The sequence below is a fragment of the Anopheles arabiensis genome, chromosome 3 (assembly GCF_016920715.1).
Source record: "Anopheles arabiensis isolate DONGOLA chromosome 3, AaraD3, whole genome shotgun sequence".
Taxonomy (NCBI): Eukaryota; Metazoa; Arthropoda; class Insecta; order Diptera; family Culicidae; genus Anopheles; species Anopheles arabiensis.
The window spans coordinates 77,666,660-78,233,356 of NC_053518.1; the positions used below are offsets into that span (position 1 = coordinate 77,666,660).

Consider the following 566,697-nt stretch of genomic DNA (forward strand, 5'->3'; position numbering starts at 1 on the left):
ATCATCATCGGTCGTTGAGAAAGCTAGCGATTTCGAGTAAGTAAATAAGTTTTATTTGAAGCTTTTGTAAAATAACATAAACCATTTGGCTGTAGTAGTGTAAATAAAAACAGTTTTAAATTTTGTGAAACATTTCAAGGCTTTCTGCTAATATTGATGGTCATAACTTCCCAAGGACTCGCTGCAAATTGATCATTTTTTCCGAAATTCTTCCCTGCTGCGTGAAAGATAAAAACCTTCCCGTGTCTGGCTAGAACCACTGTACTTTGGAGTCCAGACATCAGTAGCAAAAAAGAAAACAACCTTGTGGTAATAATGGAACTGGATACAGTGGATCGTCATGCAAAAGGAACGAAACCCGGGAGCCATTGGGAAGGGAGGGATCGACCGCCACAGCGGCGGGGATGATTGTTATTTATATCAATTAATTTGCGCTTGCTGAAGCCATCGTGCAGTCAAAGAGCCGCAATTAATTTGTCTATCATCAATCATTCGCCCAAAGGACGAGGGGGAAAGGGCCAGTCGCCCAAGAGGGATGGGAAGAAAATGCAGATTGAAAGCTTTTATGCTATTTTGGAGCTATTATAAAGTGCTGTGTAAAAATGGTGTGTGTGTGTTTTTTTAGAAGATTAAGATAGGAAAAGCAGACGATGAGAGGGGGAAAACCAATTCTGCATAAAATCTGCGCCACTGCTGGATGCCTCTCTGATGTGTGGTAGGAGCCATGCTGTTGAGTATAATGATGCTATGCGAATAATAATTAACTGATCAGAAATATGTTAAAGCTTTTCGTGGATATTGCTGCTCCAGAATCATGAAAATGATTTTTGATTCACAAATTATAATCAAACAAGTTTGTAGGACGACACTTGTAACCTGTTTGATATTTTCATTGTATAGTACTTTAGGATTATGCTTTGTTTTTTTTTACTACAGATTTTTTGCACAGTGTTTAAGGTTTTTTTGTAATCTGATTTGATATGTGAATAGATTTTAATATTACGAGGTAATTAAACATATATTGTTTTTTTTTTCATTTTTATGAACTCGTCTCATACATGAGTGACAAAATTTAACATTTATTATTTGAAGATAGTGTTGCTATTATTGTTGTTAATCTTATTCTTAGTATTGCTGTTATTATTATAAGTATTATTATTATTGTTATTATTATTATTAATATTATTGTTAATATTATTATTATTTTTATTATTTTTGTTATTATTATTATTATTATTACTATTATTATTATTATTATTATTATTATTATTATTATTATTATTATTATTATTATTATTATTATTATTATTATTATTATTATTATTATTATTATTATTATTATTATTATTATTATTATTATTATTATTATCATTATTATTATTATTATTATTATTTTTATTATTATTATTATTATTATTAGTACTATTTTTATTATTATTATCATTATTATTATTATTATTATTATTATATTTTTATTATTACCATTATTATTATTAATGTTTTATTATTTTTATGATTATCGTTTTTCATTATTATTATCAATCATTTGACATAGAGGAAGGTACTAAATAATTCGAGAAAGTGTGCCAACCGTTTCATTTAAACTGCCTCGCATGTATCAACTTATTAAGGACATGTGAAAATTCTTTATTTTATAAAGTATTTTTCACTAATTTGAGATGTTTTGCATTTTATTTTCAGCAAAATTATCATTATTACAAACTTATATTACAGGGTTTACCTAGCCAATCGGGCGTCGTCAAAGCGTTATCGGTCGCCGTAAATACTTTTTCGGGCGACGTCAACCCTCCATTGGGCACTGTCATTTCTATTCGGACCTTGTGAAGTATGAATCGGGCAAAGTACAGAATGAAAGCGTCCTACTTTGTATTTTGTTGCTTTCTAGTTGTAAAACAATACTTTTTTGCGAGTAGTTTAACTGATATGTAAGAAAGTTCACTATTTAAAAGTTAAATTACATAAAAAATGATTCAAATTCCTTATTTAAATTTTTTAATTCAAACCTGTACAATGCAATTTGGTTTTATATTTTTTAAAACATAAAATATGTTTGGTGATTAAATTAGATTAACTGTTTAAAATAATACATACTAAGTTAAACAACATGCAAAATACGTATTTTTAAACAACTTAATGGATCAAATACACCGGAGCTACCGATTTGACACCTTCAAGAGTAGGACGCTTTCATTCTGTACTTTGCCCGATTCATACTTCACAAGGCTCGAATAGAAATGACAGTGCCCAATTGAGGGTTGACGTCGCCCGAAAAAGTATTTACGGCGACCGATAACGCTTTGACGACGCCCGATTGGCTAGGTAAACCCTGTATTAACTACTTATTTTTTAAAATAATTTGTATATAATTGACTATTCACTTTTACTAATTATGACTATTTCACAGTTAGCATTATTTTTGATACTATGCGTAATGGGGTTCACATTATGCACCTTTCATCTGTGTACAAACGGTTGAGAATTGTATTCCAAACGCATTTTTTTGTTTTGTTTGCGTCTCTTTCAATGCTTTTTGATTACAAATTGTATGCTGATTTTTCAAATGTTTTTTTTTCTTTTTCAATTGAGAAAAATACTTTAAGGATTCAGCAAATCTATATAAAACTTTTAATTTTACTAACCTAATCTTCATGAACAAAAATTGTCTAAAAGGTTCAAGTTCGACGTTTTGTGCGAACCCACCCACATACGTGCGTGATATGGCGTGATATAAAACCTACATAAATTTACTTTTATTTGCATCAGAAACACAAACCTTTAAATCCTCAAAACTCAAATAAATCCTCGAGCTCATGCTAAGGAAGCATGAGCCATAAAATTGACTCATTTTGAAGGCCACATTTCGTGAGCGAAACAAGGGATTTTTGTTTTTCCGTACCAGCAAAAAGGAAAAAAGGATTCCACACACTCCAGGATACGCGATGATAGTGGCCGTTTAAATAAATTTGCACCCCTTAAAACGTATGCGCTGTGGGATCGGCGGTGCCGTTTGCTTCGAGAAGTTTTCTCTCAGAAACCCCCATTTCCACCACCACCACCACCCAATTCCTCCAACAATGTTGTCCTTGAGCACGTTTTGGATGAACGTGCGTTAGATAAGGTCGTGCCCGTAAGAGATTCAAGATTACCCTGCTGGTGCGTGTGGGCATATATGTATATTTATGTTGCCAGCACGGCAACCCCAAAAGGAGACGCACGGCACCCCGGCATCATCGAACGCCGGAGACCACACACGTCGAGGAAGTTTAATGGTGATGTAAAGCCGGTCTCGCAAGCAAAAAGTGGGGGGAAAAATACAGTCGAACAGCAACGAACAAGAGTCGAAATCGTTCAGGGTTGACGGGAGGGAAAAATGAGGGGGGGTTTTTTCGAAACAATCCGGACTGAATTGTGCACTCCAAGGCAACGGGAGAGCCCGGACAGGCCAGTGCGGATGGATTTAGTGCGACGGGAAGATAAAACACAAACAGACAAGGGCCAACCGGGAAGAAAGGATGCAGCGAGTGAGTGCGTGGCGTGATTTTAGCATCAAAATAATATTACCGTACCAAGAATGCACGAGAAATCGGAGCAATGGCGACGTACGGGCCCGTCCGTTTGTGTCGATACGGCACGAACGTTCGTATTGGGCAATTGAAAATTTCCACACGTCATCAAAATTGCAACCCTGTGACAGGCAATGGGGGCGGGGGAGGGGGCGTAAGTGCATATATGCAACGCTCATCCTGTCTCACTCTCATTCTCTCTCTTTGAACCTCTCAAAACAGGGCATCGAACAAGAGTGGCGGTGGGACCAGTGGGGGGAGGAGGGGGGGGGGTGGTAAACGATCAATGAAAAGTTCACCGGAATAAACACACCGGCAACGCGAAGACCCCGGGCAGGAAGGCGCAAGGCATTTTGGGGCTGTGGAATGAGAGCGGGGAATATCCGGCGTTAGGAGAAAGGGAGGATGTGGGGTGGCGCTGGGTGGTGCAGCGGCGAGTGGAAAGGAAAGGAGCACGCGACAAGGCAAGCTTCGTTCCGTCCGCCGCGGCATATACACGTTAAACAATCGCGCAGCACTCCGTTTGTGCTTCCGTTTGCCGCGCGCGCGCGCTCGTCTCTTTTGCGCACGGAAGCCGAGCTACAGTGCGGTGCGGAATTTTGGCAACGCTGCGCCGAGATCGTTCGCAGTTGGGTGAAAAATTAAATTTGATGTTGCGATGTGGCTCAAAATTTAGTTTTGAGTTTTCTCTTAAAATAATTTCTCTTGATTTCTTACAATTGTTTATGATACTGAAACATATTTACAATTTTTTATATAATGATATAAATTAATATATTTTCATTGTATTTAATAATTTTAGATAAAAAAACTATAATAATAAAATTAATAAAAAAAAAAGTTTGCTTCAATGGTTTATTTATTGTTCAAAAATCCTTGCATTTTATTTCACATTAGAATTAAATGATTTTTAGATCATAATAAGCAACTTCTAATAGGATAAAAATAAAACAAAATAAAAAAATGTAAAAAAATGCTTAAATTAAATCATAGTGAAACAAATTTTTGATAAATCAAATGATTTCCATAATATTACCCTTAAAGCATGTTAAAATCAACAACAATTACAAGCAACATTTGTGGCAGTTGCAGGCAGACTGAAGCTGTCGCAGCTCACGAACCGTCTGCGTCCCGCCAGCTCAAATGCCCGAAGCTCGTTTCACTGCCTACATGTGCCTGTGTTAGTGTGCGTGCTTGTGTCTGTATGTGTGCGGGTATACACGTTCATCATCATCGATCAATGACAGTGATCTTGGCGGAAGCATGCGGGTGGTCCCATATAATGTAGAAGCGTACGGTCTCTCCTTTCCATTCCGGCCATTCCTGCTTCTCCTTCTCGCTTGCGTGCGTCTTTTATTCACCCCTCCCTCCCTTCCGCCCTGCCCCTCTCCATCTTTCCTTCCCACCCTTCTTCTTCCCTTCCCTGCCATCGGCCACCGGCCATGCCTATATACACAGCCCTTATGTTGTGCTGTATTTTTTTCTTCTTTCCTTGCCTTCGTTCGGCTGCCTTCTGCCTCATGCATCTTAATTTCGTCTCCCGGTGTCCTCCTCCTCGGGGCCGGGCGCAGCACCCTTCACCCGAGCCGTCCTTTCCTTCCCCGCCCACAAGCAAACACATCCACATACACACACACACCCTCTGCTGGTGGTGGGATCGCACACGACGTGCTGCGCTCCAATCGACGGGGCAAAGAAATGGAAACATCAACGATCCCTCCCCTGTCCGCCGGCGACCGCTGTCCTTGCCGTCCTCTCTCCGGTAGCGGACGCAGTGAGCGTTGATCATCGCACCAACACGAGCGCACGGATGTTGCCGATGGTGGATGCTGCGCCGTGCCAGTGTGGGTAAGCGCTCCCATTGAGCTTGATCGGTCAGTTTTTGTCGTGCAAGAAGGTTTGTTTTACAGATATGTGTTTAACATTTATTTTATTTATTATTTTATAAAGTTCAGATTTTTTTTAAATTAGTTGATTATCATAATGATGACGATAATAAGATAACAAAAATCTTATTTTTTGAAGTTTTCCCAATATTTTTATTCGAAGCTGAATAATCTTTGATGCGAATAACGCGAAGAAAGAACGTAAAATTTATTAAAATTATCAAAATAAGTTAAAATAAAATAAACAAAGACAAATAAATGTTCAAATAATTTATTTTATTTTCATAAAAGTCATATTTCTAATATAAAATATTTATGTTTTCTAGTAATACTTTTGTATTCATAAGAGATTAAAAAATAAAATTTCTGATGAATCATAAAATAAATTGAAAATAAATTTGAAAAAATATTGAACTGAAACTTTAAAAAACATAAAAATATCACCAAACTTACGGCAACACCTACTCGGCCCATGCTTTGGCAATGAACACGCACAAGCAACAAGTCCTACGGTGGAACGTTTTCAACGCACACCACCATTGCCGCACGCATTCGCACACACACCAACACCACCGCGCACCGGTTGGGGTGGTTTGTCCGGATTTTGCTAAGGCGCCGCCCTAGCACCAATGTTTGCCGGATCGCTTCAATCGGGAAAAAAAGGTAAAATAAATAAAAAACCTTTTTTGCACCTCAAATTAAGAGTAAAAGTTTTGAAAAAAGTAAATATGAAAATTATGGAAAATAATGCTAAATCAACGCTACTGTAAACTCAATCCAATATCTTTTCCTGCACGGTGTTCACCCATCAACGGGGCAACGCGTACCAGAGCGCGGCCTGCGCACCGCATGCAGGGCGAGCAACACACACAGGCGGCAGCCAGTCCGCCGTTCGGCCGGTGCGCAACGGTGTAGGTAAGATGGCCGACTTTTATTTGATCGAAAACAATCGCGCAGTGCGGACGCAAAGCCCGATCGCTCCGCTGCTGCTCCCCGGGTGCGATCAGTGAGGTGTGTGATGTTCCTTTTCGGAAACACTTCTTGTACGCAACGAGACACGACGAGGCAGAGCACCGTTTCGGAGTGTGCACTTCTGCTCGCTGTTAAAGGATCCTGCATTTCTGTGGAGTGTGTTTGTGACAGATAGAAAAGAAAAAACAAGCGAAGGATTTTAATCGTGCAAACTTCATTCAAAATTCCTCCCGCGTGCGTGCTTTAGATCAAACAACGTGTGTGTGTGTGCGTGTTTTGTACGATCGTGTGTGCGGTGGTGACGAAACGACAGTGTGTGACGCCAAAACCAAAACACACCAGCGTCGATCGATCTTTGCGTGCGTGCGTGCGCGCAGAAAAGGAACAGCGAGGGCGTTTAACTTGTGCCCTGTTCTTGCTTGTACGTGTGTGTGTGTGTTTGGGTGAACTCGCGCCGTAATTAAGTCGTACGATAAGACAGCGCGCCGGTTTCTCCAGGAGGAAGCAGGAGGAAGGCGCGCCAATGTCAAACACAGTGTGCGGTGGGCGCTAGATCGCAAACTGGCCTGCAATCGCAAACAGTCGTCGGCGCGCTTCAAAGATCGGCAGCGGATCGTGCAGGAGATAAACAAATCCACTCCCCTCCCCCCCCCATTGGCGGCGTGCGTGCGTGAAACACAAGCGAACGGCAACGTTTTTTTTTTGTTTTACCGACGGCAAAAACGCGCTCAAACTTTTCTTCTTCTGCCAACTTCACGATCCCTTGGTTCGCGCGTTAAGCTGGGAAAGTTCGGGCAAAGCTCCTAAATTAATCGTCACGACGATTTTGTAACCGTGCTGTGGAGCTCTGCTGCGCCACGATCCTTCCACGATCGTTTATGTTTGTGTGTTTATGCTGCCGGGCGAGCGCGCTCTCTCTCTCTCCACCCCTGTATACGCTGGGTACAGCGACCCACCAGCCAAAGCGAGACAAGTGAGACATAAATAACAGGAAAAACTGCAGGGCGCAAGGGCAGAGCCCACTCAACTTCGACCTTAAAGGCAGAGGGCTGCACCGGGAAGAGGCTAAGCGAAGGGGAGGAAAGTCGAACAGCCGAAAACAACAAAAAAAAAGCATCTTTCCCTCTCGGCGGCTGCTGCTGCTAGCAAACAGAGCAAGAACGACCGGGAGAAAACAAGTGGAAAGGAGGACGTGAGAAAGGAAAGAAACACCCGAGAAAGGCGGAAGGGCGGAAACACACACACGCACCAGCTCGCAAGAAAGAGCGAAGGAGATCGAGGGCCCAATTTTGGGAAGAAAACAAAGTACGAAAGGTTTTTTTTGTTGTCTCTCTCTCTCTCTCTCTCCCGGTGTTGTGTTGTGCTGTGTGCGGGAAAAAAGGTCTTCAGTGCGTACACCAACACACGCGTGTGTCTGTGTTTGTGTGTGTGTGTGTGTGCATCGCTGTGTCTGTGTGTGCGAGTTTTCCTCGATCTTTTTTTCAGTTTTTCGGGTGTGCGTGGATGATCGGCACCACCGCCAAAGAAGACACACAACAGTGCGCGACAGTGTCGGTCGATCGTCGAGTTCTCGAGTCCGTTTGTTCCGCAGTGGCTGGTGGAAGCTCCGGTGCTTCCGGCAAAACGCAGCAAAAAGAATATCGAGTGCGTGGTTGGGGTGGCTCCCTTGCCGAGTTGTTTGACGGCTGAAGTATCGTGTGCTCGTGGAGTAGAAAAGCCGCATTCCGAGCAAGAAAAAGAAAAGTGTCCTGTGAGAAAGTGGTTTCCTTCCTGTGTTTGTGTGTGTTGGTGTCTTGTGGCCCTCAGCAAAAGGGCTGGTCCTTTTACGAATAAGGCAGGTGGTTGCGCAGCTCGTGTCGCACACTAATCAACCTCTCCAACGACGGAATAACTCCGCGAGATTCGGGTGTGCAGTAGTAGGCCGCGCCACATTCCGTGAAGCTTTGTGTGCAGTGTGCAGTGTGCGGTGGATTTCTGTGGCAGAAGATGTGTCACTCAGCCAACATCGGCCGTGTCGTGATCTATGGTTTCGATCTAAATTTCTCCCTCCGGTCTTGCAAGCGTGCATAGTGTGTGTGTGGGGGGGTTCGGTGAAGAAGTTGTGGGAATCAAACCCAGGCCGCTGTCTGTCCGCTCGGCAGAGCAGGTGGTGGAATGTGAAGAAGAAAGTGAACGAAATTCCTCGAAAGCAACAAAAAAAAAAAAAAATTCCTCCCAAGAGGAACACTGCCCTCAAGTTTCGAAAATAGTGCTTATAGTAGGTGAACCGCACCAGCTTCCTACTCGGACGCGCGGTGCAAACTAGCTGGATAGCAGGCAAACACGCTCAAACTCAGAAACAATGGTGGTACCGACGATGGATACCCTGCCGAGGGTACCGGACACCCACGGCGACACCGTGGACGAGAAAGTATTTTCCGACCTGTACATCCGAACCAGCTGGTACGATGCGACGATAGCACTCGATCAAATAGAAAAGGTGAGTTTGAAGTTGGTTGTTTTGGAATTCTGGGAGTTGTGTCAACTTAGGACCTACTTGTATGAAAATTCAATTTCTCCAAGACATCTTTTGGGCGATCGTCTCAATAACTCGCAGCAACAGACATCTTAGGCACCTAGACATTTGGGAATTGGACTTGCTGAAGTAGTACTGTTAAAATCCCCAAAGAATATCACTAGTAGACGAAGATGTCTGGAGATGTCCTAGGATCACACTCGGAAGACATCTAGAATAACATTTGTTATGAAGAACATTCTTCAAGTTCTCCAATAGATCCAAACTAAGATATCTTGAGCTCTGTAGAATGCCTAGTCTCCAGAGAGACGGTGCTCTTTATGTGTCCTCTGAGCGTACATTTGTCACCCAAAAAAAAAGTCACATCAACGCACCCTGAGGCGCTCAAAGCCTCAACAGTCCAGCTCAATAGGGTACGGGTAAAGATCGAATACGGCAAACGAAATAGGCCCTAGCCCTCGGAAACGAAACTATTCCATTAACCATTACAACTCAATCCGACGACCCGCCACGGCATGAACCAGGGCAAAGAGAAAGACCGAGAGAGATAGGGATGAAGGCAGGGACAGAGAGAGAGAGCAAGGGATGAATGCCACAGTGTAGGGTCTTGTTTCGACAACGTAGCAATACCCAACACAACACACCTCCACCCTCGGTCTGTTGGCTGTTTCGTCGTGTACGGGCAGGGTTGGGTTCTCCTCCCTTACTCTACCACACACACACAGACACTGTTTCGTGCCAACTGATCGTATGCGCGGCTTGCTGTGTTGCTGCCGCCTGCTGGCCGGTTGTGCTCGGTTTGTCGAAACTTTGTCCGCACGGGTCGGAAGGTGGTGGTTCTCGCCCTCGATCGTCGAGGCACCCCGAGATGAAGGACAGCCGTGTCGAAGGGAAAAAAATAAAAACCGGCGCAAAAGCGAACGACAGACAAACACACACACACACAGCATCATCGCCAGCAGAGGGAATGCACGATGCTCGGGATGAAGTGTGGGGAACAAAAAGTAAGACATTAAAAGAAATAATCTATCCCGGCCTGTCGGGGCGCGGGTTCCAGCCTCCGAACCGAAACCCTCGGATTCGAAACTCCGTAATATTTCTCCCTCAGCGTGTGTGTGTCTGTGTGTGCCTGCGTGCGTGATCCGGACCCCGCGGGACACGGGTAAAAAGGGCCCGTGTGTGTGGGTTCGGTTTTGGGCTTTTTTTTCCCCTTCTTCGTTCGGGATCTTGAAACGGTTGATTGTACAAGCCGACCCCGGGACCGGCAGCGCACGGGTGACGCCTCTGAACTTTGAACAGTGTGTATGTGTGCACATCACGAGCTGCCGGGCAGAGGAAGTACGCGAGCGGGCGGTGTCTCAATCATGATCGACTGCGGATCGACAATTCCCCAAGGGGGAAAACGGGTCAGTTTCCAAAATTCTTACCTACCCCGACGGGGGGAAGCGCGGAGCGGAAGATGCGACCGGAGCGACACCCTATCTCTGGGGGATTTAGAGAATTTATGACCCCGGGGGACACGTCCCAGTGCGCGTCCCTGGTAGGATGCCATCTTTATTTTCCGTTGTTTGTTTTTGTCACGAGCCGAAGTCGGTGCGGTATTTCTGTGTGGCACACCACCACTCCCAAGGGGAAATTCCAAAGTTCCGAAATAGGAGGACGTGCATAGGGCTTTGCGGACGTTACGTGTCCGAGGTACAAACAGTTCTCTTGCTCAGAAGATGGAGAGCGGTGGAGACGAGGGCAGCATATAGTGCAACGAGGAAATCAAACGGTGAATGAACACCACAATTGAATGAAAACCGCGACCCTCGGTACACTTTGAAATCGTAATCGGCTCCTTGACTGTGACTAGTGGTGGTCCGTGTCGCGCCACTCCCGCCGCACGTTTGATGATAAGCTCCGGAGTCACGCAAAAACAACGCATTGAATTTACAAACAATTTCGATTTAGTAGCAGCACGAGCGGGGGGGTAGATGGGGGAGAGACGTTATAAGTGCTGTCCAGCAGTTGGTACGTGTCCGGAGTTGGTTATGAGTCGGGGATTGCCCATCTGTTTGACATCGTAGATCATCGGCTAGACGGCGCTGGCATACTGGAACGTGTCGTCAAAAAATGAACCAAATGTCTACGAAACCCAGGCTTTGGGATTTAGTCTTTGTCAGACACTGTCTTTAGGAGGTTGTTGCACATGCGATAGCGACAAGATGCCCTGGTTATAAATCATTGGCTTTGGAGCAGAATCCGCTGTTCGTATGGCTAGTTTATATGAGTATCAACAAAGGATTAATCGTCTTCAGTATTCTGAAGAGTACCTCATATACTTGAGAGTACTTGAGGTATCAATTTCTAGTAAAACATCAGTATGTACTGATAAATTCTAACGCCAAGTTCATTGGTTAATGTGTACTGTTTTGGATGTTGAACTCCATTAGATCGTAGAGGTCAGACCTCCAACACCATAACGAGACACTCGGCGGTACGGTTAGCGAGGGACACAAGATTTGCATTAGAGATGAATTTTTCACGTCACCGGGTCGGGTGATTTGTGACCAAGCTTAGGCTCTATTTATTGCCAGTTCGCTTGTTCTTTCGCTTTCTAAGGCACCAGAACAGTTGATTAAGTCTCGTCGTCGTCGTCGTCCCGTGTGCGGCAGTTTCGGTGTGGTTTCGCGTCACGCTCAACAGCACAGGACACACGCGGCAGGATTATTAATCGTTTTTGTTACGTGTACTGTCAGGCTTTCCGATGGCATAGACGAGCGGGTGGAAGAACAGCACGTCTAGCATGTCTAGCAAACGAGGCACGATCGTCTTGATTAACCATTTTGGGTAAAGCAAAAGAACTAAAATGAGTTCATGTTTAGGTCTCTTGCAAAGAAATTGAGGCTCTATTGGAGTTCAGACGGGAATATTAGAGCACGAGCTCGTTTTTCTTTCCATTACGCACGTATTGAAACTTATCTCCATGCCCTCACACAACCTCTGTATCTCTCTCATTCTGCCTCTATTAGCGTGCTGTGAGTATGACTCATACCACCGGCTTGTACTTCTGTCAAAAGATATTGGGCACGACCTTAACGTGTAACGTTCTTCTTGTCCCTCTGATTGCTCCAAGCATCGTTTCTCCACTTGGAAACTAGTTTGTTGGAAGTTCGTTGTCACGCCAGATAAATCAGAAACTTTGATGATCGTGCTTCTGCTTATTTTCTTCCACCGAACAATTAAAAGGTTCAATACAGCATTATTCAACACTTCAAAAATAAATGCTCCTCCACCAAGGCTCGGTCTCAGCAGAATAGCCGTTAAAACAATTATAAGAATGTGAAACTGAGCTCCCGCTTTGTCGGTTTCGCTGGCATCTCGCGGCAAAGCCTGGCAAAAATGTAAACATTTGGCCGATTTGAGACGGATATTTATGTTTACTTTAGCGCGCGCAATGGATGTGTTTTGATTGTGTGTCGTCGTCAATGGCCTCCATATCTTTCTTCCTCGCCACTGGTCGCTAGGTTGATTTGCTGTTGGTAATTATTATATTTTAAATATTTTGTATACCCCTCATCCTTCGGCGTGTGTGGAATGTGCTACCGTGCGGGTTTTTCCTTCCTTCGCTTTCTCGCGCAAATCAAGAAGAGCGCTCTCGAAACCATTATCGTTGTTGGGGGTTGTGATTTGTTAGTTTTTGGCTTTCCTTCTCTTTGATTTCACAATTTTAAGCCAGCGACATTACATGTTGAGAGTAAAGATTGAAAGCCTAAACTGTTCTTTCTCTGGTTTTCTGTGCCTGTGTGTTGTGGCAATCTGTGGGGCTTGTCAAATCTCATCCGACACACACACCAAATTTACCGTGTTGCGATTACGATGCAAGCGAAAGAAAAGATGAACCCCAAAAAAAAAAACGGATTGCAAGAAGAACGCAAAAGTAAATGAGCGAAATAATTAATCGTCAGCATATTGTGCTCGCCAAATTAAATCTCAAGTGCAGCGCGCGTTACGTCCGCAGCGCAAAAAAGGCCACAGCGCCGCCGAAGCCGCCGCCGCGTGCAATAAAACACGCTCGAGTAAAATAAGAGGCAAGAGAGGGTGGTTTATAAGCGCGTGCTCTCGCGAAGTTGCAGTTTAGCGTGGTTCCTGCCCCACAATTCCCTCCGGTCCCTCTGGCATAAGCGGCCCACGGCGATGTGATCACATCAAGCAATTAGACGCTCGTGGAAAGGAAGGAATTGATGGTGGTGGTGGAGAAGTGTTTGTGTCGGTCACAAATTAGTCGTGGTTTGGGATGCAGCAGCAGCAGCAGCTTTGATTTTTACCGAATGACTTTCTCTTCCATCCAGATTCGAGCACTGCTAGTGTCTGGTGTATGTACAGTGGAGTGCTCAGCCTCATTTAGTCTTTTGGATGCAAAATATGCGCACTGTTTGATAAACGTTTATTGCGGTTGAATATGTTGATGGTAATTAATTTTAATTACACAAAACTCCCGCGCTCGCTATGCTCGAAGGGAACGCATTCAAACTCATTTGTATCTCGAAAAGGTTTGTGCTTATTGCCAGTCAGTGTGTGACAACGCACATAACTTAACGATCAAATGTGTCTATTAAACGGCCAATCAAAGTAGGTAAAGCTCCGTTCCCAATGACAGCGTGTGCGGTAAGGGATTTTTCATAGCATTTTATGAGCTAATTCAGCGTCTAAAGAAGAGACCCAGGGACCTGGTCTACAGGACCCTAGCGAAGTACTGTGATGTGATGGCGCCTTGATTGGATGCACGCAGCTTTGTGCTAGAGCGCGGGCCAAGTGAGAAGCAAATTGCTATTTTGCCACAGATAATTTGCCCTGTTTAATGGGGCTTGGAATTGCAAGAGTTGTGGCAAGGTGATGTAATTTAGCTCCTACCAAACCGACCGTAGATCCGTAGACTTTATTTGTTGTAGGGGGTAAGTGAGCTTTTTGAGTAGGGTTGGCTTATTTTTTGCACAATTCTTTTTAATATTTAAGGGATTATCAATGTTTTGATTCAATTCCAAGATCCGTCTATATGTCAATAATGCTCAAATAACAATCCTGTGAATGAATGCTTGGACAGAGAATTTCCACATACGAATGCAAGAATAATCAAACCTAATGGTGATGATGTTTCGCGGTTCACACCCGGGTGGTTTTGCTTTCTTTTGCACCGCAAGAAAGAGATGCGCGCTGTCGGCTCGATGATCTCGTGAATCCTTAATATCCCCGCGTCTTGTAGTCTTGTAGACCCGCGCCAAACAAGAACAACTGCGCTGGCGGTGTTTATACATACCACGTCATGTATCTTTCATGTGAGATGCAGTTTGCATCCTCCCGACATCGACAGGGGGGAAGCTGTGCATGTTTTCCGGTGACAGAAAGATACCAACAAGAGATATTTCGATGACGATCGTCAAAAAACATGCGTGACGGGGTTGTTTCTTGCGCAAAAGGGAGCGCGCTGCCACACGAAGGGAAGTGACAACCGTTCGGGAACCATATTTGGTGCATACCAGCACACACACACACACACATGAGGGTACCCTATATCGGGTGTTGGATGATGCTATTAGTATTATTATTGCGTGTGTGTGTGTGTGTTTGTGTGGTTGTTGGCGGGCGTGCGAGACCACCCGGTACGATGCCACCTTGAGCTGGAGGGACGCAGCTGGGGGAAAGTGGGAGCAGCTGAAGCGAGATCTCCGTGGACCGGGGGGGCGCATAGTGGAACGGTTGTTGTTTCTCTTTCGCAGTAGAAGCAGCGGAACCAGGATGGGTGGGCAAATTCGATCACACTGCTGTGAAATGTGCTCTTTGGGGGCAATCCAACTTTTTGTTTCTTTTACTCTCTTTGTGGGGTGTTGTGTTTTGATTGTCAATTTTCTTTTGCTCTTTTCTAGCGCTGTCGGTTGGCGTTTTGAGAGCGCACGCGGTATGGACGCATACGGTAGTTAAGTGTGATTTTATTGCTGGTGCTAGTATGACAGCTACGGGCAGCAGTAAAAAGAGCCGAGAGAAAACTGAAGAATATGTGATGAGAGTGGCAGATAACTCGATCTTCTTCCTTTTGTTTTTTAACATCAACACCATTATGCAGAAGATATACCACCACCAGCAATATTACTGTTCGATTTTTTGAATGGGGATTCATCTAAAGCATGAATAAGTGTAATTTGCCATTGCTACTACAAGTATCGATCGCAGGTCGGTGAGGGTGTGTATTGTTGCGGTGATCGATCATCTCGCACGGCTAAACACGCAATCTTTGTGTGTTGCGTTAAAACGCGATCATGTTTCTTCGGTAACAATTTGATTTTATTGAATAAAATGCAAATTTTAGATGAGTATTGTTTATTTTAATTTTATTACGGCAATTTTGCCATTAAAAGCGTTTACTTATTTACACCTTTGGTCTCAAATGCAAGATTGATAATATTTTACCGATATTTGTAACGCACCACGCACCATACTACAGCATTCATCTTCGTTCATCCATGCATGTGTGTGCTGGTCTTCGCCGCCCGCCTGTACGATCAATTACGGGCGTGTTGCCTTGTACCGGGGGGACAATCAGACATTGGAAAACAGCATTGAAGAAGCTGAGCGAGAAAGAGAGAGGGAACTACCCCTTACGAGAGCACGACTGCGACGAGACGACTGCGACGTTTTGTGTGTAGTATGTTGCGTATGTTTTCATTTCAGTTTCTCTCGACCCTGCCGCTTTCGTCCCTCCTTTGCTCGATCTCTCTCGCTCCCTCTCGCTCTCTCCACCCAGAGTGCGACCTTTTTCTCGGGTGCGTGCGTCGTACGGATGATTGTGTGTGTGTGTGTATCGTAAATATAGTGTGTGACTAGTGGAAGACAGGACGAGCGGGCCGACGACGGGCGGACCGGCAAAGAAAGGGAAACGACGCTGCGGGACCACCCGATGCGGTAGGTCCAAATATCAGATTAAACAATTCCTTCATCTCTCCCTTTCCGTCTGTGCGTCTCCTCCGTCTCCGCTCGTTTACACTTACTGTCACTGTCTCTCCGCTTCCCGTCCCCCCGTCCCACCAGCACGACCTCGCGGCCAACGGCGCTCGTCCCGTTTGGAGGATGGGTGCGTGTGTGGCTGGCGCGCGGTGCTTTCCTGAGAGCGTGGACCGCATTTTTCGAATCGCGCGCGCTCGCCGTCGCCGTGTTTTTGTCGTCATCCGACGTCATCCGACGTCGTGTGTACGGTACACGGGCAGTACAGACTCTCTTTCTTCTTCTCACACACGCTTCCGCCCCAAGGCTCCAAGTTTCGTCACGCGCGCGGCACCTCCTCTGTGATCATCCTCGAGGGCAGATTTCATTCAGCGTTTAATTCGTGTTTCTCCATTTCTCGCTCCCCCCACCCAATCTTTCCGTTCGTCCCCGCCTCCTGACTTGTTGATTACGGCCGTGTGGAAGTCGAGCGGAATAAAAAGCCGACATACGATGTTGTTCCGAAGTTGCTGCTTTTTTGTGGGTCTCCCTGTGCCCTGTTTGTCGGTTCCGGTCCCGGAAATGATACCGTTTAGCTTTGAAGGCTTGAAAGTGTGGAATGTTGAATCACCAGGGCAGTTTCTTGTGTGATTTTTTTTTTCGTCACGCTCTCCTACTACACTCGTCCGATCGCAACCGGTGTGTGAGCTAGATGTTTTGGGCTGCTCAAATAAAGCGCATTCAAAGTTCTAAATATTAACACATATTGGGAAGAAGACTGAGGTTGCAAGGTTCCCGGGGCCACGACGTCCTTTCGTGTCTGTGTGATACGTTCCAAGAACGCAGCTAGAAACAGCTCTGAAGGAATGTTGTTGACTGTTGGTGATTTGGTGGTGGTGGACCCCGGTGGTCATAATATTCCACCACACACAGCGAGATACCACCGGGAGGACCCGGAAAGCTGTCGGCTAGCCTGTATCCTAATGTTGGCCGCTTCCCCGTGCTCACCCGGACCATTCTTCAATTAACGACCAATTTACAGTTCTGCTCAATTTATCGCCACCGGGAAAGTGTGAAAAGTAAATAGCGCAACAGCGACACACGGAGTTTTATGTGTTTCTTGGCGTGGATGGTAGAACTGTTGAAGGATTGAACAAAAACAACAACGGAAGGGTAGCGAAGAATAACAATTTGGTTTTGGGAATTTTGAGGCATTTTGGAGAATTTGGATATCAGATTTTAGAACCAATCTTAGGTCCTCACAGATATTTCTATGGATAACTATGAATTTTGATATCTTATTTCTTTTTTTTTTAATGTATATTTTTAGTGTGAAATACTTTACTAATTTTTCTTTATTTTGTGTATTTAATTTGAAAATGATATTAACTTAAACCTTTTAAAACATCGAATTCCCCAATAAAATCATCAAAACAGCCCCTGAAAGTATGCAATCAATGCAAACTATGAAGTAAAAAAAAACAACCTGTCAAAATGCCTCAATTAGCCAACCCGCCGGCACCCAGAGCAGGCAGTAGATGGAGGAAAAGTTTACTACGGTCACGAATTGATGGGAAATATAGCGACGTATTAAAAAAAAAATAACACACAGCAAACGGGCAGCAACAACAACACTTATCTCGGAACCAACCCCTTACGCGCGCGGTTGGGGGGGTTTGCGGTAAATAGCGAGCAATTCCGTCCGCGGACTATTACTATGTGATGGCTTCATCTTGCCAGCGTGCGACCACCCGCTCGCTCTCTCGCTCCGTTGGTTGTTCTACTAAATAAGTCATTACCGATTCACCGTTCCGCGTGAAAAGGAGAAGGGAGTGGAGAAGAAAGAGAGAGAAAAAATACACACACCGAGCTCTGCCCCATTGCGACGATGGGGTGGCCAACCCGAACGCCAACGTTGTGATTTTATACATCGAGCACGGCGAATGAAACGGGAACGAAGGAAGCGACGAACCTACAGCAAAAAAAGCACACTTCAAAATAAAGAGATACCACCCCGAAACGACCCCGAAAACTCTGTAGAGACAGAGCGAGAAAGAGAGACTAAGAAAGAGTAGTAGTAGCGTGAGTGCTTGCGTGATGAAGTCTTTCGCAGTGCGCGGGGGTCGGCCTCGCCTCTGCGCATCGGTGGAATGAAGGACGCACGAAGAATAACTATTTCCTTGGGATGGATTCCGGAGCGTCGAGCGCTACTTCCCCTTCGACGTGTGCAACGCCGGTCGGAGCGAGAATGCCAGAGCAGCGGATGAGCCGCATTGGGGGATTGGGGTGTCCAAGGGCCCAGGAAAAATGAGCTTTCATTCGCCACGCTCCCGGTCGCCAGCGCGTGTCGGCTGCGGCGTGGATCAACAACGATCATGCCGATGATGATGATGATGATGATGTTTTCTCCACATCCATTCAGACATGGCCCAACCGAAGGATTGCCGTGGGATCGGTCTCGTCTCTCGCTTTCCTTCTCTTTCGCGGCGGCGTCCGTTTGGCGCGGGGGAGATGCCGCCAAGTTTCGCTCAACCACCCTGGGCGGTCGAGCGCCGGTCGAGAGACTCAGTAACACAGCAGATTTATTGTTATTCATTCTTTTAAGAGCAAAGGTGTGTGTGTATGCTGTTTTTTTTTGCATTCTTCGCCTACGGGTTTCATCTCTCTCTCTCTGTCTTTCGCTGTGGCATTACTACTATTCACCACTACCGTAATTATCCCTCAGTTACGGTGGTTGTAATGAGTTCCTGCCGACAGTCCGAAGTCGTCCTCCAGTCCAGATGCCACCAATGAGTCCTGCCTACCTGCAGGGGCAGAAGGCGTGATGGAAGGAGCACTCTCGGCGCAAGGAGTGGAGCCAGAATAAACGTCTTAATTATATTTTATTTCTTCATCGACCGGAACCGTTCGATCGCAGGCAGTCGAGAGGGGAGAAAGGCTGGAAGGCGCGTGGTTTTACGTTGGTGTCCCACCGCATCCTCGCAGGTTCTCTCCGTCGTCGGCGCGGCTGCACGCCTAGCAGCACTGAGTCTCGACCATTATGTGCATCTCGAGTTAACAAAAAGGGGGAAACAACAGAAGAAACAAAAAATATTGGAGCCTGAAACAAACGGCACGAAAAGCACGGGAAAGAGAATGAGCGTAAAGCTTTTTTTTTTCTTTCTTTCGTTTGCTTAACTCACTACCGGTAGTGTGTGCGTTTGTGGCGGCGCTTCGTGCGGACGAAAACGTGAACGGAAGAGATCAAGCTCAATTTCTGATCAATTGGCCGCCATCTCCTCGTGCTCGTTCGTCGGCCGGCACCACACAGTGCCGCCATTCGTGTCGCCATCGATGCTGGTTGTTGCTTTTTTGTGTCTTCGTGTGTTGTTTGTGTTTGTTTTACTCCATTTTTCTTCCCCAGTTTCTTGAGGTGGGATTTTTTTGCTGTTTTTTTTTCGGGGGTAAATTCGTCATCGATTCCGGTGCCCCACGCAGCTGCATGGCGGAATGGCGTGATCGGCTGGAGCTTGGTAGGGGAATGCGCACACGAATGCCACTGTAGGTAAAGTTGTACCGATGTGGAATTGACGAAATCAAAAATCGATTAATGTTTACGATCGATTTGAGGCCGTGTTCTGATTTTGGTTCGTTTTTTTTTCTTCTTTTAATTCATGTTGACAACTTTATAGTGGTTTGTTTTATTGAATGGCGTGTTTGTATTGCTGAAACATTCATTTCTACGGATTAAATGGCATTATTTTAATGTTTTGGAAGAGAGTTTGAGCTCTTAATAGTTTGCTAAAAGTAACTTATACATTTTTTTTTTGAAAATATTTCAAATCGATTGCTCAACACAAAAGTAAGATGCACTGTTGTGTCTCATCAATCTCCTTAAAAGGTTACCGGTTGGTTTTGCTTCTTGCAACCGTTGACTGCAGGCGGCAGATACTGTGCTGCAATATCCCAATTTACGACCCACGGTCCCGCCGGCTGTCGACGGCGCAGGTCTGAACAATCGATCGCGCAAAATTCCACCGAACGCGTCGTTACGATCGTTACGGCTCGAAGCGCACTGGCAGCAGCAGCAGAGATTGTTGTGGTCGGTAATGGTTTCATTTAGCGTTTGAAAGGCCGCTGGGTGGCCGCGCAAGGATGCTAGCGTGTCTGACGGATAGTTTATGCCCCCTCCGCTTTTTTTTAGATTGAGACATAAGCGCGCGAGCGCGGCTTTGTTGGTCAGCTGAGACAGCTGTACTTTTAGAGACGGGGTGAAGGGGTGAGGAGATCAAGGGAAGGGGCGCTAGCTGCACGATCTCACGATACCGCAACGAGCTGGAAGCAAGAAGGCAAAAGAAAGAGAAATAACCCTTGAGTGTGTGAGTCACTGTGGAGGTTTGGAGATGAATTTTTGGAGATATTTTGTTGTTCGAATTTCGCAACTCCCCAAAAAGTTTGATGAACAGTAGATGATTGGGACATAACTTGATATTGTTCAAAGCTATAGGAATTCCTTATACATTCTTCAACAATGTAAGGCCATCCAATGGGTTTAAAATTTAACGTTCTGGAAAACCCTCTCCCAGAAGGCGCACAACGTCTTCTCCAATAAATAAGACCCACGGCCGAAGGGATCAGTCGGTCAGAGGACCAATAATCATTTCGAGCTCCTCGTAGCTTCTCTCCATTGCTTCTCCTCGTGCGTCCCGCGGTTTTGTTTCCGCATATCTTTACCGCCTTGTTTTTGCTGGGCAGTGGACCACCATTGCGCTTCCCCGGGTGGATCGTATTCCTTCACTCGATCGCGCACAGAACGGAAAGGGCAATTGCTGTGTGAGTGCGCGCTCGCGATTTGCAGAAATAACCCGACTGCACCGAAGTTGGGCTTGGAAAACCCGCCAAACCGTCAGACGACGGTGTCGCATTCTCTTATCGCGGCACACCACCAAGGCATCAGACATCTCCTCCATTTCGGTGGAATGCCACACGGCGGGCCCGAAACGAAACGTGGCTGACTTTCGTTATTTACGCCATTTCCCGTTGTCTGCAGAGGGTGTCTGGGGTGTGGGTAGGCTCGCGAAGGGTTTGGCCCCAGCCAGCGTTTTACGGGGTAATAGGACCGTACCGTCGAAGTGAAGTCGTGAAGTGGTGAAGGCTTTAGGACGAGAATCGCATTAGGGGGAGATTGCAAGATTGGAAACTTTATGGGACGGTGGTGGGGCTTTTGTTTATTGTTATTCTCTGTCTGTCAGAGTAGGGAGCTCTCCTAACGTAACTGTTCGGGCAAGTTACTCAAGATGTCTTCAAGGATTTATTCCAGATATTGGATTTCAAGTTTTATTTTTATTTTTAGTATATAGTAGTACATTGATCTTCTTTGAAGTCCTCTAAATGCTCTCCAAAATTGACAGCTGTCATTACTATTGCAAAATAAAGAGATCTCCAACTCCAAAGATCCAGTTTTGGGCATTATTGTTACATCAAAAGGAAGTCTCCAAGTCCAATAAGATCATCATGAACCTCTATCAGGCAAACAGACCTTGAAAGATTGCTATTCTTTTGAAAAAAATATTACTCCAAAACTGACAGCTGTCATTAAGGTCTAAAAGATCTCTAACGACCTAATCTGGGAAATGAAAATAGAGTTCAGAATAAAGACGTCCTAGAGATCATTTACATCTCTCTATTGAATTTCGGAAGCAGATCTTCAATACCTTGATGATGACTTTGATGACATTCAATCCCATCCCTAGACGAAAAATGATGGAACGCTTCTATCTCTCTCTCCGTGTGTACCCATTGTACACGGGCCATTGTGCATCTTTTCTCTTTCACTTCGCCTTGAAGCGATCGGGACATTTCCCTTTAGAGAGAGGTTCGTCTCAGCTCGAACTGCCCCGTGTGTCCCTCAAACAGGCAATCATCTGCCGCCCGTTCTCCTGCGCAAAGGCACTCCGAGGGGTGTGTACAACAGCAGCTCGGGGCTTGGCATTTATGCAAATACAACCCCGGAGTAGGGCAAAGGGGGAGCTTTTGTGTTTGCGGCGGCAACGAAAGGCGTACATACAGGGAAAGGGCGATCGATGGATGGATGGAGGACGCCCGCTTGCATCTTCGCCCGTAGTTGCCTTCCAAGCCTCACCATTCGAGCAGCATTATCTACGGGGTGGGAAAAAAGCTCAAAATTTAAAGGGCCAGAAGAGGTAGCAGCAACAAACCCGCGCACCCTTGCGCTTGTAGTTACCGCTCTGCCCAGTGTGTCCCTCCTCTCGGTGGTGTCTTTCGCTTTCCCGGTTACCCCACAAACACCAGGGACCAGTACCCAATGCACTGATGTTGGGGGTCGCTTTGGACCACCGACCGCTTGGCGTGTTTTTGCTGTGATTGCCTTCCTCAATCTCGCGCTCGCTCTCTCTCTCTCTCTCGGGGTCGTTTTTCCATTCGCTACTACTCCATGCCGTGATTTTAATGTCTCAATTCAATCCGTGCGGCCCCCAGTGCTGTGTGTTTGTGTATTACCATGCAACGCGCTGCTCGAGTTGATGAAGTTGTTTTTATTTTCCCGCCAGTCACAGCTGCCAGCCACAGCCCGGGTTGGGGTCGGGTTGGGACGGGTTCTCGCTACGTCCACCACCCCTTTCCTTCTGCATTTCTCCCCTCAAAAGGGTGGAGGGTGGACGATTTTTCATCGTCGCACTACTCTCCCCCCCGCGTCACATCGCGCTTGGGGCAGGAGAGCTACGGGTAGCTGTCGTTAAGAAAGTAAATGCAAGAAAAACCGTGCAACATCATTACCGCGCCGGTTCGAGGTGTACTATTTTTTGTTTTCGTTCCTTTTGCTCGTCTCTGCCAACGCGAGCTGTTTGCCGTCTTCGTCGGGCTGCCGTTTTGTTTGAAGTTAGTAGCTACCGTGAAGCCAAAGCAAATCAAATAGTTTTCGTTTTTTGCCCCGTCCGTCCGTTGGTTCGTTTGTTCGTTGGTTTGTTTTTTTTTTCTTTCTTGCTGTTAGTGGACGCCCGGATGCTGGGCTGGCGTCAGCTGGGACCGCCCGACACGGAATCCGGCACAAATTGTGTACGCAAGCTTCAATCAATCGATCGAATGGTCAAAAGCCATCTGTGCCTCTCGGACTGGAATGGCGCCGGTACTGTGGGGCACAACCGTGAGACTCGACTCCGCAAACACACACACACACAAGCGCTGGTGTGGTCAAGCTCTAGCCCGGCCCGGAGAGGGATTTTTTGATTGCTTTTCTTTTTCTTCTGCTGTTGCTGCTCCAAGGGTGGTGGCCTAGGATGCCGAAGAAAAGCTGGGAAAAAGAAAATAAGACTGTTTTGCGCGTGGTTTTTTGTGCTTGGCTGCTTGCTCAAACGCTGCCCGCTCGAATCGAATCGTCGCCGAGATGAGGGAGCCGATGATGATGTTCGCGTGAGGTTCGTCACACTCACAAGGGTCGTCTCAGATAGACAGACACACCACGTACACACACGGGGGTGAATGTGACAGCTCAATCAGCAGTTGTGAAAGACTTCCACACACACACGGGGTTGCCTCTGTCATTTGGAACCCGTTGGGAGGGCACGTTCACGTTCATTAAGGTCGCGTCTTGGCGTCACTGGCTTTTGTTTAATTGGAATATTTCGAATGCTTTGTATCGTGCTCGCTGCTGTTTCTTGCTGTTCGATCACGTATAAGTCCATTGCAACAAAACCCTGGCAGGTGGGGGAGCGCAGTTTGGTAGCATAATTTCCCCTTCCCCGAAATGTCATCTTCATTAATGTTTCCACTCCAAGCTTCATCGCGTGGCGTGTGGCTCTTGGTTCGTGACATGAAATTTTCGCTTCCCACACACATAACCTCCAATTCATTCCCTTATTCTTTTTTTTCGGGCTTTTCGATCATCAAGTCGGCGCATGTCGCGCATCCGCCGTGTCAAAAAGCGCACTCATTAGCGATTCATAAATTATAAACTGTGACAGAGAGCGCGCGCGCGCCCGAGCCTGTTTGCCATTCCCACCAGAGTTTGCGAAAGTTGCGCGTGGTGTGACATCGTGTGTGAATTGGCATGAGTCTTTGAAGGGGAAAAAAGAGAAGGAAAAAAAGGTTAAGCAACGAATGTTAACCAAAAAAAAATGGAAGAAATAAAAGCAATATGTAATGACATTCCCGAATGATCGGTTACACGGTGGGAATTGTGGAGAGGGGGGGAAATAAAATCGAGAAACGGTCGAGCGGGGTGAGAGGTTCAGGTTGGCGCTTAAGATTTGCATATATTTGCGCATGCGTTAATGCTACCAAACAAACCAAAATGAAGAAGAAAACAAAATCTCTTCGGTTTTGGCATGAAGATGTCCGAGAGCGGGACGACAGACAGAGTTTACACTTGCACGGCGAACGGTTTTGTGTCTACCGCCTGGAAGTGTCTTTAATAAGCGACCATCATCATCATCATCATCATCGTCTTCATCCTCCTTCAACCAGGCTCGTCTTCAACGTCCAGCCGACCGACAGACGTGTTGACAGACCACAATCTCAATCGATTGGCATTTATTTGCACTCCCGCCGAGCGGTTCGGTCTCGATCGTTTTCTTGGTAGTTCTTTGCAGCGCTCCATCTCATCAAGAACTGTCACACAAACTGCCCCGAAATGGGGTACCGGTAGTGTAGGGTATGACAGTTTTCACGGAGGCGACGGAGGTAGAGAGTATGTCACAAAGCAAGAACAACAGAGCAACGTTGAGCCAGCTCGGTGAGAGACGGTCACGTCGGGGTGGGCAAAATAAATACTGCCTGGAGCCGGCGATGGATGGGTCTTTGGGAGCGCTTGGTTGGTTTATTACGAATTTATTGCACTATTTGCGATCGGGGGGAGTTAGACTTTTGCGTGTGCGAGAGTGGTTTACCGTCTGTCTGGCGCCTAGAGGAAGAGAAGTAGGAACAACACTGTTAGGCAACTGAGGGAAGAGTTCAATTAGAGCCAAGATTTCTTTATCGAATAAGGAGGAGTTTATATTCGGCATTGAAGTTCATTTAATTTTTATGGAGAATTCAGCTTCAAAACAATTATTACAAGCTGCATTGCATGCTACTTAGTAACTACAATAAAACTGCAATAACTTTGCTCGAATTTTATCGTAACTGCAATAATTTATCTCGATTTTTATGATAACTGCAGTAATTGTACTCGAATGGTATAATAACTGCAGTAATTGTGCTCGAATTTTGATTAGAAGCAAGCAAACGGGCTTAATTTGGCATATTACATAAAAAATAGCTTTAAACTAATATAATTAATAATATAATATATATTCTTAACAACTCCAGGAGCAATCGGGTACACCCTCGACGACTTTTCCCTCGATTACAGAGCGGCTCGCATTAATCTGTGCATCTGGGCCATAAATTATCTCTTCCAACGCTAGGTCGCCGATAGGGAAAATGTGTCTCACCGCCCAAAAAGCGCGCCCGGGGATGCAATCAAGCTTCAAGAAAATAAGAAAATTCCTCCCTCCAACCTTCCTCGCTAGCTGTGTGTGCAGGCTTATCTGGTGGTGCACACACTCTGCTGTGTGGCCAGCTAAGAGACTCCAACATGGCAGTGTGTGTATGTGTTTGTAGCTCCAATAAATAACTGGCTCCACTGATGGGTAACAGATTAAATGTGTCATAATTTATGGGCTAGCGCGAGCAGTGGCTCGCACAGGATGAGGAAGAAGGGTTTTGCGTGTGGTCGTCACCCCAACTCTGCTGTGGTCTGCGTTCCCTCACAGCTACATTCTACCGGAAATTGGAATTGGAAAATCCTCTTCCCCCTGTGCTGCTAATCCGGCGAAATGGGCGCATTCAATTGGGTCCCCAGCCGGGTTGTGTAAAAAGGTGTGGGCCGAAATGGGTGAGCATCGATGTTCGGGAAACCTTATACCCCCTTACAGCCTAGCCGCCCGTTGGTTGTTCGTTCGTTTGTTCATGTTTCGGTGCTGCTCCCTTTCCTCCCCTTCCCTTTTTCTGTATCCAATTTATAGCCACACACATACAAGCACAGACAGAGACAGATTTGGCCGCTGTCATCCGATCGCGCAAAGATCGATGGCAGCAAGCGGCGCGTGTTTCATGGGTGGCTTGGCCGTAAAGTATGGTTTTGGCTAGCCGAGGCGGCCAACCGTGTTTATGTCTTACTTTGGTGTGTCCTTTGCCTCCCTCCTCCCTTTGTTGTGTGCGATCGACAATACATTGTAGTTTTTTGGTGACCGTGTCGCTTGTTGGACTGTCGATATATTCCGGTTCTCCTTCCCTCCCCCCGCGGGTTGCTGTGTTGATCTAATAAAATGTTTGTGATTCCAAACGCTTTAATCCCACGACCGATTTGACTTAGGGGCGAAACAAAAAAAAAGCTGAGAGAGAGGGAACACTTCGTTCAAACGTCCAAATGAAAATAAATGGAAGTAAGTCATCGGTTGATCTTCCTCCCTTCCCTAGCTGCTGTTGGGTGGGGGAAGAGACATCTAAACTGCGCAAACGGGGGGATGCTGGTTTGGCTCTGAACAATAAATCTTTCTCCCCAAAAAAAACCTCCCCGCGAGAGAAAGAGGTAAAAAAGAAAAATGATCCCAAAACAGAAAAGAGCATAATCCCACTCACCCAATGGTCGTGGGTGTGGGTTGACGATCGCATGCGGCGGCGGTGGTGGTGGTGGTATGTGGAAAGCTATGCTCTAACATTGTCGTGTGGCGGCGCGCATGTTGTTTGGCAGCCCACACACACACACACGCCAAGACGCACGCACGCGATCCTCCGACGAAGAGAGGGACAAACACCGCTTTATCATACGCGCTGGATACGTTTATATTTATTTCTTGTTCGTTCTCGCTTCAGTCTTGGGGCGACAAGACAGTTGAGCGAAAAAAAACTATTCTAAATGCCCACCACACACACAAATCAGACAAGGACCGTAGATAAGCGTCTCGCGTTTCGCGTAAACCCTTTTTAACGGTGTTTTTTTTTTCGTTGTGTTTATGATTCTCGATCCCTAGAAAGAAAGGGCCAACAAGCAGCCCAAGAAGCAAATGGTTTGACTGACGTGGAGATGAGCGGGTTTTTCCCTGCTCTGTGTGGCTCTGCTTCCTTTCCGCAGCTCGCACAGGGGGAGCAACATCTTGTTGGACGACTGTGCCTGCCTGCCTGCCAGCGTTACTTTGTAACAAATCGCATGCTCATCGCTTAATGATGAAACTCACTACCATCTCCAGAGCCTCCCAAAAAAAAAAATTGGATTGGATTCGATGGCATGAAGCCCGGAAGGGCAGAAGAATAAGATTGCATCCCTTTATTCCTCTGTCACGGGGCTACTGCGAAGCATAATTACTAACGCGCAGAGTTGTTCTCCTCCCGTGAAGAGGAAGAGTTGAGGCAAACACAGTGTGCCCGCATGCAATCCACACTGTTACCACGTGTGCTTGCTATGCCAAGTGTACTTTCTTCACGTTCCCGGGTGCGGTTTAGAACACAGGAAGGAAGAGCAACTATTCAACCGTGGATCTCGAGATGCTATTGCAGTTGCTATCGATTTCACTCCACTACCAGGAGAAATGTGAGAATCTTCAATCAATCTCGACATGACACATTCATTAGTCTCTCTCGCATCCCCTTCTTCTGCGGTGTCGGAAAAATCCTCTCGCTGTCATGGTGAACCTTCTCAAATCTCCCCCCATGCAAGCTCTATTTATATACATCCGACGTTGATGGAAACGAAATCAGGAAACGATCGGTGCGCTGTTTTCGGTTTTGCTTGGTTTTGTACAAAAAATAATTGTAAAGCCCCTGCTGCTTGTTTATTGTTTGGTGTAAAAACACGAGCGATCTGTTGTGCTATTCCTCCGCCGTTTTTTTTTTTTTTTTTGACAATTGGATGTTGTCGTCCTCATCACGGCTGTAATGAGCTCGTTTGCTCACGATCATCATATTGTATGCCCACATCCGGTGTGCAGGCAAAGGTGAAGTGTGTAGGTGATGAATTTTAATAAACCATCAGGAGGAGACACTTCCCTTATTGGAAGTCTTTCAATCTGGGCCATAGACAGTTGACAGTTAGTTTTTTTTTATGACAGCAAACATACACGCTTGCTTGAACCAGGGAACAGTCGGTGAAATGAATTTGTGTATTTTACAACCTCCATTTCCTTAACAAGAATGCATCGCCGTAATGCCCTTCCGCTTGAAATTTCGGGGGCATCATACGGTGTGTTGTCCCGTCCCCGTGAATGTTCGCCCACAACACCAGCGGCAGTAGCAACATCAGTACAGCTGGTCATCATCAAAAACAACAAGTGCGTGGCGTTCATCAGCTGGTAGGAAATAAACAAGCGCGCTAACACCTCAATAAACTTCCGCCTGATGTTGGTTTATTAGCTTGAACAGGGGTTTCTATGGTCAGTTTAACGGCGGAATTCTTCATCTGTGATTTCTAAATTTCCGTTTCAAGAGAGTCAAACTGTTGAATATTGTTATTTGAATTAATATTGTTGAAATGTTTTTTAGGGGTTCTAACAAGATACTGATATGAAGAACATTTTGCTGAAAATCACAACAATTTTCAATTTCTTCTACATGATTTTCAACACACTTAAGACCACATTTCATTGCTTTTTTTGTAGAATGTGATCATATAGGACTTGATCATGTTATTTCAACTGCTGGAACCCGCATCCTGTGAGTGATCGTCAGAGCATAGAATCGTGTGTGTGGATAATTGGAATTGGAATTGAAAACCAAAGCATTGAGAGACTTTCCAATTAGTACCTAAATATTTGTGTAACATTACATAAAAAACCTCCAGCTCAGCTATCCTTAATTTCCTCTCTAAACGTCTTCATTACTCCAAACCTGAGTCGTCTGCGCAATAATGATAATTGAAACCATTTTGAGGCACTTCTGAAGTTCCAGTTTCAAGCAACCTTTTTTGTTTGTTTGTTCCTTAAGCTCCAGTAATTCCCTCAGTAATGCCTACCCGACATGCAACCGGAATCGCTGCCCTGTAATATCCCCAAGCGAAGGGAGCGCAACAAAAAAAAACAACCAAACCTAATATAGACATTTATTTCTCAACCGCAAACGCACGCTCTCGTTCACTTTCTGTGGTTGGCTGGCGGCGGGGTTTTTGTTCCATTTGCTGCAGACTAAAACTCCAGCCACAAAACCCAAATTTTGGACCGAGTGCATAATTATGCCCGTGGTCCGAAAATTATGAGACGCCAGGATGAATGATGTCCGTCTGCCGGCTGCCGGGTGGTGGGTCGTGCCGGGCACGCACGCACACAAACACATGCGAAAAACAACCCACCACCGATGGCCACGCACGTAAAATCCCGCCAAAGTTATGATCTCCAGAGCGACCAACCGCAAAGCCAGGGTGTACTGCACACGCCCTGGATGGGACCGCAAAGCGCGCGGTGCAGGAGGAATGAGAAAATTATATTAAGAAATTATCGGAACATAATTTAAAGGCGGCCGACACCGGCACCAACCGGACACCAAAGAGGGCGGAAAGGCGCCAAAGGAGAAAGAAGAACACGACTTCTTTCCCATCAAAGGCGCACATTAGTTATGGCGATCTTTTCGGCCGTGGCGCGAGAATGCGGGATGGAAGAACATCGTCAGAGACAGAGAGATCGAGCAACCCGAATAGGCAAGATCAGAGGCATGATGCGGCCCTGCCGTGGTTAAGACATCTGAGTTTAGGAATCGAGCGAGTCGAAAGAAAAAACAAAACCCCCGTGGTCGACCAACATCTTGCGGCACGCGGGGACGGGCGGGAAGATGAGAGTAACCCGGATCGATTAGGGGCGTCGTCGGGGCGTACGCGAGTCGCCCAACCCTACGCCGCTAATGTCTATGTTTTGAGGCTTTCGGTACTGCTTACGGGTGGTTCGATCGAGCTCTCTCTGCGGTGGATTACATCATCAAACCACATCATCATCATCACCATCAACAACATCGTTTTCATCTCGATCGGCCGGGTGATGCTAGGCCTAAATGTGTAGACATCATCATCCGAGCAAAAAACCGATTAACTTGCGAGACATCCGAGGCATGGATGTGTTGGGTCGCTTTTTTGTGTTCTACCAAATTTCGGGAATGGTTGCTTCCGACTTTCCGTAACAGCTGTACCCGTCGGCGGCGACGGCGGCGGCACAGCTCTGTCGGCTTGACCTGGGAGTATTTGGAGCAAGCGCTTCTTAAACGTTTTGTTCCAGGATGTTTTCTGATCGTTGTCCCTCTGCCGAGATCGGTTTTCTTAGAAGGTGAACCTGACGAGTGCTGCAACATGTGTGTCGGGTTGGGACGGACTTACTCACAGCACGAAAGTAATGGTGTGTTTGTGTGTGGGATGCATCCCGAGAAGGTCTCCCAATCAATTCTCTGTCAAATGGTTGCATTCCTACCCTTCTGAACTTGTTGCTGTATCTGTAAGAATTTCTCTAGAAAAAGGCAAGAAGGATCTCTAGAAGGGCGTACATTTTAGCAAGGTTAGGTCAGGTTAGGGGTTTCGCCAGAATTCTGATCGTGATGTTTCTATCCCCGGGGGAGGTCCTTTTCCTGTTGCAGCCTTGGGTGTATTTAGGGATCTTTCCACAGTGTGACAGGTCAACTTCATTAACTTTGTGAAGGTCTTCATCGGAGCTGTTGACGATACTGGACACATTGCTGAAGGTTCTATTGAACGGTCCTATTTTGTTGCCTGCTTGACTTTCATAGCCTTCAAGGGTAAGGTCCCATTAGGAATTAGGGTCGAGGAGATTCTTATTGATGGGTTTCATTTCCAGGGAACTTTGAAACACGCATATGTTGGAAGGATTTGAAGATGCAAGGATGTACAACGAAACAATGTTTTCAACGAACAAAAGTGTCCCTCTCTGTCTCTCTTTGCTGGTTAGGTCTGTGAACATTTGAATATTACATATGATGAACTTGATATACACGCATGATGCATAAGCGATAAGATCGCCTACTACGTGCCCGTGCAAGATAAAATGTGTGAGCTGAAACTGATCTCCTGTTTGTTGTCTTTCGCTCGCGCTTGCCCCCACGTTGATGATCACGTCGACGTCGCCCTGTTCGCGCGTGTGTGTGGTGGGAACCTCCACATGGAAAAAAGGGTGTAGAATACACGACGGTGGAGGAGTCGAAGTCGAAGGGGTTGGGATGGCTAATTGCTAGGTAAGAAGCATAAATTTCCTTAATTTCCTAGAATTTGACACAATTTCCAGGAACTCGTCCAGAAGGGAGTCCACTCGGGCGGGGAGAAGAGACGGCAGCGCTATGTTGCGCTCTGTGCGTAGCTCGCCTTCTAAAGGGAAGAGCAATTGATTCCGCAGAGAAGATCGGGGTGGAAAAAAACACAAAATACAAGACCACAACCCCACACAGAGCCACACGCCGGGCACGCACATGTACAAAAGGAAGGGAGACACGAAAGAAAGACATCAAAGATAAGGGTGGATGCTCAACGCACTGCCGAGATCGGTGCGGCTCCTCCGGGGGGTGGTGTACATGTGATGGCCGACGACCGACCGGGGCACACCTGACGACGTCTTATTTATCTCGCTCTCGTGGATACCACCGTGCCTTTTGGAACGCTTGGGGGCATAATAAGAGGAGAGAGAGAAAGAGAGATCACACACACACGCACACAGGAACAAAGCAGCAGGAAGGGAACGGGAAGTCGGTACAGACAAGGGGATCCTGGGAAGGCATAACAACCGGTTCACTATAATTTTCCCAAACCAAATCAACTTTCCTTCACAAAACCTCGCGACCGCCACCGGCGAAGATGACGACGGAGAGGGCAGGCCACACGAGAGAGAGAGAAGAAAAAAAACGGCCACCGAAGATATAGTGAAGCAAGCAAGGGGTCGGCTCGATGAGAGTTGATGGTTTGATGAAGTTGTCCAGACTCGTCCTCCGAAGCGGCCGCCGCCAACGGTGGGATGATGATGATGTGTTGTTGTTGTGTAGCGGCACAGAAGAAAAGGGTGGAAAAGAAACACACTCCTCCTCCCGGGGCGCAGTCCTTCTTCAACTGTGCTGGCGCACGGTTTTGGAGCGAGAGGTTTTGAAGCATCAAAGGCACACGAGATATCGTGCGTTTAGTAGTAGTCGCTGCTGTAGGTTTTGGGGGAACGTGCGAGAGTGAAATATATCCGTTACGCATCTCGCATAACGCTTGGAATGGAATTTGCATGTGCCTTCTGGGATGATATGGAGGTTGCGCGAGACCCCGCGCGAAGATCATGCCTTCGATCTTGAGTGGAGCGATCCAAGTTAGGCTCTCGCGTCATTCTCACCCGTTTAAACTCATACCATTCCTCTGGGGTGGTCAGCAAGGTCTTCCTTTCTCCTATTACGTGTGCGTAAGCGGAGCTAAAATCCTAGTCTAGAATGGCTTTACCTTTCTTAATTTAGCATAAAACAAAATGGGAAGATCATTACGCGGAAGAGTCCGGAGTCGCCGAGGAATGTGTCCCACGGAGGAGCGGGATATTGATTTCCCTTAGCGACAACGATGAAATCGAGAGCTCTCTGTGGAGAAGCGGGATGATGCCGGGGGTTGATCGTAAATATTAACATGCTTAATCAATTAACATAAAAATGTCCACTCCTCGTACAGCCAGGGGTGTTTGCGGGAGTGTGGACTCCGAGAGCATAATTTAATGTCACTGAGCCTTTTGTTGGGTGATGGAATGTGAGATGGTTTTGAGGTTTTAAGCTTTGAAATTCCCAAAAAGCACATTTAATGAAGATATGCGTTGAAGGAAAGAGGATCGTTGAAATGTTTCAGCCCAGGGGAACACAGGCGTAGAGTTCATTAGTGCCGTGTGGTGGTGGTCTTAGAATTGGGTTCGTTTCGAGGGATTGAGATTTCAATCATTATGATTCCACGTAATTGACCAAACCGGGCTGATAGAGGAATGGTTGGAATGTGTCGATTTTATGCAACTAACAACAACCACCGTCCATCGCAGGTATCTCGGGTCCACAACTCCATTAGAAGAAGGGAAGAAAACCCGCTCCCGGACATACGGACCAGACGGACACACATCTGCTCCTAATTTTGTGCAAAAGTTTCGTGGAAAAAAGAGCCGAAAAAAAACGTACAACGAAAACAAATCATAAGAACCTGGACCGTTCTCATTCTCCCTCTTACTCCGGGAGCTAATTCTAAGCCACAGAACCGTGCCCCTGGTGCGGTGCCTTCTGCACGAGGATCGTCCTCATTTGTGGGATACACCTTTTCATTATTTACCTACCGAAACCTTGTCCGACCTTTTGCGCGAGCCCGTGCGCGTTCCATGGCTACGAAGATTGGATTTCCTTTCGGGGTTTTTTTTTTGGGTTTCCAATAATTTTGCAATAAATCATCCAAACGTGCGGGGGAACTCCGTTGCTCTTCTTCCCTATCCACTCTCCCCAAACGAGGGTTCGGTTTTACGGTTTTGTACATTTTCCGTTTCACGTTTTCACGAAGCACAAATTATTAGCGGTCCCCGTCGGATGATTTGTGTAGCGGCGGCGGGCTGGCGGGCAAAAGCATTTCGGCCGATTGGATTTCGATTTTAGTTGAGAACGTGTACGCGCGGGTTTTTGGGTTTTGCCTTAAAGGGACGAACACCAAATAAAAGGTGGACTGCATTACGACTATTGCATTAATTAGCAGTAAAAGTTTGGTAAAACGTTTTCCCCCCGGGTCTTGAGGAAGTCGGCCTTGGGCAAATCGAAAATGGTTTTTAAAAGCTTTTAATAACGGTAGCTAAGCGTGTTTGGCTCGAAAGTTTCAAGGTCCAATCCGGGGGATGTTTTAGCTTGTGAAAACATGTTGGTTGACTGAAAATATTTATTCCGTTGTTGTGTATTTCTTAACGACACCAACGATCGTTCCCTGTACCCTTGATCCTGTTTTCTCCTCTGGGTCACTCTGTTGAGCCTTCCAATAAAAGCATTTTAGGTTCAGCTTTCGTTGTGTCCTTGTTGCAGATGTGCAACTTTGCAACCTGCAAAGGATAAGCTTCTAAGGTATAATCGGATTTATGATGGGATTTCGTACGCTCAATCGCTCAATTTCAAGGACGAGGACCACTCCTTTTGTTGTAGACGACCCATGTCACATGGAGGCAACGCGTTGCGGATCAGCCAACCACCCGGTGGTTTTGTTTGCCGTAACGTCAGCTTCGGTATGTTGTGGGATCGTCGCACATTCCATTCGACCTTCTGGAAACCGTTCCTTTTCTGCACTCATAAAACGGCTCTGCGTTTTGCGTGTCCCACCTTTTCTACCAAGGCTACCAGCCCCTCGGTGTGTGTGTATATGTGTCTTTGCTTCCAATAGGGTGCAATCAAAACATGCCAACGATTTTATAAGTGGTTATCCCCTTCGGGGCTAGTGCACCCGGGGCCCGGCGAAAGTGTGTCAATAAACTTGGCGATCGTGTTGATTGTAAGAGCTCTGTGCTTTTGCGTGACCTCGCCCAAATGGTCCTTGGAATACGTGTACCACTTGTACCGGATATATAAAAGGACCACAAGTAACGCATTCCGAAAAAGGGCAAAAAGGGACAACTTTACAACACGCACCTCCCATCTCGGATGTAATGGAATGTTTTCATCCAAGCCCGTGGAGACTGCAATTGACGGGGTTTTGGATTGTGCTCTACTGCAACGCTCTCTGGGTGGTATGGCACCGTTTCCTGGAAGGGTAACTTCAAGCAAAGCCCACGGACTGGAAGAATGCAGCAATAACCATAAAGTAATGCCCATCTCCAATCCAATCTTGGGCAGCATTACCCAACCGTACGACTACGGGCTGTAACGGGGACGACCGGGACTTTAGAACCGTACCGGTATGGAGCATCTTCCGCCAGAATTGGACGATGTTTATTGCTGGAAGAAAAGCTTGTTTGATGAGCCCAGCCCAATCTCATCGGGCACATACAAGCGCGCTCATTACCATTTGGCTTTGTGGTGATAGCTTAAGCTAACCCAACCCAAAGATATTCAAATCACCGGATGTACGTCTCCATGTAAAATTGGAAAGCGTTCTTGGCCCTGGTGTTGGTGATGGTGGTGGTCGAGAAGACCCCACGGAAAGCTGTAATGGCTTAACATGCGTACCCAATGGGTTTTTCGGTTCATGTCTTATCGCTCACGTGTGTCGGCTTGCTGTGTGTGTGTCTCGCCATCATCATAGAGAACCTAGAGTCTGTGTGAATGTCTTTCACTCAACTATGGTGGTCGTCGGCACGATATCCTTCACTTCAGCCGCTGAAGGTCGTCTCAAAAGTGTATGTTTAAAAGCATAAGACTGAGAGGGAGAGAGTAAGAGAGATCTTGGCCGCTTTCGGACTAGTTCACTCACCGGGCGACAGGTATCGGACCTCCCGCTGGTGCTCATAAAAGAGTTGTAAGCGCTTATACGATAGGACTCTCCACCGTTGGTGGCCAACAGTGAGTTGTGGAATAGGGAAGTGGAGGACATTAAAAAAACATTGAAGACCAGCGAGCATTATTATAGACCTAAGACACACACACACACAGCTTTCCGGCGTCTCATCTCGGGACAGAGGGGGGGAGTGTGATGGGTTTTATTTCGCTTTATCGCACAGCACTGATAGATAGAGCAAAAGGGTACAGTGATACAGCGTGAGCGAGAAGGCAAAGGATAGCTGGAAGGGTAAATCTCGTTTCCTTGGGATAAAGTTTAGAGGCCGCGCATAAAGATCAGCCGCTGGGTAGCAAGCGGACAAAAGACACAACCCTCTATTCCCCGTGGTGGTCTGTGAGGTACAGAGGGAGCAAGAGAGAGAGAGCTTTTGAAACGCTTTCAAAAAGCCTGATCTCATCGGTGGATCAGTTTCAGATGTCTCTATTTAGAGTGGAGCCTCCCTTCTCGACTACTACCCTCGGATCTACCAACCGAGAGAAGCGTGATCTTTACGGATAAGGTTAGCAAACGAACTAAACCAAAAAAAGAGAGGAATTTGCAAAGATCATTTATTATCACAGCAGGTAGATATATCGCCTGAATACTTCGTTTCACATTCAGAAGCTAGAGGCTCACCAGCAGCATCATCCAACAGTGGAATGCCCTGGCTGGGATTAGAGCGAAGCGCGCAGAAGATCGAGGTTTTCGCAATTCGACAAGCTGTTTTGAGCGGAAAATTAGAGAATCCATCACACGCTGGGAAGCGAAGACGACGGATGGAGAGATAACGGAAAAGATCGCAAACTCTGCAAGAGGTGGTGGTGGCAGCGCTTCGCAAACGGAGTTAAGGGCAGGGATCACGGCAGTAGCTTCCTGGAAGGAAGGAAGTCATTAGATGCGCGAGAGGAAACGAAGGAAACGGAAAAAACTTCTCGAGATCTCGGATTACGAGCTCTCGCGCTCTCTCTCTTTCGCTCGTCGTCGCTTTTGTCGACGATCGATAGAATGTTTCGGCACGAAGCGGGACAACAAACGCGTCGAACGTGCAGAGTCAACATCAAAAGAAATCGTCACACTACAAGAGTCGAGGGCTTTGCTTTGCAGAAAGTAAATGCAACATATGCCTCTTGCGTTTGCCGAGAGTCAGAGAGAAGATGCCTGTCTTCTACGCAGACAGATTCGAAACACGCAGCTCAGGGAGTGGAGGGAAGAGAGATGGTATGCCATTTTATGCTTTATGTCTGTGAAGTGGCCGCAATCAAACGTGGGTCGGATCCCGGAAAACCCGGCGAAGGGCCCGAAGATGCATGCCTGCGCTGCTCCTCATCGTCACATCCAATCATCCGGAACGTCGTTGAAAGCGTAAAACATCGTGTAACGATTGCACGATTTATGGCCCTATATTGCCGATGCCGCATGCAGACCGTCGCTGGCAATGAAAACACGGTATAAGGGTAGGAATGTTGTGGAGGCGAGGCGGTCTTTTTCTTTGCCGCACTACCGCTGGGACGTATGGAAATAGAAGCGGATGTTAGTTTTACACAATTCTTTGAATATTCACACAATCCCGTGATGATGATCATGAGGATGATGAGGATGGATGTGTAAGCAAAGTCTGCCTTATTAGGGCTGTTGGGCAGATGTTTCCTTGGTCTTATGCGTTCTGTACTACACGGACAGCGTCATGGCCTTGCCCTCTGGGCGAAAAGTGAAATTAGATGTACTTGGCGTGTGGGAAGAATAAGTGATCTTGCAGAGCAATTAATGGTCACATGATCAATTGAAGAGACCTGTTGGAAGATTACTGCTAACCGAATGTCGCAGTTGAAGGCAATAACCTCGCTTGAATCGAATCAAAGGAAATGGAGATCGAGAAGAAATTTAATGTCACAAGATCAATGAGAAGATCAGTGCGAGTCAGACTTGTGGCTGTTTGTATAGCTTATGTTTTGACTCCTGTAGAGTTCTTTCATCTCTCGCTAGACGTTTTAAGCAATGTCACTTTAGAATGCAAACTATAACCTTGTCCAAACCGTATCAATGATACCGGAAATGCAAGAGAAAGTGGTAAGATCAATGAGAAGATCAGAGGGTACTTAGACATCTGGAGCAATTTCACATTAGAATACAATTACTTTTAAACATCAATCGAATCAAAGATACAGGAATTACAAGAGAAAGTTGAAGTCACAAGATCGTAGTGAGACTTCCTCAAAACTCAAATTACAAAACAAGTTCAGACATTACACCAATGAAATCAATGGCATCGGATATGCTAGAGTGAATCTAACTACTACTTACAATTTACATCTTAATTTGTGTCTCAGCTCATTAAAAACTGTGTCCCATACATTGCAAGATTCCTGGAAGTACTGACCAGCCCACGGGGCCTGTTGTCGTATGCCGTGAATATCCCAAAGTTCATGGTGGCAAGATGGTTAGGACTACCCGGCGTTGCCACACACAAAAGCGCATAAACAGACAATGTTAATGAGCCGTTTGCGTCGAACATGCACTCACACACATACATTGTTGGTAATTAATGTCCATTACTACTCCCGAGCGTGTGTACCCCGGGACCGCCCGAACGCTCTCTTCTGTCTCCTTCCCAAACTCGTCTATCTTCGGTTGGCGTGTCTCCGTTCCCTTCATTTCAACTCAAGCTCCCTCAGAAACCCGGCCCGTACAGCAATTATGTGTTTGCATACACAAATAAACAGCATTTTACACATTCATCACTTAGAGGGGAACTGTGTTGAATGTGCAGGCCCCCCTTTCCCAATGGTTGCTGTTTGTCATTGGTCGGTACACTTGGGATGCTCCTCTGCCCTTATGCGCCTAGCAATGCACCATGGGAACGGAAACGAAGGAACCATTCATAGCTTATTTGTGATCTCCAGAGAAATAGTTGGGTACCCCACTCGGCGCTCCGGTTTCCTGTGTGGCGGATGGAGTCGATATATATGTTTAGCTACACGCACTGGTGGAACCGGTGAGCGCTAATCTTTGATTTATATCGATAGCTTAACGGAAATGCGTAAGCGGTGACATCCGATCGGAAAAGGAGGGAGTGTGGATAGCGGAGAATAGGACCACGAACAAGAAGGGCTCGGGCTCTTCATTCATCTCACGTACCGATCAGGGATGGGACACAACAATGGCCGAGTTTTCTGTGAGTCTATCGGAATCATCATCTAATGCCAGTGTGCTACAAATCTCTACTCCTTCGTGTGCGGTATCGGTTCCCGGAGATCGGCGCTTACCCAGGGGAAACTACAAAATCCACCCAAGAGAGTAGGCACTACACCTTCTCTGTGCACCCTTTCCCCCCTGCCTAATGCTCGAGCACACAGTTAGATCATAGTCCGCGGTGTTCCATTCCCTTTATCATGGAGCGGACGACGCTTTCCTTTCGCCTATTTCGCCGTCACTCTCGCATTACACAGCCTTGGTTGCGATGTGTAAAGAGGCTGTCTTCTCTTCCTACAAACGAATGTCTTACTTACCCTGTGGTTGTAGCCCCTTATCTATTCCATTCACTTGCTTTCTCCTGCTAGTCGGCCGATTGAATGCGACATCTCATCTGAGGCGCTCGTTCGATTAATCTTCCTTCTCTCGCTGGTCCACTAGGAGCTTTAGGAGTACTCGCCGGTCTGCAATCCTCAACCGCCCTTCCCCAAGAGTGCCGTGAAATTCCAGCACACACCGCGAAACTCCGAAAAGGGTGATTCATTTCATTCCCCCCTTTCGATGCGCAAAACGAGCAACCAATCCCATTCCCAAGGGTTCAATTTGTGGAGACTGGTGGGGTGGTTTGTGCCTAGTAAGGTACTGGAGCTTCGGCCTTTTGATTGATCGTTCGGCCGTGGTCGTGTTTTAGGGGGAGAAATCACATTTCCGCGGCACCTCGCTGGCGGAAGATTAAGACGTAAACATTTGTTTTAATTAAGATGTTCCCAGACGTTGTTGGCGGTTTTTCTTCTGCTTCTCTTTCACTCTCTCTCTCTGTGTCTGGCTTTTCACCTTTCATCTCAGAAATGGTGGAACCACACCAGAGGAATGTGTCCGTTCGCGGATGGAGCTTTTAATGATGAAGATTCCCCCTTCTTTGGAAGGCGATGGCGCAACATTGATGCGAATACGCTCGATTTGGAGCTCCAATGCTTACAATCCCAAAGAAAGAGCGAAAGATAGGGAAAGAATTGACCGTGTGAAACTCTGCTATATGCTATGCTTGGTATGTAGGACTGCTCCGTATTGATCGAAAGATCAGGTGATCTTCATAACGTCCCAAATCCTGTGCTGCTGTCCCACCGAAATATGATCTTTTCGTAGCTCTTCAAATTGGGATCCATCAGATCTCACTCTGACTCGTCCACAATATGGCGTGCCCAAAAAACGAAGGCCCCATATTCCTGTTGTCAACCGAATTACGCGCCTCCTGTGATGTGTGGTGCTTGCGAATCGTACAGAAGCATTTGCTCAAAAAATTACGGAAGCTGTTTGCAAAACAACGCAACACGATCGATTTGATCGGTCGGAGCTGCCAGCGGCAAATCAAGATCACCACGCCTTCCAGATGTTACCCGTTCAGAGTGGAGCATATGATTGTCGCGCAAACCCACAAACAATATCGGGCAAGGCTTCATGTGCTTTTAGAGAAGGTTTTATAGGTTTGCTTCACTAACGAGAGAGAAAGAGAGAAAAAAGGTGATTCGTTGGGTGGTCACAAACAAAATCGTAACACAATACGCTTCCCCACAATTCTACCTGCTGGAGGTGAGCCTACCGAGGGACTTGTGGTTCGACTTTATGAAAGCGGTTAAGGGGGAATCGAAAGAAGATGATCCTCATGATCTTCCATCACTTTTAAGCCTCTACCAATGGACAGGACCAGGACAGGACAGAAGGTGTTTTTGTGGTAACCCTGGTCCTGGTCGTTGTTGAGTCTTGGTGGGTCGTTTGTTGGGAAACTTGATACCCGTTACCCTTTCAGGAAGACGTAAGAAGACGGTGGACGGTCAGCAGTTGTGCTGTTGGACGGCATGATTTTCCAGTCGAGTAACCAAAATCACGGTACGGCGGCAGTTGCAACATGAAACCGTCCCAGGAGTTTACCTCTTCGCAAGACGGTTTAACCTTTACATTGGGAAGCCTCTCCAGGGCTACTCTGCGGTGGCATATGATCATCGTGATCATCATCAGCGTAGTAGTAGTAAGCGTCATGTGCGGTAGTTCAGTTTTAACGCTCAATTACACTTCTCGCTTGAGTGTGTGCCTGGTGAAGAAGTCAATTAACCTGCACGACCGAGGCGCCCTTCAATCGGGTGTCCCCATGGGAAGGTGTTGAGTTGTGGGGCTTCTGGTTAAGTGGAATTAACTTCTTGTTTAGTTCTGTGAGAAGATACCATAGGACCTTAGGGCCTCTTCACCAATTCTAAGCGAGTCTTTGAGAAGATCTTTTAATTTCAACATTATAAAACTTTATTCTAAAACTTCTGGTTAAGTGGAATTAACTTCTTGTTTAGTTCTGTGAGAAGATACCATAGGTCCTCTTCACCAATTCTAAGCGAGTCTTTGAGAAGATCTTTTAATTTCAACATTATAAAACTTTATTCTAAAACTTCTGGTTAAGTGGAATTAACTTCTTGTTTAGTTCTGTGAGAAGATACCATAGGTCCTCTTCACCAATTCTAAGCGAGTCTTTGAGAAGATCTTTGAGTTTCAGCATTCTAAAACATTATACTAATTCCGGCACTTTCTGCTTCCGATTCCAACAGGGTAAAGCACGGGGGAGAAGGTCCTCAGTGTACATGCGCTCCCTCTTCCAGTCCTATCTCTACAACCTCGGCTGTTCGATACAGAAGCACGCCGGCAAGGTCCTATTCGTGGCGATACTGGTACTCAGCACGTTCTGCGTCGGGCTGAAATCGGCCACGGTCCACTCGAAAGTGCATCAGCTCTGGATACAGGAAGGTGGTTCGCTCGAGCATGAGCTAGCCTACACGCAGAAATCGCTCGGCGAGATGGACTCCTCCACGCACCAGCTGCTAATCCAAACGCCCAAAGATATGGACGCCTCGATACTGCACCCGAACGCGCTACTGACGCACCTGGACGTGGTGAAGAAAGCGATCTCGGTGACGGTGCACATGTACGACATCACGTGGAGCCTCAAGGACATGTGCTACTCGCCCAGCATACCGAGCTTCGATACGCACTTTATCGAGCAGATCTTCGAGAACATCATACCGTGCGCGATCATCACGCCGCTGGACTGTTTCTGGGAGGGCAGCAAGCTGCTGGGGCCAAAGTATCCCGTCCATATACCGTAAGTTTTGAACTCAATCTAGCTGTGTTTTCACATTTTAATTTGCTGTTTTTCCTTTTTCGCTTGCTTTCTAGTGGCCAAACGAACAAAGTGCAGTGGACCTCGCTCAACCCCCAGACGCTGCTGAAGGACATCAAGGCGCAGAACTACCAGTTCCCGTTCGAAACGCTCGAGCAGTACATGAAGCGGGCCGGCATCAGCACCGGCTACACGGAGAAACCCTGCCTCAACCCGAAAGACAAGCAGTGTCCCGATACGGCACCGAACAAAAAGTCGGGCCAGGTACCGGACATTGGCGCGAGCCTTACCGGCGGTTGCTATGGCTTTGCCGCCAAGTATATGCACTGGCCGGAAGAGCTCGTCGTTGGTGGTGCGGTACGCAACCGCACGCACCATCTCCGGTCGGCGAAAGCGCTGCAGACGGTCATTCAGCTGATGGGCGAACGGGAACTGTACGACTACTGGAACAATCACTACAAGGTGCACCACATTGGGTGGAACCCGGACAAGGCGGCCGAGGTGCTGAACGCTTGGCAGAAGAAGTTTTCCGCCGAGGTGAACAAAATCATGCAGACGGAGGTGAAACCGCTGTCGTACTATGGGGTGTACGCGTTTTCGTCGGCGACGTTGGACGATATACTTGGGAAACACTCTAACCCGAACCCGATCAGCCTTGGGATTGGTATTGCGATTATTTTGCTGTACACGGCTTGTACGTTGCTGCGCTGGAAGGATGGCATCAATGGACAGAGTGGAGTCGGTGTGGCTGGTGTGTTGTTAATCACTGTAACGACAGCCGCCGGGCTGGGCTTCTGTGCGCTGCTTGGGATCGCTTTCAATGCCGCCACGACGCAGGTCATTCCGTTTCTCGCGCTCGGGCTCGGCGTTGATCATATCTTTGTGCTGACGCATGCGTACGCGGAGCGCGATACGAGCGAACAGACGGGCCAGGTGCTGAAGAAGGCAGGGCTGAGCGTACTGTTTGCCGGGGCGTCGACGGCAGGGTCGTTCTTTGCGGCCACCCTCATCCCGGTGCCGGCACTGCGCGTCTTCTGCTTCCAGGGTGCGATCCTGACGGTGTTCAACCTGGCCGCCGTGCTGCTCGTGTTCCCGGCAATGATTTCGCTCGATCTGCGCCGCCGACGGTCCGGGCGGGCGGATGTGCTTTGCTGCTGCCTGCCAGCGCTCCCGAGCACCACGCACGACCTCAACACGCAGCGCAGCTACCATTACCATCAGCAACCGCAACAGCCACAGCAGCAGCAGCAGCAGCCGCAAAACAACATCGAAGCGCAACGCCACGAGGAAGAGACACTGATCGAGTGTCAGTCGAAATCGTGCCTCAGCTTCTCGCTGTCCCGATTTGCGATCAAATACTACGCTCCGTTCATTACGCGCAGCTCGGTGAAGGTGTTCGGGATGCTGCTACTATCAGGCATCGTTGGCGTCTCCCTATTCGCGTCCATGAAGCTCCCGGACGGACTCGAACTCACGGACCTCGTTCCGCAAAACACGAACGAGCACCGTTTCCTGAGCGTGCAGGGCAAGCTTTTCGGCTTCTACAGCATGTTTGCCGTCACGCAGGGCGATTTTGAGTATCCGAACAATCAGAAGCTGCTGCACGAGTACCACGAAGCGTTCGTGCGCGTTTCGCACGTGATCAAGAACGATAACGGAGGCCTGCCGGACTTTTGGTTGAGCTTGTTCCGCGATTGGTTGGTGAATTTGCAGCGTGCGTTTGATCGGGACTATCGGGAGGGACGGATCACGCAGGAACGGTGGTACTCGAACGCGAGCAATGATGCGATCCTGGCGTACAAGCTGCTGGTCCAGACGGGGCACGTGGACAACCCGATCGACAAGAGTTTGGTGACGCAGGTGCGGCTGGTCGACTCGGAGGGTGTGATCAATCCGGAAGCGTTCTACAACTACCTGTCCGCTTGGGCCTGGAACGATGTGCTCGCTTACGGTGCTTCGCAGGTGAGTGTGTGAGAGAGAGAGAGGAGCATTAGTTGTAGTGATGGGAGAAATGAAGATTTCGTCGGAATCGATTCCGTACAGCTCCGAAGATTTCTGAAATCGATTCCGGATAGTAGGTTTGGAATCGAATGGGGAATCGGAATCGGTCCCAGAATTGGTTCCGGAATCGAAATAGGTTCCGGAATCGAGATCGGGTACAGAATCGAAATCGGCTTCGGAAATGGTTTCGGAATCGGAATCGGGTTCGGAATCAGAAGCGGAATCGGAATCAGATCCGGATCCGGAATCAGAATCGGAATTAGATCCCGAATCGGAATCGTTTCCGGAATCAGAATCCGGTTCGTAATTGGAATCGAATCCGGAATCGGAATCGGGTTCGTATTCGGAATTTGGTTCGGAAACGGAATCGGGTCCGGAATTGGCTTTTGAATTGAGTTCGGGTCCGGAATCGGATTCGGCTTCGGAAATGGTTCCGGATTCGGAAGCGGATTCGGAGTCGGATCCGGAATCAGAATCGGAATCTGATCCCTAATCGGAATCGTTTCCGATCCGTAATTGGAATCGAGTCCGGAATCGGAATCGGGTTTGGAATCGAATCCAGAATCCAGCATCGGAATCGGCACTGGGATTGAATCCAAACACGAAATCAGAATCGGGTTGGTCCGATTCCGAGCTCCCACAACTAATTAGTTGAAATGTTGGAGACGTTATTAATTTTACTTTATTTTTTCCTTCTCCCCCAGGGTAACTTACGACCGGAGCCACGGGAATGGTTTCACACACCGTCCGACTTTGAGCTGAAAATCCCGAAAAGTGCACCACTGACCTACACCCAGCTGCCGTTTTATCTGCATGGGCTGAGCGATACGGCCGACATTAAGACGATGATCAGCCAGATACGCGAACTGTGCTCCCGGTTTGAGTCGCGCGGACTGCCCAACTATCCCTCAGGTGAGCTCTCCCTCAAAGTAGTACATCTTGTGAACGCATTTTAACCTCCTTTCTGTGTTTCTCCTACGCAGGCATTCCATTCATTTTCTGGGAACAGTACATGAACCTACGGCCGGGGCTGCTGAAAGCGATCGGCTGCGCCCTGCTGGCGGTGTTTGTGTTCGTCTCGCTGCTGCTCCTGTCCGGCTGGGCCGCGCTGCTGATCGTGCTGAACGTGCTGATGATGCAAATTCAGCTGCTCGGTGTGATGATCCTGCTCGGCATCAAGCTGTCGGCCATACCGGCGGTCATACTGATCGCCAGCATTGGGCTGGGCGTCGGCATCACCGTACATGTGGCGCTGGTGAGTAACTAAAATTGTTTTTTTATTTTCAATTTCACATTCTAACATTCCTATTTTTGTCCCCAACAGGGCTTTATCACCTCGATCGGCAATCGGGACCGGCGGGTAAAGCTCGCCCTCGAGCACTGCTTCGCCCCGATCGTGCACGGCGTCATCACGTCCGCGCTGGCCATCTTTATGCTGTCGACCTCCTCGTTCGAGTTCGTCGTGCGCCACTTCTTTTGGCTGCTGCTGTCTGCCGTCCTGATCGGTGCCGTCAACGGGCTGTTCTTCTTCCCCATCCTGCTCAGCCTGGTGGGCCCGGGCGCGGAAATCATCCCGCTGCAGTACGCGAACCGCATTTCCACACCGTCGCCACCGCCGAAGCGCATCAACAAGCTGTCGAGCGGTAAACCGATCGTGCTGAACAACAAACGATCGTCCTGCTCGCGCAGCTGCACCAAGCCGCATCACCACCACAAGCACAACAATGTAAATCTGAGCAACGAGCCGTCGCTGACGACGATTACCGAGGAGCCACAGTCGTGGAAGAGTTCCGCCTCGTCCATACCGTCGATACACGAGAAAACGACCGGCGGATCATCGATGGGCCATCATAGATCACTGTCCGGGATGGTGGGCGGTGGTGGTGGCGGTATCAGTGGTGTTACCGTTGGTCCACCTCCTTCCTCGGGCACTTCGCTCGGTGGGGCCGGTGGTGGTGTGGGCATGATGGGCGATGGTAATCTGAACGGCGTCGGGGGTGTTTATAGCCATCCCCATGCGCACCACTACCACCATCACCATCATCAGCAGGCGCCGGAGCTGCAGAGCATTGTGCTGCAGCCGGAGGTGACCGTCGAGACGCACCACCACGGGGGGGACCACCAGAACACGAAGGTGACGGCGACGGCCAACATCAAGGTGGAGCTGGTGACGCCGGGCCGGGCAGCAAGGATGATGCACACGACGGCGAGCAGCAGTAGCGGCAGCACGGGCAGCAGTAGCTCCACGAGCAGTAGCACGGGCAGTGCCAGCAGCTAACCACTCGCTCTCGCTCTTTGATAGACTGTGAAGCGAAGGAGGAGGAGGAGGAGGAGGAGTAAGACGACGATGAAGCGGGTCCTGCAGGTTATTAACACCAACGAATACTAATCCTTAGGTTTTGTAAGTTTTGGAGCGTGTAGAAAATAGTAATAATGTTAATGCTTAAAATAGTTATGGCAGCACGAAGTAAGAAAACTAGACCAATCTCTACCAATCGAACGAACCAATTCAAACATTAAATTAACGAAACAAAACAAAAACGAACCACTAATCAACTTTAGTGCGTTTCTGTTGTACGTGTAGGCATCATATACTGTAACACCGATAAGGAAATTACTGTTTACTGCTTTTCATCTATTATTATTCGCCATCCCATCCTAGCCTTGTCTTTCCCACAATCATCATGCCAAACCGCCCTTCCCAATGTGTATGTGTAAATAACGCGTTAAGAGGTGTGTTCTTTTTGTTGTTTTAAAAGTTTTAAAACAAGCAAAAAAATCATTATTTATTGTGCCCTTTTCCCCAATCCTGCTTTCCCAGCCGATCCCGATTCCCGATTTTTATCTTTTCCGACCGATATTATTGTAACCTCTGAGAGCTAGAAAGTATTATTTTGCATAATGAAGGGGATGGGTGCAGTTAAGAAACATTGCTGTTTTGTTGAAGATAATGTTTCTTATTGGGTGTACTCTTTTTTTAAGAAGGTATTTTTGTTTGTTAAGAAAAGCATATGCACCGTAACTACTAGAAAGAGAAAGAGAAAGAGAAAGAGAAAGAGAAAGAGAAAGAGAAAGAGAAAGAGAAAGAGAAAGAGAAAGAGAAAGAGAAAGAGAAAGAGAAAGAGAAAGAGAAAGAGAAAGAGAAAGAGAAAGAGAAAGAGAAAGAGAAAGAGAAAGAGAAAGAGAAAGAGAAAGAGAAAGAGAAAGAGAAAGAGAAAGAGAAAGAGAAAGAGAAAGAGAAAGAGAAAGAGAAAGAGAAAGAGAAAGAGAAAGAGAAAGAGAAAGAGAAAGAGAAAGAGAAAGAGAAAGAGAAAGAGAAAGAGAAAGAGAAAGAGAAAGAGAAAGAGAAAGAGAAAGAGAAAGAGAAAGAGGAATATATATAATGAAGGAAAAAAACACACTTAAGAGATTGTAGATCAAACCTGTTTAATAGCTGTTTAAGATCCTTTTATGCAGTTTTGGGGGAAATGGGTCATTTGCCCCCCGACCCAGCTCTGCCTAATGGAGCTGAATCATAGTAGGTTATGAAAACGTTCTTTTCTTTCCCTCGCGCATCTGCTCATAGCTCACTCTGATGTACATTTTGTTCTATTTCACTCCTCTCCAAACACTTTTTCTCTTTTTATTTTTATCTCTCTCTTTCTCTTTATTTCTCTCTCGTTCTGTTCCGTGTTCACTATCGCTCACTTACAGGCTCATTTACTCACTCACTATCGTAAGGATGCTGTGTAAATAGTATTCTTGGAGCATTTTTTTTGTTTAGAAGATAGTGAAACAGAAATTTGTGGTGAACAGAAGCTTTGCTTTTTTTGTTCTAAACAAAACACACACACAAAAAAGGGGCTATTAAAAGTGTAATAATTGTAAATTGTGCGAAACGCAGGGCAGAGAAGAGCAAAGAATGGAGAAGAAAAGCGCCAAGTCAGCATGAAACCAATCAGTACTTAAATGTTTAAAGTAATTCAGCTAAAAGATGTGTTGCGAGGAAGGGGAGCGAGAGAGTAGAAGCTAGAAGCGGTAATGCGATTCCTGAACTGACAAACAAAAAATCATTTGTAGATCATTCTATTAAGTGAAGTTTGTGCGCGGGAGGAAAACGATCAAACGAAAACACAGAACAAAGTTTCATACACAACAACAAAAAGCGTCCTTTTCACACTCACACACACATACCACCCTTACATTCATGTATACCGCAAAAGTATCAAAGACACAAGCCAAACTGTTAAAAGAAAGAGAGAACAAATCGACGAACGCGTGGAGAGAACGATGGAAAAGTAGAAAATGTCGAGCAAAATATACTCCCAGCGATGGTTTTTAATGTGAAAATGAAAGTGTAGAAGAAGAAGAAGAAGTAAAAACAGTAACAAAATGAAAGGAAGAAACAAAAAAAACACACGCACTGTAAGTAAACACTAACAAGAGAAAACAAAACCCACCTAATTAGAGAGGGAAAAGGGAATTTTGAGATAAGCAAAATGTAAATTAGAGAGAAATTAGAGAGAGAAAGAAAAAAATCTAAAATATTTTATTCTAAAAGATGAAAAGAAGGTAAACAAAACATAAAATTACTAAATTAGAAAGGAAATACATACTAAATTTAACGCACGGTTACCAGGGCAGAGGTATGCCTAGTGGGCAAAATGGAACAAAAAAATAAACAACGAAAATCAAGTGTACCGAACAACAGAATTAATAATTTCATTGAAACGAACGTGCGTCGTGTGTGCTTTAGGATTTGGATTTTTTTTTTATTTTTTCGGACTAAAAATTTGGATTGTGTACTGTTTTAATAGATGTAAAAGAAATGGGTTGAAAAAAGGTTAAAACTAAGTAATATGAAAACAGTCAGGAACGCAGAGGTGGTAATAGAAAACCCAACAAAACAAACTAATGAGTTTTAACTAGTAAGGAAAAACAAAGGTAATGGAAGAAACTTATTTATTTCGTTATGCAGACTGCTAAAATAGAAACACTACGCGTAACCATATGTTTCTATTTTAATTAAACGATTAGGAACCGCAAACCCGGAGCTATAATAGGACAGGGATGTAGGGTAAATGTATAAAACAAAACTGAGTAATGAGAAACGAGAAGAAGAAGAAAAAACAAACGAGAGAGTCTAGTAGCGTGTACACAACAGAACGAACAAAAAACACACACTGTATTGTATGAAACTACGAGCAAGTAAAATATACAAGACAAAAAGCGGGTATGCATTTAAGTAAAGAAGAGAGAAGAGAAAAATGAAAACAAAATCATTGCGAGTGGAAGCAAGAATTAGAAAGATTAGAAACAAACACAATTGTATCATAAATGCGAAAAAGCAAAGCGTGTGTAAGCGAACCGTTTTCTTAAATTATATCCTGAGTTGCGTAAGTATGAAGATGAAAAAGAAATAATGAAAAGTAATAAATACACACACAAACGAAATAATCAATCAAACACATTTGTCTCAATTTTTAATGCCAACTGATTATTTGGATTTGAAAGAAATTCGATGCGTGGTGGGCGCTCTCAATTTTGCTGTTTTCGCCCCCTGGGTCGTCGTCGTCGTCGATCGCCGTGCGCCGAGAGCGAATTTCGATTTTAGTACCAGGCGAGCATGCAACGCAGGAGGTGTACCAGCTGCAGCTGCGCCTGTTCCGGTATCGATTTTGCAGCTCGAAATGTGGCTTGAACTTTCGACTTTTGTAACAGGCGAGCAGGATTCGCAGGAGGTGCGCACCAGTCGCTCACTGGCGGTACATATAGTCGTCTCTTTCTTTTCGGATTCTAATTGGGATGCTGCGCCCAAATCTAGTAGCTCAGAAATCTGATCGGAAAAAACAGGGTGTAGCAACCGCTGGCAGCTGGTGCACATAGAGCCGTCTCTTTCTCGCCTTTCAAATGCACAGTGCAGCTAGTCGCCAACAGATGGCGCGCAACAAATGAAATAACGATTGCAACGGTTGCTTTTCTTGCGCAGGGTGATTCAAAATTTCTTTCACAAATTAAAATTAAAAATTAAAACAATCTTTGTTGATTAATAACTGTTGTTTCGTCTTTATTAATTTTTTAGAACAGTTTGTCTTCCTTCTTCCTTCGGTTCACACTCCTTCTTCTTCGGTTTCATCGGTTGCGCCTTTACTTGCAGATATTCTTGTTGCTTTTTTGCTAGTTTCTGCTGCATTTGCCTTTGTAAATTAACAAATAGCTTTCTTTTTGTATTAAGCGTTGCTTTCTCTACCACGAAGGGTAGCATTTTCGATTACATTGCTTGTTATGCGGCAAACACATGGTTTCTAATTGTGGTTTTAAAGCAAAATCGATTTAAAATTGCATTTGTTTGTTTGTTTTTTGTTTATCTGCAAATAGAAGCCAAATCACCGAGAATGTAAATTACTCGTCCTATGCTCTATCTACTCCACACGTGCATTCGCACACGCATCTCTCGTTCTCGCATCACTCGCACGCTCTCTCTCTCTCTCGCTATCTATATCGCAATTCCTTAAATTCTGTTATTAATTTGTTACAAATTACAAATAAGCTAGAGTTAATCGTTAATTATTATTTTTTGCCCCACCCAATATTGCGGGGGAAAAGTTGTGTTTCTCGCACGTTGTTTTTTTTTGTATAACTTTTTCTGACTTTTTATTAAAAAAGAAACCCCTACTCATCTATAACTGAACAATTGCGCCGTACAGCAAGCAAACAAACAAAAAAAACCCTAAGAGATTATCTACGACTCCTTCTGCTTCATGCGCTTTTTTTGTTGTTTTATTCTTTAATAAATTGTTTTGCTTGTTTTACGTGGTAGTTGTGTTTATATGTATAATAATTACAAATGGGCAAAAGATACGAGCGAGACCCGCCGGGTAGCGTCGGATCGCACCGAGTCTCGCCGTGGTTTTCTCTTGTTTAGTGTCTAGCAGGAATTATTATTGTATTAGCGCAAGAGCTGTGGTCAAAACAACAACACGGAGGGATGTTTAGCAATTAAAAGAAATAATGAAAAAAAAAAACACATTAACACATACAAAACTATTAGTTTCAATAAAGCGAATAATAGTGGGCGCGGGTGGCCGGCATGTGTGTGTGTGTTTCCCTATTTTACGTTCACTTTGCGTTGCTCACTTGCTCTCTCCTATTCACACCTTCACACTATCACACTATCGTTGTTCATCCTATATTAAAAAAAAAAAACAAACAAACACAATATTCGAACACGATCAATGGGGGGAGCTTATTAAATGGGACTTTTTTTTCGTAATAATAAATTCCTGCACTATTATCATCAGAAAAACCACCAACACACCACACTACCGCACACACCGCGCCACTTCTTCCGTTGCTTTCTCTTAGTAACTAAATGACTTTTTTTTCCTCTTTTTGCTCCCTTTTTGCGCTGTTTGTTAACTAAAAAAGGGGGGACAATAATAGTTCATGTTTTGCAAAGAATATGCATTTTAACAAATAAAAAACCATCCGTCCTACAACTTCTCAAAAAACCATAAAAAACACAAAAATGAACCATTGTTACGCTTTGTAATATGTTTTCCCTCCCAAGCCGCTCTGTGCTGCACTTGCACTTTTGCGTGAAAAGTTGGTAACCACTACACAGAGAGTGTGTGTGTACAGCGCTGCAGTGAGCTTCTGTCCCGCACGGTAGCGTTTCCCACGAGGATAACACGTTTGGGACAGGAAAAACTGGCGATTTTTTCCAACGTTCCCAAAATGTGCTGTGGTCGTAACGCTACCGGCGAAAGAAAATCTCACACACAAAAGTCTTTCATTTTTATCGCACGAAATACTTTTTTTTCCGATTTTCGATGCTATCGTTAATCGGGCAAAGCAAACAAAAAAAAAAGGAGTAAAGGGTAAAAGCTGGCGATCTTTTACACTTTCCCTTTTTTTCTTTTTTTTTAACAAAAAAATCCCACAAGACAGGGATGGGATGTGTTTAGAGAATTAAAAAAATAAACAAGAAAAACAAAAGCAGTCGTTATTATAAACACAAAAGAATGGCAATAAATAAATCCTTTAAAAGTATACTAAACAAAGAGATAAAAGAAAGTTGTTGAAGAATGAAGAAAGAAACATGTGAGTGAGAGTAGAAAAATAAACTACAACAAAAAGAAGATAATAATTATAATAAACAACAAAATGGAAAACATAGAAAGCAAACCTTTGCAAAGGTTGTGCCCTTTTCCTCCTTCAAGTTCCAAGAATTGTAAGCTTAACCACGACAGAAAAAAGGGCAAAACTGGCGATTTTTACCTTTTTTTTCTGCGCAACTAAACTATTTTTCAATTCTTTTGCTTAATCGTTCTTGTTCGTTGCTGTTGAACACTTTCTGCATATTCGAGCGTTTTGTTTTTGCAATCTCCTTTTACTCGTGATGTTTCTTTTCGTTTGCGAATACGTTTTTACATCTGTTTCCCTCTCTTTATCATCCTTTGTTACAAAACACATCCTTTGTGTTTGATAGAAAATATATTCACAAATTTGCTGTTTCCTTGTTACATACACTCTGCTGTAAAATAAAAGGACGCCTACATGCATGTTCACTGGAATTATGGCGCCTAGAAAATGCACTTCATTCTACTTTTTTCCTTCACTTTTTTCCTACCCTTTCGGGGTTTGTAAAACTTTTTTCTTCACATTTTTCACTGAACAATTCTGTTGTTCCTTCTCCTTGGTTTTTAACGTTTCAAAGCTACAGTTTTTTTTTGTCTCCACTGTAGTTTGGTAATCCTAAATCCACTACTACCTGCTACTACTATCCCCGTTTACTATAGCCCGTTCGGTTTCTTCGTTTCTTAATTCTTTTCGATCAGATGTTGTTTCTCGTTGGTCGTGTTTCGTGTGTTTGTTTTTTTTATCTGGGGATAGCGAAACCGTTGGTGGGGGGCTGATGTTGATGATTGTTTTCTTCTTACTTTCCTTTTCTGGCACATACACTAACAGTACGTTCGCTCCTTACAGCCGGAACGGTGCACGCTTTTCGCTCGGCGTCGTGCCCCGGGAGTTGCGACTTTCCGGTCGCGGCGGTGCCGTGCCGGGCTCTACCGAGGTGCGGCGCGGTGTCTGCATGCCGGACGGTGTTGATGCACCGCTCGTTTTTCTATTTTTGGAAATAAAAATATCATATTAGAAAACAATAGAAAAAAAAACGAGAAAAAACAGCGAAAACCAAACAGAAAACAACACAGCACACAGGAGAGAACAGAAGTACTGGAGAGGAAATAAACGCAAGCAAACGATTGTTAAGTGCAAATAGAGAAGAGATTTGAGGGAATTTAGTAAAAATCCAATAAGAAAAAAGAACAATGGTAAAAATAGACTTAATAAATGAAGTGCATGGGACAAACAAACTGTTGAAGGAGTTAAATAAAACTGAAAAATGAAACCTATTTTAACTCAATTATGTTAAAAGCATCTTTAGGGTGTCGAATCACACAAAAAAAGGACAAAAAACAGTCGTTTCCACCAAATTGTGGCTCTAATTTTGACTTAAGCGCACCTATTTTTGCCTTTAAATCAACTAATTTGGTCGATTGCAGGAATCATGATAAATTTCACAAAGCATTTGAGCAGTGTTATGACAACTGTTATTTGACATTACAAAAACACTACAAAAAATATGTTATTTGATTGTTTTTTTGTGTGCAAAATATAATGAAATTTAAATATATAAATTCATTTTTTGCACCTGAAAACACATGCCAAATTCTTCAAAATCTATTGTATTATACTAGGATCCAACATCGCAAAATTGGCATAACAATTGTAATTATTTGTTACTTAACTTAATTTCAATAATTTTGGATCAAAAATACAACAAATTTTGCAAATAAAATGATTGACTCAGTCAACAATAAATGCCTTAGAAGCAAAAATTTTGACACGCTTTCAAAAAAGATGCCTAAGACAAAAATAGATGAAATAGAGCCGATATTTAGTGGCAACGACTGTAAATGAGAAACAACTGCACAGAAAAACAATTTTTAGGGAAAAACAACAACATTATGTTGAATTTCAGCACAAAATTAAGTAAAAGAACACTGGTTTTAAACACATGATAGCTGATTCTAAAAGATAGCGACATAACAACAGCAACATAAATTCAGTGCATTATTTTGCTGGTTCTATGGCATTTTCTAAAAAAAAGCAAGCAAACTAAAGCCAACTAAATCGCACAAATATTGTTATCGGTTTCTTCTTCAAAATTTACCCCGTCGCTGACGAAGAGTTCGATACATTGGAAGTTTGACGGACGGGAATCCGTGAGCGAGGTTGACTACAGTGGTTGTTGCAGTAGAGGTAGCAGTAGTAGTAATAGTAGTAGCGGTAGTGGTAGTAGTAGTAGTAGTAGCAGTTGTTGAGTGTATCATATTGCAAGTGCGTTTATTTTGCATTTAGAGTATAGAGGCGCGCACAGTTACGAGACGTTAGAGGATTGTTTGTTTGAGAAGTGTTTTTTTTGGTAAGAGAGAAGAGAATTAAATAAAATTAATTATTAGCTAGAAAGAAGAATTATCCCCCCGCTCCCTTTGTGCACCCCAGTTATCCTCCATTTGCTCCCATTTTTCCGCCATTGTGGAGGTAAATAGAGAAAGCAATAGATATGCTCCACACACCAAACCCCGTGCAAAACCCCGTCGATATATTTACCTGCTATTTGGTAGTCCTATTAGTGTTGGTATACTGGATGATCGACTCATGCCACCGTTTCTGTTTTATTCATCCACCCACAAGCCGTATAAGTATGTTTTAAGTTGAGGTTAGGTTGGTTGTTGTGTTTTGGTTTGGTGTTGAGGTTTTAAAAAAGGCGATGCAATTATTAATGGTTGCAATAGTAATAATAATAATAATAATAATAATAATAATAATAATATCGAGCACCAATCCGAGCAGATGCATTGATTTTCGTTTTTTTAGAGCAGAAGTGATTATTGTATTTTGTTTCGCGCAGAGCGCATTTTAATGTAAGAAAGAGAAAGAGAATAAAAAAAATGGTGTTAACAATATTTATCTCATCCATTACGCAGCTTTTACGTTTGATATTTTTATACTTCTGCAAGCTATTAAATGAATGGTTACATTACAGGGTTATCCAGGAGTTCGTATAGCAGTGAGACACTTTATTCACTTTTTCATACGTGAAATGAACTTAATGTAATGGGAATTGGACTCTATTAGCACCCTTGTTAGACAAATCCAATTGGAATTTCCAATTGGACTGTCTAAGTAAGATGCCACATGGTCTAATTTACATCATATAAAGTTAGCTTCCAATAGGATCAAGGATTCACTTCTAATAGGACAGAGTCAAGTAAGTGTCCCAGAACTATGAGAACCGCTGGTAAGACGCTGTACTTCAATTACTACAATTCGCTTACCTCGTCGGAGCAGGTGAGGCAGCACCGGAAGCCGTTCGCGATGAGACACCGTTCGTGGTTGTGGTGGTGGTTGTGCCCGTGCGACCCGAAACGGATCCGACCGACAGGCGCGATGGCCGCGGTGTCGATGTTTGCGTTAGCCGGCGGGTAGGAATGCGCGATGGCGTTGCATCGTCCGTGCTGTCCAGCGACAGGGTGGACCCGTGCCGGGACGGTGGTTTCGAACCGGCCCGGCTAGCTGGTCGTGAACTAGGGCGTGAGTTGGCCCTCGAACCACCCGGTGTCATCTGAGATCGACTGTAAAAGAGATGGACGAGACAGCATATTAGGAGAAGAATTCGTACCATTTTGAGCATGAACATAGGAAAACCGTGTGGAATAGCTACCTGGCTGGCACTGAAGATTTGCGGCTGGGCGTCTGGAAGCGTCCGGGCGTTCCAATTCCACTTTCGTTATCGCTGAGCGAGTCCGGCGTCGACGCGGACAGTGACGAGCGCGACGGTCGCGACATGGAAATCGACTTTGCCGAACGTTCGCGTACCTAGATTTTAATCATTGGTGTTTTTGTTTTTTTTAATTACATTTTGAAGTTGTAAATAAAGAGAGAAAAAACATGTGAGTAAACGCTTTTCAAAATATTATTTCAAGAGGGGAGTTTATTGAATGGGGATTGATGGCAAAACAGAAAATGGGATTTTTCCGTTCAGGCTGGAGGAAGAGTGTTCTGGGGGGAAACCCAGGAAATCAAACGCACACACACAAAAATGCAGTGGCGCCATCTAGCCGTCAGATGTTCTAACTTTATCCAATACACAAACCACAACTAGAACCACTAGATCACTTGTAGCGTGGCTTTTTCTCACACATAGATGGCGCTAGTAAACCAGCGAACGAAACAAAACCCCTGTTTCGAAAGGCCACACACATATTTGAGGACGTGAATATAGGCAGTTTTAAAAGAAAACAATTAAGAGAATGTAAACACACACACACAAACACGATGCAGCAGCGAACGGGAAGAGACCGCTGGGGACCGCTGGAGAGCAAACGCTTTTTTTTTTAACTTACCCAGTGCGTCGACGGATGACAGTGTGGGGCGTGCGGACTGAGCGGAGTGGAACGCGACCCGCCCCGTATAAAGGCGGTACCGCTGGAGGTGACGTGCAGCGGGTAGGTGCAGGGCAGATTGCCCTGCGCCCGCAGCTGCTCAAAGATTGGCATCAGTTCGGCCAAATGTTCATCGGCTGGAAGTGGCGACGTCGGGGGGGAAGAATTGATAATGGTGGGAAAAGGACAAGAAGGCAATTTTACGTGAAAATGCGCGTTACTTCGAAAAATAATACATCCTTTCTACCCTATTACTTATTTTCCCTTCATATATGCACGCTTCTTCGGCACAGTTTCCTACAGAGACGGTCTTCGAGATGTTGATGCGACTTGTTCTATTCGATATAGGCTCATTCAGTGGGCGAAATTTTAAGTAGAGACGTCAATACTGCCACAACATACACTGTGTACAATGCACTATACTTCTTCTTCTTCGCAACTAGTTGAACTAGTTGACTAGGTTTCACGTGGAAGTGTGTTTCTGTTTATTAACAACCCAACAGTGGCTGGATGAATTAGAGAAGGACTTGCGTGCCCCACGCGGGCAGCAAAAGGTGGTTTGCGCGTGCATCGTATAGCAAAACAGGCAGACGGAGAATGGTTTTTGAATGTAAGAAAACTGTAAGAATTTTAAAACAAACAGTGAAAGCGCCACAAGGACACGGAGGAAAGTTGTTGGCCCACCAGCCGATCCAACGACTTGTTTGAGCAAAGGATGCATATACACGAGCGATGCATTACAATGTATGTATGTATGTGTTTGTGTGTGGTTAGAAGTGTGTAGCAGCCAAACAGGCGAGCTTTCCCCCCCCCATTTGGTTATCGTCGAATGTACGCGCCCCCCGAAACCAAGATGGGTTAAACCCAGATGACAAAAAAGAAGAAGAAAAAACATAAAAACAGGTGCAACATGTTTTCATACGCGCATATATGAACGATGCATTGACAAACACTGACAAAAGAATAATAAGATGAAAAAAAACATGCAAAAACAAAAACAGAAGAGATGAAAAAATCACACGCATAACAAAAAAATAAAAAAAAAATGGAAGAAGTAAGTAAACCATTCATTATCGCAACAACTTCAAATGCTAAAAGACACATTCAGTAAAACAAAAAGAGAGAAACAACAGTACACACGAACAGTACAAAACGACAACAGGCAAAGTCGAACCGGAAAACAAAATTGTGCAAAATGTAATATAGCACGTCAAGGATACGCGAGCTAAAAACATAGGAGATAACGACATGAACCAAAAAAAAAAAAAAAGAAATTGATAACACAACACAGCTCAAATAAACTATCGATTTTTGTACACACATATCAAAACATATCTCATACTCAACTACAAACATTCAAAAAGGGATGGTTGTGTAACACCAGCCAGTGGTCACATACGTACCTTTATCAAACCGGAAACAATGGGTTCGAAACGGGCTTGATAATACCGGAAATATGTGGAGGAGTTTTAGGGATATTTTAGGGGGGAAACTTTATGTTCTAATAACATGGGAAAACAGGGTTTTCATGGAGGAAATGGAGAGAAACGAGGATTCCTATACATCACAACGGGGTCCTAATAAACCAGCAAGGGGACAATTTGTTGCAACATTCAACAACAATCGATTATACATTTGACAATTCATTGAGATGGAGTATAACCTTTAAGAAGGCACTCAAACATTGACACACCAATTGAAACATTTAAACACATTGATGAAGACTCAAAAAAATAAAAAAAAGTAAAGAAAACATCTAAATGTTTCAAACCAAGAGATGATTATGCCACATCATCATAAAAATAACACAAGATAAGTAAAACAAAACATAAAATAAAACAAATCGAATGCCTTTTGCCAGTTAGAGATATAGAAACATTAGAAAACATAATCATATTTACACTATCCGTCCAAAAAGAAAAACGAAAGACAGTCAGCTACCAAAATAGATGCTGTCCTTCGGAAGAGAAAACAAAATATATGATACAAAACAATAAGGGAGAATAAAGAACAGAACCAAAAACAATAGAAATACATAAACCCACACCAAAATTGAGAGCCCGTGTGTGTGTGCTTATGCCCCCCAAGTCAAAACGGTGCAGATACATGGCTAACACCCTTATCGTACTTGACATTACAAACTATTGCACACATACACAAGTGATCGTGATCTAGTTGTTCTATTGCGGACTATTCTTAAATTAATGTTTTAAAAACTTTTACATTTCAACTACTTCACACGTAATTTACATGTCGATAAAAGGGAAAGAATGTTTTAAAAAAGATAAAAGAACAAGTTTTGAAAGAGTGAGAGAGCAATTCTTTCAAAATGATAAAAAAACACTAAAATATTGAAAATAGAAAAGAAACAACAGAAATTGTAAAAGAGCAAGTATTGAGAATTGAAAAAATAAAAGAAATAAGTAGCACAATTCAAGTAGAGTATAGAGAAATCCGTTTAAGACAACAACAGCAGTGTTGTCTCTCTTCATTAGCTTTCAAGAGTAGCTAATAAAACAGAAAAAAAACATTAAGAAATAGTACCGGTAACAACAAGGAAACGCAGCCTGAACAGGGGAAACAAACATGTTGACTAAATAATAAATAGGAATAGGAAACAGTACACAGAACGGGGTTGGTTTTGTGATAGAGAGAGAGAGAGAGTGTGAGAGAGAGACAGAGAGAGTGGGAAATATTTACCTTCACAATAGGACCTTGTGTTGGTATCGGCGAGCTGGTTTGATTCGATCCGGAACCGGCCGAGCCAGACATACGCGGCTTAAAGGCGGCCATCGACTGCGACACACCGTCGGCCAGTATGAACTGCTCACGTAGTTCGATGTTTGTACGTCCCTTGGCTATTGTGGTTTGACATTTACGATTTTGGAGGGGTATTTTTTTTCGTTGTTGTTCGAGTTTTAAGTTTTTTTTACCATGTTTTGGGCAGTGGTGGTAATAGTAGTAGTTGTTGTTGTTGTTCATAATGGTTACGAAAGGCAGGTGAATTAATGCGTAATAATGCGTGAATGGTGAAAAAGGCAGTACGGGGAAGGGATAAGAGGGGTTTGGTTTCATGGTTGAGTGTGTATGTGTGTGTGATGGTTGATTTTGATTGTAAAACGAAATGAATTATCATTTTAGATAATGAACACAGCATCACAAATAAAAAAAAAACACACAACACACGCAGATAAATTTGTTCGTGTTCGATAGAGATAATAACGTCGTATAAGGAAGTCGAATAAAATAATAAGTCGAAATCAGTCGATGTAACCGGTCGCAGTGAGAGGGTCAGAGAAGTGTAAAGGGAATGGATGTAAATGGCGGGAAAATGAATTAAATAAGGGTTTACGTTTTGGTGGCAGTAAAGGTGACGGTTTGGCAGAAAAAAAAGAAAACAAAGGAAAAAGATAAAGAAGTAGAAGAAGAAAAGAAATTTCGATTGTGAAAGATTTTGAAAAAAAAAAAACATATAAAAAGGTTGGATGATTTTAACAAAATTATTATCCAATTGTAAAATAAAAAGAAAGGCCAAAATATTCCCGGTGTGCAAATATAAACCAGCACCAAAACATACGGAATTAACAGTAAAAGGTAATATGGATGATTTTGGAAATTGAAATGGGAAAAACGGACAAATGGTGTAGATAATAAAAGCAATGAACAAGGGGATTGTTAAATTGTTGAGTAAGGAAGTGTGTTGAATATAAAACAATTGAAAGAAAAAAATAAACAAACAAACAAACAAATATAAAATGTAGTATGTAAACTAAATGCGAAAAAAACATACGAAATAAAACTAACAAACAACACTAAAACTAATAATACTTATAGTAAATAAACGCTCGAGAAAATACATTTTCAACTTTATGAGTATTTCTCGAAAAAATACATATTTTCTTGAGCGTTACAATCTTATAAAATACCAAACAAACTTAAATTAAACAAACTAATCAAAACCAAATCTTCACACACGATCTAAATAAAATTAAAAACTATGTGCTTTCCCACTGTGTGTTGGGTCCCGTAACAGAAGATCCCTAGAAAAGGGATATAAATCGTCATAACTTATATTAATCAATGGCAACCAAAAAAGTGCTGTATTATTGTTTATACACACGCTTCTGTTTCACTTACGATTATCGAATACGAACGAAATCATATAAAGTGTAGTTCTTGTGTGTGTGTTTTTATAAAATGCTGCTTTGGGGAAGCTTAACTTCCCGGTGGAAGAATGGATGAAATTTCATGTTCCTTATGCCTTTTTACGGGTGGAGAGGTTTCGCGTTATTTATATTACGTTTCATTTTCCAATTTTGTGTACGAGCCGAAGCAAAACTTAAAAGTAAAAGACTAAAACAGTAAAAGGCTTACAAAGATAAAATACTATTCAGCATTTTCGAAATCATACGAACGCAACACATAAGTAAACTAAAGCACATAATTTCTAACTTAAAATGGAAAAAGTACAAAAAAAACACAACCTTAACGTAAAACTGTGCTGTACAACATTCAAGTTTTGCGTGAAATGAATAAAAAAAAGCTAATGGATGGAAAGAATAAACTTAAACACTAATACCCGAACTTAGAATCTAAATAATATATAAAACAGCGCTACATAATGTACAACTAAAATGAACATAGTAAAATATCACACAAGAACACAATAAAAAAAACAAGAAAACAGATGCCAACAACGTAGAACAAAAAGGAAGCAAACGTGTTATATTAGTCAAGAAAAAAAAAACTTAAAATTCTTCTTACGACACCACAGATAAAGAAAGAGGGACACACACGACACAATACATAGATTAATCGGCAATTTTGGACGGACGCTTGTGTGGAGAACGCGGTGTCATATGTTAGTAGTAGAATTAGTAGTAGCTGTTGTTAGGCGAGCTGATAGACTGCTGAAAGGTGCTCGATTGGATGGTATATGGGGCTCGTAGCACGTATGATGCGTGTGGGTGTATATGCGAGTGATTTGTGTGTGTGTGAGATTTCAATGTAACGAATGTACGATGGATGAACAAATTGAAACTGTTGTGAAAGACAGTAGTGCACTAGTAGTAGTGCGCGCACGCATATGTGTATGGAAATGTGTGCGAATTGAGTAGAAGAGGAGAAGGACAGTGCGAATTAAACAGTATTTCTAAAGCATACACACATTCAACGTACACAACCAGGAGGTTTGCTTGTAAATTTACTTTTGTTGAGTATTGATTTGTAATTGCAATATTGAGAATCCAGAAATATTTAATACATGAAGCAACTTGAAAAATGCACAAAATACGTACACAATTAAATTAACAAAGAATACGAACAAGATTTTACTAAGCAAAATGGGCACATTATCGCCGCGTAATCAACTTTATTGTTGTAGTAGAGAGCTCTACACACAGCAGGTGTTTATCATCGTATATTCATTTACATTAAAAACGGAACAATCTCATCAATGGAACATTCGCGCAGTACAACATTCATTAACAAACTCGAAAGGAAATATTCAAACTAATTTACAAACAATCTAGTAACACTTTTGAAACCAACATAACAAAGAATAGAAAAAGATAAAACATCATTTTCTAAACAAAAAAACAAACAAACATAACAATTCAAATGAAACCAAAAGAAAACATCAATTCTTGGTAAGCCAAAAAGTGAAATAAAACACGCCGAAGAGGGCGCTTATAGAATAGAGAACACGATTTAAACGGTAGTAGAAAAAACAAACGCACACAATAAAATGGGCAGGCACATATTTATCATTGTAGTAATGCAAGTTCTTCGGCCCGACCACAAGATTGGATTTGAAGACAAACGTGTTCGTGCACAACGCTGAGATGGGATCCCAGGCTTTCCCTTCCCATGCTACTCAGTGTCCCTTTTCGTTGAGGAAAATGTAACGCGGCCCACCACCGTGGTCGGCGAACTGAAATTTCTTCCTCTGCCACAGCAGCAGCTGCCGAAGGCTAAGTAATTCTGGCTGCTTACACAACGGACAGCAGGCTTCGTGCTGGCGCGGATCGTTCGGGTTCGGTAGTGGTAGAACTAAGGCCACTGTGTAGTTTAGTGAAATTTCAACCCCGCGTCCGCAAACAGTGTTTTACGAAGTACAGTTGAAAAGTTTGAACGTAAAAACATCCCCGAAAAATTATCCCAAACGAAATGACACGGCCAAGTGGATATATGGGAGTGTGTATGATGAAGATGTTCGATTTGTAGTGATGATCATGTTGATGAAGGGTGTTGTTGATGTATCGATCCATGTTTGCATGTACCGATATATGGCGTGTGCGTGTGTAACGAGATGAAGGTTGATGTTATGTTGGTTGATATATGTGGCACCGGGCGGTTCGTCAAGCAAACACGGCCACACAAATGCGACAGAGAGCAGGAGTAATGAACGCAGGGAGGAGTGGTTAACGATTATCGTATATGTGTTAGCGTTAAAAGAAAGAAAGAAGAAGGAAGAAATTGGTTGATTAGTTTGTTAGAATTACCAGCATTGCAGCGCGAGGCATTAGGCGGACAAGTTAACAGCAGCATCACGGCACGCAACGTCACAATGAAGACACACACAAACAACACACAACAAATGGACGGAGCAACACATACACAGGGAGAGAAAGAGAGAGAGCTGCATATGAAAAGCGAGCGATGATCGCATTTTTCCCGCCCATGTGGTGCAATTGCAATCGGAACAAGAGTAGCAAAGCGCAATGAAACGTTTGACAAAACACGCACACACACATGTAGTTTGTGCAAATATCCATTTCGATTTGCAAGATGCGGCGAAACCCCCCGCAAAGCAGAGAGTGAAAAGCGCAATGCTTGAGATTTGAATCAATTCAGCAACTTCCTTCCGTTTCCAAAAAACACCAAGCGATAACTCGTCAATAAAGAAAAAGCAACTCGTTAGGGACTCTCGGTTAGTGTGTAGCATATATAGGCGGCGGGTATAAACCGAAACATAAGCTTTCCTCCATCCCGGTAGAGACCGGTAGAAAGTAACGATGAAACAAGAATGGTTAGTGCGTAGGATACTCGCAACGGTTCTGCGCATTAGGTTCGGGTAAGGTTAAGGCATTTCAAGAAATGCTCTTAGCAAATGACACTTTACGTCTATTAAACGGTATTAAACTTCATATAGGCATGCAGAGATTGTGAAATAAACCCGGACTCTTGCTCTCACATCATCAGGAACGGTGGTATTTGTTAATAAACAGAAATTAGCTTGAGTTTGTGGATAGAGTGGCAATATTAAGGTGTGGGTAGTAGCCCCTCTGCATTAAAACTTCGCCCCATTAACCATAATTAATATTGATAGCAACGTTTCTTGTTGTTGTTGTTGTAAACACTTTTTCAACTTCCGATAATTAAGAGGGTTATGTATGGTAACTTTGGATTCATTAAAAAAAAAAAAACAAAAACGAGGTAAGGGCTGCGGCCGCTTGCCCCGGAGTTATAACAATTCACCATTATTTTTCAGCAATTATAAAACTGTTCACCTAGCAGTTGGGCAGTAGTAACGTTAAGCTGTGGGAGCATTAAACATGGGGCGGAGGTGGTGGTAAGAGGGGAACATCATGGTGAGTTTGAACCTATTATTGGCATCTTGTTGGTTTGGTTTGAAGACAACCGTTGCTATACCTAAAGAGTTTGTTCATTTCTAACATTATCCTATGCTTGCAACCGAAATGGAAAGATTCGTTGAATGTTTCGTTTTACTAAGCTTACTATTTTCTACACCTAACGCTATCCTAAACGTAACGGTAACAGTAACGTATAGTAGATAAAAATAAATAAATAAATAGAAAGCAGAACGCATGGTACATACCTCGGCAAGGATCGTTCTTCACCAGGAACTCGTCCAGCGCCACCCATCCACCGCCGACGCGGACCATCACTGTGCTTCTCAGGATGCGCACCAAGCGAAGCTTCTGGGAGTCACCGAACTAAAGAGGAGAAGGAAACCATAGTGAGCTTTGTTTTTGATTCAACGGTTCATCACGATTGCACATGATGATCACAACGGCTACTTACTCGATATTTGCCTTCGCCGACCTGGAACACGCGGAACTTCTGCCGACACGTACACAGCATGACCAACCGCTTGACCTCGTCGTGGATCTTGTCCGCCTCAGTCTTCGGTTTGCGGTCCTGCCAGTCCGGTCGCAGCGCCGCAATGAACTCCTGCCAATCGATCAGTCCTTCGCCGTTGCGATCGAACAGATCGGCCACGGCGCCCATCTCCAGCTTGGACGTGTCGAACTCTACGCAGAGTAACAAAAAAAAAAAAACATAATAATTAGAGGAAAAGTTCACATGCTTCACAGTATCCCGAAGAAAAGATAGGTACTTGTGCCAATAATTCCATCGATGAACACCTCGCGCGGTATCAGACCGTTGTTATCCTTGTCCATCTTGCGGAACAGATCCGTCAGGCGTGACTTCTTGTGGTTCATGAACTTGAGGAAGCGCTTGCGCCACTCCTCCCAGCTGAACTGCCGGACGCGCTCCACATCCTGGAGGTAGAGCATGTGGTCGTGCAGGCGCCGCTGGCGTTCCCATGCCAGCATCCACACGTAGCGCCACTTCTCCCACAGCAGCTTCGCACGCGGCGAACGGAGCTCCGTGTCCGCTTGGTTGCTACAAGAAGTGGAAGAGGAAGAAAACAGTGTTAGGCTTGCTGCTGCCCGTCTGCGGGAACGGTTGATTCGGTGCAAATGTATGATACATAATGGTGGGCGCGGCAATCAATGCCAGCGGAACTCGCTACATATTGTTGAGTTGTCTACTTTTGGATGCAGTCTATTAATATATGGGTACATGGGTATGATGATTCATAATGATTCGTGTTCTCCACAATGAAGTTGCTGGTTTTGAATGGGATGAAGTATGTGTGCGCACGGTAACCGGATCCAACGCCGGCGTGTTTCGCAGCTAAGTATCTGATGTGTACGGGGACCAAACTACAATACCTTGTCGAGAACCGTGGACCGTAATGTGGCAACCGATCCCGTTCCGGTGTTTGCGTTTCGCGTCCAGGACTCTGGGTTGCGCGGCTGCTCGGTTGTTGGTGCGGAGTAATCGGGGTATCGGAGTATGTGCGCAATGAAGCAATGAAGAGGGGAATAGTTCACGGAATGGAGTTTTGATGCAAATTTGCAAATTTTCATATGTTTTTTGTTCATGTAATTCCAATTTGTTGGCAATAATGGTACGGGATACGTTCGATGACATGGTTTGTCAAATAATGAGGCAGGAACACACAACACAATGTACAGAACAATACATATACACATAGGGCACACAACAGGCACGACGAACAGGCAGCATCGTGATGGTAATGGGGGAGGCAGAAGACGATAATACAGATGAGAGAGCATATGGCAACATAAATACAACACAACACAGCAACAGAAACACGCGTGTAGCACAGCGGCCGGAATATGTGAGAAAAGAAGAGAAAAAAAAACAACCAAAAACAATGATATATATAACAAACATGCACAAAACCGGTAACAATGTATGTAAAGCTAATTGTAAAAAAAACAAACACCCAAACAAATGTATATAAAATGGTGCAAAATAAAGATACAGTTGATGCTACCATTCCCCATAAATTAAATCATGTACAGGACCGTTTTGAAAATGAAAGAGTTCTTCGTTTCTTTTAACCGAATCTGATGTTTTTTTTTACTTAAATTTTAATCAGTAATAAATATTCTTTTCATAATGAGTTATTATCACAAAATGAACAAAACGATGTAATAGAGAATGTGAAATAATAAGAACCAATAACCAATACACACCTTGTGCGACGTGAATTCAGGCCTTGATCACGCGATCCCTTAAAGCTGCACGGGAATATGCAAACACAACACACGCGTGACACGATAGAGAGTAAAGCAAGAAAGAAAGTTAAATAAACAGACACACAAACACATGTGATGAAAGCATGAAACAAAAAGTGTAAATTCAATGAAATGATGAAATAGAACAAACATGTGTACAAAACAGATAAATTGGATGGAATCAGAGATGAGCTATGAGAACATTCCATTGTATTAGTATCAAATCAAACACAGGAAAGAGTAAATTTGTTTCGGGAAAATGAAAACAATAAATGACATACGACGAGAGTCGACCAATAACATTTATCTGTTGAGTGTAATTATACGTAAATGGTATAATGATGATGCACACATGTTAATTGTACGTGTAACAAACAAACACTCACGATAAAGAATGAAAAATGAAATAAAAAACAAGTGAAATAAAAAAAAACCATAAATAAAAACAAACCTCTGCTTGCGTCCTAGGGTGCCGTAGTCGGGTGAATGCTCACGAAGATCGGCCTGAGATCCTTTACTGTTATTTTGAGCAATGAGATCGCGTTGGTGGCGTTGGATGTAGACGATAGGAGTTAGGTTGACATAAATGCGAAACAACAAAATGTTTGTGTGGGTGTATGGGCAACAAAAATATTGAACAGAAGAGTTAGAAATGCAATTGATATGATAATTAAACAAAAAAGAAACGCTTGACTGCATGTGCGTGGCGCTTGCGATGCTCTTAATGTGGTGTGAAAATTCACAAATGAAATTAAGTTTGCGGCAAAACGGTGTTTTTTGAAACGTTAACGACCAGAACAGAACAAAATTAATAAAACACAACAAAACAGCAACTCTTTTAACGAATAGCGGCTATTCTAATGTGCAACACAATTGCGATAACGGCTAAATTATTAATAACAGAACATTTTACTGTGATCTAACAAACACACGCACACAGGCTATGATGGCCTCCGGGAAGGCTGAGGCCACTAACACGGGGGGCTCCTTTCAGTGTTTTACTGTACTTACATGGGTGTCTTCAGTACACCACGGGACGGTTTACGCGTTTCCTTCAGACCCGGTGGCGGTTGGCGTGGTTTGCACGCACGGTCGACCTCACCCTGACGGCGCGCCGTATTTTCCATGAACTCCTTGTGGTCCGCAATCAGCACCTCTAGCGGTGGAATTTCATCCGGCAGTGGTTCCGTTTCCAGATCTACAAAAAAGGAAGCAAAATTGTGATTTAGCAAAAGTTTGAAACAGGCTCCACCCACTACGTCGTAGAAGAGATTCTTACTTAGCAGCGTTGCTTCCAATCCGGCCAACCAAGCGAGCAGCTCCTCGATCGATTCGTCCAGATCCTGCAGATCCTTCAGATGTTGCTCCAGCTTGGTCTGGCGACTGATCGCCCATTGCGAGATCTCGTCCCAGCGCGACTGTATGATGGAAATCCAGTTCTTGATGATCGGTATCGCGTCCGGGTGCGCCTTGCCGAGGATGCTGTTTGCCAGCCCGATCGTGTCCTCCTTGTCGTACTCCTTCTCGCGCAGCTCCTTCATGAACTTGGCGTGCGTGTCGAGCAGATCCTTCGCCTGCGACTCATCGTCCGGTGCGGCCGCCGCGAAGCGCAGCTTCTGCTCCGCCTCCGACAGCCACTCGAGCAGCATGTGCACCGACTTGTGCAGCCGCTCCGCTTCCTTCAGCGCCACGTCCAGGCGGCTCTTGCGCCGGCCGCTCAGGTCCTGCACATCGTCCCACAGGCGCTGCATCTCCTTCAGATGCTTGCTGGTTTCGCGCGTCTCATCCGAGCGCTCCAGCTCGAGCCCCGTCTTCATGACGCTCTGCATCTGGGCCGACCGCTTGTCCAGATCCGACTCCAGCTGCCGGTGATGCTCGACCAGCGTCGTTACCGTGTCGAGATCGCCGTGCACCGGGCCGTCCTCCGCCAGGCGCGCCTTCGTCTTGCGCAGCCAATCGAGCAGGGCCTGCAGCGCGTCGGCAAACTGGCCGGACAGCAGCAGTGCCTCCTCGAACTTGCGCTGCCGCTCGACGCTCTTGTGACAGACCCGCTTCCACGCGTCCTTCAGCTCGCCCATCATCTTCGACAGCACCGGTTCGTCCGACTTCGGCGCCCGGTCCATCAGTCCCTTGCCGTTGCGCATCGTGCTATCGTAGAAGCTTTCCTTCGACTGCAGATTGCGCTGGATTTCGCGCAGCTTCTCGAGATGCTTCTTGATCTTGACCGCATCGTTGCTCGTTTCCTCCGCGAGCGTGTCGAGCGTTTTCTCCGTCTCCTTCAACCAGCCGGTCAGCTGCACCCAAGCGTCGTGGAACTCGCGCGCCTCTTTGTAGCCGTGGTCCAGCGCGCGGGTACGCTCGGCGGCCTTCGCCACCACCCGCTCCCACCGGTGCTGCACCGAGACGAGCAGATTCTTGATCAGAATCACGTCCTGCTTCTGGCTGAAGTACTTTAGGTGCGTGCCCTTCTTGTCCAGCAGCAGCATCGACTCGCGATGGATCGACACGTCCTTCTGCAGCACCTTGTGCTCCTCCATCTGCTGCTGGATCGTCTCCAGCACGCGCGACACGGCCGACGCGCTCGACAGCTGCTTCTCGGCCTGCGTCAACCATTCGACGAACGCTTGCAGCGCGTCGTGGAACTCGGTCGCTTCCTTCAGCGCGATCTCCAGCTTGATCTTCTTGTCGGAGGCGCGCGACACCACCGCGTCCCAGCGCTGCTTCAGCGTGCGCAGCGTGTGCTGCAGGTTGCTAGCCGACACCTGCAGCTGCGTCTGCTTGCGCACGTACTCCTGGCCCTGCGCGATCAGCGTTTCCACCTTGGCGCGGTTTTCCTCCAGCTCGTTGTACACCTCCATGAAGCGCTCGAGCTGCTCGGACGCCGTCTCGGGCAGACCGCCGACCGGTTTGCTCGCACTGATCACCGCATCGACATCGCCCAGCCAGCCAAGCAGGTCCTGAATTTCGGCCGTGAACGCTTGCGCCTCGCGCAACGACTCCTCCAGCTCGTGCTGGCGGTCGGCCGCCTTCTGCAGCAGATCGCGCCACTGCTTGTTCAGCTGCTGCAGCTTGTCCTGCGTGGTGGACGCTTCCAGCGAGCCGCGATCGTTCTCGATCAGCTTGCGGCCCGCATCGTTCAGCGTGTCGACCGAGCTCTGGTGGGCGTGGATGTCGTTTGCCAGCACCTTCAGCTTGGCCAGCTCCACCTCCAGCAGCTGCGGATCGCCTGGGATCGGTTTCAGCTCGTCCAGGTTGGCGTCGGTCTTGTTGATCCACACGAGCAGCTCGTTCAGCGCGTGCTGGAACTGGCCGAGATGCAGGAGCGCATGCTCCAGCTGCTTCTGCCGCTCGACCATACCGCGCAGCAGGTTCTCCCACCGGCGGTTGACCGCATTCAGTGGCTCACGAATGGCGCCAGCCTGTTCGGCTGAGGTACGTTCCGTCAGTTCCACCGCTTGTCTGCAAAGGGGGATGAAAAGGTGTTAGAAACGCTCGTACAGAAACGTTGCATTGTTGACACAAAAAGCGATAATATCATGCGATCAGGCTAGCTACTTTTTTGCACGGAGCTTAAAATCATTGGTTCGAGATGAAAATTGTTGGACATTTTTTTGAAACAAAACAAAGAATCTAATGCATTACACATTGCTTAACAAAATCAGGACGACAACACATTTTCATCTCTGTATGCGAAACAAATTTGCCAATTTTATCCCATTCGGTCTCCCATTCCCAACAATCCCGAGCGGGAAGTAAAGCTTGCAAGCTACACAGACATGGCTTCTATCGGAGTTCAGTAAAATTAGCAACTGTTAATTGCTTATTCATTTCTTGCCTGTTTAGAGCTCTATAAAACCCATCCAATATGACCAGCATGAAAAAATGAGAGAAAAATAATGTTACTTCATTCGGTTCGGCGATGTTCGCGGTTCCTTTCCACGAAAGGGGATGCTCGTTAGCGAACGGCCAGCACTTACCGGTTCAATGCCTCCACTTCCACCATGTGCGGGTCGACGTCGTCCTTGAAGTGCTTCAGCTGCTCGATCTGCTTCTTCACCGCCTCGATGTCCGAGCCGAGCGGTCCAAGGTTCTGGAACCGCTCCTCGGCCCGCTTCAGGAAGCTCAGCAGGTTCTGCAGCGTCTCGTGGAACTCCATCGCCTTCTCCATGGCGTCGATCAGGTTCTCCTCGCGCTTCGCGTACAGTGCCGTAATGTTGTCCCACGCGTTGTCCAAGTCTTCGATGTGCTTCTTCACCTCCGGTTTGTCCGGCTCGCCGCACAGCGACATCAGATTGCTGCCGGTGCGGCGCACTTGCTCGACCTCGGGCTTCGTTTGATCGATCTCCTGGCGAATCTCCTGCAGCGCGACCTGCTGCTTCTGGATCGCCTGCGGCTGGGCGGCGGGCGGTTCTTGCGTCTGCAGCGCCTCCTGCAGCTCCTTCAGCGTCTCCATCACCGCCTGCATCTCCTTCCAGAACTTCTCCGCCACGCCGAGCGTATCGTTCAGCGCCGTGCCCCGCTTCGCCGTCGTCTTCTGCAGATCGCCCCACAGTGCGTTCAGCTTGTCCAGCTTCTTCTTGATGTCGCGCACGGCCGGATCCGACTGGTTCGTAGCCTTCGAGATGACATCGCTCGCCGCACGCTGTACCGCGGCGAACGCTTCCCCGCGCTTGTCGATGTCCTGCACCAGCGCCACGTTTTCGTCGATTTGGTCGCGAATCTTGGGCGGATGGGCCGAGATCGGGTCGGCCTGGTTGGCCTGCTCGGCGGTGTTTTGCAGCGCGCGCAGCATACCCTCCAGCTTGTCCGAGAACTGGGCCGACTCCTGCAGCGCCTGGTCGAGCGCATTTTGGCGATCGCGCAGCTCCGTGCGCAGCGCGGCATACCGCGCATTATCCGAGTCCAGTATCTCGCCAATCTTGGCCGCATCGTCGTCCGCGACCAGTGCCATCAGCGCTTCGCCCGTTTTGTTCAGCTTGTCCAGCAGCGGCTTGTGCTCGGCGATCGACTGCGTCAGCCGCTCGTTCTTGTCCTGCTGGATGGCGATCTGGTCGGGGCGCAGGGCCGGCATCGACAGCATCGAGATCTGATGCTCCATGTCGTTCAGCCAGGTCGCGAGCCCGGTGTGCGAGTCGGCAAAGTGCTCCGACAGTGGCAGCGCCTGCTCGAGCACCGACAGACGGTTCGAGCACAGTGCGGCCACCGTCTCGACGACCTCCTTCAGGTCCTCGAGCTTCTCGCGCAGCGCAATCGTGTTGTCGTTCGGTTGCGATTCGCGCAGCACCTTCTTCGCCGCGGCCGTTACATCGCGCACGCGTCCCTTCTGGCTCGAGATGTCGTCGTTGATCGACCGATGCTCCTGCAGCTGCGTCCGTACAAGCTTCGGCGTCATTGCCGGCGGATCGGCATCGCGCAGCGTAGCGTCCATGTCGCGGAACCACTCCAGCAGCTCGTCGATATCGGCCGTAACCTCGTTCGAGCGCTGTTTGCTCAAGTGCAGACGCTCGGCCTTGCGCTGGATCTGCTCGACGATCGCTTCGAAGCGACGGTTGTCGCGCGTCACAATGCCCTCGATCGTCGACGCACCCTCGCCGGGCGAAATCTGGCACAGCTGCGGACCGATCGAGTTCACCTGCTCCAGCAGTGGACGGATTTCGCTCAGCTCCGCCTCGAGGCGAGCGATATCGTTCTCGTTCGCATCGCCCGTTGCAAGCGAAGCTTCGGCCGCCTGCATCCAGTTCACCAGCCGCAGATGGCTATCGTGGAACTGCTGCACAAGCGGGAGGGCATCCTGCGCGTGCTTCAGCAGATCGCCACCCTTCGTCGTCAGCTCTCCGTAGCGACGCTGCAGCGAGTCCAGCTTGTCCTTCAGCTGCAACGCCTCGTCGGAGGAGATGTGCTTCATCAGCTCCGAGCCGGCCTCCACCGTCGACTCCACGTTCGGCGAGCGGCTGGCAATCTCCTCGTTCAGCATTACCAGCGCGTTCATCTGCTCGAGCAGCTTCTCGGTGTGCACCGGGATGATTTTGAACCGCTGCAGTCTACCCTCCGTCTTCTCCATCCACGAAACCAGATCCTGGTAGGTGAGCACCAGATGGCGCAGTCCCTGCCGCGATTCGTTCAGCACGTGGCCAATGTTTTCGCTAGCCACCACCAGATCCGTGTACCGGTCGGTCGTGTTCTTGACCTTCTCGCTCAGCGTCACCGCCTCATCATCGCCGACCAGCTCCATCAGCTGAGCGGCAATGTCGGCCAGCTCGGTAAAGTCGGGCTTCTTGGACAGAATTTCGTCGTGCAGCTGCTCGTGCTCGCGAATGCGCGCCTGAATCTTCTCCTCGTCCGTCGGCACCAGCTCCATCGCCTTCACGGCGCGCTCCGCACCGTCCAGCCACTTGGTCAGGGGGATCAGCTGATCCTGGAACTGCTTCGCCACGTGCATCGCCTGCTCCAGGTCGTGCGTACGGCGCTGGGCCGCATCGGTTAGATCGTCCAGCCGCCGCATCAGCTCCTTCAGCTGCCGTTCGATGGCGGCCTTCTCGGACGCGTCGCATCCAGCGGCCACTTCCTGGCCCAGCTCGAACATCGATGCCATCGTTTCCTGCCGATCGGACAGCATCTTCATCAGGAACGGCTGGTCGGCCAGCTGCGCCTTCACGACCTTGTAGTCCGCCGACGGGGGCTTCTGGTTGGCAACCATTTCCTCCGTCACCTTCAACCATTCGGACAGCCCGTCCAGCGCTTCCTGGAACTTGCCCGACTGCAGCAGACCCACGTCGAGCCGGCGCTCGCGCTCGTTCATCTTCTCCTTCAGGTCGTTCCAGCGATCGTTGATCTTCTCCAGGTCCTTCTCGAGCAGTGCGGTCGGTACGCCGCCCTGCGCCGAGCGGATCAGATCCTGTCCCAGCCGGTTCAGCTCATCGATCTTGCCGGTGAGCGGTTCCACCACGCGCTGGCGGAATCGGCGGAAGTCCTCCTGCTGGTGGCGAATCTGCTCCAGCTCCGAGCTGACCGGCTTCATCTTCTTCAGCTGATCGCTCACGTCGACCAAATCTTCCTGCGTGTGCTGGTGCAAGTCGTAGAACTTCTCCAGCGCCTTCAGTGCGCGCTGCAGCGCATCATCGTGATCGCGGGCCCGATTCTCCAGCCGACCGAGCTGCTTGCGCAGCGTTCCGATCTGGTCCCGCGTTTGGGCAGTGTCGGGCGCGAAGCCACAGTCGACCAGCTGCTCGCCGGCACGCTCCACCTCGCTCACGTTCGACGCGGCCCGGTCGATCTTGCCGAGTATGCCGGCCACCTCGTCCAGCTGGTTCAGCACGACCTTAATCTCGCGCGCTGGTGGATGCAGCGAATCAACCTGTTGCTCCAGATCGTTCAAATCCACACCGAGCAGCTTCACCTGATCGTTGAACTGCGACACCGCGGTAGCGGCCGACTGCAGCTCACCACACCGGTCATCCAAGCGAGCGTGCAGATCTTCAATGCGATCGGAAATACCGTCCACTTCCGACTTCAGATGATCACCGTCGCCGCCGGCAGCCCGAGCTTCAGCCGCGATTTCACCCGCCAGCTTACGCACCGACTGCAGCGGTTTGCGCAGTGCCGCGGCATCATCCTTGATGGCACGGACGCGCTCCAGCAGCTTCGGATCCTTCGCTGCACCGCCCAGCGCGTCGTGCGCCGCAAGACGGTCCTCGCAGCGCCCGACGGCGTGGTCGAGATCGCGCAGCTCCTCGTTGAAGTCGCCCAACCGCTTGGCACACGTTTCGAGCGTTTGCGCACGTGCCAGCAGCTCGTTGTTCAGCCGCTCCCAGCGATCCTTCATGTCCTGCAGCTCCGCCTTGATCGCCTCCTTGTCCACATCGCACGCGCCGATGAACGTTTCGCCCAGGCTGCGGCACGTCTCGTACTCGCCGGAACGCTTCCACACGTCGCTGCGGAAGGTTTGCAGGTCGCGCAGCTGCTGGTCGAGCTGCTGCTTCTTCAGCAGGCCCGGCTTCAGCAGGGACAGCTTGTCCTCGGCGCCGCGCAGCCACGACAGGAACGCTTCCGACGCGGCCGCATGCTTCTTGCAGTGCTCCATGCACGTCTGCAGCCGCGAGTGGCGGTCGACGGCGGCGGACCGAAGCCGGTCCCACTGCTGCGCAATCTTCTCCAGATCGCGCTGCATCCCGCGGTCCGTCGTTTGGCCCGGCCGGTCCTGCAAATCGCGCCCCTTGTTCAGCAGCATGATCACCTCGTGCTCCCGGCCCATCACCTCCCGGTACACCGGCTCGTGCGTATCGATCTGGTGCTGCAGCGTCGGCCGGTGGGCCGACACGAGCAGGCGATCGGTCAGGTTGCCCAGCTCGCCCGACAGCCAGCCCAGCGTCTTGGCGCACGTTTCCGCAAACTGGCGACCGTCGCGCAGTGCCGCATCCGTTTCGGCCTTGCGCATGTCGAGCTTCTTCTGAAGCGTCTGGTACTGCTTGCCGACGGCAGCAACGCGCGCATTCACGTCGGCACGCGACACCGGATCGCTCAGCACGCGGCAGAGCGTTTCGGCGGCCGCTTCCGAGTCGGCCAACAGCGGCCGCTGGCCCTCCAGCTGGCGCTCGAGGTTCTCGATCTTGCGCAGCGTCTCCTGATGGTCCCGGTCCGTTGGCAGCGAGTCGAGATTATCGCTAATCGTCTGCAGTGCCTCGCGCAAGCGGTTCAGCCCCGCATCGAACTCCTTCGAGCTGTCGGCAGCGGCACCGAGGCTTTGGGCACGCTCGTCCAATCGGGCCACCAGCTCGTCCCATTTCTTCTGCACGTTGCGCAGCTTCGTCGAGACGGCCTGCCCTTCGGGCGATGATTCGCGCAGATGCTCCAGCACGGCATTGCCAACCTCCTGCAGGTGGTTCAGCTGCGGCTGCTGGCCACGGAACTCTTCCCGCAGCACCTGCACCTGCTGCACCTGGCTCTGCACCATACGCGGGTCCGACGAGATCGGTCCCAGCACGGTCAGCATGCGCTCCTTCGCCGCCAGCCACGTGTTCAGATTGTCGTGCGTGTCGAGGAAGTCGCGCAGATGCTCCGAGAACGTGATGCGATCCTTGCACAGATCGTTCAGGTTCTTCCAGCGATCGGCAACGGTGTCCAGCTCGGCCCGCAGCCGCTCCGCGCCCTGCACGTCCGGCTTGCGCTTCAGCAGATCCTTCACCTGCGCCTTGGTCGAGTCGAGCAGGCTTTGCCGTTCGTACATCTCCTCGAGAATCTTGCGCGCCTGCTTGTTGCACCGGTCCGCCTCCTCCTTGTTGCCGATGACGTCACGCGGCACCTGGCGGTGAATTTTGTCCAGGAAGCTGGCGAGCGTCTTCAGATTCTCCTGGTGCTTGCGCACCTCGTCGCGCACCGAATCCAGCTCCTTCTGGCGATCGTTCAGCCGGGCCCCGACCAGACTGTACCGGTTGTTGATTTCCGTCAGCTGCTGCTGGATCGGAGTCAGATCGGTTAGCTGGAAACCGTCCTGCGACGATCGCCGGCTACCGAATCCGCTCGATCCGCTCGCGGGCGACAGCGGCGACGGGCCACCCTTGGTCGGGCTGGGCGATCGTGCATCGCCCGACATGCGCCGCATCGGGCTCACGTTCGACCGCTTGATCGGGCTGTACACCGAGCGCTTGCGCGTCGGACTGTCCGGGCGAATCAGCGCATCGTACTGGGCGCCGAGATCGTTGACGCGATCGATCGTCACACCGTACTCGCGATGCTCCTTGACGAGCGGGCGAACCTCCTCGATCTGGAACTTGATCGCGTCCACATCGACCGCCACCGGTGCCAGGTTGTTCGTGCGCGTCTCAATGCTCGAAAGCCACACCAGCACCTGATCCTTCAGGTTCTCGTACGCGTGCAGCTGTTCCGCCTTCTGCTTGGACAGCTTCAGCTTCTCCTCCAGCGTGGTGACCGTCGTCTTCCACAGGTTCTCCAGCACCTTCACCAGATCGCGCACCACGCCCGTATCGGTCACGTCGCGCTTGGCGACCAGATCCTTGCCCAGCCGAACCGTGGCTTCGTACTGCGGGCGCAAATCTTCCTTCAGCCGGGACAGCTCCACCATGCGCTGGGCAAACACTTCCGCCGGCAGCGAGGCCAGCTCACGTCCCTCGAGCGCTTCGTTCAGTGCCGTCAGCTCGTGTTCCAGATTGGATGAATCGTTCAGGAACTTCGTAAGCTGGGACATGGTGTCCTCCAGGAATTCGCCCCGCTTCAGCGCCTTGTCCAGCAGCTTCTCGAAGCGTCCCGTCACGTCGCTCAGGTTGCTCTCGATGCGCTTGGCGAGACGCGTGTTGGAAGGCGTAGCCATCAGCTCCTGCGCCGAGAGCGTTACACTTTCGAGGCTCGTGCGGTGCGACTCGAGATCGTTCAGCAGGCCACGGTGTTCGCGCACCTGCTCGTTGAGACGATCCTTTATCAGCGAGGCCGGGCGGTTCTGCAGCTTGAACTTCTCCTCCGACTGGTTGATCCACACGGCGAGTCCGTCCAGTGCATCCTGTACACCCTGCGACTGTACCAGGGCCGTGTCGAGCAGCTTCGAACGATCGCCAAGCGCTTCCAGCAGCTGGCTGTACTTGTCCTTTACCTCCTCTACCGGTATCTCCAGCGCGGACACTTCCGACGGGCTCAACCGGCCAGCCAGCGATTTCAGCAGCGCATCGAGACTGTGCTGCACATTGTCGAGCAGACGGCCCTGCGACAGGAATTCGCTCTGCAGCGCCTTCGTCTGATTCATCTGGTCCTGCACCGATTGCGGATCGGCAGCGATCGGGTCCGAAAGGACGCTGCTGACGCGCGGCTGCACGTCACGCAACCAGCTGCGCACCTTTTCCAGCGATTCCTGATAGTCTCGCTGACGATTGCCGAGCCCGGCCAAACGATCCAACAGCGCGTTGGCACGGTTCAGCAGATCGCGGTACTGGGCCGTCACTAGCGACACCTCCTGACGAATCGGACTGTCCGAGCTGGATATTTGCTCAATGTGCGGCAAACGATCCGGCAGCGTGGTGCGGAAATCGTTCAGCACGCCCAGATAATCCTTGCACTCGTCGACAAACTTCTGGGCCGACATCGTGATGAAGCGCAAATCCGCCTGATGGGCAATCACGTCGCTGTGGAACTCCTTCACCGTGTCGGACTGCGAGGGCAGATTGTGCAGATCGGACAGCGTGCTTTCCTTGTCCTCTAGTGTGCGGCGCGACGACTGCAGCCAGCTGGAGAACGTATCGAGCTCGGTGCGCAGCTTGCCCAGCTCGTCGCGGGCAGCTCCCAGGCGACGCAGCAGTTTGCCGGTGCGATCCTGCGCCTTGTCGACACGGGCGCGCAGTTCACGGCCCGACGTCTCGAGGGCGGCTACCTCGGGTGCGCTCAGCACATCTCCACCGGTCAGCACGAGCTGACGCACTTGATCCAAGCAGGAAGCAACGGGACGGCTCTGTCCATCGATGTCTTCCTTGATTTGCTGTAAGTAGAAGTGGAAAATAATAAATTAAACAATCATCTCAGAAGCAACAGGTTCATTCAGTTTCGTCTATACAAACCTTCAGCGAGTTGATCTGGTTGCGCAGATCGTCGACGCGTTCCTTGGGTCCTCCCACGGCGGCAATGTCTTGTTCGACACGAGTTATCCATTCCAGGAGCTTGGCCAGGTGGTCCTCACAGAGAGCGAATTTCTCAATCACTGCTTGCTGTGGGTTGCGTAGATTCGTACGATAAGACGCAAGGATAGGAGGGAAGAAATAGCAAAACTTACAGTTAATACACATCACACGAAATGTACATGTAAGCACATATACTGTTGGATGTTTACAAATCATCGTTCACAAACGAGATTACATATGGAAGGAATGTACACAAATGATTTTATCAATAATTTTGGAAAATAATGTATATGATACACAACGAACAGTACAAATTATCAATAACGCAAGCCAATAAAACAATAAATCAGGTTGAGGTAAAATAAAACAATGGCTGGAATATTAATGATGATGATAATTCACACACTGGTTCTAGAAAGTAAAGAAACATACAGCGAAAGAAGATGAAAGAGAGTATTTAAAAAGTAGTACATACAAACAAACCAACAAAAAAAGAAACAGAAAACAAAACAAAACCAAAGACATAATAAAAAAACACAGGTAGCATAAATCAATGAAGAAGAAACGTAGAAGATATATAAAACAAAACAAACAGACAAACACACCAATGAAGATAAAAACGTATATGCTGGAAAAAAGTGTACATTAGAGATAAATAAAAAAGAGATACAATAAAAAAACAGTATGGAATGCACAAGAGGAAACACCGGAATGTGGAGTACACACAAAAGTGGATAGACAAATAAGAGGGAAGAACAAATCACACAATCACACGCAAGAACATAAAAAAAGGAAACAATCAAACAACAAAAACCAGGCAAAAAACACACAGCAGAGAAAATAATTAAGCAAACCAGTAGAGAGTAAATAGAAACAACAGTCTCAAAACATATTCAGCGGCAAAGGGGTTTGTTGTTAACCAAGCAGCGTGGTCAAGAGAGTGTTTGTCAGCAAATCCTTTAGTGCCGGCTTTTAGTGAGGCATTGTAGGATCTATCTTGTACCACTCGAAACACACTAGATACTAAGTGATTACTATAACAAACAAAAACAACCCAACACCCCTAATGTTTGTTTGCATGTTAGATTCTAGCTACTGGTGGTGCATACATCTAGACATTTAGTGATCAGAGTGGTGTTAGTTGTTAATTGTGGATTCAATGTTCAGCTCTTCGTGCCATAAAGGGGTGCGAGAATACGGTGTGTGTTAGTAGTACGCATCGCTATTAATGTTTTGGTTTCTTGCTCCGCAAGGACAGTAATCTAAATTGCTCGCTCTAGGTAAAAGTTTACTATTTACAAATCCTGAAAAAAGGAAAACATAAGTTTGGTTTTGGGTAAGTCTTATACTAAGAAGGTATAACTACTGTAAAACCAGTACGGTGAGTACAACATAGTCGTTGCAGCTAGAGTGTAGGAGAGACTATAAACACTATCTTAAAGAACTATACAAAATTGGAAGAAAAAAGTATTGAAGATTTTTGACGCACATCTTGAAGCAGCGTATTCTGATTGTGCCCTGCTTTAGAAATTAAAATGACTGGATCCTATTGCTTGTTTGAAAAGATCCTCTACTGCTGTCCTACCACTATTCTTTCATCTTCTTCCTATTCTGTTACAAACATCTCCTGTACTTCCCTGTAGTTCTTCCCTAAATCATCAAACTACCTATCTGAAGCTTATGTGCTCTAGTGCACCTTAATTATGTTTTACACACAGAAGCACGCGCACACACACACACACAGTTGGTATTGATTTTGCAGTTTTGGCAGCCAATATTCCCCCGCGCAAGGCACACAATAGCGCATTCGCGTGTTTTCATTCCGCTTGTTTTGTTGTTGTTGTTGTAACTTTCATTGCACACCGCATGCAAATGTTTTTGATTGTTTTGTAAATTGTTTAGGTGTTGGTGTCATCACTCGGCGAAAACATTGCATGTGTAGCGTAGATTTGGAACGACTGTTATGTTATGCACCATGATAGGATGAAGTGAAGGAACAATCGAATGATAAAAGAGAACAGAAAAGATTTTGTTTCCCCAAGATGAGCATGGGAGGATGAGCCCCACCATAGGCGCTTGTGGAGCGCGTATTTTTCGCCAAGCGTCTCATGATCGGATGATTCGTGAACTCTCTGCTAAAGTGATAGGGTTTGATACGTGATCGCTACACGATTATTATACTGTTGGGAGCAATTACTCTAGATCAAATTTCCACTAGGAGCAAATACACTAACATGATCATTACCACAACATCCCACGTCTCTTGGAGGGTGTGTGCTTGGTACTTTAGTTGATAAAAAAAAAAAAAAAAACTATCGGTAGGGGAAAGTTTACCCTCTCCAATCAACAAGAGCCACCAGTTTTGAGACAGTTAAGCAAACAAATAATGACATATACGTAAAGAACATACTAAACGAAGAGAAGCCAACGAAAATTGGGGGCAGAAGTAATTAGTAAATAAAATTGAAAACAATATCCTTAGTTTGCGTTTTAAATGACAACATGCAGTAACAGAAGTAGTAATTGTTAAACATCTTAAAAGAAGAAAAAGCGAAACATTCTATAATATATTTAAGGAAAAAGCGACAAATACAATATTTCATAGATTAATTCGACGAAAAAAAGACAATAGAACGTGTTAGTGAAAGGACGTGGAAAATTGTCAGAAGAAGTCATAAGAAAAGATTCCTAATTTAATTTACCAGAGTTCAGTAAGTTCTTGAATGAATTGTAGTTTCAATAATTTGTTATGATTAAGTTTTTTGTTTCTTCTAAATGTTATTCATAGAATCAAGAAGAACAATATAATGAAGAAGATTAAATAAATCTCATTTAGAAAAGGAAGTGTTCAGGTTTTTTAGGTAAGTATTATATTAGGTGTAAGTATTTGTGTATTGATTATTCAATAATTATTTGTTGCTTAACTTGCTGAAAACTGGTCGTTTACGATTGAACTTTTGAATGAAAATTATCCAACCAACATATAAAGAGACAAAGATAGGGGAAAAATGAAGAGAACAATGAAATAGATAAAACGAAAAAACACCCAAACGCATTCAGTTTAGCATTTTGTGAGTGGTTGACATTTTTTAAACATTTTACAGTCCTGCTCTTCAGCATAGTACCAATATATTGTAATACGGCCCATAAGAAGAAAACAAAGTGCCAAAAACAGAACTCGAGGAAATTTTGGTTGCATTAAAACAGATTTACAGAAGAAGAAAAATCATTCAAGCAATGAATGGCTGGTTAGAGATTGCGATTTTGAACGGTAAAATTCAAAATGAAAGTATGAAATTCAAGGCCAAAAGATGAAAGGTATTATGCGAAGAACACAAAACATGAACTGAAACGACGACCTGTCATAGGTTGGTGTTTTCATTCGTATGGTAGGGGTAAACAAAAAGGAAAACAAATCAGCTATAACAGAAAAGAACACGAAACGCCCCACATGAAAGAGGAGAGCCTAAAACATAGGAGGGAACACCACCAGCAAGGGGGCACACACCGCGCTGTAGGTTTAGGATGAGCATGGGGGCAGGCGGGGGAAGAAAACAGCGCAAAGGAGGAGAGGGGTTTGGGGGTTGTTCTCGTGCAGCAGCACCCACGGCGTGGTGGCGACTTACCCGTTGCTCCGCTAGCAATAGATATCCTTTCTCGCGCGCCTGCACGAGATCGATCGGTTCGCGATCGTCGCCGTGGTAGTGGCCGCGCGCGGCATCGACCAGCCCGCTCGCGATGGCGGACGCGAGCGGCACAATGGCGCTACCTTTACCGACACTGTCGCGCACCACCGTCGTGGACGGATCGATCAGGCCGGCCTCGATCGTGGCCGTGAGCGTCCGGGCCGGGGCCGCATGGTGGAACGGATCGCGGAAGTTGCCCTCGGCCGGCGCGTACAGCTGATAGTCGAGCGCCTCGAGCAGCCCGAACGCACGCCGGGGCGTCGTCAGCAGCCCGGTCTCGACGGCCGCCTGCAGCGGGACCAGCTTCGAGCTGGCCGTATCCAGCACGTTCGATTTTTCCGGCTCGATTAAACCCTTGCGGAAAGCTTCCGGCAGGTGCAGCAGCTTGCGCTTGGCACCGTCCTTCAGCAGGACCGACTCGGGATCGATTAGCCCCTGCACGATGGCGTCCCGGAGGGTGATGGTGGTGGCCGATGGCTCGGAGCTCGGGGCTGGACCGGGTTGGGCGGTGGAGGATGCAGACGGTACGGACAAAAAGCGGCCAGTCGTTAGATCGAGCAGCTGGCACTCGACGGCCCGATCGAAGCTGAGCGGTTCGCGCACGTACACTACGCAGTCGTTGTCGAAGGTGAAGAAGAGCAGCTTGGGATCGACGGTTGCACGGGCACCTTCCTGCAGGACACCGTCCTGCAGCGCTTGCCGGAGCGGCACAAACAACCCGGTGCGTGGATCGCGCACCACAGACACCTCGAGCGAGAGCAGATCGTGGCGCAGAGCGTCCTGCAGGCTCATTTCCTTCGGCCCCCTGCCGATGGGCGACTCCTGCAGCAGGTTATCGATCGATTCCTTGCGCTCCAGGATTTTGCCCGTGATTGGACGGTTAACCGTTACCAGCAGACCCTTGCCAAACGCGACGTCAAAGTTGTACGCACGATCGTTCTTGCGATCGAGCACCTTGCCCTTGTCGACGTCAATGTCGGCCTGATGCATGGCGGCACGCAACGGCTTATCCTGACCGGTGATTGCGTCCTTGTACACGGTCGTTTCGAAATCGAGCAGACCGGCATCGAGCGCTTCCTGCAGGTTGAGCAAGTCACCCGAGCTGGGTTCAACAAAGCCACCCTCGTCGCCTCGGTACAGCCCCATCTTGATGGCTTTCTCTAGCGAGAGTAGCTTCTGGTTCGTCACGATCAGACCCCTGCGACGTGCTTCCTGCAGGTTAATCTTTCCCTCCGGCAGGTTGTACATCCCCGCCTGCGCATCTACCACACCCTGTTCGATAGCCTCGTCCAATCGGACGTACCGACCCGTGGAAGCAATCTTTAAAATAGATGCCGCCGGACTTACAATGTCCTCATCGCAGGCCTCCTCCAGCGTTATCTGTCTGCCCGTGATCGGGTGCAGAATCTGCCCCGTCTGGGGACGATAGAAACCCATCGCTAGCGTTTCGTACAGCCCAAAGCCTGCACTTTCAATGTCCACGATGAGACCGAGAGCGAGCGCTTCACTCAGCGGGATGAATACCTCACTGCCCGGCTCGCGGAATACGCCCTCCCGCCGGTCGATCAGCTTCGCCCGGCACGCTTCGAAAAGATTGAGCATGGTCTCGTCCCGCTCGTTAAAGTAGCACGGAAGCTGCGGATTGATGATAAACTTGCGCGTCGCTTCCTGCAGCGTGATCTTGCGACCGGTAGCGGGCTCAACGAATTTGCCCGTCTTGTCGTCGTAGATGCCCTGGTGGATGGCTCGCTGCAGGCTTACCGGTGCCTTCCGGTCGTACAGCAGCCCGATGTCGAACGCGTGCTTCAGCGTTATCCACCCATCACCGTGCCGCACCTTGGAGCTATCTCCATCGATAAACTGTGTCGCTATCGCTTCGTTCAGATCCAGATCCTTGTAGTATCCTGTGGTCGCGTCACGCACCTGCACAGAGTATGGATCGATCAGTTTGCCCGCAATCGCCTGTTCAAGCGTTAATTTTTTGCCCGTCTTAGGCTCCACGAACTTTCCATTGCCCTCCCGGTAGATTCCCTTCAGTACGGCCTCACTTAACCCAATCGGTTTGCGAACTTCCACCAGCAAACCGCGATCGAACGCCTCTCGGAAATCGATGCGCACCCCTTCATCGTCGCGAACCGTTCCCCGGCGCACATCCACCGTACCGTTCTCGATCGCAAGCTCGAACGGAACGATCTTGCCACCGACGGTGACGATCGTCGATTCCGGATCCAACAACCCGCGCCGTATCGCCCGCTCGGTAGACATCCGTTCGGGCGTGGTGGTGCTGCTGAACTGGCCCGACTTGGGATCGTACAGCCCTCGGTACACGGCGTCCGGCAGGCTGCAGCGCCGCTTCGACGCCACAATCAGCCCCCGATCCATCGCCTCCCCGAGGCCCATGCTCAACCCAGACGCGGAGTCTACCACCAAACCGGCGGCAGGATCTACCAGCTCGCTGCGAATGGCCTCAGCGAGACTGATCACCGTACCGCTCTTGGGATCGCGCACGATCAGATCGTTGGTGGAAATTTCACCCTGACTGATCGCTTGCTCGAGCGTAACGGCGGCTGGTGCATCCTCCAGCAACAGCTTCCCGGTCGTTGGGTCGTAAAAACCGCGCAGCAGTGCATCTGCCAACGAGATCGGTTTCTTGTTGCTGAGCACGTACCCCTTCTGATAGGCCCGGTCGAGCGTAAGCTCTGGCCGTGTCAAAACGCCCCTCACATCATCGACCAGCCCACTCGCAATGGCGTCCCGGCACTTGACAACGCTTTCGCGTGCCTCGTCCCGAATCAGCACACTGTCGATCTCTACCAGCTGCGTGTTGATTGCATCCTTCAGGTTGCTTTCATCGCCATTGGCCGGGTCGAGAATCTTGCCGGTAGCCGGGTTGTAGAACTCACGGCTCAGCACATCGATCAAGCTGTGCGTCACGTGCTTCGTGTCCATGAGGTTCTTTTCAACCGCCACGTCCAGTGCCATAAGCTGATCGCTGGCGGTATCTTTCAGCTTGCCCGATTCGGCATCGATCAGCTTCATGTCGAGCGCATCCTGCAGCGGGACCAGCGTGTTCTCCTTCGTATCCTTCACGTTGGAGATCTTCGGATCGACGATACCCTTATCGACGGACTGCTGCACGTCCACCATCTCCTCCGTGATCGTGTCGAGAATGAGACCCGATTCCGGATTGTACAAACCCTTCAGTACGGCCGCTTCCAGCGAGATTGGCTTCCGTTTGCCCTCCAGCATGTACCCCTTAACGTACGCTTCGTTCAGATCGATCTCCTCCTGGGTGTCCTTGTTGAACAGCACACCCAGCTTCAGGTCGATGATGCCCTTCTCGATCGCGACCGCTAGCGGTACGATCTGCCCATCGGTAGGATCCCTCACCGACAGCGAATCATTGTCAATGAACCCTGCACGCAACGCTTCGGCAATTGGGATGCTTTCATTGTTCTGAATGAACTCTCCCGTCTGCGGGTTGATCTGCCCAGCGTCAATGACTTCGGCCAGGGTCGGGGATAGATCTTCATCGCCCGCCGGCTCCCGCTGTACGATCCAGCCCCTGCGGCAACATTCCACGAACTTGATCTTCTTGCCCGTTTTATTATCCAGCATATGGCCAGTGTGCTTATCGATCAGATGCTTCTTCAAAGCCACATCTAACCGCTCAAACCGATTCCTGCCAAGATCCTTCACAAAGATCGTGGTCGGATCGATCAGTGCACCGGCATTGTAGATAAAGTCCCGGAACGATACACGCTCGCCGGTCGTTGGATCGAGGAAGTATCCCTTCTCCACATCATACACTCCCAGCTCGCCCAGCCGCTGTTCGGTAAGCGATGCGTCCAGCACAAGTGCATCATCGCCTTCCTCGCCCTCGACGAACGAAATTCGTTCCTTCGACAGCACGTCAACCACATCGTAGATGCGCACGTTGCCCTGGTTAAGACCCTCCTCTACCGTGTAAGGCATCTGCTTATCGTCTACCAGGATGCGGCAGTGCTTGGGATCAATTTTGCCCTGCGATATTGCCTCTCCCAGTGTCATCCGTTCGGGACGCTCCGAAGGACGTTCCACGAACGTGACGTGTCGCTCGGTAGGTTCTACCCCGGTGGCTACAACTTCTCCTACCGCTGCAGGTTGCTTGTCAGACTTTAGTGCATCTACCACTGCCTTGCCGGCCAGCAGAGGCGCTCCCACGACAGCCATGAGACCTAACTTGGCTGCATCCATTAGCTTACTTCCAGCACCACCGTCGGTAGTGCTTGGCACCTCTGCCTTCTGGAAGTTGGACGATACATCTCCTGAGAGTTTAGGAGCGATCTCTTCCTCTGGGATGGCTGTTGGCACATTGGAGGGTTTAGATACGTGAGCATCCTCAATACCTGAGCTGTGCGTTGTTGGTTCAGGGATAGTTTCTGTTTTTTGCACTTCTTCTGAAGAACTCACGCTTGGAGCTTCCTGAGACACCATCTGGTCCTGCTTTTCTGAAGCATCGGATGCCTTAACATCAGCAATTGCACTACCAGTTGTTGCGGCAACTTCAGGGACAGATGCAAGCTTATTATTTTCATTGTTGGCATCTGTGGAATCACTAATGGAATCAGTTCCCTTCTTCGTCTGCGGAACCACAACCTGCTCTACAGATTTTGTTTCAAGTGGAGTTGTGTCTTCCTCCACTTTCAGTGATTGTTCGACTACCTCGGGCATCTGTTCGGTTGTTTGTTTTGATTTCGAAATTGAATCATTTTGTGGTGCATCTTGAGCAGCTGTGTTTGGATCTGCCGCAGGAAGTTTGTCCGAAGCTCCACTCTCAACATCCGTGGAAGCTTCGGCAAGTTTGGATGAGCCTGCCTGTTCTTGCGGTAATTGAGCAGCTGCTGATGCAGACTTTTCCGTATCTAAAAATTGGCTCAACGAGTCTTTTTCTGATTTTACTGGCTTCTTCTGAGCAAGGAGCTGATCTTCGCTATCTGTTCCTACTGGGGTTGGAGTTACCAGTTCTTCTTTTACGGTGGAATTTTCTTCCGGTTTGACTGGTTCTACCATAGCCTTTGCAAGTTGTTCGACATTTTCCAGCGCTTCTATTGCTTCTGGTGCCTTTTCAGTGTCTTGTTCAGCTGGCATCTTTTGAGCACTGGAGTCAACCATCGGTTGCGATTGAGCAAATTGATTAGCAGTTGGATCCAGAATCTCGTCCGTTGCCAGATTTACGAACGGTACCGTTGGTTCCTCAATGTTTCCAACGACTTCAAAACCTGCCGCACTAGCTGTGTCACCTTTGTCTTTCTTCTCGAAAGCTTTCTTTACTGCCCCAGCAATGGCCATGCCGCCCAGTACCGGTGCACCTACCACAGCCATAAGGCCAAGCTTGGCAGCATCCTTGATGTTGTTGCCAATGTTGCTTCCACTCGATGGAGCGGTTGAGCTGTTTGAAGCCACAGCAGAAGGTGCCGACTGTGCGACTTGACTGCGATCTAAAACACTTCCAACAGGCGTACCCGAAGGCTGTTGGGACATAGGTCCCAACTGTCCACTAGCTTCAAGTGGTACCGTCTTCTTCGGCGAATCGGAAGGCGTGCTCTCGGCCACATCCACTTTTCCGATAGCTTTGTGAGACATTTCCGGTGACCGGTTGAGCGTTTCCTCGCTCGACGAGTGGGATCCAATGAAGCCACGATCGACGGCAACGGAAATCGACATCACTTCCCCAGTGCTCGGATGGATAAACGTACCCTTCGTCACATCCAGCAGCCCTCGCTGTAGTGCTTCATTCAAACCAATTTTCACCTCCTGCTGGGTCAGTTCTTCCCGCGTTTCTTCGGGTTGTGTCATAATACCCTGCCTTACTGCCTCGTCAACTGACATGATTGCGCCGGTTTGCAAGTCCTGAACCTCGTTTGCCGAGATCAGCGCATAGCCGGACTGAATTTCCACCGTCTTGGTGGTGATGGTATGGAATGCGGCCACCGTTTCCTGTACCGACGTGACGGCATGATTCGCCTGCAAGTTTTGTATCAATTTCGGCAGCGGCTTCACAATAAGCTTGCCCGTATCGATTGCTTCCCGCAGCGGTATGGCTACTATCTCAGCCGTACCCTTGAGCGGGGTCTTGTACGTACCCTTGGTCGTATCAATGCGACCCCGATCGATGGCGTCCAGCAGTTGCACACCATCCACGTCGGGAGTGTACGGAGTAGCCATGATAAAGTCATTCCTCAACGCTGACTCCAAAGGCATCGGGACGCGTGAGATTGGATGCGTTACTTCCTTTCGCGCGACGTCCAGCAAACCACGTTCCACCACCACCGGCAGAGACATTCCGATTGGCGGTATCTTTGACTCGTAGTTGGATGGTTGGCACAGTCCCCGATCGATTGCATCGGCAATCTTCAATTCCCCACCAATCGTGCAACGATCCTCGTCCACCAAACCGGCACTGATCGCTTGCTCCAGCGGCATGGATTGCTCGTTCACTGTGATCTCCGCTAGGGGATCGACTATTTCGCACAACAGCGCTTCCCGCAGCGTCAGCAGCTGCCCAGACTCGGGATGGTATATTCGAGAGTCGGACGGGTTCAGCAAGCCCTGCGTCTCAAGCGCCGGCAGACTTAGGCAGCGTGCAATCGGCACAAAGATCATGTTCGTACCGTGCAGATCTAGTATACCTCGCTGGGCTGCTTGCTTCAAATTGAGCACATGACCCCGCTGAGGATCAACGATCCTTCCACTCTCACCCTTCAGCTGTCCACTCTTCAACACATCCGCTAGCGTCGTGGATGGGTTCGAAAAGAGGGTCGGATCTTCCAATTTCTGTGCCGTCTCGGCATCGATTATACCCTGTTCGGCCGCATCCTTCGGACGCAGAACACACTTACGCATCTTCTGCAGTTTTTTCGGCTCCTGGCCGTACTCCAGCGAGCCAGCCTTTGTAACCACCGTCGTGATGCCCTCCGACGATCGTCTACTTTCTACGCTGAGCTTTTTCCTCAACAAAGCAGCTCGCTCGGGACTAGGCAGCTGGCTGCGGGTAATAAGACCCCTTTCGTATGCCAGCTCGATTGGAATTTCCTCACCCGTAACGGGATCGGTAAACAGCTTGAGGGAGTCAATCGCTCCGGCGGCAGCAACCAGTGGAGCGCCTGCCACTAATAGGAGTCCCTTCTGGATGGCTTCGATCATACTGATCGGACCGCTGGCAGTGTGTATCTCACCCGTCTGCTCATCAATAAGGCCACGCTTGATTGCTTCCGCTATCGACAGTTTCTCCCCGGCCGGGTTCGCCGGATCGACCAGCTGCACCAGGCTCGGGTCGATCTTGCCACCCGCTACCGCACCCAGTATACTATCCGATCGTCCCGTTTCAGCGAAAATGACAAGCGCCGTGCTGGGATCGTAAATAACGCCCGGCGCTAGCTGCAGCGGCTCGGGGCTCATGAGCTCCGGTGTGGCCACAACCTTCACCTCCACCAAGGTGGAGTTCTTTGCCGAGGTGCTTGAAATTTCCACCCGATCCGGCTGTCCGGTGCGTTTCGTCACCTGTATCGTGCGATTCTCCGACCCGTCCGCAACCGTCACCGACGGTAGGCACTGTTCGAAGATGATATACTCCTGCTCGATGGCTTGCCGCATCGTGAGCGGCTCGGCGCCCTTGCGCGCACTGTACCGCCCGACCGGATCGAGTATCTTCTTCTCCAGCGCCCGGTCGATCGTCACGCGCCGTTCCGGCGTTTTCGGATCGGACACGAACGCCGACTGGCGGTTAATGATTTGCAGCTTAATGCACTCCTCGAAGCTAACCAACCTATCCGTGCCCGGAATCACTAGCAGGCCCGTGTCGGGGTTTAGCAGCTGCCGCTCGATCGCTTCGTTCAGTGGCCATCCGTTCGCCGGCAGCTCGAACGTTTGCAACTCGCTGTCGGCCCGCTCGAGGTACTCGGTCGTAATGTTTAGCGTGCGACTGTTCGCTCCCTTTACTACGCGCGTTTCAAACTGGATCGGTGCGGTAGCACCGCTACCACTTGGTGCCCCTCCCGCAGCCTGCTCAGGCAGCGCTTCCGTGTCCGGCAGCAGCAGCCCATGGTTGAGGGCCTGCTGGATGGAGTACAGATTGCCGGTGGCCGGATCGCGATACGTACGCGTCTTCTCGTCAATCAAACCTTGCCGTACGGCTTCGGTAAACGATAGCAGCACCTGGGGCTGCCCTTCCGGCGCTTCGCCCGTGTGCGTAATGGTGACGTAGCGCTTGATCGTTTTCGTGACCGTCTCCGTCGTGAGCGTAATGTTGAGCAGGCTGATCAACAGCAGTGCTCCCTCGGGCGTGATAAACTTCCGCTCGATTGCCGGCTCGAGTGGTAGCACTCGGCGGGCGGCATCGAGCAGGAAGCCCGTCTTCGGATCGATATGGTCGCGATACACCAGCTCGATCAGCGACAGCTCCCGGTCCGCCCGGTCATCCTGCACACCTATCGCCCGGTTAAACATCTCATAAACCTCCGGTCGCACCAGCCCCAGCCCGACCGCTTCGCCCAGCGGCAGCAAAACACCCTTCCCACTGTCTAGCATAAACTGTCCGTCCCGCTTGCGCAGCACGTTCTTCGCGAGCGCCATATTGAACGACACAAACTCGCCGCTGTGCGGATCCTTAAACCCGTGTATGTTAAATATCGACCGTATCGACACGGACGAGATCAGCCCGCGATCGACCGCCTCCGGAATCGTCATCAGCTCGCCCGTCTCGTGATGCCGGTAGCGATTCTCGAACGGCAGCACAATGCCCTGATCCATCGCTTCCGCCAGCGTCAACAGTTCCGCCCCGCCCGTCTTAAAGATCGACCGCACATTCTCCCCATCCAGCACGCCCAAACTGATCGCGCCGGGAATGTTGACCCGCTCGCGCCTCGTCGGCGACGCAATGCGCTCGCTCTGATCGTACAGCTGCAGATCGCACACGTCCTTCAGCGTGAGCGGCTTGCCGATCAGCTGCCGGTGCCGCGCCTCCGCAAACGTCAGCTTCTCCTTCGTCTGCGGGTTCATGTACCGTCCGGTGCGCGCGTTGATGATGCCCTGCTCGAGCGCCTGCGCAACCGTCACCTTCGTGTCGTGCTTGGTGTCCACCACCTCGCGCACGTGCGGATCGATCAGCTGCCGCTCGATGGCCGAGTCCAGCCGGAACGTATCGCCAGTGTTACGGTCCGTCACCCAGCCGCCGGTATCGACCAGCCCCTGCGCCAGCGCATCGGCCAGACAGAGTGTGTGCGGTGCTATCTTGATCGCCTCGCTCCTAACCAAATAGCCGCACTCGTACGCGTCGGCCAGCGAAAGCTCCCGGCCGGACGGCGTGCGGTAGAGGCCGCCGCCACCGCCGGCCGTCACATCCACCAGGCCCTGCTTGATCGCATCGACAATACTTTTTGCTTCCTTAGTGCTATACTTTACAGCGCGCTGCTGCTGCTGCTGCGAGGAGGAGGACGCCGTCGTCGTCGCCGCCACCGTCGCCGCCGCAGCACCACCACTACCACCACCGTCAGCGATGGCCGCCCTACTACTGCCGCTATGCTGCCGCTCGTTGATGCCCTCGGTCGTTACCTTGATGCGCTTCTCTGTACTCTCGTACGATCCACCGTTCTCCGCCTCCAGTATCTCCTTCTGGATCACCTCCAGCAGGCTCAGAGGGCGGCCGTCCCGGTCGATGGCGGCCCCGGGCCGCAACAGTTTGCCCACCAGCGCCGGATCGATTAGCTGACGCAGGGCCGCCTCTTCCAGGCTGATGCGCTCACCGGTCGTGCTCACGTTTAGCAGCCCGCTGCGCACGTCCAGCACACGCAACCGGATCGCCTCACCGACGGTCAGCGTCCGACCGGTGGTCGGATCGATAATGCCCGGTGTGTTCAGTATGTTATCACCGTCGCCAAGCAGGACAGGGGCACCGTCCTCTTCACCGTTCGTGCCGACCGCTTCGCTCGTGCGCTGAATTCGCTTCAGGCTGCGAATCTCCGTGAACTGCACCGAGGAAGCACCGTTGGTCGGGTAGCCGCCGCCATCCTTGGGCTTTGCTTTCGTGGGCGATCCGTTCTCGCGCAGCTGGGACGCGGCAGTCGTCGGCATGCCATTCTTATCGATCGTATCGTAGATCAGTTTGTTGTTCGTGATCTTGGTAATTCTGGAATAAGGGGAAAAGCGAAAGCAGTCGTCAGTGTAAGGGCGGGGATCATTGTACCGATGTGTAATACTTACTGCGATGTGCTGTACGTCGAGGTGTAGATGTCCTCCTCGACCTCCTGGTGGCCCTCAGTGCCATTGTTTGCCGGTCGACCAAGATTGAACTCGACCCGATAGGTCCGGAGCGGCTTGTGAAGACTTTCTGCGTAGCGCTGCATTTCATTGATGGGACAAAAAAGGCAAAAAAGAAAGGTTAGATATAAAAATACAAACATCAGGAAACAAAGGCATTGTAAAACTAGCAAGTAACGCTTATTTTCTAAACATCTTTTTTTTTTCAACTGATTTACCCGAAATTCGTACGAAAAGTCATACTCGTACACATATTCGTCGATCTCTCGCAAGCGCTTCGTCATGGTTGACGTCGACGAGGCGGACGATGTGCTGGTGGTGGTAGTGGCAGTGGTGGCGGATGCATTGCTCAGTATGCTGCTGCTACTGTTACTGCTACCGGTTGCAATCGTGCTGCTTATACCGGAGTCTTTCCGCTTGTTTCGGGATCTAGATTTTTTGCCCGTTTTATGTTCCGGCTGGCTCATTTTCTTTTCATCGACACCTTTCCCACGGTGGGAAAGCTGTATTCCTTTTGCAACTTTATACACTCTCTGTGACCGTGTAGTAATATTCTTCTTCTTCTTCTTCTTCGTCTTAATCAATTAGCAAATGCACTGGGATAGAGAATAAGGTAATGAATTCGGTTTAAAAATCGATTCAATCTTGAAGCAATCTTGCCTGCCCTCTCTCTCTCTCTCTCTCGTTCTACAGAACAGTACGTTTGGAATGTGTTTCCGTTCAGAAGTTGCCACAAATCTACCCAGCAAGTGGCCACAAATTCCACCGCCGCGCACGTGAATAACAACGCCCCACACACACGAACACAAATATCGTGCAATCAAACACGCTACGGCATCTAAATGGCATTTTAACACGCCAGAGACGCCCCGTCGTGCTTATTTTTTCCCTACCCTGTCTTGAAACTGTTAGCACACGGTTGCAAATTGAAAATGGCATATCTAATTTTGTGTGCAGATGTCGGCAAACAACCGTACCGAAAATAACCCAGTTGTTTAAAGTGCACTTTACACGTAATTAATTAATTCCTTTTGCGGAAAGGGGATTTCACAAAGGGGCGCTAAGCTAAGGTGCGAAATTTAACTTTTAATTTATAATGAGCATCAAACAGAAGTAAAAGAAAGGAAGCCTTTTTCAACCCCGTGCCACCAATTAGACAGCCTGAATCATATGACACAGAGAAAGATGAATTTGACCTAAAACTGTCTCCCTAGTTCATCGTTATACGCAAAAGAAACACACAGAAAACGGAAAAAAGAACAGCAAAACCTAGCGCGCGTGTCGGCAAGCAACAAAACAAGATGCAAATAAAAATACGACAACTGCCCGTTCAATCCGTTCGCAGTCGCTACGTTGGTCGCGTTTATTTTAGGGAAGCCACGTTGCAAACGAAAGTGAAAAAATTGCTAAACGCAAACGCACGCACCACACTGGGGGGAAGGGGGAGCTGACTTATTCATCGCCCCAGTTGCGCCATGGGTTTTGATGCAGTGCACCACCCCCGCACACACCCGGGTGGTGTCAGAGAGCAAACACAACGCGACACGGCGAAACCAGATGAAGTAATGAAACACCATTTTCGCCAACCATTACATAATGCTGACGAAAATATTAACACTTTAAGCGCCGTGTCATATAAATTCGCATGACGGCTTTGTTCACCGCTCAGCTCTGTATCTGACGCTCACCAATTCTCTTGATAACGAATGAGGTAGGAAAGAGAGAACGAGAACGACATGTGCTACGACGCTTACCGCAATGAAACAAAAGAGTGATAACAATTGCACGAGAAACTGTCGCTCTCATCGCTCTCTTGCCATGCGCTACGTGCTCACTCAAAAACTGTGACGTCAGGCTGGCGGTCAAAGTGTTAAACCGTGCGAAAGCACGCAAATAAATAAATCCCCCTCCCAATGGGCCGCCCAACATTTCATGCACGCGGGGTGTGTTGTGTGCGTCAATGACTGGGCGCATCCATGCTTTGTGACTTTATATTAGGCCCATATGGTATGGTCGTTTCCAGCACACATTTTGATACACAACAGACACCACACGCAGGGACCAGCTTCAAAGTACTTCCCTACTTGCAGGCGCTGGAATGTGGGATCGATAAAGCACACCACTTACAGCGATACACTTCCTATCTGTGCGAAGCCGTCGTGTATATGTATAAATTGAAAATGAAAAATAATCGATCCATTTTCCATCCATCCAGTCGCCGCAGCACTTTAAACAATCCAGCGGGGCCTTATGGAGAGAGTTCATAAATCAAACAGCACAGGCACGATTTTCCCGGATGTTGTTTCCCACCCATCGGTTTGCACTGTACGAAAAACACACCATCGACTTCTGCGATGTCCAGTCAATGCACTTATTAGGTTGAACCTCGCCGCCGTTCGATGGACAACTTCCGCACGCGAAGGACGCTCCACTTAAAATATCGAACGGACGGTGGCGCATCTATCGGTCCATGCCCCCCGTTTGATGATGACTTGCTCGATTTCGGCTTCGGTGTTCCGGCATGTGACGTTGCGGACACAACCCCAGTACGGATGTGTCACATTCCGCCGGCAAAAACAGTGAGAGCAAGAGAGCAGCTTTGACAGTTCGACACACGAACACCAAGACGCACAGAATTGCTGTGAGATGTGAAAGGATACGCGTAGTGGAGAGATTTTTCGTCCACAGTTTTGCTCTCTTGGAGAGGGATTTTCCGAGAACGGAGATTTCTGCTCCCGAACTCCGGAAAAGAGAACAGATGATTTCGGTGTGACCTAGATTCGCCCCGTATTTCTCGATAACACTTGAGTGAAATCAGCTGTTTTCGTACAGTAGAGTCCAGGGAGTTCAGGATACAAGCGAATACTCTCCAGATTTGTTTTTCAAAATTAATATTTGTGCTATTTTATGGAAAAACTAATACTAAAGGCTTTTTTTATTTAAAATTTCATATTTAACTGCATCTTTTCTCCAATGACATCTTCCATTTCCAACAGATTTACAATGAACATGGCAACTGGCTCAGATGTTTGTACCTAAACCAAACTCTGATGTATCTTCCAAAAACCATAATATTTATTTTTACTTCCCTCTGGCGGTCGTAGAAACAAACACCAGCAGCAGGGGGACCAATTTTTTTTTCCAAGCAAATGCGAACGAAAATTTCACCATTCGGAAAATGTATCGATCATCGTTCGATTTATCACACACACGCCAAGGACATCAGCGGGTAACGTAACGTGTTACACTTTCTCCCAGTGCGACGTGGACTTTAATCGCGCAACGTTTACTTTCTCTCCGTGCCAGGTGACGACCTGGCGCGCAGCAGGGTGTTGGTTGATGGCAAACTATTTTTAAAGTGGACTCACAATTCGATCATCACCGGACAGGGTGTGTGTGTGATATGTCCGGCGACGACTTGTTCAATCGATGTAGACAAACTTCTTTAGTGGCCACCTTTGAAACAACCGTTGGCATCAACTGATCCGTTTTCTCTCAGTGCCAAAGGTTAGGCCCCCGACTGGTAGTTGCCTCATGTACATGGCGCCCGCGTTGTTATGCTATATTTACATGAATTCTACCGTCTTTCTCTTTGTGGTCTACTACTTACTAGTAGCAATGTGCCAATGTGAGTCTTACGACAAATTACACTTCTATGAAGTCATAAACATTTTGCAGCTCTCAGACAAAAAACGACGACCTGTAACAATCACCTGCCGCTCAATGACACTGTCTCTTCCCCGCTGTGCAAGGCGATACATCTCGTGAGAATTGTGTGTGAGAAAAGCATTTTACGGTTAGGCGCGTTTGCTGACCTCGCCGAAGGGCATCCATAAACAACCATGACCAACAACGGGGGAAGTGTTGAGTGGGGGGCGCAGACACATATTACATGGCCACATATGAAAGAGGGGGACACCACACTACACCATCAAGACGCCGCAAACGAATGCGTCATCAGCGGCGCATGTGGTGTGAGCAGGGGACCTTCCCCAAAGCAAGGCTAACGTACAGTACACTCGATCTTAACGGACGTGAAATTTACACAACCGAAACCACTTCACCCGGACGCTCGAAATGTGATACGTGGTCGGGACAAAAATGAAAGAAGAGTAACTTCTTCCACCAGGCAGGCACAGGTTGAGTCGCTGCCGCAACACGCAGCGCAGCAAAGTCAAGTAAAAGCAGTACCATAACAACAAGACCAGACGGAACAAACGAAACGAAATACATCCGCGAGGTCCGAGGTCCATGATAATGGAAATAGCACACACACCGGAGTTGGTTGGACCCCATTGTGTGTGTGTGTGGATGAGAACAAACCACAAGGCGAAACAAAATGGTAACAGAAATGGAGAAGCGCGCCAAGCACGTTACGGTGCGCCAGCGGCGGCATCAAGTGTACATATGCTGCTGTTAATCCAATTTGTTCTTACGCTTCGCTGATAGTTTTCGACGAACCCGATGCCATCGACGGCTAGAGCACCGGTGTAAACAAGCCGATGAGAGGAGCTTGTCTGTGTTAATGTGGTGTTAGCAGCGCCTTACGGCCACAGGAATGGGAATGAGTTTTTTACTCCCCCCCTTCTTAAGGCGCGACATAATTCGCAAACCGGAACTTCATGTATCGTTAGGCAGCTCTCTTCCTCCGGTGTGTCCATAACCCTTCATGCTTCAAGGTGTACACCTTGTACGACATCAGCAAGACAAACAATCGAACAATTGTGAATAGCGACAATGGCGTACAAAGGGTGAAAGAGTTAAGCCTCATGGTTAATGGCTAGTACGTGCGCGGTTGTTGCGTTTATGACAACTTCAATGGGTGGAATAATAAAGCGCAGTGTTCCTGACATCAATAAAGCACACTCTGAGCTGCGTTTATCACTCCCCATGACCTTTCATCACTCTGGAAAGATCATCAGATAAAACGGGAACGAGGTAACAACATTCATCATTCTGGAAGAAAATGAGAATTCCACGTGTCTCTCCACAATTGACAGTGAGATCAGCGCAATCGCGGCGTTGGTGTCTTCGCACGGGTGCTAGTAGCCAGACGCTGAAGGGACGTGCTAAATAGGACTCATTTTCCAATCGTTATCATCGTCAGTATTTAGTTCATTGATGCAAAAATAAACGCTTACTTGCCCCAGAGCATTAGTCAGTGTTCGTACAACACCATGTCATGCTTTGGCTGTGTACAACACGTCCATGTCTAATCATTTGCTCGCATTAAATCTGGACGCTCAGGGCCCTATCATTGCAGGCTTTATCAGCACCCCACATTTTGTCTAGATGAGCTCATCTTTCTGAAGCGTATATAAACAACCACCCCAAGCAGACACGCACACACACAGATTGAGAACTCGCTAATGCAAGCGTGTGGCGCAATAATTGGCATAAATGGACAACTTGCGTTGCTCTCCCCCACTTTACACGGTTTGTTTACATTCCGTCGATTGCACGCCCTGCGGTGGAAGGAGGAGGAGAAGATGATTGTCGCTTCGTCCAGCCAAACCAAGCAGTCACACAGCCAAGCGACATCTTATCAGTGAGCCAGGCGAGAATGTTCCTCCAAAGTGGAAACGATTTATTGGTTCCGCTTAAAAAAAGAGCTCTCCGTTTATTGCCAGACAATCTGATAACCAAGATACAGTTTTGCTTGGAAAAGGGACATGAAGTACTCGATGTCAAATCCTCAAATCTGATTCTCGGTTTTTTAATGCTTAAAATGTTGTTACATAGGTTTCCACTAAAGATTACGAAATCATGTGCACACCACACCACAACTGTCGCTCTCTCTCCGTGTAAATGTATGAAACCTAATGTACAGAAGGCTAATCATACCGTGAAACTCAGGTTGTGTGTTTGCTGAGGCATCATGAGTTATTGCTATATGGTAAGTAAAACTCACAGACATCACAGACAGCGATAAAGCGATAATGGCAGCCGGTCAAGTCATCAAGAATTATCGTAAAAATATTGCATTCTACAAACAGCCGACGCCAAACACGTAATAGGTTATTTTAAGGCTCTGAAACATCACTTCAAGGCGTACGCTGAATATGTGCAATGAGACGACTCTCTTGCAAAAGTTACATGATAGGTTTCATCACAATTTCTGCTCTTCTTTGAATATGAAATTCAAACCAACAAGATCAGAATTGAGTTTGGTCGTCAGAAGTGCTTCTTAGCACTCATGCATAACCAAGCTAGTGTGAAATGTTGCCTTTTGTACATCAAATTATGTCTCCTGCCAAGATTTCTCATAAAGCTAGAATTTCGTTTTCGACACACGACGCTTTATCACACACACACACCCACAGAAATATGCCCGTGCTCAAGTCGCATAACGCCGAAAAGAACCAACATATGAAATGAGAATGGTTGATTCGCTCTGCTCAGTTTTCTCGCCTTTCGGTATCCTTGAATTTAATTTTGTCGTCTTCAAAATTTGTCCACCATACACGAGCGCAAGATTCTTTCTCGACTCCTCATTGTGCTTCCTTTGCTTCTTTCTTCAACAACATTATAGCGACGACTCGTGTGTCTCTAACAATGCTCGGCGGCACAGAACGCCGGCCCCGCCATTTATGCAGATGTTTGATTAATTTATGATCATGTTGTTGACCATCGGCTTCCCAATACCACACAACACCCCGGACCGCATGGCAAGCGCGCGAAAGGTCACACCAAAGAAAGAAGGAAAAAGACTGATTGGATCGCATAAAACAGCCGGGAGAGGAGTTGCTCGTAAAAATGTGAGGGTGCAAAAATGGAAATGAAAGTGAAAAAACACAAATTTCAAACGAGCGTTTTCAAACTCAGCATGGCTTAGCAGCCGAAACGTGTTTCGTCGTTGCCGTTCCCTAATTCTTTACTTCCGTTTATTAGGGAGAAGATAAAGCTTGCAGAAAGATCGAAATAAGATTTTTGCAAAACGTCTTACCCCATATCAAGTGGGATTGAAGCTCATAATGAATAATTTCATCCAAGGTAAAGCAACACGGTGCGCCGAGCTGACGCAAATCAAATCCCAATGTCTAAAATAACATTCTCATCTCGATCTCAAAGCAGAGAGAGGTTGGGAAAAAAATCTTGACACTGACATCAAAAAAGTGGCGAAGCATTAAACGAGCTGCTGAAGATGGATTCAAAGCGTCCACAACCGTGTGGAAACAACTTCCTCTACGCCACAACCCGACCAAGTACCGATCTTGAAGATGATCATCTTGTCAGCAGGAAGAGATCGGTGTGTGTATGTGTTTAATGAATCGTGGGGCGTATGACACCTACTCTGAAATGTTAAGCATACCTGATGTGTGGGTTGAGTAATCTGGCCGTAGAAGCAAAACGGAACGGACGCTCCTACGTGACCTTGCGTAAGTGTCAGACCTCAAAACCTTACCTCACATCGCAACACGATTTACTTTCGTGAGATTTTGGAGCAGATCCAAAATAAGAACCAAGAAACGGAGACGTCTTCCAAAAATAACCCAACATTTAGAGCACGACGGACATGACCATCGTGACACAATCGTACATCCGTTCAAAGGTCGCAGCCACTTTGTGATAATGAATGAAATATGTACATATATTCACTTCACCCTATCACCGGGTCCTCACCACCATCCTCCACCGCGCCAAACATCCGTTCGGAAGTTTCAAGCGAAATTGAAAATACAGTACACTAAGACCCCCCACAACAATCAGCTGATAGGGGAGGAGGCACAATGTTGTTTGGATTTAGCATTGTGGTATGTGGCGGCAGGTTATCGGGAATTCACAGTGCGTGGTGCTTAGGGGAACTAGCCGCCGAGCGGTTATAATCCATGCGACCTTGGGTTGGGGCTTGTGTGATGTTATAATAAGCACGATTGTTTTCGATTTCCTTTTCGAATCGGATTTAGTTACACAGTTTGTTGCGATAAGTTCATGTGTAGGGTGTTTGCTGTTCTTAAAACAAAACAAAGAGAACGAGCACGTACGAGAGAGTCTCGTATTCGTATAGTTTACAAGCCAACTTTCAAAAAGACAAATCATGCATGAAGTATGGACGTAAACTTGTTAGGACCAACAATAAGTAACAAACAACCAACTGTGAACATAATCCCAAAATCAAGACTCCTGTTCTAATTCGCCTGAGTCTACATGAGAATCGATCGCACAGCATCTCCTATAGCAGCGTACACGCTTCGCATTGCTCTATTCGTCCGCCGCGTTACATGCACATAAAACACGTACTAAAACATGTTTTTCAAAAGGTACCAAAACACTAAACCAAAAGTGTGCACTTGAAATGCTGTAATGCGTTGACGCCAAACACTTTTAAATGCAACTGTTCGACTCGATTACATTTTACACGTAACAACACGCGGTTTTTCACCATCTCCGCCTTCGTGGCAGGCACACCACCGAATAGGGCGGGGTTGCATTTGCACAAAACTTTGTTTACTTATTTGCCAGGCCGCTAAGCTTGCCCACAACCGTTTGGCGGCGATGATGTGTGTACCGCCTCTCCCGAACGGCTAATACGCTTAATACACCAGAGCGCGCCAGTACACCGTGGTGCAGTTGCAGTGCCGCTTGCACTTCCCCACTGCACCCGGGGGTAAGCTGGTTGAAGATGCCGAATGGAATGGCGGAAAAAGCAGCAAAACCGAGAAAACAACGGAAAATGAAACTATTTTTGCCCCAATTACTACCAACCGCTACCCGCTAGTGATGGAAAGTAGAGGAAGGAATCGTTTCTGCACCTCCCCCTACTCGATTTTATTAGAGAGGTAGTGTGCACGATGCAATGCCGGCATGAAAATATTGATTAGATGAACAAACGGCACACACCAGCAGCAGCAGTGCCGATACTGCTGTACTTGATAGAGTAGTTCCCACTTTGTAGGTTTGCTGTTTTTGAATTTTCGATTGTTATTTTTTGCCTCTTGTGTTGTTTCAACTGTCTGCTTGATAGGGCTATAGGTACAAAACGGGATTAAAATAAAAGGAAATTCTAAAACGAAACCTAAACGACTTGTCAAGGGCGATTGGAATCGATTTTGTGGCATCGCTGGCTGGAGGGATTTGTTACGCTGGCTTCTGACGGTGAAAATTCCCGACCCGATTATGCTTCGAAATTGACGATCGATTTTCTGTTCCCCTCATTTTAGACACACTGAACCCCGGGCCCAATTTCCTTCGTTGTTTGTGCTGCAAATGTTGGCTTTAAACTCAAGAGTGAAAATAAACACGTTTGCTGAACTACTCATCATTTAGAACTGTGCAAGTAGACAGTGATAAGCAGCCGCCACACACACTAACACCGGGACGGATTGCACTCAAGCGAACAAACACTGCTGGTGGGTTTCGCATCACGAACCCTCTCATCGTGCGCTATGCACACGTTTTCGGAAATTCTAGCCTCACGTTAGAACGCTGGTGCCGTGTCTAACGTCTCACTTTTCGGTAGCCAGCCACACTATACCACTACTACAGCCTAGTAGGTATTATTTAAATTTTCTTTTTGTGTGCACAATATCACAAAAGAAGCAAGCCGCCGCCACTTCTCGCCAGGCTGGGGCTTCTCGCGCTTCATGACCTTCACCGAAAATATATTCCATTTGGACGATCACAACACACACTCTGGGCACTCAAAGAGAAGGGGCAAGGCTACCGCCGGGTATCATCATCATCATCAACGCCGACAAACGCATACACCAGAGGGGTTTGTGTTATGTGGCCTGCTTTTTTTCTGTGACTTCTAGACACATTTGAATAATTTTCTTCGCGACGTTACACACACTATTCTTGTGCCGTGAAAAGCAACTTAACGACGAAACGACGTGTACACATTTTTCACATATTCCCCTCTATCGCTAGTAAGACACAACACTCACCACCAGCGGTAATACTACCTTTCTCTTTAGCTTTTTATTTGTGACTTCACGATCACGTTTTGTTGAATACTTTTGTACTGATTTTTTTTTACCGACGCAGTAAAAAAATCACAAAATAACACGCAATGAAATCCACATCTAATCACCGATCTTCTTCTGCAAGTGAAACTGTTACTATCCTCAATGTGCGCAACAAAAAAGTAAAATAGAATTCCGCGAGCGAATATACGCGCGCGCACGCTCGCGACCAATCAGTTTCACTATCCCGTCAAAAACTGAATGAACGAGCGGACAAACACTTTGGTCGAACCTCTGGTCTATGGCCGCAGTCCACTATAGTGGTCAGTGTTTTCTGAGCGGAAATGCCGGCCACACGAAAGAGAGGGCGAGCGATTGAGAGCATCGGTATTCCTCTCGCGAGTATACCGCACAAAGTGAAAGAGCGCCACGAAATGCTGTACTACTTCTCTCACACTAAGACGACTTCGTCGTCACGGTTCGAGTGAACTAATTGAATGACGTCACGCCTTCGCACCAGACCGGTTACAGTGCTGGCCATAAACTTAAACCTTGAAGCACAAACAAAGGTTTAAAAAGCCTGTTTTTGGTGCTCTCTTTGCGATTTCTTCATCTGCAAGAAATCTCCATTAGCGCGCTGTGACACCACGAACGAAGCAAAGCAAAAAAGAGGGAGATAAAATTTTATGAATCGCAAAACCACTCCACCAACAGCCAGCACAAGAATGTGGCTGGTAAACAAATGATCGCCGCTTGGGCGATTTTTTAACTGACTTTTTTTTTCGCCGATTTCTGAAAGATCGCGTCGTCGATTTCCGCCTCTTTGAGGTGTGCTGCTTGTTGGCCTTCGCGGCGCTATATGATGTCATATACTAAAAATAAGCGTTTATGCTTCGGTGCGCTTTTCGGCAGCCGGGTGGGAAGATATAGCGACAGACACGGTGGTGAGAGCTTTTGGTGCAATTACAGAAGGCTGCAGTCCCGCTGGGTGGCTTTTTAGCCTTTCGCATTTAATGGTGAGGAGGCGTTTCTTCGCTTTTTACTCGATCGCGTGTGCCTAGCACTGCGGATTTTTTTTCAATTAATTCATGTTCTGGAGCATTAATTTTATGGATTTACCAGTGCATCCGATAAGTCTGGATAGAAGATGTTTTATGAAATAAAAACTGAACCGTTCTACCGCCTTGTTTTTACTCTTAAACGAATAATTTATACCATATTCATCCTCTGATTCTGATCCATATTCAAACCATATTCAATTCGATAGACTGCAGTCCAACAATTGGCCAGGTTACTGGTTCCTGGTAAGAGGATTATGTCATAAAACACCTCGCCCAAACAGTGGAAGGTAAGATCAGCATTATATTGAACTTGTTGGACACTGTTTTGAGGGTTGTTGCAAGGACTGGCGAATAGCGTCATATTTTATTATAACTCGCACAACCAACCTGTCCACCACCGCCGACGTTCACGAGCATCGAGTGATGACGCAAAGTGCAATAAAATACGCAACGAACCCCTCCTCCGCAATTGACTCCGGGGGACGCTTGATCGTACATTGGCTCTTTGGCAATGAATAAATTCACATTGGGGGTCAATTGAAGCACATGCGAGAGGAACCTGCCTTCTCGAAGTGAGTTAGCGCCTTAAAACATTAGCTCACTTTTACAGATAAAGTAAATCTGTACACGGAATAGAGAATTATTCGATTCCCAGAAGAAGAATAAAACATCAACAATAAATAAACGTGAAATTAGGCGCTCACTTAAGTACCCTCAACAAACACGTAAGTAAACAACACAAGATGCTAATGGGCCTAAGCAGACATTCATTCACCATATTCCAAGCGCAGAACTGCCCAGATTATCTGCCATTGTGTATTGATTTAAAAAAAATTTGCTTCAAGTGTTACCGTGACAATTGCAAAGCCAAACATCGAAATCAAGCCAACGGAGAAGACGCCGTCAATACAGCACGTACGACAGTTTTACACCTCGATGAAACAGCAGGTCGAACATTGCAAACAAACAAAAACGCAACCAAGATTTGGTTCCATTCACGAAACACATCCCCGTGCGAGTACGCGCGCGAACACTTACGCCACATTCGTCATCCATCATCACTTGACCCTACGGGGTGTACGCGTGAAGTACGCGGTAGCCACGCTTCGAAAGACAACCAACTGACACACAAAAAGGAGGCAATCAGCTTTAGAAATAGAAGATGACGGAATTATCGTCCCAGACCTGGTTAGGCTTGCAACAACGATCACAATTTGTTGTGCGTAGAGAGAGAGTCGAAATCGAATCGCCTAAAGGTTGAACGCCTGATGATGTCAACCGTGCCCGTCGCTTCGCATTGCATAGAAACGAGTAGCCAGCAGTCTGGAGCTTTTTTGTAGAACCGCTCAAATAAGGACTTTAGCATGGGAGCGACAGTCCACAACCAAGGTGACATACCTTCGTCGAGGGTTAATGTTGCTCGTTGATTATGCAAATTTTGAATTGAAGTTTGTTTTTTTTTTACCTGCAAACCGGTTTTTGCGATCATAACATGCTGTTTTTATTTGAGTTCAACATTGTATTCGAAGCACGGTGCTGCCTTCTTACTAAAAGCGCCTTCCCAAATCTAGATTAATTCAGAAGAATCAGTGCTGCCACAAAATAAACCACCATATATTGCAAGTTGCATCATGACTTTTCGTACGAATTTCAGGTTCGTCGTCTACTGCTACGCCTTATATTAAATATATAGAAAATGATAATAAACAGTCCACTTACCAATCCGTCCGCGCCATTCACCTCGATAGCCGTCTTCAGCCGCTGGGTCAGTTGTTCGAGCAGCGTCTCGAAGCGACCGTTCAGCGTGTCCAGCCGCTTCGAGTACACTTCCGTCGCGCCGGGATCGGCATTTGCCGGCCGGAGATCCTGTCGAGGAGGCGAAAAGCTGGGCCGTACTTCGCTCAACCAATCGATATAGTGAACACATTTACCATCGTAGATCTGTACGATATTATTCCATTTTTGTTTGTTTACGTTTGTGATCGGTTTGTTTCGGTGATGCGCATGCACACACAGTCGATAAGCCCCACGTTGTGTTGACGGACGGAACGGTACAGGAGATGGAGAAAGCGATTTTGATTTTGTTCGGAGGACGCAACGTTGATTTGGTGGTTTCGATGTTACAGATGCGCAGATGAAATCATTTCGCCGTTGTACAAGTTGAGAGGCACACGTTTGTTACATTTCGTTTTTCGAAGCCGCAGATTATAAAGGTGGTGGTGCGTAGTAGGAGGAGGGGTGTGTGTATAGTAAATCGGTTTATGATGCGTGGGGTTTTTGTTTGTTTGTTGACATGTTGTGTAAGTGGGTTGTGTTTTTTTATAAAAAGAATGTAAGTGTGTACGGCGTTTGGTTGAAATTGGAGTTATTATATTGATTAGTATTTGCAAATAAGTCGAATACGCATATTAAGGGGTTTGGGAATAAAAGGGGAGCTTTAACTTGTATTGCTGATAAGTGGGCGAGTTTAGTGATCCGAAAGAAATGGTTTTTAATTTCAAACTTCCTGGCCAGCGAAACAGAATTTTGAACTCTCACCACTCACCAGCACTACGCTACTGTGCAGGTGGGACTCAACGTGGGAGCGGGAAATCTTTCAAAAATGTAAGATAATAAGTGTAACAGTTATAAACGGATAACGACCAGGCTTGTGTGTAGCAGGATTTCGCGCAGATAATGCAGTAAGTGGATTTTTAAACCTTTAAACAGCTTCCCTCTCTAGCGAAACCTCTCTGTACCACACCGGAATAGAGGGGTGCTTGTCTACTAATCGCGAGTTAGTCATTTTTCCAACTTAAACTACCTAATTTTTGTCCGATTGTGCGTCGAACTTTGGTTCATAAGGTGCATATCATTGCTTTGGGTATTAATCACAGCTACTAAATATTATTGTTCCAGTGTGGCCACAGAGAGCATTCAGAAGCGAATCAAGAAGTTTGCCGAAACGATTAGCAGATGCGCGTTCGCGCCCCCCTTAGCTGAACTTTCGCCATAAAGCGAAGCCCTAGTTCTGAGCGGAGCGTATAAATAGGAAAATTTGTTTCAATTTCCAGCGTGAGGAAAGAGAAATTCGAAAAAAACACCAACACCTTGAGATTGGAAAAGAAGTAGGCAGAATGCAGTACTTGCGGATCAGTGAGGCAATTTGGAAAATATTGTTTTAATAGATTAAGCTTCCGTGAAGCAGAAGGGAAAATTAAAATGTTTTAAAAAGCGTGTAACCATTCACCTAGGCTGGGAGTAGTTTGCGGCTATAACCTTGCTGTGGATCGGTACGTAAAGCCCGCGGCACATTCATCAGGACACGCACTCATACATATTCGAACGCACACAACCGCTTTCTATCTATCTCTCCCACATAGTGACGACGCACACAAAGGTACTGAGGCAGTATAATAACAGCAGAGCGGACGGGACTAAGCTTTCCTTTCCTTTCAAGCCCTTCATAGAAAAGGATATCATCACCAACAAGACTGTACAACACACAGGGACACGCTTGTTGTTCACGCTTCACGAGACACAACGCAACTTTATGTCGGAGGACGATAAAGAAAAATCATATCCTTTCACCAGCAGTAGAAAAAAAACAGTAAGCTCAAAACACCGAAATACAGACTGGATAGCGACAAAAGAGAGAGATAGAGTGAAGAAAGCGGTGGGACGGACGTGTAAATATTCACATTTTGCTGCACACAAACACAGAATACACCACGGAGGACGTGTATCACACAGGAGGAAAAACAGTTTCTTACACTTTTGGAGATTACAACCGGGATATAAATGTTGGAAGGATTTGAACAGCGAGAGAGGAGTATGCGCTCACTGGCTCCCTCTCTCTCTGTGTGTATTTATAAGAGGAGAAAACGGGACAAAAAAAGGAACCACACGGCACGCAAATATTCTACATACCTTAGCTTCTCGGATCAAGCGGCCACCGGTGAGATTAACCTGTTCAACCTTCGGAATGCGTTCCACCGTTTCGCCGAGCATCGACTGTATTTGGATGTCGATCCCAGGGCACAACACGGAATACACACACAACCGGATGGAACATAACACATACGCGCACACACACAGGGAAAGGGAAGAAACCGATGTTTCCGGCGACGCAGAGTGAAGGTAGGTGACCGTGGTTGTGTAGATAGGTTGGTGTATATAGGTTGTTGGTAGGTGTTGTAGTTGTTGTTCATGTTGTTGTGGTTGGTGGTGGTGGAGTTTCACAGAGTAGTTTGCAAATTGATGGTGTTTTTTTTTGGTGTGTAAAATTACGCAGGAATAAGATGAATGGGGAAGGAGAAAAATAAATAAATTAACGCATTAGTATGTGGGTTATATACTGGTAACTAACAATACGATACGATTGCTAGTCTTACGACGGACGGGGGAGTGCACTAAGGAACTAGAAACTACAGTGAAGTTGGTGGTGTACGGTGTGTCTAAACGCTACAGTATCTACGTTGGTGCAATACAGTTACTCTACTGCTACTTTCTGGTTGTTGTCTTTTTTTTTTTTTAACGTGTGCACTATTATATTCCCTGTGGCGGTGAACTAGTCATTAGAGCAAGATGGTGCTCTTCTGTCCCTTAACCGTGGAATTCAAATGTTAACAGTAGTTGTTTCTTTAGAATTAAATTATGTTCTGTCAATTCAAGATTAACTTGAACGATTTTAAATCATTTTCAGCTGCTGTTACCCTTCTCCGCACGCATGCAAATGATCCTCTAATGTGTTAGTTTTCATCCAGTGTACTAGTGTCCATTGTTTTCCTTGCCGTTCTACTGCTAATACAGTACTTTCTTCAAATTGGAGTGCAGTTAGTCAATGTTTTCGGTACGCCCTAAACCTTGTTCATGGTAGTTACGTTAACATGATCTAGCTATGTGAAAATGTCTCCTTCTCTGTGTTTTTTTTTTTTAATAGTGTGTTTTTGGTTTTGGTTTGTTTGTTGTAAGATAAATGTACCACTATTTACTCTCAACGGCAATTGGCCACAAATTCGATGGTGAAACATCTTTTCAATTTGGGGAGGTTTTCACCGACAAGATCACAGAACTTTCCTAACAAAATCCTGCTTCGTTTTCTGCGTATGTTTTCTTTACCTTTCTGTTTCATTATCATCATCATCATTATTATTACTGAAAACCGATTTGTTCTATTTGGCTTCTCAACACTGTCGTTTCTCGTCCAGTTTCCTGCTCGTAACTGATACCACGCATCTTCAAGATTCGAAAGGTATTGGCTGCTATACAAAGCTAACAACAACCTCAACAGTACGGCGGCGCTGTAAGGGCAATGGTTCGTTAGGTCGGTACTTACATCGAGCTCCCGCGCGGACGTTGCCGTCGGAAGAGCCTGCAGCTTCTCCGTCTGCTTCTCCACCCAGGTCTCCTCCACGACAATGCTGGTTTGCAGGTTTTTCATCAAGCCGATTGCCGTTTCTACGCTGCGCATGCTGTACAGAAAATAGAAAAGGTCATTCACAATGCACTATAAAAAAAGAGCATACCGTCTGCTGCAAACTTACCGCTCAGCCAGCTGTCCACAGATGTTGTTCCAGCGCGAGTTCAAGCGCTCCACGTTCGAGTGTAGGCGTTTCAGGTCACCCAGCACCTTCGTCGGCACGCCCATGCGACCGAGCTGATCGGCCGAATCGTTCATCTTGTCCATTTCGGGCTGCTGGCTCGAAATCGTCTCCTGTATAGCGGTCAGCCGCTTGTACACCTCGTACAGGCCTTCCTGGGTCGACGGCAGCTCCAGCTGGCGCGACAGCTTGCCCTCCAGATCGGAGATCACCTGTTCGTTGTCTTCCAGCCCGGCCAGTGCACCCTCGAGCAGCTTCAGCCGATCGCCGTGCAAGCCTGCCTGCGTGTTCAGCTCCTTCCACAGGTCCATCAGATTGTCGAGGCTCTTCTTCAGGGCCGGCGTCTTCAGCGTGATCGTGCGGAACGTTTCCTGCAGATGCTTCAGGTCCGGCTCCAGCCCGCCGAGACGGCGCTTGTAGTCCTCCAGTATCTGGACGGTATGTTCGAGCGAGTCGAGATCGCGCGGCATCGGCGACAGGATGATGTGGTCCAGCTCGCGGGCCATCTCCTCCAGGCGCGTCTTCAGCGATATGCACTGCTCCGTAAAGATGCGGCTGGCCTGCTTACTCTCCTCTGTTGGGCGAATAATGTAAAACACATTCAAAGAATTAGCTAAGATCGTCACATCAGAAATCGCAAACACAAACACAACTCTTATTTGAACCCTTACCACGAAAAGATCGAAAGCGAAAGACCCCTTTCATTTTCCACAAATTATTAGAAATGATTTGAACTTAAAACAAGTAACGAATAAAATCGCTTTTCAATATCAAACGCAAGTTCCAGAAAAAAGTGATCTATTCACTGTTTCTTTCGATCCACTCAGCACCAGAGCACAACTTTAACTGATCTTTTGGCGAGCTTCAGAGCATCTAAACTCACTCGACCAGTATCTCGGTATTCTCTGACCAAGCCAGAAACAAAACGACTGTCATGTGGTGCCATTGGAACGGACAACGATGATAAACTAACACCTACAACATACGACACCTTCTTTGGCACAACAATTGGAAAATTAATATCTCTCCCGTAGACAATGGCTACTCATCCAATACAGCAAACATAAACGCGTTTGACCATGGGACTGGAGTTCTAAGAGGTTACTTAAAAATCCCAAAAAAGTCTTGCAAAGCGGCTGCAAACGTTCCAATGCCTTTTGTTTTGGTCATTCGAATGAATGAACGCTCATAACGAGTGCAGTAATAGCCCAATCTACAGACGCTCGACCTTCACGATCATCCAAACATGGAATTGCTCCGGAGTCCGGAAAATGAAGCGATTGAAAGCGATCACCCAATTATCCAATTAAATTCCACCACACATTGTCAATGCTGTTTCAATCGTTCCTAATTTATAGTGCTTCTGATACCCACGGGGGTTAAGTGAAAGAATGTTCATGTTTTTCCATACACGGGATTTTCCCATCCCGTAATACGACACCTACCTTCTGCTCTGGCACGTTTCTCGAATTCATCAAACAGCCGGTTCACCTCGTCCATCTCGCGGCGCAGTCGGCGAAGCTGCGGATCGGCCGGATCGCCCTCGGCCAGCAGCTTGTCCGCATCATCGTTCAGCGCCCGGCGGATGGCCGTCCGCTGTTCCGCCCCCATCGCCAGGAACTGCTCAAAGTCCCAGCCCTTCACCACCTTGATGGTGGCGAAGATCATGTTCTGCCGCAGGCGGAGCTGCTTCTTCTGCCACAGCGCGACCGAGCGGTCGAACAGGCGCTTCAGCCGTTCGGCCGCCTCGATCGCTTCCTGGTCGGGCGGCGGCAGCAGCAGACACACGCCGTGCACGGACCCTTCGACGCCCTTCGATGTCTTGACGCGCCACTTGACGCGCCCGGACGTGTCCAGCAGGGTGCAGGTTTCGTTCTTGTCCAGCGAAATGTTGCCCTGCTTGTACGAGCAGATCGACTGCACGGTGCACTGTCGGTTCACTGGCTGCTTGCGCTGCTTCAATGGCACGATCGCGGTCGCCTGGTGCTGCAGCTGCGCAATCGTTTCGCCGAAAGCATTGAGCTCCTCGCGTATATCCTGCATGCCGCGCAGCAGCGATTCGCCCTGATCGAGCGTAAACTCCGACTGCGAGTACTTGCTGTTCAGAATTTCGTCCCGCTTGGTCAACCAGTTCTCGGCCTCGCGCACCTCGTCGAAGAACGAATGGTAGTCGGTCGCATGCTTCAGGTGCACCTCGAGACAAAGCGTGAGCTGCAGCAGCCAGGACCACTGCGACTGGAGCGCCTGCAGATGGCCCTCGATACACTTGGACGCTGGGTGCGACTGGACGAGCAGGGCCTCGCCGCGGTCCAGAATGGTAGCGAAATGCATTTCGCGTTTTTCCAGCTCGGACATGAGATTCTGTGGAAAAAGGGAAATAAAACACGAAACAATTAGGATAAATAAGCTTGATCAATGATAACTTCTACAAACACGAAAAGCAGAAACGAATGACACAAACTATTACTACGCTTTTCAAAACTACAACTACAACACTTTATGAAACAAACAAACACCACACAAAAGAAAAGTTCTTTAAACATGAACACATATTGGAAAAGGTATAACTAACAGTGGGTAAAGCAAAAGGTAAAAGTTGGAATAGAGAGAGGAATTACATTTAAAACATATTGCAAATTTATAACCAACGTAAATCAAATCAGGGTAAAATACAAATACAGGGTTTTCCACGGGTTCTCATAGTTATGAGACACTTGCTTGAATCTTTCTTATGGAAAGTTATCTTTATACGATGGTATTTGAACTCTATTGCACCCTTTTTCTACAGGTTGCTTGGAAAATCATATTGGATTTGTCCAACAAGGATCCTATAGATTCCCATTACATTAATGTCATTTCACTTAAGAAAGAGTCAATAAAGTTTCCCACAGCTATGAAAACTCCTGAAAAACCCCTGTAAGGGGGAACAACAACAAAACAGAGGGATGAAAACACGGAATCATACGAAGAAACGGTTTACTTACTTCCTCACCATTTCCATAAGTACGCTTGATGTAAGTAGACTTTTTTGGTTAGAATTTTGACACAATGGACAGGGGGAAGATGTTGTTAGTGTGTAATTAGAGACAGCAGGAAAATGTCGGAACGATTTATAACCGAACAAACAAAAGAAAAAAAGAGAGAACAGAAGAATTGAGATGAAAGAACGAAACATGTTCCGCAGTGGTTAAGAATGGGGATTAGGTTACACTGAGACATTCATCTGAGACGGTCTTTTCTGTGTGTTTCGCCACAAAAAAAAGCCTAGAACACCTACCTCATAGTACCGATGGACCGCCGACAGGTCCAGGTTCTTGTCGGCCCAGTCGCGGCTCACTTCGATCTGCTCGCGATCGTTCAGCCAGCTAAGTTCGGCCGTCGCGGTCGCCAAGAAATCGACGAGCGCATCCAGATCGGACAGGCGCTTGGTCGAGGTGCTCAGCAGCTCGGCGTACACCTTCTGCAGCTGGCTCAGGCGCTGCCGGTACAGCTGCAGCTCCTCGCCGGTGAAGTTGGATGCGTGCCGTTCGCACTGGGCTATTTTAGAGTGGAACTGGTCGATCACTTTGTGCTCGTGCTGATGGCGCTCGAGTTCCACTTTAGCGGACGGAAGGTCAGAACCGTAGTCGGAGGTATGCAGTTGTTTCTAAAAGGAAGTAAAGCAAAACGTTATTATGCTGTGGCGCAGCACTCTCTTCGGCAGACCAGCTTACCAGTTTCGATTGGCACCATTCAGTGTACTCTTGCACATCCCGGAAGTAGGGGTTGGTGCCGATCTGTCGCGTTTCCGTGACGACGCGCGTTTGCTTCGTGATCGTCGTCTCTTGCACCGGATAGCTCAGACCGGACAGTTTTTGTACTAGGCTAGTATGGAATGTTGTCCTTAGCTGGGACCAACGTTGGTGTAGCTTGGTGACCCTGTAAGAGAAAAACACGTATATTAGGAAATCATGTTCGACATCTTCATTGCCCATTCCCGCCCCGAGACTTACTTCTTGTGCAGGTCGCTCGCCTGCGGATAGCGACCATCCTTCAGGTTGTGGCAATCGTCGTTCATCTCCTGCAGCGGCTGCTCCAGATGCCGTATGTCCCCGTCCAGTCCCTCGACGATGTTCTTCGCCTCGACCGGATGCAGACGCTCGATGCGGCGGCTTTCCTCTGAGATTCGCGTCTCAATCTTCGTGATGATCGTCTCCGTGTGCTTGTACTCGCGCTGCACCTTCTCGGCGATCTTCTGCAGCCGCTCGAGCCGCTGCACCTCCTGCTGCAGGATCGAGTCGCGATCGGCCAGCGCCGACATTAGCCGGTGCCACGCCTTCTCGAGCGCCTCCGGACGGAGCTCCGTCTCGACGTCCACCTCGCCGATCGACTCGAAGTACTTCTCCAGCTCCTTGTAGATCGAGAAGAGGTGCTGCTTGTCGCGCTGCCGCGGCGGTACCTCCTCGGTGCGGAACCGGTTCAGATCGGTCAGCAGCCGCTTCAGCTCGATCAGCGTGGTCGGGAAGGCACGCTCCTGCAGGAGCGATGTCTTCTCCCGGCACCAGTACAGCAGCTGCTGGGCCTGCTCGCGGTACTCCTGCACGCGGCGCTGCGAGTCCATGTCGAACAGGGGGTGCATCTGCGGCGGCTCCGGGAACACATCGTACAGCGAGCTCAGGTAGGTGATCATCGATTTCTCATCCGGCTCGTTCGTGTCGACGTCTGTGAAACGGAGAGGATATATTATTTTAGTGTGATGTTGTGTCGGCTTTTTTCACAAATTTTGAACGCTGCAGTTTGCCTTTTTTACTCTAAACCGGACCATAAAATCCATTCTTTATACAAACTTCGTAGCCAATTTTCTGCAGTAAAGCAGCAGTGAGCTTCGGGTATCTTCTTCTTATCCTCCTTTGGCATAACAACTGGTGTCGGTCAAGGCCTGCCTGTAGACCACTAGTGGGCTTTGGCTTTCAGTGACTTATTGTTTACCATAACAAGATAGTCAGATAGTCCTACATATGGGAGCACGATCATTTTGAGGCTTGAACCTAAGACGAGCAAATTGTTAAGACCACTGTACCACCAGAGCGGCCCAAGAGCTTCGGGTTTATTTAGTATAAAACATAAAGTGAACAACATTGCTGAATGTCGTAAAACAGCGAAGAAAATACGCCAAGTAGAGGACAGCATCATGTTACGGTGCCTCAATAATGAGGCATCATACCGTTTACAGCGAGAGCGTGAAATATTGCCCTAAGGGCACATCGCTTTAACGCGATGACATTTTCATGTCGCTACCACTATGCGGATATATTCTGCGACCGCTTTCCTTTTTCGGGTCAATCCTACAGCGTGCCGCATTTAGTACACTAAGCCATCCCATACGCGTGTCTCAGCATGTGCCTTCCCTTTGATCTGACCGGCACAAACTCTGTTAAAGATGGTCTGTCAAAACAGCCCTCTCCCATTTCCCCTATCTCACTGTCATCATCGAACAGGTCCACTCTGCGTAAAAAGAGTCACCTGCCTGGAAGGACCTCCACCAGCGCGCGCTTGTGAAGGCTTTTTTCGTGCTCTTGCAACCCTACTCAAACGACTTAATCAATCAGGGGCTAGCTGGTGACATCCCCCCCCCTTGCCCCACCACCTGTTACTAATCGATCCTTCTCTACCCCTTACCTTCCGGATCCAGCAATCGCGTAACGCCGTACTCCTTCTCGACGACGTGGAAAGCAACCTCGAGCCGCTCCCGCGGTCGACGCGATCGTGATTCTCGCCAGTCGATCAGATCGGGTCGATTCCGGTGGATGAGCGCGGAGAATGCTAAACCGTCGCGCCACGAACTGGTAAAGTCGTTCACCCGGACGCCCGGGTATTTGGCGGTCGAGCGGCGGGCCCATCGGAGCAGCGCCTCCCGGGCAGTCAGATTGTCCTCTTGTCCGACGACAATGTCGGAAATCTAAATCGGATTAGGGGAAGAAAGAAAGAGGGAGAAAAGAGAAATGTTAGATATAGAACGGATTTGGAATCTATTTCAAATACTTTTGGTAACCCAGTTGAGTGAGTGAACAAATAATGATCAATTAAAGGAATGTTTTAATTTTAATTTTAAAAATTAGGCACACAACAAGTAGTTCATCAAACAGGCAATTGGAATAAATCTATTCATATTGGAATAAATCTCAATAGCACAACCTTAAAATCACCTGCTAAGTGAAAGCCTGCTCATTAAAACTGACGCCTAATGAGCTTAACAAGAGCTGCAAACACAAGCTTTAAATTCTTTTCCCACGAATGCCACGAAACACCTGGAATTTACAAATTGAACCCGACAGCACAACGCCATCGCGGGACAGAAGCGCGCGAAAGGCAGCCATCTGTAACAATGCTGCATAAAAATGGCACATTTTATTCAGCACAATCGCTTGTCCCCTTTCCCTCCCTTAGTGCAACAAAAAAAGACAGAGTTTAACTGCAACACACCAGCCTCCGGGAGTGGGATGGTTGTTCTCGCTGGACAATATCCGCATCCGACGCGCATTGTGCTGTATTGGGACCTCTTCTCTCTGCGCGCAAACCATTGTTGCCCGATTTGACTGTGGCGTGATATTTTACATTTTCAATGCCATCCTCACCGCACAACACACACTGGAGAGTATAGAGCACGGCACTGCATAATGCTTCATTTTAGAGCTGCTGCGAATCACAAATCACGATCTTTGATCGAGCAATGCGGTGTGGTATCATCATAGCACGGTTGGAGCTCTTAATTGAGTGTTGCCTTCTGGTGTCACCACAACCGGCGATTGATGGGGAATCCACTTTCATAGTCCAATCAATCGATTTAGGATCAACAGAGAGAGAGAGAGAAGCCCACTTCCAATAAGAAACGAAAGCCTTTTAATACGCCATCAGTTACAGCCCGGTCTAAACAGGTCTCAGCGGACTGTGCCTCAATCTGTAAGGCTTTTTAATTGAATTAGGAAAAATTAATTACTTCATTTTACTGTCAATCTTGCCAGTGCCGCACCACCTTCGTCAAAAGTCTGTAGCAGCTGGTTGCGATGCCGCCCGCTTTTGGTCCTCTGCACAGGTCAAGCCATTCGTTAATCATCTTGTAAATGATTTATTTTCCTTCTTCGGATCGATCGCTGTCCATGTTGCTGACACGGGGGGAGCTCTCCGTACCGAAGCCCTTTATTCCTCGGGCAAAGAGAACCATTTTTTAATGTCATTCGTTACAGGACAGACAGGGAGAATAAGCTGCGTCATGATCGTTTAACGTAGGGCCAGCTGATTGGTACGTTTAAATAGTGATTACAAAATGGGCAGCCGTCAGAGTGGTAGATTTATCACTACCGTCTACATTGTAGACATCCGAAAAGGGGAACGGTTCTATGATTACAAATTATGCGAAATATTTTAACTTGGAATATAACCTTTACAACTAGTACAATATGTTAAAATATTCTTTAAAAAATATTCAATATTTGCATAGAATAATTCAATGCAACATTGCAAGTGTATTCCATTACTATTCTTTATGCTATGTTCTCTAGCGCAACATAAGATCTATAGCAGACTCCAGACAACCCCCTACAAGGATTTTCCTACCCTTCGGACATCCCCAAAACGGGAAAAGCACGAACCAAAGTAAACAAACCGAACGATCGTGCAATCTATTATGATCTACGATTCCTTAACGCCAGCCCCTGCCGACGAGCAGGGTCACGTGTGTAATGTAATCTCACGGTGACAGACAGACAGACAGATACAACGAACTATGATCTTCCACTTGTAACTGCGCGCGCACACAGGCTTCAAGTTTGTCGATCGCTCAAAAGAAGCAATCGAACCTCGAGAGGAAACCGATACATTGTGTGAGCAGTATCTTGCTGGTCAAGGATCTAAACACGCAAACCCCCAAAACTCTAGCCACCGCATCAGCAGCAGCAGCAGTAACACAAACGAACCGCAAAAGGTGTATGATTGACAGCAGAACTCCGTCAAATTATTACCGCGGCACGAACCTCGGCTTAATGAATCAATATATGCATCAAGGCGTTAAGCCGCTTTCGGCAATTTGGCGCCTTGCCTGACGGCGGCGGCGTCGTCGTGTGCATCGTTTAGCGTCCTAGCGTGTTTTTTCGTTGATGGATTAGCTGTCAGAAGGGAACGATTATCGAAACTCCACACTCGGCGAGGCATGGCTGGGGCTAAGCAAACATCTTTATTTTTTGGGACATTTTTTTAGGATCTACCACGGAAGGTGTATCATTTACCACGTTGGATCCTTCCAGCAGCCCTTTACTGCGTTCCTTATACGGCAATGCTAACAATCACCTGCACTACGGAGGAACGAGTCTATCAACTGTTTTGGAGGGATTTAAGTTTCCTGAACGTTTTTATGGTGCAGCAACACAGAAAGGCAGATGTTTGGCGCTGTCCAACCGCAAACTGTCCTTGCCCTTAGCCACCCCACAGGGAGATCCCCAACGAAGGAAAAGATTAAATTAAGCCGTAATAACAAACATCGCCTCCAACACAATCTACACCTACGGGACGTTTGTTGAGGATTGGAACGGAGATCCGTTTCTCGGCCCAGTGGTAGTTTACATCGTTTTAAGACCGTCGCTCCAAATTCGGCACTCCAAGCAGTGGGTGCCGTCATCCCAGTTTGGTCTTTGTTGACTGAGTAGATTAACCAAGATGGAAAATGGTTCTTTTGAGCTGAGGACGTTAAGAACCTTTTAACATTTAATTGTGACATTCCTTTGCAGCAATATCTAAGAGATCCCCCTCCATATAGGTTCTATTGTCACGGTATGCGATAAGAAAAATGGCTGAAATTGTGGTCCTTCGAACCGGATTTTTTTGGGAATATTGACTTTTTACGCTTCCTATAAACTGCTTTGAAAACAGTTTTGTAAATTCTACTTTTTTTATCGAGAAAAACAACATTCTATAAACAGCTGTTTGATCAAGCATCATTCGTTCGCAGCTTGCGCTGTTTGTCTGCTAGCCATTGCCACCGACCGTCAGTGTTCGTTTGAATCACCGCACACTAACAAACGCGCCATCGGGCGTGTTCGGACGAAACCGGGAGCTTCATGACGCAGAATGGAATGCACAACGTATATTGTAACGTAAATTATTCACCCTCGCTGATCATATCGGAGCCCTTTGCAAATGTTGGAACTCGTAGTGTACTACTGCACGGTAAACGCCAACAATGATCCTCGCGCTGTACTTGAAGCCAATTTGAGTTCGGAGAGGAAATTATAGCACGAAGAGCGATCATCAAAAGCACACATTCTCACAACCGTCAAGAGTATGTATCTTCAACAAGCATACCTATACTCCCTACCTCTCTCGATCGGATTCAAAACATATCAACATGCCATGCCGGCTAATGATATTGCCTCGAGCAATTACGATCGCTCTCCATAACGTCATGCGCCTGCGCCTCGTTTGGTGGTGATTGGTGCTCATAAAATAAATATCCTCCGTTTGGCGCAACAGAACCAACCCTAAAACTAACACATCACTACCGCGCCGCCGCCGGCGGGAGACCAAGTTGTGTATCTTTCATGCGCCAAACCGACAGCCGCGGCGACACAAACCAACAGCCATAGATCATGTAACACACGGTTGTAAACATTGAACGGTACAACACCATTACCAACATGCTGCTGTGCTCACTGCACACACAGCCCCCGGGGGTTGATGGAGGTACGTGTCGACATGTACAGATGGCCGTCCCGCTGTGCCCTCTGTTGACACACAATCGTGCGAGAGAAAGAGTAAGCTTTGGTGAGAGAGAGTTCGTCGCTTGATGACGAAACTTGAAACCAGCGTTGAAGTTTTTCGATTAATTTGTTTTATAGGATGATCAGCTGAACGCGCGTAAGCGACGAAATTTGAAGCGAAACAATCTTAACGCAATGCGTTAAATGTAACCTTCGCCGGCAGCTACAAACTGTACGACTATTTCGTGCAATTATTTCCTGTGTCGTAAAATAATTACAAGCCAAAAAAATAACCTTCACCAAGCCAACGGTGGCAACTTTGAATTTTTGATTTTTATAGCAAAAATGATTCATTTCCCGTCAGTAGACCCGCTTTGCATTCCCTCACAAGAAGTTGCTACCTTTGCCCGCTTGCTGTCCAGCCGGCCGGTACGCATGTAGCCAATCTCGGTCGTCTTCACGTCCCGGTTCTGGCGGATCATGTTGTCCGCCTGCTCCTGCTCCTCGGCCCGCGTCAGCGTCGTTATCTTCCGGACAATGTGGGTCGTCATCCGCCGATGACCATCCGCTGCCCGCTGCGAGCTTTTCGTCGTTTCGAGCGTACTGCCGAGCACCTCGGTCGACAGGCGCTTGTTGCGCGTAACCTCCGCCACGACCGTACTGCTGCCACCGCCTGGGTCGGTTTGGCGCGGTGCCACCACCAGCTCGTTGCCGTACGCGAGCGATGACGGCAGGGCTCGCCAGTGGTCCCGGTTGATGCCATCGATCACGTCCGGCAGCTCGGTAACGGTCGCCTCGATCACCTTCTCGTTCAGAATCTCGTGCCGAAAGCGCAGATTGCTATCGTCCAGATTGGTGGTGATGGCTGGCCCGCGTCCACTCGACCGCGAACTGGACCGGCTCTGGACGACGGCGTACGACGACGAGCTGCCGGGATTGTTTTCCCGCTGTGCCTTCATAAACACCCTGCCCCGGGGTCGAAACTCATCGTCGATTTTGTACATTTTGGCGTTGCGATCGTCGGCAGGCAGCAAAGTTCTGTGTCTACGAACGCACCACTACGACTACACCTCGAAAGTTATGAAACACTTAGCAACACTGTCTTCGATTTCGTTTGTGCGATTATTCGGAAGCATTTAGCAGTTCAGTTAAACGGTTCAATCTACACTGACACTGATTGGCACGCTACGAGTAGAAAATAATCGGTCATGATACACACGCCTTTAACGCAGTCCTCGCTTTTACACCATTAGGCACACAGTTTTCGTCTGAAGCAGATGTATTAAACAGCTATTTTCCAATTCACTTAAAAATCTAATCCGTAACAAGATAATGGAGAGAAAGAGAGGAACCAAGCGAAAATCGAACCAACACACTGGAGACGCACAGTTCTAATCAACGGCCCAAAAAACGGTTCCGATTACGGAAGAAGCTCTAACATAAATTCACAAAAAAGGCATTCACTGTGTACTTAAAATCCTACGCCCAATTTTCCATCTACAAAGCACAAGAACAAAAGAAATAAAAAAACGCCTACCACACATCGCTAGTTTTCCACCTGTTAGCGAACGCATTTTTTTCTACCTCTTTTGAACCACAACCGAGTAATTGTTGAAAAGTGAAGAAAACCCTTCTCAAAACCTTTGATGTGAGAGGTAAGAAAAAGCAGTTTCAAACACAGAACGTACGCATTCGTAGGCCAACGTTTGGTGCTATCTCATGTTCAACAGGGTACGGCACCACAGCACTTGCACGTACATGTTCGTTTCTTCCGGATGTAACGGAACCATGACGAGACATCCGTGACGGGCAGCGCTTCATTCAAAACGGGTCTGGTAAACGATTCCAGAGCCTTCTAACACAAGGTTTAGATGCTTTGGTGTTGGAGAATGCCTTTCATAGGTCATTTAGGCCGTAGAATGGTAGTTGGTAATCGGGTGGAGTTTAAAGTTCCATTAAATACCTTCTACGTCGTTTATTTTGATGCTCTACGATCGGTATATTTGAAACGAAATATTGCTTTTTGATATGATACATAGCTAAAATTCCTTTAAAAGAGATTCGTCACTAAGGAGAGTATTAAAAAAAATAGTATCAATCACTTTCACACCATTTCCTTTCTTATTTCAACTCACAATTCACTAATTTATTAACGTCGGATGAATAATTACACCAACCGAAACATTCGCACACTGTCTCTGTTTGTTTTGAAGTGAAAGGAGCATCACTGTTTTTTTATCTACCATCGTGCAGTCGATTAAAATAATTATCAAAACTGGACATTCCACTGTGGACAAGCAAAGCCCTGCACAAATGCCGGAAATTCCACCGGCACGTTGTACTTCAACACTCACACACACACACACAGTTAACACATGTCCAGTGGGTGATGGTATAGATAAAAATAAAAAAATGATAGATTTGTCACAGTTCCAAATAGCAGTGAGTGATGGTGTTTTGCAGCACAAATTCGCCTTTGATGTTGTCATTTATGGCATTGAATTCCTATGCTATGGTCGAATATAGCTAGGTGTTGAACACACTCTGTTCATGGACAGTAATCAAATCAGCCATATCATTGGATTTTTTTAAAATTATTTTTAAACAACGTTAACAAAAAAAAAAACTAGATCAAACTTCAAAATCGTTGCAATCAAGCGAAAGAAGTTTCAAATATTGTGCAACCTCCCGTGCTGACATCTTCCCATATGATCGTACATGATCCACTCATTCTGATCCGTGTACACTCCAAAATCGGATTCGATATGGGCGTAAAGTTTGGCAAGTGCGCCATCGTGTTGTTTTAGTTTTTATTTGCCATTTGCTGCTCATTCCTCCTCGACCAAAAAAAAAACCCCTGCTGCAATACTGTAAAAGCCCACACAATAATCGACCACACCACCCATTCCAATTCGCTAGGTGGTATCGGGTATGTGTGGGAAGCGCGGCACAGCTCGACCGGAACAGACCGGACCGACACAGCCACCACCACCCATAACCAACTGGGGGGGGGGGGGGGGGGGAGGGGATGATGATGATGGTTTTCGCTCTTTTTTAGGTAGCGAATCCCTGTGCTGGTCGCACCACCACGTTGCAGTTTCTAACCTATTCACGGGCATGTATATGTAAAAAGATCGCTTTTCTGATGATGGCGGTGGGCGCAAAAAGCACCGGATGCGTGTGGTGGTTGTGTGCGGTAGTTCTCCATAAAGATATTTAAATTGCTATAGATTCGTACACAAACACGGAGGTGTATGGGAGGAGCTGTTCTCTGGTTGTGCTTGCAGCACAAATCAATTTTGCTGCTGCTGCCGTGCCTAATGTCCACTAAAATTTGTTTTTGTGACGTTTTGAATGCGTTCGATTTTAGCCAGATATATAATTTGTCATTGCAATGGCATTTACGGTATGTGTAGGAGTGAGAGAGGATTCTATACAAGTGAAAAAAAAATTCAATGGTTCTAGAGGGGGTTCGTCGCCTAATCGCAATTTGGATACACATAATCTATTATTATCGATATCAATGAAGTAATGTTCGGTGTTGAACAAGGATTTAAAAAAATACTTCTAAAACAAATTAAAACATTCTAAAACTTACTAAAATAATACAAAAATGTTTTTGAGAAGCACTTTCATTCAAAACCAAATTCCTAGACTTCTACATTCCACACCTACGCAGAGGGTGTCGTCTCTATTTCCTTGCTCGATTCTTCAACCCCTATTTAGAACCCTTCAAGCAGTTAGAACGTACCGGCGGCGACAGCCCAAGTAAGGTTCATCGCTTTGCGTTCCTGTAATTCAATTAGCTACCGATCAGTATGCGGTAACCGATGTTCCCCCAAAAAAACAAAAGCAAAAAAAACGCTAACGTGACCACTGTGCGAATGACACGAGAGACAAGTGCACATAATACACCACACCAGACCTCCACAACAAAGCACAAACTCGCTCCATTTGCAAAACGCATTTGTGTTCGGCGATGGTGTAATGAAAGAACACACAGCAATGGCGGATTGCTGCTCATCTACACAGCTGATAGGTAGATACAGTGTGTTTCGCAACATTCGCAACAAAATGTTTCAATTTTAAGGTTTTTTTTCAATCAATATTATTGTCACACAAAAAATATACCCGCAACACCTGCTTATTTGTTGATTTACTTCTTAGTATAACATTAGCGAATTGAACGCGACACCGCAAAACAATGTCATCGTCACGAGCTATGTCGTGGGCGCCAACAAACTTGAATGTGGATCACCAGAGCACAACGTAGGAGGATGTGTGCCTGGGTCGCACTGTGAGGTTGAGTCTCTCTCGGTGAGGAATGATGGTGGAGGCGTTGCTTGCTATTGCTACCAGCGGCCAGCAGCTGCGCTACTAAACACCACCGCCTCCACACTACCATCTCTGGATCCATCAGTGTCCCACTATCGTTTTGAAGCACCTCACAACACAATGCCTTCTCAACACATTAGCGATGATGAAGGTGTCAATGGTGAACAAATCACCACCATCATCACCCCCGTTGGAGGAACCTACACAACCTACATTTCGCTGCCGCGTCGTCTTCCTCCACACATACCGACCCTGGCGGCAGTCCACGGGGCTACTACCTTCTTATCGATAACGAATCACCGATCTGTGTACGGTCGATAAGAGATTGTGCCGCTGCTCCTCGGGAAGCTCGCGTGATATTGAAGCGTACATGGTTGCACCTCTTGCAACATCAGCTACGTCAGGGCCTATGGGGTCCACTCTCTCTCCCAGCGTTGATGTTTGTCTGCCTATTGTGACCAATTTCCAGACGCTGCGTGCACACATCTCACAAGCCCGCGAGGAGAAATTTAATTAATGGTGACATCTTAACATTGTAATACAGGCAAAGGCACAAAGGGACAAGCACCTCTAATTATAGGTGGGGCCACACATAGATCAAACTGTCTCTTTCTGCGTTGGTTTGTTTCTCCTTCTTCCTCTCTTTCTCTGACACCTTTTAACTAGTATGACCTATGTCATTGTACGCAGGGCGCACATTGCTCTCTAGGTTCGAGAGCAGTATTTCTTGCTTTATTTTTCCCCATTTCACTGTTCACCAAATATATGCACCAAACTGTAAATTACGGTGCAACACGCATACAAACTCCACACAAAAAAAGGGCAGGTCCATAACCACCGCAAGGAGAAGCGCAGGTTATTGATATCAAGTTTCACCGGTGTTGTGAGAGCACTTTTTTACAAACACTAACACCCGACACACTCCTCTGCTGTGTGATGGGCGCTTCTTGCCATCGAAAAACTTCTTCGCACACCCACCCACCCGCGCACCATCCGCACTTTGCTCTATAATCACATAAACACACACTGTTGTATTTTTCCCAAACGGCAAGGAAAAACAAATAAATGCACAATTGGCCACTTTTTCCAGGACGGCGGTGAGAAAAGCCGTTTTGGAACGCACAACACAATGCGATGCACAACACACCGACCGAGAGAGGAAAGTTTTGGACAAATCACGACCTTTTTGCGTGGGTTTTTTGGGAAAGGTGAAGTCGCTCTTGCAGTCACTGATTTTGTTGATAAATTTTAATTAGCAAACAGCTACTTTTGGTTGCTTGGAAAAGTTTAAAGAAGCTATTATTTAGGTCTAAAAAGCACTTTCACAGATTGTCAACAAACGATACAATTATCTAAAAACATCGAAAAAGCGCAACAGACGACGAACTTTTTAACTTCAACTTTGAAAGCGTTTGTATCAAATATTGTTCAACTACATTTAAATCTCAAAAGCAACTTAAAACTTGAACACAATGCATTCTTCTTTTCAAAAACTGAAGAGGCACACACAAGTAAACAGCTTAACAATTCGAAACAAAAGGATAGATAAGAGACAGATAGTACACAAACAAGTGGTATACGATCGGGCACAGCTCGACTCTCGGTCCGTTCGTTACGTTCGCTAGCAATTGACTAAACCGTCAACTGTCAGACGCGCGTACGCGACGGTGTGGACATTGTTGCTTCCCTTCCAGAGCTCTCATACACCAACCAACCAACGCTCCATCGCTGTCGGCTGGGGCGGCTCTCCCTATAAAAGGTGTATCAAGTCGACGCCACCGCACCCCTGCGCAGAGGTAGGTCACCACCACAAGCTCTCTTACGTTACTACGCTCTCGGTGGTTGTGTTGTGCAGCCACCGTTTGGGTTAGGGGTTCTCTCTCACTTTGCTAGATTCCGTTGTTGCGTGTTGGCGGTGTGTTGTTGTCGGTGACGTTTCCTACGCTCCGACACGAGAGACGGAGGGTACCAAGAGAGAGTTCACCGAATGTGACATACAGGTTCTCCATATTCCCGGGCCCGGGTGTTCTCTTTTGCAAGGGGGAACAACAGTTTGCCGCTTGTTCAGCTTTCCACCCGCGTACACAGAGGGTGGATGAAAACAACTGGGTACGCTCGACGAACCGCCACACACACCACAGCTGTCAAAAAAGGTTTGGTCTGATGGTGAGCCGACCCGACCCCTATGGCCGGAAGTGAACAAGTGGAGAACAACGAATGAGACGTGCTGAGAACTCTCTCCGTCAATGTGAGGTTTAGATCTTTCTATTTAACGAAGTTACGAATAAAGACCATCTGAAAATTCATGTCAAATCTCCTCCTGCTATCTTCCAAATCTTAAGAGTAGTGTATGATTCTTTACCAAATAAAACCTATTCTAATTCTACAAACTTTTCCACCAATTCTCACTTCTCAATTCCCGCTCATAAGCGCAACCATGCAGAACAACCGAAGCCATACCATTTCCAATGCACAGCAAAGTAGATTGGGCTTTAAAAAGATATCTACACAACTCTGATGACCCCAACCGTACAGCGCTGTACACACAACACACGCATAATGTGACAGCTGGCAGCCTTTTTTCTCTTCAGGTAGATCTCTGTGTTCTCCTGCCAACTTCCACTGAAACACGCGTCTCTTGAGTTTGCGTAGGTACTTTGCACAGCTTTGCGTTGCATGCCCAATTTCGGATGCCGCCAACCGAGCGAGCGAGCAAGCGCCCCAGACATCAACTGCTCGATGCGACCGAGGTAAACACAGTTGGTGGGGGGCACACAAATATCAGCTTTTGAAGCTCTGCGCATCTCCCTTGCTGGCGGCTTACGCGCACCTACAACACCTACAGGGTTACCCCAGATCCTTTTAATTTAATTCTCATATACCGCACGCATATAGGCACCACAGGTCATGGGGTATGACACGGCGACAATACTCCTGGTAATGCGCATACTACTACTGCGTCTCAAAGATTTATGATCGGTGTAAGTTGACCGAGACCCTTTTTACCCCTCGCACCCGCCATCAAGAAGGGCCTTCTTCTCCTCGCGCATATACTACGGGTGGAGAGCCTCCGGATATTTGTTCAGAGCCGCCAACATCTTCACCTACCGCCCCCAAGTCCATCGCGAGCGGTTACGACGACGAACACACGACCTGGCGCAGCAAACCGCCGTGCGATCCTGACCAAAAATGGTACGATCAAGTTCAGCGCGCGTCTCACCAACTGGTGGATTGATTACGTCACGGATTGTGTCCCGCATTCTGCCCTCCACCTCCTCGTACCTCAACGGCGTGCCGACCCCGAGGAGGACATAGTTAACTCGCCCACAGACGTGAAGCATTCCTCGTGAGGCCTACATACTCGCAGCAGTAGCAACGGCGAGCAAATACACCTCTCCATCGATTGAAGACTTCCCCGGCAGTCGCGTAGGAGATTTTCGACGTGTGATAAGACATTGGACACTGGGGGCGCATGATGAGCGTGGGATGTGGTGGCATATGAAGATCACCGACGCAAGCGGAGGAGAGGTTCTCTCCCTACCCAGCCAAGTCAACCCGGCTATGAATTAGGGCAAGGACAAGGTTGCGTTTGCGTCGGCGTACATAACCAACCAAGGTTTGCTGTGCCAACACAGTTGTGAGTTGTGGCCCAGCGGGGACAACAGAGCAAGGGAAAGATTTTCTAAAGCTCATGGCGGCCCCAGACTCGGTCACATCCCTCCCTATCTGGCCGCGCAACTGTTCGTAGGCGCACTTTTCGAGCTCCACCTAGCATGGAGGACCGTCGAGAGGTCGGGCGCTCTCAGTCGCGCCATCATCATGTCGCGCCTTTTATGCCTTCCTGCAAGGGCACCAATGTTTTAGGTAGCTCCTAATCGGCCGCCCGGAGTGGTAGGGTCTATTAAATAACACGTCCTACACATGAAGCGTTTACATTGATGATCTAAGGGCGGTTTGATCGATTTATAGTCTCTTTCCCCTGTTTTGGAGGCAAACGTAGACTCTCTCATTGAAATGTCTAATGTCCAATAGTTTCAAACCAATGGGAATATAAATCTAATTTGTTTATTTACTCACTCAACCCCGGTTGCCAAATACTTATCTATGGACATCTTGCGCCTGTCAAACATATTGGACCGCTATCGCTTACCTGAAATGAAACAAATGCAAAGAAAAGGTGTTAATTGATTCTGTTCAAACTGAGCCTTCCGATGCTTCCAATTCAGGAAACGGTAAACAAACATCGATTCAACATTGCGCAGGCTTGAGTCATTTATTGTAAAAAAATGGCATGTACAGCTAATTTCGAAGCGTATGAATGAAGAGCTTACACAGTTCCAAATTTGGGAATAGCGCGCATATTGATTAGCAGCCTATATTAGCATCATGGTTCAATTTTGGTCAATATTGCATGCATGATGATTTGAGTGAGACTTGTTTAGAGCTTGCCTAAAATGAAAACCTTTAACAAACGATACAAAATACAGCTCCATTCCGCATTTTTGCAGATTAAATTATTCCTTCCTGCATTAAATTGTGTGTCCCGACAAAACAACACCCATTGTGATACCTGTTCCGTCGCTTCCGGTGAGGGAAGAAAAGCGTTCAACAGTACACCTCTCACAGCAGAAACACACTTCATAAAGTCTCTTTGTTTATTTCTTCTTAATGCAGCACTAGACGCACCAGAGCATACAGTCACCCACTACTACAACAATTTGCATCCATTTTTCATACCGCACACCCAGGCGACGACGACAGCTTTTCAACCTTTCCGTTGAACTTTACGCTTCGTTAACTCGCTAAGACAGCACAAGGCAATACCTCAACAGTACAACGCCTTCATGCAGAGGAAAATGTACGGGCAAGGCAAAACTTTTGCTTTACGGAAAGTGTTTTTCCTTAAACCGTGCGGGTCATTTCATTCTGTATTCGCATGACTCGGTCCGGCGCTCCTGTCGTCTCATCAACAGCTGCCGCGCGGGACGGAGCCGATCATGGTTCCGGTTGAAAGAACGTTACGTAAAATCAGCTGTTAGTAGAGTTGGTGGATGGCGGTGGATACACAAATGTTATGCCAAACGGTTTTCCAGTTCAACATAGCTGTTAAGCGGGTCCTATTGTTTGTCCCTCATACTCAAGGGGACCTGGGGGCTTGCGTTAAAATTAGATTTACAGAATCTTTCAAACAAAATAAACGCAAAGGAATTTATGATACAACGATAAAGCATTTGTCTGACGACGCAAGGTTAGTTCACTGTTATCATATTATCAGTACGCTGGTTTATGTCAGTCCCGTGCCGTAAGGCATACGTCAAAAGACACGAAAATAATTTGCCAGAGATATAATGCAACTTAAGCTGCACTGAGCCACTTTATCAAATTAGACAATTTATCTTATCGATCGAGTTCGGGAAGGTTTCTAGCTCGCATGTCGACTGTTTGGAAAACAGAAACGAAAGAGAAGAACGTGAGAATGGGGATCACAACTTCACGCTTGCCATCATTGCTTGAATTGCTTTGATGAAGCACCAACGGCTGACCGACCGACCCATCAAAACAATCAACCTAGTGACCTTTTTGTCTCATTCAACAAGCTGCAGCACCCCCGGGTGATGAGTGATCCGAGTTAGAAGAAGTTTGTACCATCTTATGCCTAAATCTGCCCACAAACACTTCTGCAGATTGCACACCAAGCTGGTAAACATTTTGTCTACGGCAGCAACCACCAGCCAAAACAAAAGACTTCAATGCTAGCAACAGCAGCGCACGTCAAAAGCAAGAGACGAACCCACAACACAAACACACAAAACGCTCCCACCCGTTCCAGGTGCTATTATCAAAAACATTTCCTTTCGTTTAAATTGCTCCAATTTTACACATAACAAACATTGTTCATTGTCAGAAAGTTTAGCTTCTTCGCTTCGGCTTGTGCCGCTCCGAAATCGTGTCATCCGGGGGGGGGGATGGATTTTCGGTGGGAGCCACAATTTTGACGGAGCACAACGGAAATGAGTTTTCCCTTGACGAGAAAAGGAAATACACAAACACACATACACACACACACTACTGTAGGAAAACATCTCAATCTGAGTGTGATCATGGAAATGAAAGTTCGGACCGGCCGGAGCTTAAAGTCGACCGCTTCGCCAAAAACCTTCCCTGAAAGCGCGCACGCCAAAACACAGTCCAATTAGTGGCGATGCGAATTGGTTTGCCCGTTGGTGGTTTTGCGTCGCTAGAGCGTATCGCATACGCTCGTGAACATCTGATGAGAGTGTTATTTTTTGCATTTTCTTATGGTTTAACAGAAAACAACGACAAATGTCGCCAATTGATGTTAATTTTTTTTGGCGTTGTTTGCCATCCGCCATATGTCCAAAAGGTGCCGGACGAAATTGACAATTCTCTGCTTTATCGGCATCATTTTGGTACATATTTAGTCAAAACGAAACACTACACTGACATTTAAATGTTAAATGTATAATTTTAAAATATTTTTGAGAACATTTTTTGTTTAATCCGTTCATATAATTCCGCTTATTAGTCCCATCGACAATGAAAATTATTTAAATTAGCTTGACAGGGCGCAGACACCAGCTCAGCAGGCACGCGATTACACCCTCCCTATTTTCTCTATCAACTTTAATTGGGCCCATGTAAATCCTTGCACATACTTGCAAGTTTTTTTCCACATCTATTCCAACCTCTTAGCGCTAACGCTAGTGAGAGCTAATGGTTATATCAAACATCAGCTTCATTGCATTTAAATGTCGGGTTGCGGTGAAGTACAAAAGAGACCACCGAGACCGCTATAGAGCAGAAGCCGGCTCCCGCGCAACCACAAAGCATGGTGGTTGATGTTACGCGCATTAAAGCCCTTGTTCCGTCGATACATGCAGCTAAATGGCTGCTGCAATCACGTTTAAATCGATTTTATGCAAAAATCAACATACTTCATGCACCTTTCTTGTCAAGTTTTCTCGCGGGTGGACGTATTTTTATGTTGAAGGACTGCATTGATACAGAGTGCCATTACATAATGCGATTTTTCATTTCGTTAAATATTTTCAGGAATATTTTGCATTTCATCCTTCTCTATTTGATTTCTATTGAAAATAGCGAAAACATACTTCAAAATGACAAAGCAAAGTGTCACATTATTTCCTCAAGAGCCATGTTAGCGAACAATTTCATGATTAATTCATTCGAAATCATTTGAATAAAACACGACCATACGTTAACGACCAATGTACAATGTACATACTGTTATCAAGACACTCAAGACCGCTCTGTGTTCTTACCGTGAAGGATGAATAATTGCATTCAAATTAGCATCACTGCATCATCCATTCCACTGCAGCCGTGAAGGCAATCAACTATCGATCAACATAAATCAACCCACTTCAGCCGTAGTAGGATAATTCCAAACCAAAAACTTCCTCCCTTAAAAAACAGGTCATATTCATTTTGACAAATAAGCAAACAACAATTGCCATAAATTGCCACACAACAGAGCACTCCCGTTCACGCTCGTACCTTAGAAGCATTTGATGCATTAAACATTTGTTTTCATAAGCTTTTGAGATGAAAATTCAATATTTATCATGCCCACAGGGGGTAGGCAGAATCAATCGTTCCAATTAAGGACGCCTCTAAACGCACGAAACAGGCGAGGGAGGTTTGGATTTGGATAAGAAGAGAGCTTCGATCTCGAATCACTCGAAAATAGCGTGCTAAAATCAACGGCAACGAAAATGCGTACGCGCACTGTTGCTTCAGCCATCATGACCGCGATGATAGAAATCCGCCTGAAAGTATGCAATAGCGCGGCGTGATACACATTTCTTGCACAACGGTTCATTTCAGTACGCACAGTTGGACAAACGCTGTTTTTACAAAATTAAATTGATAGAATAATTTATTTTCTGTACAAAAATGACAAAAAGTTAAGCAGGCAGGCAAAAGGCGTACAAGGCCTCTAACACTCACACAGGTGGACAGGTTCGTAATTTTAAATGCTATTCACACGTGTGTATGCGCAGCTCTCCTGCCTAATGATATTCAAAGTCACGAAGCAAAAACCCTCGCACGTGAGCATTACGCATGGACGTTTACGCCAACCACCAGCCAGCCAGCCAACAAAAAAGGCCTTTGCGCGTTGTTGAGTCCACCCTTGCGTTACACACTCGATTTGCCATAAAGGTGATTTTGATTAAAATTTAATCAATGCTGAACCCCCGTTCATCGTGGACAGATGGTTTTCATACACTACCTCCTTTCTTGCAGCGTACTAAAACAGCAGCCAGGCTAACCGAACAACGCAGGAACGGTCAGTGTGTATTGCGGCCAAATGCGTAGGATGAGCAACCGTAGCGCATTGCAAAGTAGGTAGTCGACACACAAGCTGTCGAAGGATTTTGTTTTATCCTCGCAGCACAGCAGCGTACGTACCATTAACCAAGTAGAGACCCCGCGTGACTGGAGATTGTGTGGGACGAGATGCACCCGCATATGGCCAAAACGTAATCCTGTTCGTTCGGTGGCCGTGCAGCAACAGCAGTGCTACCACTGGCAGGTCTTAAATCGTGTGACGGCTGCATACAAATTAATGTCTGTTTATAGAGGGGATTGTGTTCTGCACCCCCATCTGCAGCATTTTGATATTATGACATATCTAGCTCAATGACAACCGCATCATCATAACCGTACGCGTTGACAGATTTTGTATTTGGATAGTAATAAAGTTTATGCGTGCGCATATGCAACACAACCTCAACCGGGCGCCGCTTATGTGAAATGAAATGTACGCCTCTTCAACTTGTGAGAAAATGCACTCCCATGAGCGATCACTTTCAACTCGATGAAACGGATTATATACTGAATTTGAAGTTTGATTTTATGGTCAAGTTGTTAACCTCATAAAGGAAAGTAAAAAAACAAAAAGTCTGGCTTTAATCTTACGAGCTTGGGGTGTATTGACTCGATTTAAGGAACCAAGAAACCAATCAACACGCTTTCCAGCCGTGGGAACAAATCGGTTGAATTAAACGAAGCCCTTCAAGATATTCAAGGCAGCAGTACATGACGGTACACAGATCACAAGCCTTTCAATCTTGATTTTATTTAATGGCAAATTAAATAATTTACTTCCTGACGTCACTAAACATCTTGGATACTTTAAGAAAGCAATTATATTCTATTAAAATTCCTAGTCAATTATATTTGCACACGTATCTCCAAAATATTAAATTCTTAAAAAAACACATCTTACAGGGTTTTTCAAGTCAGTTTCGAATGTAAAAATTGTTATTCACCGCATGCAAAATGTTGATCCACAGCGATCTGACATTTCATTTCCATCACAATATTTTTTAATTTCTACAACATGATTTTCAACACGACTCAAACCGGATTGAGTTAGAAAGTTCTTTGATATGTGTTGAAAATCATGTGTTCAAACTGGAATTTCATTTTGAAGCAAATGAACGATTTTACAGCTGTTGAAAAACATATTGGATGCGGTGAATAAGAATGTTTACGTTCGAAACTGACTTGGACAATTATTCGTATTAAAAGAATATTACTTATAGCTTTTTGCCAGAGTTAAATCAACTCCACCATGACCAGAGATTTAATACGTCGACATCCGATCCGCAGTTTTGTAGCCGGATGTATGCAATCGTCTTCGTCTGACGCTAAACCTTTTCAAACTATTCGCAATGTAGATGATTATGATTAATCTTATCACTTTTAGAACCCGTTTAAAACATACCCCCGACCGATCGGTACACTGTTGCGTGCCTCTGTGAATTGGTGTGTCAAGCACCCACAATCGATCCGAAAACCGCGCACACCTTAGTAGCTGCTCGCAACGCAAGGGCTGGGTCCGTCCCTCTGTGGCAACAATTAGTGTTTCCCATCTGGGAAGCGCGTCATAAATTAGCCAGCGCGCGCGTTCGCACGGAAGATAAAATACTACCGATAAAAAGAGGCAATTGATTTGCCCTGCCGGAAGGCCGGAGGGGACCAAGAAGCGCTCAGAGGTCACGCGCAAACAATTTAATTATTTAATCACAGGGTTGACTAATGAGCGGTAAATTCGAACGCAAGAATGCCGCGTTACGGGGGTAATGTGGCAGAAGATCAATGGATGAGTCAAACAATGGGAGGCTTATCGTTTGATTCAAATCGTGCTGATTGATTTTAAATGCACAACGTCAACATAAACAAATACCAATTTTAGAATTCGGTTTTTTCCTCATTTTGCTGTGAGGAATTTTAAAACTGATATAATACAACGTATGGGAATAAGTGGGTTAACAATATTACACAATGAGATAAAATTTCGCTTCGCGCTTTCGGTCCCACAAAGCCTAAAAACAACAAACATGTGGGCTCAAGAATCTTGCTTCATAATTGATTCTATGTCAAAAGCATGTCATAAATTATTCCCCAACCTTTTCGGCAAGCTGAAATATTTCCTCAGTTCGTAAACCAACGCACATGATTCGCCTCGCGGCCCTCGGTTTCACCAACGCTCGACGCAAAAACTCAACTTTCCATTTACGACTAGAGTTCCTAGTTTACGACCAATAAAAATATCGCACCACGCACATCATCGCTGGAGCAGCAACAACGTTACACAAAACAAACAAAAAAAACACCACACTTTGCCATTCTTGAATGAACGTAGTGTAAGCAAATTCATTCATAAAACTAAAGGTTAGCCAGTTTCGCGGCACAGTTTTACCTCAAAAAAAGCAGCAACAACCATCCCACTACTACACACTATGGGGTAGTAGCGTCGTGTTCAAACATTCGCACAAAGCTCAAACGATCCAGCTGGCAAGTTGTTTCACTTCTTGCCCCACGCTCCCACACACCAATCAAGTTCGATCGATTGCGTGGGAGTGTAGGTGATCTTGAGAAAACGACGTTACGACGAAAAAAAAAACCCCGAGATTTTACTTCAAACTACCGAGAAATCACCACCAACGCACGAGCGGCCGGGTATACTACCTCGCGCCTTCGCAACCGGATGTTCCGGTGACATTTTTTACTGACTGCGTCAGACTGTTACACCGTTTGTGGGTGGGAGGGTGTTGTGATGTGGTGATCGAATTTTGAACGCGACAAAAACAAATCGCTATTTTGCTGTTCGTGCTATCTTAAGGCGCTCTTGCTCTACAGAATTTGCATATCAACTCTGAGAAACGAGGCAAGCGACGAACCTCACACAGGAAAGGTATACTAAAAAGCTTCTCTACCCTCTAATGGCCGTAGCAGATCGATTAATGATAATGATCTTCCTGCATTATGATACAACCGATTGCGTGCATACAATACGAGCAAGATACGTGCAGCTAAGCTGAACCAGTAACCAGTTTAGTCTGGCAGCTTAAGTACCCATTACCTTCATTTGCAAACAACGCCACCCGATCGTCATTAGAGTGTGGCGGAGCCGTTCGCGTGTATCAACGCGGGTTAGTGTCAGGTTTGGCTCGTGCTCATACTGGTTAGTAGCAAGGTAGAGACTGCGGCGACCACCACCACCGGCAGCATGATTGATACGATAATATATAGACAGAACATTGAACGAAACCATTGAGCGCAATGTTCGCCAAACCGGTCGCGTTTGCTCTTATTTATAATCGAACAAGTCTTACAGAGCACTACATGAAACAATCAAACACATTGCAGAAATCGACGCAATTTACATAACAATATCAATATTTAAAGCATCAGCCTGAGTGTCGTACTGTTGACAACAAAAAAAGAAACAATTGTTCGTGAGGGAATCAATTTTCTGATCCGTCACTGGCACGAGAAACCCGTAATGAATGGTTGAAAACACTTTGTTATCGTTCAATTCGCATTTAATGCGTCACCTGCACCCCCGTATGCCGCACAAAAGGAAAGAAAACCAGCTATTCAAACCCACTCAGATTGCTTGCAATTTAAAACCACCTCTTAAGAAGCGGAACCTGTTTCTGCAACTCATTCGCAGTAATATGGCACACGCTAGCCGGCTGAACAGAGCACAGAGACACCTACAGCAGCAGCAGCAGCAGCCGCCGAATGCACACATAAATCTCTTCATTAGCTAATTTCCGCTGTCAAGAATGTGTTTTTGGCGTGTTGGGACGTCAAGGTAACCGACAGCGGCGCAACTGAGGCGACGCCAACCAATCAAGCATTAATCCCTATACTTGGGGTGATGTCGTGGGGGAATGCAAAATGCAACGAAATAATTCGTCCACATCCCGCCGTATTGTGTGGGAGGCTGACACATTGCCCAAGTAGTGCAAACGACGCCGGCAAATGATCGGCAAATGGGTACCAAATACTTCTAAAATTAAATTGAACGGCATGTTAAAACATTCATGAAATTCATGCATATGAAAATGAAAACATTAAGTGTAATACAGGGTTTTCTGCTTCAATTTAGAATGTCAACAATATTTTTCATTGCTTGCTAGATGTTTTTCAACAGCCGTCAAATATTGTATTTGCACCTCAATAATTTGTCAGTTCTTCTATACGATTTTTAACACACCTCAAGCTGAATTGAGTATGACAGTTATTTGTATTGTGTTGAAAATCATGTGCAAGAATTTCAATTTTATTGCTATGCCAAAACAATGTATGACAGCTGTTGAAAATCATCGCGTAGGCGGTGAATAATGATGTGCATATTCGAAACTGGCTAGAGAAACCCTGTGTTATAACACACAATTAACATGATATGAAGAGAGCATGAGTTGAAGCGAATCAATCGGAACATCGAAAACACAATGTCAATCAACAACGGCTGCTTCAAAATTAAAAGCGCACTAAACGATGCGGAAAAGGATACGGTGAAGGAAGCTTGAGACACGTTTAGCGTAATCCTATAGGGGTTGCGTACAAACTTACCCGCCGTGTCCACTACACAAATCATTGGCGCAGCGAGATCATCGGCCAGTGTTTGGGGTGGGTTAGTAATTTAATTCATTGCATGTTTGAAAATTCGATGCGCATGTGTTTTGCTCGTTTTTGTGTGTGTGTGTTTGCATGTGTAATGAATTTTAAAATTTTAAATATCGTTACAAATCAGACAAAAGGACACACGTGTCGATCGAATCACAATTGCCGATTGAACGCATCGATTGTACGGATTGTTACAGGGATAAGTTGTATCGTAAGTGACATTGAACATCGGCGAAAGGGGGAAGAGTTTAGTAAACATGCGGTGGCAGCACGATTGTGGTGAACAGTTTGGTTGCGCGGCATTTCGATTGGTGTGAGAAAGTATTATGGCAAAGTGGGGGGGGGGGGGGGGGAGCAAGGGTTGGAAGAAAATAGATGATAAATACGAATGTTAAACAATTCCGTGTAGCAGTGTAAAAATGGAATTATTATCATATTCAATTCGTTGCTACTAATATCCAGTAGTTATTTCCAATTCAAAAGGATTCTATGAGCTACTGTATAAGCTATGAGCTACAGTCATTGGAATGAATAATTGGAATTTTTGGTGGTAGAAATGATGCTGTTTCAAAAATAAACGTAAACAGATTCCAATGAAGAGCTATAAAAATAAACATCTACTCGTAACCAAAACAAAGTAGCTTCAAGAGTAATTTGATTTAATTGCATGCTCTCAACGTATTTCTATTTCGCGATCCATTTTTTAAATTGCTCCGTATCCTTTCTTTATGGCTCTTGTGTAGCACACCATAATTATAGCACCTACCTGGAAGTGCAGAATGATGGTCCATATTAGACCCAGTGTTAGCTTCGGGTTGCCGTCCACGATGTCCTCCGCCCGGATGTTGACTAATTTGATCTTTTTGTACCGCAGAAAGTCGAGCGCCATCTGTGCGTTCTGCAGCATGTGGAAGCGCATTTTTCCTTTCTCCCTTGGCTAAAATGGTGAGACAAACAAATAGCAAACGGTAAAATTATAAGTTTACTATCATTCTACTATTGGAACCAAGCGGCAGACACTTACAAGATGTTCGCCAGATAATACTTCCAAGAGAGAAAGAAGATTGTGTCCATCGCGCAGATCTTCGAATAGGTCATCGACACGACGAGAGGCCTAGAGCGAATTGAAATAAGAAGAGATATTAGGTTTATTTAAGAATACACATTTTATTTTATGGGTACATCATTTAATAAGGCATTATATTTATGTTACCAACGCATGCACAAGTAACATGACAGATCAAGTGAACGATAGACCAAAACGAAAAAAGAAACAATAACATAACACAAATCTATAGAATCAGAAATAATTAAGCTTCGATAACGACATTTGTTCAGTTTAATAACTATATTCAGATAATTATTATTCGGTTTAATAACAATTGATATGCTTGGAACTGACCAAAGTAATTACAAAAAAGAAAAAATTGAGTAGAAATCATATTGCTGAATAAAAATAGTTTGCAATTAGCAACAAACTGATACAATAAGCAAACGTGAGTAACTAAGCAAAAATTACTGCGCATTTTTACATCCAAGCTTTTAACTACATGCACAGAAGAACGAACAATATGAATATGTTTTTGCTTAATTAACGATTTTGTATAGAACCACATCTTATTGGAAATGCAAAAAAGAACAGAAACTAACACAACTTTAAGAAGTGATAGAAGAAAGTTCATGTCAAGAAGAAGATAGAAAAAAAACAATTAAAGAAAAAACACTTCAAATTAATAACGTCAGCAACAATCGAAAATGAGAAAACATTTAAACCGAAAACAAACAAAAAAAAACATCATTAAACACACAACGCAAAAAGTGTAACACACAGACACACATCAGTCGCTGAAGTCAAACAACCGATCACACAAAACCGAAAAAGAAAACAGTGAGGTATTATTTCACTTCGAAAAAAAACGAAAACGAATCCTTTCGACTTACAGCTGGCGGACAACAGGGTAATCCGTTGATGATTACGCAAACATGTAAATGGGTGTAGGTCTGTAATAGAGGACGGGAGAAAAATAGAAACACGAAAATAACTCGTTTCAGTACAAACGTATGAGCAGCTGGGCAGGCAAGACAGGCAGCGGCAGCAGCAATAAGGTTTTAGCCAATACAAAATGAAGCACAATGAGATGGGTTTTAAAGTAATAGCTAATTTCCAATTGTAGAAATAAAATTAAAAGAAAAACAGGAAAACAAAAGGCAACTTCAAATCAAATCTACTAAAACAAAAAAAAAGTGCACGAACCCATATCTTTTGTTTTGTGAAATGATGTCAATCAAGATCGAGAAATGCAATAAAATAATAAATACTGCTTCATAACAGTAAAATAATTAATTGCAACGCAAATAAAAAGGGCGTTAAAAGTGCTCCACTAAACACTAAACTACTACACTGGGGTGAAATAAAATATTCAAGCATACCTTTAAATATTTCCAATGCTTTAGACGAATGGATTGTTGGAAAGTGGAAAAGGGAGGAAAAATAGATTAACCAACAATTTAATGGAGATAAAAATGGAAACAATTTTGTCAAAAATAGTTGAGAATAAACAAAGAGTCAAGACTACTAACACACCCATGTACAAATATCAATCACCTTTCAATGTCATCAATGTCGCAGATAAAAAATATATTTAAATTTTAAGATTATTACAAAAATCAGCTATACAGGCCTTCCAGAGAAATTTAATTTTCTTTTATTTTCAAGCAATAATTAAATGCTGCAAAACCTTCAATTTCTTAGAAATTTTGTCTCGTTTAAATGTAAGTTTCAATTGGCAAGCAAACGGACACCACCTACAAAACCTTTCTGGCACGTTTATTTCCTTCCAATATGATAAGATAAGGAAAGATATCATACCGTACGTTTTATACACAACAAAAACCCCTCCAGTACACCACACTGATAGCGAGCCCCCATTCCGGATGACAATCTAGCAGAGGACAAGGTCGTTGAAGGTAGCCTGCCTGGGTAGAATTCTAACTTATCTATACCTAGACCTATGTTTTAAACACTAAATACACGGGCACAATTATTAAATTGCCCTCGGTTTGCTCCATTTTTTCTATCTTTTGCAGTGTGTGTGACAGAAACACAGCTGTAGTAGGCCCTTACTGTATTAGTTCCGTGTGAGTTAGAAATAATAAATATAAGCAGACAGCCAGCCTCTTTCTCTCTGCCACACTCCACACTCCTAAGTGTTTCAGAGTTGATTGACCTCCGTTTAATTTGCTCTACCGAACCGTGGACCGGCATCGTACACAGATCGTTAGCAAAAGGATCGAATTCAAACGCTGCTAGGCAGGCAAGGCACACACAAAATGAGCTTCTTCACCCATTTTCGCATACCTAATTGGTCGAGCTTTCACCGCACACTCAGCTCAGCTTAGGCAACCGGGAAAGCTAGGCAGCTCCCGGGCCGGCCAAGGAAGAAGGTAAAATTGCTGCCACCGTGCGCAACCAACCACCCGCCGCTGTCAAAGGTTAACATGCTCGGGGCTAAACGTGCCGCACAGGGCAAACTTGGCGTTGGTGCTGTGCAGCGCGTTCGGATGGCGGCTCTCGTTTGTACTGTGAATTAGAAATCGGCATAACAACGCTCTAACTACACATCAAATTGCATATCTGCAGGGGAGAAGCAGTGTCGGGGAAAAAAGTCATAACCAAGATACTACGATGATTATTAAAGATGGTAGGACGAAAACAGTTCAGTTTCTCCTGCTATAAGTATGATTTGACTTGCACGAATTTGTAACAATTTTGTGTGGCATTCTATCATTTTTGACAGTTGTCAAATCACCGTCTCAATTGTATCGCAAAAATTAATTGAACAATATTCTCCAGCAAAAGAAAAAAACGCTTCAAACCATGACATCAACCATTACAGGGTTTTCCGGATCACTTCCTAAAGTTCACATCATTATTCACCGCCTTCAAGATGTTTTTCAACAGCTGTCACACATTGTTATTAGTATCAGAATAAAGTTTTAGTTCTTACACATGATTTTCAATACATCATAAAGAACTGTCAAATTCAATTTAAGGCGTGTTAAAAATCACGTGTGCAAGAACTGAAAATTTATTGTGCTGCAAATGCAACATTTGACAGCTGTTGAAAAATATCTCGCCAGCAATGAAAAATGTTGTTGAACACGGAAAACCCTATACCGTGAGCTAAAATTAAAGCCCAACCCCTTTCAAGCACCTCCCGGAGCTAAATGCCCCGTCACGGTGGATCTCACAGCGCCACCTTTTTCTCGCGCAATTTCTCACAAACATCAGCAGCAAATCAAAGCTTAACCTTTCCTTTCCCACCCCGGATCGATGAAACCGATCATCGATTGACGTGTCTGTGTGTTGTTAGTGTTGGTAGCAAAACAACAATAACATCAGAAAAAAAAATGGATAAGCCGTATATTGGCGTAAAACGTTCATTAATTTTGGTTTACGCAAACGGAACACACGACCGGATCCGGCCGTCGATTGATTTCTGATAGGATTAACTCTCCCGCTGATCGATGAAAGCGCGCGCACGGCGGACGGAACACCAGCATCATCGCCAGCAGATTAGCTGCCGGTCAAAGCGCAAAGTTTTGATGTTGTCTTTCAAGCTTGGGAAAGGTAATGGTAGAAGGGAGAAGTGAGTAGCAGAGATGGGGAAACATGTTTTACTTTTGCACCCCTTGAGTTGAGTGTAAAAGCGTACATTGGAGAAACGCTAGAAATATCAAAAAGCGCATGAAGAAGTGTGAATGTTTCATCAAACTAATAGAAGGGAAGGTCTGATCCCATTGTACAAATTAGTAAACAGTAAGAGAACATTATTCATTTTTTATAGCATTTTTATAGCAACTAATATTTCTCTTCGTTAACACATATTAATCAACAGAATGAAAATACAGACTTTTTTTTATTTTTTTTTTATCTGACACGTCAAATGCCAAATAATCACCCTGAAGTACAAATAATTTATACCAGCCTTTCCAGCAGTGAAAAATAGTTCACATATCTCACTTAGTAAGCCAACACTTACTACTCTAACATGCCATAAATTGCCTTCAAAAGGCTCACATGATCCCATGTGCAGATTTTTCATCAAGAACGACACAGTGCACACGACACCAGTAACGCATCGGATTACGGAAGCTGTCGTTTCGCGATCGTTCCACCGAAACCCCGGGCAAATCTCACCAGGCGCGGAGCTGGTTTATGACACATCGTTAATGTCGGCGGGATTTAGGCGACGCATCGCTCGAGGATGTTTATCCGCACTTCCGTGTTCTCACCGTTTTTACTGCTTCCGGCGAGTTTCTTCCCTCCCGCGATGCACACTGTGGCCCCATTTTAGACTCGTGAGAGTGAAAGGAACCGATCAATGTTCCTTTATGTTTAAAAAATGATTCATATAGAAATATACTGCTTGTTGTACATTTTATAGCACATTACATTCGTTGCAATCTGTTGGAAACACAGATTCTCACATTTATTATCCAAACATAGGCTTCCCTTTTGCCCTTTACTTTCTAAAGCATTCAACGACTGCTGGGCGTAATGAACCTCATTTTGCGTCTCGCATTCTTCTAAACCCATTAGCGGACCCTATAACATTGCAGCAAACGAGTTTGCATATCTCTGCGCACTCACTGCGACTCATAAAGCCGCAAACAACAGCCGCGACTTTACGACACGCTTGCGCACGCTTCTTCTTTTCATCCCGCTTCAAAACTACAATAATGAGTGCCATACGGCGGCGGCTGCAGTCATCTTTGCAAGCGCAAATAATGAAGGCGAAAAATAGATTCCATTTCCTGCTAACCCAAAACCCCCTTCTATGGTACAAAGAGCATCATGCAAACGCTACACCATCATCCCAGACAGTCCCCCAGGCGAGACTGCAGCATCCCAAAAATGCATAAAGCAAAACACATTTCGTCGCTGTTCGGAGTGCAGAAATATGGGCACAAATGTATCCATCATCATCATCGTCATCATTGGCATCATCAACAGTTGCACAGTTAGACGGTCGCTGGTAAGGGCAACCGACACACAGCCCTCTCACTGTTGGAACTAACACGGCGTAGGCCGCAAAAAGCCGCCGACCCGGCGTATATTGTACGGTCCGGCATATGGTGCACGTTCGTGTGTGTGTTTCGTACGTACACAACAACCGTGTCACGTGCAGGTCATTGCACGGACAGACGAATACTCTTCATCACCCGTCAGAGTGTGCTGTCTCGCGTACTGTTCCGCGGCACCGAATGTCGGAGCTATGCAATTTTCTTACCAAACAGTTCGGAGTTCGCAACAAAGTGAGTTCAAATGTGCGTATATACACACACCAAAGGGCATATGCTAAGGAAGCTACTACCCAAAACCATCCACAGACTGTCCATATGGCTTCCTGATGTAGCCAAGCCAAAATGGTTCATGGTTTGCGATTTTGTGTGACGAATTGAGGGTATATTTTATAATTCACTTCACTTCGCTTTGTTTCGCGCTTTTCGTACGAGCGGAATATGAAATGAAGTTGAGATTTCAAAATGGGAAGAGGAAGATGGTAAAGATTTAAGTCCCTTCCAGTGTAGTTTGTGGCAGATGTCTGGAATTAGCTCGCGCAAGAAGAGCACAAGAGTAAAGCGAGAACATGTGTGTTTTGCTTGTGGTCTTCTACAGACGGATGTTTACTCGCATACAAACTCCGCATCACACTTTCGGACGTCATCATTTCGCTGGTAGGGTTCGTTAGTAGCAGCAGCTCATGAAATCGATCATCAACTTTTTTACATTGTGTTCAGTCCTGTCCAGATCCTCCCATGTTCATGTTCAAGATCTCATATATCTAACAGACGATTTATCAACATTTATTTCTTGTACGACGTAAGTACAAATGATTTCGAAGATACGACACATCGATCTGTCCATAACCCCGACAACAGGATATTAACCCAACCGTACCCAATCAGACGTCTGAACGAGCTAGTTGTCACAGGCAATTACAAAATCCAGCCTGTCCAACCCTCAACTGCAGCAACTGCATCAATCGTTACGAATGAATTAATCAACTATCAATTCCACCCTAATGATCACACCATTCGCCGCTGCACTCACAGCGATCACCACACAACATCGGTATAAAAGCCTGAAGTAATTGAGGCGAATTAAAAGCTGCAATTCTACTGTCCCAATGATGATCACCCAATCGATTATGGGACACTGCGCTCTTCTGCTGTACGACACCAATTGGGGCCTGGTGGCAACCCCTCCGTAGCTAATGGTTGGATTGGATACAAAGCATTAACTACCAACGCCTGGCAACTCGCCTTCGCCGGCCGGTCTCGCAAGAGCCGCGGGCCAAGTAGTACCGATAGCTTCCGGCGCATCTTCAACGCCGAGCTGCGGAACACGCTCGTGTTTTAATCACCCATCAACCTCCTCCAAATGGATATTAATTGTCTTGCCTGTGTGCTTGATGGATTTGAGTGCGAATGCGAAACGAACATGCATCTTCTGTGGAGCTCTCTCGGTTGTTAAGTTGCACCTCACATTCTTCTGTACAATAACTTTGCGCACACGCGCAATTCCGCATGCAAAGTTTTACCATCGCGCGTCATTGATGTGACGAGGTAGCAGCTAGCAAGATACTCCCTTCCTCTCTGATTCTCGGGTCCTCATAATTCATACACTTAACCTCGCTACCCGGCCATATTGGTGAAACACCCCGGGCGCACGTATGGGGTAAAAACCGGTCCACCAGCAGTTTTGCCGGTTGCAGATCACGGGCCAAGATTTATGGGCACTCCAATTACATGCACACGATGTTTGGGACATCCGTCGTCGTTGCTGGCGCCTGCGTTTTCAGACACCGAGCTTCTGACGCATCGTTTCTTGCACATCGCTGTGAGGCTTCTGAGTGCGGGCGTGTCATCCAGGCCATTCCAGACTGTCTTGAGGGGATGAGACATTTATGCGAGAAGGAGACCTTCCATTCGCATTCCATTTCCCAGTAAGCCTGGTCTTGCTTGCGCCTGCCAAGCCATTCTCCAAGGATAGAACAGAAGATCACACAGCTCTAAAAATAGCTCGAGCCGGGGCGATCTTATCCGACACCGTGCGGGTAGATGCCGGAGGGGGTTAAAAACGGCCGCGGCAGGATTGTCAATCATGTTTTACCTATTAACCGGCTGTGGTTTAGCGATTGTGTCGCGCCATTCGCCCCGACCATCGGCGACAATGGTGAGAGAGAACGCCGTCACGCCGGAGTGTATCGATTTCTGAACACCTCCTACTAGGCGATGCATCATCTGCCTAGTTAATAACAGCCCAAGTACGACGAGCTGCAACGCCGCGAATAGTATCACCATATAGGCAAGGCAAACTGTATCTATTCCACAGCGTCAAAAGCGTGTCTATGTGGTGTGAAACACCGAACGTTTAACGGCGTTGCGAGGAGCGGCACAACAATCAATAACACGTGTTTGCCCCGCTTGCAGCAACTAGGCTGTAGTAATACCATGTGTCCCATAGGTGTACTTGGTTATGCGCACTGATTTAATTAAATCCTTTCCGTTTGGTGCTGTTCTGTGTTTGGTGTTTGGGTGCAAAAACATCGATCCACCGAGCAAAAGTGCAAAACCTGGGGCGTCTACGTCGCCCCCAGAGAACCTACTCCACTCGCTGCGCTGTTCTGACTTGTTTTTGGAGCGACTTATAAATGTCGAACATTGCCTGAAAAGAAGGAGGGAGGTTCGTACATGTGTAGAACAACATCTAGACCGTATGTGTGTGTATGTGTGTGTTGACGCCTGCAGCTAATTGGGTTGTTAGCATGGAACGCAAAACTCCCCCGAGAGAGGCTTCAACCTTACCCCGCTATTGAGCTCGGGCATCCTTTTAAGGAATCGTGTCGAGCAGGCAGCGCATTACTGATAGCCATCTTCGCGTGTCCGACCTATTTGTATAGGGCCGCTTCGAAATTGGCTAGAAGGGCATGTAGAACAACAGCACATGATAGGTAAAAAGGGCGGTGGTAAAAGGAGGATCATGTTTCGTACACTCCAACGCGAGACAACAATGAAAGTGATTTTAGGAATGCTCGACCTAAAATTCCACAAGTTCACACAAACAACAACGTGAAAGCCCCAGCATTATGTAGGGGGAATGAAGTTGTTTACAGAATTGTATGACATTCTGGAAAAAAGTAGGCGATATGTTTTTTTTTTTTTTTTCAAAGTGATAAGAATTGATTAAGACCATCACACATCAATAAATAAAAGGTTTGTTGGTTTGTCATTATAAGATCATTCTACTGAGCATACCTTTCCCTATGATTTGAAGCAACATATCCACAATGAATGATATGATTGAACACTTTCTCTATTCGACGTCGATGACCTTTGGCAACTTTGCCCGAGATACACCGCATACACACAAAAGTAAATTCCACTATCATCTCCAACATTGTAACTCACATTCCACACCGCTGCTCCTCATCGCTCCCTGTCTAGACAACCCACGATCTTGATGAAACATTCCTACCAGAAATAGCAGAAATCATGAAAACTACAAAACGAGAAACGCCAATTCTCCTCGTAACTTCACAATCAATTAATCCTACCCTGGGATGACCGGGTTTGTGGATGCTGCAGGCTCTGGCTGGCTGGGCTGACGGGTGGCTGTAACATTTCCCGAGCCTCGTCATCTCCGCACACAACAAATACAATGGAACTGATTCACTGAAAATTGTATTTCGCGAAATGATACCATCTTCTCGACCGCTAGTACCCCAGCTGCTCTGCCCTGGAACTACCGTCGTGAGAGTTCACGATGCCGCCGCCGCCGCCGCCACCGACGACAACGCGCGACCGGTTACAGAGGTTTTATCTTGGCGCACCAGTTTTGCTCTCGTTTTGCCCTTTCTGGGCGGGCTCGTTTAAAAATCACGTTGTGTTACACCACAACGCATATCTTGGCTTTTGGAGATATCTTGGAGGTCGAGGAATTGGCCTACGCATGGCCGCACGTAGACAATGCGCCAGAGTTGGAGCGTCCGGTTGGGTAGAGCTGTGGAACACAAGGACTGCACGCCAACTTCCGAAAAGAAAAGTGAACTAGAATGCACACGAGAGACTGGCTGCTAATTGGACGCTAAAGCCAGGTACGCGTAGGCACGTGTGTGCAAAGTGGTCTCTAAGGAACTCTGACTAACACAGCAGATAGAGCGCAAATCGTTAACTAGCATCAGCTGCAGACTTCTGAATATATAGTATATTTTTTAATACAACTTCGAATACGACCTTCATCAACATCATTCTCTATTACACACATCAATAATGTTTAAAGAGTAATAGTTGGTAAAGATGTGTATTGAACCAAGGTTCCATTTGCTCGATTGATTTTATGGGGTGATAAATATACGTATGCTTTAAAAATTGGTCAATGCTTCTATGGAAACTAATCAACACCTTCGTATAACAGTCACGCCACCACTTGCCACTACTGCATAGACACTTCAGTTTCGTTCTCTGCTGCATCCGATGTTTGATTAAACGATGTGGAGGAACAGAGCGAAGCAGAAGAAGAGGTAGGTTTGCGGAAAGTTGATTGCTGTGTGGCAAAGGTCAGTGATCATAAAACAACACAATTTACGACCAATAACTCAATTTAATAATCAATAATTGTACTGAAACCGTAGCTACCGTGGTACCGATGTAGCACTGAACTGCACCGACGGCGATAAAACTGACAACCAACCACCAAGACGGAGAGGAGAAGGAGGAGACACAACATACCATCCGATACTGGTTAACAGATGCTGCGCTCTTACCAATCAAATGAACTCCCCAGATCGTTCGGGGTCGGTAGTTGATGATGCGCGGTAGTAGTATAAAACCGTTGCGCCACAATGGCGTCGCACATTCGTGCGGTTTACTTTTCTAATTGATTTTGAGGTTATTGTTTATGTAACATGCACTCGGCATTACGGTACTGTGCCACAACTTTTGTATTTCCCAATGTACTCAAACAAAAAACACACACAATTAGAACAACTTGGCCTCTCTTACCTATCACCATCGACCTACATCCGCTCTGCTGGCTCTTCTTCTAGCGGTAAATAACCTAACTTAAGCTACTCAAAAATCACTTCCCACATTCCACGACTGGAGTGTACACATCACTACCATCCTCTTCCCATGTATCCCATGTATTCAAAAGTGCCAAGCTTTCGCGGCGAAGATAACACCGTTTTCCAAACGGCACGGCGCTTCCACTTTCTTGCCAACAAGCGCGACCGCACAACCATTCCGTGACAGAACCATTATACATAGTCGAGCGAAAGCGAAATAAGGCCAACCCGAAGTGATCGATCGGGTCGATGATAAATAAGTGTCTAGGCTGTCGCTTCATCGCGCCGCATGATATCTTCTCCTGTGCCTGCCCCTTGGCGGACCGTCGTCGAGCGGAACACACCGTTACGAACCGAGCAGTACCCCCCCACAACAAACCGCCGAAACCGTGGAAGGCGTCCTCGTGTGGAAGGCATTATTACGAAGGTAGGAAAAGGGAAAACGGAACGACCAATCCGTAGATTCATATTTCACGTTTTTCGCGAACAATTTCCAACACTCGACCGCACTAATGAATAGTTAACAGCCGGATCATTGGTCGCTAGGTGTATGTGTGTAAGCTGAGCCTCGAAAAATACACCTTTCTTAGGCGAAGCTCGTCAACGTGGTGGTTTCAAGCCGCGGCAAACGTTTCATTTGTTCCCTCTTTCGACTGTTTTGACACCCGCTGGTTATACGGTTGTCAGTCCCAAGCCCAGTGACGATGTGTGTTATTGGTATGAGTTCGGGGCGTGCGATCGGGGAGGTTTGGATAGATTTCTCCCAATAATTGAAACTTCTACTAACGCTCGGTAGAATTACTCCTACCCTGGAGAGTTCGCTATAAATCACCATGATTAGCAATCTTTGAAGATGACGGGCTAATGCAATTGTATGGTGTGTGTAATGGGAATGTGTTTGACGGACAAGGAGACATAGCTGGATGTACTGGAAAATTGGTTGAATAACTTCAAGAAGATAGACAGCACAACATATTAATTTTGCTATAAAGAATACCATAAGTTTTTATAGCTCAAATACTTAATTTTGCCATTTTGCTATAAAAATGAATCCACGAATAATGTTTTATGGCAGAGTTTATAAATTCGTTATAAAAAAGGGGAAAATAAGAAATTCATTTTTCAATCTGCCCGTGCACCTTAGTATTCTATTGCAATATGCTCCGAACACAGTCCACAATCATCGAAACAAGTCTCAAGATAACTTCAGTGGAACGCATCAGAGACACGACCGTTCGCTGTGCGCTACTAGCCGGATTCAGACAATGCACTTATGCCCCATCCACCACAATTGAGGGACCCACCACCCATATGACCATCGCCCGTGAGAAAATGAACATTAAAACCGATCTGCCTTCAATTTTCGAATCCCAGGGACACCCGTTTTTGCACCCACTTACTCACTACTACTGAACTCCTTCCCTCCCTCCGACGGCACTACCCCGCTGGCATAATCGCCGTACCATTGTATGCAAATGTTTTTTTCTGTACGAAAAACGAAAACACAAAGTAAAAAATCAAACCAACCAAAACGCAAACACCAAGATGATAAAACATCGAGGGCCACCGGGAATTTAAATTGATTCCCTCGCCTCATACGGACATCCTAGGCAGCGGGGACCCGCGCGCGCACCGAGAGCTAGCTCGCCAGACAGACGGGCGTAAGGCGCGGCTTCTCTTCTTGCGATCGGTGCCGCCATGTATGGCAGAAATGACCAAAATGTCTCCTCCCAGCGAGAGCAGCACCACAGCAAAAAAAAAAGCACGCACAACACCTTATCGAATGCGCAGTCAAGGATCCCCGAAAGGAAAACCCCTTGACAGGCCTCGGAGGACGTTGTCGTCGTTGCAAAGCCGTACGTACCACCACCGCACGCCCAGAGAAGGAAACGAAAGTAAATAAAAAGTGAAACCATACACACAGTGTGTGACTCAGAGCGCAGAAGTCTACCGGATAAAGCAAAAGTGTTGAAATAAATCCTTGCTTTCTGCTGCACAGCCGAGTGTGTCATTTTTGGGTGGAGTTTCGGGGTCTTTTTGCACCCAGAAGCATGTTGGTAAGAGGTTATTGTGTTGCGGACGTGCTGCTCATCAAAAGTATCTCTCCTCCCACATGAGTAAACTCGACTACTTGACTTAAATGGAATAAATTAAATCCCATCTTAATACTATCCACAGCGTCTCTAGAGCACCATTATTAAAGTCCTCCAATGCTTGTCTAGTTCGCAAACACTGCCGCTTCAAGATGCATTCTCGTTGATCACAAACAACACTTAATAAAAAGAAGGCGCGGGTGAGACTATTTTGATATTCACTAGGTCACACTCTTCGCTTGTGCGGAGGTACTAATACGCTAATGCACACTTACGCAGCCATACGCTGCCACATTAATTCTCCCAAGTGCCGCAAACACATCGATTCATCTCTTACGACCCAACCCCTCCACAAGTACCAGGGAGGGCGGGCCGCGCGTTACATGAATGTGCATGGGCACCAACTGGGCACGCATAACAAACTGCATTCATTAACGCTTCGTCCTCCTCCCGGGCTTGGGAGAGAGGTGCAGTGGAAGATTTAATGATGATCGGAGAGGGCAGGAGACAAAGAATCAGAGTGCGCCACGGTTCGCGAAATCGCGGAATGTCGACTGCAGGGTGGACACACCAGTCGCCCGGGACCTGGAGAATAGCAGTGTAAGGGGCGAAATAAGAGGCGTTTTGTTTTGTTTGCAGTGACTTCTTGCCCTAGTATGCGTTCATTTACTGCCACCGTCATCGTGAGCGTTCGCCCCCATCGCATCTCTTTTATAGTGACCTTCTTGTCGTGATGTCGTCTCGCCCTGTGCGCTTCTTCTTATGAATCACGTTTTTTCTTTCGTTACGTACACGTTGCACCAGTGGCTATTAAAGGCCCGGCACGGTAATGTGTGTCAGCAGGGCTTGGCCGTAGTGTAGCGGATGCTCTTCTTGGAACATTGGAAGAGGGTATAAGCACGTTGGGAAATTACTGTCCGAGCGAACATGTGCGCGACACACTCTTCAATGATCGTTTCACAGAATCTGACCCAACCTGACCCGTCACCGGACATGCAGGCGCCAGTCGCACGCGAACAGCTCATCAGCCGAGTTTATACATCTGAATATTACAAATAGCTTCGAACAACTCATCTCTCAATATCCTGCTGTATGAGCTGCTCTGTGTATTATCACCATAGAACTAGATTCCAGACATTACAGACATTATAACTTCTCAAAGACTCGTCATCTCTTGACAGCTCTAAACAAAAAAAAACATATCCATCGCTCGAAAAAGGCCTTTTCGTGTCTAGATTCCATCAGTGCACTAATGAGTTCCCACATTAATATACACTCACTTTACATTAGCGCTCGACTTGTTTGCCATTTCCAGCCCGCACACAAGAAGAGAGCTCTGGGACGCCACGGAAGATCAGGTTCCGGTCGTTTGTTATTTTACTGTTCCACCCACCGCCCTTTCAAGTTTGCATCAATTTCATAATGCTGAAAGCTATGAAGGACGACGATGTAGCCGCGTCAACTAAAAACTGGAGGCTACATCAACATTCAAGATTCGTTTAATTAGCATACAAATTGATAATTTGACACTGCCGGCCTGATGATCACCTTCAAACAACAGGTATAAGGCAGAGTATGTACGTTAAGAGGCGCATCATTGTACCTCCCGTTTTACCGAATGGTGTTATTTTTGTGCCGAGGAAGACTACATCTCTGTGTGGGTTAAATGTGTGCCTGACAATGAAGCTCTTTATGAGCTTGCTAACCACAGTATTGTCAAATAAATCACGCCCTTACGCGGGAGACAACCGTTGAAATTAAGCACATGATTGTCAAAGCAGCACTCCCACCACCGTAATCCTATCTACTCCTCAACCTTTGTTGACCGGTAAAAAAATATGATTGTTTGACACGTTTATCCATCCAAACGACCATTTTAAGACAGACTTACAAATTTGTAAATCATCTCGCAGCTACCAGGCTTTAGTTTTCTCCCCAAACATATTTCTTATTTCTTCATCGAACAGTTGAGAGCCTAACCAGAGTTCAACAGTTGAATGATTTTCGATTTTCACCTTGCAAGCGGGCAACAGCAAGTCATTTGGCAATGTGGGCCTTTAATGTAATCTTCTCCAGACTCTAGCTAAATCTGTTGCCTTTCACCGAAAGTCCACTCCAGGAAGCCCTCCAGTTAGAGGGCGCGTTGATATCCATTTGAGGGGAAAATCAGAGCACGAGACAGGGTACACATACACGCTGCCGACAGAGATCATACGCGCGCATATCAGACGTGCGTAACGTAACTCGAGCCGAACGCGTACCACACGTTAAGATGGCGAATGGACAGCAGCAGCAGCTAAAGCAACGCTTTCTAGAGCAGAAACGGACCGACCGTCGCGCGTAGGTCTCCGCCGAGAGACGCAGCAACGCACTAAGGGACAGGAGAGTAAATCATTCACGTGAGTCAGCTGCATGGCTTGCATACTTAACAAGTCCAGCCAAACCAGCCAGCCTGCCTGCTAGACCTAATTCCTGCGCCAACCTGTCCTCCTACCGTTACAACCACCGCTCCCCACAGTAGCGATCGAGGTGGGACCGATATTTTTGCAGTATCGGATTTTTGTTCCATACCGCCAACGTTCCTCGTAGGCATGGTGGCGTTGAAGTACGTTCCGCTTAAGATTTATTGCCCCTCGGGGGGAAGGGAACCGATAGTGGCCGGGTTTTGTCGTTCGTGGTGGCGGCGACTACCACCAGACAAGCTACCGGACTTCATAACACCAACTGTTTTGCCGGCGGTTTTCTTTTAATCGAATCCGCGCAACCAACAAAAAAAAACCCACGCGGTGGCGGAGTATTACGGATCTGTGAGGCCCTGTGATCGGTAACGGACTGCATACTGTTGTTGAGGTTGAGTGGCTGTTATTCCACTGTCTGGAAACTCGTACGATACATACGATATTGGATCACACGAAATCACATACAAGGAATCAACATAAGAGACAGAAGTAATACTTTCTTTTTCCCAGGCAGTGGTGTTCGCTCCAGGTACACAAGGTACAAGGTAACTGGTAAAGTAATATTCTGTTTCACCTCAAGGCTTTATCATGTCAATATCAAAATTTGAGGGATTGATTGCATTCTCAATTGAAATATATTCAAAATATTTTACTGTATTTACTCCTCTTTCTTATTTCTAATTCTGCAATTCATCGTAAATATTCACAATTAAAAAACAATTTCAAATGCATCCCTCCACAAATCTTTTTACCACTGTTCCAAAAACAAAACAATCCTAAGACAAAGGTTTCTCTCTCGTACCATTCCTGCATGAGTGCGCCCTCCGATTGAACGGCAGAGAATAAATCTCTATTGAGGCATTGATTGAACGACACTCCCAATTAAGTAGCTTAACAGTTTCTCCTCCGTCTGCCTGCTTCTCTTCAGTACTCTACGCCCGAACCGGCAGACTGCGCGAGATTTGTACACAGTTTGCTTCCTGCGCTGTACACAATCAACGCGCGACCTACATTCCCTACTGCCCAGCCGAACCTTTTAGAAGCTTCGTTGGTAGCCGACGGTTTTCGGGAGACACAATTCCAAACAAGCATCGATTAATCATGAGCTCCATCGATTGGAGGGCGATTGCCGTTTAATTGCTGCATCGATGCCTTGATGTTACAAATTTCGGTTGCGTCGATGTGTTGGCTTGCCAGTCGAAAAAAAAAACACACAAGATCTGACGTTTTCCACGAATCTTCGGTGGAATGCACCAAGATCTGGTCTGGAAATGGATGCAGATGAGTCGACATTTGACGACCTAACGGAATATCGATCCGCTTCTAATGGCTTGGTGGCCGGTATGTTGTCAGCAATATATGAAGCTATAAATGGCCTTGTGCCTGATAGGCTCTGAGTCCAATTTGTACCGTTTATCGAATGAAAAATGACGTCAAAAAAGCCTTAAAAAGAAGGATCTTCAAAACTAATTTAAAAGCATCATAGCTTGAAAACATTGGTTACTTTCTTGCATTTTTTGGAGACCAATCACTGAGCCAATTTTTACAAATAGTACAGTAAAAGCTACACAGAGATAGGTTTAAGACCTCGTTCCAAATTTTTAAAATAATCTAAACAATATGTGCAACTTACGAACAAATAATTTGTACCCAGTTCCTATTTCAAAAGTACTTATTTGGCACGATTGTTCAAAAGACTTCATTGCACAGTAAAGCAACGAACGGAAGCAATAAATTGAGTGGAAAATGAAACATGTACTGCGCGATACATTGGCACAACTACTGCTTTCCCACGCATGGAAAACATGGAAACTAAGAATCGTCAAACAAAACTGATACGAATGTTTTAAAGAAAGGAAAAAAACAGGAACTCCGCCATCCAAACGAAATCATAAATCTGCGACATCGAACTTCTGAGATCCATTAGTAATAACAACATCAACGACCATAAAAACACTTCATGAAACCCACAAGTTTAGCGAATTCCGAAATGAGAGTGAAAGGCCAACTGATCATGCTTAGCAAGGAGGGAGAGAGACTCGCGCTTGTGTAGGTGGTCCCCACGCGGACACACACGCGTCAATGAGAGAGTGCAAAATTGATCACCCCACTCCCCACTCCCAACACAACAGCAAAACCATTCGACAGCACATCATTATGATCATCATCATCATCATCATCATGAACGGCAACATCGCGTTCGTCGTTCGAATCGTCGTTACGAAAATAACGAAATTGGCCATGTCCGTGTCTTACCTTTTTCAGATGTTTGTTGACCCACTTCGTGAAAGTTTTCTTCTGTATGGCATCTCGCTCATCTGTGCGGTGGCGGCGGCAAGGGCAGGGACAGCAGAGGTTCGTTGACGTTTGACGATGACGAGCAGGAACGGGGAGGGTGGCCATAGTGAGTGTACCAACAGCATCACAAGCAGCATCAGCAGTGGATTCAGCAGCAGACGACATCATTCGTAGGCGCCATCCAGGATCGACCAGATCAACCGTTTCGTTGCCATTAGATACGCATTATTTTTTGGAATACATCAAAACGTAACGCATCGTTTGGTTGATGAATGGTGCCAAGGGAGAGCGAGCGAGTGGGTGAGGGGGAGAGAAAAGAAAGAAGCATTAGTACACGTTGATCTAATTATGATGGATTGCGAGTTTAATCAACGAGCGCATGCTGAACAAACAAACAAGAAACGGTTTATTAGTAAGAGATTTATAGTTGATAAAAGATCGCACACGAATAACAACACACACTCTGCCGCACGGTCTGGGACTTGACGTTTTGAGATCTTGAAATGCCCTCCTGGGGAGGAGTTCGCAAATCCGTTCCGACTACTTTTTGTAGCGTTTTATTTTTTGTTTTGAAGACCTCCTTTGCTTGTCCCATCCGCAATCAAAATGGAACATCTTAATCGGCTTCTGGTTTGTTTCGTGTGTGTTTTTATTTTATTGGAGCAGGAAATTATAATTGACAACGAACTGGAAAACGAGAAGCGTTTGATTTTGGTAAACGGTTTTATGAGCGACCACCGCAATCGACGAACTACACTTTCGCCCGAAAGCCGGTAGTTGTAATTGCCTAGGTTTCGTGGCATGGTAAATCAAAATCCGAAAGGGAAAATTTAGGTCATAAAACCATCGCCTGATGAAACCATAGACATCATAGAAAATTATTTGCAATAGGAACGGTTCCAATAGGAAAGATTTTCCTAATAAGTTAAATTTATTTTACAATTTTATCAGATAACTGTCAAGTTGACTGCTGACATAACAAATCAAATGACGTTGCACAATTTGTATGTTACAAACCGAAGAAGAAGAAGATGTTTCAACTAAATGTCAAACTGACAGTTGTCAGTTCAATCAACCGCTTATTATTTAATAACAATTTAGAAGAAGAAGAACAATTTATGATGCATTTTGCGATTAAAGTGAACTACATAAAACTCCTCAATTACATATTATCTAAATAACTATAATAAATTCGACTGAAAACTGTCAAATTCACACAGCAGCGCGTCTAATGTCGTGCTCATCAAATTACCACAAATGCTAATGCATTATTAATTCCATAATTGGAAACATTACATAAGAAGCTCATTCAAGAAATACACTATTCAACGTATTACTCACTTCAACAGAAGCGAGCCTACTAACCCGCCATCTCTCTAGCTGTGAATGAGTATCCATAATACATGTTTTGACAGTTAAATTAATGCAATTATTCTTCAGCGCCTCTAAATGGCCTCCTATTTACAAACTAACTCCTCCTGCTTTTATGCGCGATCGCGCTGCCTTGTCCAATGCCACTTATGAAAAGGGCTGAGCCTATGCGTTATATTGCCACTCAAATGCGTACAATTCAAAACCCCTGCCGCCGAACATAATGGAACCTAACAGAAGTGCGATTTCGCCTCACAAACTGCAAACCAAGCAGATAGGATAGGTAATGACGTGAGGTATCACCGATCACACACCATATCCAAACCAACATTCTTCCTATGGTGGAGGTACAACAAGAAACCACAACAACACACACACACACCCGCGATGGTCTCTTGATTCAAGGTCCAGAAAAAAGTGCCAAAAAAGCGACACGACAAGGTGTTGTCTTACCGACCCAGCGCCGCATTCACCACCGTGCCCGCCCTTTTCCGTCTCCATCAGGAAACGTTTGATAAAGGGGCTGGTGATGATAAAGCGAACAAATTTGTTTACTTCCTCCATTGTCACACATTTAGCCGCATAAAGTCCCTGTGTTGCTCTCTTGTCTGCGCCTAAGACAGTGAAGTGCTTTTGGAATGCGCGTGTGCGTGCGCACTCGACTTTACTCCTTCGGATATATCTTGCAGACTTACCCACACGGCAGTTTTGTCGCACGAGCGCGCGCATGTACAACATGTTTGACACTCATTAGCATAAACATTCTCCTTCTCTGCCGCACCCCCTTGGCGTGGTGTGTGTTTTCAAGCGTGCGTTATCACTGACGAAATGTGTTTCTTACTTTTTTTCCAACTCCGTCCCCCTTTGTCGAGCCGGGTGTGTGTGTTCGAAGGTAATTTAGGTGTCCGGGCAGTTTGAAAACCACAATGTTCCCCTTCTCCTGATGCCAAGCAGCGCGATGGAGAGTGTCACCACCTTGCCGGGTTGATTCACTGTGAGCAGGTGCCCTAGAAGGGTCCCTGGGTTGCCTTGAGGTGATTGCCAACGGTTGGGATGAAAGGAAAACCGCTCCAAACAACAACAACAGCATAAAAGCAAACGGAAACAGTACAAACGTTCGATAGAAAAAGCCCTTTTCGTATATTGGCGGGAAAGTACACGTGTCGTTAAGAGACCGAAAATGAATTATAATGACGGCTGCTGGCGTCATCAATTTGTAAGGTAAGACAAACGACAATCACACTTAGGGCGGACATTTCAGGGTTGAGAGGGTGTAATATACTCCTTTTTGTTTTTATCCTTACAATAAATTACTGCATTTAAATGACATTGCCTAGTATTTTAACCTACTTTCTTCCTTTTCTTTTCTATAGGAACGATTAGATCCATGCACCAAAAAAAAACAACAACACACATTCTCCAAGATTGAACGATAACGAGAGTCGATGATAATCTCGCCGAGAGGAGCTTTCCCAGTCGCCATAAGCATGGAATTCATACATTCCTCCCTTCGTGCTTGCAAAAAGAAACTCCAAAGGGCTAATCAAAACCAACCCCCTGATGTCAGCAGGCAGGCATCAGCCGAGCGAAAACCGACCCAAGTCACAGGAAAGATAAATCAACGGGACGAAGCAGAGGGCACATAAAAACGCCCGCCGGATGGGAAGGGAGAGAGAGAGAGTTGCACGCGGATATTTTTACCTCCTGTTCGTCTCAAATTCAATTACCACCGCCTGGGCCGCGCGCGCGCGGGGGTCGTCGAAGAAGGCTTCACCGCAGGAAAACTTCAAACCGGTTCCGGAATCCATAAAAAAAAACTCAAACACCACTATTCCCCCCCCGGGTGGGTGGGTGGTGTGGTTTGTGAAAGGCGGTGTGTGCGTGAAGGAGATTGTTCTGCCTCCCCTCCGCATCATCTCTATCGTCATCGTCTAACCTAGAGAGCTGGGTGAAGATGAATGGCCAACTAAAAGCCATCTTCTCCAACGGCATGATGCTGTGGCAACGTGCTGTGTGCGACAGGCACGGCCCCAACAACATACACACAACCGTGCGAATGTGGTTCGACGGAGTACACCGGGAGACAGATTCCGCGGTTCCGCTGGGGGGAGGTGGGCGCGAATGTGAAGCTTTCGTCAGCAAACAAAATCACGGTCGACGGCGAAGGTAAGGGCTGCTGCTTTTGTCTATGTATTTTTTGTGTGCATGTGTGTGTGTGTGCAAGCTAGACAAGTTCATTCATACATTGGTGTGGGCTTTGTTTTGTGATTTTTTCCAAGGCATATCACTTATACCGGGCACATTAAAAGCTGTCTTCGCCTTTGATTTTAAGACAAACAGGGGATGATTTCGATTCACACAAAAGCGGTTACTATTCAAATGGAATATTTTTACAATGTTGTTGTGTATTACAATCTAAGTAAGTTTCTTGAAAATTAGGTTTACACTGAGCGTGGCTTTGAAATTGCTAGTCACTAATTCGATTCTAGCAGCTGCTGGAATAGTAAAATAACAAACGATCTAGATCTGTATTCATTTCTCTAGATCTTGTATATGTTGGATATATCCGCTAAAGCATTTAATATTATTCAACTATCAGAATTAATCCTAGAACATAATTTCAAGCGCCATAATTCGAAAAAAGTGTCCTAAAACATCAAAAATGGAATGTTAATATACCCCATACGCTGGGTTGCTGCTGGGACTCTGGTCTGCAAAGGTCGCTGCTGACTCTGAGGCATCAGTTTTTGTCAGTACTCATGAATTTTTGACTCCAACGAACCTATTTCTGTCTGTAAGTCAACATTTTTTTAATCTGTTAAGAATCATGATCATTTTTAAAAGGTATTTGAGCATAATTATGACAATTGTAATGTTAGATCATATAAACGCAACAAAAAACCAGGTAATTTGGTTGTTTTTTTCTTTGTTTGGAAAACTAATGAAATTTTATAAATAATCAAGACATTGTTTACACCTCTTAGTATATGACGACTTTTTTTACTTTATATTAGCTTCCAAAATTGGCATAAAATTGGTTAAATAAATTAAATAATTTTAAAGCACACAGTTTCAGATATTACGTAAAATTTTGTGAATAAAACGTTCCTAAAATTAATGCCTGAGAGACTGATTGATGCGCACTGTCAACAATTGATGCCTCGGAGTCAAAAATTACACGCTGTCAAAAATTGGTACCTTAAACCCAACAATAGGTGAGTTAGAGCCTAAATTTAGTGGCAACGACTGTAAATCCTAGAGGAAAAGTTCCTTTCAAGTATCACCCGAACAAAAATGAACAATACGTGATAAAAATTTGCAGATTTTTGGATTGATTACGGATTAACACATTATTTAATACTTGAAAATACTCGAGCCATCGATTAGCTTCATATGCTAACAACAACATTTAGATGAAGTCTCCATGTGGAAAACATGAATGCCTAAAATTAAGAACTAAAGGGGCCAATATTGGACCATAATAAAAAGCTTCAAATTACACAAGACTTAAAGATTGTAAACATTAGAAATCTCGGCAAATGATTAATTGATTTGATAAATATTTTCGTTACATATTTTTAAAATTAAAATTTTCCGCCATTTGCAACCCATCTAAAAGCGATCATATACATTTAAAACAGCTCCAGTAAAAACGTCACCAGTTCCTATTCCAACACATTACAATGTACGGTTTTTTGGTGATTCATTCGCGGACAAACGCGTGAGCAGAATTCTTAAATCTGCCTCCACAACCACAAAAAACATTCCGGCAGTAAAGACCAACAATATTACCAAACAACGCTTTCTGGCGCCAGACAGCGCTAATTTTAGCAAAAGCGAGAAAAAAGCCCAACTACAGGCTTGCTTAACATTCCACCTGGCCCAGTCGATGACAATCGGACGAATATATCAGACGACAGAGGGCAAAATGGTACTACTACGACAAGGAGGACGCTTCGAAACAAGCTCCCCCACCACAACGTGAAAACGATTCCACGAACAGCAGAAAAAAACACTCCACCCAAACCTGACATGTCTTAGATGTCAACAATTGCGATCGATCGATCAAAGATCGTGCGTGAGTCGAATGGCAACAAAACAGGCAGGCAGTAGGGCGTGCGTACGGGGAGGGATGAAATGATAAAAAGCGTTTGCGTGTCGACTTTCTCGATTAATCAGCGCGGCTCGGCGAGCCTTGGACGCGCAGAATAGCCCAAATTGGGCGCGTAATTCCAAGTGACTAATATACATTGTCCTGCGTTTACCTGACGCTTTCATACACCAGTAACCCCTGTTTGTGTTGCGTGTTCGAATGGTCACACGGAAATTGATTGATCCCCTTTGGGGTGAAACGGAACAGAATTTTGGGAGAAATAATACATACTTTACTTTGCTAACCCAATCAATCATTGTGCACGCTTCGATGTTCGGGTGTTGAAGAGCTAAACATCCAAATTCGCTTATCATATCTTTTATACTGCTTCGTCACAGCTGTGGCTCAACATCACTATTGCGATAAAAACATAATACCCAACACCTTAACTCTGGTCTTGGACACAGTTGGAATACTACGCTACGGAGCCACTTGTAACGCTTACCACCATATCGCCAGTATTTCTATTCCCCAAAATTGCCAACATACAGCTTTTGTCAGTCTGAAACGGAAATACCAATATTTGAATTGCTGTCAATGTCATCCGGACCCCGACCGTCGTCATTTCCATTAGCGAGTCGCTCGTACACGACCACAAATAGGCGAATTACTCACGGGACACACTTACGGGGAAGAACTGTGGACACACATTTTGGTGACGTGACTTCCGAAACCCCTAGAGGAGCAGAGGGACCACGAAGGAACGCTTCTGCTGAGGGTTATTGGTTGGTGGGATATTGTGTTAATTCAATTATAGCCCATTGCCGTTTGCTACTACCGGATAGAGAGGCGCAACAGACAATTCGACACGCTGGGAGTGAACGAAGACCATACGTACAAACAGTCAGTGCCGGAATGGTCCGAATCTAATCAATCATGAATATCACGATAACGAAATAAAACAGACTCAATGAAGCGTTCCTAATTAGTGCTCAAGTATGATTATAACATCAAACGCTACCGGCATGCTTTGCTTCTTTTTTATTTTTTTGCCCAGCCCACAATGTCCCAACTAACCGCGCGCTCCAATCTCGGATCGCTCTGTGACAAGACGGACCAACAATCGGAAGCTTAAAACCCGATAAACAACGCTACACCCCTCCCTCTGACGTCAACCGCAAACACTCATGATGCACACAACACTTGCGTACTACTGACGCACGTGATTTATCGATAAATATCTGCCGCGGCCGAGCCTTTTAGGTAGCGTTGAGGAATGCATTTTTGCAATCAATTTGGTCCGGGATGGGTCAGCGGAACAGTTGGAGCGCAAAAAAACAAAACAAAACAAAAATGTTTTAAACGATTTGATGAGTAATCGCTTTTGCACACATTCAGGCCAATCCCTTCTTTGCTGCTTCGTTCAGTAAAAGACGAAACTAAGCAAGCTGAACAAGTCGGAAATGCAGTCTTCAGTAGCGCTGTGGACCGAATTATCCCACAAAGCGTGTGACTCACAGCTGCATACATAGAGAACACAAAAAACAGCATTGATTGTGAAAAAGAGCCACTGCTTCCTTATTGAAAAGGCTTTTTTTTGTTTATCGCCCAAATGTTGTTCAGTGGGATGAAATTAAACATTGGCATTTCAAAAAGCGATTTTTATAATTTTTGGTCATTTCGTTACGTTAAGCAATATAAAATCTTCATGTTTCTAAAAGCAAGATTTGCTTTACACAAATCATTAATAGAAAATGTAAATACAAAAGAGATGAGCATCAAGTGTAAGAAAGAACTTGATAAAAAGATATAAATAATAATTGAAGTAAAACAAGCAACAAATAACAGTACACAACAACAACCAAAAGCCGAATGAAAACAACAAGCTTAATAACAAGTAAAAAAACAACACAAAACAATAGAATAGATTGAACTGAAACAATCGAAATTCATTAAAGCCATTCAAAATCAAACACAAATCAAGATTTTTTGGGCAGTATTTGTTATTTTGCAGTAAACACAAAAAGCAACCAAAACAACTGTTCAAAATAATGGAAAAAACCTAAAACTCAGAGTAATTTTAACAATGGAATGTTAAAATTTAACCCAAATTATTAAACACAATGCAAAAGATACAATCAAACAAGATTTTAAACGAAAATACAACAAATACAACTTAGAAAAAAAGAATACAAAAATGGAAAAAGAATAAATTATTTTAAAAAAATTTAAAATATATTGGTGAGAGAAAACCATTTATTGGTTCTTTTTTAAGAATATGAAGCCTTCACAAACAGGAAGAACTTGTTTATGCTAACTTTCTCCAGGAATAGTACACCTGAATTCACAACAAGATAGCCTTGTTTGCCAATCTATGAATAAAAGCAATTCATAGCGCACGATTTCTTTAAGACACAAATAAACTTGAGATAAAAACAAAATAAACAAATCAACAGCAAAGTGTGTTTCGGGATCAAGGACATCATATAGAGAAAAAGAAAGAACAAACAAAACAAAAAACCGGGATGCAGCGACGCAGGATGTTAGCGAAAGAACACTTTAGGCAAACGACAGCAGCAAAACTGTTATAATATCTCCGGCAGGAAGTTGTCTCTTTCCTCTTTCCAGAAACTCTCCTTGGAGCAGCTGTAGCAACATTCGGCGGCCAACGAGCAGAAGAAACACAACACTGCATGCTCACACGGCTTCAAGGCACAACGCGGCTTACCACACACTCACGCGGCGCCACGGCCACTCAAAAAGGCAACCTGCAAACAGACGTACCTATCGTATCCCAAACAAAATGTTCCCATATCGTCATCAATTCAGTACCTTTAAACTGTGTCAGCGCATCCTCGTAGCCGCCCTGGCTGGTAACGTTCAGCGACGAGCCGGTCGCCGGTGACGTCGCCGTGAACGACTGCCGATGACGTTTGGCCGGCGTCGTATGGTAGTATTCACCGTTGTTGTTGTGATGATGCTGATGATGACTGCCACCGTTGTGCGGACTGGTGCCGCCACCACCTACGGTGCCGTTGCCTGGGCCGGGGCTACCACCACCGCCACCATTGTTGTAGTAGTGATGGTTTTTGCCCACTATTGTTGTGCCACCGCTGCTGCTAGTGGCCACAGCACCACCACCACTGCCACCGATGCTGTGCCGGTGCGTTGTGGTGGTCGTAATCGTTTGATGGTACTGTTGCTGCTGATGCTGCTGATGGTGATGATTGTTGTTGATGCTGGTCGAGCTGCTGCTGGTGTGGTGCTGCTGCACCTCACCATTGTTGTTGTCGTACAGTGCTTCCCGCGGATCGAACCCGAGCCGGTCCTTGTAGTATGATTGCGTTGACATTGTTTCCGCTGTTCTTCTACCGTTGTGAGCGGATTTTCGTAGTTAGCGAGGGAGCGACTCTTTTTGCTTCGTTTCGTTTTGCTCCTCGTTAATGTTGCGCTACTCGTTTTCGTACTCGTTTTACATCGATCGAAGCCGTTGTTTTGTTGGTTATAAGAGGATTTAAGTTGTTGTTTCCTTTTTTATGTTTTTTTTTGTTGTTTTGCTGCTTTAGTAGTTGGTTAAACGATGTAAAAACACAAGCGGGACGAATATATACTGGTAAGGGTGGGTATTATTTGAAGCTTCTTGCGCACTGATTATGTAAGGACGATTGTTGCGCAGTAGTGGGGTGTTGCTGTTGTTAATGGCACTTTAGTTGAATATTAATGATATAATAACAAAAAATACAAAATAAAGACACTTTTCACTCGCGAGATGCACAAACTTTGACACTCTCTCTCTCGCTTCTCTCTCGTCACAATTAAATCACTTCACTCGTCACCACCACTGAATCTTCCGATTTGGAATGGATTTATATTTCTTCGTCGAAATTATCCATCCTTATATCTTTTTCGATTGATTTTCGTATTCACGTACGCTATTTTTCCCCCCGAATCACCACTGCAGGCACACGCGTTTGTGCGCTAATTTTCTTCACGAGAAAATCGTTTTTTCACTCACAAACATGAAGCTGCGTTGGGCTGGCTTTGTCGATCGATTTATTATTTATGCTTTCGTTTCCTACTGGGGCTGCTAATAACAGAATCAAATAAGAAACACTTGTTGTATTAATGACACATTCTGGGCAAATTCTTTTCCACTCACTACATCATCTCACGCGACGTTTGCACGATCACCACTGCACAGTTTGTTGAACTTTTAGTTCCAGAACGTTCCACAAGACATTATTTCACAATTGAAGACAATTGAAGTTCTAATTTCACAAGAACACAGTCAATTCCAATTCCAAAGTTTGAACTCTATACACTGGTTACTCTTAAACGCCAACTTCAAACTTGCCAAACCCATTTCCTAACACATTCTACACCCTTTCTTGAAATGTGTATGTGTAAGTGTGCGCACGGCGCCGTTAGTGATAATTCCTTCAACTTCCCTTCCGAATGCCTACCGCGACACCAAAGCAGACCGGTTTTTCGGACCGTGCCAAGAAAACGGGGAAACGAAGAGAAATACCTCCGCCGACCCATCCAGGTCACCACTTTCGCTGCCGGGCCAAAGTCCCCATGCTGTATCCTCTCTGTCTCTGTCTCTCTCCCGACACATCTTCAAAAAGCAGAGAGGAAAAGCCTCTTCCCACCGAGAGCGAGTGCCGAGATTTGTTCGCAGTTCAATAGTGGAGGAGTGGTGGATTCTTCCTGCAGGAGATCTTGAGGAAGCGCCTAAAAAAAGCTCTCCAAGTCCACACATCCAGTCAACCTTCGCATAATGCAAACAGCAACAACGAACGCGCCCCGTTCCCAATGTCCCAGCGAGAACCGGTATGGGAAGAAATATGGAAAGAATTCCCTGCCATCGTCCAGGGTTTCGCGAAAATGGGACTTCTCCTTCGACTTCCCTTTGCACACGCATACACAGACGTGTAAAGTCATTTGAGAGACAATTCTGAAACACAAACACACACATACAGAGTAGTAGGGCCTCTCTTACATAGCAAGGTTCCGCGACCGGTGGGCTCTTAAAAACAGGTACACACACCTCGACGGGCCTTTGCCTGACAAAACATATCTGGTGGTGTTTGAAATATCAGAAAAACAAAAATCAACGTTTCCTGGAACCGACCCGGGAGGTACATTGGATCTGTCATTCTATGGGTTTTGTTGCCGCGAGCTGCCAACCAAGCAAGATCTTGTAATTTATGCGTCAGATATTTGCCGGCTAATGTATACAGTGTTATACAAAACGATTTTTATGCGGTCTCGGGTACCGGATGCTTTGCTTATTTCTACATGTCGAATTTATGGAAAAGATGCCTTAAAACCCTGAGTTCATAATCATATCAAGATTTGTAATGCATATGTATGTGTTTCCCTGTACTTTGTATTTCAAAATAAGGAAATAAAATTTCAACCTACAACATCCCTTTCAGACTACTCGAATGTGTTCAACTACCTGATGAAATCTGAAAGTTCTTACCCCCAGACAGCCTCAGGACTTCTTTCAAATTGAGCCGAATTTCTTTAATGGTTCACGAATGCTATATTCTCAGAGAAAAGATCTCATTAGCTCGCCATACACAAATCCCAAAAGCTATAGCCGACTTCCCGACCCATTAACAGGATTAAAACTGACGCCACCAATTTACTCCACAACATTGTGCCTTGATGTCGGTGTGGAGAGCTTTAGGCTATTTTTTCGTGCTATGAGCAAAACATTTTTAAACATTTATCGAGCTTATGCCGGCCCCATTTGCATAATCGGAACCATTCCTGGGAAGAGATCATGCTGCTGAAGATTCAGGAGAACCGGATTTTTAATCGAATCCCGACAGTTCCAGTCCCAGCTGGAGAAGCAGAAGAAGGACACACGCAGCAGTACAGCAAAAAACCGGTAAGAAAAACTCAATAAATACTGTCACACTCCCTCTTCCTTGACTGCACCACACCACCGTTGGCAAAGAAAATAATTTACCACGGGAATGCAACACCATGATAATCCTGAGTCTTCTTGCTGCCATTTTCCTATCCTTAGGACACTTCGAATTTCTGATGCCCAATAACCAACGATCGATCGATCGTGTCGAGCAGATACACATACAACAGGAAGGCTGAAATTCCGAACTGCTCGTAATTAAATGCCAATAAATGTGTGGCCCGCTCCGGGGCTGGCGATTTAATTTACATTTTTATCACATTTAAATTTCGATTTGCTGCCCGCATAATTTTGCCGATCGCGATCGCGCGGTTCGATGAAACACGATCCGAACCACGAGTATTACACACAACAGCAACAACTGCCGCCACACAGCAATCGATATAGAGCTCCTGTTCCAAAACACGCACAAAAAATGCGACCAAAACACACCTGTTGCACGGGGAATGTTAAGGTGACTGTGGAACAGACAGCCTTATCAAATTAATGTTGACCACCCGTTGAAACATCATAATCATCTTGGACCATAGATCTTAACCGGTCCCGCTTTTATTGGTGCTTAATCGAATGGAACGTGCTATTACCTCGTTTCGTTTCGCAATACGGCCTCTGAACAGGACTGTTATTTTGATAGTTTGGTACCGGTTCAATCGGATTTGCAGTAAAGTTGCTTTCCCTGCCCGAGTACCACCGGACCGGAACGCAATTATGACACCGAAGCTCGCCTTAACTCGTCTCACACCATTTTTGGGGTGAGAAAATGGAAGAACCTCAAAGCTTCATCCATAATTCATCCCTCTTCCTCCCTCTACAGCACAAGCATCTCTTTCCGGTTTCCCCCCTGCACTTCAAATGAAAGGGAATTGGAGAAACATTTTCACGAAAAACCCACCTAGTAAAACGTACGATCGCCAGGCAAGGTTGCAATAGGAAGTTGAAAGGTGAAAAAACAAGAAAACCCCGTTTAATTGCATAATAGCTAAAGCGAAGGAGAACAAAAAAACACCGATCACTATGGGTCACTTTTGGGGGTGTGGAGAGAGGGTGGATCGGAAAAGTTATCCAACAGCGAAAGTAATTGGCCTCCCTCTTGAGTTGCGAGTGTGGCTTGAGTTGCGAAGAAAACCGATAACCTCAATAATTTGACGGTTTTTATCCTCTCCTTTTCCCTCCTTTGCCCGCCGCCCGCAATGACACAGAACAAGCCTTTGCACAGAGTTTTTATTAGAGCTTTGAACGGTTGTAAATGATTTTTAAAGGCATAACACACCGCTGATTACTTGTGTAATCGGTACCAATAAACTGAAAGACATTAGCGAATTAATGGAGCAGGTTACGGTGTATAATTTCTTTGTTTTCCTCCACTTTTTTCGTGCTCTTCTACCTTTCAGAAGGAAGAATTTATTCTTAAGACCACCATTTGAAGTCATCTTTTTTGGATATGTAAATCAAAGCCAGACGACTCGGTCATGTCCAGAGTTCTAAGCAACAGAGGAAGACATTGGAATTTCTGTGTTTATGGCACACGGGGAGCAAATTAAGCAATACAACGGAACAATTTCTTTATGATTTTTTCTCATCATTTCCCACAGTCAGTTTCACCTCTCTACACACTCTCTTGTCTCCGGTAAAACGATGCCCTGACGGATTGGAAGAAAGAAACCAGAATTTAAAGCCCTCATTTATTTCGGAACCTTCCACGGTCGGATGTAAAAGGCGCGTCATCTCGCAGCGCGAAGCGGCCCAAAAACAACGGCTGAAAGCACTTGAGAAATAATGCCACTCTGTCTCATTTCTACTGCTGTGCAGTGTTACCTGCTTCCTACATTTATAGACCTCTCCTCTTCATTGCCCGTTTGCGTTGGTTCATATCAGAGAAGAAACGCGTCGCTATCGCGCACCGCGTGTGTACGTGTATCGTGCATCGGCAGTCAGAAGGTTTTGGAAGGAAACCCCGCAAACGACCACGGCTGGCCTGCCCAGGAGAAGTACCCCACGGACAACAACAATCAAAACCCGCTATCGCTCAGTTAGCGTTAGCGGGAGAGAAGGAACAAAAACGACGTCACCACGTACCAACTCCACGGGTATTTTGCTTCAGAGCCTAAACGTTTGTTGCTTTCTTTTCTTCCAGAGTATCCAGAAGTCTCTGGATTCTTCCAGGTCTTACAGGAGTTGAAATGTTTACAGCATTTTATCCATACCAAAATCAAAACAAAATACTTGTACAAAAAGTACTTGTACAGCAAGTTAGCTAAGGTGTCTGATGCACCTCTGTGTTCCAAACAAACTCTAAACTCTGTTCATTGATAAATCTATCTTTCTTTGGCTCTCGCACATTTCTGTCTGCTTCGTGTCACACACTAACCCTGTTCAGCGAACACACACATTCACACACACAAACATCTACGTAAAGAATGGCATCTTGGAATTGGTCTCACTGCGGGGAAAGCTTTCCGAAGCCTTTCCAACGATCTTGCGGATCAACGATCTTCACACAGAACACAGCGAAGTCGTCACTCACATTTCCATTCACAAAACCTTTTAAAACGCACACACACAAACATACGCACTTCACACACGCTGGAGAAAAACACAACAGCGGGCGCACGGACACATTCGGTAAGCACGGAAATTTAGACAAGAAAACCCATCAACCAAACTGGAAAGACGCGACGACGACGACGACGTCAACGTACGAACGACGAACATCAGTGCACACACAGTTGGAAGAGAGGAAAATGTAAAGAAACAAACACAAACACTGCCTACTTTTTTGCAAGAGGAAAAGATGTTGAGGACGGTTTTTTTCACTTCGTTCGCTTTTTTCGTAGCGGCGCGTTGTCGAACAACCGTACGCAACGAATTTCAGCTAAGTACTGAGAGTCGAGCAGTTCCGGACGTCGCAAAGTGAACGCGCGTTCCACAACATCGCGCTGCTTCGCTCTCTTCCGCGCGGTCGTACACACACACATACCCTCTCTGTAAACTGCTCTCTCTCTCTCTCTCTCGCGCTCTTGTAAGATATCGCGCCCCCGCGTAAGCATAAAAGCGCACACATATACACATGCAGTCAAAGAAGCATACTTCGAAGAAAGAGGATGATGTTTCTTTTCTTATCTCTCTCTCTCTCTCCCGCTCTATGGTTCACGTTCCCCACGCGTACTGCAGGCAGGTTCTTTTTCAATGTTTCTTATAATTTTCTCTCTCTGCCTTTCTCGCGCTCTCTCTCTCTATTCAAACATTAAAACGTCACCGATGCGCACCTGACACATAAAGCGTATCCGACACTGATGGTGTTAGTGAGCCGCCGACGCCTATGTGTGTGAGTGGAAGTTGCGCGGGCGACTTTATCCTGCTGATTCCGCAGTTTCTCTCGCGGCTTACGTTTTTCATTCTCCAAAATCTCGTTCTCCGGTGGAATGTCTTGCTCGAATATGAAGCTCTCGCTTTGCTGCTGGACGGGTTTTGCTTTCTAGCAGCTAGGGGAGAAGATCAAGCAGCTGAAAAGGTATCTCTGCTGGGGCCTACGGACTGTTACTTGGAGCGTAGTAACAATCTTCAAGTGAACCTAAAATTTTTACAGGTTTAAGCCTAGGATATCACCCGCAGTTTATTGAGCCTAGAGATGCTATTCCCAAAACCCCAATGTCTGTAGTATATATAGTTTAGACGTCAATCGTAAATGTCTAGACATCCAATAGAATGTAAAATGAACTTCATGCATCTTGAATTATATTGGATCTGTCCTAAAGACACTCTTACTTCTCTTAAGTAACAACATTCAACCACCAATTTACATCTGCTTCATCGCGAATTCCTATCTTCATCCTTATTTATCTACACAGTCCTATGAAGATGATAAGACTAAAGACTGGAAAAAGATTGGAATAAACAATACCAATTCCAAGCATAAAAGGCTTAGACGTCAACAGAACCCCTCCAATGATCTCATCCGTAATTTGACGCAAGAATTTTATCTTCAAACCAGACATAAATATTCCCCAACACCACAACAGGAATGTACGATCTTAGGGAGATGGAAACAGGAAAGAACCCCATACCACCGAGTTCTGCTAGTTCAGATTGCTTATTCCAATCTTTCCATTCCAATCCCAACATGCATGCAATACTTCCCCTATCTCAAGGAATTCAAACATAACACCTCTGATGCAAAGGAGATACGATTGCACCGACGCTGGTCCCCTAATGATTTGTCAGCGTTCAGAACCGCCGCTCGGCTTGGTTCAATTCGCATACCGACCGTGCCAATTTCAGCGTTGAACCGGTCCCCGCCGGATGAAGTCACCGCACACACGCATGCATCCGTATGACACACACGGCGATGAGATGCGTAGCGGAAGCCTCAACCCGCTTTGCATCACGAATCCGGTTCCGGAAGGGTTGAAAAGAGCGTACGAGAAAAACCTGATGCAGCAGCGGCGGCAGCACGGAATCACACCATCATAAAACGATGAGTCGACGGCTTTCGGATACTTTCCTGTTACGCGTCGTCACACTGGTCCGCACGGTTTGGGGCAGTAGTCAAGAGCGGATATGATACACCGCTCTTTTTTGTGGGCAGCATCGCGAGAAACCTTTACCTTGAAAGGGAATACTTGCAGAGTGGATTCACAAGCAAAGGATTCTTGCCCTACCAAATTAAGCAATAAAACAGCCAAATCTCTGCACACCTACGGAACACATTGTCTCTGCTGGCAACGATCGAGGAGTAAGTGATCGAGAACAGGTTTCCCAGTGAGGTTTAGTGGGACCAACTCCATCCATCGACGGGGTAAAGAGCGTAAAATAAACCGTCTGACGTCATGCGTGGCACATGCAAATTGCACGATGAGTGGGAGTGCCTCGGGGACACCGGGTTGGTTGAATTTTATAACGTCCAATCTTTTCCATTCATTGACCTAATTCAGGCTTAAAGCAGAATGTGTTTTGTGTCAAGGAATCGTGTGTAGATCACATTAAAAAAAAGTGTAAATAAGTTGCAAATTGAGGTAAATTTTGAGGATATCTCACACTTCATAGCTTTTAACTCCTAGCTAAGATTTTATTGTCTTTCAACAGTACTCATGCTAAAGCAAGACAATGGCGTCGCTCTACACGTTCGGGCTGAAGCACAAAAGACCGTGAGTTCAAATCTCACCTAATTTTCAGCATTTTATAATATCATAAGATTTATGATTCCTCCTTCATGAGATTTAGCCGGAATGATTAATAATTTCGAACACCAAATTCAGCGGCTACTGTCCACAAAACGGGGAAAACAGAGGTATCATTTTCAATGCTTATTTCAAATCAATCGATGTTTAAACTAAAGCATCTTGACCGTTTCACGGCCCATTTTTTAGCGCTGTAACGAAGAATCGCATTAAATCCGGCATCCACCAACGGCCACTGCTGCTTGGCCACACATACACAACAAAATCGTTTTCTCTTTTCTCTGCCCTGCAATATCATGCCGTACACCGTGCGCCGTTTGCTTTGAAAAACAAAAACTGGACCGGATAATACGGCAGTGAACGACGCAATACACCTTTCTCCCCCAAACTCTCGGACTCTCGCCAAAAGATTAGATCTATCGCCAAATTGCGTAATCGGCAGTAGCTCGACTGAATCCACCATTATCCATCACCACCCTCCCTACACCGGTCGCATTTAAATGGGAGATATTTGTTTTAACACTCGATGGACCTTCTACGGGGATGGAAAGCAATCGAAATAGATTAAACACCTCTCTCGGTGCATGCGAGAGGCCGCCCCATACCTGCCCGCCGCAAAGATTCCGAAACCGAGATGAAAATAAATGTTTACGAGGAGTACGAGAGCCTCGTGCCGAAGAATTGTTTTAGCTAGCCTGTGGTGGGTGTGAGTCGTGCGCCACACCTCCACATCGAGTGCACATATACGGCCGCCGCCGGAACCGCGAAACTGTCCGGTAACGGAAAGCCGTCTTGATCAAGAGGAAGGCAACAACACACACATCTTGCAGCGGAATGTCTTCACGGTGGCTAAACAATGAAAATCGAGCTCTACTTTCACCGGGGCGGCACGCGGTGCAATTGAAAGTGCTAAACACCTACGCGCGCGTACTGAGGAGATATCTTCAACCAAAACACGAGAGCCTTCTCAAGCCCAAGGGGTGGTGTGCAACAACTCCACGGCATACTCCTAGCACCGTGTCCGCAGAGATAAGAGGATGCACACTCGCATTGCTCTCTGCGAGGGCTTAGCGCTATTGTTGTGATGGATCTTGAGACCGAGGAGGCCTTTCAGGACCGAGGAGCTCTCATTCCAACGCTGAATTTCCCCACTCTGGCAGCAATCGAGTACCTTCCGAAAGGTACATCTCATCATCCCCCTTGCACACAATCAACGTCCCCAACCGGCTGTCAATCGGATGATGGATCACGCGCGCCCCGGGATTGCATTTGTTTGTGCATTGTCTTGAGGTTCACGCTAACAAGAAGCTTGCTGCCGCGTCGTTGTTGTCTGGAATGGTGATGGTCTGACGTCTACGGGGGAGCAACAGTCTGTCACCGCTTACAGCCACCAGACACGGTTCCCTTCCCCCTGATTGGGATACGTTGTATGCACTAGAAATACAGCGCACCTACGAGAGACACAATCACTGTTCCAATGTTTCATTTTTGGAGCCCGAATAAATCTTCCCAGCTGTAACACTGTCCCTTGCCCGAGTGAGGTCCTTCTGGTGGTGGCTACTGTACATGGTGAAAACAAAGAGAAAAGAAACCGCCCAACACTGCCGCCGGCTCGATCCAGGTCGAGGCTAATTCCGCTCTTGTTCCCAACCAAATGCTACTTTCCTGGCTTGCAAGAGATGCGCGCGTAGGAGGAGAGGACCCTGGAGATCTCGTGTCACCTCCCCGTTGGCGGCAAGTTCTTTGCGCCAGGCGCCTTTCCTCGCAGCCAATTGAAAGCGAGTATCGCTTCTTTTTCTTTCTGCGTTGGATTTCCCGTTTCTTCCCGCCTTCGAATTCGAGAGATCGATCGCTCGCTTCTAGTCGGCCATTAAATTGTAAGTGATGCTGGATGTAAATGGGGCGGCAAAGAGGTTTTTTTGCGTAGGAGACCGTCGCAAAGTCGTACTCCCTCTGCGCGCTGTTTCGGCCGTACGTCGTCACCCTGCGCGCCGGTTTTTGGACTGCGTGTGATGAAGAAACAAAGCACCACCAAACACCAGCGACCACGCACAGAGTCGGACAGCAATCGAAAGTTGCAATCCAACACAACAACCAGTTGTGTCATTTCACAACTTCGACAAGTCCAAAATCGGGGTACACAATCGTAAATAATTCAGCACACGAACATTGCTGCCAAGGAGAAGGAAAATCTGTGCCTACTTCTAGCAAAGATAAATATTACACTCTCAATACTCAATCCTCCGCTCTGTTTCATATTAAACTGTCCAATACCAATCAGCACGGCACCCCCGATTCTGCTGTGTGTTCCTCTGTCAAAGCTCTGCGACGATGAGTTCATCCATTTTTGGCATTCAAAAATTTAACGACCGCTATTAACGGCTTCTACCACAGTCCCCCCCCAAAAGGTCCAGTTTGGTAAGTTTGTGCGCCGACGATGGAAGAATTTTGAATAATAACGTATTAATGTGTTTCGCGAAACGATTCACAGCAGTACATCATTTCGAGCTACCAAAACTTAACCGTGAAAACCTGAATCCCGCAATCAAGCATTAATCCGAAGACACGGTAGTAGTTCCACAGAGCTCTATCAACAAAAGGTTAATATATGCAAAACAAATTGCGACCCACCACCGGCGGAACAGCTGGTGCACCACTAAAGCTACAGAGACTTCCGATCGAACCACTTTATCCGCATCATTGAAATGGGTAGATATATGGGAAAAAACTTGTTCCAGAAAACATGCTTACGGGTAGATTCGAACAAGCGAAAAACAAACCCATTCAAAGCTGTCTCATAAATGCTCGGATATGGTTGATTGTTGCATTCCATATCTGTGTGTCCCATCCTCCGCAGAACCACTCCTTTTGCGTGCTGATCGAAATTTATTCAAATCAGTTCAATGGTTACGGTTTATTGTGGAGTTAGGGTTCTCCACATACGAATTATCTTTTTAATGCACACATGAGCAGAGTGTTTACACGAACAAACAACATATGGTTCTATTTTTCAAGAATGATTAAAAGGAGAGAGAAAAAAAACATTAAATTACAGCAAAAGGATAGAAGCGACGAACCGGCAAAATAAGGGGTTCGTCGCTTAAATCTTTTGATTGAGTTATTTTGCAAATTTTATCTTCAATCTTGACGCAAGCGAGCGCTTATCCTAGTGGGGAATTACTATTAAAGGTCGATTGCACCACATGGCGTGACAAAAGCATGAAGCGGAGGTGTGTTTTACTTTTATCCATTTATTGCCATGATCGTAGGTCGAGCGGTATATGATTGGTGGTGCACCGCAGCTACAAGCAAAACACACATTTCCTTGACAAACAACGGCAGCAGCAAAACAAAAAAGGAATCTAATTTAAATCCCACCATTAGGAGCACCTTGCCGATATTCTACGTGCGTGTGCTCTCAGTGGGTGCGAAAAGCACATTTTTCGCCTTCATCGTCATCATCTCACATCGTAGAGCAGCAGCAGTACAGGGAGAGGAGACAAAAAAGACCCGACGACTACGAGGTTCTGGTGCGCTCGAATGTAGGTGACATAATTTTACACCTACACACTCGAGACACTCGCAGCCTTCAACGTCTCGCTCAAAGGACATACTCGCTGCTGCCCTCGCGCGATACTTCTCCAACCCAAGAAAGCTCCCACGATAATACCCGATTCCGGTTAACCAACAACACTTCCGGCGCGAGTGTGGGTGTCGCGCCAATGTCTCTCGCCCAAACCTGCAGCGCGCGAGACAGCACAGCACCCGGTGTGGAGTTTTGTCATCGAGCGCGCCACAGCCATACACGATATACCGTCAAAATTTGGACGCCCGCAAGCCCGGGGCGGAACATAAAAATGATGCAAATTAGGAAAGTGATGGATCACGACGACGCGAAGACGACCGTTTCCAGTCACGGTCACGCCACGAAAACCTTGACCGACGTGTCGCGCACTAAAACGTCGTTTGACTTAGGCGGAACCCGCTCAAAAACAACGCACGAAAGGTGGAAGTAGAAAGGTAATCCACGCTAAGGAAAACAGACACACTCTCAATAAAAAGTTTGAAAGCTTGTGCAAAAAAACAAAACCATGCCATTAAAACCTTTCCCAAGCGGAGAGAAAGTAAGGTTAAGGTGGTGGTCCCTGCTTGACCTTCTGTGTGTTTTGGGGGCAGTGAGTGAGTGCGCGTTCGCCTGCGGGACCCAACTGAGACGATTCTCATTAGGCTGTATCTGCTTGCTCGTTTACAGCGAGTGGGATACATCTGAGAGTGTTTGCAATTTTACGTTGGCGATGGCGCATACACCTTTTTTTCAGCCTTCTTCTCTCGATCACCTTCGATTAATTAGACACCTCTCGGATGTGAAACCGATTTCAAGCACCCTACGGAGGCAACACACAGCACACTTTGCACGCGTTACCGACCACCGCCCTGCTTCTTCCGTTCCGCCTTTGGTGACTAATTGTACAAATAGGCACACATTAACCAACGTGACTCAAGGCGAACGACAACGGCGGAAGCAACATCTAAGTACGTCACACCAAAACCACCATACACATCTCTCTCTCGCATTAAGCACGATTTTACGACCCTAGGAAGAAATAAAGATTAAAAGAACGCCGTAGATGTCATCCGGAGCTAAAGCACAATTCGCACCCCCGAAAACCGAAGTGACCTTTTGCTCGCCCAGCCAACCACACACATAGAGGTAGCGGCATTGACATTAGCAGATTTTGTTTTGCAACATTAATTGGTAACAGTGGCACACTCACTCACTTGGGACACCCCAAAAGTGCTCAAAGCCCACGCCAACAACAAAAAAAAAGAGAGCTACGATACGGGTTAAAAATCCTGTGATTGATTAGAGACGATTAAAATTAAGCACGTGGCTTCGTTTCCGTGTCCCGAGGCGCTGCAGTTCGCTGCAATTCTTTGCCACCGGACGGGCTGCTGATTCAACAACTAATTGATTACCCTTTTCCTTTCGGTAGGTAACACAAAAAATCCCAACACACATTTAACTTCGGAGCGCTTGTTCGTTTAGCTTCACATAAATCAAATCCTGGAGCAGTTCTCGGTTTGGTTCGAGGTGTTCCAAAAATGGTCTCTTGTCATTCGTCCCCCGGTTCCGGACACCAATAAATCTGACTTGGAAAGGACATAGGCAACCTGTTCTCTTGTGGCGCAGAAACGCCCGTTAAAATGTTAAGAGCTCTTTATGTTTGCGACGGCGAGATTCGATTACAACGTCAATCGTACAATCGCACACGTCAAACAGTAAACGCGCGCGTGTGGATTTCACAGACAACGTCAGAAATGAAACAAGGAAACAGACAGTGCACAGGAAGAATTGTATTCTTGGGAGTAGTATACTCTTACAAACACCACCAACTCCTACAAAAAAGTAGGAACACTCAATCCACCCTCGATGTTCGGTACAAACTCATTCGAAACCGTTACTTCTCCCCATAAGCACTTGACACTCGTTGCTCCTCAAGAATAATAGTCGACCAGCAAACGCAAAACTTATTGTTTGCTCATCTTTCTTGTGGACATAAAACCCAAACCGATCGCTTTGCGCTGGACACGAAAAAAAGAGTACTGGTCGCCCTGCTTTTTTTTCCTTCTTTTCCTTGTTCGCCCCCATACGCTTTGATGCTAAAATTAGCCACCATAGTCATTCTTCGTGCTCAGTGTAACACCACACCAAACCTGCGCGCACCTGGCACAGGTGTGTGTCGCCGCAGTCAAACATGCCCTTCCCCGAGCGGAGGAAGAATTGTGCGTGAGTGGCGTTTTATGAATTGTGCTTTAATTTCGTCGGACAGGGAGACGAAGGCCTGCTTTGCCTTTTGGGGTCCATTTTTTTTTGTCCTGCCAACCGATCCACTTCCGATACGGGTTGTGTGCGATGGGAAAGGTACACACATGCACGCCCTGAATGAATGGGACATTTGGCATGGCCCACCACACCGCAACGGGGTACCAACTTTGGACAGGCGAAAATATATCAGGAAGATTTGAAACATTTGCGTAGGTTTCGACCAGCGCTATTCTTTGCAGAGCGCTTTGTATAAAAACGGCAAAACAGATGTGTGCTGCTGCACACCACGGGGAAACATTCAAGTCATCCAAACAAATAAGAGCACTCCCACCATTCATGGACCTCCTGGTAAACTGTTGTGCCTCAGGATATCTCAATTTAGCGCCTCCTGATCCAATTTAAAAAGGAGAAAAGCTTAAAAGCTTTTTAAACACACAACACCTACAAAAACACCCGTGAATGTCTTGCTGAGATCTTGCCGCAGTAGTGTAGGGACTGATTTTTGGCAAATAAAACTGCTAACTACATTTAAAGCATGAAATTCTATATCTTTACATTCCACTTTACGCTCACAGCGAAATGGCCGAGGTAGAGTTATTACCCCACATTTTGGTGATTAAAGGCCACATTCTCCCCTTGTCCAACGTACGACTCACTTCCCCGTGACTTCAATTCAGTTTTATAGATTTATTCCCGCTGTTACCTTCACAGTCCAATTTCACACACCGGCTACGGCTCCAAACTTTCACACTTTCGTCGTTCGCGAACGCCAAAACACAAAATTCGCCCATCCCGACCGCTGCAAATGCAATGTGAAACGATGCGCGCCGGCAGCGCACATTCACCTGCTCTCTCACGTAATCTTGGTGCGCGAAGGAAAAACATATGACGGTGATGATGATCATCTTTGTTTGCATTGCATTTTTCACTCGACTAACTTGCGCATTTGTACTCCACACGCCGATGTTTTGGCACTTTGCGACTGTATCAGCAGTCGAGTGGAAACAAAAAATGCACATCCTAAAACACTTACACTTGACAGTCAGCTTTGCCGGACGTCTGTGATGGTGATGTACGGGGTTGGAAGAGAACAAATGAGATCCACCGCCGTCTGATGTTGGCATGTGCAAAATCACAAGAGCACGAGCGTTTAAAGCAAACTAAACGGTCCATTTTTGTTTTGTTTTTGCGTTCCGCGGTCACCCATTCAAGCACAAACAAAGCTGTATGCCGTCGACCCCACAAGAGTTCACGTAACGTGAAGCTCCAATGTCTGCAGTTCAGATTTGGAGGACGCACCGTATAGGATCGTTAAAAAGACATTAATCTGCACGATAATTAGGAAGTCCTATCCTCAAGATAGGGGGCAAACCCAAACTTCCTTATCTTGAGATGCTTAAAAGCTTAGGTCCGATCTTTCAAAGCCATCAGAGGATCATCCAGATATGCGCGTAGTTCTCCAAGCACTCAAAGTTCCAAAGATCAACGCGCAGTTGACATTATCCTCTTCACGAGAAATCAGGTTTCCAACAGGCTCGAGACCAATTCAAATTTCCCGCTAGAAAACCATAAAAAAGAACTGCTCCAAACGATTCATCCATAAATTTAACCCATCTCGACAACCTGACGTCATAGTGTCCAGTATCTCTGACATCATCGTCCGTCCCAGGTTTTTGGTCAAAAAACCGGACAAAACCGGGAGCCGCTCCCTGGAACTCCTAATGCCTGACACATTGCAATTGACACAATGGAATGCATTCACAGTGAAACGTTATTCTCCAACTGCCTCTCTACGTCTGGTTTTTGTTCTCTCTCTCTCTCGGCCCGAGCTTTTGAAATCATTTACCTGCGCTCTATACATCAGAATCACTACATCGTTTGAATAAAAACGAGATTTGCAATCTTTCCCTGCTCTTGGAATACCTTCAAGTACACTCAACCCCGGCACCGACCCATTCAGGGTCAATTTCTGCAACAGGTGCTGCTAGACGCGGCTTCCAGCCTTTTTGCCATCGACGCGATAGCCACCCTCGATGGAAACGATGACGCCATCGGCTCCGACCATCGACACTTCGTCGTTAATCATCCTCGACCTACGCCACGCGCCGCCGCACCTTCAACGTGACAAACAGAGAGTCACTAGAGCCGGTGGTGGAGGGTGCTATATGTATATGATCTAGTCAACTTCTACGTAGGCGCGCGAGCGCTGTTCTAGTTGAGACCCTATAGCTAAACTCCCCAACCATCGATAGGCGTCAGCAGAGCAATAACTATAAAATTGTATACAACACTATCAGAAAAGAGGATCATCGCCGCCGACTAACTTCTGAGACGGCGATGGAGACCTGCAAACGCCCACCGTTTCTAGGGAAATCACTACTAATGTGGAGTAATTAGCATCCCCAAACATAGAACAGCAACAGATTGTGATCGTTTGTCCGTGTTGCCGTAAAATACAACTACTGAGCCCACTTCCACCCCGGCAGAGAGTCCATAACCGCTTGAACACTTTAAAACATTCTTTTGGCACATCCAATCGAGTTTACGCAGGGAAGTTGTTGGCGCCCACCACCATATCACGCCACCACATTCGGAAGTGGGCAAAGAATCAACACACACGAGAACCTGTGCGCGATCGGCAAACCGGGATACTTCTCCAGGGACAAAGCGCGCCGAAACTGAAACGCTACACTCCCACGAAAACCACGAAAGATCTACCCGTATATGGCCATTGGGCGCGCGAGTGTAAAAATATGCGCACCACAGTTTTACCACTTCTTCAGTTTCGCTTGTTAAATCATTCGCCGAAGAAAGAAATGATGTCACTCCCGGTGGCTTCCCAGGATGGTAAAGATATGATCTGTCTGTACTGTCGCTGTGAGGCGTCTTTCGCTGATCGTAGAGAACTCAACATTTGCTGGCTGGTTTTAGTTTTGTTTTCTGTTTTTGAACATGTTTTTTTAATTATTTTAGTACTCATCCGATTAAACTTCATACATCAGAGATTGCAATGACGATGTTCCGATAAATATATCAACCTTTATTGCCGTTTCAGCAAAACCTGCATAACCTGCACTTCCTCGATCCTCAAAATTGACTCTAAACGATGGGGGAGCTGCTAATGCAATGATACCACCGCTTTTAAAAACACACAAAGCCCTCGCATTGTCCACCGTATCTCGCTGTAATAATCAACAAAACGAAATCGCCCGTTAAACATTTTACGATCACGACAATCCCCAGTGGGTTATTGCATGATCAGTAACGGGCACCAGTACTACCTCAACCAAACAACCTCAACCACCACAAGCACGCGCTAAAAGCTATCCGAAAGTTACATTGAAACCAACGTCAAGCCATCTTCGCCTTTCGATGATCGTAAAGATTGGTGAAATATTTCTCGATGTCAACGTGTCAAAAGGCAGGGAGAGCTTTTGAACCAGCTGGGCATGCACTGGATGTGTGTTGTGCGCACAGACTGTTGGTGGGACACACTTCCGGACTCACGTGAGATGAAAACCACTCCGTCTAACAGTCAATTGACTGCATAATGAATAGATCTTTACACTTTTCATTGCTTTTCAGTATCTTATCATGGTATCTGTTTAGGTATAAGTGGGACACGTTATATATATCGACTAATGCAAATCCCTAAACACATGTAAGTTTCAGTCCGTGGACTTTGTAGTTTGTGCACTGTGTTTACGATGTAACACAAGATTAGTTGCCATAAAAAAGTGACCTCTCTCCCTCTCGGAAGCAATCGAAAGGCGTTGTAAAAACTAACACATACGGCGCGCACCCGGTGATGTAATGCAATACACACACTCAGTCCCGGGTGTGACGACTTGCAGAGCTACTGGTACGTGGACGAAACGAGCACAGGCAGGGCACAGTTACGATAACAAACATACAACAACAAAATAACGCCCCAATGAAACTTTCTCCCACGAAAACAGATTAGCATAAATCAATCGGACTGTACGAAACACAGTGACGGGAATTTTGTGAGTGTTTGTTCAAGATAAAGCATGATCAGTCCGGGAAAGATCAAGCAATGGGGGTTTGTTGCTTCACTTTTACTCCCACAAGAAGTAGCCAGCGCTAGTGGCAAAACCGTTGGAAGGAAATCAAACAACGAGAAATAGTACATTTTCTGTTGGACTCTGGTCGTTGCAAGGGAAACTTGCAAAAATGAACCTTCCACAGAGCATGGAGTTAATTTATTCCACGACACAAAACACCCTAAATTCATGTGCATTTACTTCAACCTCTTCGTCGGGCGAAACGGCATACATTCCTCCGTCAACGACCGCAGCAAAAACGGCAAAACATCTTAACCAAATCCAAACAAGCAAGACCAGACTTAAAATTACCTTTCCCTTTCGCGGTAGGCGTATTAACCATGCGAATGACTAGACACAGGGCCCCGGATTTAGTTGCTAAATCCTAAACTCCACCTACATGATATCGGCGGTCGGAGGGCTAGGGGCAGCTTGGAAAAACCGTCTCCGTCTGGCGGATCTTTCCTATGACTCCATCGATCATATCACCGTGCCTTTGACTTGACACGCGCAGTGACTAAGCCCAACTCTTTTCGCTCCGTCTGTCTCACATTACTACACTTCAAACTACTGGCGAGCAGCGCCACCTCCTCCGTTTTGCTGATGGTGGTGTGTCAGCAGTGTACCACACATATTTGCACACACTGGTTAGACATTACCTGACATGCATCGTGCTGCCGCCGCCGCCATCACAGTGCAAAAAGCAGCATCTAGCACGCTAGAAATGTAAATATCTCGCCTTGCAGAGTGCAACTTGGCGCGCAACCCCCAAATGATACGTTTAACTTCCCATTGCTCTTCATCTCTCGCTCTCTGGCTCGAAAAAACAACATCAACATCAACACTGCGCCCTAACCTAAGCGAACCCAACCGCGCGGTTGGATCGCATCGCATTAATCAATCTCCGCACCTTTCGAAAGAAATAACCACCCTTTTGCTCGATGGACACACGTCGCCGCCGTCCACACAGGAAACGCACTCAACGGGTTTGTTTTTTCGAGCTTACCGACGGCAGCGTAAAGGGCAGTGTGTCGGGGGTCCCTATAATTATAGCACCTATATATGAGGGGGCTCAGTGACTTTGCAGACCATAGGTTGCACATAACACCCAGACGCGTCCACACTGCAACCCGAGATCTGGGCAGGGACTCCTATAAATAATCCCCTCGTTCTCGCATATCACCACACTCTTTCATTCAACTGTCTATATGTGTGTATGTGTATGTGTGTCTTTAGCCCTTCCTGAAATTCCCGAGGGCTAGAAATAAAATACCACTCACGAGAGCTTGCCCCCAGGGTTTGCGATCAACCGTACGGTGGTGGGATCCAAACAAACGACATCATCTCATCGACAGTGACGACAATGCGCCTACTCCGAGTACTCCGACGTTTCCCGCGCTCCTCCGTCATCATCATCCGTGCAAACTCCGATGGATTTTGAGCTTCCCAGATCGCTCGATCTTTGCAGTCATCGCTCGGTACAATAATAATTACATCTCCCGCAACCCCCAAAAGACAAGCTCTGATAATGGTGCCTGCACGTTCCCCTTACAAGGAGCCAACGAACATTCGAACACTCCTGGACCACCCATAACAACGGAGCGGGCTGTTATGTGTAGGCACTTTTGTGCTGCTTTATTTCCACCCTCTGGCCTTCCTGCCATTAATTGAATTAAACCGAAATGCCCAACCATGCGCTGCGTCTAGCAGCAGCTGATTGATTGGTTCTCGGTTCGGTGGCGGTTTTGCGCACACAAGACGAAAAAAAACAACAAACCCTGCGCCGCCTGTACCTCTGTAGTAGTATATACCCCGCCCGAGGTAATTGATGAGGTGATCCAATCAAGCAAAGAGTGGGATGGTTTAATCGTATTTTACCCTTAAATCGATTACTGCTCTGGCCAAAGATAAGACCACACAGCGTTCGGCACAATTGATCACACTGCTGTGCTCTCCTCCTGGACAGAGCACTCAACACAACAGCACCGCATCAGCAAAGGTACACTTCTCCTCTGGGAAAGGTTTTTGGTGCGCTTGGTTCAGGCATGATACCACACCTCTCCAATTTAAGGTCCAGCCTCCGGTGTTGGACACCACACAACTTCCTACCTTGCAATACGGCAAGGTTCCAACAATTTCCAACTGACCCAGTCGCTCCCGCCGTACAATGAGATCAGCATCCGTAGGTGGCGTTCGCTACACCGGACGACAAAATATCATATGAGTTCCTAATGTCGGTTGGGTGGAGTGGACCCAATCTCAAGGTACTGCGAGATTCTAGACCTCGCCTTGTAGAGCGCGAGGTCTAGGCCCCAACTGGCCTCCCAGCCGTTCGGGGAGCCTACGCAAGATGTTTGTATCATTTCACAAGCCGACTAATGTCTACGGCTGTGTCAGTGATTTGCTAGCGTAACACAACAGGCAGCACTTTTTGAGTCGATGGTTATGGTTCACGCGCATGCACGCGTAGGAGAGACAGTATGCCGTGATAGACTAGTAAGGTAGCGGCGTGGAGGGAGGCAGTTAGATGTCGATCGCCACGATGCTAGCCACTTCTCTCGCCCGATCTCTGCCACACAACGCACGCTGCGATTGAACACGTGTCAAAGATAACGCCTCTTCAACGGCATTCGTTGAAGAGCTCAGCCACCACAACTCGAACCAGAACCTTGTACGGCGGAGAGGCAATCAACGACAGGAGGGAGAGCTCAGTCTCAGTTCTTTTGTGGAGGTGTTGTGTGTGCTCTCGATGCCACAGATCATTAGCTATTTCTGATCGTGATCGAAGCCTAGGCGCCATCTATGGTTGCCAAATTGCGGTATTATACTTGCCTGCCTGCCTTGTGCAAGGAATGCGTAGGAGAGTACGCCGGAGGGCGTTCATTGGGGGAATGGTAAATATTTTTGTGTACTGTGAGCAACTGCTGTGCGCGCTTCGGAGAGGTGTCAACAAGCCAGCTGGAGACGACTGCATCATCTCGAAAGCAAACTTTACTTTAAAGAGTGAATATCTTGGGAGTGCGCAAACTATTCAGTGCCTAAGCTACCATTAACTTGCCCCCGAAAACGCTACACATACTCACACGGTCGTCGGGAGGAAATGCAAAGGAGCGTTTCAGAAATGTGTTAATTGTTTGCACAAGACGAGATCTCACTACTCCACCGCGCACACCAAGATAATCGTGTTACACACCGTGGGTCAGCAAGGTGAGTCGAAATTCATCAGAAACAGCGTCATCGGATTCTTGTCGCTGCTTTTTGCGATCTTGCATATCTCGGCGATCATGGATCACCAGACATCAAACAGCTTTCAACACAGCCTCGAAGTGATCCACTCCAGATGATGTGCCGCGCTCGTGCTGCAGCGATTCGAAACGGTTGCCACCGGTGTTTAAAAAGCTGCCCTCCTGCCCTCGGCGACATTGAGACAACGCGTCCGATTTTCGCGACGATTGATCCTCACAGCGCGTCAACACAGGTCAGCACCAAAGCGCGCGCGCCCGCTGATGTCACTGTTTGCTTTAACACTACACGATCGAACGAAGCGGAATCGAGTGTGTGCTTGACGGGCTCTAGAAGATTGACAGATCCCAGCCAATCGGGCCTATCGACAAGCCGCGCCATCTCAGCACGTCTTAAAATAATCGATGAGCAGTGCGTAAGGTTGCACTGATAGACGCTCCTCATCAGCCGGCTGAAATTTACGGCTCAGCCATAAGGCTTCACAACACAAAACTCCGGAGGTACTACATTCACAAATCATATCGCTTAATGATCCTTTGATCGCTTAATAAACGGTTCGGAAATCCGCTCGCAAAGGTCATCATAAAACAAGTCGCCTTCGCTAATTGATAGTACAGCCGCTCGCGCGCGCCACACACCGATGTGCACGCGCAACCCCGTACCCCGTGTACCCGGACAGACCACCGTCGTCGCCGTAATTGTTGTTGGTCATCATTAGTGCCCGCGCACCGCAAAAGCATTGCTTACAACCCACTCTATCGCGTATAATTAAAACAAAGCGCTAAAAGTGTAATTGCCAAGCGATAAGATAAAGAAAGTTGTGGCAACAACAGCGAGAAACCTTCTACTGTTTGTCGTGATGGGTGCATATGTTCGTCTAATGCCTGTTTGGAAGCGACATATTGTTGATATGACATTGCTTCTAGAACAGCTGAGACGATGCAAAGGTTTAGAACGCAATGCTGTATCCGGTTTTTGCATTCAAAATACTTTCCACTTGACCACTTGATCATGTGTTGTCTGGAATATTTTATGGAATCCAAATATAAAAACCCTAATACTCACATACTGTACGCGATATAATGCACTCCAATGACTTCAAATATCATTCATATCCTGATAATTTTCTCATCAATTTATTTGATAGAAAATGCAATAAAAAAGTGTGATGTACATTTTTTGTCTACTTTTGTACAATCATTTAGCCACATCTTGAAAATATCCACATAGTATTTTTTCTTTTGAATGCTTGACGACGTAAGGAAAATCAGAACATGCTTTAGAAGAAGACCGAGTCTTTATAAGAATTGATCGCATGACCTATATTGTGCAAGACCAGCAACCTTGCCACGAGACCAAAAGACCATATACTAAACCTAATACTTGATTTATGATCTTCTCATGCACCAACATTATCATAAACCTTTCTATAATTGTTTATTCGGTTGAATCAAATCATTTAATTTGAATTAATATTTAATTTCATACAGTGAAGTTGAATTCTGCTTTTGAGATTTTGCACCACAATCAATAATAATTACAAACTTAATAATGTATGGTTTATCTTTTCGAAGATCTAAAAGCCTATTTCATGCAGACCATAAGTTACCGTATATCAAACATTATAAAACACTCTATTCGAATACGATTATAAATTCTCATAACCATTCTATCGACTCAATTGAAATATGCTCGTATACGCTCGTAGTGCCCACGATTGATCTAAACAGCCAACTTCATATTCGAGCAGTCGAACCATATTACTTCTAGTCACGCAAACACCCCAAGCGTAAGGCGAGACTTGCCGTGAAAGACCTAACTCCAATGCTCTCTCGGTTACACATTCTAACCGGGGCAAAGAGTGGATCGAAAAGAAAAACCACAACAGAATCGTTCGAACAGAACATAAATAATGCACCAAACGGCAGTGGCGGCGGCACCGTTTCGAACAACAAAGAGGAAGGATTCCCCGTGAGTTCAACATAACCACAAAACGCAAATGCACAATGCATCACCGCATCGCTCTTGCTCGCTCGTTCGACTTGATGCACTAGAGAAGAAAAAACAGACAGAAGAACAACGTGTTTGCGTGTCAGTGCTGAGCATAATTCCAGGAAAACAAAGCTACCGAACGAGAATGCAATCGAACGAGAATAACCAAGCATGAAACGCTTCTCTCTGTTCCATTAGAAACTCAGAGCAGGAGAGCAACAGCGAGAGAGCACACCAAGTTGCCTGTTGAGTCAGTTATCGTCAGAGTTACGGAGGGATGTACAGAGGTAAAATTAGATGCATCAACATGCCAACTCACACTGCCATCACTCCCCGGTGATGCAAAGTGCAGCGCCAAACTCTTCTTCTTGGCGCCGAGGTCTTGGCACCACTGCACAATTCGGGGTCCAACGTCCGAAAACCCGGCTGCAACCGTTCTATAATCCTTATAAGCTTGGATGCCCTTGCGACATCGCACCACTCCGAACCTTCACACCGGTGATGACAATTTCGAACGGTGACGCAATGGAACGCAATCTCCCAATCCCTCTTCTTCGTTGTTTGCTTGGTGCCTTTTCTTCTAACAGACTTTTTTTTTTATTTCAAACCGGTAGAAATAAACAAAACGCACACCAGCGCAACGTGAAACCGTGCGCGATAATAAAACTGTCTTGCGCGGTCACAGTTTGCGCACGTACACACATTTAACGGTGAGAAGACGACTCTGCTTCAGCTTCTTCGTTTGCTCACACAGTTTACTCCCTTCGCTCACAAAACCCGCTCGCGCTCGCACCACGGACTAATCACCACGCGGTAAAAAATTATGCAAATTTTTCTCCACCAAGAGAATAACGTCTCGTACACACATCTCGCCTAACCGAGAAGCCAGCAGTAGCAACAGCAAGCACAACACACAAGTTGTACAAAAATACGAGAATAGAATAAAGAATCGAAGTACACGTGATGGTGTGTACGCAGAAGAGAACGTAAACTGAGTAGAGGAAAAACCATCGCCAGACACAACCATCACACTCTAGGGCACAGAATCTAACGATCGTTGACAGGAAACAAGTAAAAACAAACCAGAATACAGAAGTAAAGAAAAGAAAGGCCACAAGATCTTGTCTAGAGAGAGAGAGAGAGAGAGAGAGACGACGAAGAAAAGAACACAAAAACTATCGAAAAGTAAATAAAACAATGCTCCAGAAACGTCACGGACCCATTCGTCACATGCACTACACCTCTCCCACAGTCCACACCAGACGCTCTCTAATGTTGAATTATATTTTTGGAAACTTCACACGATCTGCTCTCAACCGCCACACCATCGTCGGGAAGCCAAAAAGGCAAGCTAATGAGATCACACATCACACAACCGATGGGCGATTGGACTTGGACGTACACATATATCGACGAAGAGACAGTGAGGTGATAGTAGTACACTTGGTGCCGACACCAACCGCAACGTGACACATTCCGCACAGCCATGTGACAGACACCGGGCCACGGCAAAGTGCATTTCAGGGGAGGAAAAGCAATGCACAAACTGGAGACCGGGCTAGAGAGTGGAAAGGCAGAAGCCAGCCAGGGGCAGGTGCACTATGTCAGATCAAGTTCGCAAAATATCACTGCAATCGCTAAACCACACACACGAGAGAGTAAAAGTAATCACTCTCACACACTTATGCAGACACGTGTTAAGCCCGGAGAAGAAAGATACTTAGTTGCAGCAGTTGATGAAATTGAACTAATTTTTCCTTACTAACTTTCCCACCAACTATTTCTTTTTTTATTAGTTTCGATAGAAAAAAAATAGAACAATAAGAAAAAGGTTCAAATATCAACGTGCAAACGTACACAGAGCGAGCCCGCGCAAGGAATATGCTCCCACGTTAAAACGCAAACTGAAAGTCCGGGCATGTAAGTGCGGCTGACTAACCTTCCCGCTGGAGCATGCCAGCAGGGAAATCTTGCCCACACGCACACACCGGCACATACTCTTTTGGCGGGGCTTGGGGGCCTCTCTAACTCTCTTCAAAGTTACACGCACTGCGAGGGGGAGCTTGCTGGTTGGATAAGAGAAAGAGTAGTCGCGATACGGCGGGCGAATACACTCGCGGTAATACGGCCCCCCAACCGGGCAGAAAACACACGCATACACACAGATCGCGCTACAAATACATGTAAGCAGGAAGAGTAGAAGCTATCAGTAAAGAAGTGTTTGGAAACTACTAATAAGTTTTTCATTTAATTACTGATAATAATTTCAAGAACAAACCATTAAAATTGAGTAACCAATTAGATTAGTTTGATTCAATATTTTACATTAAAAATTATTTATCCAACAAGAATCCAACTGTATTGAGCAATATAAAATGCTGTTTCAAATGTTTGGAAATAATTTACTTTATCTACCTTGCACCTGCACCAAATAATCCAGCGTACACGCTTCTAATGACAGTTAAGCCAACCCTTCCCTGACGCATTAAATTTTTGATAAAATAAACAAACAAAGCGTATTATACCACTACCAGCACGCACGCATCACCTCTACCTACAACACGCTCTCACAATCTTGGTGCGCGTGAAAAGCGGCTGCTCACTTACACCAACACCTGCTGTGCACGGTAGCGGAGTACACCTTGAAAACGTCTATCGACCAGCGAAGCCGGCGCCGCGGTTAGTGTGTCCACAAAGCAGCGAGCCACAAGTTGACCAGTTGCCAATCTTGCCAATCCGATCATTATCGTTGCAGGCAGGCAAGAGTGAAAATTTGCTACTCCCAACCAACAACAAAAAAAAACATTTGCATTCAGATATTGGAGAAGGTGCTTTTCAGAAAAAAAAGGTACCATGCCCCCCGAGTGTGTTCGTGCGTGACGAGTAACAAACGAGCGGTTTGCATGCCGGAAGAACGTATCGCATATTTTCTTTCATACTGAGTAGCCGCTCATCTTCGGTGAAAAATGGGCACGAGGGTGTGTTTTGCATCCGCAAAGAAAAAGAAAGGTGGTTCTAAAGTACACATTACACACCATCGGCTTGCAAGATATCGAAGGGAAACTATCCTGCCTTAGGTAGGTTAAATACCACCGGTGCCGAAGCGTTTTGCACATCATTTCCCTATTCGCCTGTCCCTATCGAAACTATTTTAGCTACAATATCCGCCGAGCAAACAGCAAAGAAAACGCGTTCACTCGGTGCGGAGAACCATGTGCTAATTAATTTCTGATAACACACACACACCCGGCTAGTGCTGTGTCACAAAGAACAGTCGCAAAGAAAGCAGCAAATAATAGGCATGAAGTCATCCGGGGTGTGCGGTTGACATGACTAGTCCACCGCCAAAGACATGAGTAATGGCTGTATTATTAGCGACGGCTGACACGGTTGACAAAATCGAAACAGTAACAAAAAAAACGTAAGCAACGTGATAGGCTGTAAATCAGCTTGATTAGTGTGTATGCGGCGTGTGTATTCGCACGAATGCTTGATAAGATGTAAAAAGTGGTCCAAATCAACTAAATCATTACTCATGATCATGGTAGGTTTGTTAGCAAATACCGATTAGCTTGAAATAAGAAAGTCTATTCCTCGATTTGTGTTTTAAGTAAGAAATTATTGATGCTTCAGCCGTCCGTACGTTTGACCGTTAGTGATCACCGAGTGATTCCTGCCAAAATGTTCGTCAGTTCAAATCTCAAACTTGTAAAAATAATCGTTCTTGAAAAAAATCAATTTGTAACATTCAATTGATTCAGAAAGTAAGTTTGACATGACGATCCACAAACATGACGATCCACAAACATAAAATAATGAGCAACTTCAGTACATCTTTTGCGCTTGCTGTAATAAAAAAGAAACAAAAACACCCTTTTTCCAATGCTGTCATACTTGACTAATGGTGCTGATAACATACATATGTGAGGAGGATGAGGTCAACAACACACACGCCCACCGAGAATAATGCCATCATAAATCCACCCCATCTTGCTTCTTTCTCTCCCATGCAACAAATTGGATGGGAAGCAAAACGGTTAGCGAAAATAATTCCCACTTAATGCACACTCCTCGCCAACCTTCTTTTACCGAACGGAACGGAACCTAACTAACGCGATCGCTGTTTAGCGATCTCCTCAGCTCACCTTCTCCCCCTCCCACTGTGCTTAAACGATCCCGGGATGACCGAATATTGATCGAGAAACTTTCACTGCACCACCATTTCACTTTCGATCGCGGTGCAGAGGTTCGGAATCTGCAGCATGTATTAAAGAGAGAGAGGAGGGCAAAAAAAATTGCGAAGAACCAAAGGGACAGAAATGCCCTCGTCCTCTCGCATTCCAACCAGTTTTTCCCGATAATGATCGAAGGAAAGTGAGCATTTTTTTTGTTTGTTTCACTAAACGGTCACCAGAGATCGAACGGAAGCATCTATCTACGGGACGCTATGATCGATGCTCCGCTGCCTCTCCGTGTCCGAGGTTGTTCATCCGTTTGACACATCTTTTTTGTGCGCTCAATGAAAACCGTCTATCCCTGGGACTGCATCATGAACGCATAGTGACGTTGAGATAAAATTGGAAAGCATGCTTCAAACCGAATTCATTCACAACTACAGCATGGGAAGGAACGGAACGGTAGTGAGAGATGGCTGTCCCAGTGCCTAATTGCCGGCTCAAGGTAGTGTGACGGAGGTGGTGCAATGCTTGCTTGTCTGAAACGTTCCATTTTTGTTGAAGCAGCAGCAGCAACACTGTGTTATACCAGATGATGCATTCCATTTCCAAATGGGAAACCAGGTGAGGCTATGTGTTGTCGAAGGGCGAGGGCACCCTAAAACCGGACCCGAACTCCCTGTGACCATTCTTGGGAGACGACTCTGTGGTGTCTGTGATTGATGTGTGAGCGACGACGCGGATGCGCCGTGACTTTTATGGGGACTTCTTCTCGCCCAGCCGGGAATGCGCTGTGCTGTATGTGGTTGCAGCGGGAAATCATAATGTCCGATTGCTTAATGACAGGTAATTAATACGCAATCATAATGACGAACGCACTGAAATTGTATCAGGTTCAGGTACTATTGCAGGTGAAACGATTTGAATCGAAATGATAGTTGAAATGACATTCGTTTCCAATTTACAGTGAAATATCATAAATCAATAGAGGTCGTTAAATTGAAATGCAATAATTAGACAAAATTTTAAACCTCCATAAATATTACAAGTAATAACCTACACCAGAACAGACGCTCTCACATCCTCAACCCCAGGGAGAGTATACTGCACATTTAACGCAACATTGTGCTGAATGAACATAGGAACGAAACGGCACAGAATTTCAAGAAGGTTCCTACTACGTCAACCCGTTGCACATACCTGGTGGGACTGCACACACCACACCACGGAACGGAAATAAAACGGAACTCACGCTAACGTGGGCCTCCGCCGCCACCACTATTAATAGGACGCTACACCACATATCCGAAGAAAGTGAGCGTAACGAAAAACGTCATCCCAGAAATGGGAATTGTTGCAGTAACACAGAGCACAACAACGTAACCGGTGCAGCATTCGGGTCCACGGCTCGGACACATCCGATGCTAAATGTGGCCGAGAGAGAAAATGAAAACGATGCAGTTGCATATGCCATGAAAATGCCATTCAAATGGGAAAGAGGACACAACAGTTTTTGGGGTGCGATCATAAAGCGAAGCCCTCTGTTTCGGAAAGCTATTAAATCCTATTATTGCATCAAGGTGATCATCACATCGTTTGTTCGTGTGTGTCAATAAATTGTTGGGGACATCTAGACGTAGACGTTGGGGCCAAGTTGTTTCCCAACAGCTTCGACACATTTGGGTCAAAATCTTGATACACTTTCGCTATCACAACAACAGAGTGGACATCTACTCTTCATATGATGCTCAAAATGATGACAAGTTTTATTAATTAAAAAAATGCACGGAATCATAAGGGAATCACAAAATTAAAACTCCAATGTCAGCTAATGTCAATTCATTTGCACAACATGGCTAAATCGTCAAGGTCTTCCTGCTCTCTGCGTCCTCCAACTCCAGCCAGAAGAGCATGGATATTTCACCAGAAAACCCAGCCAAACTTAACGAGACTGAGCCACCCTCTCCACACACGCCTGTCGTAATGCAAACAAAGCGATCCGATTTGACCAAATATGGCGCCGACGACTGCGAAACGGCTGTCGGCAAAATTGGAGAGCGATCAAAACAAAGTCACGTCCGCGGGGGCCCTCTGCCGACGGTTGGCAATTAATGCATCATAAACCCATCAACCTGCAGGCCCGCAAGGCGATCTACCCTTGTGCCCCGGCGGTTTGATCCTCTTCAGAAGAAAACAGCAAGCTGACCCGATGCGAGATGTGTGTGCGCAGCGGCAAAGATTAGCCAAAGCAGCAGCAGCAGCAGGGTGTCCTTCCAGTGTGGAGTGAACAAACATCTTGAAAATTGAGCATATTTCCTCCATCCAGACTTCCTAGAAGTTTGGACTCATCAGTTGCTATGCTGCGGATGTGAATTGGGAACCCCTTTGAACGAAGAGCAAAGAACAAAAAAATAGCAATTCACATCAATAAACATCAAGGAGGAACAAAGTGTGATACAGACAAAAAAAGAGGACTGCGAGTTCTTGGAGTTGGATCAACATGAATCCACTCCACTCATGAAATGTTTTATTATGCTTGCTGGAAGCAATATCATAACATGGGTTAATTAGATCCCACACTGTGCCACAACGGAAAGCTGATGATGCGCTCGATGGAGTGTGGAAGTTTCCATCGTTTCTCAGGCACTCACAAAGTCAGTGGTCCACGATATTAAACATTCCGCTTTGCTATGCAAAGGCAAAACGGAAGGTCCAATCATCGCCAAAACCATCACCAACGTGTGCAGAAGCCGGCTCGTTACTTCGTTTCTTCACACCTCATAAATTTCTCCAAACTGATCATGGCCACCTGATAAGGATGCACACACCTGGTGCAAATATGGGGTTTTTTGATGAAACTTGTAATCTACAGCGCAAAGGAGATGGTGCAAGGCCAAGGTCTTTCTGCTGAAATTATGGATATTTAAGGCAAAATTAACATTTTGTTTCATTTGCATCTTTTTCAAATTTTAATTGAACATAAAACGAATTTATCAAAACAAACGACATCATTGATTCTGCGAGATTATCGCCATACCTAAACTTCAAACAAAACGGCTTATACAGAACTGCATATTCCACCCTCCAACGCACCGCCACCACCATCGAGTGGTTTAATCAAATCACAACATTCTACGCAATAAATCTTCCTAGAAAATCGCAACTGTCGCAGCAAGTAACACTAGACATTATTATGCACGGAGGCAGAGAGAGAGAGTGCAGAAGAGATGAGACATCATGGTACGAAACACGAGGCCACGAGACGATAAATCCACACGCATATAACATAAAAATAGCGCATTGCGTACACCAGCCATCCCCAGAAGGCCGTCTGGCAAACGAGGCGCACTGACGTCGCAAGTGCGCGAACAAGTACGCGACTATCTGAACATATGAGCGATACATTTCAACGGAAAGAGTAAGCGCCGAAGAGAGATCATTATCATGCGAGTGTCTAGAAAAAGTCTGCTAGGGTCCTTCAGTTCGAATCTTATGATATTATTTCCTCTTTAGGATCGTGGTGCGATCTTTTCCAAGCAGCAAGTTTCAATCATAACTCAGTGTTAACTTACCGTTTAGTTGATTGTAATAAATTAAGAGAGTCATACATTGAAGTATGATTTGATTTTAAATTCTCTTCCTATTCCAATTTCTTATACGATTACTACAAGCGCTCGTTGAGTGATTTGGATTGTTTGTTTATGTTGTACATACCTGTAAGTATAAGAGAGAAGAGTAAAATCAATAAAAATCCTTTAATTGTCTTTAAATTTACATTTAATTTGTTTTAATAAAGCTCCAATATATTCCAACGTCCCTCAAAGACAATGGAAAATTAAGTCACTGCATTCGTCACATCATTATCGTTAAACGTTGCGCTGCAATCGATGATATGATTAAGACCCATTGCAATAATGCGATTCATACCATACCAGATTAAAATGCATTAAAAACGATTAACATGTACACTGCCCCACTGCTGCAGCACCTTCGATCGATCAATTCTTGCAATGCCTTAACGGAGGAGTGGAGTTGCTGCCTAATGCTGCGGATTGTGATGCATTATCAATCAATGAAGTTCATTCCCTTTAGCCAAGACATTGAAGTTATTGTTGAGACATTTCATTTGAGAAGATAAACAATGACTTAAGGGTTTAATTTTAATTCCAGTAAGATTTTGAACAGTAATATATTGTACTATAAACGAATTAACTGATCTTAACATGAAATATTCCTAAAAATACTAAAAAGTAAATATTAAGCTAGCTTGTCACAGAACAAATCAGCAACAAATTTTATCACACCTGCCTGCAACTAACTCCCCTTAGAACGAGTGCGCTCTAAGGTGTGTAAGTAAGACATAAACCCTACCTAACATGGATCAATATCCGAGGAAGCCCTCTACGATTCTGACGGTACCTTCCTCTCATGGTCTCTATCTCTGATCGATTGAATCACTTTCAATTATTGCACGAGCCACGACGCCGCCACAATAAATAATGCATTATCGACGCACCATAAAGCAAACAGTCTTCCAACCAAAGGGGAGACACGAAACGACCCAGGCTGGGTGAGAGGAAGTAGACACCTTGTGTTGTGTGAATGAATGGACAACTGTAGTAGCACGGACGCACGCACATGCGTCACCCTATTTTATAACCCTCATTTCCTGCGAGGAGCGCCACAGACCTCAAAAGCATGTGTTACACTGTGTCGCTCTTCTGTGTGGAGACGCAGGGCGGCAAAAAGTGCACTTTTTCTGAAATGGTACAGCAGCGTGCTATTAATCAGCAATTGAAAAGAAGTAAACAACCGATAAGCGAACGGGTGGGATGGAGTGTATTGGACGATTATAGCTCAACTCCACACTCCACTTTAAAACGTAGAGCATCGTAATGAGTGTAAAACATGAAGCAACACACTTCAACTTACTGCTGGAACTGTTGGAAATTGATTTCTTTCCATTTGTTTGATTGTTTTTGTTTTCCTCAAGGAGATCATGATCCGGACTGGAACCGGTTAGAACATTAGAAATCAACAATATCTAAAGCTTTACTTCTAATTGAATAGATCATCTTTTTGATTGGAAACCCCATTAGACGTTGAATATTCAATACTGCGCTCTGTTGATAATATCCACCTGATCCAAAAAACAAAATCTGATACAAACCAGATGCTATCAACATCAGTAGGCTAGCCTGTCCCAGTCGTTGTGTCTCGTTTAGAGACGCGCAAAGCGGTGTTAATTTTATAAATAATTTATCAATTCGTGCCCGATTAAGAAATCATCACCTCGTCCCCCTGTCCCTTTACCGGCTCGCGCTCTCCCGACGAAAGCCTTCGCATTTCCCTACTTGGTCAAAATTGTGCACGGGCTCTTTAATTAAAATTCAACATCAACCGCTGTCTTGCGGCCGCAGTACAGTATGATGCGGCCATGCTTCTGTCCATCAGCGGTGCCCAAATCAGAAGGACCCTACAGCCGTTACCACGAGTCGTGCTGGGCATTACATCATCACCCTCGCTATGTAATCTGCTTCGATGGGTGAGAAATCCTGCCCAAAAGGGATCCTACCGCTTCAGGAGGCAATTACCGAATTAAACGATTGTGCACGTTTCTCCGTCTCTCGGTACAGGAATGGTGGTGATCGATGACAGACAAAAATTTAACCAAAGTCACGCACAAACTGCGTCTTCCACAGTAGTATCACCGGTAACCCCGTAAGGATACAACAAATTTCTGGTTTAAGAGGAGCCATCAGCTATAAAGGAAAAGAGGATTCTGTGCAAAGGGCAGTGTGGGACAGACAATGAATTTTGTAGTTCAGATAAATGTATTTCACTCTCAGCAGGAATCATGAAAAAGAAATCATGTAATTGCAAACGACAGCGGCACAAGAAATGACCATTAAATCACGATTAACATGCGCAAGTGGAAAGGAGTGCTGAAGAAATCAGCAACCAGCTGAGAAAAGACAAAACGAAGGCATACTAGCGCCATCTAGAGGAAACGAATGCTCGGGTACCGTTTAGCGAAGACACAAACCCGCAAAACAGATATTGTGGTTGTGTGTGTGATCTGCAGTAAACGCTTTTACTGCAGTTTACAGTGTAGTAGGGGAAGGTAGGTAAAGACGGACACGTTAAGGGAAATGGTAAAAATCTAGTGATATATAAATGCAATGGCCTTGAAAATGTGCATACATTATCTTACACTCATGTTTTATCAGAAAATGTGTTGAAACTTTTAAGTTTCCATCGATTTTTGCGTTTTTTTCATGAATGAAAAACATGTTTTTTTTCGTGCAGTTTTGAAATGTTCGGGTAAGACGGACACCTGATATGGGAAAGATGGACACCATGAAGGGTAAGATGGACACCTGTAGAAAACGTTGGAAAGTTAAGAGTTTTACAGTATTTTAACAAATTCTATCGCTTTCCACGTCCTGGTACGTTTATGAACCAATTCTTGGCCTATTGCAACGACGATTCATGCAGCCGTGGTTTTAGAAATTGTAAGCACCGCTTCTAATATATCGTAGAATGCAGAATCTAAAGCATTAATGAAATATCAAGCACTTACAGCTCACTTACAGAACAACAGTCTAGAACTACCTTTAAGGAAATTACTACGCGAAAAGACCACGACCCCAGTATGTTTTGAGGGACTTGTTAACAGTTTAATCCATTTTCCACCATGTCAAAATTCAACATTTGATGTTTGTAATCCCATAGAATTTCTCATCTATTCCTGAACAATGTCGTATCAATGCCTCATCTTTTTATTGTTTAAAGTTGTCCAAGTCGTGACAAGATATTGGATTTCGTGAAGCGCCTCATCAGCGTCGAGCGAGTAATAGCATAACGCACGACAACTATTTTGACCGGTGTTTCATTTCTGGTTTATTTCAATACTTTCTCTAGTTGCTGATTGGTTTATAGCTTCAGAATACCCTTAATTAAGGTATTTGAAGAAATCTATTTATCACCAATTGATATAAGAAGTAAAATAAATCAATAAATTTGGTGTCCATCTTTCCCTACAACAAGGTGTCCGTCTTTCCCGCTTTGGTGTCAGAATGTTTAAACCACCAAAAAACAAAATTTTGTATTGCTTTTACTATCGTTCTTTCGCCAGTTTTTTCATTAATGATCACGACAACCCATTCACGAAATAAAACTTCCGGAAATATAAACAATGCAAGTTGTAGAGCTTAAGATCCGTAGTAGTCAAATTAGATCCACAAGGATGCTCATGATTGAAAATTTATTTTGTTCGTGTATTTTACCAATTTTGCATATATTATACGAAAAATGTTCTCAAATGTGTTGTTTAACTTTAAGTTAGGATGCTGCATTGTTGATTTTTTCGAAAATTACCATTTTGATGCATTTATGAGAAGTGTCCATCTTACCCGCAGTGTCCGTCTTTACCTACCTTCCCCTACATAAGAATCGCTCTCTCGGTGGTTTCGATTTTTGTAATGTTCATTATTTATTTATTTTACCGTTAATATGTTCTTAACAAGGTAAACATTTAATTTTTTGTGTATTTCATAATATATCCACATTTCGTTTCCAATATTCAAGTAACAAGAGATACATTTTGCTCTACTTTATAATTTCGTGAATTTTGTTTTGCAGCTGTTAATTTCTCTGTATGATGAATATTTAGGTATATTTCATCTCACCAATTATTCATATCTTCACGTTATCTTCAAAACAAAATGCCGTCTTTTCGTCATAGTCAATTGTCCTATATTTGCATTTAGCACAACGGAAAACAATCTCAAACAATGTCCTATTATTCATAAAGGTCGTAGAGTAAACACATCACACAGGCCCCAGCAACACGTGCTGTGCATAATAAGCGGAAGACGGTACACGATTTTTTATATTTTGCAAACTACCAAACCATGTACTCTCTCTCTCGCAAAATCATGTATACCATATGGCGCGTACCGAGCAGTACACGTCACTCAGATGCACCGTTAGGACGAATTACTCATCCCTTATTTTTTTGCTGCAGCAATCGTGTGTGCGCCAAGATCATCATCATCGCAACACGATCAACGACCGCGCAAATAGAAAGGGAAGCGCAGCAAGCAGCACGCAAATAGCAAGAAAAGAGCCACTCGGGCGCAAATCACTCTACACCCGCGTGGGGCTGGGGGCTGCTAACAATCCAAATTCAGCCCACGTAAAGCAGTTCAGTGGAACTTGAACGATCAGGCCCTGCACGAAGAAGTGTGCGATCGCGTATCAATAGCATGGCGCACTTTTCAACCATGTCAAGAATCTTTATTGGTTATTTAAGCTCAAAACCTGATTGCTTTTTTTGCGTTCGTGTGAAGAGGTTAGGCGAAAAATTCCACAATTGTACACTTGTTGTAGCTATCAAAGCCTAAGGAGGGGAAAGGCTCATTTGCATTATTAGCGCCATTGGTTGCAGACACAGCTCAAGTACTTAGATTAAGATTCGATGTTGGATAAAGAGTGTGTAAGTTGTTCTTGAGTGAAAGATCGTGAAAGATTTTCTCACCTTTTTGTCTGCTCGAAAAGACCCACACTTCCTACTCAAACAACAGCATTCTTTTGCTTATTTGTACCTAAATTGGCCTACAAAAAAGTGCATTTCTCTTCACTCCACACATGGCTAATAACGGGGATGCCGCTGGTCAGTGGTGTGATCTTGCGCGTATTACGACGAGGGTTGTTCACACCGAATACCAAAGAGGTGGCGGCGGCTACGGCATACTCCGGGCTCATTTGCGGATATGACGACGACCGGCAAACACACAAACCGGTATGCACTGGTCGGCGAAACCGGGTTAAAATCAGTCCTCCACAACGATAATGTGTTAATTTCTTGCCATTCTCGCAGCTCCAGCCTTGTCCAGAGTATTGCTGCTGATGCCCAATTTAACGGGAACACAGTCAAGCAGCAGTTCATGCACTTACTTCTTCGGGCGGTAAAACGCCCGCTGAGGAACACATCATTTCTACCGGGGCAAAGGTATGCGCTACGCACATTAGCAGGACAGTGATTTGGTGGGCTATTTTCCGAAAGAATGAGGTGCAATTGTCTTCAAAGACATTTTACCGACGACGACCGCATTGTGGTGAGAAGACGAGTGGTACATGTGCTTGGGGTTAAAAAAACAGAAACAATTTCTTCGATTCGATGACGATGAACGTTACAGGATGAGCTCATTTGGCAAGACAAAACGAAACAAAAACCATTTCAAAGGATTTTTTAACAACAATAAAGCTCAAAGCAAAGATCCCTACCAATAAACGAGTTTTTGATCATTGCAACGAGTTATCAAAAACACAAATCAATTTTTGTTTTTCATGTTTTTCAGTGTTTTTCATGTAAATTTCCAATGCCAACAACGTTTTTCATAGTTTGCTATATGTTTTTCAACAGTCAACTATTACATTTACATCACAATATTCCAGTTCTTGCACATGATTTTCAACAGGTATCAAGCTAGATCGAGTTTGACAGTTATGTGTGATGTGTTGAAAAATATGTGTAAGCACTCAAATTTCATTGTGATGTCATAACAATATATGATAGATGTTGAAGAACATTTTGCAAGCGGTGAATAATTTAGGTTCTTCTGGGTCAATTTCCAATGTCAACAACATTTCTCATTGCTTGCGAGATGTTTTTCAACAGCTGTCAAATATTCGATTTGCATCACAATAATAGTTCAGTTCTTCCACATGATTTTCAACACGCCTCAAGCTGGATTGAGTTTGACAGTTATTTGTGCTGTGTTGAAAATCATGTGTAAGAACTGAAATTTTATACTGATGCCAATACAATGTGTAACAGCTGTTGAAAAACATCTTTAAGGAGGTGAAACATGATAAGCACATTCAAAAGTGACTTGAAATATCCTGTATTTTCCTGTATCGCTTAAGTGTTCAAAATCATTCTGAAGAAATTAAAAAAAAATAATTATGATGGAAATGAAATATAAGATTGATGTGGATTGACATCTTGCACGCGTTGAATAAGAATGTTTACATACGAACACTTGGAAAATCCTGTGTAGTAAGAAAAACTGGAATTTCAAGATCCTTTTTCCTAATTTTTGATGATAAAAAAAACTATTACGGTCAAGAAACAAAAATATTTACTCATAACGTTTCAAAAACATAGGAAACATAATTTATTTATTACGCTCGTTAACATAGAATAATGACAGAGTAATGAAACCATGACAGCTATCCATTACTTGTTTGGCAAAAAGCAGTCGTGTGTGCTGAACGCAAACGAAACAAACAATTAATCATGTGTGGGATGGAAAGCGCGCCCGCCTCAGATTTCGCCCGTCAGTTGGCCGACTCGAATGACCGATTCGACTCAAATCGTCGTCTATCATCAACGACGAACGTAGCTCATCAATGTTCTGGGCAATCTTTCTGAGCAAAATTCTCCCACCCACAAAAGACCACGCCGCCTAGACAGTGGAGCAATAGAAACCATAAATCGTGGCCAATTTGTGCACCTTCTCTTCTTCTCACGACACCACGACGAAATGGACGTCGAACGGGAGACAGCCGTCTTTTCTCACAAGCCGTGTTGTTGTTGTGAGATATTATGCTTTTATTTCTTTCGCACCCGAAAACACGGCCCCACAGAGTGTGTGTGTGTGTCGGTGCTATATTATTAACACGTCAAGTGTTATATTTGGGGTGCGGGAGGTAGATAGGTGGTACGAATAAATATGTTTGACCATTCAAGGTTGGGGCTCACAGTGGCTTAACCCTCGCCCCGCAAAGCAAATGTCCGGATATCATAGCGCTTAAGGAGGTGATTTGTTTGGGGGGGGGCGGGGTGGTCGCCACGTACAACGAGACGAAACAGATCCGCGGATCATCTTAACCGTCTGTCTTGGAGACGGTGTGTGTACCACCACCCTGCCATCGCATAAATTGAACAACGTTTAACCCGACGGGTGACGGGTGGGGGATCCATCTTCTCAAGTGGGTTGTGTTATTTCGTGTGTGTAGCCGCGGGGTTTTCCCCCTTCACTTCGAGTAGACACACTTTTAATAACGAGACGAGACCTGACCTAACGCAACGAATCGACCGATTGGGATAGGTCGTGGCAGGAATCGTTCGATCGTGTGTTTGTTGAAGGATAAAGTATGGTGGATCAACTGCGTGACGGTAGGATTTCGTAGTATAGGGATCGGAACTACCCGATTCCGAATCCTTGTTCGGAATCAGTTCCGGAACCGATTCCAGTTCCGGATCCGATTCCATTTCCAAAGCCGAGTTCAATTCCGGAGTCGATTTCGGAGCCAACTCCGAGTCCGGAATCGATTCCTGAATCGGATCCGGAATCAGAACCGGCTCCGGAATCGGATCGAAATCGGAATCGGAATCAGATCCGGAGTCATATTCGGCTCCCGAGTCGACACGGAAATTGCAAATAGCTCCGGAATATCAATCAGAATTGGCCCCAAAATCGGAGTCAGCTCTGAAATTGAAATCAGCCACGGAATGTCCATGAGAATGGATCGTTTGAAAGTATATTTGAATTCTTTGTGACTATCGCTACAATAGTAGCTGCATAGGACCCAAACACCTATTCTCATGGATATGCCAAACGCGATCAGATTCCAATTACAGAGTCGATTCCGGATCAGATTCCGGAAAGTGATTCAGAACTTACTAAAGGAAATTGATTTCACAAAAAAATTGAAGCTAGTTGGAATCGATTCCAACCAAAGCCTCATTCTTCCCATCACTACTAAGGAGAATGTTTCTTGTTTACCAAGATGAGCAAGCAAAAAACTGCATGCCAACAATACAATCGCCTCAATAAAACGCCGGCAATATTTGTTCGACCGCTTCATTACACATTTCACACTCTCTTTGCCAAGAGATGCAAAGATGTATCCATTAAATGCAGTGTCGAACCAGCGCAGCAGTGCACTGGCACGACTCCCCACTACACTGAGTCCCCTCTCTCAAGATACCCCAGAGCAAACTATGTTAAACGACTTGTTAACTAAGCCACGGTTCTTGAGCCGATACGGCCCTCGTCATCCTTTTCTGATGAGCCATCACTCCTCGAACCGTCGTGCATCGTGTGTACAGCAAAACCCGGTAGACTTCACTGCAGTCGGCCGGACCCACCCAGGCATGTGTCAAGTTGGACATCTTCCGCGTCGGTCTGTCTCATACACCGTACAAGACACGACACATAGGTTCATTCACACTCACACAAGCGGTTACAGGGTGGAAAGATGATGGTACAAAAGACACGACACAATCAACCCGCAAACCTTCTCCGTCGCTCAGCTAGGATGGGTTTTTGAAAAGGGCAGAGTTGGCATATTCTGTCGCTCGCCCGCCGGAGCAACAACGCAAGAGAGCATGGGAAGAAACTTCAAACAAGGTGCTGCAAGAGAAAAGTCTCCGCAAGCATGATGCACTCTTCCCCTGGGAAACAGGCACAAGCTAGTTGACCCGGATTCTTCGTTCCAAACGTTTCGTGAGCCAAAATAGCTTCCCCTGACTGACTGGTTCAACAACGCCACCGCCACACGCTAGAATGATGCTGCGGCCAGTAGAAGGTGAGAGATGCGGAAGTCAAGAATGGAATTGTCTTTCCCCCCGAAATGCTCGGGAATAAATTTTCCCACATCGAACCTTCGGTACGGCAGGAGGTTGGAATTTTCCCATGGTATTTCCGCGATCGTCTAGAGGTGCGGCTCTGGTACAAATGGTACAAAGGCAACTTCAGAAAAGGAAAAAAAAATAACATTTCCATACCATTACTTAGGTGTTCTAAAACATTTTCAAATTCACTTCAACTTCCGGTCATTTTCAATCGGTTACCAAAGAAAACAAAGGGGCGACAAAGACAAACGTTTTTAAGGGTTTCTTGTCCTCTTTCGAACGCATTCTTTTGCTCTACTACTACCAATTTTAAGTAACCCAAAATAGCACAAAACCTAAAGCCGTCGAATTATGTGCCAGTGCCGATCAGTCACGTGCCGATCACAAACGTGCCGCGTTGCACCCCTAGAGTTCCATCTGCGAAGCGTACAACAGACAGAGATCTTGATAAAAACCGCCAGATTAAGCCGCCATTCCGGAAATCTATTTTAAGAAGTGATAAATTTTTACAACTAGCCTTCCGTGTTCCGTGCGCCCCATATATCCCACTCCTTCCCAACAAATCACATTCGTCAAAATCGTGCAGTGACGGATGGAATAATAAGAATGCAATAAATAGGTAGTTGAGAGGGAGGAAACCGTCCAAAAATATATATATATATATATATATATATATATATATATATCTATCTATCACTCCCCGAGCGCATCAAAGCGGCCCATCATCTTCGAACTGTGCGGCGCTACGCGGAGCGACTGACAGGAAAACATAAACAAGCCGTTATCGTAAATCAGCAGCTTTAAGACGGGGATGCGGATATGGCGTCGAAACTGGAACCTGTATTCGTATTTCAGTTGGGTTTTGTTTCAATTTCTATTTTTCGAAGAAATAAAACAAGATCATCAAAATATGATACCTTCAGCAATGTCGATTTGTTTAAATTGTTTTTGTTTTTCTGCAGTGTCTGACGGAAATACTTTTTGAATTTCTTTTTTTTTTTCAAAAAATATTCATTCTTTGTTTAATTCATTCAAGAAGGTTGTACAGCAGGAACTAGTTTTATAACAAAAGATGCAAAAAGATAAAAACACATAATAGAACAAGAAAACGAAAAGAAAGACAAAACTTGCTAAAAGAATGCAAGGAACAATATATTACAAAGCAAGAAAGGAGAATAAACAAAAACGAGAAGTAAGCGATAATAACACAAAATCAAAAACTGTTAAAAGTCACCAACAAAAAATGAAAATGACTTAAAAACAACCATAAGATCTAAACATAACAGTAATCATACAAACATGAAAAGAGAGAAGCAAAAAACAAGAATTGATCATGTAAGAAGGTATCAAATTTCATCCACCCAATTCTTCCTTTAAAAAAACGATTATGGACAACCGTGACAAATCTGTCGAACAAAACAGTGACCTAGAAAACGTACAAATCCTGGCCGTGCCATATCAAATGGCAAGTCATGTTTGGCCTACAATCGCAACCTCGCGTCTATCCGCACGAAAAACTAAAACTACCCCGGAATGCAGTTGCTGACCGCCGGTGTAACTAATCTTCCATGAAGGTGCTGCTACACCACCGTATCGATTGTATTTTTTTTAAACTGCGACACCTCCCTATACTTCCGCAAACTGTACGCTGTTCCATCCGTTAGTACACGACCTTTACGACACACTAACTTAATCTGCTAAACTGCTTCTCCCCTTCCACTGCTGCTAATTCAACCGAATAAAGTACCCATTGTTGTGCGAGCTGATCTTGCTATTACTTCCCTCGCCTGACGGTGTGGCGCGATTACGTTAGACGCCCTTTTCGCTGTAATCCAATTTCAATGTTGACACCTTTTTTTGCACCCCATAAAGCGCTGAAGGAATGGGGATGATGCGCATCAGAGGTTCAAGTTGCCTTTTGTTTCTTTTTTCAAACGGCTTCATCGAAAACAAAATTTCAATTGACATACTATAGCACACACATGCGTTCCACTTCCGTGCGTTCCCGATCATCGTCTTTGACACGCATCATCGCATTCTCTTTTTTAAGAAACCAGCCCCCAACGATCGTGTGTCATCGTTGTCTAATGTGTTTGCTGCTTCTTCCCATCCATTTAGGTTTAGGGTTGGTTTCGTCTAACGCACTGCAACACACATTTGTAACACCCAGCGCCAGTCATCCGCTTCTCCTGCTCCAGTCCGGGTCAATTTGACGCCAGCTTGGCTCGACTTTCTTGCGTAGGAGGGACGGGATTCACTCACTCGGAGTGTTTGCTTCAGTGCACATCAACTCCCTACGAGCTGCTTTTGCTTTCCACCCACCATAGTCGTATGTGAGAGACGGGAAAATCCATCTCAATGTGCGGTCCATGTAATCAACCATCATCTCTCGACTCGGTAAAGCTTTCGGATGCGCATCATGAAAAATGCACTCCACAAATGCGTCTTGTTGTGACACGGCGTGGGGGTCTCATCAATATTTACACTGTACTAGTGTTTAGTTGGCATTCGCTTGAGTGCCACTCTGCTCCATTAAATATCAATTCGAAGACACATAATCAATACTTTCTTCTGTTACGTGAGTTTGTTTAAAAATACAATGATATTACAACCGCAAAACACTGTTACGCCAGTTTTTTTTATTTCCAATTGCATATAATGTCTAAATTCGTAACTGAATAAAGCAATGAAATACATCTACCAATTGATGATATTTCAGAAATTATCCAATAGGTGTATCGTTAGATGTAATAAACTCATAAAAATCATATAGGAAATGTCAAGAATTATAACATCTTATTGGATTTATAGAATATATCGATTCTGTACTGCTCGATTTCAACTTTTATTAATAGTAATGATGTAATAACCCTCAATATTAGGTATAGAGGATCATACTAATCAGTCGTCATTGTAATATCGCATTTCGTTTAAGTGGTTCTCATAAGCTTAATCTCTCAATCCTCGTTTGACAAAGATCCACCGCACCAAGATCGTGTGACCATCTTCATGTACACCACACACACACACACACCTCCTCGTCTTCTACTTGCCGAGATGTGAATCTATGGGAAAAGGTTTTTATTGCTCACGAATTAACGGGACTTTGCATGGGATAATCACTTCATTTCCCAAGAAGAAGAAAGTAACAGAAAAAAAAGCATGACCATTCATTACATCCATGCTTGCACTACCACATACTATAGGAAGGAGAAGTCAACAAAAAAAGCATTCTTGCGGAACTGGGTCCCGGTAAAATAGATTCGGTGATACGAGATGCCCTTTTCATCACGTGCATCATTCATATCATGCGTGTGGTGAGTGTCCCATTTTCCGATGGATGCTTCATCGCACATCAACGCGAAGCTACTGTGCCGCTTTATTGGGTGCCGAATCAAATCGATATCTTCCAATTACGGTGGATGGAGAATTTTTAGGTTCGGGAAATTGTGAACCAAGCAAGAAAGAATCGATGTCGTGAATAGAAACCAATTTCGTCCAAACGTTTAGTTGAAAACAGACTTTTCGGGTGAGAATGCACAAGATGAAAAATCGGTCAGGCTTTTGTCTACAAGCGACACTGTGAAAAAGATAGTGATGAACAAATTTGTCCATAATAACTATAAAAACAAGTCAAAATGAAGAAAAAAACACTTGATATTAGTACCAAATAATTGAGATTTTTCTAAGCGGTATCGATCTATTTAATATAGGGGCCTTTCACGATACTAGCTCGCTTTTTCATATGGAATTTTGACAGATGACGGCTGAAATCATGTCAACACTCCATACAAAACCACACACAAAACTAGCCTGCGATTTTCAGCCTCAAAGCTCGAATTATATTGGAGTATCTGCTCGAAAAATGACAAAACAAGGTCGTATTTTCATTTATCCCATGGTGCATTAAAGAAACAAGATGATAGAATCTAGAATCAAAGTGTATGTACATCAGGTGGCCTCACAGGCTGTTTTTTTAATAACCAAATTTGGACGTCACTTTTTGACAGGACGGGTGCTCTTTTTGCACAAACAGGTTTTTCTCTGATAAACTTGACAATTACACAAAACACACTAAAAACCTTTATTCAGAAGCAGAAGTAATAAAAAAATCAACCTTCTAAATTCCCAAGTAACAAAATCGACATGCTTTCTCATTCTACCTAATAGATCAGTAAACCTGAGAGAGCGAGAAAGCATGTCGATTTTGTCGCTTGGGTTAATACACCTTGGGATAAGCCCACCTGATAGCTGCTCGAAAACTACTATACAATGCTGAACGCAGCTTACGATCTTAAAAGCATGGATTCTAGTCATGCTTATAAACAATCAAATAAGCCCAATAGAAACAAAACAAAGAAACAACAAAGAAACAAAATAAGCAACCAAAAACGTTTACGAGTTCTTTAGAGTCCAACATTGAGCGCCTTGAGACTGCCAACTGGAATCGAAATCTTGTTAAGATGATTTCAACAGTTCAACATTTTGAAGTATTTTTGTTACAAACTGTCTGTGCCATTTCCTGTCACGCGAGGCCTGAATTCAGAACGTCTAATACCCCAACAAAGGAAAAAGGAGGTGCAAAACACCCTTGTTCCTGTTTCTCTCTCTTTGCCTTTCGAAATTCGAACCATGAACCTTTGGTTCCTCGGCTCAAATCATGCATTTCCTGTACATTCCCCTAGCGCCACAGCTGGAGTAGTGATTGAGCGCGAGCCAAAGGAGCGGAAAAAGAAAAGTCACCACACATACACCTCAACTTCTCCATTTGGCTGTCCGTGGCATGCACCATTGCCGATCGTTTGTCATCCAACGACGAGCCGCCAGCGACGCTGTGGCAAAATATAGTTGACCGGTACCGGCAAACGGAACCAACGGCGAACAGAGACACACACCACTGCAACAACAACTCGAACATCATACCGGATGTGTCAGTTCAAGAAGTCATTAGTGTCGGTTGTCAGCGACACATACTGCTCAAACGAAATCGGCACAATTCTAAAGTCAACGTCAAAACTGAACAATGTGCAAACTACATTGTAGATGGTTTTCGCGATGAAATGGCAGTGATGATGTTACAACGATGAACCCTTGGAGCCCATATCGTTCGCAAATCATTTCAATTACCTTAATGATTAATTTTATAACCCTTGTTAAAGCGATGATTCTGGTTTCCATGGGCAAAAACGCCAACCCTTCCAGGCCATGATTCAGCGACTGCTGTGTACACCTCGAGAGACACATTCTCTTTCAATGCAATCACTTCAACCCACGCTCAGTAAGTAGGCTTCTTTACAATCGCACACAGCCCTTCGTTGCGTGTTTCGTCGTTCACAATTTCAACAACAATTTCCACTTTCTATCCCAAGTAGTCAATTGTGTCGGAAAGAATGTAAAGCAAACACTCACCACCCCGTTGTGTGTCGTCCCGTGGGTTCGCAATGTGAATTGTGCAATGCTATTTAACCCTTGCGCGGCCCACCGATCTACACTGTGTGTTGATGTCAATTTGCCAATTTGCTGCAAAGGGAACGGCCAATGGCTGTCCCCCAGCGTGTCTCGACGAGCCCCATCGTAGGTTGCCATCATTTGTGCGATGGTTCCGCAATTTTAAGTACACGCGTGGGTTACCCCCTCGATGGTGAGGAACACGAGCTAAATCTGATTAAACACCATCGGGCGTCTTGCACTCCAGTGGTACACACATCGTCGTATCGGGCGGTGGAATCGACCCGTAGGTACGACGGTCCCTTTCCCTGCAGACGTGTCTAGACGGAGTGAGAAAAGTTGTTTCCGTAGGCGATCTTGTCTACCATACTTTGCCGTCTCCTACTAGTCCCTTTTTGCAAAGCCGGCCGGCTGGCGGTTGCCCCTTAGTCATAACACTTTGCTTCGATAAATCGTCAATCCATTTATTTTGTTGTGTTGTATTCTAAAAATACGATTTACGGCTACCATAGCTCAAATCGGTGACCGTGTCTAGCTTACAACCGTACCAAAAAGGCCTTAAATCCTAAATTAGTGTTGTTTCAAACGACAACAGCCACACAACGGACTGCCTTTTCTTGATTAGAGCTAATATTGGTGTGACGGTTCATAATAAAACCGCATCAAATTACGCCCATAAATTAAATTGATCTCTAGCCGCGCGCTCTCGTCGATCGATTTTCTCCGGAACCAGAACCTGATTTTGATTTTGTCCCCTCCGCGGCATCACCTCCTAGGTACAGCGTCGTGTGTATTGGCTGGTGTGAGCTTATGAATTTATAAGTGACCTCATTTTACATTATGAAATGCTAAAATATGCAAATCCCATCCCATCGTTGCACAGCGCACCACACAGGTCTCGAGCGAATTGCTGCTGGAGAGTAGATTCTTGGCAATGCTCCACATAAACTAACCCATATTGGTGAGAGATCGGACGAGTTTGTCAATCGATATTGTGCTAAACACAATTATGCAGCCCGTATATACAACATTTGAGCTTGGATATAAATTCATTAAGCACAAATACACCATACAAAAGACATGGCACATTCTTGGCTTTGAAAGCTTCGTTTGGGCACAACATTTTAAAACAATTTACAACCAAAGCATCCCAACGAACGGCTACAATAAAATAAGCCAACTAATTTATAATCGGCAAGATATCTCAATCAAACAACGAGATCAAACCTGTTTGCAACGGGGCATTTGCACACATTTCAATTTGGTGGAATATATTTTATTCGACCAAATTTTACCCCAATTTCGTCCACCAGCCTAATGGGTCGGTCCATCGCTAACCAAACCCATGGTGTATGTAGTGTCCCATAAATGAAACCTGTTTGTAATAAAAATTTAAATCACCCGCTATCATCAATATGTGTGTTTGCCTGCTTCTCCGCGTTTTTGTTTGTGGATGTCACCCCCAATAGCCTGTTCCTAAATATGATCTCGCGTTCCTTAAAATGAAACCTTAGCTACCGGCCCAAAAAAAACAATCACACACGCGCAGAAAACAAACAAGGACACTTGAAGCCATAAAGACTTCTTTAATTAATGCAAATTATGTCTATCTACGGTCTGCTTCCCTAAAACCGTACGATTTAAATGCTGCCGCGGCTTTGTAGCGCAGCATGGCATTTGTTCTCGTATGCGGTGATGTGTGCCTTTATCAGCAAGATAGCCGCAAGAAAAAGGAATGTGTTGCTACGGTACGGTTTTCTACGTGTTGTTACAGTTTGTTCCTTTTTCCTTCGCCTTTTAACCAAATATGCAAATAATCTGTAACAAAAATCACGACGTTTGAAGTTCGCAACAACCTCACCAATTCACACGAGCGTGTGTATGCTTTAATTATCAGTGACGCGAATACATTCTGGATCCACATTCCATGCTGTTAACGGGGTATAGGAGTTTTACCACAGATAACATACCTAAAAAGAAACAGAAAAAAGAAAGCATTAGTCAGAATTCGAACAGAAAACAGGTCAGATAATTTTATTCAACAAAACTTAAGTGCCCAATTTCATTAAATTCCGAAAGAAAATAGAAAAAAAAGAAGTGTTCAAAAACTGTGACCTTGATCTCGATCTGAAACGTTCTTCACAACGGATCTAGTATCAAGATCAATATTAAGCCTGTTTCCAAAGACATTTTCCCATACTTTAGACACCTTTCGGAAGCATTTTACTTTTATTTCCATCGTTTCCAAATAAAACAGCTCCATTTTTCACTCGATCGTCGCAACCTCCGCCGCCACAACACACAGTTGCGCCAATGCGTTTATTTTGCGGTGGGAAGCACATGAAAGATGCCGTCAACAAAGAAGCTGTTTACTTCCGTGCCGCCACTCTCCTTCCTCTGGCCGCATCATAATCCAACCAGCCAACCAGCAGGTTCCTCATCTTGCCGATTGCTAAATATTACTCCCGACAGCTACCACCACCTTGTTTCGCTTTGTGACGACCCGCTGCGAAGAAGTATGCAAATTTAACCAAACGCACCCAAACGGAACCCCTCCTTTGAGGGAAGATAGCCGATGCGCTTCCCGGCAGCACCACATCACCGGAAATGTTTGCTTCTTTAGCTGTTCACACAAGGCGCACACACAGGAGGAGGAGTACGTGCACTCGAAGCAAGCATACATCAAACAAACAGTCAGAGCTAGCGAGTGAATATGATGGAACTGTTGACATTCGTGTGTTGTCTTCCAAGAGCAAGAAAACAATGTTATTACTGGAACCATCCAAACAGAATCAAACATCCGTAACATCCCCTTTTCTTCTGTCGTACCCCGGGACAGACAACAAACTAGCCAAAAACCTAATGAGCCGTAGACGGCGGGATTGGTGGCCCTAATTTGATAGATAGAAATAATAAAATCACTACACCGTGACCGCTAATAAAAACATTCGCACAGCTTCACAGGGAGAGAGTGCGAACTAATGATGATTTTAACAGGTAATTTATTTGTTTTACTTCATTGAACGCGGATCGTAAAACATAACAAATATATAGAGGCGAATATAGATTTTGTCGACATTCCAAAAACTTACTTGTCAGCGTGAGGATCATGCGATCGTACTTGTTGAAGCGCGATAGTACCGAAGGCATTGGGCCCTTCTGTGTCGTGCACTTCGCATGCTGTATCATTATTTTACATGCGTTTGCTTGCGTAAACGTACCACTTCTTAAGCTTCTTAAGCCACCATTGGACATGAAGAAAGTAACACACAGAACATTGAACGATCGGTTAATTATTTTTCATGTATACCACATTTTTATAACACTTGCTTGATGTTTAATCTACGAGGTTGTTTGGACATGAGCGTTAAGTAATAAAAATCATGTATTATGACATGTTTAAGCTAAATGCTAGCGCACCAATAAAACACTCATTTACTCGTTTCCACAATCGTACATTTTAATAGCGATAAAGACGACGTAACACACATTCATTTCGTGCCATAAATAATTTAATCAACGCCACAATACACAACAGACTATCATATCATCGTTTCCAAGAACAGAGTGCATCCACAGCCATCATAACCGTCCCGCAAAAAAGGAGCCGCGAATCAATGCCAACAGTTTTATGCAAATTTGCAACTTGCAACACAACGCAGAAACCTGCAATTGCACTACAATGACCACACGGACGGCAGCGATGTGTAGGAGGAACTAATAATAGTAGCTCGCCCTCCTCCCAATCGTTTGCTACCGAATGCATCTACGCGGTTCAGTGCAAATGCAACACAAAAAAAAATCGGGTTTATTTTTACACGTGATCGACTTTGATAGGCCCAACCGGCCCATAGCGCGGTGCCGCCACCACCACCACCAGCAGTTGTAGATGCAACTTCCCACGCCATTCCTCTACACTAATGACCATTTTATGGCGCACAGGCAGAGAGCGAGAGAGATCATTGTGCTAATTGAGGGTGCAATTGTTGTAGCTTTATTATCTCGCGCCTTCAATGCGGGGAGATCCCGGCAGGAAAAAAAAACAACATACAAACAAATCGCAAAAAAAAATAGATTTTCAATACACCGACATCTGGGCGATGTGCCGAGCACGAAAGTACGCTGACTAGCGCTACTAGCAATAATCACATTCCTCATGCATGGCACTAACCTTCCCAGAGAAGGCACAAACAAACAACAAAAACGGGCATTTTGAATTCAATTGCACCTCTTGACCTTCAGCAAGCGTAAACCTTTTTCTTGGTTCCAGCGGCTCCTGTGTAAAGTAATTAAGAACGCATTTGTCCTATTGTGCCGTGTGCTCACAAATTGCCACCACCCTAACCTCTGCGGTGACATTACTATACCCTATGGTGGTTGTATCGCAATAGATGACGATGTTTATTAAGGTTCCTTCGTTTCAGCCACTCTTTTCCCCCGTTTCCAACCGGTTCAAGGTATCCAGGGTGTGACAAAATTGCATAGATTTATTAGATGCCGTCATCTCCCGCGGTTACCTCAGACAATGTTGTACACACGCGCGGCACAGTGTTGTTACTCAATCGAAACGAACAATTTGATAGTGGCGGCCTCACTATCTTAGGGTCGCGACTACTGTTCACATTACCTCGTGTAGAGAGATCGAGTATTACCAGAGACAAGTATCAATATGAATTATTACCGCATGTTGATTTCCAAGGGACACATCAGGGTGAAACTGATTCAAGGAGTTTAAGAGCCTGCACACAACTAAGTTCATGCTAAATGTCGGTGCTCTACATTTATGAGCGCCACCTGTGGTGGTACAGGATTTTATGCAAATTTTGTATTTACACGAGCAGCCATTAGCAGGGTGCGTGGAGCACTTGGTAATGATAGATAAGCCGTATCGGCGTTGAGCTGGCGAGTAAGCAAACATAGGTAATAACTGGGTCCATTATAGCATTACCAGTACCAACCCAAGCAACTGACAAACTGGTTCTAGATTCTAAAGACAGTTCTCGGTCACGATGACTTCACCATGGTCGACTTTTAGACAAATAAATAGCTCAATAGAGACGCAAGCAACAGATACAACTGCTTTCGTCACAAGATTCTAGTTTTAATTACAAGGGATAACTCTGATTGAGATTCATGAATTTGAATGAATCTATGAAATAATCTGTAGCCCAAAGTTTGAGAGTCATGAATCTTCAAAAGATCAAGAATCCACAATGATTCATGAATCTGCAAAGATTCATGAGTTCCAGATAACTCTGATTGAGTGATCGATAGCTCTGATTGAGATTCATGAATCTGAATGAATCTATGAGAATATATCTGAATTCTCCAAAAATTAAGAATCCACAAAGATTGGCGAATCTCAAAAGATTCGTGAATTCCTGAGAATTCATCATGTATATATGATAATTCATGACTCTAACGTAAAATAGAAGAAGGGACAAGATATTGATTATAATCAGCAATAGAAATTCATGAACTTCCTAACATCTACAGAAATTCATAAAACGCAATGAGATACATGAATCAAATAAAATAAAATATTTCCAGATAACTCAATATTTTGAAATTCTTGCATCTCTGAAGATTCATCTAAAGATCCTTTATAGCATTATGAATCATTGATGATTTTTAACTATAAGAAGATTTTTGAATCTTTCGAGATTCATACATCTTTCTTCTTCTTTGGCACAACAAGCGCTGTCGGTCTTGGTCTACCTTTAACGCTAATGACCTTGGCTATCAGTGGTTTGTTGAGTACTTGTGTACTCCTTGTTGATAGCAGAATAGTTAGTCCAACATATGGAGGGTATAGTCCATACAGAGCTTGAACACATGTAAGTATGATCTCAAGTCATTCAAGTTGAAGATTGAATTGAAGTTCAAGGAAGTTGATGACTGTACCACAGAACCAGCTAAATCTATGGAGATTCGAATACCTGCCCGCTGTAGATTCATATGAATCATGCTCAACGAAAGATCCATGAAACACAACACTAGCATTAATTATACCTTTCCATCTCAATTTTCAATTCATTTAAATGTCTTAAAGCTATTAAATATCAATCTTATTTCTTGGCACACAAAGCGTCATGCAGAAACAATTTCTGCCAATACCGTGTGTTGGCATCAAACTTTTTCACACCATAAATACGTGATGACACGTTCTGGCTGCATACTCCCAAAACTGTGACCAGCAGCTTAGTAGGCACGGTGACAGAGAACACCAATTTTTGTGAAATTCTTGATTGGAAGCATCTGTTTTAAAATCTCGTACAGCATCTTTCCATTATACGCCAACCAAGCAAACGCAGGCGACGAACGTATGCATCATCTACATTTTTGGCCATAAAATCAAGTGCCAAGGAAAAAAATAAAGAGAAGAGAATACAGCATTTGGCTCTCTTTATCTTCATTCCTGGTTCCATTTCCCGCCCCACTAACGTTGAGACAGGGGTGTTATCGTTTAATAAATTTGACCATTTGCTTTATTGACTAAATTTTACCACACCTTTCACAGCCTGACCTCGCCCGTGCGTTTGGCACTTTATCTAAAGAGTCGTTACCCGTTGGCACGCTGCAGCAGTAAGAAGTGAAAAAGTTATGCTTCCTTTTTTTGCGAGAGTCACTAAAACACTTTTGTTAACACACACAAATGCTCTAGGCTCTAAGAGGTCACATTCCAAGCACGGGAAAGAAAAGTGTTGATAACGAACTGTTATTACCCTCATACCCTTTGTCTGACATTGTGCACGGTGGTCCGATGCTGCCACTGGTGGTGGCGGTGGGACAAATCAAGTGAATTATTAAATGCAAATAGCGTCGTTGCGCGGAGCGAATTTTCTTCGGAGATGACTTTTATGACCACAGAAGAAAGAGGCATTGTAGCATCAACAAAAACATCGTCTTAGATGATTATTCATGGTCAGTGGTTCAGAGTTGGAGGCGAAACACATCCCGCGCTCTTCCGCCAGAAGTCGTCCAGAACACATATGCGAGACGAGCGCAGTAGGTCGGTTCTTAGGTCGTAAAAAAGCAGATACACATTTAAACTCAGAATCCTAGTGCTTGAAAAGGTATTCATTCCCGAGCGTTGTTTGATTAGAATGAAGTAGCTTCTTTTTGCCTTTTTGTTCCCTCCTTGACCTGCAATAAAAAATAGCTCTTGCGAAGCAAGCTCGCGCGCTTGCAAATCAAAGCAGACAGTCACTAACAACAACGGCCACCACCAAAACGGTGGTCGGTGGTAGGTTCGCCGCCTGTCCCGTACATAGTCAATTTGGTCACATTTTACGGTGTGTGTTTGTGGGTATGATTAGTTGTCGCTGTTGCAGGCATGTTGTTGGTGGTGGCAGTAAATGTCAGGCTTTTTTTATGGCGTACAACCGGATAATGATACTTTGCATGCGAAAAACAAACACCACACCACACACGCTCATGCAAATACATCTTTGCAAAATAATTATCATCTGGCACGCTTCGGTTGGTGGCGGCGGGTTGGTTTAGGGGATTTGGCAGCGGCTTACTCACAAAAAGCCTATCTCAAATGGCACGCCCTTTGGTATGTGTGTTGTGTAATGTAGTTGGGGATTAATTAATTAATGGCATTGAGAAGTTTTTTCTTCTATTGATGCTACAAAATTATATTGGAACAAAAAGAAAAATCCTACGAAAAAAGTAGGACTAAATTTCATTTAAAAATAATTCTCTTTCCAGTGAGATAAGAACGACTTGCAATTCCTGTACACGAAATATCTTGCGTATATTTTGCAGCAAACCGCTAACACAAACACACTTTAACTGCACGAGATATACAAGCAGCACCTCTTATCTAGCAGCACAATTAACCACACATACACATGATATAAACACTGACACATATACCCACGTAGTAAAACATAAAACAATATAAATGGTAAGCCATTAATCACTGCACTTTGCTCGCCACTGCCACCAGAAGGAAGGAGAAACTGGGCTCCCAGTAAAAAGGGCTTTCCTTAAATTAATTTCCTTTCCTGCTTAAGCTAACTATAACACGCACGCACATTCACGAACGCACAAAAGGACCCCCCCGCGGACGAATAATTCCGTCACAGCTGGATGAACTTTCCCCCACTCCACTTCTGCTATAATAATAGCACACCACATATCAAATGGAGCACAAGCACACACACACACACACAAACTATTCCAAAGACACTAAAACACACTCTGAATATCTCGTCTCTAACGAAGAGATGGCAACATTATTCCAAATTCCAGCCAATTTCTTTATTCTCTCTTCCCCAAAAAACGCTCCCCCCGCTCGCCTCCTCACAATTTGCACACGGAAGTTATCACACGGCAGGTGGGTGGGTGGCTGGCTGGCTGCCCAGCCACGATTTACACAGGCCTCGATCTCGACACGACGGTCCAATCTGGACGATTGTGCAGATATGACTGGCAAGAATGCATACGCGGGCCCCGTGTGGCATGCAGCGCAGCAGAAGTTGCTTGAGAAGGCGAAGGAAAAATTGCAAGAGGGAAAAGCAAAAGTCTCGGAGGGAAGTCAGCGATAACAACAGATGCATGTCGGTTGTACACGGTGCGAAGGAGAGAGAGAGAGACAGAAACAATAGATGCAATGTTTTGCGGAAGCGAAATGGGAAATACATGCGAAATGAAAAATAAGCAAAACAGGAAGGAAAACATCCACATGATGATTTTTTTTTCTCTCTTTTTCTAATTTGATTTTCTTCCAATGCGCACACATACACAGACAGACACTTTTCCTTTAGGACGCTTTCTAACCACGGTAGGGAGAGAATAACCGATAATTTTTGCAAATCGTACCTATTTTTTGCTGTGCGATTGCGGTTAGGTTCGTCGCCTCCTCCCCCTTTTCGATAATGTTTATGTTTTACTTCTTTTTTTTATAACCTTTCCCTCCCATCTGAATGCGTTTGCTTCCACAAAGGGGAGCAAAGGGGTGGCACACATTAATGCGTGAGCGAAAGCTTTCCCAGAGCTTTAGCGTTGCTGCAAAGGCAGTAATAAAACGAAGGAGTGAAAAAAAACCCTCCATGGAAATTTCTTAATTAATCATATATTAATTAAACTCTACAAGCACACATGCGAGGCAATCGCACGAACGGGTGAGCCGCGTGTGGCATCACATCGTTTTTTTTATCGCGAATAAAGATGCTTCCGCGCACAATGGCCAACCAGATGTGTGTGTGTGTGTCGGTTGCTGAAAAGGGAAAAATCTATGCACTACTTGCATACGCACTTGCACAAACACACGCACAGGTTGGGTGAAAAACATCGTAGCCGCCGCAGGGGTTTAACTCTCCCGGAATCGTCTCGATTTGAAAAGAAAACGTAGCATTACACTTGAATGGTGGAAAAAGTAAGCCCTGCTGCGGGGATATGCGGGGTACGGTAAGGGAAAGAACGGATGCGTGGACCGGAAAATGGGGCTGGTTTTGATGGAGAGTGTGGTTGGTGTTGCAGCAGCCTTCTCGCACCCTAAAGCATTTCCACCTGTTGAAGAAGCAATAAACAGCAACGCGAACAGAGGAGCAGCGCACAGCTTTCTTCCCTCTCTCTCTCTCTCTGTCTCTTTAAAATGCGTGAAAGAATAAGATGTAAAGGTGTGCTGGATGGATGTATAGCTGCTTCCGATGGCTTACGGTTGGGGCGAAGATGAATACACACCAATAGGCCCCCACAAATCGAGACTCCAAACCAGAGTTGCCCTAGATCCCTAGCGTGAGATAATCGGTAAGCTCGATTTTCCCCGCGGGTTGTTTTCGTGCAACGCATACTCTCACACACACACATACGCACACAATTACAGCGTACTCACTAGAGCTTTGCCAGTTTCTCTACTTAAACAGTAAATGGCTATATTACGCAGAATCGTTCGACTGAAACTCAACAACACGGATGCACGCACTGTACGAGATAAGAACGAAATTAAGGAAGAATTCGGAAATCAACTGTAAACCTTTATGAGATAAAAAGGTATTCAAAGTATTTAAATTGTTAAAGTGTTACATGTACGAAAAAGCTTCTAACTTACTATTTCACTGACCTTTAATGAAATAGTTATTATTATCTTTCTTTTTTCATGTGGTTAGATAAAAGGAGGATAAGGCAACGCCAGAACATTGAGCTCAGAAAATACCCCATTCTATATCACAAATTCATCTTTAAAGATTTTCTTAGCCCTAATAAAAATGACATTGAAACGCACCACCACCTTTTACCCTTGACCGAATGCCCTTTCCACTCTAGTGCTAATGCAAATTAAATCATCTGACTCGGCGTGTGAGAAAATGTGTGTTGCTTTTCTTATTGCTGTTTCGTGGCCACGAAATAATGTGCGAACAATTTTCACACGACATTCCAACCTACCCAACGCGAACGAATTGTGATGTGCTCTAAGGAGCGCACCCACGACTCCTATCCGACTCCGGAGTCGTCTGAAGTTGTCTGGAGTCATCTGGAGTCGTCTGGAGTCGTCTGGAAGCGTCTGCAGTTGTCAGGAGTCATCTGGAGTCGTCTGGAGTCGTCTGGAAGCGTCTGCAGTCGTCTGAAGTCGTCTGGAGTCGTCTGGAGTCGTCTGGAGTCGTCTGAAGTCGTCTGAAGTCGTCTGAAGTCGTCTGAAGTCGTCTGAAGTCGTCTGAAGTCGTCTGGAGACGTCTAGAGTCGTCTGAAGTCGTCTGAAGTCGTCTGAAGTCGTTTATAGTCGTCTGAAGTCGTCTGGAGTCGTCTGGAGTCGTCTGGAGTCGTCTGGAGTCGTCTGGAGTCGTCTGGAGTCGTCTGGAGTCGTTTGGAGTCGTCGATTGTGGTATGGAGTCGTCTGAAGCCGTCTGTAGTCGTCTGGTGTCGTTTGGAGTCGTTTGGAGTCGTTTGGAGTCGTCTGGAGTCATCTGGGGTCATATGGAGTCGTCTGGAGTCGTTTGGAGTCGCCTGGAGTCGTCTGGAGTCGCCTGGAGTCGTCTGGAGTTGCCTGGAGTCGTCTGGAGTCGCCTGGAGTCGTCTGGAGTCGTCTGGAGTCGCCTGGAGTCGCCTGGAGTCGTCTGGAGTCGTCTGGAGTTGTCTGGAGTCTTCAGGAGTCATCTGGAGTTTTCAGGAGTCGTCTGGAGTTTTCAGGAGTCATGTCTGGAGTCGTTTGAAGTCTTCAAGAGTCGTTTATAGTCTTCACGAGTCGTCTGAAGTCTTCAGGAGTCATGTCTGGAGTCGTTTGTAGTCTTCCCGAGTCATCTGGAGTCGTCTGGAGTCGTCTGGAAGCGTCTGCAGTTGTCTGGAGTCATCTGGAGTCGTCTGGAGTCGTCTGGAAGCGTCTGCAGTCGTCTGGAGTCGTCTGGAGTCGTCTGGAGTCGTCTGGAGTCGTCTGGAGTCGTCGATTGTGGTATGGAGTCGTCTGAAGCCGTCTGTAGTCGTCTGGTGTCGTTTGGAGTCGTTTGGAGTCGTTTGGAGTCGTCTGGAGTCATCTGGAGTCATCTGGAGTCGTCTGGAGTCGTCTGGAGTCGTCTGGAGTCGTCTGGAGTCGTCTGGAGTCGTCTGGAGTGGCCTGGAGTTGCCTGGAGTCGCCTGGAGTCGTCTGGAGTCGTCTGGAGTCGTCTGGAGTCGTCTGGAGTCGTCTGGAGTGGCCTGGAGTTGCCTGGAGTCGCCTGGAGTCGTCTGGAGTCGTCTGGAGTCGTCTGGAGTCGTCTGGAGTCGTCTGGAGTCGTCTGGAGTCGTCTGGAGTCGTCTGGAGTCGTCTGGGTCGTATGAGTCGTCTGAAGTCGTCTGTAGTCGTCTGGTGTCGTTTGGAGTCGTTTGGAGTCGTCTGGAGTCATCTGGAGTCATCTGGAGTCGTCTGGAGTCGTCTGGAGTCGTCTGGAGTCGTCTGGAGTCGTCTGGAGTCGTCTGGAGTGGCCTGGAGTCGCCTGGAGTCGTCTGGAGTCGTCTGGAGTTGTCTGGAGTCTTCAGGAGTCATCTGGAGTCTTCAGGAGTCGTCTGGAGTCTTCAGGAGTCATGTCTGGAGTCGTTTGAAGTCTTCAAGAGTCGTTTATAGTCTTCACGAGTCGTCTGAAGTCTTCAGGAGTCATGTCTGGAGTCGTTTGTAGTCTTCACGAGTCGTCTGGAGTCTCCAGGAGTCATGTCTGGAGTCGTCTGGAGTCTACAGGAGTCTTCAGAAGTCATGTCTGGAGTCATCCAGGGACGGAATCGTCCAGAGTTCGAATCTTCCAAAGTAGGAGTCATCCGGAGTCAGCCATCTCGGGCCTCAATAAAGACCGTCGACTCCGCACGACTCCAACTCTTACTTCAACTCCGGACGACTTCAACTCGGGACAGCTCCGGGCGGCTCCGGATAATGGTGGTTGATCCTACCTTCCGGAGTCGGTTCAGAAAATGTAAGACGCATATCGTTGTCGACTCTGAATTTTTCGTTGTCGACTCTGAATCACTAGAATGGGCAGTGGTGTGCTTCTCCTCTTCGTCGTCGTTGTCATCTTTCAGCTGCATCAAAAGTATGTACGATTATTTTACCATGACGAATAATTACAGCAAACCTTCAACAACAGCAACGACACCACACACGCAACTGATTTCATCAGTTTTTGTTGGCAAAACGCAGCGGTATAAGGCGGTTGGGGTAGTGTCATTAGAAAGAAAATAGCACGCACATCAAAAAGCTCCCTAGTCTGTTAATCAATTATTGTTTTATTATTCATTTAACAGTATCATCACAAACTTCAATATTAGACATGTAGCAAAGGTATTCTACCAATAAGATGCCAAAACTGTACTGAATATGAAGGGACTGCAAAATATTTTCAAAAATAGATTCATATATAATTCTATTTCATAGAATCGGCAAATCAACAAGGAGGCAGCAACAACAACGCACGTAGTTACTTTAAGTTTTGAAATCGTTATCGCTGGTTTAGCTTTATCTTATAAGCCTCCAATACTGAGAAAAATAGCAATGCAACCGCGTCAGCATTTCATTATCATTTAATCTTGTAACCAGCAGGGTCAATGTCGACAAATTTGGCTACCGGTTCAACGGTAGCCGATGTGGAAATAGCTTCCAGTTTACATGTTAAAACCCAGACTAGATATTTCATTAAATCATGTGAATGGACATTTTGATAGCCTTTTCCAACTAATTTAACGCATTTAGATTATTCTGAATTAAAAAATAAGATCAGATAAATTACGCATTCCATTATGTGGCTAAAACAACAGCTACGAAGAGAAAAAAAATGTACCATTCTTTACATGAACAGCATCTGGTTAGCTGACAGTAGCCAGAGTGAAAAAAAAATCACAGAAAGGAATGCAAAGAATGAACTACCAGACATTTCCTTCATCCAAAAACAGCGTACCCATGTGTAGCGGGTTCGTCACGTGCAGCAGAAAAATTCCGACACCGAAAACCAATGCAACATGCGGAGAATGCGGCGCTGTCACGTGTGTTGTGGCACCAGAACTGTTTTTTGCTTCTCTTGATTATGCCGTTAGAAAACGGTCACGCTTCAATGTATCATCTGGTTTGGGGTGATGATGTACATGATTAGCTGTAAGCGCGCCCTGAGGCTGAGAACTTTTTTCTTCTTCATAAAACTATTGATGATCTTTAAAAAGCGTTAACGGCAGTTGAAAGTAGAGCATAAATAGGCACATTTGCATGCAAACGACGTCATAATTTTATCGACGTCCCGGCACTCCACGGGAGCGGGATAATGGTGATGATTGATTTTTGTAGTCGTAACAGAATGGAGGCTCATTTTATGCATAATCAACGTAAATCTTTTTTTATTATGATTTAATTCTTAAAGCGTTTATAACGAAAAAACAATCTTACAACGGAAAGATGCCCGGCAGACCAATCAAAACCAGTCGACCACACTACCGCCCATGGAAGCAGAACAAGCGCGCGCTGCTCTCGGGTGGATTTAAATTGAAAAAAAAAGCAATGGGATAAAAGAAAGATACGAAAGCTACATAATAACACACATGCATCAGAGGTTCGCTGTTCGCCCAGCACAAGAGAACACTGGCAACAGACGAGAGTGTGCGGCACGGCAGACATAACAGAGACTACTACGGCCGCGCTGCTGCTCCAGAACCTATAATTTGGCGGCAGCGCATAATCTAGATATGTGTGGCACACAGGTACCGTTTTGCTAGGGCAGGCCGCCTCTGCTGTCTCTTGCCGATTTTCTCCAGGTGGTAACAACTAGTGATGTGCTCTCTGGAGCGCTCCCGTCACTCCGATCCGACTGTGGGTATTGTAAGTCCGATTTCGACCCCTGCAAAACCAGAATCAATATTTTCACCCGGAGTCAGAGTCGTTCGGTCTGGACGGCTGCGGACAACTAGGACTCCGGCCAACTACGACTTTGGACGACTCCGACTCCGGGTGATTCCAACTTGGGACAACACCGGACGACTTCGGACGACTTCGGGCGACTCCGGACGACTCAAGACGACTCCAGATGACTTCAGACGACTCCAGATGACTCTAGACAACTCCAGACGACTCCAGACAACTCCAGACGACTCCAGACGACTCCAGCTGACTCTAGACGACTCCAGACGACTCCAGACGACTCCAGACGACTCCAGACGACTCCAGACGACTCCAGACGACTCCAGACGACTCCAGACGACTCCATACGACTCCAGACGACTCCAGACGACTCCAGTCGACCCCGGACGACTCCAAACGACGCCGGACGACTCCAGAGAGACTCCAGAAGACTCAAGAAGACTCAAGAAGACTCCAGACAACTCCAGACAACTCCTGATGTCTCTGGACGACTCGAGACGACTCCGAACGAATCCAAACGATGCCAGATGACTCCGCACGACTACTCTAAATAATGCTGGTCGGACCTACGTTTCGGAGTCGGTTCCGTAAACTTTGGAATTGAATCGGAATTAACTCAAGATTTTTTTCCAACTTTACCCATCACTAGTAGCACAAAGCATAAACTTATACAAACGCTTACGGGCCAATGCGTTCTACTATACTACTTAGATATGTTATTGAAGAATTATTATGCCAGAATTAAACATTTTTGTTGTAATTTTTAAAATTATAAATTTTCTTAGTTCTGAATACTTTAAACATTTCCTTTTTTTCTTTTTGTTAAACCCACGCAGTTCAATAAATAAAGAAAACCAAATCGTTGAAAGTTGACATTTTCAGCCAGTTAGAATGCCTAAAAAGTCTAGCAAAAAACCATACCAAGAATTCGTAGCCATCCTACCATTTTGCACACTTCGTTTGCTGCTGGCAGCTCTTGGAATTGTGCTCCTCCCGTCTTCGGCAACCAAATCAGAATGTATAAACGTCCAATAGGGTCTCCCTTACCCTTTTGCTCAACAGACCAGAAGTGCCACAAAAGAGACAAACCTCCGTTAGATGTTGATGTTCGTTCCAAACCCAGCAGAGCAGGTTGAAGCCCTGCCGAATGGGGGTTAATATGAAAAAGGGTCTGCGTTACGATGAATAGTGGTACTTTTCAGCGTTCCAGATTTAGTCTTGTTTTGTAAATGACCCGATAAAAAATAATTCTTGGTACGTTTTATAGATGCGCTACTTAAAAAAAAAAAAAACACCTTTTGGCATGGACTTTCTTAAAATATAGAATTTATAAAAACAAGGATATCTAGAATTCTTTGAAAACCTTAATTGTTTTAAACAAAGTACAGACAAGACAAATAGCTGTAATTTTTATCACAAATCCAATTTCCATACGACCCGCGTTTAACAGAGCACATCCAACTGGAATTAAATTTCTTCTCATTTAAATCGAAATTTAAATCCTATCAAAGGCAGCAGGCCCCCATCATCACCATTTCCACAGTATATGCGCCCTTCAAAATGTGCTCCTAAAACCCAAGTCTAATAACCCACGCACACAGACATACCCTAGGCACAGGTGCACATTCATGGATCGTTTACTTTTCTTTGTCCCGTCTTTCCCGCTTGGCAATCGGTTTCTTCTTCGAGCTCCCCCGCCATGTGTGTGCTGCTCTGATGAGGACAAATTAACTGGACAGCTTTAGCTCCCATCCCATAATGTTACCAAAGCCACCCTCTCCTCTATTCCCCACATATACGCTCACACACACATTAAATCGTTAAACCTTTTCTAGCTACCTTACCTTCTCTTCGCTTTTTTTTTTCTTTTTGTCCACCACCCGTATGTTCGCCACATCTTCAGTTGGATGGATTTTCTTACTCATTGCGCCCCATACCGCGCCCAATGCAAAACGCGAACGCGAGAGTGCGGACGCCGCTCCATAATCAAATGATACTTTGGCCCATAAAATCAATGAATTGGATGATTATTATAGCAGTCGGAAAGGGGAAATTAAAAACTAATCAAAAACGTCTATGGGAACGCCCCATCCTCCCTTGACACATCCTCACAAGCACCACTCACTTCTTCCCTCCGGGAATGGGGGGTTTGTGCAAGACATTTTCGATTTCCATTTCCGCGTCGCGGCTAAATATGGAGCTTACTGTATATTTCGCTCGTTTGATGCATGCGTACGTGAAAGCGAGTTCAGCTTAAGTTAAGTAAAAAATGGTACGGCCAAAATAAATACTTATTCCAAAGGCTACTCACAGCTTTACTCCCAAAATATACAGGGTTTTCCAGTGGTTCTCATAATTGTGGGACTTTTCCTTGCATCTTTCTAATAGGAAGTGAACTTCATATCATATGGGAAGTTGGTCTCAATGGCACCCTTTTTGGACAAGCTCCTTGGAAATTCCTGTTGGATTTGTCCAATAAGGGTGCTATAGAGTCCAATTCCCATTACATTAAGTTCATTTCGAGTTAGAAAGAGTCAATCAAGTGTCCCAGAGCTATTAGAACTCCTGAAAAGCCCTGTAATACACTGAAAAGCATCATACTCAATTATGATATCAATTATACATCTGAAAATCAAACGCAATATAAATAAAAATATAAATAAATAATAATTTCCGTCACAACCGGGTTAATATTTTAAGCAGTGATCGATTGGTGGGTTGGTTATAGTTGAAAGTCTCGGCATCGCTGAACCATCGGTTGAATTGGATCAAAACAACGCTGAAGCAGAAAATTTCAAAACAAGCAATTTTTACCGTTTACCATTCCACCGAAAAATGGCTTGCGAAAGCAAAATATTGATTTATTGCGCACGATCTTCGCTTAGCTTTGGCCATAAAACATGACAACCTACCAAACGATATTTCATTATTGCAATAAGCTTCATTGCAGCCATAAAGCAATACACCACGCATGATTTTGTTTTAGCGAAAATATGGGAAAACAAAAAAAATATAATTTACTTAAACACAATATAGAGGTCACGTTTTTGTTCGATCAAAATAAAACAAGTCATTTCAATCAATTTTGATACGTTTAGAATACAACTTCCGGGTAAATGTTCACTCTAAAATCTCAACCGGAACATTCTCTCTTTCTCTAAGTACACGGAAATGTGTCTTCTAGTCAATGAACTCCACTTCAACACACCGCTACACTGGGTTACACACGTTCCATTCCCATTAGTAAGCCTTTACCCGTCGACACAAAACCCCAGCTTACACCACGCACGCACCCACACACACACACATCCTCCCAGTAACCATCTAATCCCCATGATGCTCCAAAAGTAACTCAGAAGCATTCCAATTCTCTAGCAACGAGAAATGCAGAAAGAAAAAAGGCCAAATATACGCTTAGAAAAACAGCGACAAAATGGAAAGGGGCACCACAGGCGGCGGCGGCTTAAAAATAGCTAATCTCACTCTCTCACTCTCTCTCTATTCTTCCCCCTCTCCCAAACGAACGAGAAACATTTACTCAACCGTTACACAACGCAATCTCGCGCGCAAGCTCCCTCACCACGGCTTTGTTTATGTGCATCTTGATAGTAGCGCGAACACGAAAGGGAAACGAGAGGAGTGTGTTGGGTGTACAAAAATCCAATGGGAGACAGAAGAAACAAAAAAAAAATATCATCAAACCAAGATCATGGCTGGTGGTGGTGTAGTTGGAGGGCATCATCTCTGCTCTGCAGCATTGCTTAGGGCAACAGTGCAGCGCACGATCGCAGCTACACACTACTACATCGCGCCTCGACCGGGTGCAGGCATTTGTGTGTCTAGTTCAAGTTCAAATCCCCGGTTGCTGAACTGTGTGCTCCAAAAGTCGAGCGGAGGGATCGAGCAGCCGTACAGCAGCGCACAGTGGGAATAAGGGCAGCAATCAGTAGCACCAGTGGAGGAAAAAACTATATAGTAGTTTTGGTTACTATATAATAGTTTTGGTTACAATTGGTCTATTGGTTACAAAGGTCTTTGAACATGATTTATTACTACCTTCAAATTGAAAGTAGTAATAGTAGTAATCCGAAATTTTATTCGGATTAAAAGACGATTTTAGATGACTTTTTTAAAGATACTAGGCATTGATGTGCAATAAATATAGTGTAAAATATAAATGAAACCAAAAACTGGTTTATTTTTAGTTTTGAAAGTATTAAATAACTTCCCAACGCTGTTTGGCACGTGAACTACAAATGATTGACAGCGATTTTTGCCCGCAGTTTCACTTTAAAATCACTTCTTTTATACATTAAATATAGAATGTAAAACACTAAAGCATAAAAAATATATAACAAACGACAGAAGAACATTAATAACACAGAGCAGACATGCAAGTAACTCCGCCACCAACCAGCGAGATTATTTTCAAACAGAAAGATTTATGAACCATCAATGAGCAAAACGTGTCGAAAACACCATCCAGTTTAATCAATACATTCTGAATGTGTAGATCAACCATCAATCGTACCCGGCATGCCATTAATCTAATCAATTAAGTCAATAGAGTGGGATAATTACGTGCATACAGTCGTCGGTGATAGCGCCAGAGTGTGTACTACTGCTGGCTACGTTGCAAAATACCTCACAACGATGCAATACACCAGCAATCTCCTAACTCTAACGATTAGGAACAAAAGCCATCACCCCACCTCGTCAACGGATAGGTGGTCACTCTAGCCAAATTGATAAACGACTTCACGGTGAAGGTTAAGCTAAATCGAGCAATTTGTGTTTTTGATTAGACGTTATTTTTTGCTCAACTCTTGGCCAGATTAAGACACCCCACAGGCACACTGTGCTTTTGCTTCAATCAATCGTAACAAAAAAATGTCGATTTCAATTCACACCTCATCTCACCGCTGGGCTGGCAGGTGATAGAAGGTCGGCACAGGGTCTCCCGATTCCTCTACAGAGCTGCTGAGTGGAGTGATCGATCAAGCGATTGAAAATCGTTCAATCAACGGTGCGTGCGCTAACACGGAACGACGTACACACACGCACACTTCACAGTTTCGGAAAAGATCAACCCACCACCATCACTTGCGGTTGATGTTTGTAGTATGTTTGGAATGCTTCACTAGCAGTAGTCGGGATGTTTGATTAGCCGATAATCCCATTCACGGTGAAGGCGTGGATGGACATATTTACTTGACCGTGATTGCTGCTGCTGCTGCTGCTGCCACGGTTCGATGGCCTTTCAGAACGATTCCCGTCGAATTAAGTTAGCCGCGCGCGTCCACCGAAATTGTGGGTGAGTGTTGGACAAATATTTAAGCTGACGGATGCGATCACTCGACGGGCTGGGCCAGAAGAAAATGAGTTCATCGCATCCCAATTCGGTGTCGGGTGTAATTAACAGCTTTAATGCCACTTAACACATTCATGAAATCCAAAGTGGACGAGTCTGGGTAGTGTGGTATATTGGAAGTTATTAAAATAACTAAAATGGAGCCCTTTAACACAACGCACATGAGATGTTCCTGACATTTGAAGACAAAAATTTACAACACAAAAATCGCAACTCAATGCAATTTCATCTTCAAGCAGATTTTAAGAGAATTATGTTTGAATGCGGTCTCTGAAGTCTCTAAATACGCGATTTACATTGGAAAACGCTTATAATAGCTCTGGAGCTCAAAACACTTTAAAATGTTTATAAACTATTTGAAGCATGGTTTTCTGAAATCATCTTTTTACAGATGTGATTTCATCTGGTTTACGCCGTTTGCGAGCCGAAATAAGGAACGTAAAGCTGCTTAACCTTAAGCTGCTTGAGCTGGTCTGGTGGTACAGTCGTCAACTGGCACAGTAACAACTTACTCGTCATGGGTTCGAGCCCCAAATAGACCATGCCGCCATACGTGGGACTGATTATCCTGCTATGGGTGATTAAAAAGTCACTGAAAGCCAAAGCCCACTAAGTGGTAAACACAGACCTTGATTGACAACGGTTATTGTACCAAAGAAGCTCTGCTGCCTTTGAACATTGTTCAAGTGTAGGACGTAAACACATTTGACGTCCAACTGAAAACTGATACCTATCTGAGCTTCGTTCAATCGTAACTAAACAATTGAAACGCTTAAGTTGCTCCGTTTGCTTCGTGGTTTTTAGCCTTTTGGTTTGTGTCTTCATTTACAAAAGTATTCTGAATTTTTATTGCATTTTAATTGCGATTGCAAGCTTAATGATTGAATGTTTCGTCATCCAACAATATGCATAATCTATGAATATGCAAACTGTATCCGTTTTGTCGGCAGTGATGTTGGCATATCGCGAAGATTCAAATTCAATATCGCTCTCAACAAACTTTTTTGTTCCAACCCTTTTTGGATCCTAACTTCCCTACTAGAGCTAACTCCCTGTCATTTCCCTCCCAGGCACAGAAATCCAAACTCGATAGAGATAATTTTACATTCTACTGCTCTTCGCACGAGACTTCCCTCTTACCACGCCGCCGATTCACCCGACACGTGGAAACAATTGAAACAACAGCGCGGCTCAGCACACTATGCCGATAGTGGTTGTCTGTTCCTGTTGCTTCTTCCATGTTCCCAAAATGTTTCCGTACCGTCTATGATTCGCTTTCGGCCACGTAATATGCTCGACACACCGTCCAAATTTGAATACGGTCGATTCAGGTGTACCTTGGCTCGAATGAGAACGGTGCAAAACAGTACCGCACGCAAACGCAAACATTCCAAGAAGCTAGCTCCCTAAAAACCGGCGTACTACACACACACACGCGCCCAAGATAGTTCGTACACGCACCAACATCACGTCACCCAAAACGTACCACTGGTAACTGTTAAATAAGCTAATTTTGCACCACGCTGAACCGCACAGCGCAAACAATGTGTTGTAGTAGGTAAACCCTTCAACATCGGGGACCAAAGCACACGAAGGCCAGCACACAGCAGCAGCAGAGTACTTGTTATTTTGCCAGTACTTTAACAGCAACAAAAGTACCGAAAGAGGTACGAGATTTGGCAAAGTTTTTCCTTTCGTCGGCCGGGGCCTGTGCGTTTCATTTTCGTTTTCCACTCTCCCTTTTGGCGGTTATGGTTGAAATATTTTTTTGTTGTTGGCGGAGGAAAATCCAAACCTTCCAATCGTTTATAAACGATTAGAATTACAAATGACCAAACTCGCCGCTACACAACAATTCCGGTGGTAGATCAAGGCAGGTGTGTTACGCCTGTTTCGCGGTAACAAATAAATAATTATAAACGGAACAGACACAACCACGCACATACACACACACAGAGTTTGAGTTTAGGATATTGAAGGAACAACGATAAATGTTAGCTTCGCTTTCGAAATCATTCAAGCTTGGGGAGGAGGAGAGTTGGAATGGCTCAAAGCTACGAATAAAATGAAAACGAGAACCAATAGTAACCCTTTTCCGTTTCGGTAAAACTGGTACAACTCTGTTGTAGACTATTTGTGGTTATATAATAAGAGACAAAGTCAATTTTAGCAAGTATGTACTGTACAATACAGATAGTAGTAGCACAAGACATACTTCCCGTTACTTAATTTATTATCACTTGCAAAGCCTCCTTCTGGTCTGACTAACTTCCACTTGGTTATCTACCTAAATTCTTCACACTTTTAGCCTCCCTAATCTAATCATTATTTAAACAGAATTGACACAGAGCCATTGGACGGGCGATCTCAACAAAATTCCAGTAAGAAATTCGATATTTTGAGCACATTGGAAATTCTTAGAAATGAGGAAAACAAATAATGATTTTGAGGCATTAGAATTACCTCCAACAATACTGTTACCGAATGTTTTTAAATTGCAGACATCACCTTCAAAAAGCATCTTCAATTTAAACAACAACAAGGATTCCAAGATATCTCTATACACACATCTCTGATACCTCGCGTCAATGCTTTCGACATGTTTGATTTCCTGTACCGCAAACGTCGTGAATGTCGTCGTCCACTGCTCACGTGGTTGATAAGACACGCAGTGCCTCAACAGCAGCAACCAGCAGCACACCACCACCCTGCCCTAACTCACGATTGCGTAAAACCGTCGGAATGGGGGGGGGTTTTACCTTCACCAACCGGAAGAAAACATCAAATTCTTGGGGCGTGATTCCTACCGGCCCTCGATGCGTCCCAACCACCGACTATAGAAACCGTGCGAAGGTAACGGTGCTCATGCCTGAGGAGGCATGATAGGGGCACCAAACTGACAATGCAAACAAAAAAGAAATTCGATGTGCGGAATATATGTGTGCAAGGGTACACTACTCGCGTTCAACAGTAAAAACCTTCTTACACCCTTACTTCCTCAATCACTTTCATTCTTTTACAACAGCCGAGTCGTGTTGACGTCAGCTACGAAGAGGAAAAGAGGCGAGAGACGGCTAGCAGCAAGACACATCAACATAATGGGCTGAATGGTGGCGCCGCCATCCTGTCGATATAGTGGTTTCTTTTACGAGTTTCGCACTGCTCGGAAGATGGTTCTCTTTTTCGAACATTTTTTTTTTCTCCGCCCGGAAAACTGCACAGAACACGCATTGTTTGTCTGGCCAGCGATGAGAGTGTATTGGACAAAAAAAAACCATTCCCTATTATGATAGAACTTTTAAGACACGCGGATGAGACTCAAGTGAGCGACAGTGAGGCGCACTCCACTTGACTCTAAAACAGCATAATTTGTACAAACGCAGCCCTGCCATGATACTGTCAATACGTCTATTCATGTTGAGAGCATACGAGTCACGGAGCCATTGTTGCTCCAAGCTATGTTGAAATCAATAAAAACCCGCGGCTCATTGTTGTCCGCACGTTTGATGGGCCGAACAAATAAATACATTTAATATCATGTTCGCGCAAGATGGATATCCGATCATAATTAGACGGGAGGAGGGGGGCGCGCGCACTCTCTAGCGAGCCATTTTTCCACGAACGCCACACCAGCTTGAACTCTGGTGCGGTTTAAGGCCTGCTCACACACACGCCGAGTGAAACCTTATAGAATGATTTTCCTTTTGCACTGCTCGCCCAAAAACCTCGCCATATCGATTACATGCAGTGCCCTACAGGCGGCGGCTAACAGCTCAACCAACAAAAAAAAGCTCCCAATCAATCGGTTTGATTGATGATTGGGCCCATTCTCACACGGCTCACGCGATCGGCTGGCCGAGTAGTGCTTTGCCAGCAGTGCGCCTTCAAACGTTATCCAAATTCGGCGTGCATTCAGACAAAAAACGCCGGCCGAGATAACACCGGCTGGTGATAGGCGGGCCTCCAGACACGGAACAAGTTCTCCGATATACATAGGGAGGTAGGAGGCAGCCTGCAGCAGTAGTAGGGAAAGGTGCACAAGCGTCGATTAAATTTCATTCCCCGACGCACAGGTAAGGCTTCACCACACGAAAGCAACCAAGCACAGGGGGAGAGAGCACGTCTTGCTTAAGCCGTAAAGCCGCGTTTATGCAATTCAATCCCCGTCGTTACGCTTCCAGCAAGATCCTGGGGCTTTAGCTAAGGGAGTGTTTTGTCGCCATAAGCTAAGGGTAGGGGAGGGGTGCGGCGAGTTGCTTAAGTTGGTTCCAGGATTGCACGAAAACTGGATAACTTGACATAAAACCATTCTAATGACCTTTTTTGTGAAATGGATTAGATACCAAACGAGCGTCTTTTTTAATTTAGAAGATATCAATGTTCTATAGGAAAGCGATTAAACAATTATGGGTTGTCATTAGAGATATACCAACCAACCTCAACGGCGAAGTTCAGTATGCCTTGATGTACCTTAATACATCAGATTGAATTGCTATCTAGACATATCGTAGTCTACAACGAGTAAGTCCTTAGTAAATGACTAATACCAATTGCTTCCTGTAACAGCATAGCGTGTTCAAACAAACCAACATTCAAACGTGCCATACCATTGCAGGTCTTATGACAATGTGACTAGGTCGTCGGGTCAATATACAATATGTCATGGGTTCGATTCCCTCATGACTCCAAACTTTTAATAATAAAAGACCTTTTAATTATCTCTATAACATTACACACAGAAGTAGTTGTGCGAACAGTCATCTAACACAACACTACCCCGTGCAACTCGTTACCCAAAAAACAAACACACAATTTACAGTTTACCAAATATTATAACCGGGGCAATTCACTGCCAATCAATCATGATATCATTCCTCCAAAAAAAACCCTCCATCCACCACAAAAAACAACAACCACGAAATGATTAAGTGCATTTTAATTGACAGTAAACTTTTACAGCCCAATCAGAGCCCCACCTGGAGCTTCCTAGCTATAATGTGATCAAATTAATTTCCCCACAGCCCAATGTGTGTCATTGGCATGACTATCTCTCAGCTCTGAAGGTGAACGATGACAACAGCAAACCTCTAATCGATTGACACTGTTTATCCAGCTAAGGGTAGCAATTGATAGCGGCAAATTGACAAATTGCAGTGGTGTACGGTGACACGTGCCATGAGAATAGGTCGCTTCCTCCATCAAGAACACTGAGGGATATACAATGGGGCGTATACACTCTCCAAGTCACTTCGTTGATCGATTGGGCTCGAAAATATCCCAAACCACCTCTAGAGCATGGTCGGGTAGGCATCACCTTTCTGTGCTTGATGAAAACCCACAAGACCCAGGTGTGTCGACCAAGTGTGAAACGACCACGTACAACGCTGTTGGGAGGCCGCCCCCGTGGAGAGAGGGACCCGACACAAGTGGATTTCTAGGGCTGTTGATTGCTTCGGTTGACAACGATATGAAAGAGTGTGTGCTTTCGGGGCTTTTTTGGGTAACCTTCAAGCATCGTACCCTTAACCTTGGAACGCTCAGCGGTAGCCAAGCTACTGCTAATTTATGTCAAGTTCGGAAATAAACAGTCTACACTGTGGGGGCGCTGTAGTAGTATGAAGGGACGTCTGCTACTTCTTAGCCCGTAAGAGATGCCAGAGGTGCCCGACTTCAGAGCGGGATTGGGGCTACCGGTATGAACCCATTTTTTTATAAATACTTCCACTGGTGGCGTAACGCTTCCAGTACCACACACACCTGACGCAACCGGGACAACAGACCGTCTGAAGTCATCGGGTCGATTCACTTTTTGCCTTGACTCAGCAAAAATAGATTGTGACCTAACCGCCGCAGGTGACACCCTTTTTTCGAAGGCATGGAATAGAAGCTCAATCAAAAATGTTTGGGTTCTGGGACATTGACGACAATATAGTGACAATTTGTGGAGTATCTTGTTGAAAATAAAAGGTAGCAAAAAGGATTCTAAGGTTCTGGGTCTGTAATTGAAAATGGGAATTGTTTGCGACAATGTTTTCCAATGACTACCGTATTGATTCAATTTCTGTAGGATCACGTTCCGATGTACCTCCCCCAATAAAGTCCAGAAAAAAACGCACACATACCTGCTATTCTCAGTACGGCCCGATCCGCCGGATCTAGCTGCAGTATGCTGAGCGGCTTATCCTTTGCCCATTCGGCCAGGCTTTCCCGATCGACGCTAAATCCGGACACGCTGGGCTTTCGCGGCGTTCGCTTCATGGTTGTCTCGCTGTTGGGAGTGTGCGGTGTGGTGTCTTTACTCGTACGGCTACTCACACTGCTGCTGTTTCGTGAAGTTGGCTGCAAGATTGGCAAGGCGCTGCTGATCGTATTTCGGACGTTACGTTGCACTATTCGCGCTCACTGGTAAAACAACTGGCACTTTTGCACCTTTTTCAAATAATGCATCATTACTACACTTTTTTCTGACCGATTCGCATCACCACCAGGCGCAACCAACAAAACAACACTCAGCAGCACACACACACACACCTCACTTACACTCAGCAACGTGATCGTATCGAATTTGTGGGTGGAATGGAATTGGTGGCGGCATTGAATAAATACATACTTTTCTATTTTCGTTGCTGTTGCTTATGTTGCTCTATTCACTTTCTCAGCCTCAGCGGTGCGATATAGAGCATTCATACACCATTTACTTTCGAACGAATCATTTACATTTTGCGTTTTACTTATTTACATACATTTTTCCCCTCACTTTTTTGCAAGAAACGAATTATTATACTATTGTTTGCACTCTCACGCACTTTTTACACTCTTGCTAGATTCGGCACAACAATAAAAAAGAGGAAAAGGAAAATTTATATTCAATTTGAAACATAAAACAACTATCAAATCAGATCAAACAACTGTCAAACACTTTTGCAACCGACCGACAGATGCACGGCGAGCATGTTTGGTGAACGATTCATGTACGCGTTGGATTGTTTCTGCCAACGAAACGCCACATTAAACCCACACGCCGTAACCTTGCTTCTCTTCCGAGGCTTAATGGCTTACGCTACTGCTCTACAGCACAAATACTGCTGCTACCTCGTCCATTAACCATGTGATAAAGCCCGGAGCCAATAATTCATCGCCAACGGACAGGATACAAGCGTGATATAATTGTCATCGTCCTCAATGATGCGCGAAGCGACAAGCCTCTCCGTCCGTACTTTCTAAAGGCGGCCCTACCGAAACGTGCGTCTCTTCATTCACATTCAATTATGCACAAATGCGTAACTGCTCTCTTAACAGTGCTGGTGTAGCGCCAGGCCGTAATGCATCCCAGGCATTTTCGCATTTATTGCCACGAATTTCGTTTGTTTTTATTTTCCAAAAAGCTTAATTTTCCCCCCGTTTGCTTTCGACTGGGTTGACGTGCCAGAGGGGTAGCGTAAGACGGCGGTAAGTTGGGTTAGGTGAGTTGGTGTTAAGTTCAGGTTTAAGAGTCCACACAGTAAACGCTTGGTGTGGAGCTGCATCACTGAAAGCTCGATGCGATAATGTTCAACTGATGACGACGACGCCGAAAAACCTCTTTCCACAAACAGTAATGAAAAACAATCACACAACACACACACACGCAGGGGCGGCTTTAATTTCTCGACGATTGCGTTGTAACTTGAAATCGATCGCTCATAGTCTCCTCGCTCTGTCTCTCTCTCTCTCTCTCTCTCTGGTCGTGTTTGGGATGGTTTTAAATTTAGGCTTTCGATTCAATATTCGTCCCAGCTGCGCGGCGCTGTGGTAACAACAACAGCAGACATGAAGGACATGAACATGTGGAACCACTGTAACTTTCTGCACACCATCGATCGGTCTGGGGTGCCTGTGGTCGATGACCACACAACAGCCAATGCTCGATGATGACCATGCGCCACACGGACGATGAGCGCAATCGGTAACACACTCGCAGGTTCTCGGGTACAGGGGGATTGGCAAGCGCTTGTGTCCTTCTGGGCCCGTACACCTCGTTTACAGCGCACTCCCCCCACCTTCTTGGCACTTATGCCTGGTTACGTTTTTCGCTGCGTGGAAGGCGATTTTTCCAACCACTTGCAAACGGCAGATGGTGAAAATGGAGCCACTCCAATGGTCGCGAGCGAGAAGCTGATTTATCTGGTCGTCTGTGGAAGGATGCCGCGAAAATCTCAACCAGACACAACTTTTCCACTGGAAAACAGTGCCAATGCACTGCAGGGCACGATAAGGCCGATGATGAACGATGCCGGCATTGAATGTTATTGTTTATCGGCATACGAACCCCGGTCCAGTACCTACAATGAGAAACGGTAGAGAAGAAGAATATATCAGCAATAATATAAAAGACAAGGACATGTGAGAATTATTACAATTAGAAGAATAATTTAAAGCGATAATATTGCCAGTTCTCAATTTTCAATAACACGAATTTGTGCGTGAGACTTTTGAAAGGATACAAAACATTACAAAATATGTGTACTACATACATATCTTGAAGCATACCTTTCTCAAAATTGTGTGGGTTCCTCTAAAATCTAAAATCTAAAGATTCCTGAATCCATAAAGATTTTCAAGTCTCCAAAGGTTCAGGAATTTCTGAAGATTCGTGTAATTCTGAAGATTTGTGAATTTCTGAAGATTCATACATTTCTGAAGAATTGTGTGTTTCTGAAGATTCGGGAATTTCTGAAGATACATGAATCTTTATAAATTTATGATTTTTTAGAAGTTTAATTTGGGACAGTTCCATGGTACAGTGGTCAATTCGCAGGACTTAACAATATGTTTGCAACAATATGGGATTAAAGCCTCGCACCACCTCCTCGTAGCCGTAGGGCTTGACCATCCGGTTGTGTCAAAAAAGAAAGTCCCAAAATCAAGACTCCATAGGTAGTAACGCCAAGAAGAAGAAAAAGCTTATGATTCTTTTAGAACTTATGAATCCCTAGTGATTCGTGAATCTTCCAAGATTCTTCCGAGATTTATAAACCTTTTAGCGTCATGCATTTTTGAGATGCATGAGTCCTTCAGATTCAAAAATATGTCAAAATGTCAATAATTTTTGAATTTTGTGGTGAAGAATTGAATGCACCTAGTCGTATCTGGTTACATGATACAACTATATTACATATTAGACTGCTTTCTGAAATCAAAACTCAACAAAAAAACAACTCAAGCAACTAAAACTAACAGACGCGACCAAAGTTGTCCTCCAAATTTCTGAAGAAGCACGAGGGGGCCTATATTTCTCTCCATTTTCATTTCCTGATACTCTTTCCAAGTGCAATTGTTTAAGGTACGCCCCACTTAAACCATCTTCTCCAGTGCAGACGGTTTCAAGTAGGTTGGCCGACCTTAAAGAATTCCACTCGCAAATTGGTACCAACCACCGCCACCACCACCACCCACCGCTACTCGATTAATTTTCCCACACACGCACACCACTAGCTTCTGCTACAAACTTCCTCACCCGGGATGTTCATTTAACTCGAATAAAAATGCGCTGTAACATTCCCCAATCGCCCGTAAAGACCGTAATACCCCCCTTCAGAACCGTAGCAGCGCACGAAATACGGGCAGCTTTCGCGCTCTTCCGAGCTAACGGTCGCCCATCTCTCGTGCATCGCGCCGTCGTTCTTGCAGGCCAAGTTCGGGATGATGCTTCCACCACCATGGAGGAAAACTAGGGAATGCCGGGATGAAGAAGAAGCAGCAGCAGGCGCAATGAGTGGGAAAATCTGTACCACCCAGGTTTGTTTTACCCTGAACAGAAGTTTTAGTTTCTTGCCGTGCATAGTTTTGTTTCGCCCTTCACGTTTTGGCCAACATGCTGCTGCTGCTGCCACAGAATGCGGTTTGGTGTGAAAATTCTCAAACGAAAACCGATTCACAACGGTGAACACTCGCAAGGCCAACAACGTAAACTCACAACACGAAAACAAAACTCCTCGACACTGTGATGTTCCGCCGACTGATAAATGAATAACTTAGAAGAGCGTCACTGCGAACCTCTGCGTAAATAAATTAAGCTTTTCCGACGCTTTGCTTCATGAATAATATCGCAAACACGAGCAGATAAGACCGGCGGGTGTGAAACTACACCTGAGACACAAAATGCTTTTATTTAAGCGATATCTCATCCGGTGGCGGGCTGACTGCAGCTGACAGATAAACACACTGCCCGAGGATGCAGATTTTGCTCCACATTTTGGGGCCGCTTTCCTAAGCTTTAGGCTATCGCGCAAAGCGAAATCTGAAAACAAAAATCGATTAATATAGCTTAATCTCTCTCCGGCGCACAGCATAATTGCATTCAATTTCCACAAATGATTATGCTGCGTCAAGGCCCCCATTTTCCCCCTTTGCTTAAGCCTCTTTGCAGTACACATACATCGCACACAAGATGGTTGCTCACAGATGACTCCACACGGGAGACCCCAGAGAGTGTTCGTTCGCTGTGAGGAGGTTGCGTAGCGGAAGACAGTTTAGAAGTCCAAAATACGTTCCCCATGTGGTTCCATCGCCGTTTCCCGGGAGGGACGGCTGGAGCACCACTGTCTATTCCAGAAATGCTGAGCAACGGATTTTGCTCATTAAAATTACGGTACACTACCAGCAGCAGCCGAAGCAGCCGAAGCGGGCTAAAGCATGAATCCCGCAGTTCTCGTTTCATTTCGCTCACGAAAGAAACGGACAAAGGCTGCCGTGGTTGGAAAGGAATGAACAAAATCTGTTTCCTGCAGTTTTTTTGTTGTTGCATTCCATTTTTTGTTTCCCCTCAATCGCAAGCCCTTCGATGCTGAGAATTGGCAAGAGTAATAGAGGAGATGAAGATAGAAGAGAAACATTTTTTTTGCATTGATGTTTTTTTCACATTAGCCTACCAAACCAAATTAAATCATTCCAAGGCATTACATAGCAAAACAAAATAACAAAACATATCAAAGTCACTAAAAAACGCAAGAAATGAGAAAAAATAGACATGTTAAGAGAAATGTTGTAGTTGTTGTTTAAATATGTAAAAAGGTTTTGGACCTCTGTTAAGTTCTTTAGATATCTTAAACCTCTCTACCACAGGTGCGTCAGACTATACTGGATAGTCAAATCTGCCCTGTGGTGAGTTGTGCGGTAACTCGGCCCTTTTTATCATGCTGTGTCAGACTATTATAAAATACTCGAATCTACCACTTGATCATCTTATACTTTTATTTCTTATAATTGTTACATTAGGTTGTATAAATTAGATTTTTTTAAATATTGGGGCCGTTTCCGTTTTAAGTTCGTAGGCTGAAATTTCAACCTGTCAGCTGTTTGCATTGTATAGCAGTTTTCGAGCAGCTATCTAAGTGGGTATAATATACAGGTGGGCTTATCCCAAGGTGTATGAATTTAGAAGGCTAATTTTTATCGCTTATGTTAAACGAATAAAGATTTTAAGAGTTTTTTGTGTTTTCGCCAAGCCTCCAGAAAGCTTGTTTGAACAAAAATTTTCATCCATCCTGTCAAAAAGTGATATTCAAATTTGGTTATGAAACATGCTATGAGACCACCTGGACTACATACACTTTGATTCTGAGTTCCATCATCAGATCATCAGATGCACGTTGGGATAAATGTAAACACCTCCTTGTTTTACCATTTTTCGAGCAGGTTATCGAATCTAATTGTAGCTTTGAGGCTAGAATAATCTAGACTGAAAATTGCAGGCTAGTTTTATGTGTGGTTGTGTATGGAGTGTTTACATGATTTCAGCCTCCAACAGTCAAATTCCATACAAAAAACTGACTACAATCGTGAAGGGCCCCATTATTAGTGTTTTTATTCTTTGTGGTTCTCGGATAGAATTTCATCAATTTCAATGTTCAGATTACAGCATTCCCTTAACTTTTGGTATCCGTTGCACTCTGTAAGTATATGTCGGACTGAGATGTGTGTTCCGCAGTATTTGCAGAGTACTGGGGATTATTTTGAAATTATATGACTGTGAGTTAGTTTGGTCTGACCAATTCACAGTCTTGATATTACTTGTTGATATTTCTGTCTGGATATTGTATGTGCATTTTTATCATTTGAGGGTTTAGAGAAATCAATACAGGATGTACATCAAGTTTTATTATAAAACAGCGTAGTAAAATATGGTCCAAATCATAGGACATAAAAAACCAAATTATAATTAAAATAAAAAAGTAATAAGCTCAAACGAAGAGATCAGTTTAGCTAATCGGTCATCGTCTTTCGTCAAATTTGATTTAAAAAAACTGCCTTCGATGAATGAAACTCAGAGTTTTCAATCCCCAAAACATTCATTAAATGCAACGTTAGCGAAATAAAACGCAACATCCTCATGCCAGTAATACATACAAACTCGGCCAATCTTGTGCTTTGTTTATCTTTGCATTTACTGTCACACACAGCGCAAACAAACGCGCCAAACGGCGGAAGGAAATTAATCAAAACTCCACATCTGCACAAACTTCCTTGCGATCTTCCCCCTTGCGAACAGCAAACACAGCAGCATCATGCACAAAGTATTCTATCTGGAGGGAAATGTTGCATCCCCCATCTGGTGCATCATCTCACTATACTCTCGCCGAAGGGAGGCCCTAGCAATGCTCCTCGTACAAACAGAGAGTGCCGTGGTGTTGTGCAGTCCCTCAGCGAAGGAGTTGGTTTTGCTTTACTACCAACCGGAGAGCCGGTCCAAAAACCCGGCGACGATGTTGTGCATTTAGAACCCAACGAGCAGGTTCAACGAACTTCTTGCGCGCGCTCTTCCCGCTTTCCCGCTCATTTCACCCCACCCCACCGGAGGAGCTGCTGCTGCTGCGCGATCTTTTGCGGGCGCGTTTTTCGCTGCCTCCACCGGCAACACAAGCATATGGGGCTGGCCTGCTTTTGTATCGCTTCATCTCTTGCCATCGTTTCCTCCGTTCTTTCGCTTTTAGCGCGCTCTTCTCTACCTTTTTCTTCCGCCCCGTGTCGCGTCTTCTTATGTGGTAGATTTTCCTCCTGCGCGGCCCAAGGTGTGCAAGTAAGAGAGCGTGTACCAGCAGCAGAGATCGCTTGCAAACACAACAACGGGGCAGCTTCCACAGCACCACCGCCAAGCGAACGAGCGATTCGTGTTGGGGGCTGTGTGTTGTTTTTCCCTGGCCTAAAGCTTTCCGACGCGCACGAGAATTAGGTTGGACGGACGACGACGACGGACGGTTTTGGTGACGCCTTTTTCCTCTGTTCGCTTTTCCCGTTACGACATCCGTTTCCCCCCGGTACCCGAAATGATCAATTTTGAGCTACACACTTTTCTCATGCTCTCAATTCCCAAACTCGCTCGTGATGGTCTAACGTTTGTTGTGCAGAGATCTCTGCTCAAGAATAGACCAAAAAAGTGACCGCGCCCGAGCAGTGTTTTGAATTTCCTTTCAAATAAAATTCAATAGAAAGCCCCGAGAGCTTTCAAATTATTGCTAACTGTCTTACGATACCCATTTAGACAGCGTAGAACCGAACACAATGTATTCGAAAAGTAAGTTTTCCCATAAATTAATAAATGATCCCCTTCATCGTCTACTGCTCCACCAATTCTGTAACCGCTCATAAATGCGTCCCGATACATCCTCTCGGTAAATGCACACACGCACACCCAGACACGCGCAAGCATGGTGACAAACGACTGCGAACTGGGCCTGTCATTTTCCGTTACATTTTTCCACGCAATTCTAAACCCTGCCTGACTGGGGAAGACCGCTTTTGCGCATCGTGTTGTTCCTTCTTGTTTTCTCTCTGCCCATGCAAGTTAGCGAATCTCTGCCCCGTGGTGGATGTTTGGAACAGGAATGGATTGCTTGTACGATGTAGCTGCTGCTCAAGACGACTAGAACACGATCTGGTGCGGACGACCGGTGAGTTCCAACGCTCTGTTGAAGTGGGGCAGTAGAAAGACTAGCATCACAGCTAGCCGGGTCGTGTGTTTCCGTGTGCTACAAGCTTACTCCAAGCTACGGGGAACAACCCTCGGTGACGGTGCTGGTAAATAACATTGATGCAATGATGCAATTACTGTACCATCTCAACGCTTCAGTGCAAGCATTAACGAAGGAATGATACTAGTTTACTACGTTGATGAGCTTATAAAAGATACAAATGATGACGCGAAGGGAGGATGATGGAATGGGTTCACACAGTTGGTTTAACTTCAAAATGAAACGCTTGGCTCGGGTTCGTAATTGTGAAATAATACGGTTTTCTTTGTGATCGTAAAAACTCGTTTTAAGCTTTTTTTCCATTTAGCTAAAAGATAACTGAGATTTAATGCAGATCATAAACAGAAGAACTTAATTTAAATAGCTCTTTTTACTGCCCGGTAAGGCAAGAGACCCGTGGCGCAATGACAAAGGTTTGGCGTTACACACGCCAGGTCGTATATTATAATCTCGATCGAACCCGATCGATTGTAAAAAAATCAAAATTATCCATTAAGCGATTGGTAGCGCCGAAAAAAGAGAAGTTCAAGTGAATTGAAATTCCTTTAAAAATTCATCTTGCAACCGACATAATTAGCTTTAAATATTATTTCTTAATTTTAAGGATAAAATGCTTGACGAGAAAACCGTCAGTTGACAGGTCTCCCTCTAGCTCCAAATGCACCGCCTTTGTTGCAAAGCACACGAAGACACACAGGTATGCTTTCAACGATGCTGCGCGCCTATGCGCAGGTTTTAGGTACAGGGGACCTGCATAATCGACCCCGGTAACAGCAAAAGACCGGCTTGGTATAATTCGGGCAGCGGGCAGCTGGCCAGTATGCTGCTCTGCAATAGTAGGCTGGTACCGAATACATTTTATACAGCTCCGAACTACGCTTTTGACCAACATTCTTCCATTCAAAGGCCAAAACCTCTCTCGTATAACTGACAGCAGCAACCGTCCTCCTCCGTGAAGAAGCATCCTGGTCACGGCACCAAATATTCGTGATCGGCCCTACGTTGTGATATTTTATGTTAAAGTGCAGTAAAAATTGCTAAGGATTTAAAGGTGACCGTTTGGCGTACGCGTCAGTATATCACTAACACTAATACATCGACAATTCAAACGCAACGCTAACGCTTCACCCAGTGAAAATACGCACACAATATGCTGGATGAACGTAGCCCTAGCTGTCAAAACGCAACAATAACAAAAAACGTAAACAAATACTACTTTCTATGACGATCTCATTCATCAAATTAAAAAAATGTATTACAGTATTCTTCAGCTTTTATTCGAGTTAACTTCAAGAAAAGGAGCAGTAGCTTGAAAGTCACGAACGTTCACATATTCAATGAATAAATTTAATTTAAATTACTTCGGCCTAAAGCCTTGTCAACCAGTATCACGCAACGAGAAGCACGTGCAAAAATCGACCTTTGAAACAGAGTTCGCACCTGGCACAATAGGTTCGTTGTTCTACATTCACTAGCGATGGCAAACAAGCTTCTTTTAACTGGTTGCAAACTAGTTTCCCTCTTGCACGAAGCAAAGACGAGCCTCGATGAAAAGTTTACTTTTTGATAAAACTCTCGCAAGAAAGTCTACAAATTTTCTTGTTACCACCACCACTGCTACCAAGGAACCTCCTGCTCAATCCAGCCCCAGCGCAATGTCCGTGCCAGAGGGAAGTTTTCCTTTGCGCTGTCGATTTCTAATCAAAGCTCCAAATCCATAGTGCACCTGTGGCAAGGGTTTGGGGGAATAGTTGCAGGCGACTACGTTTTGTTTCCTTCAACCCATAGGTAATCGACCTTACTCACACCCTGAGAACGAACTACACTACCACCGACTGACCGACCGATGGTGAATAAATTAGATCGATTTTTCAAACAAGCACCACAACCAAACGCTCGCTCGCGATGAGCATTAAAACAGAAAACTGAAGAGGGCTGGCGCAGTGTAGAAGAAGCTTCTCGAAAGGACGCAAGGACACACCACACGCAGCGGTAGTGGCGCGTAAAACTGTCGCCATGGAACGGAGAACACTAGGAAAAAAAGGGTGGCGTCACTAACGATTAACTTGACCTGGTGTTTTCTTCACCTCAAACCTGCTTTGAGGGAGGAGGCGAGGGTACGACACCTAGGCACGAATTTGCACTGCAAAAGGGACAAGCACCGAACGATAAATCCCTCACGGGCTTCCACTAATCGACTTGAGGTCTGTTTTTACGCAACAAGCAATTTGTTTAGCACAATTGTACAACGGCCTCGTAGTACCTCGGTGTGCTTTTGCTCCAGGTGAGGTGACATGGTGTTGAAGGTGTGATAAATATTCAATTCTATATGTTTAAACAAAATGGAATTGTTTTTAGAATATTTTGTACAACACTTTAAACATTATAAATAAAGCCTTTTTGACTTTTTATTAATTTATTTTTAAATGTTTTACACAAAATACAGTATTTCAAAACACTTTCAAGAAGAAATAAAAGAAACACTCAACTCCAACAAGCGTGCAAAAATTATGCTTGTCATTTTGCACCACGCTAACAGCTACACGGGTGAATCATTAAACTGCAGTTTGCGAAACTTGTGAACAATGGGGCGAGATAATTTGCAAGCAACTACTAATTTCAAAGTTTTGCCATTTTACACGCTCTTCCCCTGCTATACCCGAGATAAAAGGGAATGCAAAATGTGTCATGTGAAACAAAATAAAATATGTACTGCCGGCGGCTTCTTCAACACCTTTTTTTAATAATATTTGGCAAAAATATACAAAAACATTGCAGTACTTTTTTATCTCATTTGAAAAAAAAAACATTTATTCCACCACAAAGGAGCTCAATTATTCATTAAACACTATCACAAAAGCATGAGCTCATACATCCGGTCCCTATAAATTGCTCTTTCGTACAACGCACGTCTGGCACGTTTCTACGGCACAAGGATACGACGTGCAGCGTGTGTACGTGTGTTCGTTGTTCCTGGTTTTCCCCCTTTTCATTCACAAAACTTCTCTAACGCTAGAAGCACCACACACACACAGATACACACACGCACCCTTAGAAAATACCCTGTGGTGCATTTTTCCTCCCTATCATTTTCACGACACGCACACTCATACAGTGATGAAAATGCATAATGCAGTATATTGTAACGATACAAACACACACAATCTATCCTTTTGGGCACGATTATCCTTTTAAAACGAGTGTTTGGTAGTAGTAAGGGTAAGACCATATGTGAAGTTTTGTTTTACACAGCACCAATAAGATTTTACAGGATTTGCCAGAAATTCTTATAGCTGTTGAACATTTTATTGACTCTTTCTTACGTGAAATGAGCTTAATGTAATAGGAATTAGACTCTGCAGCACTCTTGTTTGACAAATCCAATAGTCTTTGTAATGCACTATTCCACTATAAAATAATAAACAAGCTCGGTTTATTTGAGAAGCACGAACTTACCTAAAACCGAAAAATAACACCACAGTTCAGGGCTCGCGCGTGCAACCTTCATCGGGCAGTACCAAAACCACCCCGTTTGGGTAATATTTCTTTTGGTTTTTCCTTGCCGTTTGCATGTACCACTGGACCGCATTTTCCAATAAGCCACCTTTACTGCACTACCAACCACTAGCGAATGGGTATCCTACTACACAGGATACGTATTGCAGAACATCTTCACCGTATGGCGCACAAGTATTTTGCCCCGTCAAACCAGTGCAATTTTTCACGCAAACCGTCGTCTATACCGCGCATGTGTTTTTGCCCTACCAACACGCCCCCACTACACACAGCACAGGGGTGAAGAAAATTCTGTGCAAATTCTTCACTCCCAGAACGGCGGCCGAATAGACCGGCACAAGAAACCATAACACATTGCTTATAAACACTTTTCGCTGGCCGCTAGAATGCACCCTCTTTTGACCCAATGAGCAAGAAAAGCAAACAGCAGGCCAGCCACACAAATGATACAATATTTTCACAACCATGGGCTTACTTTTTTCGTTCTGCAGGCCAAACACGCGTGGACGAAATATGTGTCCGACCGAAATTATATTATCTAACACAGACACATACACACACACACAGCACAGAGACACTGTGGCCTGTGTTCTCGTTTCGTGGGGGGACGACAACTTTGCTTCGTTAGCTTCGCGCGGGGCTCACTTGCAGCGTGATTAGCGGTACCACACGGCGAGCCAGTAGGCACTTTCGTTCCTCAAACAACAACAGAGTAGAAGAGGAAAAAAACACACACACAGTGTGCGCGTCGTCGAACACCGCGGATCGACGGGGCACACCACAGGGAAAGAACGTCAAACTCGTAGCGCGGTTCGGTCGTGATAGATGGAGATGGGCTCTCGCAACCGTGCGCCGAGCAGCAGAAGAACCACGGCCGGTCTCGGTCTCTCGGTTCGACCCGGCGCACGCGTTTGCGCTCGCTCACTCTCTCCTCGCTCTCTTTTGGTCGTAATTTTAGGAACAAAATACGGCGCATTGGTGAGAGTGATGTGGTACAGTTTTGGATTTGAGGTTGTGTTCTACTACAGGTATGTTTTTTAGTGCTGATTTTTGCTTTTTTTTAGAGGTATTCCATATCACGCGTTTAGTACTTTATACTTAAAAGGGCACAATCATAAATTTATTAGCTAATGTCGTATGCTTTTTCTTGATGTTTTAGTTTTTGTTTGAATAAAATTCAGCATCAATATTATTCACCAATATCTCAGACCGTTTTGTCGACAAGAAATAACTAGTATGTTTGGTAAATTGTAGTTGATTCTATATATGCCTTTAATTTTTACTGAGTTTTTTTTTTTCAATTCTAACGCTCATAGCGTAATTAAGAATTGACAAAGCAGGCAAATATTTATCCAGCAATGCAAAAAGCACACCTATTCCGAAAAAAATCCAGAACAAAATATTCAAAGCAGCAACGTGATTTTAACGAAAAACGTACCAAACATTGATTTAAATCAAATAGAATTCCCAAATATGATGGATGGGATTTTTTACGTAACTTCTTTTAAAGAAGTTCCGTTACTACAAATCGACTGTTATAACTCTAACCGCGAGGCCACATGAGGTGAAATATACAGCGAAATCAACTATTTGACAGGCGAAATATCTGACGGATAAAGCATCACAGCAACCAGCTGATGTGCAATGTAAACAAATAACGTGTACAAAATCGTATTTAAATCGTTAACTTCAATATCGAGTACTTCGTCAATTTTGAGTCAACAGTTCATAATTTCTTCCAATTAGGGAATGTTCTGCTTAAGAAGAAATTATTTTTAATGGAATTTCGAAAGCGGATGTTGTGTCTCCCCCAACCCTTTAGCTGAACTTGTCAGATATTTCACCTGTCAAATAGTTCATTTCGCTGTATATTTCACCTCATGTAGCGGTAACAGCCTGAATGATCTTGGGAAAAATATGCTCGTTATGTATATTAAAAATACGCGGCTAAAGCAAAATATAATAAATTGATCTAGCTTACAATTTTAATAAACTATCTCCTCTATAATAAACATTATCAGTGGTCTTTACAATATAATCACTTTTTGGATCAAATATTGCACCAGTAGCCAATAGTCGGGTGCGGTCCCTTGGTAGAATCGTCAACTCCAACGACTCAATAACATGCCCATCATGAGTTCAAGCCCCAAATGGACCGCCTCCCTGTAGCAAGGACTGGCTACTAGTGATGGGCGGGTCGACCCGAACCTATCGGGTCGGAGCCATCCGTAAGCGACCCGGAGTCGTTCGGGAAGACTCGAAAGGTACATATAGGTTCAGTGGGTGCAACGACTCCGGTAGGTGCGAGAAAGCATAAGCGATTCCGACCCGTTGGTGCAACGAGTTCGGGTCGGGTCGGGCCACGGTAGGTTCAGTTTGACCCGAGGGTGCAGCGAGTTCGGGTCGACCTGACTGATGAGTAGGTGCAAGAAAGCAGAAGCGACTCCGACCCGTTGGTGCAGCGAGTTCGGGTCGGGTCGGGCCACGGTAGGTTCAGTTTGACCCGAGGGTGCAGCGAGTTCGGGTCGACCTGACTGATGAGTAGGTGCAAGAAAGCAGAAGCGACTCCGACCCGTTGGTGCAGCGAGTTCGGGTCGGGTTGAGTCAAGGTAGGTTCAATACCCGACCCGAACTAGCTGCACCAACGGGTCGGAGTCGCTTATGCTTTCTCGCACCTACTGATCTTTCGGGTCGACCCGAACTCGTTGCACCCACGAGTCGGATTTGATTCCGACTCTGACCTAGCGCACCCACGGGTCGGAATCGATTCCGGCAGGCTCGCACCCGACTCCGGGTCGGGTCGTGAAATGAATTGTATGACCCAACACTACTGTCTACCCGGTTGCGTGGTAATTAAGTCTCGAAAGACTGTATAGGCCGGCGTGACCGGGTAGGACGTTACGCCAAATACAAGAAGAAGATTGCACCAGTAGCACGTGAGATAATTCACGACTCTTCTCACTGAGGAGGTTCTTCCTAGTACAGAAGGTAGGATTCCATCTGTTTTTCGATCATGCAGTCGTTCCATCATTCTATTTTTATAATTTGCGCTGGGCTTCATAAAAGCGCACTAAAACACCCAAGGATCCGGGTGCGGCTGCAATGCGAGAGTTTGTCGACTCTAATCCGTCCAATTTCACGATTCTTGGGATCAAATCTACTATACGAAGTGTTAAGAATGAAGATACCACTGGATGAAAGTGGAGGGAAGAACATTTCAGCCACAGCCTGCTGCAAAAGAAAGTCTGCTACATTTTTCTTGCAGTTTTCGGTGCAGAGTAAAAAATTATTAAAAAGAAATGGCTATTGACATTGACCTGGTTTACGGTAGAACAAATTTCGGTACCGAAACAGATTCGAAACATGGTCCGAAATTTTGAAATTTATTGTGTGCTACTGGTACTGGAATATATGCCTAACAGTTTTCACAATGCAGCTCTTTTTATGGATAATTATTGGACCGTATTTAGAATGATTTTTAGAGTGATTTTACATTTTCCATTAACACTTTGACCGCCAGCCTGACGTCACAGTTTTTGAGTGAGCACGTAGCGCATGGCAAGAGAGCGATGAGAGCGACAGCTTCTCGTGCCATTGTTATCACTCTTTTGTTTCATGGCGATAAGCGGCGTAGCACATGTCGTTCTCGTTCTCTCTTTCCTACCTCATTCGTTCTCAAGAGAATCACTGAGCGTCAGATGCAAAGCTGAACGGTGAGCAAAACCGTCATGCGAATTCATATGACACGGCGCTTAAAGTGTTAAAAAAAACAATTGCCTTACATTGGTTACCTTTAAAGATATGAATAAGAATATGAAGAACCTTTAATTTTAACAAATGTACAGCTAAATTAACAAATCTTCAACTCCAAAATATCGTAAATAATCCAAATAGATGAATCTTTGCACCGATTCCAAAATCAGCTTAACCCTTTTGCATTTGTACCACAATACATGACACAATACAAATGCGCTCAACGAGTGCTTTCACATTCAAATTATACGTTTAAATTATCTATAAATATAAATTCAGTTATGCCATAATCATGCCCGCAGTAACTTTTTGCCAAAATTGCAGAGCAAAATTAATCTACTGCAGAACTTTACCGGTAAGTCCTGTTTTAGTTGAGCTACTCCATACCGACCTTAATTTTACTTGTTGGTTAGGTTAGGGACATGAATAGTTGGCTTTATAAAACATATTTATTTCAAGATTTGAAAATAAATACACCCATGTTGCATCCGGGTACGCTCACGGTAGAGTACACCCTCAAAAGTCCAGACAGCTGACTTACACATGCTCACTACTACTACCTCTCTCTCTCTCTCTCTCTCTCTCTCTCTCTCTCTCTCTCTCTCTCTCTCTCTCTCTCTGTCTGTTGCCATTGCACCCGGTGAGCACGGTCGTCGGAGATGATGTTGGCAAGGGCGAAAATATACAACACACCACACCATTGCATGAAGGGAGCAATATAGAACACATCATCGCCGGTTTATGCTGATAGGAGAGAGCCGTCAGCACGACTCATCGCTCATCGATTCCTTGCTGCCCGGTAAAAGTGCCCAACAAATACACCCCATTTCGAACTTTTTATTACTGGAAGCCCTGGGGCTTTTCAGCGACTCCGGGGAGCGGAGACAGTTTTTCACCAAAAATTACCTATCGTGAAAACAGAAGATTCTAGAATAATCCAGTAATGTCTTTGGATATTGAAAAAAAAAATGAAAAAAGAAAAAAACACTTCATGGATGGACGAAAATGCTCTGTTAGTCACATTAATAATCGTTCTATTAATCGGTTAAAATTACAGAAAGCAGCTGCCGCTCAACCATCTACTAAAGAGTACTCAATTGCACAGAAAGGCAAGACAGTCCACCGCAAAAGCGGAAGTGTTTTACCTCGCCATCATTCTTCCAGCGAAAGGGCCAACCGGGACAAAGCAAAGAAAGAGCAACCGACCAAATAGCAGCAGCTGAAAAACATTCACTCCACTCTCTCTCTCTCTCGTTCCCTCTCTCTCTCTCTCCCTCTCTTTTCTCTCTGTTGCTCTCTACAGCAATAAAAGACAACCGGAAGGAGTCCATGATGAATCATGCTCATTTGCTTCCTTCTGGTCGTTCTCCACCCGCGGTTGGCTCCATCGAAACCGGCCGAAAATTCTCCCGGACCGGCCATTGCCGCAGCACAGCAGAAGCGCTCGTTTTTTACACATTCATTCATCGGATCGGATCTATCGCTCACTTCCCCTTCGTCTTCCCCCAGGCTCATCTTCTCTCCTTAGTACCCCTTTGTGGTCTCCTCTCTAGCTAAGAAAGCACCGGCAGCATTTTCATTCTTGAGCCGTCCATCAATCATAGTCCCTCCCTCACCGCCTCCCCCTTATTACACACTGTGTGTGTAGGTCAGTCACACACAGTTGCACGCGGACTTACGGTACACGGTTGGAGATCTGTTGTTTGTATTTGCTTGCCAACAAACCTTGTACGGATGCTCCCGCGCTGCTTCATGAACACAACACCACCATAAACCCACAAAAAAGCAAAAGCTACCAAGCTGATTACAAACAAAAAACACACACACACACACGCCCAACTGCACACCAAAGCAGCGTTTCTGTAGTTGTTTTACTTTTTTTGTATAACATCTCGCGCTTTTTACAATGCGTAGCCGCCGCTGCTGGGTTACCGCGCGAGAAAAATGTTTCATATGTGTATTCCGAGTTTTCTCTGGTCGGGCTTTCCTCTTCGTTTACAAGGGTTATTTTGTTTTCAAAAATCTTTGCCTCTTGGTTTTTTGGGTCCAAAATGTCAGAGGATGTGGTCACTAAGCATAGTTCATGACTCAAAACCTGCATAAAACAGCTAAATACACCTATGGGGGGCGTCTCCTATCGAAATGCAACTGTCTTAAAAATCAGAGTTAGTGTATTGTACATATCCTGGCACCTTCAGTGAACTAGTTTCGAGAACCGTAAGTCTTAGGTTTCTTTTTTAGAAAAGCTGTACAGAGGTAATGTCTTTGTTTTACAAAGAAACATAGATTACAATAAACATTGCACAAATAAATTGTCCCAAAATTTCGTAGATTTGCGTATTTACAACATTTTTTGAGGATCTTTACAACCCAATTCTTTTTATATCCACTGCTGCTTCGGCCAAGAACATAGGAGAATACTACGAATAAGTTGTTTTATTTTATATTCGTTCAGAGATAGATTTACCATCATCGGCATATGTTTTATTTTGACGTAATTTCAATAAAAATATCGATTCAATTATAAGTTATGAGCCCATAACGAGTATTGTACAAGGACAAAATGATACCCTTGGTCGTTTAAGTGGTTAAACTCCAGTACTCATATAACAATAGTCCCATGCACCTTGCTACAAGTTATTTTTGCATTATATAATTACAAGGATATTCCAGGAGTTCTCATAGCTGTGGAACACTTTATTGACTCCTTCTTACCTGAAATAAACTTAATGTAATGGGAATTGAACTCTTTAGCACTCTTGTTGGACAAATCCAATAGGAATTTCCAAGGAGTCTGTGTAGAGTCCATTTCATTCCATTCGTATGAAGTTAACATCCCATAAGAAAGGTGTGCATCCCAAAATTATGAGAACCCCTTAAAAACTCCGTAAGCGACAAATTCAACAGGATTGTGCCTAAACCCTACATTGGATTGTTTTTAGTTATTTTAATTAAATATTTTCTCACAATGATAGGGCTTCTTTTCTTCTTCTTTGGCACAACTCCGATGTCGGTCACAATTTATTGCCTGCCTTTTAGTGGACTGATTGATTACCATAGCAGGATAGACATTTCAAGATACAATGGTATACAAAAATAATAATAGAAAGTAAATAAAAAGGGAAAATAATGTAATTCGCGTAGGAAACTTACCCCAGATTACTATCATTCTTTTTAGCAGCTTAATTCGTAGCAAATCCATCCGACGACAAGGAGCAATTGTTTGCAATAGCGACCGTTACCATTAGCAACGAGCCCCCCGATTCATTGCCAACTTTTACCAATAAGAAATAAAACGCAACCGGAAAACCCCCCGGGGTCAGAACACCGAGTGCGTGAAAACCATGCACACACACACAAACAGCTACATTCAAACAACTTATCACAAAATTTCTTCTCCTATATCGCGTAATCATTCCACTTAGAACGCTCGCCGGATCCACTTTACACACTCAATCAAGAGCACGTTTGCGTTACGCACAATCCAACACAACATCCCAACACACACACCACCCCTGTGCAGCGCATCTTCTTCCCCTATACGCCTTCAAAACCGCCATCACCGATCAGCATTGCGCCAATTGCATTGCACCGTCACCGCCCGTGCCCCGGCATCCAAGCTCTCCAGCTCACGCTCTGCCTCTTCTCTCGCTCTATCTCACTGACTTTCGTTATTTCTTCTATCATTCGGCGGTATCTCTTCACCTACACACACACACGCGCGCGCACACAAAAGCACACATACACGTAGAGTGCCACCCACACACGTCGAAACCAAGCAGCCCCCATGAAAAGCCACACACTGAGCCGGGTTGAAGAAAATCTACAGAAAATCAATAATTGCGTACGCCTTGTTCCGTCGTTCGCGTTCTGTGCACCGGGGACCGGGGTTTTCTTATTGGTTTTACACACACATTTTCACACCCCGGTCAGCACAATTGGCACAATGAAACTTATACTGAAGTTAGGATTAATGAAAACTTTTGCACTGCAAACGGACCATTTTGACTGCAGTGAAAAAAGGCAAAGGTTACTACCATACTGCTTCCTTTGGCTGGATCGAACTGAACTCTACTGCTACTGGGTAGCCAGTTTTCAGCCTGCTTTTCCAAGAATGCACACACACACATTTATACAGCAGGAGCAGGGGCCGCCGATTCGTACCAATAGAACAAAAAACGGTTTCACACGTTTCCCGGTACCGATTCTGGTGCAAGCTGGTTCACCGTTTTCATTCCACCGAAAAGCAGCCACAACGAAGACACACTGTTCAATGTTCCTCCACTGTAATAAGGACAGTAACCACAGCGGCAGTAGTAGCAGCAGCAAACTCTTATCAATCGATCTAATTACCTTTCTTTTTGCTCCACACACACGTGCTATCTGTGCTATCGCGGGTTACGGGTGTTTCGTGGCGGCTCTATTCCTCCACACACGCACACACACACACACACGACCCAATAAAGATGTGATGTTGTTTTAATTGTGTCACCTTTTGCTAATATGCCAATTGTTGTGTTTTCACTTCCCGTTTATCAATTTTTACTGGAAGGTGTTTTCCTCCTCACCCGTAGCGTATGGTTGTGGGGAGTACAATGAACGGCGGGCGCGTGTTTGTATCTCGCACACACTGCCGGAGCAGCAGCAGCAGCAGCAATACTCACTATCAGAGCCTGTGAACCGCTTGCGTTGGGTGGATGAGCTTGTGTGCGTGTCAGCTTTGCCGTCAACGGGCAAGTGGTGGTAGTGCGCTCTTTGTAGAACAAAACACAGCAGGCAGAAGAGAAGAGAGCAAAAACAACAACGCAAGCAACCGAAGTTCGCCGAACTGCACAGTCGAGCGAGAGCGTGTGCGCTTTCCCACCGTCAAACAGTGGTCAGATAAGCGGTTTTCGAAAATGCGCTAATGGGACTGATGAATTGGTTGGGTTTGCTTTGTTTTTGTTCTGTGTTTTTTTATTTATTTTTATTTTTTTGTAATAGCTGCAATGCGTATTTATTATCCTCTCTTGAGTAATGTATTTTTAATTTGTGTGGAATGCTGTCTTTTTCGTTCATTTTGCAAGGTTTTGGATATTTTTTTTTCTCAACTGATTTACACTTAGCAAATTTTTTAACGCTCTCTTAAAATACTGCTACTGATGGTGATGCTTATATCTCTTGTCTATTTTGATTATCTTGTTTCTTCTTTTTATCATTTTTTGTTGTTTTTTACTTACTTACTTATTCGTTGTTGTTTTTATGTGTGGTTTATCCTTTCGTTTGATTTTAACCTTTTTATGTTCAAGACTTTTCACGATATTATGAAATTAACCTTATTAAAAAATCTGAAAAAATATCCTAAACTGAATCCAATTGTTTTTGTTTTTGTTTATTTTTGTAAAACACAATATATTATTGAGTAAGATTTTTTTATATACTCTATTTATACACACTGCAACGTATGTATTTTTGTTTTAAATTAAATTAAAACTAAACAATATCTACAAACATTGCTATCATAGGATACTATTAAAACTGTAAAAACAATGAAATATGTTTATATAATATATGTGAACATTTAAATCACCAACAAAATCAGTCTTAATTCGATTTTATTGAATTTAACCAAATTTATCCAGAATATCCGCGACAAATTAAAAAAAATCATTTTCGAAAAAGAATCCACTCTCATGCTCTCGTTTAGTTTCTCGCTCGCTCTCTCTCCACTGCGTTTGTTTACTCTCCCCCATCGCAACGGCGCGCGCGTTTGTTTATTTGCTCGTGACATTTGTAACTAACCGAAATTTCGTACGACGATGAACAGTTTTCCGCCCATTTTCTTCAATGAAACATGCACCCCCGTCGATCGGGGTTAGACTCACCGTCTTTGTAAAGTTATTTAGCATCAGATGTGTTACAGTGCGCTGTAGGAAAAGTGTTTAATTTACTTGCTATCCCGTGTACAGATCCATCGTTTTGTTGGGTGCAGATGAAGCAGTGAAGTAATAACTTATTGCACGGGGGTGACACCAGCTAGCGTGGGGTAAGTTCCAGCTGCTTTTCCCTTCTTTTTTTAATGGGGTTTGTGTAAGTGGTCACTCACACCAATGCGACCCAGTTTCGGCGGAATGTACAGAAGTTGGGTAATAAATTTGAAACGGCACTAGGCGCGTATCCTTTTCGTTGTTGTAGAACTAGAACAAAGAATTGATTAAAAGATTTGGGAATTTCGTAACAAATCCCAATAGTTTAGCTGCAAAGGTCGAGCTCAAATAATTGTAAACGTTTGTCATCCATGCCTGGGTTCGCCTAGTAGGTCAAGGATAATGAGCTGGAGTGATTTATTTGTTTATTTTTGAATTGACATTTTGCTTGGAAACTGCATTACAGCATAACCCACAAATGACACGTTTTGTACATTTACAACCTGGGTCATCGTCATTAAACTTTTTTTCTTCTTCAAAAACTCAATTCCCAGGACCGTTCCACATATTCTTTGTAAAATGAATTTCCTCTAAATTTCTCTTCGTTTCAGAAACTTTCAAATGTTACTCCCCAAAATGAGTCCAACCACTCGATCATGTGCTCCCGACTGCCGAAGCGTCACAACGTAGAGCCCGTGTTTCGTATCATCTCACAGCTCTTTGCCGACCGTTCCGATCTTGCGTCGTCTTCCGTCGCCCGGACCGATTCGGAGATGGGTGACTTCTATCGCATACCGGCCGATAGCATCCCGCGCGATCCTGACCCACCCATTCCCGGCAAGACACGGTTCCACAAGCGCAAGACGCACACACGCCGCAAACCAAGAGCATCACCTCAAGGTACAGCTCTAACCTATTCCGGTGCGATCGTCGGTCGTAGCAAAAGTGTGGACGATCTAACGGCTGTGGCCGGTGTCGGTTCCGAATCGGACACAGAAGAGGATGCGATTACCAAATCGCACGACACAATTGCCCCTTCACACCATCATCATCATCATCGCCAGGCGGAAAAGCTTCTCCAGCTGAAGGACCAACAGATAGCCAAGTTGATCAAGAAGCTGACGGCCGTGTTTGAGTGCAACAATCAGTTCGCGGTGGAGCACGAAAAGCTGCAGAAGGAGTACCAGCAGGCGGTGCAGAGCCTGCGCACGCTCGAAGCCATTCAGGCGAAAAGCTGCGACAGTTGCGCCGGCTTTGAAGCGGAACGAAGCCTACTGACAAAAGAAAATGCCGATCTACGGAACGATGTCAAAATGATGAAGATACTCGTGTACCGGCTAAATGTACAGATCGAACGGTATCAGGACACGATCCGCGAGGGCAGGACCGACATACCCCGGCTCGACTTTGTCGACAGCACGTACGGGGGAGCGAAGGACAATCTGAACTGGGGGCCGGTGAATTCGCACACGCTCGGACCGCTGCTGAACGCGTACGAGGAAACGATCGCCGAGAAGACGACACTGGTGCAGCGGTACGAATCGGAGCTGGCCAGTTTCACCGGTAAGCTGAAGAAGGTGCTGGAGGAAAACGAAGCACTGCAGAAGATGGCGGAAGAGGTACGGGCCGGCCAGAGCGGATGGACGTCGGAAAAGGCACGCCTGCAGGCGCAGGTTGATGTGCTGCGGAGCAAGGCGGAGGTGCAGGGGAAGCGGGCCGATCTGGCGAAGGAAAAGCTGGTGGAGGTGCTAAAATGTTACGAACAGAAAGGTACGAACTGTTTCCTGCCTGCAATCGGAAAAACGCTCATACAATAATGCATGATTTTATTTCAACCAGTACAAGCCCAAAATCTAGACATTGAGCGCCTGCAGGAAGCTTACTCACGCGCGAAAGGGGAGCTGACCTCACTGCGCAATCTGAACCAAAATCCAGAAGTTGTCGCGAATAGTTTGAAGGAATGCCAAAAGTATGTGCACTGATTAAGCTTCTACACGTAATGCTTTACAGGGTTGTCCGAGTCAATTTAGAATGTTAACTACATTTTTCATTGCTTGCGATATGTTTTTCAACAGCTGTCAAATGTTGTATTTACATCACAATAATGGTTCAGTTCTTCTATATGATTTTCAACACGCTGCAAGTTGGATTAAGTTTGACAGTTCTTTGTGATCAAGTTGAAAGTCATGTGTAAGAACCAGTGCTGCAAAATGTCATGATCATTACGAGATTTGTGATCATGTCATGATCATCAGTGATGATCATCACTGACTTCACCAACGAAAACAGTGAACATATCCGCGGTAGCTTGATGTTAGCTGATACTCAATGAAAGTGCGTCATGACATGCCGAATGCGACGTGCGAGTGCTTGAGTCAAACCCGATAATCTGACTGAACAGCTGAGCGGAATGCCTGCGCAAGCATAATCATGAATTTTTTCTGGCTGTGAACAGTGCTTCCAAATGCCACTGTTTCAGTCACAAATACACATGACTGAAACAAAGGTCAGCTCACGTACACAACTGAGATGATCAAAGGTGAGACTCAAACAGTTGGGGGACCAATCACATGCTTGGTGACATTTTTTGTAGCATCCAACTCTTGGTCACTCACATGATCACGACATTTTCTATCAACTCTGATCACCTCTGATCATAGTATCACCTTTGATTATCAATATTGAGTACGTGACGCTGACATGTATTTTGTTTCAGTCAGAATGTTTTTATGACATTGACAGTGACATTTTGCAGCACTGGTAAGAACTGAAACTTTATTGTGATGCGGAGACAATGTATGACAGCTCTTGAAAATCATCGTATAGACGGTGAATAATGATGTGCACATTCAAATATGACTTGGAAAACCTTGCACATTGCTGTTCTAATACATTTCATTCACTTGCCAGACTTCTGGAGGAACTTCGACACCAGCACAGCGAGGAACGTGCCCGTACGGCAACGGAGGTGGAATCCCTGCGGACCGAGCTTCGCCAGCGGACGGCCGACCTTGAGCAGCTTCGCCAGGACCACCGGCAGCAGCAGGGCATCTTCGAGCGGCAGAAAGAAATCAATGAGTAAATATCTTACGGGAGGAGTATTTGTGGTTTGTTTAAATGCTAATGATACCCGTACACCGCAGAATCCTTATGGGAAAGAACACTACGCTGAAGCAAACGCTCGAGCGCACCAGACAATCGAAGGAAATACTGAAGCAGCGCCTCAAAACCATGATCAGCTGGGGCAAGGGTTCGGAACAGCGCAAAGATCAGCTGGCCGACTGCTGGCGCAACATTCGCGCACTGCAGGACCAGCTGCAGCAGCGCGACCGGCAGCTCCAGGCGCAGCAGCAACGCTTCCAGGCCGAGCAGGAGCAGCTGCAGCGTCGACTGCGCCAGCGGGAGGATACGCTACGTAAGATTCTAGCAGATAAGGCCCAATTTCAGCGCCACAGTTGAGCGGACGATGCAAATCCATTAGTCAATCGCTCAATGTTTCTGAAAAAAAACAGAAAACAAAACAAAATATAGAGAAAACTGTACAAAGCATATTATGTTCGCTTGATTCAGCCAGATTTACAATCAATTTTACGGGCCGTTTTCAGGATATAGTTGGGCACTTTTGATAGATTATACTTTCTTTTTTATTTCATTCTTAGATAATGACTTCATATGTTTTTCATTGCTTCATACATTTTTTTTCTCGCTCTTTCTTTCTTTTTTATCGTTGCTCCTAAACACTACGCTGCAAAAACTCATGCGAAATCCGTTTTGCGCTCGTTCTAACCGGTTTGTTTTGTTCTTCTTCGTAATCAATATATAAATACAATTAGATTTTTTTTGCCTCTTTCACACCTTCGCTGTGATTCTTATTGGCTATAGACGGTGCTTTTTTGTTCTGCTTCGTGAAATCGTATTGCTTGGTTTTGATGACGTGAAAGGAATCGAAGGGTAAAATTAGAGAGAAAAAAGTGCAGCTGTGTGTTGGTGATGGTGGAGCACGTGATTCCGGTGATTATTTCCGCCTTCTTGCTGCAGGCTAAATCTGTTCGATTTTTGTGACTGTTGCGGTGCAGGGATGCATCTATTTTTTGTTTTTAATCTGTTCTGCTGTACACACAGGTTTTTCTTACATAATTAATAGCTCGTGTATTCTGTCGTTGGACTGGACGTACGCGCGCGCGCCTTTTCTCTTGTTATGCCTGAAGCTGCTCTAAATGTCCCTCCTTTTTTGTAGGTTGTATTACTCACACACAGCAACTACACGCACACACTGATTAGATGCCCATTTGCCCAATTCTAGGTTAGTCAGGGTTGCGCAAGAGAGGAAGATAAATGTAGTTTGATGTAAATATCACTAAATCTTTTCTACTTGGCGAGGAGGGACAAACAAACAAACAAAAAACCAAAAGAGCTCCTGAAAGTTACATTTCTACTTCTCGTACCCACTTCTTCCACTTCAATTTGTAGTTCGACAAATCAATTCAATTCGGTATGAATCACGTGTACAGGCGCGTGAAGCCGTGAGTGCACAACACAACTACTACTGCTCAAATCACACAGTCGATCGTTGTTGATGTTTCCTAGTGTTACTGGGAAAAATAGTCAAAAAACGATACACCTACCTTCTCTCTCTCTCTCTTTCTCTCGCGAGAGTAGCACAAAAACAAACCTAAACGAAGTAGTACTCTGCTACTACACAACACTCTGAACAGACAATCATTACAATGGCTCCTCCCTGGGTGCGTTCCCAGGGATGACCAAACGTAAGCCTATATTGCAAGCAGCGGCGCTACTACTACTCCACGATCAACACGCTAGCTTTTAGTAGCGTCATTCAACCGCTTCGCTCACACCGGCCGCAACCTCTTTGGCCTCTACTGCTGGCACACCACCGGCGATGGACAGTTTATCCGTGTCTTGGATGGACATTTTCTGCAACAAAAAAAACGACCGAGAACATTAGCGTCATAGCGTAAAGTGAAAATGCAAGCGATACAGGGGTTTTCCAAGTCAGTTTCGAATGTAAAGGCCGGGATACATTGTCTGTACTCGCTAGTGTAATTTAGATTTTCACTAGGGCATCTGGCGGCCGCTGGTGGAAGCTTTTTTTTTGGTCATTGAGGGAATGATCATGCCGGATCTCAAATTTAAGTAGTTTTTCACCGTTTTGCTGATGCGAAAATGGCTGAAATACTTGCACAACATATTTATCTGTCAATTACAAAGCTTTTACAGTCCAGTATATGTAAAAAAAACATGGAAAAATAACATTATTTCATGGAGTAATTTAGATTTTCACTATCGCATCTTGCGGCGGCTGACTGAAGCATTTTGTCAAACAATTTGGAACCGCTCCAGGAAATATGTTATTTTTCCATGTTTTTATTTAAACTGGACTGTAAAAGTTTTGTAAAAGTTAAACACACATGTTCTGCACTCATTGCATCCATTTTCGCATCGAAAAACGGTGAAAATTACACTTTAATTTGAGATCCGGCATGGGCATTCCCTCAATAATTAAAAAAAGCTTCCACTAGCCGTCGCTAGATGCGCTAGTGAAAATCTAAATTACACTACCAAGTACGGACTATGTACCCCGATGTGCCTTTAAAGCTGAAATTTCATTTTGAAGCAAATACACCATTTGACACCTGTTGAAAAACATCTTGAAGGGGGATGAATAATTATGTGTCCATTCGAAAATGACCTGAAAACCCTGAGGCAATATCTCATCTCCAACCTTACCTTAACAGACTCTCCAATTTTATCCATCGGCTCCTGTCCCTCGGTGCCTGCTGCGTCCACGGCCCCGTTGGGCGTTTCGTTACCGCCCGGCGCTTGCTGAGGCGTAGCGGTGGCGGCGGCGGTGGCTGCAGTTGTTGCCAGCGCGGGCGACGGACTCTTGCGCGACGGTGGCTGATACTGGGGGCGCTGCACGAACATGTTGTCCAGGATGTGGTCGATGTTTTCGCCACTGTCAGCCGGCGCAGAGCCGCCGGCTCCCTCCGCCCCGCCCTCGGCAGCATTCGCTGCCGTCGATTCGTCCCCGGTGGAGCGGTTGGTTGCCCCGATCGATTTGTTCGCCGCACTCGCGCTGGCGGGCGTGGTGGCGGCTCCGGCCGGTTTACGATCCGGCGGGGCCAGAATCGGTATAGCGGCGGTCGGCCTTCGACCGGTGGGCAGTGGGCGGGGTGCTTGCGCTTGCGTTTGAGGTGCGTAGTACGTGATGCCACCGGACGGTTGGTACAGCGCGGTCGGCGGGGGTGGTCCACCGGGGCCTCCGGTGGGCGGACCGGCGACGACGGCCGATGGCGGTGGGCCACCGGGCACGGGCTGCGGCACGACACCGACGGCCGGCGCGTACCCGGTCTGGAAGCTGGCGGCGTAGGCGGTCGGGTACTGGGCCGGGCTAACGCCCGGTGCGGCCCCGCTCGGCGGTGGCCCGAGCGCCGGCACAAAGTTCATCGGCGGGGGCGGTGCACCACCGCCCGGCACGACGCCCGTGGGCGGCTGCGGGCCGGGCTGCGGCACGCTGGCAGGTTGTGGCGCTGGCAAGTAGGCACTGGGGGCGGGCACGGGACCCGCCAGGTACGGGGCGGACTGGGGCGGTTGCGGCGGCGGTCCTTGCGCTGCGTACGGGGGCGGTGCATACTGGGCTTGCGGGGGTGGTGGCGCCTGGGACGGTTGCTGTTGCGGCGGTGGTGGCGCCTGCTGCTGCTGCGGCTGACCGCCGGGAGCGGCCGCGGTGACGTACTCGCCCGGTGCCGGTCCACCAGCACCACCCGGCGCGGGCGCGTAGTAGAGGGCCGCCGTCTGGTGGTACTGGACCGGTGCGCTTTGACCACCCGGAGCTCCCTGGGGCGGCGGAGGCGGTTGCTGATGCGTTTTGCCGACGGCCACGTGATACTCGGCGGGCTGCAGCGTCATGGGCAGCCCACCGGGTGCCGGTCCGCTCTGGGGCAGCTGTTGCTGGGCGTACACCTGCTGCTGCTGCTTCTGCTTGTTGAGCTGTTGTTCGTGCTGATGCCGCAGCATCTGCTCCTGGTGCTGTTGCATCAGCTGGCGCTGCTCGTGCATGGAGGCGGCTGCTGCTGCCGCTGCTGCCGCAGCGGCCGCTTGCTGTTGCTGCTGCTGTTGCACCTGCTGTTGCTGCTGCTGCTGCTGCACTTGCATCGCATTAACGTTGGCCGCACTTTCCATCGCGGATCGCTGCCGCTGTGTCGAGTATCGTTTCGTCGCACGAGGAACCTCCGCCGGCAGCATCTGCTGCTGATGTTGCATTTGATTAGCAACCTGCTGCTGCTGCTGCTGAACTGTCAACGGTCGCTGCTGGCCACCGTACCCTTGCGGCATCGCTTGGTACTCCAGCTGCATGCGCTCGGACGACACCTGCTCGGTCGGCGGTGCGGGCTGTGCCACTATTGCGCGGGGTGAGATTTGAGATCGCTGACTCATCGGAAGCTGCCCACCGGCTGCGTTTGCCTGTTGCATCGGCGCTGATCCCGCGTACAGAGGTACATACTTCGAATGGTCCTCCTCTAGGTAGCCCTGTTTCATCTTCTGAGGCGGTTGGGACGGTTGCTGCTGCTGCTGATGAGGATGCTGCGCCATTTGGCCATGAATGCCGTAGTGCTGTTGCTGCACCCCGGCCGATGGCACCGAACCCAGCGAAGCCGATGTCGTCACCACGTTCATCATTCTGCTCTGATGGTTCGGGTCCGCGTGGTGGATGCGTTCACCTCCGGGGCTGGTGCTGTTTCCATGCTGCTGCTGTTGCTGCTGCTGTTGCACTGGGCCATGGTTGTTCATCTTGTTGCTATTGCTGCTGCCGGACAGCGCACCGGCACTGCTGCTGTGCATCATCGGAGCGGCGGCGGCAGTAGCCAGTCCCGGACTACCACCCGGTTGTCCCGATCCTGCCCCAGCTCCAGCTCCCATCGGTGCAACCCCACTGCCACCCGTTCCAGCTCCTCCTGCTTCGCCATTTTTGTTTCTCGCCTGACCCTTGTACTGCAGCGAGCTCATCACCTTGTACTCCTTCTCCTTACTATTTCGCCCGCCGCTGCCGGCGAGCTTGTTCTCCTTGTTGTGATAATTGTTGCGCGCGCCGCGCTCCTCGTTGCGATACCGCCCATTGCCGCCTCCGTACTCGGGCCGCTGCTCCCAATCGCCGGCACGCTGATCCTGCTCCCGGTCACGATCGCCACTGGCCGCACTCGCAGCCCAATCGCCCGACCGTACCCGCTCCGAACGGCCCATCGAGCGGTCCGGCCCGGTGCCACCCGCCCGCCGCACATCGGACGACTTCGCACGACCACCAGCAGCAACACCACCCTCCGTCCCGCCGGACTGCCTTCGCTGCCCGTCTCCACCCTTCGGCGGGCCTTCCCGGCGGCCCCGGCCCGTCGCCCGACCACTTTTCCCGTTGGCGCCGCCCGCCAGCTCGGGGAACTCCTCCGGCCGCGGCAGCTTCTTGTGCCGCTGGTGGTGCTCCGCTCCGGACGACTTCTGGTACGCGTCCTCGTCCTCCCAGTTGCGCGTGTACCGGTTCGGGCCACGGGCGTACCGGCGCTTCCTGCGCGCCTTCGGCGGCCCATCCTCGCTCCGGATGTCGTACCCGTACGCGAACACCAGCTCAGCCTGCGATTTCGGGGCCTGCTCGCTCTCGTCGAACCGGTCGTGCGTCCACCGGTCGGCCGATGCCTGCCACTTCTTGGCTCCCTTCGCTCCGGCTCCGCCACCGGTACCGCCACCGCCGCCCTTCTCCGAACCGCGCCGCTCGCCCCCGTACATTCCTGGCGCTCCGAGCTCACCGCCTCCGCCGCCGCCGCCACCGCCTCCACCACCACCGCCGCCACCGTGCGAATCGCCTTCACCGAGCCCGTCCTCGTTCCGCTTCGCCCGCTGCTCGTCCCCGTCCACCCCCGAATCGTCCAGATCGTCCTCGGCCGTCCGGTCGTCGTGCTCGTAGAACGTGCCCTTCTTCGGGATGTACTGCGGGTTGCTGCGGTCCTCGTCGTCGTCCACCTTGCGGCGGCTTTCCGCGTCCTGCTCCTGCCCATCGCCGCTCTGCCGCTCGTGCACCTCGATCACATCATCGTCGTCCTCCTCGTCTTCCTCCTCCTCCTCGGTACCGTCGTCCTCGTCGTCCTCCTCCGTACCGTCGTCATCCTCTTCGTCCTCCTCTTCCTCGCCACCGCTTTCCTCCTCCTCGTAATCGTCCTCTTCATCTTCCTCCTCGCCGCCGTCCGACGGCGAATCGGAGGCAGTATCGTACTCGGACTCGACCGTCGCCAGACCGCTCTGCTGCGAAGTGTCCTCCTGATTGGCTTCCTTTGTGTTCTGGAAGGGGGATTTTGTATAATTTTTAAATTAGTGACGATTTTATTACAGATTGTTGTCTAGCAAATTTCATAGACAATACAATAAATTAGATTTCAACAGCATGTATGTATCTGCGTGTTCCTTCACACATGATCATACAGGGTTTTCCAAGTTAGTTTCCCATTTGAAATTTCATTTCCATCATAGTAATTTTTAACTTCCTCAGCATGATTTTCAACACATCTCAAGCTGGATTGAGTGTGACGGTTCTTTGTGATGTGTTGAAAATCATGTGTAAAAACGTAAATTTTATTTTGATGCAAATACACAATTTGACAACTGTTGAAAAACATCTTGGAGGCGGGTGAATAATTATGTGTACATTCGAAAGTGACTTGGAAAACCCTGTATTCCACATACAGGCAAAGGCGAAAAAACTATGGCAGCAGCCCGTTAAAGTGTTGAAAATCATGCTGAAGAAATCAAAATTAGTTTGTTGGAAATGAAATGTCAGATCGATGTGGAATTTTGTTTTGAAATGTATTCAAAACTGACTTAGAAAACCCTGTAAATTGGTTACAACGTTACCCAAACGTATTGCCTTCGTTTACACAAGTCTTTGCAGAAGGCAAAATTGAAAAGCAAAAGAGTTCAACCCCTTAATTAATATGAAACATTGTTTTTACATGCCTTTCATGCCGTTTATCGATATGTTTTCATCCGTTTTCCCAGATACACAAAAAAAATATCACGCCTCAATGTCTTTGCTAAACCAAAATTACCGTTTCGCTTTAGTCTGGCCGAAAAAAAAAAAACATTAAAACCGCCCTTCCCCCCTCGCAAACCTTCCATCGCTAAAACGAAAGAAAAGTCTCCCCCCTGTTGTGTGGGCTTTCCTTTCCGAAATGGAAAAGGGAAATAAGATGAAAACCCAAAAAAAAAAGAAAAAAACGAGGTAACCTAATTGGCAAACCTATTCGCCGGCGCATGGTTTCCCGGAATGCGTGCCGGAATCGTTAGCGCCGGCGCAAACACGCGGCCAGAGGTGCGGGAAGAAAAGCGCAGGCAAGCGTTGCGATCGGCGACTTGGATCAACACCATCCGAGCCGACCGATGATGATGATGATCATGAGCATGCACTCTCTTCTACCGAAACGTATTTGAACAATGTGGTGATCGATTGATAGTGCAAAGCAGGGGGTGTGGGTAGGCGATCATCATTTCTCTCCGATTAACCAAACAGTAACCATCATCATCATCATCATCATCACACCAAAACGGGGCTGTTGAATTTACCATTCAAGCATGTAAACGCATCGGGCACCGGCTGCAATCTCTACCAGAGCAGTGTATCCTCTCTCTCTCACACATTCTCCTTCTCTCTGTTTCGATTGCCTTTCACTCGCGGAGTTAGGCCCGTTGCGCTGCCCCGTTACAGCGGCGGCTACGGCTGCTGCATATCAATTTTCACGCAAGAAAAATCGCTCCAGCCATTTGTGCAGCCAGTGCACGAAATCGCACATCTTGCCAATGTACGGGAAACAGGGAGCAGAAGCAGCAGCAGCAGTAGGCGTTGCAAAAACAATGGCGACGCTTTTTGCTCTTACCAACAGGGGAGTATAGCCGCCAGTGTATGTAGGAGAAATTTTGGTATTTTCACCTTCCCCGCAGCATGTGTGTGTGCGTGTTGGCCGTTAGAGCGAGGTAACAAAGGTGGCGATATGTCTCTCTTTATTTTTTTTTTCTTCTCCCAATTTACCGGTGCTTGGACAAACCACATCTCGCGTTGCCGGGTGCCAAATCGAATTAATAACCCCCCCGCACTCTGCTGGCGGTTAACAACCGGCAATTCATTCCGCTTTCCAGCCACGCGGCGTCACCGGCCGATGCGGGGCTGTAGCTGACTGAACGTTTTCCAATTTCGCCCTATCGCCCCCCAAAAAGCCGATCAAAGCGTGCGCGGCGTGTGATTATCCCAATAAATGCAGCGCCTCAGTCAAACGGTAAAGAAGAATTTTTATACGCTGCGCCACAACACTGCTGTCCGCACACGTTGCTGTAATAAATCACAGAAAAAAAGAAGCTTAGAAAGGGGGATATATCGACTACTACTACTAGCCCGGAACCAAGCAACGTTACACGTGGTAGCGAAGGAAAAACCAAAAGATGCCATCACTGTGCACACAGATCGTGCTGGATGTGCCTAAAGCATGCAACCCTGCGTACTATTGGAGGAGCCTAGGGGATGGGGCAATTGGCTCATTGCTCCTTTAGCTCCCCTTCTTCTCTTGCTAGTGAGATGCTTCGCTGGGACGCTTGAATGCTCGCAATCCACACGCATGCTGTTTGCCACCCTAAAAAACTGCCTCTCCCCCATTCCACTGGAGGGGCCACGCGACATAGGTCCAAATTGCAAAGCTTGCAGTTCCGCGCACCCTACTGCGTACGAAGAAACAAACAGGGGGTGGAAGAAAAAAGGTCAAGTTTGTTTATATACTGTTGTGCAATCTGCCCTTTGGCAGACACATGTGGTTGCTTTCGCCTGCGTTCCTCTGCTTGCCGTTCTCCTTCCTTCCCGCAAGGCCCAGTCCAGTCCGGAAATGTACGTGTGGAAACTTACTTCTGCCGAATTGTCGGTAAAATCATCCGATTCCGATAACTTCTGTTGAGCTGGCGGTGTGGTTGTTGTTGTTGTTGTTGCTGCTGCTGCTCCTGCTGCTGGTGCCGCTGCTGCTGCTGCTGCTGCCGGAGCCGGAGCTGGCACTACCGGAGCTGGCGGTAGCGGTGCCGGAACGGCCGCGGCTGCTGCTGCTGTGACGACTGCTGCTTTCTCCGACATTTCTCTGCCGACCTGGGATCGTGTGTGTGTGTGTCGATTCGCGTTCGCAGTGTGTGTGTCTGCCGATGAGCGTGCAGCTTTTCCTTTGCTGCGTAGGACGACGGCTCGTTACCGCACCCTACTGCAACCCACGTCCACAGCACTCTCCAAGGCACTCTGCCGTGTACCGCCGGATCCCGGGAACGGAATGCAGCCGGTGCTTTCTTTCCCTTCTTTCACCTCACCCACACCCACACACACACACACTGTGACAACACAGAACAAAACACACTTTTCACCAACAAATCACGCCCCCTCCCGCAATTCCACACCCACAAAACACCTGCTGCGGCGTATGAGCTCCGCTCCGTGGTTCTGCTATTCGTTACGCGTGTGCGACGACACACCAGAGTACACAATCCTTTTTTTCTACACGCCGTGCAGGGAAGCCTCCACACACCCCGTGCCCGTTCCGGTCGGACAAACGGGACTGATGGGGGAGGAGGGGAACAACGCGGCAACACACAACCGCCGGGACACGTCTCCTGTTGGGAGGAGGTTTTCCGATTCGATTTACTACTCGTCCGGGTCCGGTCGACCGTATGTGTGTGAGTTTCGAGAAGAGTTTGTGAAATCTGCACCGATGATAAAAAACCACAGCGAGCGACCCGACTGGTGGTGGCTGGTTGGCGGACGCAAAACTTCGCACTGAGCTGTCAAAAACCGCGGTAGCTGTCAAATGCCGAACGAAGCGAGGTGAGTACATGGGACAGCAACTGTGACAATCCTTGCCCTGGGGTGGATATTTTTAAATATTTTGATTACAAAAGGCAATCATTGATTTGATTGATTTAATTTACAATTAACCAAAGGTTCCTTATTTTGGAACGTTTTTCAAAAACTAATGCGTAAATGCCTTCATGCGGCTAGCAATGGCATGACCTTCATAAACGCCCGAAAGTATGCACTGTGATACGCACTGAACGCCTGCAGGTATGCAATATGATGTAATTGTTTTGTGGCACTGGATCTGCGGCACTTGAAGTGTGTTTTTGTTGCCTTTCTTTTTCATTTTTGCATATGAATATTCTGAAATAATTATTGTTCACATCTCTATAATAAAATTCTAGTAAAGGCTGTTGCTTCTTTGCTTTCGCGGTCATACAAAATTCGAAAAAAGCCGGCGCGTCCACTTCACTTCCAGATAACTCTTTTCAGATCAGATAGCGGAGCTGAGAATTTTTTCTAGTAAAGGCAGTGCTTCTTTGCAGCGGGTGCTTGAATGCTTTTTATTCAGTTCATCACCATCAAAACACAAAACCACTTAGCAAAACCGTTATATTATTTTTTAGAACTGATGTTCTAAACTTAAGATAATTAAAGCACACACACGAAGAAACAAAAATTACTAATAATACAAAATATTTGATTTAAACACCATATTGCATATGATTGGTAAGCAATGTGGTCATTTTGCTAAGGAATAAAGATTGACCACGAGTTTCAGGGGCCTTCATAAGCTTCAAGCCTTTTTTATATTTAGGCATGGTTATTCGAGATGTTTAGGATATCGAACTAATGTTCAAGGAACTATTCAAGATGCCGCAGGTGCAGAGGAGTAGTAAAAATATGAGGCATTCAACTTTACGTTGATTCTATGACATCTGATCTATAACGGTCCGAATCTATGAACATGGCGTGGCAACATTTCTACACATGGTACATAAAAAATACAGAGACAGGTATAGATCCGAATGGAGTCAGGATCTTTTCCAGGTATGGGTTCAGTGATAGTTCTGGTATAGGTATGGAACCGGTATGGGATGAGGATTAGCTCCATGCCAGGTATGGGTTCGAGATGTGATGGCCTGTGTAAGTTATTGACCAACTCTAAGTCCCGGAATCAGTGTCAACTTTGTAACGGGGCCTTTGTTAGTACAGTGCGTAACCCCTCATTACCTCTTCTAACGTATTTTTCGCACAACGAGGAAATCTAAATGCTCTACGGATACCCCTCTTAACGAATAAAATCTCGCATAAAGAGCAATTTCTTTTTTGTGCCGAATAAGAAATCGTGACCATTTCGAGAGTTTCAATACTAAAAATCGTTAAATATCTTAAGCTATTTCCTTAAGTGGGTAGTGTATAAGTGTGGAGGAAAAGCGTAAGGGAGATGACACATTTACGCCCACTGCTAATCCAAAACTCCCGCGGTCATACAAAATTCGAAAAAAACCGGCGCGTCCACTTCACTTCCAGATAACTCTTTTCAGATCAGATAGCGGAGCTGAGAATTTTTCCGGTAGCGGCACTAAACTTGCTGTTGGGAGATTGAAATGCCGTCGGGCCCCTTCGATCATCAGTCACAGGCTCTAAAATTTTTGCTGACGGAGGGGGGGGGGACGGGTGGGGGTGCAAATGATTCGCCAGCCTTGGGGCCCTTATCGCTAGTACTCTGTCCTATACGGCATACTATAGAATGGCGATCTACGGGGCCCCTAAATCGGCGGGGCCCCAGGCGACCGCCTAGTCCGCCTACCGTTAGATCCGCCACTGAATATACCAGCACTTTTCTTGCGCTGGAACCAATTATTTTGCTTTTCATAGAAATTGTATGAGAAGAGCCTCCCTCATAACGAGCTTTTCGCATAACGAGTGAGTCATTGGAACGAATTGAACTAGTTATGAGGGGTTCCACTCTAATTTAAAAAAAAAAAAGAATATTATTAGTTCTACAGTTCTCAACAGTAACACTATATCATGAGAGGCCGCTGGGTAACAACACTCATAAAACTTCCATTGTAATAAAATAAAATAGTTCCGTTTATTTATTATTGACAACATTAAAACACAATTCCCTAAATTGGCGCATAAATTACAATCTCATTTTCAACCGAGTTCTAAAATACCACCCAAGCCTTCCTTGAACGGCTCTGGTGTGAATCGTTCACGTGAGCCCGTTCCTTTACGCCCGAACGTTGCATTAAAATAAAACGATATCGTGTCATTACAAACACGTTTGGCAGTCTGTGTGTAATTGTGTATGCGAATATTTTTTTTTTAAACACTTCCCTACAGTGTGTCCACGATGCGCGTGTTACGATGTAATGGCGTGGTTAAATTATATCACAACGTTATTTTAGCCAGCACGTAACAGCACGTTTTCTTCCTTTCTTCCTCTAACTGTTAAAACCGTCTAACGTAAGAAGGGTATTTTAAAATCGAGGAAAAAACAATAGAGAACCGATGGCTTTCCTAGGGTAGGCTTTTTACAACACACTGTAAATCCGAACTCGGTCTCTCGGAATTCTAAATTGTACAGTAATTTGCACAGAAAGGTTAATAAATTAGCTACCTCCTACGGGGGGATGCGCTCATTTCCAAGCATCGCTTCTACAGCTTGGTTTCGTGACGCACCATACCATTCTTGGTACCGTACATGCGGAAACGCGTCGGTCGTGCGCCATTGCCACCAGCTGCACCGCCACCGGGATGGTACGGTGGCAGTGCAGCACCCGCCGCCCCTTCCACGCCGCTAATTAGATCGAAGCTATGCACCGCTCCCGGTTTACCGACCATCCCGACTGGGCTACCGTCGCTGCCGGACAGTAGGGCGGGCAGGGCGGGACTGCTACGATCTCCCGCGCCCGTTAGATTGTACCCGTTCGCTAGCCCGATCGGCACGTGAGGTAGGGGTGGTTGGTGAAGATTTTGAGGCGTTGCATTAAGCGTTTGTCGACTAACGTTTCCCGCCGGTATGGCCTGTCCGTTCGTGAGCAGCATCGTACCGCTGGGCGATCCGCCCGGACCACCGGGACCTGCGTACATCAGGGCCATCGATGCGCTGGTCGGTGGCTGTGGCATGCCTTTATTAAGATTGTTTAACCGTTGGCGAGGCAATGGCTGTTGGAGTAGCTGCTGTTGCTGCTGCTGCAACGATGGAACGTGATGGCCATTTGGTTGGAGGTTTGTGCACGGTGTGGCGTTTTTCACGCGTCGCTGCGAACTGGAGGAAAGGTTGGAGAGCCGCTCCGACTCGTTGTCATCTCCACTGTCCACATCGCCATCGCTGCTGTTTGTGCTGGCAATGAAATGCTCATTCTTCACCTTGCGGCCCTTGTTTCGGCGGTAGTACTTGAACTCGCGGGGCAGTGTGTAGGAACGGGGTAGTGAGACCTGTAAAAATACAAACATTTGGAGGACATTGGATATTTCGGGTTAGTTTGAAATTCACACACCGTAATTCTGAGACATACTCTTAGGCTTTTTAAGTTACTTGTCACTGTTTAAAATTCTTATCCCAAACTTAACCAGATGGAGGTCTTTTGTTTCTGCAATATATTTTGGATCCATCTAGTCCCAGAAACAGATACTAACCCTTTCCCCGGGCAAGATCTGTTTCAAAACCTATGTTTCTTCAGGAATTTATCAGCACCTATCCCAGTTGAGGAAAGGATCACAAACAAATTGATATCCTGAAACAGATCTTGAACCTAACAGGACCACGACTTCGTACAATCGTTTTCCTAGACTTACACTCATTCAGAAATTGATATTGCATCTATTGGTGTGCCGAACCTGTCCTATCTATCAAACTGAACCTTTCCTATAGGAAGAACTCGCTCAGGTAGACATCAAAGCTATACCAATCCAGAAATTGATTACTAACTTATTCGCGTTCAGATATTAATCTAAGACACATTCTGATCTAGAAACTGAATCGGAACCTTTGCTTGAGTACAAAAAAGATAGAAGATATATTGCCCTTCTGATACGGATACTCCCAATCTGATGTCTATCTCAATTGGAATCTGGTGTCTATCTCAAATAGAATTTTAAGTATATACCAATAGGATCTGATGTCTATCTCAATTAGAATCTGATGTTTATTCCGAGTAGAATCTGTTGTCTCCCAATTTTGAACTGATCTTTATCAGATCTTAAGTTTAACATGCCAGCTACGTCGTACGTATCTGTTACTGCAATGAAATTGATCTCAAACGTATCAGATGTCTCGAATGTATACAAATCCTTTCCAGAGATATCAATCCAAACTTATATCAATCCAGGTTCTGATATCGTCTAGAACCTATCTGGTCTAGAATCTGAGTAACTGATACTGAACTGTCTTGGAACTGATCCCAACTCATTTCCAATCCAAGAATTATTCATGAAACCATAAAATAAGTAATTTTGACCCTAAGCTACTCCAAAAACGTATCCCGCATCTTATTCCAGTGCCTTAACCCACCAGTAATCAATAACACCTACCTGACTATCAATATCCGAAGGTATCCGATGATGTCCGTTGTGTCCATCGTCACATCCAGAGTTGTCCAGGTTCTCGTCTCCGCTGCTTTCCATCGGTTGATCACGTTCCGATTCTTGTAATCTAAAATTAAAAAACCCCGAAAAATATAATATCTCCTCTCACACACTCCACCATACCACCTACTCACCTAAAGTTGGCCGCCTCCCGTGCCACCCAGTCGAAGTAGATGCGCGAGTTCTCGAGATAGTGCGGGGCGAGCAGAATTTCCGGCGTCTTGGCCCGCTGCATGTTCTGCCGCTTGGTGTTGTTCAGGTTGTTGATCACACCGGCTCCACTGGATCCACCGGCGGATCCGCCCGCTCCACCAACGCTCGCCACGATCGCCGCCATCGTGGCGGTCGCGGAAGTGCGGCCCGATTTGTTGCTACTGTTCGTGTTGTTCGCACTGCCGCTCGCCGACCCGGACGGTACCGGCGTCGTCGGTGTGCCGCGGCTGTCTAGCTTGCTCCGGGGCGGCGGCACCACATTGTACGGGAAGGGCAGATTTTCGGCGCCCGCATTCTCCGTGCTGCTGTACGTGCCGGACACCTGCCGCGGATGGTTCGCATCGGTGTACAGCCTCCCGTGCGCATCGTACAGGATGGCCCGGTTCGACTGCGCAATCTCCGTCGTCCGCGGGCTGATGGAGGGTGCCCGCACACCGGCCCCACTGCCGCTGGCACCACCGCCGGCCGCACCATTGATCAGCCCGGCCGCCGGTGTGCTGGCGGCCGCATCCGCGTACAGATTCACAAAGTTGCCCCGATAGTTCTCGGCGAACGGATTGCGCGGGATGTTGTTCGGCAGTATCTTGGAGCGCGGCAGCACTTGGCGCGTGAGCGAATTGCTCTCGGTGGCCGAGATTTGCGACGATATCGGCGACATGTTACGGTTGCCCGTACCGCCTACGCCCGGTCCTCCCACGCCCGGTACTGCCGACGACGATGCCGACTGCCCGGTGGCATCGACTAGCGCGCCCGCCGGACCGCCACCCCCACCACCCTTCAGATTGACCAGCGCCGATATGTTGATCCCGTTTAGCCCGAAGCTGTTGTAGATCGGATCGTAGTTGCTGTTGAACTTGTTCAAGCTATTCACATCGTCCAGATTGGCCGTGAGCAGCAGGTTCAGGTCGTTGAACGACTTGTTCGCCACGATCTCCGCCATATCCGGGCTGGAAGTACGCCACTCGATCGGATCGAGATCGATGTGCTTCTTAGCGCGCGGGATCGGTTGCCGCGGCAGCGTCGTCTTGCCCGCGTCGTCTCCGGAGCTGAGCGTGCCGGTACCGCCCGGGCCGCCCAGCTTGCCCTGCTTGATCTCCTCCTCGATGATCTTCAGCTCGGCCAGCTGCTTCTGCTTTTTCTCCTGCAGCTTCTGCTGGATATTTACCCGCGAACCGACGCTGCTGCCTTCGTTCTCGCTCGAGCCGCCGGTGTGCGATCGTGGCAGCGGCCGCCGCCAGAAGGGGATGGCCATCGGGCCCATGTATTGTTGCTGAAGCTCCTGTTGCTGCTGCTGTAGTGTCTGCTGTTGGTGCTGCTGCTGCTGCTGCTGTTGATGTGAGAGCAATGGTTGTTGCTGTAGATACTGCTGTTGGTGCTGCTGATGGTGATGCTGCTGCTGTTGCTGCTGCTGCTGATGTTGCTGCTGATGTGATGGAAGTTGCAGTTGTTGGTGGGATTGTTGCTGCTGAAGCAGCTGGCTCGTCACAGCATGATCGTTCACACCGCCCCCAGCGTTTGCATTCGGCGATGCAATCGCCAAGTTCGGCGGCGGCACAAAGGTGGTCGGTTTCTTCTTCTTCCGCTTCGTAGCCGCATTGACCGGGTTCGAAAAGCGGCAGTTAAACACACCCGGAATCGCGTGTGGATACTTCTGGCAGCCATTGCCGTTCAGCGCACCACGCCCAACACCTCCACCGATACCGCCACCTCCCTTACCTCCGGCGCCTCCACCACCACCACCACATCCCCCATCCATGCCGTGCTCGTGGCCGGCCAGGCAGCGGCATCCGTCTGGGGCGCAGTGACCAGCGCACTTCTCCGCCACGCGTCCACCCGCCTCGTACCCGAGCCGGCGCACGTGGAAGTACCGGTAGTACACGACCATAAAGAACAGGCCGGCGGCAAAGCTGCCCAGCACGGACAGCGGCACGAGATACCAACCGTCCGGTCGGTTTGGCCACACGCCGACCATCCACAGGCAGACGAGCAGACAGTTTTCCGCAAACATTACCACGTAGAAGGTGAGCTGCAATGGTTTGAGGGAGGTGGAATGGAATTAGAACTCCAGGAAATTGGAAGTTTTGCGACCGACGGGTTTTTTCTTACCATCTTTTGCCGATGCCTCACTTCCTGCAGATTGATGTACGCAAAGATGTACACGAACGCAATCAAACCGCCGAGCGTCGTCTTCTTAAGCCGCGAAATGCGCTCCCCGTGAAACACGTTCTTGGGCGAAATCAACCACAGAAACATTGAAAACCAGTGCAGAACTGAAAAAAGGGGAAACAAAATTTATATAAACTCCATAAACATCAACATTTGTCCCTCCCGATACAGTGGATATTCCGATTCCGGCACTAACTATTGAAGACATTCGATCGCCAGCTGCTAAAGTTATACCATCCTAAGCTCCTAAGGTCCTAAGGTCCTAATAACATCCCGGAGACAGTAGTTTTTTTTGAATCTGGGTGTTTCCCAGCTGTTTGGAAAAAATCCTGGATATATCCTGTACATAAAAAAGGAGACAGATCCTCACTTTCTAACTATGCATCTATTTCTCTACTCTGTTCTAGGGACCTATACCTATTGCTAGGGACTGTTCTCCAACACCACTACAATATGGGTTTAGACAGCAAAAAACATTGTGCAGTTTCTACATTACTATTTTGAGCAGCGAGATAAAATGGATGCAAGTTGATACAATCTATACTGATTTTAACTCTGCATTAGTGTTGGGTATATCTGATTCACTCATGAATCTAAATGAATCTTTGAATGATTCAATGATACTGAATCTCGAATTTCAAAGATTTATGAATCTCAAATTCAAAGATTCACGAATATCCAAAGATTCTAGGATCACCAAAGATTCATGAATCTCGAAAGATTCACGAATCTCTAGGAATTCATAAATCTCCATGGATTCATAGAGCATGAGCTTTTAATTATTCTTCTTCTTGGAGTAACAACCTACGAGATCATGCCAGCCTATAGAGGCTGTCGAGACTTCTTGGCAAGTACCACGCAGCCAGATAGTTTGTTTTGCTACGGGTAGACGATCCATGCGAGATTCGAAGCTCCGACAGGCATATTGTTAGGCAAGATCGCTCAAATTCAATATTTTGATAGATTTATGAATCTCTGGAGATATATGTATTTTAATGGATTTATGAATCTTATAGATTAATGAACCTTAACAGATTCATAAATTCTTGGAGATGCTTTAGAGATACATGATTCTTTGAAGAGTCGATTCGAGATTCACTCATCACTGAAGATTCATATGAATGAATTTCAACAAACGATTCACGAAACCCAATACAACTCTGCATTTGATTGTGTTAATATTCAAATGCTAATCGCTAAAATTTCAAAAATTTGGTTTCCACTCCGGATTAATTAGGTGGCTTGATTCCTACTTAGTGCGTCACCCTGCGTACGAGTTAAAATAGGAGACGGTTTTTTTCCGAAGAATTTAGCCGATCCGCAGGCAGCGGCCTCTGGGCAGTATTTTGGACCCACTATTATGTAATTTATTTATTAACGACGTTGCAAAGGCAATGACTGAGTCTGTCATGTAAATTGTTGTTCCATCAATGGGGAAATCCCTTCATGATTCTAGTCAGCTTTTTTCTTCCTAGTTTATTTCAGCCTCAAAGCTAGATTTAGATTCGAGTACCTACTCGAAAAAAGGCAAAACAAGGTGGTGTTTTCATTTATCCCAAGGTGTTTTAAAGAGATCAGGTGGTGGGAATTGAGCGTCGCTTTTTGACAGCACGGGTGAAAACTTTTGCTAAAACAAGCTTTCTGGAGGCTTGACGAATACACAAAACACTCTTAAAATCTTCATTCAGAAGCAGAAGCGATAAAAATCACCCTTCTAAGTACATAAACCTTGGGATAATCCTACCTGGATATTAATCCCACTTTGATAGTTGCTCGAAAACTGCTATACAATGCATACAGCTGACAGGCTGAAATTTCAGTCTACGAACTTAAAAGGGCAAGCGGCCCAATGTTGACATGTTGACTCGGTACTAACCAAGGCTAACAGGACGTTAAGAAATATTCTAAGGACAAGTAGAATCTACCACGATCCACTGTGCTTAAAATCTTTGTATTATTGTTTTGTGCGTCAAATAATTGAGTATGCGTTCAGTAGCTTGGTTCCCCTGTACAAGTAACTAGAATTGACAGGCTGGAAAAAGTTCAAAAAAGGTTCACACGTATTGCAATAAAAAGGCTTCCGTGGAGAAACACTGATAGCATTTCACCGTATAAAACTAGTTGCTCAGTGCGCATGTTTGTTTTTAAACTAGTGACTGGTCACATAGATGCACTATGTGATCGAAGGATCCTTTACTTTTGATGCCCAAAACTTTTGATGACTACTAGACTACTACTCCTTTGATGTTACCAAATGTTGGCGACGCTTAAAAGAACATATAGCACTAGTTCATACTAGGCGGTCCCGTGGTAAAGTCGAACGTCGCAATAACATGCCCGTCATGGGTTCAAGCCTGCAATGGACCGTTCAACCCGTAGCCCTTCCGTAGCCTTTTCCCTCCCTCCCCAAATTACTCACTTATCACCAGAAACACCCAGTGGCTGTACACGGACGCGTACACCGTCAGCGAGATGACGCGCGAAATGACCGTCCCGAGGCGCCACAGAAACTGGAAGATCACCCCGAGCCAGGTCAGCACCAGCCGGTGGACGTTCTGCAGCCGCACGTTCTTGCTAAAGCTGGCCAGCGCCCAGCACACGCTAAACAGTGACAGCGTGGCCGACACCATGTTCAGATCGCGGAACGTTTTCTGCTGCTGCTCGGCCAGATTGGTCTGCTGCACCAGCGCCGTACTCGGTGGCAGGTGATGGTGGTGATGGCCCAGCGTTTTCAGCTTCAGTGCCGCGGCCAGCTGCGCCTCGCTCTGCAGCGTCACGAGCACGTACAGCTGGAGCAGCAGCATCGGGGCGGCCTCGCAAAACGCGTGCACCAGCCGCAGCATGCAGAGGTCGCGCACCTCGTGCTTCACGTGCCGCAGGTCGACCGGCACGAACAGCTTCGCGTACCGCCACAGCACACCGAGCTGGGTGACGTGCAGCGCGAGCACTATGTACCGGCTGTACTCAGAGGTACGGGAGGCACCACCACCGCCGGGGGCCATTCTGCCTTCGGCCTCTTCGCCCCTTCCGGCCACGCTCTGGCCGTTGGCCGCGTTCAGGCTGTTTGGTTTCTTTTTCTTCTTCTCCAGACTGCTGCCACTGCCGGGCGCGTTGGCTTCCGCGTCCGGTGGCCCGGTGGTCGACGCGCTGGCATTGCGAATTTTACGCTTATTCAAGTACCACCGGATGGACACAATCTGTAAGAGTAAAAGAGAGGGATTAAATTTACATTAAAAAAACTGCCTTTTCACTACCAACTTACCTGTGAGATTACTAGCGAGAACGACACGATCACGATGACCGCCGCGAAGTAGGCGAACTTTTGCCGCTCGTACAGCGCGTACCCCAGCACCACATCGAACACGACGTCACAGAAGTAGCCGGCCAGTGAGATCACGTTGAACAGCACGTCGCAGAGGGGCAGAAATTCCGTCATGGCTTTACTTTTTGCTCTCACCCTCCTACCCCCGCGTGTGCCTTTGTAAATTACGAAATGTACGGATTTGCAGCGGGGCTGTAAAACTTGTTCTGTTCGCCGATCGATTGCCGGACCGGGAATCGATTCATCGAATGTTGTGGTTTGTTTCTGTAAAAGAAAAGAAAAAAAAAGATTTAATTTACATTCCCTTCTCGTGTTGCTCGTTGCGTTCGGTTTAAAAACTAGCAAGCATAAAATGCGCATAATAATAATGCAACAAACATATATGCTTCGCACATTTGTGCTCGCTTTCTCACACTCGCTGTGGGGGGAGGGGGCTCTAGAACAATTCCCTGTTTCTCTTGAGCTGAGTGATTGCTCTGCATTTCAATCAATGGCCGTTGTGGCGTTTCTAATTCTGCATGCAAGTCATGCGCAATTGCATGACTACCTAGGAGGGGTTGTTGTTTCTTTGTTGTGCATGAAGAGAAGAAGCTTTGGAATGCTTTCGCCCCTTTACAGATGGTTTTTTCTTGTAATTCACACATTCTAAACAGATTCTAATGAGTGTTTTATATGTACAGAGTGTTGCCAAAGATGATACAATATCAGTTATTGATATGAAGTCTCGATTTGATCAAATTACAGACAGAAGAACTTGTACAAGAGAAAATTCATTGAATCAGAAAAGAAAAACCATAAAAAAAACTATTTCGATCCTTCTCACCGTTGTTTACACTGATACAATTGAATAACAAATAATATTAGTTAAAATAATAAGTATCGTCATTATTCAATATTAAGTCAATTGTGTCAATATTAAAATAAGCAATACAACATTTTAAAAATTAAAAAAATAAAATAAAATAATAATTATTGTCTTTATTTACTTCATTTAACAGCGTGTACGTATTCATAAGCGCATTGCTGTATGAAATATATATAAATATTTAATATTATATTTTTTTGAAGATGGATCCTAAAAAGAAAGAACTCAAAGAGAGAGGTTTTCAAACGGGATAAATTATCCACTTCAAACCATTTCAATCATTTATTTATTTTATTTAACATTTTTCCAGCAGTAGTACGTCTGTATTCTCATGCCTTTTCAATTCTTCCAAAATTAAATTAAATACTTGAAACGTTTGACAGGCAAAAAACCTGCTTTATTAGATATAGAGACAAAAGAGACTTTGTACACATTCTACGCTATCGAGTTTTCTCGCTTAAGCAAGTTCAAATCTGGTATCAGCTTAGCTTCATTGTCACTAAAAGATTATTGGTACAAAAATGCCGCTTTGAAAGGTTTCATGCCAACGATTGCATTCAAAAGACTTCAACGGGATTGCAAGCGACGAACCCGACGGTTGTTATACATTGTAAATTGATGTTCATTGCACTTGTAAGTATAATCTAAAATAAAAAAAAAATACACCAGTATATTGTAATGTTTCATTGATACCGATCTCGCACGACCAGATGAGCTTTAAAAAGCGTGTGCGCTTTCAGCTCAGCGAGCGAATAAAAATCTGAAAAATCAGAGTGTGAAGAAAGAAAGTTCGCTCCAAACGGTTCCCTCCTCCCTTTAGCGGCACATTGCTACCCATCGTCGACATATGGGCGCGCGCAACATGGGAAAAGAGATATCAAACGGAAACATAAAACTCGCACACCGGCGCACCGACACACCGGAGATCGCACACATCATTTACATTTCATTGAATGCAAATTAAATGATACACCGTGGTGGTGGTGGAGCGTATAAAAAAATAAGAGAAAAAAAGGAAGCCAGGCAAGGGAAAGAAGAAGAAAGGTAGCAGTGAAACTAATCGAGCAGATCAACAGTTTTATTTGAATACGGGATGATGGTACAAGTGATAGCACCGGAAAACACTTTGTTTCCCCCCGTGCTCCGAAAAAGGATGGATCGTTGGGGCAAGAATTTGTTTTTGCATAAAAAACACGTACCTTTAATTTTTATGCTTGCCGCCGCTGCTGTGGTTTTCTATCTGACTGATTATTCACCTTATCTGGAGGGGATTCGTTTCAAACGGTTGCTTTATGGGTTGTCACACAAATAAATATCGATTCTTCACTTTCTTACTAACTTGGTTTACTTGTATAAATGCACAGTTTTGTTCACTGGTCCACATCACTCCATTCCCAACTGAATCCGGCTGGCGTAATGGCACAACTGCACCGCAAAAGATCATTGGCCACTGCCCTCCGCGCGATGATGCATGATCGATGATCGGATATGATCGGCGCTACCATCGACCTTTCGTTACCAGGACAGGGCAACGCGTACCATCATTAGCCCCTTTCTACGAATTGCGCCCGAATTGCACTTTAATTCGCTTCCCGATAAGCAATTAGCTCAACGATTAGCGTGCATGCCGGACGGACAAAAATCGATGCGGATTCGACACTGGTACTGGTCGCCATTTGGGGCTTCTCGGTTTCTGCAAGCATCGAAGCAAGCGTGCGCACAACCAGAGCATAACAACACCAAAGCAGCCAATGTTGCACACAAAAAAAACCGCACCGATTTAATTCACGCACCACTCGTCGTACGGTGGGATTTTTGAATCATTTTTTTTTTGTTTCACCCGGTCTTCCGGTCGTTTCGTTTCGTCGCCTGCTCACACACTTTGTCACACAAACACGCAACGACGTTGACCCGTCCCACCCCGCTTTCCGCTCGCTGGTAGGGCGACGGGCGCTTCAGGAATTCCAACAATTTCACATAAACAAACGGTTTTTTCTTCCACCAATACCATCACACACGTCGCAGCACGTCGAAAGCATTTCTTCAGCTTCACCACTTACACACACACACACTAGCGGGCGTTATGCTAGCAGCGCTTTTTAGCCCTCCAACACACAAACACATACAAAAGCGATGTTGAAGTCGAGGCACGATCTATGCAGGGGCTGCTTTTGACACACGGGAAGAGGGAAAGTCCTCCAGCCGCTCCGGATCTTTTTTTGGAACTTTTCTTATTATTTGGAAATATTTCCTTACGATTCCTCTGCGCCGTAGCAGAAGCTTCTCAACTGCGGCAAGCAGACAAGAGGCGGGCACAGTTGACGTGTTTCGATGGCTACTGCGTTCACTGCCCACGACATCCAACATCGAACCACCCCGAAAGCGGAATGAAGTAACGAGAGTAGCAGAGCTCGCCCCCCTCCCCTCCCCGATGGAACCACTGCTGGAATGTGGCGCAGACTGTGTACGCCTTTCCGGAAGGTTGTTTAAGACAATTTTGCACACAAACTGATTTTCACCACAACATACTTTTTCTTTCTCTAGTTAGCAGCAGCAGCAGCACAACATTTTTCCTTTCTTCTTGTACTTTACCACATACCACCAGTCCATGCACACACACACATACACACCCTAGTAGCGCAATCCCCTTCTCCAACAGCTACCAGCAAGCGAAGGCACCGTTTTATGCTGCTTGCATCACTATACCTTTGGCTAACTATTCTTCCTTTCGGATTAGCACGCGATCACACGACGGAGTCCGGTTAAGTGTTGTTATTTTGCGCTGGTATGTGCACTGAAAATCTGCACCCGCGGGAGCTGTCTGTACCAGGACTCGATCGCGCGACTCAACAACCCTTCTCAGCAGTTGGACCGATCTTCTGGCACCAGGGGGAAGGGCGAGGAGAACAGTGCGCTGTTCGCTTCGGACGTTTGGATGTTCGAAAAATTCGGTATGAAATATTTCACACCACGTTCGGTGGTCGGTTTTTTATTTTTATCGTTATATTTAAAACATGCAAGTTATTTAAGTGTAAAAGTGACAAATTTTGACATTGACTTTATCACATTTTGTTAATATTTTCTAATTCAACGCACCCGCGTTGGATTTTCAAAACGTGCAGGTTAGAATTTGATTTGACAGTCAGTGTGGCCAGATTTTATTGGCGATTTTCGGTAGAAGTATTAAAATTGTATCGATAGTTTTCGGTATGTTTTAAAGAGTTGAGAATCAATTACATCAACACGAGCATATACAGTGAAATATTTTTAAGGTGAATCTTCCACGGACCGTTAAAACTAATGAATGTACCAAGTGCCACAAATCCACTAAACGATCACTACCCATATAACCAAGATACCGAAAACGCCACCAATTTCTTGTACTAAAAATCCAGTTCCATCAAACAAAGCGAAAAAACTATCAGTTTGGTGGGTTAAGCCACACGGCCACAGAAGCAGCCACTTCAATGTTGTTGAAGTCAGTTTTTTATGATCGGATAATTTATTCGCTCAACGTGTTTCACCTGTGTTAAAATGTGATTTAATTAAGCATAGGAAGCAAGTAAACGTGTGTGTTTAAGTTAGTTTGTTGTGAAACATCCATGTATAATATGTGTATATGTGTGTTTGTTTACTTGCGAGTGGACTCTTTCATTTCGCTGGTCAGTGCATAGTTGTCAGTGCACTAATAATATTGCTGAAGTTGAAGTGCAGTGGTGTAAGTGAATGAATTTAATCAATCGAGGAGTTAAAATCCTATTCAGCATATCGCCTTAAGCCAACCCTTGACCAAACTTTTCCTCAAAGCATTTTTGGAAAAGGTGGGTTAAGGGTGGGCAAGACAAATCTCAAGCGCCACAGATTAAGCTTAAACGACTGGAAAATTGAATATCCATAGAAAAAATGAAAGCTCCACAGCTTTATTGGTCTGATCAATAGATGGCGTATTACAACTCATCATTATATTGCTATCCTTTTCTTGCAATGTGTTTCGACAAGTTTCATCTTATCATGACCTATATAGCCTTCTAACTTTCTGAGCAAAAATCTATATGAATGGTCGTGTGGTCAGATACGTGGGTATCAACACCAACGACCTTTACTCAAATCTCACTTGCTTCAGTGCTGGTGGTTTCCGTTGGAGTTTAGTATTTAAACAATCGTATCGCCGTTCTAGTTCTAGCGATGTATAACTTCAATGCGAAACCATACAACAGTACAGAGGGAATGGGAAAGCTCTCCTCCAAGCGAGGAAGCTCCACTAGTTGGGCATCCCACCAACAGATGGCGCCACCAGCTTTTTGCTATTTTTAGAATGCAGGAGTCGTTTGCCGTCTGCTAAGCGAAGTGTTTCTATATTCCGTTTAGGTTGAGAGCTTGAGTCGTTCAGAACCCGCCCAAATAACCAAATCGGCCTTAACCCACTGTAAAGCCACTTCAAACCCACGTGGATTAGTGGTGGTCGATTCAGTCATTAACCCACCAAATTTTAGAACAATAGGAGCTGTCAGTTCCGATCATATGTATTGACCTTGCCCGCACTTGGCCCACCTTTTCCAAACATGTTGACGAGGAAAAGATGGATCAAGGGCAGGCTAGGGTCAATATGCTTAACAAGATTATAACACGTCGATTACTTTAACTCATTCACTTACATCACTGCATAACTTCGGCAATATTATTAATCTATAAACTGTGCACTGTCCCGCGAAATGGATGAGTCCATTTGCAACTAAACAAACACACACAAAAATATGTTTTACAACAAACGAAATTAAGCCCGCACGTTTAATCGCTTCCTTTGCATAATTCATCACATTTTGGGGTGATACATGTTGAGCAAATGAATTACCCGTGTATAAAAACTTACTTTAACAACGTTGAAGTGGCCGCTTCGTTGGCCGTGTGGTTTAACCCACCAAGCTGACAGTGCTTTAGCTTTGTCTGATGCAACTGGATTTTTAGTACAGGAAATTGGTGGCGTTTTCGGTATCTTGATTATTTGGGCGTTTACCCAAATAACCAAATCGGCTTTAACCCACTGTAAAGCCACTTCAAACCCACGTGGGTTTGTGGTGGTCGATTCAGTCGTTAACCCACTAAATTTTAGAACAATAGGAGCTGCTAGTTCCGATCCGATATATCCCAAGTGCCACAAATCCACTAAACGACCACTAAACGGCTTCTAAACGACTTAAGTTCTCTACCTAAACGGAATATAGAAAGACTTCGTTTAGCAGACGGCAAACGACTCATGCATTCTAAAAATAGCATAAAAGCTGGTGGCGCTCTCTGTTGGTGGGATACCCCAACCAGTTGAGCTTCATCGCTTGGAGGAGAGCTTTCTCATTTCCTCTGTACTGTTGTATGGTTTCGCATTGAAGTTATGCATCGCTAGAACTAGAACGGCGATACGATTGTTTAAATACTAAACTCCAACGGAAACCACCAGTACTGAAGCAAGTGAGATTTGAGTAATGGTCGTTGGTGTTGATACCCACGTATCTGACCACACGACCATTCAAATAGATTTTTCTTCAGAAAGTTAGAAGACTATATAGGTCATGATAAGATGAAAATTGTCTAAACACATTGCAAGAAAAGAATAGCAATATAATGACGAGTTGTAATATGCCATCTATTGATCAAACCAATGAAGCTGTGGAGCTTTCATTTTTTTTCTATTATTATTTTATTAAATTTTCCAGTCGTTTAAGCTTAATCCTTGGGACCTTGTACCGATGTCATGCATTAAAAAGCTACAAAGTTCCACCAAGATCGGTACAAATTCTAAAAAAGCCTTAAAGTTCCATCATCAACCCTGCAGTTAGTACAGGCGGTCCCCGAGATACACGGTTATTGGGAACCGAAAACGGCCACAAAATACCGCGTATCTCGAATTTCCGCGTAAGTCGAATCTCGTGGTTCCCAGCTAAAATATCAGTAATGTTCGTGTAATTTTGCAAGTAGGGGGAGGTTATAGTTACTTTATGAACTAGTTGATATGATTCTTACTGAATATGGAGCCCTTTCCGTTTGAAGCTCGTAGGCTGAAATTTCAGCCTGTCAGCTGTTTGCATTATATAGCAGTTTTCGAGCAGCTATCTGAGGGAGTATAATATACAGGTGGGCTTATCCCAAAGTGTATGAATTTGGAAAACTGATTTTTATCGCTTCTGCTTCTGAAGGCAGATTTCAAGAGTGTTTTGAGTATTCGTCAAGCCTCCAGAAAACTCGTTGGAGCAAAAGTTTTCACTTGTTCTGTCAAAAAGTGATATTCAAATTTGATTATAAAAAAATGCTATGAGACCACCTGGACTACATACACTTTGATTCCAGATTCGATCACCTGATTCCTTTGATGCACCTTGGGATAAATGTAAACAAAACCGTGTTTTCGAGCAGGTACTCGAATCTAATTCTAGCTTTTAGGCTAAAATTTTCTAGACTGAAAATCGCAGGCTAGTTTTTTGTGTGGTTTTGTATAGATTGTTTACATGATTTCAGCCTCCAACTGTCAAACTCCGTACAAAAAACTAACTAGAATCGTGAAGGCCCCCTATAACAGTTTTAAACCATTTGAAATAGTTTTTAACATTCGATCAAAACGGAAATTATTTGGCAATTTGCAATTGATGTGTCAAATCAGTACAATTTGCTCAAAGAATTGTCAAATTTAGAAAACCGCGTATCTCCGAATCCGCGTATAAGAGGTACCGTGTATCTCGGGGACCGCCTGTACTAATCAGCCGCAAAGCTCTAAAGAGTACCGTGTGCTTGTTAAAAAGCTGTATGGTTCCACCAAGTACCGTTTCATCTCTTAATCACCTACAAAGTACGACATTGGAACGATTTTTCGTAAAACAGCCCCAAATCAGCTATGGAGTTCGAGCTGGCTATTTGGGTAGTTCCATCCTGCATTATCCGGAGTCGTTCGGAATCGTAAGAAGTCGTTCAGAGTCGGAGTTGATCGGAGTCGTTGGGAGTCAGTCTTCGAAACAAAGGCCTGTTTACGAACTGCACGCGCAAAAGTGATAGACAACAAAACCACAACAAAATAAAATGCCTGATCACAAGCACATTAAACCAAGACTCCATTAATTCCAACTCCAATCGATTCCGGACGACTCCGAACGACTACAAACAACTCCGATTCCGAACGACTCCGACTCCGAACGACTCCGACTCCGAACGACTCCGGACGACTCCAAGCGGCTCCGAAAGATTCCGGTAGACTCCAACTCCGAGCGAATCTAGTGGTTCCATTTTGTCGGAATCGGACTAACAATTGTCGGAGTCGGATCGGAGTCGTGGGAGCGCTCCAGAGAGCACATCACTGTTCGGAACAAGTACCGCTCTCTAAATCGGTATTCTGGTCACTCTGATTGACAGCCCCCGGTTGTGTCCGGTTTGACGTTTGCTACAGTTGTTTACAAATATCGCCGAAAATATCTTTTATTCGCGTCCCGTTTGCTTACGCGTCGAGTGATAACAATTTAACCAATTTGCTAACACCATCGGTATGCGTTCTGGCCTTTGATAAAATACGCAACAAACAATCGCTTGGCTTATGTAAAGCTTGCAAACGATAAACCTTCCGCTCGTCCGCTTTTCCCTTTGTTTGCAGCTCCACCCTGTTCGCGTGTGTGCTCCGTGTTGAGTAATCCATCCTCTCCATCCAATCTCGCACACCTGCCAATTTCTTGCTTGCTTGCCAATCAACACCACAGCGACTAGACACCAGGGAAAGTTTCGAGCGTTTCCAGACGTGAATGAAACGGCTGCTAGCGGTTCTTATCGATCATCGACTGTTGAAAAACTTTAGCCGTTGCTTTTACCGGGGCCTGCCGCAGAGCAAACATGTCCCGGCGGGCCACTGGCCGATAGCGAACAGTATGGACGGCCGCACTAATGGCAGTTCGGCAACGCCAACACGCAACAAGCAGCGGACGGCGCGCAACCTGCACCAAAATGGCCAGTACAGCGCGCATCGACGGTGGGAAACGGTTGCCAGTGGTGGAGGTAGTAACAGCAGAAATGGTTCCTCTTCCACTTCCGGTCCCCGGGATCGGTTCGAGTTTACACTCATGAACTACAACATACTGGCGCAGGACCTGCTCGACTCGCACGCCGCCCTGTACGGGGAGCACGATCCGGAAGGACTTCCGTGGGATCTGCGCTGCAAGCGGCTGCTGGCCGAGATTAACACAATCAAGCCGGACATCCTGTGCGTGCAGGAATTGCAGGAAACGCACGCGGAATCGTTTTGCAGCGGGCTGCCCCAACACTACGCCATGCTGTACAAAAAGCGCACGGGCAACGACAAAACCGACGGCTGTGCGCTGTTCTATCGGCGCGATCTGTTCGAGTTGGTGACGCACCACAAGGTGGAGTTTTACCAGCCGAAAGTGAATGTAAGAGAGTGTGTGAGGTAGGGAGTGTTTTGCTTCGATTTATTGTGGATTTTTCTTTGCTTTCTTTTTGTTGCAGAAACTGAACAGGGAAAATGTAGCGATTATAGCAAAGCTAGCGCTGAAAGCGAACCCACGAGCGAAGCTCGTCATCTCAACGACGCACCTGCTGTACAACCCGCGCCGGCAGGACGTCCGGTTGGCGCAGGTGCAGGTTTTGCTGGCCGAGCTGGACCGGCTGGCGTTCAGTGGCACGATGCCGAACGGTATACCCCGATACGAGCCGGTCATACTCTGTGGCGACTTTAATCTGCAACCCTTCACCGCACCGTACGAGCTGCTAACGAAAGGCTTCCTGCGGTACGATCGGCTCGATTCGCGGTCGCTCCAGCCGGCCAACTCCTGGCACGGGCATGTCGAGCAGGTGGGCAAGTATTTCCTACCGCCCGCGCTCGGCATTACCGACAAATGTCAGCACACGACACTGCGCGACCGGGAAAAGGTGCACCGGGACAAGGTGCCACCTTCCCACCTGACAAAGGTATCGGACGTCGCCTTTTGCTGAATAACGAATTAAAATGATGTTAATGTTTTATTTCGCTTTTTTTTTTTTTTGCTCAGCTCTATCACTCAAACCATGAAAAGGAGGACGGCGAGCCGAGCGGGAACGACTCACCCTCCAAGGAGCGCTCCTCCTCCTCGCGCAGCGAATTCTCCTCCGGTGCACTCACCCATCAGTTCGTGTTTAGCTCCGCTTACCGCCATTACGGGCCGGATAGTGCGCAGGACCGGCGGCAGGCGACCACCTTTCAGGACGAATGGATCACGGTCGACTATCTGTTCTACACGCCGTACCGTTCGGTGGCCGAGTGTACCCGCCAGCTGCCGAACTGGAACCTGGAGCTGCTGCAAACGTACTCGCTGCCGACGGTGCAGCAGTGCGGCCGGGAGATCGGGTACATACCGAACAGGCAGTACGGGTCTGATCACTTTTCGCTCGCCGGTCGCTTTCTGCTGACCGTGCCGCGGGATGACCAGTAAGCGGCATCACAATGGGGTTGTTTTTGTTTGAATGTTTGTGCCGGGTGTGCGTGAAATTAGAACTTGTTTGATTTAGCTGACACGTGAATATGACGCGGATGGGAGTTGATAATGAATTTGGTTTGCTTTAAAGAATTAACCGTTTTTTCTTCTATCTTTGGAGGCTTTTTCATAAAACCTTTGACAACGCTGACTTCATTTCGGGAGCGATTTTCTACCTCTCACTAGCCTTACGTTACTGGTTGAGAACCATAGAATAGAATTAGGATCAGTTTTGAGACATCAAAAACACACGACGACGCACTTAAAACGGTTGATGAAACGGACGTTAAAAACAAACTCGGGTTTGTTGAATAAAATCCTTTCTGTTTTTAGCAGAACCGAACAGAAAAAGCAGAGTCTGATCGATGAGCTTCAACGGTACATACTGTCTGTGAAGATATATAAAAATTAGGTAAAGTACCAGAATGCATATCAATCGTAATGCTGTTCCAGCTCTCCAGAATGGGTTCAGTGTTACAGGGTTGTCCGAGTTAATTTAGAATGTCAACAACATTTTTCATTGCTTGCGATATGTTTTTCAACAGCTGTCAAATGTTGTTTTTTCATCACAATGATGTCTCAGTTCTTCATGATCATGATTCAACATGATTTTCAACACATCTCAAGTTGGATTGAGTTTGACAGTTATTTTGTGATGTGTTGAAAATCATGCATAAGAACTTACAAATTATTGTTATGCAAATACAACATTTGACAACTGTTGAAAAACATGCTGAAGGCTATGAATAATGATGTGCATAATCAAAAGTGACGTGGAAACTCTGTATTATCCAAGTGTGTGTGTGTTTTTTATAATTTAATTTCGAGCTTTTGGACTCCATGCTCGAGATCATTTCTTGGAGTTTTACCTGTTTAGGAAGATCGTAGCTTCACAACCAAAACAGATCGTACAGATCTGCGATCAGTAACTGGAATTGGGACAGTTCCTACGACAATTCTTGAACCGAGCAAAAATTCTGTTTCACTTTCAGATCAGATTTGCAAACCACTAAGATATCTCTAGATATCGGTCTATCGGAAAGATACCACTAACTATACCACTAGATACCACTAAGGAATCATTTGAGATTCATGAATGTTTGACGATTCATGATTCTTTGAAATTCGAAATCTTGAGATTAATTGTTGTGGATAGACCGCTGCCTCATCCTGAGGGCTCGCCGTTGACAGCAGGGCTCAGTAGTGACGTCCGGTGACGTCCTCAGTAGTGATGGGTAAAGTTAGCAAAAATCCGGAGTCGACTCCGATCCGACTCCGATAAATTCGGAATCGACTCCGGAAGGCAGGTCCGCGCTGCAATATCCGGAGTCGTTCGGAATCGTCCGGAGTCGTACGGAGTCGCCCGGAGTCGCCCGGAGTCGGAGTCATCCGGAGTCATCCGGAGTTGTTCGGAGTCGTTCGGAGTCGTCCGGAGTCGCCCGGAGTCGAAGTCGTCCGGAGTCGTTCGGAGTCGTTCGGAGTCATTCGGAGTCGTCCGGAGTCGCCCGGAGTCGCCCGGGTCGTTAGCTGCGTATGCACCTACGATGGTGGTGCCAATCCCTCCTTCCCTCCTTCCCTCCTTCCCTCTTTCCCTCTTTCCCTCTTTCCCTCTTTCCCTCTTTCCCTCTTTCCCTCATTCCCTCTTTCCTTTTCCCTCTTTCCCTCTTTCCCTCTTTCCCTCTTTCCCTCTTTCCCTCTTTCCCTCTTTCCCTCTTTCCCTCTTTCCCTCTTTCCCTCTTTCCCTCTTTCCCTCCTTCCCTCCTTCCCTCCTTCCCTCCTTCCCTCCTTCCCTCCTTCCCTCCTTCCCTCCTTCCCTCCTTCCCTCCTTCCCTCCTTCCCTCCTTCCCTCCTTCCCTCCTTCCCTCCTTCCCTCTTTCCCTCCTTCCCTCCTTCCCTCCTTCCCTCCTTCCCTCCTTCCCTCCTTCCCTCTTTCCCTCTTTCCCTCTTTCCCTCCTTCCCTCCTTCCCTCTTTCCCTCCTTCCCTCTTTCCCTCTTTCCCTCTTTCCCTCTTTCCCTCTTTCCCTCCTTCCCTCCTTCCCTCCTTCCCTCCTTCCCTCCTTCCCTCCTTCCCTCCTTCCCTCCTTCCCTCCTTCCCTCTTTCCCTCTTTCCCTCTTTCCCTCTTTCCCTCTTTCCTCTTTCCCTCCTTCCCTCCTTCCTCCTTCCCTCCTTCCCTCCTTCCCTCCTTCCCTCCTTCCCTCCTTCCCTCTTTCCCTCCTTCCCTCCTTCCCTCCTTCCCTCTTTCCCTCTTTCCCTCTTTCCCTCTTTCCCTCCTTCCCTCCTTCCCTCTTTCCCTCTTTCCCTCTTTCCCTCCTTCCCTCTTTCCCTCCTTCCCTCCTTCCCTCCTTCCCTCCTTCCCTCCTTCCCTCCTTCCCTCCTTCCCTCCTTCCCTCCTTCCCTCCTTCCCTCCTTCCCTCCTTCCCTCCTTCCCTCCTTCCCTCCTTCCCTCCTTCCCTCTTTCCCTCCTTCCCTCCTTCCCTCCTTCCCTCTTTCCCTCTTTCCCTCTTTCCCTCCTTCCCTCCTTCCCTCCTTCCCTCCTTCCCTCTTTCCCTCTTTCCCTCTTTCCCTCCTTCCCTCCTTCCCTCCTTCCCTCCTTCCCTCCTTCCCTCCTTCCCTCTTTCCTCCTTCCCTCCTTCCCTCCTTCCCTCTTTCCCTCTTTCCCTCTTTCCCTCTTTCCCTCTTTCCCTCCTTCCCTCCTTCCCTCTTTCCCTCTTTCCTCTTTCCCTCCTTCCCTCTTTCCCTCCTCCTTCCCTCCTTCCCTCCTTCCCTCCTTCCCTCCTTCCCTCCTTCCCTCCTTCCCTCCTTCCCTCCTTCCCTCCTTCCCTCCTTCCCTCTTTCCCTCTTTCCCTCCTTCCCTCCTTCCCTCTTTCCCTCTTTCCCTCTTTCCCTCTTTCCCTCTTTCCCTCCTTCCCTCCTTCCCTCCTTCCCTCCTTCCTTCCCTCCTTCCCTCCTTCCCTCTTGCCCTCCTTCCCTCCTTCCCTCTTTCCCTCTTTCCCTCTTTCCCTCTTTCCCTCTTTCCCTCTTTCCCTCTTTCCCTCTTTCCCTCTTTCCCTCTTTCCCTCTTTCCCTCTTTCCCTCTTTCCCTCTTTCCCTCTTTCCCTCTTTCCCTCCTTCCCTCCTTCCCTCCTTCCCTCCTTCCCTCCTTCCCTCCTTCCCTCCTTCCCTCCTTCCCTCCTTCCCTCCTTCCCTCCTTCCCTCCTTCCCTCCTTCCCTCCTTCCCTCCTTCCCTCCTTCCCTCCTTCCCTCCTTCCCTCCTTCCCTCTTTCCCTCCTTCCCTCCTTCCCTCCTTCCCTCCTTCCCTCCTTCCTCCTTCCCTCCTTCCCTCCTTTCCTCTTCCTCTTTCCCTCCTTCCCTCCTTCCCTCTTTCCCTCCTTCCCTCTTTCCTCTTTCCCTCTTTCCCTCTTTCCCTCTTTCCCTCCTTCCCTCCTTCCCTCCTTCCCTCCTTCCCTCCTTCCCTCCTTCCCTCCTTCCCTCCTTCCCTCCTTCCCTCTTTCCCTCTTTCCCTCTTTCCCTCTTTCCCTCTTTCCCTCTTTCCCTCCTTCCCTCCTTCCCTCCTTCCCTCCTTCCCTCCTTCCCTCCTTCCCTCCTTCCCTCTTTCCCTCCTTCCCTCCTTCCCTCCTTCCCTCTTTCCCTCTTTCCCTCTTTCCCTCTTTCCCTCTTTCCCTCCTTCCCTCCTTCCCTCTTTCCCTCTTTCCCTCTTTCCCTCCTTCCCTCTTTCCCTCCTTCCCTCCTTCCCTCCTTCCCTCCTTCCCTCCTTCCCTCCTTCCCTCCTTCCCTCCTTCCCTCCTTCCCTCCTTCCCTCCTTCCCTCCTTCCCTCCTTCCCTCCTTCCCTCCTTCCCTCTTTCCCTCCTTCCCTCCTTCCCTCCTTCCCTCTTTCCCTCTTTCCCTCTTTCCCTCCTTCCCTCCTTCCCTCCTTCCCTCCTTCCCTCTTTCCCTCTTTCCCTCTTTCCCTCCTTCCCTCCTTCCCTCCTTCCCTCCTTCCCTCCTTCCCTCCTTCCCTCCTTCCCTCTTTCCCTCCTTCCCTCCTTCCCTCCTTCCCTCTTTCCCTCTTTCCCTCTTTCCCTCTTTCCCTCTTTCCCTCCTTCCCTCCTTCCCTCTTTCCCTCTTTCCCTCTTTCCCTCCTTCCCTCCTTCCCTCCTTCCCTCCTTCCCTCCTTCCCTCCTTCCCTCTTTCCCTCCTTCCCTCCTTCCCTCCTTCCCTCTTTCCCTCTTTCCCTCTTTCCCTCTTTCCCTCTTTCCCTCCTTCCCTCCTTCCCTCTTTCCCTCTTTCCCTCTTTCCCTCCTTCCCTCTTTCCCTCCTTCCCTCCTTCCCTCCTTCCCTCCTTCCCTCCTTCCCTCCTTCCCTCCTTCCCTCCTTCCCTCCTTCCCTCCTACGGAGTACAGTATACTTAAATTGCCGCCTAGTCCGCCTACCGTTAGATCCACCGCTGGTTAATGACGGTGTTTTTTTCCCCCCTGCCTGCTGCGTATGCACCGGGCAGGAGACAGTGTGGCAGTATGCAAGTTACCCGCTGGATAGGAGCGGTCGCGCGGCAACGCCATCATTCCGCACATCTGCATGCCCGTCGTGGGTTCTAACCGCGTATGATCCGTCCGCCGTAGCAAGAGGTGACTATCCGGCTACGTGGTACTCAAGTCCTGAAAAGTCCGGCATGATCGCGTTGGCTATTTCGCCAATAATAATAAAAAGAACTTAGCTAAGCAATTCCTTCAACAGATGGCGCTCGTTCCGCACCTAAAAACTGCAATAAATACGCTGGCTATCGTTGTTTTGGCTGAAGTCTAGCGTATTTTTTGCGTATTTTTTTGACACAAAACGACGCAAAAAACTACGCAGAAAACTTCTCGAATTTGCGCAGCGGGAGGCATGATAAAATTCTTTGAACGCCTTGATTTCTTCCGTCGCTTTGCGCAGCGGGCGATCTCCGACAAGTTCAACTCCACCTGATCCAGCCAACGAGCTCGCTGTGCTCCTCTACGCCTCGTGAACGGGTCGCTGACGAGCACCCTCCTGGTAGGGCATGAGTCAGTTAAAATTAATTACATATATTCAAAAATTAAAACACACTATTTTTAAAAAAGAGCTGCAGTTAAGGCTTCATTTATTATCAGTCATGGTTCATTTTGTGTGTAAGATAATGCACTTTTTTCTGGTTAGTCTGTAGAATACTTTGCCGGCAAAAAGACGCCGCCCGCGTTGTTTAAAAAATACTGACACGAACACGATTGTAGATCGCTCTGATTTGTGTAATAAGGAATGTTTCGATCCGCGCTGTATATGGCTTTCCATCTCATACTAAAACGCCGTCCGGCATTCATCTTCCTCCTCCACCTTCCCCCCCACATCAACGTTTGCGCTGCATCATAAATTGTGCGTATCGTCACTGGCCGTCGACGTGACCATGACCTCCCGATTTTCGTACGCCCAGAACTTGTGGAACTCGATCAGTATCGAGACGACCGTTTCGCCATGCCCGCACCGGATCAGATCCTTCAGCGTGATGCGGGTCGGATCCTCCGGCTTGACCATGTCGAAGATTTCGTCCTTCACGTCGTCAAAGTTGATCGGTTCGGCCCGGTGCGCCGACAGCTCCTCCTGTATGCCCTTGAAGAAGTAGTTGAGCGTGAACGCGGTCAGGTAACCCTTGTGCTCCACGTCCAGGATGCGGAACAGGTAGTGCAGGCTCTGCGGCTCGCCCCGATTCTCCAGCGCCAGCACAAAGTCCAGGTACGTTTTGTAGTCCATCTCGCCGTCGTACGTCAGACACTCGGCAAACACGCGCTCGAGAAAGATGGGCGTCAGCGTGCCCGTCCCGTACCCGATCAGCTCCTTCTTGCTCAGCATGCCGTTGTGGTCCTTGTCCAGGTTGAGGTAGTGCCCGTACACGGACAGGGCCGACGGTGCGGAGAACCAGTTCAGCTCCTGCGCATCCTTCGGTATTTCCTCGTCGCGCAACTCGAGCAGATCGTCCAGAAAGCTGCACGTCAGCACGTCCCGTATGCGGATGCGGCCCGTGCGCAGCGGGTCGAGAAAGAAGAAAAATTTGCGCACCGTCGTGCAGACGTAGAAGCTGTGGAACGATTTCTCCAGCCCCTCGAGCTGGGGAAAGGTCGGTATCAGCTCGAGAATGTACGACTCCATGTCCGACTCGCTCAGAAAGCCCTGCCCGGTGTAGTCGTAGAGCGAGAGGCCGATGCGGGTCTGCTGCAGCCACACCTTGCGCATCGTGTAGTTGAACAGCGAGATAACGCTGATCTTGCCCGGGTTGCCGCTCGATGCGAGCAGCCGCGCGAAGGTCGTCGCGGTAAGGTAGCGCCGAAACTTTTCGCCCGCGATCGTGCCCACCTTGCAGTAGTTCTCGTAGTTGATGTACTGCTCCTCGCCGATCAGTGGCGGGCTGTGGTGCTTCTCCAGCAGGCTCCACAGCAGTTTAAACTCCGCATTGTCCAGCAGCTCTTTGCTGCGCTTCTGCAGAAACAGTGTGCGCGCCTCTTCGCGCAACTTTTGCGCCAGCGAATCGGCACTCTTCGGCAGCTCGAAGTGGAACCGCGGAATGTAACGGTACGTGTCGACCGTTTGCGTATCCGGCTGCGGTTGGTCCGGTGCCGCGGTGGGTGGCTTTTTCTTTGCTAGCTCGGCACGATACTTCTGGAACAGTATATCCTCGATCTCATCGTTCGTTTTGGAAGGGTACTGGCGGTGAAGAGCTGTTGTGCACAGAGAAAGACATTGAAAGGTCACTTTTTCAGCAAAGCAAATAGAAAAACCTTACACTTCTCTTACGAAACGTACCACTTGGCTTGATTTTATCGAGATTCGACAGCAATTTTTCACGGAAATCGCTCATTTTGTACGAAATTTAAGCGATGGAATGTTGGTGGTGTACGTGCTGCATCTCGTATTGTTTGCAAACAAAAATCGCATAGCAACGCGGCCCAAGTAGCAGAAACGCTTCGTTCGTCGCGCTTCGCTTCAGCACAAACGGAGACACATGGGTGATTTCAAAGTGACCGTTGGTGTAACGGCTTTTTGTATGAACTAGTTTATTTGGCCCGGTTGCAGGATTTCGCAACAGAACCTTAGATGTGTATACTGCCTGCAGAGCACATTTAAAGGTTTTCATGCACATGTAGATAAACAATTCTGTTCTCTTTTGACGTTTTTTTAGTAAAACTCTATATGCTATCTTGACCGTGTTGCTATCTTGGTACAGGTTCCTATCCAATTCTTATCCCGGTTCATAGCCCTTCCATATTTTTGTTGTATCTACAATATGTGGCAAATGTTACTGTTTCCATTACATTAGTAACCATGGTCCACATTTTTTTCTCAGTATGTTTGACTATCGGCTGGACTCGTGGTACAGTCGTCAACTCGTACGACTTAACAATATGCCAATCATGGGTTCAAGTTCCAAATGGACCGTGTCCCCATACGTATGACTGACTATTATGGGTTATCAAAAAGTTATTGAAAACCAAGCCCCGATGTAGATTTTACAACCACATACGACATACAAAAATTCAATTTAGTCGTTCTTTTTTTTTCAATGAGACTTTGAGCCGATTGACCACATTCACCTCTTTTCATAATTTAATCTATTTTACAATGTTCTTTGCAAGGCATTTGTGGCGTACAAATTACCTTTTACCGGGTACTCTCAGTTTACTTAAAGCTATCCGTTGATTTTATTTTTTGTTACAATTGTGATTTTGATTAGATTTATTTATAAAAGTTAGTAATATGAAGGCATTTTAAAAGTTTACGCTGGCAATCGCTGTCTGGTGAGAGGATGGTGTCGATGCTGTGGTCTAATTTGCAGGTGATGCGTTCTGCTGTATAACCATGGCATTTGATTAAGATGTGACGTATGGTAATGTTGACGCCACAGAAAATTTAGTCGATTTGAACTTATGGAAAAGCTCACTGTCACGGCTTATTGTTGACCCGTGCCCCACTTTCGGCAAGAATATTTGAGCACCAAGTAACCATGTATGTCCATGAGTGCCAAATGCTAATAAAAACAATTAAGCCAACTTCATTCAACTTTGTTGCTTTATCATTTTCCATGTATAAAAGAAACCCTGACCTAGGAATGTCCTTATTCCGTGTATGTTATTGTCTCATTACTTTTCCATATAGGAGTTGCTGTTCATATCAGCTTTTCAGTTCAGTTTAGTTGTAATGTCACTGCTGTTCCATAAGATAATTTTTCTCGCAAGATATACTTTCAATGGATGAATAAATATTAAAATTCAATTATTTATTTTTGTTTTTTTTTCAACTGTTTAACACAACTCGTACAAAGCCTTATCCACCCATCTACGTATGGAGGCCCGATCCATGGGAAATATAAACCCGTTATATGCATGTTTTTAAGATCTTCATTTGGACCCAGTTTTTCAGCTCCAATGTATTCACTATATTGCATTGTACCCGCATTTTTGAATTATCTATAATAAAAAATTGTATTTGTTCAACGTTCATAGTGTACGATTCTGCAATCCTTTCAAGCGAGCATTTGATTGCACTCGGATGATAGTTCGAAGCAAGTAATTATTTGTTTTACTTTATTATAATTATTTAAACGTTTTGAGTCACACAATTCTACTACGTATAATCAAATGGATGGAATGGGGTAGAATCTCTACCACAGAATTATTTAGAATTACTGGGAATAATTTGATAATTGTTGATACACTTTCAATACGTCGGCAGAAGAATACAATGATTTCTTGCAATTTGAATACCTCAATGATTCAATCACTCTACCATTGCTTGTTGCCTCGAAGAAAGGAAACTCCGCAAAGAAATAAAAATCATCCAAGCACCCATATTTGATTAGCAACACTGTTCTATAGTGAGTAACTTTTTCGTACACAGAGTTTCTATAGTGAGCAAGCGTCACCTATGAGCGTAACGTGAGCGTAACGTGAGCGTCACCTCTTACTTCGTTTTGTATAGGGAGATTCGGTTTTTTTCTTTTCATGATCTATTTTTATAAGACAGTTTATTATTTTCTAGTGAGAGCCCGATATAAGCATATAGATGTAAAAACTGATGAAAAAACTTGCCAAAGGTACGGGCAAGTCAAAAGATCCAACAAAGCAAATCACATAAACTGAGTAGGCTTGATTGGCCCTTCCAGAAGGGACGTGCAGATTAGTGATGTGCTCTCTGGAGCGCACCCACGAGTTCGATCTGACTCCGGAAAAATGGGAACCACTAGTTACCACAGGAGTAGGAGGCGTCTGAAATCATTGTCGTCTGGAATCATAGTCGTCAGGGTCAGAGTCGTACGGAGTCCTCCGGAGTCGTCTGAGTTGTCCAGAGTCGTCTCGAGTCGTCCGGAGTTGATCGGAGTCATAGTCGTTAGGGTCGAAGCAGTCTGAAGTCGTCAGAGGTCGTCCGGAGTCGTCTGGAGTCGTCCAGAGTCATACGGAGTGATCCGGAGTCGTCTGGAGTTAGCCGGAGTTGTCCGGAGTTGTCTGGAGTTGTCCGGAGTTGTCCGGAGTCGTCCGGAGTCGTTTGGAGTAGGAGTTGTCCAGAGACAGCCGGAGTTGTCTGGAGTCATAGTCTTTAAGGTCGGAGCTGTCCAGAGTCGTCCGGAGTCGTTTAGAATCACAGTCATCCGGGGTCGTCCAAAGTTGTCCGGAGACGTCCGGAGTCGTTTGGAGTCGGAGTCGTCCAAAGTCATCCGGAGTCGTAAGGAGTTGTCCAGAGTCGTCTGGAGTTGTCCAGATTCGTCCCGAGTCGTCCGGAGTTGATTGGAGTCATAGTCGTTAGGTTCGGAGCCGTCCGGAGTCGTCCGAGGTCGTCCGGAGTCGTCTGGAGTCGTCCAGAGTCATCCGGAGTCATCCGGAGTTGTCTGGAGTTAGCCGGAGTTGACCGGAGTTGTCTGGAGTCGTACGGAGTCGTTTGAAGTCGGAGTTGTCCAGAGTCGTCCAAAGTCGTTTGGAGTTGTCGAGGGTCGTCCGGAGTCGTCTAGAGTTGTCCGGAGTTGTCCAGAGTCGTCCAAAGTCGTTTGGAGTTGTCGGGGGTCGTCCGGAATTGTCAGGGGTCGTCCGGAGTTGTCCGGAGTCGTCCGGAGTCGTTTGGAGACGGAGTCTTCCGGAGTCGTCCGGAGTTTTCTGAAATCTGAGTAGGTCGGAATCATCTGGAGCTGTCCGGTGCAATGTGCGTGTGATCAGGCATTTCACTTTGTTGTGTATTTCACTTTGCGCGGCACTTCGTATACAAATCATTATTTCGAATGCCGACCGAACGACTCCGGGCGACTCCGAGAGATTCCAGACGACTACGGACGACTCCGAACGATAATGCTGGGGGGACCTACCTTCCGGAGTTGGTTCCGAAATTATCGGAGTCAGATCGTAGTCGACTCCGGAATTTTGCCAACTTTACCCATCACTATTGCAGATCCTATTATGATTTTCAATTTCTCAAAGTTATTTTCCACCAAAAACGCAAGCGGAACACTTTTCACGATTCCATTGAAAACCCCCAATTCGGATGTTGGCCAGCAAACGAGTACACCCGGGACATGTGTAGGTTTAGCAAACATTTTTTTAAGCACAGCAGTAGCAGTTTAACGTATTAATTCCATTCCAATCACGCACGGTTACAGTGTTTCGTGGTTAGTGAAACTTCGCACGTCCTATCAATTGATCACACATTCGCACCGACGGCTCTATCTCGCCCCTATTACGCCTATCACCGTCATTATCTATCACCGTTCTGTTTATCTATTCTGTCCAAAAATTTTATTACAAAACTTGCCGTTTTTCCCCCCAAAGTATTACGTCCATACACAAGCACACACACGCGCGCCTACGGTGATAGCGAGGAGCTTATCTTTTCTTCTGCTCTACTTCAGGTTGCCATGAGTCATTGATCAGACCAATCGATTTTTCGGCGGCGGCCGCTTTCGGCCGGTCCAGGCTCTTGCGCTTGATGCGAGCGTACGGGCCGACGGCCGGATCGGTAATGAAATCGTACAGCACCCGCACCCACGAGGTGTGCTGCGGCATCGTTTCGTAGTACTCCGGCGCAATCTTTTTCAGCTCGGGCAGGCGGCTCCCCGGGATGGCCGGAAAGTCGTGATGCTCGTTGTGGTAGCCCACGTTAAACGTGATCCAGTTCAGTGGCCCATAGTACGAGTACGTCTCGAAGCCCTTCGCGAACATGTAGTGCTCGGCAATGAAGTGCCCGGCGACGGGATGTAGACCCATCGCCAGCACCGAACCGATCAGCAGGTACGCCATCATGCGCCAGCCAAACACCAGCACGACGAGCGCGTTGAACGTCAGCTGCACCGCCGTATTGATCAGCTCCAGCTTCGTCACGGGCAGCGGATTCACGAACAGGGGCCGCAACCCGTAAAAGAACGGCTGCAGGCAGACCCACACGAACTTGCCGAACGTGGTGCAGAACAGCTTCGCCTCGACCAGCGTCGGCACGTCCGGGTCGAGATCGTCGTCCGCCAGGTGGCGATGGTGCAGGTTGTGATACTTTTTGAACGAAACCGACATCGGCACACCGATCGGTAGATTGCACCACATGCCGAAGTACCGGTTCGCCAGCGGGCGCGCGTACCCGAACGCCATGTTGTGCGATATCTCGTGGTTCGCCAGCATGAGCGAGTGGTTGATGACGCCCCCGAAACAGTACGCCACCAGGACGATCATCGGCCAGGACTGGTGCTGCATCACGTACAGCATGGCGATCTGCGTCAGCACCATGGCGGAGACGATGTACTTGAACTTGGGATCCGGCCCGAACAGCTTCTTGATGTGCGGGTACTTTTTCACCATTTCCTGCCGGCGGCGGGTGTGCGGTTGGTCATCGTACACCCACTCGAAGTCGGTACGCGAAACGCGCTGGCCCATCGTGTTCGTTTTTCCTTCGTTTTTTCTTCTTTTGAGCCTGTTAGCGGACACTGCCGGACAACACCTCAACGGTCCAGGTGCTAATCCCTCCGCGGTTGGGGCGCTTGTCGTGGTGTCGGAACGTTTGCCCAGCTCACACTGCACCGATAATTGGAACGGGCCAAACCAAACCGCGGAAACCCACTATCCACTGCCGCGGGAAAAGATAACATTATTTTCTATCGTCTGCTTATCTCAACCGATCAGTGTGCGCGCGCGCGCCGGTGTGTGTGTGAGCTTGGGGAATGCATTGGTGTGCACGGATATAAGTATGGGGGAAGTTTAGGACCATCAATTATATCAATGTTTTGATACGTTATCGAACCGCGTAGTGTGCAAACAGGCGACGGATTAGTTGCGAGTCACGTTCACCAAAAAACTTTGAATGAAAAAAAAGTCGTTCGTTTAGGGGAAATTGTTAGATCACGTATCCTTACGTGTTTACACAAATTTTAGAATAATTAATTTCTTAAAGTAACTTTAAAGGAACATCACTTTAAAACTTACCTATTTTGTACTGATGCTGCTATTATTTTGGACATCTCCAATAGGAAAATTTGAAAATAACGGTTTCCTGTTTGAAAGCACCACGACGTTTGTATACAATTTCGACCTGCACGTTTTGGGCAAGCGATTTCCGATTTTAGACTCATTTATTTTTTCCTTTCTCTGTTCGGTTTACCCTTCATTCCTAGCCTAATTGCTGCTCGTCCTGCTCTTTCTCGGCCACCAGCTCCGGATGCGTTTTGCGCAAGTGCATATTTAGTAGCGATTTGTAGCGGTACGATCTGCCACACAGGTCACACTTAAACAGCACACCGCTGTGCGTGCGTTCGTGGATGTTGCGCGCGTGTCTACTTTTGAACCGCTTCGGACACTTGCCGCACGCATACGGTTGCTCGTCCGAGTGGACGCTCTTGTGCACTCGCAGCGCCCGTCTGGGAAGTAGAGAACATTGGAAAAAAGGAATTAAGATACAGAAAAAAAAACAATCGAAAAAACGGCACAGCGGCGGGGATGGTTTGCCTTCATACCTCACTTTGAACTGTTTGCCACAGATGTCACACTCCAAGGGCCGTACATTCGAGTGAATGCGCTTCATATGGTCGTGCAGGGCCGATTTTTGATTAAACTGCTTTGGGCACAGCTTACATTTTGCCCGCTCACCGATGCCGTGTTGGGCGAGCTACGGAACGAGACCAAAAATCATGTCGTTTACAGCCACACTTGCATTGCGATTGTGCTCCAGCCTACTAGACGCTACGTACCATGTGCGATTTGAGCGAGTTGCTACTCGTGTAACCCTTGCCGCACAGTTTGCACCGTTCGCAGAGCAGCTTCAGATGCACCGCACGCACGTGCTTGACCAGATTGCCTTTGTTGGTCATGGCGATCGGACAGTGCGGACAGGCGTGAACCCGCGCCTGCTTGTGCACCGAGTTGGTATGCACGGACAGGCTGGTCACTAGCTTCCCGCATATGGTACACAGCTGCTGCTGTTTGTACGACTTTCTCGTGCGCATCGTACAAATTTCGCTCCCTTGTGATGAACTGTCGTGATGCTCGGCCGTGCTCGCTGCTGCCGCCTGCTGGACCACTGACCATTTGTACAGGATTGGCCCGGCACCAGGGTTGCCGCACTCATCGCTGTCGGACTGTGTGCCGGGATCGATGTAGTTCGCCGAGTAGTCGGCCGGCTCGACGTACGAAGTATCGCTATCACTTTCCTCTTCCTGGTGCGTGTATGCGTACTCCTGCTGACCCGTACCGTCGGCGCGCTTGAAAACCGATTCATCTTCCTCTTCATACACTTGCTCATACTCATAATCGTCATCGTCGTCATCGTCGTCAGTGGCCGTTTGCTGAGAATCGCTTTTTTCACCAACAGCCTCTTCGGATTGTAACCCCTCCGTACTAGCGATCAGTACACCGGAAAGCACTTGAAAGAGGGCATCATTGTTGAGGCAGCATCGGCGAAATTTGGCCGACACTGTCAGTTTCTGTGTGCACGCGAAACAGATCGCGTATGAGATGTTTCCCTTTACGTTGATCTAGAATGGGGGCCAAAGTGGAATCCGTACATTAGCGAACAGCAACAGTAGAGCCACGAATCAGAATCGGTGCTTGGCGAAGGTAGCCGGTTTTACCTTAATTCCAGTGAATCTTTCTACATCTTCAATCTTAAGCAAGGTGTCCAGCTTACTCGTTACCGGTCTCAGCAACTGCTCGTCCTGGCACAAGCACAATCGGCAGATATTGTGTATTTCCCGCACTGCTTTCGCCATGCCGATGAGAGCTATTTTACAGTAAACAAAACATTTGCAACAAGGAGTGACGCCGCTGTCAAACTGCCGATCAGCGACACAGGGTGGCTCAGATGTTTGTAGCCGAATGCAAAATGTGCAGAAATGCACCACGGTTTAAAAATTGCGTTGATAGGGATCATTTTATTTAACAATTCATTCGCACTGTCCCTTAACTTCTGCGATAAGGCACTGCAGTACATTAGAAGATACCACAGAAGATAGTGTGGGATAAGACTGTTGCGGGAAGTACGATACCTCCTGCATGATAGCTCTAATCCTGTATTTATATTTATTATATGGCGCTACAACCGCTTTGCGGTCATGGCCTGCCTCAGGAGTGCCCGAAACTGCTCACGGTCTCGCGCCATCGTTTGCCAGTCTGTTATCCCGGCTTCAATGACGGACGCCTCCACGCCATCTTGCCACCTCCGTTTGGGCCTACCACCCCTCCTAAAAAGACTTTACGGGCTGGGTCGTCCTTTTCCATGCTTGGAAACATGGCCAGCCCGCCACGAGCCTGGCGAGCTTCAAACGCTGCACGACAGTGAGATGGCCGTACATTTCGTATAGCTCGTCGTTATAACGGCTCCTCCATTGTCCTTCCACACATACAGGGCCAAGGATCCTTCTGAGGATCTTCCTCTCGAACGCAGCTAAGAGGGTTTCATCAGATTTGGACAGTGTCCATGTCTCAGAGGCGTTTGTGAGTACCGGGGTACTATATAGGTGTTACCGGTCGCGACAGGTTCTTTGAGGTGAACTGATTTCTCAGGCTGTTGAACTTAGCTACCATGCTATTGTCGTTGCTTATCTGCAATCCGAGTTTGACTTATAGAAGATGGTTCCCGTAGTCTCCATCCTCTAGTCACGGACGGGCCTCTCTAGCGCCAAGTTGACTAGCTCTAGCAATAGTGCTCATAGCGTCGTACATGTTTACCCTGCCTGGTAACAATCATGCGGCTTTGAAGTCAATGAAGAGATGGTACGTGTCGTGTCTGTATTCTGCCATCTTCTCCAAGATCTGCCGCATAGTAAAGTTCTGATCAGTGGTTGATTTTCCGTTTCATTCCCTTCCTTTTTGAACATTTCCGACTATCTCTTCGACGTGCGGGACAAGGCGATCCTTAAGGATCAAGGAGAATATTTTACAGGCGGTATCACCTTAATACCCCTGTAGTTGTTGCAGTACAACCTGTCTCCCTTCTTGTACATGGGTTAGATGATGTCGAGATTCCAGTTACAAAATATCAAGATTCACTATCCCACACCTCGGTAACAATTTGATGAATTTCGTTTTCTATTCATGCACCTCCAATCTTGACCATTTCAGCTGCGATTCCGTCGGTTCCGGGTGCCTTTTTACTTTACAGCCGACGGATAGCTTTTAGTGTTTCTTCAATACTAGGTGGCAATAGCATGACACTATCTGCTAGTGGAGCGTCTAGCTGTTCATTAAACTGGTCCTTGAGTAATTCATCGAAGTACTGAGCCATTCTTGTTGCAACATCAGGTTACCTTAAGTTTAATGTTGTTTCGGTGACCTGCTATCGCTTGGTAAAACTTTCGTGTCGGTCCGTATGCCTCTCTGGTTTGCTCGAGTTACCGCATGTTTTGCTCTTCCAAAGCATGCTTCTTGGAGCGGTGAACTCGTTCCTCTTCGCGTCTGAGCCGTCTATATATCTCCGCGTTCTATGCCGTTGCTGCATTGCTCGGTATGTATTATTCTTACGTTCAGTCACTTGTTTGCATTCTTCGTCGAACCAGCCAGATTTGGTGTTGCCACGACGTGGTGGGAGTATGTTTGTTGCACAGTTTATTATTTTTGCTTTTAGAGTGTTCCACGTCTCGCTCTTAATTTCATATCTGTTTTCTGGTAGTAGAGACTCTTCTCGCCAACTTGCTCGTTTTGTGGTTAACTAAGAACTATTTATTATGTCAGAAGGCATAGGCTACTATGCCTAGGAAGCAAAGTTCTGCTGAGACGAAGCATAGCCTACCACAGTTACCGAAAGCCTAACGGCCAAGCTACACGTACCGGACGACATCGGACGATGCCATAAATCTGTTAACGCCAACTGTCAAATCCCATACAAAATCGGCCCGCTGTGATCCGACACGGCCCGGCCCGACGCGAATCTCTTGTCTGCGGTCCTACGTTTTATGACATCGTCCGATGTCGTCCGGTACGTGTAGCTTGGCCGTAAAAGGATGGCCAAATCACGGGATGAACGATTCCACGGGTAATTCTACAGCAGAATTCAATTCATCAGAACCTAGATAGCAATTATGTTTGGCAATAGTTGGCATTGCCTAGTATATGCTAATGACCGTAACCCGATGATTGTAATTCACTGACGGCAAATGAATTTATTTCATTCCTTCATTCGAGTTTTGTACACACACGACACTAACTAGAGCCAGAGTTTACGAGCTTCCAGGATCGCTAGCTACAAGTGTCTTCGTGATATTGTGTAGCCTGTTGTAATGGTCGCGCAGATATATTTCATTGCTGAACGATTTCCCGCAGTCCTTGCATTCGAACCTTTTGCCCTCGTTCGCGTGGTTAAGCTAGAAACACAAACATTTGCAACGGTGCGCTAAGGGTAACGAATTTGAATTTACTTACCATATGATATCGGTACGTTTTGTGATGGATGAAGCCTTTGCCGCATATTTCACATGTTTTGCATATCTTTTTGACGTGTATCTGCTGGATGTGGCCTCGTAGATTGGACACGTGCCTGAACGTAGCCGGACAGTGCGGGCACACTTCCAACCTTTCGTCCCGATGGTACCGGACGTGGCTTTTCAGATGGTTCGTCAAGGCACCACACTCATCGCAGAGGTGTCGCTTCCTTTTGACGCGTGGGCGCTCCTGCAATAACCAGCAGTCGTCCTCCTTCGGCGTCGGTGTCGGCATTGGTGCGAAAATTGGTTCCATCTCGTACCCATCGTTCACCAGCGGTTCCGGGATGCCTTCCGTTCGCTTCACGAACGATCCTTTTTTGACGCGCTGTTTACGTTTACGGCGGGGCGGCTCATTATAGTCTACCATCCAGAGGTCATCGTAGGACATTGGCTCACCAATTTCAATGTAGTTGGCAGAGTGGGCGAAATTTTCGTCGTCGTCGGCGAACACATACTCGATCGACTCATCATTGCTAATGCAGGAAGCAGCTGGCGGACTGTACGCACGGTAATGCTCCTGTGGTAGCTGTGGTTGTACCACCGGACAATGCTTCTGCTGAATGAAGGTCGGCTCTGGTCTCTGCTGTGGACTCGCTAAAATCTCAATTTCCTCCAAAGTCTCTATTTTGGTCAAACTCTCAATTTTCATCGGAACGTCCTCAACCGTATCCACCGGTTTCACTTCCTCTGCAAAGTCTTCGAAATCGCTGTCCAAATATTCAATCGTATCGCCGTACATTTCCTTCACGCTGGAAACCATCGCATCGTACAGCTCGTGGAAGAGGGCATCATTGCCCAGGCAGGTGTCCCGGAATATGGCGGTGTGTTTTAGATTTTCCGTACACTCCAAGCACATGGCGTACACCGTTTTGTTGTCCTCGTTTATCTGGAAAAAGAAACAACCACACAGAAAAGAGCGAATTAAAGTGCTTCGTACGTAAAAGCGTATTTGATGGCGTCAGTCGCCAGCAGCCGTCTGGCCTTACGTCTATCCCGGTGAACCGTGCTACATCCTCTATCTCCAGCGAAAAGTCTGGCGCTTCCGCTATTGGGATAAGATATTCTTCGTCCTGCGAGAGACAAAATCGACAAATTTTCACCATTTTCAGCGTAGTCGCGTCCTCCATTGTGAAGCGATTGTGAGCATTTGTTGGTAAATATAGGGTGAGCAAGGATTGCCAAGAACTGTCAAAACGATGCTAGCGCGCAAATCACACAACCACACGCGCACACACGCACGCACGCACACCAGCACTGATGTTTGTGCGAACCAAATGGGAACCATTAGTTCCGCGAAGAGTCGGAGTCGTCCGGAGTTTTCTGGAATCGGAGTCGGTCGGTGTCAACTGGAGCCGTCCGATGCAATGTGCTTGTGATCAGGCATTTCCTTTCGCTGTGTTTTTTGTCTTTCACTTTGCACTTCGTAAATAGGCCCTTGTTGCGAAGGATGACTCCGGCCGACTCTGGACAACATTGATTATGGCCGATGCCGGACGACTTCATACGACCTAGCCTAACAAATCGAGCTAAAATAATCCCTATCTTACCGCTTAGTTACCGGTAATTTAAGAGTAATTTAATGGTTAATTAGCAGTGGTTAATTTACCCATTCGAGCAGTTTTGATAGATCCTATTCCTTCCTTTATTTTATTTCTATTTTTTCGGCCAAATTGTGAATAAATTACACGAATTGCGTTAAATATAGTTTAATGGTTATATTTAAGTTATATTTAGTTATATTTATGGCCGGTCTGGTGGTACAGTCGTCAACTCGTACGACGTAACAACATGCCCGTTATGGGTTCAAGTCCCGAATAGACCGCGTCCCCATACGTAGGACTGACTATCCTGCTATGGTAACAATAAGTCACTGAAAGCCAAGCTCACTTCACTAGTGGGTACAAGCAGGCCTTGACCGATAGTGGTTGTTGTGCCAAAGAAGAAGAAGAAGGTTATATTTAATCTTTTTTCTTGTATCATACAAACGATTACGATGTTTTTGTTGCAGCAAACTCAACTGGAACATCCGCTTCATCCAGAAAAGGTCTGTTCCCGAGTTACACGGTTCTCGACTTACGCGGATTCGGAGATACGCGGTTTTCTAAATTTGACAGATTATATGTCAAATCAATACAATTTGCTTCAAGATCGGTATAAATTGCATTTTTGCTAACAAATTGAAACCGCTTAAAAGCCAAAAATATTAGAATTTTCTGCACGAATCATAACAAATAAATGATAAAGTGTATAGAAGTACTACATTAAATCAAAAACTCGGAGTAATCAATAGAATTTTAGTAAAAAAAACGTGAAATTCGACTTACGCGGATATTCGAGTTACGCGGATTCGTTGGGAACGCAGAAACCGCGTAACTCGGGAACAGACTGTATGTGCAATTAGCACTAATAAATCTTCCACTAAATGTTCATTAAAACAACACTCTTCATGTTGTTATTTACAACTTTACAATGATAACAAACGACAACACTTCGTACTGCTAAATTGCTCTCAAATTGCTGTTGTGACAGACAGAAAACTGCTCAAATGAGTAAATTAACTGAAGGCTGTCTGGATGGGGACTCCGGACGACTCCAGTTGATTTCGGACGACTACAGACGTCTCGAGATATTGCTGGGCGGATTTACCTTCCGGAGTCGGTTCCGCAATTATCGGAGTCGGATTGGACATGCCTTTTCATGGACATTTATCAAAAACTTGTTTTTATCATTATTAACGTCCCTACGTCCAATCGTCTGAAGCTACAAATTTAAGTGATTTTTTTTTAAATACTTTCGTGAAAATTAAAAAGAGAATAAATACCATTGAATAAACTAATAAATACCTCCTCTACTCTAACACTAAACATTTGCTCTCCCTACTAATCAACACCACCATTCTTGGTCAGAGTATTTCTTCGTTCCGTGTTCAGCCTCGACAATGGCGAGTCAAGCTCATGCATGCTCAAGCTAATAATACAATACTAGGTACAGTTGAATGAGCTAAATCATTGCAAATCTAAGTCAATTGTCGAACGGTATCAGTCGCAGCACTGGTCGGGAAGACTTGCTTGCTACGCGCTACTGGCAGGTACCGTATCCTCGTTTTCTACCAGCACTTCCGGGTGCGTTCGTTTCATATGCATTCTCATCAGAGCCTTATAGCGATACGGTCTACGGCAGACGTCGCATTCGTAGAGGAGCCCACTGTGAGCTTGTTCGTGGATTCGCCTCGCATACTGGCTTTTAAAACGTTTGCCACATTCGCTACACTCGTACGGTCGCTCCGACGAGTGCGATCGGCCGTGTTTCTTCAGATCATACCTTAAAAATAAAATAAAATACATATATTCTTGATCCGTGAACCCATCTCTTTCGCAATGTGTTACCTTGAGGAGAAAAAGGCACCGCATAAGCTGCACTCAAATTTGGTCGCATTGCTGTGACACTTTTTCACATGCCCTCGCAAGCCGCTCGCGTGCCGAAACACTTTCGGGCACACTTTGCACTTGTGCGTGTCACCGATGCCATGATGCACGACCTATAGAACCCGGGAGAAAGAAGAGAAAAATGCCATTCACACATGGGTTGGCAATGGCTACGAGCACACACCAAGTACCAAACTTACCATGTGCGACACGAGGGAATTATTGTGCGTAAATCCTTTGCCACACAGTTCGCACGATTTGCGTATCCTCTTCTCGTGCACTGCCTCGATGTGCCGCAGCAGGTTCGAGTATTCCACCATCTCCACCGGACAGTGGGGGCAGGCGTGTTTGATAAGCTTGGAATGGTTCAGCGTGTGTCGGGGCAGATCGTTGATCAGTACACCGCACGTGTCGCACAGATATTTTCGTTGCTTTTTCTTCGGTCTCGTTCGTGCCCGTGGTTCGGTCGGTCGGGGGGATGAAGCTTGCTCCTTGTTGACACCTTTTACCCGCTGTGTGGCTGGAGTGGGCGAACGGATTTGACTATCGGTCGGTTGCGCGCGGTGGAACCAACCATCTTCGCCAATTTCGCTTTCGTCTGATAGTGACGGATCGCCCGGATCAATGTAGTTGGCCGAGTAGAAGAAATCGGTATCTTCCGTCACAGGCTCATCGATACTAAACTCTTCTTGCTGTTTTTCGTGCAGTTCCGATACGACATTTGCGTTATCCAATTCCTCATTTCCGTGCTGGATAACCTCAACAATGAATTCCTCTTCGAGATAATCGCTGGATTCATCATCGAGATTGCCGATGTCATCGTACGGCTCGTCGCTGACCTGTTGCTTCGCTGAATCGGAATCGATATTGTCCGGAGTGTCAGTTGGGGTGTCTACCTCCGGTTCGCCGGTTGAGGCAACGAGCACGTGCAGCTGTTGGAATAGCACATCCTTGCTAATGCATGCCTTTCGGAACTCGGCAGACTGTTTCAGCTTGATGATACAATTAACACACACCCGTATGGTGGAATCTTCATCTGTATCGAGCTACAAACGAGAAAGAAACGAGACATCGTTATAAGCTTTGCCCGGTAAAAGCTGAGCACACACAGCAAGGATATAGGATAGGATAGCTTACCAGAATGCCGGTAAAATGATCTATTTCCTCCAGGGTGATGGAAGAATCTGTGAGGATTTTTACAGGAACCAAGCAATTATCGTCCCGACACAGACAAAAGCGACAAATGAGCAGCAAGTTTGGCGGAGCGCCGTTTTCCATTGCGAAGCTGCCCGTAAACTGTGTGTAAACAATGCGCTCGATACAGCTGTAGGGATGGGTCAACTAGCACCGTGCTACCACGCGCAGCACAGAACAGTAAAGTATGCGAGCACAAATGCATACTCAATAAAATTGTGGTAGCACTTATAGCACAATGTTGTGCCATAGGGTAGATGTACCAATTGTTGTGCTATGGACAAAAATATGAAAATTAAGAAAATAATGTGATTATTTTCGATTTCATATCGTTAACCCACCAAATTTTAGAACAATTGGAGCTGTCAGTTCTGATAAGAAGATGGATTGACCTTGCCCGCGCTTGGCCCATCTTTTCCAAACATGTTGACTAGGAAAAGATGGATCAAGTACGGAATAAGGTCAATATGCACAGGAACAGGATTTTAACCTCTCAATTGCTTTGATTCATCCACTTACATCACTGCACAACTTCGGCAATATTATTAATATATAAATATGCACTATGCACTGACCAGCAAAATGAGAGGGTCCATCGCAAGTAAACAGACACACGCATACACATCTTACACATACATGTTTCACAACAAACTTCCTTTAAAAATTCCTTTAATACATTCACTTTGATATTAAAAATGAATTCTAGCACTTTTTTTGTTTATGAAATTTTTGTTCAGTAGTTTTGTGACAATTCTTGTTTTAGTCCAAACGCTGTACAAACTCGTCCGTAATTGGTGCACCTAACCTACCACAAAATTGTGCGCGGTAGCACCGCACAACACAATAAAAAGTGCTACATGACCCATCACTACCCAGCTGCGTGCTGTCAAACCGTTCACAACAATCATCTGTATTTGAAAGAAATGTGTGTATTTTTGGAAATGTTTGTTTGGAATATGCTTGTCCCAGCATAATTTGCACCGATCACCATCGCGATGGAGCGTGCCGTTCCGGAGGAATTAATAACAGTGTGCCGGTTTTGTTTGTGCGAGGACGATGATTGTTTGATTCCTATCGAGGATTTACTCGACTTTGAAATTACAACCGAAGATATAGAACGATTCTCCGGGATAGAGGTAAGCGAGATGGTTTGCTCTACCTCATACCGCAGCTGTTTGTAAACAAATAATCAATTTTGCTTGAATTTGCAGATAAACGACGGTAACAAGGCAACGTTCTCAGTATGTATGGACTGTACAAGCAAGCTGAAAGTAGCATCCACCTTCCGCAACACGTGTCTCAAAAATGACCCGCTTTTTCGCGATCTGTACCAAGTGCTGGTTGCTAGCGGCAAGGAAAGGCTACAGAAAGTCGTCGCTCGTATCGAGCTATCGGATACAGACGATGGAATGGACGATGAAGACGCTCAAACCAAACCGGTGGTGATATATCTAAACGACCCCCTGTGGAAACCATCGAAACAAAGCGTACCGGAAGTACCTCCCGAGCCGAAGCTGCCGAAACGATCAGTCGAAATCCCGGCAATGATTACTGATGACGACGATGGAACCCAGCACAGTGAAGCGTTCTCGTGCGCAAGCACCACCGATGAGGTTGTGTGCGATGGCGAGCTCTTCGCGTACTCGGCCAACTACATCGAGCCGGGCGAGGTACTGTTCGACCCGAACGAGATGTGGCAGATGTTTATCGATTGGGGCGGTAGCTTAAACCCACCACCTCCTCCCGACGTTCCCTATGTCTATGTCAAGGGAAAGCGCAAATTCCACCTGTGCGACATATGCGGGCTTTTTGTAAATTGCCTTCGGCGACATTATGACAATCACAGCGAGGAGCCAGCGTACAGTTGCCCACACTGTCCGGTAAAGATGAAGCAGAAGAGCAACATCTCCCAGCACATACTGCAAGTTCATCTCCGAAAGCCGAATAAAACGTGCAAAATATGCGACAAAAGCTTCATTCATCACAAGACGTACCGATACCATATGGTAAGTATTGGACAGAATGGTGCAGAATGTGTGAAGGCAATTGAAAATGCAATCCTCTATCCTTCCTTTCAGCTCACACACGAGGGAGAAGGAAAAACGTTCGAATGCCCGGACTGTGAGAAAACGTTCCCGAACGCCATCTACTTACGGGATCACGTAAATCGGCTTCATAACGCAGCGAAGGCAGCGAAGAAACCCCAGGAACCCGGAGATAAGGTGCAAAGGTAAGCGAACGTTACCGCCCGTTTTCAGGGAAGTTAGTGATCTTATCATGTGTCTTGTATGTTTTAGAAAACGGAACCGATCGCAAATGCAGTCAGCCAAAATAATAGTTCGCCAGACACCTTAATCAAGTGTCGTTCGTCCCAGTACGGTGCACAAGCACAAATTCAACCCGTACCCGAATTTACTACGAACTTTTTTTTAATCTTTTTTTCGATTCGGTGTATCCAAACGTTGGATGGTAAATTACAACACCGATACGTTTCATTTTTAACATTACGTGAAAACATTCTTTGGAGAAATTCTTCGATAGCCATGTGAATATTATAGTATTACTGTCGACGCGATCAACAATGATGATGAGTACCATTTGTAAGGAGTTGTTGTTGTTTTCCATAAAACGCCATCCGAAATGTAGCGCAGGTTCAACTTAAATTAAACTTTAAATCGACTGTGTATAAGACATCAATGTTTAACCCAGTCACTGGCAACCAAAAAAAAAAAAAACACATATTCCATGCGACTGGGCTACTCGGGTAGTCAGCGACATATGAGGCTTGCATCTTTTGAATGCGTTATTCAATATCGATGCAATATTCTGATGCAAATTAAATAAACTAATGCAGTTTCTATAACTGTGCATAGATTGGTTGAACTCGGTACCGTTCTTGTGTTACAGCTTTTCAAAGTTTACTGGATTTTTTTGAAAAAAAAATATAAAAATTATTTGGAAATATTAATACATTTGTTTCAATACTTTTCAAAATTCTTACAGAAAAATGGCCGTAATAGTTTTGATAACTGTATATTACACGTCTAGCATAAATTGTTCAGAATTTTTCAACGACGGATTAACATATAGGAGTTTCCATTTGAATATAAACCGCCGTCTCATAGTGCAGTCGTCAACTCAAACGACTCAAATAACATGCCCTTTATGGGATCATGGGTTCAAGCCTACAATGGACCCCCCGTCGTAGTATAAGGACATTTGACTTTTATCCGACATACGTGGTAAAGAATTATATCTCGAAAACGGTCTATATCGGGCCGGCCATGTCCTTGTTAGGACGTTCCGCCAAATAGAAGAAGAAGAAGAAGACATATGCAGTCATAGGAGATACAAGGGGAAGACAAGTGCAATCAGGCACAGGCCCCGGATCCTCGAGATACCACGGTAAATGGGTACCGAAAACGGCCACGCGTGTTTCTCTCGAATTTCCCCGCGTAAGTCAAATCTCGTAATTTTCTACCAAAATATCACTTATTTTCGGATTTCGGGAACTACCTGTATTTCAATATGGATGCGCATAACAATGAGTGAATGTTTCTCTCGGATCGAATGATTTGGGTAGACAGAACTTCTAAAACAACTCCTTATTCGGATATAGCAGCATTACCGATTGTAGGAGGTGTACGGTACTATAGTTAGAAAGCGTTTTAGTATACTGGAAGTTAAAAATACATTAACATTGATGGCTCATTCGTCTGCCGATGGTGGCTTGTAAGCAGATTTAGGCCTTCAGTCCGAGTCGGGGTAGATGCGGTTATCTTCTGAATTGCGTGATCGGATTCTTTTTCTGAAAAAAAGCACAGCAAATTACCATTAACTATTCGACAAAATCGGTTCCATTCTAGCGTGCGCTAAAAAAAGGCCATTCCCTTACTTTTTCACGGTTTCTTCCGAGTCCTTGGGTTTAACTTTTTTCGCCGCATTATGCACCCTCTTAATGTGGTCCCGCAGGTAGATTGAGTTGGTGAATGTTTTCGAGCAGTCTTTGCATTCGAATGTATTTCCCTCGTCTTGGTGTGTAATCTGGGAAGGAAGAAAGCACAACAGCGCGTTGAGCGACAGTGGGGCAAGAGAGTGGGAGCTAGAGCACGTTTCCCAATACCAACCATATGGTATCTGTACGTTTTATGGTGGACGAAGCCTTTGCCGCAGATTTCGCACGTTTTCGAGACGAGCTTAAAGTGCACCGTGTGGATGTGTTCGTTGATACTTTTCTGAGCCTTCATTTTCACCGGACAGTATGGACAGCCAACCGTTGCCACCGTGCTGTGGTCCAGGTAGTGGGTAGGAATGTGGCCAACCTTCAGCCCGCACAGATCGCACAGATGCAGTTTGCGCTTGCCCTTTTCGCGCGGATGGCACTGAACGGCTGGGGGCGTCGGATTTAAGCTCATGTCCCAATCGGACGGTCTGTACATCGGCTCCTCAATGTGTAACACTTCGCCGGGTTTGATGTAGTTGGCCGAGTAGTTAAACTCATCGTCACTGCTAAGCTCGATCGTGTCGCAGTGCTGGTTGGCGGCCTCTACTTCCAGTGCGGCTTCCTCAGCCTCCCGCAAGGCCTGTTCTGCGGCGGCCGCCGCTTCCTTCGCTTCGATGCGTGCCGCCTTTACTTTGGCGATCAGGTCCGCGCACAGCTCGCGAAAGGTGGTATCGTTGGTTAGGCAGCAGTGCCGGAAGTAGGAACAGGTCTGTATCTTGTTCGTACATTTCACGCACAACGCGATTTCTCCATAGTCCTCCTCCTCTATCTGCAAGGTGGTGGTGGTGGTAGGGATTTTAAACGAGGAGGGGGTTAGAAAACGCAAGGCCATTGGGCTGGCAATGCGCACCGTTTCTTACCTGGATGCCTGTAAACAGCAGAATGTCCTCGATCGTAAGCGTTAGTAGTAGTACGTTCTCTAGGGGAATTAAATCTTCCTCATTGCGGGACAGACAAAATCGGCAAATATGCAACAAACTTTGCGGGGCTTCTTGTTCGGCTTCTTTTTGTTCTGTGTTGCAAGAAACGGAATCTTGCAAGGGAGCATCGTCGCTCGCCATCCTGCTGTTGCTGCTGATGTGCGGAATATTGTTGGTAAACAACGCTGTGATGATGATCGAAGGAGCTGTCAAAATTAGCGCCGTTTCGGCCCTTCACACTAGTGATGGGTAAAGTTGGAGAAAAAAAAATCCAGAGTCGAGTCCGATCCGACTCCGACCTTTTCGGAACTGACTTCTGAAGGCAGGTTCGAACGACATCTTCATCTAGAATCGGTTTCGTCCGGTGATGGTGTAGTCTTTCGAAGTTTCTGTCACCCGGAGTCGGTGTAGTCTGGAATCGGAGTGAGATATAATCTAGTTATCTTTTTAGGGCTAGTTACAACAAATTGTGCATTACAGGATTTTCCAAGAGCTCTCATAGCTGTGGGACACTTAATTGACTTTTTATTAAGTGAAATGCACTTAATGCAATGGGAATTGGACTATATAGCACCCTTGTTGGATAAATCCAATAGGAATTTCCAAGGAGCCTGTCCAACAAAGGGTGCCATAGAGTCCATTTTCCATCGTATGAAGTTCACTTCCCACAACACCTCTGGAACCTCTGGAAAACCCTGTAACCTTTCCGGTAGTGTTCACGGTACGTGGAAACTCTGGAAGTGCTGCGAAAGTGGCGCAATCGAAATATGCAATATGTTTTCAGATAGGAAGTCCTAGAAGAAACCCAAAAATTAATCTAAATATAATCGAGACATTCTCCTGTTTTTTCTGCATTTGAGTCAGAAGTTTAATAAACAAAATTTGATTGTTATAAACTAACTTGTTTGATCATGTGGAAAAATGTCCGTACACGTTGTTCAAAACGTTTGGTGTCAAAACTGCGTGTGAAAATGTAGTGTCTGTTTTTTTTAAAGGACTCACGTACACCACTGTATGTCACAGCATACATGCCCCAAGATCCACAAATCCACTAAACGAACAATAAATGGGTTCTATACGGCTCAAGTTCTAAACCTAAAAGGAATCTAAAAAGACTTCGTTTAGCAGACGGCAAACGACTGATGCATTCTAAAAATAACAAAAAAGCTGGTGGCGCCATTTGTTTGCTTATTTGTTTATTGGGTAAAGTTGTCCGCCATTTGTGGTTAAACAAACATTAAGACTAACTTACATACTACTGCCTTACATGATTGATCGGTTTTAACTGATATTTAATTTTCCAGTCATTTAAGCTTAATCTGTGGCGCTTGGAGCATTTGAATTCTAATGTATTTTCACACGCTGCAACTCTCGTGCATCCAGGAACTCGTGCATCGGGCAGTTCCGAAAAATGGTCTTTATATAGGCCAGGGGCCTCCAAACTTTTCAGCTCGCGGGTCGCATTGCTTCAAAAATAGCTATGTTACGGGCCATTTGACACTACCTTTATCTGATGGGTGAACGTTTAAACCTCATTTTTATAACAAAAAACTAACAATACTTGTACAGTTTGGTATTACTAAAGGTTGATTTTTGTCTAAGAAAAGTAAAAAATACAATTTTATTTGAAAAAGTCATAATCATTACGTATATTTATATTAACTCTGGCAAAGTCATCGTGGGCCGCATTATAAGCTCTTGAGGGCCGCATTATAAGCTCTTGAGGGCCGCATGCGGCCCGCGGGCCGTAGTTTGGAGACCCCTGATATAGGCTAACGCAACCTTTGGTTACAATTTCAAAGAAATCACTCCTATCGATTGCTACCACAACAAGGCCAATAAACTGAAAGTCTCCATAGAAATAAAAATAAAACCCGTTTGTACTCATTCGGTGTCGCTTGTCTCATCTGCAATGCGGGATCTGTTGCGTGTCCTAAACAAACAGTTTCGACAATAATTAATTTATTTGATTCCTTCAAACCGTACAATGGTGTTAGTTGTACGGAAACACATTCGCTTACCTTCGCACTTTGCTTTCTGTACCGGTGTTTCTGGGTTTCTTAGCCGCATTATGAAGTCGATTAAAATGATCCCTCAGATAGACGGCATTGGGGAACGTTTTCTCGCAGTCCGGGCATTCGAACTTTTCCCCTTTGCTCTCGTGAGTAAGCTGCAACGAATACGGAAGACGGATGTAAGTGCAATCCAATACAGGCCATCCCCCCAAAATATGCATACCATATGGTACCGGTACGTTTTGTGATGAATGAAACCTTTGCCGCATATTTTGCACTTCTTTTTAACCAGTTTCAGGTGCACCTGTTCGATGTGCTGTGCCATGGTCGCCTTATGTTTCGTCTTTACCGGGCACAGCGAACACTCGAACGAGGGCTCGCGGTGTTTCTCATAGTGGGACGGCATGTGGAACACTATTACGCCACAGATTTCGCACAGATGCTTCTTTCGCTTCCCGCGCTCGCGCACGTACTGAACTCGGGGCGGTATGGGATTTAGGCTGTTATTCCAGTCGACGAACGATCTGTGAATCACATCCTCAACGTGCACCGTTTCACCCTGCTCGATGTAGTTGGCCGAGTACGCGAACGCTTCATCGTTCGCGATCGCTTCGATGATGGCGCTCGTGACCGGTAGCACCGGTTCGCTCTGCTTGTGGTCCGGTTCAGGCAACAGCTCCGCGATGTTGCTACGACTGCACACTGGCTCGCTGGGTGTCGACTGTAAGCAGTGGTCACCAAATCCATCGAAATCGAACGAATCCTCCGAGCTGTCCGATAGTTCGACCACAGTTTCGGTTGGCTCGCTAGCACTCGCCTCCAACATGGCACGTAGCTCACGAAACTGAGCGTCGTTGCTCATGCACGTTTTCCGGAAGGTGGAACAAATTTGCAGTTTGTTGGTACATTCCAGACACATGGCGTAGGCCGTTTTGTTGTCATCGTCGATCTGTTTTGCAAAGGAAAGCCAGGTGAAGGTATGCTCTACTCGTGCTCGTTAGCGTGGGACACTCGACTAGCACGCTATTACTCACCCTTATGCCACTAAACAGTGCCACTTCCTCGATATCGATCGCCAGCTCGGAGGCATCCGCGACCGGTATAAGATATTCTTCGTCCTCGAGCAGACAAAAACGACAAATTTTCATCATTTTGGAGGACACCGGTACATCGCCAGGCCGAGAAATTTGTTAGTAAACAAACAGGTTCAAATCAGCTGTTTTCAACTGCCGCCCCGAAAGGCTTTGACGTTAATGATAGGAAACAGATTACAGTCTGTTCCCGAGTTACGCGGTTCTCGACTTTAGCGGATTCGGAGAGAGGGTAACTGTATCAGTTTCGGCACGATTTTTGCGACCTAGAATTTTGCGACCAAGATTTTTGCGACCAAGAAATTTGCGAGCAAGATCTCCCGAGTAGATGGTGGGTGGATATTTTTTTTAATTTGTTTTTTTTTTTTTTTTATACTTAATTCGTTTGTATTCAAAGCTATCTGAACTTTTTATTCATTTACACACTATTATAATACACATACTTTCTTACTAACTTACTTACGTATAACTATACTTGAAAGAGACATTTAAGCACTTTCCAACAGTAAAAAGCTTGAAGGATTTTCTGTTTTGATTTTGTTTTGTCATGGCTCCAGTAAATATTTTGTGTGAGGGGAACTGTACTCGAGTGTAGTTCGATCCTGAAAGTTATCTTAAATATTTCATGTTTCAGGAACAAGTACTTTAGCATGAAATGATATTTTCCCACTCTGGAAACTGCTTCTTATCCTATGCTTGAATTGATATTGAGCCAACATATGTTGCCCCTAGAATTGTTCCTTTTCGTGAAAAGGTAGAAAAATAACGTTCGAACTAAAGGAGATAGTCGAACCAAACCACCGTGAAGGATGAGATTTCCAAAGCATTGAGAGCCCGCTAACCTGGAGTAAATTGAGGAGCCAGCTCCTCTTCAGGTGAACAACACTTTGAACAGATCAAAATATGTTTGTCTGAAGCTATGCTGCCATTATTTGGGGCTGGTTTCTTTTCCTAAAAAGGTATGTAAAATTATTAATAGCTAATTGATAAGTTAAATGTTTTAAATTACTATAGAAGCGTACCTTCTCACTTTTTTGGCTGGTTGCGTTTTCTTCGCCGCCTTCGCTGCGTTATGAAGCCGATTGAAGTGATCTCTTAGGTAAATTGCATTCGGGAACGTTTTCTCACAGTCCGGGCATTCGAACTTTTTTCCTTCTCCCTCGTGAGTAAGCTGAAAGGAAGCATGTTTGATAGCATTTTCAATTGTCTTCACACATTCTGCACCATGCTATCCAATACTAACCATATGATATCGGTACGTTTTGTGATGAATGAAGCCCTTGCCGCATATTGCACACTTTCTGGTATTTTGCTTCAAGTGCACCGTAAGTATGTGCTGGGCAATGTTGCTCTTTTGCTTCATTTTTACCGGACAGTGGGGACAGCTGTGTATTTGCTCCTCGCTGTGATTGTCATAATGGCGCAGAATGCAACTCATAGAAATGCCACATATGTCGCACAGGTAGCGCTTTTTCTTTTTCTTGCCCAGTTCACGGACCTCGGGATATGGTGGGTTTAAGCTATCGCCCCAATTGATAAACATCTGCCACATCTCGTTCGGGTCGAACAGTACCTCGCCCGGCTCGATGTAGTTGGCCGAGTACGCGAAGAGCTCGCCATCGCACACAACCTCATCGGTGGTGCTTGCGCACGAAAACGCTTCACTGTGCTGGGTACCATCGTCGTCATCCGTAATCATTGCCGGGATTTCGACTGATCGTTTCGGCAGCTTCGGCTCGGGAGGTACTTCCGGTACGCTTTGTTTCGATGGTTTCCACAGGGGGTCGTTTAGATATATCACCACCGGTTTGGTTTGAGCGTCTTCATCGTCCATTCCATCGTCTGTATCCGATAGCTCGATACGAGCGACGACTTTCTGTAGCCTTTCCTTGCCGCTAGCAACCAGCACTTGGTACAGATCGCGAAAAAGCGGGTCATTTTTGAGGCACGTGTTGCGGAAGGTGGATGCTACTTTCAGCTTGCTGGTACAGTCCATACATACTGAGAACGTTGCCTTGTTGTCGTCGTTTATCTGCAAATTCAAGCAAAATTTATCATTTGTTTACAAACAGCTGCGGTATGAGGTAGAGCAAACCATCTCGCTTACCTCTATCCCGGAGAATCGTTCTATATCTTCGGTTGTAATATCAAAGTCGAGTAAATCCTCGATAGGAATCAAACAATCATCGTCCTCGCACAAACAAAACCGGCACACTGTTATTAATTCCTCCGGAACGGCACGCTCCATCGCTGCTGCAGAATGGTGGAATGTTGGTAAACAACACAGTGCGCCTTGAATGGAATGTCAAACTTAGTGATGGGAAAAATGAAGTTTTCGTTGGAATCGATTCCGGCTAGTTCCAAAGTTTTCTGGAATCGATTCCGGATAATAGGTCCGGAACAAAAACGGAATAATTTCCGGAATTGACTTCGAAATAAGAATGGGTTCTCGAATTAGAATCGCCTCTGGAGTATGAATTGGGTCGAAATTCGGGCCGAAATCAGAATCGGCGTCGAAATCGCAATTAGTTTTGGCATCTCTAGTGATCTCCAATTGATCTCTAATAATGTTTTCTAATGTTCAATGGTCTTCTATTTGGCGTAAACATCCTACGCCGACATGCCCGACGTATATACAGGATTTCGAGATTTTATTCAGTACCACGCAGCCGGATAGTGAGTCCTTGATACGGTGGGACGGTCCATATGAGGGTTGAACCTATGACGGGCATTTTGTTAACTCTTACGAGTTGACGACTATACAATGGGACCGCCCCTGTATAATGGGTTCAATGAACACATCGATAGCAGCAAAGAATTTCAAATTTACTTGAAAGCGATCCATTCTCATGGTGATTCCCGGACTGAGTTCGCTTCTGAAACTTCTTATTTCAATTTTGATTCTCATTCCGGAACAAATGCCAATTTCTGGAGTCAATTCTGATTCTGTTTCCGGAGCAAATTGTGGTTCCGAATTCAATTCCGGATTCATAGTAGACTCCGGAATCGGCTTCAAAGTCGCCTTCGCAGTCGGCTTCCGGAATTGATTCCAAATACGGAACCGAATTCGGGTAGGTCCAAATCCGAGTCCCTATCACTAGTCAACACTAGTGCTTGCATCGCTTACCGTCTCACTTACATACCTTGGCTATAAACAGGGAACACAATCATAGCTGCTCCTTGTGGTCCTTTTGATACACATATTTTTTTGCAGCATAAGTATATGCACTCTTCAACACTCTTTCTTCATCACAAGAGAGGCTAGGATCACATAAAAAGGTAAAATCACTCACTATATCGGCAAAGCAAAGATAATGGCAAGTTATTAATGAAACTATCGATTACTGGTTTTTCAGTTTTATTTTTCAACAGTTTTTAGTATCATTAAAAGTAACATTAAAGCAAGTGAGAAGATTTATTTTAATTTGGTTTTAATTCACTGAGCTATTATGAGCATACAACCGTCATATAATTTAAATCAATTCAAATGAACATAAGAGCCCTACATACTCTTTAATCTAGCATCGCTCGTTAGCGAAAACCGTTTCAAATTATCATGCTAACATCACTTAGTCTGAAGGGCAGATTCACTCTGAATCAGATGATGTTTCGTACTTGCTTACTAGGACAGCATTTAATCTTCTTTTTTTCCTGCAAAAATGTGCACGTAATTGGTATCATTTGAATATTTGTTGCTGTTGTAAAATCTCTGCTTCGATCCAGTTTCAGCCCTATCGAGAGCAGAAACTCGGTCGCTTACCTTGGCATTTTGGGTCCCGATTCACCATTCGTCTTCCCCGTTCTAGCCGCATTGTGGATTCGATTAAAATGGTCGCGTAAGTAGATGGCGTTCGGGAACGTTTTCGAGCAATCCTGGCAGGCGAACCGTTTCCCTTCACCCTCGTGGGTAAGCTGAAACGAAAAAGTAGCATACATTGTTACTGGCACATTCCGGCGCAATTTGCTCTGCTAGCACGACCCAACCATATGATATCGGTACGTTTTGTGGTGAACGAAGCCTTTGCCGCATATTTTGCACGTCCTGCAGATGGCCTTGTAGTGCACCTGTAGTATGTGCTGGGAGATGTTGTTTTTCTGCTTCATTTTGGCCGGACAGTACGGGCAGGCGAATGTGGCCGTCTCCTCGTGTACTTGCATGTGCGTTGGCAGGTGCTTCACAATGAGGGCGCACTTTTCACACATGTACAGTCTTCGCTTTCCGCGCTCTCTCGGATGGGGAGCGGTGGGAGCGTGCTTCGGGTTGAGGCTGGTGTTCCAATCGACGTACGACCGGTGCACCACATCCTCTGCATACAGTATTTCGCCTGGCTTGATGTAGTTGGCCGAATATCCAAACAGCTCGTCCTCACTGTTCGCTTCCTCGATGGTGCTCGCAATCGAAACCACGCTACTGGGCTGCGTACGGTGCTGGAGTTCTTTTACGGCACTTGGCAGTGGACTCGAGCCATCTTCACTAGGACAAATGTCCGTTGCGATTGGTTCGTCTTCGGCGTAGGTGTCGGAGTTTGCTTCCCCTTCAAAATCGCTTTCCAAATATTCGACCGTTTCATCGTACGTCTGTTGAACGTGGGAGTCGAACACAACACGGCACAGGGCATGGAAGAGCGCATCGTTTTTCAGGCAGGCGTTCCGGAAGGTGGACGATATTTTCAGCTTGTTTGTACATTCTAGACACACCACACAGGATGCTTTGTGTTCATCGTTGAGCTACAAAGGCAATGCAATTTATTTAAATCTTCACCGATACTGACATTAAGGGTTGGTACACGAAGCGCAACGGTTACCTGTATGCCGGTGAAACGGAATAAATCTTCGATGGTAAGCTCAAAATCTAATACATCTTGCACCGGAATTAAGTAGTTTTCGTCCTCACTGAGACAAAATCGGCAAAAATTCACCATTATTTTGAGATCGGTGTTCTGCGCCATCCTGGAGCAATTTCGGTTTGTTGATATCCCAAAAGCGTTGGAGGCGCTAATGTCAAAAGTTATCCAAACATCAAACATCGAAGTTGTACAGGGTGGCTCTGAAGTTCGTATTGATTCTGCTGATTTTAATCAAGCAACAACAGAAAAGTATTTTTAGCCAGCCAAGCTTATCGAGTTGAGAAAATCTTGCATATGAGTAAGTAAATCATTGTAAACGCACGTTTCTGATTAAGAAAACATGCCGTTATTGGCTAATTAACCGTTTTTAAACTAACGCACCTTGGGTTTGCTGCAACAGTGTGTGTGTGTGTGTGCATTCGCTTTGGTTCTCATCGACGGGCCGTCTCCTGTCAGTATTGTTTACCAATCAAATCATGCTACAATCCCGCAATGGCAAGCATACCGGGAGATAATTCGAATATTTGCCGATTTTGTTTGTGCCAGGAGGAGAAGCAACTGATGCTCATTTCAAGAACGTTGCACCCTTCCCTAACAATCGAGGATGTACGAAGGTTCACTGGCATTCAGGTAAAACAGTTCATTCTTCCTAACGCCCATACAATACGCTTACGTTTCGACCGCACTTTTCAGAAACTCCCCGACGACGCAAACGGGCTCGCGATATGTTTCGAATGTTTGGGTAGTCTTAAGAAATCTGCCGACTTCCGGTACGCCTGCATACGCAATGATTCCACCTTCCGTCAGCTGAGCGCGGAAGCAGCTGCTTGTAGGAAAGGGAATCCGACGAAACCCGTGGACCACAGTGAACAAATAGTCTCTGCGGATCCTCTGGAGTTAAAATTTGAGATTATTTACCACGAAGAAGATAGTTTGGAACCGGTCGATGAGGACCAACTCGTACGCAGCATTGTCAATGAAAGTTTCTGTGCCGATGGCGCAACACAAGGGGCAGCCGAGGAGGCGTATTCAGCGAACCACATCGAACTAGGTGAACCGATGTCAGACGCTAACGAGGAGAACGATGCGTTTGAATCACATAGGATAATGAATTACCGTGCTGGGACGGATTCGCTTAATACTAGGCGAACTAGAAAACCCCGGAAACGAAAGCCACCGAACGGTGAACCGGAGGATTTGCCATCTTCATCTGTCGAAGGAAAGGTTCGCAAAAAGTACGACCGTCGGAAAGTGCTGTGCCATTTATGTGGCAAAACGGTAGCCGATATTTCGGTTCACCTTGTAAGTCATAAACAAGAAGCAAATCACCAGTGTCCTCACTGCCCAACTAAAATGACACACCCCAGCAACTTGCTGCGTCACGTCGAGTCCGTGCACATGAAAAAGATAATAAAAACCTGTGCATTGTGCGGCGAAGGGTTTAAACACATGAGTGTCTATACGGGGCACATGGTAAGAATTAGTGATAGTGGGGAAAGTTGGCAAAAATTCGGAACCGACTCCGATCCGGCTTCGATAATTTCGGTCCAGCGTTATCTGGAGTCGTTTGGAGTTGCCTGGAATCGTCTGGAGTCGTCCGGAGTTGAGTCCAACTGACTCCGATCGGCTCTGGACAACTCTGAATGAATCTCACTCCGATCGACTCCGGACGACTCTGGACATCTCAGGATGATTAAGACTCCTAAAGACTCCGAAAGATTCCGGACGACTCCCAACGACTCTGACTCCAAACGACTACGAACGAATGCGGGCGAATCCGACTCCAAACGATTCCGGACAACTCCGGACGACTCCGGGAGACTTCAAACGACTCCAAACGACTCCGGATGAATCCGAACGACTCTGGATGACTCCGGATGACTCCGAACAACTTCGAACGAGTCCGAACGACTCCGGAAAACTCCAGACGACACCAGAAAACTCCAGAAGAACCCGGGCTGCTCCAGATGACTCCGACTCTGGACAACTCTGAACGACTCCGTGCGACTCCGTCTCTAAACGACTCCGGACAACTCCTAACGACTCCGAACAACTCCGGACGACTTCAAACGACTTCAAACGACTCCGGACCACTCCAAACGACTCCGGACAACTCCAGACGACTCCGGACAACTCCAAACGACTCATGATGACTCCGGACGACTCCGGATGACTCTGACTTCGAACGACTCCCCACGGCTCCGAACGATTCCGGACGTCTTCGAACAATTCCACACAACTCTGACTCCGAGCGGAACTAGTGGTCCAAAGAGTAGTCCAAAATCCTTGGAGCGGGGGTTAAATTCTGTTTTTCATAACATCGTGCATTTTTTTCTTCAGCTCACGAAACACAACATCGGAAAAACGTACAAATGCGAATTGTGCTCGCAAGTGTTCAAGTATCCTGGCAACTTGAGAGAGCATAGGAAAAGAAAGCATTCCACTGGCAGCGAATGTGTGTGTCCTATTTGTGGCATGATGTTTAACGACCGGTAAGTTGCAAACCATTATACAACCAGTAAATCATGCTCTTATGCGATAAACGAACTCGTTTTGCAGGGGTGTATTAAAAAGACACGCAGCGGTACACTCAACGGACACACCGTACCATTGCAAGCACTGCCCCAAACAGTTCAAAAGCGGTGAAGCTAAAAAAGCGCATGAGCTGACACACAGTGGCGTCAAATTTGACTGCAAGTTCTGCAATAAGTCCTATCGGTACAGAACGCAGCTCTGTACACACGTTACACGAACTCACCGGATTAAAGTGGAGGAAAATTCGTCAGCGAGTGACTAAGTACTTAAGGGAATATCTCTAGGGTGGTGTATGCTGTACGATCATTTATGAATATTGGTACAACGCACTACATCAAAGCAAAACTAAGATAATATCCTTTGCAATCCGAACAAACCTAATGTTGAATCGGTTGATATGAACACCGGAGGATTTGGCAGCCTAGCAGTTCTCGAGCAGTAATGCCGTAAGTAAACCTTCTATATTAATTACCGATTGTACCTGTTGTAACCATGTACATTGTACATTTCTCAATTCTCCGGTATTCTATAATTCTGATAGTTTTACATTTTTCAAAAGGGGTGCTCTTGTTTTCCAGGTACGTTAGAAATTGTAAAAATAGGTTTTAATTTATGTTTATTAATTGCCAACATGATGCCTACTCCAACCTTTCTTTAAAGATTGTTTTATATTTTTAAATATTATGAAGCTTTGTATATTTCTTCTTGCTTAATGTAACTTAAACGAGGGTCTTGTGGTACAGTCGTCAACTAGCACGACTTACAACTATGTCCGTAAAGGGCTTATTCTATCTATCATGTATTCATCTATGCCACAGTTTGCCAATTATATTAATGGATGCCTAGATCACCTCGGCTATTGCGCCAAATAAGAAGAAAAAGCTTATCGTACCAATCATATGCTCAATGCATTGCATCGATTAACCGCCGCTCATATTGATTCTTCCTCATTATGCGTGTTTTCCTCCGGGTGCATCTTTCTCATATGCATGCTCAGCAGCGATTTATAACGGTAGGATTTTTCGCAAAGCGTACATTTAAACAGAACGCCACTGTGTGTCAATTCGTGCGTTTTTCTTGCAAACCGGCTTTTGAAACGCTTCGGGCACTGGGTACACGCGTACGGCTGAGCGTCTGAATGAACGCGTTGGTGGATGTTAAGCAGTCCGCTGTAAAATCAATACAAAGCAACGTGATAACAAAACCAAAATCCACATGCACACCAAGAAATAGAATCACAATTGACCCGATGCAACTTTACCTTGATTTGAATGATTTATCGCAAATCCCACAGCAATATCGTTTTACATTATGCACTGCATATGTATGGCGCCTCAGATTGGTCGCGTGTCTGAACTTCTTCCCACACACGCTGCATTCGAGCGGCTCGCCTGTGTAGTGCTGTGAGTCCTGCAAAGAAATGTAAGTTCCGAAATGCATCGGACAATTCAATGGCCTGACTACATGACCCAGCGGGCGATATATCTCCTTACCATGTGGGACACGTAGCTATTATTAGTGGTGAACTCTTTGCCGCATATTTTACACGTCTTCTCCACTATCTTCAGATGTACCGTATTGATGTGTCGCGTCAGGTTTTTCTGATGCGTGATCTTGGCCGGACAGTGTGGGCAGGAAAGCTTGATGGACGTTTTAGCGTGGTGATAGTTTTGATGAAAAATCAGGTTGCTTACGAACGTCCCGCATATGCTGCAAAGCACACGTGTACTACGACCACCTGTGGACGACGACTTTGCTTCGCGTGCAGGGTCCCTTCTTTTGATCTGTTCGGCACCTGCTCTTTTTCTATTGGGACGTTTTTTGCGAACGAGTTTTTGCTTCCCATCTCGTGCTGGGTCTGTTTCGCTCTCGTGCCAAGTAAAATCATCGTCATGTGGTGTTTCCTTTTCGCTGTCGGGAGCTTGCCTTACAGTGAGCCTTTCGGCCGGCGGTTCGTTTATGGCGATGCAGTTGGCCGAGTACTGGTCATTGTTTTTTGTCGCAATTTCTTGATGGGATGGGACGGTGCTTGTATTTTGATTGCCATTCACAAACGTGTCCTCATCGAACAGCTCAGTTTCAACTCGAAGAACTTCTATTTGAACCTCCAACGGATCTACATCCTGTGTGTTTTTAGCCAGCCCGTGGTTGTCACTGGTAGATGGCCCAATGCACATCTGATGGAAGGTGGGTTCGTTACGTATGCATGCATTCCGGAAGTCGGCAGATCTTCTGAGACTGTCGAAACATTCTAAACACATTACTAGCCGTAACGCATCGTTCCGATGTAGCTGAAAAGCAAGATTCAAATGTAGTCGTGTACTGTTTGGGTTAGGAAGATGGCTTTATCTTACCTGTATACCAGTGAATCGTCGTACATCTTCAATTGTTAGTGAAGGGTGTATTATTTTTGTAATGGGCAGCAACTGTTTCTCTTCCTGGCACAAACAAAACCGACAAATAGATAATAATTCCTGTGCAACGATCGCCATTTGGAACCAGCATCAGGATTTGTTGGTAAACAAAGTCGGTGGAACAAATGTCAACATCTACCAAGGTCGGTATATCCAAGCTATACGGAGTTTATGATTTGTAAACAATTTTAAATGCACATTGCTCTGCCAACTCGCGGGTATACCCTGCAAAACCCTGTATGCATCACTTCGTAACATTTTACAAGTTACTGCCTTTTCGCTCCCAGAAATCGATCCAGAATTTAAATTACAAAAATCCGAAGACAACTCTGATTCGACTCAAACAATTTCGGACCCCATTCCCGACCAGCATTATCGGGAGCCGCTTGGGGTCGTCCAGAGCAGGAATCGGAGTCATCAGGAGTCGTCTCGAGTCGGAGTTGAAGTGGGAGTCAACCAAGGACTCCAGAGTTGGAGTCGACTGGAATCGAAGTCGTCCGGAGTCGGAGTCGGTTGGCTTCGACTAGAGTCACATTCAGCCGGGTTCGGTCGTTGCTGTGGTCGCTAAGCGCTAATCCTATAAACAAAGCTCTTTTACGAAGTGTATCCAGTGCTGACTCCAGTTTTATTCTGTTTCCCGTCGACTTCGGGCGACTCCCACTCCTGGTGACTCCAACTCCGGGTAACTCCAACTGGAATCGGGCTAACAATGCAGGGTCTCCCACGATTTATTGGTTGGTTCCTATAAGTTTTTTGGTATCTTCCCATGATGTGTTTGTCGTTTCCCAGAATTTGTTGGTTCAATTGCATTAATATCCAATCAGACGATACCAATAAATTATGGGAACGAATTAAAAATCTGTGGGATACGATGAATAAATCGTGAGATGAGCTCAAAAAATATTGGGAACCAACCAATAAATCGTGGAAACCCTGTAACCGGAGTAGGATTGGAATCGTGGGTGCGCTCCAGAGAGCAGATCACTAGTTTAATCTTCTTCTTCTTCTTCTCTAGTGTGGGAGGTTGTTACCCGGTTCAGTATGAGAATCCAGCTTCCTGGGCCTTCATCATACTACTCCGCGTATGAAAAAAAAACTTTTTTTTTCCAACCTCAAACTTGTTTAGGACCGGCTACTTAGGCCATATATCCCACTAGTTTAATCATCTATTATTATAGAGCAGCTTTATTTTATTTTATTGTTCTACATTTAGATAGACACAACTAAAAGTTGATTTGTACATGTCTCAAAACCATTCTGTATGTAAAATAATGAGGCGTAATAAAAGTAGCGGAGCTCACTGAAATAGCCACGCCACAGTCCAGAAAACAGTAGATGTCCTTATTTTAATTGATTTTCCCTACTTAGATTTTTTCTTCTTCGATGGTACATTCTTTCGGGTTGGGAACTCATCTTTGATCGGCACCTCAATTTCTGGGTTTTGCTCCACTTCTTCGGAGCTTGCTCGCTCTGTAGCTGTCTGACTTTCAGGGTGGCTTTTTCGCAGATGTAACATGAGTTGAGATTTGTACCGATACGACTTATCGCAGTGCGTGCAGCGAAAAACGACGCCAGCATGTGTAAGCTCATGTATCGTCCTGGCGTACGAAGATCGGAAACGCTTCGTGCATTGTCTGCACCCGTACGGTTGTTCCGAGGAGTGAGTTCGATAATGTCTGCGCAGCGCCTCTCTACAACAGTATGCATCAGAGAAATGTTGTAAATTTATTTTTTCCGCTGCAGTAAGCTGCGTAATAATCTTACCGAACTTTAAAAATCTTGCCACAAGTCTCGCACGTATGCATATCGCTACGATGGACATTTCGAATGTGCATATTCAATCCACTTGGATGTTTAAATTTGCTAGAGCACATACTGCATTCATGGAGTTTTCCAATGCCGTGCTGAGATCGCTGCGTAAGGACGATTCAATAATGTATACGGTAATATATCTTGATTTAATTAAAAGACACGCAAAACAGCCTACCATATGGGAAACAAGGGAACTAGTAGCAATACATCCTTTGCCGCACAATTCGCAAGACCTTACGATCCGCTTTTCGTGCACCTGTTGAACGTGGCGCGCAAAATTTGCGGGATGGGCCACTTTAGCCGGACAGAAGGGACACGAATACCCCGCCTCCTTGTGGGTTAAAATATGTGCCTTATAATCGGCCACTACCTTGCCACAAATCTCACACAGCGTTAAGGGTCGCTTGTAATGTTTACGCTTCTTGGGCATGGAAGGATTCAATGCTCCACCTCCATTGTCGCATGGCGTTTGTTTGTTGGCTTTTGCTGAGGGAACAGACACCTTTTCCCAACTTTCTGGTTTGCTACTTCGAGGTCTTCTTTTCCGCTTCCGGAGCTCATCGTCAGTATCATCGGAAAACGGTTCACCCAACTCGACGTTGTTGGCCGAGTACGGTGCTTTGTACTCTTCTTCTTCTGCGACCTTTTCGGATGGGACTGTGGCGTTCAAATCTTGTCCGACTATGGTTGTGGCCTCCTTTTTCGGTTCTGTTTTTATATCTTTATCGGTGAGAGTCTCAACTTTCACTTCCAATGGATCTATATCGGGTATGTTTGCATTGGGTATGTTATTAACCGGGACTGCTGCGTTCAAATCCTGTCCAGTTATGTTTGTATCATCCTCGAGCGGTTCAGTTTTAATGTCTTTATCGATATCGACGAGAATCTCAATTTTCAACTCCAACGGATCTGCGCCGGGTGTGTTTGGTACGAATAAGAGTTTGATCGGTTCTTGTTTTGCACTAATGACCGGTTCTTTTTGTGCACTAGTGACCGGTTCTTCTTTTGTACTAGCGGCCGGTTCTTTTTGTGCGCTAGTGACCGGTTCTTCTTTTGAAGATGCCCTAACGCTCAGTTCGCGGAAGGTGGAATCATTGCGTATGCATGCGTGCCGAAAGTCGGTAGAACTTTTCACGCTGCCCAAACACTTAAAACATATTCTAAGTTTTAATGCATCCTGCCGGCTCACCTGAAAGGAAGGATTCAGTTGATTCCAATGCTTTCAACAGTATTGTATGGGGTGAGAAGCTGACTATCGTACCGAAACTCCAGTAGACCGTCGAACATCAGCGATTGTAAAGGTAAAGCTTAAGGTTTTACCGATAACGATCGTTTGTTCCTTATTGGGGCACAAGCAAAATCGACACAAATGCAACATATCTGGCTGAACGTTTGCCATTGGGAGCTGCTACAGAATATGATTGTAAACAAACTGAACAGGGCCCGGACGGAGGATGACAGTAAAAGGTGTCATACGCACACAGATGCAAAAAGGGCCTATTTTGACGTTCGACTGGCTTTGCAAAACATTTGAACTTTCTTTACAATAGGATTTTTAGAATACAATAGGAATATAGAAGAGCCACTAGTAGTACGATAACGATGCACGCAAAAGTGGTATAAATAATCTAGGTAGAAATATACACTGAACATTTGTTATGATCAGAATGTAATGTTTTGATTCGGTTTAAAATTGTTGAAAATTATTTAAAAGCAAATAATAATACACCGCTGCAGAAAACAAGACCGAATGAAGGTGGGCAAATTTCGAGTTAATTTATTCATAGCAATTCAGAACAAATGCTAAGCTATGCGCTTTCGCGAAGAAAACACCCAATACACTACGATATGGATTATTTTTGTTTCCTCGCAATATTGTGTAACCTATTGAAGTGATCCTTCAGTGCATTTGAATGGGTAAATGTTTTCGAGCACGCTTTGCACTCAAACGTTCCACCTTCATCCTGATGCGACATCTGTGCGAGAGAAGAAATATAAAATAAATAAATAAATGCATAAGAAAGCTGACGATTTCCAAGTCCGTTTTTGGCAACACTTACCATATGATATTTGTATGTTTTATGGTGAATGAACCCCTTGCCACATATTTCGCACGTTTTGCTTATCGTTTTCAGGTGCACCGTTTGGATGTGTGCTATCATGTTAGTTTTCTGCTTCATTCGCACCGGACAATGCGGGCATGCCTCGGTGATGTCGTCCTCGTGGTTGATCACATGCTTCAGAAAGTCCTTCACGAAGATGCCACAGATATGGCACAGGTGCAGCTTTCGCTTGCCGCGTTCCCGCTCGTACGGCACGATCAGTGGATTGGATGGCCAGTAATAGCTGCTCCATTCACCGTTCTCCGGGTCCGACACGCCGTCGTCGTCCGAGATTAACGCTTCACCGGGTGCGATATAGTTGGCAGAGTTCCAATGTTCGTCATCTTTCGCAATGCGTTCGGAAACGGTTCTGCTGCTGCGATTGGTAGTGCTGATCCTGCGGCCGCCATCCACCCTTACACTGTCGGATTCTGAGTCTAGCAAGTATTCCTCCAGGAAGGAACATTCCCCTTGCACCCTACGGAAGGGATCGTTGATGCTGTACTCCGTCGATCTATCATCGAAATTGTCGAGCTCAGCCATCATATATGGTTCGTCAAGATCGGACAGTTGGCTTTTCCCGTCCTCTGTTTTGGTTTCAATGTCGTTCGCGCTTGCAACCAGCAAGTCGTGCAGCTGCTGGAACTGTGCATCGTTGCTCAGGCAGCGCGTCCGGAAGTCGGCAGAGATTTTCAGCTGATTGATGCATTCGAGACAAATTGCGTACTGTAGGTTATTCGCATCGAGCTAAACCAAAGAGCCAATCAAGATTAGGTTCATACATGACGCGAAGGGCAGCGGTAGACCGCGGTGATCAAAATCAAGCGCACGATATTCACCTGTATTCCTGTGAACCGTTGCACATCCTCGATTGTGAGTAGAGTGTCGAAGGTTTTTACCAAGGGCAGGAGCAGTTTCTGGTTCTCGCAAAGACAAAACCGACAGACGTACAATATTTCTTGCAAACTGTTCGCCATCCCGAACAAGATATAAAATTGTTTACATGGAACGACAACAATGCGATGCCAGGACAAATGTCAAATCGCGCGGGGATCATAACAAATGAAATCACGCACACACGTACGTTCGGACACAGGGTGTAGCATAAAGTACTGCTTCGAGAATACTGTCCTTCGTAGATCATTTTGCAAATTCTGATCATTTTCCACAGTTCAATCCAATTGGATTTCTAGCACCATTTCGTCGTTGCATGCTGGAGATGTTGAGAGTTGGAGCTCCCATGTAAGGTTCCTGGAATAGGACAGTTTCTTGAGAAATTTCAAATGGTAGGTAGTAGTGTAGGGCTACATCCCAAGTGCCACAAATCCACTAAACGACCACTAAACGGCTAAAAAAGCTGGTGGCGCTCTCTGTTGGTGGGATTACCCCAACCAGTTGAGCCTCATCGCTTGGAGGAGAGCTTTCTCATTTCCTCTGTATTGTTGTATGGTTTCGCATTGAAGTTATCCATCGCTAGAACAAGAACGGCGATACGATTGTTTAAATACTAAACTCCTACGGAAACCACCAGCACTGAAGCAAGTGAGATTTGAGTAAAGGTCGTTGGTGTTGATACCCACGTATCTGACCATACGACCATTCAAATAGATTTTTGCTCGTAAAGTTAGAAGGCTATATAGGTCATGATAAGATGAAACTTGTCGAAACACATTGCAAGAAAAGGATAGCAATATAATAATCAGTTTTAATACGCCATCTATTGATCAAACCAATGAAGCTGTGGAGCTTTTATTTTTTTTTTCTATGGATATTCAATTTTCCAGTCGTTTAAGCTTAATCTGTGGCGCTTGGGAAGGCTTTATAGGTCATGATAAGGTGAAACTTGTCGAAACACATTGCAAGAAAAGGATAGCAATATAATGATTAGTTTTAATACGCCATCTATTGATCAAACCAATGAAGCTGTGGAGCTTTTATTTTTTTTCTATGGATATTCAATTTTCCAGTCGTTAAAAGCTTAATCTGTGGCGCTTGGGATGAATCTTTCGTTGAGATTCATTCATATGAAACATCAGTGATGAGTGATTCGATTCTCGAATCGACTCTTCAAAGAATCATGTATCTCTAAAGCATCTCCAAGGATTCATGAATTTCTAAGGATTCCTGAATATCAAGGATTCAAAGGCTGATGAACCTCGAAAAAATCATGCATTTCAAAAGATGTATGGATCTCAAAAGATCCATGAATCTCTAGCGATTCATACATCTCCAATGAATCATAGAGCTTCTCATTATTCTTCTTCTTGGCGTAACAACCTACGTGGTCATGCCACCCTACACAGGCTTTCGAAACTTCTTGGCAAGTACCACGCAGTCGGGTAGTTTGGAATCTTTGGATCCCTTCCCGGATTTGGAATCTTTGGTGATTCACGAATCTTTGAGATTTACGAATCTTAGAAAATTCATGAATCTTTGCAACCGAGATTCAGATTCATTGAATCATTTCAAATATGCATTCGGATTCATGAACCTGAATCAGATGTATGTCCTCTACCCAAGTGCCACAAATCCAATATACGACCACTAAACGGGTTCTAAACTGGCTCAGAGTTAAGCTCTCAACTTAAAATAAATCTAAAAAGACTTCGTTTAGCAGATAGCAACACAGTGGAGCCATCTATTGAGCAAACAAGAGCAGCTGTGGAGCTTAGGTTTTTTTTTATGGATATTTGATGTCCCAGTCGTTTAAGCTTAATCTGTGGCGCTTGGGTAAATGCGTTGCCTATGCGTCTCGCTCGGTATCACAGCGGCAAACGCCAGGTAAGCATTACAACTACTGCTACCTGATACGCACACATGCTTACAAGAGCACAACTATTCGGTTCGGTTTGGTAAACGTCGGGCGGACGCTGGAACGCGATGGAGCAGACTGTTTCATGATTTTGTATGACTTTGGCTGTTTTGGACGGAACGTGTGGACGCTCGCACTGTGGTAGACGACAAGTAATGAAAAAATCTAGCTATTCCAAACAAAATTATTGGATTAATATAAAATTAATTTACTTATCTAGTTTGTTGGTTCTGTTTCGTACAAAATAATTTAATAATCCAAAGTTCTCAAAGAAGATGATCTGCTGGTGGCAATACGGCAGCGTTTTCCATCTAAAACACTTTTTCCGTTTTGCTGTAAGTACTGTGGGCCCTTCTAATATGCTGCTTCAGTCCGCTGGCATGGGTGAATGTTTTAGCGCAAAGTTTACACTCGTGCGTGTCGATATCGCCATGATGGGAACGCTGCAAGAGAAAACAAACAGACTAGCCCATTAAATTGCTTGCTTTGTCCCGTCTGTACGGTTTCGTCCATCCTGCCCTGACCATGTGATAGCTGTACGTTTTGTGATGCACGAAGCCCTTCCCGCAAATGCAGCACGTTTTGGCGATCGTTTTAAAGTGCACCGTTTCAATGTGCTGCACCATGTTGGTTTTCTGCGTCATTTTGATGGGACAGTAGGGACAGCCGTGCATTACTGCCTGCGTGTGATTTAGCGTATGCCGCTGCAGGTTGATCACGATCGAGCCGCACATATCGCACAGTGACTTTTTTCGCTTCATTTTCTGCGCTCTGCGTTCTTTGCTGGTGTGCGTAGCTTTTTTGCTTTGCTGGTACTTCGGTATATTCGCTGGAGGTGTTGCATAGTACGCCTCATCACTTTCCGGGTTCGTTTCGCCAGGTTCAATGTAGTTGGCAGAGTAGCCAACCTCACCATGGGTCGATAACACTCGTATAGCCCTCCCGTAAATCTCTTCCTCGTCGACGTATTCAAGTTTGATTTCTTGGTCCGGTTTCAGGGCAACTGCCTGCAGCTCGCCAGCAGTCTCGTCCGGATTTTCCAAATACTCCTCCGCCAAATCGAAGGCGCATGAATCGTCCGTTTTAGTAAGCCGCGTTAACCGCATCTCTTTGTACAGGGAATCATTGTACATGCAGGTACGGCGAAAGTCGGCCGAACATTTCAGTGCGTCCGTACATTCGAGGCAAACTGCGCAGGAAGCTAGCTCGTCGTCCGTTGCGATCTGTAAGCAAAGAAAAGCCATGTTATGGTGCAACAACGGGATCCTCGCTGTGAGTCACTCGGTCAGAGATACCTGTAGCCCGGTGCAGTGTTCCACATCGTCAACTGTAAGCGTAGGATTGATTGTCTCCAGCACTGGGATGAGTTTTTCTGCGTCCTCGCACAAACAAAACCGACAAACAGAAACCGTTTGCTGCGGTGCGTTCTCCATCGCAGGCGGAATCCGGCGGCACTGATGGTAAACAAACAATTGCAATGCAAGGAGAAAACGTCAACCGTTTCAAATCGCAGATGTCATTAAAACCGTTACCCAAGTAGCAATAATTTTTGAAAAAAAGAAATTGTGGCCGATGTAGCGAAAGGAACGGACCTTTTGCCAAAAAAAAATATGGGTTTACAGAGCAAAAATGCTCATGTTATTTTCATTTTTAGATGCTGCATAGTAGTGGTGGGAGCTCGGAATCGGACCTACCCGATGCCAATTCCGTGTTCGGAATCAATCCCGGAACCGATTCCGATGCTGGAATCGATTCCGGAGTCGATTGCGGAGCCGATTCGGGAGCCGATTTCGGATCCAATTCTGTAGTCGATTCCGGATTCAATTCCAGAGTCGAGTCCGGGGCCGATTCTGGAGCTGTTTTCGGAGTCGTATCCGGAGCTGATTCTGGAGTTAACTCCGGAGCCGGGATCGGAATCGGTTCCGGAGTCAGAATCGACTCAGGAATTGGAATCGACCTGGGAATCGCAAATTTGCTCTGGTAACGGAATCAGAATTGACTCCAGAAATTGAATTAGGTTGGGAACGAGAATTAGTTCTTGAATTGAAATAGGAAGTTTCAGAAGCGAAATCACTTCGAGAATCTCCATGAGAAAGGATCGTTTATAAGTAAATTTTGATTCTTTTCGGCTATCAATACGTAGTATCATTGAACCCAAACGCCTATTCTTATGGACATGCCGAAACCGACTCCGGTTCGAAACAGATTCTGATTTCATAGCTAAATCCGATACCGGAATCGATTCCGGAAATTGATTCCGGACCTACTATCAGATTCTAGAAAACTTCGGAACTAGTTAGGATCGATTCCTACGAAATCTTTGTTTTTCCCAGCACTACTGCATAGTAGTGAAGGGTAAATACAATTTTTTTCGGGAGTCGGATTGATCCGACTCCGGCACCCCTCGGAGTCGGACTCGGAGTTGCTCCGGACTGTTTAGCAAGGGGGGAGAGGGGTGCGTACGGGAAAACCCTCCGTCTCATCGACTGATCCGGAGTGATCTGGAGTGATCCGGAGCTTTCCGGAGTGATCCGCAGCGATCCGGAGTGATCCGGAGTAATACGGAGTGATCCGGAGTAATCCGGAGTAATCCGGAGTAATCCGGAGTGATCCGGAGTAATCCGGAGTGATCCGGAGTGATCCGGAGTGATCCGGAGTAATACGGAGTGATCCGGAGTAATCCGGAGTAATCCGGAGTGATCCGGACTGATCCGGAGTCGAATCTAGTTATGATCCGGAGCCGGAGTCATATTTTGCGCACCGGAGTCGGAGTTGATCCATGACTCCGCTCCGGATTACCCATCACTACTGCATAGATCCATTGCCATCCATTTCGTCCAACCATATTCTGTTTTCGGACAAGACGTTCCTGGGTCTAAACTGAACTGCAAAACAAACAAGTCTCAGACAGATTTAAAAAAAGATAATTTTAGTCCTGAAATGGATTTTGTATTAGTTTCGAGGACAAGGAACATTTTGGAATCAATTAAAGGCAATATAAATTTGATTTCACTGGTAGCATCAGTCTGACCGTTATTTATCTCTAAGGAATTTATTTTTACATTAAAATGCAAAATATGAATTTATAAAAAGAATTTAAGTTTATCTCTGAATGCATCGGATAGTCATCATTTTCGTCGTATGCTGGACGTCATGAGAAATATCAATTCGACTCTTTTGCAGTTTAAAATGGACAACGTGATTAGTTCTTTTTTTACAATTTCCGGTTCTAAACTAAACAGCACCGGAGTTGAACCATGTTTCATCAGAGAATGTGTTAAAACATGCCAAAACAGTCACTGCTCCGTGTCCATTGAGTGAAGTCATTTGTACAGTAAGCCATTGAGAACATAGCTCCGATCGTATATTGTAAACGAACCTAGTAGATTCGTGCGCAACCTGTGTCGCTACAAGAAAAATGTGGGAAAAAGCGTATGGTTGATTCGCAGAGTATGTTGAATGAATTACATAATCAATTCTTCTTCTTCGATCTTCAAAAAAAAAAATCTACACAATTTTGTACGCAAAAACAACTAAACGAAAGTTTAATTTGAATTTTAGCAGTGTCAATTAGCATTAAACATATTGGAAAAGCAAACACCTAGGTTTGCGGCAGAATATTTGACCAGATCCCGATGCCATTCTATTGGGCCTCTAGTTTGACCGCATCTTCATCCTTTGCCACCTCTTCTGGGTGCATCTTTTTCATGTGCATCGTGAGAAGCGATTTGTATCGGTACGACCTTTTACAAATCCTACAGCCGAAAACAATGCCATAGTGCGTCAGTTCGTGCGTTTTTCTGGCGAATCCACTTTTAAAGCGCTTTGGACACTGGCTACAGGCATAGGGCTGATCGGTGGAGTGCACTCTTTCGTGCACTTTGAGTTCTTGTCTGGGGGCAAAAAAAAAACGCACGATCGTTACTCGTTGCTGTTCGTCGAAATTGTCTAAATATGGGTTTGTTCATACACTTACTTCAGTTTAAATTGTTTCCCGCATAACGCACATTTGAAGTTGTACTCATCGCTATGGAACCGCTTAAAGTGATCCCTTAAGCCGCCTGGGTGATTGAATTCCTTCTTACAGACGTTACATTTGTGCGTATCGCCTATACCATGGTGGGAACGCTGCAAAATAAAGAAGTAGAGCATGATTTTTGCAGGCACACAATCTCCGCTCACTATTCCCATTGCGCCACCGTCATCTAACCAGCCCTTACCATGTGCGATTTGTAGGTATTGTTGTGCGTAAACCCTTTGCCACACTGTTCGCACGTCTTCACTATCTTCTTCAGATGGACTGCTTCGATGTGCCGCAGGAGATTCGAATGATCGACCATTTCCACGGGACAGTGAGGGCACGCTCGTTTCGCGTCCTGCCTGTGGCTCAGTATGTGGCGTGGTAAATTGTTCACCAGCTTGCCGCACGTCCCGCACAGCTGCTTGGCGCGGTTGCCCGTGCGCGTTGGTTTGGTGCCGCGCGGCCGGGAAACAGCTTTCGTTTTCTGCTCGCTCGTCGATGGCGACGGTTGGTCAATGTACTCCTCCTCTTCGCTGAAACTGTTCGCTTTGATTGTCACCCCACTATCGACGCACTGTTCCCAGCTGGCCGTTTCGGCCTGTTCCCTGCCGTCCGATGCACCGGAATCTAGCCGCTCTTCCTGTTCCTGCCCCTCCTCGGACTGTTCGTAGTCGGTGGTTGTCTGTTCGTCGTGTTGCGGCAGGACAAATTCAATTTCAAACGCTTCCGTCTTGACGATATGCGCGGGACTGTCGTCGACGAACTCGGCTTCGCCCGGCTCGGCACTGTGGAGGGAAAACAGCTCCCGGAAGAGGGCGTCATTGCTGATGCACGAGTTCCGAAAGTCGGCCGATTTTTTAAGCCTGCTGGTACACTCGAGACACATCACGTACAGGGCAGAGTGCTCCGTGCTTATCTGGGAAAGCCGGAGAATGGGAAGAAAGGCGGGCGTACCGAAATTAGGGACCGATTTGGGAGGTTCGGTTTGGGCGTTCAAACATTACCTCGATTCCGGTGAACCGTGCCAGGTCGTCCAGGTCGAGTGAAGAATTTAGCGTTTTCCGCACCGGGATGAGCAGTTTCTCATTCTGGCACAGACAAAATCTGCAAATATTCGATATTTCGGCCGCAGTGCTTTCCATTTTCTAGCCGCAGTGTAGTTTTTGTTGATAAACAACGCCACTGGATGCGAATAGTCAGAGTGACCAGAAATACCGATTTATCCGTACAGGCGGTCTCCGAGATACACGGTACCTCATATACGCGGATTCGGAGATACCCCGTTTTCTAAATTTGACAGTTATTTGAGCAAATTGTACTAATTTCACACATCAATTGTACATTGCCAAATAATTTCCTTTTTTTATCGAATTTTGAAACCCATTTCAAAAGGTTCAAATCTTAAGTGGCTCAAACCACCCCCTAATTGTATAATCATAATTTTTAGTGATATTTTGGAAATCACGAGATTCGACTTACGCGGAAATTCAAGATACTCGATATTTTGCAGCCGTTTTCGAACCCCATTAACCGTGGACCGTGGATCTCGAGGACCGCATGTACCGACCGAGAAGTCATAAAACCATTTCCCAAATGATTTAATGTAGTGAGGGCGGTGGCAACACTGATCCAAAGCGATTTTGATTTAATTTAGTACTTTTATACACTTTATCATTCATTTGATGTGATTTGTGCAGAAAATTCTAATATTTTTGGTTTTTAAGCGGTTTCCATTTGTTAGCAAAAATGCAATTTATACAGAACTTGAAGCAAATTGTACTGATTTGACATTTAATGTGTCAAATTTAGAAAACCGCGTATCTCCGAATCCGCGTAAGGCAGCGGTCTAATGTTGTTGTGCGCAACATTGTTGTTCGGAAACATATCGCTGAGGTGGTCTATGAATGTTGCTGGCAACATTTCGCTTTGACATTGTTTAACGTTAAAAATTAGTCAATTAACAGCTCAGAGTTTATTTTTTATCATTCAATTGTTGAATAAAGAGTTGAAAAATAATATATACACCAAAAAAATTATTATAAGTGCTTAAAATCCAAATTTAGCGGATGTCAGCAAAACGCACACTGCTGCTGTGCCACTTCATACACCCGATTACCATGACCAAGGTAAATAGAAAATGTTGCCAGACAAAAATCAAATTGGTTTGATTTTGGTCGGCAACAAAGTTGTGCTAGCTGTCAAAATCCATACATTTTGCCAGCAACAATGTTGCGCGCAACAAGAATAGACCGCTGCCTAAGTCGAGAACCGTCGTTAGGGCCGTGTCTGTGCTCCATCGGATGCGATTTTATCGGAAGGCCTGTCAAAATTCTATATGGAATTTGACAGTTAACGTCGGACGTGCGATTTCGTCGTATGACGGAATCAAAAAATTTTGATTTCGTCGGACGCCGCATCCGATTTTATCTGTCAAACTAAATGTGTGGTGTTTTGTAGGAGCAATCTCAACTTAATTTTTCATAAACGTTATATTATTAAAATCATCCAAATAATCGCAATATGATACGAAAAAACGTTTGATAGCACGTGCGATAAAATCGCATACGATGGAGCACAGACACGGGCCTTACTCCTGAATAAAAAAAAGTCGAAAAACGTGTAACTCGGAAACAGACTGTACCGTTAAAATTTTGATGCTCCTACCGAAAATCGCCAAAAAATTCTGGCCACACTGTAGTGAATAGAGGTGTCAACCACTGTTTTGACCACTGCGCTTCCCAAGATGTCTCGATCTCGAGATGGTCTTGGTGGAGTTTTATAGTAATCTCGATAAAAGCGCAGAACAAAAACCGTCTGTTTTGTCCCTTTGGATTGGCGAAGAATATCAATTGAATTGTAATAAAAATATAAGCATTGATTCTCAATAGATGATATGAATGAAGCGCATTGTATCATAGTTCATCAATTTTTTTCATTTTCATCACCATATTTAAAAGAATGAGCAGCACACGTGCGCGTTATCCGATTCTCAACCGATTGCCAATCCTGCTTTACTTTGAGGCCGCCACTAGGCTGTGCGTTTTCTTTATATGGACCTCCAGACTAATCGAGCGCATGAACTGCTTCGAGCACACCGGGCACTGAAACGACTCACCGGCGTCTTGATGGGCACGCTAAAACGAGAAAGAAACGGGCAGAGATTATCTCAAGCACGTGCGCTGAAAACGGCCAATGGCCGGCTGCACCACCACCACCTACCATGTGATATCGGTACGTTTTAGGGTGTACGAAACCCTTGCCGCAGAGGTGGCACGTTTTCTTGACCGTTTTCAGATGCACCGTCTCGATGTGCTGCGTTAAGCCAGTCTTCTGCTTCATCTTCACCGGACAGTGCGGGCAGGCTAGGTGGGCCTCCTCGTGCGTCAGCATGTGGGGTGCAAGGTGTGGCATCAGCAGGCCGCATATATCGCACATATGCAGCTTCCGTATGCCGCGCTGGCGTTCGTAAGCGATCAGCGGATAGTCTGGATTGAGGCGGCAATTCTCCCAATCGACGGACGTGTCGTCCTCCTCGTACGATATTTCCCCCGGTGTGATGTAGTTGGCCGAATACGTAAAATCGTCCCCCGGCTCGACAGTGGTCCGGTACGCAAACGCGTTCCAGCAGACGGTGGGCTGCTGCGGGGGGCAGTAGAGACTGTAATCGATGTTGCGTTTTTTGTAGCGTCGCTTTGGCGCAGGTTCGCAGATGGACTTCTTAACCAAGGGTGCTTGCCAAGCATCGTCACAATCCGTCGTTTCGTATGCAGAGCTGTCTGATAATTCTACCGTTTCAACGGTTTCGAGGGTTTGAAAGCTTTCGACGGGTTCAACGATTTTATTGGTATCGATGGGATGGGACGGGATTTCCACCGGTTCCGTTTGCAGCTCCTTGCCACTCTTATTCATTATTGAGCAAAGGTCTTGGAAGAGAGCATCATTACGCAGACAGGTGTTCCGGAAGGCGGCACAGCTTTTCAATTTATCAATACACTCCAGACACATGCAGTACATTGATTTGTTGTACTCATCAATCTGGAATATGAGCCCGGCAAATGGTTAAAAAGATTTGGCGGCGACTGAGTGCAGCTTTGGAAATGCGGGATTGATTCCCCTTACCTGAATGCCCGTGAATCGTACCACGTCCTGGATGGCGAGCGTCAGCATCAGTATATCCTCGATAGCGACTAAATTTTCTTCGTTCTCGCACAGACAAAACCGACAGATTTGCAGCATTTGCTGCTGCTGCGGCACGGCATCTGCCATGGCGAGTCCCGAACTAATGGGTGGGAATTTTGTTTGTAAACCAAAGTCGGCGGGCAGTAATGTCAAACTCAACCAAAACAAGCGATGCTGCTCGTTGTGTTGGTGTTGGGGGAATGGGTATTCTTCACCAACACACGTTTAGCATTTTTAACGACCGTTTTTAGCGGTTGCAAAAGTTTTTAAACTATCTCTATATACTATTTCTCTCAGTTTTTTTCCGGAACTAGTGATCTATCCAGTAAGTAAATTCTTTGAATTTCATTTTATTTCATTATCCTTATGCAGTGTTATAAACTGCTCTTTGCACTTATTATTTTATTTACACATATTAAAACTTTACATAATAAATAATAATAAAAACGTACAATACTTTAAAACGTACAATTGCGGTGGCCGCGCACCAGCCGCACCGAGCGCCCCTGCCGAGAGCTCCTGCTCGATCGGCTCGCCAACACACTCTCGTTGTGCGGCGCTCGGCACACACTAAGCCTTGCGCTGCTTAGTGTGTGCGACAGTGTGTGTGTACACTGTCGTCCTCCTGGACGTTGACCGGTGGCAGCGCAACTGCCACGGCAAGTCCAGGGGTCGGCACGGCTGCCCACAACATGCAGTGTAATTTGTAGTGAAACGCATGTAAGGTCCTTTATCGTACATGCACGCAAGCACGTGTGATTGTACCAGAGATCTTTCTCAACGGCAACTAAACCCGTTGCAGCACAGCCACACTGTTCACAGTGCGCTGTCCAATTATGCTAAATATGCTACGAAATACTGTCGTTCGCGTTTCGCTTTCTTTCGGCCATTTTTGCGCTAACCGTAATTGCATCTTTGGCCGGCCCTGTCACTGTCGCTTTGGCAGCGTTTGCGACCGTCCGAAGCGGCACGCCTTTGCAGCTGGTGGTATTTTGGGGTGTCAGCCTGTTGAACCTGTTTTCTATTCGATGAAATTTTCTTATATGCTCCGCCAACCCGATCGAGCGACTGAACACCCTGGAGCACACTCTACATTTGAACGACCTTCCAATTTGTTGGTGTACTTGCTGGCAAAACGAACGAGGAAAACAAAACCGAAAATGTATAAAAAAAACGCTAAGCAAAAAAATGTTTCTCTAAATCCTTCTACTTACCATGTGGTACTGGTACGTTTTGAGATGTTCGAAGCGTTTGCCGCAGATGTTGCACGTTGTTTTGAACATGTTATCATGTACCATGGCACCGCTGTGTTGCTGCGCGCTGCCTTTAGTCTTCAACTTCTCCGGACGGGGTGGACGAGGGGAGGTGGGTTTGCCCTTTTGCTCGAGCCTTTGTGCATTTACCACCGTGCGGCTACACGTCGGACGCTGTTGGCTGTGATGTTGCGTTTGGCGCATATCCTGCCTGTGTGCTGATGGTTTCTCTCGTTCGGCCGGTACAACCGTGTTGCTCAAACTGTCGTCACAATCTATCTCCCCATACTCTTCCTCGGACGTTAGTATTTCACCCGGCTCGATGTAGTTGCTGCAGTAGGCAGGTTCGTTCTCTACTACCGTCTCTTTCCGTTTGATGACGGGCTGGATGGAAAGCTTCGCTACCGGTACACTCCTCCGCTGTTCGTTAGCTTTCTTAATAACCTGTGGTTTGGTGGTGTCACCCTCGCCAGAAGCATCGAAATCCATCGAGCTGTCCAACGATTCGTCGGGTGGTTCGATGGTTGCTTCACGGGGCGCTTCCTCAGCACTAACGGCCAATGCAGCACTTATCTCATTAAAGTAAGCATCATTGCTCAGACAGGTGCTCCGGAAGATGCTCGACGCTTTCAATTTATCCGTACACATCACGCACATCGCGTAGGATGCTTTATTGTTCTCAGTAATCTACAAAACCAGCCAAAAAAAAGGGTTTTAGAGTTTGCCTTACTTCGGCAAAGGGATTAGCACAGTATGCGTCGCTTACCTGAATGCCCGTGAATCGCACTACATCCTCAAGGATAAGCAGGCACGCTAGTACCTCATCCATGGGAACTAAGCTATCTTCCTCCTGGCACAAACAAAATCGACAAACGCTTAGCATCGTTTGCGCACCGGCGGAGCGGGCCATTGTGAACCGGCAGCGCCTTTGGGTTTTGTTGGTAAACAAGCCGCGCCATCGACAAATGTCAAACATCAGAGAAGAGCACACACACAAACACATATACAGTATGTACCCGCGATACGCGCTTTATGCGTTATTGCTACTTTTATACACTCTATCATTTATTTGATACGGTTAGTGTACAAAACTCACATATTTATGGCTTTTAAGCGGATTAAATTTTTTAACGCTAAATTGTTTAATTTATATGTGATGGGAAAAATGAAGTTTTCGTCGGAATCGATTCTGGCTGGCTCCGATGTTTAGATCTGGAATCGATTCCGGAACCATCTCCAGAATTGGTTCCGGATGCGGCTCCGGCATTGGTTCCGGAATCAGCTCCGGAGTTGGTTCCGGAATCGAAATTGGAGTTGGAACTGGTATTGGCTCCTACATCAAAATCGTCTTCGAAACGGAGTCAGTTTCGACATCTCCATAAGAATGTCCAATGATGCTACGTATTGATAATTGTATCGATGGGTAAATATAATTTTTATTCCGGAATCGCATCGTTCCGACTCCGGAACTTAACGAAGTTGGACTCGGAGCTACTCCGGGCTGTTTTAGCGAAGGGAAGGTGTGGGGAGGGGGGAGAGTGCACGAGAAAAAAACTCCCGATTCATCGACTCCGAATCCAGAGCAGTCCGGATCAATCCAATTGGTTTTTTTTTTGTCTGACGGAAAAGGTCAATATTATTGCAAGACGGAAATATTTTAAACTGTTAAAAAAAATTGTTATACTGAATCGTACATATTCGATGCTTTACTGTAACGATAACACACTCATCAAAAATTGTCTGTAAAACAATGAACAGTCATTTTGGGAATCAGCAATTGCTACGTCAACCGAAACTACTCGCTAGGACTCTACCGGACTCGTTCAGACTCAAGTCCCATTCGGAGTTATCCTGATTGATCAGGACTGGTCCAGACTGATCCGGCGTCGAATTCGGTTATAACCCAGAATAAAACATGAGTCGGATTCATATTTTGCGTACCGAAGTCAGAGTTCTCCCAAGACTTCGCTCCGGATTACCCATCACTAATTGATAGCCACAAAGAAGGTAGCTTCCTATTTCAATTCAAGAACTGAATTTCATTCCGGAGCTAGTTCCATTTCTGGATTTAATCCTGATTCCGTTACCGGAGCAAATTGCGATTCCCAGGTCGATTGGGATTCCGGAGTCGATTCTGATCCCGAAGTCAACTCCGAAATCGGCCACGGAATTGACTCCGGAATCGTCTCCGGAATTTACTCCGGAATCGGAATCGGTTCCGGTATTGATTCCGAACACGAAATTGGAATCGAGTAGGTCCGATTCCGAGCTCCCACTACTACAATGTATACTGCATTGGACAATTCTTGATGCAAATTGTACTGATTTGACATTTGATCTGTAAAATTTAGAAAATCGCGTATCTCCGAAACCGCGTTACTCGGGAACAGACTGTACATTCACGTGTATGTATACGTGCCAGCAGGTTTGAAATTTTGGAGTAATTGCTTTTATTACTTTAAAAAAATATAAATCATTTGGTCTCATTCAGCTCTTTAAATTTTAACTGTAATGTCCACTTGATATTCTCCATTTTTCATACACCAACCTACTTTCTTACATATACCTCATCACGGTATATAGAAATCCGATCACGCAATTTTGTAGAAAGTATCGTAACAGTTGCTTAACATCTTGGAGAAATCATCACTATCATTTCTAGTCTCGGTAATACTCGCATCGTGGCTCTTCTTCATGTGTGCATTGAGCTGTACCTTGTACTTGTACGACTTATCGCAGAACGTGCAGCCAAACGTGACGCCGCTGTGCGTTAGCTGATGTGCCGCTTTGGCGGTTCGGCTTTTGAACTTCTTGGGACAGTGCAGACAGGAGTACGGTTTTTGCGTTGTATGCACATTAGTGTGCAATTTTAACGATTGGCTGGAAGGGAAGGTGGAATATAAACATGAATCGCAGTTTGTGCTATTTCTTCCTGGTCCAATGCATCCGTAGGCCACAGCCACAACGCGTGGCTCCTCTGCGCATCGCACCGTTTAGCTTACCTGGTTTTAAAACTCTTTCCGCACGTGGGGCAGTCATAGTTGCTGTCGGTCAGATGAAACCGCTTTATGTGGTCCCGCAAACCGTTGGGATGCCGGAACACATTCCCGCACACGTCGCACCTGTACGATTCTCCAATTCCATGCTTAGCGCGCTGTAGTAAAAAAAGCGTGAAGTATTAGCACATAACGTCGTGAAAAAAACCCCATCTGCTCCTACTTACCATGTGCGAGGTGTAGATGTTTTTGTGTGTAAACCCCTGGCCGCACAGTTCGCAGGATTTGACCACCTTCTTCAAGTGCACCGCCTGCACGTGACGCATCAGGTTAGCCGGGTCCTTCATTCGCGTCGGACAGTGCGGACAAGCGTATTTCGTTGCCGTCGCGTGGCAGGCACGGTGCAACGTCAGATTGTTTACCAGCTTGCCACACGTCGGGCAGAGCTGCTTTGGCCGGTTTCTGTGCGCGGGAGCGGCGTTGCTTCCGCCATCCACGTTCGTCGCTTTTCGTTTCAATTTCGGCTGCTTCAATAGTTTGCCAGTACTAGGAGGAAGGGTTAGGCTTGCGTCAGTATCGTTATTTCGTTCGGCCTCCGGCTTAATTTCGTGCTGTGCGATATAATTTTCCGAACAATAGCCATCAGTCGAGTGGGGCGAATCGTGTGAAAACTCTTTGACACTGTACTGCCATTCCGGCCCATCCTCGGTTAATTTCGTTTGCTTATCACACACTATTTCAATTTCTAATTGTTCTACCTTTACGCTCGATGCTGCTGTTGGCAGTGTTTCGTCGGGAGGTTCTTCCTCCTGCCCGTATATAATGCTACTACTGTACAGCTGCTCGAAAAGCGCACTATTGGCTAGGCAGTTGTCTCGAAAGGCGACGGATTGTTTTAATTTTTCGGCACAATCCCGGCACAGCGCGTATGAGCCATGTTCTTCGTGGTGTAGCTGCGAAACGTTGGGACCGTGTGTTAGTGGTTGGAAGTCAAACAACGCGCCTCACGCTGCCCCTGTTACCTGGATGCCTGTAAAGCGTTCCACACTTTCTATCGTAAGAGATCCGTCCAGTGAGGTTGCGATTAGATCGAGGCGGGTTTCATTATCGCACAGACAAAACCGACAAATGGGAAACATTTTACTCTCCGGTCCGGTGTCGTCCGTGTTTTCACTTGCTGGATAGGTGGATAAACAATGCCAGGGAAGGAAAATTGTCATAACAAAACAGTGACAGCGAAGCAAGGTACAGGGTGGTTCTGAAAATCGTTCGTTCGGAAATTTAAAAATTAACTGATTTTTGCTTGAGGCGAATGACTACGCCCAAAATCTCTATAAAAATGGTTAAAAAAGGAGAGATGATGGGAACAATGTGTTGTAACAGTGGACGAAACAATCAACTTCCTTTTCATTATCATTCCCCCCGCTCAAGTAGCTTTGGGTTTGCTTTGGTAATCGTAGAGGACTTCTGATTGTACGTACTCCCCTTGGAAATGATTAATACTCCTACTCATATTCTTCCCGGGGCGAGGACTCTCATCTTAAATCTACGCTTGAGTATCCGTTGTTTGCTCCGTCTCTTCGATGGTCGCTCGTTCTAACGGTGCAGTACTGTCTGATTCGCTATCCGGATGTGTTTTCCTTTGATGCACCTTGAGCTGGGCCTTGTACCGATAGGATTTGTCGCAGTGTCTGCAGCGAAAAATAACGCCCGTATGGGTAATCTCATGTATTGTCCTAGCATAGCGATACTTAAACCGCTTCGGGCATTGTCGGCACACGTACGGTTGCTCCGTCGAGTGGACCGGCTGATGTCTTTTCAGTCTCTCGCTGGAAGTAATCGAAAGATGTAGTGAATATACGGGCTGGTTTTCTCATTGTGCAGATTGCAAAGCTGCGATTCTTACGGAGTGCGAAACACCATGCCACAGGTAACGCAAGGAAACGTCTCGTTGAGATGAACGCTTCGGAAATGGTTTCGCAGTGCACCTTGATGTCTGAATTTGACGAAACACACACTGCAGTCGTAGGTTCTGCCGATGTTATGCTGCGAGCGCTGCAACAACAGTAAGATGAGAGTTTGTGCTGTGAATGTTAATGTACACGCGAAAGGCTAGTACATCACAGGAGACGCTTACCATGTGCGAAACGTAATTATTCTTGTGGGTAAACCCTTTCCCACACAGTTCGCAATACATGATTATCCTCTTCTCGTGCACCTGTTTAACGTGGCGCATCAAATTGCACTTGTTGATCATCTTCACAGGACAGTGTGGACATGCAAAGTTAGCCTGCTTGTTGTGGCTAGCGATATGCCCATCGATATTTGTAATCCAGATGCCACACACGTAGCAGAGCACTTTCTTGTGCTTCGGGGCCTTGGGTTTCAAAGATGGGTCACTTTCATTCTCTAGTATCGTTGGCGTCCGACTGGGCTGCTTGGTGGCGTCTGACCGGGTGCCATTCAAGTCTGCTTTTCTTCGTCGTGGTTTCCCCTTCCGTTTCGGTTCGTCAGTATCAGTATCATCGGAGAAAGGTTCTCCAAGCTCGATGTAGTTGGCTGAGTAGGGCGCGTTGTACTCTTCTGCTTCCGCGACCTCTTCGCAGGAGACTGTTTCTCTGGCATCTTGGTTGGCAATTATCTGTACGCTTGTGTCTTCGTCATACAGTTTAGTTTCAACGAGTTCATAGGTGAGCATATCAAATTTCAACTCCAACGGATCTGCATCAGGGTGCACCATTGGATTGTGTCCGAGTTTTACCGGTTCTTTTTTGCCAACAGAGGATGGCCCAACGCACAGCCGACGGAAGGTTTCATCATTGCGAATGCATGCGTACCGGAAGTCGGTAGACTTTTTCAGACTGCCCAAGCATTCAAAACATATCGCACAACGCAACACATCGTCGGGAAGAATCTGCAATGAAAGATGTCTATGCAATGCACATGGCGAAGTGTTTGTTTATTTCCTTTTTCCAATTAATATAACTTATTGAACCTTTTTGCAACAGGGTCCGGATGGATAAGGAACTTGTTTCAAAGGATATCGAAACCGCGGTCACTAGTAAACCGCCCGGCAATTCCTTAAAAATTGTTTTTCTTACCGGTATGCCAGTGAATCGTCGTACATCTTCGATCGTCAGGGAAGAACATATCGTTTTTGCTATCAGAAGCAACTGTTTCTCCTCCTGGCACAAACAAAACCGACAGATAGATGATAATTCTTGTGGAACGATCGCCATTCGGAACCGGAAACAGGATCTGTTGATAAACAAAGTCGATGGAACGATTGTCAAAATCCGACAAGGTCAACATAGATCAAGATGTTTGAGGTTGTGTGATGTGCAATCATTGGCTCTCCTTTTCCATTGTCTGTGTGTAGATCAAATGTTGGAAAACCATACCGTTGCTGGAAAAAATATCAAGCGAGCACAGGTACATTAACTGATTCGTGTCCTATCATATCTACGAACTTATCGCTGACCCGGATCCAGAACGTACCTCGGTCCTGGGGAAGAGATGAATGTAGTCATCCAATTCAAAATCTATACTAACTTCGTTCCGTCCAGGAACTATTCCGAGACCCTTGACCCTTCCTCGATACGACAACGAACCGATTTGTGGTATAGCAACAATGAAGGAATTCAAGCGATACTCATTTAGTGTTGGGTAAATCTGATTCAGATTCATGTATCTGAATGAATCTTTGGAATGATTCAATGAATCTGAATCTCGGTTAGAAAGAGTCATAAATCACGAGAGATTTATGAATCTCGAAAGATTCTTGAATCTCGAAAGATCCACGAATCTCGTAAGATCCATGAATCTCGAAAGATTAACGAATCTATAGGGATTCATTAATTTCAAGAGATTCATAAATCTCCCAGGAATCATAGAGCTTGAGCGTTTTGTATTAGCTTTTAACAACCTACGTGGTCATGCCAGTCTTTAGAGGCTTTCGAGACTTCTTTGGAAAGTACCACGCAACTGGATAGTTTGTTATGCTACGGGGAGATGGTATACGCGAGGCTAGAACTTACAACGGATTAGTTTTACGTGGGATTGGACAAATTCAGTATTTTGAAAATCATACATCTCTAAAGATTCATGAATCCTCCCTGCAGATATATGAATTTTAATGGATTTATTAGTCTTATAGATTCATGAACCTTAGGAGATTTATTAATTCTTGGAGAGTCATGAATATTTAGAGATTCATTAATCTTTCATGATCGACTCGAGATTCGCATCACTAATCACTGAAGATCACAATATGAATGAATCTCAACGAAAGATTCATGAAAGGCAACTCTAAATTCATTGATATTACTGAATTCTGAAGTAATACTGAATTCATTAAAATATTACTTAAAATACATTGTATAGTATTATACAATGCTTCTTTTATTAAAACGTACAAAATAATCAGTTACAGTATGAATTAAGCAGGTGCATCTATGTACAATTTCTGGCCCATCGTCTTTGCTATCATGACGAATTTCAATTCCACACAACTTTCAGTTAAACGAGGGCAACTCTAGGAAACATTCCCGTGATCTTGTTAACGAGTAAAGCAACTGAAAAAAACATGATGAGACCCACCACAATCCCAGCCGTGTCGAGTTGGAGCATCACAGGACCTATGGAGTGACATGTACCTGTTCTTTTTAAGGTTGAGTTAAAAAAAAAAACATATCTCTATCAAACGACCTGTTGTTGTAGTTTGCACTCTTCCGCATCCACCCTTTTTCACTCCTTCTGTCCATTTGCATAGAAAATCACACCTCGCATACGCCTCGAACAAATCATTTCGAGCAGGTTTTCGCTATGCTGTGAAACTTTTTTAAATGATCTTCCAAACCACAGGAACGGGCAAATTGTTTCGAGCACACCTGACACTCAAACGATTCCCCAGCGTCCTGATGCATGCGCTGAAATTGCAAAGCGAAGTTGGACTTTAGTTCGAAAACACGCTCCAACCGAGGGAATGGCAAACTTGTGCTTTCCATTCCCTACTATCTTCACTTACCATGTGGTATCGGTAGGTTTTGTGATGGATAAAGCCCTTGCCGCATATTTCACACCGCTTGCCAACCGTTTTCAGGTGCACCGTTTGGATGTGTTGCGCCAGATTGCCCTTCTGCTTCATCCGCACCGGACAGTGCGGGCAGCCGTAGGTGGCTTCCTCCTGGTGGATCAGTATATGGCTCGGTATATGGTTCACGAATATGCCGCACCAGTCGCACAGGTGTAGTTTGCGCTTGCCGCGCATTCGCTCATCTGTAGATATACACCCGGAGGAGAGGAAAAAAACAAGCTGTATGGGACTGTCACTGGCCACATCGGCCTACCAAACCTCGTTACCTCGTTTCGATTTTCGGTCCCGCTTTCTAGATTCACTGTCTCGCTCGAGCAGCATGTAGTCTACGCCGTCATCATCGGACATCGGTTCACCGAGCTCGATGTAGTTGGCCGAGTAGCGGAAATCGTCCAGCTGGTCCAGCGCCTCCTCACTGTTGCCCACACTCATGCCCTCCGTGCCCTCTAGGATGTACTCTTCCTCTTCGTACCGCACGTCCGCGTCCGGGTCGCTCTTTGGGCTGGACGGTCCGGTCCACTGCTCTGTCGTGTAGACGTCCATCGGTTGCTGTTCCTGCACTTCGTACACCTTTTGTTCCTCATCCTCCTCATCGAACTCGCTTTCCAGATACTCGACGGTGTCGTCGTACGCGCTCTCGGCACTGGCCGCCAGCACGTTACTTAGCTCATGGAAAAGCGTATCATTGTTCAGGCAGGTGTTACGGAAGTTGGCCGAAATTTTCAAACTGTTCGTACACTCCAGGCACATCGTGTACGTTACGTCGCCGTCGGTGCTTATCTGCAAAATAAAGCAAATGGATCGGTTTTGCTAGCAAGCGTTGCTTCATGGAGGCACCACCGAGCACTGTCGCGAGGAACACGCACCTTAAGCCCGGAAAACCGCTGTACATCCTCGATCGTTAGCGAAGCGTCCAGCATTTTCACGATCGGAATGAGATACTGTTCGTCCTGGTTCAGACAAAATCGGCAAATGTTCGATATTTCCTGCTTGATGGACGCCATCCCGAGCAACACAGCAGCGGTTGCAGCACATCGAAGGAGTACGTTTTGTTGACAAACAGTACGATAGCTGCAGCAAATGTCAAATTCGCGCGCACTCTCGCTCGCACACACCTTGGGTTTGGGGAAAAAGGGCCTCAACAGTACAGGGTGATTCGCTGAAGCGTTGCTCATATAGCAAAGAAAGGGCTCAGCTAGTGATGGGCAAAATGGGTCTGCAGGCGGATTTGGATTGATGCGAATCCAGCTGCTTTCGGATTTGAATCCGAATCAACTCCGGAGTTAGTTAGAGCCACTAGACACTGTATGGATGTAGCCATTAGCTATAAGTTTCCTAAGATTTGTTGAAAACTTTTCAATTTGTCGATGGGTTTAGCTCACGATTTATTGTTAGCTTCTAGAAAGTATTTGGATTCAATTAATTTATTTGAACTATTCAACAAGTTATTGAACGATGCCCTAAATTGCTGGAATTATTCGTTTGAAAAATATTTAAATAATATATTTTTCTTTTGAAAAATGCCAACTAATTCTGGAAATAGGTAAACATATGCGAAAAATTGTTAGTATAGCGTTGAAAGAATCCAAATGTAGGATTTGGGAAGCAAACCATAACTTACGAGATTTATCAAAACAATTAAAATCTAGAAACAACTAGAAAGCCATGGAAAACTCAGTATACGGTTTTGGCGGTACACACATAGGCAATCGATTTTTTCTTATAAGTTCTTCTATTCTTCTATTCTATTCTATTCTTCTATAGGACGTTACGCCACTACGCGGACATGCCGGCCTATACAGGCTTTCGAGACGTCACTAGGCTCAGCTACAGAGTTGGTCGGAAAATGGATGATCGCAACTACGTATCCCGTTTTTATCAACTCTGTCTGCAAACCTATTCTGGTCCTGGAATGTTTACTCGTTCGGGAGCATGAAAGAAGTAAACTTGGCAGCATCTACACAATGATTTCTGTATTTCAATTCACAAATCCACGCGTTGTTCTTCCAACCTTTTCACTATTCGGCAATTCACTATATGGCAATAAATATTACCAGCTCCTTCAGTTTTCGCCATACTCGATAACGGTCGATTCCCCTTCCGTCGTACCCTCGCAGTGTGGTGGCGTTTCTGCGTCGTTTTCGCCACCTTCAAGCGGGTGCTCCTTTTTGATGTGCGCATTGACGAGATACTTGTACCGGTACGTTTTGCCACACAGGGAGCAACCGAACAGGATGCCGCTGTGGGTGAACTCGTGCTTTTTCCTGGAGGTGTCGCTTTTGAAGCGCTTCGGACATTGGCTGCACATAAACGGCTGCTCTTTAGAATGGACTAGCTGGTGACGCTTGAGCATGTCGCTGCAAACGCAAAAAAACGTTAGCAATCGTTAGTTATGAGCTGCATAAGAAGCTTCCCGTTTTGTACGTTAACTTACAGCATCTTGAATAGTTTGCCACAGATGGGACAGGCGTGCTCCTGCACACCATGAAACCGTTTCACGTGCTTTCGCAGCACACAGGCGTCCGGGAACGTTCTCGAGCACACCCGGCACTCGTGCAGCTCACCGATTCCGTGCTGTGCGTACTGAAAATATAAAGCAAAGTACTGGGATTAGAAAAAAAATGCCAAAATTGTTTTTCCGGCCAAAGGATAACGCCAAACGTACCATGTGCGACCGGTAGGTAGAGTAATGGGTAAACCCAATGTCACAGATTTCGCACGTCTTTACGTTCACCTTGAGATGGACGGCTTGTACGTGGCGCAGCAGATTCGATGAATTGCTCATCCGTATCGAACAGTGCGGACAGGCGTGGCCCATCTCCTTGCTGTGTGTTGCGCGGTGCGTTGCAATGTTTGTCACCACCTTGCCGCACGTTTCGCAGAGTGGCTTCTGACGCTTGCGCTTGGTGCGGCGAAATAGAATGCTCGTCGAGGTGGCAGCGCGAGTATTACCGCCAGCTTGTCCGCTCCGCACTAACACGAGCTTGGCTCGTCTGGTGCGTGAACCAGTCCAGCAGGTAAGATTATCATTCTTACTTAATGCAGCTACGGCTTCCTCGCCATCAGTGGGCGGTTCACCCAGCTCTATGTAGTTGGCACAGTAGAGCGTATCGTCTTGTTCCGTCGACTGCTGCATCGTTGCTACCGTTGGTTCGTCTTCATGGCGTTTAGGCGGACTGGTTTCCGAGATAGCTGTGCCGTCATCATAATCAACGGAAGCGATGACCTCTTCCCTGTACTCCATTGTATCATCGTTGGTGGAGTCTGTATTTCGTTTCGTTCGCGTTCGATTTGGCTCATCATCATCATCCTGTTCGAAGTCCGTTTCATCATCAGTAGCCGAGAAACCATCGTTTATCGTATTATCAGTGATCTCAAAATCTAGTGGATCCTCCAGGACAGAATCATCGTTTTGGACATCATCAGTAGCACCTTGGACGACGGTGAAACGCGACCGTGAGCAGAGCTGCCGGAACAGGTAGTCGTTGCTGATGCAGTTGTTCCGGAAAGCCGAAGCCTTTTTAAGCTTGCTGGTGCACTCCAAGCATACCGCCTGCGTCGTTGTTTGATCCGTACATATCTGTAGAAGCACGCAAAGCAATTTTACTTTAGTACGGCCATCAATGCATCGCACTATTCAGCCGTGTCGAACTTACTTCAATTCCTGTTAACTGTTGCACATTTTCGATTGAGAGCGACGCGTCCAGGATCTGATCGAGCAGAATGATTCGTTCATCTTCCTGGGACAAACAGAATCGGCAAACGTTTAGCAATCCCTGCGAGGCGATCGCCATACTGCGGGCGAAATCTGGAAAGGATTGTTGGTAAACAAATTTCCAACGAAACGGGTTGTCAAAACGGCGCCCATTTGTATCGTACAGGGTGGTTCCGAACGGGTTCGGAGACGAGAGAAAAGGTTGCTTTTCCAGCACATGCGTGTACTTTTATGGCAATAATGATTTTAATGCTATTTTTAGGTTTATTTTTTTCTGTGTAACTTAGTGATGTGCTCTTTGGAGCGCACCCACGACTCCGATCCGACTCTGGATGACTTCGACTCCAACCGATTGCGGACGACCCCAACGACTCTGAACGACTCCAAAAGACTCTGGCCAACTCCCAGCGACTTCGGACGACTCCGACGGCTCTGGACAATCCCAAACGACTCCAAACGACTCCTGATGACTCCGACTCCCAACGACTCTGGTCGACTCCGGACGACTCCAGCCGACTCCGGACAACTACGGACGATTCCGAGAGATTCCGAACGACTCCGGATAATACTGGGTGGACCTACCTTCCGAAGTTGAATTCAAAATTATCGGAGACGATTCCGGATTGTTTTCATCTTAACTCATCACTAGTGTAACCAAACGCGGTATTATCACTTGCATTCAAAGGTGTGAAACCGTTTGAAGTGATCTCTCTGCGTGAATTCATTGCTGAACGTTTTGTTGCAATCTTTGCATTCAAATCTTTTCCCAGTGGATTCATGAGTCAGCTAAAATGTAGAGAGGGCGAAAGAAACTCCGGTTTTTAGATCATAATTTGGACATTATTTGTATGAAACATACATCCCACTACTTACCATATGATATCGATACGTTTTGTGGTGTACGAAGCCCTTCCCGCAGATGCCGCACGTTTTGCCGACCGTTTTGAAGTGCACCGTGTTAATGTGGGCCATGATGTTGCTCTTCTGCTTCATCTTCACTGGACAATGCGGGCACCCGTACAGTGACTCCTGCCGATGATTTAGCAGATGGCGGCGTACCCCGATCACGAACACGCCGCACACTTCACAGAGCGTCTTCGGGCGTACACGGATGCCCGCTTTGTACTTTTTAATGTAGTAGCCCGGGCTCTGATCAACGATCGATGCATCTAGGATTTTCCGCTTCTTTCCCTCGCTCTTGCCCGATCGGCGAACGTTGGACTGCACGTTTTCAAGCAGATCGGCGCCATTTTGTATACTTCCTCTCTGTTTTGCCGACCTTAGCAAGAGGGGATTTGTTCGACTTTCGTCAGTTGTCTCCGAATGGTACGGATCGTCGGGCGCAATATAGTTCGCAGAGTACAACTCTGCATCATCGTCCTGGCATTCTGGCGAGCTGATTGGATTGCGCTCTTGTTCATCGTAACTGTACCCATCCAGTGTGAGTGCTTCGAATTCGGTTGTTTGATCGCTCATTTGCTCCTTCTCCTGTTTCTCATCGTCGTCGGACAATTCTTCACACTCCCAATCTTCATAGTACGCGCGCTCTGCACTGTAAATGAGCGTCATGAACAGCTCCTGGAATTTTATATCGTTGTTTAAGCAGGTGCATCGGAACTCCGCAGCCGTTCTTAGCCTGTTTGCGCACTCGTGGCAGATGGCGTAGGTCGCGCAGTCCTCGTCTGGGTTTATCTTGAAAGTAGAGCAATCACAATCTCTTAAGTTCACCCGAAAGCGTATCCGATCTCTTCATAGAGCGAGGATTTCTGCTCACCTGTATTCCGGTAAATCGTTCCACATCTTTGTGCGTAAGTGAAGCACTGAAGGTTGCTGTGATCGGACAGAGGCGCTGGTCGTCCTCGCACAGGCAGAACCTGCAGATGGGCACAATTGCTTGCAGTGCATTCGCCATCCCCGATTCCGAATGCTGGTTTGTTGTCAAACAAATATCAGCTGCGATTCAAACGTCAAACATAAATGTTTTTGTTCACAACAAAACGGTGGAGTTTTTTTTTATTCATAAAACTCTTCACAGGGTGGTTGCGAAATTACAAGCCCTGAAGCTGTCATCCCACGACGCGCTATCCTTTGCCAACCGTCAAAGAGTCTGCACGCACACAGAACCGGAACATCCTAGGACTGGATGGGCATTTCTCCGAACTCGACACATTTTACCATAAAATAATATTAAAAAAGAACTCGCAGTGAGGAAATATCAAGAAAACATTGTGATACGTTCGCAGAACACGGGTAGAACGGGTGAAACAGGCGCACAACGCCGCCCAAACAAACTGCGCAGACTGCGTGTATGTGTGTGTGTGCGTGCGACAGGTTTGATAGGAAATATGCCGCCAACGGCTGAACCGCCAACCGTGGCCAAGAAAGAAGAATCAGCTGCCGTGCCCAACAAAAACAAAGCAAAACAAAAAGTTTCGCTCAATATAATCTATCCACCCTTTGAACCGGAACTTCTTGACTTTTGGTTTCTTGCCTTGGAAGCCACGTTTGTTATGAATGGCCACTACTCGGACAGGTACAGGTACAATGCGCTCATCACTTGCCTAGGCAGCCGCGCCAAAATGGTCCGCAAGACGATCCAAATGTGTAGTACATTAAACTCGAAGAAAAAGTACAAAATCCTCAAAGCTGCCGTACGTGCCTGCTATCCTACGGTAGAAGAGCAGAAACCCGCCACCACACCTCACCCGCTCACCACCGTGAAGCTTGGCGACCGGAAGCCGTCCGAGCTGCTAGCCGAAATGCGCCTCTTGGGCAACGGTTGCCCGGATTCATTGCTCGAATACGTTTGGCTTCGTGCACTGCCGGCTTCGATACAGTCGGCCGTTAGTGTGCATGTCGATGCCGTAGAGGTTCCTTCAATCGACGACTCGGCTGCCAAGGCGGACAAGATGTTGGAGAAATTACGCCGCGCGGAGGAACGAGCCAAACAAAACAAAATAAAAAATCAGCAAATGTCACAAGTTACTGCATTGATGGATAAAATTATGAAAACAACCGAAGAGCTGCGACTCCTCTCCGCTTCTACCTCCAAAGCGCAGGATTCGAGTAGTACCGTTTCGTGGACCTGCTGGTATCATAGCATCTACGGCAAACAGGCGTATAATTGCGAGATGCGCAATAAAAACGATTCTACTATTAAGTGTGATTTCTTAGCCAGAAATCCATAATGCAAATTTTAAAATATCTCGTGAAATGTCTGATCTTTTTAAACCAGAATTACAACCTATAGCCATCGATCATTTGACAATGTATTAAATCTGTTAAAAAAAGAGAATACAATAACAAATTGCTTTACGCACATTAATCTGGAACATCCGAATTCCCATGTTTAGGCGAAGTCTGAAGGAGTCCCAAAGTGGCCATGGAATGAAATCCTATACCAGCATCGATTTAGGCTCCATTTAGCGATAAAGTGAAAATCCTCACGAGGTATCGTTTCAAGATGATATCAAACAAAAAAAAAAACCTTTTCATGTGGGACATTAGATACGAAACGGAGGGGTAATCGTTTCCTCCTTTATTTTAGTTGTATTTTACATCACATCTAAGCATTATACATAGATTTTCGTCATTATGATGTAATCAAGCAGAACAAAAAGGACATTTGGGCCTAGGGCAGTTACTACGGGTCCAATCCGAACCACTAGTTCCTTCCGGAGTCGGAGACGTTCGGAATCGTTCAGAGTCGGAGTCGTCCGGAGTCCAGCCAACTCCGCGACTGTGACGTCAACCAATTCCGGAGGACTCTGACGACTTCGAACAATTCCGGATGACTCCAAACGACTCCGGACGACTCCAAACGATTCCGGACGACTCCAAACGATTCCGGACGACTTCGACTCCGACTCCAAACGAATCTGGACGATTCCAAACGACTCCCAACGACTTCGGGCGATTCTGAGCGACTCCGCATAATGCTGGGCGAACCTAGGAGTCGGAGTCGGTTCCGAAATTATCGAAGTCGGATAGGAGTTGACTTTTTTGTTTTAATACGAAGGGAACTGTTGAAATGTTATCTTCGATTCATTGTTTGTTTCCTTTTTTCTGTTAAGGCTATAGTCAACTTTCCACATGTACGGCGTGCTGCTGCAGTTGGGCACAGTAATTTAATTGTATTCTCACTAACTGTCAAATAATTTCCTTTTTGTCTAATATATTCCTTTCTTTCTGTTTTGTTCAAAGTCTAACGTTGGTGCCCTGGTGAGCCGGTAATAACAGGGGGAAAATATTCTCCAACTACTACCGTACGTTGGCACAGGATTGGCAAAGGCAACAAAATTGCAGTTCCGCTTTTACCGTGTATTTCTTTTTTTTTTTAGTGAGGATCAATTCACTCATTGCTAAGACCTTCCGTCGGGTGCATTTTACGACGGTGTATATTAAGCAGCGCTTTGTACCGATAGGATTTGTCGCACAGCGTGCATTTGTACTGGATGCCGCTGTGCGTGCGTAAATGGGTGGCTCTAGTTTTGGCGCTTTTAAACTGCTTCGGACACCGCGGGCATGCGTACGGCCTTTCCGTGCTGTGAACTAGCTGATGATTTTGAAGAGCTCTCCTGCAAATAAACAATAAAAAAAGCGGTAAAAACCGATTGATAACATTGTGCAGGGTAACTCTGTTGTACGGATGCAAATCTTACCTCATTTTGAACGTTTTGTCACACAACGAGCAGCTGTAACTCTCCATTTCGTGATACCTTCTGATGTGCTCTCTCATGCTGCTCCTGTGGTTGAACATCTTTCCGCACACTTTGCACTCATGCTGCGTCCCGATGCCGTGGTGTGATAGCTGCAAACATATGGAACGATTGTTGCCTGTGTAGTAATTGTGTAAGGATTTCCCTTGCCCATTCAACATCGCTTTTCAAGTTGCGTTTCGTACCATATGCGAATCGTAGCCATTTTTGTGCGTAAATCCTTTGCCGCATGGTTTGCACGTCTTCACTATCCTGCGCTCGTGTACCGCCTGCACGTGCCGCATCATGTTGGCCGAGTGCGTCATGCGGACGGGACAGTGCGGACACGCGTACCGGGCCTCCTGCTTGTGGCTGACGATGTGCGACACGATATCGCTCACCATCTTCCCGCACATTTCGCACAGATACCGCTGGCGCCGATACTTCGACAGGTCCAGCAGGTGGTACATTTCGTTCGAAATGTACTCTTGCTCAATTTTCGACTGCGTGTAGGCTCGTTGCGGTTTGCGCATGATGGCGTTGTACATTTCCGCTATGAAGCTGTCGTCGTCGCTGGAGCCCCGCGCGTCATCGTCCAAATCTTCGCCCGGTGCGATGTAGTTAGCCGAGTACAGTTCTTCTTCCACTAGCTCATCCTTCACGCCACGATCGACCGATGGTGGGGGAGAGGGGTTTGCGAGCACCATCGATTGTGTGGTGGGCTGTTCGCTTGAGAAGCATGAATATCCTTCTTCCTCTTCTTCTTCTTCTCCTTCTTCTCCTTCTTCTTCTTCTTCTTCCTCTTCTTCTTCTTCATCTTCTTCTGACACACTCGTCGCTTGGGAAGAGGATGCCTTCGGAACGACACTTTCCAACTTCCGGTTAACACACGGGTCGTTACTGTGATTAGCCGCTGCAGCATCTACTTCATCGAGTATGTCATCAGCACACATTTGTGGGTAAATTTTACGTAAATAGGCATCGTTCCTTAAGCAAGACCGCCGGAAGACAGCATACGTGTACAATCGGTTGGAGCAATCGGTACAAATGGCATCGTGAATGTTTTCGTCCGGTTCGATCTACAAAGACAAGCGCGGGCATTATTTTAACCCAGAAAGGGACGCGACAAGGCAATCGGCAATTCCCTCCTACTTACAGCGATGCCCGTGAATCGTTCTATATTGTCGACGGTGACGTGCTCGTCCAGTGCGTTCCTGATCGGGATAAGAAGATCTTCGTCCTGGCTTAAACAAAATCGACAAAAGTTCCACATTTCCTGCACAACTAGCTCCATGGTTGGTTTCTGTTTCGGTAACAGCGAACGGCAGGTAAACACCACACACAGCCCAAACAGCCACAATTCACACTGACGCGAAACGTTGTTTGTGTTGTTTTGACAGCCTTGCACAGGACCAAAGCACAGCACAGGGTGACTAGTCGCAGTTGTGCGGGGTGTTCAATAAGTTCGAATGCAACTCTTCTCAGCGTTGTGTAGTAGTGATGGTCGACCCGAGCCTATCGGGTCGTAGCCATCCGTAAGCGAGCCTGAGTCGTTCGGTTTATCCCGAAAGGTACAAGTAGGTTCGATAGGTGCAAGAAAGCATAAGTGACTCCGACCCGTTGGTGCAATGAGTTTGGGTCGGTTCGGGACAAGGTGGGTTCATTCCACAGTGGCTGGTTGCAGCGAGTTTGGGTCGACCCGAATGTTCAGTAGGTGCGAGAATGCATAAGCGACTCCGACCCGTTGGTCTCGTCTGTTATTGAATCTACCTTGACTCTACCCGAGCCGAATTCGCTTCACCAACGGGTCGGAGTCGCTTATGCATTCTCACACCTACTGAACATTCGGGTCGACCCAAACTCGCTGTAACCACGCTACGGTGGAATGATGAACCCTGCTCGATCCGAAATCGTTGCACCGAATGGGTCGTCGGAGTCGCTTTAGCCTGGGTCTATGAACATGTTGCGGCAACATTTGTTCAATGGCAACATTTCTGGACTTTCCTATTTATTTCAAAAACTGTGCACATACTTGTAGGGATTATAAGGTATGGGAAGAAGAGAGTGAGAGAGAAAAAGAGAAAAAAGGAGATAGATGGATAGTTGTGTCAACAGCGAGAGAAGGACAAGGAATGGAATTGAAGAAAATAAATCGTCAGTTGAGTTAGAACTGTCAGCTGGAACACATATACTGTGAGTGCGTGGCGTATTAATGAGATCCGAAAAGCGTATTTCCTCCTCCGGTCACTACAATACTCACTCACAAAAACATTTTAAAATTAAGTTGCAATTATTTTTTATCCGTTGTGGTGTGCAAACAAGTACAAAAATATTCATGCAACAAATTAACATGAAACAAATCGATTTGTTTCTCATGCAACAAAAATGTTCCCGGAACATGAGTTTGACAGTTCGTCTATACGATTTGACAACAAATGTTCCCTTTTTTGCTGCTTTTATAATGCATCAGTCGTTCATCGTCTGCTAAACGAAGTCCTTTTTAGATGCCATTTAGGTTGAGAGCTTGAGCCGTTTAGGACCCGTTTAGTGGTCGTTTATTGGATTTGTGGCACTATCGTAACTATTCGGATTTGTGGGCAACTATTCGGAAAACTGTCATTTGTTGTCTGTTGATTTTAACATACTTTTTACAGTTAAACGATTTTAATTAACCGCATTGTTGATGCGTCTATCTATACAATTCCTTCATCTGCACCACCTTCGTCTGCATTTTCCGATTTGATCACTGCCTCCGGGTGGTGTTTTCGCATGTGTATATTGAGCAAGGATTTGTACCGATAGGACTTTCGGCAAAGCTCGCAGGAGAACGTGATACCGGTGTGCGTGAGCTGATGCGTATTGCGAGCGTACCCACTCTTGAACCGCTTCGGGCAGTAGCTGCATGCGTACGGCTGATTGTCCGAATGTACCCTGCCGTGTATATACAACGCCCGTCTGTATTGGAGAAGTAAGAGAGTAGAGTAGTGGAATTTAAAACACAATAGAAAATAATCGATTTCAATTATTAGTTTCGGAACAGTTGGGCAATTCTTTGAGCGATAGTAATAAGAGTAAGAGCGCCTGAACTGATATCATTTAAATAAAATCATACCTTGTCTTAAACCGTTTGCTGCACAGCTTGCACTCGTATTTACTTTCATAGGTGTGCATTCGGCTGATGTGCTCCCTCAAGCTGCCCTTGTGGTTGAATATTTTCGGGCAAAGTTTGCACTTAAATTTCTCCCCGATACCGTGTTTGGTGCGCTAAAAGTATAAAATGGCTGGCTAAATTCGCATCAGCTGCAGGCATTGGAGCGCGTGCTTACCATGTGCGAGTTGTAGGTGTTGTAATGCGTAAACCCTTGGCCGCATGCATCGCACGTCTTGACGATCGTTTTCATGTGCACCGCATTGATGTGCCGCACGAGATTGGAGCCATCGGTCATTTTCATGGAGCAGTGTGGACAGGCGTACATCGCTTCTTTGGTGTGGCTCAACAAGTGACGCTTTAAGTTGGTAACCATCTGGCCACAGAGGTCGCAAAGCTGTTTCGTTAAATATGGCCAATCCAGAACGAACGGCTGTTCTTGTGAATATGCTTTGGGAGTGGCAGCCTGCTTCGTTAGCCGTAGCGTCTTGGACCTTTCGCCCGCTTTGTTTGCTTTCGGGCGTATGAGCCTTTTGCCCCTACCGGCACGAACGTTTACGGCCGCCGGTGTCACTAGAACGGTATCACTAACATCGTGACGATTGTCCAACTCAATCAGCTCTTCATCACAAGAAACGTACTGCTCAGTGCTAGCAAGAATTAAACCAGTGTCATCGCAGTTTACATTTTCAATTTCATTGAGAAATTCATGCTCGCATTCGTCGAAATCATCTTGCGATTCGAGGTGAACAGTGGCAGGAGGTAGCTTTCGATCCGTTTCGTGCCTAGTCTCGGCTATGAATTGTGAGAACATTTGCTGATAGATTCGATCGTTGCGTACGCAAGACTTCCGAAAGGCAACTGATTTTCTTAAGCCATTTCTACAATCGGTGCAGATCACGTAAGGTACGTTGTCATCGGTTGGGATCTAAAGCATCCAAAAAGGAAGGTGTAATTGCGCATCGTAGACAAACCAACGTGCAAAACAAACCTGTATGCTGGTAAAATGTTCCACATCCTCCGAGGTAAGCAAAGAATCAAATACATTCTTGGCAGGAACTAGGATGTCCAGCTCTTCGCACAAACAAAGCCGACAAATGTTAGTTATTTCACGTAAAGTGTGCACCATCTCGAACGGAAATGAATTTGTTTAACAACAATGCCCCAGCTGAGATATGTCAAACACGATTACAGGGTGGTTCTTAAGACACAGCGTGCCATGCTGCCAGTTTATTTTTAATTGTTTGCATTTTCTAATCCGGTCCGCCAGATCCGTCCGTGTTTTCGGCAAACAACTCCGGGTGAAGTTTTCGCATATGCATGTTAAGTTGAGCCTTGTACCGATAGGACTTATCACAATGCTGGCAGGAAAATATAATGCCCGTGTGGGTGAGTTGATGCGTATTGCGGCCGAAGCTGCTCTTGAACCGTTTCGGACAGTGGCTGCAAGCATACGGCCGGTTGTCGGAATGTACTCGTTTGTGTATATACAGCGACCTTCTGTGATAATAAAAAAGATAATTACTAAAAGAAAGACAGTATTTTAACATTCCCCATTCTTTCCCCTTCCCTTGTACATACCCACACTTAAACCGCTTACTGCAATCCTTGCATTCAAATTTAGTTTCGATACTATGCCGACGCCTGGTATGTTCCTGTATGCTACGTGTACTGTTGAACTCTTTGTAGCATATCTTGCATTTATATTTTTCCCCAACATTATGCACGCCACGCTGAAAACGAAAGATGAATAAAAAAATATAAAAATGAAAAGGTATTGGTGTGGCACATGTTTTGTTTTTCAAAGCCCAGAACCAGGCTTACCATATGAGCATTGTAGCTGTTATGATGCTTGAATCCTTTACCACACAATTCGCACGTTTTAATGATCAGCTGCATGTGCACGGCTTCGATGTGGCGCGCAAGATTCGAGCTGTCCGTCATCTGTATCGGACAATGCGGGCAAGGGATTCGTACTTCTTTCGTGTGCGTCAGCTGGTGTCGTTTGTAATTGGTAGTCGTTTGGCCACATATGTCACACAGGTATTCCACATGACGATTCGCATACTTTTTGCGTCGTTTCCTAGTGCGTATTGGTGGGTCCTGAAGGTTGCTTGTTTCGTCAATTGCCATCGGTTCCGGGTGAGGAGACGAGAGTGTTGATTTTAAAAGGGTAGCTTCTGTTTCAATGCTTTCCAAATCTCTTTCATCAGCGCTAACTAGCTGCTTGTTCTCAGAAGCAGACAGTTGCTTTGGATGAACGGGGTGGGTGAAAACCGTAACATCGATATCATCATCGGGTGTGTGATGAACAATCGTTGCAGGTTGCTTTCGATGCGTTTCGTTCCGAATCTCGACGATCAATTCCGAGAACAATTGGCAATAGAGTCGATCGTTGCGTACGCAAGACTTCCGAAAGGCAGCTGATTTTCTTAAACTACTTCTACAATCGGTGCAGATCACGTAAGGTACTTTGTCATCGGCCGGGATCTAAAACATCCAAACAATGTTGTAACTGAGGATCGTAGCGTCCAACGTGCAGAACAAACCTGTACACCGGTGAAGCGTTCCACATCCTCCGTGGTAAGCGAGGAATCGAATACATCCTCGGCAGGAACTAGGATGTCCAGCTCTTCGCACAAACAAAGCCGACAAATGTTAGTTATTTTGCGTAGTGTGTGCACCATCTCGAACGGAAATGAATTTGTTTAACAACAATGCCTCAACTGAGATGTGTCAAACACGACTACAGGGTGGTTCTTGATTAGCAGCGTATCGTGTAGTGATGGGTAAATAACAATTATTTCCGGAGTCGGATTGATCCGACTACGGCACCCATTGGAGTCGCATTCGGAGTTTCCTCGGACTGTATTAGCGGGGTGGAGGGGGGTCGTGCACGAAAAAAAAACTCCGGACTCGTCGACTTCGAATCCGTATCAGTCCGGTTCAGTTTGGATCAGTTCTGTTCAGTTCGGGTCAGATCGGATGATCCTGGCAGCGTCCGAACGAGTCAGGTCGCGTCCGAGCGAGTAGTTTAGGTTGGCGGTATAAAAACAGTAAGGTTATTTCACTTTTGACTGAATGTAATGGGAGGTATACGGGAACTACAAGGAAAAAAGGACTGATCCGGAAAAGACCGGATTGATCCAGACTGATCCGAACTGATCCGGACTGATTCGGAGTCGAATCCGGTCATGATCCGGAATCGAAGTTGATCCATGACTCCGCTCCGGATTACCCATCACTAGTATCGTGCTGCCAGTTTATTTTTGAATTTTAAGTCCAACGGATCCGTCCGTGTTTTCGGCAACCGACTCCGGGTGAAGCTTTCGCATATGTATGCTAAGCTGGCATTTATATGGATATGACTTATCACAATGCTGGCAGGAAAATCTAACCCCTGAGTGGGTGTGTTGATGGGTATTGCGTGCGAAGCTGCTCTTAAACCGCTTCGGACAGAGGCTGCAGGCATACGGCCGGTTTTCGGAATGTACTCGACCGTGGTGTCTTAGATCTCGACTGAAAGAGAAACGAATGATATGATTGCTTTTGCTATTGCTTTCTTCCACCTTTCAAACCAACCTCGTTTTAAATTGCTTGCTGCAAAACGTGCATTCGTATCTTCTTAGTGAGCTGTGTATCCGGTTGATATGATCTCTTAATGTACTCTTCCCGTTGAATTGTTTAAGGCACATTTTGCATTCAAACTTTTCTCCGATACCGTGCGTGATGAGCTATGAATAGTTTTTGTTTTCAAATACGCTGAACAAATTTTCCCATTTTAATATGCAAGTAGAGAACTTACCATATGCTGGCTGTAGGTGACCTGATACGTAAATCCTTTCTTGCATATTTCACACGTTTTAACGGTCATTTTCTTATGAACCGACTTAATGTGGCGCACGAGATTGGAGCCATCAGTCAGTGTCGTGGTACAGTGTGGACAAGCGTACATTGCTTTTTTGGTGTGACTCAACATGTGACGCTTCAAGTTGGTAACCATCTGGCCACATATGTTACACAGACGTTTCGTGAAATACGGCCAATCAAGATGCAAAGTACTTTCTTGTACTTGTTGTGTCCCTGAAACATCATCTTGTTGCGTTGTTAGAGGTGCTGTTGTCGCTTTCGTGGGTTTACTTCGCTTGCTTTTGGTTGACCGAACGGCTTTCGCAGCAGCCGACTTTGGCTCACTCAGCTGACTGGAAATGGGAGTGCCAGAAAGGCTTTCCAAATCATGGTGAATAGTTTTGGTGGCTTGTTGTTCTGTTCCGTACCGAATCTCGACGATCAATTCCGAGAACAATTGGTTATAGAGTCGATCATTGCGTACGCAACACTTCCGAAAGGCAGCTGATTTTCTTAAGCCATTTCTACAATCGGTGCAGATCACGTAAGGTACGTTGTCATCGGTTGGGATCTAAAGCAGCCAAAAAGGAAGGTGTAATTGCGCATCGTAGACAAACCAACGTGCAAAACAAACCTGTATGCTGGTAAAACGTTCCACGTCCTCCGAGGTAAGCAAAGAATCAAATACATTCTTGGCAGGAACTAGGATGTCCAGCTCTTCGCACAAACAAAGCCGACAAATGTTAGTTATTTTGCGTAGAGTGTGCACCATCTCGAACGGAAATGAGTTTTGTTTAACAACAATGCCCCAGCTGAGATATGTCAAACACGACTACAGGGTGGTTCTTAAGGCGCAGCGTGCCATGCTGCCAGTTTATTTTTTGCATTTTCTAATACGGTACAACGGTCGGTGGTTTTGGCGGGAAAGAGGCGCCATAGCAGATCAGCATGGTTTTAATTCTATTATTTATTTTTTAAATTCCAAAGAAAATCCTCTGCAATGCGCAATTACAGTTCGATTTATGTTGAATGTAAAAGACAAACAATAATGAAAATGATTTAACAATTCTCAGGATGTACTTTTTTGACGTGCTGGCTAAGCAGTGACTTGTAGCGATACGATTTATCGCAAACCGAGCACGGGAACATGTTCCCACTGTGTGCTAGTTCGTGGGTAGATCGGGCAAATTGACTTTTAAATCGTTTCGAACAGATTCCGCACGCGTAGGGCCGGCTCGACGAGTGTACCGTGCCATGGTGCTGAAGTGCTTGTCTGTTTGTAAAAGAAAATGGATTAGCGGGATTGAAGGAAAGCAAACGTAGGTGCCTACCGACCTGCTCTTAAACAGCTTTCCACAAACCGTACAGCCAAAGTTCCGTTCATTTTTGTGAAATAGAGTAATGTGCTTCCTGTAGCCGCTCAGTTGTTTGAACGTTTTCGAACAAATTTCACATTCCAAAGGCTCTCCTACGCTATGCTGCGCACGCTAAAGAACAGTTCAAAATTCAATTTAAAAAAATGACGATTACAAAGCAACAACTCTACGTCCCCGACCTACCATATGAGCATCATACGAATTTTTACTCGTAAAACCCCGGTCACACGGTGTGCAGAACATGATTACTTTTTTCTGATGCACCGCTCGTATATGACGCATTAGGTTGGAATGGTCCGTAAGCGTCTGGGAGCAATGGGGACAACTGTAGGTACTGTTCTTGGTGTGGCTATTGAGATGTCGTGCTAAGTAGGTGACTGTTTTGCCGCATAACACACACAGCTGTTTCTGTTTTGCCCGCTTACGGCCCGGTTTTTGGGGAGATTCTTTCGGCTCATTGGTGTTTTCCAGTTCGCAAACGGCAACAGATTCTGGATTGGAACATTCGTCTTGTTCTGGTTCAAATTCCGGGATCGACTGTTCGAAGGATGATCGATCACCGTCCTCTGCAGCAAGTGGTGTGGTTTCTGTAGCTGGATTAATAAATTCAATCGCATCTGAATCCCACGCTATTGTTTCGGCGCTACATTTGGTCTCTTTGGTGTGATCGTTGCTATAATTGGATTTTGAGAAAAACAATTGCCTAAACAGTATGTCATTGTTGAGGCAGGCGTCACGGTATTCAACCGAACGCTGTAGGTTATCTTTACATCGCAAACAAATAGCGTATGCCAGTTTTCCTGCAGGGTCAATCTGTAGAACCATCGGAAAGGTAAAACAATCGAGTAAATAAACATCATGTGTAGATCATCATGAGAGGTAGAAGAGGTCGTTCATACCTGAATGCCGGTGAACTTTTCTATGAGTTCCGTAGTAAGGGAAGAATTCATAACGTCCGATGCGGGAATTGTATCGTCTTCGCCCAAACAAAGCCGACAGATGTTGGAAATACAAAGCTCTATTTTCACCATGATGCAGTAAAAGGGAATAATACAGCAAGGACAGCACAGCTCCACAGTTCACTAAAATATCTCCCACATCTAGGTAAATTGTTTGTAAACAATCACCAACAGCTGTGAAGAAACGTCACTCAAAGCTTGCTGTGACAGTTAATTATTTACAGGGTGGTTAGTAAAGAATTCAAATGTTCTTTCGTTTATTTCAAAATTTTCACAAAAGTTTTACGTTGTTTCTGCTCTCAAGAGGCTTCGGAATGATGTTTCTTTACATGTGCATTAAGCAGAGATTTGTACTGATAGGATTTATCACATAACGAGCACGGAAACACGACCCCGACATGGGTCAGCTCGTGTGTCCTTCTGGCACTTAAACTTTTGAATTGCTTCGGGCACATCGCGCAACTGTACGGCCGATTGGTGGAATGTACACTTTCGTGTAGCTTCAACGCTTGCCTGTGAAATGGAACAGAAGTTTCGTTTAGTTGGTAAATATATTGCACTAGAAAAACGGTGCAGCAGCAAGACTTACTTATCCTTGAACGGTTTACCACAGATCGCGCATGGAAAGTTCCGTTCGCTAGTGTGTGTGGAGGATAGGTGCTTTTTATAGCCGCTAGGTTGCCTAAACGTTTTCGAGCATATTTCACACTTGTACGGTTCACCCATGCCGTGGCGTGATCGCTAGCGAATTGGAAAGGCAAGAATATGTTCAAACGTGTTGATAGAGGTAATAGTTCAGACAGCGTATGCTTCTTACCATGTGCGCATTGTACGAGTTGATGTGAGCAAAACCCCTCCCGCACGGTTCGCAGGATTTTACAATTTTCTTCAAGTGTACCGCTTGTATATGGCGTGCGAGATTCGACTGATTTCTCATTTTTGTGGGACAATGCGGACAAGCGTACAGTGTTGGCTCGTTCGTATGAATACGAACGTGGTGCGACAGATTGCGCACCAGTTTGCCACAAGTGACGCATAGCTGTTTTTTGAATTTGGTCGAGCCAGTTCCTTCGTTTTGAATTTTGCTTGACACAACTGCTGTGGCTGTTGTGCATGTTGTAGGGCTTGCAGACAGTCTTTCATTTTTGTTTCTCTTTTCGTTAGCCTCGTCGCTAATAACAGCTTCGTCGAATTGTTCCTCGCGTCCTTCCGAATCATTTAAAAACACTTCGGTTAGATCTTGGCTCAAACCATTGCGCTCCTTAGATGCTTCCTTTAAGTACATAATTTCAATCTCAATCAAGCCGGTATCCTTTTGCTTCGACCGTGCTTCGGTTTCATCATTACTGTTGCTCGAGGGAATAGTGCACTGCGAAAACAAATCTCTAAACAATACATCGTTACTAACGCAGATGTTGCGGAATTGGACCGATTGATTCAGGATATCTTTGCAGTTTCCACACACTACATACGGTACTGTTTCCGCCGTTTCAAGCTGCAAAACGAACAAGATATGTTTTGTTAATCACTAGAACAAAAGAAACCGGATCAAACTTACCTCTATCCCAGTAAACAGTCCAATGAGCTCGGCGGTAAGTGAAGAGGAAAGAATCTCGCTGATGGTAACGAATTGTTCGTGTTCTTTACTCAAACAAAACCGACAAACGGTCGAGAATTTGCGTAAATCATTCATACTAAGTTCATAATTCACTGGCAGAGGCGTTAGCAAAAGTAGGGTAAACAATCACAACGTCAATGAGCTGCCGAAGTAGTTAGACGAGCCCCGTTGTTTACATTCCGATCGACGACGAGAGTCGATAAAAGTCGATGAAATGAACAGTGCGCTAACGATTTACGCGGTACATATGTTCCGAAAATGTAGGCAATTTAGAATAAAGTTTGGTGGTTTGGCCTCTAAATAAAATATTTTATAAGCTACATGTGACTTAAAGTAGATTTATGTAACACTTAAAAAAATTAATTCGATTAATCAAGAATTCAATTAGTACAACTTATGGCCAATTTCATAAAATTCGCGTTCGCTCGGATTTTACGACCTTAAAGGTAAAATGTTAGATTGTTGAGGATGTAGTTCCAAGACATTTTCATTGACATATTTACGTTACGTTAAAGTTAAAATCCTTCTAGTAGAATATTTAAAGAACAACAACAGTTTCAATGAAATTTAGAAAAAAAACCTAATTAACAAACATTATTTAAAAACAGATGTTTTCAATTTATTGAACAGTTATCCATCATACGTAGGACTGATTCTCCTGCTATGGACAAATCAATAAGTCACTGAAAGCCAAGTCCAATAATGATACAGGCAGGCCTTGACCGACATCTATTGTTGTGCCAGAGAAGAGAAGAGAGTCATCATGTAGAGTGTATTCACAAAAAAAAAACTGGTGATTAACCTGGTATTACGACACTTGATGAGTCATACTAAGCGGCCAGCACTGCAGTAATCGCTATTCATTACTTTTGAGCGTTACCAATCTATCCTAATCAAGGACACTCTATTTTATGTTTTTGTATCTCTAGCAGGTCTTAATCAGGGGTTCGGAAAGCAATGTAAAGCGTGATACGAATCATTGAAATAAAAAGTAAAATAGATTTATTTTGAGTATTGATGTCAACAACAGATCGGTCGCTTATTTAAAAAAAAAAAGATGGAATGTCATGAGTAATAATACATTTCAAGAACCTAGCACATAAATGGATGAATATCACGATCACTATTGATTATACCATTTGTGAAATTTGAGATAAGTACAACTTCCAAAATACAAGCGAAAATATCACGGTGCCACTGGAAAGGCTCACCCAACGATGGCTGACGTTGAGTCGGTTGGCTGCGTTGCAGAGATCGCCTTGGCAAAAGCACATGTACACCTTTTTGTAGTTATAGACGGTGTACGCACAACGATCCTCAGAGTCCGAAGGGCCACGCTGGACGCACATTCGCTGGGTAGCCATATCATAATCTGTTAGAAAGAGTAAAGCAAGATAGGTGTTATCGGATCGGATCAGATCAGGTTTCTTAATTATTTATTGATGTTATAATTATTTCCGTTCAAACATACCATCTTCGCGGAAGGAGCCCATCCCTTCGATTACTTTGCCGCACCAGCCAGACGCACACGGCACCGCCGATACGCCACGTTCGTTTTCGCTCTGTGTAGCATTGAACAGGAACGGATCTTTACAGCTGCCAAGCTCGCTCCGGGATCGACATTGGTAACATCGTTTCAGCAGGGCTAGGGAAAGTAGTAAAGCAAAAATTACAATATTACTTTATGCTTTCAAGATGTGTACGATTCTTGAATTTTTTTTTTGTTGGCTCTAAAATCTACATCGCAGGGATCTTCAGCAGATTCAGATTAATGCTTCAGCAGATTCAGATTAATGCTTCAGCAAACGTTTCTCACTATACGCGACATTCTGAAAGTGATCACAAGCCACAGTGACCTTCAGACATTGTTCAAGGAAGTGGGCTTGCCGTAATTGTTACATTCACCATCGGATATTGGCGATAGGTGTCACAAACACGTTCTCGTCACTATGAAATCAATGTTTTTTTTTTTTATAGGCACGACGTAATAATTTCTAGGATAAGCATCATTTGGATACCTTTTATATGATTTATTTTTTTTTTCAAAATTTTCTTCAATTTTAAAAGGTATAAAAAAGTATTTGAAATATACATAAAAATAACATTAGTTATCATAGAGCTTGTTACGTTTTTGATTAAAATTGTTTAAAATATAGCCTTTCTCATAAAGTAAAGTTTTTCGTATAACGAGTGGAACACTCAAATTGAACTCGTAGAAAGAGGATCCACTGTTATTGGCTGAATGACATCCTGGTCCAGCGAAACACACAGGCTTTCTCACTCTGCCAGATAGGATTGTTTATGTGCCAGAGCGAGAAAGCATATCTATTTTGTTTGATGGAATAGAAACTTAGCTGATTGGAAGATTCGCAGACCCGGAAAGGATCCTTCTTAATTCGTTGAATTAACTCACCGTTTGTAATCGCAATCTCCGTTGATAGCAAAAGTAATGTAATCGATGCAAACCAAGCGTGAAACGATCCATTCCGATGAAACATCACTCAATACGTGTCACCGTCCTAATTGATTGAACTATGTTTTGCGTATTGATGACACGTTTGCAATGTTGGAAATCAGATGGCTAAAGTGAGCGCGGGAGTTTGATAAGCTTCCGGAGCTTTGTAAGCAAGCGCGAAACGTTTTATTATTGTTTATTCACTGCACTAAGACACTTTGACCTCTCTGAGCATGCGCAAGCCTTCCGGAGTGGTCTGGTGAAATTTATTGCAAAATCAATGTAAACATTAAAATGTCAAACAGCTGCAGCAGCAGTTAGACGAGGTGCATTGCTCGCGTCCCAAATCGACATCGAAAATCGATGTACGCGATGGCTGAAGTAGTGAATAGAGCTAACGTAAAAACTTAATGAAATTTAGTTTGTTATAGGTAAACCGATGTACCGTATTAAACGGGATAGTTCCACATATTATGTGCCTTTTTTTAAAGTATTGCTTGAGTTGAAAGATTTTTTCTTGGAGTCAATAGTATTTGAACGAAATTTAAGTTGCGTCTTCAGGACGAATCGCATGCGAAAAAGCAATGACACTGGCCTAAGTGTTGTTATGTGAAGTTATAGTCATCAAACAAAACTGAGTACAATAAATAATTATTAAAAATATAAATAAAAAAATAAATATAAATAAAAATCAAATACAGTCATTATCCGATATACGCTATCGTACGGGACCGAGCACAATAGCGTAACTCGAGATATCGCGTATAGCAAATTCCTTTGGAAAAATAGTTTACACTACCGGTTCGGTAGTGAAATATATCGCCACAGAGTTTTACAGATTTTATTCAAAACGCATTAAGAACATTAAAAAAATTCAAAAAGAGCATAAAACATTTCAAAGAATTAAAATATTTGCAAAAAACACATGAAGCTGTCAAATTTAGAGGAATCGCGTATAACGAGTATCGCGTACTGCGGATAATTGCTGCACTCTTTTGTAATGTCCTTAAAATAGTTTCATGATTTTTTCAAATTGACTGTGTTAGGTTATAGAGAAATATACAATTTGAGTTAAGTTTGATTGTGATATTAAAACATCAGAAATTCAATTCAAATACTTTTAGTTTAGTGCACATCGCAGTTTGTTGGCCTAACACAAAACAAAAAATTTATAATTATTTTACGAGTAAAAGTGAACGTATTCACAAACGTGTTCCAGAAGGAAAATCCATGTTTTAAATAAAGCCACCTGGACGTTGCACATTTTTTAAATTTTGTCGATGAAAACTGACATCGCTCCCATCGAACTATCCTACCCCCGTACCATACGCCACCGGGCGAAATGTCAGCGCGCTGTCAATTGACGGCGTTTTTTTTCTACCCCATTGTTGCAGTGCAGCTAAAACTATCGCGTTTCGACGACCCGCAAGCAGTTGGGAGGGAATTTGCGTGGTGTTTTTTGCAAGGTTTCTGGATAGATTCTTCATCAATCCATCCGTCTGCGTTGCGTATCGTGCGGCTCGACAAAAAGGAATCAGTAAAGGCACGGAATCAGAGCCTGTATCGTAACGCCCCGTTTGGAAGAGAGGAACGATGTACACCGCGCAAAGCTGAAGTGGGAAAGTGGAAAACAAAAAAGCAATAAAAAAGAACCTGGCACCATTAAGCGTTGGGCTAAGAATGGCGATTGATGGTCGGCACTAGGAAGCAATGTACTGTAATCATTTATTAGGAACATGTAAGTAAAAGTGGTTCCGCTGTTTCCATGTTCCGTGTGTTCATATATTTTGGCATTATTTGATGTTTGTTGGTTTTTGCCTTTGCTTGTAGCATTCGAAACGAAACAAATCTATGACCCTCGATGTATCCAGCCCGATCCGACTGAGTGTGACATTGAACGTGGAAAAGCCAAAAAGGTCACAATTGCAGGCGGTTACCATTGAATTTCCTCCGGGGGACAGGGCCACCAAATTAATTGCACAACGAACCGGTTTGTAAAAAAAAAACGACGAACCGAACGAAATTATCCTGCCCGTAAGCATTTCCGGAGAACGGTCCGGCACGGTGGTTAGCACAGAGGTTTTTTTTCGTGAAACCCGTACCAAAACGCACACGCACCCAAAGCAAGGCATTTTAAAGGATTGAGGGACGCAACAGCTGCTTCAAGCTGAGGCACGTATAAAGGTAAGAGGCAAGCTTGAGATCTAGTCACCTGTGCGGTGATTGTGTTCTCACTCTATCAAGTGTACTCGTAATCTTTCGGCTGTGGTGCAAGTACTGATGAGTTTTCATCCCCTTTTTTGCTCTACTCCATTTTTCGGCCCGGGCGCGCACTAGGCAATGCCATCGGCGGTTAGTGGCGGCGGAGGAGGTCACGGCGGCGGTGGTGGTGGAGGTGGCGGTGGCGGTGGCGGCAATATGAATCCGCAGACGAACGAGGAGTGCGGCATACGGGACGTGTGGCGCCACAACCTGGACGAGGAGTTCCGCACCATACGGCTGATCGTGCAGAAGTACCATTACGTCGCGATGGACACGGAGTTCCCGGGTGTGGTCGCCCGGCCCGTCGGTGAGTTCCGGTCGTCGGCCGACTACCAGTACCAGAGCCTGCGGTGCAACGTGGACCTGCTGCGCATCATCCAGCTCGGGCTGACGTTCATGGACGACGACGGGCGCACGCCGGCCGGTTTCTCCACCTGGCAGTTTAACTTCAAGTTCAACCTGAGCGAGGACATGTACGCGCAGGACTCGATCGACCTGCTGCTCAACTCGGGCATCCAGTTCAAGAAGCACGAGGAGGACGGCATCGACCCGCAGGACTTTGCCGAGCTGCTGATGACGTCCGGCATCGTGCTGATGGACAACATCAAGTGGCTCAGCTTCCACTCCGGCTACGACTTTGCCTACCTGCTGAAGCTGCTCACCGATCAGAACCTGCCGGCCGAGGAGGGCGACTTTTTCGAGCTGCTGCGGATCTACTTCCCGACCATCTACGACGTCAAGTATCTGATGAAGTCGTGCAAAAATCTCAAGGGCGGCCTGCAGGAGGTGGCCGACCAGCTGGAGCTGCGGCGGGTCGGCCCCCAGCACCAGGCCGGCTCGGACTCGCTGCTCACCGGGATGGCGTTCTTCAAGATGCGAGAGGTACATAGCAGCGGTTGCTTTGCAATCGTCACCGACCACAGCGCCGGTGACGCGAAGCACGGTGACAGCCCGAACCGTAGCCGCAACAGTAGCGGCATCGGTAGCTTTGAGTGCACCTGTGCCGATCGGTACGAGCGTTGCCTGCGCCAGTCGCTGCATCACATCGATACGCGGCTGAAGTGCCACCGCAAGCCGGAAGACTAGAAGTGGTGGTGGTGGTGGTGGGTGATGAGGGCAGATAGGAGATGGGAGGAGGAACAAAGCGGGGAACACATCCCCAGCCAAGCGGATAGCTTGCCTTCGCATACGCTACAACCGATCACGGTATTTTACAGCGGTTTTGCGCGACATGTGGCTGTGTACGGGCCGGGGGCGAACTGTGGCGCGTGTAGGCCAATTTAGACAGTGCAATAGTGTACAGTTGGTTGCAGTGTGGCATTTGGTTGAGCTCGGTGAAGGTCCCATGCGAAGAGTAGACTATACAGGGTTATCCAGGGGTTCTCGTAGTTGTGGGACACTTGCTTAACTCTTTCTTATGGGAAGTTTACTTCATATGATGGAAATTGGACTCTATGGCACCCTTTTCGAATAGGCTCCTTGGATTTGTTCCTATTGGATTTGCCCAACAAGAGTGCTATAGAGTCCAATTCCCATTATATAAAGTTCATTTCACAAAGAAAGAGTCAATAAAGTGTCCCACAGCTGGAACTCCTGGAAAACCCTGTAATTCACAGCGCCACACAGTTCCTTAGCTCGCTCTCGATGCCGCTCCGTCCCTTGCTGGCCGCGTGATGTGAGCAAGGGTCAGTCGGCAATATGATAACTGAGACAGGTTCTCCGTATTGATGCGTTGTGGTGTTTTGGGTTTAAATTTTGAGTTCCTTACTCCTAGCCGCAAGAAGAGATAGAGAGAAGGAGACACAGGATCGTGTGGATGAAACGTGTAGGAAATGGAATGTTGTTGAATTTATCGAACTTTGGAATAGAATTTATATTTAAACCGGCTGCCAGCACAGCCGCAAGCAATGCAATTCGCGTGTTATTTTCCTGCCCTGCGGCTCTCATCCACAACCAGCAAGTAGTAGGGATTAATCGGTGGGACATCCAAGGGGCAGGCGGGCAGAAAACCTCACACCTCATGGTAGTAGCACTTTGTATTCACTATTTGTCTCTTTTTTTTTCTTTCTTTCTCTCTTTCCCTGCCGGTTTTGCGCGAAAACCCACACCGGACGCGTAGATGTTCTTTGAGGACAATATTGACAATGCCAAGTACTGTGGGCATCTGTACGGGCTCGGCACATCCTTCGTCGCGAACGGCAACAATTCGGCACCGGGCGGTGGTGGAAGCGGCGGCGGTGGTGGTGCCGGCAGCGGCGGCAACAGCGGTACGGGTGGATCGGGCGGCACCGGCGGTGGTGCTTCCTCCGGCACGGGCGGCAACAGCGGCAACAGCAACACGACCGGAGGCAACAGCGCAAACAACAACAGCAATAGTACGCAATTAAGCTATTTATTCCTTCCTTCCCTCCTTCCCGCACTCGATACTCCAGATCACTGTTACTCTATCCCTCTCTTTCTCTCTCTCTCTCTCTTTCGAACTCTCTATCTCCTCCCCCGTTTGACCGTTTTTGAGCTAGTTTGAGCCATTGGTTTGCGTTAAAACAGACACTTCTTCTCGTTGGTTTGTGAACATGCGATTTAGATCGTACTATTTCTTGCAGGTAAACCGGAGCGGTAGAGCCAGCCAGGAGAGGGGAATGGAACCGTGTCTAGGAGGCGCACAATCCCATAACCCACAGCACGGCACACCCGTGATTGAGGAGCAGTCTCTATGTTTTTCGCGGATTCGATCAGCGCTGGATTCGAACAACGTGTGCCGGTCATCAGCCATCCCTTGTTGCGTCGTGGTCGTGCGCAGGAACGAGCGTTTCCGGGTTGGATTGGCTTCCAGCGAATTGTTAAAAAATCCTTCCCTGTCCACACACACATACACCGCTTGGGAGTGATTGTTGCTGCAGACGAACCGATTACGATAAGACATACAAAGTTTACGACCTTGACCCTTTGCAAAGTGATTAAGTGTAGAAAATGGGAAAAATTCAGCAGGTGTAATAATAATAAAAAAAACCACATACACAGTTGTCAACTACCGTTTTGAAGTCATTTTAGAATTGAAATGGGTGCTAAAGCGTGGTTTATGAGGTCTGGATCCTTTGTCTCGGGTAAAATATTACTGGCTTCGCTGGACTCGACAGATGGGTTGAAGCCGCTCGTGCTATATTTAAAGACTGGTTGCCCCGTTCAGTGTCTGTAGTAGTGATGGGTAAAGTTGGCAACAATCCGGAGTCGACTCCGATACTATTCCGATAATTTCCAAACCGACTCCGGAAGGTAGGTCCGCCCAGCATTATCCGGAGTCGTTAGGAATCGTCCGCAGTCGTTAGAAGTCGTTAGGAGTCGTTCAGAGTCGAAGTCTGGAGTCGTCTGGAGGCGTCTGGAGTCGTTTGGAGTCAGCCGGAGTCGTTAGGAGTCTGAATCATCCCGTCTGGAATCGTCGGAGTCGTCCGAAATCGTCCGAAGTCGTTCGGAGTCATTCGGAGTCGTCCAGAGTCGATCGGAATCGGAGTCGATCGGAGTCAACACGAGTGCAATGTGCTTGTGATCAGGCATTTCATTTCGTTGTGTTTTTCGTCTTTCACTTTGCGCGAGCACTTCTTATACAGGCCTTTGTTTCGAAGGCTGACTCTGGCCGACTCTGACTCCAACCGATTCCGGATGACTCCGAACGACTCCGGACGACTCCGGACGACTCCGAACGATTTGGGACGACTCCGAAAACTCCAGACGAATCGGAATGATACAGACTCCTAACGACTCCGGCCGAATCCGAACAACTCCGGGTAAATCCGAACAACTTCGGGCGACTCCAAACAACTCCAAACGACTCTGGACAACTCCGGACGACTCTGGACGATTCCGGACAACTCCGACTAGTGGTTCCCATTTTGATGGAGACGGAATCGGGCTAAGAATAGCCAATAGACAAAAATTGATGACTATGAAAAAATTGCAAAAATTAAATACGCTGTTAAAAATTTCGTCAAACATTGGTGAGTTTGAGGTCAAATTAGGGGAAAAGATCGTTACAAAAACCTCTCTATTGATTTAACATTCATCACTAAACTAAAGTTATAATAAATAAAACTGAGGAGTGTGGAATACATATCACATTATAAAATAATTTAAATATTCTTTGCTACATACGGAAGGATTTACACGTGGATTGTTGATTACAAAATGGTCCGTGGATTTTACAAAATAGGAATAAAAAAATGAGTTTTTCGAAAGATTGGTCGGTGTCAGTGTCGTGGTAAAAGTATTGCTTAGTCAACAATTTGACTTGATTCCATTCGGGGCTTCTATCTCTCTCTCCATTTCATTCATATTTGCAATTGGTTTGTTATGCTGATTGGCCAAACGTTAGGCTTTACCGGACACCGATTTGCCTGCCTGTGTTGCTTTGATCTGGGAGCTGATTTCTGAGACTAATTGGCATGCACCGCTGCACCGGGTGGTATCCCTGGTAACCACAGGCTGTGCGCTTGCCGCCACCTCTCATCCGCCGGCAGCTCTCATTAGACTCATCCAATTAGTGTACTGCACCCGGGACTGTACGAGCCTATATACGTTTTGGGAATACACTCACATACACAGTATAAAGTATGGAGCACAAATTACAAACAACATCCGTTTATCCCATCACTCCGCTTAATGGGTTTTTCATGTTTTACCTTTACACCGGCGTAGTTTTTCGCGCTCGATTGTATGCCACGGGATGACGCATCAGGCATGCTTTAGCGTGATTCGATTTACCGAACGCGCTGGAAAACCCCTTTTATCGAGCACCCACAGCAATTGGTGCGGCGTGTGTCAATTCGCATTGAAACTAATAGAACTCAACGCACGCGCCGTATTGCGTGAGTTGATGGGACATTTTACTATTTAAAAAATGGAACAAAATAACTGCTATTCTGCTTTACGAAATGGCACCCAATGGTGATTGGTTTGCCAAATTGACTTACACAGTGTTGAGAGACGGTGCTAGGAGAAATCTTAATAACATGGGGAACCTATTTTGTACGACCAATGTGTTGCGCGTGTGTCAAGGCGCTGTACATAATTAGTAATGCCTTTTCGCAAACAAACACCCGAACAAAACTGGCTCGTGGCAATCCATGGGACCGAGGCGCGTGGTGTTTGTTAATTGTTTCGCACACGAAAGCAAAACTAACCATTATGGTTGTGAGATTGTTCGGGTCGATAAGTGTTCTGTTTGAAATTCTATTAAGAAAGATGCTTGTTAAGATAGTAGTGAGCTGGAATGAGTGATAGAATGAATGATGTGCTTCATTGGACCGTTTGTGGACTGATGGAATTTATTACAGTGAACCCTCTCTTATTTGAGAGGCGATGGGACTGTCGAATAAGAGGGGTTTTCAAATTACAGAGGTGGAAAGTGAATGAAAGGTCCATCCAAACAAGAAAGAGACAGAACATTTAGTATGCAGCCTTAACTGTTGCTATAGGAAACTGCGAACAGGATTGCCAATTTGAGCATACATCATTCAATAACCATGGCAACACCATACACAAATACACCTTTTTCCATCTACGTTCGAATCTCGTGCCATTTGCATCGAATCGCAAACTGCCTGCTTCGAATCGCATGCCACTACGATTGAATGCGTGCTACCATAGTTGATTCGCGTGCCAGTACGGTTGAATCACGTTCCACTTTGGTCGAATCATATGCCACTACGATCGAATCGTGTGCCGCTACCATTGGGTTTCTGAAAGCAAGAGCATAGTAAACGGTTTGTTTACGTTTGAAAGCTGTTTCTTTCTTCGCCGACGGCATTTAGTTTGTAAAATACTAATAAAAGGGAATTCTCTGATTATAGGTAAATCACGAATATTGGTTCAAACCATGGATTTTACCATCAACAACGAACACCGAATATAAGTTGAAAACAAGGATTTTACCATCAACAAAGGACCATGGTTTGAACCAATATTCGTGATTTACCTATAATCAGAGAATTCCCTTTTATTAGTATTTTACAAACTAAATGCCGTCGGCGAAGAAAGAAACAGCTTTCAAACGTAAACAAACCGTTTACTATGCGCTTGCTTTCAGAAATCCAATGGTAGCGGCACACGATTCGATCGTAGTGGCATATGATTCGACCAAAGTGGAACGCGATTCGACCGTACTGGCACGCGATTCAACCATGGTTGCACGCATTCGATCGTAGTGGCATGCGATCCGAAGCAGGCGGTTTGCGATTCGATGCAAATGGCACGAGATTCGAACGTAGATGGAAACAGGTGTAAGAGGAACACAGATTTCAGAGGTTTTCCAAATTAGAGGAACAAAAATGTACTGGAAATCAAGGGACTGTGCAAAATATTCAAATAAGAGAGGTTTCTCAAATTGGAGAGGTGTCAAATAAGAAAGGGTTCACTGTAGTTGTGTTTTCGTTTTGAACATAAAATAGTTGGCAGTGTAAGCAGTTCTTTATTGACTGCAACACTTGAATTGTTGTAAAGCGGAACTGTAACACCCGATCTGTTGTGTCGTGCACCAAGGGCGATAACGAAAGATTAAAGATAGGATTCGCCGTCAGGACGAAGGCTTTGCTTCCATAAGGAAGCCCCCGTTGGGTCAGCTCAGATACGTTCGATTATGCTGATCTTTTTAACGAATAATGCTAGTAGGCATTGATTTTCCTTTTTTTTATTTGGTGCAATAATTGTTGTTGGTCGACTGTCGCGATGCGTCCACTTACAGCAGGACATTTCTAGCAGCAGAACGCGTATGTGGTGTATGATCGATTCTAGATTTAATCTAGCAGCGTGACATGTTGTAAGGTTTCACGTTATGACGGCTATACCACAGGACTAATCGCAATCTTAGTAGTTTAGAATTTGACAATACAGAGTCTGCGGCTGACTCTGTATTGTCAAATTCTGCTTAATTCTGCTCTAATACTTATCGTATGATTAATATTTTATTTACCATTTAAAGATATGTATGCCGGTTTTGAATGCTCCATTGATGTCTCTTAAGCTAGCTCTCATTTTCAGGTAAATGTACGCTTTAGTTAAATTTAATTGATAATTTGTCAATTTCATATGAATTTAAAACAAAAAAATGCAATTTGCATTTGCAAATACTTGAGCAAACTTATAATGATTTCTACTAGGGCAAACACATACGACAAACTGACTCATACGATTTAATATAAAGTACATTATTTATTATGATCTGTTCTGTTTTTGTGTACATCTTCTGGAGGTTGATGCGTTGTTTTCCAAATATTTATTATTTAATAATTAATTATTTGAAACTGACAAAAACTGTCCAGATTAAGAGACAGTACTTCCACATATATAACTTCTATTGTATAAAGTCTGTAGTAAATTGGGGAAAGAAGACTCCAAACAAATTGATTTCAATTCATACTGTACACTCGTCCTTGTTTCAATGAAATCGAATTCTTCAATTCGGTCGATTTGAATCAAACAAAGTAAATCTACCCATTGCACATTGAAACATAGCTAGTACATGTAGGTTTCACGTTTCTGTTAAATTGTCTCATGATTCCGTACCATTTCTTCCGTTCCTTTCGAGCGGCAAGCTCCAGCTAGCATCTGCTCGGTGCGCAAAGCGGATTTCCACTTGATAAGCTGCCGTTTTCTGCGGTTTGTGCACCCTTCCCATTTGGTTGAGTTGAGTTGTAGGATGCTTGATGAGAAGACAAAGATATGCAAATCAATCATCAGCCGTGACGCTGAATACGAACGATCGTAATGGAGTTTTCTACACCGTGCGCCCCTTGAGCTTCAGAACGGCAGGTGAGAATTCGCTTCGTTAGCAGTGCTTCCTCCTTTCGATGTGGAACCTGGGTGGAGAAAACGAATTATTTATATTTTTTTCATTTAAAAAACCGAGAAAGATCTTTAAGCTTTGCCGAGAACCCGGCGAGCTGGAATGAACGCAACGAAAGGAAAAGCTTTTACATCCGATTGCGTGCAATAGAACGGTTTGGGATTAGCGAGTGTACTGTATCAAATGGGAGAAATAAAAACAAAAAAGCGAGACACCACCAGCGCGATAATGATGATTTGATGCTGGGGCTGGTAAGGGGTAAGGCCTGCTGATGTGCTAAGATAGGAGTAAGAAATTAGCTCACCTTTCATCTTTCGATTGGATGGTCGTCTGCATTGGGGTCTAATTATGACGGGTAATGGGCACGAGTTTCCGCGCAAGGTGCAATTTACTTTCCCCAGGGATTAGCCGAGGTAAGTGATGTATTTAAAGTAATTGTAACGAAGCTGGAGCATGAACAGTGCAAGATGTAAGTATGATGTGGAATGATGGGATTAATTTGTGTTCTTAACACTGGTATTTAAATAAGTTATCATTTTTTGTACGTTTTTATACCATTGCGTATGTTATTTGAGCTGGCTATTCTCTTCTTAAAATCGAAATTTCTAAGCATAAAAAACCTTTAAAGAGAACTCATTTTGGTTAGAAATGAATGTTATCAAATATTCTTCTTCTTCTTCTTCTTCTTCTTCTTCTTCTTCTTCTTCTTCTTCTTCTTCTTCTTCTTCTTCTTCTTCTTCTTCTTCTTCTTCTTCTTCTTCTTCTTCTTCTTCTTCTTCTTCTTCTTCTTCTTCTTCTTCTTCTTCTTCTTCTTCTTCTTCTTCTTCTTTATCTCATCTTTCAATCCGTTGCTTGCATTGTAAAATAAAGAAACTTATCAGCCACTTTCACAATCTCGTTCAAATTCGGGAACGATCGGAACGATTGTCAAAATGACATGAATTGGTGGTTTCATTTAATGTTTTTAAAACATTTTGTCTCGTTGTACTCATAATTGGCCAAGATACTCATGAAATAAGTTAAAGTAACCGTTGTAGCTAGGTAACTGCAAACTATCCTCGTTCGTCTTCGATCGAATTTAGGAAAGAAGCTTTTGCAAAGAATCATAATTAGATGTAGACAGTTGAAGCTAGCTAATAAAATGAACTAATAAAATGAGTCTCAATACCTTTTAAATTTGTATATGTCCATAAAAAACATTCATTGATCGAATAAATAATCGATCAAACATCCATTCAAACCATTAAAACGTAGTGCAAACAAATAACAAAAACTCTTTGATATTCACATTCTTTTTAAAAACATTCTTCAACTTTGAAGTTTCTGTGTACGTTTGAAGTCTTTAAAAAACCCCCATTCCCTCAGTTTCAGTTTAAATCGACTACTTTTGAAGCATTCCTTGGGCAAACTTTTCAAACCCGATACGACAGTGTTCCATGGACGGCATTCCACGTTCGAGCAGTTATCGTAATTCATTGCAATTTATGAACTTTAAGGCAGGTGACAAACCGCCAAGCAGCCTGCCGGAAGCGCTCCCATGTCCCAGTTATCGGCAGTTTCCTGCCTCTCGGGGCCGCTGGGGAAACTGTAGCGGACCCGAGCTGTAGCGGAAGTATGCATAAATTATTCGCTGCAAGTACAGTTTCCCCGCGGTCACGCTTCCACTAGCACAAGATGTTTCAAAGCAAACCCGTTTGAAACCCGTTCGAACCATGGCACCATGGTGTATTTTGCTCTTGTGGTAAAGGTTTGCTCTTAAAGGGGTTGCTTTTTTTCCCTTTTTACAGTGGAAGAAGAAAGAAAGATAATATTGCACTTAACATTAAACTCAGCGAACCCGCTGCTTGTACGCCTAGAGCACGTTTGGGGGAAAATAAAAGGAATGGGCTAGCCACGGTTGGCAGAAGCGAACTTAATTAAGCTTAAACGATGCACTCATTGTGACGATGACGATAATAATGATGTTGAGCAGCTAGTTTATCCCGGTGAAAGTATTTTAAAAGTTTATTTTCCGCTTCTCGTTGAACGCAAGCAAAGTGGAAATTATTGATTGAAGTTTATGCATTCCCTGCGTTTGTTGCCATTTTTTCCTGCACTCTAGATCGTGTATCACTCGGACAACCCCGGAACAAACTCGGAGTTGACCTAAAATAGTTAAATTGCTTCTGTGGAAGCCGTCAACCGCAAACCGGGACATTTTGTTGTGGTGATTTCAGCGTAACTTTGGCACTGTCCTCTTGGCAACCGGGCAACGTCGGTTCACACTGTTGGACACAAGCTAGCGAGACTTACTTCAATAACCACAATCGCGGTATCGGAAGGGTTGAGTTGTGTATTTTATTTTGCTTCCAAGCGGTGGCACTCGATGGTAGCGGGAAGCTCATTGACAAGTATGCTGTTTCCTTTTTTACTCGATGAATAATTAACGAAAGTTTTTGACACTGGCGGTAGCAACATTGAATTGCACCGGACAGAAAGTTATAACAAGGAACAAACTTACCTTGTCAGCAACTGAGTGAGCAGATTTTAAGTGATAACAGACATTGTTGACGGGTTTGCAGTGGACCATTTGTCGCTAAGGTGGGTGAGTGGATGATTGTTTCTGTATCGTGTTCTCGGTTAATTAAAATTTAGTTACTGACGATACCGACGCTTTTCGACAACGACACACAGTTGACAGTGGAGTACCAAGTAAGAACTATTCTCAGAAGTGTTCTATAGCAATATAGTTTATTAAATTTAACTACACATTCTCGAATAAAAATACTTAATTAAATAGAATGAAAGTAGGTGTCCTAGAACAGCACTAATCGCAGCTAATTAACACGTAAGTCAGCGCCGTTGTGAGTTCTGAAATGATAAATGGTCGTACCACATAAATAAATATATGAGATGATATGTGAAAATTTAGTGAATTTGGGCTCTAATGCATCAATTTACAACAGAGCGCAACAGTGTTTGACTGTAATTCATACATTTTTGACTCTAACGCACCTATTTTTGTAGCTAAGTCAACAATGTTTGAATGTTCATGATAATTTAACTAGATATTTGAGCAGATTTTCGACGGTTGGAATTTGACATCCTAAAAGCACTACAAAAACCGTGTAAGTTGATTTATTTTATATGTATTAAATGCTTACCTTTTTTTCACTCCATTACAGGGTTTTCCAGAGGTTCTCATAGCTGTGGGATACTTTCTTAATTCTTTCTTATGGGCAATTATGAACATTATATGATGGAAAGTGGACTCTTTGGCACCCTTTTTGGACTGATTCATTGGAAATTCTGATTGGAATTGTCCCAAAAGGGTTCTATAGAGTCCAATTCCTATTACATTAGGTTCACTTCGTGCGAGAAAAACTCTATAAAACTCAAACAATTGGCATATTAAGAGTTATATTTTAAATTCTATCATTGAAATTATTAACTACTACACTTACATTCTTTAATTTTGAAACTATTTCAGACAGTACGTTACATGTTGTAAATAAAGCGATTGAGTCACAGTCAAAAATTGATGCATTAGAGACAAAAATGGATGTCTAAGAGGCAAAAATTGTGACACGCTGTTAAAAATTGGTTCCTTAAAGACAAAAATAGGTTAATTAGAGCCAATGTTTAGTAGCTACGACTGTAAATAGCTTCGTAATTTTATCTGTCAGTCGTTTCATCTGTTCCTACTCTGTCCAATTTTATTTCCTTGTTTTTGTTCGTCCTATCTGTTCTGTTGGGACCTGGTAAATAAAATTTGTTCTTCTCTCTCTATATATTTTTTGTTACACATTTCTTCTCTTAATTTAATTTACCCATTATTTGACTAGCTCCAATTAATTGTAGATTAGGTATAGATTTAAAATCTAGTATCTAGGTTTTAATTATACGGTTATGTAATTGTGTAGCCCTTGAAGCAAACAATTTCAATTGATAAATAAATAAAATAAATTAATAAATATCCTATCTTCATTACATGCCCTGGTTATTACTTGGATAAGAACAAAGTCGTTTGCTTCATTATTCCCTGCAATTGGACTAAGTATATGAACATTCCTTAAGCATAAAGTTAAAGATAACAGGAGTAATCTTCAGATAGTATAACATCAGTAAATGATAATCACCTAACCACAGAATGGCATAACTTTAAGAAGACGCGTGTGAACTTTATTAGAGCAAATCATTGATGGTTTTTGTGTTTTGTTTTAAAATGAAATTACGGTGCTTGCTCTAACAATCAGCGCTCACGATTGCACATCACATCGTTTCGGACGAAAGTGATTTATGAATATTGCATTAGAGCATTTCCCGGAATACTTTAATGTGAAACACCACTCTACGTTACTCTAACTAGTAACGGTCTCGTAGTACAGTCGTCAACTCGTACGACTTAACAACATGCCCGTCATGGGTTCAATCCCCAAATAGACCGCGCCGCCATACGTAGGACTGACTATTCTGCTATGGGGGGGAATCAATTAGTCACTGAAAGCCAAGGCCACTAGTGGGTACAGGCAGGCCTTGACCGACATCGGTTGTTGAGCCAAAGAAGAAGAAGAAACACCGCTCTTCCGAATACGGTTTTATTATTTCACACTACAGAATAGCTTAATGTTCAGCAAACAGCAATTAAACAACTCCGCACTGAATGTGTTCCATTCCATGGAAAGTAATAATCAAGCGGAAAATACATTCCTCACATAAAATGTCATTATAAGGCGTGCAGATAATGGTGGTCCCGCTATCGGAATGTGTTGTGTCCCCTGACCTGCTTTCGATTATTGTTCCGGCCACACCACATCACCACACCTCCAGAAAGGACAGTTATGTTTTTTCTTATTTTCTTTGGCGATCGTTTGGCATTTTTGGCTGCGTCACGTTGTTTACCTCCCGGTAGACTAATCACAATTTAAATGGTTGTGCCGTCGTTGGTGTGTCCCGCAAGGAGGTTTTTTTTTCTTTTTCGGCGGCATCATGCATCGTGAAACCGGTCTTTTACCGACGTGGCTCATCGTCGTTCGTTTGCTCGTGTCGTTTGAAGACATTAAAGTCAAATCGACGAACGTAGTTCGGGCGCCCAACGTGCGCCGATGGCAGAAATGAGAAAGAAAGCTGTCTACGTTAGCGATTTACGATAAAGTTGTCTTCATTTGCACACTCCCTCTGGCTGTTCCTTCTATATTTTGCTTCGGTGTAGGCCGCTTTCGGTGGCCGAACGATTGTGATGTGTTCACTTCGGATGGGAGAAAGGAGGTTTGGAGGGGAAAGGGGAAGACAAAATCGAAAAATATAGCTTGTCGATACGATGTCATTCCAATCGATTACCGGGCACTGGGCGTCTCCATCGGGGCGGAGGATGAGCTTTTTGGTTTGCTCGTGCTAGAGAAAGGTTGTGCAACAGCAAGAATGGAACGGAGTTAGTAAATGTGGTATAGATAAAAAAAGTGGAGGTCATTTTTATTTACATTATGTTGGTTAAAGAATGTTACAATGTGGTTAAAATAAGCATGAATTAAAGCTATTGCGCTGACGGTATTTGCTAACGAAAAGAGAGACAGAAACGTTGGTTTATAATTTTTAGTTCTTATGAATGTAGTAATGCCTTCTTTTTCTTTGGTAAAATGACCGAATGGACTTGACTATTAGTGACTTATTGATTACCGATAGCATGAGAGCGGTCCAATGGTACAGTTGTCAACTCGAACGACTCGATTACATCCCCGTCATGGGTTCAAGCCTACAAGGGATCGTCCCCCGTAGCAAGGATTGACTATCCGGCTGTATGGTAATGAATTAAGTCTCGAAAGCCTGTATAGGCCAGCATGTCCACGTAGGACGTTACGCCTAGTAGAAGAAGCGTGATAGTAAGTTATACGTATGGAGCTAATAGAACTATTGATAGAAAATACAAATGGAAGCAATATGTCTGTGCAATACAGTGGAGATATCTAAATTTTTCAAACAAAGAATCAATTTCGATATTCTATATTTTTTTTGAATGTTTTTTAACTAATTGTATATAATCTGCATAGTCTTTATCTGTGGTCCTATATTTTAAATGTTTATTAATTTTATTCATTTAGTATGTGGTTTCCGTGGCTGACAAACATCACATTACACTAGTCGCTCTTTAACTAAGAGTTCCTTTTTAAGACCAAGCCTAAAACTTATTAAAGGATGATTATTGGACGATTGAATAAATTATTGATAATTAATATATTTTATCAAAATAATATTGTTAATAACTATAAATGATCGATTCGATTAGACATTGTTGTTTGCTCTAGTTCCTGACACAGAAGGCCACGAATAATGTTGAGTTTTATTTGCCAACGTGTGCCACTGATCGGGCCTTTTCATGAAGTAAAAATTATGAAAACCCCTGTTCAGAAGCAACAAATATATTTTTATAAAAAGGTACACTAGGCTATACACTAGGCACATCGATCAATTACACCAAAACACCAAAATCAAAGGACAGTTTCTTAAGATTCTGTTAGGATTCCGTACACATTGGCGAGGGATAATAAGGCAGAAGTTTTATTGTCACTAACCAATACTTGGAAAACAAACAAACAGTAGGCAATTAGTCGCCTATTATCTAAAATTTCCAGACAAAACAACTGACAGGGGGGCTTTAGAAAGGAATAATGTCAGTATTAAATTTTTTTTTAATTTTTTCTTCTTCCTGTCAACTCTGATTTCTTGTGTAGGGAACCAGGGTACTGGACGCATATCCATTTATTGGATACAAAAGGGCCCAAATTCCTCATAAATAGAGCAACTGTCCTAAAAAAAAGATAAAATTAGTCGTAAAAAATCTACTTATCTTTGTATAATGCCTATCGTCCAATTGGTTGTAGCAATCACAATCTTATGTCATTCTTTGTATATGAACAGCTTTGTTTTACATCCATTTTCTGTTACTTGTGTCAATATTACAAGAGTTGAAAAAATTAAAGCTTTGCCTCTCGTTCTGCCTCTGAAGGGTCCACTGTGTTCCGCTATCGATAATAGCAATAGAAAGCTAAACATTCATCAAAATCAAACATTTTTAAATCTTTCCTTCCCCTCAATGAATCCTCCCAATCGCTCCTATCTGTTTACGAAATTTGATAAGCCAATCGGCGGCACAATAACATCGCACATCTCATGACAATTGAGATGATTTTCCTGGAAAAGCCAACATTTCTTAAACATTTGCTCGGAAGCCGAGCCCGGCCACACCACTCGCTTCCCCGCTCTCTCGGCGGGCTTGTGCAAATATTTGAACGACCCTTACCAGTGACCTAGCGGCTCACGGTATCGGTCTTGAGGTTTGCAGCCTCCAGCCCACCCTCATCCTCCGGACAAGTGTCGGACAAAATCTCGTGGGAAAACTTTCGCTTTCAAGGAACGAAAGGCGCTGGTTTCTGTTGTAGCAAAGCATACTTTTGCAGTGAAACAGGAATGGGAAAAGAACATTTTGCTTTGCTCCGGACCAGCTCAGCTACCCTTTTGTTACACGTTAGTTTGGATTCAATTTCCTGGCTTTTGCCTCTTCCCCCCAGCTACAACCATTGAATTGTGACAAAATATCCACGAGATCGAAGTTCTAATAAGCGTTCAATGAAGGTAGGATTCCGTTTCACGTGGGAAGCAATTATTTATTGCCCACCAAATCGTACCCACATCGCACATCACACTCGGTCGCCGTTGGGGTATCGATTTCGGATACTTTCCCCGGCCCTATTTTGTGAATCCCCGTTGACGAAGGGTATCGTGCGTGCGTCCTTTCACAGAACCAGCAAGATGTATCGAAGGAGGCGCTTTAAAGCTACATTAAAGTGGTTTCCGTTGTTGCGGCACTGTACCATCATGGCACTCCAATATGGCAGCATCTTTGGTTTCTCTAGGCTCTAGGCTTGGTCGGACGAGAGTCGAGCGTACCTTTTTCGCTACAGATGATGAAGCCTTTTGAATATTTATGATCACATTACACGATAACGGACGGTGGCGCCCGGATACACCGTGATGGATTGCTGCGCTTGAGATTTTAGCCGTACAGAGATTTTGTGCTCTCGGTCCAATCGGTGGTGATTGATTTTTAGCATCACGTAGCAGGCAGCGCAAAAGTTGCTTCCATCGGTGTAAGACGTGGAGTGGCGATCATACGCGTAAATGTTTGCAGCCCGTCGGCACGCACCGTGTAGACGTGGACGGGTTTCTTCATGGGTGATGGGTGAAATTGGTGTCGATTACGCTCGCGCAGGCAATATGTTTGGTATGATGGCGTTCTTTTTGCTGTGAAGATTGCAATAACAGATGAAGAGTCACGATTTTTTGCAGGCGAAAATAGATAATAAGCATGTGAGTGTACAACCATGTTCGATACTAAGTGATAGGAAGGGGAATTATTGATTCAGTAGTGATGGCTTAGCCGTATCGCTCCGATGTATTGCGTATTTATTGCAGTAGAAATATTCCAGCGTTTGGATTTAAACCTATGAAAAAAATTGTGGAGATAATTAAATTGTGTAACAAATCATAAGTTTTAACTGTGTTGAATCACGAAATGTAATCAAATGTTTAATTTTATGCCGGATAAATGGACGGATAAGATTTTGGAGTTTAGTTGGTGCTTGTACAAATGTTGAAGATTTACAACAAATGATTGAATTCCCGAATAAGGTTGCTTACACTAATTCGATGAATAATTTGTTCGTTGCTATAATAAAATATACATTTAATGCATTTTTAAGCTTTATTTAGTTGCATTTTGAATTAATACTTATTCCCAACAAGAAAAGTCTTCCAAAGGAGTTGGCACTCCGTCAACATCTCAGAAGTGATCTTTGATATCATATGATTTAAAAAAAATGTACGCAAAAGCAGTCATAAAGACAGTCCACGAACAGGACAAAATTATGGTTTAGAAGACGATTAGAAAGAGAAAAAAGATTTTTAAAGAGCCGACATACGAATAATAATCGGAATGTAATGTGAAATCGACACAAGCTTACCTCCGAATCTTTAGCATAACTGTTTGCTATTAAAACTAGTTTTATTTTATCAAAATATAATAAGAGTTGATAAATGATGGCATAAATTACCTTAAAATTGAAGAAAGTAGTATCTTTCAAATAAACGTGCTATGAAACTTTAAAAATTTTCTAATGCACCACAATTATTGCACAAACACTGGTCCAACTCGGAACAAATGCAAGGCAATTGCCAGTGGTAAATCATAAACAGTGGTGAAAGGATGCAGAAAACTCGGTCAATGCACAAGCACAAGAGGAAGTATCTTATTTCCGCTGCGGTTAAGGGGACTGGTGCGTTTAAAAATACTTAAAAATAGCACCATAAGAGGGAGCCGCTCGTTATCGTACGGTGAAGAATAAAATCAATTGTAATGAAATTTCGTTCGATCGATCGTGATTGATTTTTTATCGAAAAAGGGCATGGGGTTTTTGTAAGGTATTTTGTGGTGCAAGAAAATGAAATGCAGAAAAACAAAGCCCCCAAGCAGCGGGTTCAAAATGTGCTGATGCAAAGGTCACGCAAACACTGACGAAACATCGTCCTTGGTGCACCTGGGCCATTAAATGGGATTAGATTCCCTTTGGATGTAGAATTTTTGATCAAATGTTGATGGCTAGCAAAGGTGCAAGGCAAAGGCTTACGGTGAAAGCGTTTCACGACATCCTGTGCAAGTGAACACAGGTCTCAACCCACCGTCAAACCGGTTGTCCCAGTTTATGGCAAGCAGCAAGCAGCAAAGTGATAGTAAAGCGTTCTCGCTACTTCTTCGAAAATTTGATCGAAAATTGGATTTTGATTGAAGTAGGTGGATAGGGTGGCAAGCAGGCAAGTAGGTTGACAAATGAAGTAGGCAGAACACGGGAACGAGCGCTAAGGGCACAGGGAGGAAGGCAAAAACGGTTGCAGAAAGATGAAAAACGATCATAAAACTGGTTGCGTCCCAGCGCGTACTACTAAAGCAACATCAGAGGGGATAAGGTATGGCATAGAAGCATAAGAAAAACGCACCACAAACGACAAGGAAAGACAGTGAAATGTCAATATTAATTTTCTGTTCTAAAAGTGAAAACACAGAAGCGCGAGATGAAAGGGAGAAAGTTGTTCGATGAGGTTTAAATACGAAATCAACTTTACAGTAACGCACCGGCCGGGTGGTAGCGGATATTTATGTGGTGGTTTTATGGCAATTCATAAATATATATAATGCGTTAATCGTTTAAGTTCAAACTGCAGCTGAGCAATTCAAAGTAAATGGGGAATAACGTTTACAATACAAACGTTTGCAGCAGCTGGGCTGTCTGGGCGTACATTTTTACCTTTTACCTTTAATTGGACCATTCAATCTTTAATCAAGACCTATCCATTTTTCATCGAAAATGGGTTTTCTCCTGGATCTTAATCGAACATTTGTATCGGAACTCTGGATTGGTATTGGTGAGTTCAATTGAAATGCTTTTATTCCTTTTTATACCTTGAATTGCTGTGGCTCAAAGTGGAGATTGCTTTATGTAGGTAATAATGAAACCGTTAGCAATATCAATTTATAACATTCACAGCGTGAGCGGGCCATGATGTTTGTGGCACGTTTGTGGAAAGCTCATTCCATTTCACGTTTAATATTAAAGGAAATTGGAATTAAAGTAACGGGGAGCAAACATTTAATAAATCAATTCAACGAAGTAATAATGAAAAATTGAAAATAAATTTTGGTCGATGCTTTTTTCAGTTCTAAAATGAAAGGAAAATATTTTTCATTTCGTTCCATTTTCCATGAATCTACTATCACATGAATTATGAAAGAATACAGATCGATAAAAAATTCAATCAAAAGAGCAAAAGTTGGTAAGTAATTAAGATGTCCTGTTTTATGCAATATTTAATGCAACTGGGCTCATCTATAAATTACGTATTGTATTTCATTTGATGGGGAGTGAGGATGGTTTGTACCTGTTTTATATGTTACACAGTAGTTACAATCTAATACACTCCAATTTAAAGCTTTCAGAGGAGAACAACCCTTATTTAATGCGTTACGTAATTTATGGATATTGCTATAACAACGTTTACACTACTAAAGCATGTTGAAATTGTCGATTTATGTTTAAAGATACGTTTGATTGACTGGTTCATTCTCCTGTTACTGACAAAGTATGACTGAATGTGAATGTTGAAGTAAAGATACGGCATAACTAACTATGATCATAGTACTTCAATGCATTTTCACTCAGTATTGAGGAATCCTTTAATTGAAAGCTGCAAATATACCCAATGAAGTAATTACAATCATTATTAACTTATTGTATTGTTAAACTAAAAACAAAAACACACCGACGTAGCTCCTTGAAGAACATTTCGCCCAACACGTAGACACCGTTTGGCCCCACCTTACTTTACCACTGTTTTTATGCGCTTTTTTTTGCCCCTCCGGAAGCTATCTTCGTTCGTTTCGGAAGCAAAAACATTACCGACAGGGAGTCACTTCCAATCAATGAAGTTGTCACAATCGGAGCACTGGCAAAGGCGGGAAACAGTAGCAAACAAATGCGTACACAATTTGTCTCCATTAGTCTACTGCTGCCTTGCTTGCTTCCGGTGCGTTTGTGTGTAAGCTCGAGGGGAACGAAAACTGCACCCAACGACGACCGAACGACAGTACGCTGTCGGGGTAAAGCCTTATCGTCTTACCGGTTGACATAGGAAAAGTTTGTACCCTGCCTTGGGAGGGTGTGTCTACCAGGCGGGAATGCTTTCGAGCATTTCCGGAGTTGTAGCTTTCGTGCGCTGGAATTTGTAACGTTTGTCCCAATCGGCCATGGAAACTATCGCTGGAAAGAAGTGTTGTCAACCCTGTATAACTATAGCCGTCAAGCGTTGGACGTTATTTGATTTGTGTGTTTGATTGTGCCGGTTTTGATGAGATTAGCCCGGCTGATCAAATAATTTTTCGTTTGTGTTACTTTAGCTGTGTTGTTTTGCAGAAAAACAGATGTTATATTCTCAACGTTATTAAAGACCTGTTTAGATCGATGAGTCGATGTTCGAAGGATAAGTCGTTGCATTCATCTGTACATCAACATTTTTTTTTTTTAAATATTTTCTCAACAGTTCTTTCTCAGCGAACAGGTCTTTTTCAACTATTCTTTCATATTAATTGCTATCCCTGCTTCGGTAGCAGAGATGTTCCAATACAAGTATCTAGATCTAGGTATGAAACAGACAATGAACATCTTAAAGTTTAGTTTTGAGCATATAGTTTCCCGAATGATGTCTTTAAGTAATTGCATGTAAAATTATACAAACATACAATAATTGATGGTAATGTTACACAAAATGTGATCGATTTTTTAATAATTAATTAATAATTATATTTTTAATAAAATGCTGAAACAATGACACTGAAGAAAATGCCATAATTTGGTTCTGGTTGCAATACTTGACAATACTTGAGCATGAAAGCTGAAAATTGCTATTTTTCCAATTTCGCTACTGTTCGACAAGCGATAGCTAAACCAATTAACTTATATCCCTAATAAAATCGATTCAATTTGTAAGCAAATAACTAATTAATGGCTTTGGTAAGCTAAGTTCCCGATGGCGTATACTATTACTCTGTGGGGGTTTGAGTGTAGTTTGGTCCATACCGTCCTTGAATCGGTTCCCTGTTGCTTCAAAACCTCAACTTTCTATCCGAACTGCTCCTGCACGGTGACAGGCTGTTCGAAGGAATGGTGACCAAAGAAGAAACGATAGTCCACCTTCTACAAGTTATGCAAGAACGTTGCGTACCCAGAGCCAGAGCCACGGTCGCCGTTTGCACGGTGACAGAAGCCCTATGATGAAAACACTGCTAGCATAAAGATAAACACAGGAAACACACACACTGGCTAGCCAGCTTACCGACTGCGGAGTGTGACGTGCTTTGCAGTAGAACCTTCCTCTATGAGTTTGCTCTTCCGCTTGCGACACAGGAGATAGAATATGGATTTTATAAATCCACCGAGTTAACTCGAACGGTACATTCACGAAACGGATTTGATGCAAGCTCGGCAGGACCCATCCGCCTTTTACAGCACGTGACTGAGGATCTTGGTGAGCGGAACAGTCTGTGTCGGTTCTTTCCGATACCACGCAATGCGATACGGTTCGAGAAATACTCCGCCCTTGACCTTTAGGACAGTGTGTATTTAAGAGCGGTTGCCATCCGTGAACGATTACGTCCAATTTGTGCTAAAATCTTCATCATGTTTTTACGCTTAAGAAAACACGGCGATGGAGGTGGGTGCGCTTGCGGGAAGGTACTGCTTTGTACATCGAGAGCAACGGTTGGTAGAGTGCCATTTATGCATGCAGCTGTTGACAAAGTATGGCCAGCCTGAGTATTGGAGCTTCACCGGGATGGTAAATAGGCAATTCTACATACCCGCTACACCTGCTGCTGCTGCTGCTGCTGCTGTAGAATGTTCAGGATTGATTGGATTACATTATGCAGTTGCGGTTCTACTGGATTGGAAGTTTCCGGAAAACGGGAAGACACTTTCCCTGTGTCCCTGTACTTCGAAATGGTGGTAAATATTTATTTACAGATTTGATTGTGTTTACTTACTCACAGGCATCGATCGGTGTGGCTCATTTTATATGAGCGCTGCCTCGCTAAGCGATAACATCGTACCGAGGAGGGAAAAGCTTCCCCACGCTCGCTCGCAGTAAGCTGTGAAATCGATTAATCTGTAACGATGTTGACAACCTGTCGGAAGTTTAATGAACCGGAAGGTACATTTTTGCACACCGAGCATAAATTGTAGCGTCAATGTATTCGTTTCATTGTAGCGATGCCCTACTCTGGGTGATGAGGGTGATTTGCAAATTGCGGGAATACGCGGGTTTTGTAATTCTGCGTGGGTGTGTTTCGGAACCAGCCCAGCGGTTTGCATGCCGAGAAGAGAGTAGTATTGTTTTTATTTTCCTTTTCAGAGATATTTGTCTTCATAATGGAAGTTTTTGCTTGAGAGACATTCAAAAGAATGCTTTTGTATTGTTATGAAATTAATATGAAATGAAAGCGATATTACATAGAAAACCCCAACTTGTGAGAGCTTCGAGGTAACAAGCTTACCGTTCGTTACGTACGTTACAGCTGATACAGCGTTACACGTGTCGGAAGAATCGATCAATTTCTTCTATCCAACTTTCCCGAACGGTTTATGTTTTGTGCAGGTGAACTTTTTAATCTTTGTCATTCGTCATAGAACTGCAGCCATTATATGACAGGGCTGGGGCTGGAGTTGCTTCTAATAAAAAGTTTCTTCCGTCCGCACATTGAAGCCCCACATTGCGAGCGAGAGTGCAGACTGCTTCCGTTGTCTGGAGGAAGCAAAATCGATAGTTCTATTGATTTTCACCACAACGTTTTTATTTTTGGTTTATTTACTACACCATCGATAATTGAATTACGGTCCAAAGTGTCATCATTCATCGGGTAGGTTGTCCTTCCTGGTTTAACACAACCGCTACAGTAGTGGACCTTTCGATGGAGGGGCGCTGTGAGTGCCCAAGGAGTGCCGGTGGGTGCGGCGACATCGGCGAACACTCACACGTACCCACTGACGGTAGCGTTCAATTGTTTTTCGACGTTTCCAAAACTCCTCTTCACTTGGACATGTGAACATTTGTCTTTACAGTCCACTTAATACTCGATAGCAAACACTCTCACACACACGCACACACGCCTTGTTGAAAAGGCTATTAAGGTGAGTTCTGGCACCAGGTTTTGGGGCACACGGGGTGAGCACGTTCCCAACAGGGGAATAGAAGTTTAGCGTGAAGGTTATCGAGTTTTCATGGTGGGATTGTCCATACCAGTAGGACACGTACCCTTAATCCCAACGGGGGATGCCTACCATGGTACGACTTTGCGAGTGTGTCAGCTGGTATGACCTAACTCGCCTAGTAGTCGTTGGGATTGGCACCACCTAACCTCAATTCCGTCATGTAGGTAAGTGTGCCCGTGTGCTCCGGAGGTCGAGGTGCGTTAGTCAGCGAAGCGATTACTCAAGTGCCCTCGGTACAATAACAGCTGTACTTTAAAGTGGTCTCCTCCCGTTTTTCGAAAAGGGGTCTGGCACACACACACACAGCCCCGGAGAGCTTAAACTGGTTTGAATTGGAATTGGATGGCCTTGTCTCGCTTGCTCGCTATATCACGATCAGGGTGTGACAGTTGAAGGTGGTTCAAGTTTACTGTTGTCAACAGTTGTACTTCAAGTTCATTACTGTGCAATCGATTGGAGATGTAATCTGTTCATGGAACGTGTAGAATTGATAGAAAGAATGAGTTTAATCGTACGTTAAACTACATTTTATATGATATTTTCATAAAGTGGATATTCATAAAGGTATATGGCTTTTTTTTGAATGCCATTGTTATACAATATTCGCAGGGAAGTATCTTTTTTGGCTCATCAACAATCTCCTTGCTTTACGCCAACCAGGAATCGGAGCACGATGCTATCAGCAGCTCAGTTGTATCAGACTAACTTTTCCCGCTTTTTAGGAGTAACTTTTTCGCCCCCGCTTATTCCGGGTGCTCCACCAGACCGGGGATATAGTCAGCAAACAATGGAGCACGATAACGTGACAAATTGAGATAACTTCCAAAGTGCTTCGACCGTTAAGAGTGTTGGAGCATTCGGGTGAGATTCAAGTAACGCGTGCATAAAAGCTAAACCCGTGAGATAGCAAAAGGGCAATGAACAAAACATCTAGTGTTTTGCTTCCGGGCGCACTAGAACTTGTCCTCCTCAGCCCCTGTCGAACGTTGGCATTTGGAGTGCCGCACTGGAGAGAAGTGTGGAAATGCCAGCCAAGCTGAAAGTTCACGATATGAATCTCACACCACAAACCTGGTGATGATTATAGAGAGTTTCGCAAGGCTTCGTTTTGTCACCGCAAAAACACGACGTAAATGGGTAAGGTCACGGCCAGGCAGGGTAGAGATCGCTCCTCTGAATCGATTTTGGATTTTCCAGGGACTCAAAGATGGGTACCAAAAGGTCGGGTGCGTATCGGGCGCCTCAAAATGCTTGACGTTGACAAATGCTTTGGCAGTGCGCACCTCGGTAACGCGCTGCTAAGCGCTCAGCTTACGCCCGGAAGTGGTTTATTCAATTTTTGCACTCCTGCAACACTCACTCACTCAAACGTATCGCGGTAGCCGTCTGTTTTTTTTTTTAAGCTGACTTGCAAACCTTCTATATATGTACGGCAGCAAACCACTTCCTGCAAAAATGCGATGCAGTGGGTGGAAAATTAATCTTCCATCCATTCCTCTGACTCTGTGTTGCGTTTTCGTTATCTCCCGTGGTTGACCTTTTGTCCGTTCTGTTGTGTGTTCTTGCGTGGGATGGGGGATGGAATGAAAGGAAGGAATAAGAAGGGGCAATGAGTTCCTTTGGGGCGATGATAAATGAATGAAGAGCACGGGGCAATGTGAAGAGTGTACTACGTGGCCGGTGGTACTGTGCGTTGTGCCTTTGATCGATTGTGCGATGTGTATGATTGGATGTGCACGAGATAGCAAATTGCCGCCCCTGCTTAGCTAACGCTCTTTATGTTGTTTTATTGGAATTCTTTGTGAAAGATTATGCTCACCGAAGCACGCTCTTCGTGGCATACACTCCGCAATCTTGCCCATTGTTCGAAATCAATCAACTTTATTGAGGAGTTTATTAGATCGTTGCTTAGAACAGGGATAGGTGCTTTGTGCGTTTTTTTTGTTGAGTACCTAGTGAAGAGCTATTTTCATTTACTTCCTACACATAAAAAGCCGACGTGACGTTTGATAGATTAATCACAATTAACACTCGAAACGCGGAATGTTCTAGATGAGCACACTAAGGACGTTCTTGTGGAAGCAGAAAATGATGACACGGATTGATATAACGAACCTCTTTGCATAAATCCAGCTCAAACAGGACGCACTAACTACAAAAGCACACAGAAACAAAGACATAAAAGGACCATCAGTAAGACCCCGACGTGTATCGCATATCCACCATTCAGGCGGACCAACCTTCGGGATCAGTTCCAGTTGGAAGGAACACACCTTCATGCTTCGGCTGTCGGTAGTACAGGTACAGGTGACGTTTGCACTGTCGCCACACGGATTAGCCACGCCAAGGCTGTCACTGTCGGGTGCAAACATCGTACTCGAGCTGATCCGTAGCGGGAACAACGTACAGAGAAGCGGGACGTTCGGCCGTGTAAGAAAGCCCACTCTCCTCCCTTCTGGATGGTGTTTGCGCTTGGGAGTTTGCCATAATACACACACACACACACACACACATAAAAAAAGCGAATCGTCCGCGTGGCCGGGACAAGGTTTTGCTCCTTTACCGTACCGTACCAAAACCAGCGTGGAACAGCGAGTTGAAATGGCAAACACAACAGCCGGTCGAACTGGAAAAGGGGGGGGGGTCTGATGTTTGAGTAGACTTTGCCACAACCACGGCTCTCCGCGGTGGTGGTCGCGGAGTGTGAGAAGATGAATGCAACCGAGGAGCTTCGGTTAAGTAAACAATTTATCTTCCAGCGTTCCTGAAGCGAACGACCGAGTTTCGATCCAGCGGTGATGGCGTCAGGAAGACTGCTGGCCCCTACTGGTGCTGTGAGGTGCGGTAGCTGGTACAAGGGACGGGAAGACGTTTCGCGGTAGGCAGCGCTAGCGAAATAGAGTAGTTTTAGTAAGCGCACGCAACGGTGTCTTGACACGAGTACGTCGATTATCTTGCTTTGTTTGGGGGGCCAGTTGGACAGTTTCGTGTGCTTTCGCTTCTTTGCACTGGCAAGACAAACAGGGAAGAGGTGAAGCATTTCGGTGGGAAGAAGATCAAACTTAACAAGGTACACCTGGGCAGGTGAACGTTCTGTTGGGGGTTGTCTTTTTGAAGCATTTCTGTTCAGTTAAAGTGTTTAAATACTCTTAAAGTCATAGAAGATATGGGTAAATGTAGTTTTTTTAAATTATTGAGTATAACTATATAATATATAATTATTTTATACAATACTGTTAGTACTTTACAAAAAACTGGATGAAGTTAAGGCGACTTATTGAAGTTATTTGCAATAAGAGGATATATTGTCTTCGTTTATCATCAATTCATTTCCATGAAAATTCATCAAAATTTACGTTATATGAAAGATACCAAGAGCATCAAAATTCTCTGGAATATATTTTCTGTTTTCTGTTTTCTTAGAAAATGGATTAATGATCATTGAAATCATCTGCTGTGTGGCTATCTATTATCTATTATCTCTTTTAACCTTTTCTTTCTTCGAGATTAGGTTATTGTATTTTGTCGAATTTGTGTAATCCCACGTCATAGAAGTCACGTTCAAAAAAAAACTTTAAAAAATATGAAATATCTTTTGCGCATTAAAAAGAATGTTGTTTAAGAATATTGAACGTTTTTTGCAGAAATGTGCAAGGAATAATACAATCAGTGAATAGCACGTACCTATCAATAACGTTGATAGTAGGTTCATATTTCTGTATATGTATGTTGGACGGCTTTCTTGACTGGCTCCTGTCCTTCATATGTGCATGTAGTCAATTCCGAATGTTGTACCGGTATCTATGCCTTTTTTCTTCTTTTACCCTGTCACAGTTACACAGTTTCCCTCATGCAAAGTTGGCTGCATCCTGCTAAACCCGATCCTTCGAACATGCTGTGTACCTCTACTGCTGTTGAGTCACTCTGCGCCACTCAAACACACAGTTGCATTCTCTGTTTTGATTGCTCTCGAAAGCAACTGAGACTCAGAAGTTTGAAGAGTCGCGTAGTAGGTGAGACCTCCTGATTCACCTGCTGCATTCGTAATGGGATATTGTTGTACCGATGTTGTTGGATTGGTTCATATCATGTTCAGTGTCCACTGGTAATACGATACTTTTCCTATGTCGCATAAGTGGACGTCTGTTACGAGTCTCGTTCGAGGATATGCTTTGCTTCGCATTGTTGAGGTTCATATTGGTGCTTTTCTAAGGTAGTTTGTAAACATAAAAAATAATTAAAATTAGATTAATATTTTAACTAATAATGAGAAAGTCTTTTTTTTTTTAATTTTACAAAATCATCGCAAGCCTCATTATAGGCTCTTGCAGGCCGCAGTTTGGGGACGCATGCTCTACAACAAGAAAGTAGTATCCATGAATCTCATTAGACAAGGTTGTATCATTATTCCTAATCTCGTCATGGATCTTGTGTGTCTAAATAATTATAAATCTCGTTTTAAATATATTCTGTAAGACTTACATCAATCGTTATCATTCCCATAGTAACAGACTAGTTAATTTACAGTGAGAGTAAAACTAGTGTACGATGGACGAGCATTTATTACATTTTTGCGTGGGAACAGCGCGTAGGTCAAGCAAAGAAGCCAATCGAAACTAGTTTATAAATGCATTCCGTCACTTACGATATGCATCAAAATGCTAACACTGCCCCGAAACGTAAACAACCTTCAGCATCCACAAACAACAACAGCCCGAGAACGTAACCGCCCCTCGACACAGCGTTGTGGCGTATTATACAGCAGCTTGAAGATACGATTATTCTCCTCCGATTCAAATCAACACTTAGCAGTACGTTTGGAAAATGCGTTTCATTTCCCTCCCGCACGTTTTACAAGAGCGCACCGTTCAGTTTACGCGCGCTCTCGTGCAACCGTCTTCGGCGTCCGTCTGTCGCCGGCTTTACCACGGGCGAGAGTGACCGTGGAGAGAGCGAACGTTAGTAGGCGCTGAGAGCGTATAGATTATGGGGCGAAATTTCGCCCCAACGTCGTGCCGCCTGTGCCTTCCGGGTGCACACGGCCAGCTGTTGTGGATGCCCCGCTCCGGTTGCGTCGGCGCGTCCCATATGATATTTGTTTTGACTATCGTCAGCCTGTGTCTTCGGGTGCGCGCGCGAAACCACCACACGCGGCGGGATTGCATTTGCGGCGAAAAGCAAGCGGCAACTCGTCCGTTCACATACACACACATACCGTTGGTAGAGCTGTGAGCCGCCAAGCGCACAACCGGGAGACGGTTGATCTGCCTCTGGGATGGGATGCGAAACAGGTCGATTCGGAAGACATCGGTTCGCTTTGCCCGCCAGTTGGAAACGGTCGGTCGTCGGGTACGCACGCGGATGCAACCTGCTCTACTGTGACTGTGTGCGCCCGTTGGATGAGCAAAGCGCGTGTGTGCTAGTGGTGCCAAGGTTTGGAAGCGTTTGAATTATAGAACAGCAGTTTTGATGAAGTGCCCTCGCACGGGTTTATATATAAACCCACTGGTGGTGGCGAAGAAGCAAGCGGTGTGCCAAGTGTGCCGGTGCGCTAGAATGTGCTGGCGGGCTTACAGATGGGAAACAGGTGTCACGAACAGCGGTCGGACAAATATTGTCAGTATGTAAAGGTGAAACTCAATTCCATTCCGGTGGGGTGCGGCGTGTTTGGAATTGAATGTGATTTTTTATTCACTTGTTTTTGTCCGGCACGTGATCAATGGGAAGTTGAAAATGACTAAGCGAAGGGATGAACCGTTTGCGGCTGTAGCTGCCGCAGGCCCCAAGCTGAAGTGTAAATCTCTTACCCCGTGTGTGTGTTCATGTGTGTGTGGGGCTCTGTGGAGCAGTGTTTCACAGTAAATTACATGTTTGAAACAAAAATCGATTTTATTGGATGAAAGTTTTGCTTTCGTTTAGTTTTATTCTCTATTCTGTTCTGTTGTGCGATGTGCTAGAGATTATTGCGTGGTTTAAAATGTTGCCTTACAACTCGGCAAAGAAAAGTTAATCCTCCAACGTGTGCTCGTGCGCTGGCAAATGGTTTGAATGTGTTGCGGTTGTGACTGACGTGTAGAATGGGCATCGAATGGTTCCGGATTTTAAGCTCTTCGTGAGCTTCCGAGTCCGAGGGGGATTTTTAAAAAGGTTTAAGAACGGTTCGGTAGATAAGCAGGAACAAAAGATTGGGAAGCTTTTTCGGCAACATACAAACAAAGAGAAAGGGTCCGTCAAACCCACACACGAGGGAGATTTTCATAGTGTGGTACGCATTAGTTGATGGTAAGTTTGGTTTGGTTTTATGGGTTGTGAATTTTAATTAAAAAGAATGGTTCGGTGAAAATTTATATCGGTTATTAAAGGTTTGTGGATTTCTGTATTATGAAGGCTAGCGTTAGGATTTACGCTTTGCGGTTTATATTTTAATTTTCCATTTGAAGACTAATGGCACATCTGGGAGAGGTGTAGTAAAGAGTCAAAAACGTGTTTACATGTGATCAGCCAGATGAATAAGGGATAATTCTGTAAAAAAAATCTTGAAATAACAATTAATAGTCAAACAAAATTTAAATAATATTATACTTAATACTTCTACTGATTTTGATTATTTCAGTAACTCTAGTAAATTTAAAAAAAGAAAAAAAGAAATTGGTCGTTTATTTTTACATATGATAACAGCAATCGAGTAAATGATCCATCAGAAAAGCGTAAAAATCCATTTTAAGATTGATACTCATGAATTTTGTAAGCTCGCAATCACATGCCATTGTACAATGACGTGCTGCAGAATGATGTATTGTACGTGTGGGGAAACCCCTAAAAAATATCGTAAAACAGGACGTAGACGCGCAGCTATATTTTCGCTATTTCAGCGTTTACGTTTACGCGATCCAATGCGTTGCTTTTCGCCGGTGGGAAGTAACCAATTTTCGTCTGACGTCACAATTTGCAAAAAGGAAGCATCCTTCTTGGTCGTGCTCGAGCAGCGTATCCTGCTACGTTACGTGGTGTCGTTCTTGATCTCTTGATTTCTCGGCTGCCCCGAGGGACTGGTTGTGCAGGAATGCTCGAACCATTCATAACGCTTCAAGCAACGGAAGGGCAACGGTGGGCAGGAAATGAGATGCAATTGAGTTTGCGGCGGCACTACACGGGGGAATTCTTCATGGTTTGGCGGTTTTAAATGTTTACTTTTACCGAGCACTGAAAGTGGTTTTGTTGTGGGATGTAGAATTTGTCGCAAATCGTGACATGGTAGAGGTGTAAGATTTTGCTGTTAAAACAGCAGTTAAATTGCTTTAAAGCACACCTTTTATGGCTGAGAGTGAATAATGTTAATTGTTTAATGCTTTTATTTCACATTTGTTACTTCGGTGAATCCAGTTTCAGCTGTTGAAATGTGTTCTAATCGTTTTAATTATTAAGTATACTGTTTTTGGACACTACTATACTTACACTGGTTTTATACATAATTTTCATGAAGTTCATGATTTCATAAAAATAATTCTAAAAATGTGAGTGGCATATGACCAGTCCGACTGACTAGTCCCTGTCTGTTTAATAGAATGTGTATCTATTTTATTTCTAATAAATGCTTGAACGTATGGTAAGCGAGGTCTGTCCCATTTTAGAGGAGCCTATCCAGTATTTGTTGAAATTTGTGTGTTTTGCAAGGCAGATATCATGAAATACTTCATATGAAACAGTTAGTGTTTTATATAAAGTACAATTATTTGAACTCCATCTATATCAACTGAAAATAGTGTACAAAATACGCAAAACAAAGCTACAATATAATTTAGTTGTATTTACTAACAAGACCTCTTTTTTGTCGTATTGATAGCAACATCATGTTTGCAATCTGATCAGGAATAAATTATCTTCCAAAAGCAACCCGACTCAAACACGGGATTCTGTATCCGAATCCCACAGTCTCAGACAATAAACAAAATAGATCGTTACACGTTTTCACATTCAACTCCGGTAAGATAACACGCTGGTGTGCGTTGTTTATTAAAGGCGCACTATCAACGGCTTATGGGTTTCGGTTATCGTTCTGATAAGAATCCGCCTTAGGATATCAAAACCGATCTGGGTGCTGGTGTATCGTTGCATTAAAACCCGAACACACAGTACAGTGAGTGTGAACCACGTTCACAGCCCGATAGAGATATGCTAGTCACGTGCGAAGATGACACGTTCGTGCTGGGGATGGTGCGAACCGAAACGGACAGTATCTCCGTCGGGAGATTAAGAGGCAATTATTTGCAAAGCAGTATTGTAGCGCGATACCGACCCGAGGACCGGGACCGCCGTGTCTCAAGTGAATGAATCCACATTGACAATGTCAACCAAAATTGGATCAATCTTGATTTTTTGTTGCAAAAAAAAAAAAAATAGAAACAGTCCGAGAATCATTCCGGACGGACGGATGCCGAACTGCCAACAACTGTCTTTCTCATCGTGCCAGGCAAAAAAAAGGGTCGATAAAAATGCGAGGGAGGAGAAATGCTCATCTCGCCCGGTGTTGGCAAGGTAAGCAAAGTAGGTTTATGCGTCGCCCACTTGCCGCGTGTGCGTGCGGGCGAAGCACGGCGACACTCTCCGCTTCGCTATTTCCAGAAATATTCTCTCAGCCGAAAAGCAAACGGTTTCTTCTGGTTTTAGTGCTTGTCTTTATTTTCTTGTTTTTTTTTGCTTTGCCTCTTTTCAATCAAAATGGTGCGTTACAAAGTGGCCAACAAATAAATGGAAGGAAAATGTTACTTACCGTCGGTCAGATGATGAGCTGTTTTACCGAAAACGAAACGTTTCTTTTCCTGAGTTGTTTGAGTGAACTCTGAAGTACAGCGCAGTCAGGGAGTGAAGGGAGTGGTAAGAAGCAAAGAAACAGAATTCGGCATCGTATTTCACAAGTGTTTGTTTACTTTCTTCCGGAAGTGATGTGGTTTGGCTGCAGGAAGTAATGGAGCGTAAAAACGAGAGAGAAAGAAATCGGATGCATCACAGTAAGCGAGGTTAAGTGCTTGGTGGAAGCATGCTTGCTTGCTTTCGCCTGCTACGATTGCTGTGGCGGCATTAAGTTTTTCTCGCAAGTCAAAAATGAAATTAAACCTGTGTGTTGAAGACAAACGCATTCTACAAAGAGAAAGGGAGAGAGAGTAATAGAGTAATAGAGAGGTAAGCGAAATGAAAGTTATTCTTTCATTAGTGCAAGTGCTGCACGCACAACTTGATCGTGTGTCGATGAATCACCCACCGTGGAATGGTAAACATTTCAAACGTGTGAAACTGTAGATCCCAATCGCATCCCCGTACCATTGCATTCCGTGCTCGATTGCGGTAAACGCTTTATTCCGAAGAAAAATCAATCAACTGTTGTGGGTGGAAGGAGAAAAATTGTTTTCTCGCTTTTATGATAGCCACAAAAATAAAAGAAATTGGATAGCATTATTACACAGAACGAAACGGTACTTATTGCTTCGGTGCTGATGTTGATGGTGGAAAGTGTGGGACATTAATTTTCGAGTGCGATCTTTCGTTGTTCTTCTCCGGTTTCACAAAACAACAGCACACCTACGGTGCAAAATGGGAAAATGGGAAATCGATTTACTGGGATGTGCGGTTTTAATTCTGCGAATTATTTGCTGACCCACCGATACGAACCAGAACCAGCACTGCTAACCGATGAAAAATGATATTGATCATCGGAAGAGCGATCGAGGATGGAGGTATACCATTCGGGGAATGAATTATTACACGCTTTTGCGCGTAGTAAGAACTGTACGGAGGAAAAAAAGAAAAATCGACTCACATTTGCATTAAACAAACGGTGAAATCATGCGCATTTTATTTGCCTTTCCTCCTCCCTTTTCGGTAGCAAAATCAGTCAGCACTCATCCGTCAAATCCAATCCGATTGATCGATCGACCCGGTTTGCCGGTGCCGGCTCGTCCATCCACAGCGGCACACTTATTGTCGGTGCGCTCTGGTGGCCGGCATAACTCTCAGCAATTGCAATAAAACATTAAGCGGACATCTTGGCATCTTCGCTGTCTCTCGGTCGCCACGGTGCGGGGCGACCCCGATAAATGCTGATCTGCTGATTGGGCCAATAAACCGTAAATCGTAAAGCAGAGCCAAAATGCAAATGTTTTCTGGGTCAGTGGAGCGACGACGCTCCCTGGTGAGGGGGTGGGGTATTGTCTACCAGCGCAGACCAGAACGCAGACCGGACCGTCGGGTCCCGTTGAGTGAGATGGGGCCGGTTTGGGTATAAAACACATGTACAAAAAAGCGTCTCGCTGCGAGTCGGAAATACGGTCAGGTCGGAATTAGTCTTTCCCGAGTTCTGGCCAGCGTTCTACAGCGAGCGTGAGGGATGGCGGGGGGCAACAAAAAAACAAGAATTGGATTTGGATTCTTCAGGCTACAATTGTCTGAAGCGCAAAGTGCTTCGTTATGCAGAACTCGTGGAACAAAGTGAAAAATAATGGTAGCAACTAGCAACATCATAATTGGATGCCAATGTTTGGAACACACGAGTGCATGAAAAGTGGCACCGTACATAATCTAGAAATGGATATTGGATTGCCAATGGATTGTTGTTCGGGTGGTTCTGTTATTTTGGCTATTCCCTTCCCTCCCTTGGTATGATGTAATGTGTCCCAACGCCGAATGGAGATAAATTACTTTCCACCTTTTGCGCTGGATTAGATGCTGCGGCGTGACGGCGACATCATCAATCTTTCGTCGGGTTTGCGAGCACCGGGCTTTGCGTGCGAGCGCTGGGGGGGGTTGAAAATTGTCGTCACGTGTCAACATGGTGGGGCGCACTTTTAGAGCGCCCTTTCACAATAAGCAACCGAAATGGATTGATGTCACCGAGTGTGCGCACTACTGTTTTAGGGTCGCTTAACAAACAACTATAGGGAAGCAGCTGGGGTTTAAAAATTGACTCCCATTCCTGGTTGCAGTGCTGTGCCGCTTGTACCTTTAGTTGGGTGCATAAAGCCTAGGCAGGAATTGAAACAATGACATTAACGGCCCAGCATACGGCGCTACGACAGGTTTGTGTGTTTGGAACATTAGGGGGTAAACAACTCGCCACTGGCCACGAGTGGGTTTTATTGATTCAATTAAAGCGTCAGATTAAATCAATTTGTTGTGGTGTGTTTTGCTTTGTTTGTGGCTTGGCATGCGCTTTAGTTGGACGCGGTTCAATTGTCGCTGGTGCTGGTGCAGATTGGAGCAGATTTATTGACTGTATACGCCGACCAATCTGATGGTTTGACAGAATGGCTTTGAGGAGGTAGTTTGTAAGTACAGCAAGGGTTCACCGTATAACATTTGCTGGTAATTCAATATTGGCAATGAAGGGTAATGCTAATTGTGAAACAATTGCACCAAGCATCATTTTGATTTGTTGATTAGCATAACGTGAGATTTCAGTCTTATTATGGTTTTAATGTTGTAGCGATAGCTCCTACAAGGTCACAAGATGATTGTATCGCATCTAGACCATATCACTCAGCAATAATGTGCTATTTGATTGTGTGATAAACATGTTTTCGATGTGGCCGCGTCGTATATTTTGATTTAAAAAAAGAGAGACATTAAGGTATGAATGTTGCCATCTGTCGTCAATAAAACCATTTGAAGCTTATACTGGGATCAGTACGTTATCAATTAGATTTTATCAGTGGGCCCCTTTCCCTTTTAAGACTGTAGACCCTAAATTTCAACCCGTCAGCATTGTGTAGCAGTTTTCGAGCAGCTATCAAAGTGGGTGTAATAGACAGGTGGGCTTATACCAAGGTGTATGGATTTAGAAGGTTGATTTTTAACGCTTCTGCTCTTGAATGAAGATTTTAAAAGTGTTTTGTGTATTCGCGGAGTTACCAGAAAGCCTTTTAAGCAAAAACCTTCACCCGTAAGGCTATGAGACTTCCTTTGATTCGAGATTCCTTCCCTTGATATCTTTAATGCACCTTGAGATGAAGGAAAACCCCGACCATGTTTTGTCAGTTTTGTCGAGCAGATACTCGAATGTTATTCTAGCTATGAGACTGAAAATCGCAGGCTAGTTTTTTGTGTGGTTTTGTATGGAGTGTTGCCATGATTTCAGCCACCAATTGTCAAACTCCATACAAAAAAGCTGGCTAGTATCGTGAAAGTCCCCAGTTGCAGTTATATTCTATGACAAAAAATAAAATAGAATATTGAAAAAAAAAATCAAATAATTATGATTTTTATTGAAATTTAATATTACTGTAAATGTTGTGCAAACAATATTAAGCCATTGAAGTTAACAAAAATCTTATAATTGCTCTGTAACAGCCGTACTCTTGTGTATAAACTGATTTTATGTCATATGTATTAAGATTAGAGGTAACAAACAGGATGATGAGGGAATGAATCTTACTTCACTAATCCCAAATATATTTGAGATGCCCCAAATATGTGAATTTCAATTTTTCATTCTCCGCCCTTAAAACCATCCTTGTTTTATTGCCATGTCAGTTTCACACGCTAGCAGCCCGGTAGAAAATGTGGTCAATGATCTTGTGCGCTCAGATATTCTTAGATTTTCACCGGATTATGAACCCTAAAACCCCATGTACAAGGTAAGATTATCCATTCCAAAACCGCGTAATCTGACGCACCTTTGTCGATGGGAAATGGTTCCATCAGTGCATCAGATGGAAGGTGTTATGAGTGATGGAAAATGGCACCTTCAGTCATGGTTGCTTCCCAGCTTCTAGTTGAGTTTATTTGCGTCTTAAATGTGCGGGCTTAAATGTAGAAGTTTCGATTAGAAGGAATAACTGCTACGGTCGTTTAAATCAACTTTCTTCCCCATTGCTTCCGTTGGATTCAGGATTTGGTTCCTTCCCTCTACCGTAGAGGATTTTCTCTCATCTTATCGAAGGCTTAACAGACAGCCGTATTGATCGTATTTTTCCGTATTCTTTCGAAAAATTGGCAACCGATGGTTTGGATGGATCCCTTTTTATCTCTCTCTCTCTCTCTCTCTCTCTCGCTCTCATTCTTTTCTTTCGCTCCTAACGGTATCAAAATGGAGGAAGTGAGTGAGTGTTTAAATTCCTGCTTCCGAGAATGCTCGGTTTCGGTGTAAATCGAGCGTTGAAAATTTGAGCCCGTTCGATGCCCGACTGGACGCACCGAATTTCACAGCAACGCATATGGAGCACTCACACACATATAAGAGAGCAATTCCGAAGTAAAAGAAGTAGCTGGGAGATATAAATTCCTTGAATCGCTTATCGAAGTTCAATGAAATGAAAAATTGTTGATTGAGTGGTAAAATAGGCACCGACCGACCATATGATGACCGACCGGTATCGGAGAAGGAGACACGGAATGGGCCACTCGAAGTAATTGGGTGTGGAAGATTGTCCTTTGTGCGCGGTGTAAGGTAGGGGAAAGGCAGAAGCGGCAACGTGACAGTGGCTGGGTCAAAGATTTGCTGTGGATTAGTTTCGATGAAGCAAGAAAAAAGCTAAAAAAACCGACGTAAGCTGAGGATTATGAGGCACGAAGGAATGTATACTGACTGCTGTGTGCTTTCCGGTGAGTGGAAGTTATTTGTTTTCCTTCTTGGGATTCAGTTCCCAGTTGGCGGGCTGTTGAATGGACGTTGAGCCGGTGAAAGCAACATCGAATGTTTGTATCTAACACACTGGAAAAGTATACGAGATGGAGGATGCATGTCGTGCTGCAAGATGGAATGCAACGGTTATTTGTTTTTAATCACAAAAGTGATAAAGAGCACGTGCTTTGCTGTGCCGGGAATTACAGTAAAAGTATATAATTTCCAATTGTAAACTATTGAATCAGCATGGCAAAATGTGGACAAAGTATTACAGCATGTAAAAAATGGATTTATTAAAAATATTTCATATTCAATATATTCCATATATTCAAGGCATAACTTTAACGTTAGCATACAATAACTGAATTGACTAAGGGAAATTGAATTATTGGGAGTAATTCATCATGAGCGTTGTGTTCAAAATATTTAGTTATCTGTGTAAAGGCTTAAATGTTAATGTATTCTGTATGAATGTCTAAAACATGTGAGTTAATGGAATTATTATATGGATAAGTCATACATAGTTAAGGTTATAGCTCTTCTAGAAAAATAAATAAATTAGAATAAATATAATAGAAATTTAGCTATTCCAAACTTTGTTTTTATGAATTTCTCTTTCTTATTTTTTTTCTTTTTCTATTGCATAATTTTTTACATGTTTTAAATTGTTATTTTATTTTTAAAATATAAATTATGGTTTAATGATATTTTTCCACAATAATTTGCAATCAGTATAACAAATTATTGATTATTTTTCAGTTTTTTTATCATTTGTTTCAGAAATAGATGTTAAAGATAATTATTTAACTGTGAAATAATCTTTATACAATCCCGCAATTTATTTACATGTTGTTTGTTTATGACTGTATGAATAAAACAAAGATTGTTTAATTATAGCTATTACAACGCTCGCTAAACGATGGCAACATTAATTCAACAGTTTAATACATGTTTTAAATTTCCATTTAAAATTCCAGACCTACTCCAATATAATTTAAAACAAATTCATCAGCTGCTTTCACTCAGCATTTTGCGTTTCTTATTTCACTCACTGTGCACTTCAAAGACAAAAACTGCATTCCGACGACTGCCATTGCTGCTTTGAAGTGCAACTGATGTTTTAAGCGTAACCGTGGACGACTTTCCGCTTGGTGGCATACGCAGCTAAAGTGGTGGTTACTTCTTTTTATTATTGCACGAACGTCCACCGCTGCTTGTTGTGAATTGCAAGATTGCAGTTGCAACGTTTCGTATAACTATAATTGCAACAGTTCTTCAACCGCTGCTAAACGACGCTGCCGCTACGATCGTCCGCCCGTACAGCCCCGTTTAGGTGTTTTGTTGTTTCACATTTAACGTGGGAGTGTAAATTGCACACCCTCTTTGCGTCCCCCCCAAAAAAAGACACGTACAGAACACGTACGCGCTCATTCAGGTTCGCGTGCAAAGGACAGTCCCGGCATTGTGAAATGCGAACCCGGGGTCCGAGGTGTTTCGTTACGTGTGTACGATGGTGAAGGAGGTGGAAAAGTGTTTACACTGCTCGTTGCTCGCTCAATTGTGAAGCTGAAAGGAAACCCCGTTTACATGCTTGATCATGGAAATCCGGTTGCGGTTGAAAATAAATCGGTGAAGAAAGGAAAGGGATGAGGGTAGTCAGTAAACAATCCACTCGAGTTGTAGATTGCGCTACGAACGGTGCTGCGAGAAATGTGTGAGAGTCAAGAAAACGTAAGCAAAACGTACGTTTCAATATTGCTGTATTGCGATTGGTGCAACCGTGCGAGTGTTTGGGAAAGAGCAACAAACACACACACACACTCAGCACAAAACACTAACACAAGTAACACATCTTTGTTTCCCACTACTTTCCTTTCCCTACGTAACGCAACACCTCCGCGTTCAAGTTCAATTTGTCCGAAAATTATGGCCCCCCTATTTATAGGTGCAGTAAATTTAGAAGTAAAGTAAAAGTCCACCACCGTTTAAGGTCGTCTCGGTAAGTTGCCGGCGGCAATACGGCGAAACGACACCGTTTGCACACTGATGAGGTTTTGAACGGTTGGTTGGTATGAATTTATTTTACGCCTGGAAATAGGATGTCAGCTTGCGCTTTAAAGTAAAGTGTAATTGTATATAAATTAGGGATATTTTTATATTAGTTTTGTATTTATTGAAATTTAAATGACAATAAATACTCTATAGAAATGAAAGTAAATTTTTAAATTATCGTATTGATGCTTTAAAAGGCATCATCACCTTTAATAGATCAATTTTTTTATCCCCACACGCCACGTGGTTATCTAATGGAGACGCCCGGTACGTCACGCTGTTGGCAAAGTGGACGAGCGTTTTAATTCACCATGATTAGAAAGGGGACCGTTTTGCCAAGAGTGTCCAAGGGTGTGAAAAATTGTGTCCGTGCGGTAAGGTGTGCAGCCAAATGCACGGTTGGCCGATCGCCAAAGGTGCAAAATGTGCAGTCAATCGCGACACGAGCGCACACTTGTCTGATGGACGCGTCTGAACGGTCGTCTGGTCGGGCGAAGCGCACATCGTGGTCGTGCCGTTGACCGTTCATGACACAGTAGTAGAAGTGATGGTGTGTGTGTGTCTGTTTTCACAGCCCCCTTGCTACGGTATGATGACTGTGACCACCTGTTTCATGATTAGACTGCGAGCGTTTTCATTATGATGACGGTGGTAGTGGTGCTGAATTTAAGGGAAGATCCCGAAACGTTGCCTGCCCCTTTATGTTCTTGGGCTGGCTTACAAAACACAATAAAATTTTACATCCCTCAGCAGCCGTAGCCGTAGGGGTTATGGTGAATGCGTGTGTCATGCCAGGTCGCAGGTGCGATATGCAAAATGTCACCGTCACGTTCCGCATAACCTTTTCGGTGAATGTTTTTTAATTAAATTATTCGTGCGAGGGAAATGTTCGCGATTGTGCAATGCGAACGCGACGCGTGATGGTGTCATCCAATTTCAGCTTCTGGTCGGTTCGCTGTTTTGGGGTGCGAGTGTTAATTAAATGATTAGAGGCACAAGTGCAGTGGGCACATGGGTAGTTCTGTTTTGTTCGAAATTAGTTTATTGTGGTGTAGCACGCTGATTAAGTAAGCCATTTAATTATATCAATTAAATCTGGCACCCATGTGTTGTTGATTCGTAATGAACTCAGTTCATCACTCACAGAGCTATGTATGGGGTAATTTAATATCCTTTCACAGTATGCGGCGATGAAGAGTGCAGCTGAGGTTACAGTTTCATTTAATTTTAAAGCAAGTGCAGCTAGTAGGCCAGTAATGAAATGCTAAGCGCTTTTAACATTACAGTGGTGCGCCGCTTATCCGGGCTCATCGTGACTCGACCTTGCCCGGATATGCGAATAACACGGATAATGAGTCAAATAATATATTTAATCACAAATTCTTGATTTTTCTTAAATTTATCTTGTGTTTTGATAAAATAATACCCAGTTCTTAATAGCTTTATGTTTTTACAATGGGAATATTTGAAATTTCCCATGAATTAGTGTGTTTTTGTAATGCCAATGTGCTCTGAGAACCGTTTTTTTTTAAATATCCTCTTCAAAACGCAATGTCACCTTTGTATTGACCTGCCATTCTTCAATAGCACGGATAAACGGACAGCCGGATAAAAGGTATCCGAATAAATGGCACTCCACTGTATTTTAAATGATAGCAAAGTTTATGTAGTACAACAGAACAGGGAAGCATGGTTTGTATTTTTAAGCTTTCCTTTTTTATGATGATTAGAATATCCCTCCCTGAAAGAATTACCAAACAAGATGTTTTTTTTTTCAATTCCTACAAACAAGCTTTCATTGAGCGCGAAACTGCACTCTCATTGTGATGGCAGCTCGTAAGCAGCGTAAAAAGTACACTCCGGCTCGAAGGACCAAAACATGTTTTTTAGTACACGAAAACCTATTAACCAACCGTACCAACAACTGCCGAGGTGGCGGTCTTTTGATGAAAAAACACATCTTCACTCTACAAAGCCGGAAAACAGGACCGACGGCACGCACACGCCCAGCCAGGACCACTATAAATCATCTCCACCCGGGCCTTTCATTCCCCTTTTGCGCTTTTTCTCATATGTGTGTGTGTCTATGTGTGTCTGTGTGTGTTTGTGTGCAAGAGTATGCGGGGTTTTCTGAGGTTTCTGCGCTTTTCTTTCACGCTCGTGATTCGTGATTTGTCGCAATGCCTGCAGGAAAAATGCTGCAAATGCGGACCCGCTCACGGTATGTAAATCGCTTCCCATGTGTTTCCTATGTGTGTGTGTGTGTGAGTAGTGGTTGTACGGGCTGCTTCCATTCATGAACCATGCCGTTCATGGGTCATGCCGTAAAGTTCTGCAGAAATCCCTGTGTTGCCCGGCTTTCGTACGTTCCGGCGGGTTTTCCGACCTATATGAGATTGCTATTTCTTTCCCCGTTTTGCCGTGCAAAAAGGGGTTGAACGGTTGATACAGCCGTTGTTCCGCTTCACCGTTTCGTCGTAGGCTTTGCGGCGCTCATCGTCCATCGGCGGGCGCCCCCATCGACGAAGCATTTGTAGAGCGGAATGAAAAGGTTAAGAGACGAGATGTGCGGGCTATTCATGAATAGATTGCCTCGCGCTCTCGCTTCACTTTTCCGATCGTGTGTGCTACTCCCCATCCATCCACCCTCTTTCACCATGCGAATCCATGACGTCGGCTTGTTTGTCAACGGCGAATGACCTCAATAATGGTAATTTAATATCGTGCATATTACAAAGGAATAAATTTTTCGGGAACAGACCTGGTTTCCTGCTTTTTTTCACAAGACGTTTCACGCTGGTCCAGCCATGTGAGACGGATGTCGTTGAATGCGGCGCTGACGGGTTTAGAGCCGAAGAGGAATTCCACCGAAAGGCTTAGCCTTTTTGGATAGTCCTTTTTTTGGGTTTTGTTTGGGTACGATGGACCTTTTTTCCCCTACGTGACAGCGTAGGACGTGCAAAGACATTCCGACTTGACGTTCGGCGAACGAAACCTTTAGCGTGCGTTTGGGGTCTGCTGTATGTCGGAGTTCATGGGGAGTCGTGCAAACGAATTCAAGGAAATGTGTGGCGTGCATCAGCACATATCACTAGGGATTAGGATGAGCCTAGAGTCAAAATTGTTCTCTCGATTATAGTACGTTTCTTTTCCTCCAATAGTCCGCAAAAAGCTTGAATGTCTAGGAGCTCTAAATAGTAACGCTTTGTTGTGTTTTCGATTTGTTTCAGATCAAAGTTGGCCGGTTCTGCAAACTCTCGAAGAGTCTCACTCGAAGGGCGGAAAATGGCACAGTGGGAGTATCTTCTACTGTCTGCAGCTGGCAAGGACATCGAAATGAGCACAACGCCTCCCCAGTAACAGTTCCTTCGTCAAGGGGGTTTGTAAACTTAATTAAAATATCTCCAAAGACAAGCTGGCATTGTGTGTTTGTGAATGTGTGTGTGTGTTTGCGCGTGGGTAGAAAAGTTCACTGCTTCCCACTACAGAGATCGTTCGAAATGTAGCATAAGTTCATCGCAAAATCAGATTCCTATTACCGAAGAGAGGCAGGTGTAATTTGTGTTACAAAGTAACGCACGGCGTGATGTAGGGGGAGGGGGTTGTGTTTAATGACCTTTTTGTAGGGTAGAAAGCAAGGGGACAAAATGCTGTCAGTTTGCTGTCAGCTGTAACGCTTTAAGTAATTGAAAAAGGATAGGAAGCAACGAAGTGTTCGTATTTTTTTAATATTTTTGTGTCTCCTCTAAAGTGAATTAAAGCATAGTGAAGGTTTAGTATGTAGTGGTGAATGTGTAACAAAAAAAAAAGCCAACAAAGTGCACACGAAGCGCGAGTAATGATAATTGAATTTTCATCAACCACCATCAACCGAGCGAAGGGTTGAAACAAGGATCGAAAGTGGTAGTGGAAGGTGCAAACGGATAACGTGTAATCAAACAACGACCAACAGTGCGATGACGGTGTGCTAGTGGTTGCGGCATCAACGGTGGTAGTGCGTGAATGCGGAACCAGACACAATCGAAGCGTCGAGCAGAAATTAACCCGAGTCACCCGAGCAAGCAAGAGAGCACGTTCCAAACGAGAGGAAGCGGGTTGGGGAAGCAGAAGGTCACGAAGATGCTTCGCAACTGTGGCTGTTTTCAGCGGGCTCGGCGTAGCTCCAGCTTCGAGGACTCGTCCTCCTGCCGGTCGTCCGAGATCGAGCGGGGCGGCGAGATGACACCGCACAGTGGCAGCCTGCTGAAGCTGTTCACCTCGAAGGGCTGGTGCAGACAGTGGCGCAAGAGTGGCCGGGGCATGAGCATGACCAAGATTGAAAGAAGTAAGTATTGTGTGATGTGTATGTGTGTGTGTGTGGGGTGTTTTGAGGTTGGGAAGACTGCTGTGGTGTAGCGTTTCAAGTTCAACACCATCATTAACCGAGATCCGAGTAATAATTCCAACGGGGAGATTGTGGGCAGCACGAGGGAAATGTGGTAGTTTAGTGGATACGATGGTTTTTTTTTACGATTCCCCGTACGGGAGCATCCATTTGCCGTATCTTTGTTTATTATCTTCTGGCTGGAGAGGTTCGTACAGCGATGGCAAAGGCTATGTACCAACGGGAATAGAATGAGTTTACGCTCGTTCTTTGTGCCGTCTAAATTGGTTGAGAACGTTTTATTTGTCCTCCGGGGGAGGCAGGATGGGTAAAATTGTTTCATTATCATTATAGCGAGATATGTGACCGACTTACGTCAGGAAACTCTGAAGTCGTTGGGAGCATTTGATGGGAAATGTCCGAGGTCAAAATGGTCCAAAAATGAGTAAAAATAGTCAATTTTAATCATTAGACGATAAGATAATAGGAACGTTAGACAATGGGCCGCTTCGCTAGTTTAAGCCAGAATTCTAAAGGCTAATTTGACGTGTCTAATGCGATGTTTTCAGTTTGACACTTTCATATAAAAAAGCTGTCTAGAATCGTAAAACTCCCCAAAACTAGTAAAGTGCTTTGGTTAGGGATGTTCAAAGCTGCACGTAAAAAAACCCGCTCAACCGAAACATGGGTTAAAAAAAGAATAAAGAATTTACTTAATCAACTGTATATGTATTAGATAAATTACATGAATTTAAGCAAATAAATGATAGGAATTCGGTTTTCAAAGCGTTATATTTCAGCTTGTCGATTAAGATATGTATAGGAAATAGTTTAGTTTAAACAGTAATAAAGCTTAAATCAGTATGATTTGTTCTTGTAGTGGATAAATTATCGAATCTCAAACCACAGTGAACCCGTGATGATCTCTGATGGAATAATAAGCCAAAGGAGGAGGTTCCAAACATTAACGGTAAAGATATTCGTAAAAACGCTATAGTTCCATTCAAACCGTTAGTTTTCTGGGAAAACTCCTTCATTTTTCGTTACATTGCTGACGAATAGATACACTCAGTTAATGCCCTGATCGCTTTATGACAAATGACCTTTAAAATCGACGATATAAAGCTGAAAAATCGATTGGCTTTTTGACATTATATTTGAATAATACAACTGTAACCTAAACTGAAATGTTTAAAGGAAAAATTATCCAGATGAACAGATTTATGTTTTCAGAACTATCTCGTCACGCAGTTAATGGATTTACTGGTTAAAAAAGTGGCGAATCGTTTCAATCCAAACCCGTCCATCCCAAATCGTGAAACAGGAATTTTTCCAAAGTATCTACACCAATAATCAATCTTTACTCTTGATGACTATGACCAGTCACAAAATAATGTGCGATACCTACTTGTTTTTCGATGTGGATATGGGATCTGGAAATAATTCAGTACATAAGTGTTGGTAATTTTGTTCACGTGTTGGTTAGTGATTTTTATTCAAATTTACACCATGCTTACCCTTAGTACAAAAAACTGTACCTTATACCCTTCCAGCAGTGGGGAAGTTATTGATAACAAATACGTTACACAACTTTTAATGTTAGAACAAGCCCTTTAAATTCGACAGTGATGTGTATTTTTGATGCTTTCTTCTTTATCCTTTGGGAAATAACGTTTCAATTTCTTTTTACTGGTCGTATAATCATCCTATAACAAATTTTACAAAAAGGTTCTCATTTTCAATCTCTCACTATAGAGCGTTACTTTTTCACTCCTATAGTGAGACGATGTTGGTTAGTGAGTAGATGTTAGGTGCGGATAGCTTGGATGATGTTTGTACCGTGTTGGTTTTCTTGCACACTTTGCACCGACAAAGCGATTCATCGATGTAGGCGTTAGACGAAGACGACAAACCATAAACAAACATACTTATATGAAGTTGTGTAAGGCTGCAAATACACGACGCGAAAAATAGTTGTCGAAGGGAATGTCCCAGAATCCTCGGTTATTGTAGGACGTACACGTGAACCACTTTGGTCACCGACAAATCAGGATCAGTACACCGTCGAAGACTGCAAATAGAATTTGCTGCACCAAGCTGTCGAGAACCTCAAAGCGCTACGATTTATTAATCAGTACCTGTGCGAAAAGACGCCGCAGAAGGCGCTGACGATGTTTCCGAGTATGCTGCATTTAGCCAACTTTGAGCAGATACAGCCAGACCTGCTACAATGCGCCATATCCACTGCAGAAATATTTTCCCTGATGAACCTGGAGCACTCTTATGCTTTAGATGTGCTGGACAACATATTATTGTAGTAAACGTGAACCGATTGATCAACGAACGACAAACGGTTTAGGATGTAATTATCGCAGCAGTGGACAGCTGTGGGTTGACAAAACAATCAATCCGACAGTAGAGACATATTGGACAAATATTTTTCGTTGATGGTCCTGGTGGCACTGGGAACCCGTTTCTGCTCGAAACTATTTTTGCGTACACGCGAACTTGCTGGACGTTGAAACAGTTCCTATAATATGCGTGTACAGTTAGCACAGGCTGAATTGATGCAACAGGCATCACGGATCGTATGGAACGAGACATCCATGAGCAGCCGCTATGCTCTAGAAGCTCGCGCCTTCGATCGCGTCCTGCAGGATGTTATGGGAAATCGCCAAACGTTCGATAATAAGGTGGTTCTACTATGTGGTGACTTCCGACGGATACTGCCAATCATCCCGCGTGATACTAACGTCCAGGTCCTGCAGCAGTGCATCCGACTGAGCATACTGTTGGGAAAATTTTGGGTATTGCATGTGCGGGAAAACATGCGTATGCAGACAGCCCTTTGTGCAAGATGCTGAAGAGCCGAAAGAGTTCGCAGAAATTCTGCTCCGTATCTCCGTACGGCATATGATATTCCCGGGTTTCGTTAAGGCGTATGCCAAGATACCACGGGACTTGATATTACCTGGAACGTATGATCCAAAAGGTAAAGCCAATTTATCGCAAACAGAGTGAATTTTGATAAAAAATTATTTATTCCAACAGGTACACCAACCATAATTTAATTTGTATTAATATACTACTATAGAAGAAAATAATATAAGCATAGAACAAATTTTGTTTACAAAGGATCTAAAACCGAAATGATTGAATGATGTAAAGTTCTTATATACCCCCCAATAAACGTTGCGTAGCCCTGTAACCGGGCCATTTTAACTAGTTTTATACAAAAAATTGAATTTTCACCAAATAACGCCGTACGAAATGTACCTTTTTTTTCGCCAAATATTTAAGCAAATGAATCTTAATTGGATACTAATTGGTTGCCATCTTCATCCAATAGAAGAAGGTCATTCGCACGCACAAACAAAATTTTGACTCTTTCTACATGGTTTATCACACACAAATTCACATTTTTTGGTATTTCGAGAACCATTCAAGCAGATCATGGTTAAAAATTTAGAACAAAAGTCACTTGGAATATAAATTATCTTATGAGTCTTTATAAAGAATGTCCATGATTCGTCGACGAGTGATTCGTCTTGACATGGGTGTAACAAATTCTTCTCACACAATTCTTGATTTAAATAATTGAGTTACTAAACAAAACGTCGATATGCAGTCAACTCATAGTAAGATGACAGAGTAAGATGAGACTCTAATTATGTACATTATTGTTCTAACAGAGTTAAACATCCATGTTCTAAGACCACGACTAATACATTCCTTGGTTTAGAATCACTGAATGCCATTAAGAGGAAGAGTGATATGTTAAGTTTTAGTGCTCTCAGTAGCTCAGTAGCTCTTGTTGAAGCAAGACCCTTTGGAAAATACTACTCAGACTAGCATGAAATTACTCCGTAGGACAGCACAGCTCACTTACAACAAAGAGTCTTCAGGAAAGCGGATAAATAAAAGCAACTTGCTAACGAGTCCATTCATTCCAAGTCACACACACACATACAAACGCACACTTAATGTCAGTAATGAAACGTCGTTATTGGGAGATTGAAAACTAGTTTGCTGCCCGTTAGACCCGTACGTAATGCCAGCCCGGAAGAGCGTAGCTGGTTTTGTTTTACGATTTCTGGTGTGCAACATAAAACCCCTCACGCAGCAGGAAGAGCAACCAGCAACGCAGCGCACGGGGCAGCACCATAATAAAACTGTGACATGCTGTAGCATAGGAATTGGAGAAATCAAGCTGGAACCGATGCAGCCAGCGGTCGGGCAGATGTAGCGCCAGGAAATGTAAATATTCAATGTAATGCTCGTTACGATAGGCTGTGAAGAGAGCCGGCACACCGGTACAGTGGTGAGTGGCGGGATTGTTAATGTACGCTCGGAAGCTCTGCGACAGATGATGGAATGCGGATTTACGGGCGTTTGTAAAGTGCGCGGAAGTAATTTAATAAAGTACAACGGGCACGGAGCAGCAGATAGCGCAAGCCGTACTTTGTAGTGTAGCAAAACGTTTTGGTCGTTTTGGGTAGAATGCGATGTGTATGCGTGGAATGGTTTTATGCTTGCGCCGGTTTCGAAACCGTACATTTTATTGCATCTCCTGTGCTCGAGATGTAATCAAATTCCAAGCGTCGTGCATTAAAATGTGCGTTGACTTTAGCAGGGAAAAAGAAGGAACAAAGTAGAAAAAAGTCTTCTCCAAGCACGTGTAATTTGCTGCAGCGAAAAAGTTAAATTGAATCACATAAAATGGAGACGAGGCGAGCCAAAATGATGTCAGCCGTGTGCGAAACAATATTCGACCAATCAGTCCTGCTTGCGGACACCGAAAGTGATTTTACTTTACGTGCGAGCAAGAACGAGATAGAGAGTTGGAAAGAGCGAGAGCAAATGGGAAAAGGAAAATGCAATAACTTCTTCCAAGCAAGCCCAACTGCAACGTGACCTTCGGGAAGAAATTTGCTGGTAAAACTGTCTTTTTTCCCTGGAGGTCTCGAGGCGTGCCGTGCGTCTATCACGTTCTGTGCCAAATTTCGCACCAAAGACACCCGCGGGACGACAAAGTTTTTCGTGTCTTGTGTGTGTTTGTTTCAGGCACAGTGACATACAAACACGAAGACAATCTGAAATGGGACTGTATGTGCGTTTTTTTTTGTTCCTCTTTCAAGATTCTCCTCTAGAGTGGTTTTCCTCCGTGGGTGAATATTTATAATATGCTAAAGGCAGAAATAGAGCGATAGTATAAAAAACAGAGCGAAAATCCAAAAAACACAATAAGCCATTAACTTTCCGCGTAACTCTGTTTGTTCAGCTTTTGGGGGACGGTGCCAAACACGCCAAAAAAATGAACTCAAACACCCGAATGGAAGAAGTTGGGCCAAAATGGAAAATGTTATTATATGCCTGTGTCTGTGCCTGTGTGTGTGTATGAGTGTGTGGAACATTCTCATGGTCAAACGTTCTCTTCCCCTCACCGGGAGTGCAGTTTTCTGACGTCGTCGTACGTCATCGTTGCGTCAGGGAAGGAAAAATGCTGCAGAGCCGGTGGGAACGCACGTAAGCAAGAAAATTATGCTCGGCAAAACATGAAAACAGCATATCCATCATCGCACCCGGCTGTGTAGGAAGTGCGGGACATGTCGGTCAGCTAAAGTGGTCCAACTTTTTTTTGTTGGGCTCAGCTGGTTACACTTACCCATTGACCGATGAGGGTAGAAGCGATACTTTGTTTGTTCGGCCGCCTTTTTGTTTACCTTCGGGAAGGAAACTCATTTCCACGGCAGTTCACCTTTACGCGATGGGCGCGGGTTCGGGCTGAGTCATCAGGTGCGTGAAGGGTGGGCAGGATTTACGCATCCGGCGAAACGGGAAGGGACAAACATAACGGAGTACACACACACTCTATGGGCTGGAAGGATATAAATACTTTTTTATGGCCAGAACAGGCAAACTCATCGGCCATCATTCGGATGGGAAGGGTAAGGGAGAGAAAAGGGGAATGAAGGTTGCGTATTTTCATTCATAAAAATTTACGCTCATTTGCCGGTAATGCGATGGTTAGGCTGAAGAAAGGTAGGACGTAAAAGCCAAACGGGAAGTGGTTAGAAAGGAAGTCTCTAATAAATAAGTTTTTTTTTTCTGTTACATTGACATTCTGTGCAAAAACCAGGAATGCTGAAATGGGATCATTCCTACTCGGAACATGTTTACGTCTTGATGGAAAAAATGGAAATGAAGCAGAAACTCGCAACAGGGACAATCGAGTGAGCGCGGTGGGATTTTGAAACTTCTCCCATCGATCCAGCCGCTAGAGGATGTTTCCAGCAAGCGGTGTTACACTGCGTGAAATGTATCGTTGCAAGGAGAACGTCCTGCAAAGGCCTCATCGTCCGCTGAGAAACGATTGTGACTTTTACCGACGGGCAGACGAAGTTGATTCGATGAAAGCCGCTTTCAAAATCATCCGTCCCAGCACGGCGGTTACCATGGGAATCGGCAAATGCCACCCGGTAATTGATTATTCATCTGTCATGTTTTGGGCGGCGGCGGGTCGGACCGGTCGCCCCCCCGGGTCGGGGCAGGACTGGCGGACTTGGAATTTTTATGCAAACAAGAAGCTCAGGATGGGTTTAATCTGCTCGAAAGGGAAGCAACATTTTGAGGCGAGCGAAATTTCGTCCCCGATGTTCCCGGTTCGGCGCAGTCGGCCCGACCCAGACCGTTGCGCGTAGAGCGTAATGTAAAAGTTAAACGAAAATTAATTCAAATTCTACGGCTGATTTCTGATGCGTCCGGCCGGGGCCGGCTTGATTAAGTTCAAACGGCATGGTGTCTTGTTTGTGTTTGTCATAAAAGTCGAAGTGCTCAGAGCTCCATATTTGGCCCGCCACTGTTACTTTTGGGCTGAAGCAGGGTTTTGCTTTTTGAGGGAATGAAATTTAGCAGAAATGTTTGTGGGGGATGGTGAATTGTGTTTTTTTTTTTTTCCAGCGTGCTGTACTTCAACGTTGAGAATTTAACGAAATTAAATTGAAAATTTTATTGGCACCAGACTTAATTGTTTAATTAATTTTAGATGAAGTCGTTCACTTGGTGGGTCGAGTTCTACAAGGTTTTAATTATAGAATTTGATCGGTGGTGCAATTGAACAATGTTACTTTAATTGCTATCATTTATTGCTCAAAATGATTTTGGAGCTCGACTGTGGGAAAGTTAAAAAAAATTAAAACGCTTAAATTAAAACGCTTAGAATCAATTTCACCCGTTTGTTGTGTCTATAATAGGTGAAGGTTGTTTGCAAAGTTTGATAGAATTTTATTCAGGTTTTAGAAATATCTTTTTTGTTGAAACATATTGTTTTTCAATATTGGGGTCCTTTCCGTTTTAAGCTGGTAGGCTGAAATTTCAGCCTGTCAGCTGTTTGCATTGTATAGCAGTTTTCGAGCAGCTAGCTAAGTGGGTATAATATACAGGTGGGCTTATCTCAAGGTTTATAAATTTAGAAGGCTGATTTTCATTGCTTCTGTTCCTGAATGAAGATTTTAAGAGTGTTTTGAGTATTCGTCAAGCCTCCAGAAAGCTCGTTTGAGCAAAAGTTTTCACTCGTTGTGTTAAAAAGTGATGCTCAAAATTGGTTATAAAAAATGCTATGAGACCACCTGGACTACATACACTTTGATTCCAGATTCGATCACCTGATTTCTTTAATGCACCTTGGGATACATGTAAACAAACCCGTGTTTTCGAGCAGGTACTCGAATGTAATTCTAGCTTTGAGGCTAGAATAATCTAGACTGAAAATTGCAGGCTAGTTTTTTGTGTGGTTTTGTATGGAGTGTTTACATGATTTCAGCCTCCAACTGTCAAACTCCATTCAAAAAACTAACTAGAATCGTGAAGGCCCCCATTATTTTTATCTGAATTAATATTTCAATATATTTGCAATGTTCCATCTGATTTATGAAGTTTGGGCATTTGAAATGACCCGTCGTAACGCTCTGTGAAAAATCCTTGTAGCAATCAGATATTTTAATTAGTAAATGAATCTTATGGTAATTGAGCTCATTTGGTGCTGTAAGAGGGAGTGTTTTTTAGTCAAAATAAGAAATGGTGTTGTTTATTGATTTTTTAACTGATTTGTACAGATTATTTTAATTTGTTTTATTATCTTGCTTCTCTTCTTTTTACAATTACACAATTAACAATTGTAACAATAACAATTTTACAATTATCTTCACTCTAAGTGATCGGTATACAATTTCAATTCTGTAAAATGATTGTGTTTTTAAAACGGTATTTGCTCTTCTTAGATAAAAACGGCAGTACTATCCATTATTTGAAGTTAGAATTAGACCATACTTAAGTAGGAAAAGGTATATGACTGTTTTGTGGTGGTATTGTATTAATCCTAGGCAGTCTCAACACTGCTAGAAAAATAGAAACCTTATATGTTGAAAACAATTTTTCCTCGCAACCGAATGATATAGAACATTTGAATCTTTGTTGCAAGAACATGCAATAAATAATACATTTTGTTATATTTGTTTGTACTACTTTTATAGTATTATTGTCGGAACAAAGATTCAAGCCGGCTTGACCCATTTATATCAAATCATGAAACTGTCAAAAGGTTAAAATTAATTGCAATAATTTAAAATGTATGCTTTGATCTTAACAATCGTAGAGAATCATATGTTAAAATCAAAAATGTTACAAATGTTTAGATAATCTTTCATCTACACTCTTTAACGCATTCAAACATGTCCAACACAAGCACCGTTGACAGATCCAATCTTCTGCACGGGTAGTGCCCTACCCCACCGGTCCCAAAAATACGAAACATGTTAAGTATCGCTCGCTTATGAAATTAAACGCGAAAAGGCGTAGGTAGCTTTCCACAGCATAAGCTGCACCACCCTTCCAAACGTGCCGCTTCACTAATACACTCTACTTCACCGTTGGCCGTCATTCTAAGCGTAAATGGATTATGTTTTCGAGCCTGTCCATCCCATTAGCCGTTCTGCGAAATCAGCGGCAAGCGAGCGGTCGCCAGGATCGCGCGCGCACAGCACCCTCACTGACACATCCAAAGCGAAAATAAATCAAGTGAAAACTCAATTTCCTCCATCTGTCACAGTGAATTTGTTTAATTTTCACCACAAACTCCCAAAAGGGGTGAAATGTATGGGCTGGGCCCACTTTTGGCCCACTCTGGGCGAGCTGTGGGTGGGAGGTTTTTTGTTGCGATCAACTCACTTTCCCTCCTTCCCAGGTTCCTTGGAGTTTTTGCTACGCGGGGAAGCATTTTAGCGTACGCCGGAACGGAAAGCAGCATCTAATAATTATGTCATCGTGTTGGTTTGGTGCAGATTTGGTGGTCATTTTTGCTTTGCCGTTGTTGGTGTTGTGTACGAGGAAAAATGTTTCACTTTTTGTTTTGCCGGTTACATCATTACAAGTTTCCCGTACCGTCGGGCGGGAATTCAGGAGGAAAACAGCCCCGGGGTATGAGCTGGAAAGCCACTCGGTGTCATTCCCACGTTTTGGGCGAAACAAAACTGTCGTTTCACAAATTTATGGTTACATAAAACTGCCGACAACTGGGCTAGAAGGGGGAATCGGTTTGGTAGGAGCCGGTTTCGGTGCGCTGCACACACAAACCGGAACCGTTTTGGACGAAAAGGGTGGGAAATTATCATTCGTTTGTAGGGTTTGCGCTGGCATTTGCTAGCGAAGAACGTGGTATCCGGCGAGCACCGGATGAAAACTTAATTTTCTGTTTAAAGATGAGATCGTTCTTACGCGTATTCGAATGGGTTCAAGCTGTTCTAGGGTAAATGGCAAAGTTTGAATGTGTTGTTTGATAATAGGTTCCTTAGCAAGTAGACGTTACGTTTTAATTTATTTAAGGTATAACATTGGTAGGGAAATTATGTATCAAATATTTCAAAAACATATTAAATTGTTACACCACTTTTCTAAACATTCACGACGCTAAAAACAGGGCTTAGCAAATGTATGCAGAAGATAACTTCTGTGTGCTTTTAATATTAGTTTGAAAGTTATGCCCGGGGTTATGCTGTTCGTTGGCTGTGTTTTTGTTTCATGTTTTACGCGCTCGAGAAATGAAGGATTCTTCATCATCTGAGCATGGTTCATAAAACGCAAATGCTGTACCCGCGCGAAGAAAGCGTAAAAGCTCCAGCCCTGATCCACCATATTGAAGCGCAAGCAAAGCAAACAAAAATCGCTGTACAAAACCCATAAAGTGTGTGTGTGTGTGGTTATCGTTAAGCGAACGTTTCTTATACCACACGGAGTGAAATTTCCACCGTATTCACAACACACACACACAAACCGAAAGAACTCTTCTTGTGCCAGCTCATCACAGCCTCGAACCGGCGGTCCGGGGGCCGGGGCGTGCGAAATGTAAAGGTAACCTTCTGCATTATATTATCCGCGCAGTTTACGAGGAAATTACCGAGTGCGCTTTCCTGTTGGTTTTCGCCCGCTTGATGGGCACGGGATGGGATATGGTTTAATGGATTATTTCCACATCGATTGAAGGTTTTTCGTTCGGCTGTGGAAGTTGTTTTTTTCTCCTTTCGGTGTTCAATGCTAGATCTTGAGAGCTTTCTGATGGAAGATGGAATTAAAATTGTAGAATCATGAAGTACAGATCGAAGGCTTGTACGGGGAATTACATTCAGCTCGGTTAATCCGATGGTTGCAAAGCGATTTAAGTGTTGTGGTGTGTTGTGAATGACGATGTAATTTAAGTTGATGTTTTATAGTTAAAAATACAGCATACAAATCAAGTTTGAAATGGAGGTGGATTTTCGGTAAAGAAATAATTACAAGCAACGTGTAATTTTCGCCATACAGCATTACGTCTTTTTTGTGCAATTCCCTAGCTACAGCCGAGGGTACGGAGGCACGGTTGCATCAACATCCAAAATTGCTAAAAATCACGCGACCACCGTTCTGTAGGGGTGATGAAAAAATTCTACAACATCACGCCCAACACGCCCGTCGCCGGCAACGCAGGTTGATCGTTCATTATCTGATTTCTTCCGGTTTGGCGCTTTCTGCTCCCGCTGCGCGGCACGGTCAAGCGTGGCTCGATTTCACGGCACACGCTGGGTAGCGATGCGTACCAATTAAGTACAATTTCCTTAACTTCCCTTCCTCCCCCCTCCAACGTCTACATTCCTGAGCTTCCTTCCCACTACGAGGTAGGGGGTGTGAAGGCAAAGTGTTGGCGGCAACCACCGGAATGGGAAATAAATTGATTTTATCGTGTAGCGTGCGTACCCCGTTTTGGGGTATCGGAATAATTGGAATTGGAGCTCGTTTCGTTTTGGTTTAATTTGTGTGAGATTAAATTTGGCTGTGCGCTCTTTTCGGGCAAAAGGCTTTTGATGGGTGAAGTATAGCGTGGAGAAGGGAAAGGTAGTGTAGCGTTTGCTGCCGGAAGGAATCGTTCAACAAATCCAATAATGCAGGCCCGTTCCGATGGAGGTGGCTGATTAACGCGAAGCGGAATAATTTACAGCAGGTGTTTGTTGGTTGTAAACTTTTTGGTTGTAGCTCCGTGGTAGGGATAGAGGGGTAACTTTACAATGTAAGGATTTTGTTAATTTGGTTCAATTGATGAGGTTTTTTTTTATTTTATTGTTTATGATGTTAGTTATTTTGTTGGTGTTTTGTATACAGCAATTATGGCTTGGGGCATACTAAATGTGATTTGTTTGATTTTCTAAATACATTTAAACTATGATAAAAGATATAGAAAGGGATCGTAGAAGTGGATTTAAAGTAATTTAAACTGTTAAAGGCTTCAGCTAATGCTGAGACACTCATATGCGCTCGTTTTATTGATGTTTTCCTACATATTAGATGTATGTATGTTTACATTTACCTTGCACGTTTTACATTCTTAAATGATAGAATATGAGCTGAACTTTTATTGCTAGATACTGATTGAATAATCGCTGCCATTTTATATCTATTACTTCTAAATTCCATTTATTGCACAGGAGAAAATATTTCGCAAGCGGAATACATCCGGGATCAATTGCAGGATCGAGACAGAATAAGTTGAATACAGTTTTACAACTTTAGGAGTGCTTTGTACATAATCTATAACCTGACCAAATGAGTTGCTAAATCATAATCAAGTATATGTGTTTTTGAAAATACGTTTGATGTTTCATGGTAGCTATTCTTTTGTTTTTCTGTAGACCTATCCTGAATATTATGAAAAACCATGCGTCTCCATCGATGCCATAGCTCTCTGTGCATTACAGTAGTTGCCGCTAAATTTTGACTCCAATTCACCTATTTTGTCTCGAAGGCACCAATTTTTGACAGTGTGTCACAATTTTTGCCTCTAAGTTATGGGGTTTTTACTGTGAGTCAATCGCTTTATTTACAAAATTTTACGTAATGTCTGAAACTGTTCCTGAATTATAGAATTTAAGTGTAGTAGTTAATCATTTCAATGATAAGATTTGAAATAAAACCATTATTATGCCATTTTTTAGAGTTTTAAATGAGTGAAAAAAGTTAACATGTATTCCCAGGCGTAAATAATGACTTTAGAATTCATAAATTTTTATTTTTTAGACATAAAATAAATCAAATTAGACGGTTTTTGTAGAGCTTTTGGGATGTCAAATTCCAGTTGTCAAAAATCTGCTCAAATACCTGTAAAAATTATCAGGAATCCTACAAGAATAAAAAATTGATGACTTTCAGACAAAAATAGGTGCGTTAGAGTCAAACATTGCTGCGCACTGTCAAAAATTGCTGTCTTAGAGTTAAAATTAGGTGACAACGACTGTATTTCAGGATTGGGACAAATTACATAAAAAGGCAACGTTTCCTCTTTGTTTGATGGAGTATTTTCTTGTTATTCTTATTGGAGTTTTATTTTGTCAAACAAATCATTCAAGAAACAGATAAATGCATATGTTGAGCAAGTAGTGGAGTACGTTAAAGACAATGTTAAAGGTTTTTGATTGAGATTTCTTTAGAAATTTTCTTCTTCTTCTTCTTATTCTTGAACATGTTATTGTACAACAGATTTATTTGTAAATTTAAAAGTTAACTTTTCCGAAATCTTTCCTGCGCTTTCCTGAATGTATGTAATTCTGAGTTAGGTTCATTATCTCGATATGCTAGAAAATTGCTGCATTTGATTAGCTATGCAAAATCGCAACAACAAAAAATCCCACAGGCAAAGCGAAAGAGCTGAATGGCGAATCTAGCGCTTCTAGCCTTTTCATAGCAACAACAAAAAAACTCATCAAAATCGCACACAATGCATACGACCCCCGTTCATGGTATTTTTGCACTGCAACGCCATTTGATCGCTGGTTTTGCGCTATCGTCAGGCAGTAAATTAGCATAATCCAAGAATATCGTGTAAATAGAGCGAAGCGTAGTAAGTGAGTAAGACTCCCATGACACGCCAGAAGAACGCATTTCGTCAGCACTTTCCTCCATACTATTATTTGCCTGTGTGTGTGTTGTTATTTTTTTATATTTCTCGTTGAAATATTTGCTCCATTCTCTGCCTTTTACGAGTGTGTTGGGTGTAAATGGAGAAGATTTTTTTTTTATTTCGCTCTCTATTTCTCTATAGCCTGTGCCGTTACAACCCCCCCTTGAAAATGTGGTTTAATAATGTGAGGTGCCAGGGGTGCCTTGCTGAAATTGCTCGCCGGGCCATGCACAATCCTTTGCCGACCCTTTTTTGCTTGGCGGAAACCGATTTATTTCCGGAGGATTGTACGATGTTAAATAGGGAACGAGAGAGAAGGAGACAGAGCGAAAGAGGGTTATCAAGACGAAGCGGCACCATGTATCCATACGCCACGGTAGCATTGTTGGTGTATTATTTGACGTGCTGGATCCCCTCTCCTCCAAGCCGCTTCTTAGAAGCCCGCTGATGACTATCCCCTGGTCAGGCGTGTGCATCGTAATGACCCACTATTAGCATAATTTGGTATTCATCGGTAGTTTAGCAGCATTCTAGGGCAGGGTGGTGTTGATGGCGGGTAAAAACACGCGCACGCCCTTGACGATTCCCGCTTGCCGTCCCGCTTGCTTTGCAAGTGCGGATAGTGTGATGGGCGAGTAGATAATTTAGCGTTGGTGTTTGGTGGTTTTTGCAGAAATTTGCACAGCATAATGTAGCTTGGACGTGGACCGTTTCCCCGTACTGCCTCGTACCGGGCTTAGTGGCAATCGGCTTGGGTGAGTTCGTTTACTTTTAGTGATTACAGCATGCCTAGAATGTGGGCCGATTTGTGGGCCCAGTGCCGGTATGCTGCCCAACCGCACTGGTCATCCATTTCGGGAACCCATCAAACGGGCCACAGATAACCGATTCAGGTTTTGTGGTCAGACAGTGTATGGTCGTTTGGTATGGAACTAAGCGAATGGAAGAGCTTTGGTTCGATTTTTCATGTTCCTGCTACACGCAGTGCACTGAGGTGTGTATGAGTTTATGTGTGTGTGTGTGTTTGAAAGAAGAGTCTTTAGTGGTTTACCGTTCACCGTCAAAAATGCGTTGGTATGGCTTCCGGAAAGCTTACCCGATCGGGGCATAAATTAGATTTAATTCGTTGCTGTCAGCCGGGGTAGCTTTGGGACCGAAATACTGGTCTTTAAACACAAATGAGCTTTAGCGTGATGGTTGCTTAGGCGTTTTCTGGTTCTGCTGTATGTGCTATGAATCAGCATGAATATTAACTTTGGTGAGTTAATTTAAAAATTAAATTTAAATCAGATAAAATCCAAATATTAAGTCTCACCAGTTGAAAAAGAAAAATCGTTAATTGTATACAAAACAATGAAATCTTTCAATTCTTACTTAGAGCTTATTTCAATTTCATTTATCTAAATGGTTTGCTTATACTGGCCTTACAAAAGACAACTAATACTAGACTTAAAGCTAACCTAACTAAACTAACATAACTTGATTAAACTAAAATAACTTGACTAAACTCAGAGACACCAACACAGCTTATTTTACTGCTCATTGAATAGGGATTAAAGGATTAGGTAAAGAAAGGTACGGGAAGATTGCGAAAGGGGGTATAAAAGGTAATGCAGGATAGTAAGCTGGAACTCATTTTAAGTAAATCATAATAATTTGGTCAGAAGATCAAATACTTTTCAACAATAATGATTGAATATATTGATGAATATGTGAATATTTTGACAATACTTGAATATATTGACAGTATTGGAGATGCAAATAAAAATGGTAGCTTTTTGGTAAAGTTTTCACAATTAAAGAAGATTAACAATATTATTTTAAATGATATCAATTGATAATTTGCGTATAAGAATAGAAAATTGATACTTTTTAAGCATTTTAATTGAATAATAGAAAATAAAACCTCAGAACGTGTACAGCTTTTTCCAGTTTGGGACCAATTGAATGGATGGACTTTTGATGGAAGGAATGTGCACAGGGTATACTGTTGCATGCTGCTTAATGATAATGGAACTTTGATATACCAGCATTTTTATTAATCATCAGTTTACGCATAATTACTTATTTATTATATAAACATTAAAATGAACTTTGAACAAGCTAGTTGTTCTTGCAATCTGTCTAGCAAATTCAAGTTTTTTTCACGAATTATGTGCAGCAAAACCGTTGATGTCATTAAAACCATGAAATGAACAAACAATAACGAGAAAAAAAGATTTGCTACCTGTTTGCCTAGCACAAAAAGTCCAACAAAAACGCCATACCACTCGCAATCAAGCTTTATCTGATAGGTGGGTGCTCCTTAAATGAGCAACACCGTTTCTACTTTCTCTCACCGTTTCCGTTTTCTAATCAACAGAGCAGAGCGGTTTAAAGTTCAACATCAAAAGAAAAGCACACCTAGCGAGTGGGAGCAAAACATAAAAGGTGTCAACGGTTATCTGTGGCAAAAAAAAAAAGATCAACAAACGCTTCAATCACTGTCTGGAGCTAATGAACGACGCCCTAATTAAACCTTGTTGACCTTTTCCGGCACAGTAAGCCGTAGACTAGCGTACGGGCGGCAGGGTGATAAATCGATATCTCCGAAGAGCAATTGATTTAATTAAAAACCGTGAACCAACTTTTTCTTATGGAGTACTGTTTCCTTTGTTTCTCGTTCTCCGTCAGGATTTGAACCTTTACTAAGAAGCTATCGTTTGTTGTTCATGTTCGGTTTTGCTGAGTGAAGAGTTGATAAGGAAAATATATTGGCATACCAACACAGTCGCTGCAGTGAGCAGGAAAAAGGATTGACGCAGAGAAGTTGAAAGTGAAATAGAGATCGACAGCGAAAAGAGAAGAAAATCTTTTTCCATTTGTCATTTGAAGGTATGCAGCTTTTCCAAACGTTCATTTTAATCTTTTCTTCATATCACGATTGGTTCGTTCGCGGAAAATCATGTACCTAAGCGCACGAGAGCTTATCGTCTTACCTTTGGGCAAATATCGGAACGCAGTATGACTATCTAATCCGCTTACGTGAGCTGTCCCCGTGGTTCGTGATGGCTTGTGGGAGGGTTACAAAAAAGAAATCGGTTTAAATGCTTACCCAGAATCATTCATAAGCGGTTGAATCGATCTCCTGGCACGCTGGTAACATATCGCACAGTGTGTGGGATGAAAAGCTTTATAGCTTAGGAGCGTAATCCATGTGTAAGCAATTACTTCATTCTTGTATCAATAGGAGCACATAGCGGAAATTGATTTAATTTGCACCCCTGGAACATAGCTCCGCATGAATAAGCATTGAGTTGATGTATTGTGGGACTATTTTAGGCATCGATATGTGTACTAAGAAAAGCTACTTGCTTACGCGAGGTAGTAGATTGGTGGTACTGAAAGTGAACCTAAGGACTATTTATGAAATGAATGTCTTTTTCCAGAATCCACCACAATAATAGAAGAAAGAAGAAGTTTAATCCAAATCTCTTCAAACCAAGCTGGTTAAGCTAAACTCGACAAATGGTGCAGAGCAATCTAAGTTTTATTGAATTTAATTCAAGCTCAACCATATTTTTTTTTGCGAATTCCCAACAATCGCTGTAATGAGGACAGTTTGCAAACGAGATTTGGTACGAGAAATAATGGATTAGTTAGTGGCACACTAACAGTGTGATATTCTGAGAAATATTTCAAAAGCTCATCACGCTTAGTCTTTCAAATTTTGTTTGTGTGTGTACGTACCGGTACGATGGCTGAGCAAAAGTTTATCTGAAGAAAACCTCGGTATGATCATAGATGGGGCTGCTATAATCTCAGTGGACGACGAAGTTACTTGGCAATTTGGTGGTCTTGTCAAACTGAATCCATTTCTTGGAAATGGTATGTACGTGCCATTGGTGAGAACAAAACCGAGCGAACTGAAAAACTTTGTGATGGATTCTTAGTTCATCGTGCAGCTCTTAAATCATTTGCATCTGAGCCAATTTTAAAGAACAGGGGTTTTCAATGCCGACGGCGCATCGTTTAAAATACAGAGCAAAGAAGTCGGAAAATAATGTGTTTTACCATGAAACATTCACAATTAAACTATCCATTTGAAATCTAAATTAAGTTAAATGGTTTAAGCTCTTTGAAATGGTTTAAGCTCAGAAGCGAATTATCAAGTTAAGAAATTATTGTATAATCATAGGAATATGTATCCTTTTTCTAATGCGTAATTTTTATTATCAATTCTGTTTGATAGAATTGATAAGAGTCCTATCGTGTGGAACAGTCATCAAGGCTCAGGACCTCACTTAAATTCCCTAGATATAATTTTCACTCCTGACTTACTTACTTAGCCGGCACTTTCACCGCTTTGTGGTCTGCTGCAGGAGTATCCGTAGCCGTTCACGGTCTCGCGCCTTTGTCTACCAATGCTATGCTAAATTACACTCAGAATTATTCACAACACAATTGTATGCCTATGTATGTGATAATACGTCTGGATGTGGCACTAAACGTAGCTTTAATTTCCTCCGAGAAAATAACGATACAATGGGACATTACATAAAAATTGTCTCTAAGTTTTTTCAAATAAAAATAAAAATTTAAATTTCATCATGAATCGAACTGTTGCTCAAAACCGAATTTTCTATAGAAAAAATAGAAGAAACAACCTGGAAAAAGCTGGCGGTGAGACCTTAAACATATGTTACAAACAGTCAACTAAAAAGCTTGAAGTTGACTTTTTTATGAACGAAACCCCCTGTAATACTTAGCCTGATGAATGTCAAAAGCTTCCCCCTTGATTATGGCACTAGAAGTGATGGAAAACTTTGTTGCTGATGGAGTTGGTGCGTGGTTTGTTTTGCTTAAGGAATCGCTTATACAAATTACACATTGGGCAAGCAACTCGCAAGACAAAGGCATCTGGTGCTATTTTACCTCTGTAAAGGCAATGCTTCAAAGAAGCAACAACTGCCACAAATGGTGGTGCACAAAAAAAAAAAACAAACAAGAATGCTCTGGATAAATTGCCTCCCACCCGGCCGGCCCAGCGTCAGGTATAATTATTTCTACACGCATCAGACAAAATAAATGACACTGCCGCAGCAGCGGTGGCGTGCGCGTCTATAACCGGCACGTGGATCGGTGTGCCGGAGCCATGTTTCTTAGGCGCGCGCGTAGGCTCAATTAATGAGCTTCCCCGAGCGAACGCGAGCGTCAAGTAGGACACGATGGCGATAAAAATAATGATAACGATAATGATGCTACCCGTCCACCGTCCTGCCTACCATCGATGCTTGTCGGTAATGGCAATGGGTCGAAAATGGCGCATAGCATGAGAAATGGTCGTGTGTAGCCGGCTGTGGGTGATTCCGTTTCGGGGGCTGCTAAAGATCGCGGATCACACGTGCATCGCGGTGGAGCTGGGCCGGAAGGGTGGGTTGCCTAGTTTGCGTAAATGGATGCTGCCGGTAAGATGTTCGGGGTCGTCCTGTTTAATGAGTTTTTAATTGGAATAAATTTGGCCAGAAGCTCAAAGACAATAAATCGTGTCCCGGTACAAACGCCAACGGACGATGGTTTGGGGGGGCCCAGTGATGATGGCGCGCAACCGGCCCTGTTGCTTGGTGGCGTACGGTTTCGGTGACATAAATTAGAAAATATTTATGTAATCATTTAGAATCTTGTCGGGATGAATTTGCTCCTTCACCAAGGTCGGTTTCGGTTCGGCGTTGATGGAAATGGTCTGTTTATTTTTCATCGGGTTCGTTCCGTCGGGGCAGGGGGCAAAGCAGTGTTCCTAATTTAGACAAATTTCTTGCCCCTAAAAACTTTCCTGCAAACGACGCCGAGTAAGTATCGAACCATATGACTTTTATTTACAAAAAACTGGCCAATAGAAGTTTATTTGTGTGTGCGATACGTATATCAATAATTGTGATTCATTTATGCTGGTGCTATCATTAATCAGGATACTTAAAACGGGTCCCGTATCCTTTTGCGTGCGTGCGTGGGGCGGGAGCGTATATCTCTAGAGCAGATAAGAAAGTTAGCAAACTGATAAAAAAGGACACAGCAAGGAAGCGCAGACACTCGACACGGTTCGCCTTGGTGACAGAGGAAAGTTTAATGAATTCAATAAATTATGTCGTGCAGCGCCAAGGGACGGGGAAGGGACAAAAAAGAAAACCCAAGTTTTGGCCCAAGTTTTGGCACGCGTTTTTGCTGTTGAAAATAGAATTCACATTTTTCGGGATGATGTTTTTTTTCTTCTGTTGCTGCTTAATTTGAGTCAGAAGATTGCTTTGTTACTAACGGGGAAGGATATTTTAAGGAAGGTAAAGCATGTGCACCCAAAGCAACAAAAAATTGTCATATTTATTCATCGTTAGAGAAGAAGTTTTGTATCTCGGCGAGTACGAACGCATTAATCCCTATTCGTGCGGTATCTGAATAAACTTTTCCTCTGTGTGTTTTTTTTTGGTAATTTGTTTCCATGCTCCGGTTCGGCCAATTCGCTCAACGAACGTGGTGTAACGTGGTGCAGCAATGAAGGCGGCCATTCTTATACAGCGCTGGTATCGGCGGTTTCTAGCCCGGATCGAGATTCGGCGGCGCTACACGTGGACCATCTTCCAGAGTATCGAATATGCGGGCGAACAGGACCAAGTACGGGTGAGTAGAGTGGAATAAGTGTTGGAGAGATGTACCAAACTACACCTGTTTACATTTGGTAGGGCTGGAGCCTTGTTCTAGTGCTGTATTTCACCATTTAGGATAGTTTTAGATAGATAGTTAATAAATATAATAATAGTGAAGGAACATTCAAAGTGAAGTGACTTACAAATACAAAATTATAATATCTAGATACAATGTTAAATTCGCCCTGAAATGGTATTATGCTGTCTTGTTGTTTTATTCACATTAAATAACTATTTGTATGGTGCACACCTTAACAACGCAGTTGAAAATTGTACCGCTCACGTGGTGTGGTTCATAGGTAATTTTGATCAAACGATCCACCAGGCACGCTCGCTGCACTCGTACGAATATTGAAATTGGCTGCACTTGAGTACGGTTTTTAGCTGAGTGGATCAAATATTTACTCACCGACAGCGCTGCGACTAGCGCCGCATGCATCGAAGCCACGAGAACGAGGCGCTATATTGATTTTGAATTAAGACTCACTTCAATAAGCGCCACGTTCCGGCGGGCACACTGTGTAACCACTGCTGCACGTATCGTTTCACCGCTGGAACGTGCATGCTTCGTTGGCAGCCTGCGCAGCATTGATCGTGACGATAATTAATCAATAATTGCAACGATGGTGTTGAGTTTCCGTAGTGTGTTTGGCAGGTGGCGATGTAGAGTTTCAGTAATAATATTGGCTGCACTCTTTCTACTTTCAGCTGTACAACTTTTTCAACGCACTACTTACGCACATTCCAGAGACCGCCGGACGTCCGCTGGACTCGCAAAACACATCCCGCTCGTCGTCCGCAGGTAATCCCGGCGTGCATTCTTGATCCCGTGTGCTGCTCCACCGTGTGAGAAAGAGATTTTCCTGTTTTTGTTTGAAATGCTTGAAAAAAGAAACGCTCGCTGGCACGGTTTTATGACGAAAACTATCTTACTGCAAGCATAAACGAGGATTAGGACGCCCGAAAAAAAAAAACCCCAGCAAGAAGCGATTTCAGCAAAAAACACACCAACGCTCAGCCTAGCAACAAAGCATAAAAGCAAAATCACCAAAATCTCACGAGTCAATAATATTAAAAAAAACAAACGATCATTTGTTCGCAATCCTCATAAAACCTGACATTTTGTTTGGTCTGGTGTTATTTTTATTCTTTTTCTCTTTCTCTCTCTCTTTCTCTCTCACTCTCTTTCTCACCTTTTTAATTGTCTCTCTCTTTCTTACTGGATTGATGCTTTCACTTTGATCTACTTTTGTGTCTCTTTCTGATATTTTCACCATTTACTTACACATTTGTAATGCTCTAATAATCTATTAAAAATCTTTAAAAATACACTTTTGGTTTGGTGGTTACACCTGCCTTCCCAATCACCCATTGGCTGCACCTTTTCTTGATCCCCGGTTGTATTCTTTCTCTCTCTATTTCTCTCTCGTTCTCTTTGGTTTGAATAATCTTTGTTGATCATTCAAATTACATGCTAACAACCTACTGTTCCATCCCGCAATTGGCTGGCAAAATCATACTTCATCGCCATTGGTGCCTAACCTCCCAACCATTGGTGCCTAACCTCCCCTGAACTTCACCTCAATTAAACCGTCCATAATAAACCTTCCGGCTTCCACTGGCTATCGGCAACACGGTTACAATGAACACAATCACATATCTATATCTGCGCACACACACACACACACACGTACACCGACACAAAAACCACCCATCACCCTCACCACCACGAACACCAACAGAGGCACTGAATATGAAATTTTCCGACGAATCGGACGATCTAGCCGACGAGGGTATTACCGGACCGGAGCGTGGCTACCAAGGGCCAGATATCAAGTTCCCGCTCGACAAGAAGGAGCTCGAGGTGATCATCGATCTGTTCCGGAAGAAGAAAAACCGCCTGCACGCGAAGTACGTGGCGGGGATACTGCGGGAAGCGACGTCGAAGCTGAAACGGTTGCCAAATTTAAACCAGGCGTCGACCGCCATCTCCAAACAGGTGACGATCTGTGGTGATCTGCACGGGAAGCTGGACGATCTGCTGGTCGTGTTTCATAAGGTGAGATGGGTAGGGGTATCGAAGTAGGCTCTGGATCACAGGAAGATAGTTTATTTGTTTAGTTAGTGTAGGATATATTTGGTGCCATGACCAGGATAAAAACGGGGGAGATTATGTCAAAACCCAATTATGTTCAACATCTGTTATTGAAAGATGCTTATTTATAAGCACGTGTCAGATAACAGACGATGCATAAAATTCGGATAGGGAATTGAGAAGGGAATCAAAAGGAAGAAGATTCGTTATCTCGGTAACTCAACGAGCAAAAACACAGAAAATGTAATTTATTCCATGTATGAAATGTTGTCTGCACATTGCTGTACCGTTCAATTTCTCGTGCTCAATGTAAACAACGTCTCGCCTCGATGCACCCAGAATCGATCCCAAGTGTCACAAGCAGAAAGGCAACTACGGTGCCCGTAGAAAAGTTTTCCCCGAATAAATTTGCTTCAGAATTGCATTATTGCATATTTGGGGAGCCCGTGTGTACAACGGTTGAGTTGAGATTGAGTAGAAAATCGAAACGAAGCTCCAAAGGAATCCTCTTACATCGTCAACTCATACCAGCCCTTTTCATCTGTGCCGCTTTTCCAGAACGGACTGCCATCGCCAGAGAACCCGTACGTGTTCAATGGGGACTTCGTGGACCGGGGTAAGAAAGGGCTGGAGGTGCTGCTGCTGCTGCTCTGCACGTTTCTGGTGTTTCCGGGCGGCGTGTTTCTCAACCGGGGCAACCACGAGGACACGGTGATGAACGCTCGGTACGGCTTCATCCGGGAGGTGCACCAGAAGTACAAACACAACGCCGAAAGACTGCTGAAGCTCATCGACGAGGTCTACCGGTGGCTTCCGTTAGGGACGATAGTGAACAACCGTGTGCTGGTCGTGCACGGCGGCATTTCCGACTCGACCGATCTCGATCTCATCCGCAGCCTGGACCGCGGAAAGGTGAGCTGGTGGTGTGCTACATGTTTGACCATCATTCGAACCAACTCCCGTTTCATTCTATCTTTCTTTTAACCCCGCTCACGATGGACATCCCGATGCATATCAATAGTATATATCACTATTGCGGCCACCCATCACCGAAAGTACCGCCCCGGGCGCTGAAATCATCGATAAGGTGGAATGGAAACAGGTAATTGATTATCGCAATAATATCCACTGTCGGTCTGGGGAAGCAATATCAGCCTATCATCGTTTGATTCGTTTTAACCTTCGGTTTGGGGGACGGATGGCTTGGTTAGGGTCATCAACGGGCAGGTCAGGGTAACCGTTTTGACTTACTGCCTTTAATCGAGTATAGATTGATTTGACAGCTACTTTGGCACATTGTCCACCGTTATCTTGCTAATGTGATATTGATTAGGTCTTTGGCTTGGGGCAACTCTGGACAATTCTGGAACATGACAAGACAATCTAGCAGGCAGTTAACAACATGCTTTGGAACACGATTTACATGTGTTAAACAGACATTAAGATACATTTGCATAGAGTATGTCTAACGACGCTGCCTGGAAATTGTTTGCGAATTCTCCATGTGGAAGGTGTCTGCTTCTAGAATTACGTCTAATTTTGTTATCGCATGGGTGATACATTCCCCAAGCGCGTTTATTTCATCACAGCACAACCTCCGTTCGTTATGTGTGTTAAATTACCAAAACCACCCATGATCTTTCGTTGGGTCACAAACTTTTCATCACACCCCGGACATGGTTGCAGGATCGTAAATCCCTACTAACTTCACGGATTAGACACGATCAGGAGCCACGAAAAGCATGGAGCGTGTAGGGAAAGTTTTAATTGTGTACCAGCAGCCTTCGGGGAGCAGCCTATTTGCAGTGAGATTAGGTTGGGTATCCGTTCCCGTGCCAATTGAGTGCCATGCTACTGGCAATGCCGCTTGGTAGGCAAAAGTTATCCAATGTAAATTTGGACACCCGTCCGCGTACGACAGAGGGAGCCAGTTTAAGTTATGCAAAGGTCCAAATTAATTTCCTCGGCTAAGCGGTTATGCGATTCAATTGATTGTTGGTACTGAACATTCGTGGTAACCCGCACGAGGAAGATATTTACCCTGATGGAAAGAGCCACAGTAAGCTTTAGATTAGATTATCAATGTTCCTGGGGGACTTTAGTTGGAGAGTTTAATTTGTTAAACTTGTTAGTAATAGAGCAATAAATGGGATGGGAAAAGTTAAAATAGCTGGTGAATGTGTAGTAGTTTCTATTTAGTTTACAAATCATTGAGCTACAAAGAAAAATATTTGCAATCGTGGTAACACCGATAAACGATGTAGTTAATAAGAGAGGAAAAATGAACCTGACTGTCGGAAAGAAGCTCTCGCATTCATTTACTAATTGGTACATGCAAATAGGGATTTTCGGATTTTAGGGATCACAATCAAAAGCTGATTAAGTTGTCATACAGGGTTTCCTACGATTTATTGGTCAGTTCCCATGATTTTTTGGTGCGTTCTCACGATTTTTTTAACGTATCTTATAGATATTTGATTCGTTCCCATAATTTATTGATATTTTCCTATTGAATATCAATACGATTGGACCAAAAAATTCTGGGAAACAGCCAAGAAATCGTGGGAACGCACCAAAAAAATATGGGAACCCACCAAAAATTGATGGGAACCAACCAATGAATCGTGGAAAACCCTGTAAGCTGTAAAGCTTTATCTAACATACGCGTATAAGTTGCGATAGACAAATGATCCAGTTACTTCAGAGCAGCTCAATCACAAGTAGCATGCCACAACATTTTTTATACATGAATAGAAACCAATTCCCATCCCTGCTAAATGCACCGTGAATCGCGGTCATTGGCATTAGTTGAGGCGCAAAATTAATAACACAGTCACACAATCCGGCACTTTCCCATTTGTTTCCATTAAAATCAAAACCCCACCATTACGATGTGTGAAATGGGGAAAGCATGTTCTGCACAGTTACACTTACACACTTACACACATATACAGTTGGTGCACCATTTGGCGAACTGGAACTGCGGACACACAGAACAGAACAAATAGACCGAACGGTGTCCGCCAAAGGGACAAGCGAACCCACGTTGGTCCCGCGTGTTGATAACCGGGTACTTTATTGTAGGTGTCAGGGAAATGCACTTTGCTCCTGGGTGTGTCATCCCGGGCGTGTGTGAGGAGGTTAAACGAGCCCGAGCTCTCGGAAGCGGAAGCACAAAAATGGTGTACAATGCAAACAACCATTTGCTCTTTGCCCCGTCTGTTTGTCGTGCAGTTTTTGCAGTTGTGTGCTTTTGTGCAGTGTGTTGCATTACAAAACCCCCAGGTCGGAGTCTTTTGTCGTTGGTCGCAATCATGGCCGTGGTTACTGTGTTACGATACATGCAAGTATGCATGCATAACCAGAAAGTGCAGGATGATGAGTGGGCATGTTTGTGTCGAGGTTCCATTAGCCGTTGCGTTTGGAGACTTTCCCGATGCAGTGCGACGTCTACCGGCAGCTTCCCGCTGATGCTGGCGTTATTTGCATATTTATTGCAACGTCTACCCACACACACACACACACACACATACGTTTGATGATGTGCAAACTCTGCTCGCTGGCTTTATCATTTTCCTGTGGGCAATCTAGCAAACCCCCGGTATGCCCGTTACGGTCGATTTAATCAACTCACTTGGCGGGCGGTGAAAGGAAGGCAAAACATCTTGATTATGATTGTGCAATCGAACGTACCGTGCAGCGTGCGGATGGTTTTATCGCACAATTTTACCGCTTTACCGCACTGCGTTTTGTTTTGAAAAAAAGCGTTTCATCTTTCCCCCTGCAAGGTGTTCGACATACTGTGGAGCGACCCGCAGCACACCGAGGGCTGCCGGCCGAACTCGTTGCGCGGAGCGGGCACCTACTTCGGACCGGACGTCACTAGCAAGTTCCTACAGCGCTACAAGCTCCAGTATCTCGTCCGCTCGCACGAATGCAAACCGGACGGGCATGAGATCATGCACGGTGGCAAGGTAAGGTACCGTGCGGCGCGGTACATCGGAAATCGGAAGTGTCTGAAGGTTTGTTGATTGATTTTCCCTCTCTCTGTCTCTGGTTCGCCATCACAGGTCATTACTATCTTCTCCGCATCGAACTACTACGAGATTGGCTCGAACAAGGGTGCCTATCTGAAGCTGGATCCGCAGCTGGACACGCACTTCGTGATGTACACGGCGGCCGCCTCCAAAACGCGCAAGCTCACGTTCCGCCAGCGGGTGGGGCTGGTGGAAAGCTCGGCCCTGCGGGAGCTGGCAGCGAAGCTGCGCGAGCGGCGGATAGAGCTGGAGCGGGAGTTCAAGTCGCGCGATCCGGAAAACAAGGGTAAGTAGGGGAGTGTTGGCCAGGAGGAGACTCGCCCGTAATCAGTGCAATCAGCGACATAAGGCTGGGAAGCTCGGGAAGAATCGAGATAGGGGAGAATTCAGCCAAGGTGGAACGGATACGGCTGAGCTGTGTGGGCCTGTCAGTGTCAGCGGTGCCGGGGCATTATCGTGTAAAGCCACAAGTTTATGGCAGCTATTGGATGGGTTCGAGATTCACATTCTCGTCACGGTGGTTAGCACCGCTCAGAAGAAGGAACAAAAAGTAGTACAACGTATATTTACGAGACTTATCTCATCTCAGGGCGGTCGTCGTTTTGTTCCGCCGATAGTGTCCAAACAGGACCAGATCCCAACGAGCTTGGGCTGGCCCTTTTTGTTCGTGGACTGTGATATCTTTCCGTGCTTTGTGTTTGTGTGCCTGTGTGTGTTACAGAGAGAGAGAGAGAGAGAGAGAGAGAGAGAGAGAGAGAGAGAGAGAGAGAGAGAGAGAGAGAGAGAGAGAGAGAGAGAGAGAGAGAGAGAGAGAGAGAGAGAGAGAGAGAGAGAGAGAGAGAGAGAGAGAATCATCACACAAAAACAGCAAGCAGACTCTCCAGTCGTCCGAATGTCCCGGTACATCCAATGAAGAAGAAAAGATTACCTAAACGGCAGGACGTGACATGTTGAGGACAGGATTGAAAAGATTTATCGCACCAAGGGTTTTTCCCGTCGCTTCGGCAATGTGATAGTTCGGTCGTTTTGTTCTTGTGTGTGTGTGTTACATCGAACAAAAACTTGAAGCATTCCGACTCCCCGTTGAGTTACTTCCCTCTTCCCTGAAGGGATTGGTTCGGAGCTATCGCGCGGACGGGCAACGGGTATCTCAAAATTGATGACTTCAAGACTCGAGGAGGGAGAATGGAACGAAACAGGAAGAGGAAAAAGGCATGCGGAATTTATGATTGTCGATAAAATGTCATTTTCAACCATCTTGAAGCGAATTCGAGTTGGAAAGCTTCCTGGGCTGCAGATTCCATGGTCAGAAAACGGGCGCGAAAACGCTACCAAAGATGCGTCATTCGTCATTCGGTTGAAGAAAAAGGTGCTGTTCGGTAGGTCGACAAAATACCTCCAGCCGGATTCTGTCTTCGTGTAAATCCCGCTGCTCCCGGTGAAATGAATAATGTGGATGAGAAAATAAAACATAATCCCTCTCCCGATGGCTGCGACGGCTCGGAGGGTCATTGGACACCCGGCTGGACGTTGTCGTAATCTACACCTGACCGAGTTTTGGGGGGCAGGAGGAGGGGGAGGGGTGGGTTTCTTGTTTGGAACTTACTGCAGAAGTAGCGTAGTGTAGTGTAGCAAGAAATAAACAAACAACGGACCCGAAAATACGCATTCCTTCCTTGCGACACCATCTCCCGCTCTTGGGGTTGTCCGCAGTCCGGGGGTTTCTGCTTAATTCGGCAGAAATTTTATGACTTTCGCCGAAAATTGCTAGACTAGCGACGTTGGAAGGTTTGCAACCAGCTTCGTGGTGGTGTCCCGTTGGGAACGCACAACACCATGGGAAGGGCATTTTGAACCTTTTTTTCCTCTCCACAGAACCATTATTAACTTTTTTGCGCTCTTTAGCAGCTTTATTTTGTTGCGGACGGAAGGCGCACAAGTACAAACAGTTAGCAAGAGTTGCCCGTCCACTCGTTCGTTCCTCGTTTGTCCGGGTTTTTTTCTCCCATCGGCGACAATGTATTACCGTAGGATCTAGGAACCGTACTGGGAGCTGGGAGAGATCATAAAATTTCCATCAGCGTCGAAGACTAGAACCTCGGTAGTCACCGAGTGAGTGGGTCATTCTTGCTGCTTGCAAACCCCTCCCGGAGGAGATGTGAAGGGAAGCCTTGATACTCGTCCCATGAAGAAGCCAACCACGACCGATGAAACAACCTCATTGCTAAATCATTTCCCGTGGTTCTCGTTCTCGTGCGTAGAAGCGGCGGAAAAAGGGTTACCTCTGCAAGCTTGGCGTGTCGATGCGTTTTAGTACGGTTCATTTTCTTTGTGGCAGTTTGATGCAGTTACTTGTTACTGTTTTTTTTTGCTGCTCGTCCCGTTTTTTTTGCTGCTCGCCTACACTGGTAGAGTTATTTGTCCAGCGAGTGCGTCGTTTACCAGGGTTGCACTTAACGTTACGCGTAAAGGTCGGGACGAGATTTCGTACCTCATTATCTGTTTGTATTATGGGCTACGCATAAAAAAAGCAAAGTCGAGACATTTCATTCTGCACCTCGTCAAAAAAAAATGCACCTCGTAAATGTCAAATTCGTTACGAAATAGGAAAAAAACTGAAGTCACATTCCAGAAGATGCTCCTAGGAAACGGCACCGACAATGTCGTTAGGTCGATTTATATTTATCTCAATATAACAAGCAGCGTTTCCAGCCCCAATTCCAGCTGCATCTTGGTGCGATGGTGGCAAAAAGCTTCGAAACAATTGAAACGTCCTCGCTTTTATCTAGCATCATCCCCGGCACTGTTAATGATACCATTAGCAAGAACACCTGCCACACCTTGCCGACCATTCATCTTTGATCTGTAGTTATTTCTGGAACCGTTCCATTGCATCCATTCCGTATTCGTTCTTCGTCCGCAGGTGTGCTGCCGCTAGCCAAGTGGTGCGAGGCGCTGGAGAGCGCCACCAGCCTCGGTTTGCCGTGGCGAATGCTGAAGGATAAGCTTGCACCCGCCGATAATCCCACTGCCAGTACGGTCGCAACGGTGACGGAAGTAAGCTACCGGAAGACGCTGCATCTACTCGACACGGACTCATTCGTAAGTATCGCAAAAAAAAATGAAAGCAAAAGGACTACAAATACCCGGGGATATAGCTACTAGGTCAATGGTTTAGAGATACGACTTGAGGCTAGTAAACGTTGAAGAATGTATCTCACTGCGTGATGCGATAGATTGACGTGCTGCGGTGAAAGGTGGTGGTTAATTTTGTAACATTTCAAACGATGATGTTGCGCTTTTGTGGACATCCGGGAGAGAGAGAGAGAGAGAGATAAAAGGGAGAAGGGTTGTTTGTTTCCCGCGAGATCCTAGCTGGGGCTCAAATTTGTAAGTCAAACCCGAGCGCCGTTTGATGCCAGCTGGTACCGGGACTTCGCCGGTTCCGTCAATCATCGTTACTGCTGTGATGGGGCTGTTGACGTTAATGGCGGTATCATTTCGGTTAACCGAGATCGGGTTATCGCACCGGCATGAAAACAGGCCGGCTTTTGAAGTGGGTATTGATGTAGAAAGGAATGCGATGAGTCGTGGGATAGCTCCATTTGGGAGTCGAGGCTAGATCACTGTGGGTAGATTAGGATTTTTGTATAAATGATATCTTTAAAATGGTTTGCCGGTATATATTCAAACTGTATGGGGTTTCTGTTAAGAAAATAGAGTATTTATTATTAATAAGTATTTATTTTGTTTATGATTTATTATAGGATACTTGAAACGATTTAGTTAGTAAAAGCTTGTTTTGATAAGTTTAATGAATACAGAATTATTTTAACTCTCAAGATTAAGAACCGATTCTTTCAATTCAATTCAAATCATCTGATTTATTTTTGGTATTTATTATTGGGTTTTTTATATTTTTTTATAATTAACTATAATTAAACTCGAAATCAGCATTAGGTTTGCCCTTGATGGATGGGATTTTTTTCTGGTTTTATGTATACTGGAACCTGTGATATTTTAAGAATGTTTTTTAATTAACTCTGAGTATCCCAGACACACGTTTTTTCGGCTTCGTTTACGTTTTCGTAACATTGTCTGTCAAAAGTCTAACACCAATTTGAATAGCTGAAAAGAATAACTCAATCCATTGATTATCTATAAAATGATTAAAAAAAGCAAAGAGACAGGAATTAAATGGAGCAATAAATGAAGTTTCTAGTAAAATCTTTAACAGGCATCGAATGACATAATAATTGAGGGTTTTGTGGATCTCGTAACAATGAGTGCGTAATTGTATCATTATTTGTACATTCTACGAGCAGCAGAAGCGATCATATCGGTTTATCCCCTCCTCGCAAAGGACATAAAAAGTCCTATGCCTACATTGACAGCATAATCATCCGATAGCTTTCCAGAAATAGACGACTTGGACAGGAGAGGGATGGGTATGACTAGCTTTATTACAAATGCCCCCACCAAGAATATAGACAGCGTAGAGTATCATTCCCTCGGTTGACTATACCATCCGCCGGTGTACTACATTCGTGTCAGTGCGTCATGTCACTCGCACACGACACAAAACAAGTCGATCGGTACCGTACCACAAGCTATCGGGCTCCATTTGCAAATGACACTGTACCGCCTCGGGTGCGATTGCTTACACCCCACCCCCCCCTCCCCCCTCCATCCAGACAAACAAACGATACACCAAAACAATTTGGTAGCGTCCCGAAGTGTAATTTCATCTTTCCTTTCTTCATTTCCGGGTGCGTGTTTGCTCGCTGGGCCATCAGAAATCGGCCCAAAACGGTACCACCTCCGTGGCGGAATCGCTGTACAAAAACAAGAGCAGCCTGGAAGCGATCTTCCGCATACTGGACAAGGACAACTCGGGCCAGATCTCGCTGGAGGAGTTCGGCGAGGCGTGCGAGCTGCTGCGGCGCCACTTCCCGCACAACACGCACGAACAGCTGCTCGACATGTGTCGCATGATGGACATCAACAAGGACGGGCTGGTCGATCTGAACGAGTTCCTGGAAACGTTCCGGCTGTGCGAGAACGCCAAGGAGCAGCTGCTGATGAGCCTCGAGGAGCGCGCGATAGCGGAGAGCAACGGGAACGGGTCGGGCAGTGCGCTGGACACCATTGACCTGCAGCCGTCGGGCCCGGTGGCGGCGGCGGACCGGAAGAAGGACGGCCTGCCAGACAGGAACGGGAACTGTGCGGCAAAGACTGCCAGGGAGGACTGCCAGGGCAAGACGGATGGGCGCCGGCGGAGCAAGAAGCGTGCGAGCGGCAAGCGGGCCAACAACGGGCCGGAGAACGGGGCGCCGGAAGCGGACGAGGACACGGACGACTACGAAGACTACGAGGCGAACGAGCCGGAGGAGGGCGAGAGCAGGGAGAAGAGCGCCGGCCCAGTGAACGGTACAGTTATAAGCTCATCCAACACTGCCGCTGTCGCTAATAGCACCGCCAACGGTGACACTCACAAGGACACCATCGTCGCCTAAACGGGGCACAGGCTTATGAGTGTTTCTTTTCCTATCTCTCTCTTTCTCTGTGTGGATGTGTTCGTATGTGTGTGTGCGTGTTTGCGTGTATGTGATTCCGATCTCCAAAGTACCTCCTCCAAGTTTGTTGCTGTGTTTCTATCGCTCCTCTACCTTCCCATCTCACTGTACACTGTTTGTATCCGGCGTTTAGTACCGTGACTCCAAGTGCGATGGAACTTGGAAAACAAGTTCCAGGATTCAGAAGGATTTGATCAGTGGAATTGAGCGTTACCTGAGAGAAGGAGAGAAAGGGAAGTGAACGTGAGGCAGAAGAGGTAAAAGGTTTCCCGCACATTCTTCCGGCCCTCGTACGGTTGCCCACCGTTGCACACTTTACAGTTTACAGGCAGCGTGTTTGACCCAGTGGTACTACAACAAGATGAAGCTGTCAAGGAGTTTTGCAACAACAGTGGTGGCTTTGGTTTTGACACATGGCTTCTCATTAAGCTCACCTGTTGGCTTATGGGTTAGCAGCGGTACCGGATCAGGTAGGAGCACACAGAGCTTTAACACAACAATGTTTAAGATTGTAAAAGGGACAGCTACATCTACATCTCAACATCTCGTTGAGTGGTGGATTACCCAACATAGTGGATTACCCTGTTTCATTCAAACAGTAGGTACGTTCAAGCTTTTTATTGTTCTATCCTTGCTTCTTGTTACCTTCATGCTGATTGCACTTTTAGTGTTACGTTACCGTTTACTTTTACGACAATCGTACTACAAGTTTTATTGATTGTCTGGCGTAAAACAGTAATGTTCAATCATTGAATCGTTGTAGATGTAAATTGGCTTCTTGCACTTCATCTACAAAATGTCTATTCCTTCTCAGAAGGTTGGTTATTCGCTCTTTGAAACGTGGTTAATATCCTCATCAATGGTCTGATGCAGTGATCCTCTTTTTTTCATAAATTTAGGAGTGAGGAACTACTTTCAAAAATACTTTTGGGAACAAATTCAATGTAATCAGTGAAGTGAGTTTTGTGTTGAATGGCAAGACTTTGCCTGGAAGTAGGTAAAACTTTTCCCGTCAATCAAATACTTAAGCTGACTTATAAAGAAATACGTTACTCAGACAGCTTATTCAGTACAAACAACTTTTGTAGTATGAGCAAGCATCCTTTTCTCTGTCAAGTATATGCAAACGAAAACTTTCAACGTTAAATTAAATGCAACTTCCTGCAAGTAAGTTCTTCCATCATGAATGAATGGACCTGTACCGAACACCCGGTAACGAACAGACAGACTTATGTATTTGATTTCCTCAAAACTCCCTCAAAACGATAGGAGCAGTGTTGAATTTCTCTAAGCATGTAATTCAACCTTGTATGCACAGAAATGTATTCGATTTTGTAGGGTATGTTCAGTGGCCAGGTGTGTGTCTGATTTTTGCCGTTACTGGCGATCACTGCCACTATACATGTCTTGTTAGTGAAAAGACTCCAACCTTCGACGCTGAAGTGGAACGAAGCGTCAATCACTGTCAGTGACGTTAAAGGAAGGATTTCAGAAAAAGTTCTTTTTACCAAGTGTATGGATGCTTGAAATGTTTTACATATTCGCAACCACAATTTTATTCGGCGCGTTATGTGGTAGTGTAGTGTCCAACCGGAGCTTTAAGAGTGAGGTGTTCATATTACTAGACGAGTGTAAAAAACAAGTTAAAGTATAAATTGATATTGTTCTACTATTCTCTTCTATTGTTGATATTGGCCTCTAATCACATAAAGCATTGAAATGAATGAAAAAGGCATCAGGAATTTAAGGATCGAGCTCTGAAAATGATGTTGTGTTGCGTAAAACAAACCAAGCAAGTAGCAACACAAAGCAAAAATGCACACCTGAGGCATGGAAATGGCACCCAATCTAGCACTTTCTGACACAATCCATTACGGCTAGAGTAATTAACCTGGAGTAGCAAGTGTGTGTGTATGCTTTGTGATGCCCCATCACTCAACACGTGTGTACCATGCTGCCAACATCACTAAGGGGAACGGGAAGCGAATAATTGCGATTAGCCAGGGAGTGGAAAGACAAAGACCCACTTAACTCATTCACAAACACACACACACCGTCACACGTTTTCGGAAGGAGGGAGCATGCTCAAGTTTTTGCTTCATTTCCGGCTGTAATCAACTGGATAAATGGCACTTTTTCCTGCTCCAAACCCATGATGTGGGTGCTGGGTGCGTTTGCCGGCGTGGGCGAAAGCGTTATTCATCGCAGCGCCGCGTGGTACATTTTGTTCAACGAGTCGGTAAGGTTTTTCAGAATGTGTACTTGGTTGCTCGGTGCTGTGTAATGGTACTGGTACGCATGCACCAATGCGGGAGAAGCGTTTGCTGATTAGCAGTTGATAGACAGGTGACCATAAAAGCATTACTCCAACGTCGTTAGCCGTTGCGAAACAGGTGAAGTGCTAAATGACTTCAATTAACGCTAGACTGTAAGTAAAGGTACATGCAATAGTTGTGTACCATGGTGTCATTTGTTCTCACTTTTCTCATTATATTTGGTTACCATTATAGCTCGATGTCACAGAACGTTTCATTAACCTTTCGTGTTTGATTAACGGACTTTTTGCGTATTTTCATTTCATCCTTTCAGCTTCATCCCCGATATCAAATCATCTTTCTTCTCGCTCACAACAGAATTGAAAGGCCACTTTCTTGCTTGCCTACCCCCCCCCCTCCTCTATCCCAAACAGTCACAATACTTAATGTGTGCACTTTAGTAGCGTCTCTTTCTGCAGGCTACAGCGCTGTTCTTCTTAATGTCATTAACGTCAATAATGTGTCACTTTACTTGGCTGCGTGTGTGCGAATGGGCCACTCTCACTTGCCATCATCATCATCATCCTCCTCCAAGTCGCCGGCAGCAACACAACAACAATGCCGCCGAGCGTTGAGAAGAAAGCAGTGAACGCCGAAGTTCCTGCTTGCCTCCGGGGCGGCAAGGGCCACGTACCGTCTCGGCATCGGTTTTGATTCTTATACTTTATTATTTCTCATCCATTTTTACTGGCTCGATTCTGGTCGCTCGAATCGTTGGCTGTTCAAATGGCACTGAGTGTGTGAAAGTGTGTGTGTGTGTGTCCGTGTGATAAATGTTCATACAGCCATTAGATAAAGATTTTATGCTGGAGAGTAAAAGCAGAAGCGTTGTCATTACGTTGCCTTAACTTGTCGAACAGTGTGGCATTGTTGGGCTGGTGCTGAAAGGTTAAAATAATGTCTCTGAATTTCGGTGTGCATTATTCGCGCTTCAAGTTTAATTCGATTAGAGAGCATTTATGGAAGTGAGCTTTTGCGTTGGAAGCGTGGGGTGACATTATCGTTGCCTTTGACAATGGTTAGAAGCCATTGAGTGCATTTGATTTTAATTAACACTTTGACCGCCGGCCTGACGTCACAGTTTGCGAATGAGCACGTAGCGCATGACAAGAGAGCGATGAGAGCGACAATTGTTCGTGCGACTATTATCACTCTTTTGTTTCATTTCGATAAGCGACGTAGCACATGTCGTTCTCGTTCTCTCTTTCCTACCTCATTCGTTATCAAGAGAATTCGTGAGCGTCAGCTACAGAGCTGAGCGGTGAACAAAGCCGTCGTGCGATTTCATATGACGCGGCGCTTAAAGTGTTAAATTCAATGGATGAATTCGTTTGAACGTAGATAGAACATGTTTCCACGAATATTGAATGTTCCTCATTCAATATAGAGTGTTCTGTGCTGCTGCTAACATAATTAATTTTAGAGTTTCTTTTCAAGTTCTTTCTTTTCTTCAAAAATATAAAATTATATAAACCAACACAATTATTTGGTTTAAAATTTATTTTCAATTTATTTTTAAAATCTTCGGAAAGCTTTCCGCTTTTTTGCTATGAAGCACCAGGCTTCTCCATCGAGCGCAACAAAAAAGGGGACTTAATATTTTTATCGCTTCAAAAGCATCTAAAAGGTCACATACACACACTTCAAATGTGCCCAATTCCCTAGATGGATGTTAAAAAAACATGTTACGAAATCGAAATATTGTTCCCTGCACGATCCAATTTTCCTAGGAACGATAAAACCGAAACCAACCTGACCTGGTTGCCCCGTTTTTCAAGCACCAAAGTAGTAGATCCACTTCACTTAAGTGTCGTAAAATGCTGCTGGAATTATTTTCTGAGCACTTTCCGTCCTTTACACTTCACATACGGAACAAACTTTCTGTTCCTGGTACAATGGAGCATCATCCTATTTGAGCGCGGTTGGTTTTTGAAATTCAGAAATACCCTTCTGCCCCTGCTGCTTTTCGTAATCAGAAAGCTGATTACGGTGTGAAAGTTTCCGTTTTGGCCAACGTGTACTACCTGCGCTTTTCTCTTAGCCGGCGGGCTAAGATCAAAGCTCGCACAATCACACCAGCGTGCCAAATGTGATTTGTCCGGTACGGCACGTGCCGAGCGCGCGCTTTGGTGCAGATGGCAAAACTTTGCCTCCAAATGGTTGTGGTTTTTTGATTTTCCCTTTTATCTGACTTTTTGGAAGAATGGAAGGAAAGAATGTGGCCCGATTCCGGAGGCAAGGGCACGACACATTCCAAAAACCAGTGTAGGAAAGGCAGGAAGTATAGCAGCTGTTGTGAGCTAAAACCGGGTGAAAAAAGAACGCTGAAAAGGAAAGTGAAGAAATAATTTGGTTGGAAGGTTTGGTTTCCCTTTTTTTGCATATTTTTTCTTTACCGCCAAATATTGTGACAGTGGTGTGAATTGCCCTTACACACATACACACAGGCAAAGGCAAAGAAGTGACACCAAGTGAATGTAAAGTATGCAAACAGCGGCGCGGGAAAATAAAATTATTCTCAGCCGTTTGGTAGGTTAAATATTGAATCGGAGGTGATTTTTGCTCCCTTTCTTCACACAGTTTCACATCGCAGATTCACTTTCTTTGAAATGAGAAATGAGAAGCAACATCCATTCCCATTACAGTTCATTATTGCTAAACATAGCAAAGGTTTTTTTTTTAAATCTAAATTAACTGACTCGTGAAGGTGAAAATTAGATGACAGCTTCATTTCTGGTGACCTTGAATGAGGAGAGTCATTTTGGTGCATTTTGTTTCTTTTCTGTCTGACTTCTTTCCTCCATAAATACTCTCGATGATTGCTTTCGTAACAAGTTGAGCTACTGTTTGTGTGTGTTTGCGTGTTTTCTGCTTGTAAGTGGGAGTCTACGCTACTACAAAACGACAGACGAGATCGCATGGAAACTTGAAAAGGAAAGAAAAACACGCAAATACGCGAGAAACGCAATGATACATTTCCAAAAGTTTTAAATCTGTTTGTGTCGTTTTCCGGGCGGTAAGGGACTGCTTTCAAGCAGTGTAGGAAGTGTGAAAAAGTCAGGATGAGCTCAGGCTTTGCAAAACAAACAAAAAATCATATCCTATTTCGAATTGAAATTGGGAAAGTGAAATAGATTATGGTGGGGTGGGTGCGATAAAAACTCTCCGTTACCGGAAACGGAAAGTGTTTGTTATTATTTACAAAAGCGCGCTGCCCGAAGAGAAGGGATACGCTGTGCTGTAAATATTTCTCACGACAAGCTTATCTCAGTTTTTTGTTCGTTTTTTTTCTGGACTCCATTCTCTGCAACGTGAGAGATGGAGATTAATTTTTCCTTTAGCTTTCGCACAGCTTTTCTTTAAACGTTTCAAAAGCTCGAAAATACAGCGCAAGTCGTGCTGGACAGCATTCGCCTGCGTTATAATCCTTTTTGCCATGTATGCAAGTAAGCTTGGCTGCATTTCTACACGATCTACTTCACATTTCTACGCTCAGTGCACATTCCGCTTGCATTCCAGCGGGCGAAGCAACCCTTCTCGAGCGTGTTTAAGATCCACCGCACCGTAAATGGAAGGCATTTCACTATCGGTAAGCTTCTTACATACCCAACGGTTTTCTTTTTTCGAATTAAATTTCATTTCCTGTCGCACTGGTGTTAACTAAAGTGCTCCGAAAGTCCACACTCACACCATATCGCTCATCCGCTCGAGATTGAGTTGCATTATATTTGTGTGATTTTTTCACCACACACACACACCTTCAGGTTTTAAACTGTGAGAAATTGTGCATGAAATGTGTAGTTTTATTTCTTTAATTTCCTCCTTCTGTCTCCCGTTTTTTTATACCAAAAAAACTGCGTCATTTGGCTTCTGGGTCTTGCAACTGGCGCTATTTTATGTATGGCAGCTTCACCGATGGCAGAACACTCTCCCAAAGGTCAACGCTGGGCGGAAGAGGTTCGTCCAAGGCCAAGGATTGCATTTGCGTAAACGGTGTATGCTTCCGGTGGGTGGTCGGAAAATGCGTGATGCGGGAATTGCGTTTATGTGTGTGTGTGAGGTGCGGATATGCGGTAAGCGAGTATGCACGGTAGGAATTTTATAGAATTTAAAACTGCAACAGACATGAAACGAATCTCGTGGGAACAAAATGAGTACACCGACGCTTAGATGTTATCGATTCCTATACACGTTTTAAATGTTATCGTATCTGTGAAAGGAAAGTGGCAGACAAATAGAAGGGCAGATGATGAAGAAGAAGGAAATGATGAAGAGTAAATAGAGAAAAAGAGAATGAAAGAGAGATAGCAAGAGAGAGAAAAGAGAGGAAGAGAGAGAGAGAGAGAGAGAGAGAGAGAGAGAGAGAGAGAGGACAAAAGAGTAGTAAGATAAAAAAGAAATACATTATCAAAGTAAAACCAATGTTTCAAATTAGCTAAACAAAAGCGCAAAGCGAACTAAAAAAAGGAAAATAAGAAACGTGAAGACAAAAGTAAACTCCAAACATTGTGTATGTGTTTAATGTCGTTTTACAGGGTTTCCCACGATTTATTGGTTGGTTCCCATCAATTTTTGGTGGGTTCCCATATTTTTTTGGTGCGTTCCCACGATTTTTTGGTCGTTTCCCAGAATTTGTTGGTCCAATTGTATTGATATCCAATTGGAAAATACCAATAAAATATGGGAACGAACCAAAAATCTATAGGATACGACCAAAAAATCGTGGGAACGCACCAATAAATCATGGGAACTGACCAATAAATCGTGGGAAATCCTGTAACATAACGACTCATCTCAAATTCAACAAGAAACAAACCCACTCAACCGAAACAGGACGGTTTCCCGGTGTTAGTAGATAAAGCGAGAGAAATACTCTAAGTAACGTTACGGAAATGAAAGAAAGTTGCTAAAAACTAAAAAACATAACACAAAACTGTGTAAGCCAAAAGAAATGAAATCTTAAACGTAAAATGATAAAATCATACACAGTAGGAACACATCAACGCAAATTATAAAACCGATATAAAAAGCTAGTAGCAAAACTACCATATTTAAACTTACTGTAATGGACGAACGAGCACAGTTTAAACAAATCCAATTGCACGAAATTCCCATTTTTTCGATCTTCGATATTCCTGATAGTTGGTCTAGCTTATCGCCAAGCATGTAGCGTACTGGTGGTTATACACGAAGTTAGATGAAAGATGAAACGAACGAGAAGAAAGGTTTAGCTAAATTTGCCATTTGCCATTGTACTCCTATATTATAAAAGACGAACACACATCTATATACATATATGTAGCTGTTTTATATCGAATCGCCGTTATATCGAAAATTTCCTAACACAAAGATAGCACTAACTAGTGGAGAAATTTAAGAGAAGACATAAACGTTACAGAGGATAAGAGTGGGAAAATTGGAGTGGTTAAGAGTAGCAAATGCAACTATAAAATCTATAAAACTATTTGTATCAAAGTCAATGCAAAAGCAAAGCGAAAGGTTAAAAGAACAACCGAATAGCTTAACCATTGTTGCTAATTATCATCCTCAAGAATGCCAAAGATGTTACCAACTTTTCTAGCACGATGAAACAAAGCAGAGGGAAGGGAGAAGAAACAAACAACTACGAAATGATAAAATCATTTTAAGCTTTACTAAACAAAACATGGAAACCAAAACAACAATATCTAAACTCGTAGTAGAAGATATCTTTATTTAGGTTTTGTATTCCGTTTCGGTTTAAATGTCACTTTGTGCGCGTAAAGTTATGTTACTGCTATGGTTTAGTGTGTACGGGCGGACGGTTCTCTTTTATAGTACCATTTATTAGGCAAACTGTGTTAACCATTGCTAAATGCTCAGTGGGATGAGCGGGTAAGGGCAGACTCGTGATCAGCGTAACGGAGTCAGTGATTGATAGTGTAATAAAGTACTGATTTTTCTTCGCTCTTGGTTTAATTGTTGATGTCCAATAGAGCGTTGATAGAGAGAGAGAGAGAGAGAGAGAGAGAGAGAGAGAGAGTTAGAAGAATGAAAAAGTGTGAGAAAATAATCTGGATAGCATGGTAAGTAAATAGTTTTAAGCATGTACTTGGCTTGGATGATGGAGATAAAACCAATTTCCCATACCAACATGATGTGAATTAAATCTGTTACGATACATCAACATTTATTTATCTAGGGCACTCTGTTGGAGTTATTCAACCGTCGGACGGTGCCATACGGCTCCTAAAAAACAATAAAAGATGATTTATTATTGATGACAACAGAGTGACAACAGTGTCCGTTCGTCTGATGCGAGAGAAAATAGCTGAATTAGGAGGAACAAGACTTTTCAGAGAACAAAAGCATAAGAAGCATTTTTGAAGAGAAAACGCTTCAGCTCGTGATCGAGTTTTCTGGACACTAATTGGTAAAGTTTTGATCCAAAGGATGAGACACAAAGTCAATGACAAACAAAAAAATCAATGCATTTAGTCTCCCGAATTTTTAATACCAACATCCTTTACTGGGGCAATATACTAAAGGCTGACTAAGCTAGAGGCACTACCATTTAGCACTGGACATTCTGGACCCAGTCGCAGATCTTGCGCACATCGTCGAAGGACGTTCCGACAGGGCAACGGGTGAAGCGGAGGATAGTGGTACCGATACAGTTCACGTACTCCGAACAGTTGGACGGGTTGCGGATCTTCGCTCCGAGTGGCTTTCCACGGCACAGCATCTGCAGGCTGTTCAGGTTGCTTGGCGGCTGGGGCTGGGGCATGGGCATGGGCACTGGTGGGACGATCGGCAGCGATGGTGGCATGATCGGTTGCGATGGCGGAACGATCGGAAGGGACGGCGGCTGGATCGGTACCGAAGGCACTAGGGGTGGGTTCGGCATGCCAACCGTTCCACAGATGGCCACATCACGCTCTACGCACATCTTGCGGTAAGCATCGAACAGCGTGCCAGCGGGACACTGGAAGTTGATGGCGCCCGTAATCGAGCACTGGTAGAAGCGGCTACAGTCGGCAGTGTTGGCCAGCAGGGTCGCGACGGGCTGGTTGATGCAAGCCGTCACGGTGTGCTCGATGTTCGCCGGCAGTGCCTTGAGCGAGGAGGTCAGAATGCTCGTCGGGATATCGCCGGGCTCGCAGCGCACCTTGTTGGTGGAGTCACAGGCCAGCGTACGCGGGTTGAACAGCGTGTTGTCCGGGCAGGTGAATAGAATGGTGCGCCCGGTACGGCACATGAAGAACTGCTTGCAGTTGATCGGGTTTGGCACCAGATCTCCGGTGTTCTTGCAGAGCTGTGGCATGATTAAAATAGAATAAAATGTCTGGGATGAAAAAAAAGACCTTCCTATTTAGTCATTGATTGTTCACTATTACCTGTGCGCTCGCTGCGGCGATCAAAGCCGCGAAAATTAGAAAGCGTTGCATGTTGGTTGACTCCTCCGACTCTGTTGCGTATGATGTTCAGTCGTCCGACAACGAAATATATATATACATCACAACGAAACTCGAGTCAACATTTGCAAGATATAATTCCAGGTAAGCATATCAAACTGATAAGATAAGAAGATCTCGTTGACATCAATGACCTATCTATTGTTTCGCTATCGACAGTAGATGCCAAGGTACGTGTTTGAACGATTGCTTGAGCCATCATATTTTGGGGAAGATAGCAAAGCTTGTTTCAAAGTTTGACAAAGACGATCACATCGTGTTCATTAGTAGTTATCGGTGGACGAGGAACAAAGCGGATGTCACCGACGAGGACGTTATCAGTCGTTTCTCTGACAGAAACAGGAGTATCATTTCCGATATGTTGAACTGCGTAACGCACCTGACAGTTAACGTTGTTGCAGATCTTGCGGAAGTTATTTGATAGATATAGGTACAAACATTTTAATCACCTGCAGGGGAATTCCCATCCCTGGACGATCAGGTGCGTTGAGCGGCATGTCCGATGTTGTACCGATACGAGGTACAAGGAATTTTTATGTGGAGGTAAAGCGTAGTAGCAAGATCTTCAAGGACGATTAGTATGTTTAAGAGTCACTATACAATGAATCATTTGTAAAGGTCATTTCAACAATGTTAAAGTAGAAGATTGCAAGAGAGCAAAATTCACCTCCGTTAAGAACGTATGCATGTAGCGATTGGAAGAAAGTTGCATGCAAGTTCCATATCAATCTGCGTTAATTCCCAAGCAGCAAAGCTGTGTAACGAGTAGAAAGAAACGTTTAACGTTTAAATTTGTAAGAGTTAAGTTAGTTGAAATTGTAAAAAGTTAATTAGAACCTTTTTTATTATAGCTTTTTATGTCAAAATAAAGATACAATATTAGATTACAAATAGCTCTCCATATCTAGAGAGAGTATTGATAGAGCTTATAATATAGGTAATAGTAGGAAAACTTGTATTTTGAGTTTTTATCTATTTCTTTACACATCTATACATCTATTTCAATTGTTTTTAAATACACCTTAACATTTGGGGCGAAACAGTTGAAGTGATTTATAAAATTCGAAAAAGTGACAACTTAATTAATAGAAATGTCAGATTAGTTTCATAGTACATTTGAAATTCTCCTTGCCAGATTTCGCCCGAGTATAATGGTTACTCAAAGATTCTCAAGCGCATGAACAGAAATAAGGTTATATCACAATTTTTAAAATTTAATAAAATAAGACAATCTACGTAAGAAATATTCCAAATCAATTCAATCGTAATAAATTACACACTATGTGAACAATACACTAACAATAAAACGTTTTCGAGTTAATTTAGTAGAAAATATTAGCCAACAAAACACATTTTGCTTGCAGATTGAGCTACATGTTTTTAACAGCTTGATTTAAGAAAAAAGAAAAGGAAAGGAATGAAAAAAATGGTTGCGCTTTTCAAAACTACGATGCCAACTTTTCGTTTTTTAAATCAAGTAGATTTTAAAGAAAAAACATTACGACCAAAAATGTTTCATCATTGTTTATTTCCCTTCATCATTATGCTTCATATGATTCATATGTATATGTTATTCTTTTTTTTAACTTGTTTTGATTATTTTATAAGTACTTTTTCCTCGGTATAGTTGTTAAATTTATTTTTTGTCCTCTTGAGTTTTGTTAGGATTGGATTTTTTGGATTAAAAATTGCTTTCGTTTCATAACGCATTTATCACCTGTATCGAGCATATACTGTTCAAATTCTATATGTTACAAGGCGTTACGTTCTCTCTTCAAATAATGCATTGTACATGTTTGCATTCGTGAGCAGCTTGCGTGCAATAATCTTGCACTTGTAATATGTTGCTTGCGAGTTTCTTCATGTCGGATCCATCTTAACTAACCCTTGTGCTCACAAACCGTAAAAACTCATTTTTGGAATCTTTATTCTGGCATGTTATCCGTTAGAATTATCAGGTGAACTCAACATATGAAAGAAGAAACGCGAAGCAAAGAATAAAGTGCAAATTGATTCTCATTAATTGTATAGTTCTCGTGAAAAATTGTACAAGCATACCCTCTTTACCATCTGTTACCTTCAATTACAAGGCGATTGACCGAAACGTAAAAGATAGTTCCCGGTGGAGAGCACTTGATTCAATCATAACTTCTGTTAAAAAAATGCTCTAAAAAGAAGCAAATAATGAGCATCTCTTTTGGGTCACAGTGTGACATTTACCCCGAAACGCTTGTTGCTCCCGTTCGATGAAGACGATGAACTTCGAGAAGATGGGCTTAATTTACCTTCAACTCGTCAACTGACACCCGAGGCATCATGTGAAGAAAAAGTCATCTTAAAATCCATAAAACAAAGCAAAAAAAAAACTGCCATAACATGTATCCACACACGCAAGTTTTTTTTTTGTTATTTCGTTCATTCCTGGCTCCTCTGGGACCATTCCCGGAGGCATGCCCGATGACATGTAGCGCATAGGATCGGATTGAATTTTTACACTGTCTCTGCTCTTCGGTCACACCCGTGGTAGGGCCGCAGAGCTCGCTCTTCTCGCACCATGGCCACCGTGCGCGCGTTGACCTGGACGTTGATGGACGATTTCGAATGCGAACTGACACGCTGAAAACTGAGCCGGCCACGAGGTGTGAAGGATTGATTCTTACAAGTTTAATTTTATTAAACACCACGATTGGGGAGGAGGGACGCACACGTTCCAGCACACGGACAGTTTCGGTCAGCGTTACGGATCACCGAAGAGGAGTTATTTATCGCTCGAAACGGTCCATTCCCCCCTCTTAAGAGAAACACATTTTTGCGTAGAGTGACATAACTTTTTTTCTTCTTCTTCTCCTCCTCCTTACCCCTCCATAATTAACACCTTTCGGTGGGACCCATGCGTATGTGAACAGAGGTTTGATAGGTTGGTAGAGGATTTTTTTGCTGGGACGTGAATTGCTGCACTTTTCGTCGATTGTTCCAGCGATTCGATCTGCTGGAAGACGCACGTGCGATATTCTCGGCCGAGCAGCAGGGCCCGGTCGGGTAGCTAATTAAATTATTGATTCGTGGTGGTCTTCCTGTCAGCTATGGTACCGACCATGGTCGAATCCGTACCGGGAAAGAGTAGCTATATCGGGTTGAACCAGAGCTTGGCTGCCTGGCTAGTTGGCGATAGAGCTCAACGAGGAACTGGGTAGGTAACGTTTAATCATTTTGTTCCTCCGGAATATGTGAGGAAGTGCGGGGAACCTTTTTTGTGCTTGCAGTAGCACACTAGAATTAAAATAGTAAAAAAAAAACGGTGCCCATGAAAATTGCAGAAATAAGTTTAAAAAAACCCTACCTCCATGAAAAAGAGCTTTCGTGACGAATGGAATTACAAACCGTAGATATCATTGGGTTTCGATGCTGCCGGCACACCGTTCGCGCGGGACCAGTAATCGGGCAGCACAGGCAGTCCTCTAGATTCGGTAGCCATGTTCGACTGATAATTGCATAAACTTTCACAAAAATGACTCACGCTCACTGTTGGGGTGTTTTTTTTCTTAATCTTTGGTTTTTTGTCTGAAACCCATGTGAGTGAATCCAGTAGACATGCAAAATGAACCGTCGGCGCAAGCACATTCCGACCCTTTGACAAAACCCGCCGGCAAAGGAAATCGACCCATTAATTAGCTGTCGGCTGGGTAGGTAACGCTGCGTGCACGCAGCAGAAACTTGGGGCTTGTGTACGTTTTGTAATGTTCGTTGAGCGAATGGGAAATGTTAGGTCGAGAAAAAGCTTACCTAAACTATCAACGGTAGTTGTTATGGGTCAACCATTTTAAAAAGATATGTAACAGTTTTTTGTTGTAAATTGTAAAGTTTGCACTCTAAAAGTTAAATTAAAAAAAAAATACCTTCAAACAAACCGATGTTATAAAATTATTTTTTAACCTGTGGGTCAATAGCTTCTGTAGTTTTTTACAAAAATCATAAAATCAATCTGTTTACTTTAATCATAAAATGGTCATATGGGATCATAAATTTTTTTACGGTGCAGAATTTAAATACCATGAAGCTTCCAAATCAATAAAGTAACCCACTGTCCCTAGAGCCATCTACCGGAAAATGCGCTCTTAACTATGACACTAAAAGAAATCTATTTGAACTCTCCTCAACCTGAACATCACCTATTTATTAAATGAACTTTTAACCCGTCATCAGCTATTCATTCATTGTCCCGCATTTCCGGAAAGGGGGCGGATTTCCGAGCTCATGCATGCTCAATGAGTGCTCTTGCGGGAAAAGCTGCAATCACGGCACCATGTAATTTCATCCACTGAATGAATGGACCGTTGTGGTACACTTGTGAATGACAAATAGCACAGAGAAATTGAATGAAAAATCATTTGCAAAACAATGCACAAACATGGAAACCCCATTGGAACCATTGTCCGTTAGCATTGTCTGAGCATTGACTTCGCTGTCCACGACATTCTCTACAAGCGAGGCAAACCTAGCCCATCAACGGTTTCATTCACCCTATCTCGTAGCTACCCCAGAATGCGCCTTTTCTTGACAATTTTTCTTAATGACATGTACAACTGTTCTTCCCCGTGCGAGCACCATTGAGCAGATGAAGCACGAAAGCTTTAATTTCCGACCAGAAATGCAATAAAACGTGCATCCTGTTGGTTAGTACGGGTAGAACGAACGGTAAGATTAGTAGCATTTGTCGAGTGGCAATGCGGTGCTGTAGTCTTCTCTCACCTTCCCCCTGGACACGGATTTATGTGCACTCACTTGGAAATTGGGCAGCTTGGGACGCGGGGACGCATTTATAGAACACGTCTATTATTAGTGACAATTATGACGGATGGTACGCGTTTAGCGAGCGATGCCTGCCTGCGATGTTGTTGATTTGGACGCAAGCAACGCGGTGGCCTTTTGGTTGGTGTTGTTGATGATTTAACAATTGTCGACCACAGCGAGAGTGTTGGCAAGTGGCATTTAGATGCGTTGAATGTTAATTGCAGAAGCGAAGATGAGTTGCACGCAACGACTGGTATTTTGGGGGCGAAATTGAGAAAATTTGCTGACAGAGGGCGCTAATTGTATCTTGTACTTAGAGCAGAAGTTAGCTATCATCGATTAGCTCTACTCAGTGATTAGCTTATAACGCTGCTTTTACACGATTCACTAGTTAGAAGTGTGTGCTTTGTCCTACAAAAACCGTTCGAGTTGTTGACAATCGTTGCATTTTGGGACATTATGAGCAGTGAAAAAGCCTTTGCCACCACCTGTATATGACCCAGAAGAGAGTTGCGAGAATGAAGCCTTGTTCGTTAAAAAACTATTTTGTAGACTTTTAAACCATTAATAAGTGAAAAAATAAGAGTTATTTGACAAAAGGGAAATGTCTTTGAAAGCTGTCTAAGAACACATACATAGAACGGTGTAACATTAGTGTTGCACTAAGCAGAAGTGCACACCGCGGGTCTCTGACTAGTCCATTGCATTACTCAATAATACAAAGTTATAGTGTTATAATTAAATAATAAAGTGCTTAAAAATTTACGTGCAAACAATGCTTACTAATAAATAACTTATTAGAGAATTGCGATTTCAAAGCAACACCATTTATTCTCAATACTAATTCAGTCTCTAATATCTTTTATTTATCTTTCTGAACAAACAAACCCATTCACCATTCGCGCACACTTTTACCGCCTATAATCCGCCTATAAAGACATGTTTTATTTATACTTCAGTCTACCGCAATGCTTACTTTTGCGCAGTCTTTGCCCAGAACAAGCCCATTGAAGCATGTGGACGAAGAAGCTTACCCTGCCTCTCGTAACCTTGGGCTCGTAGCGGCCGGAGTGTCGATCCACTAGTGCTTTCGATGTATGGATACCTAATACCAAGCAAAAACAAAACCTAATGGACGATTGCGTCAAACGCGGTGGCCATTGTTGTTCTGCTTGTCGTATTCCCTCGGTATGCCCGCGCCTGCCGCGCCTTTATTTACCCTGGCTAAGCTCTTTGTACGGTGTGTTTGTAAAAATAACAAAATTAGCTGGCCGTCCGTTTGTCGCAAAGTGTGGAGAAAACGGAGCACAGAACCCTCTAATGTCGGTGTGGCAGTTTGAAGAGGTTCTAGATGACGCGACACACCGGTCGTAACGGGGCAAAGAGGCGCATGTTGTGGTTTTGCCTAGCCACGGTGCAGACATTGATGATTGGGTGCAGTTAGTCAATTATGCAGCAGTAGTTTTTGTGCTGAAAAATTGATACTTTATGGGTTCGTTTGAAGGAGTACTACTTTTAGAAGAATAATTTATTAATTAAATAGAAAAGTTATACTGATGATAGTCACTATCAAGTGACATTGGGTCATAATTCATTGCACACGTATCTAGTTAAATCAAAAGTGACACGCAAAAACGAAATCGGATGGTAAAATAGATAAAGAATAATCCTATCAGATTGAACAAATCCCTTCCCAGCATGAGCTTGATTCCGAAGAACAAATCCCCATCTCCCCCAGAGCAAAGATCTCACGCATCATCTTGGTGCGTTTGCTTGTGAATTTAAGGTAGGCAAGTATAACCATACCAAAAAGATACAGATTGGCAGGTATGTATCAAAAATCCTGTCCTCGAGGGCACTTGGTTTGAGGTGGCTCAAGGCACAGCCACTTGACGTTGATCTAGGAAGCATTCGGTGGCCAAAGGCATTGCGGGCTACCGAACGCAACGTACCGCTTCCCATACAACCCAGGGGCGTGAAATTTGATCCGGCCGGTTCGTGGAGCTGTGCTTTCCGAATCGCTCGCCGGCCCGCTGAAGCCGGTGGACGAAATTCGGGGAAATAGATTAAATTAAACACCCGTCCGGACGCAGCGTGAGGCACCAAACAACGAACCTTCACTGATCTTCAGACACGGGCTTGTCACCTTCGATTACGGGGATATGTTTTCGCTGAAAATTGGCTGAACCAGGCCTGCGCAAGGCGTCGCTTGGTTGAAGGGTGTGTGAATGCCGAGGGTGGGGAGATTTTTTGAAGATTTCAATAAAGATATACTGGCAAATGCATAATTGAGTGTTAAAATATTATTTTGAAGCGTATTTTATTGCGTCCGAAGTTTAAATGAGACGTCAAGTGACGGCTCATTCGATGATGCAGTGTCTTTAAAGTGTCATGAACGATCATGAGATGTTGAGGTTGAATTTGAGTTTTTATTTGCATTATGGTTTAACTCGTAAGTATGAAAAATATTTTTAAAAATTGGTAATTTTTTTACGCTCATCAGGGAGCTCATTGATTAAAAAATAAAAAAAAACCACACACAAATTTAAAATACTGTCCAAGCACTACGTCGTATTGTTTTAGTAACGAAATATGGCGACGAGTATTTGGGGGAAATAAAAAGCTTTTTTATGATGCAAAACTATCCTCTATAATTACATTCATTATACACCACGGGCGAACCATTTCCTGTTGATGTCAATTCTGTTTTAGCCGAAATTCAAATCTTGCAACAAATGTATCATCGAGATCATTAAAAACTAACTGCCCACCGTTCCGTGCACAAAAGTGTGACTTGAAGGTGCAGTGGTAAAGAATTACCCGTACCCTTCCAGTACGTTGCCACTAACATTGCATCGCACTGTCGCGATGGATTTTGACCTCCAACGGGGGGCAGTCCTCGTACACGGTTGCATGTATGCGCCAAGCATTACGACAAGCCCGTTAGATAATTATCCTTCGAACCTGATGACGGTCCCGGGACGAAGCGATCACGTGCAGCCTTGGTTGAAAACAAATCGTCGACGCATGACGATCATGCCTCCCTGCAAGTGTTGTGCAGCGAAACAGTGGCATGCAGAAACCCGGCCCCTTCCCGTCCATTGACCCCAGGGAGTGCAGTGGTACCTGTGTTTTTGGGTGTGTTTTTGGTTGTTGTTTCCATTTTCCCAAATGTTTTGTCCGCTTGTGGGAAAAAAAGGATTGTTTTGTTGAGATTATACGCCGCCGTGTGAAGGGTGAAGCTCGACTTTTTGGGTTATGGTTTGGTTCGGCCTTAGTTCTGCCCCACAGTTATGTAACGATTTGAAGGTAATATTTTGCTGCAAGTTGTGTTTCTTCCTCCTCGAACGAAGCTGTCGAACAGAAGACAGGCTAACGCGAACAATTGGGCTGCTCTCATTAAACATCTGTTATTAGCCAACGGCATGAACGCATTGTGTATGCCGTTGATGAGGGATTTGTTTTCGAACATTTCACCTTTCCCGGTGCACAGAGGCCCACAAAGACACAAAAGCACACAGACACACAAGCACACAGCCACAGGAGAACGCACAAAATAATAAGAGAAATGTAATTTCAATTCTCAAGCTCTTAAGAAATATGTTCTTTCTTTCACCGTTTTCCGTTTTGTCGATGAACCGGACTGCAAGGGTAGGTAGGTATAATCACAAAGAAGCTTGATGCGGGCTGTTGTTATAGGGAAGCCTTTTCCCACACCATTTTGAAGAAGTCATGTTTGTGCTTTTGTGCTGGAGGGAGGAGCAAATTGGAAGGATATTTGATACTGTTTATGTTCGGGTGAATACTTACTGGAAGTTTGAAGTTGAGGTATTGGATTGATCTGATTCATTGTATTCTAAAGTAAATTAAAAACTCAAAGTAGTTCAATGTAAAAAATATAATTTCAATTTTAGTGCATTGCAATCAATACACTGCATGAAGATATATACAGAAGTTAATAACCAAATTGAATTTTGAAGTATTTAAAGTGACATTTTGATAACGTCATGCTGTTGTTAGCACTTAGCTGTTCTTGATTGTAATTTGTTAGAAATTATTTATTTATTGTTGCCTTTTTTTCAATTTGAATTGTAAGTATCGTATATAGTCCATTTGACGTTAATAGTTTAAAGATATTATTGAATTGTTTCGTTTGTTTTATTTCACATTTTCCATGTAGCGGACCCAGTAGTCTATAGTAAAACCTTATTCACTAAAATAGACATTGTAGAACTATATCATTTAAAATAAAACTTTATGCAATTGATTGTATTGTGATTTTTAGTTAATTTTGCTCATGGTTATTTAGCTTTAGAATTCTGTAAATTCTTTAATTTGTAAGAATTCTTTTTGTAAATATTAGTTTACCACCAAGTATTCCAAATATGCTAATATACTGAAACAGTTTCTTTATATTCATTTTAGTCTTTTTCCTCGTTTTATTTTACTACTCCTATTTTTTTTCTTGCATAATGGTCATTTATTTGTAGCACGTTTGACAAGATTTTGTACCGATTGGTTTAAAATTAAAAAAAAAATATCGGATGGAATTGCTTTAGTTTAAATTATTTATTTAAGTATCACAATAAGTAGAAATTAATGTGTATATCAACTTGAAACATTAAAAATCAACAATTGATTGCGATTTTGTTATATATCCAAAAATATAAAAATCTATGCAGTAAGAGCATGTTTCATGAGTTAATTATTTTAGTTCATTTATATGCACTCTTATTAAAATATGTTATTTAATATGCTTATATGAGTGTTTTAAGTAACGAATGAATGTATTTTATTTTGACCCATGCAAAACTGCCTCATCGAAACGATTCATTCATTCACTATTAACCATGGTTTAAACAAAAGCCAACACTTCCCGTCTTACCGACAAAAACCCAAACTCATCTTGCACCTGGATCGTCCCTTTTCCCCTTCCCACAGTGCCAGCTGGGTGTACACCCTTTTCCCGCACCCTTATCAATCAAAACAGGTGAAAAACGTTCCGTTTAATTTCCGCTCGCGCGCTATCTCGATTACGAGCGAATCATCCGGTACAAAGATGCAGTTGCATCCGGCAATGCAAGGGTACACATAGGTAAGACTGCCCACTGACCTGTTCCTGTCGATGCATGGCTGCATCCTTTGGGAAACGCATTGGCCGCAACCGGGTTTGCGGGTTTTTGTTTTTTGGTGTTTCAATTATCCCGACCAGTGGCCCTTTTTGTTTGGGCTTTCCGTGTGTTTCCGTGTGTTTTCTCAATCGACTGTCAAGCGCACTGCTGTGAAGTGGTCGTTTCCTTTTTTTCTAATAAACAAAATTATGGTCCTAGATAAGAGGTGTGTTGACCTACAAATGCCGCCTTCATGCGCGTGGTACGTGTGGGAACGCGAGAAGCAGAGAGGGAGCGAGCGAGCGTGAGGGAGAAAAGCAAAGGGACGAGGATGATCTCAGCAGGACCAAGCTGCGGGTGTCTGGTAATTGCTACCAAAAGTGAAGCGAAGATAAAATCTCGATCGCACGGACAAACGATCACGATGATGGTACCCCTTGCAGTATCGGTGCGTACGTTTTCGTTTTTTTTTTTATCCCAGCTTCAGCACCTTTTCGGGGTATTCGGAATGTTGTACAGGATATCGTATCCGTCACCAGGATATCGGGATGCTGTCGCCAACGGGGGTTTACACAAAAGGCTTTAAAGTAATCGATTCAATGATCTAGCAGGGAAGAAAGACCGCGCGCAGGTAGATCGCGCAGAATCATAAGGTCGTCACTTTTTACCGTCCGACACTTGAAAACCCAATCGTTGCCCATTGTTTGCCGAGAAAAACAATATGACCTGCTGCACCCGGTTGTTGGGGAAAACGTTGTTGTTTGCGCTACAGGGTGAGATGCAGTCAACTGCCGGAGGATGTTCGGAGCCATCAAACACAGACACAGAGAGAGAGAGAGGTTAATCCCTTGTTTGTAGGGCGATGCAGCTTCGCTCGTGTAAGTGTACGAAATCGCACCGTCAGCTCGTTATCTCGCGTTACAAACTTTAATCGCTTGCAACAGGACTCAGTAGCAACAGACTACCGGTGTAGGAAGGGTGGTTGCAGAAGATGGATACAAATTTTTGCATCGAACGTGGCCTGGCACATAATTTATGGCGAGCGATCGCTCGCACCCGGACCGGGAGCATATCGCTAGAAGGTTGTGGGAAGTAATTTTGTCGTAAATCATGCGGGTCAGGTTCGTAGCTACGTAGACGTAGCTACAACTACTGCTAAATCCCTGGCAGGACCGCTGTGCTGTATGGTGTAGCGGTAAAACCAAATTGAGCACTGGGCAACTTCTGTTGGTGCTTCCGTCCAAGCACGGTGCGGGCTTATAATCCGTTTGGCGCGATGCAATCACCTGGGCCGGAGGGATGTTCGATCGCTTTGAGATTAACGGCCGCCGTGAACGGGAGTGGACGGGTTGGACGGTTTTGGGATGTGAGGATATGAGGATTGCTTTTATCTGATTGAAAATTAGGACTGATTTTCCGTCACCAGAGGGTTCGATGCTGGCCCACAATGGTTCGCCTTAAATCGGACAAACTTATACAGTGGAGGTCCAGCTCCAGGATCGTTTGCATACGATTAGGGTAGGTAATTTGAATAATTATGAAAAGTGGCTTACTGTTCAGCGTAGGTATGGATCGGTAAATCACCACGACACGGTTTTGATGTAAGTTTAGTGGCTTAAGAATCGCTCAAGGGTAGACTGACGTTCTGGATTGCTCCAAAATTCTTGCCACTGACCTTTTTGGGAAGCATTTTTGAAAGGATACAAAATCAATAATTCGAAAAGAAAACAACACATTGAGCTTTGGCTGGATTCGTTGCTGCAACACCACTATTAACAGGATTGGTTCTTGAGAGGTAATGCACAGGAAGCAATAACTCATCTCGTTGCATTTGTGAACTATGGAGCTTTGCTCGGCATTAAGTTAAAACATTTTAACGTTTTAAAAGTATAACTTTACATTACATATTGATTGCAGGTAAATTGCACACCGAAGCGAGTGCTGCACCTAACCTAGTTTGTGCCTCATCATATTCGCAGCCCACCGGCACCAACGTTCGCAATGCGGATCTAACGCGCAGAGGCTGAAAGGTTGAAATTAAAGCCCGGTGTAATTGCTATAATAACAACCCCGTTTGCGGCAGGTGAAATACGGCTCGGGTTGCATTTCATAACAACATTTCAAAATTTAATCAACAGTTGGTGGCGACGGTGGTGTGGGATTAGCGCGACCGTACCGACCCGATCGATCGCCGTGGATTGGGGGGCACAGGCGCCAACTTCAACTTGGCGCTGCACCGCCAATTCCTAGAACGTGAAAGCAACAGTGCAACAGCAGTGCAGTGAAATCAATTATCGAGCGAAACGGTAATCTTTCGGCTCGGGATTTTTGCCCAGCCAGCCCGGCCACGAGGTGGCAGCAGGTCGATTGATCGAGCGTCGAGTGTCCACCGTAGGCAGACCCGGAACACCTTCTGGCCCGAAAAAGGGTATCGAATGTTTCAATCAGTGTAAACAAACTCATAACTTACGGGCTTCGAGATGCGATTGTGGGTTTCGCGGTTTGGAAGCCAGGCGCGATGATGGATGAGCCGTCGTGTGTGCAGAAGTTTTGGTGCGGAAACGTCTCAATCCGTGCTCTGCTGATTACAGCCCCCGGAGTGATCGACGGGCCCGTATGAAAGGGGAGATCCTCGTAGGCCATGATCTGGTTTTCAGAATTGATTTATCGGCAGGCAATTAAATGTCCGTATGGGCGAGCTGGTATGGACGGGTTTTCAACACGCAAGCTGAAGTTGCCGGTTTTTTTTTTGCGGAGTAGCTTACGTTGGTAAGATCACGCAGAGAAGTTATGGGCTTTATTGTAGCTTGAAAGTGAGTTGGAAGCAGTTCGATTTCGATAAGAAATTGAAGGTTAAATTACGCAAACCATGCCGCGATGTTTGAGGCGTGCTGCTCAGAATAGCTCCCAGATTCTGAGATCAGTTACAGGCCTTGCTTTAGGCCTAGCTTTGCCTAATGATTGAACTTCACGCAATTGGACATTCTCTTCAAAACAACCCATTCACAGCAACATTCTCTACTGCGCGTACGTAAAATCATTTTATCCTAAAGGCTACCCAAAGCTGAGCAAACCTTCCCGCCACTCGTGCGCCGGATGTAGCGGATTGTTGCGCAACCAGAGAAAAGCACACACGCCACATTAAAGGCTGTCTTCCGTGTGGTGCGCCGGAAATCTGACCAACACCGCCCCGCCAGTGGACAATTTGACAGCCCCCCCTTAAATAGCCTTTAGGGCACGGTAGCAGTTCAGCAGTGAGCATGAGCAGCGCTATTTCGAGATCGACGCCAGCCACACCAGCGACAGCTTCACCTGCTCGGGCTGGTTGAGCATGGCCGAGCAACACCCAGAGCGGGGCACAACCGATTTCATGACCCGGGCTCGCGAAGGTGAGCCCGGCCTGAGCGCAATAATTTGAAATTTAAAATTGTCCATCAATTAGCGCGACAATTAAGTTCACCCCGCACGTCTGAGGGTTCTGTGTTCCGTTCCGATTTTAATTAGGCAGGAAGGCAGTCAGGCAGGCAGGCGAGCAGTTTCGGCCCTGGATCGGCAGGCCGGTTGCTTTGCCCAATTGCCCCCGGTGCTGTTGGTCGTTGCCGCGTTTTGACGTTTCTTTGACATACTGGGCTCCGAGGAGGCAGCGGGAAGCGAGTGAAGTCGAACGAGCGAGTGCCCTAACATGACAGGTGGAGGTGGTGATGGAACCGGCGTTACGTAGCTGGTGACATGACATCAACAAGGCAATTTGTTTGTCTATCCGCTTACCCTGTTGCCTCCCCACCCGCCGATCCTGGGCACTGGGGGAGGTTGGAATATCTGCGTTGCGTTGCAATCGGGTGGTCAGTTGAGTTGCTAGCTGTGTGCTAGCGAGCGAGAGCGCGAGGATGAGAGGTAGCCGGCGTAGATAAGAAAATGTAGATAATTACAGCTGATTATTATGTCACTTGGGTGCAGCATGTTATGTCTTCTCGTCACCCGCCGGTCACTGGCGAGATGGCCGGTGTCCTGTCGTATCGGAATGCGACGATTCCTTCGGTACAAGCGAAACGATCGGAAGGTGTTGATCAGGTTCTGTAGCATTCAGTACACGATCATTTATCCGATCGATCAATTATCAGGTTAGTTGGTGGGAGATATTGGCATGTCTAGTGGTGGTATTTCCCACGGTGATCTTGAATTCCAAGGTTGAATAAAAACATGTTCTTCCATGATTAGCTTTATTGGTATCAGGTTTCATTCTTAAAAAAATGATGTTCCACAAGCACGATTTTCGATTCATACTGTCCTCCGAAAAAGATTGTGGAGGTGACAAAGTAAGCCATGCACGCTGTGGCTTCGCACTGCTGGAGCTCGCACTTGATCTAGCACCGTCCGGAACACCAACCCCCAAGTGTGCCTGTAGGGCAGCTGCTCCAACCAGAAATCCCCCTTGTTTGCGGGGCCAATCGTGACGCATCAGAAAAATCTCGCCTGTGGAACACAGGTAGCTCGCTGGCATGGAACTGAGCTTGATCTGAGTGGCCTGCGGAGCGGTTGCGAGCGGCACTCGTGCATGAATATGCCCCGTTAGAATTTAGATGCCCGTTCGGATTCGGTGGTAGAGCAGGGAGGATGTGGGAAGGACCACAATAACTGCTTTCTCATTTCGCACCGACCGCACTCGGAACGATTATGCGATGAGTATGCGTCACGAAGACGCATTAGAAGAAAGACCTACCCGGCACCACGTCACGAACACGTCCGTGGGTCCAGCAAAAATCGATCATCCCCATCGTATGGAAGACGTAGCTTTACTCCGGACAAGAGAGGCGAAAGAAAAAACCACCATCATTGTTCATTGTGTAGCGTTATTGGATCGTGAAGCAGGCACCTGGATCTGGTGTGCGGTGCTCCAGCTGAGCGTCCGAAGCGGTGGTATCGACGACGTACCTTTTGGCCCCGGTGAAATGAGGCCAGGCTTACACGAACCGTGACAGTGGTTTGGTTCAACGAGTTGCTGCTGCTGCCGTGCTGAGATCGTGCTGAGTCCTTCCGGAGGCTCTAACCCGGTAGCTTCAGATCGCTCAGCAGTTGGATCGTTCGCAGCGGGTGATCTACAGCTTCCCGCTTGGGGTGTGCAGTGTGTACTGGGAGTTTAATTAAAATTTCCCTATACTTGACTGCCTTCCTAAACGGTTCAGGCTGTGCGGGCAATCGCTCCGGGGTGTCCTCCCTGTTTCGGGTCCTGCAAAATCCAGAAGCTAGGATCGTATTAACATATCGACTGGGAAAGGTGCGTGCGAGCTGGAGCAGTCGCTCGATGACGTGCGCTAATGTCCGCTCACAAAGCGACCAACCAGACGTTCTCACGACGCGCTGGTGCGCTGGAATTCGTGGAATTCGTCCATCCCTTGGTAGCTTCGAGGTCAACAGTTCTCGGTGTTGAGATGAAGTTATGGCAGCTCAACAACAGTGTGTTGGGTTTCTTTCTCTTTTCCCCTGCCACCCGGATGTCAAGTTTAATCGATTTCGAAACGGGGCAGGACTCATCAGGAGTTCTGGAGCACGTGAAAGATCTTCTTTTTGGATTCAATTCCTGTGAGGGGGAGGTTTGTATCAGAATGTAACTTCATGTTGCATTTATAGTACTTAGTTGTGATGTTCGCTTGTCAGCTCAGGGGCACCGGAGCTGTATCGATTTGGGGGTTTTAAGGGAAATAATTTACGATCAACATTCAAGTTTGAGCAACAATCTCAATCTACCATTGATTGAATATCATAACCATAAACCAGTGTACACACACACAGTGCGGGCGCCTTCGCGAGGCGTTATGAGTCATTTTGATGTTCTCTTTCTTCTAATAACTTCGAAGAACATTGCAAAATCCCATTCCAGAACCACAGCGTCTTCGCCTTCGCCGAATCGACTTTGTTCGATCTTTTATGGGAACGGCGTCACTTCAAGCTGCTCCGAGAGTGCAGCAAAACATTTGCAACAAAGAGCGGAATCGTCCACGCGCAAACAAAAATCCACTTTCCGGTTAATGTTGAGTTTTACTGTCCATAAGTCATGTTTGATGGGCGTATGTGTGTGTGTGTGTGATGTTTGCTATGGAGGAGGAGGAAAGAGGTAGAAAGGAGAAGCAGCAATGCCAATACCAAACGGTGAGTTTTATCGCCCGGCACCGGCAACTTCGCGTTCGCGCCACTCAGCTCCCGGCCCACATTAAGCTTTTATGAGCTACGATGATGATTGGAACGAAAGCCAACAAATAAATTACGGCTTATTGGGCGTTTTTATGGACCTTTGCGAGGCGCATGGGAAGAGGGGATAAAAGGATGGTTCCAGGGGGTGTTTTGCGGTGTTTTGTGACTTATGAGGCGATTGACTGTGAGCTTGATGAAACGAAACGACTCTCACAGCAAATCAGGTGCACTATGGTATCTCCAGAGGTCCTTTCTGGTGTTCTGTCTGGATGGTGCCAGTTTTGGAAGGATATGTTTCTGATGATGAAACGAATCATCGACCATAGTTATTGGACCCATCAAGCGATCGTTGTTTGATGAGTGGTCAGGCCAAATATTGTGCTGCCTCTTGCTCCTTCAGGGACTCCAGAGATTCTCTGCTACAACGCACTGCAGCCGTATTTTTTTTATTGAAGAGATATTCAAAAACGTTTTTCTCATGGGTGTCACAAGTTCGTTGCACGGAGTGGATATAAAATCGATATTTATTAACTTATGGCTGATTAGCTCGAGCAGCAGGAGCCACCGTTAAACCTTGTTCAGCTTTTGGAATCGATTTTGTTCTCCATATTTTGCTGTTGTTCCCAAAGCCTTACACACATGCAGCTGAAACAATGTTAAGGACAGCGGCGCGTTTTACCACTCACCTTACCTGTCGTCCGATCACGAACTCCAAATTAAAACCACCTTCCCCACCAGACGGATCAGAGCCTGACGGAGAAGGTCGTACAAAAACCACGCAAAACCTTTAAATCCAACGACACAGCGCAACTCCGGAATGCATTTTAGTTGTCTCACTTTTAACAGCCCCTCGTCCCGACTTTGATCGGAAACGGGTTTCGCTTGCTGATATTTCACAACGTCTTATTAGCATAATTATTCGCTCCCAATTGCACCGATAATTGACCCGGCTGCCAATTACGCCGCAGCTTCCAAAACCAAACTACCCCCCTTCCCCTCGTTCTTTACGTTCGACCCCGACAACGATTGACGCTGAGACGTTTGCGCGAAGAAGAGATCATCCGTGCAAACCGTTCGCAATGCGTCATGCGCAATTGGCTCACTGCATCGATGCGTGTGCCTGGAAAAAGGGTGCACCGCCCGTTCAGGGTTGCTTTGTTTGCGCCCGCTTGCTCGTTCGGGTCCTGCCCCCCCCAGTCCACTCTTGGTTGCTCTCTCTCTCTGCCGCACACTGAATCACGCACACCGAATGCACGACACCCGGCGGACGTTTTTGGGTTGCGTTTAAATTGCAGATTATTGCGCTGTCCTCCGAAATCCCGCGGACACAGCTTCCCGGCGCAGTGCAAGTCATGCGCTTAAAATATGTCAGCGAAGCAAACACAGTGACAGTGTGTGCAGCCTTCGATTGGACGGCTGGGGCACCGTGGCGACACATCCCAGTTGGCTGGGGTGTGACGATTGTCGAATTTTGTTGATGTTTTGCATACAGCCCGGTTAATGGTTTCACCCTGTGCTTGGAAGGATGTGCGCCCGGCAGTGGTTTTGATTTGTGAAATGAGAAAGCATGGTTGTGTGTGTGTGTGTGTGCGTGTTTGTGTGCAGTCATTTCTGGAGAAAGAGTTGATTGAGGGTGTCGCTGCCTGGATGTTGGATGGTCAACCCCGACTCACCTCCCGAGGGCTTGCGCGTGATTGATGTCGGAGAGTTCTCTCATACCTACCCTCCCACCATTTCCACTAAAGGGATCGGCAAAGCTGGAAAAAGTGCAACGCCGTGCACATCGCTTGAAAACTGTTGATTGGTTCGCTGAACGCTCTTCTGGCGGCTACTGGGACACACAGTAGTCGGTAGCGGGTCACGTAATGTGCCGCGCGATCCAGCATGCGAACCCGCGTGCCTCAAACGGTAGCCAATTGCAATTATCTGCATGGGGCCTGCCGGTCGGCTTGTGGGTCCGAGCGATGCATCCCTTTTGCGCGAGTGGCAGTGGGTTGCAATAATGCCAGTTGCAAAATTATAGGCTTGCACACGGTGCGCGGTGAACGTGTTTCGTGCTGCAAGGTCTTCTGCGGAGGGCTTCGGAAACCTTCTCGCAGCGCGATGGCGACGCCCTGGAATCGCCGGAAATCGAATCGCATGTCTGATTGATCGATCCACACACGGACACATACACAAACACACACACACACTCCCAACGATCAGTGATCGAGAGAATCGCGTCGCTGTTTTGATCCCACGGATTGGTTGTCGAGGTTACTGTGGACCGCTGGTTCATATATCCCACACGAGAGGGAGTTTTTGGGAGCTTTCGGGTTCGGTTGCCTGGAGGTAATTTTCAGAAAATGGCTACCGAATTTACGATTAGCTCTGGCTATTCTTGAAATCAATCTGATACCGTTTTCGTGAAGGCGATGGTTCTAGGAATTGGACCCTCGAAACAGTGCTGCCTGCTGTTGACCCGCATCCCAGAAATTAGCCCAAATTAGATCAATTAGATCGAACCTTGTCGGACAAATTGATGGAAGTGGTAGAATTGCTCATTTCCCCGAAAATAGCTCCAGAAGAAGAGGCTCAAACTATCGGTTCCATATTCCAAGCACACGGACTCTTATCAATTTATAGCAACACAACTTTATGGCCCACAGTACCTTCCAGTGTTCCGAAATTCCAAACATCCGTTTCGAGATGTCGGTGTGTCGGTGTGGAGAGGGTAGAGCTCGCTGGTACATTGATATCTTATCTGAAGGGAACAACCGTGTCGATCAAGCTTCTACACATGCGGTGCTATCACAGCACGATACTTTATAAAAGATGTCTCGAATCGATTGTACGGCACAGTGTCAGTGTCTAGTGCGGAGGTAATTTTTCGTTTGCAACAATGAAGCTACTGGTTGTGCTACTCGCCCTTGGGGGCATTGTGAGACTGCATGGATTTAAGGTAGATTGATTCTGATCGAGTGATTCCATACGGCTAGTGAGTAAAAGGCAACAAATACAAGCCATCCATCATCCATTCCCATCGCAGATCTGTGACCGTATGGCACCCGGTACGATAATGGGAAGTCCAACGAACTGCAGCGAGTTCTACATGTGCCGCAATGGGCGGCCCGTCTTATTCGCCTGCCCGGAGAACATGTACTTCGATGTGGATACGTCCGCCTGTGGCTACGAAGCGTTCTGTGCCGACAACGATGTTGACTTCGAGCAGGATCCTTACGAACCGCCCGTACCGGAGTACAGACCGATCGAGGCGAACCCATCGCAGCTCGTCCCAACGCAAACCAGCGTGTGTCGCGGTGCTGCTCCCGGCGCCGTTCGCACCGATACGACCGGCTGCAGTGCATTCTACCAGTGTACGAAGGCTGGCCCGCTGCGACTCGAGTGTCCAGCCGGTACGCTGTTCGACAGCAATCGGTTGGTGTGCGATGCGGCCGATATCGTTTCCTGTGCCTACGCACCACCGAAACCTTCCATTGGCGGTGGTGGTACTGGCAGTGGCAACTTGCTCGAGATACTGTGCTTCGGCAAGAAGAATGGCTACAAGTTTGCGCATCCGACCAACTGTGCACGGTACGTCGTGTGCAATGGGCGTAACAAGGCGCAGGAGTTTACCTGCCCGACCGGAACGGCTTACAATAAGCAGCGCAAAATTTGTGACTTTACGCACAACGTAGAGTGCTAGGGTGTCGCGGGGGGCTGAATCTGAAATCGATGACACAAAAACCCCCCGATATTCCGAAAGGCACGTGCTTGCCTCTTTATTACAGGTGGTAGGGAACGGCTGGTTGATTCGAAAAATGCTTCCGATTTGAACGGGGGTTTTGTTATTTTAATTGGATTAAAAGCATGCATCAAAACGGAGGGAAGGACATAAGGACAACAGTAGTGCTGAAGTTGTCCTGCCCTAGCAGGGAGTGGTTGAAAACAGACACATTCGAACTTTTCGATTCCTTCATTGATTGTTTGGTTGAGTTTGAGTGCGCTCGGAAGGGCGCAACATTGGTCGGTCAAGCTCCGAGCAGCTGCTTCGTTCCGATGTGATCGCTTCCGGTAATCAACTCAACCAGAAGCTAAAACGAGCCTTCTTGCAACAGCAAATCCACCGAACTAAAGGACCCAGCAGACAAACGTGCACAAAAATATGAATAGTCAATGAAGGACGATAAATCGTTGAGCCTTGCTGCGGTGGTGAGCCGACGTGATGACACGTAAGTGATGCGTCTGCGTATGCGGTTTTGTTTTGGGCAGTGAACATTGAATTCGGAGTTCTCGGTTGGTTTTTGTTTTCGATTTCTGGTTTGTGCAAATGGCCCTGTTAACGATACGTCTAATTAATACGCGCTAATTCGTTAAGGATGGTGGTGGTGATATGGTGGAGGGTAAAAACAAAAGGTAAAACAAACACGGGTAAATAAATATGAATAATTCAAAGCCGTATGAGAGGTAGCATAAATTAACGTGCCTAAGAAAAGGGGACGAATCATTTGCAGGCAAAAGTGGTACGGTAAGAATGGTACTTCTTGTGGGTTAAGGTGCAACTTGTCGATTGTTTGTTCTGAACAAGATAATACAATTAGAACACGCAATTGTCTTGTACTCGTTAAGTTAAACTAGCCATTTGTAATGGGTATGATAAATGGAAGGAATAAAAATCGCTTATTCCATAACGCTTTCAGTATGCTACCTTTAACAACGAAGTATAAATCAAATCTTTAACCTCTTTTTTTACCTTTAAGTACGATAGTGTGTCACGCTTTGGACGTTCCATCCAGCGGTCAAGATTGATAGCGTTCGATTAACGAAACTATTCTAAAGATCGCATTAGAACGATTGTAAGCCGTACCGCATGTCCAGCCGGAAAATCTAATGAGCGGAGCGGAGCGAAAAAGGTCCCCATACACCCGATGACATACACCCGTCAGCGGATGGACTGTCCGCACTGTCCAAATCGGACGGTTACAAATGGCAATCAATTAATTATGATGTTGCGTTCCATTGTGGGCGCAAAACTGGGAAGGGTCGTGGGAGCTTGTTGGCGTTGCTTCCAAAAGCCACGCAAGTGAAAGAGACGCTTTGACGCATCAAAACTAATCTTTTGAATCTCTGTTGGGTAGCTCCGCAGTGTTTGCGGAGTTTGAAGGCTCAAGCAGCACCGGACGGGAGCGGTCTGGAAGCACGAACCGTTGAACAATTTAATTTCGTTTCGTCGCTAGCTGGGCATGGAAACAACACACAGAGCACACACAAAAAAAGAAAGCAAACAAGTTAACATTTTAACACAATAATATCAGCACCGCAACGGAACCGAAAACGTGCCAAACATCTCGAGTTCGCTAATTAAGTCCAATTTGCCAACCGGGCGAAGATTTATGGCTGAGCTCGAGCAATCAAGGGAGAGGCGAGCGGACCAAGAAGTGACTCCACCTTGAAGATCTTATGTCGCAGGTCGCGCACTACTCCCGTAGCATCCCCTCCCAGACCTTCTGTCTTGCCGTCTTTAGTAACACGAACGCACGGAACACATTAGCACCCAGATGGATCCGTCTCTCGGGTTCATGGGTTGATCACTTAATTTTATTCTAATCGCCGCCGTCACCGTAGCCGCCAGCAGCAGCAGCAGCAGCAGTAGATCCGCAGTCACCAAGCTGCGACGCAAAGATCAACGGCAGTGTCGCCGACAAACCATCCCTGAATGCGCACTGCGGCGAGGAAGGTGACATGTTCGTAAATTAAAACTGGAAATAGCTTCCTTATCGCACTGGCCCGGTCTCACGACCGGCCAACCCCGAAGATGTTCCTTCAGCTCGTATGGGTGTATGTGTCTTTGTGGTTGTGTGATCGATCTTCAGAATTACCTTCCAGAGTGGGAGACCCGTTTCGAGTGGTGGTGGTGCCCAGTCTCGTGTGACTGGTTCTGTTTGATTTGGTGTCTTAACTCTCCAGGAATTAAACAACCCAACAGCTACAACAACAAACACACGCTCGAGTACGATCTCTGGCGGGATTGAGACACAGGGAACGATATTAGTTCTGTTGGACATTAATTTTATCCCATCCCAACCTGCAGCACCTACGGCGATACGGCGAAGAGGAAATGGACGCTGGCAGCGAGAGACCGTTGATACCGTTTCTTTTACCCTCGATCTTCTCCGCGGGCAAGGTGTTGAGCGGAATGCTCCGGAGACCCCTCCGGGACCGCTTGGACCTAGCCGGTGGAAGTGTTAAAAGTTAGGTTTTATCTTTACGATGTCGATGATACTGGGTAGAACGATACGATACGGTGTTTTGGGATTGCTCTGGAATAGAGGTGCTGATGAGGTATGTATCGCTGCCGGCTACACTACATCTCACCTGGTACACGGTACTTCTGGGAAGTGTGGATGTGTGTGAGTCGTTAGAATGGGGTGTCGCGATCCGATGGGAAGATTTGAGGGTGCGAGTTAAATTGATTAGCCTACTTGTGGGCTGCTGCTGAGGAGTTAGCGCAACCTAAGACCGTGCTCAGTAATTTTGTAATGGTCTCATTAAGCGCTGATATGCTACCTTCGTGGTATCAATGTTTTCTGTGAAATGAGTTCCAGTAGATGATAAAACTACCACCAGCATACTTTTAATGAGTGTTGCACATTCTTCTCTACAGCAGGAAGGTACTGAAGTTGATGGTTTTCACTAAGATTTGACTCTACATGTCTTTTGATTGGTACTATTTCTCAACTGCTTGGAACGCTACCTTGAAGCATGCCATTTAAAGGTCATGCGGAGCAAGATCACATCATAATTATTTAAAAAAATGAACTGTATTATCTAATAAAATTGATTAGTTCTCCATTGTTTATCTCAAAGTTGGAATGTTTGTCCTTGTTTGTCGAACCACTAGTTAGAGGATAGCGTTTCGTAATGAAAACTAAAGTTAGGAACAACAACGGACCGTAAAATTGGCTTTTTTGGCTGGTTGTAGAATAAAAAAACTAAGATCGATAATTTATGTCCATTAACATCATTTTAAAGTTGATTCAAGCTAACTTGCAAACGAAATCTACGACCTTGCAAACTGCCTTTCGTCAGTTGTCTGGAATTTTCGGCTTTGGCGGACGAAGACATGCGTGTTTGAGATCTACTATTGAGTAGTTTTCACAACAAAAATTGTTGGAGTAGAGCTTTTGCATCATGTTGGTCTAGAAAGTTTAAATGGAACGCAGCTGGAAGATGTTGGACTGGTTCGCAGACTTGGGCGAAATACCGCCGAAATTTGTCTAAAATGATCGCTTTGAGTTTTGGCGTTCATTTTTTGTGGGAATGAAGCCTGTGGATCAGCTTTCTGCTTCCTGATGTGTGTGTTTATTTTTTACGGGTACTATTTCCTTGTTTGGCCGATTGTATTGACCTCCCGATAAAACCAACGCCACGATCCAGCGAAATTTCCCTTGGACTTCATTTTCAGCATCTTTTGGAGTTTTTGGTGCTCAGGGCCGTGGGCCATTCGGAACTGCGATCTTTCTTTCGATGCTCTGATTGTTGTCTAATAGTTTCAAGATATTATAGATGCCGGAACAGGCTTCTCCACAACGTCCACAAACTACAGCATGAAGTCTGTTTTAGACGTTACGGTCTGCCATTCGTTAATCGCGCACGTTTCTAAACGAAGTTGTTTCAATATTTTGGTCATCACGGTTAGAGTTTGACTGATAAAGGTGTGAAATTTTGTCTGCTGTATCATGGGATATTATTATTCAATGTGCGATTCACGTTTCATAAGAGGGGACGATGATAAAAACAAGACAAATCGATCATTGTTGTCCAGTTTTTTAATGCAAAAGTTTTATGTTTCTGCAACTGTGTGCAAAAGACTTATGCAATGTATTAATGCATGTAATGATGTAAGTTTATGGCCTAGCATTTGAAACGAGCTCCTCTTTCCATGGATTTAGGTAAATAGCTACTCATTTCCAACAGTCGCTTACCCAATTATTAGATACATAATTCGATATTGTAAACTCGCTCCCGACCAGTCTTCAAGCCAATGAAGCTATCAACCTTTGCGACCCACGTACCATCGTTAAACGCTTCAGCCTCTAGAAATGAAGACATTTCTCAACCATTTTTAGCTCCATTCAGGCCGGCAACCGGCAGCAACAGCCCATCCGTCACATGCATCATCTCCGCGGGACAAATCCACCAGCAAGATTAATGTGCCCGACACATCCCGCGCCAGCATCGTTCGTGTACGCCGAAAAGCCATCGGCACGCAATGCAATCGCGCGCGATACGGCGAACAAAAGGGGGGAAGAAAAATTGCCTTTCCCGCCTCAGTTGAAGGTGTCCTCACGGTGTTTGTCCTTCGATCGAAGGTGCTGCCACCGTCACCACCGCCGCTCCGCACAGGTATGCACAGGATTTTGAAGGATTTCGTCGCCAACGGCAGACAAACGGATGGAAGAGCCAGCACAAAAAAGAACACCATTGATCCAAACACCCTGCCCGAACAACCTCGACGAGCGCGATAAGCTTCCACACGTAGCATCACTTTATATATCGAACGGGTCGCTTTCGTTTCGGTTACTCGGATCATCGGTGGTGCGGTATCCGTTTTGTACCATCTTCCAAAGCAGCTCGCTCTCTCTCTCTATCGCATGCCGGGAGTCCTCGGGCTCGCTTGCAGGTGGCTCGGGACCGATTAGGGCGAAATATCCACGGATATGATGCATTTTGTCGGTCGTCAGCGTCACGGAAGACGTCGCGAACGGTGAATTATTGAGTGCTATTAATTTCGTTTCCCCTTCAATCGCATTCAATCTTCACAGGTTTCACCGATTTTGCGGCCCGAAATGTTTGCAGGACTTTATGTACGGGGACAGGAGGAAAAAATTCCACGGGAGCGGGGAAACATTAGAGAGCGGTAATGGAATGATTAAGGAGCCGTAGAGGAAGATGTTTCAATTTATGAATCAAATCCACTTATCACTGACCACGCCGTTCATTAGGTCTCGAGTGAGGCCGCATCAAGACGCTCAAGAGGATGCGGATCAGAAAAAGGTTGAGAAATTCGTTCAGGATACTGGTGTTTGTATTTGGCCATACTTTGGTGTCCGGAACGGTTGGCTGGTGTTAATTGGAACTCATTTTTAATTGCCCTTACAGTATACTGCAGCTTTCATCTTTTGGCTCATCAAACAATGATTTGAAATTGAATGAACGAACCTTTCCTGGAAGTCAAGATCTTCAATCTAATCCATCAAACACATCAAAGAGAAAAGCGTCCCAAAGCATAAGACACCGTAGCCAAACGGAAGCTTCCTGCTCACCTCCCATGAAGTAACAAGTAGCTTATTAGTATGATAATGATTGTCTTGTACACATGGACTACGCTTACTTCGCCACAGCCATCATGAAGGGCCGATTGCTCTACGATCAAATCTAGATCGGATCGGTGGAAGAAGATTTATGCATACATAATTTGCCTAGCATAAATCGTCCCTAGCCATCGCTCACATGCAACTGGGCGGATGTTAGTACAATATTTGCATAAAATCGAACCCCCATATATGCTATACTTTGCTCCACACGACTCAGACATACAGACACCCGTACACCCACAGGTCGTGTTGCACGGCGCAGGAAGTACTAATTGTACTCGCGAGCTTCCGTTCGCCAACTGCATCCCGAAATCTTGACCTTACCCTTTTGCTGCAACGAAGCGCAGATTGATTGCATTCCGGTGAAAACCCGCTGGGCTCTCTCGGTGTGCCTCTCGGGCTGGGCGTTTCGTGCACACACGCTTTCCGTATTGCCCGGCAGGGGACGCGCACGGCCCACCTCGAACTATTATTATTATATGGCTTCTAATAATTTTCTCGGAACAGCTCTCGCCAGCAACGCTGCGACGCTAGTGGGCCAGTGGGCAGCACCCGAGCCGTGCCGAGGGTGCTGGTCATTTGTCAGGCCCGTTAGCAAAGTCGTGATTAACCCTGGCGAGCTGTCTGCAGCCGGACCGGGTCGAACCCGGCACCCGGGCAACGTCCTGGGTGCTTCACGCTGGAGTCACGATCGGCATGGGATTGGGGTAAAGGTATGGGTGGCAATGGGCAGCATGTTCCAAATTGCAGCTTTGTGTGCGCTGCATCGAATGCACCCACGACTGGGTCCGCCTGCAACTGCAGGCCGGGTCCGGCCATTTCGTACGGCTTCCGGTAGCTCCGATAAAGCGGAGGGTGAGAAGCATTTATAGAAGATTTATACAATCGAACGGTGGAAGTAGTAAAGCGTCTAGCAATGTGTCTCACACAACAAACAGACGTTGAAATTTGCAGAACAAAACGCAACGGGAGCCGTTACAGGCTAATGCCGAAGAAATCGGTACAAAATCAATTTGAACAGTACCGATCTGTCATAACTGTTATACGTCGGTGTATGACAGACGGGGCAGTGGATTACCATAATTTGTCGCAGCTTACTTAGCAAACATATCGCGTGTTTGGGTTGTCAGAAATACCGTACCATAAAACGTCAACGGTGCGAAACCCCGTTTCGTACTCAGGAAAATGGACAACAATTTAATATGAATGTAAATTAGCCATAGCTTGCAGTGTGTGTTTGTGTGTGTGTCTGTTTCTTGCCCAACAGTGTTTAATGTGTTTTGTACATTAGACCACCCTATGCTTCTGCACAATCGCCATCGCTGGTGTTCCACTTGCTGTAAAATCACCGAAAATACGGTACCGCTTAACAGCAGGTGGGCTGGACAGCTGCCCCGTCTCGTTTAGCTAATGGCGCGACCCTAAAATGTCACCTGCTTCTTCACTAGTGCTAGTCAAGGCGAAACCATCAAAGCAAAACAATCACGATTTGAATATTCATAAGCATAAATATTACGCCTGTAAGTTTTATTTACATTCACTACCAACTTTGGCCCACTTTCAGGTACTTTGTTGTGGGGAGTTTAGAGTACGATTTGAGCTTGAGGATAGTGTTTGAAAGTTTTCCCCTCCCCTTTGCTGTAACCGTCACGATTTCACCGGCAATTTTAGCTTTAACGAGTGACGAGGACGAGTGATTGAAAAATCCTGACCGCTACCGCATCAAACACCGTGGTAGCTCATCGTACTCATCTTTCATACCGTTTCTTGCCGAACCAATTAGAGGTACTGGTAGATGTTTGCTTTTTTAGCATGTGCAAAAGTTCGATGCACCTAACGTGAAGCGTTCGAGGGTAAATTTACCCATTTTTTACACGATGCAACCAATGCAAGCGCAAAATTAACGATCATCGGCTTTGCCGCTCGAGTATTCCCACACTGAATCCTCCCCGAAATCTTTTGTGTTTATCATTCCCAAAAACCCAACTGTCTTTTCGGGTGCGGAGTGAGGCAAATATGAAACTTCGCTTCCCCGCACACATGACACGCAATTTCAATAACAACAAATTTTGAACCGAAAGAAGCTGCTGCGCTAAAAGCCTGTGCAGTGGTTCAGCAATGTTTTTTTGGGGGAAACTAATTTTCGGAAGCAAGTGTAGTGATTACGCCACACGCAATGCGTTTTTGAGCAACAAAGCAGTGTACGTCTTTGACGTTCCGAGCAGCTTGCCGTAGGGTTTTTGTGCAGGCTCGAAACTACCGGAGCGTGAAATCCATGTGCAGCATCCAATTAAACTTTGCACAGAACGCACAGGTACAAGGCTTCTAACGTCTGTTTTGACTTTTTCAAGCGGTGCAGAAAGCAGGATTGAAGAAATTGACGAAAGACTTCAGGTGCATTGAACCGGAATAAACGGTAGAGAGGAAGGAAGGCAACTGGAATGGAGATGTCTAATCGTTCCAAATGCAGGTAAAGAATGCGCTTCGATACACTTTAGAGGGATGTGGAGTGATGCGTGCTATTTTGTGCTTTGTTTGGGTGTGAATCGTTGACTTTCAGTGAGAGAATGTTAATAATGCTCGAAAGGGCAAGAAACTGCAGTCCTTCGTCGCCAAAATAGAGAAAAATCTTGTTGGATTAGGGATTAAGTGGTCTTTAGTAAATGCTGTCTTTTTGGTTTGACGTTTAATGTTAATAGCAGTTATTAAAAACCAAATGATCAAATTTATTACAATTTTGCATTATTTTTATTTCGATTTGACTTTCAGACATATTAGTGTGATTTCTCTCATCGTTTTCACTTAATTTGAACAACTCATGGGAAAATTATTGATGACATTTGATTCGACCTGCTTCCAGAACTTGTGGGTCTTTCTTGCGTTGAAATTCCCATTTTCTCCATTGGTGGATTATCCTATATCGTTGTTTCTGGTAGCCAGACCAAGCTCGTCTCGTTCGAAGAATTTGATAGGGGTTAGTGTTTTTATTATTTTGATATTTTATTGTTTTTTTTTTTGTATAGTGTAGTGTAAAAAAGGCAAATGTGTATGTGCAATACGCCGTTAGTACAGTTTGAGTTAGTATTAAAAAGGAAAACCAATTAAATATTCCAAAAGAAAATCGGTTCCACCTTACAGTCATTGAAAATTGAGAAATAAATGAGTTAATATTTTAATCGAATCAGCAAACGAGTGTAGCAACACTGTAATTACCATAATAAAACTTTACCCACTACTTTGAAGCGCTCAGAAATTATTTACAGTGCATCAACATTCTTCGACAGCAAGCCTCGCCAAGCCCCGTTTCGCACCATGGATGGCATGCCCGTGTACTGAGTAAATCACATTACGAAACCATTTGATGGACGCGTTGTAGACAAATTGCTTATGCACCGTTGCGAACACAGCACAACCCTCCCGTCATGGCAGAGTACTTGGAACGGGCGAAACAAAACCATACTCGCATTGATACGAGGACGCTTCTGCTTTGTACAATTCAAGCAAAACTAATCAACCAACCACACACACTCATACCGACCTAGCCCCGAACGGGGCAGCAAAACTACAAGGATACAAGCTGAATTTTCGTCTCATAAATCTGCCTCCCATAACCCGTGTGCGGGTGTGCAAGGGTGCGAGTGACCTCCAGCGTCGTGTCAGTAGTAAACATATCCGAAACATGTTACAAGAAAAAAGCCGGGGTAGAAGCTCGACCGAGAAAAAGAGTCCACCGACGAACGGACATGTTTATTAAGTACGCAGTTGTGACACGCTGAGTGCAAAACGGCTGATTACAGGCGGTAGGCTTCACCTGCTGCTGCTACTGCTGCTGCTGCCATTGCACCCATTGGATCGATGGGAACGCGAAGCTGTCACCAGCACGTGCGGCCAACGGTTCAGTGTTGAATAATGCAAAAGCAACCCCCTCAAACCCCTTGCAGCCGTGAGTTTTGCATTGTTCGAGTGGATCTTGCGCTCTCCGGTGAAGGATTTCTAACCGCTGCCGATTGTTAGTGGTGGCATCGTTCGGCGAAGGGGAGTTTAAGATTGTAAAGAAGCAGCTCAATTTGGTGTCACGGTTAGGCTCGCGTCTGCCAATGCTTACCTGCTTAACCTGCCGATCCTCAAACCGTGTGGTCGCGCGTTTAGAGATAATGGGTGTTTTAAATTTAGAGCGCGACACCGGCTCGTTCCGTGCTTTTGCCTCGCGTAAGTGATAATTAGCCCGTGGGGCGGTTGGGCGATTAGCTGCACTTGAACGTGTCACTCGTTTCCGAAGGGCAATTGGAGATCATTTACAACGGAGAAGTTCTAGCAGGGGTTTGCTCGTGCTCGGCTTGTTTGCCAGCTCGTTTTGTATCGCCCTAATGGGCATGCCGTGAGTGCAGGCTTTTTGAACCTTTTGGAAGAAATTATTTGTAATGAAAAGTTTGACATTGACATTTGAAATCATAGCAAAACTATTAAGCAGAATGTGCTCTATGTAGATGTAGCATCATGAAGAAAACATTAAAGACTTCAAGTAGATTCAAGATTAAATTTTTAACAGCCAGCGTGATGTTAGTTTTTTTCCTTCTCAAAATGAAGTCGGCTTCAATATGTAAAAGCTTTTGAACTTGATAAATTATGATGATGCATATGAAATATATGACTCAGTCATCCCTGTACTGCATTCTTTTTAAAGCATGAACATGCCAGCCGTTTGACACAATCCACTTGCATTGTCAGTTCTTTAATCAAATGTCATGTCAAGTTTTTACAATACAGAAATTGCAGTTTATACGTCTTAAAAGCTCTGGTGGAGCCTGGTCGGCCTTCTCTTTAATTGCATTCGATGGATTTCAGCCTTTTTTGTGAAACTAAAACCCAAACCTCATACACTGCACACCCATTTTCCCAGCGCAGCAAAATGGCGCACAGTACACCGTTGTGTGTTGGGGCACCAAAACCTGCACCGAATCTAATCGAGCTGCAAAAACATTGCTCTTTCGCTCTTCTTTTCCACTTTCCACTCCATGGCCCACTTCTCACCCATTCATCGACCGTAAAACGCTTTGTGCGGCCGCGTTTAATAAAACTTTTGTTCTTGTCCAATTGTTCGTGCATGAATTATTGGGCCGGAAATGCAACGAACACAGAGCACTGCTACCACTGGTCGCGCTAAGCACGGTTGGTCACAGGAACGTCCATAACGGAGCCGGTGCACCACTGCACCACCACGGCAACAGCCAGCGCAGAAAAACGAAACAACAACGAACCGAGTTGTTCTACTGCCCGGTGCAGTGAGCCCATGCAAGCCTGGTCGGCATGTAATCGGTGTTTTCTCCGCTGCGCTACCATGTGCATATGCAGATTATGTTGAAGCCGGTCAAAATCTGCACAGAATGGTTACAAAAAAAGCGGTGCGTCACGGTACAATAAGCTGAGTGAGTGGGATATGGAGGGGGGGGGGGTTGATTGGTGAAAGCAGCGATCAAAATGGGTTTCTTTAGCAGAAATACTGCACGAATACTATAGGAAGCAAGCACGATGCTTGCCTGAGTTACTTTACATTGAACGATAAAGGAAGATAGCATTTCAGTCTCAAGTAAAAATAAATGTACTAAAAGCAGAACGATTTCGAGATTGACTATTCCATGTTTCAATGTACATCATTTTATATTGCATGCTGATCACTAGCTTCTTTTAATTTGTATTTTGAATGCAACAAAAAGGTTATATCATCTAGTATTATGGTAAGAGCTTAGCATTTATTAGGACGACATTTTAGCGTTTTTAGCGTTTTTAGCGTTTTTAGTAGTTTTTTACATTCGATAGTTGAAAATTCGATAGTTGATAGTTGCAAGAAACGCAAAAAACTGTAATTAAACAAAAGCTATACAATTAGGTCGAATATTAGAGACTTCGAACTCGTTCCAAAATTAGCGAGTTAACATAATGAACATTTCATGCGTGATTGAAAAGGCCAAATAAGAAAGGTTTTCTGTATTAAAGCGGCAAAAGTACTAAAACCAACTTATAAAAATAGGTGTATTGCGGATTTTTACTAATGATAGGGTATAAAATTTAATAATTAATTATCTTACTCTAAATCAAGCTAATGATTACTAATGACTAATGATTTTTACTAATGGTAGGGTATAAAATTAAATAATTAATTATCTTACTATAAGCATACTGACGCATACAAACGTTCAGAGTAGTAGTAGTGGAATTTATTGTGGATATAATATATAGTTGTATACAAAATTAAGATTTCGTGTTGATATTGGGTTCGCTTTAGAGCTTTCCTCAATAATTAGAAATATATCAATAGCATAGCTGTGTTAGAATGTGTCCTTGCTTGATTTTAACTTTATGTATATGGGAAAAAGTGCACAAAACCCATGTTATTTTATCCTTAATCTACAAAAATAATTAAACGTTCAGATTAACTTCAAATTCATTGCTTTTTCTACACTTCATTCATAGAACACTATGCTCAGCTACTCAGTGGTGCCACCTGTCATCTTCTACTGAACTCCGTAATAGCAGTTTGCCATTTTGCAACTGTCATTTTTGACAGATTTTTGATTGAATGCACAGTTTTATTCTCCCAGCGCTACAGTAGCGTTGCACACTTTATTGCTTGCAGCATTTTGAATTTCTAACTACTACCTTAGTGCGTTATCTCTCTGCCAATCGAATCAGCTAACAATCTGTCGCTTGTTACGCCGCATGGAACTCGTACTGCAGCAAGCAACACAAAGGCCCCCAAAACGAATGAAGAATAACAAAACAAAACAGAAGAACGAACCTAACTATAATCACTAATTTCAGCAAAACCTCGTGCGGACGCAACTTGCCATAAATTTCACTGACCCTTGTGCAAAACACACCATGCTCCCGATTCTCTGCATCGGTCGGTTAACCACCGCCCATCGGTACGCCGCTCAAATGGAACCAGCACAACCCTGGCAAACCGATCTGCACCACCGTGCCCGCGTGAGGGGAGCTTATCTAAATCAGCAAACAATACACCCTCCGCTCCTGGATGGTGCTTATCTGCTTCCGGGAGTTTTATAAGAAATTTCTGGTCCGAATAAAGAAAATTTAATGTCCAGCGAGCGGTAACTGTAGCTGCACACACCTTGAAGAATAATGCAAACCTCCCCTCCAAACTCTTTCGTGTAGTCTTCACTATTACCCTTCCATTTGTTTCAACCACACATACACGTTACAAAATGGCGCCCTGGACACATAGGGCCCCGGCAGAAGGGCAACGTGTCGGTCGGTTGCCCCTTTTTTTGTTGCCTGCTTGTTGTTGTTGCTGTATTCCATCCAGGAAGAGCGCAGGGTGTGCGCACCCTTTCTGCGGGCATGGTTGGCAAGCATTTGCAAGCCCGTTTTGCTTGCGTTTCCGCAGGTTCGCTAACAATAATTCATTCGCCACACAATGAGTGCGCGCTGCCAGCTACCCCACCCCGGCCAACGGGGTCACAAAATGGTGTGCTGGTGGTGTTTTGCTCCAACTGCTAACTGGAATGCGCCATGTGCTCCCATTTACGGGCCAGTTCTCAGGGCTCAAGCTTGAAGTGGTCGTTCTTTTTGTTCTGTTCCGAAATTATGCCGTTTCGGGTCGGGACGTTTAGGTGTGTGCCAAAAGGAAAGGGCCACGATTGTGATCGGTTTTTGGGGAAACCACCGGCAATTGTGGTGTGCCGTACAGGGCCATGCTTTACAAAGCACTACGTTCAACATTACTAGCAATTTAAAAATCGTTAATCCACCATCCACCAGCCATGAGGCCTCGTGGAAGTTGCACACCGTGCAACCGGCAGGACCTTCTGGCAGGCTCCTGATTGACTGCCCGGTTCGAGCTGCATGTTTGGTCAGCGTTGCCTATCGGTGGTCAAACAATGGGCGGGAAAAGCGGGAAATTGCCTTCCTGCCTACCCTGAAACACTGGGGGTAATGTGGCCCGCATCCTATTTCAGTGTGCCCCTTACCTCGGTGGTGGTTAACGTTTACTCGTCGACTGGTGCAGCCCGAACCTGGAGATCGATATGGGCAACACTAGCAACAGCCAAACAGCGTCGTGGCGAACGAGACCAAAACGGACCGACCCATGTAGCGATGGTATCGCCAGGGACGAAAGGGTTTAGCACAGCCTACAATGTTAAGCATTCAGCAAGGACTTGAGACTTTGCTCCTTCGTTAAAAAAAACAAAACAGGACGAAACACAGGTGAATGAATGTTACCAGCTGCCCCCCGAAGGTGGGTATTGATCGTTCGCTTCCTTACCGGTCCGTTCGTTCCATTCTACCAGTCACAGTCACTAGAGTGACGAATATTAAACTTAAAACGGAAACATGTGTTCGATTGCTACGAGTGTGCTCAACCGTAGACCGTGCCGCGACTTGGTGACATCGGATCATGGCGATAGCGATCTTATCGTGGCCCGATCGATCTACATCATATATTAATGAGGGATCTTTCCTGCCTTTGGCCGCTGGTCAGTGGCCGACTCGATGATCGATGATTGGCCAGGGGTGATCAATTTAATGTGTTCGGTTTGTAAAGTGACATAAAGTGATCTAATTTACGATCGACGGTTGAATGGTGATGGGAGCAGATATCAATCATCGTGTGGGGTTGTTGTTTGTAGCCGTATGATGACAGATACACCGGAGTGGTGATGAAACACATTTGTATTTTGTACTTTATCTTGAAAAAGGGTTTGAAAAAGTGCTATCAGTCCTGCCGTATTCGCATGAAGTGTAACATGAACATGATTCAAAACAGTTTACAGCACATTCTTACTCTATTTCGATATTTTACGTATTTAAATGTTGGTTTTCAGTTAAATAAAAAAAATAAAGTGACATTGAATTAAAGAGTGTGAAAAAGATGATAAAGGACATTCAATCACATTGGAGACGAACATCCAATTCAGTGAGGTTAGAAAGGAAACTAAATATAGCGGATTTAAAACCATTTTGAAGTTATTGGGGATGTTGAATGAAGTATTGTTAGACATTCTACAAGGTTTTGCAATTGATTGCTTCATTCTACCATAAAGATGATGTAAAGTTTTCTCATTGGCTTATTCGCTTATCTAGTTGGCTGCCTGACATGTACTGCCGTACCAGATCATTTGTTTCTTAGTCTATATACACATGATAGGAGTTATAATTTCATAGAGTTGTGAATAACCGTCTTTATCATTTTTCTAACTTTATTTTTAAATTTAATTAAATTCAGTATGGTCATCAATTATCCTTTTCTAGAACCTTTGAAGATTGTCCAGAATCATCAGTACTGAACATGTTAAGAATGTATCATCAATTGAAGGTTAGAAAAATGTCAGTAATTAACAAATAAAAGTACACAAAATGATATAAAAAACAATTGTGAAATTTAACAATGCTGCTTACACTTCTCTTTCAAGAAACAAAATGCTCTTAATTTTGTTTGAGAAGCTGTCAAGCTGTTTAAGCTTTTTTTTCATAATTCTTCGCGTTCTAGAACCTATTTAAGAAGAATACAATATATATATCAGAAAAATCAATACAAAAAAGTTCTTGATAATAGAATAGATCTTTTCAAAAGAAGGATACCATCCAAACCAAAGCATCAGTATTGGTTCAGTGATTCAAATGGTACTAAAGCTCAATATTGTGGTGCTAAATAAACGTTTAAATGATTGTACCGTAATCATATTATCCGACCTTGATTTTGAAGCACATTGTTCTCCAGAAATAAATCACATTAATAGTTACACAACATGATGTATTGTTAGCCGTACACACACAATTCCTCAAAGAGGTTTCATTAGTCACATTTGCCAGACTCCTGCAGACTTTTTTTTTAGTTCAATATAGGTTATAGTTTTAGTTCAATATAGGTCTTAAAATAATATTTCTCATGAATTATGTCTCTGTTGTCTGCAGCCCTTCAGACGGAAAAGTAAATTGAAACCATTTGTTCGTGAACGCCTGTGCCAGTGAACATCTATGACGCAAACTAGGGCATTAAATTGACGTAGTAGACAAAAACCTGTGCAAACAAGGCTAGTTAACAATTCACCGAACTCGATGCCAGACAAATGCTCAAACTGTAACTCCCGTAATTGGTGTTCTAGTAGCTCTAAGCTTCTCTACACCCCCCATTTTCTAACACCCTCCCAAAAAGACGTTGTTTTGTACAGGTTTTTGCGTACTTTGCGAACAACCGTGCCCCAATCGGGAGGAATTTTCCACTGTGGGCTGTGTGAACAGAAACAGAACCATAAGGATTATCAGTACACGATGGTCCATGAATGTAGTTAAAGCAAACTTTTTGTTTTGGACCCATCTCGCCTGGGACTTGGCCATCAGTTGATACAGCTGGTCGGCGGCTGGTCGGTAAATATTTTGATCGAAGTCCTCGATAGCGCTACTGTGGGCACGTGTTTACCGAAACTGGTTCATCTGCCAGAAGTGCTCCAACACCAGAAGCGCATGCGTGAACCAATTTGCCTGAGGATCAGTTTAAGGTTTTGGGCTCCCATTAGCTCCTGTTGTGCGCATTATTTGAAAGCTGTCTGGGAGCTCACAGAGAGATGGGATCGGGCGGAGTGTAGGCAAGCTGAGCAAATGCAAACACACGGACGCACGCTCGCGGGGTAAGGAACGGCGAAGGTGAAGGATTGATCATTTCGATGGCGCGTGATAGATTGCCTGATCTGTGTTTTAGATCTGTGTGTTGTTTTGTACTCGTTGACGTTGGTTCTGGGAGGTATAGTATTATCTTCCTAGCAGTGTTTACATCTAAAGTATTTGTTACCTCATCCTGAACAACGCTTTAAATGTTTCCTTGTTGAAGCGGGATTGGAAACGTTGTTTTTATCACCAAACAGAGACGAACAAAAAGTACACATTAAGCCGTTGCGTTGGAAAAACACGGCCGATCCCACCGAGAAAGCTCCAAGTGTGAGTACCTCTTGTTCGACCCAGCCAACAATCGTCTCAGCGTTTAAACAATTCCCATCAATCTATGGCTTCGACCGGTATCGCTTACCGAAACTGCCTGAATCCATGTGGTGTGTGAGTGCTTCTAATGATAACTGTCGATAATTGTAGGTTCGCTTCTACCAAAGCTGTCCTCCCTACTCATTTGCCCTGCACTCACTACCGTTGCTTCTTTAACGCTACGTAGGGTAAGCAGCCCAAAAAGCAGTTATAATGATAGGGCTTTACAGCAAGTCAACAACAACAACAAAAAAGGGAAGAAGTGACAGCTACCATACACAACCGACTGTTAGGACCAACAAACCGCTGGCACTTGGCACATTTTTGTCACAATTTTGGGGACAGTTGCGAAGCAATACGCCCCCGTCGGTGTGTTAATTTGTTAAGCCACGGAATTGTTGGTCACGCAAAAGAGCCTGGCGCTACGCATGAACGAACCAGCGAACATTCGCGCACAGAACTTGCACGCTCGCACGCCGTTGTTGCGGCTAGAATCGTTTTTTCCCTCCCCGTAAATCCCCTCCCCTCTCGAGAGCACCCGACACGTTGGAGTACGTGGAATTGCGCGCGGTGGGTGAGTTCCACGAAAAAGTACATGGGAAACCCCGTTAATGCCGGCGACACTCTGCGAGTGTCCGCGGTTGTTCAATTAGGGTGCTCCATACCATTTGTGGTACCATGTTTTGAAGCCCTCCTCCGGCCTGGGACCATTACGAGCGGAAGGGAAAACGTCAGCCTCGTGGGTTGGTGGGCTTTAGGGTTTAGGGGTATTTTTTTTTCTCCTTATGATACGCTCTGGGGAAGGATAAAGGAAATTCGATATCCTCTCAATACCGGGGGGAAAACGGAAATTTTGGGACGAATGCCCTCCTGGTGTGTTTGTGAGGGTAAACTAGAAGGCAGAAAAAACATGGTTGCCTTCCAAGTGTAAACGAATGTATCGGCTGGAAGCTTGAGGGATGGTTTAAAATGGCTTTCCTAGAAACAAAACTAAATCGGAGTGTTGTGCAGCTAAAATGGAGATTGGATTTGAAAATATCAAACTTAAAATTGCAGTGAGTTTATTACACTTAGGAAATGGTTTGCTAAACTTAACACATTTTTAATGCATTAAGATTTATTACATTCAAGGATAAATGAAATGAATAAAAATATACAACTTATAAAAGGCAAAACTACACTTTGATGCACTAAACTTTGAGGAAACGGAAGCTTGCTTTGTAAATCTTTTCAATATAAACTTGTAATGCTGTAATGATAAATGAAATGAATAAAAATATACAACTTATAAAAGGCAAAACTACACTTTGATGCACTAAACTTTGAGGAAACGGAAGCTTGCTTTGTAAATCTTTTCAATATAAACTTGTAATGCTCACACGTGTTCTATTTTTTTTTTTTTGATAAGAGCTCTGGGCCTTTTGGCTGGTATTTGACTCTGCACAGCTGTACTTTGAATCAGTGTAGATATAATAATTTGTCCAATAATATGAAACAAGATACTACACTTTCGTACTAGAAATAGGCAGAATGGTGCTGGTTTAAAGAATAAAATACAGTTATTTTTTTTAACTTAATTAACTGAAGGCGTTTGCAATATGTTTGCTTTAAAACGGAAAAGCATATTTATAAAGACGAAAAAAGGAAATGAAAAAGAATTATTAAATACTTGAAAACTATAAAATTAGTACCTATAACCAGTACGAAACACATTAAATACAAATAAAAAAACGGCCAAAAGTTTGTAGGAGGTACAATAACACTTGAAAAAACCCAACAACTCGATTCACAGATACCTGCACAATTCTAGGAACCAATTTACAGCAAGTTGTTTTCGGAAACGCACGTTGTTTCGCTTTGCTTGTGAATGAGTTATTTCATTGAAGTGCAGCTTTATTATTTTTCAATGGATTGATTTGATTATTTCTTTGAATGGAGCTGTGCAAGACGCGAAATACAAACAGTTAGTTGTTTACTTTACGGTAGATATTATTGTAAATAATAAAATTGAAATGTTTGATAACATTTTACCGCCTATTCTTAATGCTGAATGGTTTCATCTTACCACGCGGATGTATTTTCCACTTGAATCGTGTGGTTTTGTGTGACATACAAATAATGATGAATGAAAACAGAGCATTCCAAGATTTTAAAATCTGTAAAATTTGTAAATAACAATGTCCATAGCATCTTAAACCCTTCTTTGACTTAAGTCCATAAGATCTTAAACTTCGAAACGCACCCTAGTATACATGCGCCAAACCACCCAAGTACCTGCCTAGTATGCATACACTTTCTCTGCAATGTTTTAATTTCTTCACCCAATTCAAACACGGTTAGCTAGCTGTTGGGGATTTCTCCATCGATCTGCAACGTCATTGCAGAAGGGTGGAGGAACGCAATTTCCCAACATCACCTGTACACGATGGCGAAGGTGGTTGAATAATTTATTTACCGAATCTTGATACACTTTGTGCTCCACCTTACCGTGGGGTAATCCACCGGCACCGGTCCAATCCCAACGCTTATTCTGTCAAGGGTAAGAAAACGCCCGATGCCGCCCCCTGCTTCCCGACAGCGGCTTTGCACGTGCTGCAGTGCAGAGTGCTGCAGACACGGCGCGCAACGCGATAGAGCAACATTAATTAAACGACAATTAAAAAGAAACCACCGGCCCACGAGAAATCGACTTCGCCATGTTTCCGCAAAGCCGACGCAAACGCCCTCGGTTGCAGAAGTTAGGCAAGAAGAAAGATACAAAAAAAAACAGTAACACCACCAACCCAAGCAACCATGTTTGAAACGGGGTGAAAAAATATGATTAACAATTAATTTGCATATAATAACCGTAATTATGAGGCTGATTTATTCACATCACAATCCCGTGATGTGCCGGAGCGGAGCCGGGTCATTCGGTTCCGGGCAAAATGTTCCATCACTTCCTGGGCCGATTTCCTTCTCTCACCGATCGGGATGCCGGGGTTGGTGCGCCCGGTGGCAGGTGCCGGCGCACTTTTTGCCCAATTTTTACTCGAAACGATTTGAATGTGTAATGGGCTCCCTGGGCACCGTTATGATGGATGAGTGTGTTGTTCTGCATTGTTCTTCCCAACCTGGCGGCGGCGTGTAAATTGATGTCGTTCGTTTGGGCCAGTTAGCTAGGGTCAAACTAGAGTGAATGGCAAAATAAAACCTCGCCGGGAAAGCTTCATCCCACCTAGCTGAGCACTAAGTATGAGAGCTAAGTTTTCCTCTTGGGCGTACAGTTCTAATCCAAGAGATTCGATCAAACCTGGGGAGCGTCTCAAGTAGTTGTAGACTCGGGAGGATTGTTAGTTTTGCGTGGAGTCGTCGGGTGGATACAATTAATGGCTCACGACCGTGCTCCTTCCGAGCAACAGGGAGCGGGGGTGCCACAGCGTTTTGTGACGGGGGAAAAAGCGCGCTGGGAAGAAGCGTTGCCTCTTGATCAGCTCGCACCGATAACATTTAAAATGGCGGATTGGTGGGTGATTTTTCACAACGATAATGGGGGAATGTCTCCCACCGGGTGTACGTGAGTTGCTTCGGTTGTTTAGAAATAAATACAAAAAAACGAGCAACGGAAAGTGGGTGTGCTTTTGTACAATGACGGTTTATGATTTGATCATAGATGTGGGGAAATGTAGGCAAATACAGGTTGAAATAGTGCTGTTATGTGCGATTTTATCGCCCATATTGCGTATGAGACTAAACTGATTTGAATGCAGCGCAATAGACATTTGTCTTGAATGTTATGAGCTATTGCTCTGACGTGAAGTGTAATATGTGTTTGCATTATTTGCTTCTGCTTTTCAATGTCTGTTTTAGCACTAAAAAATTTCTGTTCAAATGTGTATATAATTACAAAATACAACGATACGTTCCTTCTGTATCAAACGATAATCTGAACGAATACAATATTCCTTTTGTTTAATTATGACTTTATGGTTTGTTAGGCATTACAATGCATTTTTCATGTTTTTGATTACAGAAAACAATTAAAATTGAGGTAATATACTATTTACAGGGTGCAATAAACTTCCATAAACTACTACCAGAATAGTACCAGAATCTTATAAGTGTATTTGATGCAAATATTTTTAATCATTATCAACAGAGATGCTAAAGAAAAATGACTGAAAGACTGAATGAATTAATGACTGAAGTAATCGATTAACTCAAAATTAATCTTTATCGTTATCTTAGGCAATAAAAGTGTTCGTTAATCTGTGTTGATCAACTAGCTATATTTTTCCAGTTTGTTTAAATGGGACATTACTCATTCCAGTAAGAAACAATTTATATGGATACTTGTTGATTTGCTAATTTGATTTTGGTTTTAGATCTCAAAATCTATTTTTCCTTTCCTTTCAAAACAAAAGAACTTTATTACCTTAAACAGCGCATACCCACACACGTAATTAGTTGCACAATTAATATGAATCATGACGACATGGTAAGAGTGTTGCTTTAACTGCTCTATCATCTCTACGAATATTAATAGCCCTGAGTAAGAGGCAGCAGACAGCATTGTTTTACTAGACAAATCAGACTTTTTCTCCTTATTTTTCCAACTTTAACGTTTGCTTTCACCTTTCCTCATCTTCACCAGCACAACAAGTACAAGCAGTATTTGACGCATGACTGATAACATCGTATAACTAAACGAATCAGCCCCGTGGGAGGTCTTTGCTTCTGTGTGCCAGATCCGTTCATCTGTTTGCCAGTACCAACCTGCCACCAGCGGTCCAGCCAGATCTCCCCATCAAACAAAAAAAAGGCTTTCCATTGGTGTGGTGTTCCAAAGATCCCAAGACCAACGGTGCGTGTAATTACAATTTTTCTAATCCTTTCTTTTCTTGTACTTTTTTGTGCCCGTAGCGCGCTATTTACATTTACATCCTTCGTCTCCGAATGTGCTTCTGTCAGCCCGCCTAGATACCGGCTTGGATACGGCCATCGGTGTCATCTTGGGTCGGAGTTGTGAAACGACAAACGGCGGCAAAGAAGCAACGTAGCCACACACACCCATTCCTCCGTCCCTAGCACAAGTGGCGGGTATCAATCACCGGGTCGGTTTTGGGTAACGATTCGATAATTTATTATTCCACGCTACACCTGTCTTCATTTCTTTACCGAGCTCGCTTTCGACTTGAAGGTTTCGGTGCGGACTGCCCCTGGAAAACTTCAACTCTGTCCGTTGTGAAATTAGGAACTGGGGAGAAGTTTTAAGTTTTTTTGTGTGTCGGTGCTAGAACCAATGCTCTTGCCACGGGCATGAATTACCAATCAGCAGTTGTATAGCTAGAAGGCGACACCGATGACCAATGAATAAAACAATGTCCTACAAGCAGGGTGAGGTGACGAGAGGTGTTAGGGGAGGTCTTTGGGTTTTTTTGTATTTGCTTGAAAGAAAGTGTTTGCTGGAGGTCAACAAGGTGGTCAAGTATGGGAAGGAATGTCACACATTTCAACCACAATACAAGACACTTTTTGGGGAGAAAAAGCTTCACCACGTCTATTTAGGGAATGGAAGACTCTAGCAAAGAAGCGTGTCTAAAACTATCTCGAATATGAACGTGTATCTTGAAAGTATTTTTTAAAAGCATGTTTCAAACAAAACAGATAACTAAACTGATATTGCATCATTGTTGTACGTAAAGTACATTTAAAAATGAAAGTTAATCTTGTATTAATAAATGTATTCACTTATGCTTAAATCGAAAATAAAAGCTTCATATATGTAGTCAAATCAAATCTTATAGCTTTTTTTGGTCAAATAGCTATCTTTTTGGACCGATGGAAAATTAGCGTAACAAATAACGAATTGTTAGTCTCGCAGGCCGCAGGAAAGATGTCTGTGATTCACATATGATGTCATAACTACATACATAACCACAGGATGGTCAGGACTGCCACAATAGATGTATAATAATCATCATAGAATGGAGGAACAGTTTTTTTTTTCCTCAATAAATCCCGAAAGGACCATCCTGCGAAGGGGAAATGAAGAAATTTAATCCACAGAAGCGATCCATGAACCTTCCAACTCTCCAGCAAGAGCAATTAGAAAGTAGAAAGGATCTACACAACATTCCCATCACACATTTTCAAGTTTCACAAAATAGAGCAATTTCCTATCGTCCCGATCACAACATTGCCTTAAAAGACAATAAACTTTCAATTTAGCAGGTGTATTCTTCAATCATAATTATAAAACCGGGACCATCTAATTCGATCCCCGCTGGTAGTGGTGTTTCACCTTTGCGCTTCGCGTGTATTGTGTTTGTAGCAGCAGAAATGTGTAAGTCAGCTGCCAAAGGCTAAAGGAGTGCGTGCCGATCAAAACCACAAACGCAGATGTGAGGCATCAGGAGGGCGCGCACACACACACACGCATACGGTTGAAGATGGGCTTCCGGAAAAAAGAAACAGCAACGCTGTGATTTGATTCCAAAAACCACACATAAAAGACCACACGATCGAATTCGAATGGTGGAAGGCGTGAAAAAAAAACAGAACGAGGGCAACAATTGAAGGGGTTTTTCTTCTTTGTTTTCTGAGAATGACTTCAAATAGACACGATGTTCGATGTCAAAGCCAGATCTGCCAGATGATGCATCAGGATTGGTGATGGTGCACGCGAGAACCAAGCCAGCTGGTTCCGTTTGGTTATTTGTTTCGTTTCGAATGACCATACACGGGGTAAAATTGATTTGAAAGCAATTAAGCTACATAATAAAAAAAAATAAAAATCTCAAATCAAAGCTTTATAAAATATTCTACAGTGGCAGTAGGATACCGTCAATAAAATTGATTTCTTGCAATCAGGAACTATGGAACAGCGGTCCTTTGTTTCCTTCGCAAGGTATTAAATCCAAACACCTAGCAATCCCTCTCAATCGGGTATAGCGGGCGGTCCCATCACCCACCGATTGTGCTGGTGTGAACGAAAACAACACGCACCCACGGCCGAATGCATCATTAATGTTCCCGGCTTTCCCGTGCGCAACAGGAGGATATAAAACTTTTATCAGCCCACGTCCACTTGCACTGGACGATTCCGGAAGGCCGGAAGCGTGTAGGTGTAGCCATTCACAGCGTACCTTGTGGACCGCACTCAGCATACAGCCGGACGAGGGAGGGAGTGGAGGGTAATTTGGTGGCGAACACAATTTGTCGTCGATATCCTAAAAAAAGGCGTAAGGAGTGGCCGTTATTAGTGTGGTTCTGATGCGTGGTGGATTATTTTTTCGCTCTTTCATTACCGAGACACGGTTTCTGTAACACTTACATCAGGGACAGTGGAGAGCATAAGGAAGAAGTAGCTTAAAGTATCAAATCAGGCTGGATAATATGGGATCCTCTGGAGCTTTTCGTACCCATTTATCTACTTTAAAATAACATAAAAAGGTATACAAAACATTCTTTGTGATAAAACGTAACTATGTTTATACCGTAGTCAATAAAGTCTACAAAAAACATAGCAAAGTAAGTATGAAGTATATTTTAAGTATTTATTATCAGGCAACACCACCGTATCCATTAGTAATTGAAATGTTTCCAGATGAAATGTTTCACCCCTTTGCGGAACGTTTCAAACCAAACGCTCCGTGTTGTTCCCCTCACTGCATCCTTTGCTTTAAGCCACGCCCTCTTTCTGAAGCCATGCACGAAAAATGGAATCAATTGCAAAAGGGCGCTCTCTTCCACGCTCTCGCAACGCTATTTGCTTCGAGAGCAGCTCTCAGCTTACGGAGAGAGAGAGAGAATGCGTTAGTTATTGATTTGATAAATTATGTACCTGGAAATTGCTTATATACTCACAAGGGGTAAGAATATGCTTAACTTTTTACTTATTTGTGTCCCAAAAAAACAGGGTCAAAACAGCTGATGTGTGTAATTTAATAATTACCCATTCGTACGCATCGTGCAAGCATATTTCCACGTCTATTTGTGCCCAAAAGGACACAAAAACAGCACACGATTTGTGTACTGTTACATTTTGACTGTTATCCTTGGCGGAAGTAAAGCACATGGACTTCGGGCCTTGCTTTTTGCCCACAATCGTTGAGTCCATTTAAAATTCCGTTTCAAGTATATACATACCAACCCAGTGTTTGTTCTGCCTTTTCTTGCTTCTGATGCAATGTTAGAAGCAAAAAATCAGTGCAAAGAAAAGTCACCCCAAGACAAGCAGTAGGACGAGAAGCTACAATTTAAACGGTGATTGTGCACCTTACCCAATGGCAGGGTGAGCCTTAGAATAGGGAAGCTCGTTTTTTTTTTTGCCTTTGCGTTCCTCTGCTGCCTTTGTGTGATGTAACCGCCGACCGAAAGAGGTGTGTCCGGGGTTAAAAGAGAATATGGACGCAGCTTGGAATCACTGCCTTTGGATGTCAATTTGCTGCAATGGTTGGGTGCAAAATTACAAGGCCAGGCGGCACTCGATTCCCAACCACAACCGCACAACGGGGTCGCTGCGCATCCTTGCTGCGGGTCAATACGGCGTTCTGTGATATGACATTTTCCTTTTGGCTTTTGGCATGAAGCGTCTTTTTGTAAAGGTGGCAATGCTCACAGTGTGATGCAATATTTTATATTCTTACTTTTAAATGAATAAAGACACTTTTTCAACTATACTTTTGATATAAATTGAACATTTGAACATATAAAAAAGGTACAGTTATGTGTATTGTCATTTTTGAAACAGTTTTAAAACAAAAATAATAAAATAAATGCTGTTGCTGTTCATTCTACTAGAAATCACACAGCTACACAACAATCCTCCATTCCGCTTCTCAACCGACAACCGGATTGAAACAAAAAAAAAACAATCAAAAAGAAGAAGTCCACAAACAGGTTTGTTTGATCCTACCTGCCCTACCCAGCCCCCCCCCCCCCCACGGAGTATGATCGAATTAAAAAGCGCGGTTGATATTTAATTTATATTTTTAATGCACTTCCCATGCACTGGCGACATCAAAGCGTTCGAAGGGAAGGCGTTCAGCGGGCGGGGAATGGACCGGCGCGTCACCGATGGCGAGCAGTGCCGTTTCATTCCCGCTATATTAAAGCATTAAAGCAGACGGGCGGTGCAACATTAACAGGTAGCTCCGGTGTTGGTTGCAACGTTGATTCTAAGTTTCGAGGCGCATCGCACAGTTTTATTGCCCGACACCTGACACAATAGGGGTAAAAGGGGATGGTGTGGGGGAGCGTATGAGTGGAATAAGCCATTAATCTTGCATCGATCCCGTACGCCGCAAGCCAGCCGACCATGCTTGGAGGAAGAGCATGATTTGGATGTCCTTGATAGAAACGACAGCGATCCTGTTTCTCTGATGCGTCCCGGGGTGAAAAACTAATCATTCGAAACCCGTCAGCTTACGGGTGAGTTATGTGTCTGAACTGTTTTTGTGCAGCGCAAATGGGATCGGCCGGACGGACGGCGGTAGGTTTCGCCAGCACAGAACAAACCTTCTCAATTAGCATTGCGGTTTTGCATTGCATAAAATGGTATTAGAAGTCGCGAAACAACACGTGTTGCCAAATTTCCAGTGAAATCAGTGAGTTTTCACTTTTTGGCTCTACAGTTGATAACATTGATAGGCTGATATGCAAGCCAAACTTTTATTAAGGATTCTAGCTCCATTTCAAAATAGATCCTAAAACATCTTCAAACAAACAACTCAACTTAAACAGTTTATTAGTAAAATGACGAATAACTTTGGGAACAAGGATGCACATTTATAATGTTTGTCAATTAACTTTCATCGGCAAAACATAGAATTATACTCAAATTGAACAAGTTATATTATTTTTAAACTAACTAGCACTTTGATTCTATTATCAAGCCACGATTATAACTGAATATAAGAATATTCTTATAATAATTCTCATATATAATACTATTACATTCTTATAATAATATTATAAGAATTAGAACTTCTTACGACAAAATTTCATTGTTGGGATAAAAGCTAAACTCGTAGATCCTACCTTATGATTCCTGGACAATCAAGCTAATTTAAGATTTGTTGCCGATTGAATCATTCTTTAAAAAATGTTCTAAAGTTATTTTGATGTTATTATTGTGGATTGCAATTCTTCAGTACACACCACACTGCCTGACCCTTTGCTTTAGCGTAGCACCACTACCTCTGGTAGCTCCATCAATCGATCGCTAGCGCATGCCTATCGCCCGAAATGGTGAGAAAATGGTACACAAAACCACATTACGAACGTACCCCGATGCTCGCCTCATTAACACCACTGCGTCGATTGCGTCGTGTGCAAATATTTATGGCTGGCTGCTGTTATATGTTGGTGCTTCCTGCTTTCCCTACCGCGCAGGGTTCGTCGTTTACGTTTTTCCACACGTTCGACCCGCTTTTCCTCGTCACCATCCTCCCTCCGAACACAAGAGCAGGCTACTCCGGCTTGTTCGCAGATTGTTCGAAACCACCATTTAGCGATGCGTGCCGTTTGAGGGAGCCACTTTTTCGTTGCCCTGTGTCGTCTGCTTTTACAGCAAAAAAAAAAAACGCACACACACACACACAATCGCGGATGTCAACACTGGGCAGGGAAGATTAATTTTCTGCCCAGCAGAGAGGGAGAGACTCCAAACGGCAAACTGCGATTGACTTTACTGCTGCATGTTTGCACTTTATGTAGTTTCGTCTTTCTCTTTCTGCTTCGGTGTCTTTCCCTCTCTCGTCTGCTCTGTCTCTCTCTCTCTATGCAGCCGCAAATGCAACGTACATGACATCGACATTCGGTGGTGTGAGTGCGATAAGAAGCTGAAATTATTGATCGTTGCTGTTCAGCTTTTATTGCTGCCCCAAACTGCGCTGCTGTTCGATTTCAATTCGATCTTTGCTGTGTGCTTTAAGGGTTGCTGGTGCCAAGCAACACAAAAAACGGAGCATTGGATACGCGAAGCAAAGTTCTCTTCTAGCGCTTCTCGTCAGGCGTAATTAATTGCTTTCAATAATCTTGGCGCGCTGATTAAGCAATGGGGATGGGGAAAATACTCGAAATGGAGTTGGTTGGGTTTATATGGATCCTGATCCTACCCGATTTTGTGTACGCAGAGCTGTTTTTATCGTTTGATGGTTGGTTGATTTATGTGGTGAAATGTGACCATTGCGGTGGGGAAGGAAAGCAGCTTAGGAAGAGATTAATTTCTCTACCTCTTTAGTATACGCCTTTCAACACACCACCCGTTTCGGAATGCTTGCAACTGCATTTATGCGCTTAAACGCAAGGCCAGCCCGAACAAATAATAATTGCGTCGAAAAAAGGCTCGTAAACTACCACAAACATACCCGCGCGATAAAAATACACACATATCCCCCCTCCAGCCCCGTGACAAACTGCAACAAAGTACATTTCCTTGTCCGTCCGTGTCCAACGGCCGCGCACAACTTCAAACGGCCCATCGGCAGCGCGTCCAATCGAATAAAAATAAAATTGCAATCACACACCCCACCAGGGGTTTCCTAGTGCCCCCCCCCCCCTCTCACGGTACTTTATGGCGCTGGTGGTGGCACAGTGGCCATCGCACTTTACGATTACTATGCACACACAGAAAACACAGAACTCGGAGCCCGCTGTTCGGAAATGGTTGGACATTATTGTATTATTAAACGCAATATTGCTCGCACTGCGAAGCCGTCGCCCATGTTTTCCCACCCTGGGCCCCGGGCCAGGGCTGGGTGTCGCCAACGGGGTTAAGTAAAGCTATTTAGTGCCTGTGCTTGGCCGTGCTGCACTGACCGGCGCGTTCCGACGACCGCGGCGCAGTTCGGTGCTGCAGTTTTGATAATAAAAATAAACGTAAATCAACCGGCAATAATGGAGCTGGAGCGTATTGTGTCTTGGCGCATTGAGGGGGGATTGTATCTAGCGAGCGCGGGAGGGCCATGGGAGCGTTGTGAAATTTGTCTTTTATTTCTTTACGGATCGTAATTGCGCGAGGGTGTAAGATGTGCAAGTGCGCGTTGTTTGTAGTGGTGCGCGCAATGTTTCGTTTCGTGGTTCTCAGGTTTGTTTATTGGTTTGTTCACACGAATTTCCGCATGGCCGTAAATACTTGGTTAGCAAATATTTATTAAAAAAGGTACTTTTGCGAATAACAATTGTACAATCTATTAATAACTTTGGAGCAAAATCGTGTTTTAATGCAAGTATTTTAACACTTAACGGAAGCAGAGAATGCATTGCAGATTGAAACGTTCGTTTTATAGAAGAAAGATTAAATTATAATTTCATAATCAAACATTAAAACATAGTTTTATGACTGAAAGTGTCTGTTTTGAATATTGAAATAAAAAAATATCCAAAATTTTCTGAATTTCATTGTTTCATTACTTATAGCCTAGTTCAATTGCTTTCTCTCACTGTCTTAGCTGTTTGTCAGCTACTTCGTAGATCAAAGAGTACAAAATGCATTATTGCTCTTGATGGCTAAATTTTCTTCTAATCTTCAAATTGCATGAAATTCCTAATTTTATATCTTTGAGCATTATGTTTACAGGGTTTTCCAAGTCGGTTTCGAATGTAAACATGGTTATTCGCCGCATGCAAAATGTTGTTCCACATCGATCTGACACATCATTTCCATCAAAATAATTTTTCATTTTTACAGAAATTTCATTTTGAAGCAAATAAACCATTTGAAAGCTGTTGAAAAACACCTTGGATGTGGTGAATAATTATGTGCAAATTCGAATTCGACTTGTAAAACCCTGTAAAATGAATTTTCAGTTTTTACACATGATTTTCGACACATAACAAATAACTATCAAACGCAATCCAGCTTTCGTCGTGTTGAAAATCATGGTGGAGAAGTTACAAATTATTTTGATGGAAATGAAATATCAGATTGATGTGGATTGACATGCTGCACACGGTGAATAACAATGTTTACATTCGAAAGTGACTTGGAAAACCCTTTCAAAATAAAAAACAAAACAAAAATTCCTTGAATTGTGTTTTACACGCTTAATAAACTACTAATGTGTGCAATAAAATGGTACCATATTAAGAATACTCCAAGAGCAACATATATCCTCAATAAAAATTTCCGTTAAGAAGCAATTGAACACAACCTAGCCAACTAATCCAATACAATTACTTTAATTTTATTATTCTACGTTTATTCTTTACTTTAATTATGTTGTGAATATCGTACAATTTTATATCAACCTTGAATCTAAATTCTTTATTATAATACACCACACATATTTTTTGCTTTTATAAACAAACTTCAACACATAAACTTCAACTGCTACGAGCACTTGTGCCTAATTTATGATGAATTTTTAGCTCCAACTTGCTTCCCGGGCACACTCACACCAGACTGCTTTGCCGGAATGTCCTTTTGCTTCAAGACGTCTCAGCGAAGCCGGCCTCAATCTGCATTATGAAAAGTAACTTCACTCAGACGGAAGACAGCCGGTGTCACCACACGGCACAAAATTAATTAGCGTAATAACAATATCCATTCGTGCCAGATAAAAGCCGCCAGTGGAAAATGCATTTTGCAAGACCTCTCTCTATCTGCCTCGCTGTCTCTCTCTCTCTCTCTCTCTCAGTGTGCGTGTACATGGCAAGCGTCCTAGCCGTTAGCACCACGATTAAGCCGTACCTTTACCGATTGTGGCTGTGTGCGAAGGTGTGGCTGATGATGATTTCAATCGATGAATTATGCAAATGAGACGACCCCGACGGTCCAAGCCATCTCGATGGTACAAGGACGAGCACGAGGTGGATGGGGGGGGGAAGTATCCGTTCTGGGGCTGTTCCGTGCCGGAGCTCGGAGCAGCGGCTCATAAAATAATCACCATTGTTTCGGTCGCGTTCGCGGTACGGATGCGATGCGGTTAGAAAAATTGTCACCCAACAGCACCGAACGGTGAAGGTGGTGGCGGATGGTGCAATTAATTATCAGTAATTGGCCATGTTTCGGCCAGCGATATTAAGCGAGGCCAGAACGGGACACAACATTGTGCTTTGCGAAGGGAGGGCTTATCAAATATGGAATGACTTCGAGGCGGCCATTACGCTTGACGCCTTTTCCTGCACCTCTGCCTAATGGGTGAGTCAATAAAGCCGCACATTTTGTGCATTTGTTTGCTGCTGTTTTTTTAATGCTAAAAGAATTATTATTTCGCATATGTGTCAACAAAGAACAATGACAAAAAAAAATAGGAAAAACATAAGTCCTTCCCTCTTTTCGAGCATAATTGCAAAGTTCAACATCTGTTTAGCCACTTCCTGCCGGGCGGACATGTAGACGGTTTTCCGCACCGATGCATTTCCTTGCCTCCTGCGCAGTGCAACCAGCGCACCACGAACGGAAACGTTTGTATCCCCGTCGCGTAGATAACACTTCCTTTCCGACGCCTGTGGCGCGGTACTTGCGGTTGGCTGCAACACACTCTTTGGAGGAACATTCCCGTGGTTATATGCTCCATTTTTTTCCTTTTCTTCCGTTGCGTTCTGGTAGGTTGCATGTTAACACACCTAATAATTGTTCGCACGGAAAGTCAGCTAATGAAAGAGTGCGAAACGCTTAGCCAAACGGACAGGGTGTCAGGCTCGATTATTGGGGATGAGTTCATCAGGAAGAAAATGCGCACGTACCACAATTGTCTGACGTGCGGAGAGCGGAAATGGAAATCGGTTGAGTGGTATTAGTTACCGGTTTTTGTTTGAAGAAACTTTCAGCAGTGACAGTATTAAAGTTGTATGGTTTAATTACACCTCCGCGCTACGGGTGGCATTTTCACACGACTTTGCACACAATACTTTTGCAAGCAGTTTGGGTGCAGCAGAATTGAGTTAAATAATTGTTGAAGCTAAGTTTAATAGCCATAGGACAAATCGAAATTTTTAAATAATAATATAGCTCATCAATTGATTGTGAGTGTTTGTATAACATCTCCAAGCTGGTACGTTCCATTACCATCACCGTTGTTCATCTTCGAAATTATTAGCAAGAAGCTTAAAATATGTGAAAAATATATCTTGTAAAGTAGGTCCTAGTTCCTAGGTGCTCGGAATGTTCTCTCAACAAATGCCGAATAAAAGTACAATTGATCATCACACTTCTTCTTCTTCTTCGTTGGTTGGCGCAAAAACCGCAAAAAACTAGTGAGCTCGGTTTTCAGTGACTTATTTATTATCATAGCAGGATAGTCAGTCCTACGTATGGGGGCACGTTCCATTCGGGGCTTGAACCCATATGACGGGCATGTTCTTAAGTTGTACGAGTTGACGACTGTACCGACAGATCGGTTGATCATCACTTACATCAACATAAAATACTTAACAGGATGTCCTGAACATCTAAAACACAGGAATAGTGGAATACAGGAAATATGTCAAAAACCTCTAGGACTAATGAAGTCTAACCATGACTAAAATCCAGCTGATATCAGTAATTTTTCAAATAAGGATTTAAATAGGAGTAATAGAGTAACATCACATAAACGTGATTTTTTGTAGTGCCAAGTCTTTGTCCAAGTGCTGCCCTTCATGCTGTTCACTGTCTGTTAAGATCAAATCGTTTTTCTAAAGTAGTTTGGAGTGCCATGTAATAAACCAAATAATTGACCAAATAGTGACTACCTGATAAGCATGATGTTTTAGATCTATTGGCCGTTGCTCTTTTGTTTTTAATCCATAAGTGCATTACATTTGAGTGTATGTTGAAGAATTATCCTTAAGTCCGTTTTTTATGACGTAACTTTAACGCACGCCTAATCATTCAAAGAGTGGAAAAGATCAAGAAATTGAATGCCACACTAAACCATCAAGGTCATTTATTTACATTTCTAGAAATTGGCAAGATCGGCTCCATTCATCTATCTTAGAATGCGATGGGTTCGGTAGGATCAGCTGACCGCTAGTCCTAGTAATGAAATTGACATCTTTTTGAGGCGTTGAAATTAAAACAAATAATTTTCCATTTACCTTCCATTTAACAAACAAGTGTTTTATACTCTTAACGTAATTTTCCCAATATTTGGTATATCTGTATGGATCTTAACGCTTTTCAAATCATTCTTTTGTACTAAGGTATGATTTGCCAAAACAATGATGATTTTTGATTTTATTTTATTGAATTGGCATCGGTTAGACTGTCGAAAACTCTACTTCTCTCTGTGCGTTACATTACATACTATAATTCTACAATAATTTGAGCCTAAGAAACCAGGCTTATAAACGACATCCTTTCTGCATACAAAGTCTCCTTAGTGACGAGCAGCACCGATGTCTTGCAGGAAGAGATTGCATTGCTGCACCGGATGGATTACCTTCAACCGACCACGAACGCTAAAATGCAATTAAAATAAACCAACCCCTCCCCCCCCCCCCTTCCACGGATCCGTACCCAACGGCGATGACGCCACTGCGCCACTCTTCGCTCTTGGAAGTGAAGGATTATCTTACCAGCCACCCTGTAACCGATAATGAGAACCGTTGAAACCTATGATCATGATTAACGACACGGACATCTAAAGTGAGCGAGAAAACGGCCCGATCCGGATGCGGCTGGCCGGTGAATAGATCCCCGGGTGTGCAACACACTTCGTGCGCAATCCTGCCGCAATGAGCCCGTATAATGAGCAATAATTATTCGGTTAATGAATTTAATTGCCATTGCATTTTAGGACCATCGCGGCCGGATGATGTCGTGGCAGGAAAAATACAATCTGTGTATGTATGTACGGGGGAATGAAAAAATAAAATAAAAAGCGCTAGTAATCATTACGCACCGTAAGTAAGCCCTTGTTTGCACATCTCACCGATGCTCGGAAACGGTCAGTGAGGCGGTGTGCACCTAAAAGTGTCGCCTGCTGCTGGATGGAGCGATTCGGTTTTGCGCAAGTTGCAATCGAGTGAGCGGGGTGTCAATTTTACGGGCAATATAAAATGGAATCACAGTCGTGAACGGATATTGCGCTACTAGCACCGAATGGGTGAAGATTAAATGGGGCTTTCAGCTGAGCTGGGGAAGAATTAATAGTTCTACACGCGCGAGTGTCTATATGGTGTGAATGACTCTATTTGCGATGGTGTACGGACATGGTTTGTAGTGTTTTACTGTGGTGTTGTTTAGAGTTGTGTGTACAGTACATTTACAGCACTTTAAACTTCTTGAAGACTATTTCTTTATTTCTTCCTAAATAATTTATAATTTGATTATTTTTTCATGCCTGTCCGTGTTTGTCTCTTACTTTCTTCTTATCTACTTCTTGATTCTCTTACTTCCTTCTTAATATTATAAATACATTTAAACAACCATTTTATATTTTGATGGTATAAAGTCGGCTATTTCGAATAAATAAAAATCAATTGAGCAACATTACAGACATTCGCTTTTTGCTCATCCAGCATTTGTATTTGTTCCCTTGTGCTTATTGAGATTAGTAAATGGTATTTATTTCTAAATACAGTAATATTATGTAATTTTTATTCTGGTATTTTCAATTGATTTTTATTGAGCAGATTTTGTTGATAAACATGATATAACAAATTAGGGACTTCATTCCTTTACCTTAAAAAAACTCAAATCGTCAGTCCTGCGTATGAGGAGGCTTGAACCGAACAGTACTTGAACCCATGACGAGCCTTTTGTGCGTGTAGTTCGTGCAACTTGACGACTTTACCACAAACCGCACCTATAAGTGGAACATAACATTTCATATCATGTATGCATATTAAATTCAATAACAAATAACCATATCACCCATGACTATCTTAACTTCTTCTATAGATCTGTTCCGACACACCAAAAATGAACCATTGCAACCATCTACTTTAAGTATGTGTCATACCATTTGTCTACGTTCGTCATGCTTACCTTCGCCTATCGTCAACCTCAAACCATCACCGGGGCTGTATCAAATTGACCTAAAAAAACATGAAGCCCTTCTAGAAATTCAACATGCCTAGAACAAACAGAACGAGCGAACTAAATTCTTACAAATTGGTGCGTTGACGCTTCGTACAGCTTTTCAGAAGCTTCGAACGGGGTAGGTGACAAAAAGCTCGAAAGAATAAATCAATCATTCCTTCACCTGCAAACAGTGCGCGGGGTGATTGCGAGAAAACATCCACCGAAAGGGATCACTTTACGAAAGATTTTTGTTTGCTTAGCGCATGATAGGCCAACGAAGTAGCGTAGAATACCGAACCGGAGAATATTACATTCTTTTTCAATATACTCTAGCAAGACTAGCATTCTCCAGACATAAAAGCGTCATTTTTGTCAGCATTTATCCTAAGCACTGTCCGCTATCGCTTATTGCCGACTTGTATCATCGTTCCCAAAACCATCACCATTTAGCTTCTGCCCGAGCAAGCGAACGAACGAGGAACGTTCGTACTGTTGCTCAAATACTTTGCTTATCCGCTTCCAACTGCCTTTCGAACGCTTCGAACGCAAACCACCGAAATGGAACGAACAACGTCAGCTACCATTTAGATAGAATCTCCCCCGTTCTGAACACGTTGAACCAAAACCAAAACCTCCATGTTTTTTTGGGGAGCGAGCCAGTCCAACAGGCTCGCTTGCCACTCGCCCGTACCCATACACGCTCACAGATGGAGCTGTGTATGTGTAGGTGGGTTTAAGTTTTCATTACGCGACGATCAGCGCATTAAGGTGCAGGGATGGCCGAAGGAAGGGCATTAGCCAGGAAGGACAAGCAGATGCTACACAAGACATTTATATCGGTGCGTCTCGATCGAGTAGAGCTGCAGCGAGCAAGCCGTACTTGTGGTTTTTTGTTTAAAGTGATCCATTAAGTGTGGCGCTGAGATGGTGCATTTGAGAAATGACTTAGGCAATTTTTGATGAAAGATATATTTTACTTAAACAATTCTATAATTTTGTAATGTGAGATATTGAATAACCATAACAAAATAACCAGTAATGTATATAATCCTAAACAAAATTGTGGTAGCATAGAATCATCGTGTTCCATAACACCATAACACAAGTTTCTCAAATTAACAATCATATGAGGCTTAATGCATATAAACTATAAGCTACAAGCCTATTTTTGAAGCAATTTCAAACAAAATTGGTGATACCAGCTATGACATTTAATCGCAGACTCTCTCCAAATTTTAATTTATTGAACAGCAATGTACAGAATTTATTAAATGTATAAATAAAACTGCAACAAATCCGAAAAGACGCGTTCAAACTCTGGTTCAAGGATTATCCTTAGCAAACATATGTAATGTAAAATTCAATGATTTGTTTTAACTTATTAAAGATTAAAAACTGTTATTCGTTACGCTTCGATATTTCCATATTTTGTCGCTTATCAATTATCAATGCTTCCTAAGAAAGAGTTTTTCAGTGTTTGAATGATTGCTTTAATTGCGAAATATTATAATTAAGTTATGGTGACTATTTTATACCACGAATGTCATTATTTTTGAGATCTTCAAGACAACTTTTTTGAAATTCTAATAAAACCTATCCAAAGTTGAACTATTCAAATATTAATATTATTAACGCAAAAAATGAGAAAAAAATGTTAATGATGTAGGCTTACAATCTAACTAATATTTTTTGGTCAACCAACAGTTTTAAGTAAATAATTTTTGCTGACTCCTAGCTGAACCTCCCGGTCACTTTTTGTGCAACCTGCACGGTTGCTTCACACTGCACAACGGTACCCAAGCGGTAAAGGTGAAGATAAGCCGCCCAGCCCAGTGCTCAGGCCCCATTTTCATGGCGGTGTGATTTTCTGCTCAAAGATGATAGTGTTGATAGGGCACGCACCGCTCACTTCCGCTCCAGCTTCAACTCTCCCGAAACAACCGCTCCCCACGATTCTCCCGCAGAACCAGAAAACACATCTCCCTTGTTCCACACGTCGGTCTGCTGCAGCTGTGCTGGCTGTGAAGATGTGAAAGGCGACGGAGACAACACGACCGGTCCCGCGCCTCAGTCACGGTCGAGGTCGAGGATGCGAGCGGCATCGACCACAACGGCGACTGTGTGCTTCTGTTTGCCCAGACTGTGTGGACATGGGCAAAGGAGCGCGGCGCTGTGCGTAGGCGTAAGACGAGCCGCCAGTGTCCGTGGGGCACTCCCCGCACCGGGGGCCGGTGGAAATCGTGGCAGGCGCAACAGAGGCAGGGGAGAAGGAGAAGAAACAAAACCGAAGGCGGGTCGCGTCGCACGGAAACGGAAAGAGCGAAGAATGAAGCATAATAATTCATAATATAAGTGTAAGTAGCAATAAATGAGCGAGCGTTATATATTAATCGATGGCAGGTTTTGTGGCTTTGGCTATGGATTGTGGTGCAAGGGGGAGGGGAGGGGGGGTAGCGACAAGGGGTGGGCAGGTGGTGGAGATTCTTTCCGTCTCCGTATGTGTGCATGGATTGGGTTGGTAATGTACGCTTCAACTCATCTGCATGTGAAGAGGAATCGTTCCAATGAGTAATGAGCGAAACGGGGCACAGACAATGACCTGGACTGTGTCTGTACGAGATCGAACCTTGCGACGATGTGTGATTTGTGTAGTAAAGTAGTTTATCCACTTTTTAGATCTACATTTGGCTTTTCATTGAGACCAACAGGCATTAATTCAGCAACTGAAGAAGCAAAGTTTAAAAAAGTATAATTAATGTATCTGGCAAATAGTGCTTAAGTAATGACATTTTGCCATCCCTTTTATTATATTATCTTTCATATTTAAAGTTTTGTTTTAAAGTGGATTGAAGTGGAGAAGCCTCTCATCTTTATATGAAGTTATCAAGAATTATAAAATCTAATATTAAAATAAAAGAGCATTCCTAAGCACTAGAAGCAAATAAAACTTATTATTAATCAATTATTTCCACGAAAAACTCTTTTTAAAATGCAAGCAATATGTATCTACTAACATCCCGTCGGCAAACTCCCAGCCCCGGTCAACGAAACGCACGAAAGCTTCACCGCGCTACTTTATCATCGCTTCACTGCTCTCGTTCGCGCACCCGCTAACCGCTGCATCTCTTTTACGCGCGAGCGTGCGCGCACACACAACCAAGGCGTACACTTTTACGCGCACCTTCGCGGCAGCGGGAGCAACAAAAAAAAACAAAACCCGACCCCGGAACACCGTAATCCAACCATAGACAGGGTGAAAACGAGTGGGGCGGGGAGCGCGCAAAGACCATTCCAGCGAGCGGGGTTTGCATTCGGCGCTCGAATGCTCCAATCACAAGCGCTCCCGTGCACGCTTTATGGCCACACGTGGTCACCTACCGGTGCGCTCTTTTACGCCCATGTCTGCTGCTCGATGGCTCCGTCCTACTCGCTACGAGCTTTGCTGCTTTGGTGCTGCTGCTGCTGCTGCTGGCGGTACTGTGGCGGTTTGCTGTTTCCTCCATTTTCTGCTCCTACGCACACACGACGCAAGGGGAGAGAGTTCGACCAACCAACGCCGAACGATGCCGAAGCAGGTTTGGCCGGCCGTGCTCACCGCGTGCCTGAGTTTGCTCAAACCTTTGGTGCTGCTCGTTTCCTGCTTAGCTTCAGCGTTCGCTTTCAGTCACTGCTCGATACCTGTGCCGTCCGCATCCCGCTGCACGCGCGTTGGTGTGTTGCTTTGTTTGTTTTGTTGTCCGTGCTGCTGCCTGCTATCGCGCGCGGTACGTTCGTGCGCTTGCTCCCGGTTGTGTTGAGTGCAGTGATGCAGTGGAAAGATCGTACGATGATCGATTAAACCGATCGAGGTGCGTTGTTATGTGCCGCGAGATTTTCGGTAATTTGCAGCCGATTGCAGTGATGTTTAAATGGGAAAATATTTGAGTGTTGTACTATTTGCATGCATGGTGAACTTCTTGGACTGTGACGCAAACGTGTGGAACAGCAGTGTAATCGCAAAACCAAAGCCTCATTTCAAATGTCTGCCTGACAACCAAGTGAAACCATCAAAGCAAACAGTGATTAGAAAACAAAACCCATAAAAAAACACCTTTGGTCAGAGTGTCAGTGTCAAGAGAGCGACGATAGAAACACCCATTTTGTCTCCTAGTGACAGTGACACTTCGTGTAGGCCCCAATCCACCCCAAAACCAGTTCTCGCTAACTGTGCATAAAACCACTTTTGAAGAAAAAAAAACATTGATGATCGGTGTAACTGTCGCTTGGAAGGTGTCGTCACTAAGTGAATCTGCTTACCGTCGGTTCGATCCCTAGCGTTACGGAAGCTAAAACACAAAAACTAGGAGACCCTGTTAGCAACCTTCATTAACCCAGTTGCCAACGAGCATTCCAGAGCACCTCTAAGACAGGGGTGCTATCCACACACACACACACACACGCATACACACACACGTATAATCATACAGCCTGGTCCATTAGCAGTGAAGTGTTCGCATCTCGCGCACCCTTGTATGTTGATGATGGTGGTCCCGTTTCGTTTGGTGCATCGTTCGAGTGCGGTGCGAAAGTTTAATTAATTAATTAATTATTTCTGATTCGCTACAAAATAAAACGAGCAGGACGGGTCCAGCCTCTCAAGCCGGAGGGGCATGTTTCCCTAGTGGCCGACACCTTATGCGATCGTAGAGTCGGGAGTCCCAAGGGACCCGCTGAAGGTTGCAATGCCCTTTTGACCAATTATGTACAACGTCACATAACGCAAGCGATCCAGAATTGGTGCAAATGACACTTAGCCGTTGTTGTATGTATGTGTGTGCATGTATGTGTGTGTGTGTGTGTGTGTGTGGGGTGTGTTTCTATTTTGCTATTTCTGTCAGGTCCTATCAGCTTGGTTTGCTCTGCAAGGTGTTTTTCAGAAAAGAAGAAAAAAAACGAACCGAAGACTTGTTTGTGTTTAAAAAAACGAATTTGATAGGAAAAAATGAATAAATGTAAAAGCGTGGCATGTTACTGTCACCATGTCAATCTTGCCAATGAGTGTGACTGTGTTTTGATGAAGAGTTCAATCGAGTTGGAAAAAAGTGATTAAAAATCGAAAATCCAATTGTATTTTTGCTTCTAATTCCCATTTCCCTATCCCTTTAGATTGAGTGCAAAACAAAAAAAAATAATTAAAAGCTCACCATGAATTGAAAAGTGAACGAATCAGTGAGTGACGCATACAAAACTGCCCCAAACTAGACGTGCGGTTGTCTAAAAGAAGAGAAGAAAAAGAAGAAAAAAAAAACAATTTGCAATTCGTTGCACTCGTCGGCGGTGCCATTCTAGTGCAATTCGCCCGTAGTATAATGTTGATTGGATCTGCGATCGGTAGTGAGTTCGCCCAATTACCGAGTGCCCCGTGGAGCATGGAACCTCCGAGGGCTCCACTGCCCGGTCAAGGATCGCTTCCACCTCCGCCCCCGACGCTGCAGCTCTCGCCGACCGGTAAGTGGAGTTTTGCCGACGGCTTTTTCGGAATCGCCCGAAAAGGGCGCTACCGTTTTCTAACGCCAACTCGTGGGGTTTGCACGGGAAAGGGGGGGACAGAAAGAAGAAGAAGAAGAAGAAGAGAGGAAAGAGGGAAAAAGGCAAACAAACGGACCACCGTTTCTGGCGGTTGTTACCATATCCTCGAGAGGAAAGCGCATTGTAAAGCGGAAAGATTATTTAAAAAGCAGCAAAACTTGCCTTGGAGGACGACGTGCTGGAACCACGCGGTATGCTCATGTACAATGCAACATATGCAGCAGACAACCACATACATACACACACACATCCCGGGTATACATGCATCACAAATACTTGGCTCGTTCGTGGCCGGACTGACTAAATCGTCCCGGTCAGAAAGGGAATGTTTCGAAAGCGCAGAAAAATTAGCCGCTCGTTTCAGCGGAAACATGGCATAGGAATGGATGCGTGTTGTATTCCCACTGCGCCCACTGCCGCGTCCCGGTTGGAACCGTCTACCCGTCCCTTATGATGGAGACCCAGCCTGTGGGGAGGATGATGTGCATTCAACAACAAAAAAAAAGACACAAAAAGGAAATGATGAATGCAGTGCGTTGTGTGTTGTTTTTCCTTGTTGCCACAAAATGATGATCAATTGTGTTCAATTGTGTTCAAGGTACTTGTCATCTTTCGTGTTTCGGGAAAGGGGCTCATACGAACCATGCGGGGAAAGAGGGAAGAAGCAAGTAACAAAAAGTGGTAAAACAGATGAAGAAACACAAAAAAAAACAAGCGATGTTCTGTGGCGATAGGAGAGAAAGCTGAATGAGCATGAAATTAGCACTCATTTGCACTTGGCCGTTTGCTGTTCTTATCGTACGGATCAGTTGTATGATATGGTATCAAAATTAGTACCTCATAATGAAAACAAGGAAGGGGAATTTGTAATGTTGAAAGTGGTGTAGTGTCAGTACGAAATTTTAAATGGTTCGTTAACTGCTTCATCATTGAGGCGAGTTGTAACATAATTTTAAGTGTTTATAAATTGTTTAAGAGTTTATCAATTACTTCATTATCATTTCAATTGTTTCTTCTTCGTGCACAAGCGAATTGCATTTTGTTAAACAGTGTGTACTATCGCAGTGTTAGAATCGATTTTGATTGTTCCTCTCCTTGATAAACAACGTACCATTTTTATTTTTTTTATATTTTTATATGTTTTGTGTAAAGCGATACAGTTCTAATTTGGCGTTTTAAAATCAACATCTAATAAGTTTTATTAAATATAACTGATCCAGTCCTATATAAAAATAAACAAAAGATTAAAGAAATTAAAGCAAACTTTATTATTGTTAACAAATTAAAAACATGCTTATTTGATTAAGTCCTTAAAACATTTGCCGTCATTAGATTGTGAGCTTAAATCATACTTCTTATAAAAAAAAATCTGTATGTATGACACCAATCAACTGAAATTTTACGCATAAAACATGATTCAAACAGCATTCAACAAAAAAGCTTCCAAACCAAAACAAACGTTCAGCAGTCCCAAAGTCAATTTTCACAACTTCCACAAGCAAATCAATCATTTACCACTTGAAATACTACAATACACACACAGCACACAGCAGAAGCATAACCGGCTAAAGTGCAGTGAGAGAAAAAGAGCCGAAAAAAAATGAAGAAGCTCAAACTTCCACCACAAAAAGATCGATTAAAATTCAGCACGAAATTGATTTCCGGCGCATAGGCGCACAAACAGGGAAAGAAGTGGGGAGCAAATCGCGCGGTTTCGGGAGATGCCTTCGACCACCGGAGCTGTTGACAGCAGCAGCAGCAGCAGCAGCAGCAGGAGCCACAGCAGCATCTCAACCCCGCAGCGGGAGGTTTCGCATCTTCACGAAAAAAGACAATATTGCTGACATTACGGCTGCAGGCCGAGAAGAAAAAAACACTACAAGCAGTAACGGACAATTGATATTGTGTCAAGCTTTCAGGTGCGTTTCAAGGTGGCAACCAGCAAAACAACTTGTTAACTGCACACATGCTTGGAGATAGATTGCCCGCTTTTTGTGCGGGAAGCGAACATTGAGGAAGGTGTTGCCGTTTTTTAAAATAAATAATAAACTAAAATGCAAATCCATCTCCATCGCATTCCAGCCAGTGCAGTCTTTCGTCCAGTTCGCAAGTGGATCAGCTCTCGAGAGCGTTCGCAGCTCGGTTTGCTTTTGCTAGCTTCATCAGGTCGGTGTGCATGTGTGAACGACAAATTGATCATAAATATTGAACCGACCGCGTACGCTTTTCACGCACAGTTTTCCACTTTCTTTTCGCACATTATGAGCGCGTCCCGTGGTGGCAGTTTTCCGGTTGCGCGTGTGAGCCTGTTTTTTTTGCAATGCCACTTCTTGCCCTACGTTCCACAGGACGGTTGGAATATATTTTTTCGGGAAAGCATTACAAGAAGAGCGTTTTTTTGTGTGTATGTGATCGCACAGCCGTGGCGTGTCCGCTGTTCCGACAGGGCTCCGTACTGCTTGCGAGATGTACGTTTTAATTCGATGTGAAAACAGGCAGCCCATCCCGGTAGCGCATCATAATGGGTCAGCCCCCTCCCCCGGTGAGCCCGGACATGACATCTTCGCCACTGCGAACGAATTCCTTCAGCGTCGACGAACCGTTGCGTTTTGCACATTGGCTGCATCCCCGAGAGCATCGTGAAATTTCTTTTAATTAATTAATATTTATTTATTCGCACAAAGTGCTACCAGTTGCTGGCTGGAGGAGAGTGAGGATCGCCAGTTTCACTGAGGGAAGACTCTCGCAGATCTTCCAAGAGGAAAAAGAAAAGAACTGCCCAAGAAGTTTTATGGATCCGTCCGTCTGATGGTTAAGTGTCACTGCGCGAAAGTGTAATGATTGCACTCGTCGATTTGATGTTATTAGTCCTGTGTTGCGAGCTTTAAATCTTTTGCTTCAGGTTCACATCTGTTGCAAGGATAAAATTTTACGACTTAAAAACATTCAAAAATGAGGTTTCAAATCCTTTGTGGCAGCTATGTGAGGCACTGGCAAGCATGTTTGGATCCATTCAAAAACACCAAACGATCGAGTGGGGAAAAATGACAATTTACTGCAAATGTTATTCCGACTCACCGCTATGCCCATCCACTCGATTGCATTTCGTCGTTGGCAATTTTAAAATTCACAGCATCGCTCATAACTACCCAGCCGTGTTTGCACTTTCCGCCACCCAGCAGCCACAATGGGCTCAGAGGGAAGTGTTAATGTCCTAACGACAGTTGTCACTGCAGCGCGGCAGCATCGTGCCAGCAGCAGCACCACCACCATCACCACCAGCATCCAGTGTAATTGAATTTCACGTCACTTATGCGCCCGCTGAATGCATTTCATCCAATTTCTCTCCCCTCCCTCCCTCGCCAACCCCGGGGTTTTCCCCCAAGGGATCACCAATCAAACTTTGGAACAGTGGAACAGTTCCGCTCGCTGACTCCCTTGCACTGACAAGTTGTGAAAAATTTTAATTTCAAATTAATTTTAATTTTTCCTGCATTCCGTTTTCCGTTCGTCCCCGCGGCAGTGGCGAAGCAGTCCGTGGGCACACAAAATAAGAAATTGTCCACAAAAATTGCAAAAACCCCTTACTTAAGCAGCGCAGAGTGAGAAAATTGTCGACCAAAGGGCGAGATCCCGAAAAACCGGGTTAATGAATTTTGAAACGTGTCACCCCGGGTCCCCGGTATGACCCATCGGGAAACTGCAGAGCACTGCCGGCGCTGACTGGCGGTTCAATGGGACACCAACTGGACACGTTTGGTCGCAAAATTTGTGCGACTGTGCGAGCCAGTTTTGATTGAAGGGAGCGAAGTGAAGATGGCACGAAATGAGTATAAGCAACAAAAAAAGAGGCGAAGACGACACCACATTCCAACGGTCACAACGGGGCTAGAAGTTGCGCGGTGCCGAGTTCCTAAACCACTGTCGGAATGTTGCTGGGACGTTTTGGTGAGCATTATGTGTGCCGTTAAATGACTGCTGGACTCCTTGCCCTGACTCCTGCAGACACGGACATGGGCATGATTTATGACAGCTTTGACGAATTTGGACGTTTGGCCCAAAACCAGCCCAAAAGGGTGCTCGGAAGCGTTGTACTCCCTCCCGATATGGTACATTTTTACGGGTTTTTTGTTGTTGTGGGATGCCTCCGAGCGCTGTGCAACAAACTTGGCACATTGAATACATTTTGAATGATTATGAATGTAAAAAAAGAGCACCAAAATGGGTTTACTAACATGAATTCGATTTTAAATTGTTCGTTATTTGTTGTCTTATGATGCATCTTTAGTGTTTGTTTACCTTGCTCAGTGAAAGGAATATGTGTTTCAAGTTATTATCATGAAAAAATATCCTCATTGAAGATGAATTCTATGAAATAACTGTATTCAACTGAATGGACAGTGTCTAATGACCTGTGTATGCATTTCAAATTTATCAAATGTGGAACTTCCAACATATTGCAAAAACTCAATTTTATCGTCCTCTTTATTTCCTCACAAGACAATATTTTACTTAGACACACTTAGACGGTGCTTATTACTAATTGTTTGATGAACTGCCACTCTTTTTCGTCTCTCTTTCGTCCTCTTTTTTGGAGCTTCCGCATTCTTTCCTTAGGTACTAACATGCTCTTAGGCTGTTAAATTTATTTTTATAGAGGCAAAAATTTATAATTTAAATCAATTTGCTAGACTATGGTCAGTTGAGCAGGTTAGAAAACTATCGTATTTTCGAATGCCTAACGACCCCCTTTTAGGTCGGTAATGATAAAAATCAGTTTAAGGGGGTCGTGTTATACCCGGGTAGCAACTTTTCTGTAACGCCTGAGACATAACATCCTATTAATTATTTTAAAAAAATCTGGAGCATTGATATCCACTAAGAAAATGTTGGAAAAAGCAAAAAGTGTAGCCAAGGAAATATGATAGGAACCAGAAAGAGATTTGAAAACTGAGAAAACAAAGAAACAAATGATCTTACTGGTTCTTCATGGTCATTAAAATTCAAAAAGCAACCACTTCAGCAGTGGTTGAAAAATAAATTTGCTCAGAAATTACCAAAAAAATTCGAGGTATCAATGTCAATGCTTTTTTTGTAATTTTCAAATTTGGTTTTTCAATATTATCAAATTACAAGCAAAAACTTCTTTACTTAAAATATTGAGTGATTGATCAGGAAGGTCCTACTTCTATGTGGCGTAACGTCCGCGTAGCATCCGCCGTAATCAGGAGGGATATACACGCTAAAATACGGTACATCTACATCTGTATAGTTTAAGTAACACTGAAAATTTTAAAAGAAAAGAATTTTACCTAAACCTAAACTGTAACCCAACACATTGTATAAGCAAAAGAGCAACTAGCATAGAATAGATGATTTGAACTAAACGATAACTTTTTGTTGTATTTTTTAATACAAAGAAGAATGTCGAACATTATAGTCCAAGTAAATGCCTAATTATTTGTAAGGATCGTACCAAATCTTCAGCATATTCTACTCAAAACAAAGTCATAATTCACCACGTCAATATACGAGCAATCAAAACAGTGTACAAATAAGCTCCTCCTTAAACCAATGCCCTGGTTGGTTTCAAAACAAGTAATTGGAACTAAATTAGAAATGAACCATCAGAGGCATCACTTGCTGCGTTCCACTGTCTGTTGACGTTCCCATGGCACCACCATGGAGTTATTAATGTTCCTCCGTAAACGCTGCTACACCGATACGTCAATACATGCGTTTATTGGCGTCATGAAATTCCGTTGATTAGCGGTGCTGGGTAATTAAAGGCAAACACGGTGCATTCCCACCCCGAGACCGTTCGTTAAAACCACTCGTCCGACTGCTTGCGAGCACTTTGCACATCGGAGTTTCAACCCGTGCCTTTGAAACCGTGGATCCATTTCCTCGCCGCCCGCTGGCTCATAAGTACACACGACTTTGAATTCCGACAGGAAATGTTAAGCATTTTCAACGCTCCGGAAAGTCGCACAAACTAACCCCGAGCGGGTGCCCCTCGGCCCGCCAGCGCAGATGATTGATTCTAGACACCTCTCCCCTCCCCCTCCCAGGGCGTTGGCGGGAACTGTGCCACAACGAAAACCGTACCTTACCGGTGGCCATTACACCGACACCGACAAATTAATTACAGCGCTTCCCATTTGGCCCCGGAAAAAGGGACACACACACACACTCTCACACATTGCTCCCTCCAGGGGGGGAATAGGAAAAGCGGCTCACGACTTACGGGGTGGATGTAATTTTCCCCCTTCCCCCACCACGATGGAGCGTGCGAAATGGAGGGTCGGGGATAATTACCATCGATCCGACAATACTGTTCCACAAAACGGCGTCCCCGTGCGGCGTTGCGTGCCGGTATCATCGAATCGGCAAACAAAATGGCGTTCATCGCCATGCTTCCGCGCGCGCAATTATGAATCGACCCAAGCGACCACCCCGTGCCGGCCGTTCCCTAGTCAGAGGAATGGTCGTTGTGTTATTATTTCTTTTTTTTCCATATTTCCTTTGGCTCAAATTAAAACCGTGCCTAGCGCGACGCGAGTCGAAACTAGTCATGAAATGCTGCGGGGGACGTCCACGCACACACGGGATAGTTTCTTCGCCGCCGCTGCTTCTCCGGGGGGCCATTTTCTCTTTATTCATCGCGTGGTATCGATTTCGTAAAACTGGAGCATGACCGATTACGTGCCTGACGCGAGAATCGTGAGTCCTGGGGGATGATTCGGGCATGTGGCCTTATTTTACAGCACCTCAAAGCTCTCCTCTGTTCCACTCCGTGCGACCTTAACTTATCAACAAAGTTGCTAGGTGAAATGGAAGCGATTGCGAAATGACACCTTGGTGGTGATTACATTCCAAAAAATTATACATATCTACACACACACACCCCCTTCCTCCCCAACCAGGGACACGCATCGCCCGTTCGCCCGCGTATTAAAATCACACCCTGCAAGCTAACTGGAAGGGCGCACAAGCCGAACCAAAATGGTAATTGTGGTGTACTGCCGGTGTCGGTGTGGTGGTAACGCGATATCCGGGGCTGGAAGGCTTTCCCATTCTCGAAGCCGCTCCGAGGGGAAGGAAGCGTTAACGGTAACGCCCGAGAACGCCCTCCGGGAGAACCATTTGCCGACGCGCAAGCACCCGGGGTGATCAATTTCATTGCCCCTTACATGCGCGAGCCAGTACTGCAGCTCGTTTTTTTTGTACCATTCTCGTCTTCGATTGAGCCACCTTAATCAGATTATCGCGAGCCTGGATTCCCTCGCAGGTCGGAAAGGTGTTGCAGATTGAGCGGTGTGGATTGGTTTTGGGATTTTCACAGCCCACGATTAACGTACTCGTCGTACACCACCAGTGTCCAAGGATATTGAATTACCTACTACCTTCACAATTCGTAGTGCGTTTCCCCCTGGTCGCCTGTCGGGTTAGTGAAGCATCTCGGCTCGGTAGGTAAACGGCAGCAGCGCTAATTAATGAGCGCTTAATCCAATATAAGCAGAACTATCGAAGGGGCACGCAAACTAGCTTTCATTATGTGAGGCTACAAAGCTTTAGCGATTTTCGAGCGACTATTGATCAGTGACCTAAATTAGTAATAAGGGGTTTTTGTGGTATTTGAGCACATTAATGCTTCGAACAAGAAAACTTAACCTTTACCAAATGTAGCTACCAGTTTTGTGACCCATAAATATGATTTACTTTCTATTTCGCATTTGCAAAAGTGGTCTATGATGCAATGAGTTTAGGACAAATACATTTGGGCTCAAGAGATGTATTTTCTGTGATTTAAGAAAATCCTCAATTAACAAAAATATTATTTATTATTATTATTTATCATTTAATAACGAAAAATGGGTCTGCCAAATTTTGGCTTAACCCGTTTGAAACAAACTTTAATTTAATTTTGCTCGGCGACACATGACAGAGTAACAAGGACATAAATAAACGCACCGCTTTACATTAACATCTTATTCTACAAAGCGTAACCGTTCTCTGTTCACGTTGATGGGCTCATAGAGGTCAAAGTATTGGTAAAGCTCATTGAATGTGCGTAACATAGCCATGATCGGTTCATTTGCTCCATATTGTGGAACTGTGGAAGTGAAGAAACGCCTATGTCGTGTTGTCGTGGGTCTCGGAATACTGACATTGAATTGTTCCAATATAACTGGTGCATACAATATTGCCGCGAAGCACTCCAGCTACAAACAGCGCTTGAGCATTTCTTCGTCTTCTAGTTAGCGTTTCTAATCCCAGAAGCAGGCAGCGTGAACGATAGGGCGGTAACATATTGGGATCGCTCCATAGGAGCCGTAGAATTGCGAAACAAGTGAATTTTCTTTGTACTGACTCTATCCTATTTTTCCAAATTTCTGCTTAAAGAGATGCTACAACACTGTATTCGAATGTTGGCCGGACAAGGGCACTATGCAACGATTGAATACATATAGGATCATCAAAGTCTCTAGTAATCTTGAATATTTATCCTAATGCCCTGTTTGCACGTCGAATCATCCCGTCATACAACTGTCTGAAACAAATGTTGTCGTCCAGAATTATTCCTTGATTGCTTATCTCACTTTTGCGCTGCAGAATTTGTCCGCCTATAGAAAAATTGCGTTTAACTGGTACGCGGGACCGAGTGAACGAAATAACAATACATTTTTCTATACAGCGACTTGCTTTGTTACGGGAACACTACACATTCAACGAGTGTAATGATGCTTGCTTTAAATTTTTATTTTCTCAAAATTGCATCTATAGTATGGCATTTATTGAGCAAACTTATGCATTATAGTGGGCAAATAATACTTACAGAAACAATATTAAAACAGAAACCAAACAAATGTTTTATAAAAATGAACAAAAACTAATGAATATAAATCGTTAATTCACTCTGGCAAGTAAAAAATGACGTTAATGAATGTTATAACACCACGTAAAAGAGCTGTTGTTTGCGTAAGAAAAAAAGGCTTGCACATCATTCTCGAAAATACACATTGCATTGTTAGACATAACATCAGCACAATATTTTACACAAAACCTCAATTTGCGCTCATATGTTCCATACTGACTCGTGATCGACTCCGGAAGATTCTGTCATCCCCAGCAGCCGACCCTAAAGCGCCCAGTAAGCTAGTACGTATCGACCGCGCATTACGTTAAAACCATAGCAACCGCATTGCCACCTACCTGCCTTCCGCTCTCGCCCCATCACCCTCTCTGCAACAGAAACAACACTTTCTGGAAGCATTCACGTTCGTAGCTCACTTTGTCGCGCATCGTGTTACATTTCATGCGCATGTTCACACGTTCCAGTGGCGTTATTAGAGCTGACGATCAGCCGGCTCGGAATGCGTAAACCGGCGTACCACACCACACCACACAATGTGTACCACAGCAGCGCAAACGCGATTGATGATTGACTGTTTGCTCGATCGCTACCGAAAGATAGCCCTGGAAAATGTGGTACTTCACGGTAGCGATTACGCCGCTTCCGAGCGTCCAGCGCGAAGTGATGGCACCGGGTGGAAGCAAAGACAAGTGCTGTGGAAGAGTGGGCAATTTACAGCGCATAGCCGACAACCATTCCAGTGCATATTCGGTACGGGCGATGCGATACGCGATACAAAAGACTGCAATCGTGCACTGTAAGCGACGAACCCCGCGTGGGAGCTTCTACGCAACAGACGAGCAGACATCGTTGAGGGATGAAAAGCGTAGAACGCGACAGAAGAAGAAAAAAAAGATAGACTCAGAAACACTTACGAAACAGTTTGCATTTCATTCCTCGCAAGACAACACGCACATAAGTGGAGAACAAATGTTTTCCCGGTGTTTTTTTTTTTTTGTTTTGTTTGCGCTCCGATTGATATAATGACGCGACATGATTGTTGTTGATGCGAGGAAGTTGATAACGCGTCATACACACAGCGACCGTCACACACATTGTGCAGAAGCGTTCAAGGCTCGGATCACATTTAACAACGGTGACGCCACCAAAAACTACCGACGACCACCCGGCCAGTGCTGGCCTTTTTTTTGCTTTCTTTTCGCGTCTTGGTCCGAACATTCAAGCGCACCGCGATCGATTCGCTGAACATTCGGATCGGATTCCGCCTGGCAGCAGCAGCAGTAGCATCACTCGTGGAATGATGGAATTGTGGTGCGTTTTTGGGCCGAGCGAAACATTCCGTTCGTCCGTCTGGCGTACTACGATCGGCTGACGTTGATTTCTGATGCGCGATAGCCCACCCCGCGTTTTGGAGCCCTTGCGGAAAGCTCGTCAAACTCTTGGAACGAGTTTTTGTGAGTGTGTGTTTGTTTGTTTGCTGCAGTTTTCGGATGAAATCTAACAAATTAATGATGCCTCGTACCGAGCGTCTCCGTTCGCAAATCGAACCACTTTCCCGCTTGCAATCGACATCTAAGCTTTTTGCTCTCTGCTCTTCTAGCTGCTTGGTAGCACTGGTCAGACGGACCCGGAGGGTTATGTCGTTTCTACCTGCGACAGATCTTCAGCGGAAAGAGACATCTGTTTGATGGGCAATCGCTTCACCCGGACTGCTCGAACAATCAATGTCAAACGCACAGTGTACGTATGCGTCCCGTAAAAGGCATCTGCGCACTGCGCTGAAAGTAAAGCAAGAGACGGAACGAGACGGTGGTTTCCTTCTGCCACCGTGTGTGATGCGTTTGGGGACTACACTATTTGGTTGGTAATTAAACAGCTCCATAAAATTGTGCCCTTTTTCTCGTCATTTTGCTACATATTTAGACAGCAGGTTGGGCTCAAAACAAGGTGCAACGAAATGAAACGAGACAAATAAAACAACGATTCATTCGCTGTCAACAATCGGTATGAACAATCTTCTTCCGAGGCGATAGCAGCAACAACCCGGCAAGCAAGTCACACGCTCAGCCAGATCGCTCCTTACGGCGATGCAAATGGCGCACTCTCACTCTACCACCAGTGCCAGTGCGCGCACAGCGGCATTTATTATCATAAATTATTTGTTCGCCTTTATCGCACGATAACGATCTTTATGATGTAATTTACGGCACAAATTAGTCACATTACCCGGGGTTGGGTGTGCAAGTGTAGCTGGTAGGCCCCGTGCTGTAGTGGGGGCTGAACGCTTGCCGCGTTGTCACGCATCCGTCCGCGCGCAGGAGTACGGTAAAAGGAAACCTAACCCAAAACCCGGAGCGTCTCGGAACGGGAAGGGGTGGTGGCATTACGTTGTGTAGATTTTTGGTCGCCTCTGCCTTAAATAAACATGAGCAAAATCGAACGGAATGACGTGTGGACGTGTTAGCGCCTGGTTTGCGGGCACCACCAGCAGAAATAAGAATAAGTAGAAGAAGCGAGAAAGCAAGAGAAAGAGAGAGAAAAATGAGATGATAATCGGACGATTTTGAAAGATTTCGCAGCCGGGGTTCGTCGCCTGTCCGGCGATCGAAGTCTTTCGTTTCAACGCTGCACGATCGCGCTTGCGTTCGTATTTCTTTTCCCTTTGGCACCTTTGCTGGAGGAAAGGGGACAGCAAAGCCTACCCCTGTCGAAAGGACGGGCATAATTTACATTTGCGGGCCCCGAAAAACATCGATCGTATCGATTAGCGCCTTATCAGCGATGCTACCACGTCGACAAACCAACCGGCCCCAACGTGTGACCAATCGTGTGGCTGTGGCAGAGGCGAAAGATTGCCGCCCGATGAAAATTATGACTAATTACCGACACGGCAGGGCACCCAATCAGTGACACCGCGGGCGTCTAAATGACGGCAGCGCGGCACGATACCCCCGAAACGGTGCGCCCGGCCCCAAACGAGAGTCTGCCGGGTGGGGAGGAGAACCCAAAATAATTTAATTTCTTTCGTTCCGTGTGTGATAAAATGCGCCCAAGAATGAAGTGATGATAAGTGTCACCAACAGGATCGGGAGGGGTGTTTTTTTCTCTGGAGAACAGCGAAGGAAACCAACGGAATGATTGTTATTGCCGTGGTCACAATCTTCCTGTTCAACTTTGGCTACTTTTCATCAACCCGCGCAGTGTCGCTGGACGGTGGATAGATTCATGGTCATTCGCTCGTTTTCCCCCACACCGTTTCAAAATTAACCAATCATCACCTGCGGTGACAACCAACACCACCACCGCCACAAAGCGGGTGACAGAATTTGCCTAGCACCGGTTGTAAAGAGTGAAAATTATGAGCCAACTTGCGGGTGAGCATTCGCGTTGGGATTGTAAAACCCGTCGGCGGCGGTATTTCGGTTCACATGTGTGCATGTTTTACCATTCCAATATTCGATTCCCCGCATCCCGGCGTGGCAATGTTTTGCTAATCAGCGCTAATGTCGGCGAAGCCCCGTGTGCAGGGCAACGGAGTCTAGCTGGGAGGACTCGTATTTATGTTTGCATGTTGATAGAATTTCGTTTATGTTTTTTTTTTCTGTGCTGCTATTCGGTGATCGCTTTGTACAAGCTTGTTGACAGTTTTTATGTCATTTCATTGGTCTTTACCAGTGGATGGGACAGAATGGGGAGTTAAATTTATGGCAGTTATGTGTGAAAAGGTACTGGCTTTGCAAATTATTTGTGATGTTTTCAATGTTTTTATTTGGTGCGGTGACAAAGGGCAACGAAAACAGGATCTCACAAAGTCAGAGCATGATAAAGCCTTTTGAGTAGCACGCTTTGTTGTTTTCTGTAGCCTTCAACAAATAGGAAAAATGTGTAAGAGTATTGTTAAATATAGATGTCGCTCTTTATGGCTTGATATAATGAACAATCTATTAACAAGATCAAATGAATAAAATATTTAACTATCTACTAGACATTAAAAACAAATAGTTCGGAATTCAGATAAATTACCCAAAACGATTAAAATAGATAAATTTGTAAAGTATATGAAGCATTTTAGTAATTACCATCCACCCTTTTATTTAAACGTAAATGTATAACAATGTTTCTATTGTCCCTCTTTGTATCCTTTCAATTGAAACTTAATTGTTTCTAACAAACGAACGCTCTTCTCACATAAGTGAGCAATTATTTCCCCGTTTTCTGGAGCATTGTACCGCTCCACCATCGTCCCTATCTGTTGACGATCCTGCCCTGTTCTGCTGCAACAAAACTGCAACATTTAGCCCTCGAAAAAAAAAAAAACACAAATAACAATCTCACTCACTCCCCACACAGCAACCGCAACTATGCCCGGGCGACCAGTGCGAATGTGCGTGTACAACTCCCCAGAGGCTCATTCCCTTGCAAGATGCCTCTTGGTCACATTCGAACCGATCACCACTGTTCGACCCGTGCGTCCCAGCCCGTACTTCGCACTTTAGCTGAAGGCTTCTCATCCCTGCTCATGAGCAACGATTTTTGTTGCGTGCGCAACATAAATTATTCTCGCTCGCTCGTTGCCCACCCATACCCGTCGGCAGCGGGAAGAATATTTCGCCAAATAGTGTAAATGGACCAGGACCTTGCTCAAGCCCCCGTCCGATGCTCGCCGGATGCCATTCCGATCGGCGAAGGTGGGAGTGTTTGGTCTGTGGCCGTAGCTGCACGGCCCCGGCGCGTTTGGGGGGAAAAAAGCTGGCAGAACGGAAGGCGTGGAAGGCGATGCTTTGGGGTCCGGTTTTTCGAGGCCACCGGTTCTCCGGTTTCGGTTCGAAGCAACAAAATTCCTGGAACGCTCCATACTGGGTCTCCAGACTGCGCCCCGGCCGATGGGGGAAGTGCGCTACAGCGCTGTCCGCATGGGTCCGGGCCAGTCCGGTCCCTGCTACGGTATTGCTTTCCTCGCTCTCGTCGTACGTCCCTGGGGATGCATATTATTATTACTGACGGCAGACAGCCGAGAACGAGAGCGCCAGCCGAGCGGGGCTGGGCTAATTCTTACCTCAAGGAGCAGCTCGAGTTGCGCACCGGCCGCGCTTAATATGAAGTTAATCATTGTCCACGGCAAACTGTAGGCGCGCTTTCAACTGCTCCCCCATCAGCACCGTCCCCGTCCGCTTATCTGACGCACGCGAAGGTTGCACCCACCGTAAGAGCTGTATTAGACCCCCCCCCCTCCTTGGCCGTCTCGAACCTACCCGTACACTCATTCAATCGCTCCAAAACGCTTGCAATTCATCAGCAACAATCCAGCATCACATCATTAACCGTGATGCAATGCAGGGCCCTGTACCTGCCCTCTCCCCTTATTCAGCCGTATCGTAAATGCATTAAAAATGTAGTTTTGCGACAACTCAAACCCTTTTTATTACCCCTGCTCCGCTCCGACGCAAACCAAATGCTTTGCCGGATGCACATTTGTGCATTTTCTTCGTCGCCTGCTTCTTTCCAGTGTGTGTGTGTGTGCACGCAGTTGTGTGGTTGTTATTTTATTCGTCCTTTCTCTTTCACACAGCACTCCTCTGGCCACCCTCATCGAGCTTCTCCATCTGTTGTCCTCTTTCTTTGCGTGCTTTAAGTAAGAAAAAACACATTTATGGAATATGTGGGCACAAATTATGCACCTCACCCGAGACAGAGAGCGAAAGAGAGAGGGAAAGAGAGAGTGAGCCCATGCACCCACCCAAATGCCCTTCGATACCATTCCTACCACCTTCTCCTCGTACTCCTTCGCAGTACGGGATCGTGATCGTAGCGCTCGAGCGCAGTCATCATAATTATTATAAATAAATTAAAATGCGATTAACCTAACGTTTGCGCACGGTAATTCGCAAACGATCGCCGGTGCATTCGAATGCACCCATGCACATACTTCCCTCCTCCCACTGGACCGATCGAGCTGGTCGAGCTGGTGCGCCTTGCAGGGCTGGGGGGTGGCTGGGAAATGGGATCAATCACAACGCAACAACAGAACGGAGCGTCATGCAGCTCGATCATGTTTGCATCGGATGGTTCGGAAAGACGTCAAAACAGGCTTTAGTTGTGTAGTTGTGCAAGCGTTGTACAGCTGACTTTATAAATCACGAATACAGTTTTAAAGCAACAGTTTTGAAGAAAAATATTAAATCTATATTCTCATTGAAGTCTAATCTTCAATTTAAAAAAAATCAAACAATATAGATAATTAATAGCACAAAATAGAATCAAAATGTTGTTTTACAATTTTCATTGGACTGTCAAATAATCAAAATATTTGACTCTTTCTCTTGGGAAGTGAACTTCAAATGATGGAAATTGGACTCTATGGTACCCTTATTGGCCAGACTCTTTAGAAATTCCTATTGGAGTTGTCCAACAAGTGCGCTGTACAGTCCAATTCCCATTACGTTAAGTTCATTCCTATTCACGAAAGAGTCAATAACATGTAGTGACTATTGCATACAGTGAATCGTAGATTATCCAACCAGGTTTATTTGTGTAAATTTAGAAGCTAATGGGTCCAATGGCTTACAATGAGGACAAGTCTGTCAATTTAAACATTTTACATTTAAACCAAAAAATAAAAACGCATACATTGCCTTAAAATACGAACTGTGTTTGATCTTAAATCAGTATTATCGCATAATTTTCCCATCACACCCATGCTCGTCTAATTATCTGCTGCACACTGTGTTGGCCAAACCTGTCGCAAATGAAATACCCATTCCCGTCCCGTCATACAAAGTCCCGCCACTATCATTTAGCACACACCGGTGCACCCGCACTGCCGAAAGCGTTCGCTAAATGAGTTTAAGCTTTAAATTAAACTAGCTATGCGCATTCGGTGTTCGTTGTAATCCTATTTGATGTTCAAGGAAAAGCGGCTCCCCCTTGTGCAGGTGCAGGTGTTTGGACCGACGTGCGACCGGGCTGCTTCTTAGCGCTTAGAGGCGACCGAAAGGGAAACCTTCAAGCCCGCAACGGTAAGTCTTTTAAGGGGTAAGTTCCGAGAATGCGGTACAAGCGAACGCGGAGCACAACGGAACAGCCCATTAGGTAAAGCAGCCTTTAGCAGAAAATCTAGTTAGTTATTGGTTAGCTCTGTCGTTCGACGAATCGGCTAGCGCGTGTACGGAGTACGGAGAATGGATGAGAAGCAAAAAACACGATACGATGTGCGCAAAGGTGTGTGTGTAGCATTGAGCTTAAAAATAATAAATAAAAAACAAAGATCATTGGAAAATCCCAACCACGAGCTCCCAAAAAAGCAATAAGAGCGAAGGTTTTGATCGACTATCTAGCAGCGCTCTGTTTTTTATTCGTGCATTAAAAGAAAGGGCAACAATACAACAAGCAGCTACACGTGTTCCCAGCTAGCCAGCGTTTGCATATCGCACGGTAATTTCGCTCCCACAAGGACGGCTCTGCCTTTTAACCGTACCGAAAAGGTCGATTAAAGCCAATTATGGGATTAAAGATTAACCCATCACGTGTATCATCAATCATGGTGCTGGGCATGGGGCAACGCTGGTGTTTATGTGCAAACGATGATGCCTGCCAAAACCCGATCCAATCCCGCTGCATTATCAACAGCAGACACACACACACGTGGGGTGGAAAGCGTTACCAACGCGCTGTATTCTTCGCTGGCCGGGAAAACCCAACAGTGCAATGCGTAAAGCCGTTCCCCCACCGTCCAGTAGGAAAACGCAGAAAGAAAGGATTGGTTTTTCCGTCCGTCTTCTCTCTACAACACATACACTCTCTCTCTCTCTCTCTGTCTTCGAGCTTCTTCGTTTGACGGTACCAGTCATCGCTACTGCCGTCGAACGCGAGGTGTGAAAATCATTTAATCGATAAAGCTTACGGGGAGTGTGCTTTCACGTTTACCGGGCCAGGGCAAGGGAACACTGGAAGACAAGGGTCTGGTTTTCACCGAAGCAGCCAAGCAGGCAAAGTAATACAGCACGTAATAAACATATCGATCATCGGTAATCGGAAACTTTGCATGAACCTCGCTACTTCCCTTCCTCTTCACGCACTTTTTCTCCCTCATGTAAATAAGTTATCAATCACGGAGGGAAGGGTCGAGTTTTTTTCTCCTTTTTCCCCGTTGATCTGGAATAAAATCGCCTAAAAACGGCATCCAAAGTGAATGCTTAATTTAAACTCCTATCACACACTCGCACACTCACTTGCTCTGCCACACTGCACTGACTGTTTCACCGTATATACATACATACGCTTTTGCGTTCCCGTGTGGCCTTTTGCGTGGCTAACCATCACTTCACACTTCAGGGAACACCTTGGACAGCCGTATTGGGTTGCACCGAAATCTGCGCCCCCAGGATGGGGAGTGGGGTGGCTAATGTGGGTGTGTGACAGTGTGTTTGCAGTTTCTTTTTATCTCTCTCTCTCTTTCTCTTCTGTCTTGAAACATACAAACCATTGCAAGGGCTGCGATTTTGCATGCGTTATGGACACTACAAGCCTGCAACAGAAAAAGGGGTGAACAGTTGTAAGGATGTTTCTCGGAAAACTGTGGCTCGACACCTGACCGACTGACCGTTCGATACTTACCTTTGGGCTTGTGTCTGTGTGTGTGTTGCAGTTTTAAAGCTATGCAAAAGTAGCGTTTGACCTAGAAACAGAATGAATGAATGACACTTTCAACATTGTAACAAAAGCAGTCTGCAAAAAAATAAAAACTCGTTAATGGCGGAATTCTGAAGAGTAACTTAAAATAATAAGATAAACGGTTGTCATTTCTCATGACCAAGAGTAATGCAGGGTTTCCCACGATTTTATTTACTTATTTAGTTATTTATTTGTGTCTTGTACTCTTGATGCTGTGACAAACTAAGTACTAAAAACCTATCCTACCCCTAAACCCTAAATTATTCCCCTATCATCTCCCTTGATCCAGTGTCGCCAAAATTGAAAATTAATAAAATGTTCTCTTCAAATGCGTTGGTCGTTAAATTAAAGTCAAAGTGATGAAAGCATGTATTGAATTGCCTTGTCATGGCTAGTAACGGTTCGTTTTATCCATATAAGGTACGCCTGTTATGAGCGCGTAGATTTATTGATCGGTTCCCATAAGTTATTAGTATCGTCCGATAGGATATCAAGACAATTGAACCAAAAACATCGGAGAAACGCCAAAAAAGTTAGTGGGAACATACTAAAAAATATGGGAACTAACCAATAAAACGTAGGAAACTCTGTAATGTTTCACATGATAGTCTCCTGAGGCTAGAATCGATTGTAAATTGATTTTTTTTAACACCTGAATTTTCTTTCCCTAAGCAATACAGTTGTTTTGAACGTCATTCTCCTGGAATAAAAAAAAAAGATTGTTTTAATTCTCACGAGCTTATTTCATCGAATAGTCTATTTATTATTATAAAAAAGTTTAGTTTGTATAAAATATTCCTATCTACACTCCGACATTAGATTTTTAGTCATATTATTAGTACCATACAGGGTTTTTATTCGTGTTTGGTAGTTTCTCAAGGGTTTTTGGATATTTCTCGATTTTTTTATTCGTCTTACAATTTATCGCACAATTCTTTGAACAATTGGAATCATTTCGTTTGGAAATGCTGGCGCGACGTCAACAAATGATTTATATAATAAGTGGGAGACGGTCAAGAAATCGTGTGACGATACAAACACATTGCGAAAAATTACCGAAAATCCTCGTACACCCAGGAGACTTCTTAAGCGAAATGAACTTTTATCAAATTTTCTTTCAAATTAAGCAATTTATATAAAATAAAACCGATTCGAATGCTTCTTAATATCAGATACGTTTTGTTGTGATTTTTTTTTAATGTTTAGTCATTTGTTGTTTTTTTTTGCATTTTCTATTAAAATATTTGCATAGCACTGGGAAAATACACAAAATAAAATTTATGTTCAATATCCAACCTTAGCATGGTTATTGTATTTTCATATATTTATTATACACAGGCTTTAAGGCTCAAAGTTCCTCATCATCTCTCCTCTGATTATAGAAGCACACAGCACATCATTCCGCACAATGATTGATACGGAACGGAACGGCATACCCTACTAACAAGCCTTCCGGCCGTTTCGTCTCATTATTTCACAAACCCCCTGTCAATGCTTAATGATACGAAAGCATTAGAACTTCCTGTCTGTTTCGCACACCGTACCAGCCGGATGCAAATAACGGGCATCCAGCAGCAAGTGCAATGTGCATGTGCAAATATTTTATCCCCCTTCTCACCGTACGTACCGATGATCAATTATGCTGTGAAGCGTTTACAGCACGGCCAGCTAAAGCCAACCTTCCTTCACTCGCCTCTCTCGCCCTCCCGAAAGGGCGATCGGTCGAAGTGAACTGTCTTGCAGCGCTCGTGCAAAAAGTGCATTATCTCGTTTGATCTTTGCCCGCCACCGGACCCGATCAGCCGCGATTGAATATGATTTACAATTCAAAACGACGGCGCGGTGCGGCCTCGTTAGGTGCACGGCGCAGCGTTCCCGCGCTGCTGCTACCAAAGGCGCTTCCTGTTCGCCCAATTGCCCAAAACGGTTTCCGCAATTTCGTAATGAAGATGTCGGTCGGCCGGTCGACCGACGTGACGCGGTGAGTGCGTTTTTCTACGCGCAAAACTGAGCAGTGAATCGAGCCAGTGGCCGGAAGGTTGCTTTCCGATTGCCGAGCTCGGTATCGTTGACAGCGCGTCGCCACTGTTCCAATGTGCCGGGGACGGGGACACGGTGTACGTTCTAATAAATAATCGTCATCAAAACGGTCCCGGGATTCACGGGTTGGAAGCAGTGGGAGAGAGAGAGACGACGCGTAATCCCGTGTCCCTTCATCCCACACGAGCTCGCAGTCTTCACCGATGGCCCCTTCGGACAGCTTGGCCGGTGAGACCATGATTGTTCATTCAGTTGTCAATAAATTTAATAAAAATATTACACAAATATAAATATTAAAACAATTGTACTCGATCAATCGGCGTCCATGGAGGCATGGAAGAGGGCGACCGGGTTCAATGGGATGGGAACGGTTTCCCTGTCGGGGCTTGCTGCTTTGCTGCTGCATCCGGTAGCATTTTGCGCTTATTTGCCGTCTGTGTTCGTTTCGCCTGGTCGAGATCGATTCCCGCTCCGATTATGTATTGCTCATTGATAGGATATAGTGTATTTTATTGCTCAGCGCCGCTTGCGATGCCGGCATCCCCGGCAACCATTCCTCGCGGGAACTCGCGCTGCAGCAGTAGACAAACATACCGGTCGCCCTTCGCGCCCCCACCCAGCCGAGGAATAAAAAGGAAGCATAAATTCTGCACCGGTTCCGCTTTTTAAGGGAAGAAACGAATGCCCCACATGGCTGGTGTGTTCCCAGCCCCAGCGCAAAGGTTCATTCAAGCTTGCGTCGAAATGTCTCTGTTTACTGCGAGAACTGCGCCCGGCAAGAAAATACCAGGAAGACCTAAAAACAACCCTACAGCCAGGTCTGTCCACCACCGAAGTTGGTTATAATAAATTTTTGACATTGCATATTGCGTTGCCAGTTGCCCTGTCCACTTCTTGCGGCTGCCGCAAAAGCGGCGCAGTGCCACGCCGGCGCGCAAGGACTTTGGACGGAGTTTATAAAATTCAAACGATGTCCGCCGACTGTCCGCTATCACAATCCAATTCGAAGTTGTTCCACTCGGGAGTACAAATTCCGACGCGTTGCCAGAACATGACGTTAGCACACGGCACAAACAACACAGGCAAAAAAAAGCAAAACTGCCCCAACTGCCACAAGGATATACGATTCTATTGTTTTCAGCAGTGACTTCTGTTTGAATTCTTCCCCTGCGCACAACCCTTCAGTGCCATGCGGCTATGGTTGGGGTTTTTTTTGTTTGCGCCCCAGCGTAAACGCCCGTTTACAAGCGGCGCCATACGGTAACACTTTGAAAGGTGTTCGATTTCGTGCCGACATTCATGTTTCCGTGCCGAACCGTGCTGCCGTTTGCCGCACGAGACGGGCTGGCACTGTGGATGGGGCGGTGCAGAGCCCGGGCGTTTGTAATTTGATGAAGAAAAATGCATTTTCTTGCGCTACCTGTGTTTCTGTTCGGTGCGAAGGTGCAAACGCGCAGCGCTGGTGATTTCTTTGCTCCATTGCATGGTTTATGCTGTTTGGCCCGTGGCAGTGCGAAACAGTTGGCGTGGTTCGGTTGGCGTGGAGGAGGTGTAGGTTAAGTTATTGGTTGTTTGAACAAAGTGAACAAACAAAAAAAAAACATACAAATGGGAACTTTATTCGATTCGCGTGTGTTTCTAGCCCTTTGCACGCGGGGACGTTGATTGATCGCGCTCATCAAATCCAGCTTCATCACAGTGGACAATAGGATGTATTGATCTGTTTTGTAGAACAAATGGCATTGGGTTGACTTAAATTATGGAAAAATTATCATTTTATTTGTATACAAAAACAAGTTCACAAGGCAGATGTATGTATTATTCAACGGCAAAACAATAAATGTCATAAATATAGGAAGGCAATGTGTCACTACTGGATGGTTGTTTTGTCATAATGAGCATTTTACAATTTTGGTTTTGTTTTCCAGCATTAAATTGAATATGTTCGCTATATTTAGTATAACAATAGTGTAGAAAGATAATTGTTTGCAAATAAATTGATAGGCAAATTAAGCCTCCAATGAATAAACTTGCCTTTTTAATAAACCTAAGCTTATTTTAAGAATTTTGTCAGTCCTCAGTAGTTTAAATGTGGTTTCGAATTTCGATCTTTCTGTGAAAGATTCTACTTTTGAATGATCGAATGATCATTCTCATCGAGAATGATGAATTTAGCTTAAGTTGTACGATTATCATCTGAAGAGCATCATATCATTTTTGGAGCACTAGAAATTGTAAAACGCAACATAAACCCCCGAAATCACAACCGCCCGAAGATACCCTGGAACTCACATTTTGCTTTATTACTGTTTTCACTAATAGTGTTCTCCCACACTCGTATATTTACAGTTGGCCTCTCACCTAACCTTCCCTCGCCCGGCTCGGTACAGCCGACGACGAATCTGTTCGGTGCCGCGGCGGCTGCCGCCGCTGCCGGCGCGGCCGGTACCGCCAACGCACACGCCCTGGCCGGGCTGGTGTCGCAACACCGGCTGCTTGAGCTGTCCCGCTTCGGTCTGCGCGGCTACGATCTGGCGCAGCATATGCTCACCCAGCAGGGGGCCGTCTCGAAGCTGTTGGGTAAGTAGTAGTAGTAGTAGTAGTAGTAGTAGTAGTAGTGGTGTCTTCATTCAAATCGCTCGCCATACCCACGATCGAGCACGATTCTGGTCTGGATAGCCGCGGACAAAATGGAAACGAAAGAAGAGCGAGAGAGAGAAAAGCAAAAGAAAAAATAAAACCCCCAAGATAAAGCCACACAATTGACACATTCAAGCCGACCGCCAGCATCTGGACGGGGCGGTTACCGGGCTGTGAATGTCACGGAGCATCGTGTTTGTATGGGTTCAAAGAGAAGGGTCCGCCGGCTGCCACTCTTTCAGGCAGTGCCGATAATAACACTTCATTATCGTCATATCGACTCCAATTTACTCGGACGAAGGCTCCCACCCGCTCAAAACGGAGGGCAGGAAAACGGAGGCAGTGGATAGCAATGCAGCAAACACCAAAATTATAGTGTTTAAACTGAACGCTCCATTTCAAATGATGCCCTCCTCCAGTTTTTACTACTTTTATTTTGTATTGCTCCCGAGCTTTCTTCGCATTGCTGCCGTGTGCCGAAAACAACATCAAACGGAGCTTTTTTTTTTCGATACACTCGAAATCAAATAATAAACATTATTCTATTGCCGTAGAGACACCCCCAAACCACCGAAACCAGCGCGACCAAACAGCCAAACCCCTCATTACACTCGCTGGCAATGGTGCGGAGCGAGAGCACACGATTGTATCCTGGTCACGGCACCACACAAGCTACAGCGAAAGCACACCTCGGAACGGAAACGAAACCGAATAGGTTGGGATATTCGGCAGTGCTCGGCAGCCTTTATGTCTCTGGTCTGTTTTTTTTTCTCTCTCTATCTCTGAATGATGTTTTTTATTGAGTTCACTATTTTGAAACTGTTGTATGAATGGGTTGCTCCCGTTTTTTTTACCAAACTCGATCCAGCGCACTGTTGATGGCGGCATGCAATGGTTATTAATTTATGACTGTAACAATGCAATTTGCCAGACAGCTTGGGTCCACCGATTGGTTCTTAATATTTCGTTCACTTCAAGCGGGAAATTTTGGAACTGCTCACCTGAAAGTTATTGCATCCCAGAAGCTACCTTCCACCCGGTTAGTTTCCGGCGAGAATACAATAAAACAGAAACTTTCCCCTTTCCCAATTTACATATTTTCGGCAATTCGGGAAGGTTTTTGAGCTCCTTCCGGAAGCTCACTGAGGGTTTCCTTCGAGCTTCGAGGGTTCACTAATTTTATTAGGTGCTTGAATTTATCGCTCTACCCGAATTTCCTCCTAGTGAGTGCCGTATTTGAATAACAAATTTCAAACTCCAAGAAGTAACTTTCGTGTAAACACTCATAAATTATGCCAACCCAATGTTTATGCTAATGCAGCGTGTGTGTGTGTGTGTGCGGTGTGAGTTTAATTCATGATGTTTGTAATTAAAACAGTTAATTATCTGTTATTAGAAGCGCTCAGCTGGAGCGCTTCAGACATCAATCAGGAAAACACATTTCAATTTCTTTGTTCTACAATAGCTTCAGAGGTTCATCCCAAGAACAGAAAAGGTAAAATGTGCTACAAAAGTTATTATGTTTTGATAGAATGAATCCCATCATTCACTGGATGCATTTCCATCCCTCAAACGCCACCATTAATTATCCGAAACTCACACCTTTTTCGTACTGGAGGTGCATCCCCGATTACTTGGCGGTTTACACCGATACACCGGGCCGCTATCGGAACGGATCTTATCTACCTTTACACGATCTTCAACGTGTGCCACGTTTGTTACAGAACTTGCTTGCTTCTATCGGAATATAAGAGGGGAGTGGTGCTACCACCATACTACTTTTCACCACAATTAACCACCCTTTTGTGTGTGCGTGTGTTTCTGCCCTGCGTGTTTTCTTTACCTTTCCTGCCCGTCGATGCGGGGTTGAATTTATGCAAAGGTAAATATTTACGTGCAACATTAATTTTTCTAAATTAACACACCACAGCGCAGGCGGCAAACATACGACTCCTGCCACGAGACTCGTACGATCGAAGGCCCCTGCTCGGGGCAAACGAACGACTGCAACGGGCGGAGAAGCAGCGAACCATTCGCCATTCTTCTTTCCCGTATGCTGCACCGTTGTTTGCCACTTCCGCTGTCAGAATCATTCCCAGACAAACAGTTCTGCTTCTGTCGATTTGTAGACAACCGGTAAACATGCACTTCTTCATACTGCTTCCTGTGCTGGCCTTCTCTCACTGAGCATAAAGGTGTAGATGGCCAGGGCAGGGCAGGTCCGATGAATGGGAAAAATGTTTGCTGCACACTGTCTGCAATTGAACCACTACGTGGTGGTGGTGTTTGCGCTCGTGTGTGTGTGTTGGTGACTTCGATTTTCACCTTCATGCCGTGCGGAATGGGCTGTAATGTTTTATGCATGAACGCAACAAGGAGAAATTATTCCACTTTGCACAACCGTTTTGTTACGGTCACACTTGTGCGACCTTTTGCTGCGTGTTGGCCCGCGTGTTGGAGCAAACTGCACTAAATCACTGACCCAATCGCCACGGCTAATAGAAGGAGTAACAGGAAAGGACACTTACCATTTGCGCGGTGCTAATGGGTGTCTCTGGAACGGCGAGTACGGTGTAATAATTTTTATTACAAAATTTAGCCTAATTTGTCCTCAAAGTCCTCCGCTGCACTGTTGCTTCCAGCTTACAACCTTTTGCGGAGGCTTCAAGTGCACTCAAGCTGAAGCTAATAGCATCGCTGGAAAGGTGTGTATGTTTTGCATATAAAATGTTCAAACCCCCAGGGTCACGTGATGTTTGTCATCATAGCGCCGACTGGTAAGGTCGAGCTGGATGCAGCAGTCAGTCAGCGTTCGCCCAGAGCGCCCAGATTATCGTGCAAAATGTATGCACAAACACCAGCCCCATTGCTAACCTACCGCGATGCAAATCCAATTTCCTCCGGCATACGTCCACCGAAACCGTCACCGCGGCGTTGAGTGTAATTGTTTTCCCGCCTGCATTAATCGTCACCTCGCCCTGGTGCCCGTGCTGATCGTAATCGATTTTTAAAGTACGTCAATTGTTGTAGCCGCAGCTCTTGCTGTTTTGTTGTGCCGGACCGATCGCACCACCGCGATACCGTGACAGCATTTATGGGTCTGGGACATGAGAAAAACCTTTTATTTGTGCATCGAAATGTGCGCTACCTTTTATCTGATTATGAAAAAACATGTGTAGGAATGGTTGTTTTTATTGTCCACCGGCCGACAACCTGTTTCTTCGCTTTATTACACTTTAAAGCATTTTAAGCGTCGCTTTTGTCGCGGCACAAACACAGCGATACTTGATGGCTGCGCGTATGATTTATCATTCCAATATTGTTGGTATGTTTATTTTTCCTTAACGCCGTCCTTAACAACCGTAGAAACGCTCTGAAAAGCTTGCTTGTTTTTGAGCCCGCTTCGCTCTATCATTAACATCGGCCACGCTGTGCAGCTAGCTTAATAGCACCCTTGCTAAACAGTTCGCAACCGTCGGGAGCAGCCTCCTCTTTTCCTAGAAGGAAAAACCCTCCGTAAAAGCAGCCCCCCCGTTTGGCCTCGTGCCCAATGTTTGTGCCGAAAAAGAGTGCTATTTTTTTTTGTCTTTCCTTTTCATTTTTTTTTGTCTTTCCTTTTCATATCACCAGGGTGGCTGAACGAAAAACAAAAAAAAAACCATCATAACTATGTTTGCGGCTCATTTCTTGGATTCGGCTCCTCCCCCTGAGGCGGCTGCTGTAAGCTAATTTGCATCTCGCGCGATCGCGCCCCGATTGGCAATCGATACTCGTGCCACCTCCTAAATGGTGAATTTATTTCGCCGTCGCTTTTGTTTTACCCCTCGGGACCCTGGGACCATTTGCTGCGACCAAGGAGGATAATTTAAGTGTCTGCGCCCGCGAAAGGGAGCGATAAAAACTGGCGAAAGATTTCATCGGTTGGCATCGGTGTTTGCTTTGTTTGCTGTTGCAGCTCGCCGAAATGTGGGTTTGGTTCAACTAATTTCCTCTCGTCGTTTCAGTTTCGGCTGCTGAGGCGAGGCAACGGTGCGAAAGGTGTTGTTTGTTTTTGTCCACCACAATCGGCGGATAATCACTATCTACGTGTGGCAATGATCAGCAACACAGATCGCAATGTTGATACGCACGTGCAGCCGGAGCGAACACCGAAAACAAAAACAAAAAAAACGAAAGCGGCGGAAAATTGGGAAGCTAATTAGCATATTGGTTTGTAAGCACAGTTGAAAAGCCAGAAAGCAAACTAAAAGGGCTACGGTCTATTATTTAAGACCAAACTAGCTGCACATTTCGCGGGCACATGTTTTAAACCAGCTGCTTTCCTACCGTGTCTGAACAGTCGTACACCAAGCACACAAACTTTTCATCATAATTTGCTTCCATTTCGCCCCATCAATCGGCGAACTTTGGGTCTGTTTTGGGGACCCTTCCTTTCGCCAGATGGTCAGCCGAGCGGTGCGGCACAAAAAATAAACCTGTTTATGCTGTCGCGACTCTTGCGCGGGGCCGGAAAGTCCAAGCGAAGGAAGAAGCTGTCACTTTTACTTCACTCATTAGGAAATGGTTTGAAGTTTAATCTTTACCTTGAATTAGGATGTAGAAGCTTCCAAATTTGTGATAAACATTTAAGAAAATCGCATACATTTTTTTCTTGAGATTTCCATGCTTATTCTCTTCCAACACATGGCTTTGAAGCATGAAAAATAATTTCAAAAAATTGCCCGCAAGTCAAATACCACCCTCGTGCAGGAACACGTACCTCTCAGTTGGTGGCGAATAATTGCACACTTCAATTGAAAAATTATAATACAATTAATTAGATAGCGAATCGATCGCCCCCTTTCTGCAGCATGCATTCGGTGCAACAAAATGTTTCGTGTACGCCCATCCTAATATCTGATGAAAAGCAGAAATTCTTCAAAAAAAAGTGAAAAATACTGAAACCGAAAATATGCACCTGATGCAGAACCAGACGAGGTGATGTAGGTACGAACCAGTGCGTATATATGTGAAAATAATGCCCTCACGTACCGATTGTTAATGGTAATTTATTCACACCTTACTTCTATCTGGCTTTTTGGGTTGGTTTTGTTTTATTATTATTTTCTCAACATGTTTCTTTTGTACGATGCGGTTTGTGGTTTGGTTTTGGTGTTTTTTATCTCCTTTTGCTTTGTTTCCTTGAGTATCAGCATGCTTTATCCGCTTTTTTCGGTCTCGTTTTCGATACTTGTGAACAACGGAATCGATACACAACAAGCAACGAGACAGTAATTTGTACAAACTGTAACGAGAATTTTAATTTAATTACGCATTATTGCGCTCATATCGCTCCAGTTGGATCTGGAGCGCATTCAATGGTATTGCTGCTGATCCACCCTGCTGGCTGGTACTTTAACGAGGTTAAGTTATTGCAGGGGAATGATTTTGGGGTTGAGATGTCATGTCAGATGTCGATTTCACCTGCAGCGAGCGGCTTTCTACGACAGATGGCATTTTGTGTGTCACTTTTGTGTGTAATTTCCTGCCAATGCCGGAACTTCTCCGTTTGCTGATCTGTCCGCTTGACCAAAACGCTGACTAACTGATAACCTGACCAGTAGGAAATGCTTCACCAGATAGGCTGAGCTCAAGCTTGTGATTATTATACCCTTACTAAAACGTTTCCAATCCCACCGGATCAAGCAATCCGTTAACATCTTCATTAGCAATCTCCTCGCTGAACGGTAGCGTTCGGATGTGTGTGGTTGTTCGTTCCCATGATGACAACCGCCACTTCCATCCGTCCGTCAGATTGCGGATAGACAAAGGTGCATGAAAAAAAAAAACATACAAATGCAAACATGCTAAACCGACTGTTTTCTGTTTCGGACTGTTGCACATTGTATGCAAATGGTATGCCGCGCGGGAGCTGCCTGAGGCCACCGGTAACCTCATCAGCCTCACCGAAGCGAACCGTTGCCACAGTTGGCCACAGTGCAGTAGCAGCAGCAGCAGCACCACAACAACAGTTTGATTGATTCGAAACCGTAAATCAAACCGATGGAACGATGGGTGACATCGAACCTTTGCAGCACCACCGGGAAAAGGCGATCGGCTCTAATAAATATTCATAGACCACTTGTGCACCTACCTCGTTGTGTGATAACTGATACGTAATTCGGACAACCGGCACGAGCGTGATGGAAACGACCACCCCCAACTCGGGGCGTGTAACTTAATTCATCATGTATTTACAACGTTCTGTTGAATGAAATCGAAAATCGGTGCTGGAGAGATGCTAATGTGTGGTTACTCAGTGCTGGAGCAAACCGCACACTGAGATATGTAATGATACTCTCTCGAAACGTGTGGACGTTGCAGACAAAGAGTTTGACATTTGGGTGTATCCGTCATACAAATAACATCCATCGGGGGAAAAATTAAAACCGTTCGCCCCTAGGACAAGCACACATCCGGTTCGTAGTCTTGCGTGAAAGCATCTCCAAATTAAAAAAAAAACACCAGCGAATTGATCGGAAGCGAGTCCACACAAAACCATCGAACAAAAAAAAAACTTCTATTAAAAAACCCAAAATAACTTCCCAACACCCGATGATTAAAGCGAGCCGCAGGTATGCGCGGACGATCGCTCTGTGAAATTAATGCCCACGGTTGACTACCGTTGCGATCCTCACGCGACACGCCATCGCCGCTCACAAACCCGTGCACTCACAATTTGCGTGTCTCGATGTAGTTGTTGTTGTCGTTTTTTTCGTTGATGACGAATACCTTTTCCCAAAAAAAAAATGATTCTCAGCTAGAGGCTTGTGTGTGTAATTAATAGAAATAGGGAAGGCTTTATTAACCGCTTCTGGGAGGGACAGTTAAACAGCCGAGCTTATAATTTGATACAATCCAACGAGTTTATACGTGGACCCCAATCGTGGACCGTCGAAAGAATTTGGACCCCAGAAATTGGAGCTCTGAGGAGCTCTGCATCGGTTCGAGCATGCCCCCACGGGACGGCGGTAGCTTTAATCCCGATGCCGACCCGATCAAATTCTTCAAAAACGAATCAAACTGATTCAACCGTCCATCGATTCCAAACCGAAATTAAAGTTATTTTCTCCCAAACAAATTGTTTTGCTGAAGAATGATCCACGGGGAGGATCCCAATCAAAGAGCTTTCCGCCTTCAAACGGTCGATTTCCGTACAGTGAAGCCGCCGGTCTTGCACGGCTGATTGAGATTCTTTTTTTTTGCAATCACTCTCGGACTTCCGGTGATTGCTAGAATATGGCTCCGCTTGAAGCCACCCGGATGTGCTGGATCTAATGTCCCTCCTCCCCATGTTGGCGGCATCTTTTGTCCAAACGACTAAACCAAAGTTACGGTAGCGCACCACCTGTTGAGTTAACAACTGCCGCGCGTGCTCACATCGGCTCATTGGCTAGGTCTGCACCTGGCCGTCCCCGATGGCAAAGTGCCGACTGACCGGATCCTCCCAAACCGTTCTTCCCGTGCACTCGCCCCGGTGGCTCTCGATTACTCGTGCTCGTTGATCTGCGATACCGCCCGGTGTGCGGGACGCAATTTGTCCGTTTCGTTTCGCGCCCGCAGGATGTCCGCAGCGCAATGCCGGTGGTCTTGTGAGCCTGATTCTTTAGCGCGAGCTTGTTCACCTTTCTCAACGACCTCGGGTGCCGAGGGGCGTCGGGCGGCCTGTTTGAGTGTAAATGATTGAAAATGGAAATAAACTAGCACCGTTTTGTGGTGCCGCCCACCTGCTGATGCCTAGTTTGCTGGTGACTTTTCAAAGGGTAACGATTTCGATTACCCAAGATGTCTAGGAGATTGTACAGAGTAAGCTTCTTCGTACCAGACTGCACTTACGCGACACCCCAAGAAACCCATTTCGCAGAATTACATCAGACGGGCGCAGGCGGAGTGCAAAAGACACAACCTCCCTTCAGGACATTAAAATGCTATAAATCATCATTTTATGCCACATTATGTGCAGGTCCGGCGCATGTCCTCGCTCCGTCCACTTCAGTGGCTTCAGCTGACGTAGACCCTCAAGCGAGAAGCAGCCACGCAGTCAATTAATTAGATTAAACATCACAGTTCCCGCCAGCTTGCAAAAGCGAAACAAAATGCAGACACGGCCTAACCGCGCACACCGGCAAGGGAAGCCGCCTGGGGAAGCAGGTCCGGAGCAGGAAATCGAAGTCACTGCAAACTCCGTTTCGCAAGGGCTTATAAATATGTAAGCAGAAAACATGTGTGTGTGTGCTCGAGTTGTGCCGATGGGAAAAATGGCCATCCGAGGCGACGCATTGCAGCTTGGCGAAAAAGGAAGAAACAACCCCAATGGGTGCGTTTGATGCGAGTCGTCGTCGTCGTCTTGGTCGTCATCGTCCATCCCTAGACCGGCGACGATCGATCGGCTTTGTGACGATCGCGATCTTGAAGCGATTGAGCGTGCGCGTAGTACAGTGTACACACAGGAACGCATGCGTTATCTAACGCTCAAGATCGGCCGCGTCTATCGGCGTCTTCGATTCGGCTATTGGTTCTCTGACGATCTGCCGGGACAAACGATTAGGCATTGCAGCAACGTGATGCTCAGAATAAACACAGCAACGCCGGAAGGCATATATTTTAAGCTACCCCCTTGGTTCGCAACCCCTAGACGTCTCTTCAGCTACAATCGAACGTTTCCTGCGCATTCAACAATCCTCCTTCCTATCGGACGTAACTTCCCAGGCAGGTCCGTTTCGACCTTCCCGACTCCTGCGCGTCGGATCGTTTCGATGAGCCCTTGGCGGCAAAAGCCGGCCCCTGCCACGATGATCGCATGGCGTTGATAACGCCGTCTGCTTACCGTGCTGCTGTTGACCACCCGCGTGCAGGAACACTCCGGTGGGCTGGCCCAACCGAAAAGTTGCGCGAGGGGGATCTATTTATGGCTCCACATCATCACATCTGGCCACCCGCGAGGCCTTGCGCAAGGGATCATCCCCAGTTACGGCTTTCGGTGGTGAAATTATATGTCATCGGAAGCGATCCGTAGCCGCCCTCTTTTTGGTTTATTTGCGCGAACGTCCTGCCGCTGCGTGCTGAAATATGGCGCAAATTACAATTCGCGAGGAAGTTCTGGAGAGATCGAAACCTAGCCCTGGGGGTGGTTAAGTTGCAGCAGTTACAGCGAACAGTTGAAAAATCGCCGATCGTAATTAATTACGAGCTTGCGAGTAGGGAGTAGTAGTGCAGGCTCGATCGTTCGGTGGCCTCCTCCTTCTTTAGCGTCAGCGGATAAGGGCAAAATTATGCACCCTGTGCCATATTTCATCGCCACAAATGGTGCTGATTTAGAGTCAATGCGTACCTCCCGAGGGTTTCCGGTGTGGATGTGGTGAAAACGATCGGGAATGTAAAACCCATGAGCTCTCTTGTTTCGAAATGTATTTTGGTACGAAGGAAAGTGTTTCTAAAGCACAGAATTGGGGTTTTGGAAATCGATGCTTGGAAGAACTCGTACCACGGCAAGCCACGGTTTGATTTAGATCACTTGACGTCTACTTCAAAAGTCGAGCATAGTTGACTTCTGAAGATTTGGTTCATCTCTGGAGGTTGAACCTATTCCCAACAAAAATCCGCTTCGAAGTTGCTCCTCAAGATGCTCCTCTCTTCAGGGTCGTCCATTTGCTCCAACAGAAATGCTAATTATGTTTATTAAATAACCATGCAGCGTAATCCCTTCTGGCCAATCATAACAATGCTTCAATTGCGTGCTCTTATTCTGTTCTTCTTTCTTCACCAGGCACTCTAAGGCCACCGGGACTGATCGGCGGGTCCAAGCCGAAGGTGGCAACGCCGGCCGTCGTGTCCAAGATCGAGCAGTACAAGCGGGAGAATCCGACCATCTTCGCGTGGGAAATCCGGGAGCGCCTCATATCGGAAGGTAAGTGTCGAGACGGTCACTGTGTGCGCGTGTGGGGGGTCCCGGGTCTCACCGCTTCAAAAAGCATCGTCAATACATTGTACAATGCACAACACTGTGGCCACTTCCGGATTCGGTCGCTATCTGTCTACCAACCGGCCCCCGGCCTAATCTGCCTCAATCAATCTCGTTCGCTCTGAAATGCGACAATAAATATTCAACCAGATATACTGTTGGCTAACTATGAAGACTGCCTGGGCAGGCAGGAGGTTTAATCATCCTTCAATCAATCGACAGCGCAAAACCGCCAGACGGAAAGCGCTCGGCGACAGGCGACTGACGATTGTCTGGTCGGTGTCTGGCGGTAGCTGGGCTACGCAGGCATCTCTTTCTTTTGATTTGCAAGGAAGGACACAAACTCCTCCTTTTCGCAATGATATGCAAATTTCTTGCAAGGGCTCATCCTGGCTGCCGCCGACAGTGGAGCAAATCCGCACACCGACCGCGACCACAGTTGATGATGGTTAATGATGCGCTGCGAGTGGGGCTGCTTTTGGGCTGCTGCTGCAAACTGCAGCACTTCTCGCACTTTAGCTCATCTCACGGGGTGGAGGTTATGGGATGTGTGCCGCCCTCTTGTAAAGCCAAAAGGAAGCGAAACGATTACGATCAGCATCGTTTCGTCGGGACGCTAACCACACACGGTGCCTTGGAGCGTTTCCCTCCCAGCTGGTCGCCCCAGCCCCACACGATCGAGACGTAATGATAAACGATTGATTTATTGAATGAGTACGGGTTTGATTTAACACATTCTCCCTGCACCAGGTGCCGGTGTTTCTTCTCGCCGCCACTAGATGGCCGGCCTGATAGGCCAGCAACAGCGAGCGAAAGCGCTCTGGAGGTAATTATGACACCGAAGAAAAGCTCAGAAAGACCGGTACCGGGATGGAGCAACGGGAAGAACGGAACACCTCGAACGAATTGTTGGCGGATCGTACCGGCGGCGGAGGCGCAAAGGTGATTGCTTGGTGATTGTAGCGAGCGCGATTTAGCAAACCGAGCGCGCAAGTAATTTGTCTTGCGCTTTTGAACGGGTTTGAAAAGCGATCAATAGGTTGTTTTTCACAAAACAACCTGCCCGGCCGGCGCAGAAAAGGGGACGATGATGTGTCCGAATTGGATGATTTATTGCATGCGCGAAGGAGCCGCAATGTTATGAGTATTGATAAAATCGGTCGAAAATAACAACATGCAGAACGCACAGGTACGCCAGGGGAATTAATCTTAGATATCAGCCTGCATACCTTTGTGCGATAAACAGTACCATGTACAGCTTCTCAGCACTCACCTGTCGTGTAGCAGCTCTAATTAAAACACAATCGTTACCCAAACGTCCCGCGCAGGGTGAATTATGTCCATGGGCGTGTGATGATTGCAATCGTGCCTGCCTCTTCCTGTAGATCCATAGTGCACTAGGTAGACACAGCCTTCCATTTGCATGAAATACCGTGCGTTATCCGGCAAGATGACGATGATGATGATGCATGGATTATTGCGGCGGAGCTGATTACGGTGCCTGGAATCATAAATTTCTTTTCCGCCCGTTGTACGTTGTACGTGCCGCGAACGAGAGCACGAGCTCCAAAACGGGTTTCCCGGTGGAAGGTGGATGGGTTGATTAGTACCATCGTACCACTGGAGATGGGCAGGTTCCCATGCGTGCACACCCGAATGGAGCGCACTGGACCACTGGAATGGTACGAAAAAGGGTAATCTTATCCAAACGAAACCATGTCCATGGGTTCAGTGCGCCCGGTAAGAGGAATGGCGCCGTTGTTGTTTGGACATTAATTTATTCGCTTCTCAGACTCCAACACACACACGCGCCCGCGTGCTTTGTGCAGGCAAATGTTGGACACCGTCACATACCCCTCTTTTTTATTTTTGCTTGCTGGTACACGATCCAAATGCCCATCTCACCTGAACAACCCAGTACAGCCAAGAGTGAATGATCTATTTTTAATCTTCAAGGAGCCAGTTTAGCTCGCCCCGGTTCAGCGGTAAAGGTAAACATTGCCCTGCTTAAGAGGTGCGCAATTGACCCGATACGCCACTCGACGAGCCTGGACCTACTCGAGCTTGAATCCGGTGCACACACACACACCCCGATAGCAAGATCTCGCCACCGAACACACCGGGAGTAGCGGATTGGGGTACCCTCGTCCACGAGTGCTCGGTGAGCTCAGCGAAAAGCTGACTTCCTTTACGGCTTGTACAAACAGCCAACGAAAATATGGTTCCAAAATCCTCTCTCCCGTACGAACCAAGGTCCGATGATTGAGAGGCTAGCTATCCCGCTTGCTGCGTATCTGCTGACTTGTTCCAAGTGGCTCAATGCTGGGATTACAGCGTTATTACGCGATCGATATGTTACGATTGCTTTCGGGTAAGTGTTTACCGTTGGAAGTTCTGCTTCAAAAGCCTGATGGGTCTCAAAACAAACCCACACCTAGGGAAGAGAAGCTCTAGGTAAAGCTGTTGAACGGAAGGGTGCAAAATAATTACGAATAGTTTCACTCAATCAATCGTGTGGATCGGAAAGGTGTTACCATTGGATTGGTCCATCAATCGACAGTCCTAAACTGGATCTCTGTTTGCTAGTGCTGATCGATTATTGTTTTGAGGGTGATGAGGGGTAACTTGATCCGGCCGTTGTCAAGCACCGGTCGTGGCTACTCGATCAAACTCGCTATGTATTTTAGAACGTAGATAGTAGTCAAACGGTAGGAGTTTCTTCGATTGTAGCTAAAGGTTTTTGAGCAATATGTGTACCCTTTTTGGAAACTATTTAAATCACGATGCACATCATTGAGTTGCAGACCTTCAAGCAATGTCGCTAATGGTACATTAAGCTAGTAATATGTTATCTTCCATCACGCTGGAGTGTCGATTGCAAGCCACAGATAAACCTCAACATCCGCAAGAAGTATAGGTACAGTACGATGTAGTCTTGCTGCGTATCTGCTTTGCAGGCACACCAAACCGTGTCGTACTGCTTATCTTGGCTGCATTCGCGACTCGCAACATGCGACAAATCTGGTCCAAAGAAGGTTAACATTTCTTCTCTTTATTTCCTGCGCAAAGCAAGCCCATGATATCGTGACTAAAACCCAAGACGGTTCTCGGCAAGGGAACGACTTGATTCTTTTTTAATTAAAGCACACGTGAAGAAGTGTACACTGTGAAATGGCTACAATTGTCCATGAACTTCTACCCGTACAAAACTCGTTTGGTTGCCGACACCAACGACGCCCGTGCGAAGTAGTTCACGCCATCAATCTATGGTATGGCGAGATACTGAAGCGCACGCCATCCTCCCCAAGATTATCCTAAATCCCTTCGAGCGCCTCTTGATACACGGGTCCATTAATCTGGGGCCGGAAATCTCCAACGACCCACCGTAGCTTACCCACATGACACGTCACGTTTTGCCGTGTTGGAATAGAGAGACATACACGCTCACAATCACACATACGCACGAATGCACACCATACATGCGATATCGGATATGGAAGTGCTCCTTTCAAATGCTACTGCTGCTATCCCAACCTATCCATCTATGCATGCCCGTTTATTATAATGAACTTTAATTCTCACATTTGTCACAATTTTACATGCATTAGCGCAGTACAGATACACGCACACACACGCACACACGTACACACCATGTATGGGACTCGGTGGTCGGTGTGGGAAAAATCTTCATCACTCTCCCACGGACTCAGTTCAGCGCTAATCTCGGCTCGCCATCGCCAAGTCGTCGGCACCGGAGGCGACACCGTGGACCGGGAGATAAAGCAACGCTCGCGCAACATTCCCAGGCGTGTGGTGGTGCGTAGCGGGAGGCTCGCTGGTTGGCAGGCCGATTTATGCGACTGGCAGGGGAGGAGGCACTTTATCGAACATCGATTACCGAGTTGGATCGAAGGGAACGTGCAATATTTCTTATCCGGTGGAAAATTGCTCCCCACATACGGTGTGCGAGGGATTTTTTTTTCAAGTTTGCTCTTGTTTTCCCCTTGAAGAATCTCATCTTCTACCACGGTTGATGTGGTTTTGACAGATGCATGACGCAAAATGGATAAAAAAAAACCCAAGAAGCGCCCCGAGGAGATGCTCCATATTTCTGTACGTGGATCAATCGAGCGGTTTTGTCGGAGTTTTGGCTTTTGTTGATGCACAGGTAGCTGGGTCACGTGGTTTATCGCCGGCATCGCAAATCCGGGTGTGATTTATTGATGATGAGATGAACCACCGGTGGCAGATGGCAGACTTAATTTGTGCTTCCGCTGCACTGCAGCTACGGGCATGATTGGGGGAGACTCTTGGAGTGGAATTACATTGCGATAACTTACACCGTGACGGATGAGCTCATATTTTAATCCCGGAATCCATTTTTTACCAGTACGCTTCGGGGTGTACATCAAAAGGTACAAAACGGAATCTTAAAATATTGATGTATTCTGCTTCAAACGATTTGTCGACCTGAGGAGCACCGATAGATGCAGTTTTGGTAGCAATTACTCAAACCCTTACATTATACCGCCCCGTAAGCGTGAAGGTGTGTCGGGTAATGTGTTAAAAAATGGTTCTTTTTTATCCGATTGACCTAAAAAAACTAAGAACTAGTGACGTGGATGTCAATTATAGTTACCTTCAAATCTCTCTTTTTTTTTTTTTGAAAATTGCTTCGAAATAAATTGTGTTTCCCTTCTCACTTGGACGTAATTGCACACGATTTAATCGATAGCTTGCTGTGACGGAATAGGTCCAAACAAATCCTAGTCTTCCGAATTGAACCTAACCCCGGTCTCTCCCGTAGATAACTTGCTTGCACTTGCTGCTCGCTCTGTGTCAAAGCAAACGGTTATGGCGAACCAGCATGTCGCTACCGAAACCGGTGCACTCTGTAAAAGTGGTTCCATCAAGCTCCTTCTCACTTCACTCACATATATGGTGTCTGTTGGCTGTTTTTTTTTCTTCTGTGAGATTGCTCAACCCACCGCACACATTTCGCACAGCCCTTGTCGCGGTACGGTGAATTAGCAATTGGTCCGCCCGTTTCGGTGGGCGAGATTGAATTTACATTTCTAATTTCACCTAGCTCGTGACACACGCGGGACATTAATGAGCGCCGGCCGGACAGGCAATATCAATTAAAGCGAATCACAAATGGTGCCCCCGGAGTGCGCGCGTGCACACCGCACCTAGAGGGCATGCGGGTTCGGGTGCACTCAACGCTCGGGCGGTAGGAATTAAGATATGGCGCAGTTTGGAGGGCGCGTAAATCAAACGGCGCAGCGCAAGTTCTCCTTATGTGGGCAAGGTGGTCTGCCTGGTCGCACAAAGCCCGAGATTGCAGGCACCGTCTAAAGCGTAAGGCAAGAAAGCAAGGAATGGAGGTCTCCTGTTGAAGCTTAGCCGTGGGCATGTTCTGTTTCTTTTCAAGAATAATGTCATAATTTGACGGTTGTCTACTGAACGTCACAAGACGGCTGGAGATCAAATGCTTGGAGTAAGCGTAGATTAAGATATTATGCACACTAATTTTGAGTGTTAGGATTTTTTTATTAAAGATATTGAGTGCTCTCTGGAACTAACATTAATGTTGAATATTACACAACATACTGGATATTGAAACCTTTCACATCATATTCACATATCCTTTCCAATGAGATCTACATATTATCAGCTTAGCCCAATGACACAACGGCATCATAATCATTAACATCCAAAGTCTCGATGCGTGTCCAAATGAATCGGGGTTTTTTGTTTGTTTGTGTTTCGTTCCTAACTTACTCTCCATAAAAACACAATCCACGAAAAAAACTGGGAAAGCAGCGCCCACTAAAACGGGAAATTTGACGACATCGATCAATCCCAAATTGATCATCAAATTAACCCTCTGCTGCTGCCCGTTTTACAGCTCTGCTGCTGAGGAAGCCAATGAGCGCCGGGCGAATGTGTCGTTCGACAAGGCTTCGCGGGGCCAATTTTCGCCACTGATCGAGTCCGATCATTAAAACACAAACTATCCCTATCAATCCAGTCCGCGAAAGTCGTGCTCCCACGTGAGATGAGGTGACAATATTCATAAGAAAAGGCGGTGAGCCGAATAGTTCTCTAATTAGTGGTGCTGCTGCCCAAGCCACCAGGCGACCGGCCGGTACGGCCGTTATGGCTTTATCTACAAACGGCGGCAAAATGTGTCCATTTACCATTGGGCAACTAGCTTGGCGGAGAGTAGGGAAACTCATTATCCGACCGTTCCGAAAGCGTCCGATCGTTTGTGCGGGTTTCGATCGATCGATCGATGGTGTGCCTGCCTTCGTGCTTATTGGGTGGAAAATGTATGCAAATACCAACAGCAGCAACAACACCGGAGTCTAGCCGATACACGATGTGGTTTGCTGAAAGCTGTTCCCCACCCCTGCTTCTACGGCGCCAATCCAGACGTATCCGCTATTGAGATCACTATCGCGATCCAGTACGGCCACTACGGCCACACGGTTGATACTGTTTTTGTGCAAGAACCTGGAGAAAGATTTATTGCTGCACCGTCACCGCGTATGGAATGAGGTTCTGGGTGTATGCGCCTGAGAAATGGGTTCCACTAGTTCGCTTCTTAGCGTCAGCACGAGATTGCAATTGTACGATCAGGGACGATACGTTCGTTCCCGCACGACTAGCCGTAAGCATCGTGAGCAATCGAACCTATCGGAACCCCTTTAGACCGAACGAGCGACGGTCAGTAAAAAGGATTAGCGTGGGGACAAAGTCCACGCTACGCCAGCCGTAATTTTACGACGGTAAGGACAATGCAGCCCATTTCGGTATACTATTTCGTGGTCGTAAACGTCGTAGCCTGCTCCAAAACCTTCCACGGAATCATCGTTTCGATAATGGACTTTTGTGATCGTAAAAATAGCCAGTGTCGGTGCTCCGGGCTCTCGGAAACCGGTACTGTTCCCAAAGCCAATTTGATTCTGGGGTCATAAAAATGCTGGCGTCTATAGTCTTTAGAATTTGGAAGACCTATGCTAACCACAGTGACGCTATGAAGACTAGACATTGGGGATCGATTAAATAAAGGAACATGTATATTGGGCACCAGAATGCCCACAGATTATGAGCCGTTTTCATTTTTCAAACGCAAACTTGAGCTGTTTGGGCTACCGTCGTAAAAACAAAGAAACAAGTTCTTAGGTCTGTAAAATTGTCGGCAGGTCCTTGAACTGTGCTTTATGTCTTGCATCTATTCCAGCGATACTTCGGAAATTCGCTGTAAAATTTGCCGATTTTTTTTTGGACATCCTGTTTATGGACAACTTCACTTTGATCGTCACGGCAAACTTCGTATCGGCACAGAATCCCAACCCCATTGCATTCTAAGCTGTCCGGTGTCAATCGAATGTAAGGCACCCGAAAGCTAAGCTCCAGCGTCAGATAAAAACCAAAACTTTGAACGGCGTGGTCTTGCTCCATTCAAGGCCATCCGGACCGAAAAAAAGTGAACCGTTCAGGAATGCTGGTGTTCCCGCCAGCACACGAAAACCGATCGCAAACCCGATCGTAAAAGTTTCAACTTTTATGACCGCTCGTTCCATAAAATCTCTAATAAAGCACTGAATTAATTACGGGACCTTGGGGAATGTTTGATCCACTTAGTACAGGAGTGGAGTGGCGATGCCGAGGAGTCAACCCCGTTTTTGGTGTTTGTCTTTTGTAAGGGGAATAAAAACAGGAAAGGAAATGCGGTGGTGTTAGTTTAGCGATCTTTTATTTGCTATTATTGTTTCGCAACTGAAAAATCGTTTAACACTAACTCCATTACAAAACCTTGGAGCACTGATAGGAAGGTAATGGATGCTGTTGCTCAGTGTTTGTATGAACCCAGTGTTCTGAGTTATGATGAGTTAAATGTGATTCCGAACATCTGGCTCTAAAACCTATCAATCCCTTATCTTTGGAATACTTATCTGGAAAGCTTAAGGCTGGTTACTACTTCAATTCTGATTTCTTGTATCCAGAAAGAATAGTTTGAAATGAGAATGTCTTATGTTGGGGTTTTGATTTCAATTAACAAAAGATAATGCAAACATAATGCTCCTAAATTTTGTTATTGATAATCTCCTAAATTGTCCGCTTCCTCCAGGAAGTCCCTTCATGTTAATTGACATTTCGTCATCCGCATCGAAATAAAATCTTACCTGCAAAGGTTAAAATGATGACAGCACCACTTCTACCGGCGTAGAAGCCTTACGTAGTTGGAGAAATAGTTTCGTGCACAATCTATGGGCTGAATAAACACTCAAAAACTTCACAATTCCCCCCAATACGACCTCCCAAAAAAAAGAAATCTTCAAAAGTCGGTGAAACTCAGCTGTCAGTTAACTGTCGTGCGATAGAACCTACCAATAGTACCTACCACGATCGATCGGTGCGTCTCGAATCATTTCGAATGCGCACCATTACTCCCGCACGCAACAAACACGCAAACACGGGAGGCAGGCCCGCCAAAAAAGATTTCATCGCCCCCAGGGTCCCAGTGGGCACCGAACCCGGTTACGATTATTTGGAAATGGATTAATTACACAGTTTTGAGGTAAACGGTTTCGTCTGAATGCCGGGTGCCGCTACTGCTGCTGCTGCGGCGATCTTCCGTCAACCGTCAACCCCGGCGAGTGAAGCCCACAGTGCGGAGGCAAGAAGAGCGTTTCAAAACCCGGCTCCTTCACCCCGTTGCCTTATTCAATAGTGGCACAATGGTACAGAAAAAAGCCCTTCAGAGTGCTTCAAGACGCGCCGGGACGGTAACAAAAGTGACGGCGGCTTCGACCGGGATGGGAACGGTCGTACCTGAGGATGGGTTCGGTTTCGTGCTCACTGGATTTTCTTTTACCGCGCAGGCTCATTTGTATCGAGCATCGAGACAGAAAGGAAGTCTGAGGGACAGAGAGAGAGAGAGAGAGAAAGGAAAGAGAAAACTTAATCAATAACACAACAATAACAATATTTTGATGATAATACTTCCACTTCAGTGCAGATAAACTATTATTACGCGATCGCGGTTTCGGTTGCGTCCAGACGGGTTGGCTCTCGAAACCTCCCCGTGCACCCCGTATGCGTGTGTGTATGTGCCTTGCGGCGGGTGCGAAACTCCGGAATGATTGATGGTTAAATGTTTGGCCCCGGGTTTCGGTTTCGGTGTTCCGAAAAATTCACCGAACATCGGTTCAACCTACCCAGCGCTCGTTCGGCCACTGCGTGAGGTATGTTAGCGGGACCGCCTCAGGTTCGAAGGCGTCAATTGCTCACCCAACACAACACAGGCACACACACATTCCGGTGTAGCTCCTGCGCGCGGCTGCCCCGCAATGCGTTTTGCTACCATTCTGTTTTGTTTGGTCCGCGCTCTCTCCCTTTCTCCCTTGTGCACCCTTTCTACGATCTTCCTACGGTGACTAGGAACAACTCCTCAACGCCACGCCAGTTTACCATCGTGACTCAGCACCACCCCGGTACGGGTGATGGTTGTTGGTACATAAACGGCTAAACGGCACAAACACGGTTCGAGATGGTATCGAGCGCCGATGGACACGGCACGAAGGAAGGGGAAAAGGATGGGAGCTTGCACGAACCGATAGACCGAGGGAGTAAATATGCTTAGCAACAATCTCGCAAATCATCTCCAGCCCAGTAAGCGATCCTCTTGACTTCCCTTCCCGGGCAAACGCTGGCGGCAAGCGCACACGCAGCAGGTCGGATCCGTTCGCTGATCGGGTATTAATTGGACGATGAAATGGGCTGATAAAAGTGATCCGTACAGGCCCCTTTTTCTACAATGTTTTGTGTTCGGTTGGTTCATTTCCGAGCGACGATCATAGGGATCCGAAAATGTGACTGACAAATTGTGATTTATTCCAGAAGATCTTCCCAAGAAACGCGAAGTTAAGACTAGATGTAGACGGAATTGGGTCAAACAGATGCGGTTTATAATAACCAGATGTAGAATAAGATCGGAAATGCATTCAAAAATGAATCAACATTCAAGAACAGATTCTTGGAGTAAAATAAGACCATCAAATCAATAATGATCAATTCTATTAATGTCCCACTACCTCAAGTTTTTTATTTCCATAGTGCTTGTTGTTTTTATATCAAACATACGTCAGCAAAGATTTGTTATGCCCTATTTTTACATCTTCAAGGACATCTTACCCTCTTTATATGCGTAACCTCGTTATGAAAGCTTTCTCGAAAGCGAAGAAACGAGCCTCTAACCAGACCCAGTCCATAACCTAACCACAACCACAGAGCACGGAAGTTTGCGGCCAGGCACAAGATGCCTGCCAAAGTCTGCACAAAGCGAAACAAAAGAATGTGTTAAAAGTGTCATATTATAATCACGTGCCCAGTGGTTCGGATAATACTTAGAAAAATATCTTAATGCCACCGAGCTTCGCCAGCTCGCCGGAGAAACGGCTTCCTTTCCGCTGTCGTGCTTTCGGGTACGTATGCATGTACGAACATCCAAGCTAAAGGATCCAGCCAAATCTCCAGCTCCAATGTGTTCAAGACCACACGAGTGCAAAAAAAGAAGCTTTGGCCTACCAGATGCCTGACCTTTGCTGAACTGGTTCGTCTCGGGGCGTAGGGGCATCGCCAGTGGAAAGATTCTTCGAACTCGGCACCCCACTACGGCTCGAACGGATTCCCTCCGGAATGCCTAATTTGGTGTGTAAAAGTTCTTGTTTACATTCGGATATAGCTCATCTTACGCCTCATCGACGAGCGAGTCGTGAGTTTGTTTGCTCCCCTTTCCACCTTTTTGGACACCCTTTTATGTGTTGAAGTATCTCCTCCGAGATGTAGTTACCTTCGTTTGGTAAATTGTTGACGGCTTTCCGATTGAAGGGCATATTTAAGCTGATCCCAAGCATCTCCTCTCCTTCACTCTAACGCACAAAAGCATCGGCAAGGCTTCCCGCGGTGCAGTAGCCCCGGACATGAGATGGGGCGTCAGTGGAATCGTCTCACGGAGGAGATTTCATTTTCCCGCCTGTCCGTTCCGATAATCGCTGTCAAAGCGACGAACGCACTCGGACCACCGTTGTATCGCTCGCATCGCTTAAGGGTCTTTCAGTTCTGCCCGATTATGATACTGGCAACTGTCACTGACTTGTTGGATAAAGTCTTCAGTTCAGATAACCTTCCTTCCCGAAAAGTAAACGCTCACCAAAGTTTGGCTGTGAAATCGATCCTGTCTGGCTGCCACCAAGCGCATGCCACGGCGGGAGGGATGAATAAATTCTTAAGCTTCATTTCTCGGTAACGCGCACCGGCGGGTTCACGAAATTGAAATCTCAACGACCACTTGACAGCGGGCAGCTCGCTACCACCGGTGGCCGGGCTGGAAGATGTTCCGAAATTCCAGCGATCGTGGCACGCGGAATGTTAAAGAACCGTAGCGAAAACTCGTTGGTCCCTCTGGCCGCCATCCGATCCGAGACAGCAGCAAGTTTGACAAGTGGTTTTTGGACTTCCGTCAAGAAAAGGACTTTCGAGCAGTGTGGGGCAGCCGGGATTAGAACCAACCTGAAATTGCCCATCAAATGAAGCCATCAAACTTGTTGGAAACATGCTTAACTAATCCTCAACCTACCTCATTTTGTCTATTGCTTTCTTGGTTTAGGTGTCTGTACGAATGCGACCGCCCCGTCCGTATCCTCCATCAATCGCATCCTGCGCAACCGAGCGGCTGAGCGGGCGGCAGCCGAGTTTGCCAGAGCAGCAGGCTATGGTCTCTATCCACCACCACCATACGGAGGGTTCCCATGGCCTACTCCAACCCATCTGTGGTCTCCCGGGCAGGGAATGCCCAACATGTCACAGCCCGGTGGCAGCACAACACCCGGCACGATCGGATCTCCCGGTTCTGGGTCGCACGAGACCCTTGGATCTCCGGATGGGAATCGATTAATCGGTAGGTACTTCCCGCAAAACATCGTCTGATGTGATTTCCCAATATATCTCTCCGAATTGATGTACTCATGATGTATTTGAAACCCGGATCTCTTCCCTCACAACAGACATTGAGGGCGAAGACTCCAACAGCCTGGACGGCGATCAACCAAAGTTTAGACGTAACCGCACCACCTTCAGCCCGGAACAGCTAGAGGAGCTCGAGAAGGAGTTCGACAAGTCGCACTACCCTTGCGTTAGCACCCGTGAGCGGCTAGCGTCCCGCACCTCCCTCAGTGAAGCCCGCGTACAGGTAACTATCACGCCACTGGGGAATGGAAAAATTTCCTTAACACTTCCGGCCCGCAAACTGCGGCCGCATGGTCGCATTCGGTCCCGCGCAAGTCCAACACTCCGGCCTTAACCCTTCCGCGTTCGCCTAACCTTCAAATCAAACATTGGGCATTTGCCCGGCGGCCCAACCGAATCGACCACCCGGGCCGAGGAAATTTTTCGCGCTTAGCTATAAGTGTTTGAGCTAATATACTTATAACTTGAACTACTAGGTTTGGTTTTCCAACAGACGGGCGAAATGGCGACGTCATCAAAGAATGAATCTTTTAAAAAGGTCCACCTCGCCGACCACCCGGGCAGCTGCGGCGGCGGGAACGGCAAGTTCCGCTTTCACCCCTGGCTCCCCGCCGCCGCCGCCGCCGCCGCCGCAGCAGCAGCAGCAGCAGCCGCCAACGGCCGGATCGCAGCCGCCCGGCACGAGCCCGTCGGCCCAGCTAGCGCCTTCCTCCGGTTCCCCGGGCGGTGCGGCCGCCCCTCCCCATCACCACCATCTTCCCCCCCATCTGGCGGGTGTGCACCTGCCGCACCATGCGCACCACCACCACCATCCGCACCATCCGCTCACCCATCCGCACCATCATGCGCTACATTCGCACCACTTTCACCAGGGAGCCAGCGCGCATCCGGGCGGCAGCCCATCGACCGGCGGCCAGCTGGCGGGAGCCCCTCACCCCCATCACCACCCGCACCATCCGGGGCATCACGGGGCGCACCAGCTGCATGCCAACCCGCCGGCCACCTCGCCGGCGGCCCAAGCCCAGGCGGCGGCACAGGCCGCGGCCCAAGCCCTGGGAGCCCAGGCGGCGGCAGCGGTGGCAGCGGCCCAGGCAGCACAATCATTAGTCACAGCATCAACTCCATTATTAATGGGCGGTGAGCACAGCGCGTTCCGGTCGCTCGTGCCGACGTCGGCGGCCGCCCTCTTTGCCGGCCTGTCCCGGTCGTACGCGGCCACGACCGGCTCGTCCAACCTGGACTCGGCCAGCCCACCGCCGAGCGACGATTCCGACGAGGAGATCAACGTGCACGAGGACGATTCGAACGACGAGCAGCAGCAGCAGCAGACGGAAGGGCAGAGTGACGCGAACCGCACCACGAACGGCGGCAGCTCACGGCATCGCCGCCGGCGGCGCTCCAGCTCCGTGGCCGCCCTGACCGATTCCTCGTCCGGTGCGGGGCTGCCACTGCAGCTCACCAAGCACGAACGCACACCGCAACAGTGAAGCCTTACTCGTTTCGCATTGAGCAGGAGGGGGAGAAGGCTAAACAGAAAAGAAAACACAAAGGCAGCCATGATTACCCTCAACGGGCTGTCGCCGCCGCCGCCGCCATTTCACGTACAACGAAGGGCAAACGACAGCAGCAGCAGCAATAGCAAACAGCAAAGTGGGGTGTCGATTACGCGTCGCTTTGCGGTACTGCACTCAAAAGGGCGCAAAAGAAAAATGGCGTAATCGCTTCGCCTGCATCGCGGGGAAAGAAGCCCTGCGCGGAGCGCATTACTGCCAGTTGCCTCCCCCTTTTTTCGGACTGGGCCCTGGGGAGTGCAACACGTGTCAACCGACAACAACGGCTCTCGATTGGGCCCGATCGGGACCGAGCAACCATAATGGCGCGCACGATAACGTGACATGGCCTGTGTTTGTGTTTGTGTGTGTGTGTGCCTGTGTGTGAGCAATGCAAATTAATCACTGTCCCCTGTCGATATGCGGGGCCGGCTCGGGCGAAAGACGAATGACCGTGCGACAGAAGCGTAATACGATAATCAATTTCCATTCCCTACCCTTGCACTGGCTGCCCCGTCAAGGTGTAAATCAGAGCAGCCAAGGCTGCTGTTGCATTATTCAATTATATGCTGAGGCTTCTTATATAAGCGAAAGGTTTCTGCACGGTGGCGTCGAGGCGAACGATCTAATTAAACTTACGGCTAAATGAAATTGAATCCAATCATTCGTCCTTTACTGTGTGTAACATATCAGCAAAGAAGAAAAGTTTTCCTTTTTTTCTATTTTCACGCTGTGCATAGATGTATAGAGCTAACAGTAGCTAGCGCAATTTCGTGTGTTCGTGTGTAGGTACGATCTGTTTTGTTTGATACCGTTTTAGAGTTCAATGCCCGAATCGATATTTTCTTAATTTTGTTAATAGTAAAGTAAAATTAAATAATGAAAATGCGACAAAAAAAAAACAACCTGCATCAGCTGTGTATAGTAGCAAATCGAATCTCTCACTCGCTCTGTTATGGAATTAAACTCGAATTGGAAGGTTAGACGCAGTGCAACAAGTGCGGCGAGATTAGGATGCGGCGACAGAAAAAGGAGCCCAAGAAACGAAATACCTGTTATGTGATTAGGCGTTGTGGTGCATGTGAACGCGACTTTTGCTAGATTTGTAGTGCGTGTGAGTGTGAGATTGTATGAGTGCGATTTAATTACTTCTATTACTACTACTACTACTACTACTACTAGTACTGCAACTACTACTACAACTATAACTACTAGAACTGTTAGTCGTCTACTGCTTAGATATTAAAATAATTTAAATCAAAACCCATCTGCACG

At 45.0% G+C, this 566,697-nt stretch overlaps 38 protein-coding genes across 105 annotated transcripts in view; 9 read left to right on the forward strand and 29 right to left on the reverse strand.

The window, feature by feature from the left end:
• The first annotated feature begins 6,404 nt into the window (after nt 1-6,404).
• LOC120902652 (protein patched) lies at nt 6,405-46,835 on the forward strand. Its single transcript, XM_040311597.1, has 7 exons — nt 6,405-6,481; nt 7,928-8,921; nt 41,145-41,695; nt 41,770-43,675; nt 44,419-44,626; nt 44,698-44,969; nt 45,039-46,835. Exons 2-7 carry the CDS (start codon nt 8,784-8,786, stop codon nt 45,990-45,992), a joined length of 4,029 nt encoding a protein of 1,342 aa, XP_040167531.1. The 5' UTR covers nt 6,405-6,481; nt 7,928-8,783; the 3' UTR covers nt 45,993-46,835.
• Nucleotides 46,836-49,731: 2,896 nt separating this feature from the next.
• LOC120902649 (dystonin) lies at nt 49,732-252,784 on the reverse strand. Of its 50 annotated transcripts, none has more exons than XM_040311572.1 (37): nt 252,524-252,784; nt 233,015-233,712; nt 153,186-153,247; nt 137,676-137,693; nt 137,187-137,246; nt 136,270-136,359; nt 136,012-136,182; nt 113,869-114,148; nt 112,203-112,911; nt 111,924-112,128; nt 111,488-111,856; nt 111,195-111,233; nt 109,656-110,571; nt 108,154-108,784; nt 107,946-108,081; nt 106,538-106,621; nt 104,348-104,569; nt 91,606-91,742; nt 81,307-91,531; nt 77,621-77,767; nt 70,043-77,541; nt 69,901-69,912; nt 67,345-69,524; nt 67,077-67,263; nt 66,517-66,582; nt 66,024-66,068; nt 65,190-65,273; nt 64,568-64,857; nt 64,252-64,481; nt 64,046-64,163; nt 62,200-62,265; nt 58,906-59,063; nt 55,485-55,639; nt 55,099-55,395; nt 54,371-54,430; nt 53,931-53,996; nt 49,732-52,820 (listed from the first exon to the last, which is right to left on the reverse strand). In XM_040311572.1, the coding sequence occupies exons 2-37, from the start codon at nt 233,148-233,150 to the stop codon at nt 52,676-52,678; spliced, it is 26,295 nt and encodes an 8,764-aa protein (XP_040167506.1). In that variant the 5' UTR covers nt 233,151-233,712; nt 252,524-252,784; the 3' UTR covers nt 49,732-52,675. The 50 variants fall into 50 exon arrangements, with proteins under 50 accessions (XP_040167506.1, XP_040167507.1, XP_040167505.1 ...); XM_040311573.1 differs by having other exon boundaries at nt 252,663-252,782; XM_040311571.1 differs by lacking the exon at nt 252,524-252,784 and adding an exon at nt 244,893-245,227.
• A 1,162-nt stretch (nt 252,785-253,946) lies between these two features.
• LOC120900427 (protein Cep89 homolog) lies at nt 253,947-257,928 on the forward strand. 2 transcript variants are annotated; one of them, XM_040307402.1, is made up of 5 exons: nt 253,947-254,195; nt 254,688-255,846; nt 255,916-256,045; nt 256,987-257,154; nt 257,220-257,928. In XM_040307402.1, the coding sequence occupies exons 2-5, from the start codon at nt 254,733-254,735 to the stop codon at nt 257,533-257,535; spliced, it is 1,728 nt and encodes a 575-aa protein (XP_040163336.1). In that variant the 5' UTR covers nt 253,947-254,195; nt 254,688-254,732; the 3' UTR covers nt 257,536-257,928. The 2 variants fall into 2 exon arrangements, with proteins under 2 accessions (XP_040163336.1, XP_040163337.1); XM_040307403.1 differs by lacking the exon at nt 253,947-254,195 and having other exon boundaries at nt 254,352-255,846.
• LOC120900426 (AT-rich interactive domain-containing protein 1B) lies at nt 257,911-266,922 on the reverse strand. Its single transcript, XM_040307401.1, has 3 exons — nt 266,024-266,922; nt 259,825-263,421; nt 257,911-259,011 (listed from the first exon to the last, which is right to left on the reverse strand). The coding sequence occupies exons 1-3, from the start codon at nt 266,240-266,242 to the stop codon at nt 258,910-258,912; spliced, it is 3,918 nt and encodes a 1,305-aa protein (XP_040163335.1). The 5' UTR covers nt 266,243-266,922; the 3' UTR covers nt 257,911-258,909.
• A 2,093-nt stretch (nt 266,923-269,015) lies between these two features.
• LOC120900425 lies at nt 269,016-281,057 on the reverse strand. Its single transcript, XM_040307400.1, has 7 exons — nt 279,312-281,057; nt 277,188-277,511; nt 276,345-277,122; nt 273,866-274,029; nt 271,681-273,785; nt 271,493-271,613; nt 269,016-270,397 (listed from the first exon to the last, which is right to left on the reverse strand). The coding sequence occupies exons 2-7, from the start codon at nt 277,359-277,361 to the stop codon at nt 269,615-269,617; spliced, it is 4,125 nt and encodes a 1,374-aa protein (XP_040163334.1). The 5' UTR covers nt 277,362-277,511; nt 279,312-281,057; the 3' UTR covers nt 269,016-269,614.
• Nucleotides 281,058-285,521: 4,464 nt separating this feature from the next.
• Nucleotides 285,522-287,757, forward strand: LOC120903400 (protein angel). Its single transcript, XM_040312819.1, has 4 exons — nt 285,522-285,632; nt 285,740-286,526; nt 286,603-287,064; nt 287,145-287,757. Exons 2-4 carry the CDS (start codon nt 285,885-285,887, stop codon nt 287,562-287,564), a joined length of 1,524 nt encoding a protein of 507 aa, XP_040168753.1. The 5' UTR covers nt 285,522-285,632; nt 285,740-285,884; the 3' UTR covers nt 287,565-287,757.
• Nucleotides 287,758-292,674: 4,917 nt separating this feature from the next.
• Nucleotides 292,675-294,959, reverse strand: LOC120904263 (serine/threonine-protein phosphatase 2A regulatory subunit B'' subunit gamma-like). Its single transcript, XM_040314133.1, has 2 exons — nt 294,398-294,959; nt 292,675-294,312 (listed from the first exon to the last, which is right to left on the reverse strand). Exons 1-2 carry the CDS (start codon nt 294,450-294,452, stop codon nt 292,967-292,969), a joined length of 1,401 nt encoding a protein of 466 aa, XP_040170067.1. The 5' UTR covers nt 294,453-294,959; the 3' UTR covers nt 292,675-292,966.
• Nucleotides 294,960-298,149: 3,190 nt separating this feature from the next.
• On the reverse strand, nt 298,150-303,448 carry LOC120901324 (sphingolipid delta(4)-desaturase DES1-like). Of its 2 annotated transcripts, XR_005739291.1 has the most exons (5): nt 301,680-303,448; nt 300,801-301,583; nt 300,567-300,718; nt 300,040-300,470; nt 299,490-299,911 (listed from the first exon to the last, which is right to left on the reverse strand). XR_005739291.1 is itself a non-coding variant. In XM_040309171.1 (2 exons), exon 2 carries the CDS (start codon nt 299,491-299,493, stop codon nt 298,456-298,458), a length of 1,038 nt encoding a protein of 345 aa, XP_040165105.1. In that variant the 5' UTR covers nt 299,494-299,911; nt 300,040-300,228; the 3' UTR covers nt 298,150-298,455. The 2 variants fall into 2 exon arrangements, 1 of the variants encoding a protein (XP_040165105.1); XM_040309171.1 differs by lacking the exons at nt 300,567-300,718; nt 300,801-301,583; nt 301,680-303,448 and having other exon boundaries at nt 298,150-299,911; nt 300,040-300,228.
• A 164-nt stretch (nt 303,449-303,612) lies between these two features.
• On the reverse strand, nt 303,613-305,786 carry LOC120901328 (zinc finger protein 628-like). The gene is made up of 3 exons (XM_040309175.1): nt 305,513-305,786; nt 304,465-305,412; nt 303,613-304,406 (listed from the first exon to the last, which is right to left on the reverse strand). The coding sequence occupies exons 1-3, from the start codon at nt 305,651-305,653 to the stop codon at nt 304,263-304,265; spliced, it is 1,233 nt and encodes a 410-aa protein (XP_040165109.1). The 5' UTR covers nt 305,654-305,786; the 3' UTR covers nt 303,613-304,262.
• An 888-nt stretch (nt 305,787-306,674) lies between these two features.
• Nucleotides 306,675-309,310, reverse strand: LOC120901319 (zinc finger protein 62-like). Its single transcript, XM_040309164.1, has 4 exons — nt 309,089-309,310; nt 308,152-308,997; nt 307,913-308,064; nt 306,675-307,847 (listed from the first exon to the last, which is right to left on the reverse strand). Exons 1-4 carry the CDS (start codon nt 309,227-309,229, stop codon nt 307,598-307,600), a joined length of 1,389 nt encoding a protein of 462 aa, XP_040165098.1. The 5' UTR covers nt 309,230-309,310; the 3' UTR covers nt 306,675-307,597.
• Nucleotides 309,311-310,052: 742 nt separating this feature from the next.
• On the forward strand, nt 310,053-311,752 carry LOC120901334 (telomere zinc finger-associated protein-like). The gene is made up of 4 exons (XM_040309184.1): nt 310,053-310,281; nt 310,357-311,151; nt 311,224-311,375; nt 311,443-311,752. Exons 1-4 carry the CDS (start codon nt 310,141-310,143, stop codon nt 311,498-311,500), a joined length of 1,146 nt encoding a protein of 381 aa, XP_040165118.1. The 5' UTR covers nt 310,053-310,140; the 3' UTR covers nt 311,501-311,752.
• Nucleotides 311,753-312,676: 924 nt separating this feature from the next.
• On the reverse strand, nt 312,677-314,268 carry LOC120901338 (zinc finger and BTB domain-containing protein 41-like). Its single transcript, XM_040309190.1, has 4 exons — nt 314,009-314,268; nt 313,273-313,917; nt 313,041-313,189; nt 312,677-312,953 (listed from the first exon to the last, which is right to left on the reverse strand). The coding sequence occupies exons 1-4, from the start codon at nt 314,207-314,209 to the stop codon at nt 312,896-312,898; spliced, it is 1,053 nt and encodes a 350-aa protein (XP_040165124.1). The 5' UTR covers nt 314,210-314,268; the 3' UTR covers nt 312,677-312,895.
• A 979-nt stretch (nt 314,269-315,247) lies between these two features.
• Nucleotides 315,248-317,323, reverse strand: LOC120901340 (zinc finger protein 121-like). Its single transcript, XM_040309192.1, has 4 exons — nt 317,118-317,323; nt 316,307-317,032; nt 316,090-316,238; nt 315,248-316,001 (listed from the first exon to the last, which is right to left on the reverse strand). Exons 1-4 carry the CDS (start codon nt 317,232-317,234, stop codon nt 315,953-315,955), a joined length of 1,041 nt encoding a protein of 346 aa, XP_040165126.1. The 5' UTR covers nt 317,235-317,323; the 3' UTR covers nt 315,248-315,952.
• A 235-nt stretch (nt 317,324-317,558) lies between these two features.
• On the reverse strand, nt 317,559-319,455 carry LOC120901336 (serendipity locus protein beta-like). The gene is made up of 4 exons (XM_040309188.1): nt 319,282-319,455; nt 318,418-319,206; nt 318,197-318,345; nt 317,559-318,125 (listed from the first exon to the last, which is right to left on the reverse strand). The coding sequence occupies exons 1-4, from the start codon at nt 319,420-319,422 to the stop codon at nt 318,092-318,094; spliced, it is 1,113 nt and encodes a 370-aa protein (XP_040165122.1). The 5' UTR covers nt 319,423-319,455; the 3' UTR covers nt 317,559-318,091.
• A 1,110-nt stretch (nt 319,456-320,565) lies between these two features.
• Nucleotides 320,566-322,188, reverse strand: LOC120901331 (myoneurin-like). Its single transcript, XM_040309179.1, has 4 exons — nt 321,980-322,188; nt 321,159-321,902; nt 320,935-321,086; nt 320,566-320,825 (listed from the first exon to the last, which is right to left on the reverse strand). The coding sequence occupies exons 1-4, from the start codon at nt 322,121-322,123 to the stop codon at nt 320,762-320,764; spliced, it is 1,104 nt and encodes a 367-aa protein (XP_040165113.1). The 5' UTR covers nt 322,124-322,188; the 3' UTR covers nt 320,566-320,761.
• Nucleotides 322,189-322,224: 36 nt separating this feature from the next.
• On the forward strand, nt 322,225-353,305 carry LOC120901318 (putative zinc finger protein 735). 2 transcript variants are annotated; one of them, XM_040309162.1, is made up of 6 exons: nt 322,225-322,319; nt 322,422-322,651; nt 322,715-323,494; nt 324,362-324,513; nt 324,581-325,002; nt 353,005-353,305. In XM_040309162.1, the coding sequence occupies exons 1-5, from the start codon at nt 322,316-322,318 to the stop codon at nt 324,816-324,818; spliced, it is 1,404 nt and encodes a 467-aa protein (XP_040165096.1). In that variant the 5' UTR covers nt 322,225-322,315; the 3' UTR covers nt 324,819-325,002; nt 353,005-353,305. The 2 variants fall into 2 exon arrangements, with proteins under 2 accessions (XP_040165096.1, XP_040165097.1); XM_040309163.1 differs by lacking the exon at nt 322,225-322,319 and having other exon boundaries at nt 322,412-322,651.
• LOC120901323 (zinc finger protein with KRAB and SCAN domains 1-like) lies at nt 324,997-327,846 on the reverse strand. Its single transcript, XM_040309170.1, has 4 exons — nt 326,911-327,846; nt 326,050-326,847; nt 325,818-325,966; nt 324,997-325,725 (listed from the first exon to the last, which is right to left on the reverse strand). Exons 1-4 carry the CDS (start codon nt 327,046-327,048, stop codon nt 325,488-325,490), a joined length of 1,323 nt encoding a protein of 440 aa, XP_040165104.1. The 5' UTR covers nt 327,049-327,846; the 3' UTR covers nt 324,997-325,487.
• On the reverse strand, nt 327,907-330,221 carry LOC120901317 (zinc finger protein 37 homolog). Its single transcript, XM_040309161.1, has 4 exons — nt 330,044-330,221; nt 328,958-329,971; nt 328,735-328,883; nt 327,907-328,661 (listed from the first exon to the last, which is right to left on the reverse strand). Exons 1-4 carry the CDS (start codon nt 330,179-330,181, stop codon nt 328,331-328,333), a joined length of 1,632 nt encoding a protein of 543 aa, XP_040165095.1. The 5' UTR covers nt 330,182-330,221; the 3' UTR covers nt 327,907-328,330.
• Nucleotides 330,534-333,803, reverse strand: LOC120901339 (zinc finger protein 572-like). The gene is made up of 4 exons (XM_040309191.1): nt 333,700-333,803; nt 331,724-332,135; nt 330,843-331,631; nt 330,534-330,758 (listed from the first exon to the last, which is right to left on the reverse strand). Exons 2-4 carry the CDS (start codon nt 331,859-331,861, stop codon nt 330,636-330,638), a joined length of 1,050 nt encoding a protein of 349 aa, XP_040165125.1. The 5' UTR covers nt 331,862-332,135; nt 333,700-333,803; the 3' UTR covers nt 330,534-330,635.
• Nucleotides 333,881-335,251, reverse strand: LOC120901341 (zinc finger protein 57-like). 2 transcript variants are annotated; one of them, XM_040309194.1, is made up of 3 exons: nt 334,992-335,251; nt 334,221-334,919; nt 333,881-334,160 (listed from the first exon to the last, which is right to left on the reverse strand). In XM_040309194.1, exons 1-3 carry the CDS (start codon nt 335,127-335,129, stop codon nt 334,008-334,010), a joined length of 990 nt encoding a protein of 329 aa, XP_040165128.1. In that variant the 5' UTR covers nt 335,130-335,251; the 3' UTR covers nt 333,881-334,007. The 2 variants fall into 2 exon arrangements, with proteins under 2 accessions (XP_040165128.1, XP_040165129.1); XM_040309195.1 differs by having other exon boundaries at nt 333,881-334,139; nt 334,992-335,238.
• On the reverse strand, nt 336,699-338,913 carry LOC120901326 (zinc finger protein 14-like). Its single transcript, XM_040309173.1, has 4 exons — nt 338,722-338,913; nt 337,917-338,633; nt 337,673-337,824; nt 336,699-337,589 (listed from the first exon to the last, which is right to left on the reverse strand). Exons 1-4 carry the CDS (start codon nt 338,857-338,859, stop codon nt 337,340-337,342), a joined length of 1,257 nt encoding a protein of 418 aa, XP_040165107.1. The 5' UTR covers nt 338,860-338,913; the 3' UTR covers nt 336,699-337,339.
• LOC120901337 (zinc finger protein 253-like) lies at nt 340,641-342,038 on the reverse strand. Its single transcript, XM_040309189.1, has 3 exons — nt 341,837-342,038; nt 340,937-341,752; nt 340,641-340,851 (listed from the first exon to the last, which is right to left on the reverse strand). Exons 1-3 carry the CDS (start codon nt 341,981-341,983, stop codon nt 340,729-340,731), a joined length of 1,086 nt encoding a protein of 361 aa, XP_040165123.1. The 5' UTR covers nt 341,984-342,038; the 3' UTR covers nt 340,641-340,728.
• LOC120901327 (zinc finger and BTB domain-containing protein 42-like) lies at nt 342,569-344,318 on the reverse strand. The gene is made up of 3 exons (XM_040309174.1): nt 343,916-344,318; nt 343,111-343,836; nt 342,569-343,023 (listed from the first exon to the last, which is right to left on the reverse strand). Exons 1-3 carry the CDS (start codon nt 344,150-344,152, stop codon nt 342,745-342,747), a joined length of 1,242 nt encoding a protein of 413 aa, XP_040165108.1. The 5' UTR covers nt 344,153-344,318; the 3' UTR covers nt 342,569-342,744.
• Nucleotides 345,576-347,385, reverse strand: LOC120901321 (zinc finger protein 32-like). Its single transcript, XM_040309165.1, has 4 exons — nt 347,168-347,385; nt 346,373-347,098; nt 346,152-346,303; nt 345,576-346,029 (listed from the first exon to the last, which is right to left on the reverse strand). The coding sequence occupies exons 1-4, from the start codon at nt 347,363-347,365 to the stop codon at nt 345,741-345,743; spliced, it is 1,365 nt and encodes a 454-aa protein (XP_040165099.1). The 5' UTR covers nt 347,366-347,385; the 3' UTR covers nt 345,576-345,740.
• Nucleotides 347,442-349,958, reverse strand: LOC120901322 (zinc finger protein 37 homolog). 3 transcript variants are annotated; one of them, XM_040309167.1, is made up of 5 exons: nt 349,247-349,958; nt 348,283-349,059; nt 348,052-348,200; nt 347,930-347,974; nt 347,442-347,836 (listed from the first exon to the last, which is right to left on the reverse strand). In XM_040309167.1, exons 1-5 carry the CDS (start codon nt 349,382-349,384, stop codon nt 347,692-347,694), a joined length of 1,254 nt encoding a protein of 417 aa, XP_040165101.1. In that variant the 5' UTR covers nt 349,385-349,958; the 3' UTR covers nt 347,442-347,691. The 3 variants fall into 3 exon arrangements, with proteins under 3 accessions (XP_040165101.1, XP_040165100.1, XP_040165103.1); XM_040309166.1 differs by having other exon boundaries at nt 347,442-347,974; nt 349,247-349,954; XM_040309169.1 differs by having other exon boundaries at nt 347,442-347,974; nt 348,283-349,075; nt 349,247-349,382.
• LOC120901330 (zinc finger and BTB domain-containing protein 7B-like) lies at nt 350,494-352,329 on the reverse strand. Its single transcript, XM_040309178.1, has 4 exons — nt 352,107-352,329; nt 351,507-352,020; nt 351,172-351,422; nt 350,494-351,073 (listed from the first exon to the last, which is right to left on the reverse strand). The coding sequence occupies exons 1-4, from the start codon at nt 352,242-352,244 to the stop codon at nt 350,948-350,950; spliced, it is 1,029 nt and encodes a 342-aa protein (XP_040165112.1). The 5' UTR covers nt 352,245-352,329; the 3' UTR covers nt 350,494-350,947.
• Nucleotides 353,199-361,045, reverse strand: LOC120901201. Its single transcript, XM_040308908.1, has 10 exons — nt 360,809-361,045; nt 359,859-360,731; nt 359,617-359,765; nt 359,311-359,532; nt 356,730-356,829; nt 355,829-356,647; nt 354,897-355,181; nt 353,906-354,820; nt 353,675-353,823; nt 353,199-353,597 (listed from the first exon to the last, which is right to left on the reverse strand). The coding sequence occupies exons 1-10, from the start codon at nt 360,944-360,946 to the stop codon at nt 353,303-353,305; spliced, it is 3,945 nt and encodes a 1,314-aa protein (XP_040164842.1). The 5' UTR covers nt 360,947-361,045; the 3' UTR covers nt 353,199-353,302.
• Nucleotides 361,046-362,191: 1,146 nt separating this feature from the next.
• LOC120901325 (zinc finger protein 426-like) lies at nt 362,192-363,973 on the reverse strand. Its single transcript, XM_040309172.1, has 4 exons — nt 363,792-363,973; nt 362,979-363,728; nt 362,765-362,916; nt 362,192-362,607 (listed from the first exon to the last, which is right to left on the reverse strand). The coding sequence occupies exons 1-4, from the start codon at nt 363,927-363,929 to the stop codon at nt 362,346-362,348; spliced, it is 1,302 nt and encodes a 433-aa protein (XP_040165106.1). The 5' UTR covers nt 363,930-363,973; the 3' UTR covers nt 362,192-362,345.
• A 23-nt stretch (nt 363,974-363,996) lies between these two features.
• Nucleotides 363,997-366,003, reverse strand: LOC120901329 (zinc finger protein 235-like). The gene is made up of 4 exons (XM_040309177.1): nt 365,350-366,003; nt 364,625-365,290; nt 364,382-364,533; nt 363,997-364,300 (listed from the first exon to the last, which is right to left on the reverse strand). Exons 1-4 carry the CDS (start codon nt 365,485-365,487, stop codon nt 364,054-364,056), a joined length of 1,203 nt encoding a protein of 400 aa, XP_040165111.1. The 5' UTR covers nt 365,488-366,003; the 3' UTR covers nt 363,997-364,053.
• Nucleotides 366,004-366,034: 31 nt separating this feature from the next.
• LOC120901333 (myoneurin-like) lies at nt 366,035-367,449 on the reverse strand. Of its 2 annotated transcripts, XM_040309183.1 has the most exons (5): nt 367,284-367,449; nt 367,078-367,220; nt 366,606-367,002; nt 366,383-366,534; nt 366,035-366,319 (listed from the first exon to the last, which is right to left on the reverse strand). In XM_040309183.1, the coding sequence occupies exons 1-5, from the start codon at nt 367,419-367,421 to the stop codon at nt 366,064-366,066; spliced, it is 1,086 nt and encodes a 361-aa protein (XP_040165117.1). In that variant the 5' UTR covers nt 367,422-367,449; the 3' UTR covers nt 366,035-366,063. The 2 variants fall into 2 exon arrangements, with proteins under 2 accessions (XP_040165117.1, XP_040165116.1); XM_040309182.1 differs by having other exon boundaries at nt 366,606-367,220.
• Nucleotides 367,450-367,492: 43 nt separating this feature from the next.
• On the reverse strand, nt 367,493-369,148 carry LOC120901335 (zinc finger protein 354A-like). 2 transcript variants are annotated; one of them, XM_040309186.1, is made up of 4 exons: nt 368,925-369,148; nt 368,209-368,838; nt 367,985-368,136; nt 367,493-367,922 (listed from the first exon to the last, which is right to left on the reverse strand). In XM_040309186.1, exons 1-4 carry the CDS (start codon nt 369,054-369,056, stop codon nt 367,709-367,711), a joined length of 1,128 nt encoding a protein of 375 aa, XP_040165120.1. In that variant the 5' UTR covers nt 369,057-369,148; the 3' UTR covers nt 367,493-367,708. The 2 variants fall into 2 exon arrangements, with proteins under 2 accessions (XP_040165120.1, XP_040165121.1); XM_040309187.1 differs by lacking the exons at nt 367,493-367,922; nt 367,985-368,136 and having other exon boundaries at nt 368,587-368,698; nt 368,796-368,838.
• Nucleotides 369,149-369,194: 46 nt separating this feature from the next.
• Nucleotides 369,195-370,742, reverse strand: LOC120901332 (zinc finger protein 90-like). The gene is made up of 4 exons (XM_040309181.1): nt 370,543-370,742; nt 369,802-370,479; nt 369,574-369,725; nt 369,195-369,497 (listed from the first exon to the last, which is right to left on the reverse strand). Exons 1-4 carry the CDS (start codon nt 370,675-370,677, stop codon nt 369,284-369,286), a joined length of 1,179 nt encoding a protein of 392 aa, XP_040165115.1. The 5' UTR covers nt 370,678-370,742; the 3' UTR covers nt 369,195-369,283.
• Nucleotides 370,743-371,581: 839 nt separating this feature from the next.
• LOC120901342 lies at nt 371,582-373,338 on the reverse strand. Its single transcript, XM_040309196.1, has 3 exons — nt 373,016-373,338; nt 372,074-372,247; nt 371,582-371,974 (listed from the first exon to the last, which is right to left on the reverse strand). The coding sequence occupies exons 1-3, from the start codon at nt 373,098-373,100 to the stop codon at nt 371,733-371,735; spliced, it is 501 nt and encodes a 166-aa protein (XP_040165130.1). The 5' UTR covers nt 373,101-373,338; the 3' UTR covers nt 371,582-371,732.
• A 1,101-nt stretch (nt 373,339-374,439) lies between these two features.
• Nucleotides 374,440-378,347, forward strand: LOC120902691 (CCR4-NOT transcription complex subunit 7). 3 transcript variants are annotated; one of them, XM_040311654.1, is made up of 5 exons: nt 374,440-374,795; nt 374,888-375,241; nt 375,395-376,201; nt 377,439-377,694; nt 377,904-378,347. In XM_040311654.1, exons 3-5 carry the CDS (start codon nt 375,398-375,400, stop codon nt 377,924-377,926), a joined length of 1,083 nt encoding a protein of 360 aa, XP_040167588.1. In that variant the 5' UTR covers nt 374,440-374,795; nt 374,888-375,241; nt 375,395-375,397; the 3' UTR covers nt 377,927-378,347. The 3 variants fall into 3 exon arrangements, with proteins under 3 accessions (XP_040167588.1, XP_040167589.1, XP_040167590.1); XM_040311655.1 differs by having other exon boundaries at nt 377,923-378,347; XM_040311656.1 differs by having other exon boundaries at nt 377,839-377,938.
• A 24,987-nt stretch (nt 378,348-403,334) lies between these two features.
• LOC120900936 (serine/threonine-protein phosphatase rdgC) lies at nt 403,335-456,736 on the forward strand. Of its 7 annotated transcripts, none has more exons than XM_040308562.1 (12): nt 403,335-403,432; nt 417,418-417,990; nt 438,030-438,157; nt 438,892-438,985; nt 439,926-440,242; nt 440,837-441,190; nt 441,300-441,380; nt 444,067-444,252; nt 444,349-444,601; nt 447,239-447,417; nt 449,112-449,745; nt 456,114-456,736. In XM_040308562.1, exons 2-12 carry the CDS (start codon nt 417,669-417,671, stop codon nt 456,194-456,196), a joined length of 2,631 nt encoding a protein of 876 aa, XP_040164496.1. In that variant the 5' UTR covers nt 403,335-403,432; nt 417,418-417,668; the 3' UTR covers nt 456,197-456,736. The 7 variants fall into 7 exon arrangements, with proteins under 7 accessions (XP_040164496.1, XP_040164491.1, XP_040164497.1 ...); XM_040308558.1 differs by adding an exon at nt 416,897-417,045 and having other exon boundaries at nt 403,336-403,432; nt 449,112-456,736; XM_040308559.1 differs by lacking the exon at nt 403,335-403,432 and adding exons at nt 403,649-404,281; nt 416,897-417,045 and having other exon boundaries at nt 449,112-456,736.
• Nucleotides 456,737-458,672: 1,936 nt separating this feature from the next.
• On the reverse strand, nt 458,673-459,653 carry LOC120900937 (chondroitin proteoglycan 1-like). Its single transcript, XM_040308565.1, has 2 exons — nt 459,583-459,653; nt 458,673-459,500 (listed from the first exon to the last, which is right to left on the reverse strand). Exons 1-2 carry the CDS (start codon nt 459,631-459,633, stop codon nt 458,760-458,762), a joined length of 792 nt encoding a protein of 263 aa, XP_040164499.1. The 5' UTR covers nt 459,634-459,653; the 3' UTR covers nt 458,673-458,759.
• An 18,952-nt stretch (nt 459,654-478,605) lies between these two features.
• On the forward strand, nt 478,606-480,384 carry LOC120902508 (peritrophin-1-like). Its single transcript, XM_040311320.1, has 2 exons — nt 478,606-478,692; nt 478,780-480,384. The coding sequence occupies exons 1-2, from the start codon at nt 478,633-478,635 to the stop codon at nt 479,434-479,436; spliced, it is 717 nt and encodes a 238-aa protein (XP_040167254.1). The 5' UTR covers nt 478,606-478,632; the 3' UTR covers nt 479,437-480,384.
• Nucleotides 480,385-517,656: 37,272 nt separating this feature from the next.
• Nucleotides 517,657-566,697, forward strand: part of LOC120903804 (paired box protein Pax-7-like) — a 49,315-nt gene continuing 274 nt past the window's right edge. The window contains exons 1-7 of one of the 3 annotated variants that reach the window (XM_040313414.1): nt 517,657-517,914; nt 519,183-519,524; nt 541,543-541,773; nt 551,639-551,779; nt 563,514-563,804; nt 563,911-564,095; nt 564,349-566,697. The exon at nt 564,349-566,697 is cut by the window's right edge and continues 274 nt beyond it. In XM_040313414.1, coding sequence (XP_040169348.1) covers nt 519,386-519,524; nt 541,543-541,773; nt 551,639-551,779; nt 563,514-563,804; nt 563,911-564,095; nt 564,349-565,359 — 1,998 coding nt within the window. In that variant the 5' untranslated portion in view covers nt 517,657-517,914; nt 519,183-519,385 and the 3' untranslated portion in view covers nt 565,360-566,697. The remainder of the gene's footprint in view (nt 517,915-519,182; nt 519,525-541,542; nt 541,774-551,638; nt 551,780-563,513; nt 563,805-563,910; nt 564,096-564,348) is intronic. The other 2 variants (XM_040313415.1, XM_040313417.1) reach the window with 2 other exon arrangements.

What these genes read in the sequence shown, in the direction of transcription:
- LOC120902652 (XM_040311597.1), top strand. Translation starts at nt 8,784, where the DNA reads ATGGTGGTACCGACGATGGATACCCTGCCGAGGGTACCGGACACCCAC. An exon ending in CACTCGATCAAATAGAAAAG is followed by an intron (nt 8,922 to 41,144) that starts GTGAGTTTGAAG and finishes CGATTCCAACAG; the next exon opens with GGTAAAGCACGGGGGAGAAG. An exon ending in ACTGCCCAACTATCCCTCAG is followed by an intron (nt 44,627 to 44,697) that starts GTGAGCTCTCCC and finishes TCTCCTACGCAG; the next exon opens with GCATTCCATTCATTTTCTGG.
- LOC120901339 (XM_040309191.1), bottom strand. Translation starts at nt 331,861, where the DNA reads ATGGCGAACAGTTTGCAAGAAATATTGTACGTCTGTCGGTTTTGTCTT. An exon ending in AACGGTTCACAGGAATACAG is followed by an intron (nt 331,632 to 331,723) that starts GTGAATATCGTG and finishes TCTTTGGTTTAG; the next exon opens with CTCGATGCGAATAACCTACA. An exon ending in AAACATACAAATATCATATG is followed by an intron (nt 330,759 to 330,842) that starts GTAAGTGTTGCC and finishes TCTCTCGCACAG; the next exon opens with ATGTCGCATCAGGATGAAGG.
- LOC120901334 (XM_040309184.1), top strand. Translation starts at nt 310,141, where the DNA reads ATGGAGCGTGCCGTTCCGGAGGAATTAATAACAGTGTGCCGGTTTTGT. An exon ending in AACGATTCTCCGGGATAGAG is followed by an intron (nt 310,282 to 310,356) that starts GTAAGCGAGATG and finishes TTGAATTTGCAG; the next exon opens with ATAAACGACGGTAACAAGGC. An exon ending in CCCGGAGATAAGGTGCAAAG is followed by an intron (nt 311,376 to 311,442) that starts GTAAGCGAACGT and finishes TGTATGTTTTAG; the next exon opens with AAAACGGAACCGATCGCAAA.
- LOC120901317 (XM_040309161.1), bottom strand. Translation starts at nt 330,181, where the DNA reads ATGGCAAACGTTCAGCCAGATATGTTGCATTTGTGTCGATTTTGCTTG. An exon ending in GACGGTCTACTGGAGTTTCG is followed by an intron (nt 329,972 to 330,043) that starts GTACGATAGTCA and finishes CCTTCCTTTCAG; the next exon opens with GTGAGCCGGCAGGATGCATT. An exon ending in GTTCCCTTGTTTCCCATATG is followed by an intron (nt 328,884 to 328,957) that starts GTAGGCTGTTTT and finishes GTCCTTACGCAG; the next exon opens with CGATCTCAGCACGGCATTGG.
- LOC120903400 (XM_040312819.1), top strand. Translation starts at nt 285,885, where the DNA reads ATGAAACGGCTGCTAGCGGTTCTTATCGATCATCGACTGTTGAAAAAC. An exon ending in TTTACCAGCCGAAAGTGAAT is followed by an intron (nt 286,527 to 286,602) that starts GTAAGAGAGTGT and finishes TTTTTGTTGCAG; the next exon opens with AAACTGAACAGGGAAAATGT. An exon ending in CACCTTCCCACCTGACAAAG is followed by an intron (nt 287,065 to 287,144) that starts GTATCGGACGTC and finishes TTTTTTGCTCAG; the next exon opens with CTCTATCACTCAAACCATGA.
- LOC120901335 (XM_040309186.1), bottom strand. Translation starts at nt 369,056, where the DNA reads ATGGTGAAAATAGAGCTTTGTATTTCCAACATCTGTCGGCTTTGTTTG. An exon ending in ATTCGTATGATGCTCATATG is followed by an intron (nt 368,137 to 368,208) that starts GTAGGTCGGGGA and finishes ACTGTTCTTTAG; the next exon opens with CGTGCGCAGCATAGCGTAGG. An exon ending in GGAAAGCTGTTTAAGAGCAG is followed by an intron (nt 367,923 to 367,984) that starts GTCGGTAGGCAC and finishes TTTTACAAACAG; the next exon opens with ACAAGCACTTCAGCACCATG.
- LOC120901333 (XM_040309182.1), bottom strand. Translation starts at nt 367,421, where the DNA reads ATGGTGCACACTCTACGCAAAATAACTAACATTTGTCGGCTTTGTTTG. An exon ending in AACGTTTTACCAGCATACAG is followed by an intron (nt 367,221 to 367,283) that starts GTTTGTTTTGCA and finishes TGGCTGCTTTAG; the next exon opens with ATCCCAACCGATGACAACGT. An exon ending in TCACCTACAGCCAGCATATG is followed by an intron (nt 366,535 to 366,605) that starts GTAAGTTCTCTA and finishes AACTATTCATAG; the next exon opens with CTCATCACGCACGGTATCGG.
- LOC120900426 (XM_040307401.1), bottom strand. Translation starts at nt 266,242, where the DNA reads ATGTCGGAGAAAGCAGCAGTCGTCACAGCAGCAGCAGCCGCGGCCGTT. An exon ending in TTACCGACAATTCGGCAGAA is followed by an intron (nt 263,422 to 266,023) that starts GTAAGTTTCCAC and finishes TCCCCCTTCCAG; the next exon opens with AACACAAAGGAAGCCAATCA. An exon ending in AAATTGGAGAGTCTGTTAAG is followed by an intron (nt 259,012 to 259,824) that starts GTAAGGTTGGAG and finishes TTTTTGTTGCAG; the next exon opens with AAAATGTCCATCCAAGACAC.
- LOC120900937 (XM_040308565.1), bottom strand. Translation starts at nt 459,633, where the DNA reads ATGCAACGCTTTCTAATTTTCGCGGCTTTGATCGCCGCAGCGAGCGCA. An exon ending in TCGCCGCAGCGAGCGCACAG is followed by an intron (nt 459,501 to 459,582) that starts GTAATAGTGAAC and finishes ATCATGCCACAG; the next exon opens with CTCTGCAAGAACACCGGAGA.
- LOC120901341 (XM_040309194.1), bottom strand. Translation starts at nt 335,129, where the DNA reads ATGGAGAACGCACCGCAGCAAACGGTTTCTGTTTGTCGGTTTTGTTTG. An exon ending in AACACTGCACCGGGCTACAG is followed by an intron (nt 334,920 to 334,991) that starts GTATCTCTGACC and finishes CTTTGCTTACAG; the next exon opens with ATCGCAACGGACGACGAGCT. An exon ending in AAACGTACAGCTATCACATG is followed by an intron (nt 334,161 to 334,220) that starts GTCAGGGCAGGA and finishes TTAATGGGCTAG; the next exon opens with TCTGTTTGTTTTCTCTTGCA.
- LOC120902649 (XM_040311545.1), bottom strand. Translation starts at nt 162,043, where the DNA reads ATGTCAACGCAATCATACTACAAGGACCGGCTCGGGTTCGATCCGCGG. An exon ending in ACCAGATCAACTCGCTGAAG is followed by an intron (nt 77,542 to 77,620) that starts GTTTGTATAGAC and finishes TTCTACTTACAG; the next exon opens with CAAATCAAGGAAGACATCGA. An exon ending in AAATCTTCAGTGCCAGCCAG is followed by an intron (nt 55,396 to 55,484) that starts GTAGCTATTCCA and finishes TCTCTTTTACAG; the next exon opens with TCGATCTCAGATGACACCGG.
- LOC120900936 (XM_040308557.1), top strand. Translation starts at nt 417,669, where the DNA reads ATGCGGAACCAGACACAATCGAAGCGTCGAGCAGAAATTAACCCGAGT. An exon ending in CATGACCAAGATTGAAAGAA is followed by an intron (nt 417,991 to 438,029) that starts GTAAGTATTGTG and finishes AACGTGGTGCAG; the next exon opens with CAATGAAGGCGGCCATTCTT. An exon ending in TACTCGACACGGACTCATTC is followed by an intron (nt 447,418 to 449,111) that starts GTAAGTATCGCA and finishes CTGGGCCATCAG; the next exon opens with AAATCGGCCCAAAACGGTAC.
- LOC120901322 (XM_040309166.1), bottom strand. Translation starts at nt 349,384, where the DNA reads ATGGCGATCGTTCCACAAGAATTATCATCTATCTGTCGGTTTTGTTTG. An exon ending in GACGATTCACTGGCATACCG is followed by an intron (nt 349,060 to 349,246) that starts GTAAGAAAAACA and finishes CTTTCATTGCAG; the next exon opens with ATTCTTCCCGACGATGTGTT. An exon ending in ATAATTACGTTTCGCACATG is followed by an intron (nt 348,201 to 348,282) that starts GTAAGCGTCTCC and finishes CTGTTGTTGCAG; the next exon opens with CGCTCGCAGCATAACATCGG.
- LOC120901326 (XM_040309173.1), bottom strand. Translation starts at nt 338,859, where the DNA reads ATGGAAAGCACTGCGGCCGAAATATCGAATATTTGCAGATTTTGTCTG. An exon ending in CACGGTTCACCGGAATCGAG is followed by an intron (nt 338,634 to 338,721) that starts GTAATGTTTGAA and finishes CGGCTTTCCCAG; the next exon opens with ATAAGCACGGAGCACTCTGC. An exon ending in ATACCTACAAATCGCACATG is followed by an intron (nt 337,825 to 337,916) that starts GTAAGGGCTGGT and finishes TTTATTTTGCAG; the next exon opens with CGTTCCCACCATGGTATAGG.
- LOC120901325 (XM_040309172.1), bottom strand. Translation starts at nt 363,929, where the DNA reads ATGGTGCACACTTTACGTGAAATAACTAACATTTGTCGGCTTTGTTTG. An exon ending in ACACCTACAACTCGCACATG is followed by an intron (nt 362,917 to 362,978) that starts GTAAGCACGCGC and finishes TTATACTTTTAG; the next exon opens with CGCACCAAACACGGTATCGG. An exon ending in AGCAAACGGTTTAAGACAAG is followed by an intron (nt 362,608 to 362,764) that starts GTATGATTTTAT and finishes TCTCCAATACAG; the next exon opens with ACGGGCGTTGTATATACACG.
- LOC120901318 (XM_040309162.1), top strand. An exon ending in GAAGGTTCACTGGCATTCAG is followed by an intron (nt 322,652 to 322,714) that starts GTAAAACAGTTC and finishes CGCACTTTTCAG; the next exon opens with AAACTCCCCGACGACGCAAA. An exon ending in GGCATGATGTTTAACGACCG is followed by an intron (nt 324,514 to 324,580) that starts GTAAGTTGCAAA and finishes CTCGTTTTGCAG; the next exon opens with GGGTGTATTAAAAAGACACG.
- LOC120901330 (XM_040309178.1), bottom strand. Translation starts at nt 352,244, where the DNA reads ATGGCGTCCATCAAGCAGGAAATATCGAACATTTGCCGATTTTGTCTG. An exon ending in GGACCGAAAATCGAAACGAG is followed by an intron (nt 351,423 to 351,506) that starts GTAACGAGGTTT and finishes GTATATCTACAG; the next exon opens with ATGAGCGAATGCGCGGCAAG. An exon ending in AAACCTACCGATACCACATG is followed by an intron (nt 351,074 to 351,171) that starts GTAAGTGAAGAT and finishes TTGCAATTTCAG; the next exon opens with CGCATGCATCAGGACGCTGG.
- LOC120901328 (XM_040309175.1), bottom strand. Translation starts at nt 305,653, where the DNA reads ATGGAGGACGCGACTACGCTGAAAATGGTGAAAATTTGTCGATTTTGT. An exon ending in CACGGTTCACCGGGATAGAC is followed by an intron (nt 305,413 to 305,512) that starts GTAAGGCCAGAC and finishes TTCTTTTTCCAG; the next exon opens with ATAAACGAGGACAACAAAAC. An exon ending in AAACGTACCGATATCATATG is followed by an intron (nt 304,407 to 304,464) that starts GTAAGTAAATTC and finishes TTGTGTTTCTAG; the next exon opens with CTTAACCACGCGAACGAGGG.
- LOC120901340 (XM_040309192.1), bottom strand. Translation starts at nt 317,234, where the DNA reads ATGATGAAAATTTGTCGTTTTTGTCTGCTCGAGGACGAAGAATATCTT. An exon ending in CACTGTTTAGTGGCATAAGG is followed by an intron (nt 317,033 to 317,117) that starts GTGAGTAATAGC and finishes TTTGCAAAACAG; the next exon opens with ATCGACGATGACAACAAAAC. An exon ending in AAACGTACCGGTACCATATG is followed by an intron (nt 316,239 to 316,306) that starts GTATGCATATTT and finishes TATTCGTTGCAG; the next exon opens with CTTACTCACGAGAGCAAAGG.
- LOC120901342 (XM_040309196.1), bottom strand. Translation starts at nt 373,100, where the DNA reads ATGTTTCATCGGAATGGATCGTTTCACGCTTGGTTTGCATCGATTACA. An exon ending in GGAGATTGCGATTACAAACG is followed by an intron (nt 372,248 to 373,015) that starts GTGAGTTAATTC and finishes TACTTTCCCTAG; the next exon opens with CCCTGCTGAAACGATGTTAC. An exon ending in GGGCTCCTTCCGCGAAGATG is followed by an intron (nt 371,975 to 372,073) that starts GTATGTTTGAAC and finishes TCTTTCTAACAG; the next exon opens with ATTATGATATGGCTACCCAG.
- LOC120904263 (XM_040314133.1), bottom strand. Translation starts at nt 294,452, where the DNA reads ATGAGCGATTTCCGTGAAAAATTGCTGTCGAATCTCGATAAAATCAAG. An exon ending in CGATAAAATCAAGCCAAGTG is followed by an intron (nt 294,313 to 294,397) that starts GTACGTTTCGTA and finishes TGTGCACAACAG; the next exon opens with CTCTTCACCGCCAGTACCCT.
- LOC120902508 (XM_040311320.1), top strand. Translation starts at nt 478,633, where the DNA reads ATGAAGCTACTGGTTGTGCTACTCGCCCTTGGGGGCATTGTGAGACTG. An exon ending in TGAGACTGCATGGATTTAAG is followed by an intron (nt 478,693 to 478,779) that starts GTAGATTGATTC and finishes TTCCCATCGCAG; the next exon opens with ATCTGTGACCGTATGGCACC.
- LOC120901338 (XM_040309190.1), bottom strand. Translation starts at nt 314,209, where the DNA reads ATGGCGAGCGACGATGCTCCCTTGCAAGATTCCGTTTCTTGCAACACA. An exon ending in AAACGTACAGATACCATATG is followed by an intron (nt 313,190 to 313,272) that starts GTTGGTATTGGG and finishes CTTCCTTCCCAG; the next exon opens with ATTACACACCAAGACGAGGG. An exon ending in TCGGAAGAAACCGTGAAAAA is followed by an intron (nt 312,954 to 313,040) that starts GTAAGGGAATGG and finishes GCTTTTTTTCAG; the next exon opens with AAAAAGAATCCGATCACGCA.
- LOC120901323 (XM_040309170.1), bottom strand. Translation starts at nt 327,048, where the DNA reads ATGGCGATCGTTGCACAGGAATTATTATCTATTTGTCGGTTTTGTTTG. An exon ending in ATAGCTACGTGTCCCACATG is followed by an intron (nt 325,967 to 326,049) that starts GTAAGGAGATAT and finishes ATTTCTTTGCAG; the next exon opens with GACTCACAGCACTACACAGG. An exon ending in GATAAATCATTCAAATCAAG is followed by an intron (nt 325,726 to 325,817) that starts GTAAAGTTGCAT and finishes TTGATTTTACAG; the next exon opens with CGGACTGCTTAACATCCACC.
- LOC120901324 (XM_040309171.1), bottom strand. Translation starts at nt 299,493, where the DNA reads ATGGGCCAGCGCGTTTCGCGTACCGACTTCGAGTGGGTGTACGATGAC.
- LOC120901319 (XM_040309164.1), bottom strand. Translation starts at nt 309,229, where the DNA reads ATGGAAAACGGCGCTCCGCCAAACTTGCTGCTCATTTGTCGCTTTTGT. An exon ending in ATCATTTTACCGGCATTCTG is followed by an intron (nt 308,998 to 309,088) that starts GTAAGCTATCCT and finishes TCTCGTTTGTAG; the next exon opens with CTCGATACAGATGAAGATTC. An exon ending in GGTGCCTTTTTCTCCTCAAG is followed by an intron (nt 307,848 to 307,912) that starts GTAACACATTGC and finishes TTTATTTTTAAG; the next exon opens with GTATGATCTGAAGAAACACG.
- LOC120901332 (XM_040309181.1), bottom strand. Translation starts at nt 370,677, where the DNA reads ATGAATGATTTACGCAAATTCTCGACCGTTTGTCGGTTTTGTTTGAGT. An exon ending in GACTGTTTACTGGGATAGAG is followed by an intron (nt 370,480 to 370,542) that starts GTAAGTTTGATC and finishes TTCGTTTTGCAG; the next exon opens with CTTGAAACGGCGGAAACAGT. An exon ending in GGTAAACCGTTCAAGGATAA is followed by an intron (nt 369,498 to 369,573) that starts GTAAGTCTTGCT and finishes TCCATTTCACAG; the next exon opens with GCAAGCGTTGAAGCTACACG.
- LOC120901201 (XM_040308908.1), bottom strand. Translation starts at nt 360,946, where the DNA reads ATGGAGCTAGTTGTGCAGGAAATGTGGAACTTTTGTCGATTTTGTTTA. An exon ending in AACGATTCACGGGCATCGCT is followed by an intron (nt 360,732 to 360,808) that starts GTAAGTAGGAGG and finishes TTGTCTTTGTAG; the next exon opens with ATCGAACCGGACGAAAACAT. An exon ending in GACAAAACGTTCAAAATGAG is followed by an intron (nt 359,533 to 359,616) that starts GTAAGATTTGCA and finishes GTTTATTTGCAG; the next exon opens with GAGAGCTCTTCAAAATCATC.
- LOC120901327 (XM_040309174.1), bottom strand. Translation starts at nt 344,152, where the DNA reads ATGTGTTTGTGTGTGTGCTCTTCTCTGATGTTTGACATTTGTCGATGG. An exon ending in TGCGATTCACGGGCATTCAG is followed by an intron (nt 343,837 to 343,915) that starts GTAAGCGACGCA and finishes CTGGTTTTGTAG; the next exon opens with ATTACTGAGAACAATAAAGC. An exon ending in AAACGTACCAGTACCACATG is followed by an intron (nt 343,024 to 343,110) that starts GTAAGTAGAAGG and finishes TCGTTTTGCCAG; the next exon opens with CAAGTACACCAACAAATTGG.
- LOC120901331 (XM_040309179.1), bottom strand. Translation starts at nt 322,123, where the DNA reads ATGGCGCAGAACACCGATCTCAAAATAATGGTGAATTTTTGCCGATTT. An exon ending in AAACGTACCGATATCATATG is followed by an intron (nt 321,087 to 321,158) that starts GTTGGGTCGTGC and finishes TTTTCGTTTCAG; the next exon opens with CTTACCCACGAGGGTGAAGG. An exon ending in TCGGGACCCAAAATGCCAAG is followed by an intron (nt 320,826 to 320,934) that starts GTAAGCGACCGA and finishes ACATTTTTGCAG; the next exon opens with GAAAAAAAGAAGATTAAATG.
- LOC120900427 (XM_040307402.1), top strand. Translation starts at nt 254,733, where the DNA reads ATGTGCTCCCGACTGCCGAAGCGTCACAACGTAGAGCCCGTGTTTCGT. An exon ending in AGTTTGAAGGAATGCCAAAA is followed by an intron (nt 256,046 to 256,986) that starts GTATGTGCACTG and finishes TTCACTTGCCAG; the next exon opens with ACTTCTGGAGGAACTTCGAC. An exon ending in CGGCAGAAAGAAATCAATGA is followed by an intron (nt 257,155 to 257,219) that starts GTAAATATCTTA and finishes CGTACACCGCAG; the next exon opens with AATCCTTATGGGAAAGAACA.
- LOC120901321 (XM_040309165.1), bottom strand. Translation starts at nt 347,365, where the DNA reads ATGACAATTTTCCTTCCCTGGCATTGTTTATCCACCTATCCAGCAAGT. An exon ending in AACGCTTTACAGGCATCCAG is followed by an intron (nt 347,099 to 347,167) that starts GTAACAGGGGCA and finishes AACGTTTCGCAG; the next exon opens with CTACACCACGAAGAACATGG. An exon ending in ACATCTACACCTCGCACATG is followed by an intron (nt 346,304 to 346,372) that starts GTAAGTAGGAGC and finishes TTTTTACTACAG; the next exon opens with CGCGCTAAGCATGGAATTGG.
- LOC120901336 (XM_040309188.1), bottom strand. Translation starts at nt 319,422, where the DNA reads ATGGAGCGTGCCGTTCCGGAGGAATTAATAACAGTGTGCCGGTTTTGT. An exon ending in AACGATTCTCCGGGATAGAG is followed by an intron (nt 319,207 to 319,281) that starts GTAAGCGAGATG and finishes TTGAATTTGCAG; the next exon opens with ATAAACGACGACAACAAGGC. An exon ending in CCAGCCAAAAAAGTGAGAAG is followed by an intron (nt 318,126 to 318,196) that starts GTACGCTTCTAT and finishes ATACCTTTTTAG; the next exon opens with GAAAAGAAACCAGCCCCAAA.
- LOC120902691 (XM_040311654.1), top strand. Translation starts at nt 375,398, where the DNA reads ATGCCATCGGCGGTTAGTGGCGGCGGAGGAGGTCACGGCGGCGGTGGT. An exon ending in CGTTCTTCAAGATGCGAGAG is followed by an intron (nt 376,202 to 377,438) that starts GTACATAGCAGC and finishes CCGGACGCGTAG; the next exon opens with ATGTTCTTTGAGGACAATAT. An exon ending in CGCAAACAACAACAGCAATA is followed by an intron (nt 377,695 to 377,903) that starts GTACGCAATTAA and finishes CATGCGATTTAG; the next exon opens with ATCGTACTATTTCTTGCAGG.
- LOC120901329 (XM_040309177.1), bottom strand. Translation starts at nt 365,487, where the DNA reads ATGGTGCACACACTACGCAAAATAACTAACATTTGTCGGCTTTGTTTG. An exon ending in AACGCTTCACCGGTGTACAG is followed by an intron (nt 365,291 to 365,349) that starts GTTTGTTCTGCA and finishes TGGATGTTTTAG; the next exon opens with ATCCCGGCCGATGACAAAGT. An exon ending in AGTAAGCGGTTTAAGTGTGG is followed by an intron (nt 364,301 to 364,381) that starts GTATGTACAAGG and finishes TTATTATCACAG; the next exon opens with AAGGTCGCTGTATATACACA.
- LOC120900425 (XM_040307400.1), bottom strand. Translation starts at nt 277,361, where the DNA reads ATGACGGAATTTCTGCCCCTCTGCGACGTGCTGTTCAACGTGATCTCA. An exon ending in TCTCGCTAGTAATCTCACAG is followed by an intron (nt 277,123 to 277,187) that starts GTAAGTTGGTAG and finishes TTACTCTTACAG; the next exon opens with ATTGTGTCCATCCGGTGGTA. An exon ending in CTTCGGATATTGATAGTCAG is followed by an intron (nt 270,398 to 271,492) that starts GTAGGTGTTATT and finishes GTATTTTTACAG; the next exon opens with GTCTCACTACCCCGTTCCTA.
- LOC120901337 (XM_040309189.1), bottom strand. Translation starts at nt 341,983, where the DNA reads ATGGCAGATGCCGTGCCGCAGCAGCAGCAAATGCTGCAAATCTGTCGG. An exon ending in TACGATTCACGGGCATTCAG is followed by an intron (nt 341,753 to 341,836) that starts GTAAGGGGAATC and finishes CTCATATTCCAG; the next exon opens with ATTGATGAGTACAACAAATC. An exon ending in AAACGTACCGATATCACATG is followed by an intron (nt 340,852 to 340,936) that starts GTAGGTGGTGGT and finishes TTCTCGTTTTAG; the next exon opens with CGTGCCCATCAAGACGCCGG.